A 429,243-nucleotide genomic window follows, 5' to 3' on the forward strand; every position below is an offset into this window, starting at 1 on the left:
TTTATGTTTGTTTTTTTATTCTCTGTCTAAGGTGGATGCAGCTTGTCCAGCTTGATGTAACAAACTATTCACTAATACTTAACCTAACAGATGCTGGTTATAATGCAGATTATCTTACACTGAATGGAGTTAAATGTGTTATTAGTGGCCACTGCACACTGTGCTGCTTCTGTTAAATCACATTCATATGGCGGTCATCAAAGAAGTTGAAGTGAGTGATATTAAGGGGGGCCTCACATTGATCTCTGCCTGGCCTCCAAGTCACTATAACTGCTCCTGGGTGAATATAGTATATGCAGTCACTTAGTTTACATTAAATATTTTTATTTAAATGACATTACTTAAAAAGCATAATAAATTGTTATCAATTTGACATTAAGAGGGTTTTTGTTTCGTCATTTTTTTGTGTCAAAAAAGCCACATTACTTTGACCATGACTGATTTATAAAATCAATTAAAGGGATCAAACATCCAAGGGAGTGAATACTTTTTATAGTCACTGTAGTATAAGTACATCTCAGACCTTATTCATTGTATCTTCAGTACATTTATATTATTCTTAAACTTAGAAAAGTACAAGAATACACACCACAAAACAAAATATCCCATAGGTGAATATAAAAATCCAATTTTTTACAGCCTAACAATCCATTCTTTGTTATCCATTACTGTTACACAACCTGGAGTCACTCCTGATCATGGTGTCAGAGCTAAAAAGTATTAAAAAATGCTGCTTCAGAGTATTCTGCAGAGCTGCTTGTTTGACTGAATTGAATTTTCAGTACCTATTTATACCTGCTATATTTACAATGCAGTGCTATTATAAATAATGAGCTCCCTAAGGTTTGCATGCTGACAGTATGGTAGTTGCTACTAGAAACAATTTAGCCAGACTGAAGTCCCTGGTGGCTTTAAGACTCCCAAAATGAGAGCTTAACAGTCACTTCACCACTGCTGCTAAAAAAGCTTCTGGATGAGATTGAATCCATGTTATCAAGTTGTTGTTAACAGCTTTCAGTTTTTTTGTATTTTTGCAGCATTTTTGTTATACTATGTGCACAATGTTAAGTTTGGAAACATGCAATGTTTACATGTCTACACATTGTTAATGCAGGTGTGCACCTGAGAGTATGTGCATGTTTTTTTCATGTTTATATTAAGGGCCTGTGTCCACAGATGACATTTTTTTTTTTGTGCTGTCATTTCTCATTTCCCATACAAATTGTGGCATCATACGTCTAAAAACACCCATTCTCTTTTGTTGCAACTTTCACATCATTCTATATTGGAGAAAAAGTACTTACACAACAGCAACATCACTGGCCATTCAAAATCAAGAAGAGACAGGACTTCTGATATCGGCTTTGTCAACAGCAATTTTAAATTTGACCTTAAAATATAATAAATACTGTAAAAAGGGTAGAAAAATTAAGGCAACAAACTGGCAGAACGATTTGTGAGGGGGAGCTGCAGGTGTGAGGCAGGGACGGTTTTAGCCATTTGGAGGCCCAGGGCAAAAACAAATATGGGGACCCTCCCCCTTTAGCTAAAAGTAATAATAATTAGAGGAAAAAATAGTAAGCATCCTTTTAAGTTAACAGAATCACAGAAATACAGTAAATGTCCAAATATTAAATATAAATACCCAAACAGACACCCATGATTCATCAGCTCTTTGAAAAGCTTCTCATTGCTCTAAACTGGCATGTTCTGATACTTTAAAAAGACTTCAGTCCAGGTGGAACTTACATAAATAAAAACATATGCTTATCTTCAGTGAATATCCTTTCTTCTGACACTATACAGACATTTTTATGTAGCCTGTTTCATCCCATTTAACAACACAATAACCCACCAATTCACTGTTTCATTTCAACTATGGATAGATTTATTACCACATCCCTGGTTTTGGAATGTGGCTCTTGCAGAAGTATTTTTAAGATAATGTGGCTCTTGGGTAGAATAAGGTTGAGTACCACTGCCCTACAACTTAAAAATAATCCTAATGTATGTTCGCTTTCAAAATAATAAATACACACACACCTTTATTTAGTGATTTGTCTCCTCTGTCTTACCTCGCACATCCATCCCAGTGATGACCCCTCCCCTTATTTCCACTTTGCTGTGCACATTTGGCCACAGGCTTGCTCTGGTCTCACTCTGGGCGAGGCAGGTCTGCCTGGGGCTCTTTGGAGAGGAAGCTTCTGTTTGTTTGCTACTGTCCTGGTAGGATGAGACAGAAAGAGGGGCAAAGAAAAGGACAGAAGCTTTAAAGACAGAATGCTGACAGTACCATTAGAATTAGAAACTATACATAACGGCTCATAATCACATCATTTTGATCTCTGAGTGGACATTTGAATGCACAGCTGTCCAACAGATATAGTGAGACACATGATGTAATCATCGTGAAAACAAGAACAGAAAAAGTCACAATTTAAGATGTATTTTTAACCTTTTATCTGACTTAGTAACATATTTTTTGTGAAACACAAACCATTCCTGCAGTCCCAATTACGGTTCCATTCAAAAAAATCTAAACTATTCAACATTATTTCAGTTTCTGTTCATATGCTAACCCTGTACAAAGTACCAAATGGGTTATTTATTAGGGTATTATTTTGACATTTTTGCAAACAAGTACTAGCTGTCTTACTGTGCTGTTGGAAGCAAGGAGTAATTCATACAACAAATGAATACAATATATTTTTTAAAGATTCTAATAAGAAGATATTTTTATAACCTCAAATTTAAACTTAGTGGCATCCTGTTTTTTCTTCATCAAAATAACAACTAAAGGCTGTTTTACGGGAAAATTTACACTCAGTGTTTGATAATAGACCAATTAATGTTGGTCATACCTTCCTGTTAATGTGTTTGTGCCTGTAAGACACTACAAATCCCCACATTCAGTTCTTGTATGTGCAGTCAGAGCATAAGAAAGGAAATGGAGTGGAATTAGAAGTGCAGTGGAAGGCAGGTAGCATATGAAATAATGGAGGGAGCAAAGAGGCACAGAAGTGTGTTGTTGAGGTGGGGTTGAGAGTACAAGAATGCTACAGCATAATAAAATAGAGGAACTGTGTGAATCTTCCACAAGACCACAGCAAAGTCGACTTTAACGACAAAATGGAAACACCATTTTTTCTTTGATTTATTGCTTGAAGTGCGACAGATCTCCCCATCGCTCTCTTTCCCAGTTTTAATCTAATTTGTTGTGAATCCTCTCCCCACCAAGCTTGCTAGACACAGTAACAGTAACCAAGGGGGGCAGGGCTTACATGACTTAGCCCCGCCCTCCCCTAGGTTACTGTTACTATGTCTAGCAAGCTTGGTGGTCCATTGGTCAGTTATTCTCCTGCACATGCTCAGTTCTAGACTGCATGTTTACTAGCTGGGGATTCTCATAGATAAGAATAAGTAGATACAACACGCCCCTTTGAGCTGCGTGCCTTGTCGATAGCTTCAGTAACTACTTGGCTTCAGCAAAACACTAACACGAGCTAGCAGCATGACAGTCAATTACGATTAATAGTGGCTGTAGTATAGTTGTACAAGCAGTAGTAGTAGTACTAAAAGTACAAGCAGCAGCAGTAGTAGTATAAATAGCCGTTAGAGTTGTAGAAGTAGTATCAACATTTGTAATAGTATTACCAGTTGTAGTAGCAGTGCCAGTATCAGCAGAAGTAGTTGGTGTAAAAGTTGTCTTTGTTTAAGACAATTACATTTGTTGACGACACAAAACTGGTGCAAGATCAGTTTAGTAGCTATCCCTAAATTCAAGCTGACTTGACAGGATGTTAAAGAAAAATGTAATCATTGTTAAAAGAAGCTAAGATTGTAATGGTTTTCTGGTGTTACAAATAATTCTACATTTTGGACTCTTAGTAGCCTACTTATTTACTTGTACGGAGCAGCACTTCCTGCCACCCCATTCAAACAGGGCATGAAGGCTCTCTAAAAAAATGGAGAGTCCAAATTTGAGAAATTATAACATAATATTTCTTACATAACATTAAAGATTATATATAAAAGCAACAAAAATACACTTTTTATTTTTTTCTTGCTTCAGAATGTAGACCACTTCAAAATACACCCCTATTCTTCTGAATGTGGTACAGTATGAGCTCTTCTTTCTTTCTTTTCTAACACTAATATCATTGGCCAATGGGATCAAGGTCATAATAGTTTGGGGTTTTAAATTAGTTTTTTTATTTTTATTTCATTTTTACCTTTTGTTTTATATTTCAGATTAGTTTTAATTAGTTTTTCCTGTTGGTTTTTTAGTTTAGTTTAGTTTTTATTTTTGCAAAAATGCTTCGTTTTAGTTGAGTTTTCATTAGTTTTTTTCAGAAACATCAGATACCTGTCAGGGCCGAGACTCAAAAGGGCTCATCACTTTTTATTTCATTTATTTTTGATTTTGGTATAACACTTAAACCAAAAATTACCACCGAGTGAAGTCTTTTCCAATCAAATCAGGGGATTTCACTCAGTCCAAGCCTGGACATACATGTCAGTCATTATGCTGCTGTCAAAGAATAAAACTAAGGAGATTTTGTCTTTAATTTTATTTTATTTTACTTAGTCTTCTAAGCACAGGGTTTAGTTTAAGTTAGTTTTTGTTTTCTTTTGAAAGCTTATTTTTTAATCAGTTTCAGTTGACTTAAATGATTTCTACATTTTAGCTTTAGCTTTTTAGTTAGTTTTAGTTAACTTTAATAACCTTGACTGGGATACTAGAAAAGAAAGGAGAAAAAAGGAACCATAACAATGACATGTCAGCAAAGTTGCCTGGACTCAAATGGTAGCTAGAAGGTGAGCACTAATATTGCTGATCCACGTCTTATTATTATTAAATGAGATCTAAGGAGGGTCTTTTAACTGGGCCTCAGGGACTCAGTCATTTCTATTATCTCTGGCAGGCAACACTTTCAGCCAGTCAGCACAAGTATTTTATCATGTTCTAACCTGAAATGTGGCCTGCCATTCACTAAGTTTTTACTGTCCACTGTCTTTTCACACAAAGAGTGAAACTTTATTTCAAGACAACATTTTGCATCGTTACAGTCTCGACAGAAACATGTTGACCTTCGCAGTGAAGGAATTGTCCTATTTACTGCACTTGTAAAGCCTTCTGCTCTGTGTTCATACATTCACCTTCACAAACTATAAAACCTAAAGTTGAAACTCTACATATGGCTGTTGAAAGCCCCCAATTAAGTGCCCACAGAGTTAAAAGTAAACAAGGCAGATTTACAGGCATCACAAAATAACTTCATGAATGTATTGACCGTCACAGATTGACGATCCAGAATAAATTTTGGCAGCAGTAGAGTTTCTATAAAGTAATTCAGGGTGGTTTAACACCCTACTGTGACCGCTATGTCTTATATTGATGATGTCCTCATGAAAAATGTATCAGTAAATGTTTTTAAAGCAGTGAAAAACAGAACCATGGACATGTTTCTATTCTGAATTTCAAAGTTTGTGTTGTCCAACTGGTGTCATACTAACAGTAATGTATCACCTGACCTTTCAAATCTACAGCAGCTGCATTCACACACACAAACACACACCCACACACCCCCACCCACACACACACACACACACACACCCTCTGCTCTAGCTGTGGATGGACTTTGGTTCTCCAGGGGGCCATTTAGATGGTCACGCCTCTCCCTGTGTGCCACTGAGGCCATGCCACTGTCTGTTTCACATTTAACATGCCGACATCCACCCACACATACACACACATGTACATGCTTACACTGACATTGCCTGTTTCACATTACAAGCACATGCATGTGCATGCATAAACACGTACATTCATCCAACACTAACTGACAAGCATGCAGAAAGACACAGGCACACACAGACAATGCCTGCGTCCCTGTCTGTTTGACATTAAAGAGTGTGAGTCCCTCTGCACCAGAAGGCAGTCGTTTATGTAGATATAAACTATTGCTCTAATTACCCCATATGTAGTCCTCCAAAAACAATGACGCTCTCTGATGAATGTTTAATGGCTGAACGCATACACACACATATGCATAATAATGATGTGTGTGCACACCATCAAACACTGCCTGATTAGCATTTATCAAAGACAGCCATAATGAGAATCATCTCTTCTACAGGGACCCAAAAACCCTTTTTCTGAACATCCCAGTCAGGCGTTTACTGAATGACACTGTGACATGTCAAGATAGTTCTGTACCTGACATACCACCCGACCTATTTTGTTTACCTAGCAGAAATGAGAGTGACTGTTAATGTGAACACCTTAGAAAGATTAATACAAAAATTAAGGGTTGATTTTTAGCTGAGTTTGCAAGAAGCGGACTTTTAATTAGTAAGAGTCAAAGAGACAGATGACAGCCTCCTGTGGAGAAGGATGGAGATCTGTTTCAGTCAGACATGATAAGTACACCTAGAGATATCTTTGATGGACCACCCACAGAAATGGTTGGGCCCTTAAAAAGCCCAGAGAATGGGCCATCTCCGGTTGACAATGTCGATGTTTGTGTGTTGGATCAGTAGCATTGGTGCTAGCATGCTAGCTAACAGTTTCCTCATTTTGGAGCTGAAAAGAGTGTCAAACTATTGTTGGGGTCCAATGTGAAAATAGTTTTTTCATGCTTATTTTTTAAACCAATTCACCACTTTTCCACCCATAAATGCCACTTTTTGTTGCCTCTTTTAACCCATTTATGCAGCTTTTGCCCATTTTTGCCACTTTTAACCAACCTTTGACACTTCTTGCCTGTTTATTTCACTTTTAATAGTTTTACACCTTTAACTACATAGTACTTTTACTACTTTACTTGCTCTTTATCCATTTATGCCACTTTCTGACTTTTTTTTCAACATTTTGCTCCTTTTAACCAATTTTGGCCCTTTTGATCCATTTCTGCCAATTTGTTTAGCCACTTTAACCCCTTTGTACCACATTGTTTCCACTTTTTTTTTTTTTTTATGATTTATTTTTGGGCTCTTTCGTGCCTTTATTTGACAGAGGAGGGACAGTGGATAGATTCGGAAACAGGGAAGATAGTGGGGAGAGACATGCTGTAAAGGGCCACAGGCCGGATTCGAACCCAGGCCGCCCATGTACATGGGTAGCGCTTTAAACCACTCGACCATCCACACGCCCATTGTGTCCACTTTTAACCAAATTTTGCCATTATTTGCGCTTTTTTGCAATCTTTTTGCTCCTTTTTACCCATTTTGACATTTTGCCACTTCTTTCTTTCACTTGTTACTCATTTTACCTGTTTTGCCACTTTTAACACACTTGCTACTTCTTGCCTGTTTAAATCACTTTTAATAGTTTTAAACCTCCTTTTAACACTAAACCATTTTTTTCCATTTTTTATCCATTTGTGACATTTTTAACCAATTTTTGCTTCTTTAAACCAATTCTTGCCAATTCCTTATACATTTAACCAATTTTTCCCACTTTTTGGCCATTATACAACTTTTAACGCATATTGCCCCTTTTTGGCTTTTTCTCAATTATCGAATTCATTTGTCTCGGTTTCCTGACATTTGTAAACCTCTTGGCTTAGCTATGACATCTGACATCTTTCCTCATGGCGTAGCTCAGTGTGAGCATCCACAGTGGTAAAATTACACACTAAAAAGGGGAGTCCATTTTAGGAAAAGGTGTATACATTTTTTAAAGTTTATATACTACAGCAATACTACAGCATAAATAATTAAAATTCATATTTTGTTACATTGAGTGATTATTATTCAGGCCAAAAATAAAATATGGTGATCACCTTAACTTTGATTTCTCTGGCCTCCATGGCCCCAAATTTGTCTGGCTCCAGAAAGCACTACTTTTTACCTGCCCCCTATGGGCTGCCTTGTTCCTGAGCATGCAGATATACCACCATATGAACAGGAATGCAAATTCAGATGCTTCCAAGACTTTAAATTTCAAATGCATCATTGAGCTCAGTAGAACTTTGTCATTTTCCATTTTAACTGTAAAAAAGGTAAAAAGGCAAGACTTCCCCTAATGACTGTTGTATGTTTCAGTCAGAATATCCTGGGTGACAACATGCTTTTTCAGGACGAAAGCAAACATATTTTGACAAAAACACTGTTCTTACACATGAAATACTTGAAAGGTTTAAATTCAAGGATAAATTTAGAGGGTTATAGGAGTCAAAATATTAAGTTTCTCTCTCAGTAAATCAGCTCTAATCAGGACATGGTGAAGAGAAAATAAACTCCCCTTTGCATATGATGAGTGAAAGAGAAGGGAGGAGATAAGCTAAGCTTTTAACTTTGTTACCATATTGAAATTTATCACTTTTGGGTTGTGGGAAAATGCTCTCAAACTGTTCTCTTGAACATTCATGTAAGCAGTTTTAACCACATAGGCCTTCATATCCTCACATGCAACTGGTCATAACAGCAAAACAAATATAAGCACAACTCGCATGCTTTATCACTGATCTTAAAGAAATGTCATACATGAACTAGCTTTGCTTATAACTGACAGAGGTGAAAAAACCTTATTTAATTCTTTAAATGAACAAATGAAATATTGTTTGCCTTGAACAGCCATGAAAGGGTCTTGATCGTATGTTGATGCGCTCTATCAGGAAGAAAAAGAAGCAGCAAATGTCCTTTAACGTCTTTAAATCCACGCAGATAAAAAGATGTTAAAGGACATATTTTGTACTAATGTCATGTTTTTTGCAGTCATACGGAGGAGTTTTTGTTGTTTGAGTGGACCTTTTTCCATCAGCCAGACTGAAAAACAGCACAGTCAGAGATGAACGAAATAATCAAACCTTAGCCTTCACCCTTTCACACACCACAACAAATCAGTAAAGAGCATTACGTCTAGAATAGTGAAGATATGATGAAATGAGCACCGTCAGATGATTAAATCAAAATTACGTTACTGGTAAAGAAGTCAAGTATAAAAATGTTTAAATTAAACAAAGTGGAAATGATGCCAAACCACTGTGCAGCACCTGTGAGCTTGACTCTCTCCTGTTAAAGTAGAGTGCAAATGTAGGAGACAAGCGTCACTCTTCATACAGAGGAAGTGAAATAATATTATTTTAGACATTAAGAAAAACATAAAGGAATTTGTCTGGGGAATCTTTTTTTCACTGTTGCAATAAAATAAATCCAGAGAGAGGAAGCGCCAAAGAAATGTGGTAATAGAGACTGAAGGAGAGTCTCTGAATCACAGCTGAATGAGTTCAGCTGAGCCCTCTAGGTAGCAGTCAGTCGTCTGTGGTTATGATATCGCTTCTGGATGAAATTCAATAAGATGAAGGACCCTGAATTGGTCTGCCAGAAGTGAGCAAGCCCTACACTAAAACAATACATGTTTAGCATGGGAGAGGAATCATCAGAAGGCATTATATGTATTATTTTTAAAGAGCTTAAAGTGTTTTTCTTCTTCTGAGAAACTATATACACTGGCTATTGCCTAACAGAAAATTTTGAATAATTAGTTTGAACCTAAAAGGGTTAAACTGTCATATTTTTTAAAGATATTTTAGAGGAATATACACCAACCAATCACCTCAAAAATATATCATTTCCCACTCTTACTTACCTAGGCCAAAGAAAGTGTAGTAGTTCAATACAATACAATACAATAATAACTTTATTCATCCCCGAAGGGAAATTCATTAATTAATTATTAATTAATTAGTACATTACTGTGCATAACTTTAAGGCATGTTTGGGTCAAAAACTGAGGCTACAATGAGGCGTAGAAGTGGCGAGTAAGCTTCCTGTGGTCACCATGGGGTGTAAAGGAGGATTGACATAACCCTGGTTATGCTCTGGATGTCCTGGCATATTACCAGGGGTATGAGATATGGGTGGATATGGCGAGTGAGCATGCTCTAAGGCAGTGGTTCTCAAACTGGGGTCCGGGGACCCCTGAGGGTCCACGAGCCACAGCTTGGGGGTCTGCAAAATAATTCGAAGTAAATTATTAAAGTAATGCCATGTCATTAAAAAGTAAAAAAAAATACATACAGGGACCACAGTGCTATAAAACAACTGCATAAACCAGTGACTCCCACATAAGTCTGCTTTGGGCCAATTAAAACTCAGATATGATTGTGACATATCACTTAAATCTATCACTCGTCACACGTCAGTCCCTTTGCTAGCAGCAATGCATGAATATTTAAGTACGTCCACTTCATCAAATGATGCTAGGCCCAAACCAGCTAAACTGAGAAAATATGATGACAGCTATCTCGAGTTAGGTTTTATTGAGAACAGCGACGGAAGACCAAAATGTGTTGTGTGTCTTTATGTGAAGCCATGAAGCCCACCAAGGTAAGTGTTTTCTGAAAACAAAGCATGCAGAGTTTAAGAACAAAACAAAAGACTTTTTATATTGAAAGGGTGAGGAATACCTCTGCCAGAAAACACGAATGGGGAACCTGACCACAACCTCAGGGTTATGAGGGGGTCCTTGGAAAATTTTCTGCCCTGTAAGGGGTCCCTATCCCCAAAAATTTTGTAAACCCCTGCTCTAAGGTACCGTCTGTGCAGATATAGTAGGGTTGCCATGAGTCCCTGGTCATATTGTGGATGTTCCAGTGGCCAAAAAACCCACCAGTTGTCTCCAAGTGCATCGCACAGGGTGAATAGGTCAGGGCAAAATGGATGCTGTTGAGATGCTGTTGAACTCGACCTTTGCTGCTGAGTGACAGACATGTGTGTCGACATGTAACATCACTGAGATGTATTTTGATGTGTCTCAAAAATGTCCTCATTAAGCTAGTTAGAGATCCAAAAATCTGAGCAGACAAAAACAGTCTTACAGTCAAAGGGGAGGTAATGAGATAAGGAAGGAACAAGCTTTATTTACACATCCTCCTGAAGATTTGTAAAAGAAATAAAAAAAAAAAATCAGGCCTGAGTTGCTCAAAGTGCGAGTTTATGGCATGACATATGAAAGACTAACAAAAGTGACGGAGCTCAGATCAGTTGTAATGGTCACAGATGGACGATGCCCATTCCCTCACCGTGACTTTTCCCAAATATTTCCTGCTGTGTTCTTACATCAGCTAATCCTGACTTATTCAGGAATTTTTATGAGGGGGCCAGTTAAAAAATGTCTGGATAAACTGTGGGAGTTTGTGTGCATGTGTGACAAAGATGAATACAAACTCTTAAGCAGAAAAAAGCAGTCTCATAGTTAAAAAAGGAACATGCAGAAGAGAAAGGGACAGCATGAAAGGAAAAAAAAGATTCTCTACCGACATGCATGTTTGTTTTTTCCAACAGCTCAAGTGGTAAAAGAATAGTCAAAGTAACAGAGAAGCAGCTATGGCTGGCAATGAAGAATAATCACACAGAGGTTGCAGAAATTGTAAAATGATAGTGAGACAGTGAAACCTATTAAGTGTCAAACCCCACAGTGCACAAACATATTACTCTGATCCATCACCTTGTAACCCAGACTTAACAACACTACAGAGCACTGACATGGTTCCTCTTGTGAGCCACCTCGGGGGTAGAGGCGATACACTCTGGGTGGATTTGTAAAGGAGGAGTAGACATGCTTTACAGAGTGAAGTCTGGCCCAGAGGGAACAAACGGCCTGCCCTCCCCCTGCACCTCCACCTCATGAGTGACCTTTAGAGATGACATTACAAAGAGACATTATAGCTCACATACAGGCTCATACAGTTAAAAACACAAATATTACGCAGACATATATGCCCCTACTAAAAATAAGAGTAATTAGGCAAAGAAGGGCAATGGGCAAGCAAAGACAGTTACTAAATTGTACTTACGCTTGAAACATCTTTTCAGTTGCAAACATACATGCACAGGAAAGTTAAAATGCTAACACATACCCCAGATTTTCTGCAAACGCACACCTGCAGGGACACAATATCACTCCAATTACATGGCGTCTTTGTTTTACCGCTCTCCCTCAGTGCAGCCCTGAGAGGCAGAAGATGGGAGTGATAGAGAAGAAGAAGAGGAGGATAAGAGGATGAGAAGGGTGCCTGGAGCCAAAACCGAGTTGGTTTTCAAGAAAAGAGTCATCTAAGCTGCCAGTCCCTGTCTTTTCCTTTTAGAAAAAGTTAATCCTCATCCCTCTCCCAGCAGATATGATCCTTCGTCTGCAGGAAGCGACCTGCATGAATAGAGACAGGTGAACTGTCTAGGGATTCTGTCACAGAAAGAGCGATTGGATTCCACTACACAGAGATGAGCAGGGGTTTTTTTTCATAAGTGAGCAGGGCTATCTTTTCCAGTGCTGGTCCAGAGATCACAAACCTAGCCCTGGTTGTTCTCGTGTAATGTGTGTGCCAGGGTGAAATGTGAGCATAAATACATCTATGCATGTGTGTTGTAAAAGGCTTACAGATTAAAAAGCTATTCAAGCACATTTTTCTGCTCTCTTCTATCATAAGCAGGCTCTTTAACTGAACTAGCTACTACTTTTACAAGTATTTCAAAAGATAACATGCTGTTTGAATATACAGGTAGAGGGGCCAGTGCCAGACACCTGACACAATGAATGAGCTGGAATTCTGAGATACTGTTCACTCTAAAGGCTTCAGCTGAGGAGTCACACATAAAGTGCCTTTAAAAAGTTTTCACCCCCTTGGATGTTTTACGCTTTTATTGGATTTGTAAATCAATCATCATCAATATAACTGGGCTATTGGAAAAAACAAAAATGACCAAAAACCCTCTTTTAATGCCAAAGTGAAAACAGATCTCTATAAAGTAGTGCCAATTAAACAAAAATTTGTAGCTCAAAAGAGGTCCAGCCAACTGGTGCAGGTAGTCTCACAATTAGTGAAATGGGGATTCACCTGAGTGCAGTGAATGTTTCCCAAGTGACTGCAGTAAAAGACACCTGTGTCTGGTTCATCACTATCCCTGGCTACCATTACACCATGAAGACAAAAGAACACTCCAAGCAACTCGGAGAAAATGTTATTGAAAAGTTTAAGTCAGGGGATGGATACAAAAAAAATTCAAGGCACTGAACATCCCCCAGAGTTCAGTTAAGTCAACCATCAAGAAGAAAAAGGAATATGGCACATGTGAAAATCTGCCTAGCTCAGACTGTCCTCACAAACTGAGTGACAGTGCAAGAAGGCAACCGATGAGAGAAACCACCTAGACACCTATGACTACTCTGAAGGAGTTACAAGTTTCAAGCTTTATGAAAAAGTGTCAAGGAGAAAGACACTGTTGAAGAAAACTCATATTAAATCTGGACTAGTACTTGCAAAAAGGTATGTTGGAGACTCTGTAGTCAAGTGAATAGTGTTTGACTGTACTTTGGACAAAAGGTCTATCAGTCCATCCATATCAGCGACCTAGTGTTTGAAAAAGGTCAACAGGTAAAATACATAACAATTTTATAATGAAACTGTGAATATTAAAACGCATTTAAATTTCTAAAGTTTAAAAAGTCACATATTTAAAAAACAGGTAAAAATTGATGGTTTAAAACTAAAGGTTACTCATTGCTCTACTGTTACTGCGGTGTGTAAGCACTGTTGAATGTGTGTGTGTTTAAAAATATACACTCTTACAGCCACAGGTGTGTTTGAGATCCTTCATATGATCACAGTCAGCAGCTGTGGAGGGGCCTCAGTGTTTGGGTGGTCTCACACCCTAGTACGTAAATTATGACCCTGTACTCTCCTGCTGCTGGTCTCTAGCGTGTGTCAGGGCTAACACACTTGACTTCCAAGTTGTGTAGCCAGCTACCATGAAGATAAAAATATGGACCATCTGGTCAGGTTGTATAAGGTTTAGATCTTGTTGATTCAGATCCCTCTTTTCCAATTTCTATTCTGTTTACTTGTTGTGATTGCTTCACAATTATGGAAACGTGTGAGAAAGCAAAACTTTCAAGACTTCATCTCTTTCTGCACATGCCCTCCTTAAACATCCTAGAAAATTTCAGGGAGGCTATTGAACTGAGAGGGGGGTCTCTGGAAGCAAGACGGTGAACCATGCCTAATACTGATACAAGGCTGGGTTGGCCCTTGTATCAGTATTAGGCATAGTTCACCATATTCACACACTCAACAAAAGAGCAAAGATGAACATACTGATGAACAGAAAAAAATATTAAAACGGGGACAAAACAGTAAGCACATCTTAACACACTATGGGATATAATATGAGAAGGGCTTACTGAGGTTCTTTTTAAAGAAGAGAAATAAAAATATCAAGACACCGGATTAACTGTAACAGATTAAACTGATGGCATTTATTTAACAAAAAGGGTTTGATATTTTTGTGCTTATCTGGAGATAAAAATGGATGAAGAAAATAAATTAATATAAGTACAGAAATGACTGTCCATCAAATATTTTCACAGCTTCACATGTTAAACTCTGGCACCTTTATAACAAACAGTTACATAAACTCCATCTTATTTTAACTGTCTCTGTCTGTGTTTTAAACTTAAGTTTTAAAACACACATAAAATAAAAAACAAGCTAGCTAACATGAGTTATTGACTGAGCTATTTTAGCTAGTTCACATGGCAGAAGTGTTGCAAACACTCACCGGAAAATGAAACACATATTCAGAAGATCCTCCGAAAACCTCGTCCCAGTGGTCTTTCTTAACACATCTGCGGACAAAACTTACTTATGAAAACCTTAAAGAAGCTTTCTGACAGTTTATTTATTTATTTATTTATTTTTTGTAACACTGCACTGCGTAGTTCTGCTGCAAAGTCTGCCTAGCTTGTGCTGATGTCACTGCCTTTGTTGACAGTTAACAGCCAACTAAATGCTGTTTTTATATTCATTGTGATGTAAATTTAACAAATCTATCGACCATGGTGGCCTTCATGTCATTGAAAGTACCATAACAGAGTGATTTGTGGCAGAACGTAAGTCTCAATGCTCTGGCACAGACTTAGACAGCTGCTCTCTAGCCATAGTTCACTGTTAGGTCAGGGGGAAGGCTAATTGCTGGAGCACTTGTCTATTTTTCACTTGGTCATGCACAGCAGGTACAAACATTTTACCTGCTGAAGGTGTGTTTTAATCCATATTTCACTTGTCTTTAGTCCTGGATAATAAAAGAAAAAGGGCTGTGGCTTTGTCTCTCTCAAAGCAGTAACAGTTCAGTCTATCTTGTCTGTTAACATCATGATGCAAAAGTTAAGTAAAGTATCTGTTGATAGACATGTTCTATTCCTGCAAAGTCATAACAAAAGTCTCCAATACTAATCATCATTGAAGACTTTAATTTGAAGAGTAACATCAGGAAATGGAGAGTGTTCTGCAACAACAATAGAGACGTCACATAAACAGGAGAAAGACATAACTTCATATAACTCAGAAATAAGATATTAGACTTTTTAGCTCTAAACTGTCTGCCTGCCATGGCATAAATGTGATTGTCTCTCTGAGAGTATTGTTTTTCTCCTGAGCGGGTGTGGCTTTGGCACATTCAACAAACATGTCAATCCTAGAGCAGATATCACTGCCTTAATCTTCAGGATTTTTAAGCTAAATTTCATAAACTTAGAGATGTTTTTCATGACTGAAATTTGGCCAGATGGTTCATAACACAGCCGCCTGCCATATAACAAACCAAAATCACAGAATTTTGATCACTTAACAGGGACTTTAAAATGCATTTCAGCTTCTAAAGGTGTTATTTTGAGTTGGTTACACACCTGATTTTACAAGAAGACTTTACTAAGAAGCTAACTGGAGAACTTCTGATTAAGTCTAGACTCTGCATTCAAACAAGCAGCTCCCCTTTCAGGGATGTTTTGCATGTTTGAAAGCCTTGTTACATGTGTTTTTGTCCTACATCTACCACTACTATAAATGCAGTTTGTTACTATATGTAACAATGCTGTGCAAATTGTTTGTGTCTTTTTTGCAGGTTTTAACAGCTGCAGACCAACAACACAGGCCCTGTTCCATTTAGAAAAGAGGGAACAACATAAATTCAGAAATCACATAAGGCTCATCTGGAAAAAAAGGGAAATAATTGCTATGTGGCTTATTTCTTTAGACTTCATGGTAATTTTTTTGTTATTACTAAAAGTTTTGTGTATTCAGATGTCTATGTCTGCATCATAATTGTGCTTGATTACGTTTTACTTAAAAGCTGACCTAAAACTATCCAAGGAGAAAGCTGTGAGTAATTGTCACACTTTGGATCTATGACTGACAGTTGAGACGATAAAGAAAACACATGTTCAGATAAAGCACACAAACAAAGCACCACATGCTACTTAGAACATAATTCACAGCATATTTTGCTGGCATTTAATCATTCCCGTAAGTATAAAAATTACTGTTTTTATCTTTGCCTATTATATCTAATTGTTGCCATGGCGCTTATAATCAGAGGCCAGTATCTGATCCTGTTTGTGTGTGCATGTGCGCATTAATAAATGTGTGTCTATGCTTCTCTGGTCATTTTAGCCCAAAATATACATTTTTATCAGTGAGCATATGCCCAGATTTTTGTGTAAGAGCATTTGGGAATCTTTTTGCACAAGACAGTGAGTCCACAGTGTGTCTGCTCATTCACAACTTAAACAAACATGTTTGTGAGGAATGTTGTGTGTCTGATTGCAGGTCTGTGATAACATATTTTACTTTACATAGTTGTTGATCAGCAGCAACGTGTCTCTTTTGAACACACAGAGGTGTCACAATACACAAACACGTACCCAGCAGCCTGATATTTCCATTACGACACACTGTGAGATTAACTGGTGTGTTTAGGAGACACACTAGTACATTTGTTAGCCAAAACTTTCCCACAGCATCCGCTGATGACTGTGCAAGGCAGTAATGTGATCTTCTGTCATCATCAATCACTGTCAAAGTCCACAAAAAGTTTGTTTAGGCTATTTTTTGTCTGCTATACCACAAATGTATTCACTGAGAAGGACACAATAACAAAAAACTAAATGTTGAGTCAAACAAGAAGGCTCATACCTCAGATATTCTCCACTGAAGCTTGTTTTCTCTGCTAACTGCATGCTAACTAAAAAAAAAAAAAGCCAGGTCACATGCTAAAACAATGACTCTTTGAGCAGCTATTACTATCATTTCTCATGAGCTGACTACATTTGTTTTGACTCTGTCAGACTTCAGATGGAACCATGCTCTTGGCGTCTTGCTAAGGTTAATGCTGCAGCTTCAGAGCCAATTCAAAACATGGCTCTCCACCAAGGCATCCACAGTGCTGCTGAGTATCATTGAATTCCCAGCGACACTTTCTTCACTGCTTCAAATGCAGAGTGAGATTGGAAGTAATATGCTCAGCTGTGTAGGACAGATCAGTCTGATACAGCATGAAGATTGCAAAAAGCACAGGGGACACACAAAAAAGGAGATTGTACAACTTAATCAAGAATGTAAGAAGGCGATACAGAAACTGGACTGATTCAAAATCACTGGAGTTATTTTTTTTTCACCCCTTGCAAACCCAGTCCAAGTTTTAAGCCTCAGTGGGAGAGTTAGACATGTGACAAAGCCAAGTTTTTATGAGCTTTGGCTGTTCATGTTGGTGAGAGCATCCCTTTATAGGAGTACGACTTGTTCTTAGCACAGTTGGTCACTTTACCATATTAGTAAAAGAACACAAAATACTTTGAGTGTTTTGAGCTATCTAAAAAGACTGGATAAAAAGAAAATCAAATAACTATTATTTTTTGTCAGAGATCATCAAATTCTAGTGGAAAAAAGGAAAGGAAGAATCATTCCTTGTGCTTGTTTTCAAACCCCATCCCAGGGAACAGATGTTGCTCATTCTGCTCGGCTGTGCTGAGGAAGAGCAACCAAATCGTGCTGTTTTCAGCCCAAATAGCACACGCACAATTACTCTGCCAGGGATCTGTGTGTGTTGGCATGTCGCTGCAGTCTCCCCCTTTGTTTTCTTAATAATTAGCTTGTGTTTTCACAGGGGGTTTATGTGTGTGGGGAAGCTAGCAGAGACAAGGCTACTTCATGAACTGGCTCTCAATCTCCAGCAAGCCTGTCTTTCACTTCCTACCTTCTTTTCCATCTCTCTCTTCCATTGCCCAGGGCTTGCACGATGAATAAATGAGAGTTCAGGTGTTTTTGCTGCAGCTCATATTTGATCTGAGGAGCAAAGTAAAATGATGAAAAGTGGCACTGTTTTTGCATCATTGGCCTTCTCTTCCCTGGAAGGTCTGCAGATTTCTAGAGAGGGTCGGAGCAAGGAGGGTATTGGTCGATATTGAGGTCGTATCAATATTTCATTTACAGTAGCAAGGCTAGAGCAAAGAAAGAAAGAAAGAAATACACACCTAGTAAACTAACATTTATCTCCATCAATGTAAACCAATCACCTCCCTCGATAAAAAGTGATTGCACACAACTTAAAGGTACAGTATGCAACTTTCATTGTATCTTGACATACCAGATAGGCTGCTCCACATATCCATGGCATGGGATATAATTCAACTCCATCTGGGCACTTAAATTGTGTTTGGAAAGGGCAAAACCTTTCATTGAATTGGTTGATAAATAAATAAATAAATAAACTGAGGGAGACTGGATAAATGTTCTGTCATATTCATTGATATTTGTCCTAATTTTTGGCAGTTTTTCCCAAATTTTTTCCACTTTGTCCCATTTTTAGCCACTTATTGCCCATTTTTGCTGCTTCTCCTGCCACTTTTCACCATTTTAAACATTTTCTGCCTTTTGTTGCCAATTCTTTCACGTTCATGTCTGAGGTTTTTTGCTACTTTAACACAGTTTTGCTTCTTTTAGTCCCTTTTTGCCATTTTTGACAAATTTTTAGCCACTTGTTGCCCATTTTTGCTGCTTCTCCTGCCACTTTTCCCATTTTTACTGTTTTTGCCTTTTGTTGCCACTTTTTGCCCATTTCCACCAGGAACGCTGTCCTCATACATTTTACTATTTTATTGCAAAGCAGATATACAGTTTTACTTGGCAGAGAAGGCACTGCTCTGAAGATGCTCCCTGAGTTATTGAAGCAGCATGCTTTGAGTTTCTAGGGAGCACGTAGCCAGAAACCTTCATATGGATGGATACATTTCTGTCGACTGGTATTGAATACAATAGAATAAGGATGAGTGAGAAGGGCATCATATTTAAATGGACTGCCATGTTGAGAGAAAGAGCTATGATTGGCTGTGGGATCAGCTGGCTGTCTGCACAGCTTGGCATATGATTCCCGTGTCCTGCGTGAACTAATGCTGAGCTTCATTTTTGTCACTTTTTTGGCCACTTTGACAATGTTTTGTTTTTTGTTTCTTTTCACAATAACTCAATTCTTTTCCATTAAAGTTGTCTCAGTTTCTTCTAGTTTTAGGGTACCCTGACATCTGTGCACATCAGCTATGAAGTCTGACATAACCTTCAGTGTGCCCATCCACATTGGCGCTATCTTTCTTCCCTCAGTGTGAACACAAAGCTGAAAACAACAGACCAAACTCTTTTTCTCTTTAATTTAGAAAGCCATTACTCAGCAATGAGAGACTGTTGTCCTCAAGGCTGGCAGCCTGGGTTCAGATTTGGGCTGTGGTTCATTACCCATCATCTCCCTTACTCCAGTTTCCAACTTTTTTCATTGCCCCATGCAAATAAAGGCATAAAAGCCCCAAAATAAATGTAAATAGTGCACATTATACTTTAAATTGAAGAAAAACATTTGTTACTATCATATTTTAAGACTGGACATTGTAGAAAATATATGTGTTTATATCTGAAACAGTCTACAAATGCATCATAGTCCAGTTTCTCTGTTAGTAGCTCTAACTAATGTGTGCTCAACATGAACTCCGTTGTTAAACACACTTCCGCTGTAAACATACCAATCAATAGAGGCTGTGTTTGAACAGTGGTCGATATGCTCTGTGTGAGCCAATCTCATTGATTCTCCACCTGCTCAGCCGCCTCAATCACCTTGACCCTGGTGGGATCTGCTCAAATGGTCTCTGTTAATTAAACTGGGCTCAGGACATGCATGTGGCAGAGCAGAGACACAGAAAATGACACAGTAACTAACACATACTTGGGAGCACAGCTGGATGCAGCTGGAGTAGACAAACACATTTACAAGGACAAGTTTTAGATGTTACAGAGGAGTCATTGCGGCCAGAGCATCGACCGTTTATTCCTTGAACCTTTCGAAAATTGTTGATAGCAAAGGTAAATAAGTAACTCTGCCATTAATAACTGCTGCACTAGTTCCCCTAGGAAAATCATTTCCTGGACAAATGTATTGATTAAGATTGGTTAATGATTGAAAGCAAAAAGTTCAAAGATATCTGCTGAGTAGGCCAACAAGATAAACATAAGGTAGGGGTTGCACAACGAGGAACACAATTTCCAGCCAAATTTTCTGTGAGTTTCAGACTGAGTGGTGGAGAAGGATCAGATATGTAAAAAATAAAACAAAGTCTGTGAGATCCAGGTGGCTGAGGAGCAGCAGCTCCTGTGGAGCTGTTTAGTGTCTGACAGTACAAGACTGTGCAGAGCTGGTCCAGGTGTGAACGCATAAAACTGTGTGAATGTAGTGTTAATGTTTATAGAAAAGACCATGCACGCCTAGTTGACTCTCTATAAATTGTCAAACACACTACTGCTCACACACACAGAAACATGCCAGATCAAAAGCAACCCTAACCTTGCAAAGCAGATGGATGTGCCCGTTTCCTTGTTTTTCACTGGTGAATCCATCCTGCAAAGCTCCCATCTGAACCGTTCTGGCCCGGTTAGAAAGTGACAGGACCAATCAGCAACGAGGGGCAGTACTTTCAGGCACAGCAGGGTCGTAAACAAGCAGAAGCAAGAGCTGGTGCAGTTATGGAGGACGAGATTAGCGTGGATGCTGCTAAAGCGCCAGTTTTATCAGAACTTAACATTTCTTCATTAAAAGACGAACAAAAAACAGCAGTGAGTTGTTTTCTTTTCAAAAACGACAAAAGTCGAGTACTTACATGTCTATAGTCGCCATGTTTTGCATTATTTCTCAGTAGCTGCGCACGCTCAGCTCGATAGCAGCTACGTCACGTGTTTTATTGCTCTTATTGGCCCGTAGAGATGTGATAGATGGAACGTTCACCCAATCACACTCCGAGTTTTTTTTCAAAGCCTCGGCCTTTTCTACAACATTTCCTATTAAAGCTTTCCCAGTTGGATGTGTGAAACACATCCATCTGGCGTGTCAGGTTTCAAAAGAAATGTTTAACATTGAACTTAATTCTTTTTCACAAATTCTGATGTTCCCATCAGCTGCTCTTTCTAAATGAATTTCTTGTTTTAAATGTATAACACCCCCACAAAGTGGTCTAGATTACCTACTTAAGGACAAAAAAGCATATGAATCGATCAAAACTGTGATCACTACCAAAAATTTTGAAGAAAGATGGCTTGGCTCTGCCTTCCTTGCTATGCAAAGCAAACTGCCAAAACTTCAGAGCAAACAGACATCTGAAGGAAATGAAAGTTGAAAGGATCCACAACCTGCCCTCATTATAATCAATCATCGATGGAGTCTTTTAGTTGTTCTGACCAATGGGATCCTTTGGTGAGCTGAATGCCATTATTATACTGTGTTGCTTTTTCCATGTACCAGACTTTACTGCTGTATAGTTTTCATCTGTTCAGCCTACATATTGGCATAAGAAGAGCAATAAAGAATGAAACAGTAATATTAGACTTGATTTAACAGAACTAATGTTCCATCTGAATGTCAAAAACCTCAGACATTGTAGACAACTACAATGTCCTCACCTGTGAGTTATCTTCACCACGCCCTCAATTATGCAAATATACCTACAGTGCTTTCAGAAAGTATTCAGACCCCCTTCACTTTTTTTCACTCTGGTTTTATCACTCTGACTGAGCTCATGAGATCCTGTGTGGAGATAGGACCATGTTCCAGAAGAACTATCACTGCTTTATGGCAGAGTGGCTAGATGGAAGCCCACTTGGAGATTGCAAAAAAGCACCTGAAGGACTGTGAGAAACAAGACCCTCTAGTCTGATGAAACCAATATGGAACTGTTTGGCCTCAACTCTAAACATTATATCTAGAGGAAACCAGGCACCACTCATCACCTACCCAATACCACCCCCACAGTGAAGCATGGTGGTGGCAGCATCATGCTGGGGTGTTTTTCAGCAACATGGACAGGGAGACTGGTTAGGGTTGAGTGAAGCTCAACAGAGTTAAGTACAGAGATATCTCAATGAAGACCTGTCCTGCAGCGCTCAGGACCTCAGACTGGCCAAAGGTTTACCCTCCAACATGACAGTGACCCTGAGCATGCAGCTAAGACAACAGAGGAGTGGCTTAGGAACACTTCTGTAAATGTCCGACCAGAGCCTTGATTTGAACCCTATCAAACATCTCTTGAGAGGTCAAAAATGGCTGTCCACCAAAAGTCCCCATCCAACCTGACTGAGCTTGAGAGGATTTGTAAAGAACTTTCAAAGATAAATGGCAGAAAATCCCCCCAAGTGATGCAGTTGACCTATTGGCTTGGCTGCGCCTCATGTACAGGGGTGGCTTGGGTTCAAGTCCAGCCTGTGGCTCTTTCACCACATGTCAACCCCCACTCTCTCCTCCCTGTTTCAGGTTCTATCCACTGTCCTCTCTCTCTCTCTCGAATAAAAGCAAAAAAGCCCCAAAGTATCTTTAAAAAAAGAAAATCCTCCAATCCAGGTGTGCAAGGCTTATTGCATCATATTCACAAAGACTGGAGCCTGTAATTTCTGCCAAAGGTGCATAAACTGAAGAGGGCCTGAAGCCTATTTCAATGTAACATTTCAGTATTTCTTAATAAATTTGCAAAAATTAAAAGAAACCCTCTGTTTTTACTTCATCATCACAGGGTACTGAATGTAGATTAATGAGTTTTGCCTTTCAGCCCAACTGAGCAGTCGTCTCATGAAAGTGACATCAGTGCATACCCTCTATATCGGATGTTAGACGCTCATTTTAACAGGATCTAATGGGGATTCCTTGACCTTTGGAGCCAACCAAGTGGAAGCTAGAGGAACTGCAGATATTTGGTTTTTGCAGAGGCCCAATTTTAAAACACTGTAGGATTCTAATTGATTACAGGGTATTGAAAAATAATGAGAAATTGGCTGGAAGCTAAGTAAATAAGATTGCTCACTTGAACCAAACCATGCAGGGAAGACTCTCCCTTTTATTAGAGATGCATGATATTGGATATTTGTCTCTACCTGATATGCCAATATTTTAAAAAATCCTTTAAGCCCATACTTATTATTAGTACCATTAGATAAATTTGATAAAGAATCAAATATTCATTCCTTGAAACACAACTTAAATTTAAGGAATGGAGAGGAACAAAGAAAAGGGCTTCAGCTGACATGGGTTTGTTGGTCCTGCCTAAAACTCCACATATTCACTAATGTTTACTAGATTTGATCAAAACTGTTTCAAACACAAATACATACATTTCCCTTGGCTGTTGATGGGGTTGTGGGAATGGGGTCACACCTGCAGTGGCTGGCAGGGGTGATAAACGATGTTGCTTTAAACTTTGGAGACCGTCATTTTTGGGAGCCGCTGTTTACCCTCCATTGAAGTATAATGGGGGTCTTTGAAGGCTGCAGAGCCAGGGACAGAGGCTGCCCTCTGTCTGCTATTTTGAAAGGAGGAGAAACCAGCCCTCAATTTGCTAATGACACATTCTGCTTCTATTTGCCATAATAGGACTGAGCAGGCCTCTGACATTAGGATTGGCATTTCCTTCCCTGGCTGCTTTGGGAAAGTTTCTCACAGTTTTCACAGGTCAAATCAAATCAGTCATTTCAATGCAATCTTTGCAGATTTCTTTCTCTTGACATCAGTTTTTATGATGCAGATTTCAACAGGCATGCATGTTCCCAAGATGTGTACATGGTCTTTAAAAGTGTGAACACACATTTTAAAGCCCCTCTGACCTTTCTCACTATCACATTGATGTACATGTACACATGCTTCTCCTACACTAAAATGTGGACAGCTCACGCTCCTCAGTTATCACCTGCCTGAGAAACCTAACAGTGATCCTGGTATCAGACACCAGAGCTGCCTTTTCTAGTTTGGAGAACTCATCAGTAGATCCTCTTACCACCTCTCTTATCAGATGAGGCTACATATCTGGGTGCTCCTCCTTAGTTGTCTTTTAGGCCTTAAAGCGATAAAGTGATGCAAGAGTGACAGTCTAGACTGCAGCTGTCTCAGTACGAAGCATTCCAAGACTTCACTGAAAAGCACTGTAATCCTACGCACAAGAAACATGAGCGAAAACATGCATTTGAACACACCCGTGCATACACATTCACAGTGCTCACATTCACAGTTATATGGGTGTGCACTTGCACAGAAAACAGCCAATTGATGTTAATCCAAGCATGCAGTGGCTGTGTATTAGATCATGATTAGCCCGTACTGCCTGCAGCAAGCAAAGCGTGGAACATCCAGATATTCTTTTTCCACTGCATTTTTTTGTTGGGGGATTTATGCGGCTAATAATACATAAACTTTACTGAAAGTCTTTTGTCAACTGTCATTCAAGTTTTCTGTTTTAACTAAACACATCCTGATTGTCCCTTTCATGCAGCTTTAGAGCAATGAATAGACAATTTAGTTGAGTGTGCCTATGCTTTTGGAGCCAATAAGCCTCTTAATACAGTTTTATGTACAGCTATTTATGCAGAAAAGCCTTAACTTACACACACATCGGTATCATTTGAACTTTATTAAGCAATGACAAACTTTTTGCACCTTTTTCTGTCACCTCTCTGAGATCAAGTCACTTCTCCTCAGCTAAAAAAAACCCACAGAAAAGTTGCAACCATAGCAAATGGGTTTAGATAACAACCGTGGAGCACCAATCTCCTCACAGCACGGTGCATTGCAGTCGTCATTCATCACACCACCGCAGCATAATGTCGGACTTCCACAACAATTACTTCTGCCATTAAACTCCCAGAATTGTTGTCATTTTCTTGTGTGATAAGGGCGATTACCAGCCAAGCAAAGGGCTAATCTTCTCCAATCTGCTCTGCAGTGGGAAGAAAAGTAAACCTCAGGTTGCCACTCAAGCCTGACCAGAGAGGAGGCCTGTACTGCTAGGTTGGACTGCCCCCCTCTGGTCGCTGAGAAGAACTTTTTACAAACTGTGTCTCTTTCTATTCTGTTACTCTTGAACTTCAATTAAGTTTCAGTAATGTCCAAAGGTCCAAACAGGTTTAAGAGTTAGGGTATTTTATGTAAAACCAGTGGTTTTTGCCTGGGAACAAAATTAACTGTGACTGTAGACTGAAGAATTTATTTGGTGAAGTTGTCTTTGTAAAGAAGAGGTAATGTGGAAAATGAATAATGTGTTATTTCACTGATTTTTTCATGTGTTGTCATCTTTGGACCCAATTTAAAATTATAAAAGGCATGATATGTAAGGCCAGTTGGTCAAACACAATTGTATGTTAGATGTCATTTGATTTGATATCCTCACTGGTTTTCTTAAATCAGGGATCCCTAAACTTCACCATCCTGAGGACCAGCATATGTTGTAGCACTGGCCATAAAAGTGGCTCAACTCTAGCAATTTTTCAAAATTATTTCTCACTATATCTTCTCATTTAATTTACAGTTGATAATCTTATTATTTATTCATTTCATTCTGGGTCTTTTTTATAAGATCAGTCTTTAGTGCATTTTTGTCCTAACAATAATTAGCTGCATACAAGGGTTGAAAACTACTTAATCTGGCTTTTAGCGTTTATCTTTACTCAGTACTTGGTGCTTTTCAAAATGAAATGAAGTATAATACTTCCTCTAAAATATACTAAAATAAAAGTAACAATTTTAAAAAGTACAAACAAAGTAGATGAAAAAGCTACTCTGTTAAAGTAATTTGAGTAAATGTAATTACTTCCACCCCTGGCTGTACTCTCTTATTGGTCTTTATTAGATCCTTTGCTGTATTAGAAGATTGGCTTTGAAAACTGTTGGGTTTTATTTTTGTTACATTTTCCCTCTTTCCCTCCAAGTGTCTTGGTGTCTCACATTGAAAAACTCTTAAGATCATCAAAATCACAAAAGGCAGTCTCTCAGCCATTTCTAATTGGCTTGTCTGTTCCTCTCTGCCTCAGATTCTCTACAAGTGAAACTGTGATTTCAGTCTTGATAACTCTGGAGTTGACTCAATACACAGATATTAGGGCTGTCAAATGAGATTTTTTTGTATCATTTCGGATGTCTCTACAGACATGTTTCTACTATGAGAGAAAATAAGGAACTTTGGGGAAATAGAAGATTAATTCAACATCTTAACCACATGAAAAGAAATTTGTTATGGATTGCAAAGAAAATAAGGGAATATCCATTCTACACCGCTTATCTTATCCTGGGTTTTTGGGGGTCTGAAGCCTATCCCAGCTGTCATTGGGTGGAAGGCAGGGCAGACCTTGGACTAGTTGCCAGTCAACCACAGAGCTGACAAACAGAGACAAACAAGCCTTTTACTTAAAGTGAAATTTGACTTTAAGTGGTCCATTTATTTTACATCACTGTGGCTGCAGGGAGATGTTGCAGAGGTTTAACCAAAGTGTGCTGAAATGGACAATTAAGCATGTAACTAGTTGTGATTCATAAATCAGTACACTCATGATGAACATTTATCCATGATTAACGAGTTAATGCTGACAACCCGCTCTTTAGTCACTTATTAGAAGTTAAATTTGTTTACCACTGGCAGAAGCCTAAAAGTCAGTATAATAAAATGATTTGATTATCTCTGTCTGATGGTGGTAAAATTCTATGAAACAGGAGTAATGGTGATGTTTATATATTATTGGCACCTTTGAATGTTGTTCATTCACCAATTACGTGGACTTGTTACTACTGTATAATCTGGGATGATAGTGTCTTCAAAAGTCTTACAGTGGGTGTAAATATTAAGTAGTAGAGCATATAATCTCTCCAGCTCCCCTTCAATTCAGTCATGTACAGTATATGGACACATCGCTGTTCTCACAAGCTCTTTTTACTCTCTCAGGCTACATCATTCACATCATCGTAAAAAGCAGAGGCCCTTCATCACTTTACAGTACCCAGTGCTGCCGTTAGCCCCGGGCTCTCACATCCAGGCCTCGCAGCCTTCCGCCCCACGCTAGCTGTAAACCTCAGCTCTGAATGGGAAAGGGAAGAGAGACGAGAGGGGTTATTGATGTGCTGTAAACCCCGTTATTTTATTGAGGGAGAGAGGAAACTAGGTGTGCTGCGAGGAGAAGGCAGGCACTGAGCTGCCCGTTTTCAGCAGGTGTGGCAGGTGTAATCTGCAACGAGCATGATTGGAGAATTTAATTCAGATCAACCACTAACCCTTTGCTTTTATGATGTAGTTTAGAACACCATGATAAAGCTGCTACAAATATCTACATGAACCTGGATTATGCACAAATAAAGATGCATGATCCAGGACTGAAACTTTGGCTTGCTGGTAAAACAAAACCTCAATATAACAAGCTGAATGCAACATAACCTACTCAAAATATTCCAATAAACTTGCACACTTGTATCATAACATGAGTCCTGCATTAGCTACTGTATTAAGAGGAAAAAGGGAGATTCAGACTTTTGTTTTATGAGACCTGGACAGCTGTGCTCATCTTCTTCCACAGCTGCTCAGGGTTCTTGATACAACAGAAGAGATCCACCCCCGTCTGCACGCCATTTCAACCTGCAATACACACATGCACACACACTTCTTCACACAGACACATGTGCACACCTGGGATGAGAAAAAAAAAGCACAGAAAAAAAAAAAAGAATCATGCATCCACTGACCTTCAACATGCCTGTATGAGAAACATGTTTCACACACAATCACAAACACACACACAGAGCAGTCCTTTGGGCGATCATTTGTCATCTGCTAAGGAATTTACAGTCATGCTCTTTATGCTGAAGGCTTGGACTTGAGGCATTCCTCTGGAAATTTATGTCCAAACAGCTGTGGTCTCATCCGCCTCCGTATGGACCTTGAAGACTAGCTGTCCCAAGAATTATGAGGAGGATCGAATCCATTACACACCTCAAGTCTACTATGGGAGTGTGTGCATTTGCACGTATACACCATCTTATCTGTGTGTCTTGGTTTTTGTCTTTAGCATGTGAAACAGTAAGCATTTTCCTGCTTAGTGCGCTTGCAGCTGCCTATCTCCCTGTGTTTATGTGTAAAGGATTGAGGAATGGTTTTACGTTCAGCTCTTTGATGGCTGAACGCTCATCCTGCAGCTTTATGCATCGGAAGCTTGCAGTTTAAAGGGGGAAGCCCTGATTTCACATTGCAGCCATATGGACTGTTATGTTTCCCTCTCAAAATGAGGTCAGCATTAGAGGTAAACACGAGGCCACAGTAATAGATGAGGTCTTTAAATGGACACAGATTCAGCCCAACACGGTGACATCATCATAAAGCTGGTGTGCACATGGGGGATTGAAGATAAATAATCCCTGTTTTATATGGCCATTTAATTTTCAAAGCTTAATTTATCCATTAAAGGCAATTATAAGTAATTTCCTACTTGAGGTTCCTCACAATGAGCAACTTCTAACTAAAAGAAACAATTATGGCGTCCCTTCCCTACTGGAACCCTCTACACTCAACCTTCATTCCCTAAAATGATTTCTGTTTTCATTCCAAATAGTTCATTTAACCTTGGAGATGGCAGGCCAACCCAGACTCATTCAGCCAGAGGGATTCCTATGCTGTTATTTTCTCTCTCCATAGATTAAACAGGCAGGAGGAAGTTAATGTAAAGGATGGAAACTCAATAAAGTGTGATGATGATGTGATGTGTTTAGCAAGGAGGGTTCAAGGCCTTGCTCTGTGCATGATTTCAGCATGCCGTCATTTTCATATAACGCCAATTCCAGTGGGATGCTTACAGTATGTGAGGGAGACAAGGAGAAAAATATGAAAGGTGCATTAGGACCTTGTGTTCTTTCTGATGACGCTGATTAGGCACAGCTGCTCCCTTTTGCTACTAACTGAGGGTTTTGTAAAATTTCAACATAGATAATGAGGTAAAATGCTGCAGAAAAGTCAGATGGTTTCCTGGTTCGAAACCATGGTCAGACAGAGCCTCCCTGTGAGTGCATGGGTTCTCTCAGGTACCTTGACTTCCTCCCACAGTCCCAAAACTCTAAATTGTCCGTAGGTGTAAATGCAAGTGTGCCTGGTTGTTTTTCCTCTTCATGTCAGCCCTGTGATTGACCAGTCCAGGGTGTACCCTGCCTCTCACCATAAGACAGCTGTGATCAGCTCCAGCCCCCTACAATGCAGAACAGGATTAGCGGTATAGGATCTTTGCAGTCATGTGATTCTGATAATGTGCAAATTTCCTCTGGTGGTCAGGAAGTTGGGGAGTGTCATGAGGAATGGATGGAATAGTGTAAAGTTATTACTTTATCATCATCAGAACATTTGTACATACCTTGACTGTGATCCCTACACTTTACAGAAAAGTGATTTTTATTCCACAGTTTAACCAATTTACCTGGAGTGGAGTCGATCAATATCACAATTTACTTAGTCCTGCAGATCTTAAAGCATCGTCTAGCCAGATAAAGGGACACGAGACTGTATAAGAGTCTTGCTAATGAAAAAGTTGTCATTTGATTTAAAAAGCCAAACTGGTACTAAATGAAGAGCTTTTTAGGAGCCAACCAACCAGCTCTACTGAAATGAGCCAAATGATCCTAAACTCTCAAAAGAGACACATTTCCAGTCACAGTGAGTAAGAATGGACAGACATCAGCTGAGGACACATGTGGAAGATCAGAGTTTAATGAGCTAAACCATGGTAAAACTGGACTGAACCAAACCAAACTGCTTTGTGGAGATGGACCATTCATGAGTGTTGTGCGACATCGCTCATCCAGGCTTTAGACTAAGCTTTATGTCATTTCCTGCCTGCTGCCGTTTCTCTGTGAGTTTTCTTTTTTACTTTGTTTTGTTTAAATATGTCAATAACGTTTGTTTTTATTTTCACATTTTGAATGTTGGCATAGCTGTGAACAGCTCATAACATTGCCTTTTGGTAGCATTCCTCTGTGTAGAAACCACTACTTGCCCTAAGGAGACTTCTCCACTGTTATGTCATGTCATCTGCAAAGAATCTATAGATAATGTATAGAGGGATGGAAAAAAGAGAGAGGGGTGACGCAATCCTACTAATGTATCAGACGGATCCTAAATCACATCTGCAATTGCAAATGTTTTCATGATATCACCACAGAAATATAAGATTGAGAACAAGAGACATTAAATCTGACAGCCCTTGCCTGCTGTTTAAAAGTTGAATTGTGATTCAGTATCAAAATTTTGCATCAGACTACAACCTTCTATCTCCATTCTTCACTATTTTAATTTGTTTGTTTCATAAATCAAGGCTATTGGTCACCCTTTACAACTGTAAGAGGATTTTACAAATTTTAAACCAATAAAGAGTGTAAAAAGATGCTGACTATGACCATTAAGTGTTTGATTATTTTAAAAAATTCAGAATTTTTCTTTCATTCTTGAAAGTGGTAATTTTGGGGATAGGAGGTTACTGACTAATATCAGCAAAAAAAACAATACTGGACACAATTAAAGCCCCCTGTGGAGAACTTAAGGATCAGGTTGACTTTGGCACCCCCTGTAGACAAAGCAGGAAGACTAACAGCTTGTACTGTTAATAAGGAAGTATCATGTATTGACTAAAAATATTATTTATTTTAGATGTTGAATGTGCCACTTGAAATGAATCTTCAGCACTGGAAATTTTCATGAGGCTGTTTCTTTAACATGCTGTTATCAGCATGTCTGACACCTATCCTGTGACAGCATTTTCAGGCATTTAAAATAATAGCATAGTACTATACACTTTTCCCTCTGCCAATAATGTTTGCTTTCATAGGTCATATAGAGAAATCAATATTAATCAGTTTCACAACCAGCTAAAAACTCTCACTGGAGCTTTAAGCTGCACCCAAGTCAGACATGAATACTTTCAATTTTGTTCGTGGAATTTGGAAAAATAATAATAAATGACATTAAATATCTTAGAAATAAACATGTAACAACAGAATCTGAAGAGGTGAAAGAAGAAGAAAAGTGGATTTAGACTCACTTTTTCAACACCCTAGTGGTCTGACCTTCAGCCTCACCAGCTGACCCTAAAAAAATAATTTGTGTTGGCATGGGGAGGTGAGGGCTAAATAAAAGGAAAACACTGTCATCATGATTAATCAGGAGCTCTGTCAGGAAGGACAAGGTGAACAGAAAGTGGCACGAATGACTGCATGGAATTTTTGAACTGTCAGACAGAATAAGACTACAAGGTATGTCCTTCACTTCACTTAATTTCACCTTCTTATTTAAAACCAAGTCTGTTATTCTTGACTTCTATAATCAGTAAAGCTCCCTGTGTTTGTAAATCATAAAAAAGTCCAGTATTAGGATTAACTGCTATCGATTTTTTTTTTTTTTTTTTTTTTTTTTTTTTTCAGATTTATGCTCAGATATTTTGGACAAAGACAGCACACTATTTAACCCCATTTTCCTGTGATAATATTTATTTTCCAATTGATATCTTAAGATATTGTCTCATGTTATCTCATTATTACCATGCTGGTTTTCTTTTTATGATGAATCGGTTTCTTGAGATCTTAAGAAAATAACTGGTTACCACAGAAAAACTGAATTAAACACAATTCACAAGGATAAATGTCATCACAGTGCATCCTTCTTTAAAGATTTTACAGATGCAGCTATGGTTTTAATGACTTCAGAATTTCAAACCTTGATACAATACAAAGAAACAAAAAGAAAACAACAGCTATACCTGTTTCTTATACCACTGCAAAAAAAATAGAAGCATCCTAGGAAACAATATTAGGAAAACAATACATGCAAAGTCCTGCACACTATGTAAATTTTAACACCACATTATTATCATACTGAAATTTTACCAGTGTAGTTGTGCAAGTAAGACATTCTTATCACTGTTAAATCCAGCTAGACGGACCTGTGAATTTGGGCAGACTACTGCTTTCCCCCCTCTTGCCTTTATGACAGATGCAGATAAAATATGACTGTTGATGATGACTGGCGTGTAGTTTTTTTTACAGCGTTGGTCATCTTAAAATATTAGAATGTGTAATGAAAATGTGTTGAGCAATCAAAAATTATGACAACCATCGATACACCATTTTTTTTTTCCTTCAGCAGGTAAAAAGCAGTCCTAGAGATCGACTGCTTCTTCTTTTAAACCTTTTTTAATCAAACTGTGATAATTAAGTGCACTGGCAACAAGGCACCAATTTTAAAGTTGTGCTTTACTTCATCTAATCCTAATTCTACAACTTCTCTGTCTAAAGTATGATTTGACCAAATGTGTTGAACTAATCTGGTGCTACAGTGGGTTAACAAAGCACAAAGCATCCTTTTAGAACTTTGAAAAGAAGAAAAAGAAAGCTGCTTCTACCTCCACGTTGCCTGAGGTGGTCATTTGGTCTGATGCCTTTCACTCCATGTAATATAAACTTCCCCACCACACTCTGCACACAAACAGCATAAATAAACAACCACAGGGACGAACCTGGGTTTGGAGCTTGTTAGGGCACACAATTTCAACATGAGTTTGTTTGTTCAAATTTCCTTGGACAGTGATCTAACTCCTTTATACTGAGCATATGTGGGGAAGAGAGTGTAGGAAAGCCAGCACTGAAGAGAAGGGAGAAGGGAGAAGGGGGGGAATAAAAGTGGAAAAATCCATATTTTTCCAATATGCAGACGGGGCTGTTCATCAGACAAAGTTTGACACACGTCTTTGAACAGTTAGAAACAACAACTTGGCAGAAAAAGTACGGAGTAGGGTGGTTTGGCTAAACAAATGTCATTGGACGCTGCTGCAGGGAGGATGAGAAAAGGCAAGATGATGAAAAGAATGAAAAGATACATTCCTGAGAATGGAACTCACGGCCTTGCTGTTTCCTGGGCTTGATTAGAGGGATGTAGGGACTTGCGGCTACATTAAGATTAAGATCTCGGCTCTCGAGAAGTAATTACAGAGAGGAAGCAATATGGATGTTTTTATCAAATGTGACATTCGTTTTTTTTTAAAGGAAGTCTCATTACTGTTTATGCTTATTCTGTGCAGCTATATAGCCATAGCATTGTAAGTGAAAGTTACAATAGGCCATTTTGTAATCTAAAGGTTACGGGTTTGACCCTCCATGAATGACGTAATGCCCTGCTTGATTTGCATTTAGTTTTTGAAGGTGACTACTCTGTTTTTTCAACTTTGAGTATATTTCCTACATTTCTTAGCGTTTGTGACACACAAGTCTTACATCAATTTCAGTGATGGCATGTAAAGTCAAATATGCCGAGGAGGAAGGTAATAAATTACATGTACTCAAAATAGTGGAAGTGAGTAATTTTTGGGGGCACTTGTACTTTTTTGAGTGCATCTTAAAATCAGTACTTTCTCCTTTGCTTAAGTTTTAAACAAAAAAACCTGTACTTTTAGTGAAGTACAATACCCTTGTACTTCTGTTGAATACAAAGAAGCACATAGCAAGAATGATTCCATATCACATCCACAAACAGCTGTTGCACACGGCAAAAACTGGACTGTTGATATCTCAGAGTTAAACATTTCATTTCAGAGTTACTTTTAACTCCCAAAGTGTAATTTTCGAACTCCAGTATGAGTGAAATAGGCTTCAGTGTTGGAGTTATCAAACAGTGTTGAAAAGGGACCAGTTTTAAAATCCGGAATCAAAAAATTCAGTAGCCACCACACACAATTAAATAGCAGATTTCAACGCTCCATTTCAGTACCCTGCCACCATAAGTGAATTTCCACCATGACTGAAGTTATCTGCAGAGTTAGAACTGACTCTAGGTGGAAGTATACTGCATTTTCTTCATCATTATGAATGACTTTGCAATGAAGTTGACTCCCTGCTTTGTTCTTGCCAGAGGAGACCCACCTTGCATCAGATTTTCAAGTTATTGCAGCCGTCATATTGTAGAATATTTAACACATTCAAAAGTGTATTTTAACTATGTGGACTAACATAGAAACTTTTAAAGTTTTAAATTTTACTCTATGCGAGTTTACTTGTCAATCTTCCTGTGTATTTTACTCTATTATAGAGGCATGACTTTACCTGAACACCCCGATCTGTTTTCTTGTTATTGCTAATAAGGAAAGATCATGTTTTACTGTACAACTCCTCAGCAACTACTCACTACTCCAAGTGAACTTAAAATTAAATGTTTTTACTTTTACCTAAGATTTATAGACTAGTACTTTACTTCAGTCAGTCTTAGCCAGAGTAACTGTTCTTTTTCCACCTCTGTAAATATGAACATGTGACTATGTTGATTGTATTAAAGTTAAAAATACAAATAGCTGTTGTGTAATTCGTTAAGAAACATGCATAAAATAATTGTTAAGAAACAAGTCACATTTAGACATTCATACAAAAGTGATGCCCTCTGGGGCTTTTTGGGGTTTGGTATCTTGTGAAAGCTCAACCTCATTTCAGAACTGAAATAACGTGGTTCTTCAAAGCTAAAATGTTTACTTTCTATATTAATCAGTATCAGAAAAACATTAAGTATCCCCAACACTTGGTGACAGGTGAGGGATCACACTGACAAATCAAGATAAAGCTGTTATAAAATGATAGGTCCATGTCTCTAAAATAGTATATTTAAACAAAGCTGTTTAATGATATGTAAACAGAGCAATGGTTCTCAAATGGTGTGCCGTGGCACACTGGCATGCCTTGAGACAAGTCTAGGTGTGCCTTGAAAATTCGCCTGACTTTATAGAAGTACTACATCTATGCAACAACTAAAGAGACTATAACAAATTTCCTTACTGCATGCAAGCGTTACACGTTGCATTGCATCATATAGCATTGCATGCTCACTGTCCATCTGTTATCTGTTAAATATGCAAATGTAAATTTACATGTAAAAATATGACATCTCATGTTTTTACTTAGAAAATCGGAGGTATGGTGCCTCTAACAGCTGTGAGCCACATAGTTTTGTCTCCATGTTAGCACAAGTCAGACCAAAAATTCATAAATGGGTATGAAGAATATCCATGCAACACACTCCTCTTTGTAAAACAAGCTAACAAGTTTTGGGAGTGAGAAAAGTAGAAGAAAATTAAGAATATCCTCTGGTGGGACACTCCTGGTGTCTTGTCATCCTTTATGCAACCTCTTCCCTTGTTACTTTCCCATCTTAATAGGAGCAACAGAGAGAAAATAGAAACAGGATGACTGGGGATAAACCTGGGGAGCTGCAGTGCATCACTTGCAGAGTGTCAGGATGCTACAAAAGGAAACTCTGCAAACTGATGTAGCTGGCACTTGCTCACATTGCTTTCAGGTGGAACTGAGACATCTTGCTACTTGCTACACATGCTAAAGAGGCTATTTTGCAAGGACATTAATATGGTGTGCCTTGAGATGTCAGCTTGCTTTTTGGTGTGCATCAGGCAAAAAAGTTTGAAAACCATTTAAATATAGGATGTTTGTTATGGGACATTGTCACAGCAGAAACTTAGTTCTATGGATAATTTTATCAATGGCTCTAATATTTTTTATGTTACAGAATGTCGAGACAGTGGGAATAGCCTTGCATGCACATTATGAGAAATTAGAAACTGATATAACAAAATGTTATTCAGTCCATATTAGTAGATAAGCTCCAGAACTTAAGCTGCGAGTCGACAAGGTTAATTTTCTTCATGAGTTTTATCAAAGCTGTGCAATGCTAGTGACATGTTAAATGTGAAAAAACACTCTACAGTGGTAAATTGGAAGCTTATATCAAAGTGTTTCAAATGAAATTCAATTAAAGGTTTGGATTTAGCGAAGTATGTTGTTAAAACTTTAAAAAGGAAAGCCAAGTGAAATTTCTGTTTAGTTTCTTTTTAATCTAGAAATAATCTTATACATCTCCACATTTTATCAACACAATGTTAAACACATGGAAAATGTGTAGAAACATACCAACTAAAAAATATGATTCACAGAATCATTTTCAAAGTAATGAGGAAAAAAAATCTTGTCTTAAAAGAACATCTTAAAAACACTAACCTTCACTTCTACTTACTACTGACTTTACAGGAGAAAACTTTTTTTTAACATAGGATCCTGCAGAATTACATAGAAACAGCAATTTAGGGGCATGACAAAAGAAATCCAATTTATGAATCTCTTCAGATTACATTTTGGCAGAAAAATGTTAATCAGAACCTGGGAAATTTGTTCAAGAATGTAAATACTTCTGTGTTTCTTGTACATAAAGCACCTTTTTCTGACACTGCTGGTCAACAGTCATCACAAGTCTGACTGGGGATTAGCCCAGATAAACAGTATTGTGTGCCTTCCTGTATGTCTCATATTCTCCTGAACAAGTCCTCATAATATAATTTATAAAGCACGATGCTGCCTTGTGAATAAAAAGTGTTTTTGTCCCGAAAAAATTACAGTCATCACTGCTGAATCTGTGAGTGCAGCTCCTTGTTTGCCTCAGCTCTGCTTCAGACGCTTTGGTTGTGGGCTGTCAGACGTCGTCTCTGCTGCTTTCTTGGGTGCTAATTTCTTTTTTGAGTCTTTTTCGTGTGGTTCATAAAGAGCGTTTCTGACAAAACGCGCTGCAGCTCCCTTATCAAGATGAGCAGCTTTCTTTTTGTCTGCGATCTCTTTCACTTTGTTCATGTAAGTCCTTATTCGCTCCTTTAGAACACAGAACAAAAAGAGAGGAATTAGACAAGACTCTTCAATGTGAAGTGTGCAAATGTCAGTGACAAGAAAGGAAACGCATACATACCAATTCCTGTTTAATACCATGCTCTCTTGGATTTATTCCTTGTGTTATCAAGTACACTGTAAGAGACAACAACATTAGCATCAGAAAATGTTATGGTGTAGTCAGAAATTCTTTTACATGACCTCATGGAGAGTGATAAAACTGTATAACAACTAGCAATGGTTTACAGTTAAAAAGAAAAAAAAATACTTGGTTAAACAATATATACATAATATAATATAATATAAATATATATTATATATTATCAGGCTTTGGTCATAATGAAGCTTGTGACCAAAAGATGGCAATCATTTATCTCTTCCCTTTCCTATCAAACAAGAGACAATGTGTTCTGTATAATAACCCCCAACATGCCAGATGACATCTATGAATTGATAGTGTATGTTGACTTCAAAACTTGGGGCCAAGTCCAAAGATACTCCAGGATCACTTTTAATGCTGTTTTCTTGTTCTTTCTGCATCAGACAGACAAAGTAAGCAAAGTAAAACCAAAAAAAACTTACTCCAGAATAAAGAATTCAGGGTGTAGGCAGACATTAAATCCAGCTTGGCTTGATCCAAAGGGTCCAACTACAGATAAACAAGATTTGATTTTGTCATGACCAGTTACACAAAAAGTAATTCCCCAGCTGCAGCAAATTAAAACACAATGTAAGTCTAAATATTTTCACCCAGAAATAAACATCTCTTGTACTTTGTATGACGAAAAAGCTTCTTTTTTTTTTTTAATGAAACTTGTACTTGTAACTGGGTTCCTGTTTTGGCTGGGTTCCCACGGGTTCTTATAATGTCTTAGTTCTTGTGATGTTGTGGGATGTCTTAGTTCCTCTGACATGTTTGCATGTTTTACTTCTAATATTGTCTCATATTGTCGGGGTAATAATGTGTTGTTTGGGTTTAATATGTAGGTTGGGTTTTGATTTTGTTTAGGTTCTTCTACCTTGAGTGTTCTCTTGATGTTGTTTTGGGTATCTGATGCTGTTTTACTGTCTTTCTTGTGAGCAAAGCACTATGTAAACTCTTGTTTTCAATAGTGCTTGACAAATGAAGTTATTATTATTAGTACTAATAAGTATGTACATTTACATTTATTAAGAGAACCAGTATGTGCTGATTTCAGAATAGGAGTCAACAGATTTCCGGTCTTTCTTTATACTGGTCACCTGTCAGAGGAATACACTGCCTCTTTCCCCCTGACAGCAAAAGCCTGAAAAGGGTCACCAGGCATGACTTATATTTGAATCTATGTCATGGTCCTCCTTGACTAACTAGAAGATATTGAATGAAAGCTAAATACAAGAAATAAAAACCTTCATAAAGTAATTTGAAATGTCAAAAGACTCTAAACTAGGAGTATGCAGGGCTCCTACACATTTAATGATCAAATTTAAGAGTTTTAAGACGTTTTTAAGACCTAAGCTGGTACAATTTAATGTTATATTTTGTATGGCAAATAGTCAAAAAATGATAGGCATGTGAGATCTTTCAGTGCACGGGACACAGCTGAATGATCTGGTTGAATGCACTGTTAATGATAAAATGTTAATTCATATAGGACAACGATGTTTCTTTGTCAAAAACATCCAAATTTGATGATTTCTGGTATATCTGATGCCTCTTTTTGATCAATATTCGGTATAATGAGATATAATTAAAGAATGACAAATTAAATAACTGTAGGCAGAAAACAACAATTAGAAAAAGACGTCTAAGTAAAAGGGCCTCCTTATATCTAAGACCACTGACTACTAAAATGAAAAATTGTGGCCTGAACCCCTTAACACCTGAAAACACAAATAATAGCCAGAAAATTCTAAATTTTTGGAACTGAAATACTCATTTAACTTTCCACTGAAACTCTAAAAAAAATCCAGATTTCCATAAAATTTTACAATTATATTTTTAGTATCTCATTTTATTCAATGGGTGTTTATGGTAACTGATAATCCACTTGAGGGCATTTTTATCATTCATCAGATTGGATTCGTAATTTTTTTGAGTAATTTATTGAGCATATTGATTAGATATTGGTATCATAAAAGTATGTATCAAATATGTGACCACAGGCGTTAAGGGGTTAAATTTAAACAGTCCAATTGATGACTTCCTAAGGAAGCCTAAGTATGACTTTCAATTAAAGTTTTGGTGGCAAAAATGTCATCTTTGAAGGAGCTTTTTTTATCCCAACTTTACCTTTTGCGGCAGCTCGTTTCTGGGCATTGATATTAGCTTCTCCAACATCGTTTTAACAGCCGACACTGAAGAGTCAAAGCCTGTGAGCTGGTCGTCTATTTCGTGAGGGTAGTCCTCAGCCCTGCTGTCCTCTGCCATTATTTCTGTGAACAATTAATAATGAACTGTCATAAAGCTTCACTGTAACATGACGAAGACGTAGAAAACTCCCGATTCAAACCTGTTAGGGGTTAGGGTTAGGGGTTAGGTTGTAAAGGAAGCTAGAGGGATAGCTCGCACATGCTGCTAACGGAAGACATTTACAAACACAGACATGACGTTAAAGGCGATATAACTTGTTGAGTCAACTTTATAATTACGTCAAAGCAATAAATTCTTACCTTAACACAAATTTGGTATAATTTGCGGTCAGCTTTGGTTTAGCAGTTACTGTTTTCCCGTCCAACACGAGTTGTCATACCCTACCGGAAGTAACGTCGAAATATTCAACCTCTTCTCATGCTGGCTTCCTCTGCTGATTATTTTGCACTCTACTGCCGTCTGCTGTTCGTATCTACTAAAGGGGCATCTGCAGGTTTGAGTTAAGCGCTGTTTTTTAAAAATATTTTAATATGACTATGTTTTTAATTTGATAACAGCTTCACCTGCCCCAACAGCTCATTGCATAGCACCGATGTTACACTGACTTGTTAGATTTCGCTGCAAGTTATAGACATGAGTTGGGCCAGGGTTTTTTTTTAAAGCGGCGTTTCTTGTTTTTATCAGTTTTTATTAGGCATGAAGCGACCACACAACACTTTTCCTTAAATAGTTTTAAAACATACACCTGCTAGCTCCAGTTAGCACGCTAGTTAGCTCAGAAGTGTCCATGGTGTTACTATGGAAACCTCGAGCGTCAGTGCGGTAAAGGGTAAAATGAAGCTGAGTGTCTGAGTAGGATATCAGACAACAGTTTTGGTGCGTTTAGGACTTGGAGCATAAACAGTAAGTAAGTGAACCCTCTGGGACAAAGGCTTTAGACATGGACAACTGCGATTTGGAGATGCTCTCTGTCTCCGGGGGGAAACTTCAACCACCGTTCACACCAGAAGTCACCGACTACAAAGTGACAGTGGAGAGCCATGTCAACAAAGTGACCCTGGACCTGGTAACTAGTGACTGCGGGGCTTCATACACTATTGTAAGTTTTTTGTATACTTCAAGTTTTTCTGACTTTTTAACTCTGATTTATAAGTTCAAATAAAATGTAACGGTCCTGTTTTATACACGCTGTATTTCAGCTCTTTGGTGACGGTTGCAGCAGCATTAAACTGGGTGAAGGGACAAACAGAGTGGAGATTGAGGTGGTGGCTGAAGATGGTACTGTAAAGAAGTACTGTGTGGAAATCACCAGGCTGTCTGCAAAGATTGCAGAATTAAGTTATCTGGCCTTTGAGGGGGAAATTATACTACATCCTGCGTTTTGTACTACAATCTATGAATATAATAGTGAGTATAGAGTATTAGACACCATTGGCTGTTATGTAGCCTGATTGAGTGGCTAGAAATAACTTTTTTTTAATGCAAACTATTAAAAAAGAAAACCATGAATAGTTATATATATGTTAATATTTTTTTGTTGGTGGTGAAATTCACATTTTTACACTTAGTGTTATGCTTTAGTTTTTTCCTTGCTTTAGATGTATTTTTTTGTCTTGTGTTGTTTATCCCTGTCACTTGTTCTGTACACTCTACTCCTGCAGGTGTTGTTCCCTTTCATTATAATGCAGTGACAGTGCTTACCAAGGTGCCAGACAGTAATATAAAATTCACAGTGAATGGAGAAGGTGGCTCACAGACGGTTCCTCTGAATTTTGGAGACACAGTGGTGGAGATCTCAGTTTGCTCAGCAGATGGCAGTAATTCACAGGTAGGGCAAGACATATGTGAGAGGGACTTCCTGATGTGGTTTGAGCTTTATGTGTTTTTTAATCATCATAAGGTGAGGTTGTACAGACAAAGACAAAACTGTTTGCCCCCCTGTGAAAATTTCACTCATTTTAAGTATTTCCCAAGTGCTGTTAAAAGCACGAGGACTTTCTAACACAGACTGTTCAAACATCCTTGTTCTGTTTTTGCAACTTAAATTATTTTTGCAAAGTGAAACTACCAAAGTCGTAACTATTAGCCCCCTTTAGAAGAGACCTTTTTGTTGTGCCTAAGCACAAACCACTGTTGTGCAATGATGTGCTTTAATTTTGTCATGCTAAGAGCTGTGAAGTCAGGTTAAAACTGAGGGTTATCTCCCAGTATAAAAACTTCTAAAATGTTTTAGTTGTCACTTTAGAAAGCATCATGGCACAAACAAAGAAATCAGTTTAGACTTGAGAAAAACAATTGTTGATGCTCACAAAGCAGGAGAAGGGTATACAAAGTTATAATAACATTTCCATGTTTTAGGAATTGGACTGAGAAGTATCATCAAGAAACTTGAGAAATACTTTTGAAAAAATGAAATATTAATAGGGGATGGTAACAATTTTGTCCTCATCTGCATAACAAAGCATGATAGGTCTCCATTTCACTTTATTTTAACATAATACCTTGTCAGGTAACTTAAAATAAATTTGCATTTTAAGCTTCTTTCTTACTTTAGTTGCCTCATGTTCCTAAAAAAATACTGTACAAGTCAAAGTAGAGATGTTGATGTAATTAAAGTACTCTTTAAATTCTGTGCCACACTGTTTTTTTTCCAAAACTAACACTACCAGGTGTACACAGTGTTGGTGACTCGAGAGCTGATTCCCACGCCTGTGACCTTCAGTGATGAGAAAGAGCAGATGGACTCTGAATGCCCAGTGTCTCTAACTGCTTTTTACAGACCCGTATCCATCAACAACAGGTAAAAGCTACACAAGAAGGCACTAAATTTGATGTGCCAACAGATAATCATATTTCTAGATATTTTAGTTGATTTCTTCAATGAGAGTGACCACTAAATAAAAAAATAAAATGAAATAAACAAACATGACAAAACAAGTTTGCCGACTGATTGTGATTCACACTCTCATTTCCCCATACCAAGTTCAAAGATCTTGTTTAAGGGTAGTTAATTACTGTTGGAAATTATAGCCATTGAAGTTTATCAGTTTAGACTTCTTGATTTTTCTGACATGTTTTAAAAGGAGCATATTGAAGAGACACTTTTTAAAACCAAGTTATGGTGGAGTGTACAACTTGATATGTGTTTCCTTATGCTGAAGATCAAATCAGTTCTCCTCTTAATTTGCAGTGACCCAAAGCACATATTTTCGAGGCCTTACATCGAGATGCTGGCACGAAGATCAAAAGTTGACCCACTCAGCAGTTGTCCTCTTGGGGAAGGATGGAAAGTGGCCGAACTGGACCTGGATAAGAAGATGTCCACTTCTCTGGTCAAGTGTATTTTTACTTACAGAGGTGATTCTTAGGGTCCTAGCTCCTCAAACTGATTTGAATTGCTGTGGATGCAAATCTCTACTCATTTGTTTCTGGAAGGGTCAATTTGTCAATTTCTAAAGCATTTCTGTCTAAAGCCAAGGGGAAAAAAAACAAGGATATGTAGGAGGCAGGAAAAGCCTGTGAACTGCCAGACGATGTTTTTTATGTTAAAGAAGAGACTAACAAAGAAGCTACTGTGATCACTGGGCATCTTTAACAATATTTCTCTTGCAATATGTGTTTTTATACTGGCTTCTTTATTAATATCTTAGACTTTTTTTCAAGATCTATTTGATTATTTCTGCTTCCAAAGCAAGTCTACTTCAAGAAATGCTGATCAACTGCATCATTGATATGCTAGATACACCCTGCTTTATCTGAGCTATCCTAATTGAACTCCCTACACTATCAAATAACATCATGATACTGTAGGCAACTACTATGTTCCTGTAATGAGGGGGATAGTATTACTTAACTAAGGCTTCATGTATCTTGCTGCAGTGTGTACCTTATAAATTTGAAACTTGTAGGCCTTCACTGACCTGCTTGGTTTGATGAATAGGTTTAGAATATTTCCAAAGTATTACAATGTATAGAAAGTGGTACCAAAACGACATGCAACAGGCTTTTTACCACAAAAGTTGGGTGCATTTTCTAAAACCACCAGTTACATGTTTAATTTATTCAGATATTTGTGACATAGATATCCTAAAAACTATATCTAAGGAGATTATTAATTTCTTTCTTTACGGTCCACTTTTTGTGCAATTTATGGCCTTTGATATGATTTATTATTGATTCATTTAAACAAAGGATGTGAGGAAGTGATGGAGCTGTCTAAGCTGGGGTCACATTGCCTGGACTGTCCACACAAGCCCTCAGGGGACCTGGAAGCAAAGGTCAGTGTTAAAGATTTAAGAGTGGCCTGCATAGCCAGAATCACTGCTATCGACCTCGACTCTGCTCATCCTTTATTCACAAGACCGCTCTCACTTCAAAGTGACTGAGTACTGCTGGCCCTGCTTGCTCAGTAAAAGTATGAGGTGTTTCTGTGTTGAAGGTGTTTACATAACAGTACGTAGAGTTCATTCATGTGAACATGAGTGTTTAAATGTTATTGTACCTTGGCTGACTAGAAAACTTTGGCTCTTGATATAAGATTCACATTATCAGTCCAGTTGAATGCTTTGGTCTTTTATTGATTCAACTTGGTTCATGCTTTTCCCCTGTACTAACTTTCATTTTCAGGATGTCACAGAGACAAACTGGTATAAGAAGTACTTTGCATCATCTCGTTGTTTGGAGATAGAGACTAAACATAGTTTGGAGGTAATACATTTATTTTCTTTTGCATTTTGAGTAGAAATTCACAAGTCTGAAGATAAACCGCATTAAGTACTCAGTCAAATTAAACAATATTTATTCACTTAAAAAATAATTTCAGCAGTTAATAATCTTTCTTTTTTTACTTTGTTTGATGTTCATCTTTTTAAATCAGATGCATAAGAAGGTTAAAAACTAATGTAGCCATAATTTTGAGTTGCGTTGATTTTTTTAAAATTATCTAAGACATTGTTTTTCTATAAAGAGGCTTTTTTGTGGTAAATCAAAGTCCTTAAACCCTGACTACATTTTCAAACCTCAGCAACCCCTTAATATCACTCAAAAATAAAATTAGAAAATATAAATTTAGCACAAAAAGTAAGGAAATTTCTTTGTTGTAACAATGCTACTTGGCAATAAATCTTAGAAATAATACATTTTATAAATTTTATTAGTATAAGATTTATTTACTTAGAGGCAATGGTACAACAAAGAAATAATATACCAAACACAAATTTAATTACTTTTTGTGCTTGGTTTGTATGTCTTTCTGCTTGGTCTATTGAGCTTCATTATTATAGTGATCCTTTTCTTTGTCTACCACAGCTGAGTAACTGGGAAGAAAGACTACAAATTACTTCCAGTGAGGACAACGTGGAAAAACTGTGTGCTTTAGCAGAGAATCACATGAAACTCTACCGGCAGAACCTACCAAAACCAGGTTTGTAGGACCTTTTGAACAAAAAAATAAAGCATCCAAAATTATTTAAGAAGTAAGGAACAGTCAGTCCAGGGGACAGTTGTAATTGTGACAGTGACTCAGTGCATCCTCCCTCACCTCTAATCTTCACTACCACTTGCTTTATTATCTTCTAATCAATCACAATATCGCCAAAACCATCTTTTTTTGTTTAGTATTAACATACTGTGTAAAGAACTAAAGCCTGACTTTTTTGTTTTACACTTAAAACTCATTGTGAGCCACTCTTAATTACTGTCTAGTTTGACAAAAAACATGAGATCTTTGTTTTTTCTTCCTCAGATAGATAGTGAGTGTAAGATTGAACGTTTGGCCAGTGGACAAGAGTAATTTCCTGGTCTGGCCTTGGCATAGGGGCTCAGCTTCAGCCATTAAAAAATACATGAAAATAGGCGAGTTTGTGGTCTCTCCTGGAGCATCCTTCTTTATCTGATGTGCCAGAAACTCATGTTACTCCTTATCTTTTCTCAGCTACTTGTGCCTTACTAATTGTTTGATGACTCATTCAGGCCTCTGGGATCAGTGACATGTGAGACTGATCCCACGAGGCCTGCATGACGGTAAAAGGCACCAAACTGGATAACACCCAAGAGTGAATTGGAGATAAAGAGAGTTGGTATGAAATGGGTAATGACAGAGACAGTTGATATTTGCGTCCTTGAAATGATTTCACTGATTAATTTATTCAAGTTTGCAAATGTTTAAGATTACAAATTTGTTCAGTGTTATCATGCTGCTCTTGTAGGAAACAGACACATACACTTAGCAGACATATAAAAGCATAAAAAGTTAGCCTCAATATTCAGTGTCACATGATCTTGATTTAGATATTTTGGGACATTACTCTGCACAGCCTATGTGATTGTAAAGTACATGTATGATTTTTAGACCTACAGATATTTTTCGCTGATTGAGAACAGTTAAAGAAGAACTCAAATACATATCACTTCAGTAGCAATAAGGGTTTCGTGGGCGTGTTTTGTAATCCCTTCTAAAAAATAAAAGCTGTGGCATCAGTGCTCTCTGACAGATAAAGGGCACTCCTGCCAAAGGAAGCTGCACCCGATAAATATTTCATGCAAAGAGCACATGCAATCATTCGTAATTGAAAGAGAGAAGGAGGTTAGACTGGAGATGCTTTTAATCCTCATTACCCTGTGTGTTGTTGTGTTTGTGCTTAAATGAAGCAGAAACACTTTTCCAAACAGTAGAATTTCAGAAAAATAAATCTTTTTTATTTCAGGAGAATGCTGCTGATGAGGATCCATAATTGGTAGGGCTGTTTTTTTTTTTTTTTTTTTTTTTTTACAAAGTCATGAGCAGCTAAGCCCATAGGTGTCTAAAACAAACAGAAACACTGCTGAATTTCTAAAAGATAACACAAAACAAAAGTATGATTGCAGAGAGCACTGCTGATAATGACAGAATTATCTGGAAGAGTGGCAGAGGAAAGACCAGGCTTTTATGTGTGAGGAGATGAGCTGATTGAAGACAGGTATGCCTCATCTGCAGCAGGAGAAGCCATCCATGTCCTCTGTTACACACAGGCTCTGCAGGAGAAAGAGGAGGGAACAGAAAAGTGAAGGGGAGAGAAAACAATAAACAACAACAATAACAACAAAAAAATGAAACTAAAGCAGAACCATAAAACCCACTCTTCTTGAACAGTAGCTTTTAGTGATAAATTTGAGCAATAAACTAGTGGTATAAAAAAGGAAAACCTTTAACCAGCTGTACCTTCCTAACTGGACTAATACATCTTTTTTTTCATCAGTATTATTTAAATGACATGTAAACCTAAACCTGCATGATTGCACTTTGTTTTTCAGCTTTACCCTGCTGCATTTTCTATTCTAAGCTGTTGTTGTCAGATGTTTGTATATCAAATACCACAGCGTTTATTGTTCACATTTCTACAGGGGACATGTTGCAGTATGAGGATGGGCAGTCTCCTCTGCATTGCCTGGAGCAAGCTGCTGTTTACTACGCATCAGCTATCAGACTCAGCTCCAAAGATGCCAGACTCCACTTCCTGCTGGGTGTAGTTCTGGAGGAGCAGCACCGTGCTAAAGCCGTGTACGGTCTCCAGAGGAAGGTTGTGTCAGGGAATGTTCTGTGGATTTACAAACTCTTTCAGTGATGCTTTGTGATGTTTTGATGAAGTTTAACATGCATGAGTGAAAGACTTGTCTTATTCACAGTCACAATGTTTGATACTATATAAAGGTTTGATAGCAGTGGTAAAAGCAACTGAACCTAAAATCTTTTTTAATTCCTCTGTCTCCAGGCTGACAGAGACAGGGATGAATTAAGTGATGCTAAATCCACAGCGCGCCAGGATGACATCCTGGCAGTCTGTGTGCTCCATGGGTTCCAGGGCACACCGACAGTCCAGAACCAGCTGCAGGCCTTGGATAAAGAGTACCAGCAGCTCAAGGAGCAGGGGCAGTCCAGCAAAGCAGACTATGTTCAGACTCTCTATATCTGGCTCTCCAAGAAAACTGGGCAGGTAAATGTTCCCAAAATAACCTATTAAGCTTCCAACAGTTGTTAGACATATAATAGATGGCAATTAGAAAGGTTTTTAAAGCTGTCTATCTAGTTTTTCATTATTATTTATTTTGGTCAGAATAGTTGATACAAGAATGATTTAAGTTCTGTATTTTTAGGAAGAATGCATGATATGACAGCAAGCCAGCATTCTGTAGCTGTTTGTCAGGTGACTTAAGGCCTACCTCAGTTCCACATCTCTGTTTTTTTAGGTTGACTGAAAGTTAGTCTGAGACTTCATTTTCACTATGGTGACCTCTTTGAATTGGCTTTAGTTACTAAATGGCTGACTTTGCTTGGACTTTGTCCAGTACTTTATACAGTCTATGTTTACCACACTTGGCCTGCTATGACTGACCTGATAGGAAAAACAACTATAAAAGCTTTTTTGCAGACTATTTCTTCTTTTCAAAGCCATTACAGCCTGTACAAAGTATCAAAAAGACATTCTTTTACTGCTCTGGACTTTTCATATGTAACTCCAAAACTAATTAGTCAGTTTTAATCATTTCCAAACTGGGAGGAATTTTTATTGCAGACTATTTTTCCATTTCCCTGCTTTATATAGCAAAGTGACCTCTTTCAGAGGAAAGCACTAAAACTGACATGGGTCATGGATACTTGAAGGTACTTTGGGGAACTTTTAATGTGTGCCTTATCACTTTGCTCATCTTGTCCTTAATATTTAAAAGCGGTGTATTCTGATTAAACAATAATAAGTCAAATGTACTCACTTTTAGTTTATGTAAATACAGAAACAGTTAATAAAGGCTGTTTTCCAGCATGTTACACAGACCTAAATGAAGTCTTTATACCTAGATAAAATCCCTAATTTAAAATGCATTAATTTCTGTGTTTCTTGAAAGTACATTGGACATACTGTTCTGTAAAGCTGTCTGGCTAAAACCCAACAGTTGATAGCTTCTTATCAATTTATGTAAGAGGAAATATACTGTACCTCCCTCCCCTCTTGATGTAGGACAGCAGTGCAGCAGTGCGAGATGAAGAGAGCTTTGTCCACTGTGCCCTGATGAAGTACCTGGATGCCTGGTCTTTGAGTCCTGATAGCTGGGAGTATAACCTATATGTGGGGAGGCTGCTGCTTCTGCAAGGGAGGAGCAGGGAGGCCCTGCAGCACCTGCAGAGCGGCCTGGCACTGCGGCCTCTGCATCCTGCACTCAGGTTGGACAGAAGTATAAGCTCCAGCGGTCAAATAAGCAGAAATAATGTTTATCAATTATATTTATGTTCAGAAGTATAAGTGTACATCTAGGCCAGGGATGGGAAACTTTAGTTACTGAGAAGGCCACATTATTTTATTCTCACTGCTAGAGGGCCAAATTATTATGAACTGTGTGATACTCTCTATTTAACATTTATTCTAATATGTTCTTCATATGTTTTACTTACATATCACTGTACCTCGTATCTTTACTTTTTCAGATTTGATTTTTTTTCACCCTTAACATCAATGAATGGGTTTAAACAAATTTTAAAACATTAAAACATGTCAAACAGATGTGGATTGTGACCATTCAATATTAAATCATTAGGGGATGTTGGGGTGCCTTGAACACATAAGAGTGGTCACACTACTGTAAAAACCCTGGTGCTGTATGGTAGGAGCAATAAACAGCCAAAGGCCTCACACTATGATGTGTACCAGTGCATGGATATATCTACAAACCTGTCTTTTCTCATCCCCTGAAAACTGGGGATTTTAGAGATACTAGGTTTTGGCCTGATGCCAGCGATATCTAGATCTTTTTAATTTTTTTTAATAAAAATGCATTAAATAATGCATACAAAAAATAAAAATTACAGCAACAGTGAAATCCAGTATATATCTCTATAGAACTCTAATGTCTTGCTAACATACACCAGTATTTAAAGATAACTTTTTTCTTGTTTTGGTGGTAGATTTAATGATGTTTTCCCCATTCCTACAATTTCTAGGTATTTAAAATTAACTTGAGGGCCACAATGAGTGAAGGGGATGATTTTTTCAAAAGAGTATCTTTGACCAATCTATCAACCTGCTCTGTAAGTGTCCCACCTATGATTACCTATGTATGATATCATATCATCATGACAGGGGAAGAAAATCTAAAAAGCAGGTGTAGTACTAGGTGAGATTTAATGGAGTAAATGGGATCTAAATTGACATCCATCCACAGACTGAGAGCTGGTTTTGTCTTTTCTTCTTTTGTTTCTTTAATTTTTCCAGATTCTTCACAGGTTTAGCTCTGCTGCAGCAGGAACAGAAAGCCTCTAAGGACACAGAGAAAGAGGCTGCTCTGTTCTTACAACAAGGACTGGAGCACTTTGTCAGCCAACGCTGCAGCAGGAGGTTTGTATGTCTGTGCGTATGGGATGGATGCATTTAGCTGGTTTTGGAGTTTCATGGCTTGACAGAATCAGAATTGCACCAGGATGTTCATTTTAAGCTGACATCAATTGCTGCATCATGAATTCAATACTTGCATTAAAGTCTAAAGTGTTGTGAGGACTAAGAAACCCAAGAATTAGAAAATATAAAAACATGAATTACGTAGGTACAGGATTTTGTTGATTGTATAATGATATTGTAGTTTTTGAATTAAAACAATTTAGAATTTTAAAAATACTTAAGATATCTGTGTTGTGTCTCATGTAAAATCTATCATTGCCATTACTATGGGTGTTTAAAGATTTTTTTCTTCCACAGCTGGGTTGAGCAGGATCTTTTAGACCCTCTTTCTAGCCTTAGCACACAGTTCCTGCAAGGCCTTCTCACCCTGGGTCATCTGCAGCAGAAGAACACTCTATCTGAAAAGTCCATGAGTGTGGAACAAGTCTATCACACGTACGTTTTAATCTGTGAGTTTTGTTAAAGTAAAAAAAAAAAAATCATTCTTGTTATTACTTCTTTAACAGTGCTAAGGAGATTGTGTCTAATCTTCCAGATAACTGTCAAACTCGTCTCAAATCTGAATGTGTGAAAAATTCTCATCTTTCACGGCAGTATGACCTAGTTTAATGAGTCCTGAGCACCACATAAAAACCCCTCTGCTTGTCTCTGTGTTGGAATGCTTCAGTGTAGCAGTCCTTGCTGCCCAGACTGTGAGTCAGTGTGCGTGTCGAGGCGAGGCGAGCGGGCAGTTAGAGTGGGTGCTTCTGGATGCTCATTTTGCCCTGCTGCAAAGGTTGATCCAGCAGGGTGAGAGCCAGGCCAGGGCTGGAACCCAAAAGCAATCCTTGGTGGCAAAGAGATGCCAGGCCCTCACTGCACTCATACGTCTCACCTCTATCACCCCCTGTCAGGAGCTTGTGGACATGCAGGAGAAGGTCAAATAGATCCTGTTGTACTTTAATAGTTAGCTTTTCCTGTTCTGTAAGGTTAATAATACCTTTAACTCTGACTGAGATCCTCTGCTGCTGTGTGCAGGCATGCCAACTAGCTGTAGTGACAACACCACGGGACAGCCACGCCCTGTGTCTCTTGGGTCTGGCACAGCTGGCTCAATATGACAACAACCCAAAATCAGACAGGGCAAAAGATGCACTAAGTGATGCCTGCCTCAGCTTCCAGGCCAGCATCAAGCTGGAACACAAGACTCAGAGTGGAGAGCCAACTGAACAGCTGAGCAGTGAGTCTGTTTTGTAGTTTTATGCATTTATAACTCAGAATCATATCTCATTAGCAAAGATAGTGTAGTTGGTATAAAAGTCTTTCAGCATAGTCTCTGTTCTTAGAGCAAAAGTGGTGGCAAGACCGGCGGGATGCAGAAATTCAGAACGCTGCCAAGCAATCCATCACCCAACCAGCAGTAGTAAAGGGGCCTTCTGACACCAGGGGGGCAAAGAGTGGAGCAAAGCGGGGCAGGGGAGGGCTTGGTCCAGGGCGGGTCACAGCAGCTGTAACCAAAGTTCCAGCTCCTATAACCCAAGCCCCCATCAGGGGAGGGAAAGCTATACGGCCTCCAGCTAAAACACCTGCAGCCAGGTGAGCCAGACTGGCAGTCTGAGGCAAGTGGATCTGTTATGATGTTATATATTGATGTCTCATCATTTAAATTAAAACTAAGGATACCTAAAATTAAGATCTAATCAAATGTAATTTACTTGAATCTTATAGCATGTATTAAAACCAGTTTTTGTAGAAATTGTTGTATAACACTTTTTCTCCTCTAGGGGGAGAGCTGGAGCAGTAGTCAAGGCAGATAGATCAGCTAAACCCTCAAGCAGCTGTGATAAACCCCAGATCCCCCTCAGCAAGTCTAAACAGGACTTTCCCCCTGGTGCTGCTGACAGAGCAGAGGGTAGGCATGACAAAAGCACTCAGTGACATGAAGGGCCAGGTGAACAACACTCCTCTACTGCCACTTTTTTTTAACAATTTACACTTAACACATCTGCAATTTGAACTTCACTTAATTTGTGTTTTACAGCTGTACATATGAGTTGTAAAAGCTGGATGCAAAAAGCGTTATAGGTATTCAGTGTGTGCTTGTCAGCAGATGAAGATAGGACACCCTAATGCGGGCTGAAATTTGCTCAGAATTTCTTTCAGTTATTATTCAACTTTGTGTGTATCCAAAAACTGTTCTAATCAAACCTAAACAAATGTTGACTAATAAGACAACCTTAATCATCAGAGTTTCATTGCAGAAACTTTTTTCCAAAGACATGCCATAGTGTATATTTTTATCTCTGGTTGAAAGATGTGATTATTTATCATTTGTGTATAAAATGTTGTTTCAGACCCTGCTGGCACAGATACAGCGAGTGGGACTGGTCCAGTGAATCGCAGGTCTCATGTTTCACGGCTGGGTCTGGCTCGAGCCCTCTCTCGCTCTGCAGACAGCACAGATCAGGCAAAGCAGTTCTACCAGGAGGTCATCTCCATGGCACCAGGGGTCAGTTGGTATTGAATATTTAAGGCACATCTTTGAAACCTTATGTATGCATGATAGTATTAGGGATAAATGAGATATAACAGAGGACTTGGCAGATTTCTGATGCCCAGTATTTTCAGTGGATATGATCCAAATTAGGTGTGATTCACAAATTCATTGTCCAGGTCCACGATGCCTACATTGAGCTTGTTCAGCTGCTGGAGCCATCAGACCCTAAGGCTGCAGTGGAGGTATACTGCAGATTCCCTCTGAAGCCAGTGGCTGAGCAAAGCTTCGATGATGCTTTCATCACAGGAGAGATTGTCCGCATGCTGATGTCACAGGAGCAGTTCCACCACTCGCAGCTGGAAACCAGCCTTGTGGCGCACGGCAAAGTCATGGGCTTAAGTGATTACTGCTGTTCTTTATTATCGCTATTCTTCCAATTTCCACTAGGCAGTTTTAAGTTTGACAGCTATATTTTAGTCCTACTTTTTAGATTAAATGCCTGTTAGTTTTTGTCACATTTTAGTCATTTTACTCTCTATAGCTTTAGTCAACAAAATCTCAAAAAACATTTAAACAAAGTCATTATATTTCAGTCTTTACTTTTAGTCAAAAGTTTTTTCTCTTGCCTACATCTGTTACCAAATCATGTTAGCAGGGTCTATGCACTCTGCCAAACCGGGTATTAATGTTTTCAATAGCTGAAGAGCAGAAGAGCTACAGATACATGTTGTGTTTTACCCATGGTGAAGAAATATGGATTTTGAATGTCACATTTGAATGTCATTACCTTTTAGTCCCATCTTAGTAGTTTTGATGAAAACTGAACATTCTGTTTGTCAGATTTTTAGTAATCAAAATCTATTTTTAGCTCATCTTAGTCCCGTCTATCATGGAATAAAAGGTAGTCAGTGGACATATTTAGTCTTAGTTTTATTAGACAAAATTAGCACTGCAACTAGCATATTATTATTAGTCATTAAAGGTTTAAAACTCAGAAGGAATAGAACAATTGTCACAGTCCTTACTTAAAATTCAAGCAAATCAAAGACTACTTCAGTCAGTCACAGAATAATTAATGTTTTTTAATAATTATGAATAATCACATATTTGAAATAAGACAGTCAGGTACAGAAATGATTTACTGCAATGATTTTTAGTTGCTTACTTTTTTCCTGAGTAATGGCCTTGACTAAACTGAACTATTTTGTTATTACAGTGTTGAATTAGAATCATGCAGCCTAATCCACATGACGTGCTATGCATACTATTAATAGAGATGCATTACACTGAGCTGGTGCCATGCCTGCATAGATGGCACAGCATGTTCCATAGAGGACATGTATGAAACATGTTGGATTAATGAATATGGAAAGCTCTTCATAATATCGTAAAAAAAGTGTCATGTAGGCTGTTTCACATTTTAAATGTACAAATTACTTTTCAATTAAAAAAACATTTGTTTGTTAGAGCCTCTTTAATGTGACTGTATTTATTGTAATGTAGTAATTTGTGTTTGTAGGTTGCATTGAAAAATACATTGACATCTTGGATGAAAAGGGCATGACAAAGCTGCTGAAGAGTGTGTATGCTAAGATCCACGATCGACAAGAGGATGATCAGGAGCTACAGGACTACTTCAGGTTCAAATGCTGGATATAAAAAATGCACACAATGCTTTACTTATCAGATTTTGATTACTGTATTCCAAAATAAACCATCTTTCATCTTTAGCAGCACATTCGTTTTGTGTGTTTTGAGAATGTAGACATCTTCCTCAACTTGCTCAGATCTGATGTTATAAATCAGCCATTGTTATTGGAGAGATGATACTGAGAAAAATTGCCTTTTTCTCCAAAGGATCATTTAATTTGAAACAGAAAGCTCTCATTAAAAATGACATATCAAAAATGACAACTTTGACAATAGACAAAATTGGAATTCACCAATAGTGCAACAAAAGAGGTGTGTTTCAGTGAACATCTACAAAAACAGGAATAGAAAAAGAAAATAAATCTCGATCTCCAATTTATTATTCAAAGTTAGAGGGTGTATGACTCATTTCCTTGTATGAATAATGGTGATATCAGGGTGTTTTCTTTCCACTGCCTACATGGATCAGCCAAGCTTTCTACATTTATCAGGAGTAGTATTTACAAAGACTGATCAAACAATAGATTTTATAATTTATTTGACTTTCTTTTTTTTTCTCTCAAGATAAGTCTAGAGATGGTTATCAAATGTACAAAATATAGACTGACAGCTGCCTAGACAAGCAATGGTAGGTTGTTGTCTATTCATATAAAAGCACCACAAAAGGGCAGTGAGTTACAGACTACTGGTGCATGTCTGCAGTTGTTACACATTTCCTCTCAGGCAGTGCAAATCTGCATCACCCAGGTTTTGTTATGGTCTACTTTTTCACACCGAATTAAGTTTGGTGACAATGAGCACTCGGACAGACTGATCGAAGCCTGAACACACACACAGGCCCTGCTTGTCGGGGCTCCAATCCAGGCTGGCGATTGGCTGAGTGGACACGGTGACATTCTGCAGGAGGTTGACAGAGCCAGCTACGCCTACATCTATGCCATCTAAGTCTTTCTTGCTTCTCTGAGCCGGATACTCACTGAGAACAACAACAAATGTATTTTTGCATTAGTTTAAATAGTAGAGAAGGAAATGTAAGAGTAGTACTTCAATGGCTGTCGATACAAGCACTTGTGTGCAAACATTTTTACATTTTAAAAAAGCATCGCTTACTATTTCCATAGATGAAGGTTGCCTGCTCCCCCGGTAGTCATAAAGATTTCTCTGTTTTGAGGTAAATGCTTCACCTGCCAGACGGTCGACTTATGAGCCTAAAACAGAGAAAATGGTCATTTGCTTTCAAAACAGCAAAATTAGGGATTCTAAGTTGGACAACACATGGCAACTCCCCCCGGGCTGGGCACTAATGTAGATTTAAGTGTGTTTTTTCTAGGATTTTCCCACAAATAGACACAACTCTTCCTTCACCACAGTCCTGTGTCGTTTTTGGCCACTGTCACAAGGCCACAGAAAATGTTACACAAATGCCTCCAGCTATGAAAACATTTAAAATGAGGTGCACCTCTCTTCCCTCTGTGCTGTATAAATGTAAAACTAACAATAACAAAAAAACCCTTTTGACATTTTTCCTCATAAAAAAGGTGCCAAACATTCATCTGACTTTCTCCACCCAGGCCAATTACCTTTTCGGAAACAGAGGTGAAGCCCTTGGTGGGGTGCTGGGTTCTCATGTCAAAGACATGGAATTTTCCCTCCAGTGAGGTGGCCACCAGCTTGTTCATGTTGATGTCTTTCCTGTCAAACTCTACAGCGCATACCTGGTCATGATGTCAGAAAGAAAAACAAGTCACTCCCTGAGATTTTCACATGGCAGCTCCACAACACTTTTCCCACATGGTAGAATGGGTTGAGTGCTGGCTGACTCAGCTACATTAAAAGGTGATGAATAACAACGACGACAGTAATAAAATCAGTTCAGTGCTTTTTGTATGATATGTAAAGGAAATCTCAGACTTCCACTGTGGGTTAAAAGTCTAAATGATGCTGGGTAGTCACTTCCAGCTCTGCCTCCAAATGTGTTGCTGTTTTTGTCCAACTTTTGAGTCAGTTGTGTGTTTGTTATCCTTAAAACATTAGCTATAAAAACAAGTCTGCTTTGTTTTTCAGAACCAAGAGGACTGAAGTTGATTTCAGTCCCTTAATAATGCTTGTAATGTTCTTGCTACAGCGCCACAGTGGCAAATAAAAGTATTAAACAAAACAACTAAAAAAAATTACATGCATCTACAGCAGCTGTCATGACCTCTTCTTTACATTTTTAAGAATAATTTTAACAGAAGTGTCGACCTCACCCCATTTTTGATGTTTGTTTCCCATCGTAGAGACATATTACGCAAGTCGAAGAGTTTGATGTCCCCATTGTCATAGCCAGCACAAACACAGCGATCCTGATCATTGAAGGCGTGACCTGTCAGGAGAGGGTCAGGGAAGAATGTAAAAGGATTTTATTCATGATTTTGCAAGAACACTGATAAAGCATGTTTCGAATTTGTGAGATAAAAACACCTGAAAGCTCTTGTGTTAAGCAACCAAACCAAATTTTTGTTTGCTCACAAACACATGGGGTATGGGGCTTTTTTTTTGTTTTACCCATTTTTTCATTTAGAATTAAAGCAAGATTAAACTTGGGATAAACTATGATGACTTAACAGCATGCACCCAGAAGCAAGTGTCTCAGATTGAACTGGTTCCATTTTATAAAATCTGCTGTGGCTGTGAAAAGCTTACAGTTTCTTTTCTTCTATTTTGTATTTCACATACCAAATGCAACAGTCCAACAGTCCCTCTTGTTTTCTCCTTCCACTGGCTCCATGTTAGCTACAGGTGAGTCTTTCTGTCTGGGATCCCACACCTTTACTGTCCCTGTAACACCAAACAGAGTTTCAAACAGAATCCTTCTTTGTGCTGTTGCAGAAAAAGGCTTTAATTGCAAAGATTGACTGTTTTATGTACATACCATCCCTGCTTCCAGTCACTATCTCTGGAGCGCCATCGCCAATCCCCAAACCACCAACACCATCGATACTGTTCATGATCTCTTTGTGGGCTTTTACAGAGTACACAGGCACTTCTGGCATCTCCAGGTTCCTGAAAAAGCAAGCATATCCATCAAATAAATCCCACTGCACTTGAAGTTATAGTCTGTGTGTACTCACTTTCACTTTAGTCAAGCTTCAATTCCTCTTGAAAATATGACATTTTCCTGAAGGGGTCAGTTATACTTTTCACTTGAGCCTTTGCTATTTAAATACCTTTCAATATAGGGACTAAAACACTGCTAGTGATCTGGCATTAAAGAAGTGGAATTTACTTTCATACTTTAGAGACAAAAATGTTGACACAGATGAGGATAAAATTATTAAATTATTAGCCCATTCAAAAAAAAATCCATTTTTTAAAAGTATTTCCCAACTGCTGTTAAACAGAGCACATAATTTTTAACACAGCTTTTCTAGACATCCTAGTTTTATTTTGGATGCTAACACTGTTTAATTTTTGCACACACAGAGAAAATTTATTGTACAAAAAACAAACAAACAAACAAAAAAACAAAACAAAAAACAACATTAACCAGGGTCTAAATTATTGGCCTCCTTCAGAACTGAGCTTTTTGTTCAAGGTTATCACAGTGCTTCCAATTGCCAGGAACTGGAGTGAGACGCATCATCAAGAAATTCAAAGAGCGCCACACAGTACAGAATAAGCTTGGCAGAGGAAGGAAGAGAAAGATTTCAATGACTCTGGAAAGAAAACTAGTGAGAGCTATGTCTAAAGAGCCCAGAGCAACTGCCAAGACACTAATGAATGACTTAGCCAAGTTAACAATTGTAGACTCAAAAAAGAGAATCACTAGAGCCCTGCATAGGAATTAACGACATGGATTGAAGACCAAGAAAAAGTCCACTATTGCAGAAGAGACACCTTCAAGCCAGATTAAAGTATGCTTAGGACAACCTGGAGGAACTTTATACATACTGGAAGCATGTCCTTTGCCAGACGAGGCCAAAGGACAGGCTTTGGTCTATGGCCAAACTAGAGCTCTTTGATCAGAGGAACAGACTTATGTTTGGAGACAGAAGGAAGAGGCTTATAACCCAAAGAACACCGTCCTCACAGTGACACGGCAGTGAGAGTATTATGCTGTGGGGATGCTTCAGTGCATCTGGAACTGGGATTCTCATAAAGGTGGAAGGAATCATGAAGAAAGATGGATAAGTGAAGATTTTGAAATAAAACACCAAGCAGTCTGCAGCTAAACTGGGTCTGGGTCGTCATTTTGTCTTCCAACACTACAACAACCCAAAACATACGTGGCACCTGGTAAAGAACTACCTCCAGAAGACCAAAGGTAACATTACTGACCGGCCTGAACAATGCCCTGACTTGAATTCACATTGAAATTCTGTGGTGTGAACTAAAGACCAAGGTCCATGCCAGAGGACCATCAAACCTGGAAGAGTCTGAGAGATTGGCCAAAGAAGAAAGGGCTGGGATTCATCAGAAGACGTGTCTGAGACTTGTTGAAAACAAACAACTACAGGCTGTTATCAGAGGCTAATAATTAAGACCATATTAGTTTTTGTTTTGTGAAAAATAAAAGTTTCTGTGCACAAAGTTAAATAATGTGAGTATCCAAAATAAACCTAGGATGTTTGGAAAAGCTGTGATAAAAAAAGTACTTGCTCTGTTTAAAAGCACTTGGGAAAAACTTTAAAAAAGGGGAATTTTCTTAGGCAGCCTACTAATCTTGTCCTCATCTGTTCATAAGTTGATAGTGATGTGATACCATATATTGAGATTCCCATCAAAATCCCCAGTCGCAATGTGCCTTTGCTGGAGAGAAGTGGCCCCAAACGTCCCACACTTTATGGGTTTAGGTTTCTCTATCTGAAACACATTAAAAATGGCACAATATAACAAGTAATCAGTACAATGGAAAAAGCAGCAAATACATACTGTTTAATCAATATCTGGCTTAGAGTTAGTGTAAGCAGGATCATTTTGGAAGACAGATGGTGTAATAATAAACACAAAACAGACCAGAAATGTTTGTTAAAGTTTGTTAAATGGATATAACCCCGATATAATCACATATTGACCCACTAACCAACAACTAACCAACTGTTTCATTTGTTCTATGCATTGAAGAGCACCTTAACTGTCAAGTTATTGCGTTATTGCTGTTAGTTCTTTATTATGAGCAGGTGAATTTCCCATGTCGAGAAGTTAAATTTGTACACAGTATATTGTCATCTGATACAGTGTATCTTGTTTATTACAGCTGATATTTTAATAAAAACAAACATAACCGACAACTAATCACATCGGAAAACTTTTGAACAGTGGAATATATTTGTTGTCTTAACCTCGTTGCTATGGAGACAACCAAGAGAGACTGTTCTAGAAATGTTGTGTATGCTCATTAAGCTAACCCAAACTTCTGCCATGTTAATGAAAAAAGGAAGAAAGCTTACATGATAAATTAATATTGACATGTTCACTACCTCTTTGATAAGTTGAGCCTCCCCGTGCTGCACCTCATATATTTGCATCACTCCGGTTCCTCTAGCAAAGTTCCCGAGGCAGACAAACTTTGCGCTGCAAGGAATCCATTTAGTATCAAAAACTGTGTAATTTAAGCCTTTCTGAATATGCGCAATAATCTGAGGCTTTGCTAGTGGTGATGACATCTTCGCTGTTTTTGCGAGAAATAGTAAAACTCAATAATCTCAGGATATTCGAGGTGGTTAAAAGCAGCTCGCTGCCAAAACAAACTACTTTCCACCAGCGTACAGTCGAGCTAAGAGTGCGGCTGTCTAAAGATATGCCTGACCAAAAATATATATTTATCGTCGATATCGTAAGTGTTTGGGAAAAACAGAGAGTGTATGTAGATCTTTTGTCAATCTAATGTAATTTAAGTAGCTGATGGTGAGATTTAAGCTAGTTGCCGCACGAGTATTCATTATTTGCAATCCACTGGCGTCGGCGACGTTGCTGTAGGGGTCCTTTTTGTTGCACGAGGACACCCTCATGCCTTAGTGGCTGTCGTCTGCTACAGTTCAGACTGAAAATACCAAAATATAACTATTTTCCAGTATGGACAGTGATAACAATTCAACCGCGGAGGCTGGCGCTGCTACGGAGAGTAGAAACGACGAAGATTCTTTCACAAAGGTACAGTCTAAGAAGACTCATAAACGAAAACGTGAACAAGATGTGGCGGATATGGACACAGAGGAGCCCGTGGCAAGCAAACGGCCACAGTTTCCCCCAATTTCAGGCGACAAATTAAAGGTAACTGTTGTATTTAATATTTGATTAGTTTTTGTCTCAATTTTATCTGATGTAACTTCTACCAATTGTTTTCTTTTTGTTTTGTTTTTTAGCGTAAACGTCACAAAGTAGTCCGTTGAGATAAACTGGTGAACTAGTTTGCGCTTGCGCAGTTTCCTCTTGTGGCAGGATTTATTAAAGCGCCTGTGGGTTGTTTTCACAGAACGGGGTTGACACTGAGAACCGTTTTAAACTCTCATTTTTGTGTTAATCTTTCATTTTTTTATTTACACTGTGATATTTATTTATTTTTCACTGTCATTACCCAGTTTTCAGCGGCGTTATGCCAAGGCTTACTGCCCACTTTAGACTTATTATTAAAAAAATAAGGTAAACTTAATACCATATACCAAGCAGTACAGAGACATAAACAAAACCCACACCCAGAAGTAGACTGCCAATGACTCAGTAATTAAGCTATGAGCAGGACGTGATGACGAAGGTTGTTTTTGCTGTTAGTCGTTTTTTTTTCTTTTTCTTTTTCTTTTTTTTTTTTTAACAAAATGGCATCGTCAATTGTTTTGTTAGAATAAGTAACACGTTAAATAGAATAATAAACAAATCGTAATGTATTTGTTTACAACTTGAAATAGTTGTTGATTACAGTTTCTTGTGTGCTTCAGGGACCAGATGAGATGCGAAAAGTCCCTGTCCCAGCTCACAGATACACTCCACTGAAGGAAAACTGGCTGAAGATTTTTACCCCAATAGTAGAAAACTTGCAGCTTCAAGTTCGATTTAACCTCAAGACAAGGAATGTGGAAATCAAAGTATGTTTTCACTGCACGTTTAAGCAACCTTAACATGATATAGCAATGCCAAACTGTACAGATACTCACATTTGTGTCTGTATTTGCTTTTAGACTTGCAAAGAAACACAGGACATTGGCTCTCTCACAAAAGCAACAGATTTTGTCAGAGCGTTTGTACTGGGTTTTCAGGTTGAAGTAAGTACGACAATGAAAGACCCAGGCATATTAAAAAAAAACTTTTTTGGAAGCAAAGTGTTTGATTTTGATCAAAGATTAACATACTCCCTCCCTCTTTCTAGGATGCCTTAGCGCTGATCAGATTAGATGAACTTTTCCTTGAAAGCTTTGATGTCACTGATGGTAAGCCGGCACTGGCCTGGTCATTCTGTTTGGAAACCTGAATTTTACAGTATCAGGCCTATATTCTTACCTACAGCAAAATAAACTCTGTGTCAGAAGTTCTTACAATTGTATCTGGTTGTCTTGTCTTTTGTGTCTTTGCAGTGAAACCACTAAAAGGAGACCACTTATCCAGAGCTATTGGAAGAATAGCAGGGAAGGGAGGAAAGACCAAATTCACCATTGAAAATGTCACAAAGACTCGCATCGTGCTTGCAGACACGTGAGTACTGATTTCACAATTCTTTCACCATTGTCAAAAAAACAATAAAGAAAACACCCTTTGTTACCATGAGCTTATTTTTTTCAAGCTCTAAGTATTTTCACAGGTACATGACAGTAAATAAAAAGTTTTAACTTCATTTGCATGCACTTCCACATCCCAGAATGAAATAACAGGAAAAAATGTTTTATAACTGATACCATTATCTTTAGAGGACCGAAAAAAATAACAATTACTGATTTTCTGAGCAAGATTTATACATTTTAACTCAGGAAATAATCTCAATGTGGACTGATTTGTTAAAAGTTTTTTTTTTTTTATTTCAAGACCATTCAGTGTTGTCATGCTTTGCTTTCAAAGAAACATCAAGAGTTTAAAGCAATGTCCGTCCATTATTACTTCTTAATTTGTAGTGACACATTTAAACCCCCTTTATCTGCCATTCCACAGGAAAGTCCATATTTTAGGATCTTTCCAGAATATTAAGATGGCCCGGACAGCGATATGTAACTTAATCTTAGGTAAGAAATTCACTATTTTAACATTTAATAGAAAAGGAAGAGTAAAAATTATGTGTTTGTTGGCGTCAACTCTCTGAATCCATGCAGTGCTGAGAAATGACCTTTAAGTTCCCTTTCCCCCCTCAGGAAGTCCACCTTCAAAGGTCTACGGCAACATCAGGGTGGTGGCAAGCCGGACAGCCGAGAGGTTCTGAAGGCTTATTGACTGCAGTATATGTCCATCGTTTTCCTACATTGGCTGGTAAATTCCCACTATGGTGTGGGGTGACAAATGGGACTGTGTGACACTTCAGCCTTCTCTGTTCTGGTCTCATGGTTTGAATCAGTTGATCCAGAAACATGAAGCTATGTCATGATACTTAAATAAGAATAAAATTAACTGTAAGCATGAACTTGTGTAAATAAATGATTTTGATCCCTAGCGAGGATTGTGTTCTTCTTTCTGGCTTTGGACTTGAATAGGTCATAATCTTATGAAAATTTAAAGGATTTCTTTATCTTTCACATCCAAAATCTGTGCACGGTTTTTGATTTTTGAAAAAGTCCAGGAAATATCTTACTTCCAACATTTCAAAGTTTATTTAAATTTTATTTATTTTTCATACAGTATCAAGTTTCCAACAGTCCCACAGCATAAGATGCAGCATGCAGAAAAAGGAAAAAAAAGGTTTTCAAACTTAAATCTTGTCAGATATCCCCACACAAACTAAAAGACCCAAGTCCCTCAGAGAAAAGAAGCACTTACAAACTAAAGCCGGTCTGAACTATACAGAGAACAGAGAGCCAGAACTGCATTTAACAAATATATACAAAAGAAAGAAAAAAAAAAACATCAAATTTCCCCTTTAAGCTGAGTACAGTGTGTGGCAGTTTGAGACGGGATCAGATATGCAACTTTTACTGGAATAGAAGCATCTGGCTGACCCAGGTAAAAATACAAAAAAGTTACATGTAGTTCAGTTCATTTGGATTACCTCTCATAATATGTGTACATTTACCAAAGTTTGGCAACATCCATATTGTATACCATTAAATTCTTAAATATATTAACATCACCATCCATGTGTAAACAAGAGGATTATTTCAAAAGTTGATCTACATGCACAACAAAAAAATATATTTCCATGTCATGCAAGCACAGGGAGGCCCAAGCCGTGCAGAGCTTTGGGATTATGGGACGACAGAGCACTCCAGAGTCACTGAAAACTCCCATTCAAACTAGCAGTCGACCTCCAAAGCAAAACAAAAAGCTTTTCCTCAATGCCATTTATAGCAGGAAGCATTTTTCCCCTTGATATTAAAATTTGGTAGACTATGGTTTTCTCCCTGTAGGTAGAAGTTGGTGTGAAAGGGAGAAACAAGGTGATTTTGACAGAAAAGTGGGAGAAGAAGCCAACTTTTGAAATGTACACTTTCAAAAAAATAAACTACAATATACAGTCTATCCCATTGCACACGGATCATGCCAACGTGTTAAGATTTTTAAGAGTTAAACTCTGACCCATCCTGCTCTGTACTGAGTAGTAAGTATTAGTGAAGGGCTCATGTGAAGCGGAGGCAAAGCCTTCTCCTCTTGCTAAAAAAGAGGACGAGCACACATTGATTACCTAATATACACATATCAGTTAAAAAACGCTGCCAGATAAGTCTCTTAAATTGCTATGCACTAGCATAAACGGTGTATAATCTCACCATTGTCCACTCAGAATATCACTCTCAGTTCTTCGCCAAGTCCATTCAGCCTCTGTCTTAGAGATTAACCAAAAACAAAGTCTTATTTCACCGCTTTTCATCAGTCAGTGAGTGCAGAGCTGTTGTTTGCATTACAGATTGTCTTATGAATGCACACTGAAATGCAAAATGCTTCGTCAAGAGTAAACCATGTATCAGTTTGCAGCCACAGATTATTTTGGAAAGACATTTTCTTGGCATTTAATTATCTACCTAGAACTTCATGACAGGAAAAACAAGGATTATCTCAAACAATATAAACACATTCTTAATTTTGAATAAAACTATAAACCTTATCACAAAAACATGAATTTCTTTGCTAAGAGTGACCAATGCTTCACTGGTGTAATAAAATATTTTGTATAGAAGCTAAAACAAAGACAAAATGTTAGAAAATCTGAAATTTAGTTTGCAGTTGGAAATGTCACATTAACAGTGGTGATAAAGGTAATAACTCAGACTGATTTCTGGATATGTTCTGGTTGGCACTTCATACCCTACTTTCTAGTTGTACTGTAAGTCAAGTGTTCAAATACTATACACTCCCCCTCATGTGAAAACCAAAGATATACTTGTATTTTTTTCTTCTTTATAAAAGACAACAAAAAAATAAATATCAAAAATAACAATTACCAAAAAAAAAAAAAAAAAAAAAAAAAGAAAAGAAAGGATAAAATATGAACACGCCAACCAGGCTCTTCACAGCACCCCCCCTTTCCCCAAACCGTTCTCCCCTCTCGTCCACAATCAGAGATGCTCTTTGCAAATGACAAACAGATGTCCTTCAGTCTCTTAAAGTGCTACGACCGGGTTATCGAGAGGATTTACAGTTCAATAACACTTCAAAGTTGGCTTCGCGAGGCCCGTGGTTTTGTAAAGAAAAAGTGGCTTCACAGAAAGAGAGAGATAAAGAAAGAGAGATAAAGAGAGAGAATACTTCCATTGAGTTACACAGAGAGCGTTTTGCCGGACGTCTTGAGCAGATCTTCAGAGATGGGGGAGAAAGCAAGTGTCGAGGAGGAAGGGGGGAGTCAGCAAGCAGAGCAGCTCACACGTCCACCACCATCTTTTTGTGTATATCGAGACCTCCGACCACCTGGAAGACAGAAAAAGTTGTTTTTAAAGTGCTGTTATAGAAAGAGATGCTAACTATGAAAGTTAAGAAAAGTGTAAGTGTGAATTGTTAACACCACTATACAATTTGTGAAAGCAGTATTTAAAGGTCCTGAGCTGTCTTTCAGAGGACATCCTGAGCCGTCATCCATGCATAAGAAACAACGGAGGAGATTCAATTTCTTGGAGGGACCCTGTGTTCATTAGCACAGCCCTGCAGCTGCTCCTCTAGAGGCACTGCAGTGCTCTTTATACCTCCGTGGGATCTCCATCTGCACATTTACTACACACAAATCCGGTGTGGGTCTTCATTCATTACAGACATACTGGTGATATCTGTCTTGTGGACCAGCACTGGTCATTGGTAAATACTGTAGCATGAACAGATATTAATGCTGATATTTAGTATACATAACTACTGAATCAAATCAGAGATTTTTTTTACTGGGCAGAAGTCATCCGTTGATTTTTTCTTCTGTTCTCATGGTTAAATACAAAGGACATTTCTTGGTATAGTGGGAGTGTTACACTAAATTAAGTGACTAACAAAAACACTGCTTTACATATCAGCAATCAGGTACACTGTCATCTTAAACAAGGGTGTCAGTATCGGTCCTAATGTTCACAATCAGTGCATCTCTAGCATTCATATTTTTGTGTTATATTAAAATCCTAAAGTTTGTTTTGTCTAATTTACAGTTTAATCTGCTTTATTTTAATAATACTCTTCTTATTTAATGATTTATCTTTCAAGTAGAGTTCAGAACAAATATTCACTGTGCAACAGCTGGTTGTAGGCCAATGTAACCGGATGCTTTTGCAGAAGGGAAAAAGAAATCTCATTCTGAAAGGCTATAATTGCTAATTTTATTAGATGAAATCATGCTGTGAATTTTGGCAGTTGTGACATCTATCTTTTTTACGTTTCTACATGGAAACTTTAACCCTTAGAGAAACCTGCCTCCTCCATCAGCTGCTTAGTAACCAGGACAAGCAGCACTATATGAACTAATTCACGAGAAATTCAAGGCAGTAGGAGCTACATTTTTGGGACATTGATATCTTCCTTATAACAAAACTGAATTATCAAAGCATTTTTTGTTTATGAGCCAAGAAATTGCACTGCCATGCTATGATTTTGATGGTGAATCAATGATGAGCTGGAATCAAACAGCCTGATTTTAGCATTCTAATGATGATAAAGATGCAGGAAAAACAGTTCATGTGCAATACTTTCCCTATTGTAGAGACAGATTTGTTGTGCAGTAACTTCAGAAATAAATCACTTTAAACTGAAGGATTGTGACTCATTGCAATGGAAACAATGTACTGTCTCCTTTAGTCGCAGTGGTGTGAACTGGCAGGTGTTAAGAACATCGCAGAGCTGCCTGTTGCAAGCTTTTGTCTTGTTGTGAATCTATGATCTGAACTGGGCTTTAAACTGTTGAATAGAAGTTCAACAGCTGAAGACAGAAAGGCTGAGGAAAGATGTGCGCTTTTAGTGGAAGCAAGAGCAAATTTTTGGTTTACGATGCATTTAAGAAGAACATATCACATTCATATGTGAATAGGAATTTAAATTAAGAAGAATAAGAGAAAAAGAAAATGGATAAAGAAAAAGAAAGACAAAATATATAATAAAGGAAATAAAACAATCAAAATATTTAGGAAATAAGGAAAGTTTATAAAAAAATACAAGATTTGTCTATTATTTTCTTCTTAAAAATTCAAAATAAAATTAAGACTCAATTTTTTTTCCACATAATTTGATTAAAAGAAACATATTTATTCATAAATGGACTTTAATGTCATGTAAATAGATTAAAAAAAAAGAAATACCTCACATCTCTACCAGATACCTGACAGCTTTTAATGATGGAAACTTTAACCTACTCATCCTTCCAAAGTTTGCAGTGATATAAAGCTGGAAAAGCTGCCAATCTGTTTATATTTAAAGTGACAGCAGTGAATTTGAATGATTTTCAATGAAAGCTAACTGACTCAGTTAAAAAACAGTCTTTCATAAGTCATGAAGTATCCTAGTGAATTTATACACTTCAAGTTTATATAAAAATTGATCCAAACTTTATTTTCACTAATTGTACCTTTTCATAATTTCATCTCCTACCTATTCAGACCATACACCTGACATTTCAGGTGATGTAATCATAGATGGACAAACCTAGAAGACATCCTTGTTGTCGTTTTACTGCTACTTACTTACAGACAGATATTCATGATGTCAACACCTTCTTATGTTTTCAGTTTTCAGAAGCGTGGTATTACTACATTTTCAACTGAGTCAAGATAAATACATAAATAACAGTGACACAAGAACAAGACTTTGCATGTAAAGTCAGAGGAGTTTAACTGTAAACTACAAACTGTCTCAGCACTACAGTCAAGTTCTGATATTATTATGTGGTAAAATACCTGTGTAATCTTGCAGAAGCATTTGTGTCATTAACACTCTCTCATTTTATTTCTACAAATCTTTATTTTCATACACACCCTCTCTGATGTGGTTTCTGTCAGACTGCAGTGCCCAGAACAAGAATAGAGTTAGCCTGACTGAAAACGCATCACACATTTTATTAAAATCAGGATCTAACATTTCCTGCACCCTCCTGTTAATACACTCCCACAAGGACGAGAGCCTTTTTAATTTAGAGTTTCAGAGATGCAAGTATCAAATTTTGTCTTTGTGTGTCTGTCAGAGTGAAAGCATGCGCCTTTCACTTGAGAAAACCTCTCTGAGCTTAGGCTACCTTCCAAGACTAACAAGAGACCACATAGGTGGCTCACACGTTTCACCAAGAGCCTCTTTGATCCAAAATTAGAAAATCAAGGCCATGGATATACTATAAAATTACAACAGCAGGAGAGCAGCCATTGATGATGGCAAAATGTTCATCCTCTGTCTTCAAAAAAAGACTGTCAAGTGCTACTTCAGAGTAAATCTGTAATCATTTCATGACTAGAAATAGCTGATCTAGGGCTGATCTAAATTCTCCTCTATTTTGACACATGCACAGGAGTGAGTAGTTATTTTCTTACACCCAAAACAAAAGCAACTCTACTATTCACACCAGCACAACGGAGAACCACCTTTTAAAAAGTACTACAGACATTTTGTATTCACTTGCTTTCTGTCAGATAAATGTTGAACATTTAAAGGTGCAGTGTGTAAAATTGGGACTATCAACATCTAACAGTCAATTCTGGAGTGTGATGATCATTTCTCTGGTGATAACTGTGGGAACCAGTGAAGTTTAAAAATCAATACATGCTTAACTGTTATTTGGTTCCTTCTATGGTGCCATCGAAACAGGCAAAATGCAAAAATCCAAGATGGCAGCGTCCTTGGAGGGGACCCTCTCTATGTATGAATAAAAGGCTTATTCTGAGTTAATTTAAAACATAAATTTAAAAAATGTGTTATCAGATGTCAACACTAATTTAGATCAATCTACTTATAAATGTTATGTTTCATTTTAACCAAGCTTGTTTTGCTAAATGCTACTAGGCTAAATATTAAACACTGCACCTTTAAAGTTGGTTTGTGAGGATCACTAAGGAGTATTTTATTAAAACTTGTTAAGCAGCTTGGTGAGTGTTCAGTGAATGAAACAATTTAAAAGCACTGCCTTTGATAAATCAATGCCATGGAATCAAATAAGGAGACATTAACAGTAGTGTTTTTTGCGCAGAAGAAAGGAATATTTCAAAATAAAGCGTGAAAGTAAAACCTTCAGGTCTCCAGTTGGAGACCAAAAAAAAGGCTGTTCATCAAGCTTTTCTGCCCTTTTGACATCTGCCCCGGCCAAATCATGCTGAATCAGCAGAAATGTCACCACCCCCACAACTCCACAGGAGGGGTCGGACTTACTGCACAGAACTCTTCGAAGGATATCCTGCCGTCTCCGTCTTTGTCTGCGTTTATGATGGTCTTGTCCACGATTTGCTGGAGCTGCGTGTCCTTCAAGTTGTTGCCTACCATCATCTTCAGCACCTGGAAGAGTTCGCCATTGGAGATGTAGCCGTCTTTGTCCATGTCGTAAATTCTGAAAGCGACTGAAGAAGAACACAGGAGTGTCAATTACACACAAAGCAATAGCACAGGAAAAACAGAAGTGAGGAGTTTTCTTGGAAAAATCCTCTCTGATGATGGCCTATTAGCCTGACAGTTATGTTTGAAAAAAATTATTCTCTTTAGAAAATGATAAAGTCCTGAGGGAACCAGAACAAGTCTTTATCAAACATGCCCTTGTCCACTTTCTGTCACACTGGCTCCAAAACAGCAACTGTTTTCCTTTGCAAGTAGGTTGAATGTCTTCTTGATTCTAGAGAAAGAGCAGCACTGAAAACTGATAGGGCAAGATTTCAGGCATTAAATAAAGCCATTTATAGTATTTATTATAAAACACATTTAAAGACAGCAACTATCAAAACTGCTCCAGGAGGCAATAAAGGAGGCGATTCACAGTTTATTAAAAACCCACATGCACAACACAGCACATTTAAAGAGATTTTCCAATTGTGTGGCACTTAAAGTAGAAATCACATATCTTAAAATCCAATAATCTATTATTTTTATGATCCACAGAATTTGGATGTACTAAAGCTGGAAACACTACAGATCTCAATAGGTACAAAAGTAGTGCTTATTCCTCTTTAAAAAGAAGTGTGAATGACTTGCCTGGAATTTTTTTTCTCTAAGAAACCAAGAGTTACCAATTTAAGGTACCTAGGACTTCTACTTTCGGTAGCTTTAGTATAGAAAAATGATATCAGTATTGCTAGATTTGTATTTGTATCATATCAAAGTTTAAAATTCTGATGGCGTGACAACTCAACTGCATGGTACAGGACATGGAGAACCAAACGATTACGTTCATTTAAGTAAATTGCAAGGGTTGACAGAGGGTGCAAATCCAGTTGAAAGGAAACCGCTCCAAAGCAGCTGAAAAGTGTAAAAGTGATGGGTAGCTTCAAGTAGATGTCACATTTTCAGAAGGGGAATGTTTTTTTTAATGAGGTTGGTGATGTAGCAGAGATAGTGGCCATTTGTGACTTCAGAAACAAATCAAACCAGTGAGGAGAAGCATGCGTGTAATTTAAATAGTTAATCTTTTAGTGTGCTAGTCTGTTTGCAGAACGTTGAATCAGTTACAGATATGATAAAGATGACGAAAGATGAGGAAGCAAAAATAATAAAGATAGGAGGGAACAGAACATGGTTAACTGACTAAATCAAAGAACAAGATGAAAATTTTAATTACTGTAATCTAAAAGAAACGTGAATCTACCACTTTGTAAAGCAAAAGAACTGCAAACATAAACAAAAATGTTAAATGTTAAATGTTTACGTCTTCAGCTTTCACAATCTTTAATCATCATTTACAGTTTACTGCCCATGGGAGTTTTCATGGAGGCAGTACAATGAGGGACACAAACAGAACAGGGGACGCACAGGAGACAACGTCCCGGCTGATTTGAGTCCCAGAGCAGCAGAACAAGCAGACCTCGAACAAGGAGTGCTACTCTTGGACATGCATGGTTTTAATGAAGAGGCAGTTACTCACATCGAAGCTTTTGTTCTTTGTCCCCCTTCACACTGAACTGTGACACTCCCTCAATGAACTCTGGAAGGAGAGGAGAAAAACTATCAGTCCAAGTTTTATGTCTAATCAGGCTTCAAAACAGTCTTTGTTTCAGTATTGCTGATGACAGGATGTGAATGCTTTTTTTTGCCATACACATTGATAGCTGTGCTCCTTTTCCTGATCAAGAAAAGATTCCCAAGATGAGTAAAATTAACAAAGTAGAACTGCTGAAAGCAAAACCTCTTAAACTGAAGAAAAAAAAAACTTTTGCACAGGGTTTCTACACTCTTTCAAATGTATGATTTTTTTAAGACCTATTTTAAGATGGTTTAATGCACTGTTAATATAATGTCAACTGAAAAAGGTTAGAGAGCACATTTAGGTCTAAAAACTCCCAAGTTTGATGACTTCTAGCACATTTAATGCCTCTTTTCTGTCAACATATAAAACAGTGATATTTAGCAAAACATAAGCAACAAGCTTAAACTAAAAAAAGAACAATTTCAAGACTCAGTTGGAGGGGAAGGCCACTCTTCACCACAAGGATGACGATGATCAGTAGAGTGTTCAGCCTAAGCTCAAAAATGGTTGAAAACTGTTTTTAAAAGAAAATCTGTAGATTTAGTCTAACAAACGCTCTGATGAAGGCTTTGTACCAAAACATGTAAGCGATTGTTATGGGATGTGAGCCAAATAAATAAGTGAAATGTTGTACTTTTGTCCTCCATAACTTGGATTTTGAGATGTGCTGCCTTTTTTGAAACTTAACAATTTAAATCAGATAAATGTAGGTAGAAAACAATGATTGGATAAAGACGTGTTGAAGTCAAAATGCCTTCTAAAATTTATAACTACTCACCAGTAAAAATAAGACTTTTAATGTCCTAAACTTTAAAAAGCCCTGTTCAAGAGTTTTTAAGGGTCTGCAGGAACCCTGTTAGTAACATTTACCTTTTAACTTTTTTTAGTAGAGAGCATCTTTTTGTCAGCTCTTAGACCTCTAAAAAGGTTAAAATCATGCTTGCTAAATGCTAAAGACATACTAAAGCTGTCTTACATTATTAGATAAAATAAACATGAGCCTCTGCAGAGCACACAAACCCCGCATACTGACATTATAATCGACACTAGGACTGCTTAGCAGAAGTCTGACAATTCAATAGATATGACAAGTCAAGGATCACCATTAAGCCAACTATGTTTGAGCTTTTTAATGTAATAGAAAGGTTCAAAAAATAAAACAAACACATTAAATCTAAGTTAGGAAAAGTTTCCAGAGCTGCATAAACTTTGACAATAGTATTAGATTACTAAAACACTGGGGCAACTATGAGAAATTGTCTAATAACATAGAGCAGTGGGGTAAACTTTGAACAGCAGCCATCCTGTACTGAAAACAAACACATATAGATTCAAACAGACTGGATTAAAGCTACCATGTGCCAGTTGCTAGAGTTGTTTACTCACCTTTAAAGTCCACCTCTCCATTCCCGTCCGTGTCAAATATGTCAATGACCCTCTGCACCAGCGGGTTCTGTTGGAGCTCCGGCAGCGACATGAACTCCTCCACGCTGAGAGAGCCGGAGTTATCTAGGTCGAGTTTCTTAAACCTCTTCCCTAGCCTCTTAATCTCATCAGCATCAACTGGACAAAGAAAAAAAAAACAGGAGGAAAGAAGATCCAAATTAGAAATTGATCATTTCTTTGTGGCCATTCTTCTCAATTTGGGTCAGTAAAAGTGAAAGAAAACAAACGAGTGGGTGCCAAGAGATGTAATGTAGAACCTTAAAAGCCCCATCAACCTAGTCACTTAAGGAAAGGAAGTAACCGACACTGCTTTATTTTCCTGCAGCAATATTTAAACATGACTCAAGAATCACAAACACCAAGCAGTGCTTTATAACCTGCACATTCTTACAGGCCACACCTTAAAACTAGGTCAAGGACAGCACTTTGCTGCACCTCTATTAAGGGGCAGCTCCTAAAAAAGCCCTAACTGACTGCAAACATTACATGAAGCTAACCATGAAGCTACCTCAATACTACAGTTTTAAACCTGAGACAGGATAAAAGACAAGCATGAAAAATAGACGCTGAGGTGAAACAACACAGGCATAAATTAATATTTTATAAACTTACAATTTTTGTTGTCAACAGTTGTTTTTTTATCAGACGGGGTCTGGATCTTTCGCTCTCCTGCCATCACAAACAGCTCTACAGTATATCTGCCTGCACGCTGCACTCAACAATAGCCAGGAGTAATCCAGAAGCAATAACAAAGACAGACGTTATACTAGTTATGCTATATAAGCTCGTTCATGGTCACCTGATCACAGCAGCCAACCACACAATATCACTGTCTGCTTAAATCTGACATGGATCATAGCATGGACTATCTATTAATCTTAATACGGAGCTCATAGATTTATGAGATGGTCATTCCAGTTCAGGTCAGGTTGAACAACCTGCATGAGGACAGCAGGTTCAGGTGAGCACCAGGAAAAGATAAGAATTATGATGTTTAATATGATCGTAAAACTGTGCAGAGTAAAATCAAGATCTTCAACATACAACTATGCAGTTTGTAATAACACTGATACAATCACAGCGATGTATGCTCAAAATAATATCTCCATTTTAAAAAGGAATAAAACACTACAAATCAAAGTTTAACACAAACAGATGGCATCCCATGATTTACCTCCTTATTTGATCTGAAGAGAGAAATGGTTCAGCTCAGTGACTGATCAAAGCATGATTACAAGGAGAAAAAATAGAGGAAGGTAAAGTGTGGAGGACAAGTTAAGAAAGACAAAGCTGGACTGAACAGAATCTGTGGCAGTCCTCTGTACAGGCAATGTGGACTTTAATTTCTGTCTTGACAACATTTTAACAGTGTAAACTTTGTCCAGTCCATGCCACATTTCTACCTTTTTTTTTTTTTTTTTTTTTTTTTTTTTTAAAGATTTATTTTTGGCCTTTATTGGATAGGACAGTGGACAGAGTCGGAAACAGGGAAGAGAGCATGGAGAGACATGCAGGAAATAGTGCCACGGGCCGGATTCAAACCCGGGTCGCCTGCATATATGACGCGCACCTTAACCAGTCAACTACCGGCGCGCCCTGCGTCTATCCTGAATACAAAATTAATCACTAGAGCAGAGACTTTTTTTCCAACACAAGTTCAACACAACTTAACCTGAAGGTGGCTGACACTTGAGCTTCATTCTGACTGCAACCAAACGGTATTAAACCCTCTACTGACGCCCAACCAACAGGTAAAGTACAGATGCTGGGTGAAAAAGCATCGACTGTATTAAAATATTTGTCTTATATAATGTGAAAAATTAAGATTTGCTATGGGTTAACTGCAAATACTGGAAAGTAAACAAAAGCACATATCAGATATGTAAACTGACTAAAATTATAAATGATAAAGCAGCCTTTATTTGCTTGAAGGTGCTATAAAATTCATACAGGGCATCAAGTGCACAAATCAAACAGCAACAATCAAACATGCAGTAAAAGTCTGAATTACAAGTTTTGAACTCAGTAACCTGATGAAGTCAACAATGGAAGTTTAGGATTGGAGAGATCACGTTGTTAATGTTTAATAAAGCATTAATTGTTCTAAGAACTATGACTGTAAGTCCCAAGAAACATTTACATCTTCTTAGGATGCACTGTATTATCTAAATGTTATTGGTATTAGCAGATATTAGCTCAAAGGTAAATACAGGTATTGGCAGATGTGGACATTTCTGCTGATATACAACTGATATTTTGGCTTTAAAACTCTGCCTATATCATCTGTAAATAATGGCCATACCAACAAATGCATTTGTTGAGTTTTAGGCTGGACCTGTCGAACTACTTCAGCTGAAGTCTTTTTCTTTATCCATGATCATTGCTTACACTTTAGGGTAAGTTTCAAAGACTGAAATGTCTTAATTTGTTCATCCATTCTTTAATCTTGGGATTAATAAAGCATCTGTCTATCCATCCATCCATCCTCAAACTTGACTTGGACTGAAGTTTTAGGTCTGAACTTCATGAAAATATCCTAACAGATAATGTTATCAGCCAAAATTAATTTGTTGATACTGGCATATTGGATATAAGCAAAAATCCAATGACGTGCACCCCTTGCCAATACTGATATAATACTGTCATCATTCAACACAACGGTCGACAGGTCAGAGGTCACTGATATGGATGTTGAACCAATACATCTGTGCATCCATCTATTTGGTTTTGTGTCTTCTGTTGTGTGTTCTATTACTTTAGACTTGTTAGAAGACATTATAACCACTGTCTTTAACCAACAGAAAACTTTTGTAATTGTGAATGAAAGAATGTTTAATCAATAATGACCACAGGTACAGATGTATTTTAAAGTGTATTATACAATCAGAGTGAGAGTAATGACTTCAATCAAGATGTTTAAAGAAAACTCTTATTTCTTGTCCTTATTGAGTGGCAGCCTTCTGATGGATTTGATAATAACTTGAATCAAGTCTAATTCGAACTCCTGCTCTGCTGTTCATTGATGGATTTATTCTTAATCATCTTAGGCATTAACATCAGCTGTTTATGTGCTACATTGCACCTGGTAAGTTCAATTTGTGATGCAAATGCTGCCTAGCTTGGTGATTAATATGCATTATTTTTCTCCTGTGTATCAGAGAGAAAAACAGCATTCAAGTAGACAATAAATGTGAGTTGTTCTTTGTCTCTATTAGTGCAGGTACAGTGGATCGGTTTGCTGGTTTATTTTTTTTACTGATGCATGATGAATCTTCACACAAATCAGCACAAAATCTGATGTACACGGCTGGGTTTCTATGTCCACTAGGTGCTAGAGAGAGGTGTCAGAGCTTAGAACCCATCCATCCTCTGACAGTAGACCCTTCCTTATCAGCAGCCACCTTTTTCCTGTTCACATCACATGACATAAGCTGAGTTCAGGGCAGTTTAGGCTGTGAGAAAGCCATCGATGTTAAAGATAATAAGCATACAGCTTTAAGCAGAACTTCTTGTAAATCAAAGCTTTTTAAGTCATCGTAGCCTGAGCTGCAGATAGATTTGTCTCTATGGGTTGAGCGTGAATAAAAACATCTATGATAAAGGGTTCTTGATACACTTCCTTGACATAACAGCCCCCCACAAATTTCTGGAAGTAGGTGTCAGTCCAGGGACACAGAACATCTCTGATAGTGTCCCTCTTTTTTCATCGGCAAATACTTCATGATTAAAAAGAACTTGTCAGCAGATTATAGGAAAAATCAAGGTCTGTCACTCATTCAATAAAGCTGTAAAATTAAAACTCTCCTCCAAAAAGCAGATTCAATAAAGTCTTTTAAACAGCCTCACTGTCAAATTTTAGTTTACTTTAGTAAAGAAGACATTGCCAGACATTGGCAAGACTTAAAAAAGACATGGCTACAAGATAAAATCCAATAAAACACATCATTTAGAATTGTACTTCTGACGCATCAAACATAAATCCTCTTTTTTCTGTGATTTCTGTCAGTCAATATGTAGATGTAGATGCATACACAACCCCCGGCACCCTATGATATCCTCGGACTTATCTTTCATTATTCTCATGTTCTCATGTAATAAATTCTGTCAGATCAAGCAGAAAAAAAGATGAATTTTGTAAATCAACAGCTTTACAAGCACCAGCTGCCATGCTCTTTGGTGGCAGCCAAAATCTCAAAATGCAGTGCAATGACAGGTACCCAAAACTGTCCAATACACCAGCAGCTAAGATGGTGTGTTTACAAGTGGAGGAAGAGAATTAAATGAAAATGAGGAACAAAGTGTTGCTGTAATACAGGGCAGCTGTGTTCCAGAGCCAAGAAGGGACGGTTCTCTCTCACTCTTTTTATTATTCTTTGTCTTTCAATAAATTTCTGCTGCAGAAAAGGAAAGTGAGCTTGAGCTCATGACATATTACAGTTTTGTAAATTCCCTGCCTCGTTCATCATGTTTCTAAGCATCCTTCTTGTTCCTACATAAAAAAAAACAAGATATTAAAGAGGGCTTTGGTATGAAAGCTCTGAAACAGAACCTGCAACATGACTCCTATTCCTGCCTATCACAGTACTTGCAGAGGAGGAGAAGACGAATGTGTTTTTAACCTCTGTGTTGGGCCACGGCCTTTATGTTTGAGCCTTTGGCAGCCGAGACAGCTGCGATGAAGTGGGCGATGCTGCAAACTGACACTCAAATGCACACCTCTGTCCCCTGGTGCTAGTTAGAATAAAAATGAAGACACAGCAGAGCTGCAGGTTTTTCCATTTCAATGTAATAAATCACTGATAAACCTGTAGCTGCAACAGTAAATTTTATATATTGTCTGCTCTTGGGTTGAACATTATTCAACAGGAACTGTTTTATAAGGCAGAGAAAATATTGTTTGATACATAAATATGCAATCTTGTTTTTACAATTATAAGGTGAAATCATAAATCTAAGAATGACTTTCATTTTATGTAATGTCCAACAGCAAAACATTCACAGATTTTCATATGTGAGAGGAACAGTTTTGTGCGAGGACTGCACAGTCATAGAGGCTCCTCACACTGCTATGCTAATGAGACGCTCTGAGGGAGACCCAGTGTAACTGTGAGATGATTATGATAATCTCATATACTCCACCGCAGAGCCCAACACACAAACACACGCTTTTATGAACACTGTGTGCACCCTCAACTGTGTTACTAGGCAACTGGAACCCGTTAGCCCCCCAAAGTTGCCCACACAGACACACATGCACAGGAAAGACGGCGGAACACTGAAACGATTGTTTATGAGGTAGGTACATGAAATCACGTGCTTATGTATGTTATCACCATGTGAAAGCACACAGGAGGCTCACTCTGTATCTGTCACACAAAGACTCACAAGCATACATTATCATAAAAAATGCTGTGATAGTAGCCAAATGGTCTCTGGTCCGCAGCTCTTCTTAAATCTTCTCCTGTAGCCTTAAGCTCAATTCACACCAAAGATCTGGGATGACATGAGTTTGAAACCTCCCGACCACCTGCGACAGGCCACTCTGCGACTTTCTTTTAGAGATTTATTGTGGGGCTTTTATATTGATAAGACGGTGGATAGAGCTGGTAACAGGGATAAGGGAGTAGGGAATGACATGCAGAGAAAGAGCCACGGGTCAGACTGCCCAATTATTCTGTTTCAATTAAAAGGACGGTGCTGTACAGCAAGGTTATAATTGTTTTGGATTTTTCATTAGTTTTTCATTTTAAATAAGTTTTTACTTCTGTTTTTAATTTCAGTTTAGTTTTTAGTTTTATACTGCAAAAGTGCTTGTGTTCTGGTTTGGTTTTTATTTATTTTAGTGTTAGCTTTAGTCTTTTTTTCAGCAATATGAAATATTTAGGGGTGAGACCCAAAAGGGTCAGAAAAAGTTAGCATCATACAATTAAAAAACAAACAAACAACAGGCTGCTCCTCTTTTAAATTAAAAAAAATAAATTATTTATTGAAAATTGATATACGAATACAACTCAAGACCTAAAACTAACTATTGTCTGAAATCTTCAATCTAAACCTGCCATTTTGCCGTTTTACACGTCTAATCGGACAAAGTCGCTGCTATGCAGTGATAGAGGAGATGCACAGATGCAATTTTTCTTCTATGACATCATGAGGATCAGTCCCTACCTGACAGCATGCAACACAGCTCCTGGTACAGGCTCTTGTACGTAGCAGCATGTCTGGTCTTCAACAAACCGAAGACAGCAAATGTCACTCCCCTGTTCGTCTCTCTACTCTGACCTCCAGTTGCAGCTCGCATCAAATTCAAAACTGTTGTTTCACTGCTGATGTTTATAGTTGTAAAATTGAAAAAACTTCAACACACATCTGTCGCAACAATTGCAGTTGCATTATTTTTGGATCGTCAAATGAGGCAAGTGTTAAGTTCTGTATCTTTGTGTCTTACACTTTAGGTCTTTCAAGATAATTTGTAATATTCCTTTTAAAAAATTGTAATTTCCAAGCCCAGGCTTCTCTCCCCTTGTGCAAATGATTTCCCTAAAATGCCAGTGCTTTGTTACTGCACCCTTGGGTTTATACTACCACACAGGAGTCTAATTGGCTTCAAGAAAAACATATAACTCAGACCATTTTTCCCCTTTAGTGCCTTACTATGATTCTTTCAGACCTTTCTCCAGCAGTGTTACAGCACAGTGTGGTTGGTACTTCAAGACTTAACGTCAAATTGAAATGTAACTCCAACACAGCATGTAATCAGAACAGATTTGAAGAGTAGGTACATTATTCCATGTAGGTGAATTTGTCATAATAAACAATCACAATTGTTTGGGGTCCAATAAATGCCTCCTGAACCTGCAACTCAGCCAACAGTCAGCCAGCTCAAGCTATCCATTTGACAGCAGTACAAAAATCTGCTAGGTGCCACTGGCTTTTCCTCCCCAATTTTCATTTAAAATACAAACACAGTGTTCCCAAAATGTCATTAATGAATGTGTCCTCTAAACACACTAGCTCTGCACATTAATGGAGACATGTGACTGCATTAACACGAAGACCAGAACTGAGACAAGCAGGGGAAGGAGGCTGACATACTGAGAGACTCACTTGGCATGTTGCTGATAATTATAGATGGAGCGTGCCATTCAGAGCCCCCCAAACACACATGATAAGGTGTGAGGGTGGGTAAACATGAGAAGGTTACATGGCAGCTCAGTAATTACATGAGTTTGACACATGACATGGTGCCAGTTAGCATAACGGGGGTGTACTGACGAGGGTGGAGCATTGTCTAGACTACACATCACGGTACAACAGTGTTCAGTATGTTTCAGTCCAACTAAAGAGCAGCCAGGTAACAAGCCAAATGTCACCTGTTTGTGTCAATGTATTTAATGTAACGCACAGCAATGAGGTAAAACATGCTTCTTCACTCTCCAAGTTTATTGTGTAAAACAACAGCAACATACAACAAGTCTGCACTCTTTTTGCAGAGCATCTCTGCCTGCCTGTCTGGGGCTTTCACATAAGCTGTGAGCTGCAATGGACCATCTCTGTTTGAAATGACTGCACCCAGGGTTTGGGTCTCGTCTGTTTTTTGCAATACCGGTGCTAAAATGATACCTTTAAAGGGGTACCAGTAACTAAACGGTGCCCAAATCTATACTTATAGGAGGGAAAAATAAACATTCATGGTCATGGCACTCAAGATACTTTTTTAATTGCAACGGCATTTGCGATTATAAAATCCACTTACCAAATTCATTCAACCTAACCCAACTCAGAAAAATTTTACTTGTAATAACAATTCCTGCCTCAGAGCAACATTAAATTTACTTATTTTTTTAAGTCTTTTGAATGTGTTAGTCTTCCTAGAAATTGCAAATATCCCACGAAAAATCTGACCACTTATTTGTTAACTGCAACTTTAGAAACTGTTCCATAATGTGCTCCCTTTGAATAATACTACATTTGGCCCAAAGGTTGAACATCTACTAGTAGTAGCTATCTCTTTGTTGTTGTGCTTTAAGAACAGGTTTCTTATCATTTGATTGTTTTCCTATCTAAGTTTAAATTCTGGCTTTGTGACAACCAAACTGTTTATACGCAGCTGTTTTCTGAGCTTAGCACAAACAGACCTTTTTTTACACATGTGGAAAGTCACTGAAAGTTAGAAATAAGCTAAACTATATAAGTATCAAAATTCAAACAGAGTATCTAGTTTTTCCTTCTTTTTTTAACAGATGTCCACAGAACAGTCTCTGTCAGCTATAAACTGAAAAACTAGGTCATTTCTAAGTCTTAAAAAAGGGGAGGTGGCAGTCCACACACAAACAGGCACACTTCTCTATCTTAATGCCTCAGTTTTATCCTATGTGGCCCTGAGATAATAGAGGGTCGTACAGCAGCACAGTGTGGGTACTCTCCATCTCTCAGTGCATTAGTCTGATTGCTCTGCCCGCTCTGATAATGTAAAGCTCACCCGCATGGACCCAGCCAAGGATGAAGCTGGGCAGTGCACTGATGTTGTGTATTTATAGCAGCGTAGTTATGAGAAAACCCCCCAACTCAACCCACCAAGAGAGGCCCTGGCTCCTGCCTTCAGGGAAACCCCATAGCAACAAGGAACTCCAACGAGCCGTCCGTCGTTTATTTTGGGCGTCTGCAGACAGGCCTGCTATGGTTTCAGGCTCGCCGCTGTGTTTCAGTAAGAGCGTGATGTGGTGAGGTGTGTGTGGGGGGGGGGGTGAAGAAAGTGGCAGAGCAGAGTGGGCATGTGCACGCTCTTAAGCAAAGTATGTGAACAAAGGTGTGTGTCTGTGTGGTTTTTGTGTCATATTGTTCACACTCCAACAAGTAGGCCGTTACATTTTGTCTGATCTGAGCTCAGTGATAGAAAACAAGGGTAAGACGCTGCAACAAAATAACACAAGGATAGAGACTTAGCATCCTCCAGCGTAGTATTATGTTATATTACATCACAATCCACCTTATCAAAGGATTTCCTGGATTTCCAAACTCTCTGTCTGTCCTGCTGACGGCAACAAACAGTGTGCAGGATTATCTGTTGGCAGGTACAGGTGAGCAGGTTGTGTTGGCTCTAGTCACATTCAGGGCAGGAAGGTTGAGGTGCAGCGAGGTGAATCTATCTAACCAGCAGGCTAAAGCTAATTTCCTCACTGCTAATGCTGCCTGTCTGTCCAAACACTTGATGAGCTGAACAGCTGCTGTCAGCCGTGGGTGAGGCAGACAGAGGGAGGAGGCAAAAGAGAGTTCAAGAGAGAGAAAAAAAGACAATCTAGGAAACAGAGGAGGGCAAAAAAAAATAAAGTTTGATGAAGAAGAGAAGTAAAAATGTGAACTGAATTTTAATTTCTTGCACAATTAAATAAAAATAAAGCACACAATCTCCCCTGTTTAAGACTTTTGGTTTACCAATTTATCATTTTCCTATTCTAAAGTGACAATTTAATGTCATTGGACATTTTTGGGGATTTATTATTGTAAAGCCACTTATTTAGCACCCTAAAAAAGAGAAATCAGAGCAGAGACAGGCAGGCAGACTGTCTGGATGGCAGCCGTGAATAAGGACAGGAAAAGAAGTAAGGCGAGAGACATGATGGAAGAGACTCTAAATATCCCACACTGAATGCAGAGGTCCTTGATGGGTTCAGTTCAGGGTCATACATAGTCCAAAACCTCCTCCTCTCAGCAGACTGGCATAAGAGGGGAGACGAGTGCTGGCTGGCAGTCCAAAGTCCTGCCCCCTTCCTGCTATACTTGTGCAATCCAAGTCAAAGCTACAGCTCTGACCATTTTAATGAGAAGAGCCATTTTCAATATAATATGCCACTTTGTGGCAACACAAGGACAACAGGGATACAATGGTAATAACAGTTTAAACATGGTACAAGAAACTCTCCTGTACTTATGCTGTTCCTTTAGGTAGTAATGTCTATTAATTATTACAAGTTTGTATTTTTCAGAAGCAGACTCTTCTAGAGAAATTCATCTTTATTATGCATACATACACTTTATATTGCAGACAACATTTGTAACAAGATATTTTAAATATACTTTTTTTTTTTTTTTACATGACTTAAAGTGAGACAGGATGAGTCATCTTAACAGTGACACTGGTTCTTAAGGACACCTACAATACAGAGGGACCCTTAGTCGTCTAATTGCTCATCAAATGTACCTAGCAGTGAAATAATTCTAGTGCAGGTTTTTACAATATTGTAGAACCTTTTTCACCACAGCAAAGAGAGAGAAATCTGCATCTCTGAGGTTTTTTTTCAACTAAACAGAGCAGGGATATCAAGCTGATGTATCACCAGGTAGTGAGGGTGAATTGTTTGGACAAAAAAGAAATGTGAGTCATATTCTACTCCTCCAGAGAGCAAAGATGTTTAAAGGGCAGACATCTTGTAAACATGAACATTATAAGAGTAGGATTTTAAGAAAAAACCTTCAGGATGTCAGAGACTCACTAACAATTAAACAGAAAAATAAAACAGAAAAGATAACCAGCAAATAGAATCACAATAAAACAGGCACCTTCTAGAATTGCACCTGGATCTCATGTTGTAGCTGTATTAGCCTCTCTTATACCAAGGTCTTGGTGAATACTCTATTCCGATTGGCTCTGGAAATTCCATTGGTGTCCACTAATTTCTGATAAATGGACACTGTTCGAACTTTACAAGTAGTTCCGGTCAAACAATCATTACATAGTCCCAAATTAATGCGCAGCAGCTGTTAGCCGTTGCTTCGTTAGGTGAGTGTCGCAAAAAAATCACTTCCCTCTTGTTCTGCTATAAACTATTGTCAGAAGAGCCATTATTTCTTTGTAGAGCCAAAGGAAACACTTCTGACAAACCGGCATGATAATATCTAATAAATATTGACGTGTCTGTCGGACAATCAGCACCTGCAGGGCGTGGACAGCTCCGTTTCACCTCTGTGACCTTGTAATGCAGGAGGTTTCATTCTGTTTATTCAAACAGCTGGTCTCCGAAAACTAAGCTTTCTATCAGATGACTGTTCATGTTTACATACAGGTTTATGGTCTGATCACAGATGACTCTCAGTCTCCCTCATCTTCATGTCTTTTCATTGATAAATCCGTTCAGAAAGTGCGCCTGGCAGTCTAGTTTTTTTGTTCCGTTGTGATTTCGTATCTATGGCCCGCCCTATTTACTGGAGCACTGAATAACGTTTACATTCCCTAAGATTGTTATGGGATTGGAATGGCTATTCCAGTTACTAGTCAGGCCCTCAGGCATTGCTAGGGGAAAGGAACTGTTGTTTTAGTAAAACTTTCTATTTTGATCACAAAACGTATGAAATTATAAATTAGTAGTTTTATTAATTATTTATTTAACATTGGCAAGTGACCATGGTATAAGCAGGTTAATGCCCTTCGAGGTGTCCAATTATCAGGGATTAATGGACTTTGCGGAGGCAACCATCCAACATGCAGCGGAGGATGGTTCAGGCCTCCACATTGTCCATTAATCCCTGATAATTGGACACATTGTCAGGCATTAACCCATAAATATTATAGTGCTAATCAGGAAATTAAACATGGATACTGTTTAAAGATAAAATGATGTGTAAATGGATTTATGTAATACCTGAAAATCATTAACACTAGTTGATTTACATACTTAATAATACATACACAACCTTAGCTCAAAAAATAGGGCAATGTGTGTTTGATAGATTATTTGTTGTAATAATGCTTCTTGCTGATTAAACACATACTGTTGGAAAGCCTGTTTACTTTCAATGGTGCTACATTTGTAAGGAACATGCATTTTTAGGATGAGCAGCAGAGCTGAGTATGTGGGTTGCGCCAATGAAAAATTAGCCAAATCTTCTCTGCCAAGGCTAAACAGCTTATTTTGCTGTTTATATTGACTCTTGTTTTGTGCAACCAGGTGCCTGATTGGTGCCTGAATGCAGGACGATAAGATCCACTGCTCTCTGCCCAGACTATCAGGAACAGACTGAACGCAGCCAATCTCTGCTCTCATAAGACTGCCAGGAGGCCTGCCACGACTGGCCCTCACTGTCAGGCCCATTTTTACTGGTGTCGACAACACGTTTACTGAAATCTGAACATGTGGAAGACAGTTGTGTTCAGCAGTGAGTCTAGATTCTGCATATGGCAGCTGGACTGTGGGATCAAAGTGTGGATAAGATGTGGAAGACGCTGTGCTAACTGCTGCACCAATAGAGTAACATCTTTGGGTGAAGGCAGTGTGATGTGTCAGGCAGCATCACCCTCACTGGAAAATCGAGGCTCATCTTCATTGGAGGCAATCACAATGTAGAAAGATATCAAGATGAGACAAGATTCTGAAACCGCATATCTCTACAGTCTGGAACCGAACTCTATCCTCCAAGAGAGGGGTTTATCAGTGACTATCTCCAGAATTTGGGGATGTCAGCAATCCTGACCTCAACCCCACTGAACACTTGTGGAATCAGCTTGGTTGGGTTACCGGTGCCAGAGTGACCAACACAACCACACTGACTGACTTGTGACAATTACTGGTCGAAGAATGGGATGACATCCCACAGCAGTGTGTGACCAGGCTGGTGACCAGCATGAGGAGGAGGTGTCAGGCTGTTGTGGCTATGTATGGTTCTTCCACACACTACTGAGGCTCCTGTTTGTTAAATGAACTCATTGTTTAATTGCCAATATTCCTTGTTTCTTTAGACTTCAATCATCCAATCCACCGAACAACAGTCAATGGCAAAATAAGCTGTTGCACAAAACAAGAGTCAATATAAACAGCAAAATAAGCTGTTTAGCCTTGGCAGAGAAGATTTGGCTATTTTTTTGTAGGGTGCAACCCACATACTCAGCTCTGCTGCTCGTCTCACAAATGTATGTTCCTTACAGATGTGGCACCATTGAAAAAGGAAGTAAGTGGGCTTTCCAATATAAGATATATAAGATTTATTGCCAAGAAGCATTATTACAACAAATAAATAATCCACCAAAAATAAATGTCCTTACTTTTGTGCTAGGTTAGCAAAGACGGATTTAGAAAGGGTACTGTTTTGCACAGTTAATGCCTTGTTGTTTTTTAATCTGCTAATTTCACAGAGATGAAAAAGGTTGGATATGTCAGACAGAGCTTTAGATGCTGTCCTTTTTAACAAAACTGAGCCTTGTGAAACTAGAGCAAGCAAAGATTCAAAATACTTACAATGTGAGCACATCTCCAGGGGGTAACTGGCTTCATTTCCCTAGAAAAAAGGAGAAAAAATGTAGAAGTCAGTGTGTTTTAGGTGGAAACAATACAGACTTACAGTAACAGTGTGGAAAAAAATCATGTTTGACATACCAGTGTTTCAACTAAGACATGCTACATTAACAGTTATGTACACTTGCTCCTAGCCCCTTTGCGTATCAACTCCTTATCAACTCTTTCAGAAGTAAACAATAAATAGGTTCGCAAAGTAAAACACATCATATTTCCTCTGTTTTCTTCAAAATCCATAGTTGTTTCCTTGTTTGCCAGATAAAAATGTTATCAAACAGTACAGTGAAGACACAGAAGGGCCTGGGGATCACTGCAATTATTACCACATCATGTTTCATAAGAACAGGAAACTGCAGGCAGACTGGATTCAGATAGGATTTTTACTCCACCATTCAGATACAAAAAGTCTCTGTAAAACAGGCTGTTGATGTAGCAGTCACAATTCTTTACAAATTAGAAAGATTTTACTTCCTGCAAAAAGTAATGAATTGCATGCGCAAATGTTGTCAGTAATTTGTGTCTACAGATGTTGAAAAGGTTGTGAAGTACTTCCTGCATAAAGTTGTGGTCCTCTGCTTGTCATTGTCAGTGTGGCATTTACATGCTAATCTCTTCAAAACTGAGTCATGTTTCAGCTTTTGAAGATAGGTGAAGCTTCCCACACACGGCTTCTTTTATTTTTCAAGGTAAAACATCTTGTTTCAAAAGTGTGAATGGAAATTCTTTGTATAGTTTCTTTCATGTATTTAATGGTTGTTACAGCTTTTACAGAAGATTGCCATGGTTTTAACCTCCTAGGACCCTAAATCTACATATGAGGAACATACATTTTGGCTTTTGTACAACACAGCAAAAATTACTGCATTAAGAATTTTTTAGATAACTGTCCAGAATTGCCATTGATGTTTCAGTAATTTGCTTGAAATGTTTGAAGAATTTGTTTTTTAGATATTTCATGAAATTTGCTTGGAAATGTTAAAGTATTTTCAAGGATATTAAGAGGATATGATTGTATATTTATATTTGTATAGTTTCATTAAAAATAGCTAGGAGAATTTGCCTTGAATTTTTCAGGGCATTTTCATGGAAATTGGTGAAATTTATTTGTGATCTAATGGAGATTTGCTTGGGAATTTTCTTGGAATTTTATAAGATCTGTTTGCATATTTTGGAGAGTTTATTAGAAGTGTTTAACAGAAGTGTATTTTGAATTTCAAAGAATTTTCATGGACATTTCAGGAAATTTGTTTGGATGTTTCCATATTTTTTAGTGAATTTGGGGAATGCGTTTCAAATTTTGAGGGGAATTTGCGAATAATTTTAGGAGGAATTTGCTTTGAAATTGGGGGAATTTTTTTCAAACTTTTAGGAATATACATTGGATTTTTTAGGGAAATATTTATTGGAATATTTAGGCTTATGATAAACTTTCAATGAAGCATTTTGGAACTATTAACAGAAATGTTGGGGTACTTTTTTAAAATACTTTTTTCACTGAAACTGAAGACTATTCCTTTAAAGTTTTGGGGGATTTGTAAGTATTTTGGAAAGAAAAAATCTTCAAAGACTAGGCTGATGTTTTAATTTATCAGGTCCTACTTATCCCATATAAAAGCTCAGTTCTCAGGAGGTTAAACAAAAAACCTTTGGATTTGGCATAAAAATGTGTTGTATGCAAGATGTCAAATATGTAAAACAAATGTTTGATCAAAAATAACTGCAACGCCAATTTAAATACTTAATACTTGACAACATGTTTAGACATCTGTTTGTAAAATGTTCAATATTAAGAATATAACCTTATTATTTTATTGTATCCTCTTGCACAAAATGTATGACAAATCTTTGATGTTTGCTGAGGTTGAGAAGTAAACTTTGTATTTGCAGAGAGGAAACTGTAGATCTTACACACTTGTAAAAAAAAAAGCAAGTCCCTTAAATTCAGTGAAGATTTCAATACATTTCATTCAAACACCTTGAAGCTGAACATGTGCTGCCACTTTCATTCATGAAACATGTACAGCATATCAGGTGCTTTAGATGAACTATTCTATCCAAAGATTGTGTGAGTGTGTCATTGTGTGCGTGGGATTGGCTGATGTTCAGCAGTCACATCCGCATCCTGTCCCGTCCAGCTCTGCAGTGTTCACTGAGTCTGAGTCTGATTGCTGCCAGAGTGGAGGGTAGAGTCCCTGTTGGAGAGGGGTGGGGATGATAGGATGACGGGATGGGAATCCTATGGCTCAGAGAGAGGGTGGGATGCCCCAGGCCTGTTTGCAATCGACCGGAAATGTTCTGTGGCTACATCTAGGAATACCAAATTGTGGCTGGTTATACAGTCATGGACGAAAATATTGGCACCCCTGGAATTTTTCCAGAAAATACACCATTTCTCCCAGAAATTGTTACAATTACAAATGTTTTGGTAAACATGTGTTTATTGCCTTTATGTGCATTGGAACAACAGAAAAGATCCAAAGAAAAAAGACAAAATTGACATAATTTTACACAAAACTCAAAAAATGGGCCGGACAAAATTAATGGCACCCTTTTAAAACTGTGGGTAAATAATTTTATTTCAAGCATGTGATGCTCATTTAAACTCACCTGTGCAGTAACAGGTGCTGGCAATCTAGAAATCACACCTGAAGCCAGTTAGAATGTATAAAAGTTGACTCAACCTTTGTGTTGTGTGCCTGTGTGTGTCACACCAAGCATGGAGAAGAGGAAGAAAAGCCCAGTACCTACAGTCAAACATGGTGGAGGTTCAAGGATGTTCTGGGGTTATTTTGTTGCCTCTGGCACTGGGTGCCTTGACTGTGTGTAAGGAATCATGAAATCTGGAGACTATCAAAAAAATTTGTGCTGCAATGTAGGGCCTAGTGTCAGAAAGCTGGGTATGCGTCAGAGGTCATGGGTGTTCCAGCAAGACAGTGACCCCAAACATACCTCAAAAAGCACTGAGAAACGGTTGGAGACAAAGCACTGGAGAGTTCTGAAGTGGCCAGCAATGAGTCCAGATCTAAATCCCATTGAACACCTATAGAGAGATCTTAAAACTGCTGTTGCAAGACGTACCCTTCAAATCTGAGAGACCTGGAGCAGTTTGCAAAAGAAGAGTGGTCCAAAATTCCAGTTGAGAGGTGTAAGAAGCAAGCTGATGGTTATCGGAAGTGATTGGTTTCAGTTATTTTTTTCCGAGGGTGTGCAACCAAATATTAAGTTGAGGGTGCCAATAATTTTGTCCGGCCCATTTTTTGAGTTTTGTGTAAAATTATGTCAATTTTGTCTTTTTTCTTCAGATTTTTTGTGTTGCACCATTGCACATGAAGGCAATGAACACATGTATACCAAAAACATGTAACTGCAACAATTTCTGGGAGAAATTGTGTATTTTCTGGAAAAATTCCAGGGGTGCCAATACTGTCGTCCATGACTGTATGTCTAGTACATCCAGTATCAAGAATACAGAAATATTTTGCCAGATATTAAAAAAATAATAATAATTCTAGTTGTTTCTTTGTGGTTGCCTTGAATGGAAGCCAAATAACGCAGGAAAACACAGAAGTAAAGACTTTATTCAGAAAAAGATGGTAAAAGTTAAACTTTAAGAAAAATGCTTCAAATGTTTGAATCCAACTTTTGCTCGTTTTCCACTGTGAATGCAAAGCAAGTTCCCTGCTGCGCAAAAGAACACAGAAAAAGAAAGTACCCCGGCTCTTGACGAATATCAGTACCACATTATATGACAGTGACACACAAACATAGAATACAAAGTGAACTGTATAGTTTCAGTTATGTCATCCACTGGCTTACGGCTGTGCTGCTGCACAACAGCAGACTTACATCAGAGAAGTTGTGGTATTTTAAGAGCAGTGAGGAGAAAGAGGTGACACAGGATTAGCCAGGAGAGCGACTTAGTATTTGACACCCTATCAGGAGAGCAGAAGCAGCCTGCTGCAGCTGAGGGGTGATCAGGAGGATGACATAAACGTGGTTTCACTCTGTGGAGTAACAGGTTAACAGTGGGGACAGTTTAGCCGAGAACATAGCTCGTGACTCAAGCATGCAGGGGTTGGCTGTCCCATGGCCTGTGTGGCTCCACAGGTGAGGGCAACGACACAATAGTTTATCAATCTCTGTCAGAAAAGGTCCTTAAGACGCTTCTATTCACTGTGATAACTCCTCTCAACGTACCATCAAGATGCCAGTTGAGGATTCAGTTGTTTTTAAGACCTTTACTGTTTGTTAAAGCAAATAAAAACCAATGATTGTGTGTTGCATTTTGACTGAAGTCCATTTAGGATCCACTGTGACTTTCTGCATGTTATCCTAGATTTAGAAACATTACATTATAACACACTCTAGTGTGTAAGTATACTGTCAAGCTTAGCTGTCACATGCCTAGAAACAGATATTTGGTCCATTTGATGAACCTGGTGATGACAATTGTGGGAAATGTGTTCTGTCAGTTCACAGACCTCCGTTGATGTTTTAAGTTGCTGTAGGGTCCTTAGAGGTAAAGAGTCTTAGAGCAAAGCAGATTTGGTGTTGAGGATTACAGGTTTACTGACTAAGGCCTGCTTTAGGTCACTGGTTCGGCTAATGTGGGGTCAGAGGGAACTCTTTGTCATGTCTTCTGTAACAAACTACTTCACTCTGCTGTCCCTGCTGCAACATAGATGTTTAGGGAGTTTGTTGGATTGGATGATTAAAGAAATTTTTCATATTTTTTTTATGGAAAGAGTGGTGAGAACAGTATTGCGTGCAAGAAAGAGAGCGAGAGACAAAAAGAGAGAGAGAGAGAGAGGCTCGTGTTGGCTCATCAATAATGCATGTTTCATTCAGAATCAATTAGGCTTTAGCACACAAAACATGTTTTGCATAATGACAAGTCTGGCACCACTCCTGCCTGGTTAAGCAGCAGCCACACTACAGCCGACCCAAAAACCCAACTAATAATAGAAGTGCAGAACCCAGTCAAAGCATGAAGGACTGGAGGACAGAGCATGGGCTACAGATTTAGAAGCTATCGTGTTCACTTTTACTGCAGCAAAATCAACCAACAAATTAACATTTGGTCAGTAGTAAGTGATCCTTCCATTTTAAATTGTAGATCAAAAGCTAATGATTTTCATCCATTGTGGACTAACTTGGAGTTTTCCTGACTTAACAGACATAAAACAATGATCCAAAAGTTCAGTAGTTCAAGAGGTCATAACCAGGTTGCCCCTCATTCATTTTATACCATCAAAATACTCTCTAAATCCAAAGACTTCTCATTCAACCTTTATTATTCTATTTGCTGACAACCACAATTCTTTTTAGTGACACTCCTCTCACAAGGTTACACACATAAACCTGGGGGCTGCAGTTTGGAAACTTTGCTGATTAGCCAAGGGCACAGGCTTGGAATGAGGAAGCAACAAGTGCTATCCATTCATTTCTCTGTTCAAATGTGTTGATTGTAAAAACAACTTTCAGGCAAAAAGCATGCCAGCGATGCTTTGAGGCCACTCACTGCACAACTGACAAAGTGCTTTAAATAACAACAACAACAAAAAGACAGATTCTTAAATGCAAAAAATCTAGCTATAGTCCAGAGCTTAAATATGATTTTAAATTTTTGAGACTCAAGATGAACAGAAAAAAAAAAACTTCACTGAAGTAGTTCTCCTGATTCTGCTTTAAACAGCACAAACTAACTAAGCAACCAAGTTTAATGGGCATTTCACTGTAAACAGCTCTGTAACAACCATAGACTATAGAAAGAATTGGACAAACCCTGTGTGATTTATGCAAATTACTAAGACATCATCACTTAATATGTAAACACTACAATGAAGATATATGAAGAAAAAAGGGTACCTGTATAGTTTGAAATTTTGAAAAACTATCATTGACACTGACAAAATGAATTGTATGAGATTACGGGATATAAAGTTCCTTCATCCTCACAAAAAAATGCACAGTCTTGTGCCTTTGCCTCCATTTTCATATACTGTTTTTGTGCCAAATCCTTTTTGTTTTTTTGTTTTTTTTTTACAGTCATGAGTGTTAGGGTGGCTGGCTTGGTTCCTGGTTTATGTATAAGGACTTTGAAAAATGTGAATGGAGGATTTAAATGTCAAATTTACTTCTGGAACCAGGGCTGTCAAAAAGTGGGTGAACTCTATTACGATGTGGTGAAATATCTGTGTTCAGGTTATGTTTAGAGCAATGTTATGCAGGCCAGCGAGTGGACTGGGTATGGTGGGCAAGCATGCTTTAACACAGTACAGGGCAGCTGGCCATAGAGGGAGTGCACCCTAAAAGAATTCAAGTAAAAATTTAACTATTGGCACTCCACATACTGCACATAATGTTGACATTTATAGCCTGTTACGCTTTCTGAGGGCAGTTAAGTTTGGATTGATTGATGATTCTCATAAATCCCCCCCAAAACACTAACAGAGCAGCACTAGCACAAGCACAACAACCACAGTGGAACGATTAACGACCTGGCTGTATAATCTACGGTGATTTCATTACAATGACAAACAACAGACCTGAGTCTTTACCTGTGTGTAATACTTCTGGTTTGTGCAAAATATCTTGGATCCTATTCTCACTATACCAAGTATTCGCTGCAACTATACCATGTCTCTGCAACAATGCCAACAAGTCAGAGTACATTCAGCATGCAGGTCAGTGTGAAATCAATACAAAACCAGCAGAGCAGACAGCTGAAGGTGTAAAGAGTCAATACTGTTGTCTTATGATTGTATATGAGCCAAAAAGTCTCTCGCAGTTCTTGCCAACCTTAAAATTGGAAGCACATAAGAAGTTTCGTCAGTCAATAAGTCTCATTCACTCGCTGTATACTGTGATGCTTTCTACAGTGAGGGGGATCATTGGAAAACAGTCAAAAATGCCTCTTCCACACCTGTTCATTCATTTTGCAATAGCAGGAGTTTATGATAAATCCTCAATGAGTGCACGTTTTAGCAACAATTAGTCTCTGCAATTACTGCTGAAGTAGAATTGCAAAAATGATCACTTGAGTCACTGTTGATGACAAATACTACACAAGCAGGAATTTCCCCTTTGTGCAACTGTAAATTGAATACTACAGTTACAGGAAGGATGCAAATGATGTTGCCTTTTAGGGCTTTGAACACTTTTGAGGAACAAAAATGGCTGCTGGGAATAAATCACAAGGGCGCATGGAAAGCAAAGTGCTAGTTTGCGTATTTGAATAACGTGCCCTGCTTTGCAAGCCTGGGTTACATTTCTACTCAAACCATGCGACTGGCACATTATTTTGAAGAGAAAATTATGTAATATGTGCATTTTCTCCTTGCCTGCTTACTGTCAGATGTAGGGTTCAGGGATCACAGTGGTTGCCTCCTCCACACAGATGTGTCTGCCTGCCATATAGCCAAGCTTTATGATAAACATACTCAAACCTCAAGAGTCAAAGCATTGTGCAATGCTGCACTGTGCTTTCAAATTGCTCTTTAAATAGAATTCAGTCCTCTATTTCTCAGCCCAAATAATAGCCAGGGCATAACCGGCTGACACAATATCACTAATAACCTATTACACTATTACACAGATGAGAGGCCATGGAGTGTATGTGGAAGCATTTAAATTAGCTGCTCTAACACTGTAGTCATCCATCTCTTTGAACCATTTCTCTCTTTTTTTCCTCTCAAGGCATCATCCTTCACATGTAGTTTTGTAACACTGGGGTGTATGTGTACTTGCTTCTCTCTTTGTTTGTGTGGATATGTGTGTCTGAACCAGATTAAGGAGTCAAGTGCAAATATGAAAATAATTACCAAAATCTAAGCAGCCTGAAGGAACTCTGGCCGACGTAATCCTCTCAGCCATCTCTATCCCTGACTCTGGCCTACCTATAAAGAGTTTTTGAGGCCCCATAATGCTGCACAAACTAACAATGTCTAATCGTCTTATGCATTAGTGGTCAAAAGGCTATTGAGTCAAGGAAGTGATGGAGACATGAGAAATTTGGATCTCATCCTCAAAGAAACAACTGCATGCCCGGCTGTTTCCCAAAACAGGAATTCACCTTGGTGCCAACTGTAAGAGACTCAGTGACTGATGCAGTGACGTGTGAAGGTCCCGGCACAGGTCGAATTGGATGATGGTGTTAAAGGTGCAGTGTGTAAAACTGGAGAGCATTAGGGACATCTAACAGTCAGATTCTAGATTGCAATGCTCACATCTGACGGCAACCGTTGCAACCAGTGGAATAAAAAAATGGGTTCTGTTATTTGGTCCCATCTGTGGTACTGTAGAAGAAGTGGCCTACATGGAGGGGACCCTCCCTATGTATGAATAAAAAGGCTTATTCTAAGTTGATAAAAAAAATAAAACAAACTAATATATTCTGGTAATAAAACACTAAATACTAAACGCTACTAGGCCAAATATTACACACCGCAACTTTAACATGAAATCAAACAACAGGCAGTGGTTCACAAAATCATTGGCAAGATATGGGTATTGGCAGATGTCAGCTCAAAAAGTTAATTATTGGTGTCAGCAGATATGAAAGTTTCTGCCATTATTTACAAAAGATCTATCGGCTGTAAATATCGGCCCATATCATCTGTAAATACAGGCCTATACTGGTTGTAAATATTGTCCATATGTATGATTACCAGGGCTGCTCAATGATGGGAAAAAAATCGTATGATTGTTCTGATTGGTAATGAGATCACGATTATGAAACATGATTACTTGTTGATTGGCATTGAATGTATTTATTGAACCAAGTTATTAACACACTGAAAGACAAGCAATAAAGTGAAATAAATTAATGGAAAAAATACTATTTAAAATTAAAGCTTAATAATAACAATGAAAAAACAAAAAATTAATAATTTAATGACAAAATTTGAGAACAACCACTGAAATATTTCCGACATGGCAAAACCTATGGACAAAACAAGTGTAAAAAAAGCATGTGGCACGGTAATCATTTAATTGTGATTATCTTGTTTTTATATAACCGTGGGAATAAAAGCCAAAATTGTGACTGAAATTGAAACTTGATTAATTGCCCAGCACTAATAAATAAGTTTATAGAGTTTTGGATGGAACAACAGATCTAAACCAACTGAATTTTTAAAAATTGGCATATCGCCTAGTGACGAACATCCAATATATTCCATCACAAACAACTGATTTGCAGCCATAGTTAGTGGGGATGTCGAGCATCCACACTATTGACTTAAGACTGTGATGGAAATAAACAACCATGATCTCCTAGAACAAGAATTTTAGTGAAGATGCAAACACAGCATAGATGGACCTCAAAGATGTTGTGTTTGTAGTGATTCAACCTAAAAAATAAAGCCCACATGAGATAACTTACATTTACAAATATGGCTGTAACATTAGCTGAAATGCTTGGTTTAAATTGAAAAGGAAATTTGTAATAAAATCTTCACCTTTTTAGAACAAAAAATCTGACTAAAAATTAATCACACAGTAACGGTGCCTATGCAGATCAATGTAAAAGTTTGCAGATGTAAGTAAACATGTTTAAACAACAGCAGCACTACCATGAAATCATTAGCAGTCATGTTTAAGTGCAACTAAGATCAAATCACTACATGCACCTGTATAAAAATAATAAAACCTTTTCTGTTATATTTTTCACAAAGTTTTATAACAAATACTAATTATTTCACCCTTTCTGGTCATGAATTTTTTTTTGTTGTCCATAGTCATTCTTTCAAACAGCCTGAGTCCATGGCATTATTGTTACACACCCTTAGAGCACTATAGATCGCTGCAGCTGAATTATCTCATTGTGTGAAATATCAGACAATGGTCAGCAGTATTTCAAGCCTGATATCCGTTGATCTATTGCATCTAGGACTCCACAATGAATCTCGTTTTTATTATTATTGTTGTATGAGCATGCACAATCTACACACTGTAACAGACTAACTGAAAGCAACAAATTTAGAGGCAACCTCAGAGGTCGAAAAAAAAAAAAAAATCAAACAGAGCAGCCCAACACAATGCAGATATGAGCTGTACTAAAGCAAAAATGCACATGATTGTGTTTTTCTTAAAACATCCTGAAAAACATTACAAATGTTACAACACATTGCCAACATCTATCTTATTCCACAGGGCTAATTGCAGCCTCTGGTATAGTGTAAAACAGGCTTTTACAGATTATATTTCTGCTGCACATTTGTTGCCTCGAATACAAACAAGGCAGACTTAGCTGAAAAGCTGAACAGACTCTAATTTAGTAATAAGTGATGCACTTTTTCCTATAAACACAAGACTAAAGAGCTGCACAAAAAGGCACACAACTATGAAGCATGTCCTTCAATATCAAAGTAGCTGGTTTCAGTTTTGCATGCGTACATCCACGCAGGCTTTTTTGACACCTTTACACAATAAAATGGTTGCTCTTGCACTATATTCTGTAAACATCCTGCTCCTACCAGGAATTAACTAGGGAAGTTTGCTCTCAGCCTGCATTTTGGCTGTGAAACTTTTGCTTCGACTGATCGACACTGACGCACCAGACAGATTTTTAATAACAAAATTGACTGGAGTTTGGCCTGTGTCTGTGACTGACTGCTGGCTTCAGTGCATGCCAAGCACTGCAGCGGTGTGCGATGGCTGGGGAGGAGAATAAATCCAGATTGAGTGGGCTGTTTGGAAGTGCAGTGTGGATCACGGAGTGTTGATCATCACTTCTGATGGTGGTTTTGCCACGGCTTTTATCTCTTTTACATTAGCTCTAGCTCGATCCTTTATGTGGGTGGTGCTTGATTGCTAGGCAGCATATGGTCCCCTTAGCATCAGATCATTCCACTACATGCTTAAGCAACTGTGCGTCCCCGCCCCCAACCTCCCCCTGCGGCTGAGAAGAATACATTCTGACAGGACATAAGTTGGCACACTATCTGTATGACATGCATGCCCAGAGTTTCTACCCTCTGGCAGAGAGCAGACACTGCTGCAGGGCAAATAAAACAAGGTGTTCTGAGGAGTACTAGCTTACCTGTAGCTCATGCATGTCTTTATTATTGGAAAGCAGAAAGCCAGTGTAACTGGTCAACATTCTGATTCTTTGTCTAATACAGTCGGTGCTTTTAAATCTTTGCCTTTGTATTCCTTTTACGGTTTATATGCATCATAATATGCACCCTCAGGGACAGAAATCTTGATTCACAATTGATGAGCTGTTGTAGCAATTTTACCATCCAAGAAGGCTTTCTAGTTCTCTGCTTTTGGTTTGACTGAGAAAATGAGTCCAGTTGCCTCTTCTTCTTAAAATAAGGCCTAAACAAGAGAGTTCAAACACTGTGTGCAGAAATGTTAATGTAAAACAGATCTGTTGGTTTTTCAAAAGACTTTGTGGAAAACTGATTTATACTGACATTTGTGCTTACTCTTAAGCTTCACAAATATTGGATTTCTGACCAACAAGCCAAAGACTGACATTGTGAGGTTCACAACATCTGCTAAAGATCACTTACTATCAATTACAAATAATTATTATTACACTGTAAACTAAACTGACCACAGCTTGTGCAAAAGTCAGTTTTAGATACAAATACAAACACCAGTTTTGGGTGCTAAAATTCAACATTTAATACCAGCTGTATAAATGGAAAATTAAAGACAGGCGCTTTCTGCATGCATTGTGATTGGATATAAGGTTGTTTCTTTGCTTTCTTTTATTGATACCGGCACTGAGTTGCTAGTTTTTAAAAGGTACCATGCCTAAATCTATACGTTTAAATAAAAAAAGAGGTTTTAAAAGTAGGCAGCTGAATAGTGTCTTAGTATTGCAAATAATTCAGATATAAGATTCCAACAGAGCAAATATGTAAAGGAATCAGGTGTAACTTCTTCACGTGATGTATTTTGTGCTTTTTCTTTAAAGTGACGGGGATCATGTTGGGTAGTGAATTACCAAAATTAAGCACAATCTGTCCTGTAATGCAGTATGGTAGGTATCAAGTGTGTTGGTACTGGTACTACGTTGGTATCAGATTTCAATACTAATCACTAACTTGATATTGCTCTAATATGACAACAGTATAGTCACAACATTCTTCATTATGTTAAAAAAAATCTAATTTAGCAAACAGTGTTGAATGCTTTGTTAACTTTGTCAGAGTATACAATACTCTGAGATTGAAGACATACATTCATAGCCAACCTAAGTGATTTTGTATATCTGGTTTTGTAAGTGTTGTCATTAGAGATGTAATGGTATTGCTAATACTGCGGTATCGCAGTGAAAGAAGCACCTGGTGTCAATGCGGACATGTGATGGTCTCAAACAGTAGGTCTTCAGGGCAAAAAGTGTGGGTTTTTTAGTGGAACAGAGAAGTGAGAACTACAGTCCTACAGCATTTTAGTTTCCCGCTGTGAAGTAACATCAAGACGCTTGGCAAATCATCACCCCAAAATGATGCGCAGAGATGTGAGGAGCAAAATCCAGCTAGGCCAAAAGACTCTGAAGGAGTCTCAACGACAGCGCGAGGGCGCAATAGATCACAATGTGTATTGTGAATATATCACTAAAGATCTACAGCTATTTGCAGTGGTAGACAACCAAGGTTTTAGAAGGTCAGTAAATACTGGACCCAAATTACACATTTTTAAGCCTGCTGTATTGTAATATTTTTCCACTTCTTCATTTGCTGTATAGGCTATTTTAATGCCATAATTAATACTGTACCGTGGACTAGGTACCAGTAGGTATAACCATCTGGTGAGATTTTGATACCATTACATCCCTTGTTGTCATAGAAGACTATGATATGATGTTTGTTACAGGTCCATAACGGCCCATGCTAAATGACACATCAGTGGAGCTTTACAATAAACGCTTGACAGATGAAATATGTTTGTCCTTGTTCTCTACTTTAAACTAGGGCTGGGCAATTGATCAAAAATTTTATTAAATTGCAATATGGCCTGCTGCAATTTTCAAATTGCAGAAGATGCAATATTTATTTAACCTGAAATTTGTGTCAAAATAGCAGTTTAAAAATTTTTGCAGTAGAAATGTTATGCATTACATATCATGCAATCATCCACAGGCATTTTTTTAGAAGAGTCTACAAAAATCATACTTGTTGTATGTTTTTCTTATTAAATATAAAAATGACATCATAATGATAACTCCCTTCAATACATCAATTCCTATCCAATTTGCAATACGAGTCAAAATCATCACAATTAGATATTTTTCAGAATTGTTCAGCTCTAGTTCTAGCTAATATTGTGCTGGTTATAATATGGACTGATTAATTGCTTGTGTTTGTTGGTTAAAAAACACAATATAAAGAACTTAATAATCGTAAATCAAATCGCAATTGCAATACTGGGGAAAAATATCACAATTAGATTATTTTCCCAAATCGTTCAGCTCTAATCTAAACTATGTGTTGGTTTCAATGTTACTGAATAATCTTTAACATTCTTCACCAAAAGTATACAGCAACTGAAGTTAATCTACTTTTCCAAGTTAAAGGTCTACTATGTGTAAAATGTCACCATTATCACTGGGGTATTATGTCAACACCTTCACATTTGCATTTGCTAGGCTACTACAGAACACGTCTACATAACTTAAATCTGTAATACCCCAAAGGTGACTAAGCAACTTTAGCTCATATGAGCTGTAACAAGAAAGGAGAGTTTCATTTCTGTTCCGGACAACAAAAAAGCTGTATACAACACCCCTCCATGTGCAGATTCAAACAGGGGCTTTCTAGTAAACAAATAGCTGCTGTCATACTGGACATCAATACCTGATTAGGAAATTGACGTAAGGAGGTGTGTTTGATCAATGACTGTGTGGAAAGGAATTGTGGGTATTGAGAGAACAGTGTGGGGAAGGAGAAGGAGCTTCTGTGTACAGGCTATAACCCACAACTCCAAGCGACGCCCTTAATACCAACATGTCACTTTTAAACCTCCTTCAAGTTGAGTATGGATCAAGGCTTGGACTCTGCTGCCTGGTCAGTTTCACTCTTATTGGCTACTGCATGGATGCTTCACGGTTACTAGGCAACTCACCCTCGTATGTAAAGAAATAAATATATATAAAGTCAACTGACCAATTAATTAGGACAGCACAAGCCAATCCCATGGCCTACTATGGCAGCCTCTTCTACAACCGCTGTAAATAGACACAAATGTCGCCTTGGACTATTCAATAAAGCGCGTGAGCTCAAATGAAACAATGTTGCAACTATAAACACAGTGACACGCTAGCTGCAAAGCCCTCAAATGCAGAGAATACAAGTTCACTAGAGCAGACGTTACATTTTCCAGCTTGGTGTGTAAAATGTGCCACAGTCAGTCGCCTGCTCAGGCCTAATAAGTGTGTATTTTTGTCATGAAAACTAATTTGCACAGGCCTCGTTGCTAATAAGAGTGTCGAGAAAGGATAGGAAATATCTGGGCCACAGGCTTCAGGCGACTGTCAGCCCCGGGGTGTTGCACAGAGCGCGCGACAGGGAGCCAAAAGTGGGTGAGAAAAGCGTTTCCTTCTTTGCGGAGCTCTGCGCTGTCGACCGTAAACTCAGAGCAAAGCGCCCTGTGTGAAAAACAACCTGTCCAAATTTTAGATTATTCGACACATTTAAGCGCAGGCCTGACCACTGGTGTGTTTACCAGTCGGCAGAGGGTGAAATGAGGAGCCGTGGCTGCTTACCATCTTGCAGGTCGGATGATGAAATCCAGGCGAAGTAAACGGAAAGGAGGTTCAACAGGGGGGAGTCGATAGGCCGCCGGAACTGTGGCGAGAAATAAATATATATAAATGTATGGTTGCTTTTCTCTCTGAGGTCTCGTCCTGGCTTTTACACCCAGCTACAAGATCTCCTCTCCGTCTCTCTCTATCGCTACCGAGGGTTTCACTGCAGTGGCAAAGGGAGGGAGACCCGCTGGGAGGGGACAGTACGCGGAGGAGGAGGCTCGGTTTGACAAGCAGGCGGTGGCGGAGGGGAGGAGACAAGTGGCGACGGGGGGAGGTGCAGCTATACTGTACATCCGGGAACTGCAGGTTAGAGTTATTTATTTTTATGTTTACCTCCTGCTTTGCATAGCTTTGTCCTCGTGCGCCATCTACTGGTGGTATTGCTGTATTGCAGAGTCGCCACTCAGTCCTTTTACATGCAGATTATTCTGTACTCAACACAACCGTCAGCCGGACTTTAATGTAATCCTATGGCATTGAGTCGGTTAATTAATTGTACAGATTTTCCACATGTAAAGGCACTGTATCCATGCTAAGCCGTAAACCATAGAGATTTATAGGCCTAGTGGTTTTAAGGGCGCTGGAGGTATTGATCGCAAAGAAAATCTGAACAATCTCACATCTTCTGAGGAAATTTATTAAGGCCTACTGATCTTACCAGAATAAGTAGTAAATATAGTGGACCTAAGCACTGATTAAAGCTATGTAATACATAAAATAGAAAGATCAAAGATTATATTAAAATATTCCATAGTCAAGATTAATTAAAGATACATATCATTTAACATTTATGGCGTGTTGATGTCAATGTTAGTGTCAATTAAAAGCATTTCAATATAAGTATTTTATTTTGAAGCAAGCCTTATAGTAAAACAAAACTGGTTGTATCCTAACATAACATGTTTTCACTTGAAATTAGACCAGCAAAAGCCTAATCCAGGCCTAAACCATCAACTTTGTACAAGGGCCAGCTTTTCTCTTGATTGACGCTGTCAGGGATGGACTTTAACATAAAACTCAACAAGAGTGAATGTTTTGGTCTAATGATAACATTTTGTTTTAATATCAGCCATGCGCATACATTGTATTTACTCACCACATCCACCCCTTACTCTGCTCTTTTAAGGTGTGGACTTTGTTATCTATTCAGCAGATTATTTTCTCATGCCCCTGATGATATGCAAGGACAACCAGAGAACACCTGGGGTTGTGTCAGTCCTCCTTCCTGCGTGATGGTGCCCTCAGGTGTCACACTTGCCACATCTCCATCTTACTTTAGCCTTAATTTTTGCCCAAACAGGCCTCAAAGTCCTGAACAGCACTGTATGTGTCTTAAAGCTTTTAACAGTGAGCTCTGCTTCTATCACTTTGTACTTCAACCAGCCACAGAGGGGCATTGAGGGGTGCTGATGTGGCACTCCGCCTGCCAGCTGATGATCACTGCTAACAATGAAGTGAGAAGGGTGCAAGGCTTAGAGAAGATTAGTTATTCTCATACCTTTTGGCATTATTGATTACATTTAAAATGTATTCTTTTTTTTTTTTTTTTTGACAAATCTTTTTCCCCCATTTTTCAGGAGGGGCTCAGCTTTTCTTAGATACACTGGCCTGATAATGAATGTTGTGCATTGTTGTGCACTATGCATTTATGTTACATAGGACTTAAACAGTCAATACCCTGTTTGGACAGAAACATGCTTTGCCAATGTCTTCTTTCTTTATGCCTCAAAGGTAGCCAAAATGCTGTGCTCAACAGCCTTTAGTATGATCATAAGGAGAAAAACATCATGTCTTTTTTTGACAGAAAAGCTAATAATAAATCTAATGCATATTGTTTACAACATGTAATTGACTGGTGACCCCACCTCTCACCCAATGACAGCTGGGATAGGCTCCAGCCCCCAACCACCAACAGAATAAGTGTTGTAGAAAATGGATGGATGAATGGATTATTTACAATGTGCATAGATTAAATGGAAAAAAATAACACCAAAATATCTTTAATATCAGTAACATTATAAATAGACAACACTTTCACAAAAGGTCTGCATTTCTGCATATTTCACCAAAATATTAGACCATTCATAGTTATTTGGTTGATCTGACATATTGCATAGGTCAATTCAATATTTCAATGAAAATTCTACCAAGATACAGACAATAAGAAAACATTTACATGGTTCACTGTACAAAAATAGTTTGGTAACAATAATACATTTTTCCTGAAAAAATGAAAACTTTTTTTATATTTAAGTTGTGAAAATTCCAAATATGTAATGTCTCTTTAATAAACACTATAAATGGAAAGGTCCTTTAGAAGAGGTAGAGAAAACAAACATTGTGTAAAGTGGGGCATGACTTCACCCAAATACAAAATTTATACTTCCAGAACTGCATAGTACTGCACAGAAAACGGCACAATATCATACTCATGCACGCAGCTTCACAGAGATTCATTACAAAACATATGGGCCCCTTTTTATTAATCCAGGAGCAGGCAGTGGCTGAGGTTTACTTAGGCTTGACAACAGGATTATGGGTAATTTCATGGATTAGAGCTGCTGATACAGAGGAGTTGCACTGCAGTGTCAGTGCAAAAGGAAAAAAAGTGGAACATGCTCTAAATGGAAATGCTTCATTGTGATGAGTTTAAATAAGTACCTGCATAAAAAAAAGGCTAGAAAAGGTTACTACACGTGGTAAAATAAATGCTGGTAAAATACAGTAAAAAGTCCCATAATGGGATTAATTTTAAACAATTGTATCTGGCCATATTTCCTTGATGTGGTGCATACTTTGATAATTTTCTCATTTCTTTTTCAGGTCAAGGTCCGACATGAGGGCTGACAAGATGGACACTGGACTTGAATGACATAAGAAAACGTATATACTACACGGTAAAAATTATATTTTTAATTTTTCAAAGTCTTTTCATTGAGATAATGCTTCAAATATCTGTATGAGCACCATTTGTTAAACACACACTCTCACATACTGTAGCTTATCACACTGGCAAATACTGACATACACACATACAGCACTGTAGGCTACATAAAAACTGCTCTGAGCACACCCAAGGGTTACCAGATGCCACAACAAAACTGCACATGACAAAACATGTCACTTTAAATAGTATTGCAACTGTAGATAGATTATGATATGTTTGACTGCAATGACTGTATCACATTAGTTTGTGTGCCATATGGTCGTAATTGGCGATAAATCTGATGCAATTTTCTGCAGCAAATAAACAAATAAATAAATAAAGAGATATGTTTTCGGATATTGATGATGGAAGGATTGAAATCTAATATGATAAAAAGGTTATGTAAAGTGGATTGACAGACGATATGGAAAAGAGGGACAGAAAGAGACACCCACTACCGTCAGACAACAATGAAAAAAAATGTCTTAAATTCAGTAATGAACATTTCCTCTTATTAGAAACCTTGCAGCTTTTCCTCCATCAGACAAACATCTCCTTGTTGACCCACATGAGTGTGCGTGTGTCGTTGGGTTTGCACTCGTACTCGATGCTGTTGAAGCTGTTTCCCCACTGGCAGTGGTCCCTCTTGTTGTAGTTGTAGTACTTCACCTGCCACACTGTTTCAAATGAGCCCGCCTCTGTGAACTGAAGAGGACACACAAAGCATATCAGCATGTGTGAAATCATGTGAAGGTGACATGAAAGAGAAAACAGAACTGAGGAAGCAGATGGACACATGCTCATAAACATGCAAAGACACCATAACATCCAAGAAGCCCCTGGGAGAGAACCGGACAGATGGGCAGGATACAAATGGACACAAACATTCATGTCAAACCAGATTGACTTGAAAAAGTAGGAATTTATGTTACTTTGTGTTTCATTATCTCATTATCTAATTTGTTCTCCAAATGGTAGACAATGGAAGAAAATTTAACATTAGATGTGCAGCTTAAATAGGTTTGTCCACCTAAAGATTCAATATTTATGTCTTTATGCCCTGAAATGTCAACATCTGTCAAAAAAATGACTACTTCAGTGTTAAATGTATTTCTAGTTTAATATTTACAGTAAAAAAAGTATTCTATATTATTACTGTTTAATGTGAAAGTGAAAACAGATTTCTACAAAGCAATGTCAATCAAGTAAAAGTCTATTATGTAAAAATAAGTGATTGCATAAATATTCACCCTCTTCAAGTCAGCATTAGATGCACCTTTGGCTGCAATCACAGCACTGAGTCTGTGTGGATAGGTCTCACAACAGCCCTTCTCAAGTCCAGCTACAAATTCTTTATTTCACTTAAATCTGGGCGTTGACTCAGCCACTCCAGAACATTCACCTTGTTGTCTTTAAACTGTTTCTGTGTAGCTTTCGCTGTATGCTTCAGGCCATTGTCTTGCTGGAAAATAAATCCCCTTCCAGCTCTAGGTCACTTGCAGACCGCATAATATTTTCCTCCAGGATTTTCCTATATTCTGCTGCATTCATTTTATCCTCTACCTTTACAAGCCTGCCAGGGCTGGCTGCCAAGAAGCATCCCCTAAGCATAATGCTGCCTCAACATTGGTTTACAGTTGGGATGGTGTGTTTGTGGTGATGTGCAGTGACTGGTATCTGCCAAACATATCGTCTTGTCTGATGACCCTCTAATCAGACCAAAGAACTTTATTCTACTTGGCCATGGAGTCTCTTATTGCCTTTTGGCAAACTCCAGTTGAGACTTTTTTTTCTTTAGCGGTGGCTTTCTCCTCGCCACTCTCCCATAAAGCTTTGACTGTTGAAGAACCTGGGTAACAATTGTTGTATGCAGAGTCTCACCCATCTGCTGAAACTTGTAACTCCTTCAACTGAACTCTGGGGGATGCCCAGAGCCTTGGATTTTGTTTTTTACATCCCCTGACTTTTACAGATCAATAACCTTCTCACTGAGTTGCCTGGAGTGAGTTGTCTTCATGGTGTAATGGTAGCAAGGAATACTGATTAACCAGTGATTGGACCTTCCAGACACAGGCGTCTTTATACTACAATCACTTGAGACACATTCACTGCACTCAGCTGATCCTTATTTTACTAACTGTGGGACTACTAACTTTTCAGGTACTCAGAGACACAGTAGTTAAAAGACCGGAAACAACAAAGGTCACAACAACAGAAACAACACAACATCAAAATCAAAACAAAATAGATTCACACATTAAAAGCCTGCTTTAAAAGGTGTGAGTCTTGAGTCTTGATTAAAATGTGGGTAAGCCAGTGCAGTCTTGTATATGTTTTGGAAGTGACTTCCAGAGAGCGTGGGCAGCTAAAGAAAAGGCTCTGTCCCTCCAGGTTCTGGGTTTATGAGTAGGTGGACTGTGATATGGAATTGCTGCTGTTCTGGGATGTATAATGTTTCTGACTACAGGGAAGACTTGAAGGAAAATTTCTGTTAAAGGGATACTTCAACATTTTGGCAAATTCACCCATTGCAATAATTCCTATAGTCTTAGTAATAGGATCGTTTCCTTTAGTTGTCGGTGCAAGCTGTTTCTATATCTGGGGGGACCGATATACCAGCTGCACAGCTAACGCTATGTTAGCAGACGGAATTTTTTTGCTTTCCCTCATCAAACTCATCAAATACACAATCCAACAACTCCAAAACGCTCTCTTGGACAAGCTGTGGCCTGTACATTCACCACGCTATGAAATAATCATGGAACATTATGAGACGGAGATGTTTTAAAGTTAAATGCAAAGCCGGAACTACACTCCAGGCATGGCTGCTGCACTGTGTCACTCCGCCCAGTGGTTTACTCAAAAAAATAGTTCAGAGTATTTGCTTCCTGTGTTGTAATGTTACATAATGCTACGTTATCATTTATCATTTAATATTTTCACAGGTGTTAGCGGTCTTTTACCAACCTCAGTGATTACTTTACAATAATCTTTGGCTACTTTAGCCTAAATGTGTGGATATAAACCTTTAGTTTTCAAGATGTTCTGAGATGAAAAACAATCTGATATTTCCATCAGCCATGATTTATTTTGAGGATGATTAAACCTTTATTGTGACTAAAGGTTGGCTATAGTGTTGTAGTACTCGTGAACGGTTGAATGTCTTGGTCTTGTCTCGGACATGAGAGCATTTTTACTCAGTGTTGTCTCAGTCTCAGACTCAGGGTTTTCCACCATTTCCCACCATCAAGACTGGTCAAGACCAGCAATGATCTGCTATCCTTCGACTTTGTCAATGTGACAATAAGGAGAAGCATTTGCTAAACAAACAACGAATAGCTACACCTGCAAAACTCAGTCCATCTTATTTCTAGTCAGAAATACCTCTGAACACTTACTTTAGGCCTCATTCGCCTGACAAATCTAGATAAACATCTTGTTTTCAGATATTTAAAATAATTCCTGATTTGTCAGTGGCTTTCAAACACAAAGGATTTATTTTTCAAAAGAGGTTAGTTGAACAAATATGTTAAGATTTGAGATTTTTGCATGTTGTTCTTTAAAAGAGTTGTGGACACCTTGTTTTTATCTGTCAAATTTATTCAAAAGAAAACTAAAATTGAGCAGAGAATATGGTCATGGTTTAAAAAAATAGGTCTTGGTCTTGGTCTTGTCTCGTCTCGGTCTTTACTTGGTCTCGGCACAGTCTTGTCTCGGGTAAGTCTTGGTCTCTGATAGTGTGGTCTTGATTACAACACTAGTTAGCAATGAACATGTTTGTCGCAGCAGTCAGTGCTGCCTATTATATTTACGTGCATGCTTTACATCTAATAGTGAAAACTGCTTCCTGTCTTTGCCTTTGAAACAGACAGAAAAGTAATGTGGCCACTAGGAGGACAGTTTGAATGGATGTGCACTTCGTAAACTTATAGAATCTGAAGTGAGAAAGGGCTATTTAAACTATACCTATACTAACAAACTTTAGGGTTTGATACCTGATCACAAAATCATCTATTTGTGATTTATAATGTAGATGTTTAACTTCAAATCATGGTTAAAAGTTAACATTTCAAGCAGCATATAAAACATAGAGTTTACAGGGGAGCATGAGGCGTGCAGGTACGTAAAGTTACAATGAAGGTTGTAACAACTGACTAAAAATGGCCCAAGAGTCGGATTATGAAAAAGAGGAGTGAGAGACAGAATAGAGCAAGAACAATGGACTCTCTAAAAAAACAAGATTAAAGTGTTTTTTTTTAATCCAGGAAGAGATTAAACTTGCAGTTCAACACCTTGCTGAAAGTAATGAAGAAAAAGATTGATGCCTGGCCTGTTATTGTTCCAGAGGTTTCTCTGAAAACCACATTAAGCTCATCTAGACTCTGAGAAAGGCAGTACATGAACACAATAACCATGTCACTGAGGACATTTAGCAGTAGTTACAAAAGAGTCATGCCTGCATTTATAATAGTGAATTTTCTTCCAAAGATGAGAATACGCGAAGAACATAACCAGAGCCAAGGAGTGGAAAAAGTGACTCCAGTCATATTTTTACAAGCTCTGATTGTCAAAACGCAAATTCTTAATTGTGCAGCTGAGGCTTTCTGTCCTTTTCTCCTGTTAAATTTCTTGCCATGGGAAATGTATCATACCTGTATGTTGATTTGAACTGGTTGCCTCTCTCCACTCTTGGTGTGTGCCACCCCATCTGTGTCATACTGGCCTGTATAGACGACTGACTGAGGGTCTTTAGACTTCTGCTCGAGAGGGAAGGTCACCCCACCTATACTCATGGATCTGCAGAAAGGTGCACAACACAACTGACTCATCAACATGTATTCAAAAGGATTTAGAGCAAACTTGTGTCAGGAAGAGAAGATATTAAAATGACTAGATGCATCAACAGTTGGTAATTCAATATAAAAGCAACAAATAAAAGGTTGTGAATTTAAAAAATGTTAAAGCGTGGATCCTGCCATAGGAAAACTGAGTTCATCCTCAGTGAAGGTTTTTCTTCACTCCAGCCAGGAAATCATGTCAACAAACCATTTAGTGTAATAGGTCTGCAGCTGTGTGTAATGAGAATGCCCTAAATTCATCCATTTATGTCTGAGTCATCACATGTGTGACCCATTTTCAGCTCATTCAGGCATGCTTTACAGCCTGATTTTCAGGTATATGCAATGCTAATCCTTATTTGGGCAGTAAAGTACAACAACATGTATTACATAATCATGAATTGTAGACAAATCACAAGAGGGCAGTGACACAAAAGCCAAGCGTGGAGCCCTAATCTGTGGAGGATTTGTCACGCAGCCAATTGGGTTTTACGCTGCCTTCATGTGCTGTTCGGGAAATCCTACAATCAAGATGTACAATCATCAGTATGAGATTGTGCCCATTAGAGTACATAGACAGAAATTCAATATAATAGTTCAATAAAAGATTAGAATGTTATTATAAATATCTGGTTACATGTTTCCCTTACTTTATGAGTACCGGCATCGTAGCGTGCATATTTCCTACTCTCCATGAATGCAGCCTAAAAAATCTGCACTTACTTGTCAACCTGCCAAAGTCGCTCTACGGAAGCCTGCGATGAATTTAGTTAATAATCGATTCACTTATTGTGAACGATCCTTAAATATGTTTACTTTATGTTATTAAAAGGCAGCATATAAAAATATGTTAAAATAAATCATATAATTGACTAATGGTTGGAAATTTAAAAAGCCATATAAAATCGACCGAATAGTCTGATTGGCTATCAGTCTCCCAGATTAGGGTTTAACGATATTCAATAACCTGAGGTCCACAAACTGTACCACAATAACAGTAAAAAGGTCAGCAACATTCAGACATCAAAATCTCCATTATCTTTGCGTACATTGTGATTTACCTTTCCACATTTTAACAACATCTATGCACCGATCGGAAATATGTCGCTCAGTAGCAATTAAATTACTCTTTTGAGATATTTTCCACAATAAAGTTGTAGGAACGATGTCTTGTTCGTATTAAGGTGTTAAACATGGGCTAGCAATTTGGGCTCAGCTCGGTCAGGATAATCCACGTCCATGACAAAATCAAATGGGCTACCTACGTGGCCTCCACCGCTCCTGGTTTGACAACCACATCGATTTTGTATTTAGACCCTGTCAGCAGCTTGATGGTCCGGGTCTGTCCAAACCTGGCTCCGTCTGACTTGAAGTACACCGCCGTGTTGTTTGGAAGCATCTTCAAAGAAATCCCAATTTTAACTAGCTGAGGGACGTCGGCCATGTTTCCATAAAGCGCGTATCTCACCAGGATCAGATGGATTGAAGGGTGTGGGTAATGGGTCGCAGATGTCTAACAGTTCAGACAGACGGAGAAATGCCGTGCGGACAAGTCCATAGCAGAGCGCACAGCACGGGGAACTGCGCTGCGCTGCGCCCTGTAATCCCGTCCAACCTGCAGCACGAGCTTAATCCCAACCAATGCTCTCTCCCTCTGACTCTGTGAAAATCTGTCACTGCCTCACACCAATCTCTTTTTAAGCTCTCTCCCCCCTCCCTTACTCTTGCTCTCTTTCTGTTTGCTCGCTGTTCTGATTCATTGCTTTTATTGGTTGCTTTTTCTGCCCTTGTTGTCGCTGTCCACGGTGCTTAAATTCTGCTGGTTAAGACTGGGAATTACGGTAATTACGGTAATTGATATGCAGCAAATCCAACCAGGATGAGAATTAGACTATAATACATGTAAAACCGTCCATATCTCAACTTATATCTGAGGTCATCGAGTAAAAATAAAGAAAAGTGATGCAAATATGTTTCTATTTCTACTCAGAGACAAAATAATAGTTTGCACAGGGTGCTTTAGAAGTTCAAGAATTTTTGTCATCATGGACTTTTAAGCCTTATAGTGGCCATATTTGGACGCACCATGGATACTTTTGTCATAATGTCATCCCAGTTAATCACATGTATTACTTGTCTTTTATCGTAATTTTTCTTTTAATGGGGTAATTATTAGAAAAACCATCATACTGAATTAAAGAACACATAAAACTTATTTCTGAGACAGTAAACTGAAGTGGAAACAACTTCTAGGGTAATGAATCCTTTGAGACCTAGGGTCACTTTGTCATCTACTCATATAAAACTAAATTTAATTCAGAAACTAGCAAAGTTGCTCCCTGCTGGCCACTGAAGAAAAGGTTAAAGCCAATTTTAGCATCTCTTTGGGAATCAAGAGGCTAGGTCCACCTTTCATATTAATCCTTATGAATGGAGGTGGTTCTGTAATCTACCTAATGAGCCATCTGTTGCCACCATTTGCAAAGCTGCTGTTGATCCACATGCACATCTATCCCCACTTTTAATATAAAAAAAAGTCAGTTTGCAACTGTGTTTTTAATGTCAACACCAAAATAATCCCTGGTTCAAGTTAATCCCTGTGTTCTGTTGGACTCCTGTATAATCCCCCCCCCCCCCCGCCTTTTTTTTTTTACCTCTATCCCAAGTCAACTGTGTGTCTGCCTGCCTGCCTCACTCAGCATCCTGTTTGTCTGTCCTACTGCTGTCTGCTCTGTTCAACCTGCCAGCTCAACTCAAACAAATAACAGCTTTGCTCAGCATAGACCATGCTATGATAGTAAACTGTTGCAATAGGTCAGAGTCTTGCTTTCGAGTCTTGATATCAACAAAACAACTGTGGTAATGCAAAAATTTAGATGCAAACTGCTTCTCAAAACCAACAAAGAGTGTATAATAATGCATTAATATTTAGATTAGAAGATAGAATAGACTAGGCTAACATAACATTACCAGTTTCAGGTGGCAGGCATTATCACATATGTTATCTCCTTGTCCACATACTTAGCTACACTCTTATCCTCAGGTAAGTTATCAGAAACCTTTTTGTACACTTAAGACATCCACTTTGAAATGTGTTCTTTATCCACACACTTATCCTTCTAAACCCTATCCTCACTACATTAGTGACAAGCTATTTCACATGTATATTATCCACAAGCTTATCCAAGCAGTTATCCTTGCTTGCACCATCTAAATCTAGATATAAATTATAGCCTATGCTATAATTGTAGCAGTTATCCAAGTGCCTTCTCACATGTACACTATCTACATGCTCATCCCTGCATATATGCACATGTTTATCCTAGCCTATATTATCCTCACATACATTATCCACAAGCTTATCCTTTTATGTATTTTATCCACACATTTATCCACTCACATATTATTCACAGGCTCATATATGTGCTTATCTTTGGGTACATTATCCATACATAAAGTACGTATCCAAAAGCTTATCCTAAAGCTAATCTGCTCGTATATTTCCCTTAGGATTATCAAACAAGCTTACCCAGGCACACACTATCCATGTGCTTGTCCATAAGCTTATCGTAATGTGTATTTTCCACCTGCTTATCTACACAATCACTTATCCTTTCTCAGCACATATTATGACCATGCTTTTCCACAAACTTATCTTCCTACATGTTATCCCTGCACTTGTCCTACCATTTGTTATCCACACTCTCATCTTCCCGTACATTATTCTCAAGCTTTTTTGCACATGTAACCCAAACTCTTATCCTCCCACATAATGCATGTAATATGTAACTAACACTTGTATTCTTTACTATGCAATCAATGCACTTAATCATGCAATTATTAATTACAGTTATCCATGTGTTATTGAATCACTTTACCACATTTACGTTATGTAATTATCAGTCTTTCCTCACTTACAATAGCCAGAATTGATGCTTTCATTTCATACCTACTAGGATTACATGCTTATCCTCACATATTTTATCTATGCTTTCATTAGTGCCTCTGTTATCCACATGCTTTTTCAGGCATGTGTTATCCACACTCGTAGCCTCTCATACATTATCAACACACTTATCCTGGATTAAGCCATCCAAAAACGTATTTCTGTTTATTTACATTCTTGTCAATTTGGACATTATGCACACTCTAATGTACTACATTATCCATGCACTTAGACAAATGTAATCCTCACATTTATCCACGCATGTTATCCACATGCTTATCCAAACATTAATTCAGGTGTACGATACCCATGCAGCCATTCAGAGGTACATCATCCACAGGCTTATCTGCACACTTATTTTTGGGCACATCATAAACACTATTATCCACATGCTTAACCTCATGGTGTCCATGCATTACATACTCCATGTGCTTATCCATGCATGAATGATCAAAACTCTTATCCTCCACTCAACAGCCACAGAGTTACTCTGGTGACCACTCAACAGTCACAGTTACTTTGATGAACACTCAACAGTCACAGAGTTACTCTGATCAGTAATGATTCATATTCATGTATGAGATTCCTCGCACTCACTCTGTCTTTGGTCAAAGAGCTTTTAATGTTTTTGCTCCATCGTCTTGGTCAGAGTTACAGGGTCATCTTAAACTTGAGTGTTGTGTTAGTTTAGGAGATTTCAAAACCAGAATTAGGGAACATTTGACCAGTGTGTGCACATGTTTTTCTGCTGAAAGCTGCTAATTTGTAGGTTGATGTAATCTTTGTTCTATGTCCTGTTTAATGTGCTATGTGTGAAACTTATGCTGCTGTCTTGGCCAGGACTCCCTTGTAAAAGAGATTATTGTATCTCAATGGGAATAAATCCTAGTTAAATAAAGGTTAAATAAAAATAAAAATAACTATTTTATGCAGCATTCTCCGTTTTAAGATCGTCTCTTCACCTGACTTTCTGTTTGTTTCAAAATAAAAGCCTCACGTTACAAATGTAATAAAAGGAAATGATCAGAAACCTAAGAAACCCCCTTCAAAATAAAAGAAGCATTTATAAATAAGTAATGGGTCATTTACAATTTGCAACCATACTATCAATGCATATACTAGAAAATTACCTTACAAGAGCTTTGACATATTCAGTTTTTATTTTTTTATACTTTTTTTTTGTTTTGTTGTTTTTATATTTAATGTTTAATTCCTGTACATTGAGAGCACAGCTAACCAGAGGGAAATTCCTCGTTGCATAAGCATACTTGGCCAATTATGCTGATTCTGATTCACCTACACATCATTCACACTTTTCCTCTCAACTTTATCCATATGCATATTCACATATGTATTACTCTGATTCTTATCCATGTTAACATTAACCACATTCTTATTCTTGCGTATTACAGCTACTCCCACTTATCCTTGGGTATGTTATCTGTGTACATGTAGTCACAAATGTAAAGTGAAAAGATGCCATTTTGAAGCATGTAGATTTGTTTCAAATACACTTTGACAAGCTAAACAATAAAAAGGGCCATGCAACTTTAGCAGTTGAGTAATATGGAATATATTGAATTGGTCTGAGCAGATAAAGTAGTGAGCTTTGGTAAAGTAGTGAGCTTTGGTAAGGGAGCCTTCAGGTGATGCATTACAGAAATTATAACCACAGTTGAACTCAGCCCAAGTAACAGTGCACCAGGAATGCACAATTTAAGCAGACTTTAGGTGTGTTGTCTCTCAGTATTACAGCAGTCTTCTTGGACTAACAATTAATAATTGTATAGAGAAACAGACCTGATACATGGACCTTAAAAAATTCAGAACATGATGATAAAGCCACAAATCCAAAACCAAGAACTGATGTCTACCCCTGTAATATCAAAAAGAACCGCTAGAGGTCATGCTTGGATCACAACAAGAGATAACCCATGACGCTTTGTAGTTACAAAAAAAGTTCACGGGGCAGTGATGCACGTGATGGCGTCACATTGCTGACATCACTATGAGTTTGATGTCAATATTCTAAACAGGAAAAATATCAAATCCAACAATAGAAAACTGTGTGCTAAGATTATTTTTATATGAGCATTTAATCAAAACAGAGGCAGGCATGGGGAAAACTGGAGATTGTGTTCGTGTGTTGTTTCAGACAATCCTACAAGTTAAAATCTCAGACGATATCAATACTGTCTCAGTCCCTACCTTGATTTCAGCAATACAGAAAAACACATCAGTCGAGTGTTTTTAGACGTGATGGGCTACTTTTTCTTGATAAACTTTTCCTTAATCACATGAAAACATGGATGCTGTAGTTAGGTCTCAACAATTCGAACTGTGATGATTGATCAGTGAGGAAGAGCGTGACGCAGCTGTATTCAGTAGGCTATATGAAGATCAAGGCTTTGGTCATGTAAGGGAAATGTTAATTTTAAGGTTTGTCATGCTAGCTTTTCCTGGGCAAACACATTTAGGCTAAAGTTTCTGTTCACACTCGAACACAGGAGAAGGATTTTCTGTCTGTTTATGGGAGTTTAAGTTCAGTGGTATGCCATCAGTTGAACAGTCACGTTAGTTGTGTTGAAGCCCTGGGTGATTTCCTCGCCTGCGTAAAACCCGCGTCATCGGTGGAGCGGCGATTTTGGTTGTCTCTTTATTATTCATAGATGAAATGGGAAATCATAGAAACAGAGAATTGATATAATATCAACTAACTCTGTGATTAAGGTAGAGCTCGCAGCGCTGCGTGCATAAAAGTAAACCACACATTTGGGGCTGCACCAGCAGGCTCCTCACACTTTGACACTAAGCAGCAAGACTGAGGGTGAGAGTGAGTGAGGGGAGAAAGAGAGTGGGAGAGGGTGGGAGAGCCCTCCCCCCGCAAAGTGTCTCAATGGGATCCTCTCCTTCATAACCCAACTCTTCTCCAGCCTCGCGCAGATGGCCGAAGTGTCCAAACCGGTTGGTGAGTCTGCTCTAACAGCCGGAGGATGACAAGATGAGGAGATATTAGACATTTAACTTCAAACCGTCTTTCTATCTAATTGATTATCAAGTGAAAACCAAACGCAGCCAAACATCCTGAGGCCAGTGAGCACTTGGCTACATGTGAATGTCTGCCGGTCTCCCGGCGCGCTGCGCTGGTGATGCCATGCCGCGAAGTCACACCGAGGAGAGCGGCGGCACCGGACTCTGGCTGAAGACTTCAACGGGACGCCGGGTGCAGGACTACGCGCTGAAAGATGTGGAGTCTGGGCAGAAGACGATGAACAACGCTGTGCGAGTTGGAGACGGACTCCTGTCTCCCGCCTCGGCAGGTGCGGCGGGAACGGAGAGGAAGCAGGGCGCCCGGCTCAGCCTGCTGGGGAAGCCGCTGACATATAGCGCGCAAAGCGGCCGCAGGAACGCGCGATACCGGCGGCTCCAGAATTACCTCTACAACGTGCTGGAGAGACCGAGGGAGTGGGCTTTCATCTATCACGCCTTTGTGTGAGTACTTAAACTTTTTTTTTTTTTTTTTTCTTTTCTGTTCCTTTTTACTGGAGCTGCACACCACACCTTGAAGATTTGCATTTTAAGTACTTTGATGAAGTATCAGAGCAAGTGGAATTTAAGTAAAAACATGATACTGCTTTTTAAAAAAAAAAAAAAAAAGAAAATATTATATATATATATATATATGAGACCAGCTGACCAGCTGGTGTCATGGTGCATACTTTGATCATTCTGATGCAAGGTGTATGAGAGTTATGATTTTAAAGATGCACATGTAGACATCCACATTTTTTTCTGCTTCTCACAAAAAACCTTCCAGGCGTCAAAACTTCACTGCATACATCAAAACTCTTTTGCATTTAGAAAATGGACACTTTCAACTTGATTATCTATATTTCACCTAATTTTATTCTTTTACGGAAGCCATGGCTGTGATTTCATTCACATTTTAGATGTAAATTGTTCATCAGTGGAGGTCAGATGTGATCACCTGTTGCTTAAGTGTGCAAACAAGGTAGAGACAGAAAATGTAACAGCAAATATTCAATGACTTCTTTGTGTGAAATGGCATGTAAAAGTAATGTATGTGTGTATGTGTGATATTGCAAGCCATATTGCAAAAAATCCTAACTATCATAAAATGATGAGATGTGGTACAGTATTGTTCCAACAACAGATTTTGGCTCTTTGAGAAGGTCAGTATGCTGTCATCTGAAAATCTGAAAGGCTCTTGTGCTTCGGTCTGAGCCTTGCATCACTTCTCTGTGCAGCATCTCTGAGGAAAGTTGCGATGTGACACTTTTAAAAGCTGACATGTTTCAGGTCTTCAATTCAAACAGCCTTCAGCTGACCACAGTTTGGCTTTCCTAGTGTTGAATTGCCCTGTCATGGCAAAATATTTTGGACTTTCATGGAGAAAACGACTCACATTTTCAGATTTCTTTGTGCTGTTGATTATCATTAACATTCAGGCTGAGCTTTTCTGGTTTTAATCTGCCTAAACTCCAAGATTAGTTGATTTGTTTGGTGTTTGTGTTCTGGGTGTTTTTTCTGCTGTGCTAAGACTTGCAAGTAATTCTGTTTTTAGTGAATGTTAAGTTGTGGAAGCACTCATTCATATGTTTAATTTTTTGATACACCCTGAAATGTAAATGCGTATACATTTCCACTGTTGCTGAGGATATTTAAGACAGAAAACCAGTTTTCTGTAGGTTCTCCTAGTCGTGCATATACATAATATATGCAAACTTGTGCATTAATTTATGCAAACAAATCCATCTCACACACATTCACCAGAACGCCCACATTCTGCATGGTCTGGGTGATGAAACATCACATCCCGTCCCGTTCCAACAGTTCTGCTGGATTAAGGAGTACTATGAGAAGGAGGATGTGGAGCTGTCAGAGGAGGGGCTGTGGAGCCGGATGTTGACGTTTTATTTGCTCAGGCGGGACAGCTGAGGTCGCCGGGGTTAAGTCGTTACATCTGCTCAGGACCACAGCCTAAAACATGCTGTTTAAGTGAGATCAAGAAAGTGCGGGAGAAAGGAGGAATAAGATCTTATGAGGGAATGGTGGCAGAAATCATGGGACTGTTTTTAAGTCATTTGATGCAGGGAGAGAGCTTTATGGATTCAGTGAGAAATCATTGATGAGCATGTGCAGTGTTGAAGGACAGCGCCACTTTATAGTAGTTGTGTTCAAAGTTTACAAGTTGGTTTACTTCCCTTTAAGGTGCTGCAAGTCGAAACTGTGACAATGACTCAGTTTCGTAAAAACAACACCATAAATCATAAAAGTGAAAAAAATCTTAAAATCACATGATAAAAGTGGGTATAGACCTGGGATTTGGGGTTGTTGAGAACACTGCTACGCCCCTTATAATTGGGCATATGAAGCATCAGCTTGTGAACGTTTTTAATCTTCCATTTTGCACCTTTTTTAAGGGATTTGTGTTTGCAGTATGAGGATTTGTGTAGTTAGTTTTGTCGTAATTCCTTTACCCTATCACCCACTGAGTCTGGTTTTAGTGAATCTCACTGCCAACACGCATCAGTCTGTGCAGAGAAGATCAACCAAAACAGGAAGGAGAATGCACAGAGCATCTGGTCAGTTTCAACATAGAACATGAAAAACAGAATCCTGACTGCAAATCTCATCATTTTATGCACATTATGTCAGAACCGGTTACACATGCCACAAACCATCATTTAGCAGGCCCAGAGTGGCTAATCTGGAGAATCTGGAGTATTTCTGGTGGGCTGGGCTGTTTTCAGGCCAGGAGGGCTGCTATTGGGTGGCATCAAACAGGCTGTACTCAGGAGGGATAGACACGGGGAGGAGCTATCAGTAACACACAATGCCCAGGTGAGCTGTTGTACATGATAGATGTAGTTCCAGAATATCTGTACCAGAATGCTTAAAGTAATCAATTATGGTTTTTGTCAGAATTACTCATAGTTTAACATTATTATGAAGAATATACGTAATCCACAACAATTAGTCTTTAGTAAAAGGTTATGAACAAAAGTGGGCTAGTCCGAGTCATGAAAGCCCAGGGCTGAAAAAGATTCACTCTCAGGTCCTGTCAGTCAGTCAGAGGGTCAGAGAGGTAATATGACACTATGGATGAGAAAAGTAGAGATGGAAAACCACTTAATTGTGTTGAGTAGAAAACAGGTGGAAAAATGAAAACATTTGAACATTGTCGGTCACAGAGAATGTATTTGAAAAGTTTGGACACTGTGTTATATTGCAGCCATCTTGGCCAAGACTTACCATTCAGACTGATTTAGAGATATCAGAGGTATGTTTATATTAGCACAGATTACATCGCTGATCACAGAAAAGTATGTAACACTTGTGTTTTCATTCTTTCCAGTGATTTCTTGCTTGTTTTTAGTTTAGGACACTATATTTTTATGTGTTTGCATTAATTGATGTCTTTTATCATTATGCTTTAAAAAAAACTGCAAAAATGGTCTATTTCAGGCCAGTTAGTGTCCAAGTATATTAGGGATCATGTCAATTTATGGTGTTTTGAAGGGCACTTGATTCTTTTTTTTTTTTTTTTTTTTTTTTTTAAATGAGTATGAGGTATTTTAATTGCTCTTTTTTTGGCAGAATTACTCATTCAACAATGTTCTTTTGTGCAATACAAACAAAATAAGGTCATATAAATGTCTTTTAAGTGCTTTTTGATTACTTTTCCCTGCAAACAACCCATACTAAAAGAAACTGTACATTTAGATTAAACTGTATTGAAAGCAATTTGAGAAGGCTCACATTTGTACCACTTGGCACCAGCATCAGTTACAGCACTCTTTGATTATCATACCTGTTACCAGTGAACAGTCAGATCTTTTCCCTTTGGTTAAGTTTGTCTATAGTTATTTTTTTTGCAGTCATACCAAGAAACCTTTGAAACTGCTCGTAAACTTGTTTATGAAACTCAAGTCCCCCGCATACCATCCTTCACATATCTCATGGAGTAAGCTGATAGTTTTGATTCCTCCAACCAGCAAATCAATTCAACTCAGTGGGTGCAGCATAAAATGCTGTTAACAGTAAATAAACTTTGATGAGTTATAAAAGAGATGCTCTTTTACTGCAGAAACTTCTATCTTTTAATTATGTCAGCGTGTCGAATGATATTTAACTGAATGCATTTCTTGGCGGTCACTCCCCATTAGTCACTGTGATGTGTGATTAGATAAATGGCATTGCTTATACTGTTGGAAACACACTAGCACATGCAGATACACCAGTGGGCTAGAATGTAATACACAGACATGCATTAAGACAGATTGGATTAATTGTGCAGCACTAGGCTCTGTCTGGGAACATTTTTATGAATGCTTAGTCTCAACAATCTGAAAAGTTAGAGAAAATGTGGGTACCAAACCTGACTGAAAGTCATAACACCTGCAAACTTGATGGCTTGGTTGGCAATTTAACATGGTTTAAATCAGTGGATCCCAACTTTTTTTCTCCATAGAGCCCCCCTTCACAGAAGAGCTGTGGCCCCCCACGACCCCTGTGAAAAAAGTGACTTATTGCTGTCAAAAATACACATAAATTATACTTTTTAAAATCATTTAAAGCCAAACAAAACAGCAAAAAACACAAGTGTTATTACCAAAAGACTTTTTAATGAAACATTAATGTATTTTATCATGCTTTTAGATAGTCTGAGTGACCCTAATTTTAACAACCTCAGAGCAGACAGACCCTCGCGACCCCCTGAAATCACTGGCACCCCCACAAGGGGGTCCCAGACCCCAGGTTCGGAACCAAGGGTTTAAATAACTTGGCAATTGCCACATGTTTGTATTTTGTAACTAGCTCTGACTAAGAGTATGCCCAGCAAAGGACTGAATGATACATCGTCTTTCAGTCATGACTGGGATGTAGTCATTTTGCAATAATCCAATCAAAACCTTCAACATCTCCTGGTACAAGTCTCTCACCATCAGACATAAAACAAAAGTGCCCTGCATAGTTAATCAAGCCAGCAAAAAACATTGGTTGACCTAAGACTCCCTTCTCTGAACTGTACAACTGCTCTGTGATCAGGAAAGCCACCCTGATCACAGAAGACCCCTCTCACCCCAATACTACGTATCTGCAGGCTCGGGGCAGCAGTTTCAGGACCATAGATTCGGGACTGCAGAACTAGGAACCAAATTTTTTGCCTAAGTTGACACAACTTTGATAGGCAGAAATCTTAATTAAAGTACTTTTTGTGATATAACTAGTGTTTTCCTTTCGTTTTATCTAACTGTTTTTATGCATGCTTGGTTGTGGATGTTGTGTTCTGGATAGAATGAACCTAGTTAGCTTTGTTCTTGATACATTAACAATTAATACACAACTAATACAGTTAGGCTTGGCAATAGCCAGCCATGTTTTACCTGAGCAATGGCAAGCTAATGTCTGGCTAACAGTTCAATTGCATGGTTGCAAGCTAGCGTTAATATTTAGGGTAATGTTAGCTAATTTTTAATGACATTACTGCCCTTAGAACCAGTATTGTGATCTTATCAATAATGTTAAACAATCCTGGTTTTGAACAGATCAAACTTGTTTTTAAATGTATGAAATCCAGCTCTCAGCTGCCCATTGTTCAAGTGATCAGCGATGCTGTGGTCACATACAGTATACTGCCCATTAATGCCACACACATGCTGCTGATTTTTTACCTTACAGCTTCAGTCGTGCGCTGCAGTGTGTGAAGTCACGGCGGTTTAACATGTTCACCTTTCATCTAATTAGAGGTCATACTCACAGGGCTGATCATGCAGACTAAATGTAACTTTGAACACCATTAGAAATGGTTGATTTCTTTGTGACCATGGTTTTATATTTTATCAGATAATTTACAATACATTAAAGTAGTAACAAAAGACCATTCCCAAGAGGGGCAACACTATCAGTGAAAGTCAAAAGGAAAACCTCTAACATCAACAAGGCATTTTGTCCATACAGCTACCTCACACTGGGTATTTTCTATTTTTCTGACTATTCTCTATAAACCCTAGAGATGGTTGTGTGTGAAAATCCCAGTAGATCAGCAGTTTCTGAAATACTCAGACCCACCTATCTAGCACCAACAACCATGCCACTTTCTAAGTAACATAAATTCCTCTCTTCCTCATTCTGATGCTCAGTTTGAACTTCAGCAAGTTGTCTTGACGTCTCCATGCCTAAATGCGTTGAGTTGCTGTCATGTGATTGGCTGATTAGCTTTTTGTGTTAACAAGCAATTGAACAGATGTACCTAATAAAAAGACTGTGGGTGTATATGGATAACACATTTTCATTTCCAAAACTAAAGGCAAAAAAATATTCATTGATGCTGATATATTATGTGACATCTTCTGGGACCAAGACATGCACAGATTGATTATGACGCCACACCTCTTCTGCTGACCACAGCACAGCTTAAACTGTTTTGATATTAACTGTATAGTTTAACCTACATCTGATCTACTAGATGGAGGAGGTGGGGTTTATGACCTATACTGCCAGTCAGCAGGGGTAGCTCTACATTTTTTGGCATCACACAAGGGCAGCAATTGCTCTGTCCATCTTAATACACAGTCTAAGATACACACTACTCCATGGCTACAAACACCTGCTACTCACAAACGCATCACATATTGGTAGGAGATGAACAAACACAAAGTACGGGATTTACAGAAGAAATGTTTCCTTTGATCATTTAATTAGTAAGTTCTGTTGAAACAGATGCGGCTGTGTGTTTGTGGAGTTATTCAGTGTAAAAATGTCCAAAAAAAGCTTTGTTGTTAGCCTGTGTGTGAGTTATATGTGTAAATATTTTACATATAAGTGGGTCTATGACCGTGTATATCATCCATAGGAATCCCCATTGATGGGCTGCATGTATCAGGATATTGATAAGCATCTGGGCTCACTTCCTACCAAATAGTGCTTTGAAACCCAGCTGGTATTAAGTTTCAATCTCCTAATGAGATGGCGTGTGTTGGGCTAATCACATTTATTGAAATGAGTTCCAGCCACAGTTTGCCTCATGTGCTTTACTCAGAAGATGATTCCTGTCTGTGCATGCGTGTTTGTGTGTATGAGAGTTGTGTTTCAACTATTTTTTAAATCTGTTTGATCAACTTTTTTAGGAAGCTGTACAAGTGTGAAGATGATTTGTGCATGCTTTGATTAATTGAATTGAATGTGGGTTTTTTTGTTGGGATATAAAGGTGTGTATTTGACACCCACTAAGACCAGAATAATATGAGGCCATACCTCTGCTCAGTAGGTGTGGAGAAGTGAGTACAGAGACATTGATTCACACAGTTTGGATATGTCAGTCATTGATCCCGGGGCTGTTCTGGTCTATTGACATGTAGCACATCAACCCAGTTTGATTAGTTACCACAAGGTGCATACGCACCTTGATCTAATGATCCATCCTGTCCACTTTCAGCCTTTAGCCACACAGATTTGTTCAGAGTCTGTGATGCATTAACTTCCAGCTTCACTTGGCTTTCTGAAGGGAATCACATTTTATTTGATTTGGACAGCTGCACTGCCTTTACACAAAGGTTTGATACTTATGAAGTGACCTGACGGTATTACAAGCCTGAGATGGAGAAGCAGCGATATAAAAAGTTAAAACTAAGTGTCTGTCAGTTTACTACTGGAGGGTGCTGTTGTCATTCTGTTTTAACTGAAAGCACGAGTCAACTTTGTCTGTTTTTGAAAACATCTCTCTCAAACCATAACCCATCAGAGTAGAAAGACACTTAAAAGGTGCCAATCTCTGCAAATGCAAAAAGTCATACACTAACATTACCGCAGTTTTTTAAACAAACAATTTAATATGGTTCTAATAAAAAAAGAATGAAGATGTTTGTTTGACAGCAACAAAAAAACCCAGGTCCTGAATACATGATAATGGGCAATTTATTTGACCAAAAATGCAAACAAACTCCTTCATGCTGTCTTGTAAACTTCACAAACACAATTGCATTGTTTCAAAAATCAAATGTCATCAATTTTTTTTTTTTTAATTAGACATTTCACATTCTCGTTTGGTTAACATTTGACTGAAGTTCTGTTTCTAAAGCTTTAGTACTTCATAACAGAGCACACTTTTAAATGAGCTATATAAAGAAATTATTAGAGTCACATTTTAGACAATTTTGTCTGGATATATTTCTAAAACTATAGGAAGTGTCAAAATACATTTGTGCTTAATTGAAGCCTCATCAACAGTTTCCAATTCTACAGTTATTCACAAAAAAGAGTTGAATAGCACCAGAAAGACATTTTGCACATCTGGGAGATAGTTAAGCAGAGGTTTAAGCTGGTTATTAAAGCAGACTGAAATTAATACTAATGCTTCTTTATGAATGACAAATACCAAAAGAGAATATCAGCTTTTTATGTATGATTTATAATGTCTGTTAAAAGTGCCACCATCCAGGTGTCATACAAATGTTGCAAAGAGGTGAGATGTACCACTTTGTCCACATCCACCAAAATCAACACAAAAGGAAAGTTACTCACAGCTGCCTTCTTTTGCTTTTTAAAATTTATCAGTGATTGGGGTTCTGAACCCTGTAAATGAAAGATAAACTGCAACCCAGAGGTCATTAAAACTAGGGGTCTGGGTATGGTTGAGTGGTTTAAGGCGCACACCATGTACGCAGGAGGCCCTGGTTCGAATCCGGCCTGTGGCCCTCTACCGCATCTCTCTCCCCTCTCTTCCCTGTTTTTGAGTCTATCCACTGTCCTCCACTATCTAATGAAGGCATGAAAAGACCCCCCCAAAAAATTTTTAAAACATAAAAAAATTAGGGGTCGACCAGTAATTAGTCTTGCACACTATGTCACCAATATTTGGCATTTTGCTGATTATCGGTATCTACGTTTTATTCTACCGATCACTGAACACATTGGTTACGGGATCACTGGTCTGCTGCTCTGTGACGGTAATACAGAGATTATTCCATAGCCCTTAAGAGTCCTTGATTACACCGGCGTGATTTCATCATGCGCTACTTTTGTCACATGGCAGTATGAAAGCAAAGCAGCATTTTGCATTTCAGTTACTTCGTATGGAAAGCATAATCTTTAAGCTTTCTTTCAATTTTTGTTTGATGTCAATAGGTCAAGTAAAACAGGAAATAATTAATTAATTAATAATAATTAATTTTAATTTGATATGAAAATTTATGTCACACAAAGGGGGACAGTGGACCATGTACAGGTCTGGCACTGGTATTTTTTCATAATTTCAGCACCCTCCAATGTGGCTAATGTTGTTATGCTAGTAGTTGAAAACTTTGAATGAACCGGTCCGACTGAGTAAAATATGGCGAATTTTGATATACGTCCGTACGTGTTAGACCCGGAGTCTGATCCTGATAGTTTGGAGAGAGAGGGGAAGAAAACCAGCAGCAGCACCAAAGGATAGAGCAGGATTTTCCGCTTTACCAGCAGCACAGACGAACCACGAACCAGTCAGGAGATAATATTGCGTTGACCTCATCAGTTCGCTCCATCGAAATCTTGTCTCCGGAGAATCTCAGAGAGATTTTCAACGAACCGTTCTCATCAGTTTACACGCTAATTCCAAGATTTCTGCTGCATATGCTTATCTTGCGGTTTGAAAATTTGCATACATGGAGTAAGGACACCTAACATTGTGACTTTATATTTATGTTTTAAAATCGGAAAAGTATAATACCCCCTCTTTAGACCAGATGACTAGAAATGAAAGACTGTGCTGTTATTTCTTACACTTACAGTCATGAACGAAAATATTGGCACCCATGGAATTTTTCTAGAAAATACACCATTTCTCCCAGAAATTGATGCAATTACAAATGTTTTTAGTATACACATGTTTATTTCCTTTATGTGCAATGGAGCACAAAAAACAGAAGAAAAAAGCCAAAATTGACATAATTTTACACAAGAGTCAAAAAATGGGCTTGACAAAATTATTGGCACCCTTTTAAAACTGTGGGTAAATCATTTTATTCCAAGCATGTGATGTTCATTTAAACTCACCTGTGGCAGTAATAGGTGCTGGCAATATAAAAATCACACCTGAAGCCAGTCAGAATGTATAAAAGTTGACTCAACCTTTGTGTTGTGTGCCTGTGTGTGTCACACCAAGCATGGAGAAGAGGAAGAAGAGCCCAGAATTGTCTGAGGACTTAAGAAGCAAAATTGTGGAAAAATATGAACAATCTCAAGGTTACAAGACCATCTCCAGAGATCTTGAAATTCCTTTGTCCACTGTGTGTAATATAATCAAGAAGTTTATAACCCATGGAACTGTGGCTAATCTCCTTGGACGTGGATGGAAGAGAAAAATTGAAAAAAGAATGCAGCGCAGGATAGTTGGAATGGTGGATAAACATTCTCAGTCAACTTCCACACAAATTCAGGCTGTCCTGCAGACTCAGGGTGAAAAAGTGTCAGCTCGGACCATACGTTGTCATCTGAATGAGATGAAGCGCTATGGCAGGAGACCGAGGAGAACCCCACTGCTGACAAAGAGACATAGAAAAGCCAGACTGGAGTTTGCAAAAATGTACCTGAGTAAGCCTCAATCCTTCTGAGAGAACATTTTGTGGACAGATGAGATCAGAGCTTTTTGGAAAAGCAGGTCATTCTACTGTTTACAGAAAACAGAATGAGGCTGACAAAGAAAAGAACACAGTACCTACAGTCAAACATGGTGGAGGTTCAAGGATGTTTTGGGGTTATTTTGTTGCCTCTGGCACTGGGTGCCTTGACTGTGTGCAAGGAATCATGAAATCTGGAGACTATCAAAAGATTTTGTGCCACAATGTAGGGCCTAGCGTCAGAAAGCTGGGTCCGCATCAGAGGTTGTGGTTGTTTTCTAGCAGGACAATGGCCTGAAAAGTACCTCAGAAAGCACCAAGAAATGGTTGGAGACAAAGCGCTGGAGAGTTCTGAAGTGGCCAGCAATGATTCCAGATCTAAATCCCATAGAACCCTTTTTGAGAGATCTCAAAATTAGTGTTGCAAGAAGCACCCTTCAAATCTGAGAGACCTGGAGCAGTTTGCAAAAGAGGAATGGTCCAGAATTCCAGTTAAGAGGTGTAAGAAGGTTGTTGATGGTTATAGGAAGCGGTTGGTGTCAGTAATTTTTTTCCAAGGGTGTGCAACCAAATATTAAGTTGAGGGCACCAGTAATTTTGTCAGGCCCATTTTTTTCAGTTTTGTGTAAAATTATGTCAATTTTGTCTTTTTTTCTTCAGATTTTTTGTGTTGTTCCAATGCACATAAAGACAATAAACACATGTATACCAAAAATATTTGTAATTACAACAATTTCTGGGAGAAATGGTGTATTTTCTGGAAGAATTCCAGGGGTGCCAATACTTTTGTCCATGACTGTACAATATTAAAACTGTAGTCACGGAGCTGAAATGTCCTCAGGCTGTTTCTAATGTTATAGTGATGAGGAAAATTGCAATAAAAGACAAATTGCTCTATCTTAAACCTCTGTTAATCCAAGTGGTGGAATGATAAAGCATATTTAGGACACTCAAGTGTTTTGCAACATATTATTATGAAATGTAGTTTTACTTTTGCAACATTGAGCATATTTTGTTTTCATAATTAAAATTAGTTCTATAAGTTTTTGAGTGCAATACTAACGTGAACTTTAAAAGGTGTACTGTTTTCAGAGGTAAACCTTACCTTTATTGCTGTTGTACCAAATTATCTATACTGATTAAGATTCAGAATTTAAATATCAGTAAACGAACATCTGTTTCAGGTTATGGGTTTTATGAGCTCCTAAAGGTATTGGTCTCAAATACAATACTAGTCATCCCTTAGTGGAAACTGCAAAAAAAAAAAAAAAAAACAAAAGCTCTGACCTGAGGAAAAAAACAGACTCTGAAGAGTCTGCACTCTGTTTCCTTATTACACAATGACATTTGGGACACCTGAGCACATAAAAGAGTGTGTGTTCAGGCTCAGAGTTACTGCAGGTAAAGAGGAGGATGTTGGCTGGCCCCCAGTGGAAAATGCTCAGGATCTATTTGATAGGATGAATAGAAAAAGAGGGATGTGTGTGTATATGTGTGTAAATACTGTCACAATTTGTTCCGCTGTTTGCATGAATAGGTGTAAAGTTGGTACCCTATTAAAGGTTGTGAGTGTTTTATGTCTTTACTGGAGAGTGTCAGACTGAAAATGTGTGTGTTAATGTAGCTTTAGTTTGAATGATGTTATTGAGAAAAGACAGAAAGATGCATGTGGAGTAAACAAAGATTAGACATGCTATTTATTGTAAGTGTGAATTTAAAGGGAGAAGAACAGATTTTCTATCTACTTTACATACACTTATTCAGTCTTTCTTTAACTCCTAATAAATGTTTTTTTTTTTTTTTTCAGAAAGAGTTGTTTGGATTTTTCTCTTTGTTTTTATGCTTGTTCTTTGTTTTCAGAACCCCACCATTAATAAATAAGGGTTGCACAATATGATTGATACTGCAGATAATAACTTAAAACATCAATTATCAGTATTGGCAGAGAAAGACATTTCTGCTGTTTACAGCCCATATATCAGCAGAATATACAAAAGTATGAGAGTGGTTCTCCTTATAATGTGACACATTAAGTTTACAGAGTTTCAAGCGGATTTATCCACATGTATATCAGTAAAGGTAAAATAAGTTTGGAGATACCAGCACATCAGACATTGTCAGAGTAGAATGCTGTGCATCTCTAAAGGTCAACCGATATTGGTTTTTCAGGGTTGATATTTATGCAGATTATTATTAGGGCTGTCAAAATTAATCAAGTTGATTGCGATTAATCAGTCCACAACTAGTGCATTAATACTTTCAATCACGATTAATTACATGATTTATTGGTCCTTTCAACACACAATGGTGGGCCATGTGTCTCCCTGCAGCAACAGTCATGTAAAATACAGTGCCATGAAAAAGTATTTGCCCCCTTTCTGATTCCTGATTTTTTTGCATATTTTTAACGCTTAAATGTTTCGGATCATCAAACCAATTTTTATATTTCACACAGACAACCCAAGTAAATAAAAAATACCCTGATGTCCTTTTCAATCCATAACATGTTCCTTTTTTCCGTGCTTAAGTTAATTTCATGATCTCTGATTTACCTTTGAAAGCAGGTCTGTATACAAACAGGAAGTCAGTTAGCCTTAGTTTAAGACAGTAGAAGAGTCCAAAATGACACAACAGCAGTTTTAAATGCAATAAAAGTGAATTCTAAAGGGCGATAAAAAGGGTGCGATTAATTAAGATTAACTACAGAATTTCTGAGATTAATCATGATTGAAAATTTTGATCATTTGACAGCCCTAAGTATTAGTTGTGCATATCACCAATAACCAGTATTTGTGTTTGTTAAACTAAACTGATCAACAGATTTTGGCCAATTATCAGGAAAATAAAATCTTTAATGCTAAATATCAAGTTTAAAATATGCTGTTTCCAAGTTATTTACAGCATAACTGCTGTGAAACAATCGGAATATAACTTGTTCTATGTCACTTTGTGCCTCTTTACCTGAATCGCTCTGGGCAGCATTGCTCCTCTCTCTGTCTCCTGTTGTCATCCGTGTGCTCCCACCGTTTCGTTCCCACACACACGTGGTGCACGACCAACCAACAAGCAGGATTTTGGTCGGATGCGAGATTATAAACCAATTGACTGGACGATGTCAGCCAAAGTTTCACATTCACAATATTTGACTACAAAACACGTGTAAAAGCAGTGATTTTGGAGTTTGATGTTGAAGAGCTATAGGGCTCCTTATTTCTACTGCTGTACACAATAGTGTGTTTTAGTCACCTGCAAGAAATAAGGCCACTTTAAATCTTTGTCACTGCAATTGTGGTTAATACGTTTGGCTGATTTGACCTAAACATTGTTAGATGCATGCTGTCAAAGCCAAATGTACGGCTGTACAAATCTTACACAATAGTCTGTTATATTTAGAAAAAAACAGCTTCAGATAGGTAACATGAACCCTCCAACTTCTTGCATTGAGGTTTTTCTGTTTGAAGGGTGCCTTCAGAAGTTTAACATGACATCATTGCATCACTTCGAATGCAAAATTCATCAACATGAAACCCATTCCTCCTCTTGGATGTATGACAAAAACTTGTATTTATCATTAGATTTCTTAGTTATTTCTAATGAACAACAGATGTTAGAGCAAGGGTCTCCATGATTATTCGCTCTCAATACACCAGCATCATATTCATGTACTCTATATGAGGCAGGTAGACTTGCAACTGTTTAAAAACATGAGCTATTTAGCCTGCAAGCGAGGAAAGATTGAGTGTTTGATCAGAGCAGCCTTGATGTTGGTTTCATCAGCAAAGCTTTTGGCTGCGTCAGTGAGAACTAACTGGTGAAAAGTTGCACGATCTGAGCAGACTGAAGTGACAAATATACTGTGACATGGAGGCAGCTCTCACAGGAAGTGTGTAGGTTGGAGGTCTTTGTGTGTCAGTGTGTCTCAGCAGTAGGAGATCACATCAACACCAACGTTACACAGGCCTCGTCTATGACTGTGCTAGTATGCAGGGTTACATGTAGTATCTTTACATTCATGTGAGTGTTGATGTGTTTCTGAGTATGTGTGTAAAATTCATTGTGCTTCTTCTTGTTAGTCATCCGGCAGTCCCCTCATCCATCAGCCCAAGTGTCAGTTTGCTGCGCAGACTTCAGCGTTGATGTATGAAGACGGGCTGAGCTCGTCTGTCCTCCTGCCCACACAGTACGTAGCGCTGCTGGGTACGCGTCACACCAGCCTCTCCTGCCCCGCTCAGCGTGTACGATGCAGACATTAGCCTGTCAGCTCTCTAAATGGGACTGTTCCTCAAAAGCACACATCCCCGTATCCCCTCACACACCCACACATATTAGCACACATGAGTACACATTTGCTCTTAGGTTATCCAGTCAAACATACAAACACATGCATGGCAATCTTCACTCACGATTTGTCCAGGAGTGTCAGACTCAGTCACAGCAGGGGCCAGATTCTAAATTTTGGTCCAACCTGAGAGCCTAACAGGGTCAACATTTACTCATAAACTGTCAACCTCATTTTAACCCATATGAATTATAGAAAAAACATAGCACTAATGATAAATTATTTTGAGATTTAAAAAAATCAAAATGCTAAATTTAAAGGCTCAAATTCTGAGATAAAAAGTCAAACTCATGAAATCAAAACATAAAAACACAGAATTAAAAGCCAAAATAATATTTTTAAAAGACAAATGTATGTGAAAGTTAAATTCTTGATTTTTAATGGTCAAAATATGAGATAAAATTGGAAATCATGAGTTTTAACAGTGAGAATTTGAGCTGAAAGTTGAAATATGAGAAAAAAATACAAATCATGAGTTTTTTTTTTTTTTTAATTATCATTTTATGCCTTTATTGAAAGGGGGGGGACAGTAAACAGAACTGGAAACAGGGATGAGAGAGCTGGGGAGAGACACGGGAGGAAGTGCGACAGGCTTGATTCCAACCGAGACTGACCATGTACATGTGGGGCTTCTTAAACCACTAGGCCACCTGCGCCCCAGAAATCATGAGTTTTTAAGCTCAAAATAAAAGATAAAATATGAAATCATGAGTTTTTAAGCTCAAAATAAAAGATAAAATATGAAATCATGAGTTTTAAAGGGGAAAAACATGAGTTAAGATTTTAAATTGTGAGTCTGAAAGGTCAAAATATGGGATGAAAAGTCAAAGTTTGGTATTGAAAAGGTTAAAACATGAGATGAAATTCAAAACCATTAGTTTTAAAGGCCAAAATGTTAGTTAAGATTTAAAATTGTGAATTAGAAAGGCTCAAATATGAATAAACAGTCAAAAATCACAACTTTAATTCGTACTGTAAAAGGCAAGATTGAGAGTACAAAATGAAAGCTCAAATTAATTTCCTTTCCCTCATTCCTGACTTTTATCTAATAATTTTTACTCTTTGCTTTCTAATTTTTATGACTTTAGAAGGATATTTTCAATCAGCTTTAAATGAGTCTTCAAAATATACACATATTTACAATAAAAGTCCATGTGTTTTTTAGAATTGGCTGTGTGAGTCATTATTCAAAGCAGTCCCTGAGACAGAGGGCCACATCAGTCTTTTTATTAAGACCTCCTCAGGCTGTCTCATCCAAGTGTTGAAGCATGCACAGTACAGCAAAGCATGACATGACAACAGAACAGCCTGCCAATGGTTGTCACAGCCCATCACAATGCATTTGGGGAAACATAATGGTGGCTAAAGTTAAAGCTAGTGGCTGATACGACCAAAAAATGGATTAGAAAATGATAAAAAAGACATTAAATGTTGGACTATCTGCTGTGGATTTCATCTTTAAAGACCCCTGGAAAATCACAGAAGTTCCAGGCTTGCTAGACAAGCCACAGTAAGGATAACCAAGACTTGTGTATCATTAGAAAGGCAAAATGGCAGGTTTCCAGAGGGAGAAAAATTAAGTGGCTGTGACTTTTATAAAAGTAGGAGAAGATTTTCATCAAGCATAGATTTGTGAAAAGGTAAGAGTTCCCTATTTGTCCACAGGGGGCGCCAAAATACTTATAAACAAGCAGCTCACAGGAGCTTTAAGTAAATGACTTGAATAGATTGGTTGGTAACCTTAACAATTGCATATGCACACAGAGAAAAGCCCTCCACACCTTGAGTTACATTACTACATTAGTAGCAATAGTCAATGTTTGCTCCATAGCCCCCTAAAAATCCTCTGATATTCAAGTATAGCAAGAATAATGAGCCACATGTAGCAGTATAACCTAACCACCTGGGGTGGATGTGTAAATATTTCGGGAGGTTTCCTCTCTATGTGAGAGTGTGTAAGACAGCTTAGTCTGCTCTCTGCTATCTTTATAAACACACATAGACGTTTCATAGAAAAATACAAACAAACCAGCTCAGCCCAACACACATTGTGAATAATTTATCTTTGTTAGTCATACACATTTCTCCCAGGTGACACTGGTTCAGACAGAGCTGCAGACGCTCACCCACGCTGACAAAGTTTCTCTGAATGTACAGGTGTTTTTCTCTGTCTGACATGTTTTCGTCTGTGGAGGAATGGGGGGAACCTCGTTTGTCATGCCAGTGGAATAATTGGAAAAGGAGAAGTGCTGAAAGGTACAGAAGATGGAGGAACTGAGAAGGACAGAGAAATGTGTGAGACAGAAGGAGGTGAGGAGAGGGTGAGAGACATGAGATTATAGAGGCAGAGGGCTGTAAGGTTTGGTGGAGGTCTGTTGCAGGGCTGTTACAACACAGTTGGGGTGTTTGCATATTAGAGCTGAAAAATACTGTGAAAAACACGTTTTCTTTCTGCAATGTTTACTTTATCATTTGTCAATATCCCAATAACCTTCATAATACTTATCTGAGGGAACTGTACAAATGCAGGATAGTCATGTGGTAAAAATATTCTTGGTAGCTACAAAAAAATCTATCACAGAGAAGCAGGGGTGTAGCTCGGGATTTTGGGCCCCCAGAAAAAATATTACACAGGGCCCCCCTTAACAGGCTCACTAACCAACAAATATTGCTTCAATTGTAGAAATGCCTATGAGTTTTAATAGATTTTTGAAACATTATGAGCAATATTTTTACTGTGGTTGAATAGAATTTACTTGCATTATTTCACAGTGCTGGACTACATCATTACAACATTTTTAAAGGGAGGAGCACGGGGCCCCAAGTATTTTATTTTTACTCTATTGTACAAATTTCAGTCTTTTGACCTATTTATTTAGTCACTTTTAATTCAATAATAACACTAACAACTGAAAAAATAAATAAAAATACACTTTTCATTGCAGGCTTGTCATGGGCCCCTCCATACAGTGGACCCGGATAATCAGGACTGGCAATATGAATATGACATCAAACCTATGAAATGTAACCAAAAACATTTAAGCTACATGTAGGTATTTACACTACATCACAGTACGTTACATTAGGCTACAATATCATAACTATAATGTGCTTCCTGGTTGATCTACACTGAGGAACGGCTATTAGCTTTCAGAGTATGCTGAACATCATTAATTGTATTAAGCAGCAGTTTTCTGAACAGCCTACCTTTTGATCAAACACTGACATTTTCACAAAAATAGAAATGTCATCTCACAGCAGGGAGCAAGTCATTTTAATATATGAGTCATTAAATCAGAGAAATCTAAGAAGTACAGCTGTCCTTTAAAATGTCTCAGGTCTAAAAATAGACTCATGTAATGGGGCTTTTATGCAAATGACAATTTAGCATCAATATCCCACCTACCTGAGAGGCATGAAACAGGATGACAGTAAAATTAGAACATGATGAAGTTAACGAACTGCATTCCTCTTTTTTTTCTACTTTATTTCATCTGTCTGGCTTATATGGAGCTAATGTGTGAAGAGATCTGGCTGGTTGTGCCTGTGGCGTAATCTCAGAACAATTGAGATGATGGGGGTACAAACAGCAGGAGCTTCCCTTCAATGGTAGATTTCTGAAATACATTATTTTTCAGTCTATGAAGACATGTTAATTTTGGTATATTTGACACGAAAAAGCAGAGCTGACAGACCAACTTTGACTTCAGTTTGGTTTAGAGAGACTATATATTACCAAAAGTACTCGCTCACCTGTCTTGACTGGCATATGAACTTAAGTGACATCCCATTCTTAATCCATAGGGTTTAATATGACGTCGGTCGACCCTTTGCAGGTATAACAGCTTCAACTCTTCTGGGAAGGCTTTCCACAAGGTTTAGGAGTGTGTTAATTGGAATTTTTGACCATTCTTCTAGAAGTGCATTTGTGAGATCACACACTGATGTTGGATGAGAAGGCCTGGCTCTCAGTCTCCGCTCTAATTCATCCCAAAGGTGTCCTGTCAGGTTGAGGTCAGGACTCTGTGCAGGTCAGTCAAGTTCATCCACACCAAACTCTCTCATCCATGTCTTCATGGACCTTGCTTTGTGCACTGTGCTCTCTATGCACTGTTCTTGAGCTAATCTGAAGGCCACATAAAGTTTGGAGGTCTGTAGCGATTGACTCTGCAGAAAGTTGGTGACCTCTGCACACTATGCACCTCAGCATCCGCTGACCCAGCTCCATCATTTTACGTGGCCTACCACTTCGTTGCTGAGATGCTGTCATTCCCAATCGCTACCACATTGTTATAATTGTTAAATTTCACAGCTGGACTTGTTGCACAGGTGGCATCCTATCACAGTACCATGCTGGAATTCACTGAGCTCCTGAGAGCGACCCATTCTTTCACAAATGTTTGTAGAAACAGTCTGCATGCCTAGGTGCTTGATTTTATACACCTGTGGCCATGGAAGTGATTGGAACGTCTGATTTCAATTATATGGATAGGTGAGTGAATACTTTTGGCAATATAATGTATCACTCTCCATCTTCCTGTTGATCTCTCATGGATACATACACCACTTTCCACATTATTAAGTAAATGACATTTTTCTCTTGTTTTCCTAAATATTAGTGCAAATGACAGAGTATTTTTCAGGTCATTAGAGCATAATTCGTAATGACAACCATCATTTAAAAGAAAATAAAAACCTCAAAATGCACTTTTCCACATATTCCACATTATTAAGCAGGCCACAGACTTCAAGCACTATAGGAAAGAAAAAGGATCTCTCTACTGCCGAAAAGTGTCAAATAGTGTAATGCCTTGGACAAGGAATGAAAACATTAGATATTTCATGAAAAATTAATCATGATCATCGTACTGTGAAGAAATTTGTGGCTGATTCAGAGCACAGACGGGTTCCTGCAGATAAAGGCATAATGAGGAAGGTTTCTGATGGACAAATACATCAGATTAAGAGAGCAGATGCTAAAATGCCATTACAAAGCAGCAAACAGTTATTTGAAGCTGCTGGTGCATCTGGAGTCCCACCAACCTCAAGGTGTAGGATCCTCCAGAGGCTTGCAGTCGTGTATAAACCTACTATTCGGCCACCCTATCCAATGCTCACAAGCAGAAACGGTTGCAGTGGGCCCAGAAATACATGAAGACTCATTTTCAAACAGTCTTGTTGACTGATGAGTGCTGTGCAACCCTGGATGGTCCAGATGGAGGGGTAGTGGATGGTTGGTGGATGGCCACCATGTCCCAACAAGGCTGTGATATCAGCAAGGAGGGGGCGGAGTCATGTTCTGGGCTGGATTCATGAGGAGAGAGCTGGTAGGCCCCTTAGGGTCCCTGAAGGTGTGAAAATGAAAGTATATAGGCGAGAGGTTCTGACTGACCACTTTCTTCCATGGTAAAAAACAGAAGAGCAGTTCCTTCTGTAGCAAAATTTTCTTCAAGCATGACAATGCTCCATCTCATGATGCAAAGAATAGCTCTGTGTCATTGGCTGCTATGGGCATAAAAGGAGAGAAACTCATGGTGTGGCCCCCATCCTCCCCTGACCTCAACCCTACTGAGAACCTTTGGAGCATCCTCAAGCTAAAGACCTATGAGGAAGGGGGGCAGTTCACATCAAAACAGCAGCTCTAGGAGGATATTCTGACATCCTGCAAAGAAGTTCAAGCAGAAACTCTCCAAAAACTCAGAAGTTAAATGGATGCAAGAATTGTGAAAGTGATATCAAAGAAGGGCTCCTATGTTAACATGTAAATTTGCCCGTTAAGTTGTTTTTGATTAAAATAGCTTTTGATTTCAGTGAATATGACCTCCTAATGCTGCAAATTCAACAAATGACCATTTTCAGTTCTTTACAACCTATAAAATGTTTTAAAACTCTGTTGTGCTTAAAAATGTGGAACAGTGCATTTTGTGGTTTTATTAAAGAAAAAATGGTTATCATTAAGAAGTTTATTCAAAAACATTTGAATTATGCTCTAACGGCTGATGACTTGAAAATACTCTGACTGTCATTTGCATTAATATTTAGAAAAAGAAGAGAAAAATGTCATTTGCCTAATAATGTGGAAAGCAGTGCAGAGCACTATTGCCTGTTAAAGATGGTCCTTATGTTGTGACATTTGAGACCTTGGCTACCTTTTTCTCTGAGTGAAGACTCTTAGTAGTTTAATAAAACTGACTGAAGCTACATTTTTTATACTTTATGAAAAGCTTTCAGGAGGGAGGGATAGTGTTCTCCTGAGAGGTGCTGTCCATCATCAGTTTCTCTCTCTTTGCTCAGAGGGAAGTCTTTATTTTTCTCTGCTATGGGATCTCCATTGTTTGTTTCACTGCTAGATCTTGAAAAATCTTGATCAAATGCCACAGCACCTCAGCATCTTTACAGGGACACTAAATGAAGCAGGTAAGCAGGTACAAAAAATTTCCATCACATATAAGATGCATAAATTGGTCCTCTGCTTCCTGCAGAGGTGGCACATTTGATTTTACTGTGCAAAAAAAAAAAAAAAAAAAACACAAAAAAACACAAAAAGACTATTAAATCTCAGCTCAGTCTCAGATGAAGCATAGGCTACTTGGGAAATATATCTGCCCCTGTCTATATATGGCTCCTTTGTGGTTGATATAGATTTATGTTGACACTCAATAGGGCCCACGCTTCTGCAAGCCAGCACTAATGTACGCATGTACAATGTGATGCTCACCAGCCATTTCAAATTCAATAGTATGCCACAAACTCACCTGGAATTGATTAATATGTAGAGGAACTGTGAATGAGAGCAGATCTTTTGCTCCGAGGCTGTTGCCCCTAAATGGATATGCTAAAGGCCACATCAGCAAGTATTTCAATGACTATAATGACTGCCCTACTGGGTTTGTTGACTTATAGACAGACACCACTTAGAGCAGATGGTTAGCAGTGATGATGTCACACCGATATATTTATAATGGCATGTTATGCAATCTGGAACCCTGAGTAGAATTTGTTATGAAGAGAGGAAAGGTGCCAGCATCAGCTGAAGTGCTGTGGTTAAAATACTCTAATTGTCATTTTTCATTATTAAAACTGGCCGCGTTATTTCATGGTTGTGCCATTAGCCCAGTCTGTAGGGACTGGGGTGTAACTTGATTTGTATTCGTCCTAAACTGTAGGTTATGGTTTGGTGTACATAGTCACGACAAATATGCCAGAATGGAGAAAAAAGGAAATGACATGACAGTAATCTGTGTGACAGTAATGCAAGTGTTTTCTAATCTCTGTAAAACAACCAGCAAAGAAAGGGAAGAAGCATGTGCATCAAAACATATGAAGAAGAAAAGTTTCATAACAAGAGCAGCAGCATCTCTGCGTTGTTTTGAGAGGGGTCTGGCTGAAGACTGTAAATCTCTGATGGCAACTCTCACAGACCATTAATCTGAGAGCCATCTCTTTCAGAACAAAAATACACGCTAAAACTTTCAGAATTAAATTTGATTAAACTTTTGTAAACTTTTCTTGGTAACGGTAAGGAAAAAAAACATTAGGTGTTAAAAACCTGACCTGTTAGAAAATGTTTGATAAAGCTGCTCACAGGAAAAAACTTTGTCCACACTGAAAAAAATGCTAATGCAGCAAGTGTAGCTCACAGCTCCATAAGTTATGTAGATGACATAGCTACTATGTAGCTAATGCAGCTAAAGCTGAGCTCACAAAGCTACATAGTTTAAATTAGATTAACTATGTTTGCTAAATCTCCTATTGCTAAAGCTAACTTAGCTTCACTGGTTTATGTGACCACATTAATTATGTAGTTAGCATAGCTATGTTAGCTTTAGCTAAGTCTAACGAAGCTAAAGGAAGCCACTGTTCATTTAACTGCTTCTACAATGAGTCTAAACATGATTTAACCTTAAACTAGACCTCTGAACTTTTCTCTGTTGTTGCTCGGTCTTTAATGTTTGTAACGTGGTTATTTCATGCATGTAACTGCCAGATTTTCTTTGTGAATTAAGTTGAATAAAAAAAAAAACACAGAAACATTGTACCAGCAAATTGAGGCCTTTTTTTCATCTGAGACGTTGCTCGGATGAACAGATGTAAAAAGATTAACAGTGTGAAAACTGTAGATGCTACAAGTGGGAGAATCCCTCTATTGAGAGACATGAACGATGGAGGTTTTTGAGATTGTGGAGGCTACGGTGACTTTTAACTCTGACGTGTGGAAGAATTTTGATTTCCTGTTGTCAAGAAATGAGAAAGGAGAAAAGGTGACAGAAAAACAAACAATATTCAGACACTGCCAGACCGTGGTGACACACTTGATGGGGCAAATATTGCGCACATCTCTAATTGTTATGTTTGGAAAATTAACATGGCATAGAGTGGATGCATTGGTCAGAGCTATGAATGGAAGTGCTTGAACCAAAATTTAAAAAAAGTTAAAAATCAAACATGGATTAGATAATGAATTAGGAAAACAATGACATCCCTATTTTGTGTAAATGAGGGCTGTGTTTGTTGTCATTTCCCTGCATATGAGAGTGCCCTCCATAATTTGTGCTTAGATATCAGAAGATGTGCAGACAGTAAAAGAAATTCACAGAGGATTTCAGTGGGAGGAAATCAGATCTTTTTCCATTGTGGTTGCAGTTCCTTTGTGAAACCAGTAGAGGTTGATTGAGGTCACAGATGGAGCTGTATCCTGTCATATGACTTCAGATGGAGTCCCATTAAAGTCTATGAGTTAAACAGTTTGGGCATGATGCAATGATGATGGAGAAGCTGAAAGTTTAAGAAACATAAAGATGGTGATTTTCTATCCCTTCCTCCTCTTCCTCTCTCTATCTCTAAATCTGCGTTAAAAGTGTATGTTTGTGTGTGTGTGTACTGTTACAGACATGCATGTTTGTGTTTCTACTCTGCATTTATCTACAAAAAGTTTGTCCTCCAAGAACGTTTGATCGAATTTGTTGTTCAAGTTACTGGAGATCGGACAAGAACTGACTCATGTTACACTGCATGAAAACTGCTCTGCATGTGTGTGTGTTAACTGTGTGTGTATAAATGCGTGTGTGCATGGGTGTGAGAGGGGTGAGGCAAGAGGAGAGAGAATGTTCCTGTGAAGGCATGTGAAACTTTCTCTGTCATGTAGAGAGTGTGAGAGGAGGTTTTTGTGTGTATGAGCAGGCATTCTGCACAGTCCATTGATGAGAGTCAGTCTAATGTAGAGTGAGTCTCTGTTTTCTCAAAGTAAGCCTTCCCTTAGGCCTGCAGCCAACAGAGCAACCAGCCTGACACAACAAGGCAGCTGGCTGTTTGGACAGCATCACACCTTTTTCTGTGTGCATGTGTGTGTTACAAAGAGAAACGGAGCCTTTAAACTTACACTTAAAGGTACAGTGTGAAATACTTAACCTAGCAGCATTTAGTGGAACAAACTTGGTAGAAATGGAATATAATATTTAGAGGTAAGCCTACCTAAACACAGTAAATTAAGACATTATTCAGGCCCTCATTACCTTTTTTAATTTTGTTGTGTTGCAGTCCCTTTTACTAAAACACACCCCCACAGCATGATGCTGCCACCACCATGCTTCACTGCTGGGATGGTATTGGGCAGGTAGATAGTCTATTCACCTAACTATATAAAATTGTTTTCTTTTTTTGCACACACAATTTGCAGGATTCCAGTATGTCGATATTTACAAAACATATTTAACATATGTTAATGTTGTCGACGCCTCAAACTTCAGTCCTTAAAACACACAATTTATAGTTTGAGGATGAACATATTAAGAAATCTCATTCTCTAAATCACACTTTAAAGTGAAAGGAATGATTGTGAACAAAGAAAAAGACATTAGCTGATGTAGGTCTGTTGGTCCAGCCAAAAACTCTTCACTTTTTGGTTTGTAAGGTCAATATGTAGAGCTAATATAGGCAGATTATCATAACTGAAAGAAAGATACATTTTCATAGGTGCCAATGTGATAATTAACTTTTTATGCTATTGCATATCTGCTCATTCTGATGATATTGTACATCCCTACCAATCTTACATACTGCACCTTTAAACCAAACTTAGTTACTAGTTAGCACGGCTGTGCAAAGATATCTCTCTGTTGTGTGATTGTGCGCCTGAAAAAAAAAGAAATATTTTGTTAGTGATATGAGATTTTTCTTTAGGTTTTTAAATTTGTGGGCTTTATTATCCTCTTCTCAGCTGGCAGCTGAGAGGATGATCAAGAGAGGAGGGAGGACTTTCTTCCAAGCAGGGAGGGCCAACTCAACATGGGGGCGGGGCTAATTCCCCACATAACATCATGAGGGGAAAATCTGAGAACGGCTTGTTTTAGCACACATTTTCTGAAAGGTGGAGAAAGCGAGGGGGGTGGGTGGATTTTTCTGGTTCTTTGGGGGGTTTGTGGACAGGACAGGTGCACATATTTTTGTTAGAAAAGCATGGAAAAAAGTAGATTTTTGCATAATATGTGAACTTTAAAGCTGATGATGCCGATATGTGAAGCCAGTATATCGGCTGTAAATGTCAGCAGAAATGCTCATATCTGTCAATATAAATATTTCACCTTTTAGACCAGGGATCAACTGATATTATTTTTCCAAGGCCAATACTGATTATTAGTAGTTCATGAGGCCGATATCAATATTTGTTGACAATATGCTTTTATTTTGACGTTAAAATATACTTTATGTGGCAAAAGTAAAATTGCATCTGATAAAAAAATGAAGTTAATAAAGTTTTGCTCTAGCGCTATCAGCATGAGAAACAAAACAGATCAACGTAGTAGCAGCAGTAAAACAGGAAGTGATGCGCTCACTCTAGTACCCAGGCTTCGGTGTTGATTGTCTGGTATTCATGTGACACCTAACCAATCAGATTGTGTTGTATGCAGGACAAAAACCAGGACAATAATCGGACAAATGCCATACATTGGCCTCAATAATTAGCCAGGTCGATAATCAGTCGAGCACTAAGCTGTTATCAGCTGATTTTGATTTCATGCCTATAAAATGATGTATCCCTACTTAAAGGGGACCCTAGAGGAAGATACTTGTGTGTGCAAGAAAAAGAAAAAAGTAAAATAAAATGAAAAAGGGTCTAAAACCTGAGGTTCCATCAGTCTTGTGATTGAGAGAGACGTTTTGTTAATTAAAAAAATAAATAAGCAAGATAAACAATGGAGAAAGGGGAATCCAATTTTAATTCCATTAAATACAAAACCACATCAAGAATTACTCTGTCTGAAAAAAGGGTGGGGGGCAGAGAGGATGAGTGTGAGAGCATAGATGGGCGATATCTGTGCGCCTGTGTTGTACACTTGCTAAATGTCAACTCCATCCAGCTCCACATGAAGCAGTTTATCAGGAGTGTAAAGGCTAAAGATGATGTCCTTTACTTTCCTCTTCTGAACAGAATCTCTCTTTTTTCAGTTACTCACCAACACAACAAAATATTTCATTTGTTCACACATTTCCCCACATAAATCACCATGTCTTTCTCAGAACACCCAGTCCTGCTGGATGAAACTGAAGATTAAAAAGATAACTGAGTCCATTTCTGGTAGTAGAATCTACTGTTTTAGATTATGCGTAGATGTAACCCTGCAGAATGGAAACCAGGGTTGGAAACTAATGGATTGCCTAATGCACGCCCGTTAGTATGTTCTTTTTTCTGCAATAAATGTGGTGCACAGGTTACAAAGCAAACATCATCATTAGAGGGTGTTTTGCATTTATCCTGCTTTAATCTGTGCAGGTGTAATCTCCTAGTTATCATAAGTAGTGCTAATGCATGTCAGCTGTTTCACCTCATTGATTTTCTGAGTAGCTACATAGTGCTTTCAAATTTCACATTTCACATTTAGATTAGACGGTGGATTTACCCGAATCACAAAATAATCCATTTATTTTGCTTTGTTCTGTTGATATCATTGTGGGTTTTCTCTATGTAAACTCCCTACCGTTGGGAGGAAAGTGTTCCTTACATCGCACTCAGGTGGCTGAATACAAAAGTATTCAGACATTAATGACATTATATTGAAATACACATACTTTAAAATGGAGCCTCCCCTTTTGCAGCTATAACAGCCTCCACTCTTCTTGGAAGGCTTTCCGCAAGATTTTGATATGTTTCTGTGGGAATTTGTCCCCATTCAGTCTGTAGAGAATTTGTGATGTTGGACGAGAAGGCCTGGCTTGCAATCTCCTCTGACTCCCTAAGGTGCTTGATGGGGTTGAGGTCAGGGCTCTGTGGTCAATCAAGGTCCTTCACTTAACACATCAAACCATGTCTTTATAGTCCTTGCTTTTTGCACTGAGGCACAGCCATGTTGGAATAGAAAAGGGCCTTCCCTAAACTGTTGTATAAAGTTGGAAGCATAGCATTGTCCAAAATGAAGCATTAAGACTGGGGATGCACCAAAATGAAAATTCTTGGCCGAAACCGAAAACCGAAAATGAGGAAACCAAGGCCAAAAACTGAAACAACGAAAGAAATTATTATGCCAATTATTAGTACCATTGCATTTGTGGCTATGATTGTGTACTAACCTCACTAAAATTAATTGCAATTGCATAAATTGATATCAATGCTTCAAAGAATAAATCAATTACAAAATTATGTAAATATTTATTAAGCACTGACATTTCAACAATGCACAATATAAAATAAAATAAAATACAAAATAAAATGTTTAACCTGACCCCACTTATGTATACATTAAATCAGTGGTTCCCAACCTTTTTTCAGTCATGTGTCATGTGTTTTTCTGTCACCCCCTGTGAAGTATGTTTTCAGCCAAGTTCCCTCCTAAACAGCGCAAAGCTTTTTGGCCCAAAAGAAAGACATTAAAGAGTGCCGTGACAGCCGTTTGATATATCAAACTTTGTAACTGATAAACACTTTCAAATTACAAATATTAGATTTTTTTTTCAAACATTTTAAATGTTAAAAATGCATGACTAAATTCATGGCAAATCTCCTCATCACTAAATGTGGGAATTCAAATTAATTTATTGAAAACAGTGACTGGAAAGGCTTTAAACCCAGAAGTGTGCGAAACGCTGATTGGCTGCTGTGGTCTCTCTGGAACAATTTGGAAATAAAAACATAGAACTAGAGAGAACTGAAAACCTGTAAATTATTAACTAATTATAAAAAAAGACATCTCTTCTTAAACTGAAATCACAAACTTAGTTCTAGATCAGCATTTCTTCACATAAAATAAATCATGAACCTTTTTATGAATGGAGAGATTGTGAATACAGTGATTGGCAGGGATGTTCCAGTGTGGGTCAAACCATTCTGTCATGGGGGAGACTCAGGGGGTTTTAGGGTGATTAAATTTAAAGGGATAATTCAACATTTTGGCAAATTCGTCCATTGCCATAATCCCTATAGCCTTAGTAATAGGTTTGTTACCTTCAGTTGTCGGTGCAAGCTGTTTTTAGATTGGCCGCTGCCGAGTTCGGACCTGCTGTGCCAGCTCAATGTAAGCAGACAGTATTCTGGCTTTTCCTCATCAAACTCATCAAATACACAATTCAACAACTCCAAAATGCTCTCGTGGACAAGTTGTGACCTGCACATTCACCACGCTATGAAATAATCATGGAACAATACGAGACAGAGATGTTTTAAAGCTGAATGCAAAGCCGGAACTACACTACAGACATGGCTGCTGCACTGTGTCACTCCGCCCAGTGGTTCACTCAAGAAATAGTTCAGAGTATTTGCCTCATGCGTCATAATGTTACATAATTGTACGTTATTATTTCATAGGGTGGTGAATGTGCAGGTCACAACTTGTCCATGAGAGCGTTTTGGAGTTGTTGGATTGTGTATTTGATGAGTTTGATGAGGGAAAATATTTACATTTGAACCAGTAGCGAATCAATGCAAGCTTTCAAACCAGCAACATCATTTCGCAGCGCGACATTGCTGCGGATATTTAAGTTTCGCTCCGACGAGCACACATGTTGGTGGTGCCGATTTTTAAGGCAAACAGAGGAACAAAATATTCTCATCTCCAACACTACCTGATATTTGTCCTCTTCTCATATCTGTCTGTAGTCAGTTCTTATGTTTTTGCCCCTGTTTTAGCCTGGTAGAGAGGGAGGCAGGCAGCATGCAGCCCGACATGTCTATGTGAACGTAAATGTGCTACTCGCATAGCTGGAGCTGTTTCTAAACTACTACTACTACTTAAGTGAAATGTTTACCAACACAGTCTCCTCTGACCTCAGACATACAACTTATAAATGCTCCGGATCAACCAGCTAAATGACTCCTCTGACCAGTCTGGAACTCGAACAGGTGAGCTAGTCTGTGCGCTTTGGAGAGAGTTAACTCCTCTCACAGCGAGCCTCAGCTGCACCCTACTTTTATTGATCATATTTGACATAGAATGAATGAAAAGTCAGTCCCTCCTCCTACAAACTTGGCTGGCACAGTGAATGAAACAGTGAAACAAAACGGCACTGACCTCCTGGCTGTGCATAAAAGTGCTGCACTACGCATGGAGTGAAGGACAGAGAGGAAGAAACCTCCTTTTATCTTCTGCTCCAATAAATATCACTGTTTATCAGAGGACAGAGAAAACACACCGCAGACATTCGCAGCACGAATGTGATTTTAGAATGTACGTAATATACTCGCAAAATCGTGTCACTCCGGATGTTCAAAGAAGGTGCTATTTTTCTTAAATAGCTGGCATGTATTTTAAAATTTCGAATACCCCCTGGAGTGCCTTACGCGTACCCCTGTTTGAGAACCACTGATCTAAGTGTGTGCTGGCCGCGGTTTTTGCTTGCGTCATCACAGCATTGCGTTTCTGCCTTGTTGTTTCAGTGATAAAAGTCTTTCGGCCAAAAACTGAAAATGCACTTTTGGGCCATTTTCGGCTGAAAATTTTTGGTGGCCGAATTTTCGGTGATGCCTAATTAAGACAGACCTTCACTGGAGATAAGGGGCCTAGCCCAGACCCTGAAAAACAGTCCCATACCATTATCTCTCCTTCACAGTTGGCACAATGCGGTCAGACGGGTAACATTCACCCAGACTCACCCATCTGACTGCCACACAGAAATGCAATTTGTCACTCTCTACAGAACACATTTCCACAGCTCAACAGTCCTGTGTCGTTGTGCTTTCCATCAGATGCTTTGCATTGGAGCTCCTGCAGCACAGTTTTTGTGCATCCCCAGCCTGTGATTTTACATGGTCTTGTGCTTTGTAGTTGAGTTGCTGTTGTTCCTAAATGCTTTCACTTTCCGATAATGTCACTTACATTTGACTGTGGAAATATGCAGCAGGGAAAATGAAATTTCATGAACTGTCTTATTGCATTGGTGGCATCTATCACATTGCCACGCTTGAAGTCACTAAATTTTTCAGAATGACACATTTTGTATCACAGATGTTGCAAATGGAAACTGTATGGCTAGCTGGTTGATTTTATACATTTTATACATGTCTGTCAGCTTGAACAGCTGTTTGTTTCTGCATAAATGCACACTAAATTTTTCGAATAAAAAATAAAGCAGGGGGTTGTCTCTTTATGTGACCTGAGTATAAACATGTTCATATAAACAGCCTGTTATCTGCTGAGAAGTCACACCATAGCCATTTGTTGTGAGAGTGTCTCTCTTGTGATCAACAGATTTAAAATCATCATTTTCAGCATTTAAAGACATTTGTACAGTTGCCTAAGAACACCACTTTTGTCGTATTGTGGCTGATAAAAATAGAACCACTTTGCAAAAAAGCAATCTGGAGCCTGAAACAGTGGGAAATACTACACAGATGGCAAAATGTGAAACAAACAAAATGCTTTAAAGAAATAACAGCGGGGGAATAGAAGATTGACCAGTGGGCGACGGGGAAAGGAAAATGGCTCCATCCTTTTCTATGAGGCCTGCAGCCAGTTTCCAACTGTGGGAAAGAAATTAAAACATACTTGGTGGTACAAATGGAGTGCTTTTTTCCAATAGCCGTGAATTATTTCAAAATTGATTTCCTGAAAAGCCACAGAAGATCAAAGGAAATTGTGCTCTCTGAACAAACAAAGATAATTTTCTTTGCCTAAAAAGAAATAAGTCAAAACCTTGAACCACTGCAGTGGGGAACATTTATTAAAAACCATCAGACCCCGGTGACAGAGCTGTGGAAAGTGGGCTAATGCACTTTGATAATTTATGGTGTGTATTTGGGCTGGGTTCTGTTTTTTAAGGAGGAGTTACTTGTTCTGGCACATTGAAAGCCTTCACTGTGAGGCTGTTTTTGCAGATTGGAGTTCTCTATTATGGTGCAACAATGTATATAAGATTTATTCGGACACCCTTCCTATGAAGAACGCCTTTATTTCTAATGCAGTAAGGGCTTCATTGATCTTAGCCTGCAGGAAGAGTGTTGGGAGACTCAGACCTCTTTTGCTTTCAAGCTCTGCATGTATAAATTCATAAAATGCACACATACCAACATGAATACCAACAGGTTATCACTACGCCTCAAAAATACACAGTATAGTTCATGTACTGACCTATTTGGACTTATACTCCTTCAGACGCACAAAGGCCTTAAAAATGAGCTCATGTTAAGCCTGTGAGACACTATTGCAGAAAAGAATAGCAGAATAGCACTTTATTGTCATTGTTGAGAACAACGAAAGGCAGTTTGGCATCTCTCTAAGAATAGCAGCAGGTAAAAAGCGCAATAATAATAAAATAGCTAAAAAAAATAACACTATATACAGATCAAGACATGTTAAAAAAAGTGTCAATAATAATAATAATAAAAGATAACACTATATACAGAGTAAGACATGTATATTAGGCAGGATATTGCACTTATGGAATGTATATTGCACCTAGAGACTATTACACAGACCAGTGTTATAGGATTTTTTTTTTCTGAATGGGGGCAGCACTGTCTTAACAGCTTGGGGGAGGAAGCTGTTTTTCAGTCCGTTAGTGTTCGATTTGATTTTCTGGTATCTCTTTCCAGAGGGGAGGGGGGAAAACAGTTTGTGACCAGGGTGTGTTGGGTCTGTGATGATGCGGCTGGCTTTCTTGAGTAGTCTGCCAGCATAAATGTCACTGAGGGGAGGTAGTGAGGTCCTGATGAGCCGCTTCCGAAGGAAGTATAGTCTCTGCTGGGCCCTGCCCACCTGGTGGGAAGTGTGGGCAGACCAGGTGAGGTCAGCCGAGATGTGAACCCCAAGAAACTTGAAGTGCTCCACTCTCTCAACCTCTTCTCCCTGAATGAGGAGGGGTGAGTGCTCTGTGGGCTTAGATCTCCTGAAGTCCATGATTATCTCCTTTGTTTTTGTGATGTTAAGGTGCAGGTTGTTGTTCAAGCACCATTCTGTCAGGTGCTGCACCTCCTCTCTGTAGGCTGTCTCAGCATTGTCTGTTATCAGTCCTATTACGGTGGTGTTGTCAGCGAATTTGACAGTGGTGTTGGAGGGGTGGATGGGGGAGCAGTCATGGGTGAAGAGTAAGAAGAGGAGGGGGCTGAGGATACACTCCTGCAGGGTTCTGGTGTTCAAGATGAGGGTGGATGAGGTGTGGTCTCCCATCCTTGTCTCCTCATCCGTGTTGGGGTCTGTTTTTTAGAAAGTCCAGTATCCACGTGCACATTGAACTGCCCAGGCCAAGTTCGCTCAGTTTTTGAACCAGCTTGTGTGGGATTATTGTATTAAATGCTGAGCTGAAGTCTACAAACAGCATCCTTATATATGTGTTTTTTTGGTCCAGGTGGGTAAGGGCCATGTGCAGAGCTATCGTAACTGCATCCTCTGTTGATCTGTTTGCCCGATAGGTGAACTGGTGCTGGTCGAGATCCGCAGGGATGGAGGATTTGATGTGAGAGAGGATCAGTCTCTCAAAACACTTAGTTATGATGGGTGTGAGGGCGATCGGGCGATAGTCATTAAGGCATTGCACTGACATCTTCTTGGGTACTGGGACAGTTGTGGCTGTCTTAAGGCACATGGGGACTGCAGACTGTTGTAGTGAGAGGTTGAGAATGGTGGTAAATACCTCTGCTAACTGGCTTTGAGTACATGTCCCGTGACTCCATCTGGACCAGCTGCTTTCCCAGGGTCGACTCTGCGCAGGGTGGATCTGACCTGGTGTTGGTGCAGCTGTAGGGGGTCATCCTTCCCAGGTAGAGCTGGTAAGGTGTTGGCCTCACTGTTCTGTTGGTCAAAATGAGCAAAGAACTGGTTCAGGATGTCCAGGAGAGTGCTGTCTGTAGGGTTTGTAGCTGAGTGTTGTCTCTGTAGCCGGTCAGTGTTTTAATCCCCTGCCACATTCCCCTGGAGTTGTTGTTGTTAAAGTGTTCCTCTGTGTGCTGTTTGTACCTGCGCTTAGCCTCTCTGATGCCTGTCCTCAGCCGCCCTCGCACCTGCAGGTCCCCCGACTTGAAGGCAGAGTCCCGCACTCTCTACAGAGTCCGCACCTCATTGTTGAGCCACGGCTTCTGGTTGGGAAGCACTTTAACAGTTTTTGTGGCCGATACAGTCTCAGCACAGAAGTTGATGTAGGAGAGGACGGCTGATGTGTGTCCCTCCAGGTCAGCTTACTCAGCAAATACTCCCCAGTCTGTGTTGTCAAAGCAGTCCTACAGGGCTAAAGTGGCTTCTTCAGTCCACACTTGGACTGTTTTAACAAGGGGTTTCTGTCTACAGATCAGTGGTTTGTATGCTGGAATCAGAGCTAGAGACAGACGGTCTGAGAGTCCTAGGTGAGGCAGAGGGGTTGCTTTGTAGGCATCTGGGATGTTTGTGAAGACCTGGTCAAGTATGTTTCTCTCTCTTGTAGGGAAGTTCACATTCTTGTAGAATTTTGGCAGGACAGACTTTAAATTTGCGTGATTGAAGTCCCCTGCTTCAATCACAATACTGTCCTGATGTGCAGTAAGATGTTGGTTGATGGAGAGCTGTTGCTGCTCCAAGGCTAGCCTTACGTTAGCTTGTGGCAGCACATATACAGCAGTTATCATGACCAGTGTGAACTCCCTTGGCAAGTAGAAGGGTCTACACTGCAGCATCAGATACTCCAGGTCTGGGGAGCAGTGCGAGTCTTTAACCCTGGTGTCTGTACACCAGTTATTGTTTATATAAATGCACAATCCTCCTCCTCTGCTCTTACTGGAGTGCTTTGTCCTGTCGGCACTGTAGGCAGCGTGGCCTGCTAACTGCAGTCGGAGCTCATCCATTTTGTTGTTGAGCAACCGGGAATTGGAAAGGAAGAGACTTGGGGTTGGCGGTTTGTAGAGGTTAGCTTTTAGCCTAGCAGGTACACCTGCTCTCCTCCCCCTCTTCTGCTTTCTGTGCCTCCGCCGTCTCCGCCACTTCAGCGGGGGGGTGGTGAGTTGCCCACCGACTGGGGAGCGTTGGATCTCTGGAGGAATAAAGTTATAAAAACTGTGGGGGTCTAGAGTGCAGTAGTTGCTACTCGCTAACGTGAACTGTTCAGTACTACCGTACTGATCAAGTGCGTCTGTTACAACAGACAAAGACAACACTAATAACACAAAAAATCCAGCACGACAACAACAAAGGGACAAACATCTTCACACCTCATGAAATAAAGAAGGAAAGTGATTAGGGATGATGTTTTAGAGCAGCCAGTGAGTAAATTATGGCCAGGGTTTCTTAGGTAAATGGAGCATTGAGAGCAGACTTTTAAAGATATTAGGATCGGCAATGAACAAGACACTGACTCCAGACCTGGACCTGGTTCAACTTGATGAGATAGAGATGATCCAAGTCATGGTGAGTGGCCCATAATGAATGTGACAGACAGGAGGTTTATACTATCACCCTTGAGGTAAACTTAGCACAAAAAAAAGGAAATTGTGTTTGGTAGCTTTTTTTTTGTAACAATGCTTCTTGGCAATGAATCTTATACTACTGGAAAGCCCGTTTATTATTCTTTTAAACTGTGCCCCATTTGTAAGGAACATGCATTAGTGTGATGAGCAGCAGAGCTGAGTATGTGGGTTGCACCTATAAGAATTTGGTCAAATCCTCTCTGCCAATGCCAATGCTTATTGTGCCATTGCCCTTCACCGTCAGGCCAGTTTGTGCTCATGTCAACAACACGTGCACTTGAACCTGAACATGTGGAGGTACGATAAGTTCAATGATGAGTCCAGACTCTGCCTACAGCAGTGTGATCATAGTGAAAGTGCAGAGAAGATGCGGAGAATGCTATGCTGATTGCTGCACTGCGAGTAACATCTTTTGGTGGAGGCAGTGTGATGGTATGGGGCGGCATCTCCCACACTGACAAAACAAGGCTTGCCATCATCTGAGGCAAACTCAGTGCAGAGCGATATCGAGATGACATTCTTGATTGCCAGTGGCAATCCCATATCTCAGTCTGGAACCGAACTGTGTCTTCCAAGATGACGAAGTTAGGAGTGGAGAAGATGGGATGGCTTGCCAGCAGTTCTGACCTTAACCCCAGTGAACACTTGTGGGACAGCTTGGGTGTGCTGTCTGTGCCAGAGTTTACAACACAACTACACTGGCTGGTTGAAGAACAGGATGCCATCCCACCACAGTGTGTAACCAGGCTGGTGACCTGCATGAGGAGGAGTTGCCAAGCTGTTATGGCTGTTTATGGTTCTTCCACACGCTGGACCAGCAGAGAAGATTTTCTAATAGTCTCAGATTTATTGCCTGGAAGCGTTGTTTATACAAAGACATAATTTACCAAACACAAATGTTCTTACTTTTTTGTGCAAAGTTTATTTTTTTAAAGGTTCTGCCCTTCTCAACAGTGTGTGATTGTTGCTGGATGTGAAACACCATGCCATGAATATGTGAAACAGAATGTAGTTGCATGTATGTTCTCATGTGGCGTTTTGATTGTTCATTGCAGCAGATACGTTTTGTCTTGTTGTAAATGCTTTTTTTACTCTTCAAATTCACCTAAAACTGGCTTTTACTTCACGTTCCTCAGGAATATCTTTAATGGTGCATATCTGGCAGCATGTGATTTATCTAAGTTTGGTGAAGCATGGCTCTCTCTCTTTCCCTCTGCATACTCGTGGGAACCAAGTGTCCTTCATGTGCTGGGGTATTTTTCGTGCATATGTTCCTGCCACTTTCTCTGTGTCAGATATTATATAGTGTCATAAAGCTAGAATTGCCTTGGTATATATTAATTATTGCAGAATCTCTAATTTCTGATAATATTATGACTGTTGCACATATTGCATATTATTTTTACAGGTACCCTGGGATTCAAAAGTTTCCTGTAATCATTTATACCTACCCAAAACCTAGCTTAGTCTTTCAGAGTTTCTTCCCAGCTTCAAGGGGCAGTTTACCAAAAATCATCCAGGCATTAAATGATCCTAAGCATCTGAAATGATTATGATAAATGGATAATTTCATACCCCAGTTTTAGAGGATAACAGCTGTAGTCATTTTTATAGCATTCAAAGTTGACAAAGTAAGCGTTATTTATTTCCAAACTGCTAATACATATCTTCATAATGTTTTTAATAATCGGTTAGAAGTAATGAGGAAGTGATGCATTAGGAAAAACAATATGATTCCTTTGGATTGCCTCTTAAATAAGTTAAATGAACACATCTTAACCCAATGCAATACTATGAAATAGAAACTGGGGATGCACTGATACCAAACAAGTCCAGGCAGTGACTCACTGATACCGAGTACATATAAAAATTCTTGATTGTGGATTTTTTTGGTTATGTGTGTCCTGGTGCTTCAGCTCATAATTTCCATCTTGTAATAACTTGGATAAAGTTTAACAGTTCCATTTAAGTTCCAGCTCAACTACAGCAAGTTCAGTCAGTTTCTTGCCCTCTGACAAATGCCTAAAGACAGGAACTTTTGAGAGTTCATGGTGAGCAAAAGGGAAAGAGTCTGGCTCAGGGTTTGTCACATATCCCAGTTTGTGGTGGAGAAAGAAATCGTTGTTGCAACTCATGCAATCTGAGTTTTGAAGTGTTTGTTCATTTTATTTATGGCAGCTCATTGGAAAGAAAATGGCAGAGGATGGAAGTATTACCATTGCTGTTACCACAACAGTGAGACAGATGTCCCATTCCAATGACAAGGCTCAGTGCAGCCTTAAGATAAACTGTGTGTGCATGTGTTTGATACACAGTGGGAGGTGCAGTGATTGTGTTTCTCTTTTATAATGGGTTTCTGAGTGTCTCGCTGCTGCTGAACAATGACAAAAGTATTGGGCAGCGTTAACAGAAATAAGAAAAACATTTTTATTCCATCAATCACAATATAATTGCTAAAAAACAACACTTGCCGGCCAAGAAATATCCTTTCAACTCTGCGTCTCTGGCAGCCACCGTGTGCGTGATTGAGTCAGTTATTTTTTGTGTGAAGTTGTATTACTTTTTCCATTATGAATCACTTTTATGATTCATAATTAAGAAAAGCAGTGAGCCTAATACTACAGAACAAAACAGAGCCCTTTTAATAATACAGCTGGCCCATAATCTCTTGCTTTAATTGGAAGTGAGTGTTGAGATGAAAACATTTATATGATGGGATACAATACAGAGGGCGGGAGATTTGATAGTCATTGTTTGCTGTAAATGCAGAGCACTTTTTCATAAACCTCCTATTGTTTACATACAGTTAATTTGTACCAACATATATGTTCATAGAGAACATGTAGCCCCACACTATTCATAGATCTCTCATTTGTTTCAAACAATACCTGCACTGCTAAGATAAGGCATGAATAACATTTCTTCGTGGCTTAGTAGAAAGTGTTTTTATGACTAGTCGATTCTTAATTAATAAAAGTGTAAAGGGATGCAGAGTAAAGTGCATTATTAATAAAGCTGGATTATAATAATCATAATAACTTTATTTATAGAGCACTTTTAAAAACAAGGGTTTATGAAGTGCTTTGACATGACAAACAAAAGACAGAGACATCAAAACAATGATACCTAGAAACATCAACAGAACCCAACAGTTTAAGAACAGAAAACATGATCAAACACTGATCATGTGGCCATGCACAACATACATTTGCAAAAGCTGCAGTTTATTGATAAAAGAAAATTATGAGTTACTGCAGTTAAAACTGCAAACATTACGATCAGCTCTCTGTCCTCTGCCTCTTCTGTTTTCATGCACTGTTAATTGTGATAATACTTACAGGTCCTCCATCATGATTGTTGCTGTGGTTAATTACACCCTCCATTCAGGGCTATTTTACGCCTGCTCTCCCCACACACAGTTTAACTAAACAGGTTTATTGGGGCTGACCCACTAGGGTGTCTGGTGCTTCATTACCTACATCATTTCCGCTCAATAATGAACCCCCTCGACACCCAATTTCAAGCACCCCTGTCTCTGTACCTTGGTTGTTTCCATGGCAACATTAAGCCTTTTAATAACATAGACACTCTTTCTAATTCAAGTATGGAGGAGGATTTGATTGATTATCACTTGGTCTGGTGGGTAAGATCTTTGTTTTTGGGCCTTGAAAACAGAGCAAACAAACAAACAGGTCAATGCAGGAGCCAATAAGGAAACAAGGGCTAATTTCCTGCCTTTCCATATAGACTTTTTGGTAGTTTGATCACATTTTCTTCACATTTATCACACACTGAACCTCAAAGCCTACCTACATTTTATGAATTAAGTTAATTTTGTGGAGCTAATTGGGCTGTGAAAACTGCGTAGCTGTAAGATCTAAAACACCAACCCTTCAAAAGACTGTAGTTAATATCTTCATTATATTGGGCAGTCTGAAATGCCAACAGTTTAAACATTCAATCAGCAACAGAGACGTTAAACATCCGGAAACTCTCAGATCCAATAGTCCAAGCTGCCAGCAGAGCTGATGACACAAGCAAATCTGTCTGTGCTTTTTCTTCCTTCTCCACTTAAATGCCTGATGGTTCTGCTCTGTGAGCTAATATGGGCGGCCACCCGTTTGGAGCTGCCAAGTCAATAAAAGCAATTAGATATGAAATCACCTCAAAGAGAGCAGATGATTTCTTAATGGAAATTTGCTGATCTGTGCCTCAGATGGGCTGCCTGGCCAGATTCAACCACAGGCGGTGAATGGATTGATTGATGGGAGGAAACAATGACAGAAGAAAAGAGGCTCTGTGGCAGTGTTCAGGGAGAGGCAGGCTTATTGACAGAGAAGGATGGAATAAAGTTAAAACTCGGTAGTGGTAGCAGTTATTTATTATTATTTCAACATATCATCTTACAAAAGAGGGGCCCAGCCCAATGTACTGACAAGATGCTGAAAAACAAAACAAAACATGTCAAACAATCACAAATCAAGTGTTAAAACAATGTTACTTCTTAGATATTAAAATTTCAGCACCTAATTAGGAACTGCAGTTAAAAAAAAATCAAGCATAAAGTGTCTTCCTGCACTGCAAAAGAGTGAGCTGAAACACACAGAATCTGAAGTCTATCCGTGTTAGACAGAAGATAATTCTGAACAATTATCAGACATTTTGAGGAAAACTGATATCTGTGAGTGTGGTACAGATAGACAGAAATGCCATTCATTTTTAATTATAATGGTCCTTTGCCTTGTTGAAAAACAAAGGAGTAAAATAGGTACGTTTTTCTGTATGACCCATATGGACACTCTAATTTTACTCCATTCTTCTTGGCAAAACTTCTCAAGCTGTGTCAGGTTGTACAGGGATTGGATTGAGGTCTTGGCTTTGATTTTTTCTTCAACAGTGGCTTTCTCTTTACCACTCTCCCATAAAGCTTTGAAGAACCTGGGCAACAGTTTTTGTATGCAGAGTCTCTCCTATCTCAGTTGCTGAAGCTTGTAACTCCTTCAGAGTAGTCATAGGTGTCTTGATGGTCTCTCTCACTAGCCTCCTTTTTGCTGTTCTCTCAGTTTGTGAGGATGGCCTGATCTAGGCAGATTAACACGTGCCATCTTTCTTCCATTTCTTAATGATGGATTTAACTGAGCCACGAGGGCTATTCAGTGCCTTAGACATTTTTGTATCCTTCCCCTGACTTACACTTTTCAATAACTTTTTCTCTGAGTTGTTTGGAGTGTTCCTTTGTCTTCATGCTGTAATGGTAACCAGGAGTACTGATGAACCACTGACTGGATCTTTCAGACACAGGAATATTTATACTATGATCACTGGAGACACATTCCCTGCACTCAGGGGATCCTCTTTTCAAGAATTTAAAGAATTGTAAGACTACTAGCACCAATTGGCTATACTAGCAACTAACAAAGTAGAAGAAGCAGAGTAAACACATGAAGAAGAGACATATAACAAGATGACATAGCAGAGTGATAAGAGCCATCTCTGTCTTCTGTCTAAAGGTAAAAAAATTGACTGAATATTAGGTGGAATTGGCTGAGATACCACAGTGGTTTGGCACTATTTGCATCTAAAACATATAGCCAAAGCATCGAGCAACTACGTTCAGCTCAAGAATTCTTATTTTTGCTTTTTCCTGAATGTTTTCTTAAATTAAGGCTTGTCAGATGCTCACAATTATAATTTGCATGTAATCAAATAAGACACTACTTGCCTAGGACCAACACTAGTTACAATATCTCATCCCATGTGTGCGAATCCTGGTCCTTTCAAAGCATACATGAGCAGTGATTTAGCACAGGTAACTTCTGCACTTACTATTCACTAACAACTAGGCCTATGTGGCTGCAATCTTCATGAATCAAGAATTTGATACATGGCTTCCAAAGGCACAAGCTTTGCTTTGTCTTACATTTTTTACATTATGTTTATTGATATATAAAAAAAAAATTGACTTGCACTTCTGTTGTATTAAAAATAAATAGAAAAAAACCTAGAATTAGTCATCTGGGAAATTTTGTTCATTTTTCCTGCTGAACCAAATTTGCATCAAACCGGGACCTCAAAACCAAGGTATGAACTGAATTGTGACCTCTGTGAACTGTCACACCCCTAGTTAGCACCCAACCTAACCGCTCTCTTAACCACAATGGTTTCTGTGAACTTATCACACTTCATCCTACATCATTATTTCTTCTCACACATATTTCTTACAGACATTTATAGTTTTTCTCAATGGTTTTAAGAGTTTTTCCACACAATATCAAACAAATTAAATCACATAAAAAAGAGACTTCCTGGCATCGTTGTTAAGGCATCAGCAGCTTTTGGACACACAAGTCTGTAAATGTAATGCCATAGAGATGGCTCTGGAGGTCTCAGCACTACTTTTAGCAAATATAACCACACATATAGTGTTTAGCTAGCTAATTTTGTCTCAAAAGCATGCACATCTTGAGCTGGCAATAATGCAAGACAGTGAAAGGAAAATATATCTTATCTTTACTAATTGCAGTAAGTTTTATTTCTTAGTACCCTTGCTTTTCTGATCTAAGGAGTCATTTTAGCTGCATTTTAATGCAGCTGAACAAACGGCAGAAACCACCCCATGCACTGTGCCTCAGCACTCAGCTCTGTACTCAGCTATGTCTGCAGCATTTTTCACCCAAACACTCGCCATCCTTCACCTGTAATATTGAAAAAGGGATTTAGCCTGGAGGTATGAGTGAATTAATTATTCTATAGTTTGATCCATGCTGCTCCCATAAAGGCCCGAGGTTGTAAAGCATAAACCGCCATGACTCAACCTCCTGCGTCAGTCAAAACATGACCAAAGACCAGTAAAATAAGGAGAATATTTTTTATTTACTATATTGTCAGTTATCATTTATTCACCAAATGTAAAAAAAATCCTTCCCTGATACTTAATCCAAGGCCTTTCAACTTAAAAAAGAAACTGTCCCTTCAAAAAAATGTTGATTTGAAATTTAAAGAGCACATAAAAAAACATAAGTATTGCAGATTTATGTAAACATTTACTCGTGTTCGTGTTTTTTCTTTTGACCAAAGAAAAAAGAAAAACTTCTTTAATATCAAACTGATAACACATTTCTACAGAATATTAATTTGATAAAACCCTGTCAGGTAAAATAAGCGACTGCATAAATATTCATCCCCTTCAAGTATGTAGTAGATGCACCTTTGGGTGCAATCACAGCACTGAGTCTGTGTGAATAGATCTCAATCAGGCTTGCACATCTGGACACTGCAATTTTACTTCATTCTTCTTTGCAAAACTGCTCAAGCTCTCAAGCTTGCACATAGATCCGATGTGAACATTTTTTTTAAAGTACAGCCACAAATTCTCCATTGGATTGAAGTCTTGGCTTTGACTTGGTCCATCCAGAACATCCACCTTGTTGTCTTGAAACCATTTCTGTGTAGCTTTTGCTGTATGCTTCAGGTCATTGTCTTGCTGGAAAATAATCTTTTTTTCAAGCTGTAGTTTTCTTACAGACTGAATATGATTGTTCTCCAGGATTTTCCCATGCTATATTGTGCCACATTCATTATACCTGCTACCTAAACAAGTTTTCCAGGGCTGGCTGCCAAGAAGCATCCCCACAGCATGATGCTGCCACCACCATTGGGGATGGTGTGTTCATGGTGGTGAACAGTGTTTGGTGTCTACCAACCATAGTGTCTTGTCTTATGGCCAAAAAGCACCATTTTGGTCTCATCAGGCCAAAGAACTTTCTTCTACTTGACCATGGAGTCTCCCACATACCCTTTGGCAAACTTTAGTTGAGATTTGATATGAATTTCTCCAACAGTGGCTTTCTCTTTGCCACTATCCCATAAAGCTTTGACTGGTGAAGAACCCAGGCAACAGATGTATGTAGAGTCTCTCTTATCTTAGCTTTTCTGTGAGTGTTCTTTTGTCTTTATGGTGTAATTGTAGCCAGGAATACTGATTAACCAGTGACTGGACCTTCCAGACACAGGTATCTTTATACTACAATCACCAAATTCACTACACTCAGGTGATCTACATTTCACTAATCATGAGACTACAAGCACCGATTGGCTGGACCTCTGTTGAATTAGATCGGTCACTTTAAAGGGGGTGAATATTTATGCAATCATTTATTTTACTTACATATTTTATTACTTTGACATCACTTTGTAGAAATCTGTTTTCACTATGACATTTAAGTTTTTATTTAATCAGACCATGTCTGATTTATAAAAGCAATAAAAGGGTTAAACATCCAAGGGGGTGAAAGCTTTTTACAGGCACAGTATGTTAAGCAACATCTGAAACAACTTGACTAACAGTCTAGTGAAATGTTTTTAATTTGTCTGCTGTTTTGAGAGAGAAACAATGTGACGGTTACTGACTGTTGCCCAGTGACCTATTTTGTTGTCTTTAGTGGACTCTTTGGTCTCATAGTAAGGCAGACAAGTGTTGCTTGATGGACCTGCAACTGGGCAAACCAATGAAGTGTGCTGACCATTTCTCAGTTCATAACACTGGATTTCCTCCTCTAAGCCCTCAACTGGAAAAAGGACTTTGTTACCTGTTACCTGGACATATGGATCTTTTGAGCTCTGATTTCAACAACTAGCTCACACTGGGTCACACTGTATGTTTACGTGCATATAAAGTCGAGCTATGGTTATAATGGAGAGGCTGTGGAGCATGCACTGAATTCCCATTACAGACTGGTCCAGTTAAGGTGTACACATGCCAGAGAAAATTAATGTCATAGTGCATTATCTGCATGTGTTTAGTCAGCTTTTAAGACTTCAACATCATAAAATTTGAACAGAATGGACACATTGTGGTGGTTCCCGAAAACAATCACAACAAAGTGCTTGAACAAAATTTATACCAGTAATCAGTCAAAATTACATCAATATATCTCTTTTTCTATGTTGTTATGCAATTGTTATTGTGCATGGTGCAATTATTGGTTATTTTATCATATTTTCTTCATGTTTACAATTTATTGGTATCTGTTGGCAGCAGTGAATAAGTAGGAAGTCTGCCAGTTGCCCATCCCTGCTGTATGAAGACCTCGAAGACCAAATCTAAGTGAGGAATCTGTCACCATGCCATAGTTCTTGTGCCGCCATATTATCACTCAGCTCTCTGACAGCAGAAGGAACACCAAAACAAACAACTGTCTTTGGTTCACAAGTTTTTCCCTGGTTTATGACACAACACATACTGTGAAATGAAATAGAGCAAACTAAACGAAACTAAAGGATGTACAGACTCAATAACAGAGATGGCATTTGTTCCCTCTAACTGCACTGCTTATTGGGTTACACTTCCTGCACTCCAGCTGCTTTAACAAATGTTTTGCAATGTCCTTTGTCCCTCTGAGTCTCTTTCAGTCCCTTCTTTATAGAATCAATGCTGCAAGTACACTTCATATCAACCTATACCCCTTTTAATTCCTTATTTATCCTTAAATGCAGTGTTTAAGGTAGAGAGTTGAAAGTGGACAGTCAATTACAATTGGATTACAAACACAGGAAATTGACCTGAGTAAATTTTACTCAAATTAAATGAAATGCTACTGTGCATATACACTTATCAGCCACTTTACAGCTTGCTAGTACCTGGTTGCACCCCTTTTTGCCTTCAGAGCTGCCTTAATTCTTCATTGCATAGTTTCAACAACGTTGGGAAAACTCCTCAGAGATTTTGGTCCATACTGACATGAAAGCATCACACAGCTCTTACAGAATTGTCAGCTACACGTCTATGATGAGATTCTCCCATTTCACCACATCCCTAAAGTCCTCTATTGGATTGAGATCTGATGACTATGGAGGCCATTGGATTACAGTGAACTCATTGTCATGTTCAAGAAACCAGTTTGAGATGATTTGAGCTTCGTGACGTGATGTATTATCCTGCTGGGAGCAGCCATCAGAAGACTGTGGTCATAAAGGGATGGACATGGTCAGTAATAATACTCAGGTAGGCTGTGGCGTTTAAACGATGCTAAGGTGCCCAAAGTGTGCCAAGAAAATATCCCCCTACACCATTACACTACCACCACCAGCCTGAACCATAAAAAACAAGATGGATCCATGCTTTCATATTGTTTACGCCTAATTTTGAGTCTACCATCTGAATGTTGCAGCTGAAATCAAGATTCATCAGAACAGGCAAAGTTTTTTTTATCTTCTATTGTCCAATTTTGGTGAGCCTGTGTGAATTGAAGCTTCAGTTTCCTGTTCTTAGCTGACAGGAGTGGCACACAGCATGGTCTTCTGCTGCTGCAGCCATCTGCTTCAAGGTCCAATGTGTTGGAGATGGTATTCTGCATGCCTTGATTGTAATGAGTGGTTATTTGAGTTACTGTTACCTTTCTAGCATATCGAACCAGTTTGCCCATTCTCCTCTGTCATCTGACATCAACAAGGCATTTTCACCCACACAACTGCAGCTCACAGGAATTTTTCCCTAGTTTGGACCTTTTTCTGTAAACCCTAGAGATGATTGTGCGGGAAAATCCTAGTAGATCAGCAGTTTCTAAAATACTCAGACCAGACCATCTGGCACCAAAAATCATGCCACATTCAAAGCCCCTAAATCCTTTTTCTTCTCCATTCTGATGCTTGGTTTGGACTTTAGCAAGTCGTCTTGATGATGTTTGCATGCTTAAATGCATTGAGTTGCTGCCATGTGATTGGCTGATTTGCATTTTATGATAACAAGCAATTGAACAGGTGTACCTAATAAAGTGGCTGGTGAGTGTATATTAGGCATTCACAAACACAGTGATGTATGCATCAAGGCTTTTGTTTGCTTTAAAATCACAACCTGTTTACAGAAGAATACCTACTTCAGGCTAGTCTGCACACATTTCTTTGTTTGTGAGCACCTTTGAAGTGACTCACCTCATTTGACAGTGCCACTGACATTTAGGCTAATTCTATGGTTACTTTCTGCTACTTAATGGCTCACAAATACACCTAGAACATTATTATTGCCTAAGATAGATTGTAATCTGTCAGCACGGGGACTTTTCTCTGCCCTTTGTAGTGAATGACATCATGGTGGTTTCATGTCTGCAATAGAGTAATAGATTAAGGAAAACCCAAGTATGACTTTAGAAGCAGTTGGAGATAAGAGTCGGGAGACACCAGACGAGTGTCTTCATCTTAGTGGGATCATGTGAGCCCATGCACATTCCTGTCAGTCATCAAATCTGGGGCATACTCATCGTCTGCTGTTGACCTTCCCAGTCCCCTGTTTAAATGTTAATTACATATTTCACATCTGCTACACTGTTATGCATCATAGCTTCACAGACTTAATAGTTACCTTTCTAAGGGTTCGGCTAGCTTCAGGCTTCTTTTTCAATCTGTAATAATCAGAGAAATACAGGGAAACCCTCACAGTTGTTCTCAGATCAATAATCAAACCAAAACCATGAAAAATCCAAACTCTATGGATCACAACTGCATAGCTGTATAGCCTGTAACTGCAACATTTATGGTGAACTGCCTTCCTAAGTGGCCAAGAAATAATGACAGTACAGCACTTATAAGTAAACTGCAGTATATGCCACATGCATACATGAATTCATAAACATGCTTTTCTGATGCAATCAAAAGCAGAATAGACATCACCAAGACCTTGGAAAAAGCTGTATAAGCAGTAGAAGCACAACAGAAAAAGCAGCCCTAACACAAAATGCACCCACTGCCGTTGGTTGGAAAGTGTGTTTTGAAACATCCAGAACACCAATATCTGCAAAACTTGCACTTCAGCTTCACTGTTTAATTTGGATGACTTCTGGTGATTTTAGACTGCTAAGTTTGCACAGTATGGTATGTTAACACTGGATTTTCACAACATATTTGTAGACAGTTCAATAACTGTAGGGCCCTCTGTAATTGGACAGTACAATTGTTCACTATAGGCCCTACATCAAAAGTGCTAATGGACATAATTAAAAATGCAAGCTCAACAATAATCAATTCAGTACATTTTCAACTCCCAACACAATGATGTGCAGGGTTATTACCAAAAAAGAGCTTGAATCAAAAAGGCCAGATTGAAGATCGTTTGTCTTTTGAATGGACTGCTCTTGCAGAAAAAAATATGTCTTAAAAATATATCTTGGCTTAAAAATGGTAAATATTAAACCATGATGGTATTGACATGAAGGGTCATGACTCAGTTTTGGATTCATAAAGACACAATGATTAATAAGCAAAGATTGATCAGTAGTTTGATTGGTCCTTACTTGTTTGAATACAGTCACCAACTCCTTATATCTGTACACATAAAGCAACAATTAACAGCCCGACTTCTGAAGTATTTAGTCTGGACATTTGTGTTGGTGAATTTACTGTCTCCATGTGCATTTTATCAGTTTGACATTACAGTTGACCAGTACTGGATGTGCTCTACAAATGTTAATGCAGGCTGTGATCTTTCACTTTGACAGTTTGTGTTCTAGTAGAGAAACCCATGGCCAGTCACTCTTGTACAGCCTTCAGAGGAAAAGAACATGGTGGTCACGTAGTAACTTTGTCAGATACTAAGAAATATTCAGTCTGAATTCAAAGATTGAATTAATGTTTGTTTTTTATATGAAAGATGGGCAAAGTTGGGTATCTGCAACGCTTATTCTCACACTTATTGTTATGAAACTCAAATAAGAACTAAAGCAATTACTGATGAGTCATCTACAACTGCAGCTTAATCTGAAATACTTAAAGATCAAACCAGACTGGCTGGTAATGGTTGGTCTTGGCTCCAATGGCTGGCTAATAAGTGACAGCCCACTCCTGCACACCTTTCAAATGCTATCTTGTCCTATGATAAATGATTCCACCTGTCCGTATGTTCTGAGCCTTGACTATGATGTGAATCAGGGTTGTAGAAAGTGGAAATTTCCCTCTTTTGTGGTAAATTAGGGAGTACAAAGAAAGAACAGACTCAATAGCAGAAATACCTTAGGGCCAGCAGTATGAACACATAAAGATCATCTATATTCCTCTCTCTTCCTTCCTCTCACCCGTCTCCGTGGACTCATTGGTCACTCCTAATGATGCTGTACATATTTCATGCCACCAGTTGCCTGCCTCTCTTTATATTGCAGTCACCAGGGAGAGAGCCGACTAATACAGAGTCCAGAAATAGTCGTCCTGTCTCCATGCGTTTTCTCTTTTTTGTCTGCTCTATATGACGCTGCCGTCCATTGATCGACACACTAAGGCTGAGTTTGTGTTTTCATCCTGCAGGAATCAGTCATGTGAAGCAGTCTGTAAATATCATTATATCCCGTTTGGTAGCAGTGGAAACACAGTGGAGGCTAATTTGGCTTCTCTGTTACGTTTTTCCAGCAGACAGCCAGCGCTCCCGGCAGCAGCCCGTGAAGTCTCATTTTCATGCCACCACTTTCATGTGCTCTGACACTTTTAATGCATTTAATTTCTTTCTTTCTCTCAGCTCACATTTTCATTCTTTTCCACCTGTATGAGTGTGACAAGTGTATTTGTGTTTTCAGCCTCCCTGAGTTGAAACACGTAAACCTTTGCATCATTCCTCTCTGGTAGAGCTATTTACAATTCAATCAGGAGAGACTTAATACGAGTTTGACAATGATTTATTTTACAAATTGAATGAAAGAGAACTGTAAAAAATCCTTGCTGATTAAACTCCACCGTGACAATGTATATATTTTAAGGGGTAGCGAAGGGAACGGCAGGAATAGGATCCCCCCTTGGAGTCTAGACACGTGGTGGTGGTGAAGGATGCAGGATCAGATGAGGAGTAGACTTTTGAGAAGCTGCCCAGGAACCCAGAAATGCAAGATGAGATTAGCAGGAGACCGGTAAGGATCTGGACAAGATGCTGAATAACTGAATGGAGGAGGCTGGGGTGGAGGAGGGTTGCAGCATCTGCACAGGACAACTAGCTGGCTGTGAAAGAGAAAATGACGGATTTAAAATCGGACAGGTGCATGATGATTGGTCAAACGAGGTTGTGGCAGAATTTGATTAGCTGAGTTCTTAGGAGAGTGAACGCCCATAATCAGTTGATTGCCAGAGCTGGAAGAGAGAAAGAATGGAAAAGGGAGAGATGTAAATGAGTGATGACTGAAGAATGAGCAAAAACAGTCTTCCTGCTTGAACTTTCGCTAAGCTCTGTTACATGGCCCTGCTTTTCAGACTCCCGGCTGAAATTTTCAGTTTTGCCTTTGTTCCAGTCTTGTTAGGTGTCAACTGAATACATGCTGTCAGAATTAAATTACTAATTTTTGTATTAATTGAATTTCTACAACCCCCTCTGTGTCATTTTTCCACCATCTTTGTTTCTCTTCATCTCAACTCCTTCTGTCTCTTCTTTTTGAAGAGTGGAAACAAAATCTCAACCTCAGTGTTCATATCTAAGTGTCTTGTAAGTTTGTCTTATTAGAGTTTTATACCTTCTCACAGTTGTCTGATCCTAGTAAGTTTGTAACAGCACATCATTCTGGGTGTTGTTTGTGTGTTAGCATGGATTTTTTTGTTGGTAAGATGGAAGTGGGAATAGTTTACTATATTTAGGTAGATCTTTCTTTCACCTAACTATCATGAACCGTAACAAACAACGAATATCATACAATGATGTAGTCATGTAAAGTTATGTTCAACAGAAATATTCTTTTGCAAAGAACCCAGAGGGATTAAGAGAGGACCATTGCTTCATCCTTAAATATGTCAGAGCCATCAAGCCTACCGACACCATGTCAACACAAAGTAACACTAGTAGTGAACATGCAAGCATGTGAATTTCAGCATACTAATTTGTATAGCTACTTTTGCTGACAGGTTGCCATGGAGATTATTTTTACTGTTTGAGAAAAAGCTTATGGTTAGAACTGGCTCAGCCCTAGTTTTAAGCCAATAGCAGCATAATTCAGGGACAGTCCAGACCGTGGGGGTGATGCCCCCTTTGTCCTGTCTTTAGAGCTAGTATTAAAGATAGTGATGTAGGGATACACTCAACCCATTTCATTTGAATCCTGAATTTTCTTTGGAGAAAAACATTTTTTAAAAAATTGATGAACATATTTTCTTCTGTTTTTTTTTTTTTTTTTTTCAAAGTAACTTTACTCTCTGATTCAGTGGAAAAATCCTAAACCTGCACATTTTCATATTTATTACCCTTAGAAAAGTTAAACTAAGAATGTGTCCTTTGGACGTATATATAGAATAGAAAATATTAAACAGTTCCCGAATAAAATAAATAACCAAAAGATATGCATTTTCTTTTAATTTCTATTAAATAGCAACAGTGGAGCTTATTTTCCTAGCTTGGAATTTACATGTTTTTCGAAATGAATAGCAGCATATCTACATTCTCAGGCATAAGCTAAGATACCTTAAGAGTCACAATGTCCTCTGCAGATGAATAAACTCTGCCACTCTGGATACAAGTGGCTGGAGAGACATAATTTTTGCTAGGGGAGAAAGCAGGGTTTTCTTTCTACCACTGGAGTGGACAGCTCCACTTCCCAACGTTGCTACATCAATGGCAGTGCCAGTAGTTTCTGTTTGGACATGAGTACAGCGGTGGCTGCTGAGCTCTGTTGGAAGGAAGCTGCGACTCGCCTCACTCGTCCCAGTGAATGACTGAACCAGCTTGGATGGCCAAATTAGGGGTGTGGGCACAACACAAGGTGGGCTAGTTCGGACTCCCTTTCGGCGACATTTACTGAACATTAGAGACGACAATAACAATTCCATGGTCTGCCCTATCAAGTCCCTATTCAGTAAGAGCAGACTTCATAACCTCATCACTATTTTTTCCCTGTATAGGTCAAAGAGAAAACGAGCCACTGGTTGTTCAATGGGCCATATTCGTCAGAGGTCCAGTCATCCGTTATTGAAAATATATACATCTCTGTTTTACTTAAAAGAGGACAACACGTCCACTACTGCAATGTTTTTATTCGCTCCTGCCATGACTGTTTTTGTTTACCTGCTTGCTCTCAGGTCAGCTGAAGCGTTTATGATATTGACTAAGCAGAGTTAGTGCCAGTGTGAGTATAAAGCTGTGCTGTATAGATTTAAATCCCTCTTTATTTGTATTGATTAGTAGACAATTTAGGATAAAATAAATTACAAAAAGGAAATATTTGGGATTTAAAGAACTGGAATCTTTGAACCCTTCTTAAATCTATATCCTGTGTAGGAATTGCATCGGTGTTCATTCATGACATTTCTCCACATGCGCCACATACATAACAGAGATGATAGACTGGGAGCTGGTCTCACAGACAGGATTAGAGTATGTGAACGGACAGAGGTTAGTGGTCTGAGTGCTTCAGTCACAGGCTTGTGATAGCAGAGGGATGATGAGAGCTAATCCTTTAGCAGCCCGAGGACATCACCTGTCACATGGCATCACTCACACACAAACCCACTGATACACATTTACCCACGACAAATAGTAGTGAACGATAGATATAAAAGTATGATGAGGTTCATATCTCAGGAGATCAACAGATAAAGCTCAGGGAGCTGAAAGCAAATGTTGAGGACAAAACAGAAAAGACTCTCCAAATGGTTTAATGGAAATCAATGCTGATGATTTATCAGTCTCACTAATGTTGGGGTTTTAATGTAAGAGAAAAATGTTAACCATCACAAAACAGTTTGACTTAGCACATCTGGTATATGTTTGGCACTCAAAATTTAACCATAGATGTCTCTAAATCAGATTTAAACAGCATTACACCATAAGATACAAAAACTTCATTTGTGTTAAACCAATATTTTGAAACTCCTGTCTATAGGAAACTTTTCACCTCCACCCTCTTCATTGCTTTCTCTCTTGTCCTTTGTGCAGTAATGATATGACAGTGCAGACCATGCAAAAACCACAAATCCAGCCAAAAATAGCTAATTGGATTTGGAAGAGGCTCCACTCCCCCTGTGGTGCTAGTGTTAGCAGGTATAGATAATGGTTTGAGAAACTGGCTGAAGAAGTGGTGTGAAATGAGAGTTTGGACTTGACTCATTGGTTCTGCAACACTCATTAGCTCCCAGAGCTTTGATCCTCTCTTTTAGAATTATTATGGTAGACATATAGCGCAGTCCAATGTGAACAAATTCAGAGAAGTAAAGAAGGAGCTCTCAGAGCTGTGAAAAGCTTGCCAGCTACCCAGTCCTACAAAAAAAAAAAAAAAAAAAGTCAGTATTGCCATGAAGAAGTATTTCTGACCTTGAAAATTAAAAGGTTATAAGGAACAGAATCACAGTGTTTTTTATTATATGATAAAATACAATATGATATAAATACAGTTTCCCTAATAAAGTGCTAGATAGTGCACTCATTCACTGCAGTGTGATGTCAGGCCTCCTGTACTCTCACTGCTGTCAGCTTAGGGCAGGGGTGTCCAAACTATGGCCCAGGGGCCATTTTTGATTGCCCTGTGGCAAATTCTAAATGTTAGATGAATTATGGCCCACATTTGAACATGACGCTCGGCTTCAGCACAAGGCAGGGCTACCATGTAAACTCTGTAAACAAATAATTTGACAAGAAGAATTTGTTGATTTGCATTTTTGTGACTGAATGAGGACAGCACTCTAAATGGAAAACATTTTGGCAACCAAAATAATAACAATATTTTGATTTATAATGCCCTGGTGGATTACAAAAGCCAATAGCATTACCAATGGACTTTTAGGAGCATATCTTAACCATCTTAAGATTGGTGTTTACTAACTGTATTACCCTCAAAGTGAGGCATGTCAAAGTGGCAACACCATCCTTATATATTTTTGTACGCAGCCTTCAGTGGAAAAAGTTTGGACACCCCTGGCTTGGGATACAATAGTATTTGTATTTGATTTTTGGTTCATGGTTTGGTGCATATAGTCACATGATAAATACACTATATGGACATCATGAAATTTCATCCCTGCTGGATATTACCCAGCTAACTGTCAGTGATATTATTAGAAAGTGGAAGCATTTAGGAGCAACAGCAACTCATCCACAAAGCAGAAGACCATGTTAAATCACAGAGCACGGTCAACGTCTAAGTAAAAGTCACCAATGTTCTGCTGGTGCCATAGCTGAAGAGTTCTGAAATTCCACAGGCATTAATGTAGGCACAAAAACAGTGCGACAGAACTTCATAGAATGGGTTACAATGGGCGAGCAGCTGCAAGTATCCAAGCATCAGATGTAGTGGTGTAACGATCACACTGCTCTGTTTGGCAGTCAAAACGGGAAATCTGGGTTTGGCAGATGCCGGAAGAATGTTATCTGCCTGATTGCATTGGTGGAGGAGGGATAATAGTGTGCAGCTGTTTTTTAGGGTTTGGGCTAGACCCCTTATCTCCAGTGAAGGCCAATCTTAATGCTTCAGCATACCAAGACATTTTGGACAATGCCATGCTTCCAACTTTGTGGCAACAGTTTGAGGAAAGCCCTTTTCTATTCCAACATGACTGTACCCCAGTTCACAAAGCAAGGACTATAAAGACATGGTTTGATGGATTTGGAGTGGAAGAACTGACTGGCCTGCACAGAGCCTCTACCTCAACACCATTGCTTTTTATTTTGCATCAGTATTTGGTTACCTCTTATTTTTCTTATTCTTCAGTTTTCATACTGTGACCCCAAAACTGAGGCACAAACCAAACTGTGACCTCTGTGAACTGTTACACCCCTACTGTCCATAGTATTATTATCAGACATGGAATGGGGATGTTATGTGTAGAGACATCATTTCTTTAGATGATGCAGCAAAAATGGGCAGCAACAATATGATTAAAGTACCACAGAAGTCAGCACATTGAAAAATTCTGGTATTAAATATTCAGTTTGAACTTGAACTGTGACTGATTCCTTACTGCATCCTCTGAGCCTTTCAGTTTTGCTCCTGAAGTCTGTGAATGGTTCCATTAGAGGGTTGAGTCAAACAAATTGTAAAAGGGAGAAAAATGTGTGTTTGATTTCAAAAGTGTATCTCAACTTTGGCACTGCTTGTGCACTTAAGGTTGAAGAGATCAGCAGAGGACAGTGAAGAGATGGATGAAAGGTAATGAGAGAAAAGGAGGAAACAGTCATCAGGGTTGTGGTTGATGTAACTGTGCTACACTAAGCCTCTGTTAATCTCACCAGGATTATGCATGTTTAGAGATGTTTCAGAGATGAACAAACAATGTCAGAGTTCAGGAATGACCTTTGACTGATATCATGCAGTTGTGTTGTGTGTCTGAGAGCAGACGCTGAGTCAACCTGATCCAGCAATGAAAAACGGCTTTATACTTTGTTGTGTGGGCACTATATCATTTAAATGTTATTGTAGCTTGTTTTAAAATCATCTGATTTTGCCTTTCTGGTTAACACTGCAAGCTGTTTGTAAAGCATTCTGCGATCACTTGCAGTCAGCTTACATCCTTTGTCAGAAAAACATTAGTTTGATTGCCTGCCAGTCGGTAAAGAAGATAAATATTATATTAATGTTATCTTGTACCAATAATAAAGGATGAAAATTAGTCATTTCTGTGAGACAGCCATTTTCCCTCCTCAAGCAGTCTTCTTTTTTTGACTTTTAAATAAACCATTGCAATTATCAGGACTCCCCGCTGCTCATGAGAAGGGTGTCTTTTACTGAGACTATGTTCTTATCAGCAGTCCAGATTTAATTCCGGTGAGTTCTTTTTCTGCCACCCTCTCTCTGTCAAGTTTCCCTTTCTATTTGTGGTTGTTTCTCTCCAATTAAAGCAAAATACCCAAGAAATATTAGCATAAAGTAATACCACAGGCCACAAACAGCAAATATTCAGGCTTTCCTGAAGATGTGTTCAAACAGCTTTTGATATTACTCTAGGCCAAGAGCCCTGCAGTGTCTCACATTTGTGTTCAGAATTGAATTAGATTGAGACTGTCCTTGTGTGTTACTGTGTTTCAGTGCCTGTCTGTGCATTTAAATGCCATAGGTTTGTGTTCCTCTGTGGGATTTTATGTATTATACTAGACAACTACAGACATAACGGTCTACTCAGCTGAAGAGAAAGTCACTATTAATGTATTAATAAAAGTCATTCTCAAATACATATGTGGGTTTTTGGAGGAAAAAAAGCTCTGCTAAGGTGCATCCGGAAAGTATTCACAGCACTACTTTTTCCACATTTTGTTATGTTACAGCCTTATTCCGTAATAGTAATTTTTTTACCTTTAAATTCTACACACAATAATGACAAAGTGAAAAAGGCGAGCTTGAAACTTTCTCACGTTTATCAAAAATAAAAATACAAAACATGATGATTCTGCATTGAGTTTTAACAAGTCTGAGAGAAGACTGATTCTTTTAGGTTTGACGGCTGCTAAAAGACTGTTGATAACGAGGTGGAAACCTCCACATGACCTCCTCCCAGGCTCTGGAAAACACTAAAGCTCTGTACTCACTGATATAGCAGTAATATCTGTTTGCATTTATTGTAAGATTGAGTTATTTATTTATTTACTTATTCATTTATTTATTTAATTATTTTTGTTTAATTTTGTTTAGTTCTATTGAGCTACATGTACATCTGTGTTAAATGTGTAAAATGTACCGGGGGGGGTGAAGTGAAGTGAGGAAAATGTGTCTGTTAATTCGTGTTATGTGATCCTCACTCTGATCATGAATAAAAACATTTGATCACAAAAAAAAAAATAAAAAAATAAAAAAATTAACATCTACATACGTATTCACAGCCTTTGCTAATTTGAGTATGATGCTACAGGCTTGGCACCCCTGTTTTGGGCAGCTCCTCCCATTCTTCTTTCCAGAACCTCTTAAGCCCCATGAGGTTGAATGGGGAGCAATGGTGCACAGCCATTTTCAATCCAGAGATGTTAAATCTAGAGATGGACCGTTATGTTTTTTTTTTCAGGGCCGATACCGATTATTAGTAGTCAAGGAGGCCGATAACCGATATTTGGAGCCAATATCCATTTGTAGTAAAAGTGAAAATATTGGCGTCAAAATTTTGAATAATACAAACTCCAACACTTAACTTCGATCAAGAGACTATTCAACACCATGCAGTTCGTGTAGGCTTTATGATGCAGTTACATTATGTCTTAAGTCTTGAACAGCAATATCCTGCTCATCTCTACAAGAAACTATCAAAGACAGCTTCAGGACACACTTCATTTAACAGCATGTCATTTTCTGCTGCTTGTGATCTCTCAATCAACACAGAAAAAGGTAAAGTAAAATAACGTGGTAAATAAACAGCCATTATTACCCTACAGTTTTCTGTCAGACAGACGGTGCTTTGCTGTCAGTTTCTGCAGCTTCTCATGTGGCCTGCACACACACACACACACACACACACACACACACACACACTATTCTCTCGCCATCCCCTCAACATACTTCCCTGCAGTAAAACTAGCTGAATTTTACTTTCTCTCACACACACACACTTCTTACTTTGATCACTGATTATTTCCCTATCCATATTATCAGCAACCTTGTTTCAAGTGATTAAACCGTTAAAAAACACTAACTAAACAGCCTACAGCGTCTTCACTTTAATAATCAGTGTTTATCATAGGAACAGACAGGGGGCGGTAATGCACCAAAGTGATGGATGCCAACCGCCGTAAAACCAAAGATGAAGAAGAAGGAACAGACAGCTACCACTAACAGTAACATTAGTAGTCGTGAGTTGTAGAGTTTCTCATGTGGCTTCCACACAAACACACACTGTTCTCTACCATAAAAGACATTCTCCCCATTGCAACAGTCTGCTGAGCGTCTAGAGCCAGAGGAGGAGAAAGCAGACCAGTGGGCGAACGTTATGCTAAAAGCTAATCAGCCTTCAGCCCTCAGCCCTCAACGTGCTTTTGTGCAATAAAAAAGGACTGAATTGAGTTCATTAGGTTTTTACTCTCTCTCTCTCTCTCTCACACACACACACACATATACTTCTACTATCATGGTCTATTTCCATATCGATATTACCAGCAACCTCGTTTCAAGTGATTAACAGACACGTCTGGAGGGACTGCAAGCGAGCAGAGCTGCTGCTTATGTTTATTTAACATTATTGGGCTCATAGTAATGTTACTAGTAGTTGTGAGTTGTATAGGACTGGGATGTTTATTACAATTTTGGGAGATTCTTCTGCCTTTCTTGCCTTCGAAATATATATTTGCTCTCTGGAGCTTTTCCACTTGGCAGAACTTTTTCTCCTATCCCCCGTGTGTGAGAGCATTGCACATGCACAGCTTTTCACTGCTGATTGGCTGTTACCCGTGCAGTGGCTATGTGTGTAACCAATCAGAGGGTGCTGTGGGTGGGACAATGCTGGAGCCAGATTAGTGACTGCAGACAGAGAGCATCAGAGCCAAAATAACCCAGTTTTAAATTGATCTCTTATCGGCTGTCGGATTTTAAAAAAAAGGCTGATGCCGATATGCGTCAAAATGCTGAATATCGGCGCCGATAATCGGCCCGGCAAATAATCGGTCTATCCCTAGTAAAATCAGGTTCAAGTCTGGGCCACTCAGCCACTCCTTATCTTGGCTGTGTGCTTAGGGTCATTGACCTCTTGGAAGATGAACCTTCACCCCAGTCTGAGGTCCAGGGCGCTCCGGAGCAGGCTATCATCAAAGTGTCTCTGTACTTTGCTGCAGTCATCTTTCCCCTCGACCCTGACTTGTCTCCCAGTTCCTAGGGTTGAAAAATATCCCCACAGCATGATGCTGCCACCACCATGTTTGACTGTAGGGATGGCATTGCCCAGATGATGAGTGGTGCCTGGTTTCCTCCAGACATGATTCTTGGCATTCAGGCCAAAGAGTTTAATCACTGTTTCATCAGACCAGAGAATTTAGTTTCTCATGGCCTGAGAGTCCTATCTATCTATCTATCTATCTATGCATGTATGAATGACAGGGTTGGAAATGAACTTACTTGAACTTTAGGACTGTATCAGACCAATATTACGTGTAAAGTTTACCTATGCTGTCAAAAAGGCCTCCCCACATGCAAATGAGTCTGACATCAGAAAGATTTAACAAATAAATAACCAGAAGATTATTTAGGAAACCGTTTACCATTTTTAACATATAGCATATTTATGACAGAAGAGATTATGTATTTTAGTAGATGTTCTTTATGATAACTGATTGTCCTTTACTGACTTTATCTACTCATTTTCTCTCTTTTCACCATTATTATCCACACACGTTGCATGTCTCTGTCTCCACCTGTTGTCTCTATGCCTGTGTGATCTTTTGTCAATACTCCTACGTTTATAAAGATTGAAGAATTTCTGTCGTAATCTGCATGTGGACGAGGTTTATTTAAGAGCGTAAATAATGATCATAGATATCGCCAATAGCGTCAGGCGCTATGAGAAACATGCACCCGAGGAATAAAAAGACGAAAGGGGTCGTCCACCAGTTTTTTGGTCCCTGATGAATGAATTTTAAAATGATAAAATGATCGTCAGGTGACCCGTGGTTGGGCCACTCAGTCATAGTCTGTATAGGAACTGATCCCCTCCGATATTCATGGTTCACCTGCCCACACAACCACCTGTGAGGGACCCTGTGTATTTCTGCCTGCTGTGGTGAGAAGATCAAGAGGGAGTTGATGTGGACATGAGCCCAACTGTCACTGATTTTAACAATGTTTCCCACTGGTTTGTCAGTTTGCAGTGTGATATATGGAGGATTGCAAGATTTTCCTGCATTACAAGTGGCAGACTTTTTGCAAGAATTTAATAAATTGTGCGTAATTGCTATAATCTCGCTCCAAAATCCAGTGAACTAACTATCTCAGATGTAAAACAAGCGGGGCATCGGTTTATACACAACTTTAGAGGATAATCAGTTGCATTGGAAAATTCTATCATGATACTGATTCAAAGCATCTTAACAAACATGTGACCCCAGCTCTGACATGGAGAGGAGGGGGCGGGCACAAAACATTGAGTCCTACCGCCAGACAAATCGGCCAATTGGAGGAATGCAGGTCCATGGGGGTGGGGGGTGGTGGTGGTGGGGGGGGGGGGGTTGTTAAAGAGACAGCAGTGAAAACGAAGCGTTTAAGACAGAGGTTAAAATAAGGGTTTTTCAGGACACCAGTGTGAGAAACATGAGGAGTTTTTTGAGCTGTAAATCATGTAAAGCTACTACGTGGGTATCAGAGAGATGGTGTAAAGCCTTGAAAAAAGGCATAATACCCCCCACTTTAATAAATAATGGGGGGACCACACTGAAACTGGGAACAAAAAACAAAAAAGGCACAAAAATAAGTCCCATACTTTAAATCTAAGTATCAATATAACTATTATTTAATATATATTTGTATTACAAAATCAAGCATGATCCTCTCAACCTAGCCAAATATTATAATATGTATGCACAATAACCACAGACAACTTCTCTTAAAATCTATTAGAGAAATTATTTAACAATTCTGCATCCACTCAAAAACAGCCTTGGTAAATGCATCCAAACTTTGTAGAAAGTCCCATCTGGTAATTACCTGACACCAGATGTTTCATGTATCCATTTCACTGATATTCAGTATCTCACATTCATCTGGGAAAGCTCCCATAGAGACTGTTTGGAAAGGGCAGGACAATTTCAAAAATTTGGTTAAATATGATTTCTAAAATGATGTGTTTAAGTTCACATCAACATAATAACTAATGAGCAAAAGTAAAATAAAACACTGCTAGGAACTTGAAAAAATAGGTTCAAGGAGTTTTTTTCTGAAAGTATAGCATGGACACAAAATCAGGTATGTGTAATCTTTCTAGTAAATTAAGTTTTTATAGTGGTGTTATTAAAGACTGAGATCATCACAGGTTTCAAAATCATTTCTTTAATATGGCCTAAAAGCAAAAACCCAAAAGTCTATTAAAAAAAACAAAGTAGATAAGCACTTGGAGAGCGCAGACCTCCACCATTAGCCCTATCTCCCAATAGTACAGAATCCTTCAAAAAATTCCTGGATCCAGACGGTGATCCAGATCACTCCCAAAATCTAATCAGTTCTTCCTTATGCCAATCCTGACATTTCCTGAAAATTTCCGTCCATCACTTTTTGAGTTATGTTGCTAACAATCTAACTAACAAACTAACAAACCCTGCTGATCACATAACCTCCATGGCGGGGGTAAAATGACTAAGTTCACAGATTGGTTTATTTTGGCTTCATACAACATTGTATCATCTGCATAACAGTGATATTTCCTTCATTTTTTTCAGATAATACTGCCAAAAGGAGGCATGTATAAGCAATCTCTGTTTTTCCTTGTTGTGTATATAAGGAACGACCCCGCAAGTTCTGAGTTCTCCCAAATCATCAATAAAAACTTTTTCTAACACGCAGTATGATGCCCCAAGGCTGGAACAGTGAGTTAGAGTGTGAGAAAAGCCATTTTGTTGGTTCACTTGCATGTAATAATTGACTTAGGCAAAGTTTGCGGACACAAAAAAAAAAAACCTTCATCCCTCTTCGCTTCCCTGGCAGAGTCCTCCATTCCCCTCACTGCTGGCGTTAAAGTTTAATGAGCCCAATCCGCAAAACTGTCCAAACAAACTGCCTTGTTGACAAGACAAAGCTTTGCATTTAGCAGTGAACTTGCCAGAGGGGTTAACTTAGGTTCAGAGGAAACCACGGCTGCAAACGGAGTCAGTAAAAGACAGAAAATAGAAGCAAGAGAGACCTCAAACCTCTGCCCTGTACCCTGGATACAGGTTGTTTGGAAACAGATCTGATTTTATTGCAGCGGTGTTACCTCAGAGTAGTCTAGTTGGCTGTGTTTTACAAAAGTGCAAACACAGTTACACCCTTAAGAGTGTGGGTGGCTGTTGTTCTCACTCTGAGACAAACAAACTCTTTAGATAGATTTGTTTTTTAATTACATTGAGATTTACCCCTTACTATCGTCCATCGTTGATCTTCCCCAATCATCAGTCCCTTTTCTGTACTTGTTTTTCACAGGGAGAAGGAATTAATTGGACATGGATTTGCCATTGTTGCTGTCATAAAAAAGCCTTTCATATATTTATATACGTTTTTTATTTAGAAAGTAATCCCTTTCATCCAAGAAATCTGAAAATCCACTGATTCAGTCTACTTACTCTGCAAGCCTGACACACTACTCCTTAGCATTTTGTTCCACTGTAGAGGAGTTTGCTTGCTTTGCAGATTGTATGTCAGTCTGTCTGGGGCCTTACTACAGGCAGAACGCAGCAGAGATTTCCATCTCTTTTAAAACTGCCTTAACAAGTGCTTAAAGATGTGTTTTCTGTTGTGACTCATTTGTTTAAAGTCTGATATGATTCAAAGAAGAGCACTGTAGCTCCGATCACTGTCAAAGTAGTTGCTGTATACGCTGAAACTCCATACACTTTTCACCAATTAGCTCAAATAAAGCTTAGTTTATTCAACAATAAATACATGGTTTCTGAAAAGAAACTAAACCTTAAAAGTCCACAATTGTATTTTTGTTCAAATACTGAATGAATGAATGAATGAACATTTTCTTTACATATCTGTTCATATACATGACCCATCCCACATGGAATTATTCAGACACATTAACTGAAGAAACAGTACACAGGTGAATAAAACTTGTTAAGCTTACTAAAATATGTGGAAACTCATTGCCTCAGAAATAACAACTAAACTTAACTTTATTTTATGAGTTCAAATAACTTGTTTATTTTAAATGCACTGCGATGCATTGAACAAGTAGGCCAGGACCTCTAACTGAGTAGGCAACTTCACTCATGGTGCAAAGGGTTTAGTGCCCAAATGCACGTTGGGTAAGCTATGCAAGGAAAGTGTAATTAATTAAGTTATTTGAGTTCTGTGAGCTGAAAACTTAAAATGAGTTTAATTAACTTAATTAACTCAGAAAAATACTGTTGAAAAAGCTGTTTTGGACTTTTACATGAAATGGCCTGTACCAAACATCATAATACAATGTCAATAAATGAGTTTAACCCCCCCCCATAAATAAACACTTTCATTATGAAACATAAAAGTAAATCATGTAGACGGTGCAGAGTTTATAGTAGTGTCTTGACATAACTCAGCAGGGGAGTAATGAGACTTATACCATACAAATTCAGTAATAAGCTATAACATAATGACAACAACAGTATCTTTCTGTGATCTTACACAATAGAGGTGATATTATCACAGGTCTGTTTTGGGAGAGGTGGGGGGTTGTAGCATTAGAACATGCAGCTGAATGCATGATCCCCTTTGTTATCCCAGTGATATAACTTTCAGGTGATAATGCCCACTTCAGCATGAAGAAGAAAAATAAGCAACAATAGGATTTCATCATCCATTTGTTCTTCAGTCACAAATAATCTGCAACATGAATGGAACTGGATTGATAATAAGGATTATCCATACATCAATTCATCATGCAATCAGTGACACAAGGAGGGTTGTCCTGATCAGCATTTTTGGCCTCTGATCCCAATTCAATTTTTTAATACTGAATATCTGCCGACACAAGTTACATTTTCACTTAATGCAGTGTTTGAATTAAATCAGACAATCAAAAATCCACTTAAAAGTGGTCAAAACAGCTGACAGACCTAAGCAGTCAAAAAAGTGAACTCAAATAACCTCAGTTCCACTTAGAGGTGGTGAAAGCAGAGTCAATAGTCACAATAACAAATTAATTCAATAAATGAATTTGAAATATTATAGTTCCACTTAGAAGTGGTAATTTACTTGACTATCACAACAAAAACTGCACTCATAAAAAGAATTAAAAACATCCCAACTCCGCGTTAAAGTGGGGAAAACAGTTTAACTTGAACAGGATCAAAAACATATGAATCATACAGATTCAAAACAACTATCCCTGTTAAAATGTAGCAGCTTAATCTGAGACATGAACCAAAACATTAACACTGCAATAAAACCCAAATATCAAATACAAGGCACTCTTGTTATTTCAGTGCAATTTCTAAAGTGCAACTGGAGCTGATACATCACTTTTTCCTCCCTCACTTTAATTTCTTTATCCTCTGTTACTTTAAAATAAAGTGAAGGTTCTTGTGTAGGAAAACCCGCATCCTCGATGGCCTTCTTTACATGCTCTGCTGTGTGAGACCCGCACCACTGGTGTGCATGAAATACTGTACTCTTTAACTCGAAGGTGGACTGTGTAGTGAGGTTCAGCAGTGACATGGGGCAAACATCAGAGCATCAAACATCAATTATGATTCTTTGAGAAAGCTTGATCAGTAGCCTTTACTCTTGCACACCCTCCTGTAACGTTAATATTTCTAGCATCCAATCCATGAGGCAACATTACAAGAAGTTATAGTCCATGTGATTTCGTAGTCCTTATCAGCCCTTGGCTAAGAGTAGGGCTTGACATTAACATCCACCAACCCACCAAATGCAGGTGGATTTCAGCAACTCTAACTAGCCAATCTGGCAGGTTGGATTTATCATTGTCACAACCTGTGTTTCAGCCAGGAACATTCAAGTCATACATTTTACTATTTTATTGCAAAATGGATATCCAGTTTTTCCTGGCCAAGAAGGCTCTGCTCAAAAAATGCTCCCAGGTTTAGCCAAGCAGCATGGTTTGACTTTCCAGGGAGCACATTAGCTAGAAACCCGTATATGGATAGACACATTTATGACAATGTGTACTGAATACAATAAAATTAGTTGAAAAGCAAGTAATCCATGGTAGCATGAATGTCAATATGAGTGCGCAACAAGTGTTACGCTATAACAGAGGAGGCTGGGGTGGAGGAGGTTAAGCTTTGCCAGCTGCAGCTGCGTGGTGTATCAGCATTAATACCAGCAGGGATTAATGAAGAGCACATCATATTACAAATAAATACACCGCTGTGTTGATAGAAAGAGCTGTGATTGGTTGTGGGAGCTGGAACTCTCCATGCCCTGCATTAATTAATGCTGAACTTTGTTTCAGTCTACCTATACTTGATTGTACATGCCAGTGTTTTTGAATTAAATGCCTACAGTAATGAGGCTAATTTGAACATAAGGGGGAAATTTTTTTCCCAAAATAACTGCAAAGTATGTAGCTACTGAAAGCGAGCCTACAAACACGGTGGATTTCATTTGGTTTTGTGGTTTTTCCTGGTCCTGTGCACCTCATGTTTGTCTGCTTTTTTATTCTATTTGTAAAATGCATAAAACTAGAAGTGTAGTGTTAAAAAAAGTAGGACATGCAGACAGACTGAACAGAATTAATCAGCAATTTGCTGCAACATGCAGTAAGTAGTACTTAATGCAGTTGTATGTAATATAACCCAGCCCCGATGTTCACTATTTAACTGAACACGCTGATTTAGAGTCTATGTGTCAACTCTCCAGCCTGTTCCAGTATATCATCACCCCCTTCACCCCACCCCCAACTCGTAGCTCCCTCTGCTCTTTTAAATTTTCCCATGGCAACCATTACCAAAGACTTATGATGTTTACACTCCATTACAAGTGTTTTAAAAGTTCTCTGATGTGTGCCAATAAGTATTATGACATGACTTCAAACAAGCCTTGTGGCTTTTCTGTGTATTGTAGTTCCTCTTTATATCCATTTACTTTGAGCATATTGAGCCCTTGTCAGTTCTTCTTCTATTGTTTACTGCTTGTTTAATTGCCTGTAATCCCATTGTGTTTATCACCTTATTGACAAGCAGTATGGATGCAGAGTTTTCACTTAATATAAAGACTGTGAACACCTGTGTGGGGAACACAGGGAGCACAGTGACCGGATTCTAACCTGGCACCCCCAAAGCTCTTTGTGTCATATTTCGCACAGGCTTAATACCCCCTTCCTTCGCCCTTTCTAGCCAGTAAGGCTGGTAAATAGGGCCATGACCCCAGCTAGTGAGCCCATTAATGGGTGCATCTGTGGGGGCACAGCTTGGCCGACTGCTCCCCTGAGCGGGGCCTCTCTTTCAGGGGCTTTTAAACGCATAGAGCTGGGGGCCGGGAGCTCCATAGATGTCCATGCATCCTGCCGGTGATGGCTCTACCATAAACGGTGGTGAAGTGGGAATATGTTCCAGATGCTGCAGAGGGGAAACGAGCACACACACACCACACACATTCAACCATATATATAGGAAACACACACACAAGAGGAGCTCCGAGCCTGCATGGAGACGAAGGTCCCAGGGTCAAAGACCACATGAGATCGTCCGGTCATTACTCAAATGCAGACAGCATTGTGCATGTGTGGGTCTGTGCATGAGTTAATGTGTGTGTGTGTACAGAGGGAATGTAGGGCAGTTAAAAAGGGAAGGTGTATCCCTTACACCACCACGCCTTGCCTGTTACATACACTGAGTGGGAAGAGACTGATACTCTACAGCCGTGTTGATACCTCTGAAGCAGCTGCTGAGATGCTGCTGTAGAGACGTATAAACAAGCAGGGGATTTGACATTTCATAAGACGCTCAAATAGGAGCAAGAAGCTGTGCACAAGACCACCACAAGTATTTCAATAAATTTTGACATTTCCAGGTAGAGATGAAGACACCCTTATGTGATCGTTCGTTACCATTTTCTCGTCTAAGGGCTTCTCACACAGTCCTGATTTTACCTCTCCCTCTCCTCTCTCTCGTTTGTTCACCAGACACATATAATGACTTACAATGATGGCTGACCTGAAATCACACCACCCCCACTGCACACAGACTCTGCTGTTTGATATCTTATGAATATTAAACATCACTATATATAGGAGTCATCTGTTGATATCACTGATCTAAAATGACCTCTCCTTTTTATTTCACATTTGTGGCATTCACTTACCTCAATCAGTGGTAATAAAACCAGCATCATCACAGCATGATGTATCTAGCAACTGTAGGTGCTTAAAAAAGAAGTCTTAAGGGGTCGATTAATGATGTTTATGCCAAAAAAAGAAAGACATGATAAATATAAACATGTATATCATCTTACAGTACAAGGACCCACTGAAACAGAATACCAGAGTAGGTTTCAAGTTGGCTTTCTGCACTGCAGTATTCTTTGAGTGTTTCCAGCTTGTTTTACTTTTGGTATTTGTCTTAAAGTATCTTTGGCAATCCAGTTTTTCACAAACTCAAAAATGGACAGAACTGAGGCATGAAGGTTAAGAAAATGAGAAGGAAACAGTAGAGAAACATCCCTCGGCACAAATTGATTAAAAGCAAATACTACACTGTAAAAAGGAGAACTTTAAGCACTGCAATTGAATGACACGCTTCACAAGCCACTTTCACACTGCCTCTCTTTTCCGTGTCTGTTACGCCTTCGTTCCACAACGCTGTTCAATATGAAAGTGACTGTTCCGCAATGGGGGGTCAATCTTGCCCCACCTCTGATCCGGATCGAGAGGTAGTATCAGAGCCGTAACAGACTTTTCCGCAACGAGTTTGAAAGGACGTCACTGCATTCCACAACGGCGAGTGTGCGCTGCTGTCTCCATAAACGGGAGATTTAAAAACCAGCGCAGTTTAATCGAGCGGCATTTCATCAGAGAAAACAACAGGGGGGATAAAACAAAGAATAATGTGGATTAACTGGAAAGACTGCGAGGTTAGAGAGCTGATCACACTCTATACAGGAGAGGAGAGAGCAGACACATCTCTGCTCACAGCAGCGTCTGAAAAGTTCCATGATGTGTTCAAGTGAACTCAGTACTTTGTAGTTTCCGACCGCCGACGTAAATACATGAGCTGTGACACTGCTTGAAGTCAGATCTCCAACTCAGAAACATGGGGGAAAAAAGTCTACTGGATCTAATCGATCAAAATGAATGTTCATGTTATTTCCCCATATTTCATTTAGAAAATACAAAGTTTTGAACAGAGAAATCCTGAGTTCCGAGTTTCATTGAAAGCAGCAGCTCGGGAGCGGCTGCCATCTGATTACGGGATGCTGGGGTGTGTGTGTGAGCTCAGGCGTGCGCGGCTCTGTTACACCTTTGTGTGAATTGCTTGTTGCAGAACAGAGACAGGCATCCCTTTTCACCTTTATTGAGGAATCTCTGTGTAAAAACAGCTATAGAGATTAAACAATCACAATGTCTCTGTAAAAATGACCAAATGACCATATTTTACAACTCTCTTGTTCAGTCTAGGTCACATTTTCTGGCCATAGTTGCCCTCAGATGTCAGTAAGTGTACCTGCTAGCTGTGCATGTATCCACGTGCATCTCTTAGTCCGTGTGTTTGTCAATTTGAGTGCTCAGGAATCATGTTTTAAGTCAAGTTTAGGAAGCTAAATTTGACTTTTTTCTATAAGCAGTGATTGTTGCAAACTTGAAAAGATTAGCTTTTAAACAAGCAACCATATTTACAGATATTATTTACTAAAATTAGGCAAAATATATAGGTTCTTTTGTTAGGAACATTTTATAAATCTGCTTTCCAGTGACAAGTTCAGTTAAGTTAAATGATATTGTTGATGTATCAACAAACTTATCCTGTTATCTCAGAATAACAATTGTTTTCCTGTGATGAGGGGTATATATCAGTCTCTGGAGACCAGAATTGTTTTCTCAGCAGTGACATAATTGCTGAGCAGAGATCTCAAGACACAGATACTTAAATCACTATTATATTTGGCAGTGTGTCTGTTTGTCTGTCTCAATTTGCACGCCACACTGTTGCTCCAATTGTCTTTGATCCCTCTCAGAAGTCTCAGAAGGGTAAGCTGGTTCGAAACTGGTGCCATGAAAAAATCCTATGTACAGATTTTCTATAGAATTACAAAATGTTCGACCTCGGAAGATGGATGTCGGGTCTGTAAATGACCTCACACCTGAGTTGATTGTGTTCAATCTGCTACGAGCTCGCAAGTAAAGGACTGAGCTGGGCTGTTGCATGAGTGGATGGCACACACTGTGGGAGTGGGCAGGAATGGTCAGAAATCCAGGGCGAGCAAGTAGGGGCAGAATTTAGAAAAGAGTCCCGTGCAGGGCTCTCATAGTATGTATAGATAAATATCCACTTAAAACTAAAGATATACATATTGTTAACTACACGTGTGCTGATGCACTGCGACTGCCACATTTCCCCTGCATGGGTTTGACACATCAGCTCTGCATGTCCTCAGAAAGTAACGCAACATGAATGCAATATGCAGTACACACATGTGGTAGAGACAGTGCAGTGGTGTGACTGTCAATGCAGCAGCAAAGACAACAGTGGATTAAAGTTTAACAGACAAACTAGTAAACCAAGTCCACATTTCTCCACATGTGTACGATGTATCATCATTACTGCAAGGAAACAAGCATGTCTGACAAATCAGGGATGCTACCTGCATCCGTGGCTTTAATACATATCGAATATATTTTGACATAGAAGTGAAACAATGAAAAAAAGACAAGGATTCCTTCTGTTTCCGTTAGCGACTGTAACTATGGCATCTAAATTCACCAGTTCATACATTCACTAATTAAACCGAATTACACTTGGAGCATAACATCCGTTACAGATGCTGTGTTCTGACCACCTGTCATCAGTCTCATCTGATGTTGATTATTGATGTCAATATTAGATTAGTTCTGACCTCAGAATCTACATTATCAAATGTCTCCATTTTTGTAGCTTACGTCCTACACATCAGGTAGTTGTATACAGCCTGAGCTCTCTGGTCTACCCTCAGAGCACAGGTGTCAAACTCAAGACCCGGGGGCCAAATCCGGACCGTGGTACAGTTGTATTTGGCCCGTAAGATCATACAATCTTTCTATTATAACTGGTCCACCAGTATGAGGCCAGATTTCCTCCAGTATTAAAGTGTTACCTTAACCTTGACGATTTTAAATATCCTTTTCAAATTATAAAATCTGAAAAAGTAAAGATTAAAAGAAGTTAGATAAAAACTCAGGAAGGTGAGAAAAGAAATTAATGTTGTCATTTCATATTTTCAATTTTGCATCACACAATTCTGACTTAAACTTAGATTTTGACTTTTTTCATGTTTTGACTTTTTCATATCATATTTTAACCCTCAAGATTCACAATTCAGAAATTCTAAATCATATTTTTACCTTTTAAACTTATGATTTTGACTTTCTATCTCATTTATTTGCCTTTTTAAAACATTATTTTGACTTTAAATTTCATGTTTTGACCTTTTGAACAAATACGTTTGACTTTATCTCAAACTTTGAACCTTTGAACTTAACATTTTTATTTTTTTCATCTCAGAATGATTTATTATCATATTTTTCATATTTTACTCATGGTGAAAATGAGGTTGATATTTTGTGTTTAAATGTTGACCTTGTTAGGCTTTTAGGTAATGCTTAAGTTCAGAATCCATGATTGTCTTTCACAGTTCTGACCTAAATAGTCCGGCCCTCAGGACTTCTCATCGGAGCAAATCTGGCCCCGGACTCAATAAGAGTTTGACACCCCTGCTCTAGAGATTTAATAGATTTACAGTAATGCTCATGACACAACCAGGCTCAAACACAGAAGTTGGAACAGCCAGCAGGTACACGTACGTATCTCCATCCTAATCCTTCCATACTTTTGCTTTAAAGATGCATTTTATTTATGTTACCACAGTAAAGAAGGAGAAGGTATTTATAACGTCTAGCAATCTTTTTTTTTTTTTAAGTGGACGAAATCCTTTTATGGTGACCTCTACCTCACCATAAAGCTCCTGTGAGGAACATTTGAGTTTGTGTTGATTTGGCCCCAACTGTAGACAACACAGACTTGTTCATCTTTTTGCTGAATCACTTAATCCCATCCATGTATAATCACTGTTTCTGATGACAAAACTACTCCTACCTATCTTTTAACAAGCTAATGCATCACTCAGTGTGAGTCTTTACCTTTTAAAATGTAAACAAAAGTCTGCTTCTGCGGCTGACTGTTATTCTCCCTGTCTGACACCTACACAGCAGGCGTTACATTAACCACACAGGAATGAAGAATCTTGTCTGGTTTTCTTTTGTAGGTGTTTAGGTGGCATCAGAATTCATTTTATTGTGTTTAATGAACCAGAAAAAAATCCATACAGAAGTTTTACAGTGGTTATGTTAATGCATACATTAAATTTTAATTTTATTCATTTACATTTTTGTTTAATTTTCTATTCAAACTTTATTTTTAGTTAAATGACCCTTATCCTGGTTTAAAAAGCTTTCAAGCCAATAAAATGATCTAGTATGTGACTTAATAGCAACAACCAAGATACAGAAGTGAAAACATTGATAGTGCTTTTACCGAAGGCAGAGTGAATTTCAGAAAATAAAACATAAATTCATGAGACTGGAGGTTACAGCTACTAATAGTTCAAGGATTCAGCAAGAGAAATAAGTAAGGAAGTAGATCATGTACTGTAGCCTTATAAAGAAAGATGTATCAGTATGGCATCTTTCTGCTGTATAAGGAAGACAAATCCTTAAGACGTGATGGTGTGTGCAGAAATCAGAGACAAACTGCAAGGCAGCGAGGTACACTGAGTCCAACATTTTCAGAGGCTTGACTGAGTTTCTATCTTGTGAGGAGAGAAAAAGACAGGGTTTTTTTTTCCTGTAGAAGAAATTTAACAAATTCATGATATGCTGAATACATTTTCTTAAAGGAAAAACTTGGATATTTACATGTTTGATGCATTCTTGTTACACTTATCTTCATCTTTTTATTTCCTCTCTATGCTGAACTCTATTTCTATATATGCTGTATGTCTTCTCTGTCTTGTACTTTTCCTGATTTCTGATATAGGCTTTTAACTGACTTTTTCCATATCTAATTCAAGGGTTTGATGGACTTTAACATGACCTGAGAAACATTTTTGATTTGTTATTTTAGGCTGCATTAGACTCTTAAGGCTCTATGGGGCAAGGAACCATATGTATGGTCACTTTGGTTGACTTCCTTTGTGACTACCCCCCAACTCTGTGTGATAAAGTAGAATCAGAATGATTTTTTTTCTCAGCCAATCAGTGGAGATCAGTAAACATCATGGGAAGTGACATCTCACCAATTCAATGTCAATGCAATTGGCTTTATTTGCATGGAAATCATTAGTTTCATTGCCAAAGCAATGCCCAACAAATACTAAAAAAATAATAAAAACAGCAGAAAAAAAGGATAGCCATCTCATGTCCAACCAATCAGCAGTGGCCCTGAGCGTCTCCAAATTCCTGTTTCCTCCAGAACTCGAAAAATGCAGTTAGGTCTTGTCTGGTCCCAAACAAATGACCCTCACATCCTAACTAAGCATGAGAAGCTGGTGAAACTCACACATTGTAAAGGTGGATAGTAGTGCTATCATGTCATGCTTCAAGCAATTACTGAAATTTTATCAATAATAGGAGGAATCACATTTGGACATTTGCCTAATTAGAAGTTTAAAATGTTGTCTGTATGAAGACACATGGCCAACTCATCTAACAAACATACTAAAGGTAATTTATTGACAAATAACATAATGTAGGATAACAGTAATAGTGTAGTTGGATGTTGTTACAGATTTGTTACAAATCAGAGAGTGTTCCAGTGGTAAATTTTACTAAGTTATAGAAATGTTCAAGCTATAATTAGTAAAATAGGTGTGATTTTCTATCAGTTTTATTAACTTATAACCATTTTATTGTACTTATGGGGTTTATATCAGTTTTTATCTTTACTTTGAGCCTTATTTCTTCTTGAATTAACTCAGATGGTTTATGTTTGGGATGTTTCTTATGTTTTCCGATGGAATTCTAAAGAAAATTAAGTGGTAGGCCTATAAATAGTGAAATATATGGGATTTATGCAGTTTTACAGCAGTTTAACAGTTTTTTTTTACAAAACAGCATAAGTCAATTTTATTTTTACTGTGAGCCTCATCACTACTTAGTGATTAATATAGGAGTCTAGTATTGCCATTACTTACACATTATTCTGAAGCTAGGCATGTCTTTCCTCAAAAGAGGTCAAAATCCAAAGGTAACCTCATCATGTCTTGTAAAATTATTATTATTTTTTTTTTAATATATTTTAAATTTTGAATTTCTTCTTATTTCCCTGTGTGCCCTATAAAGGGTTGATTGCCTGTAACATACGCCCACGCTCTTACACACCTGGTATCAGTGTATGTGTGATTCTGTATCTTTTGAAGACAAGTGTAAATTGTATGTAAGCCAGACGCCACAGTGTTGACCACAGCCTGTGATGCTATCCAGACCACAGGCAGCTTGCAGACATCACTACTGTGAGTCTCCCTCTCTCTCCCTCTGTGTGTTCCAGTTAGAGATGAAACACAGCTACAGTAGTAAGCCAGACACGAGACTCACTAATATTCCATTACGTAGCGCTCTTTTCCGCAACACGGCTGCTCACAGTGACATCACACAGCCATGATTAAACATTTACTCTGCAGATTACTCACTGAGAGGCTTTACATTGCTGAACACACTTTCCCAGGAGGACTTCTGATGTCTCCAGAGATTAAATCTGTCTTTATTTGAAAATTTCAATTTGAGACATGGAGCTGAACTTCTGAGTTTGCACAGAGCAGACTTTTAATTCAGGATGGGGAGTGTGTTCTCATTGAGGTTGTTTATTTGGAAAAACAAAATAACATCAGAACTCAGACCTTTTCTCACTGTGGGACTTTTCCTATAGAGACCATTAGAAACCATAAACCACTGTTTTGATCTGCACTGTATTTCCATTTAAGGTGCACAATTCTGGGGTTTCCAACTAATACAACCTCAAAAACCACTTACACAGGCAAGTGTGTTAAAATAAAAATAAAAAGAGTTCATTTAGATGTGTCATGAAGAGGCAAAACCCAGATGTTAGGAACTCTGTGCAAAAAAGTAAGTGCAAAATAGTTCAGTGGCTTTAGTCTTGTATTGTAAAGTAATCAAACTTAAAGCATGAGCTGACACACTACAACATTACTTTTATACAATCCTACAATTTAGATTAAAATAAAAAATCATCTCACAGAAACCCATTGATGCTTGTTTGAAGCTTGGGTGTTAAAGCAGCAGAAACATTCTTCCCTCACAGTTTTGTTTTTGGATTGTTACATATAAGCCAGACCTGATCACTAAAAAAAACGAAGGAAAGCATTAACAGACAGAGATCAGACATGTACATAAAGTCCCTTCTTGATAAATGAGCATCTTCATTTGATATTGTTGATGACATTCAGTGAAAATGTGCCGTTTTAACCATGTTTCAGTGAAATAATGTTGTGTACTGTAGCTTTAAGGATGTTGGAGCATTAGTAACATTATTTGACTGGTGCTCTGTTGTACTAATCCTCTCTTCTCCTCTGTTTCTTTTCTCTCTGTTGCTGTTTCTTCTCCACGTGGATTTCTTCTGTTCAACCAACAGGTGAGTATCAATCACTGATTTTTGGCTATTTCACACTCATGCATGAACATATTCACATCAATTGTAAGATTTGACTGTACTATAATTAGTGCATTTACCAAGTTAGGTTGTAAGCTCCTGGATGTTGTCTTCCTTTCATGAGTGTGTGTTTTGATGTGTCTTTGGGAGTGTAGTAACCCTAATGAATGGAAAATCTCATACCAGCACAATCAAACCCTCCTAAATTCATACACCCAAACACAAAATGTGAGCCTGATCACATTTATTAACAAACATACTGCTCTATTTTCTCTCTTCTTCTCATTCTCTGGTCCTTTAACTTACACTCACTCTTGCAGTCTATTTCTGTCTGTATCTCTTGATTCTTTTGGTAATCACTGAGGCTGTTCCCGTCCAAGTCCTGTTATTAATAAATTCAGCCTAAAGTGTCTCACTCAGTGATGGTTATTCATCTTTGACTCGGAATATCTGGCCTTGAGCTTGTGGCGTGAAAGATTGGCTATTTGCTAATTGCAAGACATAAATAAAGAATCAAGAGTTACTAAGATTAGCCCATATTTTTTTTTTCTCTGGAATTTGCAGCACAAGTTCATATTCTATCCCCTCTGTTACACTCTAATGCTATCTTTCAGCTCACTGATATTCATGTTGATGCATATCTTTACCTCCACCAAGGAGGTTATGTGATCGGGTGGGTTTGTTTGTTTGTTAGTTTGTTTGTTAGCAACATAACTTAAAAAGTTGTGGACAGATTTTGATGAAATTTTCAGGAAGTGTCGGAAATGGCATAAGGAAGAACCGATTCAATTTTGGGAGTGATCCAGATCACCATCTGGATCCAGAAATTTTTTAAAGGGTTCTGTGCTATTGGGAGATAGGGCTAATGGCAGAGGTCTGCGCTCTCCAAGTGCTGTTCTGGTTTCTAAATGATGCTCATTTTAGAAAATTTCAGTAATATAAAAACTAACCAAGATTCTGCATTAAAAAGATCAAAGAGCAAACACTTTAAAGTCACTAATTTAAGATTTCCCAAAATGTCTGTATGCAGTTTATTAAGGGTGCATTCACACTAGTCATCCCATACCATGCCCAGGCACCTTTGACCCCAAAGTGCTTCATACCGTGCTCAAGCATGGTACTCTGCTATGGTCCTGACATGCATGCAGGTGGGATTCAGCACAGGCTAAAGCTCTTTTTAGTGATCCAGATCATTTGACTCAGCTTAGTAAGAATCTGTTCTTTCAGCTCCCAAACAGCTCTCCATCTGGTTGGAAAGCTTTTACTGAACCAACCAACTTCCAAAATGTTTGACCTATGATTGATGCATGCACATTTTTTGTACTGAAATTATTCATTATAATAAAACAAACTATAGACTCTGTCTCCCATGGTTCACATAAAAGAGCTGCCTTGTAAAACCAACATGTCTGCAGACAGCACATCATTACAGCAAGCTGGATGGACACAGATAATTCCAGTTCATTCTGTTATTATTACTGTGGATGGCACATCAGACAGGCCTTCCTGCCATGGTCATGGTAAATTCAGCCGCTTAAAGTTTACACAAGAAAAATGCCCTGACATTTGCGAAGCTGCTCACGTCTCTGCTCTTGCTGTAAATGTGCAGTCATACAACCAAAATATTCGACACATCAGAAATTCATCCATCTTAGGAGTATCTAATCAAGCTGAGGTCAGCCATTGTGTTCCCACAAACCCCACAACCTGGTTGCATGACTCAAAATTTTGTCAGAGATGGTACCCTCCCTCTTTCCAACAATACGCACCTTAAATAAGACACACAGTGAGTAAAAATGCAGTCATTTCCTTTGTTCTCCATTGTTCTGACTGAGATGTTTAAACAAAGCCCAAAATGTCAAAATAGATCATCACGTCATAAATACGAGAAGCATGTAGATGCATACTCTACTGAATTGATATTGTATGCATGTATTAGATTTGACCATGATAAGACCTAATGAATGACTGGAAGATGGAAAATCAATCAAAAAACTCTTTAGACTTGAGTACAGCTTTTAAAAAGCTTTTATGACTCTGTATCCAGTCAACAGATTAGTGAGTAAAAAGAGTTAGGTGGTGCTTCTTCCATCAGACAGCCCACTGCACCACTTGTAAGATAATATCAATTAGACACTGAGAGAATGGAAACAAGGCAGAGCTCATCTGTGTTGACTCCACACAGTGTAACTTTATCTCATATTAGAGCAGCACAGATTCTTGATATCCTGATTCAAGCATATAAACTAGAAGAAAGAAGTCCCTTCTTGATAAGTGTCATGCTTTTTACAAACCCTATTTATAGTTCTGTAGTTGACACACTATTGAGGTAATAAAACAGTTTTCTTTGTTTTGTAATGACCAGATATCATAGACTTCATATTAAGAATATGGGCAACAGCCTCCTGAGAGTGGAACCAAAATTTACTGTGCTCCCCCTGCTGACTGGCTGCAGTATTATACATAAATTCTACCTCATCCATGTTAACAAATGGGACACGACTCAAACTATAAATTTAATAGGTTTCGCTGAATTTTCCCAAACTTGGATTATGCTGTAGCTTAGTTTTTATCATGTCAATTTATATATATTTTTTTTATATATATTTTTTTTCGCCAGTAAATGTCAGTTTGAGAAAAAGGCACGGCTCATCAGCTAGCTCTCTTCTACCCTTTCGCTCCTAATTGTCATCAGCAGAGGAATATGTCACTGCCCATGGCAGGGGTATTTTGGCTTTACTTTTGTGAAGGGGTTGCCCATATTGCTATTTAGATGGTCCCTATCCATCAATGCAAAATTGTAGTCCACTGTTAGCCATGGACTTGTCTGCTCCCTCTTCTTTATCTTGTGGTGTCCCACAGGGCTCAGTCCTGGGACCTTTACTGTACCTACCTACCTACCTACCTAAAGACAAACCCCCCCCCCCCCAAAAAAAAAAAGAAAACAAAATCTAATACTGGAAATATGTTGTACTGGTAAATTACAGCACTTCCTTCCTGAATAGATGGTGTCTTAGATGAAAAACCTGTGAGAGCAGCTGTCAGAAATGAACGGCCTGAAGCCAGACCCATTTCCATTACTATGATATATTTCATGCTCTGTTTGTTTCTGTGCTTTTTGTTGTGTTTTGTTGATGTAAAGGAGGAAAAGTGTGATATGAATGCTTACTTACAGATAGAGTACGAGTTTCTGACACACCAGTAAGTATCTAAATTTTAGTCTTTCCTATGGCATGAGATTGCACAGAAATGCTGCACTTGCATCACAACAGACAGTTCAGGAAATAGCTGGCAGTCCAGGACACACACGCTCACACACATGGATACCACAACACACACATACTACTGGCTGGGCTTGTGTCAGTATGCAGCAGATGGGCATAGCTTATGTCAGAGACCAAAGTGCAAAGGCATGTAGTCACAGGCTCTTCAGTGCTTCTGTGCATGTGTGTTTGTGCAGATGACCAGCCTTATACTGAGATTAAAAGCACGTAAATATGAAATAAAAGTTTTCTTCTTAATTAATTTACTAAAGTACTGTGTAGCTTCAAGGCTAGGATGTACTGATTGAGCCTGATTTTCACTACAAGTCAGCTCACTTTATTGTTGGTTACTGTGCAGTTTACTTTGTTTTTGGTTCTAAAAGAAACAATCACATCAGACCAAAAAAATAACGTTTAGTATTAACATTAGAATACACTGATAGAATGATCCTTAAAATCACCAGGCTAATAAAATCTTTTTTTGTCAGGATTTGTAGTATTTGTCCACTCCTCTGCTGCATACCAGTCCACAGAAATGCTCAGAAACTTTAAGCATGTGCACTTTCAAACACTTTTCTTCCAGATCATTCAAAATTGTTGCTTCAGTCATAGTGACACACATGAATCTCTGTGATCCTGACACTGAGTTAAAATAGTTTCTAATTACATCCTTAAATCACATCATCATATCATGGAAGGTGCTTGGAAATGTCCGTCTCAAATACTTGGATACTTCCCTTCCTAGTCCTCTTGTTTTTCTACACTGTTGTTTCTAATTGACATAAAATTGAGAGCATTAACAATGCCAAACTCTGTCAGCCTTTTCTGTGTTTATTTTAGTTTCTTTAAAGTGTTGGTGGTCCTAATGTAGAGGAAACTGCTGGCATGAAAACCATTAAAAAAGATCAAAATAGAGCGAGCGGCATTAAAGGAAAAAAGATATGTGAAGCCCAAAGGGAGGGAAATATATGCTGGAAAATAAAGATAGAAAATACAAATGTAAGAAAACAAAGACGTGGAAAAAGTAACATACTGGAAGCATTGCAGTGCTGGTGGTTAGTGCTAATCAGGGCCAGGGAAGAGCCTCGCAGCCTGCTCTTGATGGGAATTGGCGTGTAATCAGCTGGAATAATGTTTGGGCTGTGACAGAGCCTTGTGGGACCGCAGTGGGAGGTGTATGTGGGTTCAGGGGAAGCAGGGGGTTAGACACCAGCAAAGGCCATGCTAAACACTTAGCATGGTTTAATCAAGAACCTGCTACTTTGGAGCTCTTTGTTCCCATGCATGTTCAATTTTGAACTTTTGAACATCTAATTTAGAGAGAAGTGAGGAAAATAACTTTAAAGCCACAACATGTTGTGGCCCTGGTAAAAAGAAAATGTGACGTGTCATTTAGCATAAGTCAGAAATATTGAAGCTCTTTCATTCTGCACAAAAATACTTTTAACAATTCAAGCTTGAGCACACAAATGAAACTGGGATAGGTACACTGTTTATAACCTTACAGGCCAAATAGACTATTTCAGATATCTGTTCAAAATATTTCATGTTCATCTGAGTAACTGCCCATACATAGTGTTTGGGAAGGAAAAAAAACTCTCTGAGATTGATTGAATGTTCTGTCTGTCACATCCATTACGATTGGAGCTTCAAGACAAAATGATGAAGTTGGCATGCCCAGCTCTGGTAAGCAAACTACATAACATGAGCCTGACAGGCAAAATGCTGTGATTTACTAACATGGGGCTAGTTGGTGAATAAAACTTAGACCGAAGCTGCTCAAGAGAAGAACAAAAACAGAAACTATAAGCATTCAGTAGGTCTTCACACTTCTTTAATAAAGAAATGTATTGCTTTAGCTATCTGAGCAATTGATTTCTAACCTGGGGGTTGGGACACTCTAGGGGGCGTGAGAGGCTTTGAATTCTCTGAGGTTGTGAAAAATTAGATAGCTATTAAACAAGATCATGGCAAACTTGACTTAAAAAGTTGATACAGTCATCTATTTGTATGGTAAACATAGGTACAGTCACAGTGGTGTATTTTCTGGAAAATTCCAGGGGTGCCAACACTTTTGTCTTTGACTGTATGCAGACCGTATATTCTTGGGATTTTGTCCATGAAACAATTAAAATTGATGTCATTTTTATTTCAGCAATCTATCACTTTTTTATTCAGGGGGAGGGGCGTGGTTTTCTTAGACATAAGTCACAAGGCTCTGGGGGAGAAAGGTTGGGAACCACTGATCTGAGCTGTAGTCCTATCAGAACAGCTAAACCCTCGCCCACAGCTACCACCTCGTTTTCCTTGAACAGCGCTAATGTGTCCAGTAATTTTTTCACACCAGGTGCAAACATTTCATATTTGAGTTTTGCAAGATGGATTTGCCTGATGACGGACATGAAATCTGGACAATCCACCACTTTTTAGGTTGTTACGGACTTACACTTGCTCTTGAAATTTGAAAGTACAAATACAGATACAATACAACAACACAAATATTAATGGAAGGAGAATAGAATAAAAATAGGAATAAGAATAAATAAGAAATTGCAATGGTCAAGTAAAGTGCAGAATCTTAGAAATAAGAAATAAAACTATTTACAAAGCACAGTGTTTAGGAAAAAAACTATGTACAAGCATCAGTGTATAGAAAAAACGGTTATTAGTGTAGGATACACAGAGTATTGCACAGTTTAACAAAATATTGCAAGTTTAGCTTGATACAATGTTATCAGTGTTGCACTCTAAGGTTATTGAGTTTGAACATTTGCATAACAGATTGCACAGTTGAATGTAGTTATATACACTGAAGAAGTTGTGTGAGTGTGTGACACTCAGAGGGAGGAGTTAAAAAGTTTGATGGCCACAGGCAAGAATGACTTCCTGTGATGCTCTGTGGTGCATTTAGGTGGAATGAGCCTAGCACTGAATGTGCTCCTGTGTTTCACCAGCTCGCTATGGAGTGGGTGGTGGATGCTGTCCAAGATTGTGTGTAGTTTTGACTACATCCTCCTCTCTGTCACCACCGTCAGAGAGTCCAGCTCTACCCCTACAATGTCACTGGCCTTGCGGATGAGTTTGTTGAGTCTGTTGGCATCTGCTACCCTCAGTCTGCTGCCCCAGCATACAACAGCAAACAGGATCGCACTGGCCACCACAGACTCATAGAACATCTTCAGCATGGTCCTGCAGATGTTAAAGGACCTCAGCCTCCTGAGGAAGTAGAGACGGCTGAGGCCCTTCTTGTAGACAGCTTCAGAGTTCTTAGACCAGTCCAGTTTGTTGTCCAAGTACACCCCCAGGTACTTGTAGTCCTCCACAATGTCCACACTGATCCCCTGGATGGAAACAGGGGTCACTGGTGTCTTTGTCCTTCTCAGATCCACAATCAGTTCCTTAGTCTTTGTCACATTAAGCAGGAGATGGTTCTGCTCACACCATGTGACAAAGTTATCTAGAGGTTAACACAAGCATGCAGTTTAGGTCTAAGCTCTTCAGCCCTGTCAGTGATTAAAAAACACAAGAAAAATGCAGATATTTTATTTAATCTAAATTAAATCATCTGTCTAGCAGCATCTGACTATTGATTTAAATGTGGTATAAGACCAGAGCTTCCTTAAGCTAGCATACCAAAAAAAAGCAGAGCAATGCAGTTTGATATTATGGATAACATATTTTCATGGCACACTTTTCACTGGGGGTAAGTCAATGCATCTGAACTGTATATTCACTGTATTATTTACCAGCACCAATAAATAAATTATGACTCAACAAAAAAGCATCTCTATCATAGGTAAAATGTTTCAAACATCTCCAGCATTTTATTTACAATAAGGAGGGGAATTTGTTTGAACTTCTTATGTAATTAGGCTCAGACAAAGTTTCATTTGCCAGTGTGAGAACTCAGGCCATTTGTGACAATCGGACAACAGTATAAGAACATAAATCTTTAATTTTGGTCATGTGTCATGAAAAATTCAATCAGATAGTGAATGCTGAGAACGGAGGACCAGAATAGGAGGCATTCAGTTTGAGCAGAGGCAGGGATTAAACGTATACCCCCGGAAATGAAAATGTATCATCAGAGGGAGAATCAGAGCTAGAAGGGGGGTGAAACTCTCACCCTGATGTAACTACATAACTGGTAACGAGTATTATTACTGCATAATGACTTTCAAAACACAATAATAAGTCCGTCCTTGACGTGTTCTGTCTTCCATCTGTCTGTCTCTTCCTCTCGCGCTTCCTGCTAGAGCGCCCCCTGGAGGTCGGGTGTTTTTTGACGTTTCTGGTGTTGAAGCGTGTTTTGGATTAGGATTGTTTTGAGTGTGGAATCATTTCTGTATTAGAAGCGCATTTGTTGTTCATGAATTTGTTTCTGATTCTTGGAGAGCATTTTGTCAGTTGCATCGTGTTTCCCCTTTTGAAGTTCATTTGGACTTTTGATTGTGTCTCTGAAGTTGAAGCGTTTTTCTTATTGAAACCGTTTTGTTTTATTTAGAGAGCGTCTGGCTTTTGCAGACTGTTTGCCCTTACCGGCCACCGTAAAATATCCTATAAATTAGAGGTTAAAAGATGACACAGATAAATTTACACAGCTTTATGAAGTCTGTCAAGTCAGTACCACAGAGCATGTGAAGTGTTCAAACCCACAGCTGCTTTTACCACACAGGGAGATAGGATGGAAACAGATGCAGGGTGTTTTTAAGCGCCTTCACATGCGTCACACATATGCACACACTATGCTCATGTTATTGATAAAAGCCTTCAATCATAAACATGTAAGTTACACATTTTATACACATTAGATTTACTCTCCAATCAGACATCAAACAGCAGCCAGCGTTTGATGTGGTGAAATGGGTGTCATTGGGCACATGTTTCTCCCATCTCCCACCATCAGCAAACAGCCATTTGTCCCTATCCCTGATTATCCGTCTTATCTGGAGGCCATCAGCTTGGCTGATTAGGACATTCCCAGAATTCCATCTTTTTCCTCGCTGTTGGAATGTCTGCATTTCTGCAGCTCGTTAAAACCTTGGCTCTTTCTGCACACAGTTTCCTGTAAAATTTTTTATTCTCTTCACAAGGACTGTTGTACGGTGGCTCTGAAGGTCAAAAAAGTTTGAATGCTGACATGAAAACATTTTCATACCAATATAGATAGTGTCATATATATAAAAATAACATCATTAACCCAAAGTAACATCAGATCCAGTTCAGATCAAGATCACACTGTGGGCTCCTTCCACACTCAGATTCTCAGATGTTTTCCTACATGTGCAGACTGAAGATCCAGGACTATTTTTTATTTGGTTTGCAGGTTTCTAAATCCACTTCTTATAAAGATCTTGTCATGTTGCCAGATATTTTGAAAGACATGTTTGTCACTGTGAAGTGACAATGACTCATCATACAGATGTGGATGACTGCCTCTGTCTATCAGCCTGTCCTCAAAACTCTCTGCCTTTGATTGTCCCAGCTGCTGTTGTGACTCTGTCACCCCACCCCCCACCCCACCCCACTGCCCTTTATTTCAGTCTGTGTCAAGCATCACATGGTGGACAAACAAGGAAACATTTACACCTGTACACAGTCTCCAGATCAAGGGTGTTCAAACTATGGCCTGTGGGCAAATGTGGCCCTTTGTCCATTTTTAATTGGCCTGCAGCAAACTCTAAAACATAAATGAAAAATGGCCCACATTACAACATGACGCTCATGCTTGACTGTAATTTTTATCTGTTTTCTTACTGACAGACAAGAATATTTTTGTGTCACCTTGGGGGCTCATGCAGGACGGTAACACAAAACTACACTTGTCTGCCAATAAGAAAACACAAAAAAAATTATAGTTTGTGAAGATGTTGTGAATTAGATACCTACTGTGGTAATTTTGTAAACAAACATTATGACATGACAATTTATAGACGTACATCTTTGTGTGACTTAAAATCTTTTCCTAATTTGGATTTGATTGACCAACTTTGATATCATAAAGGAGAGGTGTGTGAAAGTGGCCCCACCATCCTTCAGATTTTTTGTATGTGGCCCTCAGTAGAAAAAGTTTGGACACCCCTGCTCCTGATACATGGAGATTAAATCATGACGCTTGCCTGGTTTAGTTACCCCAGTTAAACCGTAATGTGTTACCTTTGAATGTCAGCTTTGGGGGAGGGGGAGTGGGGGACTCTATCATGTCTTCAGCAGTATCATAGCATTGGTATAGGTATCCTCAGACTCCAGACAGACACCATCCTCTTTATTTACTCAGATGGGCTGTGGAAAGTGCTCCCATATTTTGCAGTAGGTCCCATTGGTTGAGAAAAAAAAAGTAATCCAGTGCTGAAATCTGTGTTGAAATCAGCAGGATAAATTTTGGTTAGCACACTAACATTTTGGTTAGTTTTCAAGTTCCCAGTAAAGAAAAATATATTCTGTGTGGTGTTTGCTTTAATTACCGTACCGAAAAATGTACAGAACTGTGACTTTAAGAGGTGCGTACCAGACCAAAATTTTTGCACATCCCTGTTATCTGTACATGACACATGTTACTGGAGGATTTCATAGAAGGACACAGCTCAGGTGAGCTCAGCGAGAGCTCAGGCGGCATTCAACCTGATGTGTGGGATGTAAACTAAAAGCATGGAAACAGTTGAGGAGTACTTTAATCTTAATTCTGAGATCAAAATTAACATAATACTAGCATTAATGATAAATAGTAACAGCAGATCAGCTCAGATGACAGAACACACTTTCTGCACTTCATTTCTACATTTTCCTTCATGCATAAACAGTTACACTCCCACTAAAACAGGTCAATTAGCAACCATGTGAACTGATGACTTTCAGCTGACTGATGTCATTGTTACAGTATCTGATGAAATATAAGTCTATTTTTTTCTACTTTTTCAACATTATGTCAAGTATCTTCATTGGATATATATTAAATGTAAAAGCTACTTATAGAAATACAGACATTGATGATGCACTTGACTGGAAGTCACCAGTTTACACGGTCACTTTTTGAACTGTAACACCGATCTTCTTTTCTTTTTTTCCCTCACAAAATGGACTTTTAAAAGATAATTTTTCTGTCCCAGTTGGTTTGACAGTTATGTTTGTGATGCTAACGCAGCTTAAAGATGTAGAGAATTGTGGACTTATAGATTATCAGTTTGGCTTTAAACTTTGAGCCGTGTTTTTTTTTCTTCTGTTGTGTTGACTGTCACACCCCCTTTGCCAAACTAACACAACAAGTCTATCTCCAGCCTTGAGCAGCTGCAGTTAATTTTCATGCTCATGCCTTTATCAGTCTTTATCAATCAGCAAGCCGTCTAACATTTACAAGGAAAATTCTTTCATGACACTACTGTGTCTGCATTTCTGCTGATGTCTTGTGCCTCATTTGAGTCATTCTGTAAAAGTTTGCATTGACATAAAAACATCTCTGCCAGAGAGCCCTGATCAATTACTATTATTACCGCCAGTGTCCAGTTTAGTATTGAAAAATAGCTGTTTTACCTCCCCAGGTGCTAACTGAAACAATCCCATGCAGAGTCACAGTCATACAGTCAGCATGAACTGCCAGAGCACTGATTCACTCTCCGGCCAATAGCAACGCAGATATATGGAGCCCTGAAGAGAGCCCAGTATGCACACTCAGGAAACAGTGTTATGTTCCCCCTCAAATTACAAACCATTCCTCTTTAGTCTGCCACTCATGTCACTGAGAGTCAGCAGGGCACTTTTTTCTCCTGCTCAGCTCCACATCAGGTCTAACACTTTTCACGTGAACTGATTTCTACCAGTCAATAACAGTGGTGAGAGGAAATTACACTCAGAAATGAGTAACGTTGGGGTGCTTGTTGCCCACTGTCCCCCAAACAGAGGCTGTTCCCCTTAAAGCAGGGTCTCAGGTTCTAATCATAACTGACTTATCTAAATAGAGCAATAAAAGCCCAAAAATAAATCATTTTTATATTTTTAAAAAGAAAACATTGTTTTCCTTAATGAGATTCAAGATAAGGACTCCTTATTTTTCATCCTATTTGACTGGCTTTATATCTTATCATTGATGGCTGTTTCAAGGTTTTTAAAATACAAGACATTCTTTTGTAATCACATTGCTATTGGTTTCAAAAGAAGACTTTGATTAAAATAATAATCAAGAAAACATTTGCACATTAGTCTACACGCACATTAAATTGTTCTGCTGCCAAATGTTGTGTTTATTACAGTAACAGCTGGACTTTTAACTTGGCACTTTGCTCCCTAACTACTTTTATTACTATGCTGTTTCCTTTTGACATAAAAGTTACTGAGGAATAAAGTATTACGAAAGAAAAATGCACTTTTAAAAATAATGCACTTCATGACTTCATCCACAGAAAAACAGAGCCTGCTGCAGGGCACCATCACAGCTTGAAATCTTTTTGAAACATTTTAAAGGAGAAAGTTATTTAATTTTGCATAGAAATTGCACTTGTATAAAAATCATTTAGAAGTAGTCATACAGAGATCAGGGACTGTGTCACAAAGCTGTGTTCCTCTTACTCCTATAAAGAAAAACTGTGATTGTAAGGTGTTTGTTTTGTCAGTTGCTCTGGTACACACAGCTCTTTTAGTGTGTTGGGGAAACAAGAGAGAAAAAAGTAAGGGTCGCTTAAGAGGAGGTCTAGTTGATCTCTTTGTACCCTGCAGGCTGGCTGTGTCCCATTTCCACCAGACTGGAAATGGAGGGAATCTTCATCTTCCTGTTTGTCTTTCTCTTTCAGTCTGACCTTCACTGCTCATTAATATTTCTCTCTTTTTCTTCTCCACCCTACTTCCTTCTTAAGTACACTCATCTTTTTCAGTATTTTTTTTCTCTGAGTTTCATTTATTTGATTGATTAAGCGCTGGTTTAGTTGGTAAAGGAGGCGCCTGTGTACAGAGGCTACAGTCTTCAACACACTGGTCACAGGTGTGAATCATAATCTTGGCTCTGCCCATACCTTTCTCTCTTCAGCTCTACTATCAAATAAAGGCAATAAAGGCCAAAAATGGAAACAAATTGGTACTGATAGGTGATTTTACTCAGGCTGCACTGTAGGGCAGTGGCTACCACTGTCACCTCACTGCAAGAGGGTTTCTGGTTTAGATCACGGTCAGACAGTTCTGTTTAGAGTTTGAATGTTCTCTGCAGGTATTCCAGCTTCCTCCCCCAGAACAAAAACATTCTTGGTGACTTAGATGCAAGTATTTTCTGGCCATCTAAAGTGTGATTTACATTTTTGTTAATGTCTATGATTGTTAGTTATTGTAAATTACCTCTTGCAGCCAACCTACAGTACCTCTGCAATTGCTGCTGGGATGGGTGGCACTCTTCCATGAGGTGGTGTAGATGATGGATGGGTGTGACTTAACTTACAGCTTCCTTGTAAAAGCTCATCCAAAAAACACTGCATATGACAGCAAACTGAAAAAGGTGTCAGAAGTGTAAAAAAGATTCAAATTTACTATGAAAACTTCCAGTGGTTAAACATTACCAGGACCTAATATCGCAGGTTTTTGGTGCATGACAAATTGATTAGTGCCACTGAGAGTTTTCAATTAAACCAAAGGGAATGAAAAAGCACTGATGCTTTTTCCCTGGTTATGACCCTTATGTGCACATGTTGTTTTTCACTGCCTGTGGCAAAAACATCAGGTAATGGTACAATAAATTTCAGCAGCAATGAAATTTGAGCAAGAATACATTTCTGCACAGGCTGGTCAATGATTCTGTGTGGTGCAGTAAACCAAGTGGTACATGAAGAAATGAATGTAAGGCTCGTGTTCAAAAGATGTACAGTATACTCTTTCTAGACACAGATGTCCATGCAGATACAGACTGGTACATGCCTGGGCAATGTTATTTTATATGACGCAAAAATTGAAAAGACCTTATTTGAATTTGAATGGGGTGATGCAATTTTGTGCATTAGCAATGACCTCTTTTGGGTCCCCCTGTCTAAGTTTAAAAAATTGAACAAACTCTGAGCAAGAAAACTTGGTCATAAAGATCTGATACAAGTCATTTCACAAAAAGAATTAAAAAAAAACACTAATGTATCCTCTTCTTCCCTCATTTTGATGTATGTTTTATAAAAAGAAATAGTAGTAGTTTGCCCTGATATCTGCTGCTCATGCCTGCAGCTATAAACCAAACTTTGCACGGTCCACTCTCCTCTTCTTTTGTTTTAATCACAGCCAGTAGCATAATACGTAACGATTTTTACTTCACTGGAACAAAAACAGTCTGACAGAGAGTTTTAAGAACTATATTATCTCATTAAAGCCTTTTAGCTGTAATGATTTGGTCTGCAAAGCAACAAAAGAAAAGTGATGTTTAATTTCCCGCAGAGGGATAGACCTTATCCTTTAGGTTTCCTGGCAACCAGTTCACCTTTCTTACCCGAGCTCTCAGAGTCTTGGATCAGGGAAGATATTTTTAACACATGTATACCTCTCACTGATGCTCTCCTGGCACAAACATGTCTGTAAAATTTCTGTCCTTTTCAGTAGAAAAAAACTTGTATCTGTAAGAACCATTTCGCTAAGGGATTACAAGAAAGGAAAAGACAAATACATAAAAATGATAACCCATATGTTTCTGCTTTAAACAAAACACCTTTATAGTCTGCATTTTGATGAAACGTGTAACCTCCAGAGTCAGGGGACAGGAGGCAGCAGCACAGATGGATGAGTGGGCTGATACTGTGATAACGTACTTCATTGCTGCTTAGACTGTTACGTTAATGCAAATATGCATATTCATACACACAGACACTCAGTGCTCCAAATGCCATTAGCAGCTCATATTGTAAATATTTAGTATAGACTCATTACTTCCCCTGCCATAAGCCCCGCTGAGTCAGCCTCTCTGCAGTTCACTTGCCCTGTGTCTGTGCAGTGAGAACCAGTCAGCCATCTGTTGGCCTAATGAGCAGACTCTACTCCACCACAGCACCACTGCATGTGTAAGCCTCGCCCTTTCTACAGACGTCCTTTAACTTAAAGTCTTTAAAATGCTTAGTGTGTTTACTTTATTGTTTGGCTTGTTTGAAAGGGGAAGCCAGTCTTGTCAAAGTGCTCAGTTACCCTTTCATCTAATTCTTATTTACCATATCCTCACTGAGTGAAGACACTTTCAAAGTTGTAAAAAAAGAGCACAGTGTGATGGATTTATTATTTTTGGGCTTCAAAAGTGACAAAATGTGATCAAGAAGAAATATAAGCCTTAGCTAACCCAAAGTTTTACAGAATGACTTCAACAATTTGCAGGTCTTCTTCTTTGCCATGCTGCTTTAGCTCAGTCAAGTCCAGATACAAATTCTCTAATGGACTGAAGTCTGGGCTTTGACTCAGCCAATCCAGAACATTCACCTTGTTATCTTTAAACCATTTCTGTGTAGCTTTCTCTGTATGCTCCTGGTCCTGCTGGAAAAATCATTCTCTTCCCAAGCTGTAATTCTTTTGCAGACTGATTGAGATTCTCTTCCTGGATTTTATTATATTTTGCGGGATTCATTTGACCCTCCACCTTTACAAGCCTTCCAAGGCTGGCTGAGGAGAAGCATGCCCACAACATGATGCTGCCACCACCGTGCTTCACAGTGAAGATGATGTGTTGGTGGTGATGTGCAGTGTTGGTGTCTGCCAAACATAGCATGTTGGGGGCACGAGGGGGGTTGCACAGGCCGCTTGGGCAACAGAACATGCAGCTGCTTACAGAGAATAATCATTATCCATCACAAGTAAGCAGCACAAAACAAGAGTTTGATACTGCTTCCAATAGCAGTTCATGCTTCCTTATGAAGCAGTCTTTGATGTAACATCCATCAAGGCTGCTGCTCCACATTTATTTAAAGAGTAGAGGAAAATGATGACAATAAGATTAGTTTAGCAAAATCTGACTGAAATCAACATTACAAACTATAACTAATTATAACTTTCAGTAATCTTTAAGTGATATTATACAAAGGATATGAAATTACAGCTTACTTTTGCTGACATTTCCTCTTCATTTGATGATTTTTCATTCAGAGATGTGTCTCCACTTTGCTCAGCAGATTTCTTCAGACACAAAAGGTGTAATGCCCTACAGTATGTTATAATGGGTGCAATTTTGCTGGATAGTCAAAGTGGAAAAAGGCCGTGTTCAGATCTTAATAGCATGTACAGTACTAAACAAAGGTCTTACCTGCTGCATTTTTATAGAGGCAACCTTTAAAGTACTTTAAATTCTCAATAATGAAATGAGGCAAAATGTTCAACATGAAGTTGAAGGAAACAGAGAGGCAGAATGTGTGTGTGGGTGGGGGTGTGTGTGTGTTTGTGTGAGCCTGTGTTTTTATGAACCCTGTTAGTTGTTGGCTTTATTCAACAGAATATCAGTCTGTGTCTAGTTAGTGAGAACACACACCTTGGCGCATCTCACATTATGGAAAGTTGGCTCCTGTGTGAGTCTTTCTTTCTTTCTTTCTTTCTTTCTTTCTTTCTTTCTTTCTTTCTTTCTTCATTTGTCTTCTCTCATGAAATAATCAGTTTTATAAATTTATGCTAAACAATAACTTGATTAACCAAATCCACAATTATCACACATAATCTTTTCATGGAAGATCACAGTCTTGATTTTATCAAGATTTTTTAAGTTAGTGAATAAAATAACATAGATATATTACATAGAGTAGAATGTGTTTTTCTCGATTTCTCAGCTTTAGCAGATTGCTAATTGTATTTCTTCACAATCTAAAATTGTCCTTTCACACCTGCAGCTAATGGAAACATGATCAGTATATCAGCTCAGTGAGCAACCCTGAAAACTGGACTTTCAGTCAAGGACATTATGTGTCTGCATTTGTATCGGTCTAGTTTTTTATTGACTATATATCTGGTGAGTATGTTTTGACAAGATAATGGAAATCTAAGCAAAAAGAAAATCATTCACAAGGACTTTTTCTGTTTTCAACAGCTGTTGCAATGTCTGACTATTGATTTTGTTAGTTTTAGACAGGTTACATAGCATTGCTTTTAGAGCAACAAGTCTGAATAGCTCTGGTTCAAGGTATTACATTAGCACACTTGTGCTTAAATCAAAGTTGGTGGGTTTCCTTTTCACCCCACTTCTTTTTTAAATGAGACTGACTGTTAGTACTGTTGATCTTTGCTTTTGGAGTAGAGAAAAGTGTTTCAGAAGTGAGCTGGCCTGTGCATCACCGTGTCCTTGGCCCAGCTCTGTTTGGTCAAGTAGTTGCTTGGAAATAAACCTGATGTTTTATTGCTTCTATCATCAGGAAAGATACTGCTCTACACTGGATAAACACAAGGATTAACTAATAGATTGTTGGCAAGAAGCTGCCTGGCTGCATCGCTTCTTCTCACTGGTTCTTTCTCTCAGCTCTTCTCTCACATAGCCCTTTAGTTGCATCATATCATATTTACAGCACACTAAGACATTTAGAAAGTTAAACTTGAAAACCTCTGAGGGCCTTTTTGTCACTGTTAATATTTAGCATAGCCATGCCTTTTCACGTAGGCTTTAACCTTAAACTGTGTGTAAGGTCAATGTCTTGAGAAGGGTCTGGGAAAATTTCAGCTTTATTGCTTAGCAGAAGGGACATGATGGCAATTCCATGGCTCCACAAGTCAGATCCTTTCTGATAGTGCTGTAAAGATAAAATAATCTGAATCAGATAGCCAATCTTTCATCTTCAATCTCGACTTGCTTTGACCTTTTATCTGGTGAATACTGGGAAGCTAGGTGTGTTACACGGAGCATCGTCGTAACTTACAGGTACAGCTCTCTTCCACGGAAACCAAGTCATGTAGACTTAATATGAAGGAAGGCAAACTCCTGTACAAGCAGAAACATGGAGCTCTGTCACAGTGTTGTATGCAAATATTCTTTAATTGTTATATTGGCTTTTGTTTGTGCTTCTTTAGCAAATGTAACATGTTGTTTTTACTTTTAGAAGGTTTAATAAAGCCAGTAAAGTCAAATTTCAAAAGAGCAAACATTTATGTACCAGTAAAAACTTATATCAATATTTATCCCACAACCAAGTTTAAAGTGAGACACCTGGACAGGTGTAATGAAGGTTTCACTTTAGGAATGTTTGCCTGGTGTTTTGTCTCTTACAGATAAACTCAAAGTCACTTAACTTTTAAATGAGCCTCCCTTTTTCTCAGTTTTGTTAAGGCAAACTTATTTGGATTCCATAATCAGTTTGCAACAGACCAAACCAAATCAAATTGGACCAAATTTTGCCCTATTTTAATCAATTGCCAGTGAATTAAGATTCAAATTAATTTGTCCTCAGAAGGAGAGATTCACACCCCTTTTTGCACATTTTTGCTCCAAATGACAACAACTGCATAATATTTCAGCACCTAGTGCTGGGGTATTTTGATTTCACTGTTGCACAGGGGAAGGAGATGTAGATGAATGTATGCCGTCATTCATAGATAGTACACACATTTGGAAAATAAAGATATGTCAGAATGATCTGTAGACACTCATAAACAGCCTTAAACTGCCAAAGCAGGTATCGATTAGGATAAAAACCCTGACCAAAACAATGATTGTTGACATGGTGAGATCCAGCAATAGACTGAAAATAGTCCTACTGTGCTGTTCTCTGTTCTCTCAGCTTGTCATCTCTTTCCTCATATATCTCTCCTGTTTTATTCCTGATGTGCCGATCTAGCAGGCCATTAATAGAAAGAGAAAAGTTATTTATAGCTAAGCTCATCTTTATCTTGCCATCACAGCCTTGGCTAGCTCCACTGCTTTCATCCTGGAGAACCTGCTGAACCCTCTTGTCCCGTGGAGTCCGCTAAGCCTTTTCTCTTCGTGCCACTGTGGAACTCTGTGTGCTGCTCTTCTTCTCTTCAAATGACCCTCCTGTCTTCTTTTGTGTCTTACCCTGCTGCCTTTTCCCCCTCTGTTTCCGTTCCCTTCCTCCCTCTCATCTTGATTGAAAGGGTATGCATGGTTGGCACAGAAAGAAAGAAGGAAATAGATAATGACACCAGACTGTATTGTTCGGAAAACCCTGACCTCTCACGTACCCAATCCATCACACATACACATAAAACACACTTTCTCTCCTTCCCAGCTTCAGATGTGTATATCATATAAACATATAGAGGAAAACATGTGCACTCTTTTGCACTGTCCCTCCTTTTTATCATAAACATACTTGTTCATATCTACATGTAAGAGCTACACTCTCACAACACACAGATCAGTTTATGAGTGTCATGATGGGTTTCAAAGGAGTGGATTTACAGTCACACACGCTAAGACTCACATTCTATTCTTTGTCTGTTTGAGGGTTTTAAATCTTCTCCCACTTCAGTGTGTCATCTGAGAAGCGATTTATTATCAACATAAAAAGTAAAGGCAAATATTCCTCCCTCTGATGTTGTTTGTCTGGAGTGTGCTGCTGTACATGTGTTTGTGCATTAATTTATGTATTATATAATTCAATGTAAACCAAGGTCCAAAATTTATTTCCCCAAAAGCAGGCAGGTTTTTGTTTGAGTAAATCTCAGAGGGCTATCTAACACAGGGCAGGTAAATGTCTGTACCAAAGTTAATCATGCAGTTAGAATAAAACCAGGCAGATTATTTTACCGCACTCTTGTTTCTCTGTTGTCTACATGTCTGAACAGAGAAAGGCCAGCCACCACGTGTTATTGTTTACTAAAGGTACTAGAAAAAATAGATTCATGTCAGAATTACTAAAATTAATTTCTACAATTCTGAATTGATTTGCTGCCAGTATTTCCTCTGTGCACCTGGCACACAGATGCAGCAGAGGGCAATAGTACCTATCTGCAGGCTTGCAGGCTGCTGCTTCATGACCATAGAACTGGCACCCCTCTTTTTTGCAACACCACCACCCAATAAAGTGGATAAGCATTGCAATTTCAGAAGTTGCTGAGAGGTGCATGCTGGGCAATCTGTAACCACCCAATAAGCTTATTATCAGGCAAAATAAAGATGAAATCATACTAGGCCAGATATTTCAAAGGCTGTTAAGCAGACCTGAGTCAGTTTCCTCACTCATCGCTGGAGAACTACGGGTGGAAGTTGTGGTCAAACTTGGTCATATGATTAAAATGCGTTAACATTTTTTTTCTATGTTTTAAGGTTTCCTGATTAATCATGAGCATTAGTGTTTACATTAACAGCCCTAATAATTAATGGTTACAACAATACATAGTTTGAGACAAGAAGACTTACTGTAATACTGTTATAGCACTAAGAACTACCACATTAGGATTTAATGAAACTTTTGTCTCTATATAGAAACTGATATTAATATTTAAAGTGCTTGGAATATATTTACATTGGCTAAAACCTTGCACAAAAGGTGAAGAAATCTGTCTTTGGTAGATTATTCTTTGTTGTAACTTTGCCTCTTGGCAATAGATGTTATACTATTGTAAAGCTTGCTTATTTCCCTTTTAATGGCACCACATTTGCAAGGATCATGCATTTGTGGGATGAGCAGCAGAGCTGGTGTATATGGGTTGCGCCCATGAAAATTTGCAAAATCTTATCTGCCAATGCCAAACAGCTTATCCTGCCAGACTTGAGTTGATGCTGAAAGAATTCCCTCTCTATAATGAAAAAGGGAAAGTGGCAGATGGCCTAGCGGTCTAAGGTTCTACCCACGTACGCGGGCAGCCCAGGTTCGAATCCAGCCTATTGCTCTTTGCTGCATGCCTCCCCCTACTTTCTCTCCCGTTTCCAACTCTATCAACTGTCCTCCCCTATCAAATAAAGGCACAAAAAGCCCATATATAAATCTTTAATAAAAAAGAAAGAGGAACAGTGTTAGGAATCAGGAACTGGTTTTCATCTAAAGTTGATTCTGAATTAAATAATGACTCCTGGAACCAGAATTGAACAAATCATGAAACGTGAAAAATTCACACCTCTTACTATTTATGCATTACATCACTTATCAGCAAGTATGCTGCCATTAAACAAAATAGCCATAAAAAACAATAGTCTTACCAGTAAAAAATATTCTTCAGTTAGTTAGGAGGCTAGGACTGGTGTAAACAGGACTTTTTGATCCATGATAAGCTTATTACCTCCACCAAGGAGGTTATGTGGTCAGCAGGGTTTGTTAGTTTGTTAGTCTGTTTGTTAGCAATATAACTCAAAAAATTATGGACGGATTTTGATGAAATTTTCAGGAAATGTCAGAAATGGCATAAGAAGAACTGATTAGATTTTGGGAGTGATCTGGATCCAGGAAATTTTTAAAGGATTCTGTACTACTGGGAGATAGGGCTAATGGCGAAGGTCTGCGCTCTCCGAGTGCTTTTCTAGTTTTTTTGTTTGTTTGTTTGTTTGTTTTAGTTTGCTTGTTCTTCAATCAAATGCTCCATTTTCCAGTTTTGACTTTAAGGCAGACTATTTATGTTTTTATTCCTTTCAGTGTAGCATTTCTGGTGCTGTTGTCCACTGTTGGACTGTTGCATCCCATATTGAAAGGAGAAAAAGACTGCAGGAGTGAAATAAAACATAACACCATGCACACACTCATTTTTTGTTCATAGATGCACAAACATCGATATCAGCAGTCTCTCACTTTGACTGATTAATAAGCTCTTGATTCACTTACACTGAATTATGCCCTGGTGTCACTGTCTGACCACAAGTTTGATCATTTTTAAATCATTTAATTACAGCTTCATGGGATGGTAAATGGTTTTGTCAGCATTTTTACCATTATTCCTATAAGAAATGCACATGGTGCCTGAGTGCTCAGTGTGGTACTGCCCATGTTAAACACATTCAGAGGCATTTTTTAAATGTTGAATCTCTTAATATTTAGAAATTTTAATGTAAACTTATCTCTTGTTGTCAGTATTTTTCAGAATAACAGCAGATGGATAATGGACACTCTCAAATTAGTACATAATTCTAAAGGAACATTACAAAAAGTTTTACAAAATAGACAAATTTTCCATGAGTCCAGGTCTCTGAAAACAGAAATATTTCTCAATTTTCTTTTCATATTCAGGCATTCTCTCTGGTCTTTATTCATTCCTGATTCACTCACTGAAGGCTGTAAAGTTCTGCTGAATGATTAGAGGGCATGAAAGCTAAAAGCAACACTGATCTTTTTCTAAAATTGCTGACCTTGAGCTGGAAACTTTCACAAATATGATTCATTGATGCTGAATTTCACGTCTGACATTCAGCCAGGTTTTTGTGTATTCCTACTTTATCAAACCTGTCATTGGTTCGGTGAAACGTCGGGGTTATTAATTGTCTGACTACATTCATTATAGAATAATGTTGAAGGTCAACTGAGATTTCTAAAACATCATTATCCCTAAAATGTCATTTTCTGTCATAATTAAACAGATAATTGAACCGCAAAACTGAAGATGAACTTTTATTTTTACTTTGAATAAAGTTCTTATGCACTGCATAGACAGCCCTCTAAAACATCTTCATTCATTCACACTGTGACAGTTCATGTCTATACAGCATGATGAAACCTAGCAGTTCACAAACATATGCTGACCCAATGCATCCTCCAGAGTAAATCACTGAGAACCAGTTTTTCTGATTTTGTCGAATCGGCACCCAAAAACGGGCTTCAGCCCACGATGACCTGGTTGGATCTGGAATTTTTTCGGGGCATGTCTGCCCTGCTCTCACACAATATTTCATGTCTCTCCATCTAAAACAGACAAAAAGCCTCAAAATATTTTTAAAAGATTGTAAATTGTTAAAGCATATGTTTCTTAAAGTTTTTTGAAAGGTTAACTTCATTGACTAAACTAAGAGGTATACCAAAAAAAAGCCAGAATAGAAGACACCCTGGTATCTAAGTCTGTCTTTTGGAATTTTCTTAAAGGATAAAGGTTTGCCATATAGGTTTGCACGTCTATTACCTATAATACGGTAGTTGAGCTCTCAGCCTGTGGCGAATAAAATTATTTTCTCAAAGTTCATCCTCTGTGAGAAGGATCCTTCCGAGTTTAAAACTGGACATCAAGTGTGAATGATGATGTAATTGGAATGGTCACACCCATATATGGCAGCAAAATGGAGACAGTACTAATATAGCAGGATTTGGACTGGTTTCTCTTCTTATCTCACTGACAGGACTCTCCTTTATCTTGCGATGTCCCCAATGGCTCTTCCCTGGGACCTGTGCTGTTCTCTCTAAATCTGTTCCCCCTAGGACAGATCATAGAAAGTTTTAATATTTCTTATCATTATTATGCAGAAGACATTCAGCTGCACTTTTCTTTTACACCTAGTGAGGCCTTTAAGTTGTCCCAGCTCCTAGACAGCCTTAACGCTATTAGGAACTGGACTACAGATAACGCTACAACTAAATTACAATAAAACAGAAGTTCCTATTATTGCTCAAAACATTTCCCCACAATCATGGAAAACATGAGCCCCTCTAACTAACCATGAACTCCAACATTTGAAATCATGGTGTTATCTTTGATCCATCTCTATCACTTGACCTCCATATAAAGCAGCTAACTAGATCATACTTTTACCCTTTAAGAGCAGCAACATTTAGAACTTTTCTTACCCTGACTGAAGTTGAAATGGTCATTCGGACACTCATCTCATCTTGCATCGATTTTTGTAACAGCCTCTTCACCTCACTCAGTATGCCTGCCATAAACCGCGTACAGTCAATTCAGAACGCCGCTGCATGTACTCACCAGGTCAAACCAACAGTCTCACATCACCCAGATATTAAAATCTCTACTCTGGCTCCATGTTGCTTTCAGGGTTAAGGTTAAAATTCTCATCTATCAAGAGACCTTTATATTTTAAGAGAAAGAAAACTGTGTGCATAGGATTGTGGGTAATTCCTGAGGGCAGAGAATACATATATGCACCCTTGAAATTTCTCTGTTTGAAAGGTCTAGTTGATGGGAGAATTTTGAGGATCCTCAACATTGGAACAGTCCTCCAATGGCAGTCGATGACGTGTCCTTTAAAAATGGCCGTTCCAGGATCTTTCTTTGGCTTTGAGAAATGGTTAGACTTACAGCCCACGAGTCCTCTGCCCTTCTCCACCTGTCACTTGTCCTAACTGAGAAGTGTTCTCTGCAAAATCAGCGCTCCACAAAGTTTATTTAGTTAATGGTATATTCCCTGTTTTCTTTAAATCCCTGTTTATGACCCTTCCGGGGGGGAGGGTGGGGGTTGATTAAAAGCTGGCACCACGGTTGAATTTTCAGTAGGGTCTTAATGAGATCTTGTGCAGTGTGTGACGATGTCAGCTGTGGTAATGACATTACACTTCATACTGGTATGCCCCCACCCCCCCCCCACTAAATAAGCCATCACCATCCCTTTTAGATCTGAAGTAGGTATTAATAGTGCAGCTTTTACACTAGATTTAATGGTACTCAAACTTGTGGGATAAACTTCTGAATACTCAGAAAGAGTCTGCAAGGCTTCTCTACATTTGGTGAACAAACGCAAAACTCCATCTACGGTGTCAACTTTTCACCTCTACTTTATGTGGAATTCTTCCTGCTAGCCTGCAAATTTTGCATGTGAAGTTGGAGTAAGCAGATGTGAAAATGCAGCAGGAAATATTCAGAGAAATTCACTACATGAGTAGGCAGGGATAATTGTTATACCCTGCAACCAGTGCAATCTTATGTAAGCCACTGTGCTCTACTTTGTTTCTTTGCTAAAACATTGAATATTTTAAACTTCACGTGCTAACACAAAGGCAAAACTTGTCATCATAGCACCAGACTCCATTGCTTCATCCACCATTCCTACATCATTCTTTTATGTCATGTCCCACCTCCTGGGACCCGTCCCCCTATAGTCCCAAAAGGATAGAGTCCTGCTCTGAGATACTTGTGTGAACAAGCAACTGAGGAAGATTTCAAACCTGCCCCAAGAAAATGTTCAGGAGTGCAAGTGTGGAAACTACTTTTGACATCATACAGACTTTTATATGAGGACATGTTGAGTTGATGCTTCTTTTTCAGTGGTCATGTTTTATTCAGTTACTGTCTTCTATACCTGTATATGCAGCACTCTCCATTTTTACACTTTAATATTATTCAACAAAGGATTGGAGGGCAGTTTGTTCAAAAAATAAACAGTTGGGACAGAGAGAGAGAGTGAGGGGGTAGGACTTTACATGGACAAACATACCTGTACATCAAAACAGCTTGATGCAGATATGCACATGTAGTTCCTTAAAATATCAACCAGCATGACACTTAAAGTTGAGCTTTGCAGTTCAGTCTTGACCTTACCAACAAGGTCCTCAATAACACAGTGATATGTGAGCATTATTTACAAACAAATAAAGAAGCTGCATTTTCATTTATTTCAGAACCTCCCCACCACAACTGGGTCATGTTTATCTGCTCTGCATGCTGTCTGTCTTTGTGTTTGAAGGGTAGACTAAGAGCCTGTATCAGATGTGTTGGGTTGTTAAGAGTTGTTGGTCCAACTTCAGCATCCTTTTTTACTTTTCCTCAGTGCATCCTACTGAAAACAAATAGCAGCATCAATCATACAGAGAGGGGAAGGTGCTGGTTGAGAGGTTCAATCCAAGAGAAATGAGTGAGATGGAGATAGAAGATGGAGAACAGAGGCAAAGAAGCCAGAAGGTTGACAGGGAAAAACAACAAAGAGCATAAAAGATTAAAGACCAAGCAAAACAGAGATGGAGAAGCTTCAAATTTGCTCTGCAAACAGAAAACTACACTTTTAGAGATCTGTGGAGATGAGTTGATAGAAAATATCAGTTAGACAGATGGCATCTTTGAAAAATTAGAGACAGAGCAGCATGTGGAGGCTACAAGCCAGTGCATATGTTGTTGTGAAGTTGTATGAATTTTAATGTGTGTGCGCTCAGTGAGCAAGCTAACATATTGACTTTTAAGAGACTGAGGAGAGATACTTTGGGTCAGTGAGGCACAGCAGAGGGCTCTGATTGTATCTGCAATAATGAAGGCTGATGATGCAGTTTGTGTTTATGCTGCCATTAGAGAAAATGTTTTATGTAGCTCTGATCTCTGAGAATATTAGCCTCACAGCTCCAAACACTGTCATGATCCTAAAGAAGCTTCAGCTTGCGTGTGACTTACAGAGTCATAGGATACTGGGGGTGGTGTGTGTGTGTGTGTGTGTGTGTGTGTAGAGGGCTGTGTGTTTGATGCTTATAAGAAGATAAAACAACAGAGTTGTGTTGTCCCACAAAGGAGGGGAGCCTGTTAAGGTGGTTTGGGAATTGGATGAGGATGCCTCTTGGGTGCCTTCTTCTGGAGGTCTTCCAGGCATGTCCAGTTAGGAGGAGACTTATCCCGTCTGGTCTGGGACTGCCTCAAGATGCCCCAGAAGGAGTGGGAAAGTGTTGCTGGGGAGAAGGATGTCTGGGTTGACATGCTCAGTATGCTGCCACCTCGACCTTGCCTGGGATAAGCGGAAGAAGAAGGATGGATGAATGGAAGTTTCCTTACTCAAAAATTTAAGGCTACACTTGTAATACAGGTCATAATGAAATCATCATGGACTCAGAGGAGGGGGCAAGCGAGGCAATGCCACCACAATCTAAGTACACCAGTGATCTTCCACTGATTAAGACTGGCCTCCAAGGTGCCCCATGATTGGACTTGCCGTGTTAAAGTTCCTTCTTTACTGTGACCAAGCTCCTCAAACAACTGTGTTATCTACATTGCCAGTAACTGAAGCTGACATCTTCATTACATCTTGATAATCCCTCATCTATTTAGTCACAGAGGTGAAATAGGTACAATCAAATCATCAAAAACATTTAATCTTAGCCAGGATTTCAGACTATTTTAGCATTAATGCATGACAACTGTTGGTGCATTGCTGCCCACCATATTTTTGTGTGGATCCTTGGGGGGAGCTTTGTTTTTTATTATTTGGGTGGGTGGTGTGGTCTCCCTAGTCTGCAGTATTGTATCTACTTCTTGTTGAGCTAGTGTCAACACTATGAGACAAAGCTGAGTGACAACAGGCGTTGAATCTGCAGTATGTGCCGACTTCTTGAAGCTTTTATCAGCTAAAACTGCTCTGAACTGTTATGATTCTGCCTAATGTCACCCTCAGAGGAGAAATTATGCCATCATTTTGTGGTTTAGATGAACTTGATATGAGCCAATGAGACTAAACATGCTATTTTGTCATGAATGTGTAAACTAATCTGTTTGTTTGTTTTGTATCTACAGGTTCATTCTGGTGTTCGGATGTCTGGTTCTTTCCGTATTTTCTACCATCCCTGCTCACCAGGAGTTCTCCTCACACTGCCTGCTCATCCTGGTAACACACACACAAAAGTATACATACACAAATACACATAGAAGTGTGTTTAATCAGCATGTGTCACTCAGGGAGAGCTTACTGAGAGCATCATACTCCACTTTGATGGATTAAGGTTTTCACATGCTTAGATTAACAATATTGAGCGTGAGTGTGGGTGTGTCTGAGAGATGCTCATGCCAGCATTACAAACCCTGAATGTGCACTCTCAGCACCATAATGAACCGTAATGATTGGTCCCTTGTGACACACAATCAAAGCCGCATTGTTAAAATGTAATTTAACTGTCTGTGCCTCAGATGTAATTAAGCAGAAAGTCATCAGTCAGAGCAGGTAGAGGAGAAAAAGAAAACAAATATGCAGCACGAGTAAACAGGAGTCAGGGGGGTAACAGACAACAGCATGTTATAGCTAAACGCAGTTTACGTAGAGAGAGGAGAGCAGTGATGAAGGACAGGGAAAACATCAAAATAAATCACATTTTTATTACCTCTCATAGAAGCCTTTAGACATTTATACTCACTGATCACTTTATTAAGTACAGCAGAACAATTGCTCATTATCCCACATAATTACTCAGCCAACCATATTACTGCAACCAAAGTATTTAGGCATGTAGACATGGTCAAGCCAATATCCTAAAGTTCAAGTCGAGCATCAGGCATGGGTAAGAAAAGGGATTTTAGTAGTATTATCTTGGTAGACGTTATTTCCAGTAAAATGGTTGAAGCACAAAATATATTGCAGGATTTTGTTGAATATACACTATGTGGACAAAATTTTTGGCCACACCTGTTAATTATTGAATTCTGGTTTTTTAACCAGACCTGTTGCCACAGGTGTAAAATCAAGCACCTGTGCAGTCTCCATTTGCACATTTGAGACACAGAATGGTCGTTCTGAAGAGCTTATTTACTTCAAGCGTGGTACTGTGATGGATGCCACGTTTGCAATAAGATGGCTCATGAAATTTCCACAGTCATCTGTGACATTATTAAAAAGTGGAAGCATGTAGGAACAACAGCAACAAGAGTTCAGAGCTTCCACTGGCATTAATGTAAGCACAAAATCTGTGCAACTGGATCTTCAAGGAATGGGTTTCCATGGCTGAGCAGCTGCACAAATCCTCATATCACCAAGTCCAATGCCAAGCGTCGGATTGATTAGTGAGCAGTGGAAACACGTTCTGAGGAGTCAGATGGGCTAGTTTGGGTTTGGTGGATACCAGAGTTAGTAACCTGCCAGACTACACAGTGCCAACAGTGAAGTTTGGTGGAGGATGGATAATGATATGGGGCTGTTTTTCAGGGTTTGGGCTAGACCCCTTATCTCCAGTGATGGCCAATCTTAATGCTTCAGCATACCAAAACATTTTAGACAATGCTATGCTTCAAACTTGGTGGCAAAAGTTTGGGAAAGGCCCTTTTCTATTCCAACATCACTGTTCTCCACAAAGCACAAAGCAAGGACTATAAAGACATGGTCTGATGAGTTTGGAGTGGAAGACCTTGACTGGCCCGCACAGAACCCACACCAAAATCTTGTGGAAAGCCTTTGATGAAGAGTGGAGGCTGTTCCAGCTGCTAAAGGGGGGCAACTCCATTTCAAAGTAGATGTATTTCAATAAAATGCCATTACAGACCCAGTTGGTATGATAGTCTGATGGCCAAATACTTCTGTCCACATAGTGTATCTAAATCCTCCTGATAAACCTCTGGTCATTGCTCTGAATTGCTGAGTCACTCAAGCTTGATAAGCTTGATAACTGCAGATGAGCAGAATCCAGACATCAATATGGTACGATGTAAGTCCTAGGCTCTATCCATCCATTTTCTATCCCACTTATCCCGTTGGGGGTGGCTATCTGGAGCCTATCCCAGCTGTCATTGGACGAGAGGCAGGGTACACCCTGAACTGGTCGCCACTCAATTGCAGGTCTGACATACAGAGACAGACAATCAGGCACCAATTAACCTAGAGCATGTTTTTGGTGGTGGGAGGAAGCCGGAGTACCGGGGGAGAACACACGCGTGCACGGGGAGAACATGCAAACTCCACACAGAAAAGCTCTGACCAGGAAGTGAACCAGGGAGTCCTAGGCTCTATTGAATACATTTTTTTTCTTTTTAATTGCCAAAAACATTCAAACAAACACTGTCTAAATTTCACAACAGCATGCACATTATGCTCTGATATGTCGTCAGTGTGTCATGTGCAATTTTGACAAAGAGGTCTTTCTTTTGGGTGTGTCAGATTTTAAAGAAGTAATTGAAGATGTTAGGTGTTTTTTTAAGCTTTGGTACTCTTTTACACACCATCTTTAAATAACAGAGATTATATTGATTTAAAATGTATGATATCCAAACAGGTATACGTCTTGACAAACTTTCACATAAAAAATATGAGTCTTCCTCAGGAAATAATTTAGTCCGATCTAAGTTGGCATTGACTGAGTTGCCAATAAGACGTCACTAATCCTGAAGTTGTGTTTTTATTGTTGTTGCTTTATCAACAGTCCAGTTGTATTGTAACATTGGAACAGCAATATGAATTATTTCAATATCAAAACATTTATCATCATTAAATCTTTCATTTTTGATTTTACTTGGGGAGTGAGAATGGGGCACAACCTTACACTTTTTGGATTTGGCTCAATAATTTTAAATATATATTATGACCAATATACACATCTCCACTACAAATTAAGAATGGAATCTTGTTTTTAGATGTTACAGGGTTTTTTTGGGGGGGAAATTTCACCGAAAGTGACTGAAGTGAAATGCTACAACTTACCCACAAAAGGGAATAATTGTAACATCGATAGAGCTGGTTCTAAGACTTTCCAGAAAAGTCAGGTTAACAGAGCTAACTGACTGCAGTTCTCATCATATATGGGTAGATATTGCTTGGATCTATGATAGATACATATTTACATGTCTATCTGTAACATCTAATATGGAAAGATTCAAACATTGATGTATATAACACATAAATGGATATTACCTTTTTGCTCATAAAATTTGTAAGACCATGAATAATATAGAGAAAATACATAGTAATCAAGGTAATATTTTAAAATGTATCTTAAAATATCTTAAAAATACATATTTTTTCATTATTATGTTATTATATAAGATTATGTAATTCTATTACAATTTATTTTTTATTCTCTTATCCTTGTGCACCATGAGTGGAGTTATTGTAACACAGTGTGACAACTAGCCCCATTATAAGGTTTTATTTTTCCTATCCAACACTGTTATATTTTGCATTTCAGGGCTGTTTTAATCAACAAGATGGTTATGAAGCTGACATCAGGTTAGATTAGGTGACTTCTACATACAACTGAAAAACAAGCAGGCTCAAGAAATTTACCCTCATACAGTGAAAATACACTTTCCCTGAAATGTCCACCAAAATAAATCCAAAACCCGAACCATCAGCTGTTGATACCTTGCTGGTGTTGTAGTCAAATAAGCAGAAATAGATCCCACTCAACACTGTTTAACACCCTAGAAGGTCAACATTACATTTAAACTCACGCTAGTTTGTGCCCCGCTCCCTCCCAATATTTTCCAACACTGTTGCTTATTTAAATCTCATGTTTATTTCCTGCTAGGAAATGTCATCACGATCACTTAAAACATGTTTGCAAATGTCACTCAGACACTGAAGTACAGCTGTTATAATAAAACTGTTATGTTTTTGTTTTGGGGTGTGTCACATTGTGATTTTTATTGTGTTCACGCAGTGTAACTTTCACAAGTCTTTCTTGTCATTGAAATGTTTTGAACCTCTGCAGGTTTAAGCATGTGTGTATATGTACATTTTTGTTTGTTTCTTGTAGGAGTTTGTGATGATTGTAGTGTTTGGTCTGGAGTACATCATCAGGATATGGAGCGCCGGCTGCTGCTGCCGCTATCGAGGCTGGCAAGGGCGCCTCCGCTTCGCCAGGAAGCCGTTCTGTGTCATAGGTAGGTCTGAGCATGGGTCAAGTTTAAAAACAACAACGCCAACATGAAATCCAACAAAGCCAAAAATAGATCATTATAGTTAACATTTTACTATATTTATATTTCCCATTTCTCTCTCATATCTATAAGTTAAATTTTGATTTCCACCTTATATAGCTGTTTCAGACATCATTATCATGTAATGACAATATAATTTACCACTGATAAGAACAAATCCTCTCCAGTTTCCAGTTTATGACCAGTATCTGGTTGGAAAAGAGCAGAAAGACATCCCTCTAGGCAAAGACGTTCTCCAGACAGCCTACTGGGAAATAAGTGAAGGAAGAATCCAGTATTTTAAGGTGTGAGACAGAGTGACAGAAGAAGGATAATAGAGAAGGAAACAGAAACAAACATTGGGTAGTGAATCAATACTTGTTTTAAAAGTGATGGATGGGTGGGTGGATGGGTCGAGAAACTGTGTGAGTCAAACCCAGCTCCTCTTGCTTTTATTGTGGAACCTGTGACCTTTAATTTCCTCTCTTCTTCTCCCTAGACATCATTGTACTCATCGCCTCGGTTGCTGTGGTTTCAGCCGGTAGTCAGGGTAACATCTTCGCCACGTCTGCGCTGCGTAGCCTTCGTTTCCTTCAGATCTTACGCATGGTGCGCATGGACCGTAGGGGAGGGACCTGGAAGCTGCTGGGATCTGTAGTTTATGCACACAGTAAGGTAGGACACTTTGGACTGAGTCTCCTTAACATGAAGATCAGACTTGGAATAGTTCAGATATACAGAAAATAGAATAAAGCTTTCAGGGTCATCTTCTTTTACTCAGCAGATCAATGGTCAATCAAGCTAGGAAATAGAGTTCTTTCATTTTTTAATCTTGTTAACATGAGGAGTAATTTTTTTTTTTTTTTTTCTGAAGGATAAAAGTGTTTAAAACCAGAATGACATAAGAAACACTGTAGAGTTTTATCAGGAAACACAGAAAGAGGTCATTTGAAAGGGCAGATTTTCTCATTCTGAGCAGTGGTTCCCAATGTGGGACCTGTGGCCCACGGGAGGCCTGAGCTAATAATGGTGGCTAGGCAAGCCTTCACAGAAACAATGTGTGCTGTTTTAAACTGCTAACAAAACATGACGGATTTTGTGAGAGGACTTCAAAGTAAATGAATCAACAGCAGACATCACAGCTACTAAAACAGGGGCAGAGCCAGGAGGTGCAAACATCTGGGGCTTAGTTCCCACATCATTTATTTCTCTTTTATGCACTTGTATGTACTATTTTCAAGAAAAGATATGAAATACAGAAAATCCAAAGAAAAATAATCCCTCAGAACCAACATTATTTTAACATCTACTTGTTCTCAAGGATGCATGGTTTTTGCACCTGGCTCACAAAAGATAAACCTTACAACTATTACCTCTGTTAAAGAGTTCTTTTTTTTTAACATATTGGGTGCTGTGGATTTGCTCCTGATGCCCAAATACGGCTGACTTTACTCTTCTCTTCACTCAGAACATTAGGACTTTCGTGTAGTGTTGCCAACTGTCCTGTATAGGCCAGGACATCAATGTTTGTCCTGACCAGGCTGCCCTTTATTCCGTATGTTGACGTTACTTCTTTGTAGTCATGAGATAACACTTTACTGGTGCTGGATCTGATCATCTGACACAGCAAGTAACGGATCATGCTCTGATCATGACAGACAAGTGACAACTATCATCCCTCTCGCGTACAGCAGTGTTACCTCCAGCATTAAAAGCCAGAAATCCTGCTGTCATAAGTTTTGTTTTTGGATGGTTTTCTTCTGTTTAGGCATAACTGTTTTAAAAAATACAGATAAACTTACAAAAAGTAAACAGGTTTACAGCTACAACAAGGACTTACAACTCGACGAGAGCTCTCTGAACTTTGTGCCATCAGCAGATTTCAAATGCCTCAGAGGTGACATGCACAAGAGGCCATGATAGCAAAAGATGCTGGCAATATTGGCGCAATTTTTTTGACATCAACAACATCAGAAGATTAAAACTACAGCAAGAGAGAAGCACCATATGTCCTCACACACACTCAAGTGTAGGTGCAGGACAGAGCTCATCAACAGTGAACTTAAGGACTTTCTCTAGTTTTTGGAAGATCGAATTGCTAAATTATCACTGTGTCCTTTAAAAAGCATGTATATGAAGAATTAGTGGGGCAGGGGTAAATGATGGGGGTTAGGAGAAGATGTGTTTTTTATGTATTATTTATTCAGATTACTTTCATTTTTGAATCCTTTTTTATTTGAAACATCATCTGAGTCTTCATCAGTGAAAAGATTAATTAGGTCGTCTTGAATGTCAACAGAGAGCTGAAATGTTTTTTTAGTGCTCCATGGTAAAAAAAAAAAAAAAAAACAAAGATGTACCTTAAACTTCCCATACTGTGCAGATACATTTTTCAACACACACCAGATTTGTCTTTCAAACAGGGTGAAGCTCCGTTTAATGTGTTTGAACTGTAAGTCTGGGTTTGTATGTGTTTCTTGTAGGAGTTGGTGACTGCCTGGTACATTGGGTTCCTGGTTCTTATCTTCTCCTCTTTTCTGGTCTATCTGGTGGAGAAAGAGTTCAACAAGGATTTCGCCACATATGCTGATGCTCTGTGGTGGGGCACGGTGAGACACATAAATGACACTTGTGTTCATATCATAAAATGTGCTTTAGATGATGTGTCTGTCTGATGCAGCACTTTTCCTCCATGTAACCCCAGGCAAACAAAAAACTTTGAGTTATTCTGGTATTATTTGGCATCAGTCATATATATCAATTTACAGTGCCTGTGTGACCTTAATGACACCTGCAATACAAAAACCAAAAGCTCCGGCCTGTAAAGTCACACTCGGCTGGCTGTACTGCACTGTTTCCTCCTACATCTAAAACCCATTACATCCTGAGAACGTGGAAACAGACAGCACAGACACAAGAAATGGTGCAATCAATAGATTCAATTTTCTCCTGCTGCCAGGTGAGACTGACCTGTTTGGCTTTTAGGAATAACACTCAGATACTCTGCAATACCATGCAAAAGTATACTCTCTAGTCCGCACTAAAAGCTGATGTATCATTTTGGTGCAAAGTTCAAATAAGTTTGCCTAAACTTTAAAGATGTAGAGGTCAACATAGAAACTGCAAGTGTATTCCACACAAACCTACATGTGATAGATTTGGTTAAAAATCTGCAGAATTTCACATTTATTTTGAAAATAAGTACCCGTGTTTTTTTAACTGTAAATTTATCTTAATATGTTTGAAAGATTGTTTTGAAACATCATTGACTGTTTGACCATAGCTGAAGCTAACTCATACTACATGATCATGACTTTCTAAAGACCAAGCTAGTTCCCTTATTTTTGCTTAAAGACAGCTCAGACTACACAAATTCAGCCATTTATCTTATCATCATTCACAATTGTCCCATAATTGGTATTTATGAGAATTATTTTTTATATGCCAAGGGGGCCCAGCTGAAAAAGTTTGGGAACCACTGGAGTAAAGGGTTATGGTAAAATACAACCTAATTACCAAAGAGTTGCCACAATATTACAAGTGTTTGGTTTGGGGTTAGGGATTGAAGTTTAGGGTCAGGGTAAGGTTAGGGAGTTAGGGTTAGGGTAAAATACCACAGACAATTACCACAATATCATGTAGAATTACTTGATGATTAATATATTATTAGTAGAGAAATACTTCCATAATCACTCCGTAAAATGCTGATTTATAACATGGCAATAGCCAATTTTATTCTCGTGAAATTACTGATAATTACCACTTATTACTATAAAACTACTAGGTAATTAGGGCCCGCTAAAAAACAGTGCTACCAGAACCTCTGCAGTGGAAAATGTAAAACACGTTTTTTTTTTCTGCAGTATGCTGTACATTTCCTTGTCTGGCAGCTAAACCACAGCAGTTTTAAGCATTAAAAAACAACTACAATAAGTCTTTAAGCGAATGCTTTCATTTGTGTTTTGGCCCATAAAACCAGATCAATATTATTTTCACTTTGGTTAATTATCATTTAAAAACACTTCGCTGGAGCTTTGAGGGACACTATAGCTGTTAATGATAATGCAGAGAAAAAAAAAAACACTATTTGCTGGTTTTTGGTCGCCTGTGTCTTTCAATGAGGTACAGAAGATGAGCAACTGAGAGGTAGATTTCAAACTAAGATGATTACCCCACAGATAACCCTCACCACCATTGGCTATGGTGATAAAACCCCACAGACCTGGACCGGAAGGTTACTATCAGCTGGTTTTGCTCTGCTGGGGATCTCCTTCTTCGCCCTTCCAGCTGTGAGTCACACACAGACATAACGTTCATTTCATAACAACGACATAAAGCTTACGCCATCAGGAAAACCGAGCACATTTTAAAACTGTGGGATGTAAACTGTGTGTGGTGTGTTTCTGCTTGCAGGGCATCCTTGGGTCAGGTTTTGCCCTGAAGGTGCAGGAGCAGCATCGACAAAAGCACTTTGAAAAGAGGAGGAATCCAGCTGCCAGCCTCATCCAGGTACACACACATGCAGAAAACACTCTTATATATACACACAAACTTCTATTTTGTTTTCGCAGCAGCAGCAGATGACCGGTGTGAATACATAAAACTTTACTCCCTTATGGTTTTGACCGCCTCCAAGCCTGTCATCCTGTCTCTGTCTGATAAAAGCGTCTCTTTCTGAGTGTCAGCTCCTTACCCTTTGTTGAACGTGCTCATAACTGAAGTGTGTGTGTCTGATTTAATCACCTCCCCCCTATCAGAGTGCAGGTGTTTCATTAAGTATTTAATATGAACGTGCGACTCTTTGTGGGCTGTCAGGGTGGTTTATGATGACTTATGGTGTGTGAGGCACACACACCACTTGGATTTATGAGAAGTTTCTATGGGGACAATCCCCTAACCAGACTGTTGCTCACTGTAATAGACAGGAGCAGCTGCATTACTGCCTAATGAACATACATAGGAGAGAAAGTGTTGGTGTGTACCAGCATGTGTGCATCTTCATTATATTTGCATACATAGGTCTACGTTTGTGCATGTGTAAGACAGTCCGGTTTCCTTTTGTGTGTTTCTTTGGTGTACGTTACTGACAAGCAATCCAGTTTCAATAACTGAGCCTTGTTTTCAGTGTGTTAATTCACTGTTCTCAAAGTTAGTTAATGGTCATATCTGATATTTTAGCTGTTTTGAAGACTGCTTGAGTGAGTAACAAAGAAAATCAGAATTCTGTTATCCAAAACTGCAATCAAAACTTTATAAGTTCAACATATTTGGAAGTGGTACTAACTATTAAACAGTTCTCCAAACTGTCACATAATTATTTAGCATCTTAACAAAGAAGTTTCTGATTAAAAAAATGTGTCAGCAGGAACACAAAGAATGCCCCTTTATCTGCACTTATGCATTATTTCATTGACCAACCAGGACCCATGACATGATTGAGTACTTGCCACTCAGGATTAACCAATGAGAACTAAACAAAAAGGCTGTTTAATATCAAAAAGGACAAAGGTCTCTTTTATTTTTAACACCCTGCATGTATTGTTAATCACAAGGCGTTACAGTGAGATGGACAAGACCCAAATCTGGCATCATTTGCAAGTTGTACATTTGTGTAAGTGTAGCAACTCAACTTGTGTGACATCATTCTTGCCATACTCTCTAAGGCACTTTATGTTTTTTAGATAGAAAAATTCTGACAATTCAGACATTTATTATTATGGTTAGTAAGGCTTTACTTCTACCACATTTTTAACAAAACATAACAAGGGACAGGTCCTTTGCAGTCATGTAATTTTTTATGATGTGCAAATGTCCATTGGAGGTCAGAAAGTGGGAACAGACATTAGGAATAAATGGGAACAGAAGAATGGTAGCACTTAACAGCTCTGAATGGACCTGTACACTTCAATTACCACCAGAAAATTTCTACATACAACCACTGTAATCCTTAAACTTTACAAAAAAGGGACGTTTACATAGTTTAGTCATTTGCCTGGCGTGGAGGTGATCAATATCACAATTTACTCAGTCCTGCAGACAGCCTAACATCATCTAGCCAGATGAAGGGAGATACAAGTTTTGAGGAGTCTTGAACTGAGCTAAGAGGCTATCTGAGCTATCTTAACATAAAAACATCCTCATCTTGTCTCATACATTCTTTTTTATTGAAACTTATGCACTATCAACTAAATAAACCTTGTGGGTTAAGTGACTGAGTAATGATGTGTCGTTTTCAAACGAGCTTATGCGCCAAATCAGCACATTATAGTGAACCTTGGTTGCTAGCTCCTATCTGACTTCCAGTTTTTTTTTTTCCTTCATCCTTTGTTGTTATTGAATCCATATTTAAATAGCCAAACTGTTATGAAATGAAGAGCCGTTTTGGAGCCAAACAGCTCCACTGAGCTGAGCCAAATGATCTGGATCTCTTAAAAGAGATGGATTTTCTGTCACAATGGGCAAGACTGGATGGACATCAGCCTTAAATTTCAAAAGTCAAATTTAAGACTTTTTAAAGATCCACGGCAACCTTGTTCACTGTAAACAGCATGTTAGGATACCAAGCCACGGGAAGAGAGCGACAGAAATGATGCAGAGGCTGTAGTTTGCATAAAAAGCAGGCAAGTCATTCAATCAATCTTTGTTTGTATAGCACCAGTTCATAATCAAAGTTATCTCAAGACACTTTACAAAGACGGCAGGTCTAGATCAACTGTCTGTTGTGGCCTATAATAGACCAGTGTTAATTATTAGTATTATAATAAAGACTATACTATATTGTAATGAAGACTAGCGTTAATCACCATGAGCACAACACTAGCTGTATTGAAAATGGCAACATAAACCTTCACTGTCGAGCAGACCAGGCCCATGTTGACAGCTCTCTGCCGAAGCTGCACTGGATTTTAAGTGATATTAAATATCAGGTCATGACTGAAGATAGATATATATATATGCAAAGTGTGGTCCTACATACTGAAGTACAGTCACTTAGAATCCAAATGCCCAAAATGCATCTTAATGCATTATTAGAATAATGCCAAAGTTCCATTTCCAAATAGGTGGAGTTGTTCTTGGCTCACCAACTGTTGCTGCATTCTCAGACTTCAATATTACAGAAAGCTTTCGTGCATACAAAAATTCTATTTCATCTTTGCCCTGTGATAATGTGAAATTTCTTATTATTGTCTCAACTTCTTTCTCTCATTATCCCAGGATAACACACACAGAGCATGACTACATTAATGAGTTTTATAAAGAACATTTTTGTACTTTTGCGACTTTGAGACAAATAAGTGAGATAGTGAGACATCCTGAAGTTTGCAGGAAAACTTAGTAAATAAAATGTGTAGATGTGTGTCATGACAATGGTAACTTTCATATTCAGACATATACTAATGAATTTAATCTAGGTATAAACTTGTGTTTTGTTGTTTAATAACGATCGATACCTGACAAAAAAACAGATTATAGCTGATCCTAAGTAACTCATACAGGGAGCAGTTAATCAAGCACACGTTGATCTTGTTTCTGTTTATTGGCTTCGTATCAAACACCTGGTCTCTGTCTGTTGTCTGCCAAACTCCAAACATTTTCCCCAACAGGTGAAAGGAAACTTGGACGCAGCTTTGATGTGTTGAATATATGGGTGACATTACTATCCTGTCTGTCATTTCTCTCCCTCATCTCACAAAGCTTTTCCCGCCTCTGCACCACTGCAACTCTCTGTGTGTGTGTCTTCATGTGCTGTGTGTCTCTGTCAGCATGCAGGGCAGGAAATTACCGCTGCATTCAAGCCTCAGCAGCTGGTCAATGCTTAATTTCACCTGCTGCATCAGCTATCTTGCCTACCAACTGTATTTTTAGTAGAAGATTAAATCTCCAAATGACTATTAAGTGCTCCCAAGAGAAGCGTAGCTACACACAGCCAACATTGACCAGCATTTGGCTGATGGCCGGTGATAATTTCCAGCCTTGTCTGTTCAAAGTGTTTGTATGGAGGCTTTCCAGTGGTGTCACAAATCTTGTACCAACACCTGGCGCCCACTGAGAAGGTTCAGAAAGCTCCAAGGGAGTTCTGTTTTAATATTTAAAGAAGAAGGAAAGGAAAAAGCACCAGACAACCTGTTAAAATGATTCTTGTACCATCAGTCATTTCTTTGGAACAAAGTCTAGAAATGCTATTAAATTTGTGAAATTCAGACCAGAAAGTGGCCACACAGTCTGTAGATGTAGAAAACGTACTGCAGGAAGTCTCTGTTAACATGTCTGTAGATGCAGAAGGGATGTTCCTAACCAGTCTGCTCGAAGATTAAATGGAAATTTAAGTTCATACTAGTTGATTAGTTTAAAGATAATAAAACTCACAGGAAACAGTCAAAAATCACCCCAATTTATTTAACATGGCTGATAGTGTCTAAACCACTGTTATATAGTGTAACTGTCAGTGTTTTAAATGCACAAATTTTCTCCCATTGCACTACACAGCATGTGGGGATAAAAAGCCACAGTAAAGGAGCCATGGGAATGATGTACCGGCTGTTGTTTGCATAAGAGGCAGACAAGTGATTTTCAATATCAGGCCAATGTATAGCATACATGCACACTAAAGTGCAATGAATTGGTATCCAAATGCCCAAAACATATCATTAATGCACTACTTTAGTAAGTCCAAAGTTCCATGCCATATAGGTTGTTTGCAATCATGTGATCCTGAATGAGGTCAGGAATTGGGGGACAGCCTGTGGGAAGGAATGGGAATAGAGGTAAGCTGGATTTTATGGCTCTAAATAGACCTTAATTATCATTATCATTAAAATTTCTACATACATTGATTGAAAAAGTGATTTTTACCACAGTTTAACCGATTAACCGGCATAGAGGCGATAAACGTCACAATTGATCCTGCAGACCTCCTGTCTAGGGTTGTCTAACCAAATGAAGAGAGAGAAGAGTCTAGAGGAGTCTTGTATAGATCTAAGATGCTAGCTGAGCCTCTTTAACATGTAAAAAACCCTCATTTTGTCACAAACATGCTCTTGATTGAAACTGTGATGTACTATCAACCAAATGGGCCTTGTTGGGTTAGTAACCAAGTAAAGATGTACTGTGTATGGACGAGCCTGTGCTACGAAACAGCTCTTTAAAGTGAGTCACAGGAGCTAGCTCCTGTTTTGAGTCATTATCTAATCCACCTTTAAAAAGCCAAATGAAGAGCCATTTGGGAGCCAAACAACCAGCTCTACTGAGCTGAGCCAGATTTGCTGAATCGCTTAAACAAAAAAAAAAAAGATTTCGGATGCGCGGATGGCCTAGCGGACTAAGGCACGACCCATGTACATCGGTGGCATGGGTTCAAATCCCGCCTGTGGCCCTTTGCTGCATGTCTCTCCCCACTCTCGTCCCATTATCCTCTCTGTCCAATGTAGGCACTGAAAAGCTCAAAAATAAATCTTTAAAGAATAATATCAATAAGAATTTCCCTTCACAAGTGAGGCTGAAGGTGGATGAGACAGTAGTCAGCCACGGGAACGTGGGTGAGATCAGAATTTAATGTGATAAGCCATTGCAAAATTGTACGGAACCAAAGCGGACCACTTTGTGAACACGGACCATACATGGGAATTGTGGGACACCAATCGCCCAGGTTTTTGACTAAGGCTTTTTTAAAATTCCCACCTGCTTACACGTATTCATGAGATTTTTAATTATTTGCCTAAATAATTCCCTACTGTCAGGACACAAAAGTAGCAAAACGCCTCATTTCCACATACGTTTGGTTACAGAGGTAAGTCAGCCAGAAATCTGTTCATTCATATGGGAATCTCTATGATGTCCTACCTACCTGTGAAACTCCTCCCCACCATAATAATAATTTTTGTCCTGAATGTGCCACAAGTATGTTTAAAAAATTGAACTTTTGCAAAATAGATTTTGGAGAGACCAAGAAAACGTTCCTGGTTGGCCAACTTCTTCCATTATTTTTGGATATTCATTCCCTGTTTTACCTCTGTAATTCCAGTAAACACATTTTCCACACTGCTTACTGGTGAAAACTGACAATATCATCCTCCCCCAAACAGCTACAGTTAGTTTCAGCTTTTTATTCATCTGTTTAAAAGTAAAGTTCTTGGCATTGGACCCTAGAGGGTATCGTCTGTATATTCACGGATATGCAGACATGTATGTGGGAACGAGGAGTAAGGATTAAGAACTGCTCAAAACATGGCCTTTTTGGTAGCGTTTCTTTACGTAGAAATCAAAACATGCCTACACAACATCTCACCAGCCCCATGGACCTAAATTTGTACATAAATGAATAATTTGTTCAACCTACTGGGAATTCTGGTACAGTCTTGTGAGGGCGTCAGTACTCAGCATGTAGTTTTCTAGTTCTTGATTTTTTTTTAGATTCTACCTTATTCAAAAACAAGGTCTGGCAGTTGAAATAAACACATTGCAAGCATAATGCAAATATTACAGACTAAGCAACATTTCATAAATAAAACAGTTAAAGGTGAGAGATTTGATCGGGGATTAAATTTTGGTAGACTCTTTTAAGAAGTAGTTGCGCAAACGGTGGCTTACTTTACCTTTGCTAGCTTTAGCTACATAGCCAATGTAGCTATATTAGCTTTAGCAATGTGAGTTTTAACAAATGTAGCTAAAACTAATGTAGCTATATAGATAACATACACACGGCTTACTTAACTGCTTTATGAGCTTAGCTTTAGCTCTATTATCTACATAGCTGGGTTATCTTCATAGCTGACACAGCTAGGTAGCTATTTTATCTATAGCTAATTTAGTTCCAGCAACTTGAGCATTAGCAAAAGTAGCTAAAGCAATCTTAGCTACCCAGATAACATAGATACATAGCTGCTTAGTGAGCTTAGCTTTAGCTCCACTATCTTCATAGCAGCAGATTTTGCAGCTCATGCTTTTGACTTTAAATTTTTGGTATCCTAACTGTTATCTTAACCCTTACCTTACCCCTAAACAGGAGTGTAATCGAATTTTATTTTGAAAGTTTTAGCGTGTTTTTCTGAGATAAACGGCGTCTCAGATGAACGGACTGAGAGTGGCCATCAGAAATGAACGGTCTGCAGCCAAACTGTAAAGGATAGATTACTTTACGTTGATTTAAAATGGTACAATGTATATTTAGAGCTACAACTAACAAATTTACAAGTTAGACATTCATGATGATCCTTTATTGGACAAATCTTAATGCATCTCCAGTACCAGCTTACTTTCTTTCAATGACATGCATTTGACCATTTTTGCACTTAATTAAACTTGAAAAATGAGTGAAAAGGACCTTAGCGTTTTCTATTTTCCTACTTTTTTCCATTTCATCTTCAAGATGCTATAATTTATAGAAAAAAGTGGTTTGGCATGAAAGCCACTAAGTATTAATACTAATGGCCAGAAAGAAAATTGGCAAAAGAAAAACTCAGGATAAGATGCCAGATGTTTAATTGTAGTCTATCTTGTCGTGTTCCCTGCTTTGTTGAGATAAAATACATAATTTTAGACAAAGCTTCCTGTTGATGTTGTTCAGGACCTCTGATTTGGCTGCCAGTTGTTTGCATCCCATGACTTGTGCTGTGAATGTTACTCATTCACATTTATTTCAGTCCCTTTTTCCTCATCACATTTATTCCATTACCCTTCTGTGTGTTTGTGTGTGTTTACATGTGGATGTGCGTTTGTCCTGTCCACCTCTGCTCCCTCCATCCACCCAGGCGGCTTGGCGTCTATACTCCACTGACGGTGCTCGTCCCTACCTCAGAGCCACCTGGCACCACTACCAAAGTGCCCTCCCCCCCCTCAGGCATGTATACCCACCACCTCCACCACCATCACCTCCTCCCCCACTTTCTCTTTCAGATGACCCCCCCACCACAACGCATCCACATTACCCCCCAAAAAACTAATTAACTGTTTCTTTTCTCCCCTCCTCACCTTCCTTTTTTCTCATCCTTCCCAACTTATACGTTCCTCCCTCAACCCGTTTTTCATCCCACACTTTACCCCTTTTAATTGATTCATTTACCATTATTTTATTTATCCTGTCAACTCTGCACGTAGTGTGTCTGGCGTAGTTATACTGCTGATGAAAACTCGGTTTCCATTGCAACCTGGAAGCCTCATTTGAAGGCGTTACATACCTGCAGCCCTGCCAAGTAGGTAACAACTTACAGACTTAGAAACATGGCCGCTGCTGCTTCTCCTCATCTCTTCATCCTTTGCTGGTGTTTGCTAATCTTCGTCGGTGTATCTTTAACTCTTTTTTCTTTCCATTGAATGACCCAGTGTGGTGCAGCATTTCAAAAGTTAGTTAAAATTATACCTGTATTAACCCTTTTTCTCCCCATCAGGAAGTGCATGACCCTAAACACATTTACACACTTGTACACACTGCTAAACTGCACACTGGCCAACTGCACCCGCTAAGCTCTGTATTAAATTATGTTACAAAGTCCATACTAAAGTTCAAACTAGTTACTAGTGTACAATATAATATACAACAATATAATGTTCAAACTTACTATAATATTGTCACTGATAGGACATTTTGATCTAGAGACCAAAAAGCATTTTTTGTAAAGCAGTTTCCTACAGTACTGCCTCTTGTGTCCAACTGTCTCTGAAGAGGCCAAAAGCTGAAAGAAACTTCTATCAGAAATAATAAGTATGGTTATAGTAAGGTAATAATCAGTTATCAGAAATAACTTTTGAACCATAAAAAGTAATGGAAATGGGCCATTTTGCTGTACTAATTGCACTATCCATGCCTTTTTGTCTCTTATAGAAGCATTTCTAGCAAGCCTGGGACTTGCGTCACTTATCGGTATATTTATTTATATATAAGATTAAATACACACCAGTAATTCTAATATTGAACATCTTTTTATCCATTTTCAATCAACTTTCAGTCGTTTTTGCCGCAAGCTTTGAATGCTAACCACCATATTGTATCCCGCAATGCTTTGGGCTGTGACAACCAATGGCAGAATGATTAACTTTTCACTTTTCGGCCCCCAAGAGAAGAGACAGCAAGTTAGTCCAAATAAAAGTCTTAGTTGTTATTGTTTACTGTGTGTCACACATAAAAATCTACGAGTTTTAATTTCCATGTAGTTGTTTCCTCTGTCCTTATCATCCCATAAACTTTTTCTAATTTCAAGTGACATTACTGCAGCAAACATATTCTTAAAGCCCAGGTTGTCCTGAAAAAAGGATTTTTAGGAGCTTGACTGTGCACTACCGGGTTAATGGTTGAAAGCTCAGTCCAATAAGAATAAAAATTAGTTTAGGTCTCAAAAGTTTAACATTGACAAAATATATGTAAAATATGACAAGATAACTAAAGCCTACACTCATAATCTAGAGCTTCTGTAAAATAACAGTGACCCTAAAACTTAAACAGAGCGTTCTTTATTTTGGGCATGTGAGATTATCTCTGCTCATGAAAAACAAAAGCCAGAGACTAAAAGTCATCATACATTTTTAAGGGGTATAATTTGCTAAATACTGAGTAGTGTCATGCTGTGGCAAAAAACACAAAAGGAGGACCCAAATGCAAAGGCTCTAAACTCTTTACTCAAAATGGCAAAAAATAGAACACAATTCCTTAGAAAAATCAAAATTCACAAATGTCCAAAACATACAAAGCCTAAAGCTCACAGAAAAAACACAAGGGAACACTGGAGACAAAGACTGGAGAGGTTTAACATGCAGGGAATTCACAGCAAACTGACAAGGACACAGAAAACACAGAAACTAAATAGACAGAGGGTGATCACAATGAGTTAGGCGGTAGCTTTAAGTCAGTGGATAACTTCACACATGATGCAAATGTGTCTCATGTCAAAAACATCAACAATCCACCAGAAGCATAAGCAAAGGAACCCCAACAGGGATCACTGTATGACAGGTAACATCCAAACACAACCAAACATTCTGACTACACATGCCCTAAGATCTGAAATCGCAGTGGGCAGTGCTTGTTTCAGAAACTATGAAAACTGATGGATCTACACTATCAAATAACTACAACACTGGTGACCATTTCACTCTGAATGGAGTTAAAAATACAACTCTGAACAGTTTAACACTGAGATATCAACAAAGTTTTTACGTGTCTAACAGCTGTTGTGGGATGTGTTGTGGAAATGTTCTTTCGCTATGTGCTACTTTGTAGTCAACAGAGGTGGAAAAGTACAAGAATACTGTACTAAAGTAAAAATATAGTTACTCTGGTTTAAAGTTACTGAAGTAAAAGTAAAAGTAGAGATTTCAAAATGTGCCAAAAAGTTACAAATACCCAAAAAACTACTCAGAGTAATGTGAACAAAATTTAGTTGGCTACTTTCCACCCCTGGTTTTAACTTACTTTAACCCAGTGCTGGTAATAATCATTTCTTTTGAAGGTTACTTGCAATTTAGCTTTTCACTTACAAAAATATGAGAACAGACGCCCTTTAATTCACTTTGAAAGTTTTCTTTTTAATCAAAGCATCTTAAAAACTTAGCATACAGGAAACAGTAGTGTATTTATTTACAGTAAGGTGTTCATTTGGCAACAAAGTCCAGATCGCCATTTTTACTTTCATATATTCCCCACACACATGCACAGACTAGTTAAAGATCCTCACCTTTCTTACTTCCACGACCGTCTTTCAGCTAAACCATACTTTGCATGGCTCTGCTTGCATGTGCTTGTAAATGATTAATTCTTTTTTTTATTTCCTTTTTTGTGGCTTTACACCTCCCGTATCCATTAGAGGAATCGTCTGTGTAATCTATTTTAATCTGCTGGGGTACTGATATTTCTCCCTTTGTCTCCTCTTTATCCCACTAACACCTGAAGGAAAGAGCAGGGAGAGGCTACTTACAGGTTTGTATGACTCTCAGCTCATTCTTCTCAAAAAACTTTCACCATGGGACATACAACTATGATTAAAATATAACATCAACTGTTATATATTTTGATAATAGATTTGCAAGTCTTGTGTTTGTGTATAACTTGTTCTGCCCTGATGTGCAGCGATGTGTACAGCCCTTAAAAGTGCTAAATAAATTATAGCTGTTTCATGTTTATGTATCCATGTATTTGTTCATTCATTCATTTATTTGTTTATGAGGTGTTTGCTGATGCTACTGAAGGCTGCTAATTGCTATTGATGAATCTGGGATTATTGAGGATGTGGCCAGTTTGTTAATTGGGATTCGTTAATTGAATGATCTAGTGGATGACTGAACCCTTTGGAATGATTTTAAGGTTAACAGCTGGAAGTAATGACTGGAGAAATAGCCAGCAGCTATTATATTGTTGGAATGTTATTGATCAAAAATTGGAGAGATTATTGAATGTGAAAGACAAAAAAGGTTGCAGCTCTGTGACATTCAGAGTAAATGGATAATTAGCATGTGCAAAAACAAGGTTGATTTGTCCTAATGAAAGGAAATGAAGTTGTCAGTTACTGTTCGTTCCAGTTACTTAAAGAGCAGAAATGTTTATCTCAGTCACTCCGGCAGATTAAGATAAAGCGATGGAGTTATTTGCCCTTTATGACCATAAAAAGGAAATAAAACACTACAGCAGTTACCTGCAAATGACTTCATGTGAAGGTGAAAATGTCTCCTTTCATTATTTTTATATTCCTGCCTCTCTTTTTCTAACTTTTCCTTCATGCTGTCTCTTCTGATTTCCCCTTTCAGTTCTCCCTCTGCACTTGACTTTAATGCAACGAGGGGTGATGTGCTTCTTTCCCTTTGTTTAGTGTGTGGATGTGTGTGAGTTTGCACACATGCCTTCAAAGACAGGAGTCTGTACCATGTCTGTACCATGACGCACTTTTTCCATTGGGATGGTATTTATATAACTCATCAAACACAAGTCTCGGGGAGACAGAGTGAAGTTGAAAAAGGGGGGAGGAGGAGAGGAGCAGGGGAGGGAAGATAGGGGATTTTAGAGAGAGGGGAAGAAAATAGAAAGAGATTTGTGAGTTTAATTATGCTAGTATAGTTTTTACAGAGCAGCTTGTCTTTGGAAACATTCAGGGGCCTCATATTAAGCCAGCAGCTTCTGAGACACACATGTATAAAGAGGAGTTTATACTCTCAGTCAAGCACACCAACTAAAGTGCTTGTCATCCTTAAATGAGCAACATTTTATCAGGCTTTGTTGCATCCACAAAAACACTCATCCCTAACAAATCCCTCTGTTTTAAAGGCCTGCGTTTAATTACGCTTTCCTTTCTTAGAAACATTTGTTGTAAAAGCCCAATTTGCACATATAAAATCATAATTATGTACAATTTAACGACACTGCACTGTGTGTTGTTAGTGGTTTCACAGACTGTCGGCGGTAGGTGCCATGGTAAACAGCTGGTGGTTTTCGTTAAGCAGACTTGTAAACACCAGCAGTTGTAAAACATTAGGCGCACCACAAAGTGCTGCAGCGGACTGCATGCTGAGGAGTGTGTGTGCTGGATATTGGCAGTAAGACTCAACATGAAATGATGGATAGTTCAGGAATAATCTGGAAGTTATGATCACTGCAGGTGTTGCATGTGACTCTATGAGAGTGTTTACACCGCTTAGGACAGTGACATTTAGAATATCCACTTTTTCAACTGGAAACCTACAGTGCATTCAAACCCCCCTCACTTTTTTCAATTTTCTTATGTTGAAGGGTGATGCTACAGTTGGAAAAATAATTTTTATTCTCATTTACTACATTCAGTACCTCATCATGACAAGATGAAAACAAAATTTTGGAAATTTTTGCAAATTTGCTTAGAATAAAAACTGAAATATCACATTGACAAAAGTATTCAGACCTTTTGCAAAAACTAAAAAAAAAAAAAAAAAAAAAAAAATTACCCAGTTTACTTCCATTTTTCCCCATCGTTGCTGAGATGATTCAACACTTCCAAATTGATTGGACATGATTTGGAAAGGCACACACCTCTCTATGGAAGGCCTCACAGTTGACAATGCATATCAGAGCAAAAAGCGAGCCATGAGGTCAAAGGAACTACCTGCAGAGCTCAGAGACAGGATTGCTGTAAGCACAGATCTGGGGAAGTCTACAAAATATTCTCCTGCACTGAAGGCCCCAAGAGCACAGTGGCCTAAATAATTCTCAAATTAAAGAAGTCTGGCGCAACAGGACTCTTCCAGTAGCTGGTCACCCAGCCAAACTTAGCCTTAGAGAAGTGACCAAGATGGTTACTCTGACTTAATTTCAGAGATCCTATATGGAGATACTGAACAGACATGAACAAAACAGAACCGAGTCATAGGTTATCATGATGTGATTTTTATGCTCTTTTGGGGGGGCTTGATTTAAAGCCAAACCCTTGCAAGAAAATGCTGGCACTAAGATATTCTTTATACTGAGAAATCTTGTGAGATTTTTGTTTCATATTTTGTGTAAACTGAGTTCAGGCATGTCTACCTTCCATCTGTCCTTGTCCACTCCCTCCCACTCTCCTCTCTTATATTTCCACTGACTGAGTGTTTACCCTGACAGCAGACATGTCTCCTCTCTTTCCCCTGCTGTACTCGTCTTTTAATCATCTCCCTCCATCCCTTTCTTCCTCCTTTGCTCTAGTAAGGGTCTAAGTAATGGGAGGTTCTTCAGAAGGTATACTCGGAAATATAGGAGGTACCTAATGTATTACCCGGCATCCCTTTTGCCCTGACCTGCCCTGCTTTTAGACAAAAAACCTGTGCTTATTACTAATAGCATGGAAGACAGCAATAAGAACAGTTTTCTTACTTCCCTCCCTCTTCAAGCCCTTTTCTTCCATACAGGACTATTATTTGGCCTGCTGCCTGTCAAATGCAAGAAAAACTTTACTACATATTAAAGGGGGATTCCACCAAAACTAACCATTACTTTACAAAAGGACACATGGTTTTATCGCCCAGTATGCTCAAACCTTCTGATGACATGATAAGCCCTTTGCAGTTTTCAGGATCAAATACGGATCATTAATTGTAGCATGCCTTACTTTTACTGGAAATATGAAAAAGTGAAACAACTTCTTGTGAGAGCTCCTCAGGAGCTAAATTGATTCAAACTAAAAGTAAATCATGAAATTCTGGTCTAAATTCCCCTTTGTTTCCGTTATACATTCCTTTTAAGTTGTTCCATTGGCCTCTTAATTCTTCATAAAGTCCCATCAACACTCAAGAGTTGGATCCAGCTGCATGAGCATATTCATTTTTGTTCCTATTTACATTAAAGAACTAATATTTTCAGACAAAGTTTTCTCTGATATCTAATTTATGAGAGGACTTTGTCCTCTAAACTGTGAAAATGAAAAGGTTATCATAAGATTTTATCAAAAAGGAACATAAAAAATTCATGGGGCTGGACCCAACAGACTGTAATAAATCACAGTAAATGTCAGAATATATGGAGTTAAGGACAAGCTGCACCTTCTTTTACTGCATGCTACTGCACAACTGTTGCATTTCTCTTCTCTGGTATTTTAGTTTAAAGTTAATATTCTAATGATGTATTCGTCTGAATGTACTGGATTTAAAGCATAATCTGGGGTTATTTAAGAATGAGTAATAAGTGACAGGACACACGATAATTAATCACTGTATTGCACAATCTAAGGTTTAAGTTTGACTAAAACACTGGTTAAATAGACAACCAAGGAAAAGAAAATATTGCACTGGTGCAAATGTCTTTGGGGGGATATGCAAACAAAAACACCCTGCTTTAGATACTGAGTAAAGGTGAAATTAAAGCATGGAAACCAAATGAACCTTGCATGTCTCCCCCAATGGTCTGCTGCATTGCATGCTGGTCTCTTTGCCTTGCCAACATCATGCAGTAGGTCTCATGGACTGAGAACTTTCTGCAACCCCACCAACCCTTTTCCCAATGATATGGGAATCATACCGATGAATGCGTTTTATTTTTCATTTTTATGAAGGGACTGATGATTTTTAAACTGACAAAATGCACTGCCAAAGAAAAATAAAGATTTATTATTTAAAAAAAAAAAAACAGGGCAAATAAATTCATAGATAAATTGGTGTAGGCATTTATTGTTCACATTTTGTATACTGGATTTTTAACCAGTAGAATCAAAAGATACACACAGTGGCCATTCTCCTTATCTGTCGTGCTTATGGAGGGAAGGTCAACATTTGAATAAAGCACTGGTGTGTTTCAGGTTTCAAGCTGTAATAATTTAGTAACACCTAGTTTTCACATACGTATGTGACAGATGTCCGTGTATCTGTAAATATGCAGATTTTTATGGATGATTCAAAAGCTGATAAACTTCCTGTAGCCACTGGCAAGAAGATAACATTGTCTGGTTTTGGCCATTAAGCAGCTTGGAATATGAGTTTACTGGAACTACTGAGATAAAACAGGATGAATATTGCATATCAGGCAATAATTGAAGAAGCTGGCCAACCATGAAAGTAGCAAGTATTTCTCATAGGGACATATGAACAGCCTAACGAGCTAAGCTAACTGTTTAGCCATTCAAATGTTTGTTTATATGTTAAATATGTATCTAATCATTCCTTTTAACTGCCAACTTAAATATTTAGATACATCTGACACCACCAAAATGATCTCACATCACTTCATATTGCCTGACAAATCATGATTTAGTTCATATCAAATTGGTTCATCTGAATGCATTTCCTGTCAAGCTGCTACGACTTGACATAGCCTGTTTTCCAGCGGACAGCTTGGTCAGCGAGCACGCTGCCATACAGTCTCTTGGAAATCTAGCGCAAAAGTTTTTTCAGCATACTCGTGGCACATTCTGGACAAAAATATCATGGAGAGGAGTTTCACAGGCACGTCAGAAATCATGGCGATTCCCACAAGAATAAATGGACTTACATCTGTAACCATACACATGCATGAATCAGAAAATCATAATCCTCTCATCAAATCCCCAATTGTCTTCCATAACAAACGAACTGAAAAAATTCAGACTGAATTTGAGCCATATTCAAGTTAAAACCACTTACTGGACAAACCATTAACCTCTGTCAACAATCTCTCTATAACCTAATTTCAGAGAGGCTCTCACCAGTGTTCCTTGTAGCTACGATATACAAGAAATTAATCTTGCTTTCCTTGGTAGAATCCTTAACATTGTTTTAAAATTGCCCTATGTGCTTCATATTTCTATATTTTAAGGAAATATCACACCGAAAAAAACACAGACGAGTCAGACTTGTTTCTCTTCCACTATTCTTTTTCTTGATTTCGATGGAGTTATGAAGAAGTGATAATGAAGAGTGCAGCCCTGTTCCAAGAGTTGAATGGTTTTCAAACAAGAGCACGTTTAGCGCAGCGACAAAGAAAGCTGACGCTGTGAGCTCTGATCACTCAAAACTACATGAGTTTAGAATGGAAAGTAAGCGCTGCCAGCATGAAAAAGCTGGCTAATGACACAGGCCCTAAATCAAGTAAAATGTCGGGAGAATTACTGAGTCAAAACTTATAAAAAAAGAGCCGTGACAGCAGGGAGATGCAGCCAACACACAACGTGTGCCGCAGTCGTCACACAGTAAACACTCACCCACTCTGAAACAGCAGTTATAGGATTAGCTAAGTAGCAGCTAAATACCTTTAACTGTGGCCCTGTTTCTCTCCAGATTTTGTCTTCCTAGTGGCAAAGTAATCTGACGGTGATGAAACAATTACAGTTTCCATATTCTATATATTCCCCTTTAACTTGGAATACAGCAGATAACATTTATGATATATTACGATTTGAACTTCCCATTCAGAGCTACGTCAGAGGAAAATGGCTACCATGTGAATACAGTCAATAGTATGGTGTTTCTAAAGTAAACAATGGAGAACAACAGAGCTTTATTTCTGATCAACTCTTCTGCTTCCTGTTGGATCACTGGTTATTTGGATTTAATTACAAACCTTGACTCAAACTGTCATATTATGAAAGTAAAAACCCATGTCAAGTCTTTCACTTTGGTTACCTTAGATAACATATCACCTTAAAAATCTCTTTTTTCAATGATGGATCCATGTTGTATTATCAGGGCAAAGATTGAAGCACGACAGGATCAAATACTGGTTTTGTTTTGGTGGCTTGGTGGGCAGTCTGGCTTTTTCCTGGTGTTTTGGGCATGTCAGCTGGATGGATGATGTTTGGGCTGAAGGAAAAGACAGAACACTGCCCTGTGTCTGCGCTCTGAACTCTTCTCTCTCTGTGGGGAAATAGGTGTTGACAGATTCTTTTTTCTCTCTCTCTTTGTGTCTCTCTATCAATCCTGAACTCTGCCACACTCTCTTTCTCTATCAACTTCATACAAAACTCACTTCCCCGTATATTCTCCTTTTCTTTTCTTTCTTTTCCCATCTACCCATGGATCCTTTCTTCGATCACTCTCAAATCTCCACTTTTCCACATCGTCCTTGTCCTCTCCTTTCACATCCCTGCAGTCAAAAGTTAAGTTTTAAGGAGCGGGTCCGGATGGCGAGCCCCCGTGGTCAGAGCATGAAGAGCAGACAGACGTCCATTAATGACCGCCAACGATGTTCCCCCGGCAACGAGGTAGGAGGCGGTGCTGAGCTGACTGGTGGCAGCCCGGCCAAGGTGCAGAAGAGCTGGAGCTTTAACGATCGGACCCGGTTTAGGCCGTCGCTAAGGCTGAAGAGCCAGACTCGTAATGTTGTCCCAGATGGTGAGTGTGCAACAGCTTAGCTGTAAATGACCATCAAGAAAATCACCTTGATTCACTGTCTTAAAGGTTATGTACAGAAAAAGACAAAGACACCAAATCTGACTGTTCTGATAAAGGCCAAAAAATGCCTTTTATCCGTGATCCAGATAATACTTTGACCAAATTATGACACAGACAATTTATTAAGACTAAAGGGAATTTGGTTAAAAAGCATAAAATAGGTGTCATATATCACTTTTAAACCTCACTGAACCACCAGAGGGCCAAAAACCTCCTCCAATCCAGGAATTTTTTTTAATGTTTAACTTGAGATTTCAACCTTCCTGAGATATAATTCGTCAGTATATAAGGAAATTATCATTAGAGACAATTAACAAGACTACTGAATTTCCTTTTCATATATTATAGTAAAAGGAAAGGTGAAAGCTTGTCTTTTACACATAAAATCTGAGTTTGAATTTCCAGTTGATATGACAAATCACTGAAACAAGCTTAAAATGGGTATATAAATGATTGTATCTACTAATGTGGATTGTGTTTTTGAGTACTTTCAAGATCTTGCTTATCATCATTAACATTAAGGTGGAAATAAACATTACACTGGGCTGCTGGTGGACCACAACATTTTCAGCACTGCAAATCCCAGCTCTAAATGATAAAAGAGATGATTATGTAACTGAAGGTTATTAAATGAGTAAATGTGAAAAACATCAACACAAAGCTCTGCAGTATATACTGGTCAGTTTAAACTTTTTTCAGTCATTGTCGTTAACTCTTCCATAGTCCAAAAAACACAACTCTGAGATAGAATAGCTAACATGGTTGATAGCCATGATGGTGGCTTTTTACACCGGCTTAAGAAACAAAGACAAATGAAGAAGCTTCCCTCTTCCACAAAACAAAGTGTGAACTAATCTCCAGTCACCTGTTTTGTTATGAGCAGGGTAATCTTCTCCACCTTAGTACCATCAAGAGTGAAGGTCGCTCATAAGGGAGGGAAAAGGAGAGAGCTTTCTTGGGCCTAGCCAGATGGGAGCCCATGGAGGTCTGCAAACCATAGTCCATTGTAAAGTTAACCATATTTTATTTTAAATCATATTAATAATCACTACTATTAATATTATTATTAATAATAATCACAAATTAGGTTAAATCGCAATATAGCCTGTTGCAATTTTCAAATCGCTGAAGTTACAATATTTCTTTACCTTAATATGTGTCAAAATTCCAGTTTAATAAATCAATTTTTTTGCAACGGTAGAGATTTAACGCAAATTATGCAAACATTCAAGTGTCATTTTTTTTGTAATGGTTAACAAAAATCCTCCTTTTTGTGTTTTATGTATGTTTTTTCTTAATCAAAATGAGAGACATTAAAATGCTAACCCCCTTAAACAAAACAAATGCAATCACATTTGCAATATGAGCAAAAATAGTTAGCTCATTCTATGTAAAACTGATGAAGCCTAGCGTTACTTCATGAAAGTCATACTTCAGCTGCGATCAGCTGGTAGCCAGCCTGACCTCCCCCACCGCAGCCACCTCTTTTATAGCTTAAAGCTTGTTGCACCCCCATATTCAGATTTATGCTACTATGGATTAATTGCTTCAGAAATAATTTAATTGTTTTTAATACGCATGGTCTTATTTATGGAATTATTTATTGCTTGAATTTGTCAAACAATACACAAGATTAACCCAAGAATAATCTCATATTAAATCACAATATTTGGGGAAAAAAATGCAATTCCATTATTTTTGCAAATCATTCAGTCTTAATATTAATATAATTAATGAATCACAACTGGGGCAGACATATTTACGGAGCTTTTTAGGAGCCCAGCAAACTCTGTGGGCAGGCTTGCAAGTGACATGCTACTTGGTGCTAACAGGTTGATGTCTGTTTGCCTATTGAGCAATGTGTCCTGTGAGAGTTACTGTAGCTGTTGCAAAGCAGTTGTTGAAGCTATAATCCTGCTCACTATGCCAATACAGACAGAGACATAGCTTTTAACATTAATCTGTCAAAATATTGCAGCTTGAAACAGTGTGTGCACAGTGCATGAGTAATGAAATACAACTCAAGCAAAGATTGCCAACACATTGAGCACTTGAGCACTCAAACACCCGTCCCTATCAGCTAGTGTGGATACTAACATGGAGTCAATGAGGAAAACCCAACTGGTTAAGGGAGTTATCTCATTTAAATAACATTTACATCAAAGATTGACCATTAATCATATACCTTAAAGACAATCCCTGAATCAGTGAACAAGATGACACAAAATGAAGACAAATCAAGCAACAAATGTACATTTTTAAAATTGTCGCAAAAATACTGTTTTCTTCATGGGATTAAACAAGCAGACTTTTTTGGTTGCTCTCTGAACTTTCCTTGTCATCTCTTCAAAAATCCTGGGTATAAAGAATGATAAATGACATGCATGTTTAATCCCGGCTTAAATATTGCAAACAAAGTATGTTGTACACCAGCGTTTTTCATCACATTGATTAGAAACCCCTACACTATACATTAGTAAATGAAATATCAGCAGTTTTACAAGCCCTCTGTTTCAACTCTTGGTAAAGTTTTATTTGAAAACTTCTTATAAGCAATTCAACATTATCCTCTCTCTTCTCATCTTTTCTCCTCCTTTCCTCCTCCTCTCCTACTTTTTAATATCTGACTGTCTGTCTTTGCAGCTTTCATAATTATTGGCAGTATTAAGGATAAATATACCTCCTTCTCTCATTGAGCATAGCTGAGATGGCAAAATGCTGCCCACTCCTAAAGACGCTTTCCAAGCAGTGCATAAATTTTCACCTCCTAAAAGCCAAAGGAGCACGGGTTTGAAACATTCTTGGCAACTCCTGTCGATACTCACTCTGCAGAGACATTTTTATAAGTTTAAAGACTGGAAACAATTTAACACAGGTCTATATTTATTAATGAGACGTCTGTCTGACCTGTCTCAGTGGATGCAGGCATGTCCACAGAAGATTCCTTTGATGAGAGAGGCTGCCATTGTGACGTTACAGTGGAGGATCTGTCTTCAACGCTCAAGACCGTCATCAGGGCCGTCAGGTGAGCTACTGCTTCACAAAGTTTAACACGTCTTTGTTAATTACATTAGGACCTGCACTTTGCCAGCCAAAAAGCAAGCAGACTTGATTTTCCATGGTTATTGCTTTTTATTTACTGCCTCTGTTTAAAAGGAGTTTGGCATTTTATAAAAATATTTGCTGTCCTCATGGTAAATATGGAGCAGCTGCCAGCACAAAAACTAGAAACTGGGGAATACAGCCACCTGACAGTTTCTTGCGCCGGAGCAGTGACGGCCCTTGAAATACCTTCTAGCTGCCTAGCAACCATGTAGTCATGTCAAGTATAGAGGAATGTATTTCTCCCAGTGAAGAAGTCGTCTGGAACATAATGTAACTGTAGACTGTAGAAAACATGGACAGTCTGAAGCCTCCTACTGTTTCTAGAGAGATTGTTTTTAGCCACCTAGCAAACAAACTTTATACAACCTGTCAGTCAACCTGGCCACACCCCTGGTCATGTCTCATTATGTGCAACTATTAGCCTTTATATAAGATCAAAGCTGATGAGCTCTAGAAATATTCCCTTCATACAGTTTTAACAACATAGGCTATGGAGAATATTTACCTCTACCCCTAACCTGAGCAGCCATCTTGTTTTAGCATAACATAGAGGTAGGGCTAAATTGTAGGGGCAAGAGGTGCATTAGAAAGGAGCCAAGTTGTCTATTTTGATTACAGATGAGGACAAAATTAGTTTCTTTGAGACTACAATTCCTGACTTGGCTAAGTCACTCACTTGTGTCTTCACAGTTGTTCTGGGCTCTTTAGACACATCTCTTACTAAACTTAGCCCAAAAAGTAAGGAAATTTGTGTTTGGTAGATTATTTCTCTGTTGTAACAATGTTTTTTGGCAATAAATCTTATTCCGTTGAAAAGCCTGTTGATTTCCCTTTAGAATGGTGCAACATTTGTAAGGAACATGCCTTTGTGGGATGAGCAGCAGAGCTGAGTATATGGGTTGTGCCCATGAAAAATTTGCCAACTCGTCTGCCTGTAGGAGGCATTTCTCCTACAGGTAGAGTGACCTTAGAGCATACAGAGGTCTTGGTGGTGAGGTAGCCATCCTTGTGAATACCTCTTTGTTTTCAAAATGCCTTTGAAAGTCACCAGTAAAGAGGGTCATGTTTTAAACTGTAACACCAGCACTTGTTAGCTTTAGTGCTGGCCCATTCAGTGCTTCTGTTGCAGAGCAGACATGCTGTCAAAAATGCAATGCTTACGCCTCGTAAAGTGATCAGCAGGTATCCATTGCTGATACATAAAGCTTTCTAAGCCTTCCCTGTACAAAGTGTGCTCCACATAGATTAACATGAGGGATTTGTGAACAGGAGTCTTCAATTAGCTCTTGCATCCAGTAGGTCTAAGGAGCATTTCACTTTATGCTTCTTCGGGCTGGGGCAGAACAAACATAGCGCCTTCAGATCAAGTTACTTTTTTAGTAGTTTATATATTTTTTAATTATTCTGAACAGGGCTGGGCGATATGGCCTAAAATTGATATCCCGATATATTTTTGCTTTGTCCCGATACACAATATATATCGCGATATTTTGAAATGGCCTCTCAGCAGCTGTATAATGTTTAATTTAGCCCCAAATGACACTAGTTTGGTTATTAAAATAGACAGTTCTATTGGATTTTTAATACAATTGTTTGCAGAAAGTAAAAATCAATATAAAGTCAAATGTGGCAGTTTTATTTTGAAAGGGACTTCATTCAATCTTTTACTAATAAATCAAAAATACTTAAATCATGAAATACTCGGTCTTTTACAGTGTATGGAAAGTCCTGAAATGTGTTCTATGTTATGTTTACTAATGCTGACTATAAAATGATTATTTTCCTCATTAAGGTGAAGCAAACCTACTTGGAACTCATCAATCATGCATGCAGTAAATGGCCAAAATCCTGCAGTCTAGTCCACCATTCAGGCTCACAGCTGTGATTGTATTAGTCCATTATCTGTGCTGATGAATGCTGGAGCAGTTTCTGACAAGTTTATAAAATGAGAGTGTCTTTAGACCTTATTCAAGAAACTGTCCTGTGTGATCATAGGGGAAAAAGCTTGTCTGGAGGCAGGAACATTTTAACTTCTTGTTGTCTGTGTTTTAAACTGTAAGGCTGAGATAAGTCTCCGTAGTTGAGGAGAAGTGGATCACATTTGTCTGCTGCTGGGCTGTCTTCTCTCTAAAATGTATGACTCTGGCAGGGAGTTTTCAGCAAAATGCTCACGCCCAGGTAAATCTCATATTCTGGGTTAAGTGTCTTTTCAACAACACTGGGCGCATGTCTTTAGCGACGTGTTGTGTTACTGCTGCCGTTGTCTCTGAGTCATCTTGTGGCATATTTTAACGATTACCGCGTGAGTTAGACCTCTTCCTTTTCAAAGTTGAACGACTGCTCAACGCTGCAGATCCAGCATTGTTTCTTGCTGTCTCAAAAGTCAGCTAACTCCCCGCTAACTAGCCATGCTGCTCTGTTTACCTTCCTCTTTCATTGCTTCTCGCCGCTGATGCGCATGGGCACAGGAGTTTTCTGGATGGGCGCAGCCGTGCAGGAGAGAGAGTGAGCTCTCTGTTGTGAGAGATGCACGCTGACGGCTCAAAACATAAAACATCAAAACTTAACACATAATTTACACTAGATACTCGCGATATAGTCATTTTATACATCGTGGGTGGCAAAAGCCGGGATACATCGAGTATACTCGATATATCGCCCAGCCCTAATTCTGAATCAAAAAATCATTATTGATTGTTATAGAGCAGCACGTTTCATCTAGATACAAATTAAGCTGTAACTACTCCCCTGATGAGGTGTTTTGTCCATTTCTAGCTATCTGTTGATGATCTGTAGATTCTGACTTCATGAAGCGTTGATCATTTGCTGGAACCGAGAAAAGGGTTTTCTGTTGGCTGCGTGTGCAGCAAAAGCCTTGCAGCTTATCTGATTGGCTGAATTATGAAATTCTATCCATCTTACGGCTCCTGGAAACGACAAAGGTCATCCTATTGATTAGTGACTTTGTTTTAATTCCTCCCTTCAGGCCTTTTCTCACCTCCACTGAGTCCATTGATTCTAAAACCACAGTGACAGCTCACTGAAGCTATGAATTACCAGCCAAATAGTGATGTCACTGACCCACCTCCTCCTTGTTGGTTATATGTGACTGCTTTTCTGTAACAGAGTAAATGTTGAAACCCGGTCACCTTTTGTGATGGTTTGTTTAGCCCTGCAGTTTTAATGATGGGCTGTGTATGATCTGTAACTATTGATTTTAAACTTCATGAATGATTCACTGAAAGACTGAATGGAAATGAATGTATGCGCACCTACATACTGCTGTCTAACAGGAAAACTAATGAGAATTTATTGTGAATAGTGACTGTAAGAATATGATAAATTCAATATGTTACATGCTTCAGTTTTTAGTTTCAAACCCTCATTATGCCTTACAGTCTAACAGTCTGTAATGTCCTGAATCAGTAATATAACACACTGTTGTTTTTCCCTCCTTTACACATGTAATTCTGGATGGAAGAAACATATTTGCACACAGGATTGCAGAGGTTCACATGGTGTTTAGTTCCCTAAAGCACAGCCTTCTTCTAATTCAGTTTCTTTTACTCTCCATGCTTCCCTCTTTATCAATACAACTTTCTGGTGGGCTTTAGGGTTAGCCTGCGGGTGTTTCAAGCGGAGTTTCACAATATGTGTAGGTGTGTGTGTGCGTGTGTGTTCTTTTACACTGGCACCAGCACCCTGTGAGTAGATGTTTATCTAGCTGGCGCCAACTGATTCTCTCACCCCACTGCTTCTTCTTACCCTCCCCACATTTTTTTATTATAAAAATGACCACCCTTACTACTCAGTGCAACAGAATCTATAAATTACATCTAATAAAACTAAAGTGTAAGACACTGTATTATATTGTATCCTATTGAATTAAGCTTTACCATAAGATAAATTATACAATGTGGCATATCACATCATATCATATCTTATTACATTGCATCACACATTGCACATTGTATGTTGTCGTATCAGATCTTGTATGAAATGGTATGGTATGGTATGGTATGAGATATTATGAGATGGTATGAGATAGTACAGTATCATATATTGTCGTATTGTACCATATTGTATCATATCATAAACTACATTACATACATTACATACATACATTACTACATATCGTATCTTACTGTATCATGTTGTTTGTTTTTGTTTTCATTTTGGAGCTGTAAAGTGTGTTGAGCTATTGGTGGGTTCTGTTATTCAAATTACTTTTAGTGACACTTTATAACTCACTGATTCCGCCCATTTTTGTGACAATTTTTTTCAATATTTGAGATTTTTTTGCCTCTTTTAATTTTTTTTTGTCAGTCGTTGTCCATTCATTGCCACTCATGACCTATTTTTGTGACTTTTAACCCCCTTTCACTACTTTAGCTGCCCATTTAAAGAAAATACTTTTTAACCATTTTTGCCCCAGTCCGTTGTTGCCACTTTTCACCCAATTTTGCCACTTTTTGCCCATTTTGCCAGTTTAAACCAATTTGAACCTCTTTTTTGTTGCTTCACACCATTTTTCTGCCCATTGTTGGCCCATTTTGACTTTCTTAACCCCTTTTTGCCACTTTTATCCCATTTTTTGTTTCCTTGAACTCTAACTTTTACTCATTTTTGCCAGTCTGTAACCACTTTTCATCACTTTCATCACTAATTCTATTTTTAAGAAAAGGGTTTATATTTTCAACAATGGACCATGATTTTGCTTATTTGGCTGGGTTGCGGAAAGCTCTCCCCTTTCTCTCCTTTTAAAGGGGCTTGCGTATGGTATGTTGTCATATCATATGTTGTACTGTATCGTATTGTATAGTATCTACGTTGTTGTATTTCATGTTGTTATGTCATATGATGTTGAATCTTTTCATACTGTATGTATTATACTGTGTATAAACACACAATATAGCCATTTTATGCAAATGAAAGATGTCTTCTTTTTAATGTTTCCTCTTAAATTATAGTTTTGGTTTTACTATTACATTAACGTTCCTATAATACCGTCATCTTTGCATATTTACACAATGATAAGACATGACAAAACCCTCCCTTGTTGTATTGTGAAGTCACTGTCAATCTCCCGTTATTCCCAGCCTCTCTGTTTCTCCACTCACACACACAAAAACAAATCAGTACCACCACCCAACCCCAGTCTGCCTGCCCACCCAGCAGGCCCTCTCCATGGGCAGCCAGAGCCCAGGGCTTTCCCAGGGTGTCGGGTTGACGGTTGGACACCCCCTCCCTGGTCAGGACTGTTGTTACAGAGGGTCATCTGTCAACATTGTTTCCATTTAGACAGTGAGAAAAACAGGCAACTGGAGAAAAGCAGAAGTCATTAGGGAATCCAAATGCACCTAGTTAATAGATCCTTTTACCTGTATCAATATTATTCACACAGCGGTGGTTCTGTCTGCTAAATAGAAAGAGATAGAAGGGTACGCTCAAGTTTCAAAGTCACTCATCATGGCTGTTATGGAACTGACAAGGGAACAAGGGAGCTTTGGTTTCCCAGTACATACTCTTTAAAGTATACAATCCTTTAACAAAGTTATCTTTATTTCACTCCAAAAAAAGATCAACAAGTGAGACATTACACAGCTTATTCTGTTGGTTTTCCAAAATCACTGCTACCATCTAGTGGATGATTGTAGTAATTACATCTGTGCTCAGTAAGTGTTTATCTTCCTCTCTGACTCTTTTGTCTACTGTATGTACTTTAGTGTGTATATTTGTGTGTGTTTTTATGTGTATTTTTAGGATCATGAAGTTCCATGTGGCCAAAAAGAAGTTTAAGGAGACACTGCGTCCGTATGATGTGAAGGATGTCATAGAGCAGTACTCTGCAGGACATCTGGACATGCTCTGTCGCATCAAGAGCCTTCAGACCAGGTCAGTGAGTTAGTTCCTGCTTTTTTAATTAAAAAATGTCTCTTTTTTGATATTTCACTACATACCTTAAATGTTTATTAAGAGTTTTTTTTCTTTACTAGAACTAACAGGATGTTGCTGTCATTGCTGCTTCAAAAGTTTCACTCAAAAGTTTCCCGCGGGATTAAATTAACCCCTTGTACCCTGATCTTACCTTGAATTATGTGCAGTCATATGTTATGTATTTGAATATGTTTGTCCCTCTCTCTCCCAGACTAGACACAGTAGTGGGTCCCCCTCCAAGACCTTTCAGCAGCCGCAACAAGACCTTTTCCTCTCCTTCCCTGCATTTATATTACAGCCAGGCCAGGAGGAAACAGTCTTCACCGGGGTTAGACCACACCCCAACCTGTTCTGCTTGTCGTATTTCCTGCTAACATAACCAAACTATGATGTTGTCACACGTTAGTCAAGTAGCATCTGTATACATGGTTTGCATTTTTTTAAAAACCCTCATCATCCTTGCATGTAGTTCTCCCATTTACACAACTGAATTTGGATTTAGGGCTGATTTAGATTCAACATAGAGTGTGAAAGTCAGTGTTTGCTGTCCCTCACAATTGTTGAGCTTTTGCTTATTTTTTGTACTTTTGATAATACTTTGGCTTTTAAGACACATTTTCACAACCCAAAGAGGAATTATAGATACCAGTAGTGCAAAATGAAGTAATATTCACTGCTTGTTTTAACCTGCAAACCCCAATTCTAAAGACAGTTAGGACATTGCATGAAATATGGGTAAAAACAGAATGCACTGACTTGCAAAACCTACTAAATTCAACTGGATACAGCTAAAAAAAACAAGATACTTAATGACCAAAATGATAAAATGTATTGTTTATATAGAGTATACACATATTCTAATTTTATGCCCTCAACATGTTCCATAAATTTGCTGTCAGGTCCTTCAGGCCAAAGAAGAAAAGGACTCTTACAAACACAAGACTCAAAAGCCATCATCTGTGATGGTGGAGTGGTAATTTGATGCCTTGGCAATAATAGCTTGCACATCTGTGAAGGCAACACTCACTGAGCGGCACCAACAGGTTTTGAAAAAATTTAATTCATCAAGACAACATCCTTTTCAGGGACATGCTTATTTCAGCAGGAGAGTACCACAACACATCCCATTAAAAATATACATCAAGCAATAATGGAAGAGAATTCATACCCCAAAGCCTGCAGGCTGCAGACAGTTCATCTCAGATGGCATTCTCACAGACTGTTCATCTGTATCAGAAAGGAAGTGCCGTAATTAGCCGGTACAATGTATTTTCTGGTTTTGGACTTTCTTTCTTTGAAATTGAACTTTATTCATCAACAAAGTCTGGCAGTTATATTCGTGAAATAACCACATTGCAATCATTACAGACTAAGCAACCTTTCATAAAGAAATTTGGATGAAAATCAGAAGTCTTATCTGGGGTTAAATCATATAGACCCATTTTAAAAGTAGTTACACAAACAGTGGCTAACTTTAGCTTCACTAGCTTTAGCTAAAGCTAACATAGCTACGCTGGCTACATTATTAAGACCCTGCATAGACCAATGTAGTTAAGTTCGCTTTAGCACAGTAGCAATGTGAGCTTTAGCAAACATAGCTAAAGCCACCTGGACTGTGTAGATGACATAGGTACGTAGCTCACGTAGCTCACATAGCTCACATAGCTGCTTTGTGAGCTTAGTTATAGTACACAGGCTATGTTAGCTACATGGCTACATTATCTGCATAGCTTACACAGCTAACGCAACAGAGCTACATAAATGACGTTTTCTGTGTTAGCAAGTTTTCTTGGAGGACAGTCATTCTCTCTATAAGCACACTGTTCACTTGTGAATAAAGGTTGAAAATAATCTGCAAGGCACTGTACTCTGTTTCAATTCACATGTACATGATGTCCTAACTTTTTTTTTTAGAATTTAGGTTTTTATTTGTAGTCATAGATAGATGAAGTATGCTAAAATAATCCTGGATGATTTATGGTACAGACAGCAGAAAATTGTATAAATCACTTTTTTGATTCACTGTGGCAACATGGTCATGAACGAGAAGATACATTTGATCAAAAACAATGACATTCATTCTCTTAATATTTCATGATATGATTGATATAAGTAGGAACATAAGAAAATAGTACACTTAATTTGTCCAAGTCAAAATGGTTTGATGCAGGATTTAAAGTATTTCACATAATTAAAACAAAACTTTTCAAAGGAAGTGTGACTTACATCTATGCTGTGTGAATGGCAGTGTTGTAGCTGTTACCTGAGTTGCTATTAGTACCTCCTGGGAATAACATAGAGCTTGTTTTCTGAACCTGAAGGCTAGTATGGTGTGTGTTTATTGGCATAAACTGTAGATATGCACAGACTAGTCTCTGTTACTGTAAGTCTTCTTTATTAATATTGTATTATAGCAGGTTTGGACAGTTGTTGATTAGAAAAGCTGAATGTAACATCATCACACCATCATGGCAATATGGAAAAGACAAATTGAAAACATAAATTATTTATCTAACCCATATTTGCCACTTTGACTTGTATCCTCTGTGTTTATCTACACGACTATGTCATTTGTTATTAAATAATGTTGGACTTGATTTGATCATCTATCCACCTGTGCTTCATGCTTCTGTGTGTATGTGTAGTTCCAGTTTGTATGTGTGCTTTGTTGTGGGAGTGTGATGAATCTGACCCAGTCTTTCTCCTGTCTCCAGACTGGCCAGTGCAGCGAGCTCTGGTCCCAGCCTGAGTAGCCGATCCCGGAACATGTCCTCTCCTGCTCTGCACTATTATTACACCAACAACAAGAAGAAGCCTCCTGGCTCAGGGTTACTTTAATTTCACTAATTTAAGTTGAACCCATGCTAGAATCACATTAGTTGTCCCCATAGGCACCATTAGCTCCCCTGCAGTCCCTAAAAGTGTCAAATCACAACAGACATGCTTGTAGAAATACAATTAAACACCATGTCTTTCTTCTAATACCACATGGTTGGAGTTTGCATTTTATAATGTTATTAACAAGATTAGACAGACACACCCAGAAAAAGGTTTTGAAATAAAAGCCTAATAAATGTTAATTCTAAATACTCCACCTCCATCCATTTGGTAAAATGTGTAATAACTAGGTCTGACACATTTGCATTGATTACAAATTCATACTAACATAAATACAAACACAATCACAAACATTTCCCCCCCTGTTGCTTCATTAGACACTGTTCATAGTTCTTTTCTTCTTCTCTTGTCCCATTGACAAAGAGGGGAAACATTTCCATTTGTGATCAAGTGGGATTGTTGCTAACTGTGTGAGATTAACTGATGCATTTTGTGGTGGATACATTAAAATAATGTGTGAGATGCTTCCTGGTTCCTGGCTTTAGCTTGCGAGATCAAAAAGAGATCACTTTTTAACTTCACTAACTCATCCTTTTTAAGGGTTTGTGGTAGGGATGCACAATAATGCATTTTGACAATATTTAATATGCCGATATTTACAAATTATATTTAGCTGATACTGATTTAGTTTAGACTTAAAACATCAGTCCTTTAGTCACACATTTTCATTTCAAAGTGTATGGATGATGATGAATAGAGAAAAAGTGAGTTTTAGGCTGTTGGTCCAGCCTAAAACTCATAACTTATTTGTTTGTAAAGCCGACAATTACAGCAGATATAGGCAGATTTTTTGGGGGAAAAAATATTGGTTTTGAAAATCAGAGGAAACTTTCATATCTGGTGATACAGATAATTCACTTTATAATATCTGCCAACACGGCCACCCATTGGGGGGGGGGGACTTCCTGGGGCCCAGACAAATTTAGGGCCCAAGGAGGTCAACAAAATCATGGACCATTTTCAAGTAAAGCTGTGATAACTTATATTGTATTATTTTACCTGAATGATAACAATTCTTATCAAAGCAACAAATAGATTTTTATTTATTGATGCCATTGTCTATAGCATTTTAAAAAATGTAAACTACTTTCCTTATGATATGATTAGAATGTGGCAAAAAAGGGTGGGGAAGGTGGTGAAAGTGGATTTTTAAAATGGCAAAAATGTAAAATATGCAAATAGTAAAATGCAGTAACAGTAGAATTGGCCACAAATAGGGGTAAAAAGTTGTGAAAAGAGGTTAATAGTGGCAAGAATGGATCAACAAATGCACCTGTAGTCAGAAATTGGCAAAAATGCTTTAAAAGAGACTAAAAAGGGGGGAAAAGTTGTTAAAATGGGATTTAAAGAAAAGCAAAAATGGGTTCAAAGTGGCAAAATTTGTTTAATTTTGCAAAATTGGGCAGGAAAAGAGATGAAAAGGGTTTGAACTGTGGCAAAAACTGGTAAAAAAGAAAGAGGCAAAAATGGATGATAACTGTGCAAAATTGATTAAATGTGGCAAAAAATAGTGGCAAAAATAGGCGGGAAACATCCAATCTATTCCATTTCACTTATAAAACACATTTTAAAAGAATTGAAGTTCTCCAAAGTAAAAACACATAAATAAAAAAATAGGAGGAAGAAATACAAGCAAATAAAACACCATAAAATCAATAAAAGGAAGTAAAAACACATAATAAAAACAGAAAATCAAATAAAGGCTGTAAAAACAGAGATAAAGAAATTTTTCAACAAGTCACACTCTGTTTTCTGTTTTAAACTTATTTAGCCTATAGAATTTAGGTGAAAGCTTTGAATACTTTTTGAGGAAAGGTTTGTTAAACTTCAGATACCTTTTATACCCATATTCTTCAACGTGGTCTCTGCTTTAAATGTTTGGGTGTTTTTTATTGTAATCCAAATTTATATACATAGTGCTCATAGTTATTGCTCTGTCCTTCTGTTTTCGTTTCTATGGATTGTTACTGGATGCCTTTTCTTGTGATTTTTTAATGTATTTTAATTTTAAAGCCCACGGTAAAACCTTACAAATGGAGCACTGTATGGGATCCAGTCTGAAGATGTTGTTCTCCTTTATTCCTGGAACAGTACCATTTACATTGTTTAACTTTAGGGCATTGACACAGCCATGTCATGTGTGTTGGGTGAAATACTAACCCTAATCTAAACATCCTACTGCTGCTTTAGGTTTGTTATTGGGATAACCTGGAATGAAGCTTGGGTGCCTACTTACATTACCACATCAGTATTTTTGATCATATTGACCTTGATATCTGTGTCTGTGTGTATCAGGGTGGATCAAATTCTGGGAAAAGGCCAGATTCCTGTGGATAAAAAATTGAGGGACAAACTGCATCCAGATGGAGATTCCCTGGAGGGGATGAGCATGTTGGGACGTGTGTGTAAAGTGGAGAGACAGGTGAGGACATACAACGTAAACACATTAATTTCCAAGGCCTTTCTGCCCAATAACTTCATGTTGTTACAAGGAGTGCACATATGCTGTTAATCCACATTAGTAGATTGGGAAATATTTAGGGCTGTCACGATTAATAGCAATTTATTATGATCTACTACAATTAGTGCACTTTTTTTTCTTTTAATCACAATCAATAGCATGCTTTATACCTTTCAACAAACTTTGGTAAGCCACTGCAGCATCTCCCTGCAGCCACAGTGATGAAAAATAAGTCCACCATTAATCCATCACTTTAAAAAACTCACAGAAAGCTCAGCAGACAAGTCAAAAATCCCCATTACATCACAAGTCTCATTGGCTCATTTTTTTTTATCAAAATGTTCCATCAGGGGTTGATATCTTTTATAACTCATCCTTTATGACTAAATCAAGGTAAAGAGCGAATCTTAATCAGAGGTGTCTCTATGCCTGTTTCTACCAAACATAATTTCATACTGATAAACAGACGTTGTTTTTACGTATTTATTTATCTGGTAATATGTACACATTCTGAATTTGTAAACAAAGATGAAAACAAAGATGGGAGCATGTTTTGCCTGCTGTTGTGTAACATCACCTTCTTCTTACAGTGCTCTATAAATGTCTAGGGATTTAAGATGTTAATTGTTGGAGTATTGAAAGTGGAATTCTTTACCATTCTTGCCTTATGTACATTTCTGTTGTCGTATTTTGTGCCTCAAAAACACCACACATTTTTGAGGGGTGACAGATCTGGACTGCATGCAGGCTAGACCTGTACCTGCAATCTTGAAGCCATGCTGTTGCAACTCATGCAGAGTATAGCTTGGCATTGCCTTGCCTAGATTAGCAGGGATGCCCCTGAAAAAATACTTTCTTGATGAAAATATAGGTTGCTCTAAAACCTGTATATAGTCACAGTATTAACCCCTCAAAGCCTGTTGTCGCATATTTGATACATACATTTATCTAATCAATATGATCATAAATTACTAAAAAAAAACTTTTGAGTACAATCTGAAAAATGATTAAAAAAATGCCCTCAAGTGGATTATCATTTACCAAAAACACCCAAAGTATCAAAAGATATACAAAAAAATATAAATATTAAATTTTAAATTTTATGGAAATTTGAATGTTTTTTGGTTTCAGTAGAAAGTGAAATAAACATTTCAGTTCCAAAAAAATTAGAATTTTCTTGCTATAATTTGTGTTTTCAGGCTTTAAGGGGTTAATGATGCCTTGACACATGTGCAAGTTACCCATGCTGTGAGTTCTAATACACCCCATACCATCACAGATGGTTTTTAGCGTTTGAACTTTGCACTGATAATAATCAGGATGACACTTTTTCTCTTTGTGTCCAAGATGTTTTTAAGCATTCCACAAATGTCCCAGTTTTTTTCTTGCCCCTGTGCCAACTTTCTAGGGATGTGTTGCAGGAATTAATCTTGTCTTTGTTCTGTTTTCAGTTGGATTTTGGTTGAAAAGTTTTTTTGCAAATTATTGTATTATGTTTTCATCCACATTTTATATCGTGCCCCAGCTTTTTTGTAATTAGGGTTTAAAGAGAAATCAAACCTTAGGTATAGTTAGTTTTAAAACTGCAACCACTATCATTGGGCTTTATAACACCTCTACAGAAACCACTAGGTGACACCACTGAGGCTACATCGATTTTTACTTTTTACATTTTTTTATTGTAATTTCCTTGATATTATTAGTGTCAAACTTGGCTGCATTTAATGAAGATCTCAGAGAAAGAAAAAGGATGACAAATATGAGAAAGACACAAATATTGGTCAGGAAAAAAAGGAAAAACTTTGTTCAGTGTACATTTTTCCACAAACAGAGACTACGTGTTTCCCGTAATGAAGATGATAAAGCATTTCAATATTCTAGTGTAGAAGTGAAATGGGTTGATTTCCAGGGAAGTTCCTCAAATACTATTAAAGAATATTAAAGCTCTGTGGGTATGGCCCCTTCCTGTGAAGTAGCTTGAAAAATTCAGAAATGATAGATTAAAATAATCCACCTCTCTTTGTCTTTTCTATGCAAGGTTACCTCCATTGAATCAAAGCTGGACTCTTTGCTGGATGTTTACCGCCAAGTCCTTCAGAAAGGCCCGTCAGCGCTGACCCTCTCATCCCTGCCCCTGTTTGAGCTGGACAACCATCAGCGTCACATCTCAGACTACCACACCTCCATCACAGGCAGGGATCTCCCCTCTTCACAGGAAGGAGATCCGGTCAGAGGGGTAGGGGAAAATGATGGGGGAATACGTCGTTCTCTTTGCGCCAACCCAAGAGGCCTACGGTTAATCCTGGCGCCCGCTGATGATGATGGTCCCCCAGACTCAGCACCTCCATCCTATCCCCCGTCCACAGCCTCGCTCTCCCCATCACCCCTTCTGCCTCCTGATAGCCCCTACCCAACTTTAGTCACCCCTAATGGGACCTCCAAGAGAGCACACTTTCCTGACCTGCCCCCTCCTCCCTCAACAGGGGGTTTCACCCTCCGTTTGCCCCCCATGGTGCACCCCTCTCACCTTGGATGTCCTGCTGACCCCGTCCCAGATGAAAGGAAGGATGAGGTAGTGGTGGATGAGGGAAGTCTGGGCCCTTCTCTTGTTGTGGAATCGAGTGTGGATGCTGACCAGGAAGGGGACTGTAAAGCAGGCTCGGTGAAGCTGCGGGAGAAGTCGGGCTTGAAACCCGAGGGGGTCTGGAGGAGGCATATGAGCCTGGAGGTTAACCCCCTGCTGCTGTTCTCATCCAGCCCAGATGGGACAGCTTCAGACTGGGGGAACACTCTCGGGAAGTCCCTCTCTGTGCACAATCTCAGCCAGCCTTTGACCAACCGTGCCACTGCTCTGTCCTCAGAGCTCAACAATAGCAGCAGCAGCAACGGTAGTGAACGTGGCGATACCCACAGGGACCTTGGCAACTGGGATGGAGCAGAACTCTTCATCAGTGAATGCAAAATGGAGCCAGAAGAAGAACATTTCAACTTCCTGTCCCAGGGGCCCAGCAGTGGCCCCTCAGACTTTTTACAGACTGCAGAGGAGGTGGCATCTCACCCCAAAGAAAACACAGATTTTCTCAGTCAGTCACACATACAGCTGGCATAACCACACACAGACACACACTTATCAACTTTTTTTATACTGAAACAAACCAGGATTATAATACCATTACTTTATTGATGTCTTATTTAAAGACATGTGATTTTTTCACATTTTTTCTAGCATGATTATATCCGCTTGTTTTTTTTAAACTGTTTTCTTCTTTCTATGGGATACTAGAATCATCATTAAGGGATTTAAAGAAAATTAGGTATAAAAATGTAGGAGCGGGTCCATTCATGTTAGACAAAATGCAATAAAAATTAGATAATTACATAAAACATAATCCTTATTTGAAATAAATCACTCTAGACTCTGTCTCAATACAGTCAAAAGTAGTTATTAGAATAATTTAACCTTTCAAAAGTTATGTTTTTCATACTGTACATAAGATCATATTGTTATCTTAGGGTTTTCAGGCAGATGTTGACAAATTTATACTTGTTTGAATCTAAAAAAGGAATGTTTACTGTGATTTCTGAGCCTGCAGTCTGACATCCGTCTTTTAAAAAAATCAGTGTAGGAAAATAAATCTAGTGATTTATCTCATCACAAATAAACTGTGAGTAATGTTAACTTTATTTTCAGAGTTATATAGCAGTCTGGGATTTGATTCCTTATTTAAGAAAGCAAAGCATCAAGTTTGACTCGATGGCTCTTATTCACCAGTAACGTCCTAAAAGATATATTTTTGGGCATTCAATCTGAAATTCAGTTCATAGGGGAGTAAAATGGATAGAGTCAGAAACAGGGACAAGAGAGTGGGGGAGAGAAATGTAGGAAAGCCAGATTTGAACCTGGGCACCCACATACATGGGGTGCACCCTAACATTGGGCCATCTGTGCCCCCATGAATCTCTTCTTAACCTGCAGAATTATTCTTACCTGTGTTCTTAAAGCTACGTCCTCATATGCCAAAAGTTTGTGGATATAATGTTTGAAATCAAACTCAAACAGGCAAATTGAAACATTATATTTATTTCAAGTAGTTAATATAAATTTTACATTTCAGAAAGAAAGATTTGATATCACTCAGTTAGACGGTACTGTCATCAGAATCAATTTATCTGATGCTGTTATCAGAATGGGACAGATGCCAGATGAAGTGAAACTGTTAAATCTAGGGGCAGAAATAACCTAAAATAGAAAATAGAGGCTGATATGTCACATTTTTTCAGTTTTATTTCATGGTACATTTATTCTGGTGCTGTAAAATGATAGCTGATTAAATTATTTGTCATTTAGATACCAGTGTGCTTATATAGGTAATTTATTTAACCTTTATTTAAGTCTCAAAAATCATTGAGGTTTCCCTCATTTACAATGATGTCGAGATACAATCAGACACAAAAAAAAACAGACAAAAAGAAGAATAATACTCAGTTAAAACAATCACATAATGAAATGAAATTATTTGAGGGCATTTCATTAAATTGCCCAAGAGAAACTAAGATGCCAATCTTGAGAGTTTCCTGTAAATTTTTCCACATTTTAGGAGCATAAAAGCTAAAAGCAGATTTCCCAAATTCAGAGTAAACCCTGCAGCATTAAACAGTCAGTAGATCGAGTGTTTTCATGTCCAGTGGTCCAGTTCAGCATAGGTGTTGTATATGAAGGTGTATGTCCAATCAGGGATTCATAATTGAAAACATACAAGTGTTTATCATGCCTCTGTGCCAGAGAAGTCCAACCAACTTTGTCATACAGAATACAGTGATGAGTGTTATAAGGACCCCTAGATATGAAAAATTGCAGCAACCTTTCTTCAGCAAGGGCAACGCTTTAAAATTAAAAATATCTCAAATCTCTCCTGACAAAATATATGAAAAAAACAAGCATTCTAAATCCTTATGACTGTTAAGGATTCATTTAGTCATAGTATTAATGAGATAAATATCAAAAGCACTTTCTATAAAATCAGAATCATCTTTATTTTCATTACACAGGATGTGCAAAGAAATTTCGTGTGCAAGAACAATACAGGAATAGAAGAGGAATAAATATACAAAAATAGAATTAGACAAAAAAATACTGTAAAGCTAGCAATAGTAAAATAGTATAACAATAGTATAAAGCTAGCACAAACAAACAACAACAGCAACAAGATAAAAGATTATAGTGTAATTAACAGATAAAATGTGACATTATTACTGTAAGAAGTATTTAAAGGATTAAAATGCCTTTATTTTCACAAGTGGTTGAATAGACCTTAAAAATACACTTTGACAGCCACTTTGATGCGCCTCAAGTGTTAAGCCTTAATCAGGAAGATGTAAAAATACACTTTGACTCATTCTCACCCCATGAAAGCGCTGAACTGAAGAAAAAAACACTGCTAGATTCATATGCAGTGCATACTAACTCAGCCTAATCATCTTTTCACCCTGGTGTTTACCTGATTTCAGGTAAAGAGTATCTGAGACTATTTTAATCATGTGCACTAATGTTCTGCAAATTCAAGGTCTTTTTTTAATGCAAAGCATTTTGAGGGCACCTCTGACAGCACCAGAGGGAACCACAGGGTGCATTGAGAATGGCTAGGTTATTATGTTGTCAATAAGTGTTTTACTTTTATTTTAGATTTTTAAAAAATCTAACCTTAATGCTTAGTTTACATTTAAAATTTGACATTTTTGCAGTTTAGATCAAACATAGCATGTTTGAATAAAAGACAGTATTGTAATAATTTGGCACTGGCACATAAGCACACAGATATGCATAAGAGTGCTCTTGAGAGTTCATAGATTTTGTTCAAGAACAAATCACAGTGACGAAAACTTTGGTGAATATCAGAACCTTTTAAAAACCTTTAAAAGAGAGCTTTAGAAGAACTTTCTCACTAAGAACGAGGCATTGGTGAATTAGGTGCATTGAGTGTAACTTGATGCTGCAGAAATCAGACAGACATCTCAAGGTACTAGCTGCAGCATTAATGGTTAAATTTATTATTAAATCCATAAAAAAATATATAATTGTCTTATTACCAAAAGTGGTTTCAAGTAAGAAATGTATGGATTTAAACATGCCTCTTCAAATTCAAGGTAAACCACTTCGATGGCCACAGCCACCACATAAACACACTGTACAAATGCAAATGTCCGCACTCCCACTGAAATTACTGAAACAAGCCAAGTACACAGGGAAAAAGACTGACTACATGACCTATTTTAAAGTAGAAGTGCTTTTATTCAAAGACTTTCTAAAAGACAGGGAAGAATAATGTATTCTCCCTAGTTCATGTCTGTCTTTAGCAATGTACAATGTCATCTTTTTCTTCTGCTTTCACACATATCACTGCATGGACTAATTCCAAAAACAAATGAATGAAAGATGAAAAATGGAAACAGACTGGCTTGATGGGAAAAGCTGAATTACAAGAGTTTAAAGTCAATCCCTTAGCATGTTTTCAACCACAGTTACCTCTTCTAATGATTTTCTCCAAACACAAAAATGCTGGTTAATGTTTAAGTGCTTGTGGCAGTTCATATATCCATGAAACACGTCAGTAAGTGTATTTTTTGCAAAGCAATGGGGATAATGGTCTGTTAGGGATCACCTTTAACAAGTGCTGGACCATTTCTAACCTGATTTGACCTGTAGCTTATGAGCTGCATGCTAATGTTCTGAGTGCAGAATCACAGGTGATTTATAAAGAGGGGTTTTTTTTCAGCCTAGCATGAGAAACTGCATGTCAAAGCTGTTGCAACAAGTTGAGATCAACTTCCTATTCTCTGTTGGCCTGGATATACTTATGCATGTCAAAGTACTGAATGAAAAAAATCCACTGAAAGGTACCAACAAAGAGAGTGAACATTATTATAATCTAATTTGAACTAATTTGAAGATAGTCTAAACTTGTAATGCCAGTTATATGGATAACTCACTTACATTGGGATTTTATGACAAACATAAACCCTGTTAAGGTTACCTTTTTGACAAACCCTGTCTTATTAATGGGTGCTTGTTGCAGACAGTACATTAATAATTATGAGACTAAAACAACTATTTACTGACCATGATCTGTTTTTGATCCAGAATACTTCTTGAAAGAGATGAAGTGTTATGAGAGGGATCTAATTTAGAAATCCTTGTTAATATTTTCCATGACTTCAGTTTACTCTTGTCCACAGCAGCATGCTAATGTGTACGATGGGAGGTGATAAAAACGGAAACTAAAAATTCATTCATAATTGAGATTAAAATATGGTTTATGGGTAGTTGTCTTTCTCTGCCCTGCTTATTCTTATGAAGGCCCTACAATAACAAATATGCTGGTGCATTAAGTCCATATTTGGATTGAAAATTCTGTAGTTTCTGAAAATTGTGTTACAAATCACTATAATGTCCCTGTCCTTACACCAGATTTGAACCATCATCCCAATGATACATTGGTTTTCCTGCTCTTTAATGAGGATCTGGGAATCATGTAAAAAATATACTCCATCCAAGTTTGTGCTACTTTTTCCATGTTTGCATGGCAAGGGATATGCTGTCACAGCAGTCTTAAAGATACATTTTAATGAACTAATGACTCTCTTTATTCAAAATCATTGTTCACATTATTTTCCCTTTATTTTTAATGGTACATGCTTCACTTAGGAAATTAACATTCTATATTGGATTATATTATTGTTGTCCTTTAACAAATGACAATCGTAAACAGTAGTAGATTCATTTTGAAATTTTCTACATGCAGGTTGCTATGATGAAATCAAATGAAAGCACAGCTGTTTTTGGCTAGCCTGACAACGTGACCTGGTAGTTTAATGCTTAACATCCAAGTAGACTTGTTGTACTAACTATTTCTACATACCATAGGAAAAGCGGCCAACCAGAACTCTCAGTTACTTTGAAGCAAGAGGTGGTACACAAACTGAATGCCAAGTTGAAATGTTGTCTCTTGATTTATTGTTACCCTTGTGAAACCTAATCATTTTCTGTAAATTGCTTCAGGGTGCCTTCCTTGCATTTAAAATTCTGTCCATTTTTCTTTACAGGGCTCAAAAACTCCTATTTTTTAAGTCAGTCTGCTAATTTTGGGTTCAGCATCCATTTCACACAAGTCAAGTAGCTTTAACCACAGACATTATAAGGCTTCTGTGGCTAATGACACCCTTTCTCTACTGCTTAAACAGTAACTTATTACACAACTGGCCTTAAAGCTTGATAATTTTAACATTATTTCTTTGGAATTAATTTATTAAAGTGCACATTATGTTCTCTGGATGAGAAATGCAAAAATAATTTTATTATACATTAATAAAGAACAAATTAACTCATTTGTTTTGTTTGTGTGTGTTTTTATGGTGTTTGACCACATATGATTTTGGATACAACTCAAGACCTAAAATTACCATCGTGTGAAGCCTTCTGAAATAATTTCAGGTGATTTTACACTCTCGAGGCATGGGTGTACATATCAGACAGTCTGCTGCAGTCAAAGACTAAAACAAGGGAGATTTTGTCTTTTATTTTATTTCAGTTAGTTTTGTAAGCACAGAAATAACTTTTAGCTAGTTTTCTTTTAAAGATTCGTTGTTATTAGTTTCAGTACACTAAAATTATTTTTACAGTTTAATCTTAGTAATCCAGTAAGTTTTAGGTGACTACAGTAACCTTGGTTGAAACAGGGTTGGACACCCCTGTTTTAGAGATTAAAATGTACACAACGGTCAGTAGGCTAAAAGGAAGATAAAAAGGTCTGTCATGTTCCCTTTGTGTCAGTTTGGATTTTACATGTTTACACTATTAAATACGTAAGTGGTGGTGTATGTGATAGTTATTTTTTTCTATTACAACCTTAAAACTTTTTGGTGACGTTTAAAATTCGTTTATCTAATCACACACTGTATATTTCTTGTTAATGACTATTGTATTTCTCAACAACTGGTCAAGTCCATGTCATGGCAAGCCAGACCAAAACGTCGGAAGTTGAGATGACAAGTAGGAAATGAAGGCACCACCGTTTTGATTGACAGCTTGACGGTTAATCTCAGTTAGCGGTGTAGCTCACTTGCGGTAGGGTGCTAGCTAAAAAAATGTCTGACTGGGAAGATGAGTACGACGAAAACGGCGTCGCTATCGAGAAATTCGCGACAAAATCAGTCCAAAGTGAACGGAAGTTCCCAGGTAATAATGGTCGAAGAGAAAATCCGGTGTCTTTTGGGGTAAAAAGTAGCAACACATTTGGTGCCCCGATGGAGTGGAGAGCTCGTTATGGCGACACGCCAGAGTACAGAAGCCAGAGGGATGGAGGTGAGAGATGTTCGTCTACACAGAGCAAGGAGCGCCGAGGCCCACCGGGAAGACGTGGCTTTGGGGAAGGGAAGTCCGCACCTGTTACCATAAATGTGGAAAATGGGTCAGTTGGAAGAATAATAGGTAAATGTATTCCTTTCAAAAGCTCACGTTTTTCCCAGTATATGGTACTGTTACAATTTTGATATGAAGTTGCTGTTACATTACCTAGTGATGCTAACTCAGCAGATGCCAGTTAACCTTAGCCTAGCTTTACTTATGGCTAACATTGCCAAACATCACCAGCTGTTTACTAGCCGTTCTACACGTGCGCCACGATTTATTATGCTTTTACTTTGTACTGTTCATGTTAAAAACATAAAAATTGAGTTAAGAATTTATTTTGATCCTGCTAAAGGTCGAGGAGGAGCAAAAATTCGTGAACTTGAAGAGAGCAGCGGCGCAAGAATCAAGGCAAGTCAACATATATTAGCTTTAAACTAAGTTTAGCTGCTAAACTTAAATTCGCTTTCTTGTCTCCAGGTTGTCAATGCCATCTGGGGTAAAATTTACAATGTTAAGCACAATTAGTCTTCCTAGGGCTTAAAGAAGGACTTAACACTACTTAGTAGTAGTTCCTTCCTGTCCAAATAAACAAATGTTTTGATTTTTCTGTAATTATAAATGTTGGACTTGGTAAGTGCTTGTAAATTGCTGTCTTGGTTAAAACTTTTCTACACAGCCAAGGTTTATCAGTGGTACCAGCCACATAAATGTACCATCAGCAATTTTAAATAGGTCTGTATTTTTTTAGGAGCATTTAAAATCCTCTACTTTTGATGAAAACAAACTTTAAATTTTAGGCCACCAGTTTTGCTGTCTAATCACTTTTTAACATTTGTGCAAATTATAAACCAAATAGTTCAAGTCAACATCATTCTTTTGCAGCTGGAGTCAACATCAAGATTTCTTTATTTTGACATTAATTTGTATGATTGAGGGCTGCATGGTGGTGCAGGGGTTAGTGATGTTGCCTCACAGCAAGCAGTTTCCTTGTTCGCGTCCTGCTCAGGACCTTTTGCATGTTCTCCTCGTGTGTGCGCATCTTAGGTTAATTGGTGACTCTAACTTGGCCATAGGTGGGAATGTGAGTGTGTGTCTCCTGACTGTGTACTACGCTTCTTGCCCGATGACAGCTGGGATAGGCCCCCTCGCGGCCTCCCAAAGGGATAGAGGGGTATAGAAAATGGATGTATGTTTGTATGATTGATAAAAATGTTGTGAAAGGAGCATGTATGTGTAACATGTTAGTTTTTAGCCCTTGTATGCAACTATTTTTGTTTTGTCCAGATAAACAAGGGAGACTATGAAGGTGAGGTGCTCATCTTTGGGTCCTCAACTGCCCAGCAGAAGGCCAAGGAGATGATTGAAGAACTGGTAATGGATGGCAACTCTTGTTTTCGCAGTGGTATGAGCTCTTTATTTTTAGAAAAACCTTGATTCTTGAAGAATTCTTGGTAGTTGTGAGTCTTAAATTGGACATAAAACTTTAACATCAAATTCCACCAGTATGGCCATTTTTTTACAATAACTTTCAAAAGTTATTTTAAAAAAGAAACTCCATTTGAATCTTTTACATGATAGAGCTTAACTTGGATACAACTACAGCTTATTGTTTCAAAATTCTTTATTCTTTTGAGCCATTATAAAAGCTTCAGAAAGCTATTCAGTGAAATTGAATTTCTGTTTTTATTTGTTTAACTGATATGTTTTAAAAGATGAATTTGATTCAGCGATGCATTACAGAGAGTTTGATTGTGGTCATCAGTGATCAGATGTTCTTAAATAAATGGGTTAAGGTATTTTTTCCTATTGCTCTTCAGTAGAACTGGATTTAATGCTTAATATTGTTGGTATGATGTAGTAGCAGCCCCTGTGCTAAAATGCTAACAACATGGTGGCGTTATTCAGTATTTACGGGGAAGATAACATGACCGTGTGTGTAGAATTTGCCCTGCAAAGGTTCCAAAGAGTACAAAGAAGTCCTCGATGGATCTTATAAGTCGCTTATGGTCATCATCCTAACGACGTTAAAACGAAGCGGCAGCAGCCACTAGCCTCAGCCGCAGGCATCAGGACCGAGTCAGCGGAGCTCTGATCCTAAGCAGGCATTGAAAACTGCAGAAAGTTTGCCAGAGCCAAAAGGCGCAACATTATAGTAACAAAATCAGTCTGACAGTCTCCTGAACCATCGCTACTTTCATAGACGTATACCTGCCTGCTCTGTTTGACGTGGTTTCATTCAGTTAGACCACGGTGGACTTTACATTCTTAACCTATCTCTGATATGACTTATGTCAGTATTTTTAATCTTTATGTAAAACATCAGCTTGCTTTAATTCTGGCTTAAGCAAACAAAAAACAAACAAACAAACAAAAAAAACCCCAGACCTCCAAATATCTCCATTTGTTAAGCATAACAGCCTGTTATCATTTGGTTTTATGGGGGAAAACCTATGTCAGTTGTTTGTGTATGCTGTACTTGGTACACAAATGTTTAAAAAAGTTAACTATAATAACAGTTATAAAGTCAGAATAGTTCTTTGTTTTTTGAAAAACACGAGTGATATTAGTTAAAATTAGTTATAAATATCTTTGCTCACTACATAGTAACCCCTTCTTACCCCCAGATGTGCATAAAAACATCAAATAAACTTATTTTGTTAAATCATCAATTGAAAAAAATTTATTGGTTATTATTGGTTATTGGCCGTCAGGAGAAGGAAATGATCGGTATTGGTTCAAAAAAATAGTTATCATGCATCACTAAGTGCAACTGCATACTATACCAATGGAAAGTAATAACTGGGGTCAGGGCACATCTACATTAGTTGTGGTATGTGGCGTGCCATTAAGGCAGCTGGATGAAGTAATATGGGAAAGGGCGAATGTACTAGACTGGTGGAAACAACGTGAAAATGAATTCTTGTTGGGTTCTGATATCTGTAAGCTGATGTCACTAAAAGAAATGCAAAGTTTCTAAACTTTTAGCTACTCAAAATACAAAAAAGTGGAGTGGCTAAGAAAATACTTTGTTGATCCACAGATTGTAAATTCTAAGTGATTACTACCACCATTTTTTTTTTTTTACCAGCAGCATACTAAAACTGTAAAAACATCCAATAACATAACAGATTAGGGGATCCATTTCTGCTTTCTTACAGCCAGTGACTTCACTTTGTTGGATGGCCTCTTACAGCACATCAGACAGGACTAAAAAAAATATTCCCTTTTACCTTAAAGACCTTAAATGCAAGGAATACTGTCGCTGAAAATGACTGAATACAATTTCCAAGCATCCTAAGCAGCTTCATCGGGTTCTCAAACAAAGTCAGCTATGGCCTCTGTGATCTGTTTTTATTTTAATTTCCTGAAGCATAGTGCTGTTTCTCAGGTCCAGGTAAATGCGGGGGTCTCTACCCAGGAGGAGAAAGTGGTGATGAAGGAGGCCAAAAAGGGAGAGATGATGGCGGAATAAGAAAAGGCTCTGTGTGGTCTAATACAGCGTTGCAGGCTGCAAGTGTGGCTCCGCCCCGTGAATCCATAGACTGGAACTCCATCCGGGAGAACAAGGACAAGTATGCAGCGCTGAAATGGAAGGGTGAGCACTCATTTTTGAAGTTATCTACATCAACTGCACTCCACAAGCGTTTTGTTCTTGTTGATTTGGCAGTATTCAGGAAATCAGATTTGAAATTCCTCAATGATAATGTGTTTAAGAATTGTAGACCTTCACCAGCAATAGACGGTTGATGGTGGTCACAGCTGGAATCTGAAGTGAATGCTGATGAAAAACTTCTCAAAGCAAGCACCATTCTATTAGGGTGGTGCCACACCCCCCCCCAGTGGCGACCCCCACCCTCCTTGAACATCGAGTTAATTTCATTTAATTGTATTTTCTATATGGTGCCAGATCACAAAAGAGGTCATTTAAGTACCTTTTCTCTAGAGCAGGTCTCTACCTGGTCCCTTAATTTAAAAAACTAAATAGCCTCACGTTATTTATCTTGTTTACATGAATGCATGTCATTTCTAAGCCCCTGTTTTCCGCTCGTTCTTTCTGACTCTATGCCCAGAGCTGAGGAAACCCACACACTGACCAGAGAGCCCCGCCCCCTCCTCCCCATATCAGAGCTGCAGCCACATGTGTACTGGGATGCTCTGAATCAGTATCATGAGAGAGTTCTCCAGCTGATTTATCCACCAAAGTTGTGTATGAATCAATGCCCTGCTTGTTTTACATCTGAGATAGTTAAATGAGCGCTGGATTTCGGAATGAGATTGCAGCAGTTGCAACCTTCATTTGCCCCAGCTGGCATTACTCCTCCTCATCCAGATCCACTGACTGGCCTGTGCTGCTTCATCTGAGATCTTCTTAACTGTCTTTAGCAAATTCTATCGCTGCACTCCCAGCTCTCTAAGTAATGAAACAGCTGACCTTGCTACAAACCCTCTACATCCCACTTCTACTGGACGAGTCCTAACTATCCTGTCAAAACAAAAATAAGTAAGAGAGAAAATATTAATCTCTTTAACCTATTTCCTTGATATTTTGCACCTCCTTTTCAGACCTCCCACCCATGAAGAAGCAGTTTTACACTGAGACAGAGAGTGTTTCCATGCTCACAGCAGAGGAAGTCCGTGAATGGAGGTAAATTTCCCAGAACGACAACATCCTATGGATGTGAGAACAACAGTGCTCTAGTTCCTACTTGATTAAAATCCTAGACACCAGCACAGTTTGAAGACCTTGTGCTTTTCTTTTTTTCTTTGTGAGAAGATGCAGAGTCAAATGCCAAGGCCATTGAAAGACTCTTCAAACCATAAATCACTGTGAATTTCTCCATCCAGATATTTTTTTTTTTTTCCCACTTAGATGAATGGATGGAATTATTTACTCAAGTCTTTGCATGATATCTGAGCAGGTCTAGTTTTAGTGCTTGCAGTTTACAAATTTGACTTATCCATTCATACCAGCCTGATTGTGTTGAAATTTTTAAGTGTTCCTGATGCTGAAAAATACACTTTTTTCAGCTTTTAACAACAACAAAAAAAATCTGTTCATTTTTTTTTTTTTTTTGCTGTGGCTAGAAAACAAACTTTTTTATTTCAAAATCTTTTACTGAGTTTTTTTCTGATAGAACAGTGTAAACACGAATTATAATCAAATGAGAATGTAATACAAAAGACAAAAGTAAACCAAAGCATTAGAAAATCCCTACTGAGTGTTTCACTTTAATGTGGTATTATTGTAGCAAATGTTGCATAGTCTTACATGGAATACTTGTATTTGTACAAGGAGTAAAAATTAAAAATGAAAAGCTTAATATCAATCAACAAAAAAGGGAAAACGAGAGAAAGGGAAGGGTAGAAAGGATGAGGATTACTAATCTAGGGTGCTGGCATTAAATTGGTTTGAATAATGTTCTAGAAAGGGGTGCAGGTTAAATCTCTTCACTGAGCCCTGAACTGTCTAGTTCTAGTTTGAGGAATGACATAACCTCATGCATCCATCGCGGGGGAGAAGGAGGGGTCTGTGATTTCCAACTAAGTAGAATAATCCTGCAGGCTAATAATGTTGCGAATGCAATCAAATCTGATTACCTGAGCACAAACAGCAGACACATGTTGTGTATTTGTCTGTTACTGGCATAGTTATCGTGTTTGAAATACAGAACTGCACTTTTTACCAGTTCCACATTGTTCCTGTTTTGTTGTGTGTTTTGTTTTTTCCACATAGGAAAGAGAACAACAATATCTTTGTGGACGACCTGATAGAGGAGGGGAAGAAGAGGCCCATCCCTAACCCCTGTCGCACCTTTCTGGAGGCATTTGGGCCCTATCCAGAAATCATGGAAAATATTGATCGTGTTGGCTTTGCCAAACCAACTCCCATTCAAGTATGAGCCTTACACCCTAGAAAATGTATTTTGGAAATGATCACAGAAACTACTTTGTGTAAGTTTTGAATTTAAAACAGTAGAAAGCTCCTCTAAGAATCAGTTGCTTTGAAAAAAAACACAATGTAAACTGACCACTCCTGTTTAATCTAGTTTATAAATTGCCTCTTTATTTGAAATCATCTTGAACTTAATATTCACACTGCACGATAAATGACTCCACTGTTTTTATACCAGTTGGTTTTATAAAAGTATGATCCGTTTTTTCCCTCTGTCAAAATAAAAATAAATAAAGCTAAAAAAGAAACTTAAAAACTTAAGGTTACTACATTCTAAGTGCAATAGAGGTGTAAACACAGATAGCATAAAAATGTTATCTTAGGTGTGTTATTTCCTTTATAGAACAAGTGATACAATGAAATGAAAGTGTGATTTAGTCATAAATAGAAAGTGAAACCTCAATGTAGAACTGTCCTTCTGAATTAAATTGCCTTGCTTTTTATGGTAAAAACACTCAACGTTTCCTCTTAATAATGAAGAGAGAGGTTCATTGTCTCAAATGTTGGATTAAAAACAGCAATAACTACTCGGGAAAAAAACTCTTTTTGATCATGCCTTTTAATCACAAGATAAGAACTATATTGGAAAGTATTCAGAAATGTGACGTATTTAGTTCACATTTAGTTACCAGTCGTGATGATGAACTATTTTACTGAATCTATTTTGTAGAAATGATGCAAACATTAAGAATTGTATCTCAAATATATCTTACTTAAGACCAACCACCTTGTGTAACTCTCCTGGCTGACATATTTATGGCTACTTCCTGGGTGTGCCTGGATTTTTTCAGAGGACTTATGCTGTGTTTAAACAAAGAAAACAAAGAAACTTGAGCATCTCTCTATCGTTTTACTTTCATTTCACATAAAAGGCTTGGCCAGGCGAGATGTAACATGAGAGGCATTGGTTTCATTATTCCAGCTTTTTATGAGGCAATTGCGCTTAGAAGAACTGGTTTTACCTGCTTTCAATGACTAACGTCCTCCTTTAGCAAACATGCAAGTTTGCATAGCTGTATGTATAATGCTGTTCAACTATGTGTGCCAACTACAGATTAGTTTTGTAAATGTTTTTCCCTTGTATATTTTAAAGGTCAAACTGTAGCCATCATTCAATCCTATGTTAACATTTAAAAAAAACAGTAACCCCTGATGCACTTAAATGGGGTTTTCTTACACTTTTCTTCATGCCTTTTGAAGTTGCTAGTAAAACTATATAATCAGCTTACTATAATCCTTGCTTTGGAAATAATGTAATATTTGAAAGCAAGAATTGTGAGACTTTAGTTTGACTGCAAAAGTCTGAGTTGGTTATAGCTCTAGGTTTGTGCAGTATGTGTGGTGAATTGTTTTGGTTTAATGACTATATTATGATAATTCACTGTTTCTTCATCAGTCTCAGGCCTGGCCAGTGCTGCTAAGTGGGGAGGACCTGATAGCCATTGCTCAGACAGGGACAGGGAAAACCCTGGCCTACTTGCTGCCAGGATTCATACATATGGAGGGCCAGCCTGTGTAAGTACAGGCCCGTATGCTTACCTTTCACATATTTTGAGGGTCATTTTTCTAAGAGGTTACAATATTTTTCAGAACTCAGACCATTATTCAGACCTGTTCCGTCCTTTTGCCTTTCTCTATTGACAGTCCTAGGGCTGAGCGGGGTGGTCCTGGTATGTTGGTACTGACTCCAACCCGAGAACTGGCACTGCAGATTGAAACAGAATGCAAAAAATACCATTTCAAGAGCTATAACAGGTCCAGCAGTCTATTAATATCAAACCTTTATAGTGATCAGCTTACCCTCACCTATGTTATTTGTATACAACATGACCTTGACTGTTTCTTTTGTACCTCCTTTCAGTATCTGTATCTATGGTGGAGGGGATAGAAGAGCCCAGATCAGTCTGGTGAAGGGTGGAGTGGACATAGTGATCGCCACACCAGGACGACTAAATGATCTACAGATGAATGAGCTCATCAATCTTAGCTCTATCACCTACTTGGTAAGCTGTGTGCATCAACCATATTTTTAACCTTGTCAAAGTTTTAATATGCATTTTTGATACCACATGCTTTAAATTATACAATATTTGTTATTTCATGTGCCGTTGTACCAAAAACTACTAAAATTATGAAGCTTCGAAAAAAATGTGATCAAATTGCCTACCCAAAGGGCTTCAAGATAGACAGAGTTCAGCTGCGGCTGAACAACATTGAGACTAAGTAGAAAGCGCAAGTATCACTCGTTACAACACAGAAATCAGAGGTTATTTTCTTATGCTGCATTGTAGTTAAGCTCTGAAGAACCAAGAGACACGTCTACACCTTTGCACAAACGTGCAGGATTTTGTTCGACAGCTGCAAAAGTCACGCTCCTTCTTTCCTTCTTTGTCTCTCTGTCTTACAGCCTCCACCCCTCTAACTGCTTGCTGTCACTGGTCCTTAAAGTACATTCAGAAGTCATTTTAGAATCTATACAGTGACGCACATTTACATTAATTGGAGGCTGTGGCAGACAGATAAAGTGTGTAGGAGAGGGGCAGTAAAGCCACCTGGTCCATTCAAGTTTTTCTTTAGTTACCAACCTGTGAATTAATGACTGTGAGCTTCACATGAATACACAAGCAATGACTCACATAAAATGACCTAAATAAAAACGTTGGAATTTACAGACAGGGAGCAGAATCACTGCAAACACTTCTTTTAGATTATTAATGATAATTCACTGTAAACATTAATTTCCGGTAAATGTCATACAGCATTGCAGGCTGTAAGCTATTGTGTAGATAAACTCTTAATTTTTATTAGAAGTGTGTGAAATTTCGGCAAGCTGTGTGTTCAGGTACCCTTTCTTATGTGCAGGAAGAAAAAAAATATTAAAATCACCAGCTTTAGGTGCCCAGGAGATCAGTTTTTGTTGGCATGGAATTAAAACAGGTTTCAATATTGAAATTTAGAATTCAGGTATGGTGACAACTTCACATTTCTGTTGTCGTGTGGAGGATTTTCTGTTTGATTTTTTCTCTTCCATTAGAGTTTAATCTTTTAAGATGTCTCATATTTTTTCCTGACTATCTCATAATAGTTCAGTTCAACAATGTTGAGGGAACCAGTTAAGGGAAAGTGTTGGCTCTGTGTAATGGGTGTGTCTGTGGTTATATTTATTTTTAGATGTTTATGGCAGTGCAGATGGTATGTTTTCAATAACTGCTGAATCATTCTGTAAAAAAGGTGCTGGATGAGGCTGACCGTATGCTCGATATGGGCTTTGAGCCCCAGATTATGAAGATTCTACTGGACATCCGCCCAGATCGGCAGACTGTCATGACAAGGTATAATGTATTATGTCACACAAAGCAATGTAAAAGTCATCCTCACAGTGTTAAAGAAAGGGAGTATAAGACGAAGAGATCATGCACAGAACACACATAAAGAATGTAAAACAGCCTATATTGGTCCACACTTTTGAGATAGTATTACCTTTATTCAAAGTGTAAATGTTTTTGTCATGTTTCAGAAACAACCTCATACTCTGTATCACAACAGTGTATTATTAATTCATATTTGGCAGGGGAAAGGAAGAATATCTGACCAATTATGGGAGCAGATTCAGCAGCTGCATTCATTAGTTTCATTGTTTCCATAAGTGTTGTGCGGATTGGTTTTAAAATATTGCCATATGTACACTAAAGAAATAAAAAAATCTATTTATATTTTTTTAATTTTCAATGTTTTTCAGTGCCACCTGGCCCACTGGTGTGAGACGACTGGCCAAATCCTACCTTAAGAACCCCATGATGGTTTATGTGGGCACCCTGGACTTGGCAGTAAGTGAAAGTTAATACAGTAACTCAGTATGTTGGCTGATGTACTGATACACAAATTGAATAATAGAAATCTACGCCAACTAAAAGATTTCGCCATGATCTTCTTTCTTCAAACATATCTTTGCTCTTGTGAGGTGCATTTGACTGTTGACCTTTGACTGTTTCTGTGTTTCTCTGGGTCTTAGGCTGTTGACACAGTACAGCAAACAGTGTTGATAGTCCGCGAAGAGGAGAAAAAGTCTTATTTGTTTGACTTTATCGGAAACATGCTGCCTGAAGATAAAGCCCTCATTTTTGTCGGCAAGAAGCTTATGTGAGTAGGAAGTGGTGAACTTTTTGTTAAGGAAGTAAATTGTTGTGCAATGGTGAATGCAGATAAATTTTATAGTCTCAGGTAGATGCAAAAGATAACCATGTAACCATTAAAAACACAATCACTGACACGTGTTTTTCTCTTTGTGTCCAATTTCAGATGTGATGACCTGTCCAGTGACATGTGTCTGCAGGGCATGGCTGTGCAGAGTCTACATGGTGACCGTGAGCAGTGTGACCGGGAAGAGGCCCTCAAGGACTTTAAAGAGAGTATGCTAAGGGACTAAGATATTACATTTAACAAAAGATATGTTCACATGGACAGATAAGCAAAATGAAAGCCTGATAGAGTAAAATCGCTTCCCATATGCATAATAGTTTTTGATTTTATCTGGCCCATCCAGAAATGTAAACATCACTGACAGTGTTTGTTTATGCTGATAGTTTGTATTGGTATCAATGTACACTCTTGATCTGATTGTGTCTAGTTGGGGTAAACCTGTTTTTATTGTACACGTATTAAGTTTCTTGTGCAGTTATAAGATGTAAGAAAACATCATATAAAAGACAGTAAAAAGCAGAGATCCAAAGTCACACACGTGTGAGAAAGGAGGAGAATGAAATCTCTGTGGCATGACGGTAAGCAGGAAAACAATCTGGAGGTGTACTTCTGTGGCAGTGTTTCTTTACAACACAGGCATGTTTTAGCTGACAGTTGTGCATAAACTGGATCTTACTCTAAGAGAAACTTTGACACACCTGTTTACAGGACCACATTCCTGACTGTTGTGCTCTACCAGTATCATTGTGCACTTCAATAATGTGTTAATAGTGAACAGAAATCAATTCATCAGAAGTTGGAGCACATTTTCCTTTTATGTTTACAGGAAGGAACAGTTTCTTTTTTTTGTTGTTGCACACAGACTCTGACAGCTCTGGGCATGCCAGATCACTTTTTTCTGATTGAATGTTTTTTTGTTTTCTGATTAAATACTTGATGTATTAGCCTGCCTTAAACAGATCACTTTATTTAGCATTAGTGTTGAACAGTTTGGTGATAATGTGCGATTGTGATTATACTGAACAATATTGCAATTACGATAAAATACAGAAATGATATTATGAGACTACTTGCTTGGTTATCAAAGAAAATGCAGAGAATGATGAGAGTTTTGGAGTGTGTATTTCTCAAACCAAAACATACATTATTAAGTAGAATAGAAACCTTAAAGCAACTAGATTAATTGTGTAGCGCTTTTTGGTGTACATTTAAAGTGTTAATTTGGTGTTACTTTACAGTTTGACTCCTCAGTCATTATAATTTAAGATTGAAGAAATATTGCATGTAACCATGGCTAATGTTGAAACTCAAACCTCAGTTGGACAAGGCATCACAAGTTAAATCTGAAGAATAAAATTGGACAACATGGTTCTGTGTCTTTTCCAGGTCGAGTTCGTATCCTGGTTGCCACAGACTTGGCATCTCGTGGGCTGGATGTCCATGACATCACACACGTCTTTAACTTTGACTTCCCACGTAATATAGAGGAGTATGTGCATCGTGTGGGCCGCACTGGACGAGCGGGGTAAGACGGATGGGGATCACTTGATTGGATACTTTCAGTGTTCTGCTGCTTTTCTTTGGTTAGTCTGTGATATTGATGCCTTCATGTTTTAGACGGTCAGGTGCTTCTGTTACGCTGGTAACAAGAGAAAACTGGAGGATGGCCCCTGAACTTATTCCCATCCTGGAGCGAGCAGGACAGGTGAGCACCAGGTTCATTTAAAATGTTTGTTGCTCTTTGTTTTTGCAACCTTGACACCTGACATTAATGAAAAGGAATCATCTGTTTTGTTCTTATTTGAATGCATTCTTATTTATCTGGATTTTTAAAAATGTAAATTATTTCTTTTTGCAGGAGGTGCCTGAGGAACTAGTGCTTATGGCCGAGAGATACGAGAAGCACAAGAGGGAGAAGGAGGCGTATGGTCCAAGGGGAGGACATGGAGGAGGAGGAGGGGGGAGAAGAGATGATGGAAGAAGAGGAGGCAGGGATCGAGGACAAAACTGGGGATTCTGATGCCTGGTTGTAAATGTAAGTCTTCACAAACCCCAACATGGAGAGTCTACTTTTTGGCATAAAACAGTGAACAGCACAAATGTGCATGAGAGGAGATTAAATTCATTTTTGTGGTATTTTGATGAACTATCTAAAATGTGAAACTAATTTCATTTCTGTTTTTTTTTTTTTTTTTTAATATCAAAGCAGAATGAAGCAGGATCTGAAACCACCTGTGTTCTTACAACGTATTGATGTACATAGCATTTTGTTTGTTGCTATACATTTTTCTTTGTTTTATTTACCTTCCATTATCAGTTTGAGGCATTTGCACCTCATTTGGTTTTTCTCCTGTTTTAAAAATGTTTAAAATCCACGTTTGACTTTCAACTGTAACTTACCAGCAACAGCAGTGTGTAGTATTCTTCTGAACACTTGGTTGTCATTTTTTTGATGTGTTATAAAGAACCCTGTGTAATAATAAATTCTCTTTTTCAAGAGATCTGACACAGAAGTGTGTATTTTATTGGCCTTGTAACTTTGATCTTATACAAACGTGGACAAAATTGTTGGTACCCCTCTGTTAATGAAAGAAAAAACCCACAGTGGTCACAGAAATAACTTCAATCTGACAAAAGTGATAATAAAAATTCAATGAAAATTAACCAATGAAAATCAGACATTGCTTTTGAATTGTGGTTCAACAGAATTATTTTAAAAAACAAACTTATGAAATAGGCCTGGACAAAAATGATGGTACCCTTAACTTAATATTTTGTTGCACAAGCCATCAGAAGATGGGTACACTGTGGTCATAAAGTGATGGATGTGTTTCTGAGTACGTTGAAAACTGCTACTAAGGGGTTCAAAGTGTGCCAAGAAAATTTCCCTCACACCATTACACCACCAGCCTGAACCACTATAACAATGCAGGATGGATCCATGCTTTCATGTTGTTTGTACCAAATTCCGACCCTACCATCTGAATGTCTCTGAAATCCAGACTCACAAGATCAGGACACATTTTTCCAATCTTGTATTGCCCGATTTTGTGAGCTCGTGTGAATTGTAGCCTCAGTTTCCTGTTCTTAGCTGACAGGAGTGGCACCCAGCGTGGGTTTTCAGCTGCTGTAGCCCATCTGCTTCAAGGTTCAAAGTGTTGTGCATTCAAAGATGCTATTCTGCATACCTTGTTATTTGAGTTACTGTTGCTTTTTTATTATCTTGAACCAGTCTGCCCATTATCCTCAGACTTCTGACATCAACAAGACTTTTTTGTCCACATAACTGCCACTTTCTTGGATATTTTCCCTTTTTCTGACCATTCTTTGTAAACCCTAAGATGCTTTTTTGTGAAAAACCTAGTAGGTCAGCAGTTTCTGAAAAACTCAGACCAGCCTGTCTGGGATCAACAGCAATGCTACATTCAGTCACTTCCCCATTCTGATGCTGCAAGTCTTCAAGAAAACATATACAAGCAGAAATGCATTAAGTTGCTGCCATGTGATTGGCTGATTAGCGATTTGTGTTAACAGGCAATTGAGAGATGTACCTAATACAGTGCGTGGTAAGTGCAGTTATTCTTATAATGGGTTGCATTTGATTTCTGTGGTTTCTTTTAGTTTCCTCAAAGTAAAAAAATAGACTTGGGGTGCTTTTAATCCTTTATCAGTTCTTCCATTTTTACAGCAGTTTTGTATGATAACGCAAGAGGCAAAGTCACATTTAAAACAAAAATCATGGCCCATTAATTAATGTTTACATGTAAGCATGAAGTCCAAATATGTCTGTCTAATGTCAGACACTTTGACAAATAAATTCTGACTTTCATTGATTTTTATTTCTAATTTTAGATTGGCTTGGCTCTCAGTTTTATCTTCTTAAATGGTGTATGATTGGATGCCCTATACCTCAGGTAAGATGTCTTTTTATGATATATTCTAATATAAGTCACATTTTTGAGCTTGATGAACTTCACTGAGAAGAGGCAAACCAAACTCCCCTTCCTTTGTGATAAAGCATATAGGCTACTTAGGTTTAAGATAATTCTTCCAAATAAAGAAATCAGTTCTCTAAGGAGTTTTATACATCGAGGACCTTCCCACTACTTAAGTTTGATGTGTTGTAAATGTAGCATGCCTTCAGCCATGTTTATGGCCAGTATGGCATTAATTAGCCACAACATGCATGCACATAAATCCCTTGTCTGGTAATTTTGACTGCATGTGGTTGACTCACTAATTCGACATGAAGTACCTGCCCATGTCTTTTTAAAGAACAGCTTCTGAAGGCTAAGTTAAGAAATAGAAAACATTAAAACTCATCTTAATAATTTAGGACGTGCAAATTTAGAGCTGCAGTGAATGTGTCTATTTTCTCCCAAAATTATAGTCCCATTTTTACGTATACAATTCCAGAATTAAGGTTCCAAAAATAATTTAGTAAGACAGCTTAAACATTTGATTTGTTATAGTCCTGTTTGTGATCAGATATGGGGTTATTGCATCTTATTCAGCTGTTGATTGCATCTTATTCAATGCCCCAACCTTTTTTTTTTATTTGGGGCTTAAAAACTTGAAATGATTCACAAATGAAGCTGACCAATCACAGATCCAGATACCTCATAGAATAGGAGAAAAACATTTTTCAGTCCAAATGATGTAACGATGAAGACTCAGTGCTGGGGCAGAGCAAAGTTAAAAATGAGTTGGAATATCAGAGGCAAAGAGACAACTTTTAATTTGAAAGTAAAGTAACTGTTTAGACAACAATGAATGATTAGAGCAAAAGCATTTGGATGAAAATAACCAGTGTTCAAAGAAATGAATCACAAAGACTTCTGTAAAACAATCAGTTAAGTGGCCAGACAGAAATATCTGCTGTTGCACCAAGCCTTCATTTAAAAATAGGAAAGCCTTTATCGCGTTCCTCCCTGATACAACGGGCCAGGTTGTTGCACTTGCTTTGTCCTGGACCCGAGAGCAGATTCTGAGACGGGATGAAGAAGTTTGGTAGATCCCCTCTTTCTAAATAGTCTACAAAGTTCTTTAGCAGCAGCTGAAAACAGTGGCTCAGGTCTGAGGCTCTCCAGTCGATGTCTTTAGATCTAGAGCAGCAGGCATGCAGGAGTGTAGTCTTGGCGTGGTAGGAGCAGAACTTGTCAAAGGAAGGATCCCTCTCCTTTAGCAAACTGAGAAGGTGCTTGAGGAGCTTCAGACAGTCTTTCCTGCGTACAAAGAGAAAAGAAATAAACTTTGACCTGTTCTTATGTTAAAGAAAGCAGGTCCATTTTCATTCAAACATTAAACAAGAGGACTCGTTTAAAAGAATTGGACCTAACCTGCAGCAGCGTACTCCACCTTTCTCACAGCATGTCTTCTCTGATCCATGATTCTTCAGGATATCCTTCTCAATATGAGAGAAAGAAACCCGCCAAACATCTGTGTGATAAATTACAAAATATTCAATGGACAGGGGCACTTGAAGCTTCTCTTTTTTTTTCTAAAAAGTCATCTTTGATATAAGGTCAGATGTAAAAAAAAAAAAAACTCAATTATGATGAATATACATCTTTATGATGTGAAACTGCTGAACAAAGCAAATATGTATTATGTCTGTTCCTGAAAGAGCACTTCTGTTGCTCGCACTAAAAGATGGTTTTGTAAATTTTAGCCTCATATCTGATCACTGAGAGATTTACCCTTTGCAAGAACACCATCGTTTTCCACACTGCCCCTGCCTTCATATTTAGGGACCAGATAATATGGCTTCCACTTGTATTCCTTCTTTACTTTTGTTCCCAGCCAGCCATCTATTTTGAGGCCTTCTTTGGTGAAAATCGGCCAGCGAGATTTGACCACAATGCTGAGAACAACATCCAGTGAAATCGTGACTGACTGCACTTTAGTGATTAAGGTCACTGCAGGACAGCCTTTTTTCTTTTTGGTCATTTCCCATTCTGAAAGGACAGACAAAAAAGGAGAGAGAGTAATAAACCATAATAAAAGTACAGGCTTTGTTAATGAAAAATTGTGATTTCCCTCTTAAGGCAGAGTTAATCAGACAGCATCAACATATTTGTATGTATTGTATATGGACCTGAGTCTGGAATAAAGTTTATCATATAAAGGACTTAATGTTTTTGCTGAAAGAGAATTTTGTTCTTGCCAATTACAGTCACAAAGTTTGCCCATTTCACAACAACAAAAAAGTAACTTGAGTACTCACCTGGATATTTCTTTGCGCATTTCTTCACTTCTTCCCTGAATTCCTTGAGCATCATGCTGGAAGATAAAGTGCCATTCTCTTGAAATTTCTGCAAAGGGTTCTTTTCACGCTTCAAGCCCACACTGTAAAATGCTCCATCATCTCCAAATGGTTCAATGCTCACTCGGTCAACAGGAAAGGGCAGCATTACATCAAATTCATCAGGATTGGCAATCTGTATAAATGCACACATGATGCAAAATTGATTCTCTAATACAATGGCTTGTAACACTTAGATCATTGACCCTTTTTTTAAAAGACAAAAAAAGATCACAATACTTGTTTTAGAGAACTCCAAAGCGACTTACCTTCAAATTTTCATAGTAACTCCCAGTACGCAGTGGCTGCTCTACTTCTTTGAAGTATACTGTGTTCTGTTTCAAGTGTGCAATTATATTTTCTACTAGTGTATTAACGACTCCTGATGCATCTGATCTCTCCTGCTTCTTAATCTTCAGTTTTTCCAGAGTTTTGTTGAGAATGGAGTCCACTGCAGCATTTTTGGTATCCTCTGGTGCCTCTGGTGGCAGTTCAAGTGATTTTGCCTTTATAGAACATGATTTTGCTTTTCTAACCTTTGTCAACTCATTTTTGATGTCCTTTGGTACCTCTTGTTGCATCTTTGCCATCTCCTCTGGAGGTTGTGGAAGCGATTTTGCCTTTTCAAGACAGGGTTTTGCTGTTGTAACCTTGATCCTATCATCTTTGATGTCCTTTGGTGCCTCTGGCTTAGTCTTCTTTCGTGCTTCAGCAGATTGTTGTGTTGTTTTGACACTTCCAGCACGCACTTTTGGTCTTGTGTCTTGCACAGGAGCCTTGGTAGCACATGTCCTTTGATGCTCGGTGGTTTCCTTTTGTGGGCTCAGTACAGATTGCTTCTCCTCAGATTGGTTTGCCTTTTCCCGCGCTCTTGGTTTCTGTTCCTTTGCTGTACCATTTAGCCTCTCCTCCAAAAAGTCTTTCCCTGGACTTTTGGGTAGAGTTGCTGCTTTCATGTCTTCCATGCCATCTCTGCTCTTAGGACAAGTCTTTGCCTTGAGTGTTGTCCCTTTGCTAGTCATGATAATGCAATGAGAAATGAAAGTATTCTGTAATTTATACTGCAAGTGTTTCCGGTAAGTCTATAAAAACACGCCTTATAACCATTCCTTGAGTGTTGTCCCTTTGCTAGTCATGATAATGCAATGAGAAATGAAAGTATTCTGTAATTCATACCGCAAGTGTTTCCGGTAAGTCTATAAAAACACGCCTTGTAACTGCCTGGCATCCCAACCATGGACTAACAGCTACATCTTGTGGATAAAAGTAACTACTGTGGGTATTTTTACATTGTCTCATCAAGTCTTGTCTTGCAAGAAAGTAATTGGTTGCCCCTGTTTGGTAGATCCTTAATGTAAAAACCACACTACTTTTTCCATGTGTTACTTGGCCTTTTGGCGTTTTTTCTCAATGTGAATGCGAATGTGTGATGGCATTGGTAAGTTCTTTAGGTTTATTACATCCACATGTGCTACTAGTGAAAGGAGTCAGAGGAGAGCACTTGTTAACTAGCTGCTTGTTCTCTTTGCTTCTCTTCCTTATTGCAGAGCTCCTTATGAGATAATTGTGTGCTTGTTGGGGTTTGTAAATAAGTTGTAGGAACACACAGTCACTTATGTTAGGATTTATTATGTGCTTACTTGACAAATTGGAAAGACATTTTTCTCAACTTTGAGTGTCCTTTGGTGTGTCTTGTGAGATGATCTGAGCACTCGTGGCCTTCAAAGCCTTGTCCATCTCAAAGTTGCACTCTGCTTTTAATACTTCTTCCTTACTAAAAACAGTAACCTGGTTGGCAACACAAACACTCTGAAAGAAATGTTTGAGACACCAGCAAAAGATTTTGGTTGAAACATGTTTAATGTTGCAAAGAGGCTCATGCCATCTCACAGTAAGGTGCAGTAGCTTATGCCAATTTAAGCTTCTTCAGTGCCAGTGCAAAGTTAGCAAAACTCCAATCAAAGTGCTTTAAGAATCAGCAGGTGGTCCACACAGAGTCCCCCTGGGAAGGATACATTTGAAACAATTGTTTTAAGTGCTATTAAAAGCTTAAACACAACAAATCACAAAGTTCTATTAATCTACTTCTGGAAAGAACTAGTTTAAACTCTTGCCTAAGGCTCCTACAGAGAACCATGTATTTGCAAACAAACACTAAAAGCAAGACAACATGTACCACACTAAGAGACCAGTGCCTGCACTCCAGACAGCTGAAGGGTTGATACATTTCTGTACCTCTAGCAGTTCAATGTCTGAATATCAATATCACAGAAAAGTATTGCCATGAATCAAATCAACAGTGCACAATTAAAACTACCTGTTTGATATTACATTGTACGTAATGGTAATCTAACCACTGAAATGGAGTCAGGAGTGCCGCCTCAAGGACTTCAGATCTGAATGTCATTCTTTCCTTCGAATGCTTTTGCGATGCATTGTGATGATTAACCAGTCTTTTATAATTACGTTGAAGCAGCCAATTGTAGGATGAAGTTGAATGACCGATGTCCTGCCATGGGAGACCTTGGGGTCGGCAGAGTAGCACAACATTCATTTGTTCCTCTGGGCCTTTTGGGCAGACTTGGTGACTTTACCGGTAGTGGAGACCTTCTTCTCTACTCCCTTAATCACGCCAACAGCCACAGTCTGCCGCATGTCACGCACAGCAAAACGTCCTGCAAGGTGAAGAGGAGTCGCAACATTTTATTAGGTCATGTTTTTTCCCCCGATCTCTTTGATTCTGTTCTCTACAGTAGAACTTACCGAGTGGAGGGTACTCGGAGAAGCTCTCAACACACATTGGCTTTCCCGGAATCATATCTACAATAGCAGCATCTCCGGACTTTAGGGATTTGGGATTGTCCTCCAGCTTCTTTCCAGAGCGTCGATCAATCTTTTCCTTGAGCTCTGCAAACTTGCAGGCGATGTGAGCTGTGTGACAGTCCAGCACAGGAGCGTAACCAGCACTGATCTGGCCAGGGTGATTGAGGATGATCACCTACAAAGCAGTGAGACAACATGGATGACTTAAAAAGAAATATTATTTACTTCCAATCAGAAACATTCATTGCCAAGATTAATCTGTTGGCTTATTCACTTGTTAACTTGTAATGTTTTTGGGATTGTATTGTTCCAAGCCAAACCAAAACATTTTAGATCCAAGAAAAGAAGATAAAGCTTGTGTGGGATACTTTTTGACAAACTATGTTTGTGATACTCAAGCTGGTGTTAAGGCTGTAGTGAGTTTTCTTTTTATACAGAAATCATCCTTCTAAAGAAAAGCTGTTTTCCAAGACACTAAATAATCTACTGATGCTGAGTCACATGCATGTTTCATGTCTATAAAAAGATCCGTTGCAACGTCTACCTGAGCAGTGAAGTTGGCAGCTTCCTGCGGTGGGTCGTTCTTGCTATCTCCAGCCACATTGCCTCGGCGGATATCCTTGACTGACACATTCTTGACATTGAAGCCAACATTATCACCAGGGAGGGCCTCAGTCAGCGCCTCATGATGCATCTCCACAGACTTGACTTCAGTCGTCACATTGACGGGGGCAAAGGTCACCACCATACCAGGCTTTAGGATGCCAGTTTCCACGCGGCCTACAGGCACTGTGCCAATACCTGAAAAGATGTCCATCACAGAGACCATTCCTTAGGGGCATTTAAGTGAAAATAAGTATTTTCTATTAACACCATCCCATTGTTGTAAGATTGACATATATTTATCTTAATAGAGCTTCATGCCTCCTATCTTGTAGACATCCTGCAGAGGCAGACGTAGTGGCTTGTCTGTTGGACGGGTGGGGGGTTGGATTGCATCCAGGGCCTCCAATAGTGTCGTCCCTGAAGCATTGCCTTCTTTTCTATTGATCTTCCATCCCTTAAACCATGTCATCTAGAAAGAGTAGAGTTGTTTTAGTACAGTTGTTAAAACTCACTAGGTCAATTACCAATCTATTGACTCTATCTTTGCTTTTGTTACCCTATATTATTTAGTCAGTTTTTACATACACTGATTGCATATGTAGTACAACAGTATTGCTGTAAAAAGGGTTAAAACAAAGGCTTTTTCAGGAGAAGAGTCAGAAGGATTGTCACAGTTACTGGTTTGCCTTTTAGCTACAGCCTCCTTTGAGACTAGCCAAACAATATTCAAATTCCAGGTTGTGCATGTCTCCTAAAGTTTTAGCATTTGCATGACATTTCTATTTGTTCCACTTACATTTGGGCTTGGCTCAAGCATGTTGTCTCCATTCCAGCCTGAAATGGGTACAAAGGCAACGGTGTCGGGGTTGTAGCCAATCTTCTTGATGTAGGTGCTCACTTCCTTTACAATTTCCTCATAACGCTTTTGGCTGTAGTTTGGCTCCGTGGAGTCCATCTTGTTGATGCCCACAATGAGCTGCTTCACTCCCAGAGTGTAGGCCAGGAGGGCATGCTCACGGGTCTGTCCATTCTTGGAAATACCTGCCTCAAACTCTCCTACACCAGCGGCCACAATGAGCACAGCACAGTCTGCCTGAAGAAATAAAGAAAAGACATTCTTAATGTTGGTGCCCAGGATTCAATCTAATTATAGTTGTCAAGTTAGCATGAATCATGTCCTACACAACTAAGTTAATTTATGACTTAAGTATAAATATGTAAGAATTAAACATTATATCCTTGGGACAGGTCTTTTTTAGAATTGATGTTAAATCTTTGTAAAATGGCACAGAAGTTTACAAATTTGTCCTCAACTGTTCGGCATAGCTTTGAAAGCACAGCAAATGGCTGAGCATCCTCATATTGCATACCTGGGAGGTCCCAGTGATCATGTTCTTGATGAAGTCCCTATGACCCGGGGCATCAATGATGGTCACATAGTACTTGCTAGTTTCAAACTTCCACAGAGAGATGTCGATGGTAATGCCACGCTCCCTTTCTGCCTTCAACTTGTCCAGCACCCAGGCATATTTAAAGGACCCCTTCCCCATCTGAGAAATAACACACAATAGTTGTATTAGGCATGAAATGCTGAGAGGGTTTAGGAAGTGGATTCACAAAAGCATCATCACTTCTCGTCTGTTTCACCTTACCTCAGCAGCTTCCTTCTCAAACTTCTCGATGGTTCTCTTATCAATGCCCCCACACTTGTAGATGAGGTGGCCCGTGGTGGTGGACTTCCCAGAATCCACATGGCCAATCACAACAATATTGATGTGGAGTTTCTCCTTTCCCATGGCGACTAGAACTTTCTGGAGTCACAAGACCGTCTGTCTGCTGAAACCAGTGTTAAGTTACAGTCAGTGTAGTACAGATGGTTTACAGGGCAGGAAACTGAAGCCTTTCATGCACAAGAGATTTTGATAGATTAACATGGGAATTCTTCAAAGGTGTTAAAATGATCATTTGAGGAGATAATCTCATTTGGAAATTAAATGGTGTCAAATTGAATGGAATGGATATTCAGCACATCAATTGCAGTGCCGGGGTTTAAAACACTGCCAGAGTGGTAATGTCATATTAAGTGACATGTGAAAAGCACTGAAGATGGTGGAAAACGAGGGGACAGCCCTATCTTTATTTCTCCCATCAAAGAACTGGGCTGTATTGTGTGTCGAGTCCTGGATATGTGGTCATAGAAACAATGACTCCTGACTGGCAAATGTTGTATCTCAGAAGATTAAGAATGGTATCTATGGTCACTAAACTGCGCAAAACACAAGCCCATCTGCCCCTCCTACTCTCTGTTCCTCCATTCATCCACACCCCTGCTCTCATCTTTCACATCCAGCCTGATCTCCTGTCCCCGCTGCCCTGCTCCTGTGCTCAAGACTACAAGACTCTTATGTTTCCAAGCACTGCGCTCTTGTAAAAAGCACATACTACTACAGCTTTATTCCAAGCCCAGAATCCACCATTTTGTCAGGTCCTATCTGCTGATTTTGTAGCAGCCATTTCTCAGACACTGTAGTGCATTTAACACAGGCTAATGAAGGGGATAGTACATACTGTTAACTGCACGAGAGTAAAGGCTCTAATCTTGAATATTACAGTTCACACATGCATCATGGAATCTTGTGTTAAGTAATCCTAATAAGTGAGGATTTGTTTTGTTTGATCTGAATCTATAGTTTTGCACCTGATAGAAATGCCATGTAGCTTTAATCAACTGTAATATGATTCTCCACATGATCTTGGCCAGGCTTGTTCAGGTGAGATCAATGCCAGGGCAGCTACACATTTACATGCGCGTATTTCAACTCTTCCCTCCTATAAAACGTCACAGCTGCTGCCGCAGTGCGCTCTAACGTAAAAGATGATAAAGCTGCAGAGAATGCGTGGTAATGCTTTAATACAGCGCTGTATTAAATCTAATGTCTGAAGGATTTAAGGGTAATGTCACCCCTCCGCCATGTTCTATCATCTGCCCGCTTACTGACGCCTGGATGCGTATTAACTACCAGTCGTCTGCCCTCTTTTCTGCATCACAATGTCCCAAAAACGGCACCCGGAGCCTTTGAAACAATAATTTCAAAGTATATCATCAAAGTGATACTCCCTGCAATGCATTAATAAAGTAGGCTACTGTGTCGTACCTGAGAGCTGCCCGGTGTCAGGTTAGGTGCAGGACCGATGAGGCTGAGGAGAGACGCTGATCCGGTTTTAGCGCACAGGACAGGCGGGGGTGTTGCGTAATTGCGCGCGCCCGCTGCTGTGACTACAGCATCATAACCCGGGACTGAGAGAGGGTAGCATAACCGAGTTTAGCACAGGGCACCAGCGAAATGTTATCGGACGACGATTGGACGCAATAGAGCATGCTTCGTAGAGCTTGATGGTGTCAGTCGGTCAATATTTCTACATGGAAATACCCGTAAACAGACGTGCTTGCAGTCCGCTGTTATATCCCATTATTTGGTGTTTCATACAAGGTTGTAACATTTCATGAAATAAAAAAAATGGTCGAAAATAGATACATTAGGGTTTTAACATTTTTTTTTAGCGTGATAGTGAAATGAAACTGCTTGATTACTGGTTAGGAAACAAATGACGTAGCACGTGCAGCAGGTGGAGTGCCAACCTCTCCAGACGCTCCCCGCATGGATTAAAGTTAACCTGCGTGCCCTTGACTTTAAAGTGCGTCTGTCTGTAGGCCTGTGTGCTTAATATCACAGGATGTAGGGCTGCAGGGATACAGCAGCAAAACAACACGGAGAGAAAGAAAATGTGTTCAGTATGCAGACATCATCAGATTGTTTTGCAGAGGCCTTTGAAGTGTTTACATTTTTAGGGCTTTTGTGCAGTACCTCAAGGGCAACTCCTAGTGCCTTTTTACTTGTGAAAATTGCCCGTTTGTTATCATATTCTGAAACAGGACCCGCACCCCCACCCCCAGTGAGCCAATATGTTTTAATATGCTCAAGTTCAGAATCGTTTGCTTTATGTGCCCAAGATGTGGTAACAAAATTTGAAAAAGTATTTTATATTCATCCTTTGTGTATCATAGAAGGAAGACTTCATTATCATTTCTTCATTTCATTATTTATTCATTTAAAAAGGGAAACTACTTCAGTAATTCATTTAATTGGAATAACACAGTAATTACCCAAGAGAGTACCAGATGAGAAAACAGCTGTATGTGAGTATATATATATATATATATATATATATTTATAGTAAACAGGGCAGTGATTTTAGTCACATTTCTGCAATATTTCCAAGCTGAAGATTTACAATGGTCACCATCAGCACAGTCCCTTTATCCTATGTAAATAAACACTAATGTAAACATGAAATAATAGAAAAAACAGTGAAAAAGAACCCCTTTATCAACAGAAAGAATCTAAAGTCCATAATCATACAGCCTGTTTCAGCTATTTTTATAAGGCACAAGTGCATTAAATCTGAAACTGGGAAGATAAGGATGATGATGCATCTTGTTGAAAACAACTACAACCAAACTAAGTGTTTCCCTGTTGATTTGTTATGATTTATCCAACTTGTTTCAATTAGTAAGACGGTAAAACATAAAGCATATGTTATTCTGTAGGTTTGACTTGAAAAAAGTGAATTCTATATGAAAGAAAAAGTCTGGTTATAAGTACAGTTAAGACTAAAAACTAATCTAAAAACATTTAACTTCACTGCTATATGGCATTGCTATGCTATAAACAGTTTTAAAAATGGGATCTGATTTGGCTGAAACTTGAATCTTGAAAACAAACATAAGTTTAAAGTAGATCACTTCATATGTTAAAATTAAACAAACATCCTTATCTATCATTATGAGACATTAGATACCTGAGAATTAACACAGAAAGTGCAAATTCTGTATACTGAGTAATGTCACCAGGAACATCACTTCTTCATTTCCCTAAATGAAAATTATATTCACTCGTTCCAATCATCTTAGTGTTCCAAACACAAAATATTTTGACCCTTGCTTTCAGTCAGAGGCTACCACCAGATACAAAAAGGGTGCCTGCCCGTTGAGCATTACTCAAGACAGTGCATGTTGTTGCACACATAAAACATCACAATATTACAAAATGGTCCATTTTCAATCATATGAAAGACAAAGAGCTTTAAAATCATCGTAAGGAGACTTCACTATAAGGCAAGTGTTTGTGCGTGCTAAAGCCATTTTCGAAAGAGTGAGTGTTGAGCCGTCATGTTCGTCATTGTTAGGCCAAATTTTTTAAAGGCTACACTTACTGGCACTGTATGAGTTTAAAACTAGCAAATTTTGTGTTGCACACCGTAGAGTTCAACGGTGTAAAAAGATAAAGCAAAGTGCTCTAGAGACAAACTAACAACTAAGCCTAGTAGGTTGGTTAACAGACAAACCTGAACACCAGAAGAGAACTATTTTGTCTTTCACAGCTTATTTACCTTGGTATACATAGTGCCTGACCACCAGACAGATTTTAGCTATACAAGCTCACTGCCTTTCATTTCTTTTTCTCATTTAAAGTTGATAGTGCTTCCACAAAAGCAGCTTTCTGTGATACATCTCTTTGGTGAAACCAACTAAGATTGTTTGTTCTTCTCAGTCATTATTTTGTCTCTGATAAATTTTCACTTTCTTTTAACTGCAGTCTTCTTTGTCCAGATGTAAGTTCATCTGTCTACAGACCCTCGAGAACCAGCTACAGTAAAGAACAAAGAGTGTAATATGGCTTTTTACTCACTGTTAGCTGTGCTCTAAAATTAATAGCACAGCTGGAACATCCCTTGATAAAGATACCTGCCGAATCAGCCTATGTTTGAGACTTATCCATCTGGCAAGCTTGAACTGTTAAAAAGTCTGGGTCCTGTTCCTCAGTCTCCATGAGAGTAGCCTGATTGGACGGCCCAAGGCTGCACCATTCCTCGACCAAACATGGTATAGACTGATGCACCAAACAGGTTGATCGCAGCAGCAATGTAGAAGACGGCCTGCCATTCTGGTATGGTGTTCTGGAGGAAAAACGTCACAGTTAGTAGTAAGTATTTACATTTAATGGGTGTTGTTACTCATTTAGCTCTTGATGTGGTGCATTCTACAAAATTTTAGCAAAGATTCATTTGGGATAAAACCTCTGGTGCCCTGGTAGCCATAAAAATTCACAGAGGAAATGCTCCCCTTTTTTTTCTGCTTCATGGTTTACTGTAAGAAAATGTTTGATAACAACCAAAGGAAAAGTATTTTCTCTAAAAGTACTTAATTAGAACCCCAAGCCAGTTTCTGCTTTCTTTGGTCTGTCTGTATTTTTCATGCTAAAATGCTGGTAAAATCTCAACTTTTTTTTTTTTAGCAAAATCAAGTTATAGACATCTATTTTTGTCGGGACAACCTGGACTATCAGAATATGTGTGCTGAAAAGATGCCAGATGAATGTATTAAAAGTTATATGACCAGAAAGTTAAAGGACAAAACAGAAATTGAATCTCATAGAACTTTATAAAAATCACACCCAGATCAACAATGAACAAGCCTTTTCACGTCTTTATTTTGTTCCTACAGGTCTTGCCTGTCAGGAGATTAATACATTTTTTTTTTTAAAACCTACAACAGAAACTATCACTATCATTTAAATACACAAAACTAATTCACATTTTTACTCATGTGACATCATAGTGCTTAAAATGCTAATTAATCCCGTTTTAGAAGCCCCAACGTCCTTTTTCATTATTTGGGCCATGGAGGACAATTCTTTTCTAAACTTTCCAACTGGCAGATAACTATCTTGTCTCTTTTTATCTTTGGCAGCTCCAGATCCAGCCTAATTGTTTGCTATCACCAAGAAAAACAATAGAAGAAGAAACAGAGCATCATTTGGCCAACAGCCTGACATTAAGCTGTTGTCTTTAACGTCCGGTTTCAAAACAGCAGACAGCTAGCAAGACTGCCAAGTTTTCTATTGCAAGAAACGCATTATATAGTCATATCATGGGTTTGGCAATGTGAATTTGTAGTATCAAAGCTCTGAATAAATACCATGCTTTGCATCTGGAATAAAAATGTTCTGGTAGGTATATAAACGCCAGAATTCACCCGTCTATTTGTTAAAAGGTACAGTTGAGATCAAAATTAACTCCATAAAGGTCTGTCTAGAGGTTGCTGAGATATCGTAAAGACACATGCGCTACCGCTTAGATCACAAGTGATCCTGCATGATTCAGTGTGATAACACTCTTTTTGTTTGATCAATGATCTTTAAAAGAAATAAATATATTTGAGTTGCTAAAACAAATAATTAATATCACATTTGATTGGTATTTTTTTTTTTCTGAACATGTAACCCTGAAAACTACACTGATCTTTCTGAGGAATGAGCTGGACAAAACACAATTTCTATTAATTTCAGTTGTCAATATATAATTATATCTAAAGATGAAAAATATGACAAACAATAAAGTATGCTGGGTCACATTAGCACTATTTCTATTACCATGTAAGCTTTTTTTAAGTTTATTTGGTCTGGATTTCTTATAACAATGGCTAAGATAATGTGGTGTGTGCTTTTGGTAATTGACTTATCGTCTTTTATTTTTTAAGATCTGACACTTTTTTAAACTAATAAGCCATCAGTTTTAAATAGAGACGACCAAACTCTTATGTGCACTTGAAGCATATGACACCAGCAGTAAATGCATGGACTCATGCTTTTCCATTTTACTCTGAACTTTAGCGCCACTCTCTTAAAGCAGATAAATGGATGGCAACAGGTGTCAAGGTTACTGTTTTGATTGCTTTCAGGGCAGAAAAAAAAACTTTGAGCCTGACTCTGTAATCTTTTCTAGAGGTCTAATAATGCCCCCTGATGGACAAATGTTAACTCACTAATCCTGCACTTACTAAACCAATTAGACATTAAACGGAGCATCAAGCCAAAGATACCATCTGTTTGATCAGGGACACTGTTACCCAGAGTGACCCCTGTGTGTATGTGGACAGCAGCATACTACATACTAAAAACAATGACAAAGACCATGTGCTGGTCATGGATCATTGCTGAAACAACTAAGGGTTTTAGATTGTAATAATTTTTAATATGCATGCTGACCTTAAAAACACAAAACTGTTTCTACTCAGTTAAACATGAGGATTACAAGTGCAGACTGCAGAATAAAATGTGTTTCAGAGTTTCTTACATGTTTGGTGAGTGCCCTTGCTATGACCGGTCCTACCATGCCAGGTATGGTGGCAAAGGTGTTGGTAATTCCCAGAAGAATACCAGCGTACCTAAAAAACATACAAACAAAAGTCTTATTTACCTGCTGAAACACAGCCGATCACTGCACTGATTTTGCCTAGATAATCTGTTAAAACCTGTGTATCAAACTATTATCAGGCTTTCACAAAGTAATCCAACTATGCTGATCTCTGAGTTATGAAAGTTATAACAGAATATTTCCTATGATGACACAATTCTGATTTAAATTTCAGAGGCAAAAATAGCTTTAAGTTATAGGTTTGTTCGTCCTGTGTCACAAACACAACCTCTTTTTACTCACTTTTTTTAAAGATTATTCAGATAAAATAACTGGAAATCTTACGAAGGTGCAATGTCAAGGTGGTTGATGTTGAATCCAGAGGCTGAAACTCCACCCAGAGAGGAGGAGATGGTGAGGAAGGTTACAGCCAAGGTGTAGTTACAGCCTGTGTAACCTGCTGCCACAAGGAACACTGCTGGCCCAATCATACCTGCAGAGGAAACACAATAAAGGTTCATAATTCATCTCAGAACAACACAAACGTGAAGAGGGTGTTAATTTCTCAAACAAAAATAATAATTACATCACTGGTAAGAAATGCAAGTGATTTTTCTTACCAACTAGTGTAAAAGCCTTCCGGACAACAACAGTGCGGTATAGGAGGGTTTCCCGAAGGTAATCAGCAAACTGACCGCTTAGTACAGCAAACACAGCACAGCCCATGTAAGGAAGAGCTGACAGCATGCCATTCTATAGTGGACATAACACAGATTGTATTCATTATTCACAAAGATGTGTGGAAAAATACTTGTGTGCATAACTCAAGCCAGTCTGTGATGTCCTCACCTGCTGTATGCTGAAGCCCAGGATGTCATTCATGTAGGTAGGCAGCAGGGTGAGGAGGGTGTAGAAGGTCCAGTTATAAGAGAAATGAGCTACTACAATAGCCCACAGTGGTCTAGATGTCACTATTGCTTTCCAGGGGATGACGCCTTTTGAAGTGGACAGCTGAACGTACAGAAGGTAGGATAATAGGGGACAGGGTTATCATGATATCAGGGCATGAATGGCATTATATGTGATACCACAGCAACAAGAAGTGCTCGGTACCCCGACCAGAGATTTTTTTACAAAACAAAACAAAAAAAAAGAAAGGCCTACATTTTTTAATGTCTCTTTTCTGTGTCAGACATAAATGCAAATGTGGAAAATAACTATATGCATTTTTTTCTCCGGGAGCTGTTGCACTGCTCAAAATTTTGCAGCCACTACTAGGTAAAAAAATAAATAAATTTAAAAAATCAGGGAAAACAGATCTGAGCTGGTTGGCAACTACAGAAACTTGGCAGTTGTTTGGCTTACATGACCACATGACAGTCTGTAGCTCATAACAAGAGAAAAGGTCTACATTGATCCAAAACTTACAGTTGCATTATAGTTTATTAAGAAGTCATGCCTTTAATTTAACACCCTGGTTGGAGATTTATATTCTATTGTGGTTTTTGCAAGCACATGATGGAAGGATTCTGTTTTGCTTTTAGTAATTACTTAGTTGTTAGTTCTTTGAGTACATTTTAAATTATTTACTTTTGCTTTTGAGTAGATTTTCAGATCATAAATTCTGCTTTTACTAAAGTCAATTATAACTGCAGTGACTGTGTCATTTAATTTCAGTGCAATATCCCATCTTTAGCAGCTGCCAAGACAACAAGAGACTTTGAATCTGAACAGACTACAAGTGTGTTCTTTCTTTTACTTGCTGCAGATTTGAGGTAAAATTATTACTTTAGATCTGTTAATCTTTAAAGCACCCCCTCCCAATACTATCAATCATTAAAATATTGACAGCTGTATTGCTTTTATGCACTGGGAATTGAAAAGTGTTATGTATTGAAATTTATGAAAACCTTAAAAGGATCTATGGCAGTGATCATTGACTGGCGGCCTGGGGCCACATTAGGCCTCCCATATCTTCCCATTCTGTCCCCAGAATATGGTCAAATTCAAATATGTGCAGAGGAGAAATTGTAAAGAAAAAATGCTGCGGTTTGGGAAAAAAATATACACATTATTTTAATAAGCTCCCTACAGCTATTAAAATGACTCCAAAAACAACTGATTGAAACAATTAACCAGGAATAACTTTATGTTTCATCCATTTTTCAGAAATCCACCTGTAAGCTATTATCAGCAAATATAATGCACGGTACACACATATTCATCAGTCTATTCTTGATTTTAAAAAGTGCTGTTTTCTATGAAAACTTTTGCCTTTATGTTTGTCTGGAGCGCAATTTTCAAACCAAGTGATAGACAATATGATAGCCACAGAAATATTTAGCTAAAATATCTCAGTCGCCCCCTTGTGGCTGGCTGTGATATTGGGACCATTCTCACTGATGGAGCCAAAAAATAGTGTAAATTTGAAATAAGTAAAATATATATACAAAAATATGTTAATTAGACTATTTTGAAAATTTCTTTAGTTTATTTGAAAGTTTGGCCCCCAAAGTGCCTGTTTAGGAAAAAGCTGGCCCTCGTACAAATGTAGTTGATGACCCCTGGTCTATGGTATGTGGCTCCTTGTTCTTCATTAATGCATCTTACCTAAAACACCAACTTGTGAAAACAATCTTCTGTTATTCAGAAGTCTAAGGTAACTTTCACACTGCAGGCCTTAATGTTCAATTCTGAACTTTTGCTTGGATTGGATTTTTTAGTTTGGCTGTTCAAACTGTGATTAAATTCCAAAGGATCAGATCTGTATCTGATTTAGTACCACATATGAAATTGGACTGATCTGATATAAAAATAGCAGATTTAATGTGACCCATGCTGTTTATACTGTCAAAAAAAAAAGTACGAGTCAGATACAGTGCATTCAGAAGGTATCCAGACCCCTTCACTTTTTTATGTTGCAGCCTGATGCTACAGTAATCTCATTAATCTACACTCAGTACCCCTTCAGGACAAAATGAAAACAGAGTTGTATACATTTTTGCAAGTTCATTAAAAACAAAAAAACTGAAATATCACATTTACATAAGTAATCGGACCCTTTACAACAACACTTCAAACTTAGCTCAGATTCCTCAAATTTCTCTGGATCGTTGCTGAGATTTTTAGAATTTTAATTTGTGACTGCACAAATAGAAAATTAGATTTTGGTCCCTTTTAACTGCAGTGTGAATTTAGCGTAATCGATGTAAATAATCACATCTAACCCTTGCCGTGGTTTAGTACAATTTTCCTTTAAACTACACGAACATAGTTTGATCATTTTTGATGCAGGTGGCAGGCTTTTGTTGAAACTAAGTGTAATCAGATCCAGAAATGTTATAACCCTATATTTAAGTTCACTATCTCAGCCAGCTTTGCTCCTGAATGTCACACAGGAAAAACTGCAGAATAAGGGGAAGTGTAAGGACCTAACAGCTGAGTGAGAAAGATAAGAATAAAATGCTGCAATACACTGAGATTACGTAACAGGAGCATAACTTCACTGAACCTGAAATGACTTTGAGCACTCTGCTGCTGCGCTCTTAACTGTGGAGCCAAGAGATGAGCATCATTTCAAAATGGGTATTAATATATAACTACAACATGAGAATGAAAAAAAGAACTAAATAAATCACAACCCTGTGATCTATTGATTTTCTGTTGACAATAAACACTTCTGTGCCTTTCTGAAACAAAAGAAATGAATCAAAAAATGTTTTTATAGTAGTTCAAATCAATGTATTTAAAGTCCTGCTGTCATGTTGTTTCACACATAAACCTTGTTATGAGTTCAACTTTCTCTCTTTGTAAAAGGTTTAAGTATGTCAGGGAGTCTTGGTCAAAACTTCTACACACCATGAATATAAACAAAATAATGTTACCTCATTCTTGAGTGAGGCAGTGATGTAGTTCCTCTCCCTCTCTGATATCCGTGGGTGAGTACTTGGACTGTCAAAGACAAAAAAGGCCCACAGGACAAACCACACCACGCCGACGACACCTTGACACAAACAGGGAATGAAACAGTCACTTTACCACTTCTGAGCAGTGGAATTCTAGAGAATTTATGTAGTGACAAAAAAATTACTGTGTGTAGTCAGAGGATCTAAGTTTCAGTTTTCCAGACCATGGTAGTGTAACAATCAGACATTTTTATTCAATCCAATGAGATCAATAAAAGGTTTTTTAATGACTCCAGCATCTGCCATCTTTCTGGTGACTTTCTTATGTAGTTTAATTATTGGCAGTAGTTTATCAGTCAAGTTATCATAGTGGGAATTGTGCAATGGTTTTACATGTAAGCATATTTACTTCAACTTGCTAAATCATCGTTTCCACTGAAACAAAGAGGAACAAAAGAACAGACAGTGGAAACATGCTGGCACTAAGAAAGAGAACTGCAGTGCATAAATAGATGAAAAAAAAAATATTTTTGGCACCACAGAACGCATACTTGAGGCCAGGCAATCATGCAATATTGGCATCATTGTAACATCATAAGGTCTTGTATGATGTGTATAAGCATAACAACAATGTCAAATATTGAGGGCTTATTTGTCATGGCAGTTTCAGAACTTCAAATCTTCTTTGTGTTCCTAGCTTTACTTTATTAGACAATGTATAAATACAAATGCTGGCAAGCAGAACAGTTCTTATGTGCTACAGGCTTAAGCTGCTTTCAGTTGCAGCTCATCCATCTACAAAGGTTTTACTGAAGAAGTTGAAATTTTCACAACTTAAATAATTTTAGATGCAGTCAGTGGATGCAAAGATAAAACACTAAAATTCCTCAAATACTTTTTCACGAAGTAGCTGTTAAAGCCTCCGCTGCTCCGTCTCCTCCTCCTCCACTTGATGTAGCTGTATATTCACCAGCGTCAGACTGTCTCCTATAGGGACTGTGGAGTTTTTGCAGCTTTTGCAGCATCTTGATTGACTGTTTTTTTTTTTTAATTTGGCATTTATTTATAGTCCCAGTCAATCATTTTAGTGCATTCGGTCCGTTTTTCTGAATACTTTCACTTTCAAGCAGGAGCTGAGTGGGGATGAGAGAGGGGGTAAACGGACCTTTAGGAGACATGATCGGACCAGTCAAAAATCAATATAAAGGGGCAGCGCCACTATGGAGCCGGAAATAAATAAATGAATAAATCATACCAGCAAAAAATGCGTCGACCCACCAGGAAATGCCCAGTATGCCAGATAGCGAGTCCATCCCTGCTTGCAGAGTTGTCTAAGCGCCTCCGTTGTAAATAATCCAGCATGGCTAGGGGGCGGCTTTCTGCATGGCGGTGTGCTTGGCCAATGAGTGGTATGGGCTATTTAAGACTCTACGAACTCCTGGTAACTCAGTTCATGTCAACAGTAGGAGCAAATAACTTCAGTCTTATGTGGCATGACCTCAAAGCTGAACCTGCCATTCAAAAGTCTCTGTCCTTTATCCATTTCTGCTCGCTTGCACTGTATCGCGACGGCACCACTTCCTGATCTGGCAAACTACGGGATGGGTCGAGGGTCACACAGAATGCGCATGCGTTAATCGTGCGATAGTAAAATTAGTGGCATTAAAAGAAATTTGAGTTAACTCGATATTAACGTGTTAACTTTGACAGCCCTAGTTAAAATCTAAATCTGTGGTTAACTCTAACAGAGGGGATTTGTCCATTAAAACCACTTCACTGAGTTGGCAAAGAGTAAGAAATCAGCCCCACCCCCACCCTCTTCCCTGAGTGACATCCTGGGTGTTTTACCAAACAAGTAGAAGACATATGTCCAGTCCAAGTAGAAGCAGATTTCACCCGACAGAGGGAGCGATACTACTGTCCCCAGTTGAGCTCCTGAGATTTGAAGAGAAGAGACAAACATCTGTATCACACAGCTGTCAGGATGAACTGAGTTTTAAAACAGAATTATTATTAGACTAACAAAAAAATGTGTGCAAGAAATGTTTTTAGGCTCATTTAAAGACTATATACATTTATTCTGAATGAAAATAAGGTATGTAAGCATTAAAGAGGTATAGAACACCTAATTTGTCCTTAAAGCTTTTTCCTCAAGATTACTTGTTCCCAATCTGTGGTCTGGGACCCCCCTGGGGTGGAGCAAGACTTTGGACACAAGACTTTGACTGCACTTAGGTTTTTAAAATTAGATTTGCCCACACTAACTAAAATCATTATCAAACACTTATAGAATAGTTTATACAAAGATTTTTAAGTAAGTAAAATACTCATAGACTTATTTTCTTTGGGTTTTTATCAGTGAAACAATTAAAAATGATATTTTTGTCTGCTCTGCTGTCTTCAATTTGATACATAGTCCATTTTTAATTCTGTAAAGAATCTAGAATTTCTCTGTGTATATATGCTGCTCTATGCATTGTTTCTCCTGTGTCGTATCTTACCAATGTATGAAATTGTGAGCAGTCTGCTCCTCTCCAGTGGTGGAGCCCATGCTGCCCACATAGAGTACATAGCAGGGAAAGTGACTCCCTGAAGACAAACAAAAGAAAGTCAACAGTACTACAGAAGTATCTTTATGACTATTAACATTTTAACCCTTGCTTGGTTATTGTTGCTCAGAAAAGGATTTAATAAGATAAAGCACTAACATAATGCTTATTCCCCTACCTCTCCTATACCTTCCAGCACTCTAACTGCAATGAGGTAGCCTGCACCCAGGTCAGCAGCCATAGGGGTGAGCAGCGTAAAAATTGCAGTTCCCAGGATTCCCAAACCCATCAGCCACTTGGGACCAAAGCGGCCTGCCAGGTAGCCCCCAGGTATTTGTGTCAGGATGTAGCCGTAGAAGAATGAGCCCAGGATCCAGCCCTGTGTCTCTGAGTCCCAGTTGTACACTCTGGCCTGTGACAAGAGGGATACAGAGCTGATTTAGGAGTTAGGAGAGATTAAATGTGCCTTACTGAATGAATGCAGTGTGTGGTTATTTGGCTGTACCTATGCATGTGTGTGCATTTGAATTTTTGCCATTAGTCAGTCTGCCTATAACTTTTTTTTCATGCAACTATGAAAAATCTGATTTTTGAAGCATCACAGTTTACATGCTGTAATTTACCATTTGGGGTTGCAAAATCATGGTGGACAAAAACTATACTATTACACTAATGTTATATTTATGCATTAGTCCATAAAGCTAACTGCCCCATTTAATATTTTACAATATCAACAAACTGCTGACTACCAACTAAAGTCTCCTGATTCAAATAATTCGTACAAGGAAAATGTAAAAAATAAATTAATTTAAAAAATTATATATATATATATATATATATATATATATATATATATATATATATATAAAACTGTAACAATTTCATTTTTTTTTCTCAGAAGGTATCTAGAGTATGCCAATGACAGTTTGTCAATCTTTTAGAACTCTCCAATAACGAACACTACAAGGAGTGAATTGAATGAAATCTTAAAGCTTGTGAAATGTTTTCCTGACCATTTATTTCAAACCTGAATTCAACTGTGGTAAGTGAATTCTAGGAAAGTGATTGGAGTTCTGCATGAAATTCAACATGGACTGTTCCAGTAAACATGAATTTGTTATCATTCACAGTCTTACTCATCTGCCATCACAGTACCACTCACCGTGTGGTTGTGTTTGGGTCGAGGGGGGCTTGCATGAGCTGGACAAACTGAGACGCTGTGGTTGGTGCTGGAATCGCGGGTGGTGTTAAGCATGTCCACCATGGCCACACTAAGGTTCACTCTCAAGGAGTATACCACAAAGAAGCCTAAGGAAGAGAGCAGCGCCAGGCCATAGCGTGATGAACAGCAGACTGGAGCTACAGGGAGGAGGAGAGAGAAATAGGAGACTGCTTTGTTATTTTAAAAACTGATCAATATTTGAATTATTAGTTTATTCTGTGCCACATTATGAATCTTTAGCTTTTCACAATCTTCTGCTCTATTTATTTTAGCTTATTACCATACTCACTTATTATGACCCATTTACTGTTCCTTTGGTGGGGCTATGTTTAGGAATTTTTATTCGCTCTAAATTAAGTGCTTGAAGTTAAGTTGCAGCATTGTCAAAACTTTTGTGACTTTAATACCTTCTGGACATCATGAGTTTAAAATGATACAATCTTTGTTCTCTTTCTTACAAAATAAATGGCACTGGAAAATCATGAAAATAGTATAAAAACAGGATTAATATCATTAGATCTTGACAAGTATATGTTATAATGATCTAAAGGTTTCAAATTTTCAGGGGTGGGTGGGCCACCAGAGGGCCACAGCCCACACTTTGGGACACACCACTCTAAAGTTATAACCACTAACAATAATGTGTGCAATGACCATAAGATAGCCGATTTAAAATTTTGAGTCTAAATGCAGGATTCAAATTTTATTTATCTTATTTTATTGAATAAGTATTTTTGTTTAATGATATATTTTTCCACACATGTCTTTTATTTCTATTCTATTTTCAGTGGAGATGTAGACATTGTGCAGCACCTGGTTGTTATTAAAAGTGTGTGACCTGAGATGATGTGAATTATAACTGACTTGTTTTTGTTAGTTCTATACAAATAAAAGACATTATTGAGATCTCCATCCAGCAAATAATTTATGGATATATGATTTTTGGTCCATATTTTCAAGCCCATGTTGACAAGATTCAGTTATCATGACAACTTTTTTAGAGTGATCTTTAAAAAATGTGTTCTCTGTGCTGAAAAGAAAATGTAAGAGCTAGTTATTTATTAATATAAATTAAAAATATAGACTGGAACACTGAGTAATACATACTGTTATTCATTGTAGTGGTTTTTAGTTGCTCCATTTTACGTTTTCTGCGTGTCATTTTCATAACTAAACTTTGGATGGTAACCAGTGTTGTGGATTTTACCTGCAGAAATGAGTTACTATTGAAAACATCATAGCTGATGAGAATAAGTCTTTATATAACAGACAATGGCTCAATAAAATCCATCCAAGGTTCTTATCAAACAGGTTACTATGTTAGCGTAGAAACCATCATTTGCTTATCTCTAACAGTTATGTTTAAACAAGCCAATATAGCCCTTCTGGATCCTAAACAAACTCTCTAATTTTGCAAAAATATATGACAGGCGGGCTATAACCTGCATTCTTTTTAAACTGTTATATTTGTAAACTGAATCTACCTGGTATACCTGAGCATAACTCTTATTGTATGAACTAGTCATACTTCCCTTGAGCTCGTGACTCAGGCTAATTACAATGCCTGTTTGTGTACAATGGACAAGTACGTACGAAGGAAATGCACCTTTTATGAACAGCTCTGTGTTTTACCTTTAAATTAAATACATATTTTACAATTATTCATAGGAGCTGGAAACTGTGAAACGACCACTTTGCTATAATCAGATAAAATAACGCCGACGTCGGCATCTGAAGTCTGTAGTTTTACATGTTTAGCTCATGTTGTAGATACTTTGTCACCATTTTATCACTATTGCCCATTAGCTAAGTAAACAAAGAGCTGCCAAAATGAGAGCATGATAAATAAAATACACATAAACATTATTTTGCTTCTTTTCCAAGTTCAACAGCTAAAATAAGCGCCTATCTCAGATATGTTGTGATAAATGGAACAAGGAAAGGAGCTACGTTACTGCCAGTTCTGTTAGTTCACTTGTTATTTTTATTACCCCTCTGTACTTTGTCTTCGTGCCTCCGTTGAAGAAGAGGAGTTTCCTGCTCGTCCCCCTCCGTTTCCGATCCATAGCCCACCATTTTCAATCAATTATATTTTAATTTGGTCTACAGCATCAACGGGCAAACCTGACAACAAAAACAGCAGCGGCACACACTGGACTGGCTCGTTCGGTCAGCTGAGATCATTTCCTTGCAACACCGCGGTCACGTGACAGCCGAAGAGTCGGAAATATGATTTCCAGCTTAATTACAACAATCCGGAGGTTCTCAGAAAGTGTTTGGACCTGACTTTCCGACAGACTTGTAGTCAGAGGAATACAGTAAATCAAATGACAAGGATGAAAGTTAATGTTAGATATATGTTCAAACGGTTGTTTAATGCACTAGCTTTCAACAGAAAACTTAAAATTGATTTTCAGCAGAGAATCAAATTTTAATACCCATATTTAAAGTTAGCCAAGTCGCAACAATTAATAAGAGTCCATCTTTGAGGTATGTAGGATCCCTATTCCTTTTTTTATTAAGGGCCGTGAACACACCAAAGGAAGAAGAACGCTTTTTCACATGAGAAATGAAAATTTCCGAGGTTTACCTAAACGCAGCATGTCTGGCGTCACAGAAACGCCAATAGCATGATTGCGGTTTAAAAACGATCTGTGCTGCTCACTTGACATGTCGTATGTTTTGCTGATTGTCCTGACTTGAATGTTCAATAAAGATTGGCGAAAACTGTTTAAGAGATTTCCCAGTTTAAGGGCAATAAATATTGTTCAGTTCTCCAGATCATGTTGCATGCTAAAGTCATAACGTCCTGATTTACAGGAAGTTCAATGCCTAATCAGAGGCCGTTTGTTTGTGTTTAAGATTAAGTGATAACATTTACTCTTTCTAGACAAAGAAACGCAGACCGTCCATCCAGCCAGTGAGGAAACTGTTCAGACCTTTGCGAGGTCTGATCCTCATTTCTCCTGGTTTGTAATTATATTAGACTGAGATCAAAATCCCAGGACACAACGGCATGCTCATTGTTATTGTTAATAAAGGTTTGTCTTTTTGTGCATTAATCTGTGTGTTTGGTAAACTCAGCAATGGGCAAGCCTACTTTAAAAAGGTACTGTGAACTATCATTTTGCCCAGTAGAAAGGAAATAATCTTGCCCTCTAATGAAGATAGTAAAGGTGCAATTCTACAAGGGTATGTGGTACTTAAGATTTTTTAATATGTTGAATGGTTATAACAATATCATAATATAAAATGTTCTTAATCCAGCTCTGACTGACTCGTAAGATCAAAAACCCAGAACAAGGAATCTTTTATAGTGATGTCAGTGGGTTATTCTGCCAAGTAATCAAGTACAATATTTTACAGGCATATTCTGAAGGCTACGTATCCAACAATATAATCAACATGAAAAGAAAATTGTTGAAAAAATATGTGCAGATCATACATTGCTTCGAACATTAAATTAAATATATTTTCATGCTTCAGTGCACAGGTTATCCAAATTGCATTTACTCTGAACTCCATTTATTTGAACAGTGATGAAAAACAAGTTCAGTTTCTTGATGGAAAAGGACAGCACCCTCCTTCCCCCGACATACTCACATGTAGCACAGAATCAGATGACCTGTGGGAATGATGTAACCTTCAAACACAGGTTTGTTGTTGAAAAGTGAGCAGCTCAGCTGTTTGTCTCCAGGCCTATAGTCTCCACCGCAGACAGAGGTAGAGTGAAAGACAGACAAAAGATTCTGTCTGTATGGAGCAAGAGTCTCCTATACAGACACATAGATAATATCTCTACTTCCAAGAGAGGCTTTTTAGGATGTTTTTGCACTTAAAAAACTCTGAGTATGCTAACAGAATATGCTGCTTTGTTAATCTTTTCTGAGTCTTGTAGCTTTTAGCACTTAGTATATTGGATAGGGAGATATTCTCAGTAGTGCTGGGTTCTTCAGTTCATGGAGCCAGGTTCAAGAACAACAGGTGTCCACCAAACTGCTGGAGCTTAATTTTCAATTCAAATTTTGCATGACAAAAGGTATAAATAAAAATATATACTGTTCAAGGTATCTATCTGGTAAAGAGAGAGAGAGGGAAAGAGAAAGAGGTGAAAGTCCAGTATGATATGTGGACTGACTGACTCAATTTGACAGCTAAAACTGCTTCTTGTCTTCTATTTGAACACCTCTCTATATTTATTTGCTGTGTAATGAAAAAAAAATCCTTTTTAAAGTAGCTTGTCGACTGAGAAAGCTCCACTGGTCTCATTGATCATAAACCTTGAATCGGGCGGGCCACAGTTTGTGACCCTGAAGAGTTCTCAAACTTTTCAGCCTGCGACCCCCAAAATAAAGATGCCAGAGATCGGGGACCCCCACTGTACCTGAAAGTGGTTGAACACAGCCATGCACAATTAAAAATAGTCATGTGCAGACATGGCTGTCCACGGGGGGGTTTAAATGGGTGAGCTTTCTGGTGCTCAGACAAACTGGGGGCCCATGGAGGTCAGCAAAATCATGGTCCATTGTAAAGTTAAGCTGTGATATCCATATTTCATATTTAATCTGAATAAAAAACATTTTTATCAAAGAAACAAATATATTTTTAAGTATTTGTGTAGTAAAAAGCCTTCTTAAAAACGTAAATCCCTTTTGTTAAAAAATAAGAATTAAAATGGTTTTTAAAAATTGCTAAAATGGGTTAATAATGACAAAAAAAAATGTGGAAAAGGTGGTGACATTGGATTTTAAAAGTAGCAGAAATGGGTTAAAAGTGGCAAAAATTAGATAAAAATTGCAAAAAAAGGTAAAAATGGGCATATAAAGTGGTAAAAGGGAGTTCAAATGTTGCTGCAATGGCTTTAAATTGGCAAAAGTGTGTAGAATTTAGTAAAATGGGATGAAAAATTGATATAAACTGGCAAAAAAAGGGTTAACTGAGAAAGAAAAAAATAGGCAGATACTGGTTAAACTAGCAAAAATTGGCATATCAATTAGTGAAATGTGGATAAAATGGGGAAAAAAAAGTTTGGGCGTAATAACTGGTAAAAAGGGGTTAATAGTAGCAATAATGGGTAAACAGAGGCAACATTAAGCTGATGTGGTAAGAACTGGTTTAGAAGTGGCAAAAACAGGCAGGAAAAAAGTGGTGAAAAGAGTTCAAAACTGACAAAAACAGGTGTTAGATGGTAAAAATGTGTTAAAATTGGTGGGAAAAAAATATGAAAAGGGGTTAAAAAAATGGACAAAATTGGTGTGAAGTTGCAACAGTGTAATCTAAAAAAATTTCTTAGTGTTTTTAGGGCATCTGGAGACCCCCTCTCAGTGTCACATGACCTCCAAGAGGGTCCAAACCCCAAGGTTGAGAACCTCTGCCCTAGAGGTGTTTTCCCCCCCCTTCCTCCTCATGATCTACACTTCAGACTCCAGCTACTGTCACCCTTAAACACATCCCCTTGGATGTTGGACCTTGGAAGGAACAGTAGCTTTCCTTCTCCAGTCTGCAGACGTGGAGGCTGTCAAATCCTACCAGCGACTGGGTATACAGATGACAGACTGGGTTAGCCCACCTACAGTGTACAGATATAGAAGGGTATGAGGCGGCTACATTTACTGAAGAAGCTCAGGATCGTTTACCTTGCAAAGCAGGTGGATATTCCTGTTTCCGTGTTTCTCACTGACTAGTCCATCTTGCAAAGCTCCCGTCTGACCCATTTGGGCCCGGTTAGAAAGTGACAAGACCAATCAGCAACGAAGGGCAGTACTTTCGGGCACAGCGGAGTCGAGGTGTAAGTAAGCAGCAACAAGAGGCCAGTACAATAATGTCAAAAGACATAAGCGTGGATGCTGCTAAAGCACCAGTTTTATCAGAACTTGACGACCTTTCTTTGTTAAAAGAAGAGCAAAGAACAGCATTGAGTTGTTTTCTTTTCATGTCTACAGTCGCCATGGTTCACGTTATGGAGTTCTTTATGGAGTTTACTCCTTGGTAGGGGCGCAGGCACAGCTTGTTAGCAGCTACGTCATGTGTTTTGTTGCTCTGATTGGCCCGTAAAAAAGATGTGACAGTCAGAACGTTCATCCAATCACCATCCAAGTTTTTTTTTTCAAAGGCTCTGCCCTTTCCCAAGCGCTATGTATGAGTGGTTTACCAGATGGTGTGCCAGGTAACAGGATCATTATGTTTACTACAAATTGCTCAATATGTTCTATCAGTCTGCTGTCGTGAAGTGCACCATCTTCTTTGCTGTTGTGTGCTGGGGTCCAGGCATCAAAGCAAAGGGTGCTAAAAGACTGAAATAACTGATTAAGAAAGCTGCTGGCCTGCAACTCGTCAGATTTAAAGAGGTGGATGAGGCATTTGGGGCCACCTTGGATGCTGCATCAAATCTGTGTCTGTGAATGGTGAGAGCCTGTAGGGCAGTTCACCTACCGTGGCAGAGTAATCCATCTAACCACTGACTGCAAGGCTGAGATCAACTGTGGATTTGGAGTCGTGCATGGGGCGAGTCTTTCAGTCCTTGGTCCTCCCGGTCTTACTATATTCTTGTGAGGCCTGGACAATAACTGATGGCCAAGTTGCTGACTGGACTCCTTTGTGACAACTTCTCGTCTGCGTATTTTTGGGTATTGATGGCATGACCGTGTGTCTAATACTGATAGATACTTGATCGAGAATGGAAGCTGTGCTTTTATGGTCACCTGGTGGGTTTCCTAGGCCTGATCCAGCTCTCTGCATGCTGGGTGCCCAGGATCTGGTGGGCTGGTCCAGGCACCAGGGGGCCCACATGCGTTGTGAAGAGGTCAGCAAGGAGGATACCAGGAGAGATGGGGCTTGGGCCTGGCACAGGACAGGATGATGGCCATCAGGAGGTCAGAGCAGTACAGGACCAAAGTCCCATACCTGCCCTGACCTAAGGAGGCCAGAGAAATGGGAAAACGATCCACTATTATGGACAATAAATACCAACCTCTTCACAACATGCTACATGATCTGAAAGGAAGCTTAAGCAACTGACTAGTTCACCACCACCATTCCATGGAAAGATACAGGAGGTCTTTTCCTTCTTCTATTTGACTCTAACAAATCTGCATGTCAAACCCACAGACACTACACTATCCCAGCAATCACCACCCTGTTTGTTTGTTAACTTAATTAAACCCTTTGTATGTGATTACATTCAGCTGTGTTTTAAAATACATCAGACCATACAGAAATGATTGAGTGTGCTTAGTTATTTCTCTCTAAGACAGGCCCTGTAAGGGCCTGGTGACAAGTCCAGGGAAGTGGACAAGCCATACAGAAGATGGAAGTTTTTTTGTTGCCTTTGTTTTAAGCCATAGCTGTTTCTAAGAGCATTATTTATATAACTTAATAGAGAATGAGATTATGTCATGCTGTGTAGAATGTTGTGCCAGTGTTGCCATCTTTAAAGGATCATACACAATCCTGCACTATGTGTTTAGGTAAAAAAAAAAGGAAGCACAGTAGAACTAGTGATGTAATGTATTTTTACCTCACTCCATATATGGAAAAAAGTAAGACAGGCTATGAGTGCTGCTGTAACACTTGATTTTCCCTTCAGGGCATCAATAAAGGATTATCTTTTGTTTTTTATGGAGCTGTAGACCACACAAACCAAACATACCTGTCTTCTGCTAGTAGATTCGTTTTGAAAGCTTTGTATTTTGTTTGGTTGAAGCCACAGAGAGTGTCCAGAGCACAGCTGTGATATTGAGTTTTTCAGCTTGTGAATCTGTAGATCTTTCACCCATTCAAAGTAAAACTGCTCACGACCTTCCACAGTTTCATAACATTTGAACTTACACAAAGTGTAAACACAAAGTTGTTAAAAATGTCTGCATATGTGACTGGTGGTTCATCGGGGTCATTACCCAGTCCAGACAAGCTGCTAACATGTAAGGATCGGGATCATTTTTCATGCACATTTCTCTCTTTTTATCTTTTCTCTATGCTGAAACTTTTTTCTCAATAGTCTTTTTTTCTTTAATTCTCCCCATTTAAATCAAAAAAAGACAATTCAGTTTTTTTCCTATCAGTAAAATAAAGATGGCAGGTAAGAAAACAAAAGTATTCCTTTAAATATGTGCAGCGCAGCATGACATCATCTTCACATTATGATTTAGAAGGTTAAGATGTCACAGCCATGCTTATATTTTGTACTACAGCACTCCTTCTTGTGTGATATTGTGTAATCCGAATCAAACAGATGAAGCAAAAATTGGGGTTTACTTCAAAAGTTATTAGTGGGTGTCACTTTAAACTGCAATAAGCTATATTCCTTCATTAACAATGGCTTAGAGGGGTGTATAAAATGTGTTAGAAGTTGCTTGTAGTAACAACCCCGGAGGTTAAAAAAATGATCATCTTCGAATGCCCTCATAACACACATAAATCAGTTAGTTTCACATGTCCTTTTCCCCCCATGCTGCTGTGTGAACAAATGACCCTCATTAGCACCCATACATGTCTATTACACCCAATGAGTTGGCTCCAGTGTGTGACTGTATGATGTGCAGATGTCTCTCTCTCCTTTTCCTCCTGATCTTTTCCCTCTGTCCCTCTACTCTCTGAAGACAAGGGCCTTTTTGTGTCGAAGGGGAATCATAGGACTCACATGCTTTGGAGGAGAAAAAACAAATCAGAGGATAGGGTTGTTCAGAGGGAAAAGAACAAGGCAGAGGAGCAGACTGAAGTCATCTGGAGCTGGATAAGAACCTCGATTGGACCAAACTGAGGAGAATATCTAAACATGGAAAATGGACAAACAGAAACGGAAGAAAGGACAGAGGACGTTTCAGAAGGTAAAAAAGAGTTGAAGATTTAAGCTGTAATTCTTGGTTATTGCAACTCTGTGATATTAACTATGCATTGTGTGTCAATTAATCATTTTACTTAAGTGTTGGTTTGTAAAAGGTAAAACAGAGGAAAAACAGCCATTTACTGATCTCAGATCTCAAGGTCAAACTGTATTTGTCTCTGGGTAAAATCCAGGACTAAACATACAGTACATTGGCAGTAAGTTTATAACTGGCTGTGGACAACAAAAAATGCAGCACTCTTGCTCAGGAAGAGTCAGTGATCAGCCATGACAGAACTAGCAGAATTTATCTAAATAATGAGACTAATTTAAGAGAGCATCTTAAATTAGTCTATTAATATTTTCTTTTTGAATCATACACATCCATGATTTATAAATTGGATTTCATCCAGCAAGCTATGAAGCTGTTTTACCATCATCTCTGCACTTATAAGGGTATAAAAAATTATGCACTGTTTTGACAATATTTGAGTTACAACTGTCTGACAGTTCAAACACATCACATTACTAGAAAGAGTAATAGGATCCCTTCCATGTGTTATTTTGTACCTATAAGACATGAAGGATGTGTACTACATAGGACATGTGAGCATTAATTTAAATTACATATTGTAGTTATAGAGTGGATGAGACTTTTTCAATTCAGGGTTGAACATATTTGCTCAAGAACCAGGATTATTGGGAGATTAGGGAGGTTGGCATTAGTATCACTTTTGCAACAGAGAACACTTTTTATATCCTTATACAGGCTGTTTCAGGAGGAGAGCCGGGGTGCAATATGCCTCCCTGTATAAATCACACACACACATGAAAGGAAGATAAAATCCCTAATATGCAACTATGTGCTAAAATGCTAACACAATGTTTTGAATCACCTAAAAACACAACATTTTAGAGAAGTGGCTCTCAACTGGTCAGGTATGAGGACCCAACACTACCTCCTTATGATAAAGCATGACCCAAGTTAAAAAGAATTTCAACCACACAGACATATTTAATGGAGAATATTCCAGTTTAGATCTTAGATAGAATAACAACATGATTTAAAAAGAAAGAAGTCATTTTCCCAAGATGGAAAGGAAATTTTGGTTATTTCTCAAGGAGTTACGTCATTATTTGTGGAAAACCGGCTTTGATGTTCAACAAAGAGAAGGTAATAAAGATGAAATCGTGTGACTAAAATTTACTCGTTACCACAGAAAAAATAAAGTAGCATAAAGGTATGGATGTATGTCGATGCAGGTTTTCTTTATGTCATATATGCCAACCCCTCTTCGTTTTTTTTTTCTAGGCACACATTTGTGACCAACTGGAAACAGCTCTGGGACTCAATGTTAAGTTTGGACCCACTAGTTGAGAGCCAGTCTTTAAGAGTCATAGTTTTATCTGAAGCCACTTCGTCCATCTAAAGATAAACCTAGTAGAAGTTTTGGTTCAGATGTTTATAAACCTTACTTTTTTTTCCTGTTAGTTGTGCATGCAACTACACAGCAGTTTTATGTTGTCTGCTATCAGATAAAAGGGTCATGTAGGCACCCTATGGGAATAAAAAGGCAAAACTATGACTTGTGTCTTTTCCCTGTGGGTGGGACCTAGTTGCCCCTACAAGGTTATAAAAACCAATAAAATCAGCCAGGATACAAAATATAACGCTGATTATAACCCTGTGATTACATTTTTGATCTCATCATGCCAGGGAAATGGCCACAGTACTGTAGTTCATCACATGAGTGGATTCCATCTTCAGCCTGATATTATGGTATCATAACATCACTGGTGAATTACTTGAAATTAATTTGCAGGAGAGTCTGTGATTGACATCACATGTTGTCCTAAGCTTACCTCAGATACAGAATCTTACATAACAGATATAATTCAGCCATTTTTGTCTTTTAACCTGAGGTCATCCTGGATAACGCTGCTCAGTGTTGACATCATGAAGCCCATGCTTTCTGGCCAGTAACAACTGAAGCAATATAACAAAGTCATCAGAGGAAATACGTCACACTTTAGATCCTGTACACTGAAAGACTGTGTTGTTTAACGCTGCATTCACCCTTTCACTCTTTCACAGTGAGGAAGTATTATGTCAGGCAGATGTGGCACGTTGCGCCTAAAGGCCTTGTCGATTATGCATGATAATACATGCTAAGTACGTATTACAGATGACCTTAGGCAATACTGACAGCAACCTCATCCAGTGAACTTTCCACAATGAGCGGAAGCATTGTGCTTCAGTACAGCCAGTTGTTTGTCTCAAAATGCACTGTGCCAAAAAGTAGAACCAAGATAGTTCTGTTTTTTTTTTCTTAAGCAGCCCAATCATGTCATAAACGCATTACAATGTGTGTAGAAATAACATGTGTTTGCATCCAGACACACTCTCAAGAGCTGCTCCTTTGCAAAGAGTAGAAGACTTTTAGCACAGGGAACATGAAGATTGACATACGAGCATAAAGAGGACACAAGAAGAGTACTCGTTCTTTTATGCAGTAGGATGGCTCTCTTCTGAGAAGGACTACCAAGTGGAGCACTTTCACATGAACCCAGGCCATGCGCACACATGGGGATCGACCTAACCACAAGGTCATCTGCACTCCACTTCATATTCTCATTTGATTGTCTTTGAAAAGAAATGTATAATTTGTATTTACATATGGTATTTTACCAAATCTCTGCTCTTGTTAAACGTGCTGACATCACCCCCCACCCCCCCACCCCCACAGGAGAGACTCAACTGGCAAAAACTGTGATTCTAATTCTTGTCATTCTGCTCCAAAGACTGTAGAAAGAATTGGACAAACCCTGTGTGACATCATCTGCTTACAATAGATGGACTCAAACATCTCTTGAAGCCAATCTGCACTGGCTTCCTTATTGAAATCGCAGCCTCAACCGAACTTTGGGTCAACCTAACGGCCCACCAAGCACAACTTCCTGTCAGCTACCTAGCTAGCATTCTGGTTGACAGAAATGTAGCTTCTGCCTGTCGAGCTATCTGTCAATCAAATACCCGCGGTATTGCAATTTTTTGCACTTCCGCATTGGCTTCATTTTTCAGGACCTCAGATTGCCGCTTGTTCTGCTCTCACAGAGATGAACCTAAAGCATGTAGGGCTAGGAGCAGCTAGCTGGGGCGGGGGTTCTAGGGAACCCCAATACACCATTAAGCACCCTGCTGGCCGAAAATAATAATGAACCTAAAAGTGATGAGCCACCTTAATCTGAAAGCCAGTCAAACTTTGCTTTCTCTCGGTCTTTTAATGTTTACAGCCAATTTTTTCTGACATAAACAGAGTATTTAGAGAGATCAGATTTTGCTTTACTTGGCTTGAATATTATGATAAACATTTTTAAGTTGTCTGTTTGTGTGCTTATAGATGGTTGTCTGGTCTCTTTTAGATAAAGAAGAAAATGTGGAGGAGGCTAACTTGGAGATCGTACAGGTAAACAAAAACTCCTCTTTCCCTCTTGAGTAAAGTAGTCCTGAGTTTACACCTCTTTAGAGAGTAATCTAAAAGAAACACTGCCAGGGTTTTCACTATTCTAAGCACTGATGAACCCTCCTCTACAATGGGAGCATATTGCTAACTTTTCAAAGTTTAATGTGTTGTTTAATGGCAGATCTGATTAAACTCATTGAACTTTAAACTCTTTAATAGCTTTATTTCCACATACTTTAAATTTCTCATGAGAGGGCTCTTTGACCACATGACAGACAGTCCTCTGGGGATCTCCAGTAAACATAAGGGCTGAAAGTTAAAGAAAAGTCATTTAAAGACTGTGATCATTTGACACTCAAGAAACTTCCAACAGTTCAGCATCCACTGCTTTGATATTTAGACCCATTATGCCTCAGGCTTCAACATTAGTTATATAATCTGACTTAACAAAGTAATTAAACATGTCTTTCTTAGCATGTCTTGACAATGGAACAATTCAAATAGCAGCAGACTAAATACACCTACTGTAGTAAGCCATAAAGAGTGTTTACATGTTTTTTTTCATGCAGCTGGTGGCTTTCCTCTCAGTGCTCTGATAGTTTCTATTATTCAAGAACAGTGTTGAGCTTCTGTCTGCATGTCACTTTAATTTAAACCAGAGACACAAATAGTTCCATTTCAGGTGCAAGCAACATGGCAGAAAAACTGCAGTTTCCAGGCTCTTCTAATAATAGTGCATGTGGTGTGAAAATATAGGGTGAGAAGGTTAGCTGCAGCTATCTTTACCCTCAATTTCCACAATGTCTCCTCATGACATTTAACGGATGCATATTTTCCTCCAGGAGGAAGAGTGAAGGAACCGTGTCCTAACATTAGGTTAAGACTTTTACACTTGTTTTTCATGTCAAATCCTCGTGAAGGTGGGTCCGTAACGTAGGATTTCAACCTGCAAAAGGTTACTTTTAAGGGATTTGGGCCTTTTAGACAGCATTTATGTTTTGCATATTAGCTGTAACTTTCGAAAAAGTTCCTTGAGATCACTCACAGTGCACAGAAAGCTGTAAAAAAATGAGATTTTATCTTTCAGATCAATTTCTAAATGGCAACTACTTACTGAACCATGCACTAAAAGTTGGTTTATTTAAAAAAAAAAAAACAGTATTTACCTTAGCTGTCAGAGAACATAAAGATAACAGTTATAATTAAAGTATAGAATTTATGATGTTGTTGGTCTTGAAACGTGTAACCTGCACAGACATACAGTAGCAATTTAACTACTGATAGCATCAGAGGAGAAGGGTAGAAGGCTCAGCGGACAGATGTTCCATTCAGCCTGCTGCCTGATGCCTTTCACATGACTGAGAGAGTGTAAGCGAAAGAGAGTTAGAGGTGGAAAGATTTTAGAGGAGTGAGAGAGCAGCTTCAACCCATGCCATGTTCCCATGAGCTGATTCAGTTATCCCCGCTGGATAAATCCAATCAGCCATGAAAGAAAAAGGGAGTCAACCACAGAGAATATTATGCAGAAAGGATGAAAAAGTGACACTTGAATTAAAAAAAAGCATGACATGTTTACATGAAATTATGACAGGAGTAGGGTGAAGATATAAAAGGAAAACTTCAAGAACAGAGAAAAAAAGTCTAGACTTCCTAAATCCTCAATAAGTTACAGAAAATGTTACAAGAATGAAAAAGAACAGAATACTTTTGTTAAAAAATAAAACCACATCCAGCATTAAGAGTCACTCAGATAAGGAGATAGAGGCTTCACAAAGAGTTCAGAAGTTCAAAATAAATGCAGAGAAAAATAAAACAGCTGAAAGCATAAAGATAAAGATCCCATAAAGATCCAACAAAGACAGCCTTTCAGAGGAAATCAAGAAACAAACAGTAAGTCTGAGTTAAAGACCGGGCACTGAAAGAAACTAATTAGAGAAGAAATTTGAGCACATTGAATAAAATGGCCTAAGAGTTGTCTAAAAAAAGTAAACAAAAAAAATCTAATCAAACCCAAAGAAAAAAAATACAACATTTATGCTGATCACTTCATTGCAATGTATGTTTAAATCTCTTAAATCTTAACATCCTTAAAATATTTCGCTCTTCTTTTATGAGGCAATAAGCCAACCTAGAATGCTCAACTATAACATCTGCCTCTTGTAATGCAGCTGCAGGGCTTGGTGGCTGAGCTGCGCGAGGGACTCCAAACCGCCCTGACTGAGCTGTGTGAGCTGCGTCAGAGGGACCAAGGTTTGGAGGAGAAGCTCCAGGCCCACGAGACTGATGTGGATGATAAGATAATGAGCCTAAAGAACTCCCTCAACACTTTCAAGGTGCTGGAAACACTACACAGACAACCACACATACACAGATACACACAGTCTATTCTTGGTACGGTCAGGTGGTAATTCAGAGCATCTGACTGGAACTCGGTGAAAATGGAAACTAATTTGATTCATTTTATAGGAAGAGAGCTCATGGCAGACACACACTGGTGTGTAAACAGGAGTGAAAATACTGTGAGACATGTAGGTCATGCTGTGAGATTTGTGTCTTTTGCTTCTTATATAAAAATGCTTTGTACTGACTGTTGAAAATAATGGTTTGTATTTTCTGGGGTCTTTACGTTTATGTTAATGTCAGGCCCAAAAAGTTGAACATTTATGCACATTCAGCACTATCATACATGAGCACATGTTGTACCAAATTAAGCTTGATTACCACACTACAGATAGTGCAATTTGACAAAACTTTGTAGTTACAGTGATATCTTTTTGTTTTTGAAGCTCTTTACTTTTTTTAATGCGCAGGTTTTCAAAGTTATTCCTTTTATGCTTTACTCATTTATTTCATATAGGCTAACATCAAGAAACTTTACAAGCTTAGAAAGGCCCTTTTGCTGATTTGTTACCAGCAAATTCTACTGGGGGGGTCACAGTGTAAAATACAATGCTCTCTCCCAATCCTGTCATGTCACAGCAGTTATATTAATACACCTTCTTGGTATCATCATCTGCTTGCAGGAGGAGCTGAATGTGGCGTTGTTCCACATAAAAGATGTGTCCAGCAGACAGAGAGAGGTGCAGAAGAAGATAGAAATAATGCTTCAGTCAGAAAACAACAAAGAGTTAATCTCTGTCCCACACAGGTATACCTAAAAACCACCTTTTTATTATGTGAAAGGAGGCCATTTCTTTCTAAGTTAGAATTTTGAATCTGAATGAATAGATCATTATGAATCTATGACTTCTACTGGGCTTTCTAATACCACAAAAGTGCCTTTAAGCAAAGTGATGACCAAAACTTCATCAGAACTGCTTGTGATCTCCTTAAATACTTCTGGGAAAGAATAAAAATAAATGTTACTTAACGTTACTTATGATGAATTAATCCTTTTTTAAACTTTTTTTTCCCTCATATTATTTATTCATTCAAAAGTAGAAAGAGCTCCAAAGCAGATGTGCTTTCAGCACCAGGGGATGAACACATCTGTACGCCCAGCCAGTCAGACCTCAGCGTTATTCAGAACTTCTTCTCCAGTCTGCCACAAAGTGCATCACCACAGAGGAGCACCACGTCCACACAGAGTGAGTCTACTGTATGTTTGAGTTATTCACATCAAACCAACTATGAAAAAGGTCAGGAGGAGAGAATAAGGGAAATGTGTGTGTTGCAGCCTCTACCTCTGATCAGGAGGCTCAGCAGCAGAGAGGTTTTCTGTCAAAAACTCCAGCATGGGGAGAGATGAAGACCAGCAGAGATGACACAGAGACATCCAACAACCCGACTGAAAACAGTAAGAAATAAACATGTTGGATCATTTTAATATTCATCCCTCTGCTGCGCTGTTATTGCAATGACAGGACTTCCACTATTACTTGCACAAAAGCAACTACTTAAACCAATTCTCACAGTTTGCTCACTAACATCATTAAATACCCAAATAAATTCTGAAAACTGGTTTTGCTTTTGGGAAATATCTTGTTTTAACAATTTTCCATATTTTATGAGATCAGTATGCCATCATTTCCTCAAAACACCTCGTAGTCCAAGTTTAAATAATATCTTAATTATGAGTTTTGTTTTCTAGTTAGTCTGCCAGGTGATCAGAAAATGCAACAGGAATCCTCTTCAAGAAACAAAAACTTAAAACCATGAGCTAGCCTATTTCTTTTTGTTTGTTGCTTTATATTGACAGATACAAGAGACAGAAAATATTTCTGGAGCAGTACACAGTGAAAGTTTTGTTTTACTTCTGGGCACAGGTACACAGTGGCATATTGCATTCACTTGAAAATAAAAAAATCCTTTTTTTACGATGTAACGATCTCATAAAAACAGGAAATAATTTATTTTTGACTTTCCTGTTTTTACGAGATACTACCTCCTCTGTTACCATCAAGCATAAAGAGAATAGGTCAAGCGAACAGTTAGCTGACACAATTTGGCGTGAAACATGTAACTGTTACCTAAAACACATTAAAAAGCCTACCTTACCTGTATTTACCCTGCACCTCTAATTACTGACTGATAAATGCAGCAGCCAGTCATGCAGCTGAGCGTCAGGGGGAATCCTGTTTTTATGAGATAGTATCTCAAAAAACAGGAAAATCAAAATTAAATAAATTCCCGTTTTAACAAGACAGTATCTCGTAAAAACAGGAAAATCAAAAACAAATCTAAAAAAATCCTGGTTTTCTGAGATAGTTATATCATAAAAACAGGAGGGTTTTTTATGTTCAAGTAAATGCAATGTGCCACTGTACAATACAGGTAAGGTAGGCTTTTTAATGTGTTTTGAGGAAACAGTTACATGTTTCACGTCAAATTGTGTCAGCTAACTGTTCGCTTGACCTATTCTCTTTATGCTTGATGGTAACAGAGGAGGTAGTATCTCGTAAAAACAGGACAGTCAAAAAGAAATTATTTCCTGTTTTTATGAGATCGTTACATCGTAAAAAAAGGATTTTTGCACAATAATAATATTTAATAATATTTCTTTCCTCTTGAAAATTGTGATAAACCTCACATAACATGGTTATGGCTGGTTGTTGTTTGGTCCAGTGCGGCCTCTGTCCATACAACGCAAATCACACGCACAGTGACCCCCACTGGCTAGGAGGTGAATCGATTCAGAGGATTTGCTGAATTGATATTGAATTTAGAGGAGAAATATTGCGATGCATCGATTAATCGATATTCTTACCCACCCCTAGTAAGTGTTGTGACATGTAATAATTTTTCCAAGTCTTATGTGTAAAAACATCAGGATGTTTTTATAAAAACTAAGGCACTTAGGCATTGGAGGAACTCTGATATGTAATTAAAAGAATATTTCAACAATTTATAATAAATAATAGAAAAGGCACTAGATTTTTAATGACATTGCTTCTCCCCTTTTTCTCCGTTTTCCATGGCTTGCACATAAGTGAACTACTCCCAGGTTTTCAAGGACGCGTGGAAACACTGAACACATATGTGACTCATTAGAGTTTTAAACAGATTTTTTTTCCTGTGTTTGTAGATAAACGGCAGAGGGTGGCTTTGGAGCTGCTGGAGTCAGAGAGGGTTTATGTGTCTCACCTGTCTCTGCTACTGAAGGCCAACATATCCTTTAATGGGACAGAAGCTCTCACATCTAAAGACAAACGGTAAGTCTGAGGAGACACAAGGACTCAGCTACATTTTTAAAAACACAATGATATCACAAAATCTAAATAGACATTAAAATATACTTTATTGAAATTGTCTAATATGGATAAGGAAGTAATTTGATAAGGAGGAGACCCAGACAACATTAGCCTTATCTGCTGCTGTGAAGATTTCTCTGGAATGTTATGAGCCCAAAACTAAATAAATTATACCGACTGTAGTCATTTTCTTCTGTCAGTCTCTCCCATTCAAATCCACATAATCATTCACCGGTCAACACTCAGAATTGATCTGATGAATGGATACTGATCTAATTTAAGAGCTTGAAGTGAGGGGAGAACAGGAAGCTAAGTAATGAAATGAAAGGAGGTTATAAACACCAGCTAGACAGATACTCGCTATACAGCTTGCTAAAGTAATCACCGCTGTGTTGCAGAGCACGTGCTACCAATGACTGGAATCACTGGTGAACTGAAATGAACTGGGTCAAATTGTCTGATTGCATCTGTTTTAATAGGATTTACCTGCAGCTGTCAAATGTCTGTTTCCTAAGAGGGAACACCAATAGCCCTTAATTTCTTTAGAAAAGTTCCGTAAAGTAAAACCATGAGTTTTCCTGTCATGTATTAATAGAGTCTGTTAGGTAAGATAAAAAGGCAACATTGACAACTTGTCCTTTTCAGTAATTTCTTCTTCAAAGAAAAGACAGATTCTATTGTTTAATTTGCTGTATGAAGAAATGTAAATAAAGAAGGACACTATCAGGGTGAGTGCAATATTTGATGTATTGAAAGGCAGTTACATGAAAATAACAATGATGCATCACAATATCTAATTAACTAAGAATACAAACTAGCCCTGAAAAGGTACCTTAAATGATGAATGTATTCAGTGTCAATTTCATTTCTTATCATGCATAATGCCGCTTTATTTCACTGCTGTTCGACATTATCCCACTGTCTTCCTCTTTTATGCTGCTGTGAGCTTCTTTATGGCCAGTAAACCTCCCCTAATTTCACCCTTAGTAATGTCATGAGTGCCATTATGAGAAGTCAGCCAATAGTTATGCAATAAGTCAAATTGGCATGGACATTTGTTTAGTGTCATGTGTTTATTTAAAATCATCACAGCCATAATTTAATAATTCTACCACATTAGGCAGGATACTGATGTATTGTGGTTATATATTTTGTCCCACCAATAAAGGACACTAAGTTATATAGTATGTTTTTTTCAAACAAGCATATAGGATAATAAACTTATCCAAACAGAGCTGCCATTTTACATTCTTTTTTGATCCTATAGTTTTCTTCATACTTTTAGTAATTCCTTTACATGTTTTTCATTTAGAAAATATTTTTTTGTTGTTATCAGTCCGTTTCCCAGCTCTTTGAGGTTTCTGATCCAGCAGCATCTGGAGCTCCTCCACACTCTGCAGGAACGTGTGCTCAAGTGCCAGTGGCAAGGCATCATGGGGGATGTGTTTATGAGGCTCACCAGCAAAGAGGTAAACAACCAGTGCAAACCTGAAATACATTAGAGTGGTTGGTATGAATTATCACATATTAAACTAAATGTTACTTGCTATTCCTCTGAACCATTATTAAGATCAAAATGTAGTTACTTATTTAAGGAGAGTACTGTAATCTTTAGGGATGCTAACAGTATGTTGGCTGGAGTCAGACTTTTTTGGCTAATCGAATTAGCAGAGAATAAAAAATGCATTGGGGTTGCATGGCGATACAGGCGTTAGTGCTGTTGCCTCACAGCAAGCAGATTTCTGGTCAGACAGGCCTTTCTGTTGAAGTTTGCATATTCTCCCCATGCATGCGTGGGTCCTGCTGGGTATTCTTGCTTCCTCCCACAGTCCAAAGACATGCATGTAAGGTCAACTGTTGACTCTTTATTACTGGTTATTTGTCTCCATATGTCAGCCCTGTTGACAGGCAACCAGTCAAAAGTGTACCCTGCCTATTGCCCAATGACAGCTGGGACTAGCTCCAGCCTTGTGCAACCCAAAATGGAATAAGGGGTGTAGATAATGGATGGGCGGAAAGTAATGCATCAACATCAAACTGCACTTGGAGAACTATTCTTTCATAAAAGACAGAAAAATCTACTTGACTTTGATTTTAAGGGGTTTAATCTCCAAATTGTGCAAACATTGCTGCAAAATGTGTAAGCAATTTTACCGTGAAGTAAATACCCCCAAATCTAGCACCTGCCATCTATGAGTGTGCCATAGAATTATTTGACTCTAAAAAGCAAAGCCTAATTCATTTTGGCCATAAGGAATTCAATTTTTTTTTTTTTATAACTTTTCAGGTCTTTTTTTCCAATAAAGACAAAACCCAGTAATTGTTTAACAAAATGGAATAGAGTTCACCACAAATAAAACAGTAGGGGAATCAGCAAGAAATATTTAGAAATGCAAGATATAACTGCTATTGTGCAGCTATTGTACAGCACACAAGATCTGGACCTCTTGTTTACTAACTTGCATATCCAAAACTTGTCAATTCTAATGCACAGTGCTGTTCCAAGCTGCTTAATTCGGCAGGGTCAGAAGGTTTGGTCTTGTGACTGGGCATTTATAATGAATCTGAGTCGCTCTGGCTGCCATTAAATCAAATGTCAAATTCCAGTGGAGCCATGTTGAGAGCTGGAATGCAGATATAGTACAGATACAAAAGGGATTCATGTTACCACTGCACAAAAAGGGTGGCTTAAAGGATGCAAGTGCATAGAGGAATAAATTAGAGTTCGTTGAAATACACAACAGCCCTATGGGTGTAAACACATTGTTTGGGGATGATTCTGTACTGCTTTTATATGTAAAAAATGAAACTGCATTGAAAGTCTTTGAGTTCACCGTAGGACTAGTAGGACAGAATCAGGGATTTACTTTGCAAGAAGTTATCACCATAGTAGAAAATAAATGCAAAAGGAATGCACTTAAAGATAAAATGTTATCTTTTGGCCTTGTGGCATCAAACCCAAATACACTACAACATACACAACCCACTAAAGCTCAGGAGACAATTTTATTAAAGCTAATGTGAGAATAATTTGCTTTGAGCAAATGAGAGGAAATGGAGTAATTGGTAAGAACACCTTCCCATTTAGAAAAATAACAGCAGTTGTTCATGATGTGTCATGGGTCCTCAGAGAGATTAGACAAGGAAAATAGCTAGCAAAAAGTAGAAAACTTAATAGAAACAAAGAAAGAAAGCACTAATGAAAAGATATCTTTCTTTCAGAATGATTTCTTGGACTTGTATGTTTCCTACCTGAAGGAGCTCCCAGATTGTCTGTCAGTTGTCACCATGTTGTCCTCCAGCTCCATGAAATCATCTGCCTTTATGGAGGTAAGGATGACCAGATAACGTGGCAGACTACTGCCTTAAGTTACAAGATAAGGCTCAATAGGACATCAAACTGTTTAATATAACATGACAGGATGTAATAATGATTAAGGTTTAAAGCAAGACTGAAGAAGTTATCTGACAAAATAGCTTTTGCAGTTATAATTGTTATTATCATAATACAGTGCCTATCAAAAGTAAAAAAAAACTGAATTAAATAAAAGCATGCAAATGATGGGAAAACACAAATAAGATACGATTAAATGACAGCATGAAGCTTAGTTTAAAACTTAGGTGGTTCTTTAAAGTTTTCTGTGCTCATAAAGTGTTACTATTTGTTCTTTTTCTGGCTTTTGATAGATTAATGAAATAGACAAACACTCTAATGAAAACACAAATGCGAAATGTAGGTGGGATATTTTGTATTAATTAATGGCACATCTTATTTTCTGGTAATGTGTGATGTCATGAAAGTGTGTCTAATTATTTTTTTTCTACAACTGAAGCCTTCATGGATCACATAATCACACACTGCACGATTTACACCATTAGTCTGTGAAGGTTCAGTGCCTAGGCCTTAAGGTGGTGATTGGGATTGGGCCATTGTCAAACATGTTAAAGTGGCTCATAACTTGAATAGATTGCAGCCATCTTATCTATTTTAAAGAAGTCATGTAAAGCTGTCACTGTGAATAGATTTAGTTTGCCTCCACCCACTGTCCTTAATAGTTTTTTCTCTCTGCCTCGATTCGTTTACCTGCTCTCAATCAGAGTGACCTAACAGGTGATGAATCGAAACCCTCCCTCTACACTCTACTGCTTCAGCCAGTTCAGAGGATTCCTGAGTACCTTCTGCTGCTGCAGGTTAGTTCCACACTCAAAGTCTCTAATTTAAAACAGATAATTATATGTATTACAAGGGCTCAACTTTGGTCAACCTCCCACTCCCTGACTACAGTTTATAGAGCGTAACAGAAAACCTTCATGTTGCATTGATGTGCATAAAAGTGAAAACAGCATCTGCTAAAAATGTGTTCACATGAATAATTAATGTGTTTGCGTAGGGCTTGCTGAGGCAGACAGACGCAGAGCACCCAGACTATTACCTGCTGCTGGTGTGCATCCAGCACTTCAGGTCCTTCACAGCTCAGTACCACCACCTCCTGCAGCACAACCAGGAGCTTCTGTTGCACAACCGAAAGGAGATGAAGAGGTCAGGAGTACCACTGTGCCAAAACAAAAAAAAACAAAAAAATCATAGTACAAGAGTTCAGCATGATGTGTTGTACCCATTTGAACCTGACAAAATGAGTTAAAGAAGTGTTCTGGGTCCTCTGTAGGTCTACCATGAAACAGCTGTTAAAAACAGTAGAAAGTGGAATTCAAGTTAACAACATTGGCTCACCATACCCTTGCAGCAGTACAGTGCTGTGAGTTCTTTGATATTTCTTAGCTAGATAGAGACACTATTTGTCTCCATTTTGTTTCTGGGAAGGTGTCATTGATTAAGTATTTAGGTATGTTGTGCTATTTTGTGTTTGATCCCTGATAGAGAACATGCAAATCAGGTGAAACAGAGCAAACAGCGTCTCCTAGAGCAGATCCAGTCTCATCATTTCCAAGTTTGGGATCGGGACCAGGATTCAGAATCACATGGTTCACATGATTGGCCGTCTCAGCTTCAGTTCTTCAGCTCCAATATGGACTCAAGGAACCACAAACCAACAGGTGTGTGCTTGCAGAACTTTCTGATTTTTGCAATAGATGTTCATTCTGTTGATTCTGGTTATTAGTCTGCAGGGTTTGGGTATCCAGAAGAATGCTTTAAATGATGAGGTTGACTCTGGGAGCTTTAGGTACTCTTCTAGGCGTGCTTATGGGCGGTCATACGGTGTCTGACCAGTCTTAGTAATGCTCTGAGATTTTCAATCTGTCCAGCATGAACAAAAGTTTGCTGTCTTTAGGTGGGAATGTTGACAGTACAAGAAATTCACTGTTGAGTTCTTTCTTAGCATTCTTTACAAGGGTTTCTAGGATTTAAATAGGAAGTTGTGTGTAAGCACTTCTGGGATTACAGTAGTATTTAGATAATTCCTAGATGTCAAACTTTTTGCCCTACTTCCAAATGCAGCAATTTGGACCAAGAACAAAGCGTTTAACATTAAGACTTTTCACACCACAGTTTTGGATCAGAGTGACTGCTTGCCAACACAAGGTTTTAATCCTGGTCCCCCCTGGTCTGCCAACTGTATGCCAACATCTAACTTCCAGCGAATTCAGAGATTTTAAGGAAAATGTTGAAGACCCAAATGAAATCACTAATCTCCAGTCCAGAGCACAGTCCTCAATGTCTAAGGAGAACAAGATTTGGTGTACGCATAAATATCATCCTGGAATCTATTCCAAAGCATATCAACTGGCTCAAGGGTAGTGATTTTATGATCTACCTCGTATACAATGTAGGATCAAACAGAAACAAGCCTTAATCTGTCTCTTTAATACTTGTAAAAAATCTGCCCTATCAGTCAACCAACATGTTGGCTTTCAGGTCTTGTCAGTATCCCAGAGAGTGAGGGATCTGAGAGGTCTCTGTCCTGCCAGCATCATCTTCCCTCCAGATCCACTGACTTCCGTCAGGTTCAACCAGGCTCAGCTCTGGCAGATGCCCTTGGAGAATTCCTTCTTCCTCCAGACCCCCCAGGAATGGAGAGCCTCTACGAAGAGGAGGGGGGCTCCCTCCGCGATGTCTCCATGTTCGACCGCTGCTCATCTGCCTCCTCAGATTCTTCCATTGACATCGCCTTTGTGAAGTGCCCCAAAGCCCCCCCTGCATCACATCACGCAATGGCCACAAATGTGTTGACAACCCGTGATGCCTTCAGCAATGGTGGAAGTCAGGGGAACAGTTACAACAAACTGTCAAACCGAGGGTGTGCGTCTCCGGATGAAGCTGTAATGATGCGGCACAATCAGCACCGCCCCCTTCAGGCCAGCCAGCGGAAGAGTAAGGTAGGCTTGTTTCTTCTCAGGTACAAAAATGCACTGAAAATTGATACACATGTAAGAGTGAACATGTTAATCCAATTTGTTGTACAGTCACTGAATGGTCTGCAGATGGACACCACAGTGAGCTTGGATAGCGGCCAGCTATCAGACCATCTCCATAGGGTGGGACTTGGGAGCCATGCCAAGCTGGAGCGCCAGGGCAGTAAGGGCAGCAGAGGGTGTCCCACCCCATCCCGTAAGGTTCAGAGCCCCCTGGGGAACAGAGCTGATACAGATAAACAGCATGAGGATCTTCAAGGAATGCTCAGCATCGTAGGTTAAAACAAAGATGTACAGAAAACTACCCAGCTCAACATTTTTTTATACATTTTTGACACACTTACCTGGATACTACTTTACCCCACTTTAATGCCCTCGATTCTGTCTCGTTGTCAATGTAATCAAACCACAAGCAATGTAAATAAATACTGTATTTACCTCCGCCAGGACTCTGGATTCCAGTCATGGGGGGAGGATTCTAAGTGGAGAAGCGGGGTAGAGGAGAATAATCACACCCCCTTCAGCGAGAGGAGTCGGAAGCAGGACAAAGGAGGGTTCAGGAGCTCGTTTAAGAAACTCTTCAAAAAGAAGTAAGAATGACTTTCAATCAAGAAAATATGCACATAATTACATTGATACAGTAGCCGTCATCCTTACATGATATCAGTGAAGCTACACAGAACATTTTTGCCAAAAGAAGCAGCCACTTTAACAAGAAAGTATTGAATAGAGTCTCTAAAGCTGTGCACTTTGGAAAAAGAATACAGCGAGAGTACATCAAGTTGGCAATATTTTTAAAAAGTATTCCAATACTGGTTCATTGGCAAGAGGAGTGAGATCCATTGCTGACATTGCTTGGAAGATCATTCTTGTGTAAAACTAGGCTGCAGAGGAGAGCAATGGAGTGCAATTTTTGAGAAGAAAGCTACTTAAAATACTGCCAAGGGACTAAAATTGAGAAATTAAAATGTCCCTTGCATTTCCTTCTCACAGGAGCAGCGATGAGAAGAAAGACAAGGGAGGTGAGAAAACACCAGAAAACCAAAACAGTGGTGAACACGAGACACCAGGGAAAACTCCTAAACTGGCACATCTGGATATAAATCGTGGCACAGCTGTATGAGCTCTACTGTATTATAGCACACACAAACACTGTAAAAAAAACTGATGAAATATTAAGGGTGATATATTTAATATCAGTGCAAAATAAGGCTCATTTTTAAACATTTATGACTGATACATAAACGCTGTACAGATATAATCCACTCAGCCAAGCTACCTTTCCTCTTATCATCTCTGTGTGGCATGTTCTTGTGGAGAGAAAAGTTCATTTTGAGGGACAGCAGGTGATTTAACGTGGCTTTGAAAGCAAGTTTTGATGAAAAGCAAAGAAAGAGTTTTTGCTCAGTAAAAAAGGAAACATGAGGTTAAAGGCATCAGTGTGTATTTGTAAATTTGCTTAAAATGTTTTCCTCTTAGTTTGTATCACATTTTTCATGCTAAGAACATATTAAACTTTATGATGACAGACTTTTCCACTAGAGGGTATAATCTGACGCTATCAAACCTTATTTTTTTAAATGTGTCTCCTCTGCTTCTAGATTTTTCCCTTAGAAATCCTTTACCTCATTTCTTTGAAACCTGTAGAAATGCAAAAAAACATCATATAGATCGTCTTCACTATTTCATAGGGCTTTGATTTTAAATATTATGGACTTAACTGTAGGCCAACTTTGTCTCTGTTAAGCTGATGTTTAATGCCCTAAACAAAAACTATTTTGTGTATTATTTACTCAGGAGAACATTTATTACATTTATGTTGTGTATGTTTTATGTGCTCAGCATTTTGCTGTTAGGAAAGACAGAACTTTCTATGTAATGAACAGAATTATTTTATTAAAAGGTGAATGCATATGAGAAATGTTCAATAAAGGTACACTCTTGAAAAATAAATATGTCGATCAGCTGTTTCCTTGTCCCTGAATAACTGGTTGATAAAAAGCCTAATTACATGCCATGTTGGAAGCCCGTTAAGGCAAATCAATTGAAGCGGACCTCCCTCTTATGTGTTGTTCGTATGATTACTAGCTTTAAACAATGACAGGACACTTATGTGTGAACTGGTTTTAACTCACTTTTGTCATACAAAATTGAACTGAGTCATAAGAGGATCTTGTGTGGTACAGCTAAAGAACAGAACGGATAAGAAAGCAGTGTCATGCTAGCAGCTCTATCACGTCTTGCTAGCTTGATGTTTACCATCAGCAGTTAGCGAGTTAGCTTGCAAGTCCATGCTTTGAGGTCAATTTATAAAACGTAAGCATGGCTTAGTATACTTATGAGATACAAATATGCACCCTACAAAATTAGGAATGTAAAGTATTTTCTTGTAAAACTTTACATGTGTCACTCTTTACTAGCAAACTTGAGCATGTTTTTGAACATCTAACTGCCGTGGACATTATGGACCATACAAGGGCTGTGTACCAGGGCATCACTAACATCACTTGCAATAATAATAATGAGTTGGTTATACCACACTGGACCAAAAGTTGAACATGAAAAATTTGCAACGCATATAAAAACCTACTGTCAACATAAAGTGGTTTTTAAAACTTGTGGTAGATTAGCCTACCTGTGGATGGTGCAAGTTTACAAACAGGAAAAAAAGAGTCAGGAATAAATATCAATGCACTAATTATTATTATTATTAAGTTATTAATAAAGTTATTAATAACTTTTAAATTGTTTGGTGGTAAACGTGCTGAATCTGATGTAAAACTGAATCCAGATAATGTTAAAACTGAAAGAGTTTATGAAACTAAGTTTTGTGGCGTTATTATACACTAAATAAACTTTGTTGTAAGCCTCACGTAGACCATGTAAATTGCAAATTCAAGTTTATTTCTCTTCTTTACTAAACAAGGGATTTCCTGGATAAGAATGGCTTTAATGTACTTGACTGTTCACGTGATGCTTTATATGTCATACTGTGCTGATATTTGGGGAAATACATATAAAATAGAAATCCAATAATTAAACCGCAGAAAGCAGCTATTAGGATTATAAATAAAGTTGAAAAAGTGAATCTACCAATCAGTTTTTATAGGATCATCCAGATTAAGATTTCTGGACACTGTATAATCAAAAACACTTTAAATTTTGTGTGGTGTAAAAGAACATTATGGTTTGTACTCAGAAAATCTTAAAACCAAGAGATGAGATTTGAATTCAAGGGGATTGCTAACATTTGAAACTTGCAAAGTGAGAACAAATGTTAAATACAGAGATGTGTCTGTTTTGGGAGTAAAGTTATGAAAAAGACTCAGTGATGAACTGAAATTGTGTAACTCGGTTGGTACAGAATGTTTTTAATTGAAAAATAATCTAAGGATACAGTGATTTCCAGTGTTGGTAGTAACGCGTTACATAAGTAACGCAATTACAGTAATGCATTACTTTTTGCTGTAACGCAGTAATATAACGCATTACTAATACATTTTCAATAATATACCCGTTACATATCTCAGTAACGCACGTTACAGCGCATTTTAACTCAAGATGTGAGAGAAGAATTCACCAACACCAAGCTGACAGAGAGACATGCAGGCGCGGAGAAGAGAAAGAGAACGGAGGACGACAGTGCGGGAAAAAGTCAGACAAAGCAGCAGAAATTAAGTTTCCCTCGGTCTGCCGTGCTACTTGAACCACGAGAAGTGAGGAGACTAGTGTTTTTAGTGCTTTTACAAAAAACTTGTCGGCAAAATCCCCACGGATGCCAGCAGTGACAAGGTAAGCTAACTTTCTCATAGAGAGTGGTTCATACAGCCTAGGTCACTGGGCCATGCGGCTAACTACCGTATTATTATTACAAACGGCAATCTAAACAGTGACATAATGTATATACCGGTATGGCTGAGACTGGCAGGCTAATGCAGATCAGATTCCTGCTCTAACATGTACGGTGGCAAGGAAGTTTTTGGTTTAGTAGTGGTTCTTGCAGAGACATTCACAGTAGCAATACCGCTAGCTGGCAGCTAAAAACATAGCAAAGCTGACCGGAGAAACGTAATATGACAGAGAGCTGTACCTGTGTGAGCTCATCAAGCAGATGGGCTTTTCGGGAGGGGGGCCTTAAGGCGGACTGGAGGCATTCGAGGTGTTTCGGGCAGAGGGTGAATGTCTCAGTCGCTTTTTAGTCAAATAAGTTGTAATTACAGCGTTTCAGTACTGTTTACAGTTGGTTGAAAACTATTGCACCTTTGCTGTTTACATAAAGTATTTTCACATATATTAGTTGAAGATAAATCAAACAAAGCACATGCTGTTGTTGAAGAGAGGTGAATCGGTGCACTTCAGCCTCAGGATTTTTTTACTTTAACCCCTCTACCAGTATCCGTATATACTTAACCCATTTAAACACAGCATGAGTTTAACATCTATCACCCTTCATTGGATATATAATGAGCTGCGATAAACTATATTTTAGCATTTTAGAATGCTAGTCATACTTCTGCAGTTATTTTGGTAAAAGTAACTCAAAAGTAACTTAAAAGTAGTGTAACGCATTACAATTCAGAGACAGTGATATTGTAATGTAACTAATTACTTTCAAATGACAGTAACTACTAATATATAATGTATTACATTTTGGAAGTAACTTGCCCAACACTGGTGATTTCAAACTTGATGAAAATTAATTTCTAATTTAAAGAATCATGTATTTGTCAGCGTATTACTCATTTTATTTCTTGGATGGCAGAGGATAGGCTAAAATAAGCCACTGGCTTCAGCCTATCCCTTTTTCAGTTGCGGACTGAGTCATTTTTACCTCTGCCAAGGAGGTTATGTGATCGGAAGGGTTTGTTCGTTTGTTAGCAACATAACTCAAAAAGTTATGGACGGATTTTGATGAAATTTTCAGGAAATGTCAGAAATGGCATAAGGAAGAACTGATTAGATTTTGGGACTGATCCAGATCACCATCTGGTTTCAGGAATTTTTTTAAAGGATTCTGTACAATTGGGAAATATGGCTAATGGCGGAGGTCTGCGCTCTCCCAGTGCTTTTCTAGTGTTTAAAATTATCTTATTTGATGCTTGTTTTTGTCAACATGTATGTAAGCCTATAGAAGGGACAGAAAATCAAAGCAGCTAGCTGGTACCTCCATTGTGCTTCAAAGGTCCTCCACGAAAGCTCATTAGAAATGAATAACTCAAGAAAACAGATGGTTGATATCCTTCTTTTTAATGTGTTAACCTGTCATCTCATAAATCTGTTACACTTTTGAACCAAAATATAGGCAATTATACAGTATGTAAAACAAACCCATTTTTATTTTACAATATATACATTTCATAACGTGTGCATTGCATTATGAAAACAAAAGACAAAGGTGATGTAATAGCGACAGAACAGAGGAGACTTGATTTGTGTTATTTTATCCAGAATAAACTTGGTCTTAAACAGCTTCCACAACTTACTCATCAAGGTTGCTTCAATCTGGATTAATCAGGTTCAAGAACAGGCAATCCCTGTGAAGTGAGCTCAGTGTCAATTTAGTCACTTTTAATGTGGCTTTGGACACATATCTGGTGCTTACATCTTAAAGACAATATAACCTGGTTTTCCACATATCATTTGACTAAAGGGTAACTTGGATTAAAAAATTACAGACTTTTCAAAATATTACTTCGAAACTGAAATAAAAGGCCATGTTGGCACCCGTGTAAGGGAAAAATAGATTAAGATGGAGACTATCAGAGGAGAAATCATCACAAAGCTTTATTCTATCCTGTATAAACTTGTTTTGTAAATCTGCAAAAGGGACAATCCCACTAAAATTAAAGGGAAAAAATCAATACGGATTAAAAGCAGATTCTGGAAAAAAGGAAAGCTTACAATTTGAATTCACCTTCAAAGGAATTTTATCATCATGTGATGTCTTATTAGTTTAAAGGCCCAAGTTTTAGTCTTTTACATACATGAAGTAAGAAAGACACTGTAACACATCTCAGAGACAATGTTTTGCTCAATATTAACCGTAAACACTGTTGATGAGCGTCTTTGAATCCAACAAATCCTTTTTTCATCTGGGACTTTCCATGAGGTAGACTACTCTAAATGTGGCCATTAAAAGTTTTAAACAACATAATTTGGCATTACATTCAAAAACTCTAAAAACAATGTTGTTTGACATCAATTTGATCCAAGAATGAAAGTTACTCTTACCCATTAAAATATGAACCGTTACAAGTTAGGTCGTACACGCAACCATTTAGGTGCCAAGTGACCGATGACATCGAAAAAGTTCAGCCTCCATATAACACATGATTAATAGACCCAACGGCTGATGATGTCAATCTGAGGCTAATACGACTTAAACGTGGCCCTGTAACTATAACACAGCTTGAAACATGTTGGCTAGAAGCACATTAATGAACAGAATTGCAGCTAAATCTTTATTTGGGGTAGCAACTTTAATTCAAAGGCATTTTAAAATAATGCTTAAAATGCATTGTTTAAAAAAAAAGGAAGGTCTATGGTTACTTTTGAAACTGCTAGACGCTCTGAATAGCAGTTCTCTATAATATCCCTCCAGGATTTAGACATATCCAAATGTGGACGTGGATAAACCACAGCATTGCCAGGAAGAGAGTTCAACTCAATTGACATCTGCCTCTTCTCTGGCTGATTTATGGCAATATTACAAGTCCTACAAAGGGCTCCATATTTGGGAATTTTACACTCCAAACTTGCATTGCAGTTACGTTCAACATCTTGTTTGTTTCATTTTTGTGGCATTTGTTTTCCAGGTGCAAAGTAACATTCTGTGGGAAGTTTATACAATAAAAGTGTACACAAGTGAAGACATTTTTTCATCCTCACAGTGGATTCTAGCTCTTCATACTTTGTAGACAATGCTTCTTTAATTACTTGCAGCAAAGTATCAGGAGCTGAATCCAGTGGGTGAATGGTGATCTAAACACAAAACCTGTGAAAATTTTATGAAATAGTGTGTAAGGGCATTGGTGTGGGTCATGTCACTGAATATCTTCAAGAGGAGACATGCTGCCATGTTGGGTATGACAAAAATCCGGTTCAAAGGTTCTGTGAAGTAAAAAAAAAAACCAAACAAAAAACAAAACCCCCCCCCCAAAAAACAGAAGGTTTGATGGGAAATCAGCATGAATAGAAAGCTGTTACTTTCGTTTCTAAATTACAAGTCCTTCCAACATGGCAACATTTACTTTTACAACCATCACTGTACATTCAGTGACACCTCTGCACAGAGCTGAAATGTTGAATCGAATTTTCATTTACTCCATAGTTGTTTTAAACATTATACATCATATCTGCAAGCACAAGTCTATCGCATTTTGCTGTCAGTAATTGATCTGAATACACCCTCAACAATGCCTAGTTCTTCTGGTAGCTTGACACTTCAATTCAAAGCTTAAACTAAACTGACTATGGAGAAAATTCATGCATAAAAAAATGACACGTTGGTCAAATGAATCCAAACATTTCAGCTTTGTAAGTGATGATGTGTTTTTACTTTCAGCTAATTTAGTGTTCTCGTCCTCTAAGCCCCCCTTTGTGTCACAGCTTGTAAAGACTTGTAGTGTACTGCCACATGTAGACTCTCCTACACACCACAGTTGCACATCTACATGCATGAAATGATCTCTCCTACTGCTGTCTGCCAAAAAAACGTCACAAGTCCAAAGTTAACTTCTGATAATATGATGAATGAGTAAAAAATTTGGACTTACACAGAAATTTCATTTCTTGCTGCACTTATGTTCTCTTAGCACCTGTCACTTAATGTTTTGTTCTTTTTTTGAAAGAGCATATATAGAAACAATTGGTAACACTTTATTTTAGTGGGTACTTATTAGCCAGTAATTACAGAGTAATTAATTAACCAGTAATATCAGAGTAATTTTAAGGTAGTAAGTATAATTATCTCATAATTTACCAAGAATAAGATGGTTATAACCTAGTAATAACTTCACCAAGTAATAACTTGGAAATACTGTATTGTTAAGTAATGATTACCTTGTAATAATGTATTAATTATCAATTATTCCTCATAATATTCCCCATTATTCCTAAGTATTTCTAGTAATTTAAAAAACTAAAAACTACCTTACAATTTGAAGGCAGGAATTTAGAAACTACTCAAAAATAACATGGGAATTATGGGGATAGGACTCACTTTAATTTAGTGGGCTGGTTTGGAAAAATTACCTAAAAAATACCCATGAATTATAAAGGAAGTTTTAAAGAAATTCTGAAAGAAGGCATTAAGAAATTACCCAAAAAGTTTCAGGGGTGAATTTAATTAATGTGCCAAAATAAAGAAATAAAGAAACTTGGGAATTATCAAGCAACTATCTAATATAGAAAACTATCACCTTCTTTTTAAGAAATTACTTGGTTAAACACCACCTAATAATGGAGAACTGCTACCATAATAAGAGGAATTACTTGATTATTAATAAATTATTACAAGGTAACTACTAAAATAATTTTTCCATATTTCTAAGTTATTAGTGGCAAAATTCCAAGTAATTCCTAAGTTATTATTCATGAGAAATTGCAGGGTTAATTATACTTGTTACTGTAAAATTACTATCCAATTTATCTTAAATTTTTCGGGTAATAACTAGCTAATTAGAGCCTATTAAAATGAAGTGCTACCAAACAATTTTCTGTTAAGGTAAACAGATAGCTCATTCAATGCCAGCAAAGCCTTTCTGGTTCCACTGCAGATAAAACAAGTTTTCCGTTATTGTTGTTGCTAGCACTACACTGTGACTTATCTAAGACTCTCTAGATCTTTAATGCTTTGAAAACTAATTTATAAAATTTTGTCCAGCATAGCTAATGCACACATAAGAGCCAGAATGTTGTTTAGCTTTTTTGCGAACCTCTTTTTGGAAAACACTTCTAAAAGAATGAAAGCTCAGCCTTAAGTTCATGTTCTCTATTTTATCTTGATGTACTGTAATTGCGCTTGTTTAAAAGGTCTTTATCAAGTACTTTCAAAACTAAGGGCTTAGCTTTTACTATATCATCTTTGGATTACAATTGAAGATGAGCTTCCTGCTACTAGTTCTTTAAAATATTTGAGTTGTCAACAATTTTATATATAGTTAATTAGCAGGATAAATACCCATAATTTCTATCGTGCCTACTCCAGACATTCAGAGGTTAAATGAAATAAAGTTTTCATGGTATTATTAATGTGTATTTCTGTGTAAATCCAGCTTTTTTCTTCTTGGGCATCAGGCAGAAACACACCTGTTACTTCTGTAAGACCAGATCTGTACATGATGCACTTGTATGTGCATATTCTATGTCTACGCACACACATACATACACACACTGTGCATATACACAAGGTCATATATTATAATGACATCACATTTGTTTGTCAATACTTTTTTCTCTGTGCAAATTTGTAACACCAGTGGTTCCATAAAAATAAAGAAAAGAATGATAGGGAAAAAAGCTCTTTGATTAAAAAATCATTAAAATTAGAGGATTATGTCAAAAGGTGAGAAAACAAAAAACGTAAAATGTATGAACTTGTATCGTCTGCAGCCCTGATGACTGTGCAGACGTGCATGAAGCAAAATAACCAGTCGGTGCTGTTTACAGTGTTTGCTCAGTCCAATCCTGAGCTCCAGATTGTTTTCGAGTAGCATCTCATTACTAATGCTGCCCACCTGAGGAGACTGCAGGGGGCTTCCTGTCACTCCTCCGTGCCTGTCTCATCTCTCTGTCGTACACAGCAACTATACACACGCCTATCTACATGACCAGTCTTTTTAGTGTTCGTCTGTCAAAAAATACTACATTTATATTTACAACAATTAAATAGAGGTCAATTAAGCACTTGTGTGGTGTGGTGACGGGTATTGGAATTCAATGCTAGCAGAAGTGGCAAAGCTTTTTTACGTCTGTTTTCACTTTTTTATCCTTTTTTTAAAAAAACAACAACAAAAAAAATAAAACAGGTGAGCCATCCTGGTTGTTAAAGTTACATCATGCCACAATAAATAAAGGTGTAGTTAAAAAAAAGGGGGGGGTGGAGACAGAGGGAAAGACGATGAGGGACAAAAAGTTTTCTGTGCAAGATGGCTCTTCTGTGAAGCTTTAGCGCAAGTAGCAGTAGCAGTAGTAGTAGTTGTAGTATGTGTACAAGTAGTAGTAGAAGTAGTGTTGAAGTCAGACTTCTGTGCTGGGAGCAGTTTTTTTTTCCCAGTGTGCAGGGGAGGGTTTCACAAGGGGTGAGAGAACAGCAGTTTTAAACCTCACTGTGTCAGAAAAGTGTCTACAACCCGCTGCTCTACTACGACACTCTTAGCTAGTACACATGTAACACTGTGATTTATTTAAGCGTCTGCAACTGGAAATCCACATCAGCACCCACCAACAGCTCCCTCATCTCTCAGTTACACAGCCAACAGGAGTTTTTGGGTGGGTTAGCAATAGGGTTGGGCTTAGTGTACCACCCCTTTGTTTGCTTTAGTGGTAGGCTGTTTTAAGAGTGTGTTTATGTGCATGTGTTTCTCTGTGACGGTGTGTGTTTCAGTAGCTGTTTTCGTGGCCTGCCAGGATATAGAGGTTGCTGTGGGCTGTGGGGTTGTCCGTCGGCCTGCTCTCCAGCACCACCACCCTGCAAGATGAACAAAAACACAAACAGAATAAGGGTTTGTTTCAAGGGAATGTCACTACAAACAGTTTCCCTTTAAATCCCAGATAGCAGTGTCTCCTTCAGCATGTTGTTAGTATTTCTGGAAAAAAAAATACCCAAACAAGACCCAGAATTTAGTGAGTAATGTAAAAACAACCAGCAACCCACATAGGATGCAGTCAGATTCTGTAAAAGCCCTGTTATTGGAAAAAGGCAGCGGAGGGAGATGACTTGCACTTGACACTAAAAGCACTTCACAAAGTACACTGTCCTGTAAAAGCCAAGTAAGGTGTTAATAATAAGCTCAGATATTCAACCATTTTAATTCAGAGGGACTCAACTGCTCAGTAATGACACAACAGGCACCAAAAGTGGCTCATAATAACCACAGTTTTCCAACTTTTTCCAATTATGTGTACTAAATTGATGTATCTTCAGTTGACTTGTGTATCTTTCTTAATGCAAACAATAATAGTTTGATAGTTTTGGTGTCAATATAGTCATGACCCAACAGATATTATCCTCCAAACATGGCTGAGTCTCCTCAGACACTCTTGCCCTCTCAGTCCTGTAACCCGACTTCAAGCAGATCTTAAGCGTCCCGACAGATAAAGGCAACATTTTCAGAGAGCAGTGAATCTACCTGGGCAGAGTGAGGCCTCTTTCCTCAACCTCTGGATCTATACAGTCAGCGCGTCTTTAGTGATGAGACATCAGAGAGGATGTTACCTATGTGACTGAGTGTTGTAAACAGTGCAGAAAAGTTGCTGTGTATTTTCTTACCTGTCTGATCCCAGTAGTCTAAAGATGCGTGTGCTGTCAGAAATCTCCTGGGTGATCTGGTGAGGAAGGGAAAACAGATACACATAGAGTATGATAAGTTACTACATTTATTGTTATGTAGGAAAGTAGCACGGCTCTGAGAAAACCAGTTTTGGTGTATTTACAGTGCCTATAAAAAGTATTCACTTGGATGTTTACCTTTTACCCAGTTTGACTTTTTTGACCAAAGATATAAAACAAATCTTTTCAATATCAAAGTGAAAACAGAATTCTGCAAACTAATGTCAATTTAATAAAGATATTTAATATAAAATCAGTAATTGCATAAACACTCCCTCTTTAAAATGACTGACCTGCTATAACAGAAGTCCAGCCAATTGGCACTAGTAGTCTCAAAATTTGTGAAATGGGGATCACCAGAGTGCAGTGAATGCATCTCAAATGATTGTAGTATAAACACATCTGTGTCTGGAAGGTCCAGTTACTGGTTAATCAGTATTCCTGGCTACCATTACACCATGAAGACAAAAGAACATTACAACTCTAAGGAAAGGCTTTTTGGCCATCAGATAAGATGTTATGCTTGGTGGACACTAAAAACTGCACATCATCACAAACACTCCATCCCCACTTAGAAGCACAGTGGTGGCAGCGTCATGCTGTGGGGATGCTTCTTCACAGCCTGACTGACATCTATCCACACAGACTCAGTGCTGTGATTTCAGCCAGAGGTGCATCTACTAAATACTGACTTGAAGGGGTGAATATTAATGCAGCAACTCATTTTAAAGTACACATTTTTATTTAATTGGCATTACTTTGTAGAAATTGGTATATGACTTGTAACTTGATGCATTATATTTACATCTGCAGTACCTTCACAGTTCATAATCAAAACATCACAGAGAAAACTACACCACACCTAAGGTATCTGGAATGCAGGGCCACCCATTCCAGATACCTTATACAAATTAGTTTCCAAGAAGAATACTGCAAAAACTACTGACTTTCAGTTATTTTTGCTGTATAAAATTATAACCCTTTCATTATGCTCAACAGCTACAGGAGGGTATAAAAAGGACCTCTTAGTTATTTACAGTTTCCTTAAAATGTATTGATGCATGCAGAAGGAAACAAGGAGCACTGCATTAAAAGACAATGTTGAAAGTAAATTGTCTGAGTTACAAGAATAATAGCAGCTACATTTATTTTCACTTCAATACTAGCTTGACTTCACTCAACTAACTTCTTGCAAGGTTCAAAAAAAGGGATGAATTTTGTCCCAGAGATGGTTACAAGCACCAAAACAAAATACTACTAGAATGTACAGGAGACTTTTGACGGTCATACGGCAGACACCTTCAGCATTTTAAACTTCTCCCTACACTGCTGAGAAGTCCAGTGGTAGCCGTGTGTGGCCAACAACTGGGTTGCCTCCTTGTTAACCTTCTCGTTTCTGTTCACTTCATCCAGTTCTAATTAGACTTATCTTCAAAAACCAGACATGTCTGCACCTTGTGAAATGAACACTACTCTCGGGCAGCCATTGCTTCAGTAAATACTATGTGTTGATTAACTATATATACAAAGAGAGAATGGTTGCTGTTGTTGCATTTAAAGCACAAAACCTCAGGTTTGTAAACACACAGTGCTGTTGCACCTAACCAGCTCCAAAGTTGCATATTGCCAGCTTGTTCCCCCCATTGTACATCTGTCGCTACCTCTGATGGCACATCAGGGACAGAAGTATCCTGCTTTCAAATGTCAATCTTTAGGAGCCAATAGTCTGTGATTAAAGTAAATGTATTTAACATTATTAGATAGAATGTGGGTTAAAATTGATCAATTCTGTCACTAACACATTAAATTGAAATGTTCATTTCAAAAAATGTGTGTCTGTAAGACACTCCTCCTTTGTTTTTTGTTGGTGTTACTTCCTGCCATTTAAAATAACAGCCTACCATGATGCCTTGAAGTGAACTTAATCACATGATCCACAGGTGACCCCTTTTTCATTTGGCACAAACCCACAACTCAAAGATAATAAAAGAGAAACTTGAGTCCATCTTACCTCGTTGGTCTTGAAACTCCGTCCCTGCATGCCATGCCTCCAGAAGGCCAGTACACTGTCTTGAAGACAAACTGTGCAAAAACAGATAAAAACAATGATAATTAATTCTTTGAACACAGTAAGTATACAATGAAGACTAGAAGTTCCTTAAGTAATGATAAATACCACTAATTTCAGATGCAATCCTGTCCCAATTTTTGTGTTTTTGCTGATTTATGTGTTTACCTGTGGCTTCAATCTGGAAGTTGAAGGTTAACTCTGCTGACAACTTCCTGCTTGATTTCAACCTTCCCTGTAGGTTTACTATCTTTATACACCCTGTAGGGAAAGAGAGGAAGAGTTAAACATCTTCAGTCTGAACTGAGAGAGCTGAGGCTGCATGGTGCAGATACAAGGATGTGACTCACTGTCAAGGCAGACTAGAATGGTGTCTCTCTCTAGCTGGGTGACATGGATCACGCATGTCTGTGGTGTGTCTGAGAGCGAGATTAAAGCAGAGTGTTATGAACAGAACAACAATAAGCAGGTGAAGTGCTGTTGAAAAAATAAGAAAAAAAAAACAAAACTAAAGTCTACAGTTTTCCTACCTGCTTCTGTGAACCAGGAGGAGGTAGAGTTGGGGTTTACCGTGCCAAACCGGACCACCTGGTTGAGTTCTGTGCCTTTACTAACTGCTACACAGATGAGAGGGTATGTCTGCTCCGGGACCACCAACATTTCAAAGACCTCCAACGGACATGGCAACGGGAAGTCGATATTCTGTTAAGTAAATGAAGAGAGAAGATGATGAGGTAGGTATCTCAAGGAATCCAGAACAAACAAACAATGAAATCAGTTTGTTCTGCCATTGAAATAGACAGGATTTGCTGTTGGCAGAAGTCTTCCGAAAAATGTTAATTTCAAAAGGATATTCAGTATAGACATTTTCCTAAAAACAGCTAGTGCTTCCATGAGTTAGTTATGCTGACACTGCAGCTGAATACTATAGTTAGACATTTTACTACTTTTAGAACATATTGGAAAAAGTACCTGTATGCTACATCTTTATAGTCCTCTAAGATGAGAAAACAAGACATTTAAGAGTTTAACAACTGACCTTGATGAGCATGAACTTCTGCATAGACTCCACCCACTCCAATAGCATGACACTGGACTGGAAGGCTGCACACAGGTACTTGTGGCCTGTGTATGGGTTACGTACTGCAAGAGAACAACTTAAGCCATCAGTCTGTGTTTTTAGAGCTGGATTTATTTGGCATGCAAAAAACCCCACATTAAACCAAGCATAACGCAGTTTTACTACATACTGTGTGGTGAAACTATTTATTGCTGAGGTAACATCTGCAGATGTTGATTTGGCACAGGACTCAAAAACAACATACAGGAATTTAAAGGATTTTTACTTGACACAGGCTAGACATAATACGGATAACTAAAGCCTGTCTTCTTCTTGCTGTTCCCTGACACTCACCTACACAGCACTTTTGGCACCCTTTAGTGTCTGGAACTTTATTGGACACAGCAAACTTCCTATGCACACAAAAGGCAAGAAAACAGGGTTAATAAAAATGGCTTTACGTGTTGAAGTAATCATCAAATATGTAATTCATTCAAATGTACACAAATTCAGAGAAGAGATTTGATTTTCTCTGACTGCAGACAAATAATGTAAAGACAATAGAAGAATTACAACTGTATTGATCGTAAGACAATAAACATGAGCAATTTGCTGATGATAACTCAGAGCAATACCTGGGGATCATCTTGTCAGGCAACTTGTGTGTGGGAATGGCTACTGGTAGCTTTTGTAACTGTCTGGCCTGTTCAAACAGGCCACTCAGACTATGAGAGTACAGCTGAGAGGCTTTCCCTGGAAAGAAAATTAAAATAAATACATTAAAGGAGATTATAAAGACAATGAGGGGATTTAGTAAGTGATGGTTTATTTCAAATGTGTAAAAAGAAAAACTATTATAAATAGACAGTAATCAATAATACAATACTTTGGTTTACATATTTTTGAAAAGGAGTGGGAAGGATAGTTTATTAATTAGCTTCCACGTCAATATTAACCCATGGGTGTCAAACTTGATCATAGCATGGGCTAGATTTTGAATTTAGGCCTAACCTGAGAGCCTAAAAGGGTCAAAATTAACCGTAACCTGTCAACCTCATTTTCACCAGTAATGAATTATGAGGGAAAAAACTTAGCACTGGTGATTAACGATTTTGAGATTAAAAAAGGCGAATGATAACTTTAAAGGCTCAAAATCTGAGATAAAAAGTCAAACTTATAGTTCAAAAGGTCAAAACCCCAAAGTAAAAGGTAAAATTATGTTTTTAAACGGCGAATATATGAGACAGGGAGTCAGCTCATGATTTTTGAAGGTCGAAATATGACATCAAATTCAAAATCATGTGTGCGAAAGGTAAAATTTTACATATACAATGAAAACATAAATTACCCCCCCCCCAACACACACGTTTTTTTTTTTTTTTTTAATCTCATTATTTTTACTCTCTACTTTCTATGACTTATCACAGACATTTTGAATCTTCAAGGTTAAGTTTACATTTTCATACTGCAGGAAATCTGCAGACCTCACAATGGTGGGCCAGTTTTAATAAAAATATGATATGATCTTGTGGGCCAGGTATAACCGCTGGGCCTAATGTTTGGACATTCTTTTAAACTGTTTCATAGCTTTATTCCACAAACAAAAAATCAAAACCTTTTTCTTGTTGTGTGTACACGACAATGATTGACTTATGATGACCTAAGGTACAACATGCATCGAATCTTTGAGGAATAATTTCCAAACATTTCTATCCCAGAGATGTGTAACAACTCACCAGATATTGAAAGAAGACAGTTGTTCATGACATATAACCAGGTACACCGCCTGGGAAAGATCTGCAGATAACAAGGTAGAGAGGCAAGAAAGACAACAAATGAGGAACACAAACACAACAAACACAAACTAGAAAAGGGAACTGAATGCAAAATCCATTGTATGATCATCCTTATTAGTACCTGTTCCATTGAGGTCTCATGCAGTTCATTGAGATTTAATGTGTAGATTCCCTCCTCAGCTCCAAATATCAAATACTGGTCTGAAACAAACAAAAAGTAATATGTGACACCATGTATTTAAGAAAAGCAAAGGCTCACACGAGACAGCCTGGTTTGATGTGAATAATGATGACGTATTTGTCATATTGTTATTTAATGTTTCATATCTGGGTCTTTTTGAATACCTCTGGTGTCGGGATTGATCCAAGATGTTGCACAGTGGATCTTCAAAGGACAACCATTGAACACCTTGGAGAAACATGCACCCATCTGAAAATTAGAGGATAAGACATTAATAAGCTATAAAGTAACCAGAGAGAAAATAATACTAGTAATACCCATTTTCTACAGGAGCATGGGACAGTTTTGACACTTACATGGACTTTTGGTGTCGGGGGTAGACCGTTACTGATCGGCTTCTAGAACAGACACATGATCACACATACAATCTTAGTTACAAAAGTGCCGTATACTATTACTGCATTCTCTCTTTGGCCAGCATGGGATGCTGAAAAATAACTCCAGTAACTTGTGAGGACATTTGTCACATAAATCCAGAAAAGTATACAGTTTCTTCAGTACAATGCAATATTGATCAAAATTTAATTTTAGCAACACTTCATTAGACCTTTGTAGAAAGAAGTCTGTTTACCGGAACGTCTTTCTTTTCTTTCCGTATGGGGACACTAGGGGGCATAGTGGACTGTCGTTCAGCTGGACTGTCCCTCTCTCCACTGTGTGGAGAATTCAGCCCATTACCTGCAACAACAAAGACAAGACTCAGAGGGTGACAGAGACAAGAGGAGAGAGACTGAGCATTTGTGAGGGACAGAGAGAGAGAGAGAGTTTGTGTGTAAAATACTGCACTGTTTGTTCTGCTGCAGAGCACACTGCAACCACAGTTCACTTACATGGACACTTTTTCAAACATGTATTTAATTTCAGTGAGTACAATCTATCTGCAGGATTGGAGACACAGAGCGTTAAACTTGAACAGTAACAAACAAAATAACGGGAGCAGAGAGGGAGGGAAGGAGGGAGCAGGCCAGCAGGAAGAACACAGAGGATCATATAGTCATGAGCGGAGGGAAGGTGTTAATGCACCACATACAACCTGCCTTCCACATGGCTTTTAATACAACTGGTAAGCTTCGTGACTGAAACTCTCGAACAAATGATACTATCTACATGACCTACTCTAAAATCAATCAATCAAGCTTTTTTGTATAGCGCCAGCTTAAAACAAATGCTGTCTCAAGGTACTTTAGAAAAAGCAAACTGTCATTACTGGGAGAACAACACTTTGTACATTCACAGGCCAGCTCAACCATTGCCTGCCTTCTGAGGCTGCAAAGGACCATTCTTCACATTTGTGAATTCATAATCTTTATTTCAAAGTCCTTTAATGATTTTTGTATCTATAATAAATTTTCCAACGTTGTTCAGAATCTTTGGAACTAAACATCAAAAACCACAATTTAAATCTTGACTGGCAAAAAGGTGAGCCAAACTAACAATCTTTATCAATGATGCTATTTGCATTGACAACGTGTTTTGGGCATTCGGATACCAAGTGATTATTATTTAGTATGTGTGTTTATATTATGCATATACAATGCTCCTTCATCCATCCTCATTCGCACGTCTCTCATGCAAACAACTTCCTGTTTCTGTTGCTTTCTTACTTTACAAATTAATAAAACAGATTCATCACTCCTATTAAGCAAATAAATCTTGTTGAGTACTGGTTAAACTGAAATAACTCAATTCAAGACGATAAACTATACGGGAGCTGTGATGAGCTAGGTTGATGAGCTGCCTCTTTTTGTGAACAACAGGAGCCAGGTCCTGTTACAAAGTGTTTTTCCCCACCCATTTAAAGACAAATTGTTTTAAAGACATAGAAATAGAAAATAGCACCAAGTGTAGAGCGTTTTGGGAGGCAAAAGACCGCTCTCATAGCTGAACTGAGCCTCATTTTCTAGATCACTATAAAGAGCTGTAATTCCCATTACTTCATGTGAGGCTGGTCAGATGTCCATGAAATCAAGCTTTTTGTTTACTAGAGGAATACTGCAGATCTTGTCAGTTGACAGGTTAGTTCTTAATGCATGCCAATACGCCTTTAGTCTATACAGCCAATACAGTCCAGATGAAAGCATCCCAGACCATCTCTGTACACGGCCTGTGCTATCAGATACAGGACTGTAAGCAGGGTTTTAGAATTACCAATTCCAAAAACCAAGCTTACTGGAAACATTTGGGGGCATACTACCTATGAAAAATGCTTTAATTTCCCTGCTCTTAATACAGTATGTTTATCTAAACAAAATATTTCATTTTTTATAAAGATAATATTAAAAGCATCAGTTCCGGGGTTAAAGCAGGAAATCCGATGTCTTAGGTTACTTTATTTGTACCCCAAGGTGAGGCATGTAGGACTTACTTCAGCAATGTGTGGGGGTCTTTCCCACCAGGAAATTCGGAGCTTCAAAAGCTTAATTCTTTATTTTGCGGCACATTTTCCCCCAGTCTTTACTTAAAATAAAGTTGCTAAATAATTGTGAATTTGAGTATACACGAGTTTGATCCAAATGACAAGTTATCTTTTGATGTTCTTTGAAAGACTTTTTTTCCAAACGAGTGATATTCTGTTTACATTTAACATCTATGCACAGACCATGTGTGAAAAGAGTGGCCCAGGTTCTGCAGCATCACTGATCAGACTCACAGCTGACAGGATCAGATCAATATACATCAAAAATGTTCAGGACTCATTAGAAAACTTTAAGAAAGTAGTGTTGTCTGTAACAGACATATTTATTGTCTCAGCTATGGCTCAGTAATCAAACTGATTCATGTAATGGATGTGTCTGTGGCTTTAGCTTTTCATAGGAGTAGTGATCCTTGACTTAAAACGACAGAGGCATACACAAGACATGAATGAACTGTTGGCTCATGCTAAATCAACATGCTAAATATTGGCTGTCTATGTAATTCTACAATAAAAAGTACAGCCTGTATTTTGGAAATCTATTCTTCTCTTTGCTGAACGCTTTCCCCCTTAACTTTGGTTTACCTACCACGGCCTCACCATCAACCAGTGATTGTATACTGATGACCAGAGCATTCACTTCATCACAAATTCACACAAACACACACACACACAACATTGAGGTTTACCACTTGGTATCTGAATGCTCAAAACTGATATAAATCTCTGCTAATTAATTGGCAAAATGGGGTACGCAAGTCCTTTAATTACTTGGGTATAAAAAAATAATTTACAGAGCCAGCGCTTTCATAGAAGGCTCTTATTCTTGAGTAAATAAAAGAAATCATAAACAGAACTATATCTTAAATTATCTGGGAGCGCAGACGGTTGAGTGGTTTAAGGCGCTACCCATGTACATTGAATCCGGCCTGTGGCCCTTTACCGCATGTCTCTCCCCACTCTCTTCCCTGTTTCCGAATCTATCCACTGTCCTTCCTCTATCAAATAAAGGCATGAAAAGGCCCAAAAATAAATCTAAAAAAATATATATATATCGTAAATTATGAAATTACTCTAATCAGAAAGGCACAGGTATAAGGCTACAAGTATGCCCTGTATGGATTAACAGAGACAACCTCGTTCCTACGTTATGTCCTCTATCATATCATGTCTTCTCACTATCCTATAATGTTCTAATCAACCTGGATGGTGTTTTCTCCTCTTCCTTCTCCACCTAAGAAGCATAGGGGAGTGGTAGCAGACTACTAGCTTTTGATTGATTGTTTAATCCAACCAATCAGACTTCACAAAAAGATGACAAACAATTATATTGATCAGGAGCTGATGGACAGAGGGGCTACAAACAAAAAAAATGCAAAAAGCGCTGTTATTAACGGACTCATGGAACAAAGAAATCAGACTACAAGGACCAACTAATGGAAGACAACCAATCTGAGGGGACGACAGGGTCTGCGAACACTACCAATCTATCAAGTTAGCTGCTCTTACTCTCTTCCTTTTCTTGCTCTTTTTCCTGCTCCTCTTTCACCTCCTTCAGCACCTCCCACGCCTCCTCCAGCTCCTCCTCTGTGTGAGGCTTGTGGAGCCACTCCCAGAAATGTCTAAAGCTCCCATCATCCTCTGGAGCAGAGTTTTCCTCTTCCATGCGCTTGGGGCTCTCGTTACCTAAGCTGCTGCGGCGATGGGGTGGCAGCTTCGGAGGCGGGGGTCGCGGGGGAACGTTGGAGGCAGGCTTGGCAGGGCTAGGAGTCTCCGGGACCGGGCAGCGTTTGATGGTACCTCCTCCTCCGCCATCGTCCTCGCTGTGTGCCTGGCTCTCGTCGTGTTTGTGTTGCTGTTGGGGCGTGCTGATAGACTTGGGCTGAAAGAAACCAGGGAAAAAGGGCAGTGAGCTGAATTCTTAAATTCAGCACCTAGATCAAAAAAGACGACTAAATTATTATTTAATATTGGTCAGTGCTTTAAGTGGGCTGGTATGCAGCGGTACGCAGTACAAGCACTTCTAAATTTTGCCCCTTGGCATACCGGGACTTCTTCCAGCTTACCAGGAAGTACCGGTATGCTCTCCTGTCCTCTCCACAGCTGACAGCTTTAATGGATGATTCATGACTGCATCTAAATAGATGCATTCTGTGGCGCATGGCGCTCTTCCCGCTGTGTACCGTAAAGTTTTTATCTGAACACGAATCTAGGTGAGCTCACCTGCCACTGTTGGAGGGAAACCAGAGATTATCTCATTCACCTCTCCTGGACAGTGGCGCAGCGCGCGAGCGCAGCACCTCCTCCACCAAGGAGCTTGATGCTCCACTGACACTTGTTCATATTTCCGCTGAATAAGACCTCAACAACTATATTCAGTAACAGTATTTAAAATGACCGAACAGACTGTTGGTGAAAGGATCAAGGGCTGATTCACTGACAAATTCACTGTATTTGATATTTCTAATTTATTTCATTTAAAGGCCTTTTAACTTTTTATGTACAGTATATAATTTATATGAGTATATGATTTGATTCCGCCCAAATTAGTTCTGGGATTGTGTGAGAAGAGAGTACCAGCACTTATTTTTTTCCACTTAAAGTACTGATATTGGTCTTAAATGATAAATTATTGACACACTCAGTTTGTCATACCTTGGGAGGAAGAGGAGGCGGGACCTTTGGCCTCATGATAGTGCTTGATTTACTGAAAAAGGAGGAGATAAAGGATTTGAGAATTTGCTTCTTCAAGCACTCAAGAATTACACTAAAAAGACATTAAACACATCTGTCAACATATCACAAGGCTATGGTTCAACTTGCCATTTCAGGGCTCTCCTCTCTGATCATACAAGGTAGATTTCATAATGTCTTCATCTAAAATTCCTTATTCCTGTAGAGTTTCAAAGCCTCTGTAAGTTTCTCAACACCTCTAATAAATGGAAATACTAGTTGTAAATGTTTTAATAAAGACAGTAACACTTTGACCAGGCTTGTTGTGATATTTTATGGACATTCTGAAATGACAAGTTTAACCACAGCTGGACATGATATGACACTGAAATTCATGATAGGATTTAACTGATTTAACTACTACTTATAAAGTGAGACACATAAACGCTAGAGGTATTTGAGACAAACTGCAGATGGAGCAGGAGTAAAGTCTCTGAGAATGGTAGTGCTGACATAAAAATGTTTTGCTTACATTCACCACCACTTAAAAATTCAGTTTCACAGCTTCACTAAATCATGTTTAAGCCCTGAAGTCCATCATAATGCCTTACAATCATCAAAATTCTGACCACTGATCAACACTTTCTTCTGAGAGACTTTACCCAGCTTGCCTAATAAACTGCAGATTTATTGAGGCATTGGTTAATGAATGAGAGCTATTACAGAACACAAACATATTAATAGAGGCTGAGATCTTATCAAAGTGAACTTAAGTACAAGAACACCAATAAAGATGAGTCATTTCAAATGAATGACAGCAGATAAATGACTTACCTATTTAGTGTGTCTGTTTCAGTTCAGATTGAACAGTGACTGTGAAACTGTGTTTGAGAATGTGGCGTGATGATGGGTGAACAATGGCACCAAAAAAAAATTTCTTCAGGATAATTTTGAATGTATCGAAATATCACCTATGATATGAGTGTAGAAAACAGTGAAACTGGCAAAAACAGGGAAAGCAAGAAGTTGAAAAATCAATACTTGCAGAAAAAGTTGATCCTCAACATTTTCTATCGTTTTTTTTCCTATATTATTATTATTACTATTATTTTCATTTTCATTTATTATTATTGTATAATATTTTATATGATATTACTATAATTACTGGCATAACTATATTTTCAATTACTATTACTTCTATAATAACTATTATTCTTATAAGAAGTATTATTACTATTATATTTTATTGTTACTATATTATCATTATCATCATGAAAATAATAAGTAGAAGAAGAAAAAATTTACTGTTAATATTATCATTATTATTGTTTATTATTTCAATACTATTACTACTTTGAGAATAATTACTGTTGTTGTTATTATTATTATAATCATTATTGTTATTATATTATAATCACTATGACTATATATCATCTACTATTATTACTGTTATTACAACATTCATATTAATATTACCATTATAATTAGTATTATTACTATCATTATTACAATTGTCATTCTTATTATTACTTTAATCATTAGTTTTTTAACATTATTATTTTTGTTATTATTATCATTACTATTCTGCTGTTATTATTAGCATTAATATTATGGTTTAGACAGACAGTTTTATATGATTCTACTGCAATATTGTGTAACAAAATATATGTTTTTCATGAAAAGCTAGTTTGCCACAACATTATGCCAGTAATGTACTCAGCTGTAGCTGCAGCAACCATTTTAGGGCTAGATTCTTGAGGTAATCTATTTTTATCCCTCCTTCACAGCTTGGTTTCACTTAAGATTTAATTTAGAATTTTCACTTCATTTTCTGACATAAAAAATAATTCAGCCATAAAATACTCTCTTATCTAATATATTTTATCCAGAAATAAATGAAGTATAATTCTTTACACTACTTTTGGCAGCATTCAATTCATTTTTGTGCTAAGTACATTAGCCTTTCAGTCTACAGTGAAAAATAAACATCTAGAAAGAGAAAACTCTGGTCTGCTACAGACATTTGGCTTCGACACCATGAGGGATTGGGCTGGATGCCAAATAAATAGTTTAAAAGAGGCAGGAGAAGCCAGAAGGCAGCGTGTATGTGCACACACCCTATCACAGCAAGGAGGCACACAGATGGCAACGCAAGTGGAGAACAAAACAACACAACAGCAAATATGATATCAAGGTCATGAGAATCATTCATCTATGCATGGAAACTACAGTCAGACCTTTGTATATAATGGAACATGAAATATAGATCAGTGAAAATGAAGTGATTAAAGGTGTTCAAATGATGATATGTAGCCATGTATACATGGAGAGAAAACAATAACTAATGCTGCAGTGTTCAGCTCTTTTTTGCTTAAATTTGTCCTTGTTTTGCTTATTCAAGAGTCAAAATATGGCAATAACTGTAAAAAAAACAATACTAACAGCCTCCGGGTCAGTATCAGGGTTAGGGTTACTGTTAGTAGCTATTAGACTTCACACAGGACAGTATTAATGGCATAGAAAACACACACTGGCAGTAACACACACAAACACGGGTGGCGTATGTGGCGTGATGGCGGAGTGTGCTGCACAGAGATGCGTGGATGAAACTGTGACTAGGAAAGGAAGCCTCCCCCCACCCCCTTCCCTTAACCCGTTCCTCTGATACATGGAGAAACGGGTGAGGAAAGGAAGAAACCAGAGCGAGAGGCTTCCAGCTCTGAGACTGGGAGAGAACTTACTGAGTGTGAGTTTCATCATCATCTGCACCATCATCATCCTCATCCTCATCATCCCCTAAGTGTGCCACATGGCCCCTGGGAGAGGAGAGGAGGTGAAGATAGGAGGGGGGGAAGGAGAGGAGGGTGGAGGTAGGGAGAGCATAAGAAGGGGGAGTTAAAGGGAGAGAGGGAACAAGCAAAGGTGAGAATGGGAGGAGGGAGACGGGAGAGGAAGAGGGGGAGGGGGAGGGAGAGCTGAGTGAAGCTCGGTCCACAAACTACCTCTAACCCTTGAAGAGGATCTGAAAGGACTAAACAGATCCAAAGTAAAGACATTTTTCTCCTGACAAAACCAGTAATGTCCAATCACTTATAGAGAACTAAAAAACAGCTGCAACTTCTTATTCAAACTGTTCAAACCCATACAGTCCTTACAGATCTTTACACACAACAGCAGATCCCTTCTTTATCGACTTATATTAACTTAACCACCACTAACACACATATCAACTTCTTATTCCTTATTTAAAACCTAATTATAAACCATTAGCCATCTCTTTTTTCTTATTTATAACTGTTTTATTTTACAGAAAAAAATATTTATGCTAACTTAGCCATTTTCTTTAATTTTGTGTACATTTCTTTATTTGATTATTTAACAATTCTATTAAGCTTATCCTTTTTAAAATCCCTTATTTGTCACTATTTCTACTACTTTGCTCTGTTCTGTGGTTTTAAGCCTTGTACAAACTCCTGCAGATGCAGGGATCCACTTTTAGCCACTGGAGGGATTTTTCTTGTAAGACACCTGTGCAGGAAGCTATTTTGCAAGATACAATTTTAATATTGGCTGTTACTTACAGATGAGGACAAATTTTTTTGCCCTCCTGATGCTAATAGTCAGATTTTTCTTGTTTTTGCTGGAAAACAGCCTGCAGTCAGTTGTTGTAGTTTTCACCAAGTCTCAGACACGTCTCCTGAGGAATCTCAGCCCATTCTTCTTTGGCCAATCTCTCAAGCTTCTCCAGCCTCTGGTTCTCTTTATGGTCTTCTGACATGGACCTTGGTCTTCAGTTGAACCCACAGATTTTCAATGGAGATTAAAGTCAGGGCTTTGTGCAGGCCAGTTAGTAACGTTCGCTTTGGTTTTCTGGAGGTAGTTCTTCACCAGGAGTCATGTATGTTTTGGGACGCTGTCATGTTGGAAGACAAAGTGACAACCTAGACCCAGTTTAGCTGCTGACTGCTTAAGGTTTTCTTTTTAACTCTTCACATATCCTCCTTTCTTCATGATTCCTTCCACCTTTACAAGACTCCCAGTTCCAGACACACTGAAGCATCCCCATAGCATAATACCGCCATGTCACTGTGGGGACGGTGTTCTTTGGATGCTATGCCTCTCCCTTCTTTCTCCTAACATACTGTAAGCAACGTTTCTATGGCCAAAGAGCTCTAATTTGGCCTCCTCTGACCAAAGGACAAGCTCCCAGTATGCTCTCATCTTTCTCCAGGTTGTCCTTAGTATACTTCAGTCTGGCTTGAAAATGTCCTCTTAAAAAGTGGAGTTTTTCTTTGTCTGCAACCTCTCAGTCGATTCCTGTGCTGGGCTCTAGTGATTGTCCTCTCTGAGACTACAATTCTCCAATTGGCTAAGTCCTTCACTAGTATTTTGGCAGTTGTTCTGGGGTCTTAAGACACATCTATGACTAGTTTTCTTTCCAGAGTTTTTGAAATCTTTCTCTTCCTACCTCTGCCAGGCTTGTTCTGGACTGTGTGGCTGTCTTTGAATTTCTTGATGATACTTCTAACTCCAGTTCTTGACACTTACAATCTCTGTGATCACTTTGTAAATCTGTCTCCTGCTTTGTGAGAATCAACAATTTTTTTTCTCAGGTCTAAACTGATTTCTTTTGTTTTTGCTATGATGCTTTCTCCAGTGACACTTTAAACTTTTATTGAAGTTTATATACTGTGTGTAAATTGGAAGATAACCCTTAGTTTCAACTTGATTTTACAAGCTTGAGCATTGCAAAGTTAAAGGACATCATTGAACAACAGTGGCTTCTGTTTGGCTCAACAAAAAGGTAAGTTCTAAAGGGGGCTAATAATATAGACCCTGGTAGTTCTTGGATTTTGTGATGTAATTTTCTTTTTGTGTGCAAGGCAAAATAATGTCAGCATCCAAAATAAAACTAGGATGTTTGGAAAAGCTGTGTTAAAAATGATTTGCTCAGTTTAACAGCACTTGGGAAATACCTGGTAAAAACTGAAATTTCCTTAGGATGCCAATACTTTTGTCCTCATCTGTATGGGTTATACAAAACAGGAGAGACTATCATCTTCTCTCCTTGCTTCCGCATGGATAATATGTCAAGAAAGTTGGCTGCCCATTTAACATCCTTTACTCACTCACGAGTAAAGGGATTACTCTGGTCCTGTTGCTGTTTTGTGCATGTCTCCCCCAACTCTCTTCCCATACTTCTAGTCCCTGTTCAGCTGTCCTATCTAAATAAAGCCAGAAAGGCCCCAAAATATCTTTAAAAAAGAAAGTTAAATTTTCATAAATACCAAATCAAAGTTATGTTAGAATTATTTATATGGTAAGCTTCCCCCCTCTAATTTTAGATATATTGACCTTAGACATGTGTTAAGGACACTAGAAAAGGCCGTAGTCTGAAAGTTGGTGACCATATATGAGTGTAAAGGCCTCTACTATGTTAATAATACCACTACATCTACTACATTTGTCCATCTAAGGAGACCTAACACAATAGAAAGTAAGAGCAAGACCTTTAGCTTTACATGAACAACTACATTTTATCAGACAATGTGTAAATTTGACTGTACACACTGAGGGACTGCAGGGAAACAATCAAGCATCTACTTTTAAAGGGTGCTGTTAGGTAGCCCCTCTGACCCTCTATGCTAAATTTGCCATAGAGACTAAATTATTCTTTGAAACACATTTGCTGTACCATATTATCTCAAAGAAAATAGCAAAGCACAAGGATGTGATCATCATTGCCTTTTGGGCAAGTAAGAGAGCATCTCCTGGCGCTTTCCAGTAGAATTGCTTTAGACACCAACTGCAGCTTTGGCTGAAGATCTGTGTACACGTGCATGTGTGTGTGTTTGAGTGTCTGTGTGTGCAAGCCATGCTCAGCAGGAAGCTCCTATGAAGCACAGCCTCTCCCTGATGACATCAAAAGCATGAAGCAAGCCGCAGAGAGAAAATAAAACCCAGAAGAATCTAAAATGCAGAGAGGCATCAGCCTGAAGTCATTGTAACAGCGTTAGTTGCTTGTGATTGGCCCAGATTAGTCCTGGCATTAATAATGATTGGGCGATGAGTGGGCATGGTTAGAACACCAGCGAATCAAGGGGCCCTGGGGGGATCAGGGCGTGAGAGCAGTCCGACCTACCTCTGCTGCAGCTCCTCCTCCACAGATTTCAGAAGGCTCCTGATATAAAGAGCAAACAAAAAAATATATCAGATATGTCTGATACTTGGATTTTTTCATGTTAGACTGCTTGAAAAATGCTGCAACATTTTCAGGTCCTTCTGCTTCAACAACACACTAAAGAGCAGAAATTTCACACAAACACATGGCTTAAAAACATCCTTAAGCTGCAAACTTGAACAACACAGTAAATCTTCAGCAAAAGAAGGGCAATTCTCATAGTGAGGAGAGAAAATCTAAATGTAAAGAGAAACTGACAAGGTGGAAGAAAACTGAAGTATCTGATGTATGAAGAGAAAAAAGTGTAACAAAGATGAGGCATAACAATAAAGTGAACAAGACACATACTTGTTCCCTCCCAGTAGACTTGGTGAATCGTGGCCATACTCCAACTGTAGGTCCTAAAAAACAACAGAAAAGTTACAACTGTGACATAATGCATGGTAATTCTCTTGCATACAAAGGTGCAATATTTTTTATTTCTCCGTTGACATTAAAAAGGATGGCCAAAGTACACCAAACTGAAATAGTGACTACAACTGAAGCCATGCTCAACTGACAGATCAAAAAAGGTGCTGCTGCTGTTCTGGCAGCCTGCTGGTGATAAAACCAACCCTGATTAAAGAGACATTTCACCTCGGGAGGATTAAGACATACACAGACGATGAAGAGAGAATGTGTGTGTGGCTTACTTCAAGGGCATTGACTGAACTCTTGCTGAGTTCACATTGTGGCCTTAAAATATAGAAGAATAACAGGTGTTTTAAATCTCTCATCACCCTTGTCTTTATAGACAAGTTAAAATGGTTGTGCAACATTTAAAGTTTAGATAAAATTTGAATTTATGTAGGTAAGAATGTAATGATTAATCTGATTCACTATATGATATATATCACAATAAAGGGATCATCATCACAATATAATTTTACCTCCTTCCCCCAATTTTCTTTTTTTTTTTTAGTTTCAATGACTATAAAATCTACACACCCCTACTAAAATTCTACATTTTTATGATGTAAAAAATAATTACAATATCAACCTTTGTGTGTCATATACAGATCTACTGAAAAACAACCAAAACCAGATTATTACAAGACAGTTTTCCATAACAGTCTGGCTGCAGACCTTACGTCTCTGACGGCCACTCTCACAAATCATTCATCTGAGACGCTGTGTATCTCAGAACAGAAATACGCAGTAACATTTTCAAAATAAAATTGAATTAAACTTCTGTTTAGGGTTGTGTTAAGGATTAAGGTAACAGTAAAGATGCCAAAAGTTAAAAACCTGACCTTCAAAACCTGATAAAAAATGTTTGATAACTCTGAGTAAACAATCTGCTTACAGGAAAAAAAAACATCTTCAATGAAAACACTTTAATACAGCAAACCTAGCTTATATAGCCCTTTTACCTGCGTTTGCTACACAGATTACAAATAGGAAACTAACGGACCTATGTAGCTTATGGAGCTAAAGCTAAGTTCACAAAGCAGCTATGCAAAGCTAACAGCTACGTAGCTAAGTTAGCTTTAGATACATCTGCTAAAGGTCACATTGCTTAAGCTAATTTAGCTGCATTGGCTCATTAAGTAAAGTTATTTACGTAGCTAGCATAGCTATGCTGGCTTTGGCCAAAGCTAATCAAGCTAAAGCAGGCCACTGTTTATGTAAATACTTCTAAAATGGATCTATACAGAATTTAATCCTGGATTAGATCTCTGAATTTTTCTCTATTTATAAAATATTTCTTAGTCTGGAATGTTTGCACTGAGGTTATTTCATGAATGAAATTGTCATAAGTTGTTTATGAATAAAGTTGAATTAAAAACATCTGAGACTGGAAATCCACTGTGCCTGCAAATTATGGCTGTTGAGTTCTGATATATATGGCATCTCAGATGAATGGTCTGCAGCCTTGCAAGGGCATCTCCTGTGCACAGCCTTCTTCAGGTCATCGCACAGATTTTCAGCAGGATTCAGGGCTAGGCTTTGGCTGAGCCATACCAAAACTCTCATCTTTTTCTGGTGAAGCTAATCATTTGTAAATTTAAATGTGTGCTGTGTCACACTTGAAGGGCTAATCTCCTGTATAAATTTAGCTTTCTAGCAGACTTTTGAAGGTGTTTTTTGCCAAGAATGACTTGTATTTGAATGTGTTCAGAATTCCTTCCACCTTAACTGAAACTCCAGTTCCAGCCTTAAAGCATGATGCTGCCTCCAACATGCTTCAGGGTGGGTATGGCGTTATGTTTCTGATATTTTTCACATCTGTCTTTGGGAGCTGGTAGCATGGCTGCTTTGGAAATATTTGTTTTGGTCAGAGAAGACTAAAGTTGAACCTTTTCACCATAATTCCAAAAAGTATGTTTGACACAAAACAACACTGTACATCACCAAAGGAACATAATACCCACATCGAAGCATAGTGGGGGCAGCATCATGCCTTGGGGATAATTTTTTCAGTTGGAACTCAGGTGCTTTTGTTAAGATGGGGTGAATTATGGACAGGTCAACATGTAAGTCAGTTTTGGCACAAAACCTTCAGGTATCTTCTAGAAAGAAGAACAATTCACCTTTTGAGACCTGAATCCCGCTGAAAAACTGTAGATACATTTTAGACACTTAAGAGAAGAAAAATAATTTGTAACTCAACTAGAAAGAAGCAAAAAAGTAAGGGAAGGCAAGGGAAAGTTAAAAAAAATATTTTGTAAACTTATTTGCATACTATAATTTCTTTGCAAGAAACATAATTTTAATTTACTATAGTTAGCTAGCTGATTAAGCAAGCCTCAAAGCTAACAGACCCCAGAAATGTTTATTATGTAATGCTATAAACAGGTGTATCCAACATTAATGAGCCCACATAACTTGAAATACTTCAGGAGGTAAGCCTCTAGCCAAACAACAATCTCATGGCTGCAGCCTAAAGCAGAAAACATGCATTTTTTAAAGAGTATATCATTTTTTTACCAGACTTAAATTTGCGCTGAACTAAGCAGAGCTGAAATTATTTTCTCATTCAAGCCTGAGTCTCACAAGATCTTTGTAAGCAGGTAAAGATGTAGGCTGACAGTAGGCCGTATCAGAGAGTTAAACATTATTGTTTTACTATAATAAATATAAGCTTGGGTTCACACTGATTACATAAAGCCACGATGTGAATGCAGCAAAAAACCTTTTCTTACAGATAAAGACATAATACAACAAGCATGCAGAAGGAAAAAACAAGTAAACAGATAAACACCAACACGTAGACACACACACACACGCACACACACAAACATGAAAAAGGCCTCAATGTTCTGCTGAACTACAAGAGGTTAGAAGACATAAGAAAATAATGAACAAACATACTACTGGAAAGATAATTATAAAGAGATATATGGAACAAATAAGGTGCAAAACAGCAAATATTAAAATTGTGTTTGGTTTAAAGAGTAACTAAACCCCAGAGTTTTGACTGAGGTGCATCCATCTGCTTTTAAAACATGTGCCTGAACACCCAGTCAGTCCTTTGTACCGTCTCAGACACATGACACAACCCATACTTCTTTTGTTGAGGATCTGATCATCAGCCTTATTAGCCATAATGTCATAATCATTCAAGGGAAACTTATCACAAACTACCTGAGGCTTCCTGTTGAGCTCATGTTATGTAGTTTACTACATCACTTGTTTAATTGCTCTGATTGGCCCATAATAAATGTGACAGACAGAACATTAGTCCAGTCACCCTCTGACATTTTTTTTTCAAAGGTTCTGCCTCTCCCAAACACAGACTATGATTAGTTGCCCAGCTGGATGTGAAACTTTATCCCATGAATTGGATGTGCTGAAGAGTCTATCTGGCGTGACAGGTTTGGGTCTATTCAGTCTCAGAGAAGAAAAAGAACACTCTACCCACAACACAAGAGTGTCACAGTGGCGTCTCTGGCACCAGCAAGTTTCAACCATTGGCTGTGAGTAAGAAGTCAGTACACTCAGATGATCTGAATAAGTAACTTTATTTCCAAAATAGACAGTTACTGCTGATCTCAATGGTCACAAAAGCTGGCACAACATAAGTAGCCAGGTTTCAACATGCAGAGGGAGGTTGTTATCCATATTCCTCACACTGTATCTAGAATTTTAATACTACAAGGACTAAAAGTATAAATACTCAAATACCAAGATTTGGACCCTGTCTGATTTACGATACTACTAAATAGGGCCGGCCCTGGCCAAAGTGAGGCCCTAAGCAGAGTCTGGTATGAAGTCCCCAACACATTCATCGGTTTGCTTTTTTCTCTCGGTCACTGTGTTTCTGTGTTAGTTAATCATCAGTAGTATAGATTAGATTAAATTACCTGAAAATATACATTGTTATTGAATGTTTTCACCCGTGATATGATTTTAAAACAGCTGATTTGTGAGAGGATGTTTGATGACGTCAATTAATTCCTGATTAGAACCAACATGGGAACTTTTATCATAAATTCACAAACCAAACAATGGTAGAAGTTGAGGTTTGACAAGAGACGATGCAGAACTGCAGGTGAATTTACAGACAAGTATCAGTGAGGAGGAGACGGAGAGGCAGAGCAAGCAAACACTGTGTGTGCTTAATTAATTATGAAAGGCTCTTGAGGGTTAATTTACTAATGTGTGATACCCAGGTAAACGTTCTTTATACATTACCTTGATCATATTTATCATTACAAACATCAGCCTGATGTGCAGACAGAGAGAGAGAGGAAGACAAAAACACCTGCTACTAAACTCTGGTGGCTTTCAGCTGAAAAAAAGTGGTCTTGGGGTTTAGTTACGCTTTAAATTTATTGGAAGTAGAAATGGCAGAGTTCATACTCAACTGTCTTTGAGCAAGGCACTGTAGCACTACCAGTCTTTTCACATGCCACTTGATTTGTGACTGTGAATTTATCACACCAGCTTTTTTTTAACTCTCACACAAAAACAAGATTAATAAATACATCTGATTGGTTTTACTGTTTAATTGAATTTCTTTGTATTCATGTGTGTATTTGATGCAAGAAATAGAAAAACATGACGAAGGACCCCTATCATCATGACAACTACAACACCAGTTAGTGAGGCAAAAGCCAAGGCTGGAAAAAAAAAAGGTGGACTGAGACAGATGGATGGACCAGAATAGATGGAACAAAACTGTGAAAATGAACCAAAATACATGTTGAACACTGAGCAGCCAAAACAATCAGCAAAATGGAAAATAAAATAAATTTAAAAAAGACGGCCAGGGCTTGGAAACCAAGACAGCAAAAAGGAAGGAAACAGAAGGACGGCCCTTCAGGAGCAGATTAAGAATTGAAGAGAAAGAGGAGAGAGGAGGACGGCGGTTAAAAAAAAAGGAGCCAAAGGTTATTGAAATGTAGAGAGAGATCAAAAATTAAAGGCCCTTAAGGAGGACAGAGGGCAGAGGCCGAGAGAGAGAGAGAGATAGAAAGAGTACTACCATATTAGATCTGGCGGTATAGTAGAGCTCCTCAACACAGTCCAGATAGGGCTCAGATTCACACTGGTCAGCAAGACAGAGCGAGAGAGACCTCAGTTAATACATTAACCTGGACTGATGGAGGGAATGGGGGAGGAGTGGAGACACGGATGATTGATGAAAAATGGATTAAAGCCAAAATGGGCTCTGAAGTCCGTGGATCAGCGAGACAGAGAAGGAGGGAGATACTGCAATATTAATCTGAGGAGGAGAGGGGATGGCTGAGGAGGGATGAGGTAAAATAAAATAGGTTGGGGTTAAATATCAGCAAAACTGAAGAGCAGAGACAAAAAAGTTAACATTGAAATACCAAAAATACAAAAAATCGAACTTTCTAGTTGTCTCTTTTGGCCAGTGGTGTTCTTGGCTGCATTGTGTTTCCATTAGGACAGCATGTTAGCACAATCCAGGTGTCTCTAGAGGTGAATTTGTTTAGCTATAAAATTATACTAAATGTGCCTAAAGTTAATCCAGCTGTTCACCCCTTGCTTATCGTATGCATAGATGTCTAGGAATCCTGCTGATTATCCAGTTTTGATGCAACTAATCACATGTAACAAATCAACTGGTAATGATAGCACTGTGGTCCTATAGGTTTGGATCTTTTAGATCTCAAAATTAGCATCGTCAGGAAGACAGAGATAGACCCCAATGTGTTAATATGATTTTAAGGAGAGAAGGTAGACTGAAGGATAAAGGGGATGAATGAAGATAAATTCCATGAAGACCTTTACCAGTGTCTTTCTCATAACTTTACACATAATTTCATAAAAAAAAGAAGATGGAAGGGAGAAGAAAATGAAGGTTGGGTTTTCTTGAAGGGGGGAGTAATATAAAAGGAGATTTATGAAAAAGTGCAAGTGCCAGGAAAAGAGAAAAGTGGAAGGAAGTGAGAGAGAAGGGTCTTTATCAAAATGCCGCAACTGAACCTGAAACCTGCATCATCCATTTAGTTTACACACCTCTTAAACCACAAAAACTGACATCAACCATAAGGCAATGCCAAAATCTGGTGTATATAAATGAAACAAAAGAATTGCGCACTGTCATCTAATGTGAACAATACAAATGAGCTTGTATATGGTAAGGAAGCAACATTTGCAATTCTTTCCAGCTCACAGGTCTTGATCTTGATGTCTCCACTTTCTGTTGTTAAGGACTAAGACATCATTCACAGAAATGCTGTCAAGCATTTAAGGATTCCTGAGGTTTTCCATGCCAGGTGGGTCAGAAAATTGTGGGTCTCCGCATGTATGGACAAAATCAAAATACATTCACAGAGGCATCAAGGGAAAAGAAATTTGCGATGCCTGAACCACCTCTTCCAGGGCCATTTGAAGTGAAGTGCTTCTCACTCTGTCCCTTACAGAGAGCCCAGACACTTCGTAAAACTCTAGGTCGCAGCTGGTGTGCCAGGTTACTGTAAAAAACTGAATAAGGCTGAAAAAAAAAACATGCACAGCTGCATGCTGAAAAGCAGCTGGCTAGTCATTTAATTCCCACTGCAGAAAGATGAAGAAAATAATTCTTTAACCATGGCTCGCACAGAATGAATGTCCTACACCAGGGGGTTTCAAAGTGTGGGAAACTGAGCCTCCCCCGAGAGAAAATTATTTATTCCATGGAAACCCTTGTTAAAAATATGATTTTTACAGCTATATGTTCAAACATTTATGTCTTGTCTTTAAGCTTTTTTTATTTTAACATCTTTAGATTTTTTTTATATTTTGGTTTGCAGTGTTCTTAAACATGCATTTTTCCAGACAATTAGTTATTTGGTTTCAGTAATGAACTTAGTGCTATTAATACCTAAATATTCTGCTCTATTCTCTAATTTAGTGGGAATGCATCTATGCAAACTCATAGTTGATTGTCCTGCATTATATTCTGCATTGAGGCAGGATATCATAACAGTAGATCATCCTCCAGCTTCAGCCTTGCCTGGTACTCACCTTCAGTGATCGAAATTCATTTTAATTCTTGTGAAAAAATTCCCCTGGTTGGGTCACTAGACTTAGCGCTTCTGTCTCAATATGACCCCAGGGTCTACACAGTCTTATGTTCTCATTTGATTGTACATCCTGGCTAATTTAACACCATAGCCATTAAGCATCATCAGGACCAATGCTGGAAAATCCTCACTTTAATAGTCGACTCTGGTGTAGTCTCTATATTAACTATAAATCTATCAAATTTGCCCCATGCAGCAGAAGTTAACAAAGCAAATCGCCTTTTTCTGGTTAATGGTTCCGCACCTCCCCTCAAGTCCTGTGGTGGCCCCCAGGAGAAGATTGCCTCACACTTTAAAAACCACTGTCCTACACCACCACAGGAAACTCAGTCAACTTTGCGGATGGTTTTTATATCTGCATCAACCCACATAGGCAGAAACAGTGGTCGATGTAGTTGCTTCCTGTGTTTCAGAGAGGATTTATCATGCTGGTACTAGTGAAATGACACAAACAGACATTCAGACGCACACATTAACACAAATGCAACAGCTAATAACTCACCGGCTCATGATGAGGTTCTGTTTCCTTCCTCAATGGAGGATCAAACTTCACCTGACCAACTGAAGGAGATAAAGGTCAAAGAGGGGTTAAGAATGGGAAAAATAGGGAGAAGAATGAGGTTAACAATTCAGTACAAAAAAAAGAGAATTAATAATCCCAGTTTCCTTGTGTTCAGGTCTTTTGTCACTTTTTTTTGTCTTCTTAGTGTTTAAACTCACAGTTTATCTCTGACAGTGTCTTCCCCTCCCTTGCGCTCCTGCTGGTGGAGCGGATACGATGAGGAACAGACACCGGAGACTATCGGAAAAGAAAAGGAAACACATGCACACTCAATAGGCTGTTTAAAGAATAACATAGTTTAATGGTTTATAAAGTACTAAAAATTACAATACGTTAAAAAAAATCCCTCTGCTATTTCCTGTGGGTAGGATATGATGACACAGCAAAACAGGCAACCACGCTCTGCAACCAGACAGCCAACACAAGGCAACACAGACCATGAGAACCACTACCTTCTCAATAAATCTTCTTTTAGTGGTCTCTAAGTGATCACAGGTGATTCTGAGGGATTTATCTGTTATATTCTGGCTTATATACAAAAACCAATCCTATCTTCTAAGTCTGTGAATGCCTTATGATATAAAGATCAACGTTATAGCAGTCTTGGTACTTCACAGTATTCACACTGATCTGCACTCTAACCAAGGAAATGTTCGTGCTTCAGTCTTTGAAATACAGAGGAAACCTCTATACGCACTGAGATTGTTTAGGGGATACCTGATGTCATATGGTCATTGTGTTAATGTTTATACAGCACGATTGCTCAATCACAAATAAAACAACTCTAGACAATCTGAAGGCATCCTTGAAGAGAAAATGTCAACACAGCAACACCAAACCATGCTGACACAGCGCTGGAAACAGTCAAACCAAGACTTCACAGAAATGCATCTTGCAAAGCCATATTTTTTGTACAGATTCACTGCATTTTTATCAATTCCAAAACACACTGTTTATTAGAGTTCAATATGATTTTAAAATCTCATAATTGATAACTGCAAAGGCAAAAGTAGATGAAGATGGCAACCAAAACTGACATGTTTGAACACTACCACCTTTTCATAGTTCAACCTGTGCTTTCTTTGACAGGATTTTACTTCAGCCTATCAAGCACTGGGCAAATACAGACATAAATGTCTTTTGCAACAATAACAAGAACTAAACTTGGTTATGTTTCCAATTCCAGTGGCCATTCTGGTGACCATACTCATCAGTAACTTTTGCAATTTTCTGAGCAGGGTCTGCTTTGCTGAAGACATAATGGCAGTAATGCTGTCATGGAAGTGTGTATTGTTTTAGTGGTCAAAATATTGAGAATTAAATTTGAGTTCTTAATGTCTTGCTGAAGAAAAGGGCTGATATTCTTATGTGTATAGTAAATATAAAGCCTGGGCAGCTGTGGCTCAGTAGGTAGGTATTTGATCCCAGCTCCTACAGCTACATGTAAATAGACACATAACCCTACTGTTGTGCCAGTGGTTTGTGAATGTGTATAAACAATGTGAATGGGGTAGGTGAATACTGATGCCCACTCTATAACAGCCTTTGCCATCAGTGTATGAATGTGGAGTGACCTGCTGTGTAAAATCTCTTTGAGTAGTCAGATGAATAGAAAAACACTATAGAAGCTCAAAAACATTTACTAGCTACCATTTAAAGGTACAGATAAGAGGCTGTTGGCTTAGAACTTAACTTAGAAGTGTAATTGATGTTTGAATTAAGTTAGCTTATCAGGAGAAATAGAGATAATTAAATTAATGATAGTTTATTTCTATTGATGTTAAAATAAAATTGCTCCCTAACACAGCCCACACCCGAGACGAATTTCCATCTGACCAGTTTTAAAAATAAGAGACCCAAGACCTAGAGACCTAAGTCTGAAGGAGAGTTTCAAATTTTCACCGTTTTTTTTAAACTGACATTACTTTGTAGAAATCTGTTTTTTATTTTGACAGCAATAAGATTGTCTTCAGTTTTACTTTTTGTAAAAAAAAAAAAAAAAACTATTATTGATCATGACTGATTTTTAATTTTGTTTTATTTATTGTTACATGTGCTGCCGACCTCTTGGCCAGGTCACCCTTGTAAAAGAGGTCTTGATCTCAACGGGTCTTCATCTGGTTGGATAAAGGAATTTATAAAGTCAATAAAAGTGTAAAATATTCATGGGAGTGAACACTTCTATAAGCATTGGAGAAATATAAATATCCATCATGTCTAATACTCCAAATTCAAGATCAGGGGGGCTCTGATTGGGTGGAGATAGTAAAAAAAATCATATTGTCACCACAAACTTATAGAGCATTTGGACAAATAACTTATTTCCATAAGCCTACAAACAGGACACACCCCTCAAACCGTTGGGAGTGGACAAATATCACCTACAACTGGTCTTTAAAGGTCTGGTGTGTGAGGGAGCCTTACGTTGCTTTGTAATCAACTGTAAGAAAATCATATGTGAATACTCATTTCCATGACGGCACCAGCAGACCCTCCACTTTCTAACCCTTCAGTTCTGCTGGCCTCCTTTGACTAAAGAAACACCAGACAGCTTTGTATGTGTTAGAATGACATCACTTCAGACAATGCAGCCCAAACCAGTACCTTCCTGCGGGCTGCAAAACGGGGTGCACGTCGAGCACCGGGGCTTATGGGAAGGAAACGACCCCTGTACTTAAACTGAGTGGATAGGTAGTGGAGAAAAAGGGTTAAGAGAAAAAAAAGAAGGGAAAAAGAAGGCGGAGAGAAAAGTAGTGAGAATGGAGAAGTGCTACAAGGAAGAAAGGAGGAAAGGGGAAGAAGAGGAGAAGAAGGAGAGAGAAGATGTGAGACAAGGAGAGGAGTGAAATGAGAAACAAGGGAGAGGAAGAAAGGCAGAGAGAGAAGGAAAGGAAAGAAAGAGAGTAACAAAGAGCAGAAAGAGGAGTCATAAGTTCCAGGGATAAGAGGAGCTGAGGATAAGAATGGTAAGGACAAGGAAGATTTTCATGTAAACATGAGGAGAGAAAAGCAACACCCCAGCAAAATATAATCACTGCTCTGTTGACCAGTCATGAAGTTTGATTTAGATTTCTGTTTGGAGAGAAGGTGAAAAGGTTACCTCTGGTTCAGGGTCATCATCATCAAAGTCATTAAAAGTGCTGTGGTCAGGGTTATTGGCTTTGTCCAACAGCTCGATAGCCAGTGTCCTGCTGAGAGGCTGCGACACAAATGGGTGCTGGAAGAGGAGAGAGAAAGAGAGAAGACACCAATAAGACCTGAGATAGCATCTTCTGTCTGACCAGTATTCAAACAACCCACAAGTATCTGAAGATGGTAATAACTACATGGTGGTATTTTATTTGAAAAACAACTGACGACATTTCTGAACTGCCACACATTTGCTACACAGTTGAACCTCTTGCCAACTGATCAATAAAGCACTAGTGCAAAAGCATGTAACAACAAGGACCTTCTAATTAGCTATGATTATATAGCAATCACTGAACTTTATGTTTTGCTTATACATTCACATTTTGCATTAGTGATGGCAAAAAAGTTGGCATATGTAATATGGAATTTACTGTCCTCTGGTAATGGTAATATTTCTGTGTTCCACTGCAACAGATAATGTGCTTCTAACGTGCATGCTGATGTACTGTATATAGGTTAAAACATTTAAGATTTATCATAGAAATCAGAGATGCAAGATCAGCATCAGGTAGATTTTGCATCCATAGTAATATTTATTTAACCTTTAAGTCCCAGAAATTATTGGAGATTTCCTCAGTGTCAATATTGAGACTTTGTTGTAAGTTACTACACATTTTAGGAGAATAAAATCTGACTTCATTGTTAAAGTTCCTGTGAGAAGCCTCTGGTTTTTATAGATTTATGTGTCCCCTGTGAACAAAGTAGAATCCCTTTTTTCTCTACCAATCTTATCTTGTACATGCAAGTCTTGTTTTCTTAATCTGGTTCTTCTTCATTGAAGTGTTTTTCGGTGTTTTATCTGTGGAAAATGTTCACAAATGCAGTTTTGGCATGTGTCACTATGACAAGGCAAACAGGCCTTAATATCCCTTTATAGAATTAGTCAGACCTTATGCTGCTGGTCTTATTTGCTTTTTTTATTGTTTTACTTAAAAAAATAAATCAGTATTGATTTTACTGTTTCATAATCCCTGAAGCTTTATGATAAGTGAAAAAACATTTATTTAAAAAAAGCCATTTTTCTTTAAAAAAAAAAAAAACTGTGTAAAATTTTGTTTTTGAGTTTTGTAATATTAAATCATTTGTCCTTGTTTATCATCTCACTTTCTAACAACAGAAGTTTTTCGTACGGCATAATCAAAATCCTATCCTGTCATATCCTGCGTCTTCATTGTAAAAAGGTAACTTTGCAATGTAAATTTAAGTATAGCAGTATAGGAAGGAGCTGTAAGCTTATTTGTAGTCAAACTGTCCTGTCAGATTGTTTTAAACACTTGTAAAAATGTATTGCTCACCTGCAGAAGTTTCTCAGCAGTCGGCCTCTTCTTTGGGTTCTTGGTGAGGGCCAGTTTGACAAAATGGTGGAAGTTGTTTGTCCTGACATGTCATAAAGAAATAGGCATAGAAAGAGAGAAAAAAAATATGATTGGCTTAACTTTTGGCCCTGTCACAGCTAGGCAGTTTGATATGATTGAGACATTTAAACCACAGATTAAGGCATCTACAAAGCTTTTCTCTTACCACTTGAGTTTATCTTTCAACTTGGGAGGCTGGAAATTACTCTTGGTCATTAAAAACAGGGCCCTTTGGTAAAAAAAAAAAAAAAAAAAAAGATAGCATTAAGTCTCTGTCATTGTATTTTCAAAAAGTAGTTAACAGGCCCTAAACCATGCAGACAAGATCAAAACAAAATACCACTGTACAATTGCGAGTTACAAACACAGCACCACTCAGTGTTTTGCTTACTAACTTGTCTGACTGACTTCATCTGCATATTTACTCAGCCATCATACTGCTTTTTATCACAGCACACATTCCTCTGCCTACCTCATGGGGTGCAGGTCAAACATGGGTGGCTGCAGTTCGGCCAGCTCTATTGCAGTAATACCCACAGCCCAGATATCACACAACTGGTTGTAACCTCCTTTCCTCTCCACTGCTGCTACCTCTGGAGCCATCCTGTGGAGAGAGAGGGAGCAAGAAAAAAGCAAGATAGGCAGGGGGCAAAGAGAAGGGAGACAACAGAGGAAGATGAAAGAAATGTTGAATAAGCTGCAAGTTTTTGCCAAATTTTAAATAATTTTAATGAAATTGCTACAAAAGGATACAACTTTAACATTCAGCCATTTATTCTATGCATACATTTTTGGTTTGGCAAAGTATTATAACTAATGAATAGTCATATTTAGACAATTAATGCATGAGAAATTAGTTTCTGCTAGATTTCTTAAAAAAAAAATTAACATTTGGAATTTTCCTCTCCTGTCTGATCTGATGTCAGAAACAAACCTTGCTGAAGTTGTGCAAATTGGTGTTCTCAAAGTCATGACTGATTGTGAAAGACATCATCTAGTTTAAGTGCAACAAAAACTAAGGAAAATCTACAGAATATATTCAACTTGAAAAACTAAGTTAGTCAGGATATTTTATTTTACATTTTAGCGAATGTCTGTGTGTGCATGTTTCTCTGATATTATGTCTTTTTTTAATTTACTGGCCAAGTGTGATTGTAAATTGCTTAAATTGTATAGTTGTGTAGTTGCTACTCTTGGTGAGATGTTCAGGTAAAAGAGATCTCTAATCTCAAAGGACAGCACTTGTATCAGTAGGAAGTCGATTTGTACATTTTATCAATCTGAAAGATTATTTATATGGCAACTGAGAACAGCAAGCAGCACTAACCAGTATGGGGTTCCAATGAAAGACTTCCTTTTGGCTAAGGTCGCTGTGATCTGGGCCGATACACCGAAGTCAGCTACATATAAAGGAAGGGAAGGAGAGAAGAGGGAGAATTTTGAAAAGGGAAAGAGAGTGTGTGATATGGGAGAAAAAATATAAAAAGGCAGGAGACAGAAAGGTTTATTAAGGGTGTGGGTGGAGAGGGGGAAGAGGAGTGGGGAAAACCAAATCAGTAAATGAGGCCAGTCAGATTCAGTCTATCGAAGCAGAAGGTAATTGCAGAAGCCTTGCGTGTTGCTCTCACCTAGTTTAACATAGCCGTTGTCTGTCAGGAGAATGTTGGCTCCCTGTCAGAGACAAACATGTCAGAATTTCTATATATAAATCACATTTCACTTCAAACTTCAACAATAATTTACATCTAACGTGAATTCAACTGCGTAATTTCACTGACAAGGATTTCATTATTGAAGCGGCCTGGGGCTTTGAATCAATCATTTCTGTGTCAAAAATCTCCACCACCACTTATGAATGACAAATATTTAAGAATCAGTTTTTCGTTTTCAATATCAAAAGATTGCAACTCTTTCTGAGTTTAATGAATTAGTTGATCCTCATTTCACCATAACTAATGCATAATTAATCATTAAAATGTATAGCTGTATGAGCTCTAATTCCTACAACCATGTAATAAATTCAACAAATTACAAAATAAGAAAAGGAAATTTGGCTGTGGTGCAGCAGTAAGGCAAGACTGAAAGCATCATTTTATCAACTTTTTTCAACAGGATGTCACCTATATAAACACAACATTTTCACTGAAACTTAGACAGGCCTAAAGAGTAAAAGTCTGGCTGCGATGCATACTTACCTTTATGTCTCTGTGCATTTTGCCCTTATTGTGTAAGTAGTATAAACCCTGCAGATACAGTGACAAAGCAACAGGTTATGTAGGTTGTTACTGCAGAATAAAAAGGAAACAGTCAACAGAATAACAACACAGAACAAAAGATGGCAGTGTTTATTTCTTAAATAGTGCAAAATGAGAAATCTATGTATTAATCTTAACGTTTTGTGGAAAACGTACAGTTATTGTTTGATTAGTTCAAATAAAAACTTGCAGCAGATCAACATCATCTACACATATGCAAGATAACAGGCACCAGCGTAGAGTTTTAGAACGTTCCAGTATTTCCCTGTAATATATGTCAGAAATTTCCTGATGTACAATATTTTCAAATTTTAATGAGAAACAATTTTATATAAATATGTTTAAATAATTGATTTAATTTTAGAGAGCAGAAGTTGGGGCACTTGTTGGCCTTGAAGTTATGTTGCAAGTCATTTTGAGGCTTAGGGTGCTTTCACACTGGGCCTGATAGTTTCTAGCTGTACTGAAGCAGTTTTCTGACAGAATTAATGAACATTAAATTATACAAAGCTCAAATTTTAGATGAAATATTGAAGTGTTAACACAGCGCAAATGAAAATAGATTTTTTTCCCCTTGTTTTGTAGATTTGGTTGTCATCTTTTTATAAAGAAAGAAACTGGAGCAAGCGCAGCTTAGATTAGGGCCAATTGGATGAGATATCATTCTGTACTACCATTACACAAATATTACCAACAATAAAGAAAGTGTAAACGCTACCTGCAGTGTCTCCCGTGACATGTAGGCTATCTGTGACTCTGACAAAGGCCCGGTTACTGAAGCAGAGACAATAAAAATGAGAGACAGACACACAAAGAGAAAGAAGGAGGTGAGTAACAGTGGGAGAGAGAATGCAAACAAAACATGGCACTGCAAGCATAAAAAAATGTGTGTATCTTTGTGTTTGGCTGCATGTCTTACCGTGATAGATATCCTGCAGAGAACCTCCACCACAGTACTCCATACTGATCCATAACTTATCTCTCCTGCACACACAGATGACAGTGTCAGAACAAACATACACACATCTCAAAAATCAGAAAGATCTCTCTCACATTCACCTGCCCTGTCATACACAAACAAAACCTACAGTATGATGCTTTTTATTTTTAATAGCAATCACGGCAAATTTATTGAACAAATGATGCACTCTTACCGGAGATAACTGCCAAAATAGGCTACAATGTTGGAGTGTTTACAGTCCTTCATCATTATGATCTCTTGCTGGACAACAGCAAAGTCCTCACCTAAAAGAGAGCACATTGGTAGACACACATTTTGAGAGGTAAACATTACTTTCAAAAAAGAGTGAAGCAACAAAAAGAGAAGTCTGAATGTACATGGATAGATGTCAAAGCAGGGCAAGCTCATTTATAGAGCAGCATTCATACACAAATTAATTTAAAGTGCTTTGCAGAGTTAAAAAAAAAAAAACTTTTATGGCAAAGATGGCAATGAAAGACAGCAGAAAGACATTAAAAATAAGACAGTAAGACAACTAAAGAAAATTATATCAAGCTAAAATCAAGCAAAAACTAATTCCACACAAACAAAAACATGCTCTGTCTCAGGCTTTTAACACACACGTCTATAATATGGTGCTGGGCTTTAACTTTAGTCCTTCTTGTCTCTTTTCTTACTTTATCACACTTAAAGTGATTAACTTACAACACAGCAAACAGAATGTAAGTTTTAGAATAGGATACATACTAAAAATAAAACCTAGCACCTTTGCTTCTTGGTAAAGACACTGTATAATTCCTGGGGTGTTGATGTTTGTGTGGTCTGCTGGCTGGGAATTTACAACGTGGTTTTCTTGTCCTTTATTGCCAACTCATACTAGATTTTGAGGTGATGGACACAGCCTTGAAGATTTTTGGTGCTAACTCACAGTTCTGCCACGATGCCAAAGCAGTACTTGTCAATCGTGACTCTTGGTATAACGTCATCCTTTAAAAACTTGAAAAAGTTCCACAAGTCGGAATGTGCCTCTTTTTTCAGTACCAGTATAACATTATCGCTCTCACCATCACCACTGTAATTGTTTTTAGTTTCACCCCCCTCTTCCTTTAAAAAATCCAAGCATCAACTCTACATTAACCGTCAGCCTCCTCCCTGCTTGTCTACTTGTGCCACTGCCGACCCTGTGTGTGGTTACTATAGTAACGGTGACTGACAGCAAAACACCAAAAACAAGGACGAGAAATGAGAGAGGTGAGGAGAGTGTGGGAAACATAAGATGTTCTCTGGCCTGATTGATGAATTAAATGTCTGTTTTGCTTTATGCTGTGTGAGTGTGACTGATAGAGCAAAGTCAGCTTATTCTGAAAGCATACGAAAATACAAACAAGGGAATCACCTAAATGCAATCTCATTAGGAAATGAGATGCACAATGTATGTTTTTTCATTAATCATGCAGCTGGAGACTAAACAGCAAAGTTTTGAAAATTAGTTTGTAGATCTGAATAAAGGTTGGCTTAAGAAAAATAGAAACAGCACAAAAGAAAGGAAAGGGGAGAAGAATGCAGGAGCTACTAAGGAAAAGAAAGAAAGATAACGCACCCGGTTCCAGTTTGATGACTTTGATAGCAGCCAGCTCCCCTGTGTTTACATTACGGGCCTACAGAAGGACAAATAAGAAAAGTTAGTCATTAGAGCCTATCAGACATACATGCACAACTATGTAATGCAGACAGAGATAGATTTTGGTCTTGCTTTACTCAAGTGGAGGGAAGAAAGAGTGAGAACTTTTACTGTTTTGATCCTAAAACAAAGCACAGTGTTGCAAAATATCAATTTCACATCAGATAAGCCTCCACCAGCTGAGAGAAAGCTGATAATCCACTGTCATAAAAAGAACACCAAGGCATGGGGCTTTAAGAAAACTTCATGTCACCATTACACTAGCAAAATACCTGAAAATGTTCATAGTTTGCCAATATTTCCAGTGACACAGTGAACTAACTTCTTAAGAGATTTTTTTTATTGCAAAAGTGGGGGACAAAAAATAAGGGCAAGTCTTCAATTATTGATCAGCCTTTTTAAGAGGAGAACAGTAAACAAATCTTAAAACAACATATAACCTCACAAACCCTTCTGAATCAATCAACATTTCACTTTACATTTGTAGGCTACACATCATATTTATCTGAGTAATAATCAGTAATAAAATGTCAGTTAATATAATATCAGTTATAAAAGAACAAACATCTAACTTATTTCTTAGTGTAATGTGCAGAATATTCAATTATGTTAAACCTTTGTCACACCTCATTGCAAAATAAGAACAACAGTACTAAATACATGCTACAATGACAGGACACATCATCCAGAAAGCCACTTTGGAAGACAGTAAGAGCATCCTCTGTACCATATTAAATCCTCAGACCAATAATACCTCCCGCCAATAAAGATCCTTGCTGATCACACATGTATGATGCAGACACGCACAAGAGACACAGCTGCACGTAAGGAAAAGGAGAATCCACATTGAAGTGGTCACTACTTTATGAGAAACAATCCTAAATCCTTTCTTTCATCGCTGGCAACATTTCTGCCCTTTAAATGCAGCATTTCTAAATCAGAAAAACACTTCTGTCATTCAGCATTGAGTTATCTTCACTATTGAAGTATCACAAGGGTTACAATTTTGGCACAATTTTTGTACTGGTCTGCAAATCTATTTTGTTCCAGTAGTTATTAGAGCTCCTTTGAAGAACTCGTGCTTGTGCTGATTTGATCTTTATGAGCCCTGGAGACAAAGAGGTACATTATTTCATTGCTGATTTCCTCCTGTATGTATCTGATGTGCCAATATTCACCAATTCGTTTTGACAGTGATATACAAATGTGGTTTAGACCTAAAAGTTGGGTCGTAGGAACAGAATAAAATTTATGAAAAGAGGAGGAAGAAAGAAAAAGATTTCAGCTGACATAGGTCAGTTTGTCCTGTCTTATGCTCCATGAACTTTTTGTACATTTAAGCCGATATTTACAGCTAATATAGTCCAATATATTGGTGATAAACACTGGCAGAAATTTTCATATCTGCATATCACATAATTAACTCTCTAAGCTATAGCTGCCCATGCCTGTGTCATGCTAATATTATCCTGCATCCCTCACAAAAATAAATCATCATAATTTTGTCTGCTTTTGCAACAAGCATAAGCACAAAAGTTTTAAGGTTATGTTCGTCATGTGGCCAGAAAGACTGCCAGTTGATTCATCATGTTGCTTGCAGTATTGCAAAGTCATGCTGGAAAATTTCCTGCTAAGCAAATTCAAAGCACTTTAAATACAAACTCCAAATATGACAGGAATAGTCAGGAATGTAAGGGTTCAGCAGGAAATTGAGACAATTTCTCCTCTATTCCTGAAAAGCTGGCATTTGTTGAAAAACGGGGGGATTTGCAGGATGTGGAGGCAGATTTTTGCTATAAATAGCGAGCTGTGTTTACATTTAGCAGCAGTGCTGGTGAGGCAGAGGAGGAATTCTATATGAAATATACATGAATAAAAGATGGCTTCTCAGAGGAAACATTCATAGCTTGTTTCTCTCAGACCAAGAATGAGTATGAGAGAAGAATGTGTGAGGGAAAGTGACAGAGGATAAGACAGAGAGAAAGGATTTTTACTTTTACTGATGAGACTTTCAACCTTAGAGATCTTAACACCATGTTAACACCATGATGTTGTGTCATTATTTCTAGTTTCAATGGAGAAACTGAGACGCCCTTATCTGCCCACATCATGGCTCATGGGCATATTTATCCAATATCAGAGAGAAAAAACTCAAACTATTCTAGTCTGTTCCCTGTAAATGAAGGTTGGCTGATACTGAAGGGAAAAAAACGGTTTGAACTACAATCAAATTTGTCTTTCTTCTGCAGGAACTAATGAGTATGACGTGCCATAAAGGTGACTAAAATAATTACCATGCACAGTAAAGTCCTATAATTGCATTTTACCTATTACTGTGGCAATATGGGAGGTTTAACTAATCTTAATCTAAATTTTCTGAATTATAATATGCTGACTGACATGCAAAGACAGGTTCACAACATCCATTCTTTGGGGAAAATGGGGGAATGTACAAAAAAAGACAAGTGTACTGCAGAAAAAAAAAAGTGGAGAAGACAAAATAAAAAAATAGCACAAGGACAACCACGGGAAAAAAACGCTGCACATTATAACATGAATAAATGATAATAAAAGGACAAAAACAGAGTTTCCTGGTCTTCTGAAAGTAAGTCAAAGTGTTCCTCAGCTCTAAAGAGAGATCAAGTAAAGAAGAACAGTGGCAAAGGAAGAGCGACAGACACAACAACACAAAGCCGTGAAGGGAGGGAGGAGATACAAAGAGACACAGAGAACAGAAGAAGAAGTGATACAGTATGTCTTCAGTCAGCAGACAGAGCAGAGATGACTCATAGTGCTCTGTGCCGCTGTCAGTGGCAACAACACACGGGCTGACTCGACTTGACTGCCTGGCTGGCTGTTGTGACTGACTGAAGCATGCCGGCGTCTCATTAGGGAGGCCGAGGACTTCTTGTATTTGATCACCAGCTACCTCACAAGGTCCTTGAGATGTGTGCGTTCTGAAAACAGAGAGCCAAGATAAAACAAGCACTTTTCACAAGCCTTGGCTAATCAAAAACAACTTTGTTAAAATGATACATTTTCTTAAACTGCAGGTTTTCATCAACAATAGCCTTTCACTGGTAGTGCCCACAAACTCAGTCTCAGAGCATTTCTCACCAGAACTTCTTGTTGCTTTGTTATGAAAGTTGATTTCTGCCTCCCTCGGAAGTGACCATAAGGTTTGCTCTACAAAGTGTCTTGAGCCTTTTTTTAATGAAAAAAAAATTATTAATTTTTTTTTTAAATCATACATTAGCCTTAAATATCAGGGAAAATGTACAAATGTACCATCAGGTAAAGGTCTACAGGTCTACTACAGGACGGTATGCTTTCTCGCTCCTCTCTCAGCTCCCCTTGACTCAGCCTCTCTTTGCACTAGAGACATTCTGGATTCTTTACAATAAAAATGGTGTGCATTAGGGGTGTAAAGGTACATGTATTCGTACAGAACTGATTTGGTACGAGCCTCTTGGTACGGTACAGACGTGTACCGAACGAATACATGTGGAGCCAAGCTCATGCACAGAAGGAAAACCAGAGAACAACTCACTGTCACACTGTCCTGACAACCACACAACCACAGCAAACGCCAGCAACAGCCTGAATATTCCCACATGAAAGTGTCCTGTTTAGGAACACTTTGTTTCCCAGTAAAATACAACAGTGGACAAGGACAACAGTAGCACTGACATTATTCTGCAGCTGTGCCACTGACAGCACGTCATCCAGCGGACCAATCAAAGTGTTTGAAAAAGCTCCACTCAAACAAGAACGTCACTGTAAAGAGGAGGAACAACAAAGTCTCCCCAGCCGTTTATAAATTTCTTATTCTTTAAGATAGTTTTTATTATAACACTGGTGCTCTGGCTCTGTGAATCAAATTAATTTTACCTTCAACTGTCAGCCTCCAAAGAGGGAGACACGGACTCTGTAGCTGTGTCCTAGGTAAAGTTATCCTCAGATTTCACACAGTGATAACCTCTTTATTCACCAAGATGGGCTGTGAAAAGTTCTCCCAAACTCTGTAGTAGGTCCCATTGGTTAAAAAATCTAATCCAGTGCTGAAGTCCATGTTGAAATCGTCAGAATAGATGCTCATTAGCATATTTAACAAACTAATGCATGGTAATATGATGATGCGTTCATGTTGGCTGGGAAATTTTGGTGTTTAAAGAATGGGTATAAATATGTCAAAATATTAATGAAAATAATCTAGTGATTCAAAAATGTATTTATTTAGCAATATTTTTAATCATTGAAGAACTTCTGGAAGGAGGTTGCAGCATTATCAATAATATAAATGTAATTTATTCAGCCTACCAAACCGTGACTTCAAAACCGAGGTACTAACCAAAACTTTTCTGTATCGTTACACCCCTAGTGTGTATATGTAGGTATCAGCTAAAATAGGTTTGGAAATGAGTAAAAATCTAATATCATGCATCTCTAAATACAGGACAAAACAATGACCGTCTGTAACAGATTTCTATTAGTAACAGCTCAAGACCTAGAAAAAATACCTTTGAAAAGATACAGATAAATCTAAAAAAAAAAAACTAGAATATCATGAAAAGTTCAGTCGTGTCACTTATTTCAGAAAGTGAAACCCATATATTATATAGACTCATCACACATAGAGTGAAATATTTCAAGCCTTTATTTCTTAAAATGTTGATAGGTATTCTTGAATGTCCCATTAATAACCCCTGCATTAAGACCTCTAAATGCCAAAAGACATGAGTGCCATGGATTATTTTTAAGCAATCTAGAAGGTTCTACAACACGACTGAGATAACTGAACAAATGATCTAAAACGTGATTTTTAAAATTATGTTTTATAGATTTGAAAAAGTCTTCAAACCTTCACCTCATTGCTATGTTACATGATAAGAGTCTTATAATAAAAATAATGATGAAGATGACTAAAGTAAAAAATAAAAAAAATATCAATCAATAAATAAAACATATCAGTGCCAAAAAAAACAGCTTTGGTACTGCCAAAACATAAATGTTAATGCTTGACTTAAAAGAGTCAATATGAGAAAATCATCAGACCATCTTCTAGTAACTAACACATTTTTATACACTGTGTTATGGATACTTTTACTCAGTGGCAGAAAACCATTCAGCTTTAATTATCACCCTTACTTGAGGAGTTTTACTTAAAATGCCCATCAAATTATTCAAAAGCAGTTTTATCCTCTAAGCAGAGGCAAGAGTCCTGGATAAAGGGTTTGGTTTATGAAATGTTCACATCAGCACTAGGTTGATGTGAGCTTCTGTTACACAGTAATGGAGAAACTTAGCTCACAGCCATCAGTATCACCTCACTAAAGCCTCATGTGTTTAGTGTGTATGACTGTGATGCACTCAGTGCAGCTAAGCCCTGTAGAAGATCAGCACAGCATTTCACTTTCTCCTCTCTCTTGCCATGAAAATAAAGACCAACAACCAGAGCAGCAGCAGCTCCCTACACTCTTAAAATTGTCACACTGGAGTCAAGCTGCGTGAAAAAAGGTGAACCAGTCAATTCATTCAAAGTTATTTGCTCTGGTGCTCTCTTTAACTAAGTAAATGTCCTCACTACAGCTTGTACTGCTTACTTAATCCTGCGTGCCAGTAGTAATGTAAGGTCAAGTACGACCGGGCAACTTGTCAAATGACTGACTTATATAAAGGTCAGAGGTCATGGTAGGGAAGTTGATCTCACGGCAGAGAAGAGTCATCTCAGGTCACAGGCTCACAGCAGAGGATTAAACCACTTTACTTTCTCAGTCATCTAGTGGTAGTGATGGAAATTAGCAGCAAGACTTAAATTACATAACAGCTTTTAATGTTGTGATTTCATCTTAAACAGTCAGGACAGCTTTTTAAAATCGAGTCTGCCAACTCAGCAGCAGCATCTGTTTATGAAAACTGGATTCAGTCTTCATTATTGAGGTACTGGAGCTCATTTGCTGTAATGCAGCTTTAATGTGGCCGGTCTAACTGTGGTATGATGTGTTTTTATTCATGGCCAGATTCTGTGTGCACTTGGCACCAGTCTTCTGTTTTTATCCTATATTTTGATTCCTTATTCTGTAAATATTGTAAAACATTAAAATACGGTAAGTTAAGAGTTTTAGTATTGTAAAGTGTATTTTGTAAAATAAAGTACTTCATATTTGTACAAAAAAGCACAAGAATGAAATGGATTTCTTAAAATTTATTATGAGAAATAACATACCCATGATACGAGCTTTTTGTTGAGAGGAATGCCTTTACTTGTGATAAATAAAAAGAAAAAACTAAGGAAAAAGAACACTATAGCAATCTTTTATCCTCTTTGTCAGTTCTTTTGCTCTCTGAACAGTTCACTGAAGTTTTCTTATACCATTGTTTCTTGACATTTTAAAACCCTTACTGCGTTATAAGCACTTACTTAGAGCTGACTTTTGGAGTGACTGCCTAGAGAAGGGGACAAAAATACAAAAAAATCTCTCACATCAGAGCAGCCTGTCATAACCAGAGCCCCTTGGAGAGAGCCGTTGAGCAGCTCTGCTGCAGTAAGTGTCGGTGTTTCAACATGCCTAGGGCAACAACAACACCAGGAGTTGCTGGTTGTCCAGTTTCCTTGACAAGATTTTTCCAAGAGATATATGGTGATTTGGATAATAAAAAATCAACTTCTCCAACCTTAAAATAACTCTTTCATACGCCAAGCAGAAAAGGAATTTTTCCTTGTTTTGAGCTCATTTGGTGACATTACATAACAGTACATAATGAGGTTTTCGATTTTAAAACTACTGTCATGTGAAACCTCTAAACTCCTGACTGTCACATGAAAGATTCATATATTTAAAAAAATAAAATAAAATCATTAATATAGAAATAAGGACAAACAGTTGTTTAGTTTTTTTCTAAAACACTTTCTTCAAAGCAAAGGAAAAGATATGTTTTTCAAGTAGCCAAGGTGTTAATAATAAGGAAGACAGTCTGACTGACTGCTACTTACTGAATGAGTCATCTTCTATTTTGATTTCTATTCTATTTTAGACATTTTTATATTTTTGTGTTTCTTTCCTTCTCTGTTAGAGTAAATTTATCATCTTTGGGTTCGGGTTAAAATAATGCATTGTAGAAAAACATCTAAGTCTACTGAAACCACTGATTAACATGACACAATCATCAGCTACTTAATCAATCAAAGGCATAATCAGCGGTTTCATCAACTGTTAAAGAGGCATTTGCAGGGCACCAGTCTGGCTTGATTGGTGGAGCAGGCACCCACATGCTGAGGCTGTGTTCCTCAATGGACTCGGATCCATTCCTGCTCCCAGCACATGTTTGGTGCATGTTTCCTGTCTCTCTAAAGGCAAAAATCTCAAAAAGATACTCTTTAAAAAAAAAAAGTATTTGCAGCAATGCTTGGTACCACTGTTTCTGGAAATTTATGGCTGAGTTTTAAATAAAGCAAGACTTGATTAGTAATCCTTTTAGTTCAAATTGTAACAGAACAACATTAGAGAATTGTTCCTCTAAGGGCTCGCTTTAACAGCTCCACAGCTCAGCCACTGATTAACACGTAGCCCCAGGGGGGAACAGGTGAGGTGAGAAGCTGCATGAAATGAAGTGTTTTAGTGAACACACTTGTTTTCCAACTAAAATCTCCACTCACTGAAGCAAAACAGACATAAATGCGCAGACACACTCACAAACACACGCATACATGATGCACACACACAAATCATCCCAAAGCTCTCAGCGCCACTTCAATTTAGCTGAGTAACTTTTTTATTTTAACTCCTTCCTCTGTACATGGCAAATTCATGCACCCAGAGGAGTCATTTAATCCAGCATAAAGAATTAAAAGGCCCTCTGTTCTGAGAGCAAATTATGGGCTCTGTCAGTAATACTAAAATGCTTGCAAGTTTTGTGAATATGAAGATTCAGACCAGCTGATTCTCTGTATTGTAGCTAGTTATTCATCTTCTTCTTTTTAATTTAGGTAGCCTGTGAAAAGATTGCTCCATGGTTGTTAAATCTATTTGTAAAACTTCAGGCTGCAGCCTATTTTAAAACGAGATCAATGTAATGTTGTTTGGTTTTAACACCTGTTAAACCTTTAGTTTATTTAAATGTGACAAACTATCACAGTGCAGCTCTCAGCTTTTACATTGTGTTGTGTAAAGCGTTAGATACATTCACTTTCTTAAATGTTCATGGAAATACCTTAGGTATTTAACAAAATAGAAATCACATAGGCCTAAATGTACGGTTTTCTTTTGAGGTAAGAGGAAGGAGCATCGAGTATCGAGTTGCTTGTGGTATCTTTTGTAAAAGCTCAGCTTTATTTTGTTTCTTTATGAATGTACTCAGCTGTTGGAACAGCAGACTCCTGCTGCCTGTGACATCACATGCAAAGGCTCTACAGTCCATAGACATTACATACGTAGACGCCTCATTGACTGTGTCCACCATATTGCCAGAGGATAGACCGTTCCATAAACAAATGCAAGTAAATAAGGGATGAAGGGTTTTGTTATTGTTTGAAGTGTTATTCCACGCAATCTTGTCAGCCCCAGCACAGGAGTAGTTAATGCATCTTAACCAGGAATACCTCTGGCAAGATGGCGGCGGAGTTGACGTACGGCCCACTGGCCAATGAGGCGTCTACGTATATAATGTCTATGTCTACAGTCCACCAAGTGAGGGTTAGGGTTGGAAACGCAAACTGTTTTGGGGTTTACAGTACTACAAATTGTTTGGCTTTACTTCCAGGAGGAAACTGTGTTATCCACCTTTATATACAACAGTCTGTGAATGAAAGTTACTGATTCAATCTCTGTCACAACAGGCATCTACATTCAGTGTTGGCCTGCAAAGCCACATAACAGCGCATACTTCACACACCCCTTCCACAGTGACCCACCCAAACACTTGGTATGTATGAATACATACACTACTATGAGTATGTAATTACACTTTCAGAGGAGTCAGAGAGTCTTTATTTCACACAGAAGCCTTCCTGCCACTCTCAATGGCTCGCATCAATGTTTCTTAAAAAGCAACCGGCAGGTATCAAACTGTTACACTGCCCTGGTCAGCTTTGAGTGAACCATCACTCCAGTGTTAATTTTGGCAGCTATTTTTAATTTTAGTCTTAGCTTTAGTCTTTAAATGGAATGTATTTTAGTTTTAGTCACATTTTAGTCATCTCTACCCTTTTTAATTTTAGTATAGTTTTAGTCGACGAAAACTCAAAAACATTTCAGGCTAGTTTTAGTCCATAAAAAGTCCTCACATTTAAGTCTTTATTTTAAGACCAAGCATCTATTTTCTTGCTTAAATCTGTGACAAAGTCATGGTAGTGTGTTCTGTTCACCCAGCCAAACCTGGGGTCCCTGCTTTCTACAGCTGAGAGGCAAAATAGATACAGCTGCTTTGTTTTTTGATGGATTTACCCACAGTGGAGATACACCGACTTTAAATGGCTGACGAAAACTAAATTACATTTTAGTCTAGTTTTAGTCATCTTGACGAAAACTTAAGCTAGTTTTTGTCAGTTTTAGTCATCACAGATCTATTTTTGTTAGTTTTAGTCTAGTTTTGTCATGGGAAAAAAAGGCTGTCGACGAATAGTTTTAGTCATAGTTTTAGTCGATGAAATTAACACTGCATCACATGAGCACACAGTCTCAAAATAAGATTGGGCAATTGTACTTACATGGTGCCAAGATCTACTGACCTGGTTCAGCAGCAGAGTTGTAACAGGGAACAAGCATAAACGCAAAGGTGCTGAAAAATGCCTCAATGACCTAAAGCTGGATGCTTAGTAATACAGCAGCTTAAAGTTAAGTAACACTGTAGTCCTGCTGAGGGCTGCATTGGTCATCAGAACACTGGAGAGGAAGGTAAATAGGATATCAGCCAACACAGTTTCACCCTACCCAAAAAGATGCACATCTATTCATGCATTTATATCCTTAAAACAACTGACAGGGGTACACGTAATAAGGAATAATGTTGCATCACACATCACCACACACAGACTTGCCTTTAAACCTCCTCTTGTTCCCAAAAATATAAATGTATATTTCAAGTGGAACTTTTGACATCTTTACCAATATCAACACTGTCTGCCTGAATGTATAACATTACACTTTCTGTTGTTGATTGTTATATATTTTTAGCTAGTATAATTTCATATCAGATAGGAGCTTTTTCTGCTTTGCTTTATCATACTCCAGGATTTATTGCAGCCAAAATATTACTCTGTATGCTAATATATAGAGAAACACGGACATCTTTTGTATGTGACTTAAGCACATGTTTTGCACTGTTATTGATTTAAAAATACAGTAAACCCTTGATATGTAAACCATTCACATACAGGGAATGACAGGAACAACAAATTAAACAATTATAAGTACAGCAGACTAATATATTGGACATTGACTAATAATACAGGTCACACTCATCAGAAAGAGAACCGCCCACAAACTAAACCCTTCCAATATGTGGTTTATAGCTATCTATTCAATGTGTGGCAACTAAGATATAGCTCTACAGTAGGGCTGGGCGATACCTCGAGATTTTAATCTATATCGATATATTTCTATACGAGATATGACACAGGACAATATCGTTATATCAATATAATTATTTTACGTTAAAACACTTAAACGTGAGTTGTCATTTCGCCTACTTCTCTTGACTCTGTGTTGCTCTTTGCCCCCCCCCCAAACTTCACTAAAGTCAAAAGCCCACCGCTCCCTCCCCCTCCGAGACCTCACGAAACTCAAGGACCCACCCCCTCCCCCTCTCACCACAACAACACAGACAACATGGAGACCGCTAACAAAATGAGTGTAGTCGAAGAGTTAGTCGGTAAGAAGAAAAATAGTGGCTCTATCATTTGGAAATGGTTTTGTTTTAAGACATCAGATGATAAGCAAATTAATGGTTTTTTGTAGAGAGTGTGGAAAACAAGTTGCAACTAAAGACTCAAGCATGAAGAATCCCTATCATCATTTGCAGCAGCGGCACAGGGTGCAGTATGAAGAGTGCGGACCAACTTGTGAACCAAAGACAGGAAGAGGCATAAAGCATATTGATATAGGATTTATATGTGATTTAATACACTCAAACACATGTCGGTACCTTGCTTAGCGCCTGTGTACCCATAGCAACACGTCGTAGTCTGTGCTCATTTATTCGTATCATGAAAAGAACGACATGCTAGACAGCTCACTGCCTCGCTAGCTGCTCAAAATGCCCCAGTGCAAAAGCAAAAACTCCAAGACAGCATAAATTAGGTGTTTTTTCATCGTTTATGTGGAAAAAAAGACCGGCAGAAGGAACTGAATTTCTGGTTTTCTTCTAGGCCGTCGTTTCTTCCTGAACACCGTTTGTTTGTGACAACAGCACCCCTAACGGGCAGAGTTTGTGGGTGTTAAGACAGTTTGGTCCGTTTGAGCCAAGAGTAATGTGAATGCGAACCAAACCTGCCATAGAGCATCCTTGAAGCCTAATTCTGTTGACAGGCTGGTGTTCCTAGCACAGAATCTGTGAGGTGTTGAGCAGCGGGGCCTGGCCTGCCTAAGTTTTTGTTCTCACGTTTCCTTTTTTGTGAGCTTAACACAAGAAGGCATATTTGTTACATTGCCCATGTCAGTTTACTTTGTTTATTGAAACAAAACATTTGAATGTCCAGGACTCAGGGGCTGTTCACAAGAGAAAGCACTTTTAATAGAAAGAACTACCAATCTCAGAGAAAAGCAACTTTGTCAGACGAAGTAAATGTTATTTGTGTTTTGAATTATCTCTTTTTACATTTTGCTTATTTGCACAGCTATATGTATTTTGTTTTGCAGAGAAGAAATTCACTTCATATAACTACTTATTACTTTACTTTATTTATTACTTTAATAATTTACTTTATTTCTTGATTTAATTTATTTAATTCTTTATTAATTTATATACAAGTAGTTTCTTTTCATGTAATTAATGTCCATGTCAACCTATGCAACTGGTTCAATAAAAGACAGTATTCAGTTCATGTGGATTTGACTCAAAACTGAATCTGTTTTTATTCCTTCTTCACGGACGAGATATATATCGAATATCGAGATATAGCTGAAATATATCGAGATATACATTTTGGTCCTAATCGCCCAGCCCTACTCTACGGCCAGTCTTCATAGTTACTCTGAGCTTAATATACTGTAAATGTGCCCAGTTGAAGAAAGGAATCATCCCTGTGACAGGCAGTAGCAGCTCCACAGAAGCTGGAAAGTAAACTTGCTGAGTTGAGAGTTTCCCGCTGAGAAACAGCTAAATGGTGCTGCATGTGCAGGGGGGGGGGAGGAGATATGCCCTGCCTCACCTGTCACACCATGACTTCTTTTGTGTTGAACCATCCCGCAAAGAAGTGTGATACCATTCTGTGTCTGCACTCTGGACATGCTAAATATAGCATGTCTTTGCAGACCTTTTGTTATCATCCAGTTCTGAACAAAGGGGAAAATAATGACAGTTGTAGTTGACTTAAACTGTGGCAACAAGCTGTTCTTTAAAAATGTATTTATCAAACTGCAATGCAAAAATATCAATATGTGCTTCATAACTATCAGTCTACTCTGTGAAAATTACATTGAGGCGATGGACTTGAACAGCTGAGCAGTGCACTGCAAGCAGAAGAACAAGCATGTGATGGCCAAAATACTGCTAAAACAAGTGACAGACAGAAAAAACACTGGGAATTATTTCAATATGATGTACACTGACCACAATGTTATATATTCTATGCTTTTAATCTTTGAAATTTGCTAAATAACATGAAGCAAATGTACCCATCTGCATTACTGTTCAGCCTAGCCTCTGTGCTAACAGTCCATCTAGTCTTAAAGAGAGAAGCTGACCAGTCTCTCAAATTAAAGTGGTTGAGCTGACCAGAATCTCATATGACTGTTATAGGCTACTTGTGATTGACGTGTACCTCGCAACAAATTCCTGAAAAATACAGCCAGATTCTAACATTATTATGTCATTTCCCACTGAAACAGTATGGTACTTTAGAACACAGTGCATTCTGGGAAGTAATTTTGAAACTCATGCCATCTTCCGTGAAGTAAAGCATTTTACTGTGAATAGCACTGACTCACGGTATTCAACACAGGAAGACACAAAAAGTACAGGAGAGTACTGTATTTGTTAAGGAAACACCTTAGACCTGAGCCGGCTCTGGAGTTTCATTTCAACATCATCCACATCACTCCTCAATCCTGCTCAATCTGTGGAAAATAACTAAGTAATGCTTTACAGTAACTCCGTTACTTTTTATTGTGACTAGTAGCGTCACGCTAGAGAATTTAAATCACACGTTACTCGTTACTTTTACAGCCGCCAACTCATTGATGAAGGTCAGTAAACATCCGGTTCGGCGGATGATGTGACAGGACCGTAAGTACATCAGCATCCTGTGAGAAAATCGAGCCTCTGCAGACACACACAAACAAAAACAGGCACTGAAGCATGCACACACATCATGGCTGAGCACTCGGGTGTGAGTTCTCTGTCTTGAAAACACCAACATTACTTTTCCCTCCTCAGGATACAGGGCGAACAAGAACAGGGAAATAAACTTTCCCACTGCCAAGAACAGTTATTCCAACCTTACGAAGTACTGAGTTAAACACACGCTACTGCTAAGCTAGCTTCCAGAGAGCCAGATGCTACAAACACCTCTAACCCAGGTACAGCTCACATTAGCCTGGCAGACCAAGGTGGAGCCACTCCATGTAAACAACCAAGGCTGGATTTTAAACCACCGCCACCGTGTCTCACCAAGGCAGCACTATCAGACTAATAGCAAGGTATGTTGTTAAAGACATGCTGATATAAGCTGTAGAGTCCGCTGCCTTCAGAGAAAGAATGAGATTAAAAAAAAAAACATAAGACGAGAGAGGACCGTGATGCAGAAAGAAATTTAGAGAGCAGCTGGGATTTAATACGTACACTGTCAATACAGAACATCTATTTTAGACTTCTTAAACTTTAACAGTGTCAAAAGTTGAAAACATTTCTATTGTTTCACCACTTTCCAACATAATGATAATGGCTACAATGTTATAAGAAAATAGTCATTAACCCTCACCCTGCCACAACACAAATGAATGTGATGTGTAGGCTACAATGAGGATTGAAGTAAAAAAGTAATGCCTGAGTTACTTTTCAAAGTAACTAGTTACATTTACAATGCAGTAACTCAGTTACTAACTCAGTTACTTTTTGCAAGCAGTAACTACTAACTGTAACTAGTTACTATTTTTCAGTGACTTGTCCAACACTGGTCATGACGAAGGTATAAGAAAGATTTACAGCCTCCGCATGCTGATCTGGAATTGAGATTGACTTACAGGAGTACAGTTTTTTAAATAAAGTAGTTAAAGAGTATTTCTAAGTACTTTAAATAAGTAAATAGCTGTTGTGATGTGTTTTCTTTTCACAGTTGCACTTCTCTCATTGTATAATACTTCTCACTGTGTATAATGTTCATTTGAAAGTCTGTCACTGCAGGATTTATATTAATGGACCTATGGTTGTCATGTTTTAGTTAAGCTAGCTCTGCTGTATTAGTGCAGTAGAAGTTTTCCTGACTGTGTTTATGCTATGTTGTCATATTCAAATCAAACTAAAATAGCCATGCTTTTGTTTTGGCAGTTTTAACCCTTTTTGGAATTGCAGTAACAATATTGAAGACTCTCACTCTGACTCCTTATCAGCGGTCAAGTTTCAAGGTAGGTTCAATAACTAAACATACTGTATGGAGTTAATCACAAGCTTTTAAGGTTTCTCTGTGTCACAGGAGAGCATGAATGATAGGACTTTTACATGAGACAATAATCTTTCCGATATTTCTCTAATTTTCTGGTTCAGGTGGAACAGTGTCTGTGACTGGTTAAAGCTCATGTTCTGCCCCGTGGGTCAAGTGAAGAAGTACAGCCAGTTTGAGGGTTTCTTGCTCTGTCACTGTGTCTTCTACCTCATGGAGGATACCTGAACATTTACTTTAAAGGTAAGCATTGTGATCTCTAATTAATCCTTATTTCTCTTACTCTCAAAACCATTGCTCTCAGTACCTCTACCACCCTCTCATTCACTGGGGATATTTAAGGGACTGAGTTCATGATCATTTCACATAAATGCAAACGTTACTTCCATTTGACGTCTAATTTCTGACTATTATGTTTTGGTGGGCACTCCGTTAAAACCAACTGAGAAGAAGGACATGGCCAGTGAGGGACAACAGCCTCCAAGAGATGAGGGAGAGAGCCCTAGGTCTGTCCCAGTCAGTCTGGATGTCCTCTCTTCAAAAGAGCCTCAAAGACTATTTCATATCGGTCAGAGAGAACTCATAAACATAGACTTCAACACAGCCAATGTAATGTGAAGTTTAAAAAAAAACAAACAAAAAAAATTTTTAAATACGAAAACAACTTTTCCATCAGGAAAAGCTTTCAGTGCTGTGCTTTACTCTTTTGTTAAGACAGAAATGTTGTTCAGTTCTGATAAAACTTCTTATACTATTTCTACATCTCTGCTTAACACTACACTAGAAGCAGCCATTATTACCAGCTTCTAGTACAACTAAACTCCGACTGTAGCTACCACCTCATTTTCCTCTGATGAAGCTAATTGGTCAGGTCAGTTTTCAGCATTTCAGAACGTTTTCAAAATGTGCAAAACCAATTGAAAGCGTTTCTCTGCAAGAATACTTTACATTATAAACAGACATGGAATATAACCAGTCCATCTCCTTTGCAAGGTTAATTGGATGTAAAAGCTATTAAATATCTAGATATTTGCTGCTACAATACAGAGCAATGCTACAGGCTAAAATGTTCAACAGGTCACACACTAGTGACTCTAATTCAACTATTATCAAGGAAATTCCTAATCAGTTTGCTGACATTTGCATGACATTTGATAGCTAATGCTGGCAACATAAAAAAGACACACACAACATGGGAGCCAACTCTCTGTCGACAGAGCTGTGCTACAAAGATTGGGGCAAAATGTGGTAACAGTGTCAATTATAATGTATTCATCAGTTTCAAGCTGTTTAACCAAGTTAGGTAAGTGAAATCTGATGCAACCTTACACATTAATGGTTCAGTGTAATCTTCACAGTGAGATGGGATCTGTATCAGCAGATACCCAAAGCCTGGGTATTGGAGCAAAACAAAAATAAATCACTAATATGCTGACTATTTGATTTTGTAACTTCCTTGTTTATGAGCCTTTAAACTTCAAATAATGTGGCCTGAATGCACATTAGCTGGATGTAAAATGACTGCATAGGGCTATTTTTACTAGTACATCTGGTTTTGTCCCTTGCCACCACACTGTTATTAACTTCTGTGTGACTATGCAAGTTATCAATATGTCACAGCACCAATGGCGCCGAGACAAATTCCTGCACAGAACATTAACAGGACTTGGTGAACAGAGGCCAGAGCACCAGGCAAGGGAGCTTCAGTTACCTATCAGAGCGTTCAAACAACTGGAGGAACACCGACGAAAACAGGATGGTTTATTTGTGACTCTGCAGCCATCTGTGCATGTGTGTATGTATGTGAGAATACAATCACCTAGTTGTGTGTGCGTTATGCCTGTGTGAAACAATAGGACATGAATTGAGCACGCACACACCTCCACACAAACACACTGAGGAAGTGAGGAGTCTTGCATTCCTGGAGCACAGCTGCCCAGCTGTGCCACACACACAAAGGTCTGGTCAGGGGAAATTTTTACCGTCACCACATTTATCCACATCACTCTGGAATAAAAAACAGTCAAGTATGTCAATGCAAACACAGGCAGCCACTATGTCTTAGATGATAGAGGAGTGATGAAGGCCTGTGCTATTCTATGAAGAGACAGAGGATATTTTTCCCTGTTGAATCTGGTAAAGGTGCAGTCCAAAGGGATCTGAGTGGTACCTCTGCCAAGAAAGCCGAAAGTACTAAAGTACTACTTTCTTTCCTAAAGATGATCTGACACCCAAAGTCAACATGTAAGAAATGGGATATTTTTTGATCGTGCTGGTAAAGCAACAAAAACTGAATAAACACAGGCTGATAGCATTGCCTACCCCTTACGCCAACTCCAAAAATATCAAGGTGGCTGAGAGGTTTCCAGAGCACACTGCTGCTACTGAAATTGATCGGTCAATAACTGATCAGTAACTCCTTCTTCTACATTTATATTTCCTCATTTTCAATCAGTGTCACCTTTACAAAACAAGCCAGTCATCCTATTTCCACAACAAATGTTATGTTGGATCCTGCTGTGTACTGGTAAATATTCTGGCTGTGCTGGCTCCTCTGAGAGAAAGCAAGGATAGCTATTGCTGCAGGTTTCAATGGAGCAGCACATAAAGGTGAGCTTAGTATTTGTTGACGCTTTTTAAAGCAGTTTTTTATGACAAAGTGGGGCTGCTAAAGCAAAGAATTGTAGCCTCTCCTCTGAACCCACAGAAAGTGAAAAATCAATACTTACAGCATCTTTGAAATCTGCAACAAACGGTCCTTTTATTGAAAGCTGGGCCGCTATAATGTTTCTCTTCTCTGGTCTGTTTAAGTAATGGTGTAATGTGTAACACGTAACACTGAAATCTGGTTTGCCTCAGCATAAGCATGTAGTGAAGTGAAGTTAACTGGCATCATGCTAATGCAAGTTGAAGTGAATCAAATCTTTGCCTTTGACTTGAAGCAGCCTGGGGTTTAAAAATTGGAAATCTCTCAGTGCTGCTGCTTCCTCTGGTAGCAGTGGAGTAGAGCTATCCTGCAGTATTGACACACAGCTAATGATATGACTCCAGGAACAGTTAATCTAATGTGGGCATGTTCTGTTGAGGTTATTTACACTGAACGGTTAGGGTTAGATGCTCATCTGCTACTGCACAGTATTTCAGGAACCAACCCAGGTGAAAACTCAATGAGGAACTATTTTTTCTTCATTAAGACTGTTGAAATCTGTATTTTTACAATGAATCAAACTGAAAGAGCATGATAATTAGAACAGTGTGAAACACTGATAAATGATGACACAGCTGTACATGCCTTTGTTTTCTTTTATCTGCCACTAAATGGCCTGAGGGTGTCTGTAAATATCACCCTGGCCTCTCCCTGCCTTAAGGAACTTCATTAGTCAGAGTAACAATGGAGAGTTTTGGTGTTACTGTATTCTCTGAATGCTGATGAGGGGCTAACACTTTTCAAAGGATGCAGTCCAGACAGAAATAACTGAATCCTGGCCTGAGTTCTTACATGGAAATGTCCTAGTTTCACCAAAACCACCTATCAGCATACAGTGTCAGTAGATTGAGAAAATACCGCCCCGACAAAACTCAAAGACACCAGTTTACTGGTCCAAATAGGCATCCTCTTCATCAAACCTGTGACCTTTTGCCCAGGAAGCTAGACTCACTGACAGCCAATCCTCCTTTAATTTCTCCCTGATACAGACAGAGGAAGGGCCACAAACAGAGGAGAAAACAAGCCAGCTCGAGTTCACACTTTGTTTCCTGCTCAAACATTCCTGTCCAAGCCACAGATTTTCACACAGCGGTAGAACCAAATATAGGCATCACTCAGTGAGGTTTACCAAGTGCACTGCTGCTTAGAAGCACATCCTTTAACCCAGAGGTTTCAGGTTTGATCCACACAAGTGTCCTCCAGCAAGGTGTTATCATTTAGAATTGTATTTTCCACAGAAATAAGCACTGAGAAAGGATGCATCCACTAGTTAATTCAATGCAAAATGCCAACGCTGAGGAGTTTTGGTAAAAAATTCTGCCATTAAGAAAAGCCTCTGCTAGTGTGCCATTGTAGACACATTAATCAGCTGTATAGTGTTTGTGACAGGTTTGCTCTGAGCTGCTGACCTGCTGAAGAGGTCCTGTCAGACCTGTGTGGCTGCAACAAGGCAAGATATGGAACCTAAATTAGAAACAAACAAGGCCAGCTGCAGCAGGGAGGGATGAAATATGGACCACACAAAAAAGGAAGAATCCTTTGGTGTGTCTGTTTGGCCTCAAAGAAAAAAATCATTACCCTAGCCTTTATGATGAGGGAATATTCCTTTCACAACAAAGGGTTGTGAGGTTAATTGGACATCATGCAGTTCTGCGGAAGTATTAAATGAAGTTACAGTCTACAAGAAGTCTCCTTCAAAAAGCAGTGAAATTAAATTCCTCAACAGAAAGACTGAGACACAAACAACCACAGAGTTTAGTGTGTAGATGTTTACCTTACATAACCTGACTGTGATAGAGCTGATGCACCTGTTTATAAACCGGTAAGGCTGATCAAACAATATTTTGCAACAAGAGACATCAGTATGCTCCCTTAGCTTATGTTTCATGAGAAGTAGTGCATTTATTCTAGATTTATCATACTTTATTATTTATTAACCTGAAATGGTGTGAAAACAACATTCAAGAGCAACCTAGCATGCATCTAAGGTGCTCAGCCATGGATTTATAGCAGCAATACCATTATGTATGATGACATCTGCTCTCAGGTCTGCAGCTGAATTAACTTACTGTTTTAAAGAGATGCTAAGAAATTTTGCATGGAGTCTGACAACATTGTAGTTGTTCATGTTTTAATGGCCTGGGTTGTTTTACATAACCATGTTTGAAACTGCATATATAGAGTTTACTCAAGGTGCTTGTGCTGGGTTGTAATTCAGGAACTTCCTTTCCTTGTGGATGCAGGCTGTATGCTCCAAGCACAGGCCCTAACTTAGTTCAGTGGAGGGCCAAAGAGAAGAGCTATAACGCGACTTAAACCAGATAGTTCAAAGACACCTAAACATTCAAGATTATTTCTAAGGACAACTAATGCTAAACGGTGTGAAAATGCAGTAAATAAACGGAAAAGTGGGTTAGTATACTACGGTTGTTGATGTATATTGCTCATCCCTCAGCGCTTTAGCTAAAGTGGATTCAAAGGCAGGCAGCTGTCAGTCTGTGTCACGGCAAAACAGAGACAATTTGGACAAATTAGCAAAAGCCCTAGTACACCACGTTTCAAGGTGACACCGTGATAGTTCCCCAGCTTGCTATTACCTTCAAAAACGGCAACATATCTCTGTTTCCTTTTTATTTTGCTAAAAGGTTCACACAAAACAGCTAGGAGCCTGGTTAGCATCCAGATGCTATCAGGTTAGCTAACTGCGTCCGTTCCCGGACAGCTAACGGCTAGACGTCTATCATCGGACAACTTGTTTGTTGTTATTTACGGTAGCAATCACCGTACTATGGATGTAATGAGCTCTGTATACTAATCCAAAAAGTCCCTGCATATTTTGCGTATTGGTAAAACTGAAGTCAGATCAGTGATGTCCTCTCGGCAGGTCCAGAGTTCTGAGCCAGAGCTTCAATCACCGTTAACAGTCAGTGTCAACAATAGCAGTGGTATTACATGTTGTTTCATAAAATGACCGTTACAACTTTAAAAATAATTCATGTTAACCTTGAGCTCAAACCATAGGAAAAAACGTCAAAGGGGGTGGTCAAAACAATAACACAACAGACCGCCAGCTGCATGTCCGATAATGGAATTTGTCCTGGCAAACTGAATACTGCACTAGTAAATAATCACACAGAAATTCTGAGTTCTAAATCAAGATATGAATGACTAAATTCTTGTCATTTTACTGGTATAACAATGTCCATGACGCGCAAGTGAGAGCATTAAGTGTGAACCAGCCCGTGTCCGATAATGGAATTGTGTGGCTGATACCCTCACTGCAGTTTTACCTTGTACACATCTCCGTATGTGCCACTTCCTATCCTCTGGATCAGCTCGAAATCCTCCTGCGGATTCCTCCGGGACAGGTCGACACTGGAGTTCATCATTTCCACTGCTTGTTACGGCGCTTTGCGCGCGCGGTTTACGAACTCCAACGGTATCAAGAAACAAATAATTTAAGAAAAACATACGGCGTCAGAAAATCCCAGCCCGAATCCAATGTAGCTCCAACATGGCTTCCACTGCGCATTGGGCATGCGCAATGGACATCATGGCGTATCCTTTCCATGAAGTCTGCTCAGGACAGATGGAGCTGTTGAATTTAATAATGGTTTGGAAGGAAAAATGTGAACATTAAACAATAGACTTGGCATATGTTCTTAAATATATAAAGGGCAAACGAAAACAGCGTACACAAAATGTGAACCTAATTTATTAATTTCATTTTATTAATATTTGCACCATAAATTCAATGCTTTGAGTATTAAGCCCTTTACTTATGTACTGGTGGCTACAAAAACTGGAAATACAGCTAACGGGAAAATGAATGAAAGCACTAAACCCCTTGTGGCCTTGTCTGGCCCTCTTAAAAACTGGGCTAAGCAGGGTTAACAGTGGCAGATGGCAACATGTGATTCAAGCTATAGGCTGTGTCGGTTTCAGACTAAACAATAATGCCATAATAGAGGGCTTTAGGGTTTCCCTGTAGAGGGCAGGACTTAATATATCCGAAATTGTTCTGTTGCCTAACCTTCGTCTACTAGGATCCTGTCTTATAAATATAGCAGAAAACTGATCACCAAAGTCATGGATAAAAAACAAACAGAAAAGTGGTCCTGTCTAAAAATTTATCAGTAAATGAATCAATGTATCAGTAAGTGGCCACTGGAGCCCTATCTCAAAGTTGAATGATACAGTGGGCACCAGGGTCCTGACTCAAAAAGAGCAATGGGGACCCTTGACATGACTCCAACAAGATGTGTGCAGGACAGTGGCCTTTGAGGTCCTGACTCATTATTTGAAAAGAAAAAACAGTTGTCTTCAACCTGACATGCCCATTGACTAAAAAAGGGATGACCCCAGGCCCTACATGAAGGATTTTTAAAAAATGTGTTTTTTTTAGCTCTCTATATTCAGTTTTTGACAGTTCCAACTATAACACATTTTTAGTCCTATCTAACTAACTTTTGGGAACTATACAGCTGCAGTTCTGTATGTGCATTATGGGGCTTTTTATATTTTTCAATAGGAGTTAAGAGTTTTCACAGTTTTTTCCTGCATAATTCTTGCTCTTGGTCTTTTCATTGAACGTATGGTCACCACAAGAATGTATTAGAATAAACTATGATAAAGATCCAAAATCCATACTTGATTATTTTTCATCACACAATCAAGAGAATTCAAAATGTTGGGTGATGCTACACTTAATCACTGTTTTAAAGTGTATGTGTGTATTTAATTTATTAAACATTAACAATGGAAAAAAAACATCACTTGTGAAATAGGCATACAAAAAGAAGAAAAGCATTTCTCATTGTGACACATCGTCACTTGAACAAGATACAAAGAAAAGTAGCAAATTCATTCTAATTTAGCCTTGGACAACACCAATCAAGTTTCTATCTTGATATATTTATGGATAAGTCCATCTATCACCCCTAAGCTAACCCTGAAAGTAGCCTGGTGCTTCAGGGAGGTGAGATGAGATGGAAGACTGTGCTGTAGTCCAGACTGAGGGTCTGTGTCTTGGATAGATGGGGAGCTGACCCCTTGGTGGATTTGAAGAGTCTGTTGCTCTGTGGAAGAAGGATCATGAGATGGACAGTCTTGTATCCTTGTTGATGGTTTTGTTTCCTGGTTAGGTGTTAGTCCACTTCCTGCCTGCACCAGTATTTTTTTCAGAAGACAGGATAACTGAGGACTCAGAAGGAGAACCATGGATCCACCAATACGGAGAATTCTAGACACAAAAACACAAATCACATTATCATAATTATTTACGCTTATTTCAAACTGGTAGAACAAATAGTATTATCTAAATACCATTCTGTCTAGAACCTTTAATCAAGAAACTTCTCTCATGGGATTAAATATCTGCACAAGTACATGAAAATGCACACAAACATGCAATGGTGACATTTTCATATTCACTGAACTATTCACAACAAAACAATGAAAGCAGACAGACAGAGGCACCAACCTCTCCATCTCAGTGAGGATGAGTGGCAGGTTGGCAGCCATGTTTGCTTTGGTGCCAAACTTCCTGCCAAATGGGAGGTCACATACTACAGCATCCACGCTGGTGCCTGGCAGGGGCAGAGCTGCACACATAGAGGAGGGCAAACAAACCAAGAGGAAACTGAATACAGTATATGACAGCAGGCTTCACCCGCTACCTCAGTAGTTTTCAAAACATTCAGCTTTGGAAAACCAAGAACCAAATAAAGATTTCAGTTTTTAGACATGGATTTTGCTTAAAGTATCATCACTCAAGATTTAGGGTTGAATTTGTTTGAGGTACTGTACCTTAAAGGCCTGGTATGTAAATTCTGACAACGGGGGGCTCTCAGTCAAAATAATAATAAACATGACAAGCAGAGACATGCTGCTCAGCTCTGCCCACCTCAGCTGATTACTTCCTGTTTTGAACTTAAGACACTATTCAGTAAAAGCTGCGCTCCACAAAGTGTATTTACCTAACAGGAAAACATGTTTTTTGTTGCATGGATGAATTCAACATAATGGTGCAACTATAATGAACAAACTCCTCAATTCAAAACAAGAAGTAATGAAGGTGGGGGGGCTGAGCGATGCATCTCTACTCAGCCTAGAAATGTCTCCCAAGAATAATCGTATAGTTCATCACAAGTAAGCAACACAAAACATCAATGAGATACAATCATATCAATCTTTTTAATTAATGCAATGTCAATCAATCAATCAATCATTTGTTGGTATAGCACCAATTCATAACCAAAGTTATCTCTACACACTTTACAAAGAGGGCCATACTCCTTGATGTAGTGTATCATTATAAAGACCAACGCTTATCACCATGAGCTCAGCACTAGTAGTATTTAGCACGTTACAGTAGCAAGGAAAACCTCCTCTTTAAGAGGCAGGAACCTCGAGCAGAACCAGACTTATGTTGACAGTCACCCAGGGTTAAGGGGACGTTGTACCTTTAACATTGTGACAAATTTAGGCTGTTTTAAAGAGTTTAAAGGTTTCCTTGCATATTTTCATTTGAGCTCTCTATAGTTATGGTACAGTTTTCCAAAAAGTTATATTTTTCCTTTAAAGGCACAGTGTATAATATTTAACCCCAGCAAACTTGGTAAAAATGGAACATAATAATTATAAGTAGGTATATCTAAATTCTTGCTCAATGACGTAAATATATATAAAATTGTTTATTATTAATTGGTCTCTTCTGTGATACTGTAGAAACATGAAAAATGCAAAAATCCAAGATGGAGTTCATGGTGGGGCCCCTCCCCATGTATGGATAAAATGATTTTTCTAAGTTAATAAAGATATGATATTTTTATATATTCAGATGATTAAACACCTATTAGAAAGGGGCCTATTTATAAATATGATGTTCAATTTTTACCAAGCTAAATGCTAAAAGGCTAAATGTTACACACTGCACCTTTAAAACAGTGATATTTTTGTGGGTTAAGGAGCAATTGACCCTGTTCATATGTGAAGCACATACATTAAGCCTTTACATATATGTCTAAAATGGCATGGGATAATATACATATGCAAAACATATAAAACCTCCAAGCTAAATCAAACCCCTGAGAATGGCATGTATGTAATAATTGGAGAAAAGTATAGCAAAATTAAGCTACATGTTTTGTTAGTTTGATTTTTAGAACTGATGATCGTTAACTTATTGAAAAAAGGAATATTTCACACGTGTGATATCGAAATATTGTAATCTGGAGTTTAACTTTTAATCATTCACTTTAGTATACATGGCTTTTAATGTTATATAAACCCTACTTGGTTTTTCTTTAGTGGAAACTGTAAGTCACTGAAAGTAAACATTAGCTAGGTTTCACAAATATAAGTTAGATTTCAAAAATATAAAAGGATTTATTATGAAATTGATGATTTTGAGCATGCTTCCTACCCAGAGATGAAGCCTTCAGCAGGTGTATCCTGCTTCCCAGCTCAGCAACCTCTATGTTTTCATTGGCCTTCAGCAGCTGTCCATCATCATTGTCCATGCCCAGGAAGAAAGCAGCCTGAAAGTCCCATTGAGGATGATTGAAAAGATTATAAATGTGGCGATCAAAGCATCCAGTAGAAAATCCTGTTGTTAAAAAATGTATGCATTTTTGCTTGTAGTCTGAAATAAAAACATCATTTGATGTCACTGAGATCAGGAAATAAGATAGCAAACCATGCACAAGAGTTGTGTTTACTCAAAAACTTTTCAAAACTGGCACCAGTTTAGCTCAGTTGGTAAAGCAGGTGCCCATTTGCTGAGGGGAGCTTTGCCTTTATTTGGAGGGAACAAGGCTGTGGATAGCTAAAGAAATCCAGGAGTGTGGGAATGACATGCAGGAAAGGGGCCACATGTCAGAGTCAAGCATTGCCTGCTTGGGAGGCCAGCTTCTATACATGAGATTGGACATAACTGCTAGGCCATCACCAAAAAAAAAAAAAAAAAAAGTTTAAAATAAAAATCTGACTTGAGGATTTTCTGCACTTGATGTTAAAGAGCTTTGTGCAGATTTCTCTCCCTACCTTATGTTCCTTTGCTGCCTCAATCAGGATGGTTCCCACTCCACACATTAGGTCAACAACACAGAAACCTGGCTGGAAAACATGACAGCATAGAGGTAATGGGACTGTAGGGCAATATACTGTAACAACACAGTCACAAATGTTCAAGCAAGCAGACAAACATAGCTGCATTGAATGTGTTAAACTTGCTTTGCTTTTGTGGGAACAGATAGAAACAAACAGAAACCCTGTGTCAAAAACTACAACAAGGTAAACTGGAAGTCTCTTGCTTGCATTCTACATCAGTTCCTTCTGATGTCTGAATATAAGGAAAAGTGTAGAGATATTAAAATAGATTTTTCATTAGTAAGGATACAGAAAAGAGTATGTGGGTATGGGTACCTGAATCTGAGCCAGTGAAGCCATTGCCCAGGCTACAGTAGACCTCAGGCCTGTGGTTCTGATGTAGCACCGGTTAGCCAGAGGTAACCTAAAGACAAAAAAAAAAAAAAACACAAAGGACCCATAACTAAAAAATATTTTTACAAATGTAGTTTTTTTATTGTAATACAGACTGGCTCTGTTCAAAGTTATTATTAATACTTGCATGATATAGAGAAAGTATTTGTCAAAACCTGGTTAGAGGAATCCCAAGCAGGCAGTGACTGTCACTTAAATAAACATTTATCTGCAAACAAAAATAAAAAACAATGCTGTTAATTTGAAAAGACAGGCAACAGAGAACAGAATAACTACTTGTACAATTATTACATTAGGGACTGTTTCCTATTAAACAACTGTTATGTCCAAATGAGGATTATCTTTGACACTGTCTAGGTAGTGATAAATATGTGATGAATCTAGTTTAAGTGTTTACCTCTAGCTGTGGATTCTTCAGGTCAGCTTTCCAGCCCATCAGTCTGCTCAGACCAACTCCAATCATTCTGCTCACCTCCTATGATCAATGCAATACCAAAACAAGACATTTTCTTTTAAAAATAACCAAAAATATTAGCAGGATTAACACCTTAATTTCATATGTATGACAGTTTCTAACAACTCAGCAGATATAGTACCTATTCAATTGTTTCCCAGTATATGACTGAACAGTTCAACACCCCATATGATGTCAAAAATTGAAAAGATGTAAGTCGACAAGGTTAGTCTTTACAGAGATTATCACACTGACACAAAAATCTAACCAACAGTTTGTATATATATATATATATATATATATATATATATTTTAAACTTATATATGTTTTTTTTTCTGGGAAATTAAATGTTAAAAAATCCACTACCTGTGTGTTGAAATATCTGGACAGAGATCCAGTGCATTTGCAGCTGATCCTAAAAGAGACAGGGACAGAGGGAGGCTGATGTGGCAGTAAAGTCTTATCTCTTCCATCAGAAGTCTTCTCTTTATTAAAAGGAAGCAAACATAAGAGAGGAGAAGGATATAAAGAAGCAATCGAAGCAGGCAAAAAAAAATCCTTAGACGCTGAAGTTGATATAATAATAACAATTAAGAAAACACAGAAAAAATCTCTCGTAATGTAATCACCATTTTTTACAGTTAAGTCCTTTGTCACATCCTCCATAGTCCTGCTGCCACTTATACCATCACTGAGTGGTCCTTGTGTTTCTTGGTCAATGCTGGTCATGTCCTCTCTTGATAATGTCCTATGTTTGCAATCTTTTATGCAACTGCTTGAGTACATAAAGACTCCGTTCTCTTCTTCTCCCTCTGTCATTATTCTTCTCTTAAATGTTATCTCATTCTCTACAAGCTTGTCACGACTACAGTTCTGAGTAACTCCCCTTCTTTCCTCCTCTTCATCGTCAGCATCCCTCCTTCTCTTCCTCTCCAGTGTCTTGGCTTCAAAAAATGTTTCTCCACTCTGGTCTTCTTCTTCTTTCCTTGCTTTGTCCTTTGCCTCTTCAACTCCTTTCTGTTCATTTTCTCTCCTCCTCCACTTCTCCAGTGTCTGCCCTTCATTTTGTTCAACACTCTTCAGCGTCTCATTCTCCGTCTCCCTCGGCTCTCCTGTACTTTTTGGCAACTCCACATGATACTTCTCTTCTTGCTTCTGTTCGTCACTCCTCCTCTCTCCCCTCTTCTTTGTCACTCCCAGGGCAGAGCTTGCCATCTTGACAGTCCTCCTGCTGTCAACCAGCTCCCCCTGCAGGCGGTTCCATGTCATTAAAGCGCCGGTCCACTGATTCCTTTCACCTAGCAGCTTTGACTGCAGCACAGAGGCTGCTTTTGCTTTGAATATAAGATAAAAAAAAAAAAAAAACATAAAACATATGGTCAGTTAAAAGTTTGAAGGCTTTTAAGGTACACAAGAACTGAAACAAGGGCAGACAAATTAGAATCTGCCACATATTCCTTGTGTGTTTCAATCACTTGTCTGTGTATCAACTGCATTGGGATTTTACCTGGACTAGTATGAGCAGGCAGCTGCACAGGTGAATCTTGTTTCAACAGAAGGAAGAGTCTCTCTGCAGTCTTCAGCTCAATGAGTTTGTCCATACCTGCTGAGGAGGTGAACATCACTTTACCATGCACCTGACACACCTGGACACACACAAAACAGACACAAAAAGAGCATGAAAATGTTCAGAGACTTCATGTTTGTGTAAAAAGGTCAAAATTCAATCTAATTCTATAGGCTTGCCTGCATTGCAAAAGAGCAGATGGGGTTCAGCTCATTACAACAAAAATATGAAACTGTATACCTGTCAAAGTTAATTTACATCGTACAGAGTGACTTTGGCTCGACATTTTGGTTGTCTTGCAACCAGAATGTCAAACCATTGTTAGAGTGGTTCCCAGTTTTTTTTTCTGTCGTGCCTCACTTTAGCAGATTAAATTATTTTAAAAACTTTCCTGTGCACACACACAGGAAAATCAGAGAGCGACAGTTTCACAAGCAAGCGGCAACAACCTGAATTAAAGTATTGGTCTGAGACAAGGTTAAAATAGTTTGTTTTCATGATTTTTAGAGCATAACATCACTGCCTCAATTATGTGTTCAGCTGGTATTTTGACACGTTTCAGGTCAAAGAAATATTGCACCTTCTGTGATATAAAAATTGCAGTACAACATATCGCGATTTAATCTAAATTTCAATTAACTGCCCAGCCCTAGTCTGGGCACAATTTGAGCAATTAACTTAAGATGTGAGAGCAAACAGAAATTTGGAGCACAGAGACAATTTAAGTACAAGGATGCTTTAAGCACACAAGCTGGTTGTAATGAAAGCAGTATAAAAGAAAACTGAGGCTAAAATCAATAAGTCATGCTCTAAAACCTGAAAATGCGCTCTTCAGTTTTGCAACCATAATGACTCCATTCTTGTGTCCATATGTACAACGTAGTGTTCATGACACATAAATGACTTCTTCTTTCATCAAGGGTTTTTAAAATGTGATTACTATAGGGTCGTGTAGAAGGTCAAATGCCGTACAGATTAATTTCATTTCATAGTTGATAAATATCAATAGCTTGAATTAATGTTACCAGTAAATGTAACATCTAATCATTTGACTGAAAAATCTGAGAAGTAAGCGTTTTTAGGACATGTTTCTAATCTAATCAATCGCTGTCTATAAATATTTGCAGCATTTACTGTAAGTGTGATACCGCACGAGGGTTTAGAGCTAACGTTTGACATAACCAAAATATGGTGAACTACACTACACAAAGACTGAAGGCTATGGCAGCGCCAACTATCAAATATACAGGGGGATACTAAAAATGTCGCTTTGACTGTTTGATTGCAACTTCACTGAGCTGACCATGAACTCTCCTTAACTGTCATGAAGCACTTACATTTTCAGCGGCGAGCTTCTTCTTCACCTCTTCAATTACAAAACGCTCCATGCCGTTACCGGCGGTGCAGAAGTAGCGAACTGAATCCTCCTCACTGCCCTGTTCAGCCATTATAATATAAAGAGTGTCTAAAACACAAATGTGATTTTTTAGAATAAGAAAAGCTTTCGATATGCTCTTTCATACCATAGACATAATATACGTATATTATGTCTATATTTCAAACTCCAAATACCGCCATGTTGGATTGCTTGTTTACACCGGAAACGGAATTACGTCAGGTTGCAGCCACTACGCTTGGCCAGCAGGGGTCTCTCTTACACAGTGGAAAAACGACTAATGTGACTGTAAGGAAAAGGTGGTTTTACACCTGGACATCACCTCAATCTGCATATTAATCCTAACATTTATCCCGATTTGATTGCAGTAATTTGCCAAAAGGGGTCCAGACTTCCCATTCAGTTCGATGTTTATTGTGATAATGTAAATTTGACAGAGCAACATGAAGGCCACAACAACAAGCCTTCACTTTGCATCGTGTGATACATTTTAATAGGCTTCTTGGATTGAAATGAGAGCTATTTTCATCTTCCAAATACACACACACACACACACACACACACACACAAAAGACATACACACGTTTTACTGCAGTATTATACCCAGAGGCAGTGGGCTACAGAACAGGTGTTCCTCCAAAGATGTGATGAAACTTTAGATAACACTTGCAGCTAAAACTGAAGTATTTTTAAAATTCTCACGTTTATAGCTTAATTAAGCGGAGAGTTAGAAAGGTCCACCATCATCTATCTGTCTTAAGACTTCACTCTCTAAACTCTTGTCTTATCTATGGCTCCCCTCCTGCCCAGCCCCGCTCCAACATTTTTTAATCTCCTTCTTTCCTCACACTGACATTTTAATGACCCCAAACACACTTAATCTGCCTTTACTTTGTATGATGAACAGTGTTCTGCTTGTTGCCATGGTCCATAAACCTTTTATACATAGACAGGCTGACGTGACCTGACACAGTGTATTGCATGCTTGCAGCAATGTGATTAGGTAGGAAAACAACAAGCAAGCATTCTTTATACTTCAGATTGATGTAATATTGTGCAGAGAGTAAGCAAGTGTTGTTTTATTTAGTCTATTTGTCCCATTTATATCCATTCAAGACCACCCATAAGGAGGGATAAAGGGGAGAGCTTTCTGGGGATGAGCCAAATATGGGGCCCATGGAGGTCAGGATATCACGGTCCATTTTAAAGCCAACCCTTGACAACCATATTTTATGTAAAACCTGAATAATAACCACTTTTAGCAGTTCAACAAAAATAAATATGTTTTTTAAGGTGTGGTACAATATAGCCTTTTTAAAATGAAAACATCTTTTCCAAAAACAGAATTACCTTTTATGTAATGATAACGATGTGGAAGGGCACACTGACTAAACCATTAGGAAAGTAATGTTAGACTTCAAAGCTTAGCCATGTTGTGCACAAACGACAGGATAATACAGAGGAAAGTCGAAGGAACTAACAAAATCTCATGGAAAAAAATATAACATAATTGCAAAATAAAGGTAAAAGAAATAGCCAAAATTGGTTAAAAGTTGCAAAAATAGGTTAAAAAGGCAAGATGGGATGGATAGATAGGAAAAAATGGTGAAAAGAAGTTAAAAGTTGGAAGCAAATGGATTACAAGTGGCAAAAATGAATTAAAAGTGTCAAAAGGGGGAAAATAGGCAACTAAAATAGTGACAATGGGTCAAAAAGGAGCAAAAAATGGTTAAAAGCAGCAAAAAGAGGCAAATATGGCAAAATAAAAGGAAAAAATGGTCAAAAGCAGTTAAAATTGCAAAATAGGTGTTAGGTGGCAAAACTGGGTTAAAAGTGGCAATATAGGGCTATAATGGGCAGCCAAAGAAATGAAAGCGGGTAAAAAAGCAGCAAAAAATTGATTAAAAGCAACAAACAAGGGCAAAAATTTGTTAATATAGGTAAAAATGGGATAAAAGTGACAAATATGGGTTAAGTAAGAAAAGGGGGGCAAAAATGGGCAAAAAAATGTTAAAAGTGGTTTAAAAAGTTAGCAAAAATTGGTTAAACGTGACAAAAGAAGCAGAAAAAAGCAAAAATGGGCAGCAAGTTGTGAATAAGGTTATAAACTCGCAAAAAGTTGGCTAAAAGTGGCAAAAATGGGTTTAATGTGGAATCAAATGTGACAAATTGGTTGGAAACAGTAGTGGAAATGGGTTAAAAGTGGCATGAATAAACAATTCGAACATCTTCTCTGTAGTAAGTATAGGGTTCATTGTAGGTCACATAATTACATCAAGCCCCATCAGACATACAGTGCTTAACTAATTCATTAGACCACCTGTCATATTTGTCTCAACGACCATCCACGTTTTACCATTTTGAACAGGAATGAGGGATTTCAAACTGAATTCACCCAAATTTGAGCCGGCTCACTGGGCTTGTCTGAGAAGTCAGAAATGAATCAAGCATAACATTCAACCACTAAAACTCATTTTTCTGTTCAGGAATGCAAGTAAATAACTATAATTTGACCCATTAATCAAGGAATATTAATGTGCTTTACTATTTTTTCAGTTTTTTTTTGTAAATCAGTAAATTTGAAAATTCATGGATAACGATAGTAATTATATTTTAGCATTAAAAATGTCATTTGGGTTAAAGAGCTTCTACATATTGGTGTATTAACCATTGCAGAAACATAAAAAATGATTTTGGTAATTACCAATGCTGTTAATTTAGGTCAGCTGTGGCATAAACCTTACTTTGGTTAAGGTTAGGGTGGTCTAATAAATTTGTTAAGCACTGTACATCAAAATGTTCATGAGGCTGCAAGTTAGATTAGGATTCCAGTGCCTTTAGCCAGCGACGGCCTTCATCAAAATTACAGCAAGATTTATGGGGCGTTTACCCTACAAGACAAATTTCAGGTCCCCCATTTTCTTTGTCACTTTCTTTAAAGTTTATCCTCTGACTGCTTTCATCAGCCCATAATATTGGATGTATCCATGTAGAAAGGAGACATTAATACTCCTTTGAACAGCTGCCATTTGCAATAATTAGCCCTACTGCTGCTAAGTGAACACAACGGCTTCACAAAATGGATGCAGCCTGGCACACCAGCCGTGGAGTGATGTATTACTGTACATTAAACTTGTTTTTATTCTCCTCCATACTCCATAAATGATCTAAGGGAGGGTGATAAAGCAGATCGAAAACAGAGGAGAGAAAAAAAGAGAAATGATGATGATGGGATGAAGGCAGAGAATGAAGAAAGAGTGGAAGGGATAAATTCACAAATATTAGGCATGGATGAAAGCATATAAATTTAGATATAATAATGTGCACAGTATTGGTAAAATCACAAACCATGCAGGATAAATGAGCATAGATATTTACACACAAACAGACTCAAAAACACACACTTCACCTTACTTAACATCATTCTATTTGTAGAATTAGATAACAAGTTTGTCCTGGGGAAAAATCGGATGAAAACCAAGTGGTGCTTAAGTCATTACAAACATTTTTTGAGTCAGTGCAGCTCTGCCAGCAATTTATTTTGTAACAACACACTGCTGGAGCCCGCCAGTGGCCTACAGTCTTCCCTTTTTATCCTCCTCTTTATTAAATAAATGCCCCTTGCTCCTTGCTAAGATATGAAATTAAAACAACAAACAAAAAAGGATTGTGGTAAAAAGACATCAAGAGCGAGGACTCTCTGGTGCACATGCTATGCGTTATAATGTCGATGATTATGTTAGCCGATTACCAGTGGGTTAATTACACAGAATGCTCCTATAATAAAAGATATTCATATACTAGCATATCACATTTAATTGTTTCCTCTAAGAGAACCACTACAAGATAACCTCATTTGTCATTTAACATGATTAAATCATTCAGGATAATTTAGTTAGGTTGCTTTGAGAGAATACAAAGACGGATGGCACCTCTCTACCTCCTTGACAGGCACTGATCATGTGCCCTTGGATACAGAAACAGCAGAGACATGGCTGCTAGGGCTGCAGTATAGATGTCCCGCCCTTTCCACTTACTTACTTAATAATATTAACTAAATGCTAGTTATGTGCCATTCATGAACAAGCTGGTTAAAAGAGCCATCTCTTTTATGTGAACAATAAGATCTGGATCCCGTTTGAGAGCCATTTATTTTTCTTTTTTAAATTATGTGTGTTATATTTGATTGATCGATAAGTATGATCTTCACTCCCTCATCACTCTACCACGGGCACATCATGCATTAAGGACTCTGGCCCGATAGTGTTATATTAAGGTTTTACATCGGAGGTATCATTCAGCCCAGCCAGAGAGCAGACTTCATTGAAACAGCAAGGTGTTTTGAAGAAACAGTATATTTCACTAAACAGTTACATCATATTTTTATCTTTCAAAATACCAGCATGTATACCTGATAAAGGAACATTTATTGACAGAAACAAAGCTTGAGAAAAATTTATTTGACATGTATTTTGATTTCATAGTTTAACCCATCTGTTAACATGGAGGGGCTAGGCATTACCACCTGGGACAGAGCAGTAAAGGACCAAGGATGACGCAGTGAAGTGCCACACTGCCCCCATACCTGACCTGACCTGACAGCAAGCCTATTTTTGTGCATGAAGCTGATATTTGTTTTAAAAAATCTCTGACTGGCTGTTATTATTGATGGGGTTTGTGTTGTCATTTAATGTCATTTTAACCTTAGGAAGATAAAAACATAAACATATGGTTCAGTATACAAGGTCCAAACCTACACTACAGAACAAGATCTTTTCTTATGGGATTAAACAGCAACAGGGATTTATTTACATGAACAGATGGACATACACACATTTAGCTCATCATTGGCTGCACTGTTTCTCATCAATGCATGCCCGCATTCACATATTGTTTGGAGACACTTCAACCCACACTCACAGTGATGTAAATGTCAACTGTATCCCTCCTGAGCCACCTATTTCCTAATTGAATATTAAACTTGGATTTCAAGTGGAATTATAGTGAAATTACACAATGTCTGTATTATGATTAGTATTCAGTGAGGCTTGGAGAGGGATGTCATTTAAAAAGCCAGGCTGTCCATAATGCTGCTTCAGCTACTCCCTTCCATCAACTCCATCATCACTTTATCCTCTGTTCCCTTTCTTTGTTTCGCTTCTTTCCTACCCTTTTCTTTACTTTCTATCCTTCTATCTCTTCTTCCATCTCAGATGGAAATAAGACATTTAGAAAGAGCCAGAAGTAAAAAGTAAGAGGGAGATGGTGCACTAAAATTTCAGCCTGCAATCAGGTCAATACACTGTATATGTGTGCATCCATGCCCGTTTTAGAGTGCTGAGTGTGTCTGTGTATGTGAGCTCATTTAAATATTTACTGCTCTCAGAAGAGTGTGAAGTGTGCTTACAGGGCCACACATCCATGGAGAAAGAGAGATAGGCTGAGGAGAAACGAGAGAGAGAGAGAGACTCCCAGCAGCAGAGCACATACACAGCGCAATCTGACAGAAGCTATCAAAATCAACAATAGCAGATGAAATAAGTGCAGGAGGATGGGAAGCAGAGTGAGGGGAGAGGAAGATGTATTGAGTGGAGTGGGAGGAAAGGAAATGAGGAGAAAGTATGTGCTTGTGCATGTGTGCTGGTCCATATGTGTGTGTGTGTGTGTGGAGGGTGGGGGTGGGGGTGTTATGTGCCCAGTGGTAATCAGGGTCTTTTTGGGCCCAAGGCAAAAATTCACATGGAGCCTCTCCAACCAGAATTTATTACCATTATTCTGTACTATAAATACACAAACAGAATACATTGATACATTAAAAAAAAGGCAAAAGTGATGGATACACCTCCCCTGACCAAACTGACTGGTAATGTTTAGATTAAAGTTACTAGCTAAATAACTCTGACTCCACAGCACTCACTCACCATGGTCACATTTGTCAGCTTTGCTGGTTAAGACAACTCATATTGCACATCAAAAAACACATATCTCTTCCACTCACAACTGTCTTTTTCTTTATCTACCCACCACCACCACCATTTTAGTTTCAAATGGATAATTCTTCTTCATTTTCCTAAAATGACTTACCTTTAAAATCCACACACTTCGTCTGCACGCCATTCTGAATGCTCTCTGCACCCCTATTTGCTCCCTTTAGCTGGTGGGTGCCAGAGGTGCCACTCCACTCTGCTCCACTCGAGATACATGCTGGGACTACTTCAGCAGAGCCTAATGCCAAAGTTTTACATACTGTAGATAGACCCAAACAGAAACGCACAAAGCATCTGCTCATTATTATTTTCATTATATCAACAGCACGATCACAATCAGTAGCCTGTCAGTAGCACATGTCCCAGGGCACCAGTCAGTCAGAGGGCTACAAAGGTAACACGACTCCATGGATGAGAGAAATGTGTTGCTCTATGAGGAAAACCATCGGATTTTATATGACACTATACATCCTTCTGCTTTTTAGAAAATATTTTAATTTCCTAACCCTCTCACCCATTGTAGAAGAAAGGAAAAGGAAAAAAAAATACAAAGATAAACTTCCAACTATGGACTCAGTTGTGCATGATCTTGGAACTCCTGTATGAGCTTGTAGTTCTCCTGTCATCTTGTGATCTCTCATCTCAAACTGTTCTAGGCTCTACTGTGCTACAATTCAAAAACAGATCTAGTGGGTGAAATAGCCTGTCATTGGTCAGTGCAAAAGTGCAGTGCACATGGAATACTACCGACATGGACTGTGTTAATTTTACCCTTTAGGGCAGAGATGTCCAAACTATGGCGCATGGCCCATTTTTGATTGTCTTCTAAAAATCCTAAAAATAAAATAAAATATGGCTCAAGTTTGAACATGAAGCTTGTGCTTGACTGCTTTATGCAACTCAGTTTAAACAAAAGGCCGTGCTAACATAATTCTGCAAACAAAAGTTTTGACAAGAAGAACTTATTGATTTTTTTGTGACTAATTTGAGACAATACAGTAAATGCTAAACATACTGGCAACAAAAATAACAATTATATCATGATTTATAACAATGAGATTAATTGCAGCAGCAAATAGCAGTACCAATAGTATTTCAGAGGTGGAGCCAGTGGTTGCCTGAGTTGACTAGAGCCCCCTGATTGGCCTCCCCAAAAGCCTTAAGATAATTGGTTATTTGCCTTGACACCCATTGAAAAGCCATTTAAGCATATCCAGTCGCTAAGCATACATTAGATTTGTTTCACTAACTTCGATATCCTCATAGTGAGGGATATGAAAGTGGACCCTATATATTTATACATGTGGCCCCTTGTGGAAAAAGTTTAGACAACCCTAATTTAGGGTTTTTGCAAGAAAATTTTATGCAAACAAGTGCTGCAAGAGACAGCAGCACTTGAGAGAGACAGCACCCCCCCCCCCCCGGAAAGTTTGTCATGAAATTTTGCATATTTTGAACCACTGCTGTGGTTTGAAGTTTTCCAACACTCAGGGGCCCCTACTGGCCAGGGGGCCCAAGCAGTTGCCTGCCTTGCCAGTTGACAAACAGCACTTCTGTTTGTGCGTTCTGTGTTTAACTGCTGTATGTCACTTAAGGGTTTACTGTCTCTAAAAGCTAACCAATAACATCACTGTGGTTTTTTTTTTTTTTTTTAATTGTGCTAGTAAGGTCAACGACAGGGATTCTGGTCAAATGATGGAATCCAGCATTCTTTGGTGTTGGTGAGAGGTACAAACATTTGATGTCTGTTGTTTAGTGCCTGGCAAGTGATGGAGTCATAATGTTTGTAGAGCCTCTAAAAGTAGCTTTGAACCATGAGTGAAACCAAAGCTGATGCCAGTGTGAACAAAACCATGAATTTGTGCTTTCAATCCATTTTAAAATCCAACAGAAAGGTACAAGTATACCAATAACAAGCTTAAGGGCTGAATGGGAGAGTCCTGAAAGAATTTCTCAATGAGTTACAACGATGCATACTCATCAGATTTGATGATTGTTAGTTTGTCTGTACAAGAGGGTGTGAAAATCAGCAGGAGCAAAGAAAAAAAAACTATTCACCAATGAGATGTATTGTGAATGAAAAAGACTGCAACACTTGAGTGGAAAACAGAAGTCAATTTTTCACCAAAGAAGAGCACATACAGAATGTCTATGTATAGATAAAACACTTAGCATGAAAACTAACATCAAATAATGAGAACACAAGCTGCATATGCCATTTTAATGTAATAACAAGTGACCTATGTAATCAAGGGTCTTGGAAGTCAAATCTGAATAGCTATGAGATGATTTCTACATGAAGACCCAGTCAATTCTACAAAAAATCTCACTAGACATTGTGATGCATTTAATTTTACTACAGCTGTATTACAACACACAACTCTGAGGCTTGAGAGCTCAAGCCCTTGTCCCAGTTATAAAAGAACATCTCTCACACTACACAAAATCCCAAATCCCCTTGCCCCACATTTTATCAAGTAAAAAAAGTCAACATCACGCCACTAGCAAGGCCACTGCTCCATTTAGCTAAATAAAAAAGCTGAAAGCCCTTGGCCTATTTTTTCAATGTTTAACACAGCCATAAAGAGTTTGTACCTATTATTTTCATTCCCAAGGACCCCTGGCGTGTTCCAGGGAGTCCCCCGGGCACATGGAGGATTAGTTTAATCTCACTATCACTCACTTAAAGATGGCACTTAAGAAAAAGAGGGCTAAATGAATTTTCTCTGAAGATTAATTCTTCATGTTTTAAGAAAAAAAAACATTCTGGCATGGAGATTAGATACAAACAGTCTGGCATCTTTGACATTGAGGACTTGACAAACTCTCCATTTCAAGCCATTCACATTATATGCATTACTTTATCCTTGCAGGTAGGAGGCGATGTGGGCTCACCGCTGACGAACAGCCCTGTCTGGTGTTGTCTTGAGTAATCTCGTTGACGTTTGGGAGGTGAGGCAACAGAGGAGTGAGGAGAAACAACACCGGCTCCCCAAAACATCACTGCAGCAAAAGAGAGGTTAGAAGATGCTGGAGTATCACTAGGAAATGTTAATGCGTTATTTTGGAGGTATTTGGAAAATATAACGTCATACAATAGATGTTAATGTACTGTTAATATGGCTTATGTCTCGAGCTGTGAAGTTGTATTTAAAGTAGGCTGTCGGACTAATGACATTGTTTTAGGTGCATAGACCCACTGAAACACACTGTTTTTAAAAGAAGTTTATCTATGAGAAATGTGTAAAAATAAGGGTTAAAATGTGTGGAAAAAGGCCATTTGTTTCAACACAGTCAATGCCATATTTAACATCGTCTCAACTTAAACAGCCTTAAGCCCTTTAATAAAATGTGGATGTCTGTGCTTGAAAACATGATACTTAAAAAGCTAGATCTAGTAAGTGAACTAACGATCTGAATGATCTCTCAATAGATAGAAAGATAGATGGTTGTTTATTGTCATTGCATTGTAAAGATGCAACAAAATTACGTTTGGCAGTCTCCTCTGTAGCAGCAAACTCAGTGGTCTTAGTGAAATCCGCAGCCTCACATCCTGCTGGCAAGGAAGCGGGCATCCGGGAGAAAGATGCTTGGTAGGGCAGGTTTGTGTGGGGTGCTCTTAGCCTAGCCTGCAGCCCGGCTTGTTTGCCCCGCTTTCGCCTTCTCGCACAATGCCGTCGCTGCCTCCTCTCCACCGGCTGTAGGTGTTGTGCTGCTCCACGTCCTCCTCCTGTGAGTCTCCGAGCGCCCCGTTCTCCGGATAATCTCCATCAGGAAAGATGTAAACTCTGTGGGCACGCCAGTGATGGAGTGCCAGGCCGCTGCGTTCGTAGGCGCTGTCCCATGCTACCTCATTAGGTAGCATTCAGTAGTCTCCTGTTAATCAGGCAGTGTTCCATGGCAGTTACTGGCAGTTGTTGTTAGCTTTTAAGCTAGCCAGGAGTTGTAGTTGAGCCTGAGGTCTTCTTTATCACCTTTTTGGGGTTTTCTTGATGGAAATTTACCGTTCTTTCTCTCAGAGGTGTCCTGGACCATCCATCTTCGTTGTTTTCATAGGTTTTAACATATGTTGTTAACTTAATTGTGAAGAACACTACAAGTCCAAGATGTAACTTAAGAGTGCATCTTTCTTTCTGCCAACTGCTCTGGTTGCTCGGCAACAAGACGAATAGAAAAGAAGAGTATAATCTGGCTCTGCTGAGAGTGTGAGACATACAAACACTACAGTGCATTCAGAAAGCATTCAGTCCCCCTTCACCTTTTTTCCGTGTTTTTATGTTGCAGCCTGATGCTACAGTTATTTTTTTTTTTTTAGTTCTCATTTATCTACACTCAGTAACCCATCTCGACAAAGTGAGAATTTTAGAGTGTTTTGCAAATTAATTTATAAACTGAAATATCACATTGACATAATTATTCAGACCCTTTGCAAAACACTTAAAATTTAGGTCAAATGCCTTCCATTTCACTCAATCCTTGCTAAGATTTTTCTACTGGCCTCTCTATAGAAGGCCTCACAGCTGACTGTCGTCATGCAAAATACATGAAAGCCCATTTGGCCACTCAGTGGGTATGCAGCAATGGTTGTCCTTCTAAAACTTTGCCCCATCCCTACAGGATCTCTGGAGCTCAGTCAGAGTGACCATCAGGTTCTTGGTCACCTTCCTCGCTAAGGCTCTTCACTCCCAATTGCTCAGTTTTGCCAGGTGACCAGTTCTTGGAATAGTCCTAGTTGTGCCAAACTTCTTCCATCTGAGAGTTATGGAGGCCACTGTGCTCTTTGTAACTTTCAGTGCAGCAGAACTTTTTTGTTGCCTTCCCCAGATCTGTGCCTTGCAACAATCTTGACTCAGCTCAGCTCTGCAGGGATTTCCTTTGACCTCATGGCTTGACTTGGTATTAACTGTCAGCTGTGAGGCCTTCTATAAAGAGGTGTGTGCCTTTCCAAATCATGTCCAAACAATTTAATTTATCACAGGTGAGCTCCAGTCAAGGTGTAGAAACATCTCAGCAAAGATCCAGAGAAATGGGAGGAAGCTAAGCAGAATTTCAGGTGTTGTTGTAAAGGGTCTGAAAACTTATATTAATCTGAAATTTCAGTTTCTTATTTTTAATGATTTTCTTTAAACTCTGTTTCACTTTGACACGGTGGGTTACTGAGTGTAGATTAGAGCAAAAACAAATTTTAACAATTGTAGCATCAGGCCGCAACATAAAATAAGTAAAAAAAAATTGTAGAAGGCCAGAATACTTTCTGAATTAACTTTTACTACTGTGTAAACTTTATGTTACCTTATTTTTACACCTGCTGTTTCACAGTGTAGCATTTTTAACCTTTTCTGTTCTTTTACAGATGCTTCCATGATTTAGAAAAATAAACTTCCAACACATATTAAAGTACCATGGGTCAGCTGTTTTCTTCAGAAGAGGAGCTTTCCCAGATGAAAGATGCAGTTGGTTCTCTCCTCTTCAAAGCCATGTTTGAAGGCGGTGCTGTGCCTCACCTTAGTGTCGTCCACCCTCTTCTTTTAGCCAATCCCAGCGAGAGCTCTGATTCCCGGGCCCGCCTCCAGGAACAATTGCAACAGGTGAAAAATTGAAAAATAATGTTGCAGTATTATATCTGAGTGATGATGATGCTGCAGAAAAGAAAACACTGAAGAGGCAAATACTTGACTATAAAACATTAGGGTATTTCTTTCTGCTGAACAGGCTGTGTGGTTAAACTGCTTATTGATTTCACCTTTAAAACCATCCCGCCATGAAGTGCAGATGGAGATAAACACAAGAGCAAAGAAAGATGTTGTTGCCTTGAGACAGTTAACAAAGAGCAACTGTGCAAAATGATGCAGCACTCTGTATTAAAAATCATGTTCTATTGAGGATTATAAAGATGTTACAAATCAATACAGCGGCCCAGAAGATCAATATAATGATGGCAAAACACTTCCTCTTAAAAAGATGGGAGAGCAATGTACTCAGCAAGCATTTTTATTTTTATTGAGAAAGATGCTAAAGAAGAGGTTAGCATGCCATTAACACTTTCCCCCCTCTTATCCAGCTGCAGAGCAACATTGGGAACAGGGCACCCACATATCTGAGGGATTTGATAGGCAGACTGTCAACCTTCTCAGAAGAGCCACGTGTGGCTGGCCTGGTGGGATTAGTGGTTACAATGGTGATGGATATGGCCTACTCATCCACAAAACAGTCATCTGGTGTGAAAGAGAAGTCAGCAGGATCATCATCATCCCAGGTACAGCCAGGGTAGAAAATATGAAAAGGTTTAAAAAGACAGTGGCTTTTGGTGATATGAAATTATTTTTAGTTTGCTGAACACTTCAAAAAGATTTTAATTTCATGAGTCTGAGAGTACAAAAGCTAATTCATAATAGAGTTTAACAGAGGTTTACATAAAAATACTGAAAGAATCACTTCTTGATGATCAGACACAACTTTGTTTAAAAAAATCTGTAAATAAAAGTCAGTCTTCAGTAATATTGATGAATTTGTACTGCCAGCAGAGAGTGTGGGAGCTGCAGGAAGTGATGGAGGAGTACCTGAAGCGCTCTAGGATTAACCTGAATGACAAAAGCAAGCTGATCCAGGACTTCGTCAGATTGGAGGCCCAGATCAGCTTCACTCTCACCCAGCTGAAGAAGTGTCTGCTAGGGGGAGACTGCGACTCCAGGTTCGAGAACATGGGGGAGTATCATACAGAAAAGAAACAGGAAGGGTTGAAAGTATACACTATAGCAGTGGTTCTCAACTGGTTGAGTCACAGGACCCACTATCAACTCCTCAGCTCCTTGTGACCCAAATCTTAGGAAATTTGTTTGGTCAATGTGATGTATTTAATTAAAAAAATAGTAGCGCTTGGGCCTAAGACAGTCCAAAAATTGTAACAAAAACAATGAAATAGGACAAAACATGCATGTTTTATGGAGTCTCATTGACAATTTGGTGCCATTTTTTTCCCAGGCACACATCCGCGACCCACTGAAAGGGCTTGCGACCCACTTTTGGGTCCTGACCTACCAGTTGAGAACCACTGCACTATAGTATGCAAACTACACAAGATTTGTACAAAAAATATATCCTATGAGTTTTTGCTTGTCCTTTGGGATGACCGGGATATCATTCAAATCATGTGGTGCTGAAAAAAAGTGACATTTCAACAATGTTGACAACCTTAGCATGCACTGAAGTAACATGAAGATGAGAATGCAAAAAGAAGAGTTTGCTCATTTTTTCTATTGTCTTTTTCCTCCAGGTCTCTGAGGCACTGGGCCAGTGGAGCAGCATTTCACACCCAGATGTTGCTTCACCTCGCAGTTCTTGAGGGTCAAACTGAGCCTCTCTCTGCAAGGGCAGCACTGGAGCAATACAATGAAGACCTCACACAAATTATACCTGCATACAGGTAGCACAGTAGTTACATCAGTCAAACAATACAGTGTACTGGGATTATCACCACTCAGTATGTTAGCGTCAGCAGCTTGAGCTTTAGCAAATGTTGCCAAAGCTAAAGTAGCTACACTGATAAAATAGCTAAGGTGATGATGTACCTGAGTAGCTTACATAGCTGCTTTGTGACCTTAGCTTTAGCTAATTAGCTGTGTTAGATGTGTAAGTTAAATACATAGTGCTTCTTTCTATAGCTAAGTTAGCTTAAGCAACGTGAGCTTTAACAAACGTGGCTAAAGCTTATTTAACTATGTAGATACATAGCTTACATAGCTGCTTTGTGAGCTTAGCTTTAACTATGTAGCTACATGAGCTACATAGATATGTTAGCTATGTAGCAATGTTATCTATAGCTAAGTTAGCTTTTGCAGTGTGAGCTTTAGCTAAAGATTACTTAGCTATGTAGATAATATAGATACATAGCTGATTAGTGAGTTTAGCCTGAGCCCCACGAGCTACATAGCTTGGTAAACTGTGTAGCTTATGCAGCCAACAGGGCCAATGGAGCACTGTAAGGTACGTTTGCTACATTAGAATGTTTCTATGTATGTTTGTAATTAGGCTTTGCAGATCAGGTTTTTAACTTTGAAGTTTTGGTATCATAACTGTATCTAAACCTTTACCCTAGCCCTAAGTGGAAGTTTAATCCGGTTTTATTTTGAAAGTTTTAGCATTTCTTTTTAAATATGAACATCTGTTAGCCAGGGGTGGGAGAAAAAATCGATACAGCATAATATTGCGATATTTTGTCTGGTGATATATCATATTGTCTTCTCTACCAACTATAAATTTTTTTTCAAATTAATAGCTAATGGAAAAATAAAGTCAATTTTTTGAGGTCAACAGAGGTGACAGTCATACCTTAGCTATATACAGCAGGAGAAGGATAGTACAACCAACATGGCAGCACAAGGGAAGGACATTAGGAATGCAAGCAGAGCATAAATGCGATGGACATGACACATGAGGTTTGCAAGAAGTGCATGAAAATAAAATACTGTGGAAAGACAACAAACATGAGGGCAGGACTAATGTGTAATCAGCTTAACAGTTGAAAAATTGGTATAGATCAAAATATATCGCACTATATTTTATTGCAGTACTCACTGTATCACAAAATGTTTAAAATCACAATAATATCAAATCGTGACCCAAGTATTGTGATAATATGGTATCGTGGTGCCAGTAGTGATTCCCACCCCTACTATCAGCGTGACCGCCAGAGATGAATGGTCTACACTCAGACTGTCTTGAAGCCTTCCAGCAGGGGGATCTCGTAATATTTTGGCTTCACTCCCAGGAGGCTAATGCTCCATCCTTTTAAATTTACGGTTGAATTGCAAGCAACTAATGAAATTGCAAAAGACATTCAAAGTACCAGAAACACTTCATTTACAGCTGCAGACTCTAGAAGGACAACTTACACAGCAGGGAAAGTTACTGCACTGCATAGCATACAATCCTATAATGAGTACATGCTTTTTATTCAATGTTTTTTAGACAGCAAACACAACCCTTCAGAGAAAGCAGAAGCCTAATAAAACAGAGCTGCACAGAGCTGTCAACATTGAGCTACACTCTCCAGTCTGTGAAATACGGCACAATAAACCATCAAAACTGCCTGTACAGTCTAGCCTCAATCTTTCAGCGTGCTGTAAATATTTTCAGCAAGGTAATAGCTGTAGACATTATGTAAGCAGACTGGACTGTTTCATCAATGCATTTTCGCTCACTGTCACTCCGAAACATCTCATACCCGAGTAAAAGTCAAAATCTTAAAGTTACTGAGTGCATCTATAAAGTTCTTTCAAGAGAGAGGTTGAGTGTTGAACTGTTATATACAGTATGGAGACACATCTACACTGGGATGAGTCAGACTGGGAAAAAAGGGATACAGTGAGCTAATTTACTTCCACTTCCTGCCTTCCTGTAACCTTCCTCTCATTTCATCACAGGCGCTTTAAGTCAAATACACTCTGTGTCATGAAATGTCGAGGGGGTCTGTTGGCATCAGATGAACCGTCCAGTGAGATGCCAGAGGAAGGATCCATGACAGGACTCACGGTGACAGACAGAGAGATTGGAAAGAGTGTGACCATATCTCTTTCTGCCATGGAGACAGAGACAGGTACAGAAGTTGGATTTGAAAAAAATCACAAAACTACTGGTGACTTTCTCAAGCCAGATTTATACTTCTGCATCAGATCTACGCTGCAGCATATGCTGCAGTTTTGCATAGTTCTATAGTTAGAGTTTACACAGCCTGATGTGCACCTCCACAAAAATGTGATTGGCCTGCTGGGTTGCACCAGTTGACTGCTAGTCTCTGAGTAATGTTTAAAGGCACAATGTGTGTGTTCTGGTGTGAGATAGATAGCTGCAGGTGAAAAACTGATTGACCAAATCTACATGCAAACATTAGAAAATATCAAAAGTGCATTTCTTCATCCAGATCTCTTAGTGACTGAACCTAATGCCAAACACTCCCCATCTTCTCCTCCGACATCTCCTCTCATCTGCAGCTCAGTATATATTAGCTCCAATGTAATGTACTTGGTTTCAGTCACCATGGTTTCCTGTACACAAACAAGCAGTGAGTAGGAGTATTGCAGAGCTTCACACATGCACCAGCATATAAGTAAACCACTAAGGCATAGCTATGGTGTAGACCTGATGCAGAAGTAAAAGTCCAGTTTTATTCAAGACATTTAACTGAACTTAGTATTTTAATGTAACCAGAGAGAAGAAGGGGAGTTTCTGGGCCTGATGACACCTCTGCAGCTGGGTTCACCTCCATTAACCTGGACCTGATCAGCACAGATCAGTACGCCCAGGCATACTTGGACTGTCTGTTTTCTGATAAGGGACCCGTGGCAGAATTGGAGGACTACTTCCTGAAGGCTAGGAACAACCTGAGGACACTAAGGACTGAACCAAGATGTCAAAACAAGACCGATGTAAGAAACGGGATAAAACAGTGTCATGATACGCAACTCAAAGACCAGGCAGAGGGCATGAGTGAAGAACGAAGAGAAGGTGGGGGCAGAGATGGTAAAGAAACAAAAAAGGAAGTGAGAGGAAGACAAGAGGAACTGGGGGAGCTGAGAGATGAGAGGTTGAAGCTGAGTATTGTGGAGACACAACCTGATGAGAGCCTTGGTCACAGTCTTCACAGTACAACAAGCACATGATCAGACAGCTGCAATTATATGTGTCATTATTTTGAAAAGATATAAGCAACAGCATTTATTGAGAATGCTTGAATAATGGCTTGATTGACGTTGAATGGCCATTTATTCTGATTTCTTGGCAATGCTTAATTCTTTTTTAAGATTTACTTTTGGGCCTTTTTGTGCCTTTATTAGATAGTGGAGGACAGTGGATAGACTCAGTATCAGGGTTGCCTCCCTGTGGAGGACTTCCGGGCACATCTAACTGGGAGGGGACCCAGAGGCAGACCCAGAACTCAGTGGAGGGTGTTTGTATCCCATGTGGCCTGGGAGTGCCTCGGAATCCCGCTGCTGGGGAGAGGCATGTCTGGGTTGACTTACATTGCCTACTGCCACCAGAATCTGACATCAGATAAGCAGAAGAAGATGGATGGATGGATGGATGATGTCTTTGCACTTAATTTATCATTAAAATAAAAGAAACACTGAAATAAATCCAATAAAAATATGATAAATTATCGCATTGAAAGAGTGACAAGACAATATAAGGCAGTACAGGAGAATTTTCATTTTTCCATGATGTTTATTACTACATATAGTCAGACAGACGTCCATTTCTGGGGGCAGTTAAGGACTCTACTCCTCATGATGCACACATTTATTTTTGAACTGTCCAGTAGTCTTTATTCTGACTTTTAAAGATGAAGTAGTTACAGTTCTGAAACAGCATAGCCGTGGCAAACAGGTTTCCATGGTTACTGATTGCTACTGTAACAGAGATTTCTGTGCTGCTGATTTCTGTGCCGTTTCTGTGAGAAACAGTAACATATTGAACACCTTCACAACGGCTGTCTAACTGTGTTAAAGGCAGGACTCTGTTTTCTGTTTTTTTTAACCATCAAAGTCCTGGACTTGGCTGAAAATGGACTTAAATCACTCAGATGTGGCTTTACAAGCACATCTACCTCTCTTCCAACCTGTAAAGACCATCAGCCTCCCATGTATGTGAAAGGAAATGTATGGTGAAAATAGAGGACACTTTGAGTGACGTTCACAGGAAACATGGTACTTTCCATTAAGTGTTTCTCTCGGCAGAGGTTGAAAATGCTCTCTCTCTCTCGTTCTCTCGCTCTCTCTCTCTGTATGATGGTGTGTGGTGCAGCAGGTGGGCGGGCGGCACAGAAAGAAGCTCTTGTGTGGTGGAGCTGGCAGTGCTGTGTTAATGCCAAGCTAGGGAAGGAGTGTGTGTGTTTGGAGTTTTGTGTGGGTGTGTGAGGAAGAATTAGGAAGTGTTTGTGTATATTTTTAATAGATTGAGTAGGATTATGTGGAGATGTAAAGAATTAAGCTATTTCTGAGTGTTGTTGAAAATGGTGGAGAAATCATATGTGTGTGTGGCTCTGTAAAAAGGAAGGTGTGTGAGTTACTTTGAAAATAAGTGCTAATAATAATGGCAGCACAGGGAGAAAGATGGAGAGTGGAACAAGTGGTTGAGTGTTTTTTTTTCTTCTTTGTGTTTGTGTGTCAGGTCTCGCTAGCTATCAATGAGTCACACTTCACAGCTTCAATTACTGCTCTCTGCTCTGCTAATGCTGTCTGATTGGTGTTATTACTCTCCCGCTCTTTTATTCTCTTCCACCATCTCCATTTTTCCTTTTCTCCCTCTAGCTATCAGTCTGGTGGGACTTTATTATACAGTGTAATGTAACGCTGACTGGTTTTATACACACATAAAAACAGTCATGTAAAACACAGATACCAAACAGCACAATAAATAAAATTGGAAGAATTTGTCTTTTTCTTCTCATGTTTCTTCAACAGTTTCTGGTTTAAAGAGCAGGCACTGAAAGCAATATGAGAACCTTGTTAGAAAGAAATCACCTTACTTTTTAGGTCCAACTGAGTTGCATTTTTGGTGGCTTCAACATGTCACAAAAACTCTTCAACTTTGCAACAAACAAAAAAGAAAGTTTCTGAAAATGTCTAAAATTATTTGGAAAAATTTCTCGAAGTCCCCTCATAATACCTGAAACTTTCCATGAAGATGTTTGAGAAAATTCCCTTGAAATATTCATTGTAGTACAGTCTAGATTTGCTTGTTTCATTAAGTATTTTGCAAACTGCAGAGCAGAGCTTAAAAAATTAAATAGATTTAGGGGATTAAAAAAAAAAGCTTTGGGTGGGGTTGGGTATCGTTTGGGTTTGTTTCTGATACCAGTGCTAAATCAATTCTTTCTATACGTTGCCAGTGCCTAAACTGTGCCTGAATCGATACTTTTGAGAGGAAAAAATGTGTTGAAAGTCAACAGGAGAATAAAAGCTGTTTGGGTATCATAAATGATTTGCAGAAATATCTTTTTAAGGTGCCAAACATGGGATAAGAAAAGGACCAGTGTAACTCCATACATAAATCACACAGATTCCATAATGTATTTCTTGCCTTTCATTGGGTATCCAAATGAAGTATCGATATCTGTGTTGTAATTTAGTTTGGTAGGTATTGTATGTGTTGGTACCAGTTTTTGATACTCATCCCTACCTTTGGGTATTGTTAATTCTGTATTAAATACATGTCCTAGTCTTCATGAAAAAAATCAGGGATGTTTTCCTTCAGCTCTGTTTAGTGGGATGGTCAACATAGACTTATCTCCCAGGCAATTGTAGCTTCAGAAGTTAGAAGTATTATTTTTTCATCACAGTGGTCTCAATTGTAAAATAAGACATCCATATGCTTTAAAGCACTGGTTCTCAACTGTGGGCCAGGACCCAAAAGTGGTTCCCAGATCTGTTTTCTGTGGGTCGTTAATGCATGCCTAGAAAGAAATGTAGCAAAAAGTCTGTGATGTACAAATGTACCAACATTCATAAATTCTATTTTCATCTGTTTTCCCTTTGACAAAGTCTGAGACATCATCCTAGTGGTGCATGGTAAGCTAGTGTTAGTAATGTCACCAGTGAAATTTCAGACAGAGAATAGATTTTTGCAACACCATTTTTGCATGCATTGTGTTGTGGTACTCACAGAAGGCCTAACTGAAGCCACTGTTAGTGTAGGAGAGTGATATGTGATGGACAACAGCTCAGTCTGATGAGATAAATGTGTTTTTTTTCTTCTGCAAGTGTATGTGTATAATAACAGTAACATACAGCGAGTATGCATACTTCGCAGGGTTTCTCTGTTGGCCTGTCTGAGTGTTTAACACAAGCTACAGTGCTATGCAGAACTTTTAGGCATACTAGGGCAAAAAATTGGACTGAAGTAGATTTGGCAACTGAGCTGCTTCAGGGCACCATCGAGCAGTCAAGCTCTGGATGTCTGCATATTACCATGGGAAAATAATCTTTTCAACATGAACAAAGTTTACACTTATAGGGTGGAGTAAAGGGTGGATGTGGAGAGCAAGAATGGCCTAGGATACCTTCTGGGTGGGTAGTATAGTTGCCACAAGCCCCTGGTCATGCTGTAGATGTCATAAGGGCCTGAAAACCAGACCAGTGTTCTCCAGGTGTATTACCAGGTGTGTAAAGGCCTGGACAGAAGAGATGCCAACAAGCTTGACCTTGACTGCTGAGTGAAGCACCTGTGTGTCAATATGTGTCTCGCTTGAAACCCTGGGGACAGATAACCTTTTTCTGAATTTGACTCTGCCCCCTCCATGCCAGGCCCTGTGGTGAATCCATTGCACCCTACAAGCCTAAACTTATGCACTTGACTGTTTGTGCTGCAATGGATTGACTCGGTTTGAGTGGTGTGTTTGAACTGATGACTTTCTTGTTAAAAATCCATGATGATTCAAAGAAATAGGCTATAGTGTTAAACAAGGTAAAAGAAGCAGCTGTAAACACTGTAGCTCATTACGCGCACTGCTAATGCTGCTAAAGCCAAGGTAAACCAGTGATACTCATGCTATTTCCAACAATTTCTTCACAATTAAATCCTGAAAGTCATTACTTTGTTTGAGTGCTTTTATGGTGAATGCCCACATCAGGAAATCTGGCCAGGGATGACGAATAAGTTATCACAAGGGAAAAATGACAATGTTTAACATGAGAGCAAACTGACATATTGTATTTCCTGTCACCTTTCTCCATCCCTAACAGGGTGTTTTTGTGTTTACACTGTTGTCAGTGTGTGTGGCTCTGCTTGTATACCACAGTCTGTTATGGTGAAGGCGTCATCGCTGCAACAACAAAAATCATCATGCCACCCACAGCCTCTCAGCAGAGAATAGTCTGACAGAGAGTAACCCTGCTGTCAAGTGTGTTTGTGCTTTGTTCACAACATGTTTGTTTCAGTAAATGTGCTGGTGTGTAATCTGAACTCTGTTTTGATACTGAATGTTCAAGTGTGAGAGGTTGCATGCACGTTTGTTTCTTTGTCTGCAAGTCAAAGAGAGGAAACATGGCCATCAACTTCTGCAAGGGAAAAAGGTGAAGGCCGCATGAGCTGTGACTGTAGTGAGGAAAGAAAAGACATGAGGACAGAGAAATAATGAGCTCACAAGAAATGAAGGAAAGGAAAAGAGATTTAGTGGCTGAAAGAGAAAGGAGTTGGGATGACAAACTAATAGAAGAATTGAAAGAAGAAAGAATCTAATTTCAAAACAAGAGAATTAAGTTGCCTAAAAAATTACGGTTGATCAAAGTCAGTACAAAACTTGTCTTTTAAGTCATTTTGTAACACTAATATTCATGCCATGATGTGAAAGAAAAAGTAAGAAAGTTTGAAAAACAACAACCAAATGACACCAACAGATGAAAGAGTACCAATCCGTCAACACAGAACCACAGCAGTACGTGTAGTCAAGAGGATTCAGTTCATACATGCACGTTTCAAACTGTCTTCATTAAATCAACTTTAGCTTTTTACATGCATCAGGGGATGATGTCTTAAAATGTTACATAAAGGCAAAATCAAAACAAAGTGCATAGGTAAGAAAAAAGATTTAAGCAATGAGACTTTGTAAGATTTAGGAAATCATTGTTTGAGCCTGACTATTTAGGCAATACTCATACATACAGTGCCTATAAAAAGTATTCACCCCCTTGGTTGTTTACTCTTTTATGATTTTATAAATCAATAGGGATCAGTATAATTTTGACTTTTTTGACAAAATTATTTTACAAATAAACCTCTGAGTGTGGTGAATGTGTCTCAAGTGACTGTAGGATAAAGACACCTATGTCTGGAAGGTCCAGTCACTGTTTAATCAGTATTCCTGGCTACCATTACACCATGGAGACAAAAGAACACAGGGAAAATGTTATTAAAAAGTTCAGGTCAGGGGAAAGACACAAATAGATTTTCAAGGTACTGAACATCCCATGGAGTTCAATCAAGTCCATCATCATGAAATAGAAGGAATGTGACACATGTGCAAATCTACCTCGATCAGGCCTTCCTTATGAACTGAGTGACCATGCAAAAAGGAGACAAGTAAGAGAGACCACCAGGACACCTATGACTACTCTGAAGGAATTACAGGCTTCAGCAGTGGAGATTGGAGAGTCTCTGCAAACAACAGCTGTTGCCTGGGTTCTTCACCAGTTGAAGCTTTATGGGAGAGTGACAAAGAAAAGCCACTGTTGAAGGAAACTCAGATTAAATCTCGAACAGAGTTGGCTTAAAAGCATGTGGGAGAGTCCATGGCCAAGTGGAATAAAGTTCTTTGGTCTGATGAGACCAAAATGGGGCTTTTTGGCCATCACTTGGCAGACACCAAGCTCTGCACATCATCACAAACATACCATCCCCACCGTAAAGCATGGTGGCGGTAGCATCATGCTGTGGGGATGCTTCTTGGCAACCAGTCCTGGAAGGCTTGTAAAAGTAGAGGGTAAAATTTAATGCGGCTTAATATAGGAAAATCCTGGAGGACATTCTTATTCAGTCTACAAAAGAACTACAGCTCGGGAGAAGATTTCCTTTTCAGGAAGAGGATGACCCAAAACATACAGCGAAAGCTACACAGAAATGGTATAAAGACAAAGAGGTGAGTATTCTGGAGTGGCCAAATCAGAGACCAGACCTCAATTCAATAGAGAATTTGTGGCTGGACTTGAAAAGGGCTATTCATGCCCCATCCCCATGCAACCTGACGGAGCAGGAGCAGTTTTGCAAAGAAGAATGGCGTAAAATTGCAGTGTCCAGATGGGCAAAGCTGATTGAGACCTATATTGAGACATTACTTTGTAGACATTACTTTGACATTAAAGAGTCAAAAAAGCCAAATTCTATTCATTTATAGGTACTGCAGTTATACATGAGACTAAAACACTGGTCTGTAGAGCTGATCCCACCCCCCCTCCTCCATTCAGCCAATGACTGACATCTTAAATTCCATCTGGCATTTTTAAACTGTTTTTCAGGAATGAATTATGCTTCCTATTAAAGTAAATTACTTGGATCTTAAGGTGTCAAATATAATCTTTCCCAAATGAGCCAGGCAACTGAAAGTTAGAGACAAAAGTAAAGACAGAAAAAAATGCAAATGCCTGTGTGAAATGACACAAGCTGTATTACCATTAAAAGATCCACAAGTTTCAATATCTTTGGTTTGCCACTTTGATTTCAACAATTGATCAATCATCATGATATAGAAATATTGATAACTGAAGCATCAAAACCTGAATAAGACCGTAGTTAGCTGTACCATACCAGTGGCTCTCCATGCTTTAGCCCATTAACTCCAAATTGCATAGTCTTCTCATTTCTGCATAGCCAGGCTATTAGATTAATTTCCCATATTCAAGGCAGACTGTGGATAAAAGTCTTTCAATTATAAGGGAAAATAACCTCCACTGTCTTGAAACTTCCTCGAGATAAGTGATAATCACAGATCAATCATAGATAATCACAGCAGACAATTTATTAATCAAGTCTAATCTGGTTGGCTTTGAGATGGAAGTGTTGGTATGTTCATTGATGTTTTGAAATACCATACATTTCTGACTGGGTTGTCCAAAATTAACTATGTTTGTTAGGCAGAAGTCTATTGGCGATCATGTTCCAACATTAGAGGATTCAGTGCCATCCATCCATCCATCCATCCATCTTCCGTATGTCCATCAGTTCATCTCCCTCTGCTCATTCTCCAGCATTAATTTTCCTGCTCCTCCTTAGGGATTCTAAGAAATTCTGGACCAGATGGGATAAAAATTCCATCCAGCAAGCTCTGGGTTTCCAGTAGTAAATACATCAGGATCTCCTTCCAGGTAGACGCCTGGAATACCTCAAATGGGAAGTGACCAGAAGGAATACTGATCAGACACCCAAACTACTTCAACTGGCTTTTTTTTTTAATGTAAAAGAGCAGTGGCTCCACTCCAGGCTTCCTCTGAGCTCCTCACTCCATGTCTAAGTCTAAGCCCAGTCACTTTCCAGTGGAAAATCTTTCAGCCTCTTGTATCCATAAGGGTTGGACTGTAGAGTGCCCAGTAAATCGTAAGCTTCACCTTCAGGTACTGCTCTGACTATGATGGTCCAATACAAGTCCTGCAATATTGTGAGTGTTGCATGAACCAATGTGGTGATCCATTTTAACCTTGCTTATTTACAAGATCTCAGTGTACTCGCAGTCCTTTATTTGTGCAAAGACTCACTCTTTGGGAACAGTCCACCATTTGTAGACAACCATGGCCTTAAACTTGGAGATGTGGACCCTAGTCCCAAACACTTTGCACCCAGCTGAATGCTGCCTAATACTTGCTGGAGCTTTTCTCATAATTTAGTTCTGTTACATCGCAACAGTGGTGTTGAAAAACTCCTTTTGTGTTTTCCCTTGTGACTCAGACAGATGCACTTTAACAGTGACCACCCTTTATCTTTTACTTAAATACCTGCTGCAGTTAAATGATCTGTATGAAAGGCCTTTAGTCACGAACTTAACATTCATGAGTAAATATAAAGTCACCATACAAAGAACAATGCCTGGTTCTGCTGCACATAGAAAAGCTCCAAACATGTACCATTCAGAGCTTGTTTAAAGGCCAAACGCTGTGTAGTCCCCAGGCACATGGACAACAACGGTGCCCAGAACATAGCTGACCTCTAATGCATGAGTGCTGGCGCACACACTGAAAACACATGCCAGATCTGGGGGAGAGTTCATGCTCTGGTATTTCCCTGACATTTAGTTTCAGTTCATTCCATGTGTGTGAAACACCTGTTCCAACATGGCTACGCACACACCTGGCACACACATGCACACACATGACAATCAAGCCAGTCAATAGTGTAATTTGCAAAGACCAAATGTCTGATGATGGTCTATTAGGCTTTACTTTATATTTTATTTAAAAATTTCAAAATTTTTCTGTACAGGGTCTAGCTTAACCTTTACTGCCAGGAAGATGAGCAGACAATCCAGTTACTAAAATTAACCTTCTCATCTGCCCAGACAAGCTGACACTCCCATCCTCTCTTTTTTCAACAACTTTGACATTTTATCAAACAAATATCTCTTGAACTTTACAAGGTAGCACAACTTTGACTATGGGGAGAAAAGTGTTGATGTGATGGTCTAGGAGATATGTTAAAACTAGTGCTGTCAATTGATTAAAAAAAATTAATCAAGTTAATCACATCACTGTGCTGTGATTAATCATAATTAATCACAGCATTTCTTTAGTTTTAGTAACTTTTTGATTTTTAAACAATCTTATTATCAAGTGTTTAATTTTATTATTTTAACTTCATGTACAGCACTTTGAAAGCGCTTTTTACTAAAAAATGTATTTTTTATTATTACGATTATCTATAAATTAACATTTAAAATACTACCATTTACTTGCATTTTTGTTTGAGATAAATTAATACAAGTATGGTGTTTAAATGAAGAAACATTAAACAAACTACAGTTTTTAAACTTATTTGTGGTTTGTAAATCAGAGTATCTTGTTTCACTGAGCAAAAATATTTATAAACTGCAAATGAGCCCAGAAGACAAACACATCAGGTACAAAATAACTTGTGCTGTAAAGTGAATGATCAGGTGTGCTGTTACCCCGAGGTAGCTGAAGTTGCCAACTGATGTCCAGTGGTCTCTCGTTAGTGTAATAAATATAGCTTCGGGTCAGCTGCTCCACTTTAGTTGCCTTTGTAGCTGCCATACAGTTCACGGATTCTTGTGACAGTAGTTCTCATAGGATGATGTCTTGAAGCCCCTTGTCGTCAACGATGTCGATGGTCTGCAGTCTTTGGTGACCCATTAGCGATCGCATTAGTTAGCTTAGATCTTGTCGTTTTGGGGACAAATCAGGGTCTCCTGGACTACGCCAGTGTAGCTTGGCGTTATGGCTGGATCCCATGTTGTTGTTAGAGTCTTTGCCAGAATTAGCAACATTAGCTATCATAGCTTGATCCCATGTTGCTGTTAGCACCTTTGCTAACATTAGAAAAGATGTGTTTTGCCCGAAGGTGGTACTTCAGACTGGTTGTACTTCAGAGTAAAGACAGTTCATCACTGCTGTATACAACTATTTTTTTTGTCCAGATTTCCATTAGACAGCTTTTTAAATAAAAATTTGTCATGAAGCAGACCAGGGTCTGTCTCCTCACTCATCACTGCTGGCTGTGTTTGACCCATCTTTAACCTTTTCACCCCAGGGACATAAACATCCACGCAGGAGGACTACGGGTGGAAGCTGTGGTCAAACTTAGTAATATGATTAAATTGAGTTATTTTTTAAATGCGTTAAGCTTTCCAGATCAATCACGAGTTAACACGTTTATATTAACAGGCCTAGTTAAAACACAGACTACAACTCCATGATTTTTGACCTGAGATTGTTTTTTTTCCCCTAAAATTTTAAAATGAGCAATTTAGAGAAAAAGCAGAAACAAAAACACTTATGGTAAAGGTAATAAGGCTTCTTTAGTGTCAGTATTTTAGTGTGCACAACCTTAGTCTGGATCACTTTGTGTCACAGTATTTACAATGCATTCAGAAAGTATTCAGATCCCCTTCACTTTTTAAATTTTATGTTGCAGCCTGATGCTACAATTTAAAATGATCATTTTTATTCTAATTTATTCTCATTAAAAACAGAAATGTCACATTGATATTAGTGTTAATAGCGCTTAACATTTAGCTCAGTTTCCTTCTATTTCTCTGGATCTTTGCTAAGATGTTTCTACATGTTATTTGGAGTCCATGTGTGGTAAATTAAATTGTTTGGACATGATTTGGAAAGGCACACACCTCTCGATAGAAGGCCTCACAGCTGACAATACATATCAGAGGAAAAACCAAATCACAAGGTCAAAAGAACTGCCTGCAAAGCTCAGAGACAGGATTGCTGCAAGGCACAGATCTTAGAAAGGCAACAAAAAAAGTTGTCCTGTACTGAAGTTCCCAAGAGCACAGTGGCCTCCACAGTTCTCCAATGGAAGAAGTCTGACACAACCAGGACTCTTCCAAGAGCTGGTCGCCCATGCGAACTGAATGATTGAGGGAGAAGGTAGTTAGTGAGAGAGGTGATAAAGAACCCAATGGTCACTCTGAGCTCCAGAGATCATGTGTACATGGGACAAAATTCCAGAAGGACAACCATCACTTCAGCCCTCCACCAATCTTAGCCTAATAGCAAGAAGGAGCTCTCTCCTCGGTGCAAAATGCATGAAAGCCCACTTGGCTTTTATATGGAGTGTTTTGCAAACTCCACGTGTAAACCTTCTGCTTTTATGTTTAAATTCCAAATATTTTGAGACCCTGATGATCAAAGCCTCAGTTTCAGAGCACCTCTTACCAGGAACTATTGTTGCTAGGTTAAATAAGCTAACCTTTGCTTCTTTAGTCGTATCCATAAGGTTTGTTTAAATAGATATGTGAGCTAAATATTTACATCCTTCAAAAAGTTGAATCATTTTCAACTTCTTGGCAACAGAAAAAGGGACATCATGAAGGGCATTTTGGAGCTAAAGATGCTGAGTGTTGAAAATGTAGGACTACATTGTTTTTTTTTTTATTGAAAATGAGCAAGGCCAGTGGAAAATTAACACAGCTATGAACATAGACCCTAAATCCACATTAGTGTTGTGTTTCACACTTTATGAAATAATGACAGATCTAGATGTTAATCATCAGCATAGTGGTGGTAATGGTAAACATTTTAAAAGTACTTAAAATATGGTTTTAAATGCACACAAATTTTTGGGGACTGAGCTCAGAGCCCTGTGGTACACCACTTCTTTAGCTGATGAGAATATAGAAACAGACTGAGTCTTTTCAATACAGTTAAATATGTTAAGTATAAGTTATTCAAATATTGTAGCTCTTTTGAAACAGAGAAACTATTGAGCATATATCAAGACTGAAAAGTAATACTCTGGAAGTCGTTTAACTGCGATGCATAGAAGTTGGTGTAATATTAAGTTGCTAATAAGTCATTAGACACTTGTCATTAAATTAGATATTACATTTGAAACCAGTCCTTAGTGGTTGTTAGACAGATGTTTATTTCTGTTAGAAGTCTGTGCACAAATCTGGCAGTAGTTGTTATTCTAGTGCTTACTAAGCTGTCATCCTCGACCTCTGAGACAGGCAGAATATTTCTGAGTCAGAGACAGAAATAAAGCGCAGACAGGAAAGAAGTGTATGAAAGCCTTCTGTGGACAAAATCAATGTCTAGACAGTGAAACCACATTATATTGACAAATTGAAACATAGAAGTCAGTCCACATTTTCTTGTTATTGTCTACGTAGGCCGGACATCATGTCCACTTAAAAGCCTGCAGAGTTATCGCGCTGTCAACCCATGAGGAGGACACAGTAGAAGATGAGGACTCTAAACAATGACACGCATTAAGATGAGACTTTTTATCTTTACAACTTTTGTGCTTAACAAGTCTCAGAGACATTCTGGATGTCTCTTTCTTAAAGAAGTAATGAACACTTTAACATTTTTTTCATCTGTACACTGAGGTAATTTACTGAACTGTAATAAAACACATTAGTGTTGGTGTTATAGCTGAAATTTGCACCAAACTGATAAAAATCTGGGTTTTACGGCTTTTAATTAGCTCAAATGGACATCTGCCTTGAAAAATCTTTTCTGAAAGGGTGGGGCTTGTGGTCGGTTTACATCACAAACTCTATATAAAAGGTAGAGCGTTACCACCTCTAACTGACTTTCCCATTCAGAGACCACTCCCATCCTCTCCTGCACTGCTTCTGGTCTGAGAGCTCCGGCTGTAGTAACGCTGCTGCTGGAGTAAACGACCCGAACAGGTAGTGCTCAGGACCAGCATGGTCCGCCACCACACTGTCCTTTTCCCCTCCCTCCTCTCAGTACCAAACTGCCCACTTTCTGGGCATTTTTTGAATTACAGAAGTGGGTGGAGTTAGCTCTGAGCCAGGGGTTCACTTACACTTTAAACTCAGAATTAAGGCTTGGGTCTATTAATTTTATGAGCTTTGTAAGAAGTTACTGTCAAGTTGACAAGGGACTTTTTAGCTTCATTTGTGACCGTATATTGCTAGAGAAGCTTGTCCTTTTGCTCTAAAAGAGCAAGAAAACACACCTACAACATGCATGAGCATCTTTATAAAACAGATGGACATTTATGCTTGTAAACAGAGGCTATATTTGAATGAATCTAATGTCGATAATTTGCTCCTGTGATTGTTCAATATTTGGTTGTCTGTCATTTGAAAGGCAACAAAGACTCTCTGACAGTTAAGACATTATTCAGTGTTCAAAACCATGCGTACACATCACAGAATAAATTCACATTTCCCAAACACGCAAACCTGCAAGCAGCGGCCGCCATGCAAGTACCTGTCAGGAAAACAAATGTATCTGACAGTGAAACGAGAGGGGCTTGAAATAAAAAGAGTCAAGCCTAAACATGATCAAGAATGAAACAGACAACATAAAGTATCTTTCACTGTCTCACTTATACAAACACATTTTGAAAGCAGTAAACAACACATAAAACATCTCAAAAACTTTTATGCACTTCAAAGGTACAATACTAAAAACTTGTTTATAAGAGAATAAATAACTTCCCCAAGCAGGAAGAGTGTTAAATTGAAATGGAAAGGCATCCATCACTCTGCACACGGTGTATAGACACAATCCATCACAGTGGCAGCATGGCAGAAGAAGATGCAAACACAAGTCTTCTATCTGTCGGATACTATATAACCATAAAGACTTTCTGAACAGCTCTTCAACTTTCCACTCATACCTGCACAATGTAGGGTTTCTTAAAAGCTTTGCAAGATGTATTTTTCACAGCATGACTTCTTTGACCCTGAACTTCACAGTAAGCTTCACCAAAAGTGTGCTTCTTTTTTCTAGGTAGTCCTAGAAAAGTTGGTCAGCTAAAATGCAGAATTTTAGCAGCATATTTTAGAGTTTCTAAAGCTTATATATATGTCTAGTTTAAATTTTTAAACCTTTGTT

The 429,243-nt window shown here is 38.4% G+C and overlaps 14 protein-coding genes across 34 annotated transcripts; 5 read left to right on the forward strand and 9 right to left on the reverse strand.

Annotated features, from left to right (window-relative positions):
• Positions 1–35,996: 35,996 nt before the first annotated feature.
• c1d (C1D nuclear receptor corepressor) lies at positions 35,997–39,596 on the reverse strand. The gene is made up of 5 exons (XM_041788944.1): positions 39,493–39,596; positions 39,113–39,255; positions 37,423–37,489; positions 36,920–36,975; positions 35,997–36,825 (listed from the first exon to the last, which is right to left on the reverse strand). Exons 2-5 carry the CDS (start codon positions 39,248–39,250, stop codon positions 36,619–36,621), a joined length of 468 nt encoding a protein of 155 aa, XP_041644878.1. The 5' UTR covers positions 39,251–39,255; positions 39,493–39,596; the 3' UTR covers positions 35,997–36,618.
• Positions 39,597–53,216: 13,620 nt separating this feature from the next.
• dnaaf10 (dynein axonemal assembly factor 10) lies at positions 53,217–59,560 on the reverse strand. Its single transcript, XM_041790142.1, has 8 exons — positions 59,203–59,560; positions 58,485–58,585; positions 56,655–56,785; positions 56,459–56,560; positions 55,990–56,105; positions 55,321–55,455; positions 54,851–54,948; positions 53,217–54,716 (listed from the first exon to the last, which is right to left on the reverse strand). Exons 1-8 carry the CDS (start codon positions 59,386–59,388, stop codon positions 54,509–54,511), a joined length of 1,077 nt encoding a protein of 358 aa, XP_041646076.1. The 5' UTR covers positions 59,389–59,560; the 3' UTR covers positions 53,217–54,508.
• A 139-nt stretch (positions 59,561–59,699) lies between these two features.
• On the forward strand, positions 59,700–62,350 carry pno1 (partner of NOB1 homolog). Its single transcript, XM_041790143.1, has 7 exons — positions 59,700–59,995; positions 60,658–60,804; positions 60,898–60,981; positions 61,086–61,146; positions 61,291–61,408; positions 61,859–61,929; positions 62,056–62,350. The coding sequence occupies exons 1-7, from the start codon at positions 59,798–59,800 to the stop codon at positions 62,121–62,123; spliced, it is 747 nt and encodes a 248-aa protein (XP_041646077.1). The 5' UTR covers positions 59,700–59,797; the 3' UTR covers positions 62,124–62,350.
• A 147-nt stretch (positions 62,351–62,497) lies between these two features.
• ppp3r1a (protein phosphatase 3, regulatory subunit B, alpha a) lies at positions 62,498–100,169 on the reverse strand. Its single transcript, XM_041790018.1, has 6 exons — positions 99,915–100,169; positions 85,136–85,175; positions 71,847–72,023; positions 70,359–70,418; positions 68,663–68,847; positions 62,498–64,756 (listed from the first exon to the last, which is right to left on the reverse strand). The coding sequence occupies exons 1-6, from the start codon at positions 99,915–99,917 to the stop codon at positions 64,709–64,711; spliced, it is 513 nt and encodes a 170-aa protein (XP_041645952.1). The 5' UTR covers positions 99,918–100,169; the 3' UTR covers positions 62,498–64,708.
• Positions 100,170–103,160: 2,991 nt separating this feature from the next.
• Positions 103,161–109,364, reverse strand: cnrip1b (cannabinoid receptor interacting protein 1b). Its single transcript, XM_041790211.1, has 3 exons — positions 108,989–109,364; positions 107,538–107,682; positions 103,161–103,590 (listed from the first exon to the last, which is right to left on the reverse strand). The coding sequence occupies exons 1-3, from the start codon at positions 109,165–109,167 to the stop codon at positions 103,426–103,428; spliced, it is 489 nt and encodes a 162-aa protein (XP_041646145.1). The 5' UTR covers positions 109,168–109,364; the 3' UTR covers positions 103,161–103,425.
• A 5,228-nt stretch (positions 109,365–114,592) lies between these two features.
• On the forward strand, positions 114,593–263,020 carry kcnq5a (potassium voltage-gated channel, KQT-like subfamily, member 5a). 4 transcript variants are annotated; one of them, XM_041789413.1, is made up of 16 exons: positions 114,593–115,161; positions 214,403–214,493; positions 218,341–218,467; positions 219,003–219,178; positions 220,987–221,112; positions 222,682–222,792; positions 222,917–223,012; positions 230,251–230,339; positions 233,382–233,408; positions 239,982–240,223; positions 243,200–243,308; positions 249,152–249,283; positions 249,537–249,653; positions 252,040–252,153; positions 254,519–254,645; positions 256,723–263,020. In XM_041789413.1, the coding sequence occupies exons 1-16, from the start codon at positions 114,785–114,787 to the stop codon at positions 257,791–257,793; spliced, it is 3,132 nt and encodes a 1,043-aa protein (XP_041645347.1). In that variant the 5' UTR covers positions 114,593–114,784; the 3' UTR covers positions 257,794–263,020. The 4 variants fall into 4 exon arrangements, with proteins under 4 accessions (XP_041645347.1, XP_041645346.1, XP_041645348.1 ...); XM_041789412.1 differs by lacking the exon at positions 230,251–230,339 and adding an exon at positions 230,597–230,691; XM_041789414.1 differs by lacking the exons at positions 230,251–230,339; positions 252,040–252,153 and adding an exon at positions 230,597–230,691.
• A 739-nt stretch (positions 263,021–263,759) lies between these two features.
• Positions 263,760–276,742, forward strand: ddx43 (DEAD (Asp-Glu-Ala-Asp) box polypeptide 43). 2 transcript variants are annotated; one of them, XM_041789712.1, is made up of 17 exons: positions 263,760–264,168; positions 264,443–264,498; positions 265,375–265,492; positions 267,479–267,685; positions 268,654–268,735; positions 269,825–269,984; positions 271,440–271,558; positions 271,688–271,798; positions 271,905–272,046; positions 273,275–273,375; positions 273,783–273,870; positions 274,056–274,183; positions 274,343–274,452; positions 275,630–275,768; positions 275,861–275,948; positions 276,102–276,278; positions 276,450–276,742. In XM_041789712.1, exons 1-16 carry the CDS (start codon positions 263,826–263,828, stop codon positions 276,261–276,263), a joined length of 2,154 nt encoding a protein of 717 aa, XP_041645646.1. In that variant the 5' UTR covers positions 263,760–263,825; the 3' UTR covers positions 276,264–276,278; positions 276,450–276,742. The 2 variants fall into 2 exon arrangements, with proteins under 2 accessions (XP_041645646.1, XP_041645647.1); XM_041789713.1 differs by having other exon boundaries at positions 276,453–276,742.
• A 2,395-nt stretch (positions 276,743–279,137) lies between these two features.
• Positions 279,138–281,664, reverse strand: cgasa (cyclic GMP-AMP synthase a). Its single transcript, XM_041790204.1, has 5 exons — positions 280,817–281,664; positions 280,470–280,683; positions 279,943–280,200; positions 279,583–279,682; positions 279,138–279,468 (listed from the first exon to the last, which is right to left on the reverse strand). Exons 1-5 carry the CDS (start codon positions 281,567–281,569, stop codon positions 279,138–279,140), a joined length of 1,656 nt encoding a protein of 551 aa, XP_041646138.1. The 5' UTR covers positions 281,570–281,664.
• Positions 281,665–282,180: 516 nt separating this feature from the next.
• LOC121511012 (elongation factor 1-alpha 1-like) lies at positions 282,181–287,238 on the reverse strand. 2 transcript variants are annotated; one of them, XM_041789481.1, is made up of 8 exons: positions 287,132–287,238; positions 285,629–285,812; positions 285,347–285,526; positions 284,773–285,069; positions 284,295–284,445; positions 283,915–284,171; positions 283,311–283,545; positions 282,181–283,222 (listed from the first exon to the last, which is right to left on the reverse strand). In XM_041789481.1, the coding sequence occupies exons 2-8, from the start codon at positions 285,770–285,772 to the stop codon at positions 283,098–283,100; spliced, it is 1,389 nt and encodes a 462-aa protein (XP_041645415.1). In that variant the 5' UTR covers positions 285,773–285,812; positions 287,132–287,238; the 3' UTR covers positions 282,181–283,097. The 2 variants fall into 2 exon arrangements, with proteins under 2 accessions (XP_041645415.1, XP_041645416.1); XM_041789482.1 differs by having other exon boundaries at positions 285,629–285,809; positions 287,132–287,212.
• An 840-nt stretch (positions 287,239–288,078) lies between these two features.
• Positions 288,079–302,067, reverse strand: slc17a5 (solute carrier family 17 member 5). 2 transcript variants are annotated; one of them, XM_041790251.1, is made up of 11 exons: positions 301,900–302,067; positions 299,849–300,075; positions 298,865–299,098; positions 298,639–298,726; positions 297,986–298,072; positions 296,117–296,235; positions 293,082–293,243; positions 292,853–292,985; positions 292,578–292,725; positions 292,173–292,263; positions 288,079–289,994 (listed from the first exon to the last, which is right to left on the reverse strand). In XM_041790251.1, the coding sequence occupies exons 1-11, from the start codon at positions 301,982–301,984 to the stop codon at positions 289,857–289,859; spliced, it is 1,512 nt and encodes a 503-aa protein (XP_041646185.1). In that variant the 5' UTR covers positions 301,985–302,067; the 3' UTR covers positions 288,079–289,856. The 2 variants fall into 2 exon arrangements, with proteins under 2 accessions (XP_041646185.1, XP_041646186.1); XM_041790252.1 differs by having other exon boundaries at positions 288,081–289,994; positions 299,849–300,045.
• A 6,540-nt stretch (positions 302,068–308,607) lies between these two features.
• On the forward strand, positions 308,608–326,123 carry arhgef33 (Rho guanine nucleotide exchange factor (GEF) 33). Of its 3 annotated transcripts, none has more exons than XM_041789924.1 (17): positions 308,608–308,733; positions 312,153–312,196; positions 314,362–314,526; positions 315,217–315,341; positions 315,632–315,780; positions 315,870–315,989; positions 317,718–317,844; positions 319,220–319,352; positions 321,106–321,213; positions 321,982–322,074; positions 322,275–322,423; positions 322,551–322,640; positions 322,763–322,938; positions 323,759–324,219; positions 324,307–324,528; positions 324,703–324,845; positions 325,249–326,123. In XM_041789924.1, the coding sequence occupies exons 1-17, from the start codon at positions 308,682–308,684 to the stop codon at positions 325,376–325,378; spliced, it is 2,487 nt and encodes an 828-aa protein (XP_041645858.1). In that variant the 5' UTR covers positions 308,608–308,681; the 3' UTR covers positions 325,379–326,123. The 3 variants fall into 3 exon arrangements, with proteins under 3 accessions (XP_041645858.1, XP_041645859.1, XP_041645860.1); XM_041789925.1 differs by having other exon boundaries at positions 315,635–315,780; XM_041789926.1 differs by lacking the exon at positions 322,551–322,640.
• Positions 326,124–329,573: 3,450 nt separating this feature from the next.
• LOC121510605 (mitogen-activated protein kinase kinase kinase kinase 3-like) lies at positions 329,574–390,799 on the reverse strand. Of its 6 annotated transcripts, none has more exons than XM_041788723.1 (34): positions 390,577–390,799; positions 369,684–369,741; positions 368,277–368,367; positions 368,042–368,106; positions 367,841–367,896; positions 367,063–367,110; positions 366,496–366,538; positions 366,195–366,267; positions 365,340–365,471; positions 365,034–365,096; positions 364,808–364,889; positions 363,421–363,537; positions 360,479–360,557; positions 360,261–360,319; positions 357,709–357,771; positions 352,587–352,639; positions 352,200–352,238; positions 348,799–348,873; positions 346,040–346,091; positions 345,071–345,266; positions 341,543–341,649; positions 341,268–341,309; positions 341,076–341,160; positions 340,852–340,931; positions 340,671–340,731; positions 339,570–339,687; positions 339,289–339,347; positions 338,914–339,017; positions 338,405–338,576; positions 338,225–338,293; positions 338,043–338,135; positions 337,818–337,888; positions 335,747–335,802; positions 329,574–334,945 (listed from the first exon to the last, which is right to left on the reverse strand). In XM_041788723.1, the coding sequence occupies exons 1-34, from the start codon at positions 390,673–390,675 to the stop codon at positions 334,858–334,860; spliced, it is 2,748 nt and encodes a 915-aa protein (XP_041644657.1). In that variant the 5' UTR covers positions 390,676–390,799; the 3' UTR covers positions 329,574–334,857. The 6 variants fall into 6 exon arrangements, with proteins under 6 accessions (XP_041644657.1, XP_041644652.1, XP_041644658.1 ...); XM_041788718.1 differs by having other exon boundaries at positions 344,894–345,266; XM_041788724.1 differs by lacking the exon at positions 357,709–357,771.
• Positions 390,800–391,078: 279 nt separating this feature from the next.
• Positions 391,079–399,397, reverse strand: thumpd2 (THUMP domain containing 2). 2 transcript variants are annotated; one of them, XM_041788974.1, is made up of 11 exons: positions 399,151–399,397; positions 397,754–397,892; positions 396,876–397,580; positions 396,613–396,731; positions 396,189–396,266; positions 395,947–395,999; positions 395,714–395,801; positions 395,333–395,404; positions 394,713–394,827; positions 392,769–392,889; positions 391,079–392,528 (listed from the first exon to the last, which is right to left on the reverse strand). In XM_041788974.1, the coding sequence occupies exons 1-11, from the start codon at positions 399,259–399,261 to the stop codon at positions 392,180–392,182; spliced, it is 1,950 nt and encodes a 649-aa protein (XP_041644908.1). In that variant the 5' UTR covers positions 399,262–399,397; the 3' UTR covers positions 391,079–392,179. The 2 variants fall into 2 exon arrangements, with proteins under 2 accessions (XP_041644908.1, XP_041644907.1); XM_041788973.1 differs by having other exon boundaries at positions 396,613–397,580.
• An 8,742-nt stretch (positions 399,398–408,139) lies between these two features.
• On the forward strand, positions 408,140–417,608 carry LOC121511582. 7 transcript variants are annotated; one of them, XM_041790345.1, is made up of 7 exons: positions 408,140–408,215; positions 410,550–410,784; positions 411,258–411,452; positions 411,718–411,887; positions 412,470–412,619; positions 414,619–414,791; positions 415,403–417,608. In XM_041790345.1, the coding sequence occupies exons 2-7, from the start codon at positions 410,599–410,601 to the stop codon at positions 415,852–415,854; spliced, it is 1,326 nt and encodes a 441-aa protein (XP_041646279.1). In that variant the 5' UTR covers positions 408,140–408,215; positions 410,550–410,598; the 3' UTR covers positions 415,855–417,608. The 7 variants fall into 7 exon arrangements, with proteins under 7 accessions (XP_041646279.1, XP_041646280.1, XP_041646284.1 ...); XM_041790346.1 differs by having other exon boundaries at positions 408,157–408,266; XM_041790350.1 differs by lacking the exon at positions 408,140–408,215 and adding an exon at positions 408,798–408,928 and having other exon boundaries at positions 411,721–411,887.
• Positions 417,609–429,243: the final 11,635 nt, after the last annotated feature.

This window comes from Cheilinus undulatus, linkage group 6 (assembly GCF_018320785.1).
Source record: "Cheilinus undulatus linkage group 6, ASM1832078v1, whole genome shotgun sequence".
Classification (NCBI taxonomy): Eukaryota; Metazoa; Chordata; class Actinopteri; order Labriformes; family Labridae; genus Cheilinus; species Cheilinus undulatus.

What these genes read in the sequence shown, in the direction of transcription:
- cgasa (XM_041790204.1), bottom strand. Translation starts at nt 281,569, where the DNA reads ATGACTAGCAAAGGGACAACACTCAAGGCAAAGACTTGTCCTAAGAGC. An exon ending in GTTACTATGAAAATTTGAAG is followed by an intron (nt 280,684 to 280,816) that starts GTAAGTCGCTTT and finishes GCATTTATACAG; the next exon opens with ATTGCCAATCCTGATGAATT. An exon ending in ATGCGCAAAGAAATATCCAG is followed by an intron (nt 280,201 to 280,469) that starts GTGAGTACTCAA and finishes CTGTCCTTTCAG; the next exon opens with AATGGGAAATGACCAAAAAG.
- arhgef33 (XM_041789924.1), top strand. Translation starts at nt 308,682, where the DNA reads ATGGAAAATGGACAAACAGAAACGGAAGAAAGGACAGAGGACGTTTCA. An exon ending in AATCATCTGCCTTTATGGAG is followed by an intron (nt 321,214 to 321,981) that starts GTAAGGATGACC and finishes GCTCTCAATCAG; the next exon opens with AGTGACCTAACAGGTGATGA. An exon ending in AACCGAAAGGAGATGAAGAG is followed by an intron (nt 322,424 to 322,550) that starts GTCAGGAGTACC and finishes GGTCCTCTGTAG; the next exon opens with GTCTACCATGAAACAGCTGT.
- pno1 (XM_041790143.1), top strand. Translation starts at nt 59,798, where the DNA reads ATGGACAGTGATAACAATTCAACCGCGGAGGCTGGCGCTGCTACGGAG. An exon ending in CAAGGAATGTGGAAATCAAA is followed by an intron (nt 60,805 to 60,897) that starts GTATGTTTTCAC and finishes ATTTGCTTTTAG; the next exon opens with ACTTGCAAAGAAACACAGGA. An exon ending in AAGCTTTGATGTCACTGATG is followed by an intron (nt 61,147 to 61,290) that starts GTAAGCCGGCAC and finishes GTGTCTTTGCAG; the next exon opens with TGAAACCACTAAAAGGAGAC.
- dnaaf10 (XM_041790142.1), bottom strand. Translation starts at nt 59,388, where the DNA reads ATGTCATCACCACTAGCAAAGCCTCAGATTATTGCGCATATTCAGAAA. An exon ending in AGGCTCAACTTATCAAAGAG is followed by an intron (nt 58,586 to 59,202) that starts GTAGTGAACATG and finishes AATGTGTTTCAG; the next exon opens with ATAGAGAAACCTAAACCCAT. An exon ending in AACCTTCATCTATGGAAATA is followed by an intron (nt 54,717 to 54,850) that starts GTAAGCGATGCT and finishes TGTTGTTCTCAG; the next exon opens with TGAGTATCCGGCTCAGAGAA.
- LOC121510605 (XM_041788718.1), bottom strand. Translation starts at nt 390,675, where the DNA reads ATGATGAACTCCAGTGTCGACCTGTCCCGGAGGAATCCGCAGGAGGAT. An exon ending in AGTCTACTGGGAGGGAACAA is followed by an intron (nt 352,239 to 352,586) that starts GTATGTGTCTTG and finishes TCTTTATATCAG; the next exon opens with GAGCCTTCTGAAATCTGTGG. An exon ending in CCTGACAAGATGATCCCCAG is followed by an intron (nt 339,348 to 339,569) that starts GTATTGCTCTGA and finishes TTGTGTGCATAG; the next exon opens with GAAGTTTGCTGTGTCCAATA.
- thumpd2 (XM_041788973.1), bottom strand. Translation starts at nt 399,261, where the DNA reads ATGGCTGAACAGGGCAGTGAGGAGGATTCAGTTCGCTACTTCTGCACC. An exon ending in CTTGGGATTCCTCTAACCAG is followed by an intron (nt 395,802 to 395,946) that starts GTTTTGACAAAT and finishes TTTTGTCTTTAG; the next exon opens with GTTACCTCTGGCTAACCGGT. An exon ending in ATCCTCACTGAGATGGAGAG is followed by an intron (nt 392,529 to 392,768) that starts GTTGGTGCCTCT and finishes TTTTGTGTCTAG; the next exon opens with AATTCTCCGTATTGGTGGAT.
- cnrip1b (XM_041790211.1), bottom strand. Translation starts at nt 109,167, where the DNA reads ATGGCCGACGTCCCTCAGCTAGTTAAAATTGGGATTTCTTTGAAGATG. An exon ending in CCAGGAGCGGTGGAGGCCAC is followed by an intron (nt 107,683 to 108,988) that starts GTAGGTAGCCCA and finishes ACCTTTCTGCAG; the next exon opens with ATCCATGAGTATAGGTGGGG. An exon ending in CAGTTCAAATCAACATACAG is followed by an intron (nt 103,591 to 107,537) that starts GTATGATACATT and finishes TGTCCTCTTCAG; the next exon opens with TTCACAGAGGCGGGCTCATT.
- kcnq5a (XM_041789412.1), top strand. Translation starts at nt 114,785, where the DNA reads ATGTCTGCCGGTCTCCCGGCGCGCTGCGCTGGTGATGCCATGCCGCGA. An exon ending in TAGTTTATGCACACAGTAAG is followed by an intron (nt 219,179 to 220,986) that starts GTAGGACACTTT and finishes TGTTTCTTGTAG; the next exon opens with GAGTTGGTGACTGCCTGGTA. An exon ending in AGGAAACAGTCTTCACCGGG is followed by an intron (nt 249,654 to 252,039) that starts GTTAGACCACAC and finishes TCCTGTCTCCAG; the next exon opens with ACTGGCCAGTGCAGCGAGCT.
- LOC121511012 (XM_041789481.1), bottom strand. Translation starts at nt 285,772, where the DNA reads ATGGGAAAGGAGAAACTCCACATCAATATTGTTGTGATTGGCCATGTG. An exon ending in TGCTTGAGCCAAGCCCAAAT is followed by an intron (nt 284,446 to 284,772) that starts GTAAGTGGAACA and finishes TACTCTTTCTAG; the next exon opens with ATGACATGGTTTAAGGGATG. An exon ending in CTCCGAGTACCCTCCACTCG is followed by an intron (nt 283,223 to 283,310) that starts GTAAGTTCTACT and finishes TTCACCTTGCAG; the next exon opens with GACGTTTTGCTGTGCGTGAC.
- LOC121511582 (XM_041790345.1), top strand. Translation starts at nt 410,599, where the DNA reads ATGGGTCAGCTGTTTTCTTCAGAAGAGGAGCTTTCCCAGATGAAAGAT. An exon ending in TCCAGGAACAATTGCAACAG is followed by an intron (nt 410,785 to 411,257) that starts GTGAAAAATTGA and finishes CCTCTTATCCAG; the next exon opens with CTGCAGAGCAACATTGGGAA. An exon ending in CAAATTATACCTGCATACAG is followed by an intron (nt 412,620 to 414,618) that starts GTAGCACAGTAG and finishes ATTTCATCACAG; the next exon opens with GCGCTTTAAGTCAAATACAC.
- slc17a5 (XM_041790251.1), bottom strand. Translation starts at nt 301,984, where the DNA reads ATGGTGGGCTATGGATCGGAAACGGAGGGGGACGAGCAGGAAACTCCT. An exon ending in CGAAGACAAAGTACAGAGGG is followed by an intron (nt 300,076 to 301,899) that starts GTAATAAAAATA and finishes ATAACAAAGCAG; the next exon opens with TCTCCTATTTCTCTCTCCTC. An exon ending in TGCTGGAAGGTATAGGAGAG is followed by an intron (nt 298,727 to 298,864) that starts GTAGGGGAATAA and finishes GTTTGTCTTCAG; the next exon opens with GGAGTCACTTTCCCTGCTAT.
- ddx43 (XM_041789712.1), top strand. Translation starts at nt 263,826, where the DNA reads ATGTCTGACTGGGAAGATGAGTACGACGAAAACGGCGTCGCTATCGAG. An exon ending in CAACTCTTGTTTTCGCAGTG is followed by an intron (nt 265,493 to 267,478) that starts GTATGAGCTCTT and finishes GCTGTTTCTCAG; the next exon opens with GTCCAGGTAAATGCGGGGGT. An exon ending in CATATGGAGGGCCAGCCTGT is followed by an intron (nt 271,559 to 271,687) that starts GTAAGTACAGGC and finishes CTCTATTGACAG; the next exon opens with TCCTAGGGCTGAGCGGGGTG.
- ppp3r1a (XM_041790018.1), bottom strand. An exon ending in CCTGGAGATGTGCTCACATT is followed by an intron (nt 72,024 to 85,135) that starts GTAAGTATTTTG and finishes TTCTTTGTCCAG; the next exon opens with TTGATGCTGATGAGATTAAG. An exon ending in CCTTCGAAGAGTTCTGTGCA is followed by an intron (nt 64,757 to 68,662) that starts GTAAGTCCGACC and finishes TCTGTCTTCCAG; the next exon opens with GTGGTCGGAGGTCTCGATAT.
- c1d (XM_041788944.1), bottom strand. Translation starts at nt 39,250, where the DNA reads ATGGCAGAGGACAGCAGGGCTGAGGACTACCCTCACGAAATAGACGAC. An exon ending in CCTGAATTCTTTATTCTGGA is followed by an intron (nt 36,976 to 37,422) that starts GTAAGTTTTTTT and finishes TGTCTCTTACAG; the next exon opens with TGTACTTGATAACACAAGGA. An exon ending in ATGGTATTAAACAGGAATTG is followed by an intron (nt 36,826 to 36,919) that starts GTATGTATGCGT and finishes TGTGTTCTAAAG; the next exon opens with GAGCGAATAAGGACTTACAT.